The sequence below is a fragment of the Motacilla alba genome, chromosome 2 (genome assembly GCF_015832195.1).
Source record: "Motacilla alba alba isolate MOTALB_02 chromosome 2, Motacilla_alba_V1.0_pri, whole genome shotgun sequence".
Lineage (NCBI taxonomy): Eukaryota > Metazoa > Chordata > Aves > Passeriformes > Motacillidae > Motacilla > Motacilla alba.
Window position 1 is genome coordinate 131801374 of NC_052017.1, and position 528773 is coordinate 132330146.

The 528773-nt window shown below is 36.6% G+C and overlaps 2 protein-coding genes across 51 annotated transcripts; both read left to right on the forward strand.

Annotated features, from left to right (window-relative positions):
- Nucleotides 1-18755: 18755 nt before the first annotated feature.
- RIMS2 (regulating synaptic membrane exocytosis 2) lies at nt 18756-474771 on the forward strand. Of its 50 annotated transcripts, none has more exons than XM_038164024.1 (44): nt 18756-19069; nt 79464-79496; nt 79902-79988; nt 106351-106561; nt 113292-113303; nt 134004-134311; nt 210701-211626; nt 260813-261021; nt 262367-262486; nt 264327-264426; nt 265156-265279; nt 270004-270050; nt 271199-271311; nt 276951-276998; nt 284397-284527; nt 287214-287385; nt 287952-288105; nt 295852-295878; nt 302876-302944; nt 313329-313485; nt 316706-316822; nt 326823-326888; nt 327483-327590; nt 331232-331297; nt 333759-333821; nt 337235-337309; nt 339775-339846; nt 341344-341523; nt 342637-342746; nt 343562-343594; nt 349685-349738; nt 351115-351159; nt 361835-361924; nt 370408-370440; nt 380536-380571; nt 385610-385710; nt 405412-405584; nt 406549-406788; nt 420659-420876; nt 467786-467927; nt 469310-469422; nt 470153-470254; nt 471224-471363; nt 471822-474771. In XM_038164024.1, exons 1-44 carry the CDS (start codon nt 18900-18902, stop codon nt 472038-472040), a joined length of 5814 nt encoding a protein of 1937 aa, XP_038019952.1. In that variant the 5' UTR covers nt 18756-18899; the 3' UTR covers nt 472041-474771. The 50 variants fall into 50 exon arrangements, with proteins under 50 accessions (XP_038019952.1, XP_038020128.1, XP_038019963.1 ...); XM_038164200.1 differs by lacking the exon at nt 260813-261021 and adding an exon at nt 260628-260695 and having other exon boundaries at nt 471822-472040; XM_038164035.1 differs by having other exon boundaries at nt 420662-420876; nt 471822-472040.
- Nucleotides 474772-509258: 34487 nt separating this feature from the next.
- On the forward strand, nt 509259-521892 carry LOC119697542 (dendrocyte expressed seven transmembrane protein). Its single transcript, XM_038128416.1, has 4 exons — nt 509259-509352; nt 516349-517411; nt 520454-520774; nt 521514-521892. The coding sequence occupies exons 2-4, from the start codon at nt 516386-516388 to the stop codon at nt 521610-521612; spliced, it is 1446 nt and encodes a 481-aa protein (XP_037984344.1). The 5' UTR covers nt 509259-509352; nt 516349-516385; the 3' UTR covers nt 521613-521892.
- The last annotated feature ends 6881 nt before the right edge of the window (nt 521893-528773 follow it).

A 528773-nucleotide genomic window follows, 5' to 3' on the forward strand; every position in this document is an offset into this window, starting at 1 on the left:
TCACCTTAATGGAGTTACCTAGATTTATCAAAATGATTATATGTAAAAAGATTGTGGATACATTCATTTGCATGTATGTGTACCCAAGCGTATGCAGAATAAAATCCTTAGTACCATATAAAATACTGAAAATCAAAGGAAACTAGTAATGTTTCCCTTCAAAATTTTGGTGTCATTGATTAAAGAAAAAAAGGAAGATGACAGATGCATTCCAAACCAATGCATTGCCTACAGACCTGCTGATTTAAAAAAAAAAACCCAAACTTATGTGTATGTTCTTTCTTTGGGGAGATAGCTAAGGAGTGGTTTGAAAGAAAAATAATTTCTTTATTGCATAAATACTTAGAACAGTTCATAGCCTTGGTGAATTTAGCTGTTTCATGATACAGCAGCTATGGAGTCATCAATGTTTTATTTCTATTTTATCATAGCCAAATATGTAATGAAACAGATATTTGAATAAAGTAAATTCTTTTACTCTCCATATGTTACAAATACTTAAAACAAACTAAATGACCACTCAGAGATGTGGAAATATATAAACCTTTTAGACCAACTGAAAATTTAAACAGGAGGGTTGTTGCCAGTGTCTGTGTGACCCTTCTTCACTTTGCTCATGATAGCAATACCTTAGCAATACCCTGGCTTTTGGGATGAGGGTTTCTTTTAGTTTCCCCTCCCAAGCCAAAGGACCCCAGGCTGTTGTGATTCCTGTATCATCAAGCTTGTAACAATATATAGCAATACCTGTGTGCACACCTCAACGCAGTACAAACAATAAACACTGCCAGCCACAAACCCCCGGGGCAGAGTGCAGTGCCTGTATTGGCACCTGTGTCAACAGAGGCTGGGCTGGGTATTGCTGCTCCTCCCTCTTCCTTCTCCAGCTGGCCAGGCTGAGCCTCACCTCTGCGTGTGCACCCAGCTGCAGTGGGGCTCTGGCAGCTGCTCTGGGAGACCCTCCAGGAATGACTGGCATGTTTCCCCTTTGCAGCCCCCTGGACCTTCAAGTGCCTCGGCCATGTGCTCCTGCTGTAGTGGATCATCCTCCTGTTGTCCTGCTTGTGGGCTAGTCTCACTTGAGGTTTGCTAGCCTTGACAGGTACATGCACACAAGACTAGTTAGAAATAGGGCTCAGTAATAATATGGGATGGACTGCAGCAGTGCAATGTAATTGGTAAGCTGTCTACATAGGACTGGTCCCCTTTATCCTCTTCGTGCTTGGTTTTTATATGCCTCTTTCTCTCTAGTCTACTTTGGTCACTCCCTTTACACACTCACTTTTGGTGGTTATCTTAAAAATCCCAGAGGACGTTTGGCACACTGCTGCAATCCACTAAAAAAATAATCCTCTAATAAATTTTGCACACTCCCTAAATTCTTATTCCTCTGAAGTCTTATAATCTTAAGGTAATCCCTCAGTTTGCAGAGTTTTCTAGGGATTTTCCTCCATTTGTTTAGTGGGTTTTGCACTAAGAGCAGTCATCTGTATTGTTCCCCTTCCATGTTTTTTGGATTGGTGAGTCTGTGCACTTGGTCTTTGCTAATTGTTCTGATCCTTGCCATGGCTTTGTGTTTAATTGGTAACCTTTAGTCAGGTAACATGCTCTGTTATATGGAAGTATCTCTGCAGTACTTTCCCAGCGACTGGAATAAGAATGTGGTGGAGGCAGTAGATTTCATCTTGCTTAACCTTAGGTGTCTGCAGTGCAGGCCTAGTGCACTGCTTTGCATACCTGATCTGTACTCAGTGGGGGTAGATACTTATTTCAGGAGGTTTCATCCTCATGCTTCAGACATTTCTATTTTAGTTAAAACTTTATTTTTATACTTAACAGTATGATGTGAAATATAACTAGTTAACTTATGAGTATCTGTCTAGGTTTGGACAGAATTGCACACAGAGGCAATGAGGTTTAGGATGAGCAAAACCAGTGACAAGCGAACACCTTGTGCACCTTTGGCAATTCTGCACCTAGAAGTCTAGAAATGTTTGAAGAGAGGTTTTGTAACTGAAGACAAAGAAACTTCTATGGATAATGGCTTGTGGGAAACAAGCTCAGTGTTAAACTAGAGAAAGATGGAAAGATGTTTGAAGAAGAGGCACTTTAATCAGAAAGAAAATACTGTGATGTGCTCACCCGAGACTTTTGGGGCTTTAGAAGGTATGTGAAGAATTCTAGCACAAAATCAAAGATCACAGTTCAAATACCACCAACTAAAAACTGCTGAAAGTGTCATTGCTTTCTATATTAAATGAAAAAATATACACTTCTCTCAGTTGAAGATTGAGTACTTTATACACAGTTTGAAACAACCTTAAGGACTTATTTTCAAAGGTAGTGAATAATTACTGGTAGACTAACTAAGGCAGAGCTGCTGTTTTCCAGTGCTTTCAAAGTTTGATCTGTTATCTCTGAAGTTTTTTAGAATATAAAGTGGAATATCTTGAGTTTAATTTTTTTTAATATTAATAAATATTAGTATACTTAATGATTTAATTTTGTCCAGGGCTGGAGCAGTTTCAGCAGGTACAAAAAATGTGAGCTTATAGCATGTTGCATCATGTTTTCTACTTCTATGGCTTGTGTGGGCAAAACCAAAGATCTTTCAGCAGACAAAAAAGCATTGCTGATTATTAAGAAGATAAATGGATGGAGATGGTATTTTGACTTTCATTGTAAAAATGTGATTAAAAACCATAATATGATAGAAACCACAGATTTAATATAGATTCAGTAGACATATTGTGTTCATCTATTTATTACAATACTGACATCCAAGCCTCTAACTTGTATTCAGTCAGAATGGAATTATTTGAAGATGTTTTGATGGCTTTTTTTTTTTGTTTTGATGGCTTTTTTTTCTAAGAGCCTTATTGTAGAATATGAGAATTCTTTTCAGCAACCTGAAAAATGCCAATTATTTACAAAACAGTATATGAAAGCTGTAGTGGCATAAGGTACAAGTGGGCTGTGGGGTGTAGCGAGGGATAGGGGATCTGTTACACCTGCTAAGAGAGGCCATTGCATCAAACAACTGCCTGAAACAACTCCTCTAGTTCATGACAGAGCCAAGCCTTATCAACAGCTGCAGAGTCCCAGTCTGGGCACTCCGGCTTTTGCTATCTGGGGCAAACATCCCTGGGTAGCTAAGCAGCAGCATTCGTCATTAAGCAGCAGCATTCGTCATTACTCATTTCCCTTTCACTCTGTCCTGTGAGAACAGCTGTTTGCTGTTTTTCTGCACTTTGAGATCTAGGGTAGAGATTGAACAGTACCTGAGGATGAAATCACTTCTTCCTATTTGTAAAACTCTTTTGATCTGGGGATTGCAGATTTTCCAGCATTATGGTTTTCTTTCTCTTCTGTTTTTGTTCTCTTCACATCTCTGCTTCCCAAAATAGCACCTCAGAAATTCTTGCTTTCTGTGTGGTCATCATTGACTTGGCTGAATGACTTAGGTTTTGCTAATCAGAAAATAGAAATACTTCTTTCTTGAGGTTATTTCTACTATATAATAGCTAGGGCAATATTACTCCTAATCCCTCCAAAAATGAGGATAGTTTTGCTTCTGAAGACCTCTGGTTGCTTTAATCATTTGCAGATGCCTGTGAATCTACACTACGGTGTGTGCAGGATTTGGGATGCATTAAGGGAAAGGAAACCTGGACTCAAAAATTCATGGAGGATGAGAAGCCAGGAGAGCCAAAGGGGAAAGATTATTACTAGAATATAATTGCAAGCTGGCCAAAGGGGTGCAGTTTGGCATGGCAGGAGATGGGGGAGCTATAAGGCACAGATCAAAAAGAAAGGAGCTTGTCAGCAGTTTTCTCACTCAGTTTGAGTGGAGACGAAAGGGAAAATTCAATCCCTCTTATGCTATAAGAATGTAAGGTGAAATATCAAAAATGCCTATTTTTTTTCCTCATAAATGGGATAATCCAGCATTTAAGTCTGAAGGCAAAAGAATCATTGGCTCAGCTGGGTATCTAAAGGTATCATATTTATAGACCAGCTATTTCAGGAATAGAGCCTGTGTTCTTTTGCATCACTTAAGGCAAAATATAACCTTGGCAAACAAAACCACTGGCAATATTTGCAGTTGCATCATTCTCAAGTGAGTATTTAACATCAGAAAATGTTAGGACATTCATGATAAGCTGCTGTTTTTTACATAATCCTATCAGTTATGGCTGTCCAGTAGCTGCGGTACAATATCTCGAACAGAAAATGTTCACTATCACAAGTTAAAGCAGCATGGGATAGGTAACTGGATTATGATACTGATGTCAAACTGTGGAATAAACTTAATTCGGTAATTGGGTGTCTAAATGTGATTTGAAACTAAGGTTTAGTCAGAAGAGGGTTTTTTTCCCCTCCAGGAATAAAGGAATAAAACCAGAAATCTGGCTTAGCGACAATTCCTTAAATTATGGACAGTGTGTAGTAATTTGCTTCAAAAGACAAATACCTTTGTGTTTTGTGCCTTACTCTGTGGAGAAGCTTTTGTGTGAACAGCCCTAGATAGAGATTTTGACAGAGCTCTGTATGTTGAAGAAATGTCATATTGAATTTTGGACAGAGCCAAAATTCAAACGGATGGTCACTAAAGGATGCAGTCACAGTAGCAGACACAGAAAAAATGTGGCAGAACAGATCAGAACTAAATTATTAAAAAATCTATTAAAATGACTTTCATTAAAATGTTTGGTAACCAAAGATTTTATTCATAAGATAGGAAAAGCTAAAATAGTATGCAGTAGATTGCTAAACTAACCAGTTACATATTTCAGTGAGAAATACCTGAAGGAAGAAACTGCAAATCTGTCAGGTTCTCATTTTATCTGTCTTAATTCAACCTACTTTTCATATCACCAGAAGCATAAGACTACAGCTGCCTTGAGGAAGTGCTATCAAAAGCCAACGCCATCAGTGTTTCCCAAATTTTCTTGCAAAACTGCTGCTTTAGTGAAAACTGTGCTGAAAATGTCTCTGGTTTTCTTGTCTTTGGGGATGCCAAAGGTCAGGTGTTTTGGGCCACAGTGTCCAATCCAAGATCAGGGCCTGCTTTATTCTGTGCAACTGTTTCTGGGTAGCCAAGGGGAATACCAATGCTGACAGCAGTTTTCCATCTGTTCCTTCCTGACCTGCAGATATATGTTTAATGCATAGCTACAAAAGACTCTTAGCTTGTCATGGAGGGCGTTAGATTTCCCTGCTGGAGGCCGGCCATGGCAAAGCAAAGCTTTCCACTTGAGTCATTTGCTCACAGTTGAAATCGTGCAAAAGTTGCTGTTTTAGTGAGGTAATGATACTTTAGACTTCCCTCTTATGGAGCAATGCAATTCTCTGAGGTCACACTGGTTTTTATCACCTTTGTTTATCGACTTTCTGACTTCAGGACATTTTATTCAGTTCTGACAGTTCCTAAGCAGCATGTTTTTTATCAATGTCTCCAGGAAGCAGATACCATCAGCAATGTCCAGACCTACATGTGCGTGACCTGACCACAGAATTTCACTGTCTTGAAGACGTGTTGCCTCCAAAATGCAGTAAATTCAGTATTAACTTACAGCCAGCCAGTTAGAGATCTTGGTCCATCTATCTGGTGTCTTAAGGAATACCATAACATTTTCTGGGTATTGTACAAATTCACTAAAAAAATTCAGAGATCCTCGTGAAAGCTTTCTAAAAGTCAATACCAAAGACCACAGTCTAAGTGTGTTTGGTATGTGCCCTGTGTCCCCCTGTGCACTGGTTGCTCAGTGACAGTGCACAGCCTGAAAATACGGTCAGCGCAAGAGCAGCTACCAGAAGTAATCTGCTGTTCTTAAGGTACCTGAAGATGCAGTGATGTTGCAAATCCAATTCAGTGTAAGTATGTAGAATAATTTTCCAGAGAGGACTGTGATGCTATGACAGTCTTATAGTGACTAAAATTGTCTTTCAGGTAGTTTTGTAGGTTTTTCTTCTACTTTCTTCTAAAGTGGATCCATTCTTTTCTGCTCAGTTCAAGATTTAGAGCATGACTTTCTGTTTCTTTTTGCTGCCTTCGAGCACATCTGGTCTGTTTTATCCTACACTGTGTTGTGCCTTCCAGTTCCTTGCTTTTATGCTATTTTTGTATTAATGCAAGATTATTTTCTCACAGTTATTGTCTTATTTAAATTAGCCACATAGATTATTTTTCAATTGATAGGACAGTTTTAGTATGAAGTGCAAGTCTCCTCTTTAATTTGGGGTAGGGTTTCTTTTATGGTAATGGTATTTCCTCCTTTGTTTTTTATTAGTTAATTCTAGCTATTATGAAAATCAGGAGCCCCCTTTTTGCTACCTGCCAATGTGATTGTCTTTTCTTCATAAACATTTGTTCCCTTTTTCCATTTTAATGGGATTTTGTCCTGACCATTTGGGAAGTTCTGCTGTGCCGGCCCCTTTCTGACACTGCCACTCCACAGCATTGTAGTGACCCAGCCCTTCTATTTTTATTGAAAAATACCAGAAAAGCCTTAGTTCTACTAACATATTTTGATGAAGATACTCAAGTTTTGTTTTTTGTGAAACCTGAAAATTATACCTTTCAGTGGAAAAATTGCTGTTTAAATTACTGACATTTAAACACCATACATTTGAGTGGCTATTTTTTATTCACTTCTGCAAGTATTTTATTCAAATTTATTTTCCACAATGGCAGCGTATATGTCACATCACTGTTGGCACCTAGAACTTACACGCCCAAATGTTCAGAGGAACAAATAAAAATTAATACAGGTTAAAACCATGTTGTGCCCATATTTTATTCTCACCAGTCTGATGTGATTTTGTGGGCAGAAGAACATGGTCTTGCCGTCAAGAGCTAATTTAGTTACCAAAGTCGGATAATGTCTTTATTGGTGCTGCTGTGGGAACAGATTCCAGATACCCAGTCATGTTCAGTCTCTAATTAGTTCTCCCTACTTTCCCATTTATGCCCAGCCATGTTGATGAGGGCGTGCTACTGTTAATAAGGTTCTGTAAGATGTTTTAGGAAGTGATTTTGTATCATGGTAGCATTTGGGGGATTTTCATCCTCACTTACTTGAACTGTGTACCTGCTGCTTTGCTGCTAATTGGTTCCTCATCAGTCTCACAGGGCTCTTTATGATGGTGTCACTCACAATCGATGCAACTTCTCTGTTTTCCTCCAGCAGGGGAACCTCAGTAGTTCATGATTTTATTATTGTTCTTCAATTTGATACAATCTGTTCCTGACCATCTGTACCCACTCATGCTGAGAATATCAATACTGTAATTTTCCATCTCCCTCATAACTTGAGCTGATTTTTGCGGCTTGCAGCATTGGAGGTACATGCCAGGATCTTGTACATAACATGGAGCAGCAGATACTTCAAGGTTTGAGCTCCTTGCTGAGATGGGAATGGACTGATGCTTGTGGCACAGTTTCATTTGGGGCTATCCACTAATCCAAGGAATGGAGATGGATATTGTCATGGAGACAAAGTGAGAGCTTAGCCAGTAATATTTCTAAAGAGGAAGATGGTCAGCCTTGCATGCAGCTCCCACGCTTGAAGAATCGGAGAAATTTCTGTCTGGCCTCTATCTTTGATTTACCCAGCCTTGGTAGACCTGTCGGGAGCTTCCATATTCCTGCTGATATAACTTTGGATCAGAGTCTCCTAAGCAACCCAACACAGCAAGGTACCATGTTCAGAAATGGGGAAAAATGTGGGTTTGCTCTGTGTGGGGTGCATGTGCATGCGTGCGCGTGTGTGTACTTTGCATAATTCTGGCAATTTGTATTCTACTGTACTTAGAATTAAGCAGGTTAATTTAGCTTTTCCTCTATTTGTTCATATCTGGTGCTTAGAGGATTTGGAAAATCCTATTCTCAGCCATCAGCTAATTTCATAGAACCTACTACAACTGTTATATGTGGTCGGGTGGACTATTTTATGATTGGTTTCTTATTTGAATTTTTTTTTCTTCACATGATGTCTTGAAGTAAAATACTTCTAAATGGCATGTGATTAGAAATCTGATAAATTAAATCCTTTCAGTATTTAAGGAGTCCTTCAGGTCATGCAGACTGCTACATTTGTGTGTGTGAGAATATAAGGGAAAATAAAGACATGTAATGGACTATAACAGGAGGTTTCAGTGGTGTTATAAAGCACAGGAGTAAAGTTCAGATAATTTATGGTCCACTTAACAGAAACTCTCAATGGAATAATACCTCTATAAATCAAAATTTGTCCATTGCTTATTTTAAATATGTGATTCTGACTCATGAATCCATGCCCTGTAGAAATTTCTATACCTTCTTGAGTCATGCAAATGTTGTCTCTGATTGCCCCAGACATTGCTTTCTTGAGTGATTAGCTCTGTTTCACCCTACACTGTTGTCATGTTTTTTACTTCATCTAACTTCACCATTTTGGGGAAAAGATACTGTGATAATTTTTCTTCTTTTTCAAAAATAGTGTAGAATTCATTGTACCAGAATTGGAGAAGTACAAGAGGAAATCAGTATATACACGATGTAGAACCAAATATGAAAGAAAAAAGTATACACAAACAGAATAATTTGTGCTGCTTCCTTCATGTTACCTTTTTCCTGCTTGAAAGGTCTGATCACAACAAAGTGTCATTTTGAAGGACATGTGGACATCATCTACTAGGGAGACAATGTACTTCTCCTCAGCTAGTGAAAAGGTTTACCTTTTCCTCTTTTTGAGATATTCTGTGAGATAATAAAGCAAAACTGAGACATCTTTGCATGTCCTTCTCATCCTATGAACTGATAGAAAGAAACATGACATAAAACAATGGAATTAAATGCTTGCTGGATATGGGATTATGGACAGTAACAGTGTAGGGCAATAGCAGGTAACTCTATGAAAGCCAAAGATGTTACATCAGGTGGACAAAGTCACAGGAAGCAACTTTCTGACTAGAAATGAGAAGGAATTCCTTGTGAGAGAAGCAAACAGCCATGTGTCCAACATGTCCTCTTTGCTCTCAGGAGGTGAGTCAGCAGTGTTGTAGTTGTTTGCAGTCATCTGCTACTGCAGGTTAGGAGCTAGGCTAAAAGGCTTTCCTGAAGTCCAGGCAGACAATGTCCACAGCCTTTCCCTCATCCACAAAACAGGTCACACCATCACAGGAGGATATCAGGTCAGTCAAGCAGGACCTGCCTTTCATAAAACCAGCCTTGCCAGGCCTGATTTCCTGGTTGTCCTGTACATGCCCCATGTTGGCACTCAAGATGATCTGCTCAATGACTTTCTCTGGCACTGAGGTCAGGCTGAAACCGCGTTGAAACCTCGTTCCAGCCTTTCTTGTACACATTTGCTAATTTCCAGTCAACAATGACCTCTCCAGTTACCCAGGACTACTGGTGATGACTGAAAGCAGCATGGCAAGCTCTTCTGCCAGCTCCATCAGTACACGTAGGTGGATGCCATCTAGCCCCATTGTGGGTGTCTAAATCACATAGCAGGTTGTTGGCTATTTCATCCTGGATTATGGGAGCTTCATTCTGCTCTCCATCTCTGTCTTCCAGCTCAGAGGGCTGGATATCCAGAGAACAGTTGGTTTCGCTGTCTAAGACTGAAGCAAAGGAGCCATTAAGTACCTCAGCCTTGTCCTCATCCTATGTCACTCTTTCCCTCTGCATCCAGAATTGTCAAATGTTGATTTGCCCTACACACCTCATGGACTGCAGTGATTTGTACATAAGAAACAATACTTAATTTTAGTGTAAAACTCAGTTTTCTGTATTTTTATGGCTGAGTTTTGAACTTGTTACAGACTTTTTATAGGTTTTGAAGTTTTGACAGCCATGAATACATTTGAAAACAACTGTGAATGATGGATGAATACCTATGAAATCCACAGTATCACCAACAAAATGCCATCAGCGGTTATTAATGTTTTTTGCTTGGTATCTTTTGAAATAGCTCGCACGGGGAGACTATGCACACAGAATATGGCTACTCATCAGACCAGCTCATATGCAAGACAGAAATATAGAAAAGAATGCACCCAGATAACTAGAAAAAAAATTATTTGGATATTTAATGTTGACATGTATGGAGGGAAGTAAAAAAGGTTATTAATTTGCCCACTGTTATGGAGAGAAGTACAGCGGTAGTGAGACAAGTATTGTAAGGACAGGACTGCTTTACTGAAGCAACCATAAACATGTGCCCCCTCGGTGCAGCTGGGAACTTGCCAATACTTGCTCAGTTTGCTCTATGGGAGAGCATGTACAATTGCTGTGAAAATATTTCCTATGGAAAAGTAGAGACGAGGCTGGGAAGTCTTTCTGCACAGGTGTATCCTCTTTGGCTTTGTATCCATCCTGTGGCACTAATCTGAACTGTAGTATGGTGGTTAATGACATTTAGGGTAAGCAGCTGTGTTAGCTCAGTGTTTCATACTTTAGGGTAGTTACTGGTCTTGTTCTTTTCCAACTAATAAACCCCCTGTTTTTGAAAGTGTTATCCACTAATTTTATAGTGGATGTAGTCCCTCTTGTATTTGACAAGGCAGACTTTAGCAGCTGATAGTCTAAAAGATTCTCTGTACACTGGCACTGGAATAATGCCTTTTGCATTCAAAGAAGGAAATTCCCTACACCTTCTTGTTTTTATATGCCTCTTTGAAATGCAAAAGGAAATGTCAAAAAATGAGCTCATATTTTATTATTCCTTCCCTTCCATCTTTCCTTTGTAAGACCATTCTTTATAGAGAATTTTTTCCTGTCCACTATAAAAACAGACTGTGTTCAAGTGCTGCTGCTTATGCTTCACTATCATCAGGAAAGCTGGAAAAAAATTACAAACTTGTCATCCAATTATATTTTAAATACCTTTGTCTGACAGCAGTTTTAACATACACTTTTTGTATCAATTTTTAAGATGCTGTAGCATAAGAAAGGTAATAACTGTACTCAAAGATTGTGTATTTTCTGAGACTAATGTTGCTAGTAAAAATAGCCAAGCTTTTGTGCATGTGAATCCCTTCTCAGAATGTTTCGATTTTCTACTTATTAGAAAACAATTTTGAATGTAATTATATAATGTAGCTAGTGAATGAATCTTGTTTTAGTCATACTTGTACTTCTAAGTATGGCAGAATCGTGGTCTGGAGAGCAGAACACAAAGCAGCCATCACCATGTTACTACACATTTGCTGACTTTCATTTGGCCTAATGCAATTTTCCCCTTAGCCTAGTAAAATGCCAAAGTTGATTAACGTTGATTAAGACTGTTCATAAACTTTTCATGCTGCACAGTTTGATTTTATCTGAGGCATGTCAACTAGGATCTCATGGGGAGTCTTTTCAGGAAAACAGTGCTAGAAAGTGTCAAATAAGTGCTAATGATCTCAATGTACAAGAAAGAAATTGTTTTCCAATTAGACTTTAGCTTTTGCCATCCCGGTGCCTTCTGTCTCTGTAGTGTAAAATGAACTTTCACAAGATACTGGCTCCTTTCTTCATGTACTAGAGCTAAAATTGTAATGCATGCTTGCTTGAATTAAAAAGAATAAATTAAATTGCCTGTACCATTATGCTTTTAGGAACAGTTTCACAGTGCTACCACTTCTGCCTTCGCATATTATTTGAATTAATTGAACTTCCTGATAATTTTCTGGTCATTTGACAGATGTGCAACCTAGAAAGGTAGATTTCTAGATAGAAAATACCAGATGCTAAACTTTAATTATCATCCCTTTCAGGCGTGTTTTGATTATCAAAGCTACTATAATCTGGGTCTGTGAGAATATACTGTAGTTGAAAATCCAAACAGCTAAAACCCTGCTGCCTTTGGATTTTGAGGAAAACAAAGAGTCAAACCAGTATTTTCTACCTCTTGCCAACAGAGAGGTCAGAATTTAAACTGGATGCAGTAAAAAAGGAACCTCAGTAATGGGCTGGTTTTGTGTGAATGGATGTTACCTTGAGAACTTTCCACTCAAATGCTACTTTGGGAAAACTCTAAACAGTTCTACTCCAGCAATGATGCTCTGTCTCCCAGACTGTGTCTCATTTTTATTCAAAGATCAGTTTAACACCATCTTGTAATAATGTCCATGAAAAAATAGTCATCTTCCACTTCTCTAGTGTGGCTATCTTTATCTTACTGCAGTCTTCTCATTTCAATTGCATTTGTCTGAGTTACCCATGTATTGTGTTTTGTCTGTGGCTCTCTGAGTTTTCTGTGGCAATAGGCTGTTGCCTGTGCTATTTTTTCTATTTATTTCTAGGGCACTAGACTCTTCATACATGACTAGGCTTTCTAAGCATGACTGTAGTAGTAATAATAATAATAATAATAATAATAATAATAATAATAATAATAATAATTATTATTATTATTATTATTATTATTATTCAGGGTATTATTAATACTTTTAATAATGTATAAAAAATTGAGAGACAGAATCACATAGTGGTCCACAAAAGAAAAAAAAAAGAAAAAAAAAGAAAAGAAAAAGGGCAAACCGTCATTTCTATCTTGTAGAAAATCAGGAGATTTGGGACTTTCAAGATGTCACTACAATAGGAATGAATATATTCCTGAGATCTGGAACAGGATATTCTGTACCAACTCTGGAGTACAATCTTATGACTGAATTAAAAAAAAAATCACATGGGATTTAAGAATACTGGTGTTTCTTCTAAAACAGCTTGAGTTTCATAAATGTGGGAGGGGTCAGGGAAGAGGGATTAGAAGGCAGCAAAGAGGGAAGACAATGCTGCATCCATAACTTACAGGAACATATGATAATGTTCTAAGCACCAACTATGCTAATGTAAGCCTGTGCTTTATGTGTCGAATAATGCCTATATATTCATCATTTAGAAACCAGTGTAGTATCTGACAACTCAGAACAATTAAAAAGAAACTAGAGCGCTCAAGCTGGGGACAATTTTTAATACCAATAAAGGTATTAAATACCAAGGAATGAGCTGCAAGGGACCAAAAGAAATAGACTTGTATGGTTTTGCTAGGATTCTTGATTTTGCAATTCTTTTAGCTGGACAGTTGCAACACTGTTGATTTATTACTATCAGGATTGTTAGATTGTAAGAAGAAACTTGCTGCCCAGTTACTTAGAAACATTGCTGGTACATGTAGAGAATCAAATAGAAATGTATAACCAAAGAACTGTCATTACATGGGAACTTTTAGGTTCTTTCAAAACTTCCTCCTTTGTCTTTCAATCAACTAACTGAACAATCAAAATTGAACGGTCAAATTCAGACAGGAAATACTGAGTTTTAGATCCTGTACCTTTAATTCAGCATGTTTTATGTCACAAATATGACAGAATATTTCAGACTGAGCATGGAAACAGAACTGCAGGAATGAGACATAATAAAGTTTATAGCATTGATCATATTTACAAACTTATGTACCCTGTGTCTGTGTATAACTGCTCTGGACAAAACATCCAAGCTGCAGAAATCATGTTTAGCAAGTGTCCCATTCATAGAATAGTTTAGGTTGGAAGGAACCTTTAAAGGTAATCTAGTTCACCACCTCTCTGAGCAACACTAGTTTTACAACTCCTATGATAAAAAAATTTCTTCCTTCTATATATCTACTTTAGTCTGCAACAGGCTAAAACATATTTCCCCATCTAACTTACAGATCCTCTTTAGGTATTTACACATTAAGGTTACCAGAGCCTTCTCTTCTCCAGGATGAACTGCCCCAGCTCTCCCAACCTTAAACCAGAAAACTATCTAATTGATCTGAGCCTCTCTTCAGTTTTCAGCCAGCTGTGCTTACAGAAGACCTACGTGCTAAGGCCTCTACCATATTGCATTTCCAAATGCAACCTGGACCCCAGCTCCTCAGTCCACTGAGAGAAGGCAAATTAATCTTTTCCTAGCAAAGCTAATTTTGGAATAAGTTTGGACATCCTCCATAACCCAAACTGTTCCTATGATGCCCATGGAGAGCCCCCAGTCCTCTAATCTGAAAGGTTTTTGTTAATGGTTCTCCTTGAGCAGGGAAAGGGTTTGGAAGAGGGTAAAAATTAAGTTACACATTTCAGCACAACTTAAGAAATTCACCCCTCTGACTCAGTGAAGATACTGATCATATGCATAGAATGGAGGAAAAAATGTGTTCTCTAGATAAAAGACCAATAGCTTTCCATCTACTGCAGACAGATCCTTAACACCAGTTAAATTGAGAGGAACTATTTCACTAATATAGCTGCTTATGGTCAGTACTGTGTATACTATGGATGACCCTCTTTTATAGGCAATGAGATTAACAAATAAAAAAAAAATCTAACTTCTACCCTTAAATATCTAGTATTATTCAAATCACTTGTGGGGAAGTGTCCAACTAATAGAAATTTGCTTGGAGCATAAAAAAAAAAATTGCATAGAGAGTAGCAAAATCCTCCTGAAAGCAATCAAATGACAATTTGATGACATTATATAATATGTTTCCTCAATTTAGACAGGAGAAAGCTGGGAAAGATCCAAGACTGCACCAGTAAACCAGTCCATGATGGTTGGATAGCACTTAGTACAGGACCTGGAAAACACAATTTGTTGCAGTGTAGTTTTTCCTTCCTGTATGGGAATTTGAGGAGTCCCTTGCAGATTGCTTCCATGGAGTGTCCTGCATGAAACATTTCTTGCTGGTTATACATCTGATTTGATCCACTGAGAGTTGGAGTACTGGTCGTTTTCAACCAAGAATATGCTTTTAATTTCCTCCATTCACTGATCCATAATAGAATACTTTAAAGTTCCCTTCATGTCAGCTACACAAAAATGTTTTCTGAGCTTCAAATTGGGACAGAAATAATAAATAATTAGTTACACTGGATTTTTTTCCCCTTACACAAAACATTATAAAGCAGATGTTAGCACTTCCTTTTCAGAGAAGACTTATACTTGACATGATTAAACAATGAATTTACCAACTCATTTACTCTTGTAGTTGCTATGAGGAAGGAAATGGGAGTAAGTATAATGAGACCCTTAGAGAAAGACATTTTGCGGTGATGTATAAAACTAGGTTACAATATCACTGTTTCCTTGGGAACCCCTCATGTCTAGCAGAACTGAAAAGGAATAGATAAAAAAAGGATATCAGAAAAATTATATTAATAACACTGCTGGTGTCAGTACATTTAGATGACTTACAGAAGCCACTAAAAGAAAGCATCACATGCTTTTGCTATAGAATTAGGGTGAATTTTCATTTACAGATTTTGCAGTGAAGAACAATTTCAGCAGGGGATTGTAAATGAGAAATGGGAATCTGGTTTTTTGGAGGGTGGTAGTGAGTTGAGAATGAGAACTGAAAAGAACAGGAAGGGCAGGAAACTGCAGACACATGAATGGGAAGGTCAGAATTTAAAATGAATGCTCCCTAAAAATAATTTTTGTAAATGACCATACTACATGATAGTAGGATCATTTGTTGGTTGATTATAGACTGCTGTTGACCCCATTACGCTGGAGTGGGTAAGGAAGTCTGTGCTGTATGTTTTCATTAATATATCTCCTGAGTAATGTAAATAACAGTAACAACACAAGACAATTCTGTGCAGGCTGACAAGAACATGAACAAATAAAGTTTGTTTTCAATTGCAGAAAAATGTGAGGAATGATAGGTGGAACTGATTGTGAGAAAGGAAGGTAGAAGCTTAGAAAGGTCAAATTGAACCATTTTTTCATTGTCATCAAGACAGGATGTCTTCTACTCTGAATCTGCTCTCTCTTTTCAAAACAAATAGCTAGATAACAAATGGGGATTACAGTTCCTGTCCCTGTATTTGTTTGTTTTCAGTCACCCAGTAATGGCAGGGGATTTAGTGGAAACAAGGCAAATACCAAGGAGAAAAGAAAGCTCTTGAAATTCTACAGTAATGCTGTAGAGCAAGTATTTGTAATTCGTGGATGAAACATCACAGGCACATTGAAGTGAAGCAGGCACTGTGAATCCAGAGAGCTCAAAGGTAAATATCCATTGGAAAGAATCTCAGCTGAATGAGTCAATGCATGCACAAAAAAACTGTAGTGATGCCTTGCAACCAAAACTACAGCGTGAATACTGCTTGTGTTTATGGTTGAGGCATGGCATGAAACATTCTTGAACCAACTGTGTAACTTGACAGGAGTGACTACTTTCAATTGGTCTGGTTTTTTTTTGTAATCATTCTTAGAAGTGATTGAGTGATTTCTCTTGTTTTTCTCTTCCCTGGGATAAAATTCCAAAGGCTTCTCTATAGTTAATTCTTCCACTCAACATTCATAGATTGATAAAGAATGTACTATCTTTGGGAATCTGATGACACATGGTTCTAAATTTCCTCTTCTTTTTGACTTCAATGCCAGATTTATCTAGTGCCTGGAAGAAACAAGGAATTCGGTGAGAGCCAGCTGGCTGGAATCCAGTCTGAAAGGTGAAGGTGATGTGAACTGGAGGAGCAGAATGCTTTCAGGATGGAATGAAAAATCACAGTTTATTTTACAAGGACTTAAACATAATACATAGTACTTATAAACTGCTTAAATATTATACGCTCAGTGTCTCACAGAATGGTTTATGGTTTTTACCATAGGGTCTGTTATAAACAAGTTTACATCAAGAAATGGAATAATCTCCTTTAGCTAAGGATTGCAGTGACATTTCTCAGAAAAAAATAAAATTCAATGAATATATGTGCCTGATAATAGGTAGATATTATTGTTAAGACCTGCTTTACCACAGCAAATCTCTCATGTCCTTGCGACAATCTGTTCCTCCAGAATTTGTTTCCACAAAGGAATGGTGTTTTCACACGCAGACAGAACTGTTTAGTTTGTGGACCTGCATCCCAGAATTTATTCTCTGTGGAAATACAGCTAATGAGGACCACAATAGGTTCTGGAAGATGACTTTTTTCCCCATGACTTTGCACCTGGTTATAAATTGATGTTATGGCAGATAACAAATAACACCAGCTCCAAGACTATATGATCTGGGATAAGATTTCAAACTGCTCAAATTAAACTTTTAAAAATCACTTTATTATTGCTGTATACACTTCCATGTTATCCAGCAATGATGTTGTCTCACAAAGTGAGAGAACAGCAAGCAGAACTCTATTGTCCCTTACAGAGTAAAAACATACAGATTTGTATTGAATCGTTTCTTTGGCATTCTTGGATAGGGTATTTCCCATTTATTTGGTCTGAACGGCATTTTGGGTACTGTAGGATGCTTTTTCCAGAAGTTATTTCTTGCCACAAAATGACTCTTCAGGTGGGGGATTTATAGTTAGCAAAAGAGTTTTGAGAGGTTTATTTCACCACCACCTAGTGCCCCGTGGGAGGAGGACATTCTTCTCCAAGCTTCTCTAATGGGTGTCACACTCTTGCTCTTCTGGGTTAGAGGAATCTGTCCAGACAGACGCTGGGGTAGATTTCACACCTTGCGTGGGGTGAAGGACGCTCCAGCAGGACCTTGTGTGGGCGATCGTGGAGCAGCAGGTCTGCTGGGCTGGATTAGCACGGCTGAACAGCGACGCGGCTCCCAGCTCGGGGGAACCGGCGGCCGGCCCGGCGCACACCCCGCGCCTCCCTCGATGTCGCTCTGCGGCTCTCTGCGCGAACTGCGGACCGTGCCGTGGGGCCTACGAGGGGACGGGGATATGGATGTTCTGCCGCCTCCCGGGCGGCTCCCCCTCGCCCTTCCCTCTGCCTCCATTTCCTCCTCCCGGGGCCGACGCTCCTCCGCGCCAGATTCTCCTCCCTAGGGCTGCGCTCGGGGACCGGCCCGGCCGAGCAGATGCCCCTCTCCGGCCGCCCTGCGAGCGGCAGGAGCAGCGGGAGCGGCGGGAGACGCGGGAGCGGCGGCCGCGCAGCGTCTCCCCGCCCTCCCCCTTGCCCCCCCGCGGCCGCCGGGCTCGGTCCTCCCAGCGCGTCGCCGGCGCCTTGGCTCCTCCTTGTCCTTCCTCGCGTGATTTTTATCGCGTCCATTTTTTGTGCGGGGATAAATAAATAAATAAGGACAGCTGCCACCCGCCGCCCCCCGCCGCCAGTCCGCGCGGCGCCGCTAGGGGCGGCAGCCGGGCCCCGCATCGCCCCGCGCCGCTCGGCTCAGGAGAGGGAGGCAGCGGGGCGATGCGGAGCCCCCTCCCGTGACTCCGGCTCTCCGCCATGCCATGGGTTAGGCGGACTCCATCCCGCAGCCGAGAGGGCACCAGCCAAGCGAGGCGGCGGCAGGAAGCGGCGCGGTCCGGCCGAGGAGCGGCGGGAGGCGGCGGCGGCGGGAGGCGAGCGCGGCGCCCCGCGGCCCCTTCCATGGACGGCGGCGAGGAATTATGAGCCGCGGCCGGCGGCCGGGACTGGCGCTCGCCCGCTGGGGCTTTCCCCGCTGCGCGCCCCGGGGCGCCGGGGCTCCGCTCTCGTACGGCAACCCCCTCGGCCCCCCCGGCAGTCGCTGCCCCCGTCTCCTGACCCCCCGACGCTCGCTCCGTCCCCCCTCTCCCTGCCTGGCGCTCGGGGTTGGGATAATCTCGCTCGCACCCAAACCACAGCGCTCCCGCGGCTAATCCTGCCCTCTCCCCTCTCCCTCCCCACCCCGCCCCCGGCCCTTCCTCTGCTGCCCTCTCCCCTCCCGCTCCCCCTGCTCGCCCCCCGGGGCCCCTCCGTCCCCGTCCTCCCGCTGCCGCCGGCGGCCCGGCGGGTGGGTGCGAGGTCGGGGCTGCCGGGCACCCCGCCCCTCCCCGGCGGGGCCGTCATTAGGCTGCCGGTTGATTACAGGGTATTGATTTGTATGTGCTTCTCCCGGCGCCGGCCGCTCCCGCTGGTGCTGCTGGAGTTCGGGCAGCGCTTCTCGTAGCGGCGGCGGCAGCTCCCACCAAACATGTCGGCTCCCGCCGGGCCCCGGAGCGGCCCCGCCGCTCCTCAGCCTCCTCCGGCCCCGCAGCCCGAGATGCCGGACCTCAGCCACCTCACGGAGGAAGAGCGGAAGATCATCCTGGCCGTCATGGACCGCCAGAAGAAGGAAGAGGAGAAGGAGCAATCCGTGCTCAAGTAAGGGCGGGCGCATCCCTTTCTCGTTCTCCCGGGCCCGCGGCCGCGGAAGTCTCCCCTCTGGCCCCGGGGGCGGCACGGCCAGGGCGGGAGAGAGGAGTTGGGCGGCCGGGGTCGGGCAGGGGTGCTCAGCGCCGGGCGAGTGTGGGGCACGGCGGGAGGGACCCGCGGGAGCGGCCAGGGACGCGGCAACGCTCGGCGCCTGCCTTAGTCGCGCTCCGCGGGGCGGCTCCGGCTCCGCACGCCCCGGCGCCGGCGGGAACCAGGCGCCCAACATGGCCGCACAGGTGCCGTCCTCACCCGGCGTGTTCCATCGGGAGGACGGGGGTGGGTCGGGGCGGCGGTCGGCGCCGCCGGAGGGGGCGGACCGGCAGCATCGGCCCCGGTGCCGGGGACGCGGCGGGCTCCGCGCTGGCGGCGGCGGCCCTGCCGGGCGGAGAGGCACCGCCGGGGCCTGGGCTCCGGCCGCCTGGCTGGGTGGGTTTGCCACAGCCGCCATCTTCCCCCGACAACGTGTCTGCCGCCCGCCCCCGCCCCGCTGCTCTTTCTAAGCGTGAGCCCCGGCGCCCGGGAAAGCGGGACGCCTTCCGCCTGCCCGGCGCGGGCGTGGGGGCGGCCCCGGCCCCGGCCCCGGCACCGGCCCCGGGAGCTGTCCGGAGAGACACGGCTCAGCATTTGGAGCTAGCTGTCCACAGCCACCCGGCCGAGCTCAGCACCGGGAGCTGTCCACAGCCACCCGGCCGAGCTCAGCACCGGGAGCTGTCCACAGCCACCCGGCCGAGCTCAGCACCAGGAGCTGTCCGCATCCCCCCGGCCGAGCTCAGCACCGGGAGCTGTCCGCGGCCACCCGGCCGAGCTCAGCACCGGGAGCTGTCCGCATCCCCCTGGCCGAGCTCAGCACCGGGAGCTGTCCGCGGCCACCCGGCCGAGCTCAGCACCGGGAGCTGTCCGCATCCACCCGGCCGAGCTCAGCACCGGGAGCTGTCCGCGGCCACCCGGCTCGGCACCGGGAGTGTCCGGGCACGAGCGCGGGGCCCGGGCAGCGCGATCTTTCCCCGTGCAGCGTGCCCCGTTCCCCGGGTGACGCTGGTCTCCTTGCAGGCCCGGGGGTCCCGCTGCCGGGCACGGCGTGGGTCACGCCCTGCCCCAGTCGGCTGGCAGACACTGAGTAAAGTCGAGAAAACTGTTCACCTTTCGTGATGGAGTAACCACGCTGACTTCTAGTGGCTTAAAAATAAGCAAAGCTACTGCTGTCATGGACCTGACTTTGATGAGTGTGGTGAAGCTGAAGCTCTAAGCTCTAAGTGGTTTTTTTTGGTACCAAAATTAGCGTTTTGTCTTGGACATGTTAATTGCAGCTGGCCTTTCACACTCCGCAGCTGGAAACTGCCTTCTGGGCTTTAGTTGCTGACTTTGGAAGTCTGTTTCCAAGATTCACTGCATCATACCAAAAACTTCAAATATACTTTGTGTGACAGCTTCTAAATGTTGAGGAGATCTCCTAAAAACATTTCAAAGTCTGTTTAAAAAGTTTTTTTTTTTAATTGGATGAACATGCTGAAGCATGTCAGTGTAATGTGAGCCCTGGAAATAAAGTACCATACCTTCTTTTGTCACCACATCTTAATCTCTTGCTCTACAGTTTGTTTTCTATTGCGATACTTTGTTTTGAAACAATTTAGACTATTTTATTAGGTTGTGTGATATACCAAAATAAATGCAAATTTTTGTCTAAAATTTCCACACTCTTAAAAATCATTAACAAAAATGAAATTTCAAGTTGGAAGCTGCAGGAATTCAAGGAATTAAGGCTGCATTTTAAATATATAATAATAGCATTAAAATTTTAAAGAAGGTTCCTGTCAACTTTTGCTGTGGACAGTAATATTTATGATCTCATATAAAGTAAAATATCAGTACAATACTAGGATCAGCTTGCAAATGAAGAATAGACTGTTAAACTTTTCTCAAGTAATGGTAAGGTAAAACTAACTTAAGAAATGAAGCAGAATTGTTTTCATTTGTAATATTGAGAATCTTGGAAGCAGACAATGGGCAAAGAAAAGGTCTTGATCATATCTTGAATTTTTGTTTGGTTTAGTTTCTCATTATGTCTCACTAAAAGTGTCCTCTTGAGTTCTGCGTAAGCTGCAAGGGAGATGGTAAGGTGTAAAGTTTATGCATAAAGGATAGCCTAAAGCAGTGCTATTAGGAAAATGCTCTTGTCAATGGAATTTGAATAGATGGCCCACAATATTTTAGAGGGTAGTGAGAAGTGAGCCGGTGTCAGATGAATAACTCATCAGTCTCATTTTTCTTAAAATGAAGTGTCTCCTTGAACCATCAGGTACATGTTTATTCTAAAAATATCTACAAATTTATCAAGCACAACCCTCCACAAGTCATACCAGCGTCTTTATGTAGATATTACTGAGTTTAATGCTCCTGAGAGATATTTTCCTTCTGAGGAAGAATATAAAAGAAACCCCCCATGTTTATATGAATGAACTACTGTTATTGCATAGAGGTAAATATAGAGCTAAATCCTGCAGCCTTTGTTCAAGTGTAATTCTCCTCGAAGGCAAGATTCTTTTGAAGTGGAAGGTATTTTTGCCTCAGCAATAAAATTGTGTCATTTCATTCTGTGGAGAAATATAGCAGGATTAAAAAAAAACTGCTGAAAACAAGAGTTGACATTTAGAGATATTAACACAAGAACTGTTCAAATGTTGAAGAAAGCAGCAAGCATGTATTCCCTCTATTTATTTTTTAAATCATTTATGGTGACTGAGTGTCAGTATGAATGGCTACTCCCTGGGCTCTACTTCCTTTCTCCATTCTGTTTCTATCTTGTGTTTTTCAAATTCTTATGCTGTTCCCATCACTGTGGTATTTGAGCACTTTCCAAAAGAGCATTAAGTAGTGTGACTCACATCTGTAATGTGGACTATTTATTCTTTTCCTTTCACTCCCTGGGGTAAAGATGTGTGGATTTAAAATAGATACATAATTTCTCCTTATGCTTGTTTTACTCATTTTGGGAAAGGAAATACAGATGGTATTGAGTTGTAATCTGTAGCAACTAATAGTGATCGGGTCAGCATGAATTCTTGCCAGGATCTGATGGAACATGATGGCATGGAAAGCAGAAGCTTTCCAGATTTGCTCTGTCCTTTGGCCTGGTTTGGTCTGTGAAATATGCTGAGCTACAGTTGTGCACTGTGTTCCTGAGGTGGAGCTTCTGCTTTAAAAAGGACGGGTGGCAAACTCTGCTGCTTTGACTGTCTCTCTTCTGAAATTTTTGCAGACCATGGAGTGCATTTTGAGTGTTATGGGCTAAGAAGTTGTCTTTTTGACAAGGTTATTGAATATATATTTTGCATAAAATTTAATATGCGTAATGCGTGACAGAGTGAATTTATATCTGTACTCTGGGCATAAGTCTTTGCTGTTTAAAGAATATTTACATATTTTCAACTTTTTTCTTTGTGGATATTTTACTGACTTGGATAGAGTATAGAATTTTTGATGATCACTTTTCCTTTAAATTATGCACATCCTTCCTCTTATAAAATCTGGTTTTGTGTGTAGAAGTTTTCAAACACCTTTTAGACAGCACATTTCCTCCATACAGACTGATTTATGGGATCAGTCTTGTGCTTTTTTACTTTTAATTTGTACTTTATTTCTGTATCAAAGAACTGCATTGAGACAATGCACACAGGAAAAAAAAATAGATGTTAGGATGCTGCCATTATTTATTAAGACTTCTGTTTCAGTCTGTGTGATGTGCATCTACACTTTCCTACTTGAAATATAACAAGTTTCCATCTCCTTTGCTGAGCAATTCTAAAGATAAAGTTAGACTCACGAAGTCAGACTCATAGCTCTGAAAAGACATGTATTTCAACTTTTCATGAGAGTCTGGCCCAGTAGTAGACAAATTTTCCCAAGAAAAATTTTTTAATGAAATCATCCAACTTTTCATATATTTGCAAAGCATTACAGGTTTACCATGAGGTCCTTGTAAAAGATTTATTTTAAAAGTGTGTGGCTTTGTCAGATTTACCTAAGAAAGATGGAAACATTGTGGGCTAGCTAGAGGATGGTAGCTCTCTATGAACCACCACTGTCAAGTCCAGAGTGAACTTTAGGAAGGTACTGCAGGCTCAGTTACTGTGGCAGTGATTGCACAGACGTGATAAAGATGGGGTAGCTACACTGAATGAAACAAAATCTCTGACAAGCAAACCTCAAGGAAGCTGGACTTTGTGAGCTCTGTATGGCTCTGTGAGGTGTGGGGCAGCATGCTCACCTGGGGAAGAGGAAGCAATAAGTTGAAGGCCATGACTCACAGAAGTGTAAATATCAGACTCACAAAGCTATTGTACTGTTTTATAAATATTTATCCTACTTTATAAATAACCAGCTCTGATTTACACTTTCTTAAAGCATTGTATGTTTTGGGTTTGAATTTCAGGGCTGGAGAGAACAAGGAGATATATATGGTGATTATTGATTTTGCTTTTGGAAAATTGAGATATGTATAGGGATTCCTAAAGTTTCTAGAGTAAAAGGCAAAAAGATTTGCTTTTGACTAAATAGTAAACTAGCACTCCAGGCAATGTTATGTTATGCTCCCATTATTTTACACTGCATTTTGTCTGAATTTGGGGTGCTGATTAGAACAGTTCATTGCTACGCCACTCATCATTTTGCTCTTGTTTCTGTGTATTGTAAAATCAACTATGGTCCAAGTGACTTTAAAAGTAATAACTTTATGCAGTATAAAATAAGTGATAGTGGAAGTTACACAAACATATATATATAGTTGAGGAGGATACTTGCCCTCTTTCCTGCCCTGCCATGTCCTCTTCTCTTCCTACCACCTCATTCCACTCCCTTGTAATATTCTTTATAGTCTCCCCTTTCTTTTGTTTTAATAATTTGTGCTGCTTTTTGGGCCTCTCTCAAAGTTGTCATTGGTCCTTGTTCTTCACTCTTATTACATGCTTAGACATTTTATACTGTAGATAATACTTGTCAGGTTGTACCATTTGTTCTTCAAGAAGACTTGGTGTTTACAATTGTTCTCTAAAGAACGTAACTCACTTTTAGACACTGTCTACAAATGATTAAAGTAGTACTTCCTCTTAGTGACTAAGCAGAATATATTTGGAGATTATACAGGGTGGCAGTTACACTAATTATTTGCCTTGACAATTATTATGTTGAGTAAAGTTTTAGAAGACTGCAATGGTGCTGATGTTCCCATATTCAAGAAGTACAAGTAGGATCTGTTGGATGTAGAAAGGCTTGACATTGTATGGGGCTGAAAAATAGTCTAACAGATACAGAATTTAGCTTAAAAAGAACCTCAAAATAGACATTCAACACCAGATAGTATAAGCTTTCTGCAGTCTTGTCAAATAAATATCTTTCTGCACTTCTTTGAAAAAAAAAGAAGAAAAGGCAATTTAATTTTACGTCTAAAAGAGAGGAGTGGAGATCATAATTTTAAGGTGCTGGGACTGCATCCTGGAAAGCAGAGACTGGGTGAAATGCAGTGGTCTCTGGAGGTGAGGCTAGGGGACTGAATGGTCCATTCTGGGTTTTGTCTGCATTCATCTCTGAGCCGGGTAACATTTAAATAACTGAGAATGTCAAATAATTGATTTTTCCATTGAAACAGTGGCTAATTAGTGTGTATGTATTGTAAGTGTCAAAATAGACAGAAAGGATAGGTTACTGCAGAACTGGTGTAAAATGTGGTTTTACCCTGCCAGTGAAGTTTTAAAATACTTGCAACATATTCCAAGTTCCATTATAGGGAGAAAAAAGTAAATTAATAGTTTGAACTTGCAATTTTAATCCAGTGGAACGGGATTTTCTTCAGCTTAATGCCACCCCTCACCCTTTTCCTTTAGTGGCTTCCTTCAAGTTTTGTTTTCATATTTACAGTCGGTCAGAATGCTAGGGCAGTTTCTAAGACCATTAGACCACCTTTTTCCAAGAAGGATTATTTTGGTGTGATCTTTCCTTTTCCCCCGACGTCTTCACAGATGATGCATTTTGACAGAAATTTGGGGAGATAAAATCCCAGGAACACATTGAGTGATGAGTTATGATCTCATCTATACCTGTTTTACTGTGACAGACATTATACATTAACAATGAGCTTTGAGGTGAGGATGATTTTTTTAAGTTAAGTTTAGATCACATGGACTGTTTTAATAATATTCAAGGTTACTGGCTACAATTTACCTTAGACAACCTCATCTCTCTAGGAGTGGGCAACTCTTTGTTTTAATTTAAGCTCATAAGCAGGAAGAATCTCTTGAAATACTAGGTGTCTACAAATGGCATTCAAAAGCAGTCATTGTTCAGGCAAAGTTATTCATATTATAAATCTGAAGTTCATATCAACCTATATTGTTTTCAATGCTTATTGAGTTTAGATCTCTTTTGCAGGACTATATGGTGTAACAGGAGGAGCTGTTACATCCTTGTAGTAACTCTGTTGAGGGTATGTTATAGTTTATTAATAAAAACAGTTTACACTAAATCTGGTAGTGCATTTGTAAACTCAGTAAACTCCAACAACTTCATCTCAGGAGTGATTTATACTTCTGGTGATACAGTAACATTGCAAAATCAGTGCTGTGCTGAACAGCTGCCTCTGCATGATGTCGTGTGGTGACTGTGTCCTCATGTAGTTTCTCCAAGCTATGATCTTGAAGCTGCAAAGCTGTCAGTAAGGACTGAGACTGTAAGAATGTAACAAACAAAAAGAGATTGTGTAGGGGAATAGCAGAGCATATAAGAAGAAAATACATGTAATTTTTGGAGAGTAAGAGTTCAAAGCAATTTCTGCTGGTTTCTGTCATTGAAGGTAGAAGACAGTGTTTTTATAGTCTTGAATTTAAGTATCAACTGTCATCACATTACGTGCTTGCAGAGTGATCTCAGTTGCATTTTGATAAAGAAATTAAACTCATGTTTTGATAGAGGAAAAGTAATAGTCGTAGTAGTTGACTTTATATACATGTATCTTTAGGAGTTTCTAAGTTTTGATGTAAGGCCATAAAGAATATCTTTCATTTAAACTTCCTACTTTTTTATTAAAAAGATAGTGAGATACCTGGCTTGTTCTAGCAGGAGTTAGCAAGAGTTGAACTCATGTTTCAAACAAGTCTGAGTGCTTCTATTTTGAAAATTCATAAGAAAATCTTTAAACTTTAAACAACACATAAAGCCTGTTATTTTCTGTGTTTACTCTCTCTATGGGGTTGGTTCTTTCTTCTTAAATCTCATATGATGTAGCTTAAATACTTCCTGATGACCTATTCTTTATCTGACATTAATATTTTTAAGGTGAATCATTTCTTATAGCAAATACAATATTGTATGTGTACTCAGGATATTTAACAGGTCATAACATTACTAGATATTCGATATAACGTGGCATTTTGGTTTTGTGTATTTTTGAGGGCAGACTTACTTTAGAATGTGTACTATCTTAAGCATATAAAGGACATACAATTTTTTCACCTTTAAATAAAATTGTGAGTTTGAAGCAGTTAGCCTGTTTTGGAAAATGGTTTACAACCATCCTTCGCATAACTTTTCAGAAATGTCTACTCCAGTGTGTTAGCAAGAAATCTTTTTCCATATAGTGTTTATCTAACTCTTGATGCATTGATACATTTTTCTGATTACAGAAAGGATGAGTGAGAAGTGATTTTAAAGCTGTTTAAAGCCCAGAGAACACACAGAATAATAGAAAACATAGCTGGTTTTGACCTCAACAGGTCTTCCAATTTCTCCTTTGCCTCAAGGCATGACCAGCTCTTAAGACAGCAGTTTGTGACACTTATTTGTATAAACTAATGATTTGCAATTGTGAGACCCCACCTAACCAGTGAAATAATTAGCCTTCCTGGCTGAGACAAGGGCACATAGCAGACAATGCACTGAATTCAAGATAATCATCTCTGCAAGTGCTGGGTTGCCTACGTAGCATAAAGTGAAGAGTGGGCCAAATAGATCTTAGGGTAAAGCTCTTGTATACAGTATGAAAATTTTACATTTTTCAAATGATAGATTACTACTGAAAGGTGTGAGAAGAATGATTACACTACTGACTCAACCAGGGATGGAGATTTCTTGAATTCCCTAGATAATGTCTCAGTTACTCAAAGTCCTTATCCTTACCACAGAATTTTCCCCTTACTGTTAAACCAAAATCTCTTTCCTGCCATTTGCTACTTACTCTGTCCACAATGGAAATGCAATGCAGTCTGTTATTTTTCTGTTTGCAGCAACCTATTATGTATTCCATAAATGTGATCATACCTCCTCCATGTATTTTCATCACTCTTTTATGTAGATTCAACAAGTCATATTTTCTAGACTTCTGACCTTTCTTGCTGCTGGTCTTTATATATACTTTTTGACTGATTTTTTTTGAAATAGAGTGTCCAAACCCAGACACATATTGCAAAAGTATGGGGAGAGCATGAGGATAAAACTGTGTTGCACAGAACTCTTTCCTTATATAAACAATGTCACATGTGTTTGGGGTTTTTGCTGTGGTATAGCACTTATGGATTCATGGTCAGTTTGTGATCTACTATCTTTCACCATGCTTTTCTGCAGAATTCCTGTTGAATCAGTCATTCCTCATTTTGTGTTTTGAATTTGATTACCTCAGCTATGCAGTGCTTGTCTTTAGTGCCATTGAGTTGTATTCTGTCTATATCAGATGCTTCTTATGAATTTTGCGTTCAATTTGCTTAAATAAAATGCACAACAGCCCTTGGAGCGGGAATGAGGACTTGCCTCTGGAGAGAGAGTATCCTAATCACAGAGATATTTTGACTTTCTCTTGCCCGTCCATTTGCATTCCTGACTGCACAATTGTATTTCTTCATTGTTAGGGTGCAGAATAAACTTTTCCAGTTTTACCCATAACTTGTTCATTTGGGAAGTGAGAGCTGTGTTCAAATCTCTTCCTGATAAAGGAAGTCTTTCACCATCTTGGAAATACACAAATGCTATATTTTAAGGGAAGCAGTTGCATCTGCTGCCATATTTATTCAGTAGGTACAAGATGTTGGTTGACTTAAAAAAATTTCACAAAAATTTGAGGTCCCAAAAGGACATAATTATTAGGGGTTTAATGAAGATAAGAAGGTGGGTAGTGGAAGTGATTGTCCATACTCCTGATTGAAAAAGTCTGCTCACACTGTTCTACATACCGAGGAGTTCTTATAGGGGAGAACTAACACTGGCATCAAAATAAATCCATCATGAGGTGTGAGTCCTCACAAAATCAGACTTTAAGTTCAGCATGCATAGAACTGTTTGGTTAATGACCATCATTGCCTCAGTTTTGGTATCTTTTTCATTCCCACATTACATCATTTAGAGCTTGGATTACACTATTTGAGCCCAGAAATTCTTTGGGATTCTTCTGACCAGATCTGAATGCCTACAGAGGAAGACATCCATTTCTGAAATCACTTCGGCTCAGTTTGAAGCAAATGGAAATAAAGAGGTGCCTTTAGGATGTGATCCATCTCGTCTTAAATTAGACATTTCAAACAGGCCAAATGAATTGCAGAGCCTATTTCTGGCTGTGGACTTAAAAAGAAGATAGAGTGATTTGTCAGATGTAGAGGTCTGTCTCACAGACTTCTGGAGCTAGGTTAGTTGAGTCTGCCTTACAGAGTTCTGCCTTTGAGAGTAACTCTTCATTATATATTTGGTCTTGTAAGAATGCCATGGACACTTTGCCAGCTGACACTGACATTTATTGTTCCCTGGAAGCTGCTTGTGAATCTGCATATTTGGAAGCTGCTTGTGAATCTGCATATTTTGTTTATATTTCTATCAATTATTAATTAGGATATGTTCATTTATCCGTAACTTTACTATTTGAGACTCATTGCTGGGAACCTGAGTATGCTTCCCTTCTAGTCCATGGTCATTCTTAGGATTTGGTATATTTATTATACTGAATTCAGAAAGCCTTTGAAGAATGAGATCTAAAAGAAGACCTTGGCTTTCCAGCATGTGGGATGAAGCATGCCCATCATCAAAAGAATGTTGCAAAGAAAGCCTTCCTATGCCATTCCCCAGTAAGAATGATTAACAGATATTTTAAGGTAGAATCTCACTGATGAAGCTAGTCAGATTGCTAGATGGGGAGTCACAAACAGGATTTGTCTACTACTTGTAGGATTAAAACAATTTAAGGTTAAGACCCAAAGAAAGCTCTATAAACTCAGTTTGACAGTTCCTTTCCTTAACTCACACACCTCTTTCTTTTGCTATGTATTGTTTTAATGGGATTTGTTTAACTACTGTGCATTTACAAACTGATAGGTGACTTTTGATGGCAGGGTGTTAAAAACATACTGTTGTCCTGCTATGCATTCTGAATTCAACATTTACTTGCTTTGAAAATTTTGATAAACAGGTATCTGTGGAATGTGCTGTATGGTATTTAAATAAAAAATATTTTTGCTGAATCAGGCCCTAAGACAGTTTGGGAGCATGAGTTTTGATTCAGCATGCTTTCATTAATTTGACTAGTCATTGCGATTATGATTCATTTCATTCTGTGTAACCCACTGCTGCACAGTAAGTGACAGCTGAACCATGTATTATCTAACAGGTAGAAAAATAACATCACTGTCACTTTTAGAAGGCTTAGGATTATGCTTTTATCAAACATGTGTTTTTTACTGGAGTTAAAATGCTTCAGGAAAATATATTTTTTTTTCAAATTACTTGTAACGTTGCAGTAATGAAGTGACGAAATATCACAGCAATCACTATGAACTATGTAAAATTAGGAATTTAATTTTATTCTGTGGATAGAATGAAGCACCTTGTTCTGGTTTTTATTAATGTATTAGCTTTTTGGATTGGTAGTAAGGTTATGCCTGTTGATACTTTGATGATAGTCTGATTTACATATAAGTAGTATGTCTGATGGGCTAAGTTTAAGTGAATGGTAAATATTTCTGAAGTGTTGATATTACTTCCATGCTAATACGTATTACATCAGAAGACATTTCAAGGGAAGCAGTAATTCTAATTTCTTTGAGGAACTTTACCAAAGATTCCACCAGATTTTAAAGTTAAGCAAAATCCCAATATGACTGAAAGAAAACTGTATTTTTACCAAGTACCCATATTTCTCATAAAAAACTGTATCTTCCAAGTTTAAAAATATATATTAAAAATCCAAATCTATTTTTTTTCCTGCCGTGTTTATGGCTCATCTCAAAAATTGCTGTAGAGGATGATCTGAAGGCACTGGGCCAAGAAAAGGCGCTTTCAGGGTAGAGTACCGCGAAAGTACTTGTTATTTGAAGGCCTTGAATTCTGTCTGCTTGGTATCTGAAAATGCAGGTGGCCAAAGCTGAATGAAATTTGATGTGCTATAGCTGAGCACTAATGTACATTTATGTATTTTGAATTTATTTAGACATGGTTGGAAGATAAGTGTTTTAACTACTTTGTAGTTTACATGAGTTTGTCTTCTGCAGAATTTGCAGTGTTCTTGTCTAAAATTTGGTCTGAGTTATATATTCCCAAGCTTTCTATAACACAGATATTCTCATGTATAGAAGAAGGTTTTATTTGGAGAAAGACAAAATAAGCATTTAATTACATTTTTAACTTTTAGTAAGAATAGTCATATTTGTTCTGCACAGAGTGATAAAAATGATAGTCAATGATAACACCATATCCTAACTTAATGTCTCAGATATAAATAACTATTTCTTAATTAAGACCAGCTAGTTACAAGTAAGAAGTTTGTTTATTAAAAGGAATATAGGTTAAAATAGTGCATTTGTTTAGATTTATAATTTTTTTCTAATAAAACTTTAATAATCAAAAATCATTCAATGAATCTGGAGTTTCATTGTGGAAATTAAGTCATAGTTCAATAGGTATTGATCATGTGGTCATTATAATAAGTAAAAGCACTGATGTATGTAATTTTTGTTATTATTGAAATAATTAATGATATGCTCCTAATTTTATTTTTAGGTTAAATAAGAAAGAGCAGTTTAGAATTGGTAACATGTTTTGTCGCTCTTCATAGCCACAAGGTTTTTCTTTGATAAGGGCTTAGGAGTGTTTTATTATAGTAATCCACAAAAAATTTGTATTTCAAAGGGACTGCTGGTCCTAACATGAATAAGACTAAACATGATGACCTATTTTAAAACAGCTCTTGCCTGCCATTGAAACTGCTGGATTTTCAGTAAAGCTGCCCAAAAGAAAGATGTTGGTTTGTGTTAAAAGAGGGAAATTGCCATTAAAAATCTTCTATATTGGACATAAGTATATTTATTTTATTTAGTTCCTGAATGGTATTAGGATGTGGAAAGAGGTTTAAATTCTACTGTGCCTTTCTACTGCTTGGTATGTTTGGACATCATTAGTATCTTTTTAGGGACTGTTTGAACATCTGCATGATAGTTTTTGTAATTACGTCACTGAAATGTATTCTACCCTTAGTCTCAGCTTAATATAAAGATTTTCTTCAAAAATTTTCTTGGTATGTGAAACAAAGGAAGGAAAGGAGTTATTGAACTGATGCCCACCAACCCAACTATTCTTTGCCTTTTAATTCATGATTAAGTTTAAGTTGCTATAATAAATGGAAACGTACAAAACTTATAGAAACCTATATGGAAGCGTGTAACTCACTAGATTCATAACTAAAAATGGTGTCACTTCTTCTGGTGTGAAGGAAGTATTCATGCTGCATCTACATGTTCAGGTGTTGGGGTGAGGCAACAGGGGTTGCAGAAGACACCAAGACCTATCCTCATGTCAGAAAAAATTGGTTTCTGCCAGCTCCAAAATGGATCTGCCACTGGCTATATTGTCCATTAGTGACACTGCTGGACAGTCATGCATTATCTCTGTGGAAAACGTGTAAGAGAAGATAAAAAATCCTGTGCAACAGCTGTGAGAGAGAAGGAGTGAGAAAAATATGGGAGAAACAAGCCCTGAAGATGCCAAAGTGAGGAAGGAGGGGCAGGAGGTTTCCACAGGCACCAGAGCAGAGATTGCCCTGCATCCCATGGTGAAGAGCATGGTGAGGCAGCTGTGCCCCTGTAGCCTGTGGGGGCCTCATGCCAGGGCAGGTGGATGCATCTTGTGTGAAGCTGGGACCTCATGGAGAGCCTACTATGGAGCAGGCTCCAGGCAGGTACTGCAGCCCGTGGAGAGAGGCACCCGCACTGAAGTAGGTTTTTGGGCAAGACTTCTGATTCTCCAGGGGCCCCATGCTGGAGCAGGATGTTCCTGAAGGACTGTGCCTCATGGGAGAGAACTGGAGCAGTTCTTGAAGAACTGTAGGCTGTAGGAAGGACCATGTTCAGTAAGCAGTTCAGTAAGGACTGTATCCCATGGGAAGGACCCCACACTGGAGCAGGGGACAAGTATGAGGGAAAAAGGAGTCACAGAGATCAAGAGCTCTCTACTGACCACAATATCCCTGCCCCCTCCACCTACACTGCTCCAAGTGTGGAGGTAGAATGTTCATAAGTGAAGCTGATCCTGAAAAGAAGGAAGAGGCAGAGAGGAGAAGTGTTTTTAGATTTTTTTGCACTGTACTACCCTGTTTTTAAGCGTCAACAATTTGAATTAATCTTCCAAAATTGGAGGGTGGTAACTGGTGATTGGTATCTCTGTCCTTATCTTGACCTATGAGCTTTTCCATCAAATTCTCTGCCTTGTCCTGCTGAGGAAGGGCAATGAAAGAATAACTTGTTGGGTGTCTGGCAGCCATCCAAGGTAATCACAATATTTATTTAGCAAATATATTTGCAAAGTCTAGCTTGAGCATAGAGATGTTACTCTTCTTGGGTCCCTGCGGAATCAAACCAGTATGAAAAAGAGAGGCTTCTCTAGAAGGCAGATCTGAGAGGCTAAATTCAGCTCCAGAGCCCCAGGCAATTCCGTGCTGTCAGTGCAGCATCCGCAGCTCCATTGCCAGCCCAGCTGCTCCTTCCTGCCTCCATGACACCATCATGGCCCTGGTGCAAGTATCTGTTGAACTGCCTAGTGAAACTATTTCAGGGAGGTTAAACTAATGAAAAAATATTTTCCCACTTAATCACTTTGGCAGAGCATCTTTTTAAGCTACAGAAACGAACTCATCTGATTTACTGCACAGTTCTACAAAATGCTGAGCTAGCACAGCTGAGGGGCTGAGAGAGATTAGCTACAGTACTTTTGGAGTCTCTGAAAGCAATGGAATTATTCCACCACTATTTCCACAGTCTGCAAAGACTGGTTATGTTGCAGTCTTTGAGAAAACCAGCGGACAAAACATGTACAAACTAGTTTTTGATTTTGAAGTTGCTGTTTAAGGTCTGTGAATCAATGCCACCAAAAGTAGTGTTGAAAAAATTTTTGGTGAAGAACACAAAATGCTCATGAAATTTTTCTGCTGAATAACTGGAGTTGGAAAGTCATTAATGTTGTTACTTTAGATAGAACTAGGTTTTGTGTCTCTACATTAAACAGCAGGTTTTCTTCTTTAACACTTTTAAAGCTCTGATTTTCAGACGTAAGTTAGTTCAGCTCATAGGAAGAAGACAAAAAGGTGAGTTGAAATACCTGAGATGACTCGGGTTAAGTGAATGAGCTCTGTAAAGCTGTGTTGTTGCATTTTCTAGTGTGATCTGGGACATAAATAATGAAAGGTGTGTCGCAAAGGCCGTTGTTGTAATTGCCGCACACATGCACACTTGTATTTTCACAGGTGACTGGACAGTATTTTTGTTGTGTAAGATAATGGGAGAGCTGCTTCTCCCCTAGTATTTCAGATTTTGTATGGGAAGATCGGATTATTTAAACTGTGTGATGACTTTGGCTCTAAATTTGTTAGCAATTTACTTGAAATATAGACTATGTCAATATTTTTGAAAAGAAGACACAGAAATAGTTCTGTTCCAATTTTAATTTGTTACTGAAACATAATTTTAAATAGAGATCTTGTAGATTACAAAAATTATGATTGACTTTCAATATGCTAGGGTCATGAATTCATTAACTACTGAATGTTTTTAAGATTACGTGGAGAAATACAAAGTGTGAACTTATCATTGCTACTGTCTATGCCAACACATAAGAAAAAGATAGACCTTGCATCAAAGCATTTAATTTTTTATAATCTCAATAAAAGTAATTGATTCTCCTAAGTTGCAGGCTTGCAGACTTACTTGTGCATTTGAGATGTAGCCTCATTGGCTTAATTGAATTTTAAAAAAATGACTGAGAAATATAGCAATTAAAAATATTGCCATGCTAGTAGCAATTTTCTGAATGCCTACCTAGCATTCTTATTTTTAAGCAATGCTATATTTAGAAGGACATTTCATTCTTTCAGAAGAGAAATGAATCTATCAGGACTAGGACTATTATGTAGGAATATTAAATATTCACATATTTTGTACTACTTGGTTGCTAATATTAGCCCAGTATTCCTAAGGACCTGCATTCTACTATTGGTTAAAATGTTTTTCTCTTGGATTGCTGTAACTTTCATCTTTCATCTGCATTGTATTGAAAAATAAAACAGCTGTCCCCTTTCTTATGTCTCCCCTCTAGAGTCCTGGTAAAAATTACTTCAAAAGCAGTATTTTAACATGTTAACATGTGTAATATCCCCAAATGACTGTGATGGTCCTCCTTTCATGATCAAAGCCCACTCTTCTGGAAAGATTTGCTGCCTCCAAATCTGAATAAATGATACATTTAAAAAACGTTGTATTAATTCAGAAGCCAGCAATTTTATTACAACTTTGTTTTGAACTTCTTCCTATCAATGTCAGACACACATTTCTGGAGGATATAGTGAGCTTTTACCTTCTCACAGGGTAATATTTGGACTGTTTTAGTGGCTGGTTAAAAATTTCCAGTGCCTGACTGTATGGTGACTCCATTACTGGTTTGTAGTACTGGTGCCTAGAATGTCTGTGTTAGTGTAAAATGAAATACCAAAAGGTCTTTCCCTCTAATGCTATATGTAAAGAAGGAGCACTTATATTAGATGTTTCTCTCTCTAGAAAACAAGAATAGAACTTCTATAGAGATCTACCTGAGATGATGGGATTATTCTGAAAAATAAAAGATAATGTGAAAGACATGTTCATGTTTAACAAGAACTTTTTCTACACAAGAAGTTACATATTTCTTCCAATATTCCAAATAAGTTTTAAATAAAGGAAATTCTAGTTTAATATTTTTATTTTGCTTTCATTTTAGTTATACAAGATAGGATTTCCAAATTTTTTCATTTAAAATCCGTTTTGTATGGAAAAGTATTCTGGGAGATGACCATTTAAGTCTGTCAGTTCTTTGTATTTTAATACAGACTTATTTGAAGTTGTTCACTTCCCCCAGCTCATTTTCTAGAGATATGATGAAGCTTGTAAGAAAATATTTGGTTTAGACCCTCTCACTGGCAAATAAAACACTTAATGGCTTTCTTGTTTTGCTTTCCTTAAAATTTTGTTTCCATAATGAAACAATAGAGCTGAATTTTGGTTTAACTTGAATTCTCTTATTCTGTTAGAAGTCTACTAATGTCATTAGATCACTTCTGATTTAATCTTATTGTGAAAGAAAAGAAATTACACCCATCATTTCTCATCATTTATGTCAAAACCTATGAGGCCATGCAGGAGTGAGAGACTGCAGACCACTTTGTTCCAGCCCTGTAGAATTTAAGCCATGAATTTGTACTTCCTGAATGGTCTTTGCTGCCTGAGGAAGAGTGAAGAGAGCAGCAGTCTGAAGTGAGGTGTAGTGGCCATCCTGGTGAAATCTTGAAATAGATGAAAACACAGTCTTTCACATTAGAATAGTATTCTTTGGTTTTGTAAGATTTTTTGCCTTCTTACTTGATAAAAAGGATGTTTATTTTATTTACATATTCACTGTACAGGTTTCCAAATTTCCTCTAGCAGTAAATTAACATTTACTGTTACCATTGCTTGAGCAGGAAGCAGTAGTGAAAGCATGGATTGTAGATTGACTCCTAATGTTTTGTGGATGTCTTTACTTTTCTTACACAGTAAGGTGTTTTCTGGTAATTTCTGTAAAGATTGATATTATTTTCCCTTCTAAGAAGTGGATAAACATAATAATATCCAGTGTTCCACCAAATGTATATGAATAGATAAAATATGTGGATATTCATATGATAATATAATTTTATTAGATGAATTTATATATTTATATGTAAATATTTATATGATAAATATAAAATAGATAAAATAAAAATTGAGCCATCTTGTCCAGAAATAACCTAGCAAGAGAAAAATTACAGTTATTCGTTATAACTATTGAAATTCATTCAGCTGTCTGCTGTACCTGTAAAAGGTGAAGAAGTTAGCAAGCCTTGTAGTATCAGCACTCACTGGTTTTCACTGTTGGTTCTAGAGCATGCTCCTTTATTTTTTTAAACTTAATTACTTGACTAACCTCATACATCTTTGACTACTCTGCTACCTGTGGATATTTTTGTGTAACATCAATTTGTGCAATACACGCAGTATAAAGGTTCACAATTTAATCAACTGAAATTAGTGTGTGTTTTACAAACATGATAAAGCTTTGGGTTAATGTTCAAGAATAATCACATGTGTAGCAAGTATTCTGCTTACAGTAATAGAAAGTGAAGGCGCTGAAGGAAATTGCAAATTGATATTTTCACTTATGACATCAGCTTTTACGTAGATACAGCTTTAGGTTTTTGTTTGTTTACAGTAGATAAAGGGAGGACAGTAGGACTTTCAGTGATTCTTGGTCTCTCTCTACAGCTAGCTCACCTTTAAAAGCACGCACACTATTTGAGTTACATTAATCAATTTTTTTTACAAATGTTTCTGGAAATAAAAAAATATTTGAAGAACATTTCTGATTTAAAGCTAAAAAAAAGGTATTTCAATAATAAAGTGCAAAGTAGAAGTTATGAATGCACTTGACTATTACTAAAAATCTGAAATATCCTCTGTATGTGTGTACATATGATTTTAATAAAAAACTACAGCTATTTTTAAAAAATAAACAATAGCTATTCAAAATCCTTTGGGGTCTCATTAAGAAAATCTTTCTGATCCAAAGTTTTTTACTTTGCCTTTTAAAATGCCTTAACACTCTTTTATCTGTAGTAGACAGTATGTAAATATAGCTGTTGTATTGCCCAGAATGATCTTTGTAGCTACAGTTTTCTACTAGCTCTTTTTGGTGGAAAATCCCTATATATTTCTCTTGCTAAAGAAATGGGTGCTAACAAAATTAACTGCTGTCCTGATAAATTCATCCAGTTTTGTCAAGTAAGCATCAAAGTAACGAAATTCTAAAAGGGCCTATTTATTTAATGTTATTTCTAAGACCTGGCATCTGATAGTTGAAGCTTTTTTTTGTGCTGTCAGCTGCACCATTTCCAGCAGAAGTACTGTTTTTAATTTGCTTCTGACAGACAGCCGTGCCAGTCGAAATGCGTGAGCCTGGTTCCTATCAGTTTCTGTTCATTTGCTTATTCACTTCCTTGCTTTGCTACAACCTACTTGTGGTTTCTCAATCTGTCAGATACACTTAAAGGAAGTTGTACTCTACATTTCAACCCTAGTTTTGTTTCCCCATGTTTCTTTATTTTAACAATCTGTTTTATCCAGTTTTAGTTAGTGCAAATTGGTCTACGTTCTTTGGAGGATTGATAGATTGGGTCAAGGTGCTTGTAAGAATGACACCAAAATGCTGAACGAACAGTGAAATCACCCAACCCTGTTTCTGCTTGTACTGAAGGGGAATACAAAGCTTTTTTGAGGACTGCTGCTTTCCATCTCCACCTGTTATGTGGGTGTTTCCTGGACCAAGTGGAGAGGGAATTGACCTTAACATTTGTTAGCAAGTTTTGGAATTGTATGCACTCTCACAAAGAAGGAAGTGATTAGAAAAAAAGAACAAATCTGACTTAGATTATCCTTTTGCACTCCCAAAATACATTTTTACTGCCTTGAACAAATGTTGCCCCTGAAGCAGCACAAGTAGGTTTTGTTCCTTTCTCTGGGCTTTTGGTAAAAATAGAGCAAAAGCGCATCATCCACGAGACTCATATCTTAGTGTGCTCATCTTTGTCTCTCTCTTTCTGCTTCTTTTATTTTCTGTCCTTGAGGAAGGATGTTATTATTGCAAAAGTTTTCACTGGGAAGTCTAGTGGTTGAAAATAAACTTGAGAAACTTGTCTTTCAGGTAGAATATTATTCTCTACTGAGTACCGAGAATCCAAGAGCTTCTCAGCACACATTTCCCAGTATCTGCAGCTTGGTACATGTTCTATGTTCTCTGGATTCAGATATGCAACTCAATTTTAAGGTATTACTCCATAATAGCACAAAATTAAAGTGTCTACCAAGTCTCTCCAGGCTTCCTGTGTCTTGGTTTCCACAAAAAAGAAGCCTCTCTATGACAGTTATAGTATACTACAGAAAACAGCTGATCACGGAGGTGAGGGTATCTGAGTCCTGATGCATCACAAAGGATTTGTTTAGATTTACCTTTGGTGCCCTCCTAAATTCCATTACCTGCAGGGTGCATGGCATTGTAGTATCTACTCCCCATGTAATATAGCAGTATCTATTGCAGCAAAACCTGTAGCTTGCCCTACAGTCATGTTTTTAACTGTAGTATGTGGTGATGTGGTTCTCCCAGGTTGTTCTTGTTTCTTGTTGGACATGGAGGTTGCTGAATTTTATACAGGTTATGTTTTCTCATATTTTTTAGGAAAAGTTGAAATACTCTACATAGAAAATGATTAAAGCATGAAAAAAGGTGACATTGTCCTCATTTGAAAACAGAAAGTTCAGCCTCCTGGATACTTAAGGTTTTAAAAACACTGTTTTGCCATCAGTACAATTGTGCCACCAGAAGAAATGAGGAATCCAGTGTAACCCCATGATAGTGCACTTAATAATAATTTCATTCTTAATAATCTAATCTGTCCATTGTAATGAAGCAATCAGCTTGCTCTGCCCCTAGCTGTAATCTAAGAGCAAATAACGAGATTTATTCTTGTTTCAACAGTTTTGCTGCTGAATACTATTAGGTGGGGTTTATTTGACCTGTCCTTTCAGGCTTTTTACATTGCAGGAAAAAATGTTTTTATATGTCAGGAAATCTGTTGCAAGGACATTTATGATAGATGAATTTAGCTTGCTGTCATAAATTTCCTTGGTTCAGAAATAAAGGTAATATAACATTGGAGGAAATAAAATGGGAAAAAATAAAGAAAAAAAGGGCAAGGAAAGGAGAAACCACGGCTGCTAATAATTCCTCAGGTTTCATTTGAAGTGATTAAAGAAGTGATCTGTGACAAAATATTACTCTTTCCTGATCTCATCAGTGAGCCTCGGAAGCTTCCATGTATTTTTTCAATTTCTTTTATGGTCTAACACTCCATTTCAATATATATTATTTTTCTAAGTCTGTCTGGTTAAAATAAGAACAAAAAGTCCTTGTATACTTTTTAAATGGGATAAACACAAGATTTTATTTTATGCATAATATTTAAGGATTAAGTATGTGAGCATGTCTGTTTTGACTTCACAAGAATTTGGTAGCACATGTTCTTTCTCATATTAATTTTTTTCTTTCTCCTACTGTGCTTATTCCTTGTAAGAGCTTTTTATGATACAGGTAGGTTTTGTCTAGTGCAGCTGTTACTCTACTCCTACAATGACAAGGAATTCATCATCAGATGCAGCATTTGGGAGATGTCAGGAGAAGGAAGGCAGGAGAGGTGTTTGGGTTTTGTTCACTGCAACCCCTGAAAGGCAGTTCCGGGTAAAAAGTGATATCAGGAAGTTTTTAAGAGGAGAAAACTTTCTCTTATGTAGAGTTTTCAGGGTTTTATTTATCTTCAAATTCTACTGATGGATTTTTTCTACTGCACTGTATTGTGCATGTTCTAAACTCATTGGGATCTTTTTGGATCCTCAGTAAGGTCTTGATGTACTTAAGGCTTCATTACACCTTCTCAACTTTTTTGGGAATTTGCATGTTCATTGAGGTAATGAAAGATTATTTTCAATTTTTGCCAGGACTTTTTTTTGACAGAACTTTTCGTGTGATGCTAAAAGCCAGACAGGTTTTGATATCTGGATTCTGATGGAAGAAACCTGAATTTCTGCCAGGTCCTTTCCCCAGCTCTTTGGCAGCCTCACTGGCAGGCTGGTGGGAAGCCATATTCTGCATCCTTTGACTTGTTCAGTCCCTGGTTCTTCAGCAACAGAGACAGCTGGAGCTTCCAGGACCCTTAATTCTGGGCAGCATGTCAGGCAGCTTTTTGCAAAACCCGAACTCCTGATTAAAGTGGGTCAAAAAAAAGTAATTCCAGTTTGTGGAAAAATTCTAAATATGTGGTCTTCATTCTTCCATAAAACAGAATCACTGCTAGATTTGCAGCTTGTATATTCCTTTTCTTATGTGAATTTTGAATGCTCTCCTCTCTGAATTTTTTTGGTATCTCAGATGAATGTAATGCCTTTCTCTCATTTACCTTTCTCTGTTCTGTCGGTGACAGAACAATGTTTATGGTTAAAAAGTACTTTCACAAATGAAATATTGAAATGATAAGAATGTATGATCTGACATGTTTTTCAGGTAAGATAAAAATTTCAGCCCAGTTAGTCTATACAGTGAGAGATTATTATTAAGTTTGTCTGCCTCTCTCTTTACTGGGAACTGAAGTCTCTGAAATAACCACTGAAACTGCATAAACCAACTAAGTTTTCATTCTGAATAGGCATAAAATGTTAAATTTGTTTTGTTCTATTATTTGATTAAAATGAACCAATGCTGCATTCTTATATTAATCTGGCAGCATAGTAGGCAAACCTCTGCTATGAAAACTTTGATATTTTCTATACCATATAGTATTTAAATATACTCTTCTGTGTATTCAACACAGACAACAAAAAAAGTACTTCTAATTATTGTTATCACTGAACAAGTAGCCTTCTGTTGTCTAATTTAGAACACAAAACTTCTTTAACTCCTCAGAAAACTAAAATAGTCCCATCCTTACAGAATAGTAGAGAACAAATTTAATTGCCTGCCTTTCCTTGTCTAATTTATATTGTTGGCATTTGGGGTCAGCTCACAGGAGTTTTTATTATTTTAGATGTTCATGGCTACTCTGGGTTATGCTGAAATTTGTGGTAACCAGTTGCCTTTAAGGTTTTTATTAAAAAACATTACTGTGATTGGCATTCCCCAAAGGATCCAATCTTAAATAAGCCTCTGCTTTTGTTAATTTTTTGGACAATCTGGAAAAGATCCCATGCTGAAAACATACAAAGAGATAAGAATAAAAATTAATAAATGTAATAGGAGAATAGTAAACAGAATTAACACAAATTTCAACCTTAAATTTATTTGAAGGCTGAATCCATGTTAATCAGTTTTTTAAAATATAATTGAGGCAAACTGCTAATGGTGGATTTTTTTCTTTTTCCATTTATCATCAGATATTCAAAGACATTGAGATAAAAAGTATGTAGTTTCACACTTTCACCTGTTTTTTAGGCTGTATTTTTGTTTCCTTTTTTTTTTTTTTTTTTTTAGTTTAGGGGTTTTTCTTTTGTTTGTTTTCTTTTGTTCACTGTCACCGCCAGAATTTGAAAAATTTTAAAACAGTTTTCTAAAAAATTTTGGGGCCACAGAATAACACCCTTCTGTTTCCTGGTTTATAAATTCCTCTACCATCTGAATTTCACATTGGGTTATTTTCCCAGGACTACTTTACTGGAGCAGCTCTACATACTCAGACAGCTGCCCTTTTTGTCAGGGGTCAATCTCTGAAAAACGAATAGGCAGCTGCACAAGAAGAGGTGAAAGAATAAGAGAAAAGGAGGAACATCTCTGAGATATTCACAGATAAACAGTTTGGAGAAAAATGAAATTTCGTCTGTACTATCTTTGGAATTTTTTCTAAATGAGGAAGAGCAAGTGTTCTAGTCAGAAAAATGCTTTGGAAGATGCTGAGGGTGTGGTCTTTCATGTATAGGATAAGAATAAATTACAGTCTACTGGCTCTTTCCATTGAGGAAATTATCACAACATTCTAAAAGACTGGAAGATTTTATTTTCATATTTTTTCCCCTGAGTTTATTTAACATTCCAAGTGAGAAATCTTGACTTGTGGGTGAAGTGAAGTGCTCATCTACACTTGGAAGAATATAACTAATTCCTTCTGTTTTTCGTCATTCTTGCCTTAAGCCTGAGTAACTTTATGGTATGTTTTTCCAGAATTGAGTAAGTTCCTTGTTGCAGGCTACACATCCAAATCTGCATGAAAGGCAGGAGTACTGTGGTGCTGTTGCCAGACTGTTTCATACATATAGAAGCCATTTTCTTGAAAAAAGGAGCAGGTTTTATTCTGAAATCCTTGAAACTGAGGAGGAATTTTTTATTATCTTGGAATTAATTTGTGGAGTGGTGATCAGTTTGGATGTTCTGGAAGTTTTTGTTGTTAATCTCTTTACCTGATATCCATAGCAGACTGAAAACATACAAAGAAATTTTGGATCAAACTGGACTTTTCACCTTTCAGCCTGGCACTTAATTCACATCTGCAATTCCTTGCTCATTCTAAATAAGAGTTGGATTTTCTGGGAAGGGTTATGTGTCCTGATGGTGTCTTCTGTGATGGAAAGTCTGTCAAGAAGATTTTCAGGGTTTCTCTCTAGACAACAATGTAGTGATGGAACTGAAATCATGTTCTTTCTGTCCTTCAGAGTTTTTGATTATTTAAATTCCTCCTTTTTCTTCAGTTTCTATTATAAAATGGCATGCCAACCAAAAAGTCTGGAGGAGTAAATGGCAGAAGATTAAGCTGAACAAAGAGACATTTGGAGAATTCTGAATAAGTAAAAAATTAGAAACTTCCTTGTGTCCTTTTTTGTTGCAATGAGGAGGGAGATTGTGTTGAGGTGGGGGTTGTCCCTCTCCTCCCGGGCAGCTAGGAATAGGACAAAGGAAAATGGCCTCAAATTGCACCAGAGGAGGTTCAGTTTGGATATTATCATGATGTGGTTTTGTGGGTATGGTGGTATTCAGTCTAAGGTTGACCTTGATGATCTTGGAGATCTTTTAGAATTTTAGTGATTCTGTGATTCCACTGTTTTGGAAAGGAGGTGGTTTTCCTCCAGGTGCAAGTTAGAAGGTAACAGAAGAACAGTGGGAAATCTCTGGCTCCCCACCAAAAACCTTTGCAGAGTCTAGTCTCTGCCCATTTCCAGGAAGAGAATGAAGAAATTGAGGATATCCAATCATTATCAAATGTTAGCATAATAAAATTTTATAGGCTTACTTTTTGAAAACATCTATTGAAGTCAGGATTTCTATTTAATTTTATGTTCATCTGGTGTCTTCTATTTCATCTACAGAACATTTAGAAAAGAGGCCACCCAAACAGTTATGGTCATAGCCACCTACATAGAATATTTTGTGCTATGTTTTGCACAAATATTTTAAAGAACTTCTCAGAACACAGACTTTTAGAGAGATTGTTGGTTTTTGATTGTTTTGTTTTGTTGTGTTTCGAAATGGCATAGATCAGAAAGTCTGTTGGTAATATGGCCATGTAAAATCACCAAACATGTTTTATAATTTTTTTATTATTTGCTATAGCTATGCCTATATTTAGCCCATTTTCACTTGTTTGCTATTTGTTACATTATTGATCCAAAGCTCAACTGTCATATTATTGCCAATCATGTTTGAATGACTCTGTGGGTCTTTCCTAAATGCTATTTCACCACTTCTGGGATCCCTATGAACCTAGCTTCCCTTGTAAGTTCTAGCCTTGACAGACTGGGTGTGTTGTTTCACCTCTGTCTGATTACGGAACCAGAAAAGCCTTTCTGTTTGCCAAATGCACAATGTAGGAGTTGGGATTGCTTTCATAGGCTTGTAATACTTGTAAAAAACTAGGCTATTAATTTTGCCTCAATTGCTAAAATAATTATAAATTTAAAATTGTCAATTAATGAGGCTCCTGTGTCTCAGGAACATCAGGAATTTCAGTTTCTAATTTTTATAAGTAATTATTTTCCAAGCTAAGGGTATCAGATGATAGGGAAAGCAGTCACATTTGCTGGTATGTGCTCCCAAGACAGCTGTCACAGCTAGGAATTTGTTTAAATATTTCCAGGAGTGTGTCTGAAAATATATGTGAAAAGGGATGTACTAAAATCAGAGATTGAAAAATCTAAGGGGAAAGCTATAGGCCATTGTTTTGAGGAACATGATACCAAAGAAACTTTGTAGGCTATGCTACGGTAAAGGGCATAGAAGAAGCTAATGTGGATGAGATTCAAAAAAACTAATTTATGGGGCAAAATAGTCACAGATATGTAAATGCATGCTGAGAGAAAGTTTGCTAATTCCAGACTGCTATTTTCCCTTCCTACAGTGCTTTACAATTTGTCACTACAACTGAAGGGGTTTCTAACCCAATTATGTTTGGCAATGCCTATCAACAGATCTCTTTTCTGGGCATGAGTCATGTGGTTTGCAACATCATTTGGTAACAGGTCTGTAACAGTAGACGCTGTTGTTCCCCTGGTTGGTGAGGAACAGAATTAAAAATATTGTGAAACCTCTTAATTGAAGCTGGGAATATAGATATCTGTTGATGATTTTTGAAACACATAGTGTATTCATAGTGGGATGTTATTTGCTATGGAATGATATTTTATTCAAGAGAAATGTTATAGAATATAACAGATGTATTGGGGAAGAAAAAGTGGGGTTTTGCGGAAGAATCAGATATGACTTTGTTTTGTCTTGGGGCCAAAGGAGGCTTTCACTAATTCAGTAAATGATACAGTCATGTGCACCAAGGTAAACAACCTCCAACACGATAGATGTCATGTTAGTGCATCCTTAGACTTTTAATATTTTCACCTCAAATAGTGGTGAAGAAAAAAGTAGAATTTGTCAACTTCCGCAGGAATATGAGATCCTAAGTTAGCTATTCTCTTGAGAGAATAATGGATGGCCAATAGCATAATGAGGTAAATACAGATGTGATTTACTATGTAGATAAATATCTGAAGTCCTGTGCTAAGTAATTATTGATTATTCATTGATAAATATGCTGGGAAAGAAATGGTGCACTGTACTTTTCTCAGTCTTCTGATGTATATTTCGCAAAGGTTGGAGACATCAGGAGTTGAAATACTAAGAGAAACACAAATTTCCCTAATTGGGCTAAATGTAGGCATAGCTATAGCAAATAATAAAATGTAGTAAGAACCTACAGTGGAATTCGGGAACAAATCCTTAAATACTAGAGGACATCTGTCTTTCCCCCCCCCCCTCTCTCCATAGAACAGGAATAAAAGTATTTTCTCAATGTTTTTCTAGTTTTTCTGTGAGAGTTGGAATGAAATATCATTTAGTCCATCTTGACTGTTAATGAGGCTGATCTACACTGGTGTTACAGTCAATTGCAGAGTGGAGAATGACCTGGATTGCCCTGTGGATTGTAAATCTCTTTGAATTTTTGTAATAAATGCCTTGTTTTGCCTCACCTTCTCAGTAATGCAGTGACAGACAAAATAATTTTATTTGTGAATGAGAGACTAAAAGATTAATATGTACCATGACAGACTAAGTGATTAAAATGTACAAACTCCCAAACTGGTCCCCTGCACCCATATACAGGCTGATATCTTTGACAGGGGCTAGGCATAAATAAGTAAAAAAGAATATCTCACCAGGCAGTTTTATGGCCTTTTTTTGCTCTATATGGAAACAAATTCACCTTGAACAAATTCATTGTGTTTAAATAGAACTTCCTACATGCCCCCTGAACTGTTTTATTTTACAGTTTAGATATTTTCAGTTATCTCAGTTTGATCTTGGGTTCCTAAAGGTACCATGCATAGATTTTTCCAATGTGGAAATCCTTCTCTGCTTCTGATCACTCTTGCTGTCCTTCTTGTAAGTTTTTTTAAATACATTTTTTCTTTCTGAGGGGTGGTAACTAGATCTGAAAGGTTAAATTATGAAAATACCACATATTTATCAAGTAATATAGTAATATATTGTCTTTCGTAATAAACTCCAAAGCTATTACTTTTGCTTTTCTTGATTACTACTAGAAACAGATTTTTTTCCTGAAATATAATAGCTAATTTATCAGAGAGCTTTACATCTGTTGCTAGTGTTATTTTTGTCGTGTGCATTGCTTTTTTACACACCCACACTGACTGTTCTCTAGCATTTATTACAAGAGTACAGCAAGTCTGTACCATTGGGGAATTCTTTCACTGAAGTTTGTATTTTCACATTTGCCTTGTGTCTGGATGGCAATAGGCTTTGAGAACTGCCCTCTTGAAATGAGAATGTACTAGATATGGAATTAAACACATATATTTAATTTAAAACTTTGCAATGCTCCCAATGAAGGTTTTCTCAGATTTTTCTTGTCCTAGGTACAGTCCAGATAAGAAATTCCTATAGTTTGATAATTTTATTAAATTGAGAAGATCTGAAGTAGATTTGAATAGAAATATTACTTACTTGCCTTCTAATGCTCCAGTTACTGAACTTAAATATTTTTGTACCTCAGAACTACAAGACATAATGTTATTATTAGTGTTAGACTGTAATAGTTATATATGTAAATGCAAGGGAAATTCTGAAAAATGTGGTCTAAACATAAATATGACTTTATGCAGTAAAACTTACCCTTTTTTGTTTAGAAATTTTGTAAAGTATTTGGTTTGCCTTAAAAAGAGCAAAGCTCTACTAAGTGGAACAATTTAGAGCATATAGACATATGTGTATATGGTCATAGTACAAGATTTATTTACTTAGCTGGAAATCCTGTTAAAATGAAATATGTGACTGTAATTTAGATAACAGAACAGATGGAGTGCTGTTCTTTTCAGGTTAAGGTTTTAAAATTTATTTAATATCCATTTTCATCTCAGGGTTTTCAAGGATTTTTTTTAATTGGTTGGTTGGTTGGTTGGTTTGTTTTGGTAACATTTAGAAAATTTGGCATTACACTGCTTTCTGATAGTTTTGGAAAGATTATAATGTACTTACTGTGTTGCATTTGCACTGTATTCTGTGAGAGCAGTGCTTGCAAAATGTACAAGGCTCCTACAACCAGAGGATTCCCTAAGTCTCATCAGTATGTTTAAATATCCAAGGAACCTTTATAGCTGACTCTTGAAAATATAGATTTTTTGGGGGGTGGGTGGGTGGGGGCATGTGTACTTAAAAATATCTGGAAGTGTTTGAGGAAAAAGGGAGCAATGCCAAGTTTCTACTGGTATACACATATTTAGTACCAAACAAAAATGTCATAGATTCTTTTGATTTTAAGAAGAAACATGATAATTATTGTTTATTCCTGTTCTTTTAGTATGTATGGAATGAATGGAAGATGAATCCCTAGACAGGATGGATGATTCTTAGGTCATAAGGTCCAAACCCTAGCTCTCAGTCAAGCAGTCTTAATAGCCTCTTTCATAACTATTTTATAGGTAGAGCTTGATTAGTTTAACTGTATTTTGCTCTCACTATTCTTACTTGAAGATGGATTAGTATACCGTTCTCTTTACAGCTAGAAGCCATCTTCTAATTTCCTGCTTAAACCAGTCCCAGACAATTTATGCCTGTTCTTTATTGTATTTCTTATTTCTCTGTTATTTGGCTGTATCTTTACTCCAACTTTTTATTTTTTTATTTTACTACAATTCAGATGTCTCCTACTACTTCTTAAATCATGTTCTGTATCCCCTAATCATCCTGCTAACTCTCCAGGTGTAAAGTTCATTTTTCTTGGAGATGGATAAACAGGACTGTATGTGATGTTTAAGGCGAAGTTTTTACAGGACCACTTTGTTGGCATTATCACTTCTTTCTTTACTGTGAGTGGCTGGATTTGTTCTCTTTCTCCAGTTGCTCTCCTCTTTTATTCTGCAAATTATTTGCCATTCCTGCTTGCTCTCTGGTATGAATGACTTTTGTACATTGGCTTCTAAAGACTTGATCTTGTACTGGGTACAACTGGCTGTAGCACTTTGAGAAGGAACTAGGAGCATGGAGACTAAATGATCTTGTATACCAGCAGCACACCTAATTACAGATATAGTTGATGTTAATAAGTTACGTGACCTCCCTGCTCCATCAAGTAGAGGGCAAGGCCCAGGAGCAAGCTGAGGGTCAGCATTACAATTCCTTATATGACCCTCTGTGAGCGGAGATTATAGAGTCATGAATGGTTGGGTTGGAGGGGACCTTCAAAATCATTGGTATATTGTTCCAGCCCCCTTGTCAAGAGCTGGAGTGCCACCCACCACATGAGGCTGCCCAGGGTCCCATGAAACCTCACCTTGAACAATTCTGGGAGGGGCTTCTATAATTCCTCTTGGCGTCTATAATTTCTCTTGGCATCCTGTTGCTGTGTCTCACCACTCATACACTAACAAACTTCTTCCTAACATCTAAATATTTAAAACTGTTTCCCCTTGTCTTACTGCGCGAAAAGTTGCTCTCCTTGCTTTACAAACTTCCTTTAATACTGAAAGACTGCAATGAGGTCTCCCTGGGCCCTTTCTCTTCTTCAGGCTGAGCAATCCAAACTCTCTCAGCCTCAAACTCTCTCAGCCTGTCCTCATAGGAGAAGTTCTCTGTCCCTCTAATCATCTTCGACTAGAACAGGGCTGCTGGAGCAGGCCCTCCTCTGGACTTGCTCCAGCAGCTCCACGTCAGAGCAACACTGATGACAGAAGAAACAATTATTTCCTTTTAGTTTGCGATCCTATAGTTCCTAAACCCATGAAATTCAATAAGTTGAGGTGCAAGATCCTGCCTCTGGGTCAGGGAAATCCCATGCAGAGATGCAGACTGGAATAGATTGAGAGAAACTGTGAGGAGACTTTGAGGTGTTGCTGCATGGAAAGCTGGACACAACCTGGCAATGTGTTCTTGCAGAGCAGAAAGCCAACTGTATCCTGGACCACGACTAAAGAAGTGTGGCCAGCGGGTCAAGGGAGGTAATTCAATACCTCTACTCCTGTCTTGTGAGACCCCACTTGGAGTACTGCAACCAGTTCTGGTGTCCCCAGCATATGAAGGACATGGGCATGCTGGGCTGAGTCCAGAGAATGGCCCCAGAGATGCTCAGAGGGCTGGAGCACCTCTGGAGCTGCAAGACAGGCTGAAAGATTTGGGGTAGTTCAAAGTGGAGAAGAGAAACCTCCAGACACCTTATAGAACCTTCCAGTATCTGAACAAGGCTCACAAAAAAGAGGGAGAAGGACTTTTTCCAAGGACATGTAGTGACAGGACAAGGGGGAATGGCTCTAAACTGAAAGAGTCCAGGTTTAGATTGTATATTAAAAAGAAATTCTTTACTGTGTGGGTGGTGAGACATTGGAGCAGGTTGCCCAAAAACCTGTAAATGCCCCACACCTGGAAGACCTGAAGCCCACGCTGGTTGGGGTTTTGAGCAGCCTGGTCTAATGGAATGCGTACCTGCCCATAAATGATTTTGATAATGGTCTCAAGAACTTTGTTGTCCTTAGTGACTTATGTGCAGCATACTCCTCTTCAGACTTATATACTTTCCTCAGAAATCCAAATAAATGAGGCACATCCTGGTTGCCATGTTTTTAAGTTGGAAAACGTATCTTCATTTTGATAACTTTTTTTAAAACTTATTTTTAAAAATTATTTCCCCCCTGTATTTGCTTTATTTACTTATGTTTTATTTACTCTTTTTTCCTTTCCTGTCTGTTCATAAACAGTGGGAAAGTTCATTTCTTAGAACTTTTCCCTGGAAAGTTCATTTCTTATAACTTTTCCCTGGACTTTAGTTTATTTTCTTCACAAATCTGCTTCTTAAAAAAAGTGCTCTGGCTTCTGGCCTTGCTTGGCATGTGGTATAGCAACCTTCTGTCAGACAGCCATTCTTACCTTCTTGGATGTGTGTCTGGGAGAAGACATGTTAGGAAAAATTCAGTGATTGCCAGATGTTTGAGCTCAGAAATAGGAAGGAACTGCAAAAAAAGTATCAGAACTACTTGTCTGAGAGTTTCAGTAGATATTTTCCACACTGGCAGCTTAGGTCAGAATGGAAATGAATTCATTAATTGGAATGTCATATGGGCTTCTCTCTGGACTTATGCTTCAACAAATGAGGATTTTTCAAAATTAGTCTAATACCTAGTGTGTTTCATCCACAAAATTAGTCTTTAGAGCATAATTTTGACACTGTTATCATGTTCTTTCCCACTGCACATAGTCATCAGTAGATACTCTTCTGCTTTTGTGGGTTGACCCTGGCCAGCAGCTAAACACAGCTACTCACTCCTTCCCCTCTCTTGTGGAATAGGGGGAAAAATAAAAGAAAGGCATAAAGATTTGTGAATCAAGATAAAGGCAGTTTAATAGGTGAAGCAAAAGCTATAGTTGCAGGCAAAGTAAAGGAAGTTATTCACTGCTTTCCACTAGCAGCCAGATATTTAACCAATTTCTGCTAAGGTTGGCCTCAGAGTGTAACCATGACTTTCCCTGCTTCCAAGTCCCTTTCTTGAGTTTTTATTGCTCAGCAAAATCTCATATGGTATGGAACATCCTTTTGATCAATAGCATCAGCTCTTCCAGCTGTGTGTTCTTCCAGTTTCTTGCCAACACCAGCCTACTTCTGGAGTGATAGACCGGGAAAAAGCCTTAGCACTGTGCAAGCCCTGTTCAGCAATAACCAGAATTCTGGTGTATTATCTACAGTGTTAGTCACAAATGCAAAAAAATTCAGGACCATGCAGGCTGCAGTGAAGAAAATTGACTCCATCCCAGACATATGCAGTACACCTGCAGAGATCCTATCTAAAAAAACTCCACAAGAGGAACAGGAGAGTATTTGGAACAGGAGGATTATTTGGAATCCCCTGGTGTTGTGTAGAACAAAGTTGTGCCTTTTAAGTGTGACACACAGATATTCAGGTGGTTTGGAGATTGAAGAAACATTCCTTTGTTCTACTTCCAGTTTCTGAACAGTTCTTTTTTCCTTACTATACCCTGAGGTGACCTTTCTCGTACATTTAGACATTGATAAATTATATCAGTGATGGTAGGTTCATTTGGTCCCCATGTGCCTCACTGTGTTTTATTCTCTGGCAATACAGTCATTCCTTCATTTTTTTTTTTTTTTTTTTTTTTTGGCTGCCATTTCTGCCTGAAATGTAGAAAGAGTCTTATGGAAGATTATCCCTATAGGTTTTTCTCCATAAGATTTCACTTAGAAAGGGATCCAAGATAAGTCCTAAAGTGTTTGTTCAATTAAGATAATTGAAAATTGTATATTGTTCCAAAACTGAAACATGGCTTCACATCTTGGATGTCACTTTCCGTATGGGTTATCTAGAATGATTTACATTTTATGTATATTAAACAAAACTATTTTGCCCTTCTCTCTCTAAACCAGAGGCAAACAAAGACCCTCACAGTAAAGTGCATAAAAATTCTTGACTGGTATGAAAGCACTAAGAACACAGATAAACCATCAGTTTTCTAATATGCTTTCTAACTCTTCAGGTCCTCATTTTGTAAACAGAAGTGAAGGTGTACAAAGATATTACATCAGATTGCCCTGCACTAGTCCTCATAAGGATAGAACCTTTAGAATGACTACTCTGATCTCTGTTACAGGAGAATAAGGAATTAGCATTGACTGTTCTTGATTTCTCCCGAATGTGTAGAAAGAGTATGATGGGATATGTTGCCAGTGACTGTCAACAGTATTAGCAGAGGAATGCTCTGGGTTGTGGGTTCTGGGTTTAGCTGAGTTGGGGAATAAGTGTAGCACATATTAGGATTTATGGAGGATAATAATGCATCTCCTGTAAGATGCCTGAACCCAGCAGGGAGCTCAAGAATAGAGTCTTTCTATTCTTATTTCAACTGTTTGAATCAAAACGTGATATGACTCACAGAAGCTCAGACCTATCACTATGGATATGGTTGTGTTCAGCCCAGGTTAGAAGTCTCTCCTTGCAGACGAAATGTCTGGAGGATTTGTCTTCTAAAATATAAGAAGTATCTTTATTATGTGAGAAGTTTTTTTTCCTGGTTTCTATATGATGTCTAATGGTACATCCTTTGTTAAATATTAAGGCCTTCCATCACTGCTCAATATGACATAATACTATTTTAAATTTTTTTTTTAAATAAAGCAGTTTGTTCTCTTGCAGCTTTGTTTATGTAACTAGAGACCATTATAGAGGCATTTAAAGAAAGAATGAATTAAACCTGGGATGTGGCATGTCTGGTCAAGTGGTTGAAAAGTGACAAAATTTTATGCAATTGAAAACAGTATAACAGAAACTGCATGATCAATCTTTTCTATTAATAATGAAGAATATTTGTTAAACTAAAAATACCTGGATTCATATGTGTGTATATACCATTAATTTTACTTTCTTACCAGAGAAAAATAATTTAGGAGCAGGGCACAGATATTGCTATAAAAAAAAGAGTCCATGATCTACTCTGAAAACTCAGTAAGATTAATTTTACATTTGGTAGGATATAGGGGCTGATGTTCTCTGTATGAAATATTCTCTCTTTTGTGCAGTGTATGAGAACAGGAGAGGCTAAAGGAAACTGATCATGTGGTTATGTTTGAAAAATGGCTAAGTGAAAATGACAGTATGGAGTTCCGTGTACGTGTGGTGGAGTCTATCACCTTTAAGAAGACAGAAAAAAGACAAAACTAAACCTCTGAAACAAAAGCTTAGTGCTATATAGTTGCTAGACTTTAAGCCCGGGGAATTTTAAATTAAACTCATGGCTTTTTTCACTTATGTTCTTTATCATATGCAAATTCATATATCAGGAAAAGGAATGTCAGTAAATAATTTTCCTAAAAATGAATAGAGGTTAAAATATATAAAATATAGCATAGTTATAAAATATATAGGTTACAATATATAGCACAGTAAAAAATTAGGCTGTAAATTGAAATAGAGTTCATTTCATTGTCAGAACAGTGCTGGATAAATAAGTGGAGGTGAAAAATTAATGAAAATATATTTATTAATATAGGAAAGTGACTTAAAAACACAGAGAGAACACATTAAGACAGTAATTTTAACTTTAAAAAAGTAATACATTATTAACAAAAATGTGCCCTTTGTATGGTCTCTGACAATGCTGGGAGAACTCTACAACAACTCACAACTCTAAAGGAAGATTTTTTTTTCCTACTGTAAATGTATTTGTGGGAGGTTATTGTCTGTGAACATACACTTATACTACAAACATAGTATGCCTCACATATTACAGAATTGAAATATACATTTGTAAAAAGAGAATTGCCATTTGTTTTAAATTGTGCATTGAAGAAAACTTTTTACATAATTAAATGTTTTTATGGAGAGTAGGTAGGATAGTACACTTAGATGTCTATATCATAGGAATTAATTCTTTATGTTTATATAAAATTTTCTCATTTATTAAGGAGAGCAAAGCAAGAAAGAGTGCCAGATTTTTAAAGAATACTAAGTGAGGCAGGTATAATCAGATTTGAAGTTAAAAGAGCACTTAGCTTCGTTGGTGTAAACATGGAATAAAATAATTGGCTTGCTGACTCTTAATTTTAGAACACATATCAGTGTCACTCTCCACAGCAGCCTGTGCTTACAGAGGTTCTGTTTTACCTGGCATGTGCTTACATGCATGATGGAATGTGGACCAGGAATGGTCACTTCCCATGGATGGCTCCTGGTTAGAGAGGCAGTGCTGTATCTCAGCTGTAATGCACACAGCCTGTTTAAAGCACAGGAAAAACCAGTATGTCCAGCTAAATTTATTTCTAGATTTTCTTTCTAAGATTCTAAATAATCCTGAAATTTTATTGAAAAGTTTTTGCAGTGTATCAAGTTATATTTTTTTCTGAGGTGGAAACTTTTATTTAAAGGACTTAGCCTTCTGAAATATATGTAATATTTATATAAAAATTAAATAATACTATGTATTTTGTATTTACACTGTCTTTTATCAGTGTAAAAATAGATAATTTGAATACTTTATTAATGTTGTAGTTGTTGATAAAATGGAAGCCTTAAATAACTGTAGTTCATGGGCCTTTCTGTCTTTGCAGAAAACCAATAACTTCTACATCACACTGTAATTGACAGAAGGAATAAATTCCATTTCACTTTTTTGTTCACTAAATTGTGTTGATTTTCTCAAATAGAATTATGAAACCAATCAATTTGCTGCTTGTTCTTCAGTTAGCAAGTTGTGTTTCTGGTCTGATGGTGGTTTCCCACCCTGTCTGTATATGGTATTACTTAATTACTGAATACTGGATTACTTCCCCCTGTCTTTTTTTTTCTGTTTAGTGATTGAAAATTGTGATTTGGTGTAGGAGGGGTCATGCTGTCTTATCCTTCATACAGCATTCAACACTCAGAAGGCTGCCAGAGCTCAGGTTAATAATAATAGACTAGCTGAGCTGCCATAGAGGAATGATATTCAGTCACTTTTGAGGGGATAAATGGGTTTAACAAAGAATTTTACAGAAGAGCAGAGCACAATGTCTTGGCCTGGAGTATCTGGAACTCGCTGTTGTGCTCGGTGCTGGCTCATGGGGGTGCTCCAGTCATGAGTCTGGGGCTCTGGAGGAGGTTTCTGACCTGGTGCCAATGGGAGGTGAAATGAAAGAGGAAGTAAAAGGCAAAGAAGAGATGGACGGGTTATATGGCTTTCCTTGAAGTTTTTTCAGTGATTTATGAATAGGTGTTTGAGATGCCTTTTATGACAATTTTGGACTGGGTTATTTCTTGGGATCAGTCCAATGAATGCTCGTTACTGATGCTTTGGTTAGTGGGTCGCAGGAGATGAAGGGATGCAAACAGTCCTGCCAAATGATTACTAGAGACATAATCCAACATAGCCCATTCTTCAGTTGGTATTTTCCCATAATTTAAGGCTAGTTTCTGATATTCTGTTTAGTTTACCATGCATCATAAACACATTGTCCTTTGGTGAGAGAAGTATATTTTGAAATAAAAGGTATTTTCAGTTGCTAACTTGCTTTTTCTGGCTACTGTATCTTTTCCTGTCAATATTAATTGTTCTAAGACAGTTGAAATTTTAAGAGTAATTCAACATGGAAGACTTATGCTTTATTGCAAACATAGGATTCCTTCTTGTACAGTATCTTTATGTCCTGAGTTGATTAGGAATGACGCACAGTGACAGAACAGCTGAGACTTCAAGAAGCACAGTTCCAATACAGTAACCTAACTGGTTATTTTAAATTGAAATTTAGGTCTTCAAATCTTGTCAGATTCATGTGTACACTACTTTTACACTTAGAATTTTTTTTGGTATTTTTTTACTCTACAGTTATCATTGTATCAGTTGTCACATAAACCTTCTACTCAAGAAAGAGAAAACTGCATGCTTGCACTCGTGTAAGCAGACCTTTTTCATTCTTCAGAGTTCCTTCTTTTCATTCTTGTACCAGTTAATGTAAAAGAAGAACAAAATAATGTATACATTAATTATATATATTGTAATTATTACTTGATCAAGGTGCGGCTCAATTTTTTTGCTGATTTCCATTATTTTTAATGAAAAATTACAAAACAAAAAGAAATACATTTTAGTGGAAATAAAAACATTTGAAAGAGATGTTAATTCAATAAAAATTTAGAGGCAAATAGTTGTACTGATTTATTTATTTAGGGTAACTTCTAAATATTCTGCTTATCAGTGTCATTACTTCAAAATTCAGTTCTATATTGAATTCATAGTGAAAGATCAGTATCCTTTTGTGTCGTAACTAAATCATCATGAAAATTAAGAATGACATATGTTGTAGGAGAGAATTGAATTTTTGTGCTTTATCAAAAAAAAAATCACTACTGAAACAACACTTATTGTTGGACATTGGACATAGTTAAGTTTTTTTTCATGTGACACCTTAGGCTTCCTTTTCAGAAAGAAATACAAAATTGCTGTCACTAGTCAGCTCTACCCAAAAAGTGCCAAGCTGCTGTAAACTTAATTCAGCATGCATCCTAACATTTAGTAGTTAAAGTGTTTGGTCATTGATTTTACAGCTATGAGAAGCTCCTCCTAAAGAGGCGTCATTGACCATATGGACTAACTTCTGTATAACATATTGCAGAATTTTTGTAGTAGTCTGTGATAAAAACTTTGGCTAGACTGAGAGCTAGTTAAAAGTTATATAGCTAGTCTTCTATATCTTCACCTTATTTTTGGATATTCAACTTTGATGCTTGATTACTAGCAGAATCAGAATTTGAGTCCTTTCATTGTAAAACTAAAAACAAATTCTGATAAAAGCCAGTACTCATGCTTTTATGAATACACATCACAGGATCTCTTGTCCTCCAAATGGGTATTAGTGTAAGCCTATATTTTAAACATATTTGGTCAATTGGAAAAATCATGAAACATAGTCTTTAATAATTTGTTCAAATCTCCTGAGCATGTTTCATTTGCCTGCTTATTTTAATCCTTAGGTTTGAGCAACTTTTCATAGTGGGACAACTGTTGGACCTCTAAATTCCTTGTTTTCTATTAGAAAGGAAGATATCTTTTATATATCAACTCTTTGAAACACCTTAGATAATTTGTGTGAACTTCTGTGAACAGACAAAGATGAAATGCCTGTTTGATATCCATAACATCAAGATGATGAATTTATCTCTTTTGTTCAGCAGGTTTTGAAGATAAAAATAATTTAAAAATGGAAGTAGCCAGTCCACTAGTTGTCAGTTATGGTGAATCCTTTGCAAAGCAAATGTTAGGCATTTGGTTTAGTGGTGGACTTGAGAGCGTTAGGTTAATGGTTGTAGTGGATGATTTTAAAGGTTTTTTCCAACCTAAATGATTCTAGGAATGTTATGTTCACTTTGTCACATAGCGATAACTTGCTCTGTATTAAACACAAAAGGATCAATGACATCTGTTAGAACTCACCTGTCATGTTACTGGATATATTTATTTGTTAGATGTGTTTTGCTTTAGGTAAGAACAATTACAGGAACTGTGTTTGCACATTTCAGCACAAATATTCATTACCCTATTTAATTTTTTTATAGCTAGTACATTTTGTGATAAGTTCCAACAATCAAAAAAATGGAACTTGCACAGATTTTGCTGTTTCAGCTTTTCAGATGACAAAGCTAAGGTGATACTTCAACTCTTTCTTTTGGACAGTATGTACTTAAATGAAAAGCGCAATAACTTTTTTTTACACTAGTACTTATCTATAATTTAGAAAAATGGCAAATCTTATTTTTCTAGAAGCTTCTTTGAGTCCTCCTTCCAATATTTGGTTTTGGAGACTGCAATAATATTTGGAAATGATAGGTAGTGTAACGAATGATGACAGAACAAAATGTAATTTAAAAAGTGGAGCTGATACTTGTTTGTGGAATTAACCATTTCTGTTTGAAATAGAATGAAAGCAACGCTGATACTAGCTGTGAACAATGAATACTTTGCCTTGAACAGCCACGCTTAACTTGAGAAAAGTTAATAATTTCCAAAATTGCTAAGGTTACTCACAGTCTTACAAATATTTGCAAGATCAGGATGTCTAAGAAATTTATCTTCTGACCTATGCCTACCTATCACCATGCAACCTGGTATTTGCTCTAGAGCTCCTTGGATGTCTAAGTTTGGGCCTTAGCATGTGCACAGATGTGTCTTAGCAGGAAGAAACAGGAGATTCAGCTTGTCATAATCAAAAGACAGCCAGAAAAGTTCCTAAACTCTGTCTGAGCATCATCAGACATACGGCAGGCTCACCTTATGAAAACCTGTGGTTTTGAGTCTGTTATAAAAGGTACTTTAATAAGGAATGAATGAAGGTGATCAGAGTACAAGCCCAGACAAAAAAAGGTCCTGGGGGAACATCACTATTTCTGGGCTACCAGTTAGACTCCAATGTCTGTGCACTACACCCTGAGCCTGGCAGTCCAACCAGTTTTTCATCTGCTTGTCCAGTCCATGTGTGCCCAGTTTGTCTAGGAGGATGCCATGGGACACCAGGTCCTGAGGCTTTACATGCCCCTCACACAGCCTGTCACTTTGTCAGAGGTGGCAATCGGATAATTCAAACACGTTTGCACTCTCCCTTGCTTGGAAATGGCATCCACCAGGATATGTCCCATAGCCTTCCATTAATGTCTGATAGGACCTTCATTCTCCCGGGTGTTGAACCTATGATCTTATGCAGAAAATGCAGAGGCTGACAGGAAAGAAAGCTCTGTAGTCCTACAAGTGCAGAGTTCATCTGAGAGGGCAAAACAATCTGGATTTCTATCCCATTAATTATTTCTGGCCAGAGAAGCTATTAGCCAAAGGATCAATACCATATTTATAAAACAAATGAATTTGTTCAGTTAAATATTGACTTCTACCAGAATATTCTGTGAAAAGATAGTCTGTGGTACTATTTCACATAATTTAAAAGTTCATACGTATAGAGAGGCTTCAGTCATGTACCCAAATTCATGGAAAAGACTGAAATTCAGAAGAGTAGTGTCCTTATCTTTCTGCTGGCTAGCTCTATAAAGCTTATTTGTCAGATTTTGAGTGTCTGCATTATGTTTTGAGGATACTTCCTTAATTATACTTAGGGCATAATTTAATTTTCTTGGGGTACTTTTTAGGCCTCATAAGAGTGCAGCACAGTAGGGATGTTCCTAAATATTTGCAGTCTTTTGCTTTATCTATGGGCTTTATCATATATGTGGAGGAAAGGAGTTGCCTGTGGCCTCCATGTAATATCATTATGCAGAGAAATAATATTTTTTGTTGGAACTCTAACTCTGTTTCTTGAAGCTTGATTCAGCCTTGCCTTGTGTAAGACTTATGTATTTGCTTGCCTGGTATCTATGGCTGTATTGTGGCCACAGCATATGGATATGTCCCTGATGGAGTAAAAAATATCAGGCATGTGTAAAATAACATTGTTATTTTAAATGAGAAACCTGAAAAGTCTAAGGCTCTTGCAGTAAGATTTTTTGTCTCTGAGTGCTTAAAAGCTCTAAGCTATCAATTGTATGCAAGACTAGTAATCCTGGGGTAGAATTCCTTCCAGGAATGATTACAGGGAATTTGCCCTTCTTTCCTGTGGAATGAATGATAATTTGTGTTTTGTTTGTTTTAGAAAGGACTTGCAGTATCCAAAATTGATTTATATTTAAAGAGCTATATAAATTTTAAGTGGTCATTGACATTCCAACCAGAATATATTTTTGTAGAGTTATCATGGAGGTGTCATTTTTAGATAAAATACATTAATTATAATAGTGTCATCACAGATGCTACTATTCTGGCCTATTTAATAGAAAATTGCTTACATTTCCTGTCTACTTGAAGTTTCATAACAGGGAAGACTACTGTGGCTTTTCCACAGGGATGTTTGACATCATACATTTTTTTTAATTGCTAGTTGACCACCTGCTTTAATAATTCTCTTAACTTCAACTAATATTGAGGAAAATCGCTAGCATTTAAAAATATATTTAAGGATATTTAAAGACATTTAAATTTCATGTACTCTCTTTCTGGGTGTTCATGTTGAGCTCTGAGATTTTTAAGTAACTGCCAATAATTTTAATTATTATACAGGTTTTTTAGACATTACTTTTAATATTTTTTAATTATAGCTTTTTCAAAGCTACTGTTAGTGATGGACAGAACAAATTCCCTTTTTTTTTTTACCTGCTGTAATAATATCTGTAATTAATGATACAATAATTATAGGAATTTTGGCATTCACTTGTGGTTTCAATAGCTAATTTAGGTAATGCTTATGATGAAGTCTACCCATTTACATCCTGAAACAGGAACAACAAAAGACAAAGGGTATTATTAGTGTCAGTGGGTTTGACCACAGTGTGGTCATCTGTGGCAGATTTAATGTTCATTTTGAATCATAGGCTTCTGGGGTTTTGACAAGCTTTATAGCAAATTAGAAGTTCTGATGTGCCTTTGTTGGTCATTCTGTAGTTTTCAATTTAATTAAATGTGAAAAAGAGATTTGGCTTTGTTTTTTATTTTATACTGTTCCCTCATTTTAACAATAGACACTGAAGTGCTACTCCCATTCTGTTCTGCGGAGGTTCTTATGCTGTCCTCATCAACATATATCTTTAGTCTTTCAGTCATGCATTAAATGATATGACTAACATCTGTTACATTTGGTTTGTTCTCTCACATTCTCTCCCTGGGGGAGAAATTTCATGTGCTGTTAGTGGGGTTTGTTATAACATGGAGGAGTTTTTTAAAATATCTATATTTCTTTGTGTTCATACTAGAAGAGATGAGATGAGATAGTGCACTTTGCACCTACAACAAAAGACAGGATGGTTTAGGAGTGGATGATTGTTGTAGGAAAGTTCTGTCTCCATTCATATAGACTAAAACCATTATTATGTCTGAGGAGGGAAATTGCTGACAATGATCTTTATCTCGGACATGTTGGAGACGAGGTGCTGAGCATTTTGAACACAAGAATTGGAATGTCCCACCCGATGCTCTCTTCTCTTAAAAATCAATGCAGAGAGTAGGAAAGTAGGCCACAGTGCTTATAGTGGAAAAATGTTAAAGGGAATGTGAAAATGGCTGATGAATTTTGGATTACTGTGGTGAGGTAGGTAATGATAATGGCAGCTGATAAATAGTGGCACAATTAAAGATGAACAGCAAAATTTCCTAGCGAACTAGGAAAGGAGAAAGCTGTTGTAGGTGCTGTGTGCTAAGCCATTGTCAGGAGGAATTTTAAGAGAATTCTGAATTCTGATTGACAAAATGGACTGATTTAACAGTTTGATGATATATATGTCCAACAAAATAGAGATACAGAAAGTGGTCTCTTGTGCCCATTTACTTTTTGTTCAGCTTGCACCAGCTGTTCTTCATTCCTGAGGTGATCTTGTTTAAGTAGTGAAACCCTGTTCTCACTATAAAAGTGATAAAAATCAGCACATCCAGATGCTAAGCTGAGCTTTGAAGCATCTTAGAAAAATTAGCCAAGATTTCTAAAGCCATGATCAGTGCAACTCTTCTGCTTATTTGCAAAGATATAAATACATTTTATTTATAGAATGTCTTTTTATTGAAATCAAAAGAGCTTGCTATTTCCTTCTGAGAACTGTGGCAGTGTACTTCTAGCACTGCTTTCTGTTCTAAGAACATTTTGCAAATCAGTGTTATTCTGCAGTGTTATTGTATTAGCAGTGAGAAACATGATGTGTAATTAATTAGGTAGTAATTTTATGTCCTTTTTATAGGTCAGTCTAGAGTGCTTATATTCTTTGCAAAATATAAGAGGTCAGATTCATTAACTAAAGTAGGTATGGTTTCTTCTTTGACCTGCAATGGAAGCCGCTGTATGCAAGTTCTCCAGAAAATAAAAAGATCCCTTTTCGCATAATTTGAAAGAATTTACTAATTTCTCCTTCTGAAGTTCAGTAATTTTATATTTTTATAGTCTTATTAAATGTAGCCCTTCCTTCTGTGCAGTGCTACTGTTTTTAATCAATGCAGGCAGTGAGATAATATTGCATTTATTTGGGAAGGGCATTGTTTGTATTACAGCTATTATCAGAGATGCTGGAACAATTTTAAGGAAAATAAAAAAGGACTTGCATAGTTTTAGCTATGCAAACTACAGAGATTTGTTTGGATAGTTCATGTGAAAACTGAACATATAATTTTACATGATGTTATTAATTGTAATTTAAAAATATCTATATAGTATACATTTGAAATAGATTGAAATTTTGTGGTGGTGGTATTGTGTTAACATAAATACTCCTCATGCATAGAATGCAATCTTTATTTTATTTTCAATGCATCTTTTTTACCCTCAAAATGTTAAGGCAACTGTGAAAAATACTCACATACAGTTAATTTCAAATATATCTCACTTTTCAGTTAGGTGGCTGTTAATTTATCAGGACATAGATGGTGACATATATGACTTATATGAGAGAGCATGATCAAAGGAAAAAGGCCGCATATTTTAAATTCCACAGAGGAAATTTTCTGAGTTCATAGTAAGAGAAGGAAAGAGTGGTTAAGTAGATTTTAAAGTCAGATGAGGGACCATTAAGATCTGGTTGCATCACATATGTGATCAATCTCTTTAAGCAATGGCATCAAGCTCAAGAATGTGAAATTGAAATAGAATATATTTTGAAATACAATCAATACTGACTTAAGTTTCACTACTATTATGAGTAAAATGTTTCAATATTTACAAAACTTAAATTTTAAAAATTTGCATTTTAGTTCTAATCTCCCCCCTCTTTCTTCAAAATGTCTCTTCCTTGAGAACAGATATTTCAGTTTATATCAATCCTATTCTGTTCTATATGTTAGGATACAAGCCCAGGCTTCCAAGCCAGCTGGGACTTGTATTCACCTTACAGACCAACCTGCATTATCTTCTCATCCACAGCTGCTTTTCCTGAATCAAGGTAACAGCTTGGTTCAGCCATAATGGGCCTGGCTACAAACTGATATGTGCACACTTTGAATGGTCAAGGGGCTGCAGTGCCAAAGAGAAAATGAACCAACTTTGCAGTCAAAATGCTTGTTAAAGTGCCTGTGTCTCCTATGAACAAAAAAATTGACAAGACTGAAATCAAAACAATGTTTTTATCAATTTTCCAATAAGGTTAAAACATCCTGAACTCAGGTCTCACATTTTGCCAATTCTCATGTCACTCTTGCCTGTCTTTTCTGAGCTCTTTAATGTTGTTTGTCACTTTTCACCCCTGTTTTGCTGTACGTGGTTTGGAAAGAAAGGTTTAACTAAATTTTTTGAATTTTGTACACAGTTTGTGAATTTTGGGATTCAGCTTAGCTGCATTTGTCTTAGAGTTAATGTCTCTTTTAAAGGGAAAAAGAAGTGTATTATTAACTATATGAAAAAAAATTGAGACTATCAGTTTCAAAATGTGTTGTTTGCGCACCTGTGACAAGCACATCCGTATCTCTGCGTTTTCTATTCTCCATCAGGGCTGACTTTTCAAATAAGAGTTCAGCTGTGACTAAGAATACTGAGATCTTGAGGGAATAGACCAGATAAGCTGAAGGAAATCTGGAATGTTTGATACAGGCAAGCAGTGCCACAGACAGGCCTCACAGGGTTATGATACATGTGCCTGCTCTGTCTTTGGTGAGTAGGGATTGTATGTGAAAATATGAAGCCATTGTGCTTTCCAAGATAGTGTTGCCCAAAAGTAGTAATCAATTTAATTTTTTTTCATTGGTTAATATGATTGTTTTCAGACAGAGCACATTGTACCTACACAGGATCATTGCCCTTTTTTTCGGCAATAGGAATGAGAAAAATTTCAGAAGTGATTGTAGATATTCTGTACTTTGCCTTGTACTAGATGGTCAAGATCATGTTTCCTATTAATGCTTTTATTCAGATCAAGGTATCTGAATAGACAGAGCTTTAGAAAGTAGTTTTCTATTGGCTGAACTAGCATTTTAATTGAGATGCTATATTGTCTCTAAAATTGTGACTTTAAATTTATTTGTAAGTCAAAAAGGATAAAATTACTGATTATTGTGCTCTTGTGGATTTTATTGTAAGCTATTTTAAGAGTTCAGAAAATCTGATGGAATCACCTTTCTGAATACACTCATAAGACTAGAAAACAGCAAGAACAGCACTTTAGAAAATTGGAGTGAGTGGAAGAAGAGCCAAGGTTTAGCAGCGAATCAGCCTACTGAAATTCCAAGAAAACCAGGAGTAAGAAATAAGCAAAGTTCTTGTAAATAAGCAAAGTTCTTGTAAGTATCTAGAAGACAAGAAATAAATGAATAGTAATCAATGTGGACTTACCAAGAACAAATCATTCCAGTAAAATCTAATTTAATTCTGCAACAGATGTCAGCTTCTGTAGACAGAGAAGTGGTCATAGATAGGGTATCTTCAGGAAGGCTTTAATATCTTCTTGAAAAACATATTCCTAAGTAATCCAGGGCAGGTGATACAGAGAAAACTACTGTAGAGTAGTAATATTTACCCATGAGTAACGAACCAGAAAATTTTACTTCCAGTATATGGATGGTTTTCTGTCTAAACAAAGATTTACCAAATGAAACTTTGCTAAAGTTGTCAAGCACATCCATTAATTTTCAGAATGATGGAATCGAGTGCACTTGCAAGCATGTTAGAAAAGTTATAAATGAGTTTTAGAAAATAGACATACGATGTAAAATTACATGAATGATATTGAACAGGAACATTATTCAGTAAGGACTTTGCTTACATGTGATCATACATTGAAATTGAAGTTAGCTACTGACTATGGATCTATTCCCAAGTTCAGTATCTAGGCTCTAAATTGCCTCATGCTGAAAATGAACTTTAATGGCACATGTGGTTATGGAAAGGATGCTTGCTATCATAAGTTGCATAAACATTACAATGTCCTACAAAGCTGTCAGGCAATAATGAACACCACTAAATGCCCAGCTAGAATGCGTTTAGTTTCTGAAATTACTGCTGAAAATAGCAGTGGGTAAGTTGACAGTAGTGCAGGTGAGATCTCTAGAAAACATGCCATGAGAAGAGGCTAAACACTTTAGATAAGCTTTAGGACAGAAGACTCAGGAGAACTTCAACATTTCAAAGAAATGATAAGCTGCTGTTCTTCATGCCCCCAGTAGATGATGGGACAAGAAGCACTGAGCTTAACTTGCAGTTTGGGAGATTCAGAGAAGATAGAAAATAGAAGGTCTAAATTTTATTAGACATTCAGCTATTTAATGTACTCTCTTCTCATTTGCCTCTCACACAACTAGTGCTTCAGGTAGACAATGACTAATGAGAATAACCATTCTGAAACATAGTAATCTCACCCTTACATCATTAATTTCTGCAGTTTTGAAAAGTCTACTCCTTTTGTTGATTTTGGGTAGGTTTTTCTTCTAAGAAATACGTTTTCTTTAAACAAAAATGCATGCACCTCTTTCCTCAGAAGAAAGGGGCCAGTATTTTTGTTACAAAACAGCAACATAGAAATTTACTAATTTGTGAACTTGAGAATCACTTTTAAACTTGTTTTCTGCAGATTGCCTTTACTTCTAATTTATACTACTAGTATAGGTATAAAAAAGTAGTTAATTTCCAAAATTTAGTTTCAGACTCCCAGCTGGAAATTGATACTGGTGTAGTTCTGCAGAATCTTTTAACTTGTGAGTTCTTCAAGGATGTTTAGCATGTGCTACATTTTAAATCATAGGACTATTATCTGAGCTGGTTTTGATGTCACTTTGTGTTTACTAATTTTCATTTATATTTACTGTCTTCATGAATGGCAGTTCTATTAATTTTAAATGTACTCTAATTGCAAACAGACATGAATGAATGTTTGCAATTAACTAGGAATGAGAACAGTGAGTGTCTGCATTACAATAAAGATTTAGGAGATAAAAGACCATTCAAAGCTGCTATGCAGGATTCCCTTACTAAACATTTAGAACTTCTGTTCAGATAAGAGTTGGAATAACATATGTTTAGGAATAATGATGCTCGCAAAATAACTATTTCTACAGGTAGCATTCTGCTAATGCCTTTAGTACAGCTGTTTTCTGAAGGAGGAATTTGAGATCAGAAGTTTATTTTTTCTATCCCTGCATTCCCTGTGTTACAAATGCCTTTAACCTATTACAGCCAATCCCAAGTTTCTGGAATCCCAGACTGATCACTCTTATAAAGGTGTAATGATCATCTCAGGTAAGATGTCCGTCAGGGAGAGCGTTCTGGGCTATTATTTAGTTCCTAAACTTATTCCCAGGAAACAAAAAACAAAGGGGGAAAACTTCAGATTCTACTTTATAATGTAATGCAAATGATATTGCATCCTTTCAGGAAGTTCAGGCATTGACTGAGTCAACATCAAAATGCTAAATTTTGAGAGAATACTGTATTTTTAAGTAGTGTATGATGTTTAATTGTACACTTAACATTTCCATTGGTTTCGGTGAAAAGGTTTAGAGGTTACCAGCACTTGAGTTTGTGTCTTGAAGATTGTTTGAAGATTTTTTTGCAGCCTGACTAGGAGAGTTAATCGTAATAAAAATATAGAAAAAAGTCAGACAGAAAATGGTAAGATTGTTATGAATTCAGGGATACTATATTCAATTTCAGAATCCATGTTAAAAGTGATCACACAATCTTTTTCATCATTCTGGGAGAGAATTTTTACAGTTATAGAAATGAATTTACTCCTTCCAGGAACCACTGGGATATACTTCTTGAATCAGAATAAGAAGGAAAAGAAATGTCCCAACAACTTGTATTGATTTAAATTGTAATTTATGTACAACCTCAGAGGTTAGATAGTTTGCTCAGAGGAATAGTTATAATAATTTCTGAGTAGTTGCCCTATGAAAGCCAGTTAAAGAAGTTTAAATAAACATGGAATTTGCAAAATAGTAGTACAATTTTTATTTGATTGTGATCTCGCATTTTTAGAATCCAGAATTCTCTGCTGGAGCCTATTTAGAGAATAGATGCTTTGTTTTCACTGAGAAATGGGAAAAGTTACACAGATCAAATTCTCATTTCATTCTTAATTCTATGATGCAGGCAGAAGTGAAATTTAAGGCGTTTTTTCAATTGTTATTAAACCAATATTCTGAATAAACTGTAAAAAGACACTGAAGGAAACTAACACCCAAAGCAAAAATAAATTTATAATGTCACTACAGTCTTGAAATTTAGAACAGCCTGATACATCAACCTGCATTGTTCTCTGGAATGTCCAACCCAGTGGACCCAAAACCACAAGATTTTCATAGGCTGAGTAAATCCACAACTCCTTCAACCTGGAAATGTCTCAGATTCAGCCACTGGCCCCTACAGAGGATCATATGTGGCAGAACCTAATGTGAATTAATAAAAATTGTTAATATAGTTTAATGATTAATATAGTTTTAGCTTTTAATACTAAAACTTGTCATTTTCAGCCAAGACAAGATATTTTGATCAGTAGCCCTTACAGCTTAGATTGAAAGAAAATATTTTAATTAATTTTTATACCAGGTAATTTAAATGCTTTTAAGCTTCTGCTTAGAGTGTTATTTGTGACATAGAAACTATTTGAAAGAATTTAAATTCTGATCCAAAAAAATCAAAATTGTTAAAGATTATTTTTGCCAATGTGTTCTGTAGGTGTTTTTGGGTTTTTTTTTTGTATGTGTTATTTCCTTTATTAATTAAACCAGATGAGTTGTTTTCTCTTTAGAAGGCATTTGCTAAAGCAGTTAATTTTTTTAAAGAAGGGTGGTCTTCTCTGAATATCAGTTTTATAAACTTAAAAGTTAGTTGTTTTAAGTGCAGAGAGAGTGGAATGTATGCAAAATTGTCAGTGGTTGCAAAACTGGCTGTGCTCATAGGTTTGGATTATATTCATCTCTGGAGCCCAAAGCTTGCTCACTAAAACAAGTACAAGCCCTGGTTTAGTTGGCATCTGTGATGCAGCTCTAGAATCAGTTTGCTTGCTCATTGTAAATACATCTGTACAACATGAGAAAGAAAAATGTGCACCAAAATGATCAATTTAAATAAACTCTTCGAACTAGGAGAGCCTTACTCATGCAAAGAATACAAGACAAAGGGCATACAAACAAAGCATCAGAAAAGAATCTAGGAAAATGCTGTTTCAAGTATTATCATACTTTGGTTCACTTTAAAATAAAGGTGCAAATAGCAAGCAAACCCCCGCAGAATACTGACAAAAAGAGAAATATAGGCAGAAAAAGCAAACAATTATGGAATATTTTCCTTTTTAGTGGAACATTGTTTCAGGCATATAAAACCAATGGAAAAGAACATTTCCACTAATGTAAACTCTGTTGCTATAACTAGTCATGCAGACAGTTTATAATAATATTCTATTTATGATTCTAACTTTTCTAGTCATCAAATGAATCACCAGACAACATCTGTTTTTAAAGACAACCATTCTTGCTTTCTCTCAGTAGCATGTAAACTGGGCATTGTATTTACTTCAAGTATCTCATGTGGTCAGAGACATTACATCACAGATAGATAAGATTTTATCACAGTCATTTCCTGCAACCTCCAGATATGAACGATAAATTATATGGAATATGTGAACAGAGAATTCAATGCTATCTGCAAGTATTCCCATTTATATTTTTATTCGACTAAATATATTCCCAGGAAAAACCCCTTTTATTCTCACAAAAGAGGTCTTAATAATAGTGTAATAACATCTTAATATAATGATATTATCATCATAATAACATCCTCAGCATCATATATGTAAAATAGCTTCTATATTATTATGTAGAATATATAATAGAATAAGGTAATAACAAGGCATGAATTGCTCATAAAACATTAAATAAAATGTATTTAATATTAGTATTTCAAACTCTCAAGATTTATGTGAACAACAGCACCAAGTCAGAAAAAATGAATGATTTCTTGATTAATAGGCTATTTGAAAGTATTGTCATTAAATTTTTATGCATTACTGTTGTATTTCTCACTCATTTTTCTTTTCCTGGTCTTTCACGTCTTGTTCACTTTAAATCTTAGAATTTAATCTTTTTTTTTTGTAGCAGAAGTTATATTTTGTTTCTATTTTGGTAGCGAACTTGAATTTTTCAAGCCATTTAGTAGTCCAGCCTTACAGCTGAAGCACTTGTCCTGCCAACATCCTGTTTATTATGCAATCGTGATCCAGAGCTTCGTGTGCAGAGGGGCTGCAGGACACAAGTCTGCTCCAAAAAGGGGCTCTTTCTAAGGCTGTTTTGGAAGACAACAGGAACATATTAATGATATTTTTTATTTCTGTTCCTGTTGTAACCTTTGCAATAACCCTTCTCTAGGATTGCCTGAACTTTGGAAGAAATTTGAATCCATTTCACACAATTAAATGTCACACTCTGAGAAATACTAGCTTATTGTCTCCTGTGTAGTTTTTAAGCTCTAGTGTATATGATTTTCAGCTGGTGGGTATCTTAGAGATAATAATGTTATAAAATTGCTATTTAACAGGCAAAATAACATATCAAGTCCAAAGTAATTACCACTGCATTTAAAATTAATTACAGAGTTAAAATTAATTGTTTTTAATTCACCTACTAGCATCTGAGCACAAGGTTGCATATTTCACTAGCAGCTGGTGACAGAACAAGCATCTATGAAAGCACTTTCTGCAGGAGATGCTTGGAATGCCATCTACTGTTGAAAAAGTAAAAATCCAATCCAAAAGCAACTCGAAACCCTTAGGAGAAATTTTTTCTAATAGTTTGTTCTAAAATGAAATTTTACTTAGATTAGAATTCAACTAATGTTCTAAAAAGATCCTAATGTGTTTGATTTCAATATCCTAGCTTTTGTATCAATTTAAAAATTAGGCTTTCTGCTTCGTTTTATAAATTCCTTGAGAATTTCAGTTAATTGCAAAAAATTTTGAAGCCTAAGTAAAAAATAAAGTCTCATCTTTTCAATACTGAATTAACAAAAATTGCATTAAGTAAGGAAAGTTGTGATCCAAACACTGAAATAAATCTCCCTTAAAAATCCTTAGGATTAAAATTTTAATTTAAAATATTTAAGCCTTTTTTGAGTGTTTTCTAAGAAAAACTGTTGTACGACAAAATCTTATTTGACTATCCATTACTGAAGTTCACTCGGGAAAAACTGTGTTTGGAGATTATAGATTTACTAAAGTTTGAGTAGTCTTGTACATGTGTATGTTACATTTGGATGTATTTATGCATGTGTTACTACTATAATAGTGAGAAATGTTTGCATTTTGGTCATGAACAAGACTATAAAATTCAGTCACCTCCTTACAGACATCCTTATTTCCAGAAGTAAAATACGGCTCACTGTAATGCAGCTATTGTGGTACATTTCACACATCCTGTAGGCAAGAATGTAAAACCAATATTTTCCTCTTTACATAAAATATGTGTAAAAAAATACACATAATATTTTTTCCTCTTCACACAAAATATGTGGCAGACCTAAGTGCTATTCCAGCACTTCTTTGGAGAAACCTGACTTTTTGAAAATAGATACAGTCAAATGAATGCTAGCTGTCAAAAAATAATCTTTGCTAGAGTTTAGGTTGTAGAGGTATCTGTAATTTCAACATTTTTTCAATGCAAATCTCACCCAAGGCTTGCTATGAGGCCCTCATAATTACAGAAAATTGCATCTAATAACAGATGTTAGTGACAATTGGACAAGTTTGTCTCTATTCCTTCTTGGAAAATTAGAGGAAAGTCCAACACGTTTTCAGATTTGATGCCTGCTGTCTCAGATTGATTTCTTTCATTCTCTGTAAATCATCTGCCTGAAATATCTACATATCTGCAGGACTAAGGAGGGTAACTTTTACTAAACTGAGAAAAAAATTAAATCCAAATAAAACTATTTCTCTTCAATGAATTGAAATATGCATGTGCTTAAAGCTCAATCAGCTAAAACATCCTGAGTGAAGGCAGTTGCTACTTACCTAGAGGCTGTGAACGAGTGTCAGCCTCCCATGTGAGGTGTTTCTGCCTGTATAAAATATGAGCACTGAGATCAGAGAGAAGTCAGTGCTTTTCAGATTGTGTGAGGAAGACATTAGTGTGACCAAATATACAGCAGGACAGTGACTGTTGTCTCAAAGTTGAACTTGTGACAGAAATTGAAAGTTATTTGCAGGAACATTGCCCCCTTCTTTTTTGTCTGAAAAGCGGTCTACTGACAAAACAAACTGATTGGATTCAAGGAGGTATTTACTTGTATCTTGTGTCCTTGAAATGGATTTGGAAATTCATTACAGTGAAGAATGATGCAACATTAGCTGCTCTGTAAATGAGCGGGTAAACTACTTTTAAAGAAATATTTACTATGGTTCAAGTATTCCTTAAACTTGTGTGCTTTTATTATCTATTGCCCTTGACATCCTTCATATGCATTAATTTGATCTTTGCTTTGTTCTTACTGCATTTCTAATACAGGCTAAATTTTGGCTTTATGTGTTGCAAGTTGTCTGGTCCAATCTTGCAGCTATTATATATGATGCTAGAGGTGAACAACTGACAGATATTGGTTGCTTTACCCAGAAAAAAGCAAATCTGTGGAACTCCTAATTCAAAAATATTAGAAACTTGACAATCTGAAAAAAACTTCTGAAGTTTTAGGATTGAAAGATACAATTTCACCCAATATAAATCCTTGGTTAAGATTGTATATACTGTTTTCTGGTTGTTGCCCCTCTTTGACAACTTTGTGTGATTCAAGACTTTCTCTTATTTATTACTTTATAATTTTTGTTTTTCTAAGTTTTTGTACATGCCTCATTCCCTCAGCAGACACATGATACCTGTGTGGGAAGCAGCTGGCCTGCTGCAACTGGGCAACAAATTATAATGCCGAGGGCTTTCAAATTCAGTCTTAGAAATTCCCACTTACTCTGTGATAACCAAAATAATTTTTTCTTTACTAAATATAGGCAAAAGCTGCAGTAGTTAATTTTAAACTGTGTGGTAGGTATGAACAAACCTTTTAATATAATCTCCCTGGTGATATTAGATAGACCTTTTAATATCACCTCCCTGGTTTAAGCTTCCTGCTTGCGATTTTGTATAGCCTTCAAAAGAAAGCATTGATTGGTGAAGTAATTATTGGCATTGTATATAACATATGTATATGTTATATACAGTATATGTATATACTATACATACATACAGCATATGTATAACTCTATATAACACAATGGCTACTGTTCATTGTAGTACTTGTTCATTATTACAGTTGTACTCCAATAACTTTGTCATGTGGTGATTGGTGAGTTTGACACTCATTTTTATCATTTTACTCTGAACACCATAACAAATAGCAAGGGAGAAGTCTGGCTGAGTTAGGACGTGCGAGAAGTGAGGGAGCTTTCATTTGTGGAACACAGTGTCTCCATCTCCTGTCCCAGAAATGAATGGTAGGAAATGTTTCTGCCCTGAGGAGTTCTTATCCTAAGATAAGCAGAGTCTGATTTATTTTGCTGATTCTGAAATAATCAAAACATAGTGTCATTTCTTCAGTTTTAGAGTTGAAAGTACAGGGCTGTTGTTTTTGGTCACAGTGAATCACATTTTAGTAGATGTTTTATAAAAATATTAGCGTCAAAATATCACTTTGCAGCTTGTTTGTCTGGAACCTTAAATTAAACCATCCTATTTCTAATTAACATCTAGATGTCAGAGTAGGCTTTATCTCACAGAACTTGTTATGTTTATGGATGATGTTCATCTGAGGCTCATTCAGGGAGCTCATTCAGCTTACACTGTTAAACAGGAACCTGTATATGTCTGTGCTTATCTGTAAAGTATGTATGGTGCCTTCTTGTTGTTTGTCATACGTCTTTAAGGTAAATTCAGTTTGGACTTCAAGGTATGTTTGACCTCTTAAGCTTGGATTTAGTTAGGTTTTAAATTTTTTCTGTGTACCAGATATTGTTTCTAGCCCAAGTACCCAACTTCTCCACCTGCTGGTTCACTTATATCAAATATCCGATTACCCCTCAGCTACTGATTGTGGAAGTGTTATTTTGGAAACTCCCGGTATGTTTGTTACAAACAGAACAAAATTACAGTAAAATCACCTGCCTATATCTTCAGGGAAATATTCCTCAAAACATAACCTTGTTGTCCAAAATATGATCCTTCTCGATTCAACTGTTTACACTCTCTAAACTAATAAAACACTTGGAACAGTAATATAAATTAAAGACTTTAAGTCTGATCAAAATAGTTAAACTGCATGTTGTTATGTGTATGTTCTTATAACATCAATAGGGTAATCAGTGCAAAGAATCAATTCAGTAATATATAGTATTTTATGGTTGTGTAATTGGCATGGATTTAAATTTGACCGCCTTTCTTGGAGTTAAACATACTTACTTAATTGAACTTAATTAATCTATAGAGATGTCTGCTCAAGAAAATAGCTGGTTGTATTTGAATATATGTCTGTGTTAACTCCTCTGTTCTCTCAAGAGTGGATGCAGGCAAAGTTATATACTGTGCTTGTGTCGTGTCTTGACTTGCTATGTGTGAGTGTAGTCACTGCAGTCACTGCAACTAATCCTTTTTTTTTTGTTCATTTGGTGCAGCACATATAATTGAAATACTGTTATGAAGATTTAGGAAAAAAAAAAAAAAAGGAAGTGTCCACAGCAGGCAATCTAGGAAAATGGATTAATGGACCTTGTATTCTAAGACAGGGTGGTGGAAACCTCTGAATGTTGCTGGAGCTGATGATCTCTCCTTTACAGCAGAATTAAAATAAGGGAATGGCTACCTCCACAGTGGTTTGGAAATAGTTATGCAATTTTTTGGACAGAAATAATGGAAGGCACAGGGAAGCAAGAAGGAAGGGAGGTTAGAATTTTATCATTGTTCCTTTAAATCTATTTTATTTCAGTGCCTTTTTCAAGGGTATAAGTTCCAGGGGAGGAAGTTGTTCTAAATTAAGAAACATTGCCAATGGTAAATGATTTTAGAGATTATTATGTTCATATACTATGACAATGGGAATATACAAATTCCAGGTAAAGCTAATTACATACCTTCATTATAATATTTTCACTAGTTCTGCATTGAAAAGACATTTGCTAACCATGAAGTGATTCTGGAATATTTCAAATCTGCTTATAATTGTGGACAGTTATTGAAGAGGGAGAGAACGCTTCAAAGATGTTGGCACCTTGACTCTTGAGAAAGCTGCATCTCTGTACTACCCTCTGGGTTAGTGGGGCCTGGAATGCAGAGAAGTTAAAATACTAATCCTGAGAATACAATTCAGTTTAATTCACCTTATAACACAATTGGTTATGAACTAGTTAGCATGCATGCTGCTGTTTTTATTTGAAAAATAGCAGCTTTACAGATTTTTATTGCGTGTAATATAAATCTGGGTTTGAGATGAAATTATTTGCTGCTGTCTTCTCTCAACTATTTGTATTTCTTTATTGTGAACAAAGCTGGAGGTCAGTGTCAGTATGGTATATGCAGAGGAAGCAAAATGTGACAATTCTTTTTATAGATCTGAGACTGTCCCTCATTCTTCCTGTATGATTTGCTTTGAGAAAACCAGATAGTTTGGTGCATTAATATTTAATCTTATGTTGATTCTTAATCAAGTTTAGTGTAACATGCCTTGCTCATTGAGACTACTGCATATATATCCTGCCTTGTTATTAGGATCTATGTTCTCTAAACTTAAACAGTTCATACAAGTGTTCCACTCTCTGGATTTCCTAGGCAATATATTTAATAAAAATAACTACTCTAGAAGCATTAACAGCTTCATCAAATTGATACTAGCAACATTACAGCATTAACAGTAATAATAAAATATATTTAGATTTTTTTTGTCATGAATGAGTTTCAAGCAAAAGATTGACTTGCTTTTCCAATCTTCTCAATTTCAACAAAAGGGCTAGAAAAAACTTCCATCCTGGTCCATCCTAGTCCACTGAATTGGTTGGGAAATACAGAAAATATAGACTATTATTGAGCAAAAGACTGAAATTACTGACCTGTAGCATTTTAAAATGAAAGTAATATGGAGTGTTATATGCTATATGCTCAACTTAAGTGTTACCAGGAGACATTAGGTACACCCAGTTTACTCCTGAAGATTTGATCTTGTGCTTGGAGGTCCATGGATGGCAAGTTGTGAATCTTGTGAGTATTACTGGATTAGAGGTAGATATTATGATGTTTACCCCTGCCGAGGATGGCTGACTCTAAAATCTGGATTCCCCACACATTACTTGAGAAGAACTAATACAAATATCTAGGAGGTGTAGAGTCTGTTTTAAGGGTTATTTTCATAGAGTGAGGCACTTGAGTTCCCCTCTGTTTTTGTGGCTATGCATCCAAGTGTGTGAAAATAGAGATGAGCTCTGGTAACAGATTGCTTGTTAGTTTGCCTGTCTCCAAACCACCTTTTGGAAAAAATATTTTATGGTTTTGACCTAGTAGATTTTAGAGAGAAGCTTTTACTGGTGGCAGTAGGTTGAAAAATAGAAAAGTAATAGGAGCTTAAAGGGATAATAATAATAATTTTTATATTGATGTTTTCAATACTTAGTTTCCTGCTTCCATTTTTTTTGTTCTCTTTCCTCATCCTTCTCTTCTGTTCTCATATTCATTCCCTGTGCCAGTGGGAATAGCCTTAATCTTTGAGGAAATTTTAGTACACGGAGAGGACCTAACATCAAAAACTGTTCACTGAGACTTGAGATTTAGCTTAATGATTCCAGCTACTGGAAAAGATCAAAGGGGTCTGGCACTTGGACTGTGTAGGCTTGCAGAGGAACACAAGAGAAATGGTGCTGTGTATGTTTCAAAGGGCAGAGGTTCCCCATAACAAAGTGCTAGGTGTAAAAATTCTTTATTGTTGCCAAGTGGAAAAATCCTGGCTTGTTTTCAAGTGGAGTAGTGTATGGAGTTGTGATCTTTAAAAAAAAAAAAAAGGTGTGACAACATTTTCAAACTGCTCTAACATTTTAGAATAGGTGGTAAAAATACTTGGTATTCTGCGCTGTTAGAACACATTGTCTCAGTTACTGTCGGCCGAACACATTACCTGCAGCCCGTTGGTGGTTTTAGATCAGAATTTGTTTCTAGTGAATAATAAGAATTGGCACGGATCTTGGTAGAGTTTTGAGTGGATAGAGCTGAAAAGACATAGGAAGGTTAAATGTAGACAGGTAGCCTGGAAGGAGCAGAAAAGAATGTAGTTATACTGCTTGGGGTATTTAAGTTGGTCTGTTGAGAAAATGGAAGTTTGGGGTTTGCTGACCTGGCAAGACACTTCTTTCAAGCAATTGTTCGTTGCTGATTTTTGAAAGGAGGGTAGAAAGCAATGCATAAATGTGGGAGTATACAATTCAGTGCAACACAAACCAGCTCATGTAACCAAAGGAAGTACAACTGTATGTGTACATGTAGACAGGGTTCAAGTTATCTGGAGTCTCTTTCGTCCTTTTCTGTCTAGAAAAATATATTTAAACCACAGCAGTGCTAAAAATACATTCAGTGCATTTCATCTAATATATAATTATTTCTATCAGTTGCTACAACTTGTAATTTCATCTGAATGAAGTCTTTTGAAAAAAAAAAGAAGCAGAAATTAGTCAGTGGTTTTTGGATTTAGATCCAGAATCTATATCCATTCTCTGACCTTGAAAGATAAATTCCTGGCTGTACACCTGAAGGGTTCAGGCCTTTTGATCCACAAGGTTAATACTAATTTAAAATCATATCGTAGAATCTAATAATTCAATAGATTTCTTAATAATTTCTGTTCAAATTCTAGTTTGTCTCCTATGCTTGTTATAAAGTCAAGGATGATAATTTCCTAATCCAGGGACTGAAGGATGTATGGAGAGTGCTCGAGGAATGCGTCACTGTTATGTAATAATGGAAGCTCTTGTCCTCGCATAACTGCAGTGCTGGAAAGTGGATAGTGAATGAGACAGAATTCTAGGAGGCAAAAAGAATAATTTGTAAGGGAGATATTTTGAGTTGTGGGGTCATATCATATCCTGACTTAGAACACAGTGTTTCTATAAAATGCTGAGAAATTTATTTTAAATGCAGGTTTTCAACATGTCTGATAATGGACAATGTGTTTTATTTGATGGTGGAAAACTAAAAATTGATTGTAAGACTTTCAAAATACCAAGGGTTTGCAGCTGCAATTGAAGCCACCATATATATACTATAATGTAAATATGCTAGATCTTGTTGAAAAAAAGTGTACTAAAGATTTCAAACTACACACTTAGGATCTTACACTAATTTGATCTCAGTTCCACATGTGAAAAATGATTGACCACGGTCACTAACCAAAGGAAAGATGTTGGTTGTAATCTGATTGTGTGAAGGGCTCGGATTTCCTTTGTTTAGTTCAATAGAACAATTCACAATGAAGTAATAACTTAAAAGAGTCGAGCACAAATGTTTGGAAAATCATGTATGGAAAGGAATATATAGATTAGTGATATATTCATTTTTCAATGTCCAGTTGTCAGGGGGGTCACATTTCAGTGTCTAGTTCTGTGTGGCCAACTTAGGAGCTCTGAATTATTATCTAGGAGTTTTCTCCTCACAGCTGACATCAGAGCCTTAAGGCTCATAATGTTGAGGATCTAAATTAAATGGCCTGAGGTACCTAGTGAGAAAAGTATGGACATGCTTTGATTTCTCATCCCTCCCATTTCTCCTGCTTTGAATTTTCTAAGTTGAAAAATAAGTGTGGATTATCTTGATTAAAGATAATAATATGATTAAGATGCATGGTGAAGTGAAAATGCAATGGCATGTGACATTTCTAGTCTTAATATTTTTCTGCTCTTCTTATTTGTTCAATATACCTGCTTGATTTTGTGGGCCTTGTTTATTTATTTATTTATTTATTTATTTATTTTGGTTTTTGTACTGGAATGTTACTTTTTATATACATTTCTAAAGTGCTGAAGAGGCAAAACCATGTTAGAAGGCATTTTACTGTGTGTTGCATGTTCAGTTTTCCCTTTCAGTACTCAGTTTTGGACAGATCTGAGTGTTTCTCATTATCCACTTATTTAAATCTTATGTAGTCACTGAATCCTGTTTATGGAGTTATTTCCTGTGAAATCATATGGTGGATGAGATAGGGAGGTATTTTGGTGAGCTTTATTTTTCTGTGCAACACCATGCATCCACTTAAAATTATGAGCCTGTTCTTCCTGTTTAGTTAGGTAAGAGTATTCTCTATAAAGAGACATTCAGAATATCTATATAGGAACCTTTTTGGGTTTTTGAACATATAGGGAAAGTAGATCCTAACTTGATATTTAAGACCAATACCTGCAATTGGAGGTTGTAAATATTCCTATTCTCTATTCCTAGTCTCTATTCTTGGATTTTGTCATGGTTTAACCCCAGTCAGTAAATAAGGCCCAGGCAGCTGCTCACTCATTCTCTCAGCAGTAGGATCAGGGAGAGAATTAGAAGGGTAAAAGATAGAAAACTTGTGGGTTGAAATAAAGACACTTTAATAAGGAAAGTAGAAGCTACTCACACAAGCAACTCAAAACAAGGAATTAATTCAGTGTTTCCCATGGGCAGGGAGGTGTTCAGCCATCTCCAGGAGAGCAGGGCCCCATCAGGTGTAACAGTTACCTGGGAAGATGAACTCCATCACTCCAAATGTCCCCCCCAGTCTCCCTCCTACTTCCCCCAGCTCTACTTACTGAGCATGATGCCACATGGACTGGAATACCTTTTGGTCAGTTTGGGTCACCTGTCCTGTGTCTCCTCCCAACCTCCCATGCACCTCCAGCTTCCTCACCAGAGTGGCAGTACGAGAAGCAGAAAAGCCCTTGGTTCTGTGTAAGCCCTGCTGAGCAATAGCAAAAACATCACTGTATGACCAACCCTGTGTTCAGCACAAAGTCAAACCACAGCCCCATACCAGCCACTGTGAAGAAATTTAACTCTACCCTGGCTGAAACCAGCACAGGTTTTGTTTAAGTTAAAGCATGTATTTTAGATGGAATATTTTGCTTAAGACAGTGGACAACTATTAATCAGTACTAAACAGACCTACTGGATGTATTATCCCATTATTTCTTTAAGATAGTCCTAGTAAAGTTCACTGATGAGTAAAATTCCTTAGCTTTCCTTCCTTAGTTTTTAGTTATGTTGTCTTCTGGTTCTGGCATAACTGTAGTTTAATAAATATAATGCAGATTTTCCTTTAATCTAATAGTTTCGTATATTGCATTTTAAATAGCATATTACATGTTATAAATTTGCCTTGAACTCTGACAGGCAATTTGGTTGTGAATAAAAAAGAAATAGATTGTAGTTCACATAATCAAAGCACCTCTCTTTGTATTTGTAGCTGAATGTATTGCTGGAAATGTTTTAATATGGTATTATGTGCAAAAATTTGGAAGTCAGGTAAAGAACAGTACTGATTTAATTTTTAGTTACATATTAAAGTTTTCTTTGACACTCCCCATTTTTAAAACTAAATGGAAATAAGCCCATAGTACAACCTAATACAAACATACAAAAAATATTAAAGCAAATCCTTTTAACTCAAAATAGGAACTTTTCCCATTTGATACAGATTTTAGTACTTCAGGGTAGTTGTTTTCAACATGTTGCACTCAGTTGTGCAAACTTATCTTTTTAGGGTCAAAGAAGAGCAAAAACCACAGCCGACACAGTAAGTAAAGTATCTTCAAGATGCACTAGGCTTGACTTTTCTACCTTTGCCATGTTCTGCTCTCTGCACCTTTGATGGTATTAGCTTTCACTGATACCTGATAGGCTGCAGGTAGTTTGTCATCTGCTTCCTGACTGGCTTGTAAGAGAGCTGCCTGTAGCTTCTTACTCCATCCACATGTTAGCTGGATGTAGGTTCTTGCTGCCTGCTTGTGAACTGGTGACTTGTAGAACTTTACTTCCCTTACACCCTTAGTGGCTGACTTAGTTCTTTAGTTCTGCAGCTCACATTCCCATTGGCTCTAGCTTTTCCGCCTGTGTATTTCTACTAACGTTGGATAAGAAAACATTTAAACTAGTGTGGTTTTATTGGTTTTTCAGTCACATTATTTGCTTGTTTAAACAGGTGGTTTCCCTTTAGTGGGATCACTGAGCTGGTAAATAACGTTCTTCAACCACAGCAAAAACAGCAAAATGAAAAGGAGCCCCAGACGTAAGTAAGCTGCTCTCTGTAGATTAAGTAAAATCAATGTATAGCATTAGAACATCATGGAGAGTATGTTCAAAATAATTTCCCCTTTAGAACATGCAGGTGAGGGCATTTTACAAGCTGAGCACCATTTGCTTTACAACCCCTCATTTGCAAAGGGAAAACTGAAAATCAGGTCTTACTCTCCTTATCAGTAACTTAAGTGATTGCATTAGAGCATTAGAGTACAATTTAAGGAGTTACTGCTACACTGTCTTTTTTTTATTTTTTTTCTTTTCTTTTTTTTTTTTTTTTTACCTTTGGCAAATGTTCCTTATAATGACACTTCTGGTGAAGTGATGGGTTTTCTGTGCATGAGGAGCTGGAATGATAAGACATGTAGCATTATTTATAGCATGTCTATGCACATGCATGGTCTGATTCATGCATAGAATGCTATATGAATCTACACAATATTGGAAGAAGAGCTGTCTAAGGACCAGGAAAATACCATGTCATTTTTTTCATGCTTTTGGAATATCTGTAAAGTTTCAGAACTTCAACAGATATAAGGTGAAGTCTTGGGTCAGTCAAAGCTGAGGAAATTTTGACTTTGATGGAGCCAGTATTTCATCTGTGAACCTTTTATATTATTTTTTTGCTATCTGAAAATTTTAAGTTTTAACAGAAACTGGCAAAGCTAGGACATTGAGTCTTAGAGTAGAACTTAAAGCATGGAGAGAAAAATATTCCTTTCATAAAGAGAAACTAAAAATATTTGTTGTTATAAATTTTACAATTGCTAAAATGTATTTTGGATGTTATTTAAGCTTTAAACAGTTAAGTTGCCCTCTCTTCTTTCTTTTAGAGGTTTATACATTGTAAGTTCATGTGATAAAAGAAATGTTTGCTTTTGAACTCATGCATAACTGGTTTAAAACATGCATATAACTTGCTAATTACTTTCCAGGCAGAATCAATTTTCATTTATTTTTTAGAATATCTATTTAAGTAGACCTTCATACTTGCGGGTCATGATTGCCATGATGTTTTTTGAGAATATATGGTGAAAAAATTTCATGAATTAAAATGGAAAAATAGGACATAAAATTGATATTCTGTAAAGTAATATATTATTCTGAGCTCTCTTTCTGATATTCTCTCTTAACTGCTTATAAAATTGTGTATATATTAACAGGGTTCTTTTTTGGGTTATTATTAGATTCTGGCAATATTACATATTTTATTCAGTACTTTGTTTTCCGAGTTTCCTTAACTGTAAAAGTTGTTCTGCTCACTAGTGCTGTAAATATGAAGCATATTGCTTTGAAGAAATTTAAAATACTATATGGGCAGTATAAACAGATGAGTTATAGTTAAGAAAAAATATTAATAAATGGTTATCGTTAGAATGGAAGGATCTTTTTCCTCTTTGGGAACAAGTTTTGTTCAGTGTTTCTATTATATAACTAAGAAATTAATTAATTAGTATACTCACTGAATTTATAGATACACTTCTCCCAGTCTTGTATTAACACCTGATGGCAGGCTTATATTAAAAAATTATCTTGAAAACCCCAAGCTATGGTTATGATGTTATGATTTTATGGTGCTATTCAAAAGGAAAAATGCAGTGATGTTCTGTAGGGGTAGTTTATTCTGTTGACATAGGACAAAGAAAAATTGTGTAAGGAAATGACTTTGGCAGAGAATTAGGGAGCCCTAATAGTATGTAAGTTGAGCTGTAGCCAATATCCTGAAAGAGATTAATGTCATACAGGAATGTACAGACACTGGCCAGGAAGCGCTGTGAAGAAGTTTTCCCACTGCTAGGCTTTGGTAAGGTCTCACCTGGAATAGCATACCCTTCAAAAATTATGTGGAGCAATTGTAATTCAGTGGAGAGTAATAGAATGAATAATTAGGTGTCTAGAAACCATGGTATGTGTTATAAAAGAATCAAACGCATGACTTAATTTAGCCTCCTAAAAAGAAAATTCCAGGGAATGAAGGAGATGGACAAGTGGAAGGAAATTATCACTTTTCCATGCTCATCTCATGGTGAAACGGAAAGGAGTGAACTTTAGTTGCATTAGGGAGGACTGAACTTGGTAGGGAGAACTTTTTAATGGAAAGAAAACTTAAAATGCTTGCATACTTTGTTTAGGGCTTGTTTGGAAGCTGCAAAAATCTTAAGGAGCCGGTTTGGCAAATACCTGTTAGAAGAGACAAGTATAGCTTCTCCTGTTCTGGAACAAGAGAATGGACTAAATGACTTTTAAAAGTGACTTCCAGCACTGCTTATTTGTGATATTTTCATTAATGTATTAATTATCACGATTTGTTTTCATGATTATTGTAAACATTCAGGGAGAAAATGGAACAGAAGTACCAATGGTGCAGCTTTTAAATTTTATTCATTTTTCTGATATTTATGGCTTGCAAAGAAATGTTGTACCACGGAACACTGTGGGACACTGAGGAGGAGAATAAATATGTGTAGAAATTTTTTCCACTATTCATACATATTGGGGCATTTTCCAGTTGAAATTACTGCCAGCATGTGAGTCTAATTTTGAGATATACTGATTGTCCACCTTTGCTGATGAAAAAGCTTATTTACAGTGAATCTGAGGAGGACAAAATGTGGTGAGTAATAGCAGAATGGGAGTTAGTAGTGTCTGAAAACAAGGTATTATGTTACAGATTTCCCTTTTGCTCTGGAAAAGGTATTTTTGTAGAGCCATTGACCATGTGTGCCTGTTGGCAGAGGTAGGATTAGTCTGATGCTCTTGGACATGATTTCTGTACCACAAAATCACAGAATGGTTGAGGTTGGAAGAGACTTCTGGAGATCTTCTTGCCCAACCTTTCTACTCATGCTGGATCACCTAGGGCACTGTTTAAAACTATGTGTAGCTGGATTTTGATTATATCTAGGGATGCAGACTCTAGAAAATCTCTGGGTAAGGGATACATGTGCTAGTCCTTGGTCACCCCTAGAATGAAAAGTGTTTCTCTCTGCTCAAAGGGAGCTTCTATGCTTCAGTTTGTGCCTATTGACTCTGATCCTGTCACTGGACACTGCTGAAAAGAGCCTGGATCCATTCTTTTTGCATCCTTCCTTCAGGTATTTGTGTTTCTTGATAAGATCTCTTCCCTGAACTTTTTCTTCTCCAGGCTAAAAAGTTCAAATTCTGTCTGTCCTCATGTGAGAGGTGCTTCAGTCCCTTTTAGGCCTTTTCTGGACTGTCTCCAGTATGTCCATGTTCCTCTTTAACTGGGGAGGCTGGAACTGGACACAGAACTCCAGGTGTGGCTTCGCCAGTGCTGAACAAAGGGTAGGATCACCTCCTTCTGCCTCATGGAAATACTTTTGCTAATACAGCCCATTCACTTCCATTCCTCAAGGCATGCTGGCCCACCTTCAACCTGGTATGCACCAAGACTTCCAGGTCCTTTTCTGCAGAGCTGCTCTCCAGCTGGGCAGTTTACAGCCTGTGTGTGCTTCCTCCCCAGGTGCAGGACTTAGCATTTTGCTTTGTTGAACATTGGGATATCCTGGTCAGCCTGTTTCTCCAGCCTGTTAAGGTCCCTCTGGATGGCACCATGACCTTCTGGCATATCAGCCACTCCTCCCAGTTTGGTGTCATCCACAAACTGGCTGAAGGTACCCACTTGCCCCATCATCTACATCAGTAAGTTATTGAGCAGGACTGGACTCAATAATGACCCCTGGGATAAAACTCTAGGAATTGGCCTCCAACTAGACTTTGTGCCACTGATCTCCCTGCTCTGGGCCTAGTCATTCAGCCAGGTCCCAGACTACTTCAGAGTCTATTCATCCAGTCTGTTCTTCTTCAGCTTCTCTATGAGGATGTTGTGGGAGACAATGGGAAAAGCCTTATTGGAGACAAGATAGAGAATGTTCACTGCTCTGCTCTTATTGCAGTCATTTCATTGTAGAAGGTCATTACATTGGTCGAGTATGACTTCCCCTTGGTTAATGCCTGCTGACTCCTGTTCACTGCTTTGTGTTTCGTGTTCCTAGAAATAGTTCCCAGGATTAGTTGTACCATCACTTTCCCAGGAATCAAGATGAGTCTGACCAGTCTGTGGTTCTGTAAATCCTTATGCTTCTTCAAGAGGGAAGTGACATTTTCCTTCCCACAGATGTTAGGCACCTCTCCCAATTTCTGTGATCATTCTGACACTGAGAGTGGTCTTGCATATCTTGGCTTAATGAAGAAAACTTCTATCTCCAGCACATATGTACTTCATCATGAGTTTCATCAGCAGTGTTTGAGATATTTCCCTATTTTAATCCTTAAAGAGTAGAAGCAAGTGTTTTTGATGCTTAACAATCAGCCTGCCAATTTTTATTTCTTCAGATATATAAGGTATGTGTTTTGTAAAAGGTGTATTCAGGTTGCTCCTCATTAGAATGTGGTGGTCTTGTGCCTAAAGGTTTGACTTGGGTTTATATCTTTCTTCTGCATGAATCTTGGAATGTTATGTAATGGTGTTAACCTCCAATCACAATAAAGGAATTCCCATGCTACAATGCACTGAAGATTCCACTACTGTGATATTGTATATTGGCAGTGTTCAGCAATGAATACCTGAGAACACACATAAGGAGAAGGGTATGCATAGAATGGTTCTGATACAGGTATTTTAGTGACTTCCCAAGGCAGTGGCTGCATGCATACTGCTGGATTTAGTCCCTGGCAATAAGGAATCTGTTTGCCGCAGTTTTTTGCAGTCCCATTTTAAACCTACTTATATGCTTGGTTTCAGAACTTGGTGAAAAATTCTTCAACTTAATTATCTGTATGGAGAAATTGTCTCCCTTTTGTTGTAAAACTGCTGCCTGATTTTTTCAATGGGAAATACTAGTGTTGTGTTGTATAATTTATCTATAATATGTATAACCTTTAGACATTTCTATTATGTTCCATGCAGTCTATTATATTTCATACAATTATCCCTTTGAGCTGCAAAGTCAGAGTTTTTCCTTCTATGATAGGAACTGCTTTTGGTCTTCGTTGTTGTCTTATCTCCTTTTAAAAGCCTGATTAGATAGTTTTTAGTTAACAGTGATCAGGGTCACAGTATTCAAGATATGAGAGGTCTGTGTTTTTAAGTAGTGATTTAGGAAATTCTCTAATGTTTGCTGCTTAAAGATATCCAAATATTGAAAAAGATGGTGGGTTTTATCCCTTTTCCCATAAGCATTTTTGCTTATTTTCAGGCTGGAGGTTTGGTTGATTGCTAAGAACTGTAAGAGGTCCATCATTAAATTTGACAGCAGAAATCGAGCTTCTCTTCTTTTTTTTGATAGGAGCACATTAGTAATGAGCAGTAGACAAAATACAGTCAGCATCAAAACTCATTAAACGTAATGCTTTTTGTAGCTAAATGATTTCAAAAGAAATAAGTTTTTTGCCTTTTTTGTACTTTCACTAGACAAATTCTAGGAGAGGTTAAAAAATGCACATTTCTTAGCACAACATAGGTTTTTTCTGCTAAAACTGGCTTGTAAATAAATAGATATTTATGTTTTTTTCTGGAAGTCATGTTGTCACTATAAGGAAATGAAGATTGAGAATTACTGTAAGATGATACCTAGTAAAGCCTTTTTCTGCATATTTTTCTATAAATTAAATTAATTTTTCTATTATGGTAGACCACACCAGCAAAACAGTAAAATTTTCTGTTTATAAGAATTTCTAATGTATTCTAGTTAAACTAGATTGACTTTTCTCAAATACTTAACAGAAATCAATGGATCATTAACTCTGAATTCTAAATTTACTGCATAAAGAATGTGTCTGCCAACCACGAGGTAGTTTTGAATGTCTTCAAATTATCTAATTGACATGTGATAGCAAGCCCACATCAACAATTATTTAATGCAATTTACACTATATATAAATATATACTCAGTGGGTTTATTTGCAGTCAGTGCAGTTCCTGTTCAGGCTGTATTTTTATAGAACCTGTTAAAAACAACACACTCTACTTGAAAGAATAATTTCTGGAAAGAGAAAAATAGGGCTCTGCAGCCAATACTTGTGACATTGGAGTCACGAGAAGTCTAACATGCTGTGTTTTCTTGGGGCAGTAAGATAGATGGAAAGAAAACAGAGAGTAAATGAGTTAAGATTATAATTTTCTGTATAAATTAAAAAAAATATAGGGAGATTGTAGCTATAGCAAAGTAAGATAGAAATCCACAAAATACCTCTTTACTATGAAACTGGTTTTGTCTCCCTAATGTAGTAAATATGAGGTACCAAAACAACTTCTGTTATTTTGGTCATTCTGATGTCATTTTGATGACTTGTTACACCTCTTACTGAGACTATTAAATTTACCATTTGCAGCATGACATGATAGTTTCCTGATTGTATAGTCGCCCTGGACCTTTTTCTCAAAATATTTAATACAAGAAAAACTCATTTATAGTTGGTTGGATTGTTCACAATATTAATGAGGTTAAGATACCCTTTCAGTGAAGAAATGGCTTGTTAAGCATTGGAAGAAACTGCCTAGGGAAGAGATGGACTCATCATCCCTGGAAGTGTTCAAGGAATGACTGGATGTGGCACTTGATGCAGTGGTTTAGTTGGCATGGTGGTGTTCATTCAGAGTTTGGACTCAGTATTGGAGGTCTTTTCCAACCTTAATGATTCTATGAATATAGTAGAACTAAGTTTTATCAGCAGACATGCTGATAAACATGTATAAAACATTATATGAATAATAAACATATTTGGAACAGGTAAATATAGTAATCATAAGAAATGTTTTTCTTAATTGAAACCCAACTGATATATTTTAATCCTAAAACATACAAGGATTTGTAATTCAGCAGAACCACAGAATATGGTTAATTAAAAAGGAATAGGTGCTGCATTTAACAAAATTAATAAAGTTTAATAATAAACTTTATTAAAAAGGAATTTTAAAAAGATCAGGGAAAATGTAAGAAATGTATTGGCTGTTTGTGAAAGATAGAACTAAACTTAAAATAAAAACCAAGTAGTATGGTATAATGAAGAATTCCTTGAGCATCTGGGGTTATAAAAACAGACTTGCATGTAGAAAGAAGAATACCAGAAATACTTACCTGGCCAGCAGTTAGCATTATGGGCAAGGGAAAGGTGACAGAAGTCCCCCAAAGTGACATAATCTGTGTTTATATACTTTACTCAAATAATAAACTGGATAAAAGAATAATAAGGGGAAATACCCACTTATTTATAAGGTAGGGCTGAATTGGAGCTATGTCTGACCTATTTTGTGTACTAAAATCTCTAGATGTTTTGTGTTATGTAACAGAAGTAGTAAAACATATTATATGATCGAAGAAGAGGGTGTTTCCATATGTATATGCATAGATGTGTAAGGTGGTGATTAGTAGACAATATATTAACATAGAACTGCTCCTAAAAGCTTTGTGGGAAGCATTTTCACTCTAATTTTTGCAATTTCTCAGGGTTTGTGAATGTCACAGGCTGTGGCACTACTAATATGCTGACAACATCCTGATTTGAACTGCTTTCAAAAAGAAATAGACAGTACCCCTAGAGGGATGACAGGTTGTCTGAATGAGATAAGCAAATAGATTTAGAAAATGCTGGCTTAAGCTTAACTTAAACAAGACAGAAGTGATACTCTGATAATAAGAGGAAGCCATGTTAAGCCTGCAGCCGAATCAGCAAACTCAGTTTCAAATGCAACATTTAGGACAGAGGCAAAAGGTGTTCTTGCAAGACAGAGAGACTATACACTCATTTTGGCATTAACTGTAACCCTAATGAATGCTTAAACTTTTATTTTCCAAAGAAGAATTGTGCATTTCATTCTGTGAAGAATTGATGCTAAAAATCATGCATCAATTTATATGATTTATCAAGTCCTAGTATTAGGAAGGTGAAAACTTCTAGAGAAGATCAGACCCGAGCTGCTGCACTCTACTGGCTCTGCATTATTTATGATAATTTAATGTCATTCTCCTTAAAATGGCTGGGCATGTTGTATTCTGTGAGTGGAAGTGATGTGAACCCTATTTTACATGCAAATTACTAGTTCCAAGTAAGATTATTCCAAGAAGTGGCATAAGATGGTTTTGACTTGCTAAATGAAATCCTTTTTTTTTTAATGAGAAGTGACTAGTCAGTGCACAAACAGCTGCTATCATGTATAGAGATTTTTTAAATGTATTATCTATGAATTTTCAACCATTCATGGTACAGAAATTTTTATTTATGTCAATTTGAGGGAAATTCAAGTTTGTGGAAGTAACTTTTTAATAACTGTTTTTTTTTCTTTTAACCAAGGAAGTATTGCAATAAGCAACATATTCTTAGCTTTCTTATAGAGTTTCTATTTTGAAAAAAGAATCTCTTGGTCACATTCATGGAGATGACTTGGCAGAGACTAAGCAAAAAGAAAGAAAAAGAGAATATCTTCTATTTCTTATGTATTTTTAGGTTGGTAGAAACTTTCATCAACTTTTTTAATATGTTTGCCTTTCTCTTCAAGCAGGGAACAATTGTCTTCTCATAATTGGATAGAAAATAAAAAAAATACATGTGTGATATTACACTGATGAATTGTGGTCAGGTTCACGATTCTCATTGTGAACATAGCAAATGCCAAAATCTGAACTTCCATGGGGTTTATCTGAATCACTTTGCATGGATGCTTTATGTCATTATTTGCCCTCTGGTAATTTTTCGTTTTGAATTAATATTCCCATTAGGAATATAAGCTCAGCACAAAAACTTTCTGCTATAGAACAGCAGTTAGAGTGCTTGAAACTGAAGAGAAGCTTGGGAGTTCAGCAATTCTACAGCCTTCCTGCATAGACAGAGTCCTAGTCTGAAACCTCACAGAGAGAACCAGAATGTACAGCCAGGCTATGCTTCGTGTTTATGATTCCTGGGTTCCAGTTAGTTGAGACAATTCCTTTTAATAACACAAAAATTGTTTTCATAGACCATCTTCTTCAAACTCAAGACTACTGATTTTCTAGTTTAAAGATTTTCTTATCTCTCTTTGGCAAGTTTCCAATGTATTTTATTTTGGCTCTCTGCGCTGCTCCACTCTGTTGAAGTTTTCCTCACTGTGGATATTTGTTATTTCGTCAATATTTTCTGTATTCTAAGCATTTTAAATTTAATTTAATATTATTTGATTTGGAGAATAGATCAACACATGATAGTGTTTTCTGCATTATCTAGTTTAAAAATATGTCAAAGTAGATGCTCATAGGTTAGTATTCTTCTTTTTGGTTGAGTTTTCCAAGAGAAAATAATAAATTTAGCAGTCAGAATCATATTATCAAAGGATGTTGGAACTAGTTAGACTTTAATGGAGCTGATCTCTCTCTTCCCTGAAGCCATGCTTCTGTGAGTCATGCAGCCACCATTACTGTAAATGTAAAGAGTATGTCCAGGATGCACTCCCACAAGACAGCAGAGTTATGAGTGTCTGTTTTCATCACTTGGGAAGAATAATTGTGGTTGAATTGGGCTTGTTTTGGCATTACAGCTTCTGTTTTTTTATGAAAACTGCTGACTTGACCTTTCTAGTATTCAATACTTGTAATTAGGCTCACCTGGTATTATAGGCTAAGAGCTACTTTCTCCAGAGATGATTCTCTAGACTTTTTGCGTGAGGCTGTAGATCAAAACAGTCCTTTGGTACCTCTCCTCAATATATTTCTCCTTATCTCCTTCTTTCTTTTTCATCCTTTCAACATTTTACCTGGAAAAACTCAGCATGGCTTTTACCAAAGAGGGATAACCTCCCAGGATATTGAGGTTATTGAGGTATCACACATGAGTAAGGGTATGAATAATGTAAAGGTGTTAACTTGTATAGTTTTTGGAAAGCAGTATCTTTATCCCAGAGTAATCCCAGTTTTGTTTGTTTTAGTTTTTTTTTTTTCCATATAAACTGTGAGTAAGAAAACATGAAAAGAAGATACCTTCATTATGCTGTACATACTACTGAGTGATTGAAAACTTTCTGGAAATAACTAGAAGAAGTTTTTTAATTATTTGATTAATTGGGAAAACAATTCATCCAATAAGATGAATTGAAGACAATTCTGATGAAGAATTTGAAGTCAGAGATGTATAAAAGTTTATTTGGTAGTAAAACCAACATTTCCCGAAGCAATCTGAGTTGCTTTACTGATGACTTCTAACTGTTTGTATCAAATACATCAGGCATTTAAAATCAGTAGTGATTGGTGCAATAAAAAAGGATTTCAAAGGGTAGTTTTAATGAACAGTAATTTGATATTGAAAATATTATAAATATTTCTATTTTGCACCACAGGTAGAGATATCATGATAAGAGCATAATGAAAAATGTTGAATAAATATTTCAGTGATCATGGCTGAATCAATTATAACACCATAATTGCATAAATACCCTCAAGATGTTGGATTGAATTCCTGGAAAATCAGTAATTAGGTTCACAAACCAATACCAAATTTCAGAAGCAAGAAGCAAGTTCTGAAACAGTTTATGCCAGTAACTCTAGACATGGATCTGGTGGATACCTTTTAAGTCTATGGAGTTTCTTCATACTGAAGATGTTTGGTACTTCACAAAGGCTTCCTGTGTGGTCTAAGCCACATATATTAAGACTTACCACTGAATGCAGGTGCTGAGAGTAGTTTGTACCTCTGGAATGACCCAGCTGTGGGAAGGGCTGAATGCTAATATAGGCACTTCCAGCTGCTAATGATACCAGTGGAAACAGTGATGGTTTTCATACTAAGTTTCACATAGCAGTGAAACTGCTATGGTATTTTTGCTTACTTGCAGGTTGAAAGCAGAACCAGACCTGTCAGTCAACAGTATCTGGGGAATTCCTGTCCCCTGGAGTCAGGAAACACAATTAGGCTTGCTGAAAATACAATTAGGCTTCCCAGCTGTAGAGCTTTTCAGATGAAAGTTCAGTAATGGTGGTTACATGCTTTTAAACTCCCAACTTCTTTCAACAACACTTCTGTTTAATTGATACCTGTGAGTTAATGCTGTGTTGGTCTTTGGGAAGGTTTTGTCTCTCAGTTGTGTACTTTTATTTTGATGTATTCGCAGTGGTTGATTGTGATACAATTTTCAGAGTGAAGATGAGTAAAGTGTTATTATCACTGTTGTCTTGTTCAATTCCTTTGATAAGGAGTAGTTCTAGTATTTTCTCAATTAATTAAAAATATAATTAAATGTTTATTCTTTAATTGAAGAGTTGTTGGGGGGCAGCAAGGCTAGAGGAAAATGTGTCTATTTATTCTCCCTTATTTAAGGCAGGAAAGGATTAAACTGATTAAGAAAGGCTGACTACAGGATGTGGAGCTCTGCCATGTTTACTTACAGAAGATATGCTAGATGAGACAATTGTCTTTTATCAAAGAAGATTTTTGTTATGTGATTGTAGTCTTCACTCTAGTTCTGGTTGTAGAGATTTGAGGAGAATTGAACAGATAGTCAGAACATTCAGGTATGCTCCAAAAGGAGGCCAGTCCACAGAATATTTGTATCATGAAACCCTCCATCAGCTCTTCTGTTTTACAAATGAGTGTACCTTTTTACTTTTTCAACGTCATCATTCCCATTTGCTTTTACTTGTGCACTCATGGGTGCTTTCTGTGATGATAGCGGAAGTAATATTGATTGTTAAAAAGTAGGAAATTTACTTGTCTCCTCCAAAAGATGTTTTTCTGATTATGTTCTGTATAGAGAGAAAGTCAAACTGAATTCATAGTGATGTGGCTCCTGGAGTATCTTGGACTCAGAACAAACACAGACAGATGGTGCCAGAGTGAGTTGATCAGAAGCCTGGGGTGAGGAGGAATACTACTGGGTACAAAGTCTCATCTATGAATAACATTAACAGACGGTGAAGATTCTCACAGAGCAAAAAAAGGCTCTGTCACAGAAACAAAAATCCAGTTTTTACCAAGGCCTATTTGGAATTTGGATTTGTCACTGACATGATTCAATTACTCCAAAATTTGAAAGCTGATCAGTAACTCAAATTACTCATTCCACATGTCATTTTTTTCTCATCCTTTAGGAAGTTTTGCATCCATGTGTATATTCTCTGTTTCAATAGCTGATTAATAAGAATAGGTTTGTTGTAGGAAATGGATTTTCTTGTTTCAGTATGAAGCTATTAAGCAGAGAGAACTTTGATTTTGTCAGCTGGATGAGAGTCAGGCTTTTATCCATATATACAGACCATGTCAGAAAACAGTGTTGGAACAGTTGTGGACACCCATTCTTCCAGTTATGTGCCTAAGAGCTAAACATGTTTTATTGTTTCTAGTGCAGTGTTCACCAACAGGGTGAAAACCACTAATATTTGTATGACAAAAAATCTGATTAACAGCTAACTTCAGAAACAACAGCATGTTGTCTGTTTCAAGATTAAATGGGAATTTAAAGTAGCAAGCATCCTATAGTCATATTTCATCATAGCTAGTGATGTTGCTGCATTCTTCTCTTTATATTACCTATATTGAATTTCTTAAGGAAATATTATGCTATGTGTTCTGTTGGAAACTGCTCTTTAAAAGATTAGCTATTGTATTTGGGACTCCACTGTGTACATTTCCCATTTCCTAGCTGTTACAATACTATTTACCTATGTAAACTAAATGAATATTCTTTGCTTAGACATGCGATGTTGACAAGTTGCAATAATCCTAGGATCACAACTTTGTCTCCTCTGGAGATTTGTTCAAGTATGGGCTGTGATATCACAGCCATGCCTTTGCCTCTCTTTTTATTCTAGCTTTAGAGGCCAGGAAAAGATGAACATAAGATGCAGATATAATAAGCTGCTTCTTTGGGGGTCTATATTTAAAGAAAGCTCTTGCTTCCAAGGTTGGAAACAGACTGTTACAAAGATCTGGTTGTAGCAGCTTAGTTACAATAGCAGAAAGAATTGAAATATATCAGAATCTATATTGTTTCATCTTTGAATAGTGATGTCTGTCAGTCCTGCATACAAAAGACATACAAAATAAGAATGGCAGTTGATTTGGAACATGATGGAATTGACCACGTTCTGCAGTAGGGAGGACAATAAATATTCTTTTTTTACCCCAGATTTTATTCCACAATGTCTACAATTAGGATAGTAGATTCTTTACAAAGTCATGGCAGTTGGGGGTACCTCTGTGAGAAAGAGCAAAAGGAAAACCACCTAATAAAGTAAGGCTTTCCTTCTGCCAGAGTCTGCCAAGTTTGATTTGCATTGAACCCACTCAGGGATTAGGCCTGCAGATCTCATTATTTAAAAAAAAAAAAAAAAAAGAAAAAAAAAGGCTTCTCAGCAATTTACATGATGGCATAACAATATAGTTATCTATGTGCCTGGATCAATAATATGAAAAAATAAAATGCATGAAAGTAAGAAGTATGATGCAGGAGAATAAGTGCTTGATGAGGACCAGAACTAAGACTTATTCTTTTGTTTAAGTGCAATTGTGCTAATACAAATGCGAATAAAATCTATTTATATTTACAACAGTATTCAAGCTTTGTAGGAAAACAGACATGCACAGAGCTGTCGGTGTCCCTGCTCCCTGTGGTAGCTCCCGGGGCCCGCTGCTGCTGCTGCTTCCTTCACTCTGTGGGGTTATGGGCAGCAGGCCAGCTGGTGGCCTGGCTACATTCTCTTACAACCCTCATGTATACCCAGTAACTCTGAGCTCTTAATGGTTAATTAATAGGCTTTAATTAAGAGGTTAAAGGATTTCAATATAGGATTAAATTCTGATCTTCTCTCTGACACTGATTAGTTTGGGTGGTTTTGTACAACTACACTTATTTGGAAAACTCAAGCATCATCTGCCAGAAACAGTATTAGATTTAGTACTATTTATACAGTTTTTGATGCAAAAATGTCTTATGTTTTACCAAATACTTTTTATCAAATGCTTTTAATCTTAAATGAAGAAATACTTCTGCAACCTAAATTGACATATTTTACTTCTGAGAAGTGAAGTTTGAGTTCAGTGCACTTTTACCGTAAAGGGGAGGAATGGAGGCATGGATTTAGATATAATTAGTGTGGGGAAAATCATTACACACCTTGCTCACGCACTTACAAAAAGACTCTCCTGCCGGTAAGACCATCAGTCTCACTGAGCTCCTTCCTCATTAAAAAAAAAGTAAATTATATTAGCATGATGAAAGTAATTTGTGTTTTGGCCTTACTTCCTGTTACTTTAAAAATATGAGCAGTATGGAAAATAAGTCTTCTGAGAATTGGCAAACTTTCAAGAGGCTCTCCCCCTAGAGTGCTGCTAGCAATGTGGCTTCATTGGTGCTACTTTTACAGTAAGAATACTGACACAGTCAAAACCGAGATGCATCAGAAATAATTGCAAACACCACTTCTGGTGGTGATTATTCAGCATCAAACATGTTGGTGTAGCGTGCTTGGGTGAAGTTGAGACAGCCATGTGTTGAGCACAAGCAAGACTTGCTTACATTGGCTTTCACAGCATTGCTCACATTTATTTCCTGTTTGTTAGAAAAGGAAAACCATCAAGATAGGAACACTCCTGTCACAGAAGTAATAAGATAGGGGCTACTTAATAATAGATAATGCTCATGAATGTTGTAAACAATGTGGAATGAACTCATTCTAATCATGATACTGCAATGTCAGAAGGTGTTACATTTCGGAGCCGAGACAGTCTGACCTATTATTTAGCCTGTGTTTATTTTGGCTATGTGTGTAATTGTCCAATGAAAAAGTAATTTTTCATTTCATAGTAAGGACAAAAACGTTTATCACAGTATCACAGTACCTTACTTATTTTGGACGTTTCTAAAACTACAGGTGTGAAGTGAATGGCTTCCTATTGTAAGTCAACAGATGATGCAAAAAAAGTAACTCGAGTTACTATAAGAAATACTATCTGTGCTGGAGATGCCCTTTATAAATGAAATAATGTTGCAATGTGCTTAATTGCCAACAACTGAATTAGCCTCTTCTCCTGGCACATTTGGTAAATACTGTGTCCCTTTGGAAGCAAATTTAGAATAAAATTAATAAAAGTGTCATTTTTGGAAACAAGTAAAATATAAGATAACTGTGAAACTTCTTCTGAGTGAATAATTTAGATAGAACAGTAACTTGTATACTTTTAATAATAAGGCTGTATAAAAAATAACTTCTAGTAATTAAAATATTTATAAATGTGCCTCAGGTTCCTTAAAACTGATAATTAATAGGATTCCTAAAATAAACAGTATTGGCAAAAATGTAGAGATAATTAAGGCGCAATAAGATTTCTAGTGCTTTTATACTAGTGCAATATTTCTGCTTCAAGACAGCATTCAAGTGAATCAGGAAGAAACGTCTAACTATAAAAATCAGCATGTTTTTATCAGCATAGATACAAAAATGAAAGCACTATCTATCTGTAAAGCACTTTCTAGCTACAAAAAGTAGAATGATAGGATAAAAATAGAATGAAAAGGAAACTTTTTTTGGAGCCAAGTGTATTCCTAGAAGTTTAGATTTCAGGTGAGAATTTTTGTATAGGATATGAAAGTTTGTATACATCCCATCTCAATGTGTGTGTGGAAAATATCCCAATAGGAGTCTTGAGTTTTGCATAAAGCTCATAATATATTAAGGGTGCTTCAACAGCTGCAAAATAATCCTAATTCTAGAAAATAAAACACTTTTCTGTTAAAAAAAAAGTAGTGAGATGTTATTTCCTTTCTGTTCAGCAAGGAGCTCTGACCCTTTCTACTTTTTTTTCCTGGGTGTCTTTTGTGGTTGATTGACTTGCAGGTCGAGAGACCCTTTGGTTTGTGGTTGAGATTTTCTAATAGATAGACAACTGCAAGTGGTGGTAGTTGAGAGTGTAATGATTCTGGATGTGAGCAATGATGGCAATGATGCCTGATGCGCTTTTTTACAGCAATATACAGGCTACAGATCTTCCCTGTCCATTGTGCCTTTTCTTACAGAAATTAAGGACAGGTGCTGGTTGTCATCAATATGAGGCTGAATGCAGAAAGAAAGACTCACTATTCCTATGCAGATTTTCTGAAAACTCCACTTTCAGTTGTTCCAAGTGCTGAGCAGCAGTAGCACATGATAATACTATGGCATCAGTAGAACTGAAGATTCAAATAGTATCACCTAGTGTAAGCTGTCTTTGATGGAGTCCTTTTTAACATTCAGTAAAGCTTGAGCTCACGTTGCATTGTTACCCTTAAATAAGAGAGTTCTAAAAGGTTCCTTCTGTCACTAGGACTATTTTTCCAAACTTGAAACACAATTGTATTTGAGACAATCGTTTTTATCCTATCAGAATTGGCCAAACATTTAAGTTATTTAAGTGAAGTTGAAGGTATCTGGATATGTAAAGCATGCAGATTGACTGTTTACTTTTTTTTTTTTGTAATGTAAAAAATTGACCATAATTATCTGTAATTTTTACAGTTCCTGGCAGCCTACTTTTGCTGTAAGTTCAACTGCTTGCTCCCAATCTTCATTGTCAGCTGAGGTTCAGTTCTTACAGCTTCAGCACTTTATCAAAGCAGCTCCTTTGGGATAGTGTGGATTACAAACACAGGGATGAGGCCGTGGAATTGGAGATAAAATATTTTTAACTGCATGAATGCAGTTGTGGAATGAACTTGGAGAGTTTCCTTGGAGAGTCAGGCACTTTTTCAATTACAACTGCCATAGTTAATCTTACTTTAAATGAGACCTAAAATTACCTGGGAAGTGTTGGCCTTGTTGCAAGGGTAAAGAGCAGAAGGAAAACTACCACTGCTGTGTGTAACAGTATGGATTTAGCTTACCCACTTGATTCTTAGACATTAAAACCAGAGTTATACTGATACTTCCAGTACAGCTGGAGAGGGTAAAGAATTAGATTACAAAATCTATTAGAGGAAAAATTAAGATTTTTTTTATGGAGAAAAAATTTAAAATTCAGCTAAGAATGTTTATTTTAGAGTCAAATGAGAAAAACATGGTAGGAATAGGCAGACTCACAGTGGTTTAAGAAATGATTTTCTAATTTTTTTTTGAACTATGAGCAGCTATGGAGCAGCATGAGCAGCTACGGCAAATGAGGAAAAATATCACAGTGTAATCACCATAATATTTGCATGAAAGTTGTGGAAACTTCTGTTGTAACATAGAATTTTAAATAAGATCCAGAAAAGAATAATTAGAATAATGTAACCTTCTCAGTTACATTGAAATAAAACAGAGTGGTGTGAAAATATTCAAAGGTGTAAAGTAGTTTCCATATGGACTTACGAAGGAACCTTACTTGTTTACAGGTGGCTACTCTCATAGCTATCAGCTATGGAGAAATTCGGGAGCTTTGTCTGAATTATTTGGCCATTAAACTTTTGGAGCAATGTGGTATTATCTTTAATTTTAAATGCCCATATTTCTTATTATCACCAAAGAAGTGTTGGAAAAGAGCTTGATAAATTGGATGTTTTACTATATTGTGTATGTTTAAAACTTAGTGTAACTTTCTAGCTTTGTGTCTATTATAGATTGTAAAAGTAGAATAAACAACTCAATAAAAGATGAATTTTAATAAACAAGAAACAATTAGGAAGATACCACTTCTCGATTTAATCTTGCAATTAGTTTGAACTGCTGAGGAAAAGGTGGAAGCAAGTTCTGAGGAAAACTGGAAGTAACAGGTACAGCCAGGAACTACCTACTTGCTTTTTCCTTTTTATGCATCTTGTCTGGCTTATCTCAATATCAGTATTTCTCCACAGAGAAGTATGATAACATTAATTGTGTCAGTCCTTTTAGTACATACTTTTATCCTTTTCATGTTCACTTTTTCTTGTGTTCACAGGCATATTGTACTTGGCTATTTTTCCCTGCTCCCGTGTTAACAAAGAGCAGTTTCACTTCTGCTAATAAACAAATTTAATAAACAAAGGCTGCAGTTTTATTCAATACTGAGCATTATAAAGAGAAAAAAAATAGGTAAGGTAATCCTGTCTGTTCCAGGTAGGCTTTTTGTCTAGCTGGTGTTTGTTTCTCTGTTGATTCATTTACAGAGTCATATCCTCATTTATTAAAATTCAGGGGCTTTTTTCCCACATTCTTTATTGTATTTTTTTAAATCATTATAATAATTTGACTGTACTAAATTAAATTAGAGTCAGTGACATGAATTAATCTGTATTTAAAAATTTATTTAGAGTCATACCAACTATAGTAATTTGTTCTGACCTCAGGAAGAATGCAATGGGAGAGTATTTTCTGTTTTGTAGGGGAGGTGAAATAAACTTTGAACAAAATGTGATGCAGTGTGACCTTTAAGCCTTTGCAGAAAGCCCTGGTAAGTGGGGAAAAGAGAGGATGGAGCCAGGCCAAGTTGAAGACATCAGATTGGCCATGTATTTTACTTCTAAGATCAGCCTGTTACGAGGTTCCCACCAACAGAGACTATTTGGGTTCATTCTCCAGCACGAGGCAAATGATGTTAGGTCATAACAGAACGTCTTTACTCTGCTCCCTTGCATGGAAAAGAGAGACTGAAACAGAGATCTGGTAATTTTGGATGCTCATTAGCTCTGATAGAGTTGGCTTTTCCCACTTGAATTATAAGTGAGCAGCAGCACTGGTATGAACCAAGGGCAGCATCATTTAGCAGCCACACTCCTTTCTTTCCATTGTCTTAGCTCTTTTTCTTCTCTTCAGCATTTCCAGCACAGTTGGTGTAATTCACTTAGATTTAGAATGTATTTTTGCATTAGACTAAAAATATATTAATTTTATAGTATTTTTTCAGGGCAACTATTCAAAGACATCAAGTTTCATATGTGTGAACTTATTTTAACTCTGTTCTGCCCTTTTTACCTAGGATCCAGACTTTGGCCATATTGTGGGGCTTTTTTTTTTTTGGTTTGGTTTTTTAAAGGTTTTTTGTGAATTCAGTAAGAGTATGATATTGATAAATAAGTGCTTCACTGATTGAGAGGCAAGTAGTATTTTTCTTGGTGTGAACAAAGTTATTTCTTTTGTAAGTAAGTAAATTTTTCACCATGCTTAGGACTGCCTTACTCTCTGACAAGTCAAATCTGTAGGCTCTTTAAACATGTTCTGCACTTAAAATTACATCACTGTTCCTCTGTGTCTCTTTCATGTTAATGAATATCATAGAATGATTAAAGTAAAGAATAATTCCTTAATAGGTTAGCGATTAGGAGACATGAAAATCATGGGTCTTTTCCCAGGTAGCTCCACCTGTAAGCCAACTTTAAAATATAATGGGTGAAAAAGCTAAAAAATTCAGATTTGTTCCCACTGAAATTTTCAGGAGGATTTACTCTATTAAGAAAAAATGTCAGAGTGAAATATCCTCACTATTTGACACAGCTGAGTAGGGCTGTTATTGTCATTATATGGCTTACAATTAACCTTCTTTTTCTAAACAAAATACTGAAAATGGTAGGAAAAATCTGTCTGTTAACTTTAAAAGTGGGGAAAATGCATTTCCCACCTGAAAAAAAATAATGTAGAAAATGTTATTTTCTGCTACATTCTTTGCTTAAATAGATAAAAATCAGGATATTTATGCGAAGTACAACTCACAGGAGAAACTATGCACACTTTTCAGATAAGCTTGGAGGTTATTGTTTCTGCATAGATTTCTTGGACTCAGGGCAGAGGTAGAAATTCAAATGAATTGGATTTTATGGTATCTTTCTCTTTTAAAAGAAAAAGTTTTTGAAAGTTTAGCTAAAACTGGTACTTTCAGCAGAAATCAAACTAAGTGCTTGTGTCTAGCACTTTTCAGTATCCTAGATTTCTCCTATTTATTGTAAATTACAATGCATAGATTAGAAATCAGCATTTTTACTTGAAAGTTGTATTTTTTAAGCCCTTTCAATTTGAAATGTATTTTTTTCAATCTAAGGACTAAGCTTAGATATTTCACTTAGATAGGTGCTCCTGAAGTTAAACCTACTGACAGTAGAAAATAGTTAATTTTTATTTGAGGAAATCAGACAGTTAGAAATAATATGTTAATTCCAATGAGGCAGTTGAGATCTTGCCAGCAAGAAAGTTAAAGTGCTGTGAATTGAGTGAATGTTTGCAGACATCTCTGCTGACATCTACTTTCTGTCAATATTTGATTTTTCACTGATATGAAAGCTGAAAACTGAATTGTGAATGGCTTCAGTACTCTAGTTGTGTTATCTGCCTGGGTATGATAACCCATTAGTTTCAAATGGAATTGGATGTAAGGTTTTTGTTTGAAGTTAGATTTGAGTGTTTGGTTGCTTAATGATTCTTCTTTATCTGGTGGACTTAGAGTAGAATCATGGTCTTCTGAGGAGGAGTTTTGTGTGATGCCCTTTCTCATTTCAGTTGAATACTGGCAAAATCATCATTTTTCAATTAAGAAATGTCCTATTTTGCATTGCTGAACATTGTTTTTTTTAATTTATTTTTCATTTCTGTTTTACTGCCTACGCATATCCATATCAAAGCATAAACTTAGGGTTTTTCTACCCTTTGCACTTCATAGAGTTGAAAGGAAATGTGAGTTCATTGGTCAGACTTTGAGAGAGCTATTCTCACAGCAGCTTATGAAAAACATAAAGATCTGGGATTTTTCTGTTAGTAAAAGTGGTTACTTTTTTTCTTTTCAAGACTGCTAAGCAAAATAGTTACTGTTGAATATTTTTCCTTATGATTCTGCTTGGGTTTATAGTTCATAACTCTTGTTTGATTCCATAAAGCTCTTGCCAATAATGTAACAACAGGAATGGTCTCTGAAGAGACTCTCTGAACTGACCTGCTCTGAGCATAGCTGTTGCCAAGACTCAGTTAAGGCAACTGGAGCTCTATCTGGGCAGGTTTTGAAAAGCTCCAAGCATAGTGATCCCACAGTGTCTTGGGATAACTTTTTTTCAGTGCTACATTGCTTTCCAAATGTACATGCTTCTTCTAATGCCCAGCCTGAACCCCCTCACAAAATGCCATTTTAGTGCCTTTGGCTACTTGATTTGGATTTTTGATTACTAGGAAGAATTCAGCTCTATAATTTTTCTTTTCAGGTAATGTTTAGATTGGATAGCTAGTTTCAGACAGGTATTAAATCACTCCTTAGTCCATTCCTCTTCACTGGATTGAGCAAAAGTATGATAATTTTCTTCTTTGTTGATAAACTGGACTTGCCAAATGTGTCCAATTTGCCTACATCCATCAAAAACAGGCAGACACCAACCTGAGCACAATAATCTAGGTGCAGCCTTGCCAGTGCCAGTCAAAGGGAATAAATAACTTCCTTTATCTTCTTCTCATACTCTTGCTAATATGGACCCATATGTAATTTGTCTAATTTGTAATGTAAGCACACATACCACTGGCTCATTGCCTGGTTTCCATCCATTGCCCATTTCCAACCCATTCCAGGGGTTCTTATCAGCAGAACTGCTGTTCAGCCTGCTGTTTCCCAACCTCAACTAACACATGGGGTTATATATATAAGAGTAATATCCAATGAGAATTGGGTGTAGGCAGTGACAGGTTAGCTGGCACAATTGTAAAAGCAGGAACTTCAAGAGTACAGTACAGGAAGAATGTCATATGCTACCAGTCATTGCCACCAGCAGAAAAATTGTTAAATGAATGGACTTGGCAGAACTGAAAGTGAACAAACCCTTTTTGAAGCTGGATTAAAGCCACATCCGTGCTCTGTGCCTGGGAATATGAAATGAGGCAAGTGCTATATCGGTTATAAAACTTTGAGAGAGAAATGAGGAAATGAGAAGTGGCTTTTACACTTACATCTGGCCTAAACATCCTGGATTCTTTCTTAACAGTTCTAGTGGTAGATTTTTAGCAGATTTTGAAGTTTCAGAAACATTTATGTGAACTTTTGGGAAGTAGGTATGGTTTCAGAAATTCTTCTCAGTAATTTTTTTTTAGTTTTGGTAAAATGCTGAAAGTTTAAGGGATATTTCTGGAGAGGAGGAGAAAATTAAAATTTCTGTGCAGTAATAAAATGTCAATAATAAACTTGAATTTCTTACTTGCCTTTGGCATGGATCAGGAGAGACTCACAGTTTGCTGCTTTTTGACTGATATGGAATTTTTCATCTCTGGAAAGGTGTGGGCAATCAAAAAAAGCAGAATTAAATTAACTCAGTTCCAGAACAAAGCAAGTATTCCAATAGAAACTATATCTTGACACTGGAAGAGCAATCAAAATTCTTAAAAACAGTTGCTTTTCACACTGAGATGTCTTCTATGAAGTTGTCTGGGATATGTTGTTTTAAAGAAGCCAAAGTTGTCTAGTTATATATGCCTCATTAACTTCACCACTGTAACTTCCAGGCAGTACAAGTGTGTTCAGGGAAGTAATTCTCACAAGAACAGAACTTAATTACCAGTTTCACAGACTAAATTTTAAGTATCACTAGGTGTCTGTGTAAACTCATGTGAACTTCTCCTTTTCCTCTAAAATTTATAGCAGTTGTTAAAGTACATACTTGTATTTTTGAAACAAATGTAGTAAAGGAGTGAGGCTTTGCATCAGTACAGATAGATGGTGTGTGCTATAGGGGCCATTGCCAAAATACACTTATATAAGGGTCATGGATATGCATTTCTGAGTTTTCTACTTAAATGAGCTGTTAATTATGATTTAATATAACTATCTGGATTTACAAACAAAAAAAAGTCCCTATCATGTCTAAAAATAAGGCTTTTCATTGTGGATAAAGTTTTGGCCCGAAATACAACTCTTGGGCAGAACCCATTTTTTCACTACTAGAAAGACATTGAGGAGGTGAAGTTTGTCCAGAGAATGAATTTGGTGAAGGGTCTGGAGTCCCACGAGGAGCAGCTGAGTGTGCAGGGGTTGTTTAGGCTGGAGAAAACGAAGCTCAGGGGTGACCTTATTGCTCTCTGTGTGCAAGGAGAGTGCAGCCATGTCTGGGTCAGGCTCTTCTCTCAGGTAACCGCTGGTTGGATGAGAGGAAATGGCCTCTAGTTGCACCAGGGGAGATGTAGATTGGATATTAAGAAAAAATTCTTCATAGAAAGGGTTTTCAAGCATCAGAACGGGCTGTTCAGGGAAGTGTTTGAGTCCCCATCCCTGGAGGTATTTTAAAGACACGTGGATTTGGGGACATAGATCAGCAGTGACCTTGGCAGTGCTGGGTGAACAGTTGGACTCAATGATCTTAGAAGTCTACTCCAACCTAAACTATCATGGATGGCTCTTGACCTCTTGCATTAACAGAGTAACTCACTGGATATCAGGAATGGAAACTGTAGTCTTGGGATACTTGGGTTTGGCTTCAGTCTCTGAAGTTTGCCTTGGTACTGGTTACTTTCATTTCCCTAGAAAGTGAGCTTCTGAGCCCCTCAGGCAGCAGTGACTGCAGACAGCTTGAACAAAATGGTATTTTATTTTGCATTATGTTTTCTGAAAAGTATACATTATAAAGTTTTTGCTAAATGTGTTTCAGATACTGTGCTATTCTAAACACCTTATTATTGCTGTGTGGTTTTAGCTCAAATTTTGGCTTAAACCTGTGCAGGCTAGATGATTTAAAAAATTTATGTTTATCTACAAAATAGAAAAAAAAAATTAAATTAAATTCCTAAAATGAATATTCTGTATTTTGTTTTGAGTACATATTCATCTCAGGTAGTTCTGCTTAGTAAATAAAACACATTTTGTGTCTAACTGAATATTTCCTAGATTCTTGTCTTCTCTGTTTAATTTTTTCTGACAGCTATCAATGCATGTAATATTTTTTTCAAAACAGAAAAAGATGTAATAAGGAACAATTTTGGCAGATTATGTGTTTCCTACTAGAGCAAGTATTTTGGAAAACTACTCTGTATAACCTTGGAAAGTTTATACTTTAAAGGAAAAGTTATGACCTTTACATAGATTCTTGTGCCCAAGAGGAAACAGAAGTGAAATTATTTCAGTACATGAGGCTTAAGATTTGGCAAAAGCCTTGTGCTTTTTATGCATCAGTGAGACTGGTAAGCAAGTAATCATACAAACAAAGGCTGTAGATTATAAGGAAGCCACAAAACTGAATGCAGCCTAAAAATAAACTTGGAGTTCAGCATTGATAATATGCTTTAAATGAAGAATGCAGTGTTAAGCAAAATTAAAAGGCAGGCAAGGTCTCAGAGATTACATGTGTTATTGATGGAAACAGGCCAGACTACCAACTACCAATTATACAGTGTTGTCAGTGTAAAAACTGAAATGTGCCAGGTTTCCAGACTCCCAAATTTTTTTCAACTTCATTCAGCTCTTGCTTATTAGTAACTCGTGTCCTGCCCCATTCAACGAAGAGCACTCAACAGTGAGCTCTTTGGAAGCAAGGAGAAGGCAGAGGAAGCCCCTTACTCCTCACTGCCCAAATGGCTTTAGGGCAATGCCAACTCTGCCAACCCTCCTCCAGAGGTCCCAGGCCCTTTCCCTGCTGGTGCAGGTGGGAAAGGGCTGAAAGTGAGGGAAAAGGGATCCACTGCTGCTGGGAGTCCACACTGCTGGACTCAGGATTGATCTTGAAGTGACCAGAAAAATGACACAAAAGCAAATGAAGTAACCCTCTTTCCCTCTTCCTGGGAAAGGGTCAGTGGCAGCTGGGAGCTCAGGCAGAGGAGAGGCATGACTCCAGCCTCCTGTCCTTCCTGCTGGAGAGAGGGAGCTGCCTGCCTGTACCTACAATTCCTCTGTGGTTTAATGTAAAGTATATTCTTAGGGGAGTTTTCCTGAAAAACAAAGTGAATCCCAACAATTCTTGCCATATGTGTGAATATCTATGGTAAATAACTGCTTAAGTTAATTTTTAACTTGTGTAATATTTGTTTTGTTAGGCACCTCTGAAAATTCTGATGAAATAGTTTTGCATCATTAATTTATATGTGATCTATATAAATGATATATTTATGCTTAAGGAAGTTAGTCTCCTGGATTTAGTTAGGAGGTTGTTTTTTGTTCTATCTTATGATTCATGTCTGTTTTTTATTAACTTAATCTCAAGATTCTTAAGAAGAATAATTCTAAGGAAAAATGAATGCCTTTTGCAATTTTATTTTTTGTCTTATGTTACCTTTTAGTGTTTCATAAAAAGTGCATAATTTTTTGGGTTTTGCCTGAACTTTATCAAGGAACTAAAAAATCTGCCTAAATTAGATTAATGGCTTTTAATTTACTAAACTTTACAGTCTTGATTGCAAAATTAGACAAGTTGAATTCCATGTTAGGAATGTAAATATCATTATTCAGACCCCTTTAAATCAGAATGATAAAAAAAAGAGAGAAGTCAAAGTTCCTTTTTCTTTCTCAATGTGTTTGACACTCTCGTGATATGCAATGTCACCCTTCCATCTTTTTCAGAATCTGCAAAAATGAAAATATTATGGCAATGTATGATGAAAATTAAATTTCCCATGACAGAATTTACCTTTAGAAATAGAGCTTTTGAGGAAAACTACCATTATAGAGCAGTACATGTGTCTGTAGGTTTGTCAGCATGAGACACTTCCCATTATAATGTATTGAGATTTGATGATTGTGGACTCAGAAATATGGATGAATTAACATGATGAATTAACATTGCAGTTCTGGACACTCATGGCCACTGACTGCATTTGTTTCTAGTTCTGGAAATAGATGGTATTTGTATCTGTGTATCTTAAGCAATTTTTCCTGGATTTCACACCTAAGGCTATCTTCTGCTTTACATTTTACATGAGATAACATTTCCTATCCAATTATATGAATGACTTAAATGGTTTATCATAACTCGTCAAGATGAGGTAACTTATTATGGGCTTAAACCCAGTGATTGAAAAGTCACTGAAAAAGCATTTTGGAATCATTATTCTATGCAGTATTGTTAGATAAATGAAGATAAGCTAGATCAAGAAAAGATATTTGCATCTGACTAGTGGAATTAGGTAAAAGTATACTTTAAAGAATTCATTAGATTTTTTTTCTCCTCTTTGCTGGTTTAGCACCATGGGGTCTTGGATCACTTATCCTGTGTTTCCAGCTGTTGTATTTATAGCAAACATCTGGTCCCATCCTAAAGCAAAGTTACATCTCTTTGTGACAGCTGGACTGCTCAATGTTATCAATGTTGAGCTTCCTCCTAGTGTTTAGTTATAATGAAAAAGAAATAATTCTTGAATGTAGTACTTCTAGAGCATCATAAATTAAATATATTTGCTTTACTACAGTATTTCTCTCTGATTTGTAAAAATGATTACGATTTAGTGTCTGAAGTATTTGTGGGCAAAAGTAAACAACACCTAATGATCTCTTCTCTTCTGCAGAAAATTACATCAGCAGTTTGAGATGTATAAGGAGCAAGTGAAGAAGATGGGTGAAGAATCACAGCAGCACCAGGAGCAGAAGGGTGATGCCCCAACCTGTGGCATCTGCCACAAAACCAAATTTGCTGATGGCTGTGGCCATAACTGTTCCTATTGCCAAACGAAATTCTGTGCGCGCTGCGGAGGAAGAGTGTCTCTGCGGTCCAACAAGGTATGGAGCTGTGAGAGCTGAACAGCAGGCTTCTCCTAAACTCAGGGTCTCTTCCTCACTGCTTATGAATCCAAATCACACAACTATTGAAACAGATTTCCTTTAAGGAGAAATCTACTCCAGGGCCTTTTAAGATATCTGTCCTCATTTCATGTAATTTCCAATTGCATATGAATTTGTGATTATGACTTTTCAGTTAATACATATCCTTTTTTGACTAACAAGCAAGTACATTTCTTTGATTGGAGAATGAGTCTCTATTAGAGAAACAGAAGTATATCTAGGGATCTAGTGATGCTAATATTGAGATATTGATTATTACAAAGTAGAGCAAGGATTTGTTTTTTTTTCCTTCTTGCCTAGGCTCTTCTGTAGAAGATTATTGTAAAATTAGTGTTAGAGCATTTCATATAGTATTATATTGTGCTTTAAAATATTTATTAGCTATTGTACATATCCACACATATTATGCATATTTGTATGCATATCTGCAAACATATGCAAATGTTAACCTATTTCTGGGAAATAATTAAATGCACTAAGATATATTGCTCTGTATATGCTGGTGCTTATTGCATAACAAGTGGTAAACCAGCAATCTGAATTCTTAAAAAAGCTGAAGGATAGAGTAAAAAATTCAGCACAACTGATGTAATCACAGAAAACTCTTTTGAGATCATTTTACTCAACATTTTAGATAAAATGTTCAGATCCGATACACAGAACCTTTCTCAGATTCTGACAGATACTTGTAGAAGACATGTGGCAATATTCAAGAAGTATTATGCTAGTCTTTTTTGAAAATATATATTTTGTAAACAATAAAATTTTATTATTTTAATGTTTATTAATGTAATTTTTAAAATCATTTATTTACATAAGTCATTTTTTTCAGTAATATGCTCATTGCAAATACCATGCAATGGTATTTATAATGGTATTTATAATCGTATTTATAATTTATAATGGTATTTATATTTTGTAATGTAGGAGACAATAGTATGCATGTTATGTATTTCTTGGCCTAAGATTGAAAAGTAGGTTTAAATAGTGGACTGAAGTTTTTTATTAACAAAGTATAAAATAATAAAAATAATAAATTAATAATAGTTCCTGATAATTAAAGTAACTGAGATTATGTGTAAATGTGTCAAATTGCTTTGGTTTTCACTGAGATAACTTAAAAATGCTGCCTTCAGTAGGTTGATATAATTTATTTGTTTCTTTTAATAACTGACTAAGTCATGTTGCTAGTAATAAGAGGGATAATTTCTGTATTCATTTCATCTGGTTACAAAAGCCAATTAGGACAGATATTTGAGTCATTATGCCTACATCCTTAGAAACATAACATTAGGAAGAATGCTTCATTTCCTAATGACACATTCTGATACACCATTTGGATTCTCCTTGAGATGGATCATTTGAATGACAGATAGATATATGTCTGACTTCTCTTGACAGATTTCCAATGAGCTTCTCCCACAGAGTCTTAGGTAGTTCCGCTGCTTCACCATGCTCACCACAGATAGCTTTTCTTACTGTCTAATCCAAATCTGTCTTTCATCAAGTCAACTTCTCCATTCAGTCTGAGTCTGTTCTGCAACACTTCTCAGATGGCATTTTCTTCTATTACATTTGCTAATTTACTGTGAGGCTTTCCTGCACCTCATTCATTTTTGTTCTAGATAATTTATGAATAAGGTGAACAGAGTATCTCTAGACTGATCTGTGAGCCTTTGCTGGTGAAAACTTTGCTTAAGAAACCATGATCATTTATTGATGTTTTTTTTTTCTTGTCCTTTCATTAATTAAGTTTTCTTATGGATGAATTTATTCCTATTCAATGGCAGCTCAGATTCTTTAAAAGCCTGTAATCCTAACTGAGCAGTAGGACTAAATCCCATTTTCTCACTTTCTCTGTGACTACTTGAAAGAATTCTAATACGTGTAACAGATGTGAATTCCCTCTAATAATCCATTCTGACTTCTCCACATTTTATTCATAATTTATTCATATGCTTGCAAATTTTATTGTGTATTTGATTTTCTAAAAATCTGTCCAATGTGGATGTCAGACTCATTTTTCTATTCTTCAATTGACATAATGTTGAAATTCCTTAAAAATATTTTGGTATTTTGCCAACTCTTATACTTCTTATCAGTGAAAGACTGTATTACAGTTACTAATTATTTTAAACTGGAGATTCTTTACACTAACTATCATATTTTTTTTGTTGACTCTCTTTATAGCTTCTCTTTCTGAAATATCTGTTCAAAGTATGTCCTCCAGTTTATTCCACATAAAATAATATTCTGGAGTAAATACCTTCCTAATCACTGTGAATATGAGCAAAAAAGATCTAACTCAGAAAGACTGTGGCAGTCTCTCTGCTTTATGTCTACACTGATTATTTGCTTTTTTTGGTCTTTGTAGACATTTTTTGACACATTATATATATATGTCTGCTTTGGACCATATATAAGGTGATACTTACACTGAAATGTTCTTTGGTGGATCTGTTTGAGATCTTCATAATATCAAGTTTCAAGCTAAACTCCTTCATTTTACTGCAGATTGTCCTCCTAAATTGTTTAGTACAGACCAGTATTAGCAGCATGGGCCTCAGATGAAGGAATTGCAAAGACCTCTTTCAAAGGTCTCATTACTGACTACTGCTTGCAAGGTTAATGGCCATGAGTTGGAGCAGGGAGTGGAAATGTTTTGGCAGTTGTCAGAGCATTAGATTAGGATTCTCAAAATGTTTGGATGATTTATTCCTTTTTCAGTTTCATTGAAGTGCCTTAAATGTATAGGCATTAGCCTTCAGTCCAAGCTGTACAAAAATTATCATTATGTGGGAGTTCCTTCTAGCTCAAACAAATAAAAATGATAATGGTAACACTTCTTCTGTACAATTTATTATCTTGGTGAATGATGTATTTAGCTAAATGGGGATTAAATTTCAAGGGACTAAAAAAACACCTTGAACAGTCATCTTTTATGTTTATGAACAGTTTCGGATTGATTAAAATTTAAATAATAAATCATGTGAGAGCAAGCAGTAAGAGTTCTTAGTAATGAGTACCACTGATGTATAAAATATACTCCTTTTTTTTAATGATATACTAATTTATATAAGGAAATGCACATTGAATGAGTCAGTAGACAGCAGAATGGGGTTTATGCAGGTGAGAAATCTAAATGCTAAAATGTTGGAAAAATACAGCCTCCAGATTTGATACAGCATTGTGTGGAGTGAATATAAATTTTAGCGCCTCAGAATGGCAGTTCACTAAACCAACCTTTTACTTGTGCAGAAAGGAAAAAATGCTTGTCTGGAAAGTTAACTTAATGCATGCTGAATACCTTCTTTCAGGGTATTTGGCAACTTACTAGCACTTGGAGGCACTGAAACATCCTTCTTTCTTTGTCTTTGAAGAACAAAAGTAAGAGATTTTCAGTTGTTTTATAGGACCCAAAAACAACCTGGGAAACATGCAAGGTATAAGTAGGGAACTTCTCTCAGTTTCCCTGGTTCAGTGCAAGCTTTGCATTCTGATTATTTCCCTGGGGTTGTTTGATTTTGAAAAAAAAACATTAAGCTCCCTTTAGTGAATGATTCTAACTGCTGGACTTGCTATGTGATCTGTATGGAGTTGCAAGAAGATATTATGGCATACTTGTGGTAAGGCATAATCCTTTCCATTCTGTTGAGAATCAGCAAGAACCGAAGAATTAGTCTGTTACAATCAGGTTTTCTAAGTCACTAGGATTTAGAATAAACTCCATGATTTGTTATTGCATACAAGTAAGTTGGTCTTTAGGAGATGTGGTTTGACTTCACATTTCTCTACACAAGATGCATAACACTGCAAACATGAGGAAAGGATTCCTCTAAACAGTTAGTAAACTACCATTTTGAACCAAGAGATATTGCTCCTTTCCAGTCTGTAAACTTGTCTTGCAAACTACTTTGCTTGCAAACTAAGACCTAGCAGAACTAATATTCAGAATCTGCATTTCTGTACTATTTCTTTGGATTCTCTTGATTGTTAAAAAACCCCTGTGATTTTAATACAAGCTATGTGGATATGATCAGTCCCTTCAAATGACAACTGCAAAAACTATTTATGTTATTAATTTTATTTATTTGAAACTATTTACATTTGGTAGATCTTTTGATCTCAATAAACAGCAAATGATGGTCTCAATTTCAACAGAGACTACATGTTTGAACTCTTCACTACTTTAAAGCTTTCATAAACCTTAGAGGTTGTTATGATCATGATACAGTGAAGAACACAATTTTACCCAGATATATAGTTTTAGGCAATTAAAGTGAGAAACATAAAATCTTGAAGAGTGGCTTTGGCTCGTGCAGTCAGATGCCAGACTGACCTTGCATTAGATCTTTTTAAAAAAGGGATAAATACTGACTCATTCTAGGTTTTTGTTTTTTTTTTTTTTTTTTTTTTTGAGTATAGGATGGAATTCCACTAATTTTGGTAACATTTCTGTGTGTCTGGACACTCATGGAGATAAGGCCTTTCTCCTTAAAACCACTGTTAAAATATACCTGCATTTTCATGTGGAACAGGACAAATACCCCTGTTCTTTGAAAACGGAATGGAATGATTTCTCTAATGTTTTTGCTATTGAAATGCCTGACTAGGCTGTCTTTCAGACTGTCAAACATGCCATTGCTTGCAGTGTATTGCTGTAAACTCAAGCATGCTTGACAGTGTGTGTGGAGGAAGCTGAGAGGCTGGAGGAAGTCATAGGTGTTTGGTAAAGTGTGGTGGCATGCCTCGAACTTCTTCACATATCTTTATATTTTTTAGCTTGTGTCTGAAAAGAGATTCTTCATCCTGGACATTATTCAACATAGGTTGATTGTGTGAATTAAGTCTTGGTTACTGTTACGATCAAAGTATGAATGATAGGATTTTGAATGATGGATTATAATTCTCTTGGATAGTACAGTGTATTTCTTCAGAGGTGAGGATGAGAAATCAAGGCTCTAGATGTTTCCATATAAATGTCTCTGAACACTACTTTCTTTCTTACTGCAGTGGGACAGGAAACCATGCTAGGAAAGTATGAGACCACCTGGTACTGAGCAGAAAAATATGTCTCTGCACACAGAGTGATAATGCATGGATGTCCTGTGATTTAGATAGCTTCCTGTGCTATTTGTTATTTGTATAACTGTGAATACCACTAAAACCCATAGCATCTTAAAAATGCTTTAATCTTTTGCCACTGAACATAGGATCATACAATAAATTGGGTCAGATGGGACCCGTGGAGGCTTTTCCAGACCAATCTCCTGCTCCATGCAGGATTAACTTCAAAGTCAGATGAGGTTTTTAGGACTTTGTTCAATTGCATTGTAAAAACTTCCCAGGAGAGTGAATCCCTAACCCCACTGGACAAGCTCTTTCAATAATTAACAACTCTTATGATTTTCTTTTTTTTCTTACATGCAATACAATACTTTAATTGTTGCATTTTGTTTATTACCTGTGCATCTTCAAGAAAATTCTGTCTTTGTGTTTCCTATAGCTAAACTTCAAATAGTTGAGGGATGCAAGTAGTTCCTGTCTTCCCACATCCTTCCCTATCCCAGCCTTCTTTAGGCTAAACAAGCCTATCTCCCTCAGCTTCTCCTTGTATACTGTGTGTTCTATTGCCTGACTGTCTTGTTTGGCCTTTTTTGTATTCTCTCCTGTTTGTTTGTAACTTTAGGATTGGAGGGAACCTAAGCCTTCTCTAAGAGTTACATGTTATAAAGTTACATTTCCTACAGGTATTGGAACAGCAAATCTATGCAATTAATTGTCACCCATTTTGGTAAGCAGTTGTATTCCCAGCACAGCCAATGCTTAACCAAGTGCCTAAATTTAGTCTCTGTATTGGCATGTGAAATTAAAATACCAGGTAAAAATCATCATTCTTCATTCAGTGAAAGAGGGAATATTTTTGACTAAAAATATTTTAAATATTTTTTTTCTAAAATATTATTCCATTTACAATTTAGACAGCTAAGAAGACAATTTCTTCAAGGAAAATAACAAATAGGAATGTTTGTATTTAATATTGATGGGTATGAATAGGAAAGTATATGTACTATAGACCTGGCCTGACATGCAGTAAACACTTGTGACAAACTCTGTCTCCTTGTGCTTTGTAATTCCAGGATTTTATAGATCTCTTGAGTGACTAACGTGCAGTTTTGCCAATTGAATACCCTCTAGTTCTCTGTAGCAAACAAACATTCTTAATTTCACTGAACTCTTTGCAAGTACAAAGGATTGATGAGTGCTAATCATTTGCAGTACTGGGGTCCAAGGTATGAGCGAAATGCTGCATCCTTTTGATGAGATGACCCATTCCTTTGTGAAGATTATTCAGGCACGACTCACAAATTATTTTTGTGAAAATTATTTCCTTTGAGCATTTTTTGTACAATTTTTTATCATAAGATAGTCTCAATTTCACTCATGAAAAGATCATGAAAATTATTAAAATTACTCATTTTTCACTATATCTCCTTCACCACTAGGGAAAATAAGAAATATATGTATATTAATTCCTTTGATATTTATTTGTTTATCTTACTAAAAAATTCTAGTACTTACTTTCAAAATGGATGTGACTCTTTCCTTATTTGTGTTTTTTTTTCCCCTGTCCTTTCTTTATTGCTTTCGTGGATATGAACTCCAGGAGGACAAAGTGGTTAGAGCCTTTTTTCTGTTTAAAGTTCTTTTCTTTTATAGTCAATTTATTTCCTGCCCTACATTTGCTCTCATTTACACAGGTGTAATTCCTACTGAAGGCAAGGGGAATTACTGTCATTAAAATGAAAGCAATGCTTGGCATAAAAGGCTTAACTGTTTTTCAAATAGCTTACTAATAACCTGTGAGTTGTTGTGAACAGTATGCATGATATTCCTCTCTGTTTGCAGCTTTTGTGAGCATGCCCCTGCCTTTCCTTTGCTTTTGCAATATATGTGCACAGCTTAAAATAGTTAAATGTCATTTGTGTCACAGGTGTTTCTTTGATAAGATTCATTTGTGTTCATGTAGAAGTGGCATAAAGTGATCATAATGATTTTTCCACCCTGTATCACTGATATGTATGCTCTCCACATTTTAGGTTGTAATAATTTGGCACGGTAGTTCAGTTCTGATTGTCAATGACAATACAATTAGATACCAGTAAATATTAAGAAAACATATCTACCCTAAACGTTTAGGAATGTGCCAGCAATGTCATAGAGTTATCCACTAATAGAAATTATTTTCCAAACTGGTCTGTAGGCTTTCCTAAAATATAGTGCACATGTTGTATGCAGCATAATGTCAAAATAATGTTGAATGTTATGCATGTCACTGACATTCTGTTTGTCTTGATAATAATACATATACAGTAAATATTTTAATATTTTATTTTAGCAAGGTTTAAAATGGCAGTATAAATCTGAATTTGGGAATAAGCCTGGGTATGTTTCAATATTTTCAACAAATTAGTGTAATTGCTTTTAAATAACACAATTGAGAAAATTACATGAGCTGGTGTAAAGCTGTTTGTCCATCAAACTCTGTTCTGTATTCTAAAGAACTAAAATTACAAAAGTAATTTGCCCTGTATGTGCTTGGCAAATAATTTTGTGATTGAGATGGAGTAAACAAATTCTTTAAAGTTCCTATACTTTTAGTTAATGTACACAGAAAATGGCTTTTTCCATAATAAAATGTAATTTTTTTCTTCCTGATAGAAGTGTCAAGGCTCGCATTTGACTTACACATATGATTCAGAAATACTTTGCTTCACACAGAAGTTGTAAGCCATGTGCTGTTGATACCATTGAGGACATATCTTTAGTATCTTTAGACATTTGAGGTGGGCCATGTCCTGGTGCCCCAGTCTGTTAGAGGGTCCACAGCTTGCTTTTGGCCTGCGTCATCAGAGGTTTTCGCAGTTAAAAGGCTTTGAAAGTTGGAAAGCTGTGAAGTAACAGCAGTTTGTAGAATACAGATGTAGCTGTCAAATACAAAAAGCAAATGAAGAAAAGGAACAATTTTCTCCTTGAAGAATGTACCCTTTCTGTATAGCCTTGCAAGTAACTGATGCATGCTAACAGTACTTACTTCCACAGTCAGTCCAACAACTGATGCCTGCAATATCCTCTATTTTGGAGCCATGTAAAACACTAAATTCACCTGGAAAATAAAATTAAAAAAAAAAAACAAACACGAGAAGATTATACTATTATCTGGATTTACCATGTACAAGTGTTAAGGAGGAAAGGGACAGGAATTTCCCTAGCTAATGAACTAGTTAGATTTTTCCATGAAAAAGGACAGTGGCTTAAGTTGCTTTATGTAATGTTTGTTTCTGCTGTGTTAGAAATAGATGTTATAGAACTCATGAAGGCAGACATAACAATAAATATATTAAGTCAACTTTTTCTCAACTATAAACATTGTAAAGAAAGAACAGCAGTGGCATTTTTCTTCATATTTTAGTACTGACTGTAAGGTTAAAAGCCCTGGTGTACTGAATGCAGTGTAATGTATCAAAATAGGTACCTTCAATATAAACAGTATTTTTTTATAAATGGTATGCTACAGCATTTACTAGTAGATTAACACATCTAGTGAAGCCTTAATATTATTTTTTAATCCTTCATTTTCCAGTGTTAGTGTAGAAAGTCTGAATTCCAGTATTTTTTAGGAGGCCTGTTCTGTATTTTGTAACCATAGAATGGCAAGTTCAATAGAAAATGCTCCTAGATAAAGCTAGAGATACTTTGTGACTGTTGATAGTTTGTTGACCCAATTTAAAAAATAGCTTTGGAAAATGAGATTTATTCAAAGCATCAGGTCTGTAAAGAGTTAAAAATATATTTTAGTGTGTCCCCTGTAGGAGTCTTGTTACATTTTTTGATAAAGATTAAGATTGCAGGGAAAAGCTGGGACTGCACATGGAGTTGAATAATTGAGACAACCATAGAGCAGTTTACTGGTGCTGTTAATGGTGGTGGGGAATGGAGTTAGACATAGATCCTGACAGTGTTTTAGTGTTGTACGATTAAACATGCTCAGAAGGGAACATATACTACGCATCCTTCTATTCCACTTGTGAGACCCTACCTGGAGTGCTGCACCCAGCTCTGGGGTCCTCAGCACAGGAAGGACATGGACCTTGGAGTGAGCCCAGAGGAGGCCACTGAGATGATCAGAGGAATCAGAGCACCTCTCCTATGAGGAAAGGCTGAGACAATTCTCCAGGCTGAACAATCCCAAGAGAAGACTGGGAAGACCTTATAGCAACCTTCCAGCACCTAAAGGGGTCCTGCAAGGGAGATGAGGACAAACGGTTTTAGCAGGGCCTGCTGCAATAGGAAGAGAGAAATATGGTTTTCAACTGAAGGAAGGTTGGTTTATGTTAGATGTGAGAGAAGGTTTTTAGAGTGTGGGGGTAAAATGCTGGAACAGGCTGGCAAGAGAGGTGGTGGAGTGGTGCTCTGAGCAATCCAATCAAGTTGAAGCTGTTCCTGCCCATGCCATGGGGGTTGGACTAGATGACCTTTAAAGGTCCATTCCATCCCAAACCATTCTATGGTTCTATGATATTCAATAGCACTTCAGAGTTTACAGGTCACTGTGCCTCTTCCCACACAGGACATGGGAACGACTCATTAATGTCCCAGTCCTTCCTTAGTCAGGTATATACAGAAGTACTTTTACAAAATTGAGACCTCAGTGTGCCAGAAAGGAATAATTTAAGATTATAAGAGTTAGACCGTATCTGAGAAGGAAACAGTTGGTGTTTTAAAATTGAAAAACAGTGTGAATTTTTTCCAACTTTTGGATGTTTTTTTCTTTAAGAAACAAAGGTACATTTAAAAAGATTTCCTGCATTTCTGTCACTAATTTTCAGTCGAAATGTGACTATGAGCTGGAGATTTCTTTGAGAAACTAGAGTCAATTAAGACTGTTAAAAATGAAGTTGATTTAAAAAATAAAGGTACACAGGGTCATCTCCCTTTTACTTATATTTTAACAATTATATTCCTAAGCAAATAAATTTATTGAAATGAGCAACACTGTTAGTTAGAATAGGGAAATTTTGTGACTATATCACTGAAAATCATGGAAGTGTGATTATACTGATGAGGAACTAAGAAGTGCAATACAGTTTGGGCAAAAAATAGATCTTATTTTTAAATAGTAGGAAATAAAAAAGTAGTAGAATTTTAAAATTTTTACTGAATTTTTTTCCTGAATTTGAATGAAGTTATAGGCTTTGTACCTTTCATTGGAGACCATGACTTTAATAACCACTGATACTTTGGAGACAACAAATAAGTAAGCAACCGAATACATTTTTGGAAAGAGCTGACAGGAGAAAATGGGGTTCCTTCACATTGCTGGTTATTATCTGGCTTTTTAGAGCTGATGAAATTCCAGTGGAGTGTTTTGTTATGGACATTTGAGGTTTAGATACATTGATTCATATTTTTAAGTGTTTGTTTTTAAGTGACAAGTTTTGTAGTGACATGAAATCAGCAGTGGCATGGCCCTCAGAGTTTCTGATACTTTTTTGGTTTGTTCATCTCTTCCAGTGGATTCAGGAACTTGTTTTTAGAGAATCTGTTTTAAACTGCTACAGATCAAAGCCTTCACCAAAACTGTTTATAATTTCCTACAGGATAAGCCTGAGGAAGAATGTTGTTCTGTCCTTATTTCCTGTGCAAGGAAATAAAATATTTGGCACTTTCTTTGATGTAAGTCTTCTACCTTTCTAATGTTATTAATTTTGAATCACTTAAGACACAGACAAATAGCTTGTATTTAAAAATCTATTCTGAAACCTCCACCAGTCCTAAAAACTTCTTCCCAAAAGCAATTCTATATAAAATTACAGTAGAAAGGATAAAAAAGCAATTATTATAGGACATTATTCTTTATCCTTTTATCTTACTGCAGTTAAAACTTCCTATTCCCCAGTTTTACTTCACCATGTTCCAAAGTAATCAGCATTGTTATTCCAGTCAGGAGAGACCTAGGTGTTGATGATAAAGTTTTCTGTCACTTTTGTGAAAATTTCACTGTTAAAAAAGAAAGATTTTCTCTTTTACTTCTGCCATTCTGAAGAGGTCTTGGGCCCTACCAAGCTCTGTATTATTTCTAAACCATCAGTGTTGTAGTTCTGTACCTCCACAGCACCTGAAAACTTTCTCATCTGGAATCGAACAAATGTGATAAATATTTGCAGAAGCCATAGGCTGCTTCTCCTACCTCTGCCTTCTTGCTACTGGAAAGTATCTGTTTGGGGAAACTCCTGCCCTGTTCTTGACACTTAAGTTGATTTTGTATCTTATGAAGAAGCCCACTCAGAGTCTCATCAAGATTTTCATGGCCTGTGTGTGCTCTGTGTGTCATTTTTAACAATTTCCAGATCACTGAAATTTGGAAAGAATCCCTTTTTTAGAAAGACACTCACAAAAACTACAGAATATTTCCTATACTTAGAACACCTCTGACGAAAGTCTCCTGTACCAGCTATTACATAGGATTGTCTTCTGAGGTACCTCTTTGCTGTGGGAAGCTTAATGATTTTCCTCAGCTCTTGAGTATTGTCTTTCAGATTGGGATCTCTAAAAGTCATTCAGGGAGTTGGCAACTTAGATCTTCCTGAATCCACTTGGGCCACTTGTCTCAGCCTGTTCTCTTATCCTGTTTCTCACATATCCATTTGTCTAAGTTGCTCTCCTTTATCTTTCTACATTCAAACTGTACTCTTGTTTCCTTGATCACTAACAGAAAGCACCTGCAGTAGCAGAAGATACTTGGTTGAAATTGGATTGCCAAACTTATTTTAATACTAGGTTCTCCTTTTGCCTGCCAAAATTATCCTGCAATCAAGTCATGTTCAAAATATTTTACCCAGTTTTATGTTCAGTGTTTCAGGACTGTCATGATGTGACATGATAGAATGTAGTCAGTATACACAGGTTTTTAAATCTGCAAGTAGCAGACCTAAACTACCTGAAATCCTGGTGAAGACTATGCATAGTAAATACCTCCTACTAATGGTTAAATTGGCATACAAATGTTTTCTCTGAATTAGATCTCGTGTGTTGCTAACTTTTAGGGCTTTACTGTCATAGCAAAATAGACTGTTGGTTTGCCATCTCAGTCAAAGAACAGGGAGATTACACTACATTGTAGTCCACAATTCAACTTTATATTAACTTCTTTGAGTTGGGGGATTTCATTTTTTATTTTCTTCTCTTTTTTTTCTCTTTGTTTTTTTTTGCCTTTTCTTCAATGCCCATTGCTCTATTTTCTCATGCAAAGATCATTGGCTTACCCTCCACAAGGTTCAAGGAAAGGGGAATGTCTTCCTAGGAACTGCCAATCTCCTTTTCAAGCTTCTGCTTGAAATTTAATTGGAAAATAAAAATAAAACAACTCCTTCACATGATGTAGCTTTAAAATGGTCTTGCTATTTCAATCCAATAGTTACATGGGGTTTTAGATCCATGCAAGGAGACTTTTCTTTTGTTATCTATGCTTCATGCTAAAGAACACACTCAGATATGTTTCTTGCTTAAGAACAGAAGCAAATACAGAAAAAAAAAGACTATGAGCGAATCTAAAATTATTTTTACAGTCATGTTTGTACTTCTATCCTAGATGAGCAAGGGTTTAAATGCCCAAAAACTTATATAATTTTTTTTTCTCACCCACAATAGTCAGTGTAAAAGACATTAGTCCTTCCTATAAACCTTGTCCTTTACATATACACTATGGTGGTGTAATTTTACAGTAAAGAAATTAGAAGTAGCTGGTTTGGTTTTAGGTGTACTGAATTTCTGAAAAGCACCAGGGGTGATTTAGAGAGAGTCTGGTGAAATTAGAGTGACCTGTTTTTGTTTTGCTAACTATTTTCCCATCCTGGTAGCAATAGAATTTTATCTTTTAACTTCAAATTATTCAAAATAGGTTGATTTTCCATTGAAATTCTTCTTCAAGCTATCCTAAAATAATCTTGTCTTAAAACATGTATGGAAACATTGCTATAACAATAAAAACTAAAGCACAACAATAAACTTTCACTTTTGTTCAAATTAATAGAGCAAGAGCAATTACAAATAGCAATTCTGGAACCAGAAAATGAAACAGTTCTTGAGCAGTAAGTTTTATTTGCCACCTGTTGCAATATTCAGAAACATTATCATGTGCTATTAAGTTCCAGGTGTAGACTTTTATCAAAAGGTAGCTCAGCAAATTCCTCATTTCAGTCCCAGGTGTGTAACAGCACACCTAAGACTCTTTGGACACAGTTAGACATTATGGCACAGCAGGGGATGGTATAAATGTTTAATTATCTAGATTCAGCTTCAGTGGCTGGAAACCAGGGCCTATATATATAAATAATGAAGACATTGCTAGTAATAGAGTAAAGCAGCAAACCTCCCAAGATGTTTTTTTCCCCCCTCAACTGTTTACCTAGAGCTTTATTTAGCTAGCGCCTTCAAGGAACAGCTTAGTGGTAGGTTGAGGAATTAAATGAAAAAGGCCTTGCATCTGGGTTAATATCTGTTTGCTCTATAGATCTGCTGTGTGAAAAATGGAATTTGCATGGCCAGCATGTGTTGATATATGAAATGTTGTATGCACAGACAAAACAGTTATTCAGCTTAGTATGAGTGCACTTATGTAGACAGTTTTAGCAGATGTTGAACTTCAGTGCATTCAAGGAAAAATTCAAATAAATGTGAAAAATCCTGTGTTTAAACAAGATGTCACCTATGAACTATAAACAGGGTATTCAAAAATTAAAATTTCCTTGGTTTGAATTATTATAAAGATGCCATCATTCAGCATCAAGAAGATCTAGAGAAAAGCCTGGATTTCAGGTAGCTAATTCAATTTCAGTCAATTTATATGTGTTACTGTTTGTGGCTTTTTAAGATCTAGTTTCATGTAGTTCACAAACCCTTTTCAGGATTTGAGATCTGCAAGAAATAAGATACCAAAGGTTTGTAAACCAAATACCCATTAAAAGGATTTCTGTTTGATATGGGGGATAAAATACTTTCACAAAATAAATCCCTACAATGTTTTATTACTGATAGAATCCAGATGTATCTTTATTATTTGGGAATCTGAATAATTTTTTTTCCTATGTATACATGTACCTCCCATTTATCTTTAATTGTTTAAAGTTGGTCAGTGTTAATCACTAGTGTTCATTTGACCTGTTCATCTTTCAGTTTCAGTGTAATTGCTACATAACTTCAGAGTCATGACCTGTTTAATTAAGGTGTTCTTGCTCTCAGGTACTTGGTCATGTGATTATGAAAGATGATATTTATTACTGTTAACCATTTCTATTTCTTACCATTTTAGGTAGACAAAGTATGGGATCTTTCGAAAGGATTAGAATAGTTTAACCTCTACATTGAAGATAGGATTCAAATGCCTATTTCTCTCAATGTGTGCAATTGCCTAATGTCCTTGCATTCAATATTAGTTAATTTTTAGATTATAACACCATGATGATTATATTTTTTTAACAAATTGATTTTGCTCTGTCGATGTGAAGCAAATTCCTCCTACTTCGCTTCAAATTATTTTTAGTTTTATCTAATCCTTGTTTGACTTCTATTTTTTTTTTGACATCATTGTGAGTGGCCAAAGAAAAAGAAAACTTTCTGTGTGGTGAATGTCTGGCCTCAGTAACTTGGGAGGAGTGTAATTGTTTACACTGTTCTTAACATTGTTGTATAGCAAAAAGTGAAAATTAGTGAAAATGTAGTGTATAGTTTTAGACACCAGTCTCAAGTATTCATTAAAAATGTCTAAAAAGTGATATTTTATTCAAGAGAAAGTGCTTTATTAATATTGGACATGTTGCAAAACATTTTTTGGTCATAATTTGTGTTTCCAGAGTCCTTCTAGATTAATATGGTTGTTTTTGTTTTATGGCTTATTCATGTGTTTGTCTTAACTGGCTATTTATAAAAGACTTTGAACTAGGATAGCTCTGATCCTAGAATGTTAGGCTTCTGCAATTTTATTGTATCATAAGCTTTAAAAAATGCTGTAGATGTATTTAGTATTATGGATGGGATTCTGATACCATCATAGGTAAGGGTTTGTTCATGCCCCACGTCCACCACATGGCTGCCTGCTGTGTAAGGCCCTTTCTCAAAGGAGGATGTGCCGCCAGTTACAATTGACACTTAGCAGTTAGGGAAGAAACAGAGGGCTTTATCAGAGAGGAGCAGATCACCATCTTCACTTTCCATGGACTTAAATGTGGGTTAGGTCTAGTCCAGAACTGAGAATTCAAACGCATGTAACTTAACCTTCTAAAGGGGATTAAAAATTCTTGCATAAAGAAACAATTGTGTTGGGATTTAATCTCAACAAAAGTGCCAGTTTAACCACTTTTCTTTCTAAAGCCTCAAATATTTAGTCTAGCCCATTTATATAGGCTGCATGTGGTGTCTTCACAGAGCTGATTTGCTTCCGTCAACGTTGTCTGTAGTGAATATTGGAAAAATGAAGGGAGAAGCAGAAACCACATGGAGATGTATCAATAGTAAGATTCAGTGGTTTAACAGGGTAAATTGATAGGAGCTTCCAGCTGTGAGCTGGAATGTAAAATTACACAGCCTATTTAGAAAGAATTTCCTACAAAGGACATGTTTTTTTAAGGCAAATTCTATGTCCTTTCTAAGGCACAGACATAGTTTCCAGGATATACTTCTAGAAAGCCTTTTATTCTTGTGAGAGCTTCAAATACTGATGCAAAGTTTTTCAGGACAAAATTATTTTTATAATTCAGTAATATTCTTTGAAAAGTCTGCTACTTAGCTGCAAATTGCAATTGTAGTGTGGGTTGCTTTTTGAAGAGAAATTCAGTGATTGATGTTCTTCAAGATGCTTTGTCCATGACTTTTTGCTGTTCTTGCTTCATCTGGATTATCATACTAAGAGTTTGGAAGAACATGAAGGACTTATTAAAGTACGACTCCTTTGGACTGTTGGTTCACATACACAGAATATGTACGTGAAGAGGCCTATCACGATATATTTAACTTTTGCTGCCAGAGGAAAAGAACTATGCAAAAGAACTATAAAGCAGGAAGTGGTCATTAAACTGTAAATACAATTATCTGAGTGAATTTGAAATAGAACTAAGTCTAGAGAAGGTGATAATTCTCACTAATAATGCTTTCAAAGCCTGATAATTTATACTAGCAGAGAAAGGGAAGCATTCACCAAGCTGCCACTGTTGAAGTAGCAGAAGGACTTGCATATGTGGGATTTGTAGCTATTTTAAAGTAAGAATTGATTATGGAAGTACATAAACATATCAATATATATAAAGTAGAAGTATATGCAGGTAAGCATATTTGCTTCCTAGCAAAAGAGACTATTTGACATTGGATTAAAAAAAAAAAGAAAAGAGAGTTTTATTTCATTGTTCTTTTTTACCTTCTGTTAAATACAATTGCTCTCTCCAGCATATTGATAGGAGGATATACCTGACTGTGTAAGGTGTCACTAAGTCTGTTGCTTTTTTACCCTTAGTCCATTCTATTTTGAAATCCACGAAACAAACATACTGACTTACATATAATTTTTTTAAAGCGTTAAATTTTCTTGCTGTTCTGTCAGAGTTAGCTATGGTTGCATCTATTGCAGGCATAAGATGTGCAGCTGTTGTAGTGTGCAGCTTGGTGTAGGTTTCCAGGCTGGATAGCGCAGCTCTGAGAATGGTGCAGGGAGATGATTGTCCCACCATACCATGTGCTGGTGTGCCCTCTCTGAGTGCTGAATGCAGTTTGGGGTACCACACTGTACAAAGGACATCAGACTATTAGAGTGAGTCCATGGCAAGGAGACTAAAGTGGTGAAGATTCTCAAGGGCAAGACTTATAGATAGTGGCTGAGGTCACTTGGCTTGTCCTGGTTGGAGAAGAGAAGGCAGAGGAGTGCCTTTACCTCATTGCAGTCTATGGGCTCCTCACAGCAGAGGGAGGTGGTCTGGGGAGCTTCAGATGGGACATTAGGAAAAGGCTCTCCATCCAGAGCGGGGTTGTTCAGTGGGACAGTCTCCCCAGAGAACTGGACATGGCAGCAAGCCTGTTCCAGGAGCATCTGGATAATGCCCACAGTGATGTGGGTCAGTTGTAGGCAGTCCTTTGAGGAGCAGGGAGTTGGAGTCTGTGCTCCTTATGGATCCCTTCCAACTCAACATAATTTTTGATTCTGTATGTTTTGCATTTTGTCTGAGAGTGGTCCTGCTGTGACTACATTGTTAGAGCCCAGGCAGCAGGTTTATGTAAAGTTGAAGAATGTTTATGTGGGATTCAATACAGCAGTAACTACATGATAAGCATCTCAATTTTTCTATTACCATTATGTTACACTTCATTACAGTTGGATCTTTCATTTTTCTCAGACAATTTCAGTAATGAATGATGACACAGATGATGTAAATGGTGTAATTCTGTTGATTTCAATTTAGTGCCATCTGCGCACAGACCCCAGGCTTATTGTGGTCATGTCACATTTCCTCCCTTTTGGTCCCTTGTTGATGTTGATATTGTGTCTTATATTTATAAATAACTTGTGAACACTTAGTGCCATTCATCTTCAGACAGTTTACATGTGTTAATTAATGAATATGCTCAGCACCTCTGGGCTGTAGATAATTTGTTACTTTTATTAGCTGGTCCCTTAATGAAGCTGTGACATTAGTACAGATTTTTTGAACACAAAGAGGCATAAATAACATCTAATTGAGAATTTTAGGAAACAAAAGTCTCAGAATGAAATAACTTTATGATACTTGAATATTATTTGACATTGCCTTTGAGAGCAAAAGTCTTGGTAAAATAAAACAACTTGGAAAAGTCATTTGGATTGTTTTCTATGTCCCAAATTTGGTGGAAAACAAGTATTTACTATAATAATAGCTCATAACAATTAATTTTTATTAAAAATTAATAAATATTATAATAATATTTTATTTAAAAAACCCTTAATATTTTCAGAAATTCAATATTTGTGTAAAAGCTGTTAATATCATTCCTTTTGTGAGAAAATTTTTGAAAATTAGTAATTCTCATGCCTATTTGTATTTTGTTATTGCAACACTAATTGCCTATTTGTATTTTTTACCCAAAAATGAGCCTTTTCTCCATCACAAATTTCTAATCCTTATTTCTAATGAGCAAAGTTGCTCTGACAACAGTCTTTATTGAGAGAATTATTTTTTGAGGCATTAAGGGAACAAATAGGCGAAAACAATTGGACTGAGGAGTTAAGTAGCTTGTTTTTGTGCAGGGATGGCTAAGGGTTAGTGTAAAAAAAAACCCTAACTTCTTTGCAGAAGCTTAAATTATGGAAGACCAACAGAAATTACTGGCTAAACTGAAACAATGAGGACTAATTGAATAAAGAAATAGAGGGAAAAGCTGTAATCAACTTCCTAGACGAGTTCCTCAAGCCTTAGTACTGGAGAAGACCTTTAATATTGTCACTCGTGGCTTTGGCATAGAAAACAAGAAAGCTGTAATTAAATACGTTACAAAAAGTTGGATACTTATCAGCACAGGGAAGCAATGGGATACTGCACAATAGAGAACCAGATGACCTTCTGAACTCCTACAGTGAAATGAGTGCAATAAAACACCACGAAGTGTAAAATCAGGAATTTAAGAACTAATAAGGTTTTCTTCTCTGAACTGCAGGTCAGCGACTCCTGTGTGGCTCAGTCTTGATCAACAGTCCCGAATTCTGCTTTTCATAGCAGGGCAACTGAGTCCAAGCTGCTTATTAGGAGCAGTTTTTGCTCCATGCTGTTTCTCCTACACTGTGTGCTGGCATTGTCTGGGAGATGCTGGTTAGCAAAGGCCTGACTGTGCCAGGAAGCACAAGAATTAGCAGGAATCCTGGGCCAGCACCTGGCCCTGTGACAGGGTTATGTCTTGCTAGTATAGGCTCAGTCTCAAAGAGCAGAATCTATTTGGTCTTGAAAAATGAAAGCAGAGAGGGTATGTGATTGGTCACTGTAAAAACATCAGGCAGCAAACACTGAGGAAAGGAGCTATTTACACTTAATGACAATACTGGTACAAGAATAAATAGTGATAAACTAGTTTGCAACACATGAGCGCTGGACATGGAAAGGCATTCTTTCCATTGTAGCTGTAGGACTTGGAAAAGCATTTTGACAGATTTTGGGTTTATTATTTATAGTTAATTTTAAGAAAGTTTATGAAGTTTAAAAAAAAAATATATTTTCTTTGAAACAGGAGGCAACTGGAAGCAATCCATGAAGTTTCTTCCTATCCAGTATACTTAATGAGCTTATGTTTCCTAAGAAAAGTGCAGGAACTGTGTACTCAGTTCTTTTTGCTTTTCTGAGACTGTTACAAATCTGAAAGTTTGTTAAACATGTAGCTTGGTCAGCTGTACATTCTCAGTATATTAAGTAATAATTCAAATTTCCAAGGTTAAAGACATTCTTTTTGAACCATGTTGTAAACTCTGTTCACTTAGAGCAGGTTTATTTCATGCCAAACCCAGTGCACTTATTTAATAAACTCTTATGGCCCTCTGGAGTACTGTGCAGGTTTATGAATTCCATTCTGGAAGGAGTGCAGCTGTATTTGTTGAGACATAATACTGACCAGTTTGTGCTATGTCCAAAGCACACCCCATGTCACAACAGCCGTTTTCTCACTGGAAGTCTGCACACCATTCTAGTTCTTCATGAAATCATGAAAGCTCATGAAGGAGCCAAGTATGGTAAATATGGCACTATGTAGGAGTTTTGCACTGTCTTCATTGGCATGGACTGGACAGTTTTGAGTTGTGCCTGTGCCATAATGAAAAGACTCAAATTATTGCCTTTACAGATCTTGAAAAATATCAGATATTTTATGCATGAACTTCTTAGTTTTATACAATATATTTTAGGAAGGATGTGCATTGGCTTATATTAACCCAGCTAGATTAGTGTTCTAACTAACAGTTTCTAGTCCTACTGTGCATGTAGAGGGGTTGAAAAAAATATATGAACAAAATTACTGGCATATGTCTTAAGGATAGTAAAAGAGTGATACAAAAGAGGTACACTGTCCATTAGGATAAGATCACCATTAACAAAAGAGTGTACCTTTTAAAAATTGTAGTCACATAATTTTCTCTTTTGCTTGAAAGATAGTGTCATGTAAAAATATACTGTATCACATGCATGCACAAGATGTGATTTGCTTATTTCACTCTGACTTGGTTGTTTATGGCCATTATAACTTTTCATACATGATGTATCTACTCACTACAAAGTTAAGAACAAATATAATCACTCCCCCAGTACAAAGAATTTTTGTAGTGCAAATACACATATCCCTAAAAATATATGTAAAGGTGTTTGTCTCATACCAATATTATAAATGTTCTCATTTTTCTTAGCTGGTATTGGAATTCTTGTGATATTTAATACAAATTTGGGGGATAGATATCCATTTGTCATTACAGATATAAGACAAATAAATATTCTAGCAGTTTTGACATTCAGTCAAACTGATTGTAATGTGAAAGTCAGCACCATAGCACAGACTAGTGGTATGGACAAATATTGAAAAAAACAGGCAATCTTTATCAACTTTTATAAAAGTCACAAATTCAGAGATTAACTTTGCTCATGTAATGTACTTCATTGACTAAATCCATTAATGTAACTGAAGGAAATGAAAAAGGGACTTGTCTGTACAGTCAGAACAGTAAAATGAAACGGAAGATTTTCTGTTTCATTAAAGTTATAACGAGACTCTGCTGCTTACAGTGTATGAGCATAAAGATTTATTCCAATCACTCCAAAATAATGATTTCGTGTCTTTAAAATAGATCTTAGCAGCTGCAAAAGATGCATCTGTATTCTGGACCCAAACCTCTGGAATTATGTCTGTATAGAGAGATGGTACAGACATTGCAAAAGGCTCTGTGTTTTCCAAAAATATGAATGTTGGCTATGGATAGCACATGCTATATATAAGTCTTCCACAGTCATAGACACTTCCATTAAAAAGGAATGTCAACCCAAAAATTCTTAAAGGAAACACCTTATAGAAACCAGCACAAATTTTCCCTCAGCAGTAGTGGCAATCAGTACTCCTGGCTGTAAGAAAGAACATTGACTTCAGATGGGGAGAGCAAAAGGGAACTACTGTATTTTTAGTGCAAACATGAGACATGTTTTGGTAGTGTATAGAACCAAGTAGATAAGATTTTATGTTTTAGCTAACTTCTATAAGTCTTCCAATCTGATTTGAGGAAGGTTGAATTCTAAGTAATAAGTAGGACACTAAAAAGTTCTGACAGGGAAAACTAATAATGCTGTTATTTTACTGACAAATTTTGGGAGATCTTAATGTATTCTGAACAAAACCCCAATACCCAGAAAAGCAGTTCAATCTCATTTCCTGGGGAGATGATACCACAGTCTTAAACCCAGGACACTCACTTATTAAAATTATGGTTCCTTGGAAGCAATGTTGCCTTTCAAAAAGGCAAAATGAGGAAAGATTAGCAGAAATGGGGACTAGAGGTAAGGAAGATACCATTGACCCCTACTGATACTGTATTCCCTGAAGATGGACAGATGTGCTGCAGTAAATTGTAATTTCTGTGACTGCACAGAGGAGGGTGACTCTTGTTACTTCGTGGCAGTGCTGGTTTGGCAGTGTCTATTCCACATTGGCATGTGGACTCTGGGTGCTGCCCAGGGACAGGATAAGGAGCCACAGCCACAAACTAAAATAAAAGAAGTTCCACCTGAGCATGAGGAAGAGCTTATTAACATTGAGGGTAGCAGAGCAGTGGAACGGGCTGCCCAGGGATGTTGCTCCCTCTCTGGAGGCATTCCAAACCCACCTGGACATGTTCCTGAGTCACCTGCTCCAGATGACCTGCCTTGGCAGAGGAGTTGGACTGGACGTTTTCCAGAGGTCCTTCCAACCCTAATGATTCTGGGAACCTGTCATCAACATAGTGGTTAATGGAGAGATGTACTATGTCCCTGAAGAAACTTCCTTAGTACAGGGTGGCTTCAAACACTGCACTGCTCCAAGATGTAATGAAGTTTTGTACTGGTGACAAATTAGGGGAAAAAAAAAAGGACTAGCAGTAATGTGTTTTTAATCATGATTAATTACCTTGATGACCCAAGTAGAGTTTTTCTTCTCTTCCTTTTGTGTCCTTCTTTCTTTCAGTGCTGTAGTCTTGTTACCTTGTATAATTTTTAAAGAATTGTATCCTACGTGAAATATGAGAGCCAAAAAACCAACAAAAACATATGAAATTTGCTTAAGACTACTAGCAGCAAGTGCAGAAGTTAATATAATGCTAAGATTTATTAGATACTTCTGCCAAGCAGGTGAACTCTAGTAGATTTGGTGAAATACTGTGCGAGCATTGCACTACAATTTTTCACCTCAGCACACCTGTAATTTGAAGTAATGTTCTATTACATTAGATGATGAGGATTTGGTGTAACTATTTCTTAGGTTGTAGTGTCAAAGCTATCAAACTCAAGCTTATGCGTAATCAAATATATTGAGCCTTTTAATCTTATCTTAAATAAAATGAGGTTTCCATTTTCTTCTCAGGATTTAGTGTTAGACCATCTATAACAGTACTTACAGGGACAGTGAATGGTGTTTTTTAAGACAGATGTCTTTTCACATGATCCATCTGAAAATAGTAAAATGAATGTCACACTATATCCTTTTACTAAATTGTGTTTTGTTTTCGCTTGAAATATCTGGGGATGTAATTTCTTGGTAAATATGTTTCCCATTTATTGAAATTAAAGTAGTATGTCAAATATGTTTTGAAGAATTTTATCTAAGAACAAAAAAATTTCAGTATCTTTTTTAGGACAATACAAAGAAGTGATTTTTTTGGCATTATTTATTTCTGATATGTAGATGTAAAATGGCTGATTACTGTAGGTTTTGCAGAATTTGCTTTATGGGCCCATTCAATAATAATATTTGATGAAAGCTGCTGGGCAGTGTTAGAAGTGGGATCATGTTATCAATAATCTTGCCAAAAATAGTGAAGAAATAAAAAATGAGTTAGAACTTTTTAGTTCACGGTATAGAACTAACCTTTGAGAATGGAAAGCAGATGGAAGGTTTAAGGTAAATCTGTTTAATCCAAATTTGGAATGCTTCTTTTCAGTGTTGTATATTAAAAAAAGAAATTATTCCTCGAAAAAATGGATTTAAGGGGTAACGTGAAAATGTCAGGTATGTTTAGTGCATTCTTTTCAGCAATGAGAAGTTGATTTGAACTGAACTTGAGCAATGCCTCTTGTATGCACTAGGTGGAGTTTCAGCCTTTCCTATGGAAAAGAACGTCCCGATCCAGCGCCACTAGCACCTGAGGTTCTAGTTTGAACTAGTACTTAGCATTGGAGAGGAGATTTTTTCCCATATTTTGCTTTTCAAATTGGCAATGTTCTCGTGTGGAGGATTGACACCCACAAATTGCAACACTGATTTTTGTGTACAAGATGTGCTCATGACTGTTTTTAGGAGGGTGGTTAGGAGAGTTGCAAGTGTGTGTAATAGATAATGTGCCTACCCTGGAGTGCAGATTTCTGATGTAAGGGTCCTTTTTTATTTCTATTTTAGAAGGGAAAATTCTATGTTTTCTCCTCCCAGGTTTGCCCAAATGCCTTTATTGAGCATGCAGTCCACTTGTGTGGCCTTTGCTTCTCTGCAGTGCTGCTGTCACAGTCCCAGTAATCGCTCTGGCCTGGCAGGGACTTGGCAGGGACAGAGCTGCTCTGCATGCGTGCGAGCTGCTGAGCACTGTGTCCCAGGCACCTGGGGCAGGAGGAGAAATCCTGCCCAGGAACATGCCACCGTGCCGTCTGTGCTCTTCTGACACCATCTTACAAGTGTGTCTGTATTGAATTGAGAGGTCTGCATCATAAATTACCAGTATTTTTTAAATTGCAAGAATGCTTCTATATGCTGTGATAAGATCGGGAAGGCAATTTTGTCCAGTGCTATTTGAGGGCTTGTAATTTTTGTGCTCACTGAAAGCACAAACATTTCTCTCTACATGACAATTCCTATTCTTACCCCTGTGTGTGGTTATTTGAAGCTAAAATTATGTTAGGGTCAACACTATGAAATCCTGCATGTTGAAGTTATTTTGGAAATAAGGCTTCATCAGGAGTGTGACTTGTAATTATCATTAAACACTCCTAGAAAAGCAGAAAAAAATCTGCAAAATTCATACATCTCTGCATTTTAAATGCCATGTGATTGATTTTTTTTTTCAATCTGAAATACCCTAAATAAACTTTTCAGGAATCAGGTTAGATCAGGAGTACTCTTCCTGGTTCTATTTTTAGAGGAGGGGATAGGAAATCACATTAATTCAGAGGGAACTTTTATTCTGTTGGGTACAGGAGAATAATACTGATCATCCTGGAGTCCATTGTCTGGGGACAAAATTATGACTGTCAGCCAAGGAAAAAGTTGCCCAAGTGTTTTGACTGTAGTATCAAGCTTTTGTGATATTTTAACATCTACTAAAATAAGTGAAAATAGCAAATGAGAACTTTAGGGGATTTTATCTCATTGTCACTCAAGTTGTTTTATATTTGTATACTTACATAATTGTATCACATCTGGTCCTTTCATTCCTCTGACACACACATGGAAAGTTCTGAACTACTTTCAGCTGTCTACAGACCTAGCAGAAATATTAAAGCCTTTTAATTGCTATTGATTAAAGAGGGCAAAAATACTTCTGTCTTGGGTTCTGAAATTTCACTTTGCTGCTTTCTTATGCAACTTCTAGCTTAATTATCAAAGGTAAAACAGACCTGTTCTTAATATTTGAATGATGTCCAGGCCTGAAGCATACACAGTTTTGTCCTTTGAATGTCCTCTAAGGATATCAAATGTACCTCAGAGAGCAAGCTGCTTCTTGGGGAGTCCCTCTTTTTTGCCCTCAGTGCTCTGGTGGTTTGTTCTGTATTGTTGATGTAAGCAGACATGAGTTCTCATAAACGATAACAGCCCTATAAATAGATAAGAAGGAAGTGTACTCGATGGGACATGCCACCACCATTAAACAGGCGAGTGACGCCTCCTTTTCCTGCCCCAGCCTGATGGTTTGTGAATGAGGCAGTTGGTGACTTTAGTTTGTCTGACCCTTGTATCCAAATAACCTTCTACATGAAACTGATTTTTTGTGAGACTTGACTAGAGAGCATGGCCCAAATGATCTATTAGATAAGAGCCTGGAGAATGAAAGCAAGATACAGATTGCAACTTCTGAAACCTTTTTTGGAGGGCTGAGCTAGATGTATGGTGGAGGTAGAAATTACATCTTCCATGTGATTCCATGGAGCTGGCTGCATTTAAAAGAGTGATGAGCATTGATGTAAGCCTTTGCATATCCTAAACTCTAAACTATTGAAAAAAAGGCAGCTTGCTGTAGGATTGGAACTGGAGACATAACGAGATTGAAGGCTGAGCGTAGACATTCAAGGAATATATAGTAAAACTGGTACAATTTTGTCCATCAACTTAGACAAAAATGTATAAAGGAAGAGAAAGAAAAAGAAAAGGAAGTTAAGTGTTGGAGTCTCCAGCCCACCCAGGGATGCCAATGTCAGTCTCCAGCCCTGGTTAGGGTGACTCTGAAAGGTGGAAAAGTCTCTGCTCCAACCCGTACCTTCAAAGAAAGACTCAGTAGTCCTCTGTTGTCCAGTCTCAAGGTTGTTTATTGTGTGTTATCTTAAAGATTTTCTTCTGGGCTGCTGTGGTCTGCTCAGCAGGTCAGCCAGAGGCACACTCTGCACACTCTCTGCACACTCTTGCCACACTCTCTGCCCGCCCCGAGGCTGGTGCTATCTTTTATACTAAAAACTAGGTGTACTATATTTACAATTCCGTTCCAATAGCTATCACCTCTGTTAGACAGTCAGCTTCTATTCTAAACCAATCTAAAAGTGCCAACATCACCCAAATCATGTAGGCTAGGAGAAGAAGGAAGAAGGACAAGGCATGCCCTGATTCCTCCATCCTGGAGCCTCAGACGCCCATGTACAAAATCCAAACCCCACTGTACAGAGTCCAAAACCCCCCCTGTACAGCACTCAGAAATTTTTCCCTTCACTTTGTGATTATCTCTACTATACTGCCTAAACTTTTGTGGCTTGTAATTCTTCATACAGAGTTGGTAATTTGCTCCACGGGCTAAGATTGAAGCCCCACATGTCTTTGGTTGCATGCCAGCGGCTCGGGCCATCCAGAGCACCCAGAGGGATGTCCTGGGTTCCAACAGTTAAGGCTTAAGAAGAATGAGGATTAAAGAGTAAAGGAAAAAACTTGCAGTGAATTAATGCTGTCTACAATCCAATTTTTGGGGTAACACAATAATCAGTTTGAATGTGTTCATATCTGGTGTGTTGTATTTGATTAATTGCATTTTTATTTATTCTCCTATAACATAATAGCTGAATGCTATTGTGAAATAAGCTTACAGATAGTTGGTGTTGATTTCCTGAACTGCCATGTGACTAAGGTGATCAGATACAAAAGCTTTGCAAAGAAGTACATTTTAGAATATTAAAAAAGTCTCATTACTATATGTACGATCACACAACTAGCAAGCTATAATACTTTTATAATTTAATATAAGCATATTGTGCAAGGTAAATTGTGGGTGGGAAGTGGAGAGAAGCACCACCTTATACATTGTGTTATTTTAGTTATGAAACAGCTTTAAGTTAAAATTGCTATGGAATTGAAGTCACATCTTGAATACATCATCTTCAAGTAAGCATTAGCTATAGAGCACCATGGAAGAAAATTAGCAGAGCATTTTGGAGAATTATAAAATGACTTGCTTGCAACAGCAGATGACCTTTTCTAAAGTTCCTTCCTTAGTGAGAGAATTAAAATGAATTAAAAGTTCAATGATTTTTAATTCATTTTTTCTGTCATCCTCAAATTATAGTGTTAGTTTTCAAAGCTTACATTTATTACCATTGGAACCTCAGTATTAGAACTTTTTCATTTATATTGCTACTATCTGTTGTTTTTCCTTGTATTACCAATAATGAAAAAAAAGACTAAAGTATTTCTGTTTCTGTTTTATTTTTTTTTTCCAAAACTAGTTTCTCTAAGGTTGTACACACATGTTTTATTATATTGTAGCTAAGATATTGTAATTTTAATGGAATTAAAACAGTAACCTTTCTACCTTTGGAAATGGTAACAGTCAGTTGATGTGTGCTTGCTGGAAATGTATGCAGTGTTTACAAGCTAACGGATTTTACATTTAAATATGTCTGCACAGGTAATGTGGGTATGTAACTTGTGCCGAAAACAACAAGAAATCCTCACGAAATCAGGAGCCTGGTTCTATAACAGCGGGTCACACGCACCGCAGCAGCCGGACCAAGAAGGAATTAGAGCTCTGAGGAATGAGGAAGCACCTCAAGAGAAAAAAGCAAAACTGCAGGAGCATCCGCAGTACCAGGGACCACCAGGTGACATATCCACACAAGCTTTGGACAAAAACAGATCTCAAGGGCTCACAAGACAAGACTCAATTAAGAATGGTTCAACAGTAAAGCATCCAGTAACAAGTGACACATCAGACAGGTAAGAAAGTATTTAATGGTTATGCTGGTAAGATCTTATGATTTATGCTACAAATTTAATTTTATCTTTTACAATTTTGTCTTATTTTTATTCTGTAGCCTATAAAATACATACTGGGCATTTTGAAGCAGCATTGAGAAGCCTTTTGTTTGTTTCAGATTGTCATAGCCAGTGTGTGCTCTTTATTCCTTCTCACTCAAAAATGTGGGACATGACAGTTGCAGTGTGACAGAGTTTGTCCATGTGCTTGCAACTTTGTCAAATTACAGTAATTGTGCTGTGCAGAATGTTACTATATTTCTTTTGTGGTCACTACAGAAAATCCAAAATAGGACTCAAAAAGGCAGATTAATGGAAGACAGCATCTGTTCAGATTGCTGAATTAACACATCTGGTTGTACTTGCAGTGCATAGTATTGAGGACAGTGAAATCTTTGTGTAATGACTTGAGTCTTTTCATTAGTATAAATATTTTTTTTCCTTCCCTGATTTACATTAGTGTTACTTGTGTTCTTTGAAACTGTAACTCCATGAGTGCTAATATAGTAAGAGTTGGTTTAGCCAGAGACTGGAGCAGGAACTTCCCTCCCTTTTTTTAAACGTGATTATTCCAAAAGGCACCAGAGAGCTCTCAAACTCAGTGGCCAGGTTTTACCAGAACACAAAAATAAAAATGGTTTCATTGAATGGATTTAATTTTTTCGTAGACAACACCTCTACAGAACTTTAAATATGGTGGGAAGGGAAAGATGAGAGTGCGGTTGCTCAGGTGTTTCCATGGAAATGATATCCTCACACGCGTGTGAGAGACCTCCAACTGCCTTGGAATTTGGCAGCCAGAGCAGTATAATCTGGCAGCTTTTCTCTGCTGCCCAGATATAACCTCATTACAGCATTTCTTCTGTGAGCTTGAAACAAGTTAGACATATATAGTATCTTTTACATTTAGTGTAAGGAAAATAGTCTTAGTTTTTCTTCACATCTTGTATTCCCCCATATTTTGTTTCATATCTTACATGAGAGCAAATGGAATGTAATTAATCTAACCTTTTTTGTTTAACTTATTTTGCCTCTTGCTGTTTGCTCTGATTTTGGCTGTTGAGTTCAGTACTTAGTTGTCCTGAGTGCTCCTCAGTTACATGTATAATGTCTGAAAAACACAGCTGGCACCCTAACCTGGCATTAGAGAGCAGGAGAGACAGACTGATTCTCTTGTGGTTCATTTTTTTCCCACTAATTTTGCCAGGAAATTGGTATCATAAATGACATGATAATAAAAAAATCCCAAACCCTTGTTAGCAGCAGCAATTTAACTCTGAAAGTGTTTTTATATTATATGCATGCAGAAATATGGAGGGAGAGAGTGATATATGAATAAATATATAATTGAGATATGCAATATGCATTTACCCTAAGTAGAGTTAAATGATAAACATGGACAGTAATACTTTCCAACTGGATGAATGTAGGCTTTGTGCCTGAAATCAGAACTATTTTGCTAATTGTGATCACTTCTACTTGATATATCATTTAAGTTCAGGTAGTTTTTTCAGTCATTAGCCTCTTCATGTTTTATTTGGACAATAATACTGATGTTCCCTAATTAACATATACAAGTATGCTTAGAATATGATATATATGTTATGCTACGGAAGGATAGAGGGTCTTCTGAATAATTTTATTCCCTAATGTTTCTTACATAGACTTTTTTTTCCGGACTTAATGAAAAAGATTCCTCTGAGATGTCCATTCCAAGTTTTACTGGTCAAATGGGCTTTAAGAGGAGAATATCAACAGCTCTGAGAAAGATTACACCAGAATTCAACTAGGTATCAGCAGAAACTGAGCAACTAACGAGTGTGTTAGACCATTTGTCTACATGAAGGAATTCTTTGAGAAAAACTTGGCCATTCAAAATGTCAAAAATAATAAGGAAATAGACAAAAAAGTCTCAGGTACTTTGAAGTGGTTGTTGCTTGCCTTGCACAATCACAATAATGGAAGTATCTAAGTAGAAAAGTAAATAGAAAATGAGAACTATATTTTATGTCTTATTTTCTATCAGAAGGACATTAGTTTTGATACAAAAAATAATTTAAAATGTTAAAAACAATAGCCACTTGTGAAAAGAAAGGTATATTGCTAAGACTATGCGTTTGGGTTATGATTTTAATAGAAAGGTAAAACATATTTTTTTAATCAAAGGTTTTGAGCTCTTTTTGTAGCTTCCATGGGTGTTGCAGCAATCGTTGCATAGTTCTTTAAATCAAGTATCATATAGCTTATCTTGGTCATCTGGAGACATGTTGGTCACAGAGTAAAGGGCAACATTCACTCCTTTAATCTCAAGATCATCAATGTCCTTTCTGTCTCACTCCTTACCATGTTTTTTCAGGTTGTGCTATTTTGTTTTTCCATCCTTGAGTAGTACTCACCATATTTTTTTCCTGTTTTCTTTACTAGTATTATTCTTCATTAAAATTTTATTGTTTCAACCATTGGACTAGTATTCTGTTACCTTGATGTAAGCAACAGTCCCATTTGCCATTGATAGATCCCAGCCCTCTTTAGACAGATAGATAGGTACTTGATTATAGATCTTTGACTGGTCTGTAATTTTTTGCCTGAAGTGTACTGGAATGCATGATTTTGGATTACACATTCTCCAAGAGCATGTTTCTTATATTGGATCCATTACAGAGAAAAGCAAAATGTAAAAAAAAAAAAAAAGTTCAGGAGTAAGTTGTACTTAACAAGAGCAGAACAGTTTTTCATTTTTTTTCCCCTAGTTCATATAATAGAATCATAGCATGACTTAAACTGCAACCTTAAAATCATCTAGATCCCCCCCACCTGCCATGGGCAAGGACAGCTTCCACTGGACCACTGCTCAAAGCCCCATCCAGCCTGCCCTTGAACATTTCCAGAGATGAGGCCATCCACAGCTTTTCTGGATAACCAGTTCCTGTGCCTCAGTACTCTCACAGCAAAGATTTTCTTCCTTATATCTAGCCTAAATCTACCCTCTTTCAGTTTAAATTCTTTACCACAGTTTTTACAATCTGGCCTGTGGTGCTTTTACTGCTTGTATAGTAAACCTGTGGGTAGGGCAGAGGCAGCAGGCACACGTGTATGATTCGCTAAATGCCCATGGTGTATTTGACATTGTTTGAGGTGAGACTAATGGAATTTGTCCCACATGGAGGTTTTGTGCTAAGCACAGTTGAACTGTGATCATATGTAGAGGTTTTCACAGACTTAACCTTGCGTGCAGATTGTATGAATGCTTATAGAGTGTAACACCAGGTTCCCTGAAAACTGCAAAATGATGTGAATCCAAGAAATACGAAATATTATTTTAAGTAATCCATAGACTCAGAAGGTCTATTCTGAGGTCTGCTGAGCACAGATGGTAGATTTGTAGCTGCGGTTCTTTGATTTGCAGATTCATGTTAATTCTGGATTAGGCAAAGGGGTCTGATTTTACTTTGTTTTCATCCAGATCTTTCATGTAGTTTATTGTTTCCAAGATCTACACTACTCATCATACAATATGTGTTTTATTTCTAGCAGAAAAATCATTTGAACCGACATAATCTCATTTATTCAGTCATCCTCCAGGAGGCAATCAGCTTCTGAAATGATTGATTTCTTTATTTCAAGCCCATGTTTATAATGTCCTATTAAAATGTGTACAACATCCAAAAATTAAAATCTGGGAAACAAGGAACCTATGAAGCTATTTTTTATTGTGCTGCTTCACAAACCTTTATTCTGTACATATACATAGCTCTCTAAAAGTAGTAAACAACTCATGCATCTTCCCAAAGCAAGGTTACAATGACACAGCTATTAATATATATCTGAAATGGTGTTATGTAGTTCAGGTAGATGTGAATTTTTGAGGGTTTTAAGAAAGTATTATTATTTTTCCTAATCTATATTTTATGAATCCAAAATGTTCTTCAAAATTTTAAAATGATTACTTTAATTTTACAATATATATTTTTCAGGCATTATATTAGTGAAAGAAAAACTTCCTCAAGGATATTTTTCATGAGATTCAATGAAAATAAGAAAGTGAAAATATTGTGAGAATGTTCATTTTCATGTGTTATGAGTCAGTTTATTCCTGCTACATCTATCAGAGGCTGAGCCTTGTCACAAAGAGAGAATTGGTTCTTGGTATAGGAAAAGATCATGATCTGTAAGCTCATGATCTGAAGGAAGACTAATAAATAAAGCTGCCTGAACCCTTTTCAGATTAACTGTAAGGATATGAGATTAAATCATAAAAACCAGAACGAAAACAACAAATTGAGAGAGTGAGCAGCTGTAGAGTTGCACAACAGCGATATTTATTTTCCAGGCCAGCAGACACAGTAAAGATATATCCTACTTCCCTCTCCCTTGTTTTCTCCTTTCAGAGATAGATATGTATTTGGGGGTTTATCTTCTATCAACCCTCTTACTTTGGAAAAAAAAAGAGGATTTTTAGGGTGGTTTCCATGCACTATAAGGAGGCTTGGGGGACATATTTTATTCTGAGTGAGAAATGCAAACAAGAGGCTACTTGGGTCTGAAGATGCTGGATTTGTGGATGTATTCTTTATAAAATGTATACATGTGCTTCTCACATATAAAGGCTTTATTCTGTTGTGTCACCAAATAGCAGTAGCATTCAAAGTGGTTTCCTGTGTCCCTTTCCTTCCATTCTTGGGAGAAATGCCAGTATGAGCTGGCAGTGTAGGATCTGTCTTTTGGGACTGCAGTTGGGGATGTCAGGGTGTGAACAGAGAGGAAAAAAGAGACCAAAACAAGAGAGAAAAGAAGGAGAGAGGAAAAAGCAGGCATAAGTGAGACGAGAAACATGAAAGAACAGCATGAATTTAAAAATGAAAATGTGTGTCCATCTGTTTCATGTTTATATCTTTTTAAAATGATTCTTCTTTAATTACTGTATCATGAACAACTGACACTGAGAATAGCACTGATGGTAGTTTATTGCAACTTAAAATATGACAGTGTAACATTAAAGTCAGTCAATTATACTTATTTTGGAAAAGCTGAAAACTGCCCATTTCTTGAGATTATCACTATTTTTCTGCTGCGACACGTCACTGTAGTGCAGCCTCTGGTTTTGATTGTTTCTATTTCTGAGTACCTGAGTTGATAGATTTCTAGGCCAGATGTGTTAAAACTCCTTTAATTGGACCTATGGAGACTAATCATATTTGAAAACAATGTATTTTACCCAATTCTTAAGTAAAATAGAGATATTTTAACTCTTTTTTTTACCTATTTCTTTTAGCTGCTGACATATTTAAATACAGTGAGAAATATTAAAATAAATATGTAGAGAAAGTATTTAAATTGTGTTGGCATTCAAGAGTCAGACTGATAAAGCTGCATGCAGATTTTTTCATGCTCAGACAACTGTGTCTCTAACCCTTTTAGAAAATTCTTTATGTAAGGCATAAAAAATATGATTTTTTAAAACATTTTAACTACCACAGTAGCAAAACCCGACAATTGTTGATAAGCATAATTATATTCTTTCACTTAATGAATAAATCTAATACTCAATGCAAGAAATTTGCAGGTTGAGTTTAAAATTGAATCAGTATTCTTTTCCATGCATGACTGCAAAGGCCTCACAATGACTTTCCCTGGTGCTAGAACAGGATGCAAAGGTCTTTAGAGGTACTCTACAGTATTTTTAACATATTAACTAAAGATTTAAGTTTTACAGGATTGGAAATGCATCTGGATAAGGTTTTATATTCGTCTTCCTACTCCATTCCAGCATTTTTTACCACTTTATTAGTCCTTAGAGCTGTAAAGTAAAATATCAATCTGAAAACTAGTCTCAGTATTCTTACTTTTGTTTCTTGTGCTTTCATTTCATTTTACGCTTTCTATGATTCTTGAGATAATAGTTTAGAACAAATCAGGTTTTTCTTCACAGAACTACTCTTTTAATTATTTAATTAATCTACACATAGCATTTTGGGTGTGGATCAGCATTTCATGTCGGTTCCACTTTTTAGGTAGAAACTGAAGTTATCTGCAGTCTCAATCTCAAATGACATTAAAAAATAATTTAATAATAACTATGGCCAGAGGAAGCAATCGAAATTTGTGGGAAGAGAGCCAGACAAAGTGCAGTATTTAATTATTGAGAAGAAGAACCTTGGGTCTAAGAAAGAAATTCTTTAGTGCAGAAATTTTAATGAAATAATTAGACATTTAGGACAAGGATTAAGCTACTCCTGCTTATGAAGATGAGTAAGGATTTTGATATTCTTTGTAAGGCATGGTCTCTCTAAGGAGTTCCTGAAGGGTATTTACACTGTCCATTAACAGTCCAGACTATCTGTAGTGGGTACACTTCGTTTCTACCTGTCATTATTAGGTTGCAATGGGTTGTAGCATATTCATTCTGTTCTAACTTCTGAAAAAGAGGTGGAGCTTTTTCTCTCCATTGCCTTTGCAGAACTGTCTGTTTTCTGAGAAATGAAACTCCTCGTACAGTTCTTTGTCTCCTAATATTGGTTCTGTGGATCTCCTGCTCTCATGAGCAGCGTCACCTCTGACACCACGTTCAGGACGTGCAGCCACACTGTGACTTCTGTGGGGTTTGTCTCAGCTGTGCATTGCTTCCCTTCCTCCCCTTTTATTTTCTCTAACTGGTCATGATTTAATAAAATATACCTTTTATGATTATTTTAAGGTGAACCTTTATCTAGCTGTAGAACCTATACTGAGTAGCATTGGGCCTCTGACCAATGGTAGCTACAATTTTGTATTCTTTTTTTTTGAGAAATATAATTTGCTTGTAAAAGAGAGAAAGAGAAAAGGAAAATTCTAAAACCTACTTTAATAAAGAGTCTAAAACTGCCACATTTCTTTTCAAACACCAGAGTTTTAATTAAGAACATAAAAAAATATTTAATTCCAGATTTAAGTGACAATGTTTACTCAGCTGCCATCATTCTCCACAGTGAGCTAATCTCATGTAGATTTTAGGGAATTTCATTTTCACAGCTTGTAGTAGAGAGCCTTTTCAAAAATAATTCCATTACAACATGATTTTTTTTTTAGCTTACTGTTACTGATTATTTTTTTTTCAATGGACATTTGTTGCCTGCTCCCTATTGAAAGCTATCACTATTTGATTTTTCTCAATCTCTAACTCAGGGAAATCTGGATATTCAGTGCTGTTATTTGGTATCTTTGAAGGGGAGTTTGAGCTTCCATTGCAGTGTTACATGTTTGTAAAACACAGATATGTCTTTACCTGTGCTAAAAGACTGTTAATAACTTTAATCTGTAAGCACAGATATAATCTGTATTAGAATATTTAACATTTTTATAAGGTACTGACTGCAGCTATCATTTATGACGCTAAATATAGTTTTGCTCTTAACTAAACTGATACTGTAAAAAAGCAATATCAGAAAAATTGAGGGTAGCAGCATTTATAAATTATTTCCTACAATTAATAAGGCAAATACCTTTCTGGGTTGAGCCTGTGAAGTTCAGTTTTGTTGACCTGGCATAAACTTGAATGTTAGAGTTCACTGTGTGATCATAATCCTTAGTGTTACTGTCCTCTGTTCTTTGGAGGCTAGGTTCTCTTAAGTACAAATAACAGATCTTTAAAATTTCATGTTTAAAAGAAATAGTGTGCAAGGGTGAATAAGATACATCTGTGGAGTGTAGTGGAGGGAAATTTCTAACATTTGGTAAAGAACTCTACTAAGTCAAGTGTATTGTTTCTAGCAGCCAAGTAATTTTGGGATCTGCAGGAAGCAATTCAATGAATGGCTTTTTGTTTTTGTATTTTTTACCACAGCTATATAGACTGAAATAAAATAAAAAGTGAGACTGCATGTGAATGGTTTGGTGCAAATGGGCTGGTGCAAATTCTTTGGCTTTTCCTTTGTGTTTCTAAAAGTCACAAATGATAAAGAAATCACTTCTGTAGTGATTTCTAGCAATTTAATTATCACTTATCTTTTAGATGGTAAGATTTAAAATTTTAGTAACTGTCAATCTATTTTATTAAGTCAGATTTGAGGAAAAAAAAGTAAAAATAATGAATGTAGTAGGACCAGGGTGACCATATTTTCATAATTCAAAGTTACATAATTAAGCAATACGATTTTCTTTCTACCTTTTCTTTAGCATGATTATTCCATTTCTTTTTTTGCCCTTTTTAGAGACAAATGCTTTCATCCCTTTGCCTACTCTGGAATGTCCTTATAGAATTATTTATTTAGTTAGTTATTTTATTAAGTTATTTTGTTTTATGTATCACTATCTCTTTTCCCCCAGTGTGAGAAACAAAACCAAACTTTGGCTAGACATTGAAAGTGGTTTCAAAGATATACCCATAATCTTTTTTCACCTAAAGACAGACATTCTTTTCTTCTCTAAGCCACTTCTTTTACTTTCCCCATGATGTAGTTCACGTCCTTTCCTCACTTCACAACCAATAATTCTGAAACCATTCTTAAGTGTCTTTTCAGTTTTGTGGTGAACTACTTGGACACTTCTCTGCCAGGCTTTGAGAAATCTTAATTTTGTGCCTTTCAGAAAAAACAGAGCTCTCTACATTCTTTACTAACCAGAACAAAGACAGCCACAGACATTTTAAGGGAATAGTTGCAGCAAAGTAGTACAGTACAGTGTCATTTCCAGTTAAGTAGGAAATGTAGGTGACCTGAAGTCAGTGACTCCTAAAGTGGTGTTCTAAAATCTAGTGTATTATCTGTATATCATATGCAGTGGGTTGTGTATATGTGTAACTTGTTCTGACTTCCTGCACTATGCAGCTCTGTTCCCTGTAACCACACCCTGATGTTTTTAGAAAATGACATCAGCAAGAGCCTGGTTCTGCAGCAGTGAGCTTCCTGAAAATGCTATTAGGGAGCTCAGAAAGTCTATAATCGTCATAGAATATCAAGAGGTTAAGTTGCTCCAAACACAGTTTTCCAGATTTCTGCTCCACTGTTTTGTCAGCTGGTATTATCTGCTTCAATTGGCCCCCAGATGTAATTTATCTGCCTAAGCAAGTTTCCACTATGCAGCGTGTAACAGGATGAACCATGAACTTGGCTGCAGAAACCCCATTTTGTTTGTGAAAAGAAAATGGCAAGAAGAAGAGCTCTTATGGTAAGGTTGTGATAGAAAGAAATGCATTTTAGCTGCAAGAGGTTACATGTGTAATGACTTTGTGAAAATGCTGGACTTTAAATGAGTTCTTGATGATCACTTAAAAAAAATTTAAAAATACCTAGCAAGGCCAAGGAGATTAAAGCAAAAAACATCTGATTCGCTTTATAATGCCAAACAAATTGGTAAGCTTCAGAAGGACATTGCATTCTGAAGTTCCAAATCAGTGCACAAACCTGATTTTTTTTTGAAGAGGTAGATTAATTTTAATTGAATCTTTTTGACTCTGGCATGAGGTACTGGGCTGACAAAAAATGACCTGCTTGAGTTGCATCTTTGTGCTGCAGTTAGAACTGTGAAAAATATTTAAGCCAGAAGGGGAATCAAAATTAGTTCAACAATCTCAACCCTTGAATATAAGAAATTTGACAACTTAAAGATTAGTTCAGTTATTCCACCTCCTCACTAGGATGAGATAATTGTATTTTATTCCTAAAATGGACATGTAGCGATTAATCTTCCTGTACCGTTTTATTACAGGGTCTAGAACAAAAACGTATTCTTGAAAGAAACAAAATTTAACTGGGATATTAATTTCTTATAAAACAATGTATAATTTGGGTGCTTCTTGTGTCTCAAGTACATGCAACAAAGACTGAAGAATTGACTTTCATTTTCAAAATATATATCAATATCTGAAGCAAGAAATTTGATATTCTGGATAAAGTAAAATTGAAGTAAAGTATAATTTAATTTCTACTCAGCAAATTTTTTAATGCAGACATTCTTTCCAAAATTAGAATGTCAGTTATAAAGATTTTGAGAACCAGAGTAAGAAGGAAAAGAGGAAGATGTGTCACCTAAATAATGGAAAAGATAGGAATATTTTGTAGATGGGACTCAAACTCTTGAGCTTTGGATATTAAGTACAGTACTAATAGTGTCTCAACTTTTCAAAAAAATTGTTTTGGATGGTGATAAACTGCATTGCAGTAATGATTGATGCACTAAGATAGAGCTGGATCTAAGATAGATCTGGATCATTTTCACTTACTTTACTTCTTTGCTTCTCCTTCAAGTGATTAAGAGCATATATAAGAATGTTTGCATCCTTTTGGTAGATATTCCCAAAAGCTGTTGGTTGTTTCCAGTGTTAAGCTTGGCAAAGCTAACCAAACCAGGAGATTTCATTCAAGACAAGGATTTGAAATTTCACTCGCAATGTGGCATACAGATATTTCTTTCAGAAGCACTTTTTTTTCTGTCTGAAAATGAGATTTATTTAGAAATTTATTCTGTGGTATGTCACCTAGTATCATGAAGCCTTACAGTTACAACAATCAATTATGTAATTAACCCTAACTCCCTTCCCAAGTGGCCGATGATGCCTTTATTCCACTAAAATAGAACTCTTGTATTAAATGGAAATCCTTCTAAAGTAAAATATTTACACAGCCTTAATGCTTATAAAATCCAGGCTCCATGACACTGTCAAAGGAAATGAATTCCAGAAGTGTGTGATCATCAGGAAAATATTCTTCTGGTATTCCAATCAGCTGAATATAGGAGCAACCCAGGAGACCATAAATCTCATAATGACATGAAAGGAAGATAGATTATTCTCTTTGAACTCATCCCCAAGATATGGAAGGCTCAAATTTTTAAACAGTGGACTGAGCAGCAATAATTAATAAACAATCCAGTGCATAGATGTGTTGTCATAGCTTCTGTTATACTAAATGAAAGGATTGTTAAACTAAATGAAAGGACTGATTTTAATCTTACTGTCATTTGGACAAAAGATCTATCTTTTAGTTTGCACATATATTAGTCTTTGTTTCCATCACAGATCACCTGGACACATTGACTCCCAACACAAGTTTGGACTTTTAAGGACCAAATCAGTCATCTGAAAATAGAGATATGGCAATAAATCTCAACATATTTTCTAAGTGAAAAAAGTAATTTCTAAAATTAATTAAACTCCTAAATTAATTGGGAATGAGAGACCATTTCTGCAATGTATAACCATCATGGATTTCAAGATCAATGTAATTGTTATTTTCTTTACATAACAAGGAACTTTATGATCAGCCTGCTCACCAAAAAAGCGCTTATGTAAAGGATGTCATAACTGTGTCTTTCATGAAGAAAACATTATCTCTTTATCTGATTGTATATTTTGGAATAATATCTGTTGGAGGCATTTATGTAGTTGATAATCACTGTTGGACTGTTGTAGGACTTATTTTTGCTGACTGCTTAAATTTCTATAATTTGGAGAATAACAGGTACAGCTACAAACTGCCTGTGAGCACTGAAGAAATTAAGTTGCACCTTGAATACTTCATCCTGAAATGGAAAGACAGGTATCTGAAAACTGTTAGTGAGTGTATTTTCAGGTTTTGTTTTTAGTATTTTACGTTAATAATCATGCATAATACATTTTTAGTAGTATTTAAATCACCTTTTGTGTTTTTGAAAGGTGAAAAACGATTACTTTTTATAAAAGTGAGGAACAGAAATCTCTTCTGTAGCAGATGAAGTTTTCAGTGCACTGTTTCAAAAATCAATCAAATCTCTGTTCTAGGCCAGCAGTTCTTGTCTAGTGAGACACATCTCATTGGTGAACCATCCAGAACTGCAAATGAGGCATAAAGCAGGATTCATGTACTGTAATGAGGTGCAAGGAAATATCAATTGATTGTAAGTCAGCTGAAGGCAAAATTGGTTGAAATATACTATTCTAAACCACACGTTCTACAAGGTGCAGCATCTATTGAATATTGAGCTTTTGCATCCTTGAGTATTACACAGACTTCTCTACTTCAACCAGTGTATAGAAAATTTGATGTTCCTGTTGGATAAAGGAGCTATTCCTGTAGCCAGGGGAATGAGGTCTCACTTAGATATTTTCTAACTCTGATTCTTCCACCTTAATAGTGCTCCTTCAATACTTTTAGAAATGTTACTTGTATATTATATCCTACATGTATGGACATGGACAAATGTATAGATTCAAACTGAAAGGTTAGGATGCCTAGCCATTTCAGTTAACTATCAGAACTCTAGGAAAGCAGAGAGCTGATTACGGGACCATCATTTGATCCAGAGTTTCAAGAAATTTATTTTGTGGAGATGTATTTCTCCTGTAGGAAGCTGGCCATACGTGCAGAAATGAAAAAAATAGCAGCATTTATGAATTATTTTAGTACAAGATAGAATCATGCTCTTGCGGTTTGAAGAAGGGATTTGTACATTTATTAGAAAAATATGTTAGTTTTCTTGTTTGCCAAATGCAGTTTCTGCCTCAAGAGCTCTTTATATAAATTATATATTTATTATATGTCTATATATTATATTTATTATATATTTATATATTATATAATATTTATATACCTATATTCTAGATATTTATTATATATAATAAATATATATATAGTGGTTGAAAAACCCTATTTCCCTAGATTTGAAGGCTTCTTTTTTATATGTGACATCTGCCACCAATAGGAGTTTTGCTAGAAATGATGAAGATCCCTAAAATGCCTGTGTTATATGTGGGGAAAATGCATGAATTGGAAGAAAGGAGAGAATGCACACACCTGTATTTTTTTCCGATACGGTGTCAGGACACAGCTAAGGCAGGAACTGGAAAGGGTTCTCAGATCTAGCAATAGAAAGGAAACCACATATTTATATTCCTGCCTCCTAAATAAAGTAATTAGACAAGCACAAGAACACTTCATTAAATCAGTTTTTGGGCACTCATGCAATTTTGGGTCACATGATTTCCCCCCCCCCCCCCCCCCCCCATGTTCCTCTTTCTTTCTATTAATTATAGAGGAAAGAAAAGGTGGCTAGCTTTCCAAACTGCACTCCTTAGTCATCTACATTTAGGTAGGATGAATCTGGGTGTCTTTGTTGATAAGGTCAAACAATCTAAATTCAACGTCTGAATTTGCCTAAAATCAGTCACATCTTCATTTTTAAGCACAGGCTTCCCTAAGCAAGGAATACTTATAAAAGCCCAGAACTGGCAAGTGAGTTAGAAGGTGGCACTGGAATTTTATTGCAGACCAAGAAAGCTGTAGATATTGTGTAATATTCAGAAGGAAAAAGATATGAGAAATAATTAAAATTATACATTTTATGTAATTATTTGCAAATATTCTGTGCCTTGTCATATTTAAATAATACTTGCCATATTGCCTTTCAGCTAATGTATTAAAGAGAATTCCACAGAGAGGTTTGAGAAGCCATAATCTATACTGAGCTAGGAAATTAAAAATTAAGTCAAAGTTATTAATGTTAAAGAGATTTTAAAATAATTATACTGGGAGGTATACCCAGTTGTGAGGCATGCTTACTTATTCATTTCAAGAATCAGTATTGTTTTGGTATAGTCTATCATAATAAATAAAAATAGGTTTTCAAATTATAATTTTCCTGTATCCTTTGTCTAATTTGTTTGGGTTTTTTCCCCTGTCTTACTCATCCTCCAATGCGCAATTTCTGTGTGGTCAGTGCCAGTTTTTGTATGTGTCCACACCAGCCCTAACAGTAGGATTTCCCAAGTGAACATATGGCACATTTCCTAGTATCTGTGTAAGGAACAAAGTTAGATCTACCATTGTGTTATCTGAGTTTTAAAAAATGCTGAATTATTTTATCAGGAGAAGTATTTATTGTAAATCATCTGACATTTAACTTTTCCAAGTCTTTATTTTTTCATTTCACAGATTTAAAATTTCATTAAAAAAACTGATAAAAAAACCCAAAGTATCATCTTCCAAGTATTTCATTTGTAGAATATATTCTTTCCTAAGCAGTAAGTATGCAGGCAAAAGATCATGTTTAACATGTTGGCTACTTTCTAGGAAGTTTTAAAGCCGTCCTGATCAGTGGATCATGATTATTTCTTTCATTTACTTAGACCATGATGAGATGCAGGGAAATGAGTTGTGTCCTCACAGAACTCAGCACATCTCATAAAGGACAGTTGGCAATTTTCTACTCAGGGTGCCCAAAGCTGCTCTGGAATTTACCGTCAAGACTTAGCTTTTTGGGCTGATGTACTGTGTACTCCTTGACTTTCTCGAGAATCTATAGATGTCAAGGTTAGTTTTGTCTTTTATTAAAAAGTAGACAGTTGTTTACCTTTTTTCCCTGTGTGTTGAAGACATAAGTACTGAGAATTTTTGGAGATGGGAATATCCAGATATTCCCATCTGGATGTGTAAAGGCGCTGAAGGTAAACTGACATCTTACTTTATCCTCAATGTAAGTAGGTTAATGAGAGCATCCTCTTTACCATTTTGGGCATTGTACTTGCTGGGCGAGTTCGTGACTGGGGAGCAGAGCACAGACTGTTTCCGCTGGCACTAGAGCAGTTCCAATATCTGGGAACGTGCTAGAGGCGTAGTGTTGAACTGCGCTTTTGGGCCTCAATCCAAAGGCTGTTGGCATGCAGTGTTATTCCTGATTTCACTGGAATTAGGCTACTTAACACTTGATGCTACTAGGAATATATTTCAACAGACTTTGGAGTGGCAAAGTTCTAGTATCCTACACAACAAGTAAGGCACGGGCTTGGGGTCCGCACTTCCTGTGTGGACCACTGACATTACGCTTACCTGCAACCTTAATCGCATCACTTAAGCTTCATACCCTAAAGCATTTGATAGAGAATGTGCTTATAAGGTTTGTAATAATTACCTGTCTTTTAAAGCTTATTTTAGGAATAAATTATAATTATTTAATTGTTTGATATTACTGTTGGTGGAAGAGGAGATACACTTTTGCGAGTCCTTTGTGCGTAGGGATGCCTTTAACAGCAAGTCTGATAGAAAATGAAGAAGAGGGAGTTAAATACACCTGGGAGGCAATTCCATGAGCTCCAGAATCAGTACAGCCTGTAATGGAATATCATGTTTTTTCATCCTAATTCTTCTGTGATGTGGTGGAGGATCACAATAACTTAACCATCTTTTCCTACATCTTTTGATAATTTTGTCAAAGTTCAGATGGCAGTGTTGTGGCTATTTGCTGACCATGCTCTGACTGTCTTTCTGCTGTGAAAGTCAATGAGTAATGGCTCTCAGTTCTACCCACACTTCCTCCACGGCCCAAACAGTGTAACTTACACTAAAGGAAAAGTATAGATTAATTTAAATAGCTTCATGGGAGAAATATGAAGAGGGACACTGAGAAGAATTGAATAAATGGAATGGAATGCCTCAAAAAAGAAATAAAGAAGTGTGAAGATACTGAGAATAAAACACAAGAAAAAACCCCCAATATGTATGGTGTAAGCTGAGGATGAATTTACTTTCTTTTACATTACTATACTTCAGTAGTGGATATTTTCTGTAACAAGGTTTGGTCTCTTAGCTGGAATTTCAGTATCTTCCATTGTAGATCTGTGACCTGACTACCAAGGATTAAAATCAGTATCACTTTTCCATTCTTGATTAATGTTTAACTCAGTGAATTAAATAGTTCTTTCAATATTTAATTATTTTACGGGAGAGAGAACAGAGTCAACAGCAAAGACAAATTCCCTTAGGAATAACTAGGGGCATGTTGATAAGAACTTTGTGGGCATATTTGAGGAAGCCAGTGGAGAAACCTGGGACTCAGTTTTCCATGCTTCCTAACACTGTTCTAACGGCCCAGCCACCTGTAATAAGAAGAATGGTGCATTTTGAATGACGGTTCAGGCGCCAGCAGAACAAGAAGATTCATTTTTCCAGTTCTTGGACAGAGACTGATGCTTCCCTGTAGCCTGGATTTAGGTACTTTTATTCTTTTGGGTTTGAGACTTTATTGGTGCCCCTTTCTTCATTATTTCCTCTAGTAAGTATTCAGAATACTGGCTTCTATGAGTCCTGTTGTTATGCGTTTAAATTTAATGTTATAGATTTTGCATTAGTTGATAAACTTCTCTTGTGGAACTGAACCTTTGAACATTGATGTGATGATAAACAAATGGGTGTGTGCTTTATCCCAAAAGAAAGTCTACTTGCATTTCACTTGCAGTAGTGAAGTGAAATGCACGTCCTTGAATGGAATTTCCAATAGTCCTTAAAATCGTGTCCCACCTTGGAGCATCAGTTTGCTGACCTAAAAGGAGGAGTCTTATGAACAGTAATAATACAACTCTATCTTATGTCCAAGGCCACTGTTGTTAACTTACCTGTTTGAAAAGAATTTGTTCAGAAGTTTATTCTTTTCATAATAAGTGTCAGTCAAAAATTTTTGATCATGAATATTTAACTAAATGCTTTGATAAGGGCATATAGGAGAGTGATGGTGGTGTAATACAGGTATTTATGTGCTGTTAATTACAAAATTTTATGTCACATCTAGACGGAAAAAACAGTAGATATTAGACTTTCTGTACATTTCAAAAATCCCACTTTTATCCCCAAACTCCAAGTGACTCAGCTCTACAATTTTCTTCTGCATTTCCATCAAACCATATTTACATACTATCCAGTAGATTAGGAATTGAATCCAAAATTGTTATTGATAGTATCTTTTATCACAGAAAAATCTTTGTCTTATAAGCTGTAATGTATAACTTTAATAAGTCTGTATGACTCTACCTTGTTTAAATTACAATGTCCTGTGAAATCTTTTTATATGCCTATAATAAGAAGTGATGCATGTAAGTAATGTTTGAGATAACATATTTATACATATTGTCAATTTCTTGTATAATAGATTTACATTTCTGAAATTTAGAATCAATTCAAGGAAGTTTAATCTTATGTTTGAAATAGAAATATTTTATATACATTTGAAAATGCTCATATTTGGGAGATTTCTAGATAACTTTTAATCTCAAAAACTTGTGTCTGGTGGACCTTTATTAAGATTCAGTTTGGCTACAGAGAAAGGTATCTGTGTAGACCTCAATGTAGCTTGGCTTAATGGATCCAATGATGCTTTCTCAGGCTTGTCTTTTCATTTTGAAATAGCCTGTCAACCATGTCAATAGCCAATAGATGAGACTTAGAAATCTGGACAGTCTGTTTATCCCTTTTTTCCTCCATGTCAGGTAGTTGTTCAGACTATGTAGTACTCATTTTGCTTTTTCTCTGCAGTATCTCTAAAGTACTTGGTATTCATTTCCATAAAATCCTTGATGAAATTGGTGTGAAAATGAAATGTATTATTATTAAACCATAAATAGCAAGAGCATGAACATATATCTTTTTGCAAGTATAAATACACCAAACACCATAATAAAGATCACTGTCAAAATTATTTTAAGGAGGCCCTCAAAGGACAAGAAATGCTAGAAACAGAAATGCTTGAGCAGTGCTTGGCTTACCTGGTGCTTATTGGGCACACAATTAGGGGTGTTCCAAAAAAAAGAAGCCTGTGCATATCAGACCACTTTTTGTTCTATTATGGGTACTGGAGAGTATAGACTGAGAGCCCTGAAGAACAGAAAAGGAGATCTCAAGTTAAATATCAAATAGGCAGAAAAGTAATCCCTGTCTTTTTCAGCATTCTTATGTGAAGCTTTTAATTTGGTAACACTGAGGGTATAATTTCCTGAGCCTTAGAAATTTCACTAAATCACTGCCCTTCCCAACAGGAATTTTTTAGTGTAGGAAACAGTGACACATTTGAAGATCCAATAACAGCACTGAAATAAGGTAAATAGTACCTGTACCATTTTATTCTCAAACAATATCAATGTACAGAGAATAAATTTTATGTGTGGTTCTACTGATTTCTTTTGATTGTCAGTTTCATTCTTCTTGTTCTCAAAGGATGGATACTTCAGTGGGCAGAACCTACTCTGCTCATGCTTCTTCATTCCACTCCCTCCAGCCTCTCCTTGTTAGGTCTCCTTACTTCCTTGATTCTTCCCAGATGAATGATGGCATATTGGAAAAGGTGGAAGTACCTAAAAAGAGATGTTAGTAGGAAGTCCACATTATAGGGTCACTACACCACTCTAGGCCACATAATAAATACAGGAAACAATGGCTTATTGGCTAAAGGGTCTCTTGGAGTGGGTTAGAAGGGTCAGGAAAGGAAGGCAATTCTGTTTTATTTTGTTCCTTTCATTTTTTGAAATAAAAAATAGTATTTTAAATCAATAGTACAGTCTATTTTGATGAAAATTCCAGATGATCAAAAACATATGTATTTGCACAAACCCCATTTCTTTATAGCTGAATTTTCTGCTAGCAGCAGCTATGAAGTATTTGCCTTTAAAAGTACTCTTTTACTTCCCTATGAAACATTTTACATGCATGAGTATCTGCAGGGTACTCTTTATTCCTTACTCCAAAAAAAATTAAAAAATGTTTAAAAAGTTTTAAATATGTGTATTTTGTCAGTAGTTTTAGGACAATCTTAAAAAAAATAAAATAAGAAACAGAAGAAAAAAAAAGAGTGTATGCCCTAACTTCCATTTTAAATATCTGAGAATGAAGATGTAGAAAGTTGAATGTCAAATGATCAGCACTTTGTTGCAACTACAAGAGCATTTTGTCTGTGATGCCCATTTATAAGGCACACAACAAAAGGGTAATGTGCTTGAAATGTATGATAAAATACTAGACTTGTACCTACTCCATGGTCAACATTGCCTCTGAACTGTGAAGTGGTGCATATTATACTGCTTGGAATGACTTGAACTTTTGTGACAAGATGACTGTTTCTTGGAGCAGATTAGAAAATTTGGGTTTTTTTGATGGAATTAATGTAAAGGCAAATTTTCTTGCATTCCAAACATGAATTCTCTGTAATATAAGTAAGGTGGTTACCAAGTACTACTTTTCATTTTTTTATAGTAAGATAGCCACAAATATGCATCGGTTCCTACTTCAGGATCTCAAAAGTTACCAGCTTTGGCAGAAATACAGCCTATTACTTTTATCATAAATTGTAATACATTGCTGAAATACAAATGCTTTCATAATGCACAGTATGCTATGGACAGAAAAATAGGTATTAAAAACTATTTTGGTAGTACTTTTTAGGGTTTCACATGGGTTTTGCAAACAGATTTATTAGCAGATATTTTCATGATTTAAAAAAAAAAATTAACATGTGTGGTAGGAGGGAGTCGCATATATATCCTTTTTATGGGGGCCAGGAGATGAATTTGTTCCCATTTCTTTTTTTCTTATAAAATCTGTGTTGTAGCTGCCATCCTTCTGGCCAAAGACGCCTGGATGGCTTCTTCCTCCTGAGCACATCAACACACTTGAAATAGCTGGAAAGATGCTTATTCCCACATCATCTGAGATTCAAATTGCTTTCAGTGCAAGAGCTTTAGTAATAGACCTCATTTTGTGTTGGTTTATTTGGAGATTTTGTAATTAGTACTAAGATGTTAAAAGCTGTGGATAGAAAATGAGGTATTATAAAGCAAATATTTTTAATTGTTATTTTTTAATTTGACAGTGATGAACTATTTTCTGTATTGTTATGTAATGTTATCCTCTGGCACAAGCATTGAAAGAAAAGAAAAAATGGTTTTTACTCAGGGATACTTATTTTGTGTACCTCTCATGGTATTCACAGTGCATGCTATGTTGCAAAAGCTTTCTCTGTTCTGTAAGATGACTGATTCTGCTTCTTGCTCTTTGATATCTGATACTTATGTGTACCAGTACACAGGCTCCTAAAATAGTGGGTTTTCCTGGAAGCAGATGGGTTTGGAGCACCCTAAGAAGTGATTGATTTTTCTCGGTTCTATCATGGCTGATTCAGTGCAATAAACTTTTAAAATATACTGAGGATGTTTATTCTGAAATGCAGTGCTTATATATAATGCAGCCATTCCTTTTAGTAATTGTTCAAGTTTGCATGGTAAATCGTTGCCTTGATGCTGCATGTGCAATCCCTGACAGAATGGTTACGTATAGAATGTATACTGTTTGCTTCAGTCGTGAATTGACACTACATTTAAATGTTTGCACTAAAAACCTGTTATCTCAGATACAGAATAGCTTTTCCGATATGAGACAAAAGATCTATTGTTACAGTCTCAGTGCTACATGTTGTTTATTATGTGCAGATTTTTTTTAGAGTGCTCTTTCAGTCCTTTAGAATTGCCATTGCATTAAAAAAATTAAGAATTCTACATACATGGTCACGGATATTAGTCATTTTTACAGGGGAGGGAAGGAGGAGGGGAAGATGCAGAAATCCTCCTCCTCTTAGATAGTAGTAACAGTGTGAGGATGCCTTGTCCTCCTTTTTTTTACTTCTGAGATTTTATTGCTGGCAGCCAGATGTGCTGAAACTCCTGACGACAGCATCTATTCACTGCGTGTTTTTAATAGGCTTAGAGAAATATGAGTAGAGTACATGAAAGCAGCTCAGCTTCACACTTCAGCTGGGAATGCCCAAAAAGCTTACTGCTGTTTAGAATTCTTGCTACAGTCAGGAGAAAGCTGCTCTGGTACTAAATCTTCTACGACTGAATTAGAAGAATAATGACTGTACAATTAACTATCAGCCTCTGCTCATTTAGGCACAGTTTTTACAGAGATCAGGAGAAATATGGAACTTGATTGGCATATTTGTATTTGATGGTGTGTACAAAATAGACGACTTTTAAGACAGGTGGTGAAGAAAAATAGAAGGGAAAGAAAGGGAGAAAATGCAATTTGAAACACTGCGCCAGGTCTGCAATTCTGTTTTATCTCATTTTCATGGGGTTTTCTCATCCCCTCCAAATATTTTACAAAATGATCTTTTTGGACAAACGTTGAACAACACTAGGTAAGTAGAAATGGAATATTTTTGCTTTATCATTTCTCTTTTTATGCTGATGGCAATCTATCTGCATCCTTTTCAGTGGGGTACTTTTATAACTGCACTCCTAGATATTAATATTTTTATGGTAGCAGCAAGTCTGTTAGTGTTTTTATGTTTTATGTAAGGATTTACATGAGAACTCAATCTGCAGAAATAAAGCCAGCAAAGACAGAATGAAATATTTAAGATGGTTATGTATCTTTCAAGTACATTAGCTGCCATTAGTAGCTAGCATTATTAGCTGTAATCCTTAAAGCATATTAAAAATTCATAAACAAATTTGTCAGAGAAAATGATTTCTATGTGGATATGGCACTGAAAAGATTAAATGCTCAGAGATGTGTCTGTTTAACCATGCATAATTTATTGGAAGATGCAAATTCGTAGTCCTGCATACCTTTTGCAAAATAGAAAGCAGTTCCTTATTTTTAGAACATTTAGATCCTGTGTGTAATGCTTTTCAATAATGTTTTTAACTGGTCAAATTATAGCTGATTAGTGGATGCTTTGCAGCAGGTCAGCCAGCTCTGTAGGGTATCCTTTTGTGAATAGCTGTTGTTTTGTGGGAATTAGAAATGATAGGGTGAAGTTGTTGTTTATTGGTGTGAGACAGTTTTTGAATAGGTTTCTTAGGATTTTTGGAGAGGTAAAATGAATTAATAATACCACATTTCTGTGTCATTATTTAGTAAACATATTATAGTACTGATGTTTAGAACTTTTTCATACTGCTATTAAATATTAAACATAAAAATATTAATAATTTTATCTAAGAGAGTGGAAGTGCAGGTCAGGAAGAAAAAGAATCCTGTAGTTTTTTATAAAGATAGTGCACTGACGGAAACCTTCTGGAAAAAGGGTGGAAGTAATAGGCAGAGACTATATCCAGCATTTTAATCTTTTTCTCTGCCTCTGTGGGAGAAATCTCTTTTAAATAGGTTATAATTTCTTAAATACAGGGATATTTGCACTTGATACTTCGGAAGATGGTTATAATTTTATTTCCCATAATTTTGTTGTAAGGATTCTCTCCCTTGCTGCTGATATTTCCTTGTAAAATATGTTGATATTCACTTAATGTTACTGTTCTCAAGTTTTGTTATCTTGGTTATGAATTTCTAATTAGGTATGTAAAATTATGTGGGTAGTTTTAGTGATCATAATCACAGTTATGAATTCAGGTATTTTTAGGTATATACAAAACCTGTATTCAATGAGATTTTTCTTATATCGCTTTGGTATACTGTGAAATATTTGAAGCTCTACAAAATGGAGCAATAATTTACGTATTATCAGCTGTGATTGTAAAACTGCATATTTCCAAGTGCATAGTTTCAGGCCTGCAGCAACCAGCAAAGCCCTTAGCAACTGTTCTAATCAGTTACCATCCCAGTCCTGATTCCCTGGATCTGCTTTTGCAGATCAGAGTACATGTTTTCTGTAGATCAACGTGCATGCTTTTTGCTGATGTTTTTTTACAGATACATGTACGTGGTGCTTTTCACTGTTTATTTTGCTCGTGAGACTTGGGCAAAAGCTGCATATAGTATCAGATAAAAAGACAGAGTTATTTTATTCATTTGCTGTGCCTTCGATTAGGAGTATATTTATTCTAGAAGACTGGCAAACAAGAAAGGATTGTTAGGAAACTGAGCCTCCTACCTATTATGGGCTGTTTTGATTAGGATGATAATTTTCTGTATTTTTAAGGAGCAATGTCATGTTTTTCTAGGTATCAATGCTTTTGGCCTCAAGAAAACATTGTGCAGTTTTTAAACAATATGCAGCAATAATTGTGAGAGACTAATTCATGCTTTCTCTGTCTTCTGATACTAAAGTTAGGTGAAACTATTATAAAGTTATTGAGTAAAAAGATTCCCTCTTCCAAAGGGTTATTTGTACTTTAAATCGGATCTTGATAAAGGTTTTTGAAGAATTCATCTATTAGTCACTAAAACATCTCACTGGCATTTGTTACAGAGGGTAGTCCTTTGATTGTCTTACTGATTTAAAAAATCTGTTTTATTTTTTAATTAAATGAATATAGTGTATAATTTAGGTAGATTTTTCATTTAAAGCTTTGCACAAATAATGTAAGGCACTTGCTAAAAACTAATTGTTCATGCATTAAGAGTTAATGCTTCAGAACTGTGGTGTACCTCCAGCATGTAAGAGTCTGCTTTGATAAGGTATAGTGTGCTTTATCTCTTTAGTCTTCAAAGTTATATATTTTGTCCTTTGATGATCCTTTCTCTTTTGAATAAGGTTTTTTTCTGTTTTTACATCTGAAAAGTACAAGTCAGAGTCCAGAAAGATAATGGCTGACATTACACACAGAGTGATTAACTGCTACTGCCACAAAGTAATAATGTCAAGAAAACAGGTTAATGCAAACAAATTGTACAGTAGATAATGGAGTGTAAAACAAAGTCATAGGAAAGGAGGAAGTATACAGATAATTTCAATTGAATAGACATTTCTCCTAAGTTTCACATCATTTTTTCTTGGAGTTCTTGTTCTTCAGTTCTTCAGAAAGTTTGGATATGCTGAGATTTTGTTGAAGGAAGGATAGGGATCTTGGGCTTTGCTTTCTCATGCTATGCTAACCATTGACAGGAACATACATTAAACTGTTTTTTATCATTTCCCGTAAAAACTTTATATGAGTTGGGTTTTTATTTGCATAGTTTTGGCTTTGCAGTAGCTGATGTGAGAGGGCCCAAATGATGTTAAGGTCCTTGTGGGTTAGGTTGATTTTTGCACTTAAATGGGTTTAGTTATCCCCTCCCAGCAGCTTCTAATGGAGGAATATTGCTGCTGAGTTCTCTTCTGCCTGCTGCAGGGCAGCATTTTCCTGTAAGATGCTATTGTGAGTGTAAAAGAGAAAGCTGGTTTGCTGGGCCTCCCTCCTGCTCCTACACAGCTCTGTCTGACATTACCAACTCCAGCCAGCTGAAGCAGTAAGAGCTATCATTTTACCTCAAAATTGTGTTTCACTTATGTTAGGGATTGTGGTGCTATTTCCTGGGTAATAAGTTAATTTTTATTGAAATATTATTAGAATGGCATCACGTCGGGAAACCATAAGAATTGTTCTGCATTTTGAGCATTTGGCAAATAGCTAGTTTATGGAATAAACTCATCATGTGTCCAGAAAAGAAATCAAGAGACCTTTTATGAAAACACAGTATGTGCTTGCATTACATCCAAATTTTACAGCAGCTTCTAAAGGAGGTTTGCTTTTTTTCAGTCTAAAATTTTTCTGATTACTTTCAGTGACATGCTATTCATTCAAATGACAAAAAACAACGAAATAAAGTTTAAAAATATATTTTAAACCTTTAGTAAATTAGTAAGCTGTATTTTCAGATTTCCATTCTTCATTTAATGTTCAGTGTACAAATATTGTGCTGTTGGGTGCTCTATTTGTAGCAACATGCTTTGAGAAGTCACAATTGCTTTGGGCAGTATTGAGATTAACACATTCCTGCATAAAGGCATCTTTTGTGACTAAAATTGGTAAAAAAAGTACAGAGGACTATCAGTCCAATTTTGCAATTGCAGTTTATATTAGAAGATTTTCTCATAAAATGGAAAGTGGTCAATTTACCTAAACTTGGTTTCTCACATGACATATTGTTAGGATTTTTTTACATTTCTGTGAAAGTGAGTTTACTGTCTAGCTTGGCCACACAGGGGCATAAGATAACTAACATAATGAGCCTAGAATCAGTACAAAGATTGTTCACCAAATTCTGTGTACAATAGAGACTTAGGAATTGTCTCATTTTGAAATTAAAAACATCTAGTTTAAAAAAAAAAAGTATTTTCTTTCATTAAATCAAACTACAGTGTTTTTGAAGACTCTTAAGAGTTTTCACTTTTGAAATCCCTTGGTAAGCATCTTTTACATAAATGCACTGATTTTTAAAAGATGAATAGAATGCCAAAATAAATTAGTTACTTGGCAAAACTAGACATTTACACTAAAAGTATAATTTTAGCAGAAACATATGATTTCTTTTGATTATTTAATTTTCTGTTTTGTTTCCTTCAATATATCTAACCAATATATCTAGTAGCTATATACCAAAGGTCCATCTTATAGTGAAACCATCAAATGATGTCAAGAATTACTGTCACAGGCAATTGTAATTTTTTCTGGTGTTGATAATCATTACTTTGACATTGAAGGAAAAAGATAATTTTCCCTTTCTTGTTGGAAAAAAAAAAAGTCAGAATATTTCTGTAGAATAGATTTAAGTTGTTTTTTTTTCCTGACTATATTGGTTCAATATAGCAAGAGGTTTGATAATATTCTAAGAGAAAGTTGCATTTTCAAATATTACTAGTCTAAAAGCCAAGAAGAAAACCACCATAATGGTGTTAAAATTGACAGTATATTGCCCATATTCTGTGGTTCAATACTGCTGAATACTGTAATTGAAACTGCCTCTCCTCCCTTTTCAAAACTAGCTTGTCTATAGCTACCTTTAAAATTTTAGTCTGTTGGGATTTTCACATCTGCTCCTTTTTACCTCCATACTAGATTCATAGAATCCTGTTTTAAGTATATTCCTCAAATTTGTAGCTGATGTGCTTTCTCAAGTGAAACATACACAGTGTTAGTAAATACATTTATTTATATTCCTACTATGTAGTTTTTCCTTAATGTATTAAAGACATAGCAAAGCTATTTCCTCCCCTTGTTCTTAACTGCCTATGTCTTGCCTCAGACACAATCAGAACTCCAAAACTAAGTTGATTCCAGTTCTAGATCTCTGTATTACTTTAGGAAAGTTGTCCATATCAAAAAATCCTCTATCTTATTTTCTTCCTAAAATTAGAGAAATAAGCCATATTCAGGTGAATGCCTATGTGCATATATATCTACATATATGTGAACTTCTCTAAACACAAAGGGAAGACTGGCAGCTGGGACAGCAAGTTTTGTATAAAAGGCAGAGAGAAACTCGTACAGCTGTGTATTTGGTCTTTTCTGCGCTTTTGCCAAACATTCCTCACAGAGCACTCTTATGTCCTCTTTGAGCTGCAAATAAGTGTATCTAACTTTTCTGTCCTTTGGCCCTTGATTAGCTTCTTTGGGACAAAGTGGGACAAGTACTATGATTTTTCTCGTCTTCTCATGTTTTTATTTCCTTTGGAGGAAGCAACTGAACGTACGAACTTGCCCCAAAGCTATTTCTTTCTCAGAGGAAGTTCTGTATTCCATCCCATCTAGGCGGCTGCTGGGTTTTGGGCTTGTTTTTAAGTCCCTATTTCTAGGAAAAACCATCCCTGTAACATTCTGTTACAGATATTTTCAGAGGGAGGAAAGTAAGAGATTTCCTTACAGAACTGTTTCTTTTCCCATCTCTTCCAGCTCTGGGGAGAGATACCTTCTGTTACTTCCACCTCAGTTGCTACAGATTTAATAAGGTGACATATGCTTCCTCCATGCATCTCACAGAGCTGTGGATATTTGCAGCCATAACAGGTTTCTCTCTATTCTCATTGTGCATCAACTGCTGTTATCCGATGATGGCAATAAAATCCTAGCTGGCATATGATCCTAACCTCCCACCAGGAAGAAAGAAGAGGATGGATCAGAGGTGGATAATTTGTATCAATTCAGCTAGTATGTTAAATTGAGAAATTTAAATAATCCTAAATTTAGAAATGATTAAATATGCTTTAAAACTTGATTTTTTTCCTCACCTGGTGAGAGCAATAGAAATCAAAGGAATAACTGTTACCAAGTACAACTTTTTAAAGAGAACATGTAAAAAAAATCTCCTTCTATTCTTGAATAACTCAGATGATTCCTGTCATTTCTCAGAACAGCCAAATAAGATGTGGGTATTATCATCTAGAAAAGACAGAGATCATGATATTAAAAATGACTATGATATTGTATAGTTGAAACATTTAAGAGATTTGTTCGATGACAAGAGCCCAGTATTTTATGGGAACGGCATATTCCAACATCCAGAAATCAAGGTTGCTAGTCTTGACACTTGAGTGGATAATAGGTGCATCCGAGGGCACAGCTGTGGTGACTACAACAATAACCAGCCCTACATCCATTTTACTCCTCTTCAGGGTGCTGTCACTGATAAAACTGGCGTGAGTGCTAAGTAAACCTTCTCCATCCTGCCTCAGCTGAGAGTTAGTTTTTTGTATTGGTGTGCATCAAAGTCAATACCTCAGACTGTTTCCTGTAGCTGGTCAGACTCATATGCATAAATATTTAATTTTTCCCAACTGTGTGGTCAAAAGCTCCTAGTAAGAATCTTCACCAGTCCTTCTTTGCTGATTACCAAGTATGTTAAAAAATCACAGAATATTCTTAGTTTGAAGGGACCCACAAGGATCATAAAATTCCAACTGCTGGCCCTGCACAACTCCATCCCCAGGAGTCACACCATGTGTCTGACAGCATTGTCCAAACATTCCTTGAACTCAGTCAGGCTGATGCTGTGACCAGTTCCCTGGGGAGCTGTTCCAGTGCCCATCCACCCCCTGGGTGAAGAACCTTTTTGTGATATCCAACCTAAACCTCCCCTGACGCAACTCCAGTCCATTCCCTCAGATCCCATCTCTGGGACAACAGAGCAGGGATCAATGCCTTCCCCTCCTCTTCCTCTCATGAGGAAGTTGCAATTGCAATGAGATCTCCCCTCAGTCTCTTCTTGAACAGACCAAGTGAGCCACTCCTCATATATATGGCTTCCCCTCAAGGCCTTCACTGTCTTTGTTGCCCTCCTTTGGATGCTAGAAGCTTAATCTTTCTTATATTTTTGGGTCCAAAACTGCACACAATAATGGTTAACAGCACTCATGTAACCCCACCTTCTTAACGTTTCTTTATACTTCTAGCTTTTTTCCTTTTGGGTTAGTAATCACATGCACATTTACGGTAAAATGTGCCTACTAATGGCACTATCCCTTTACCAGATCAGGAGCAGTAATTATACTTCATTGTAGAAACATGGGGCTTTGAAAAGCAAAATTTCCTTTCCAGAAAAAAAGCTATGTTTTCACTTTGTTCCCTGATTGAGAAGTTTTGCTGCTGTTCCTGCCACAGTTACTTATTTACTGAAGCAGTGGAAAGAAGACCACTTCTGTGGGTTTGGACATGTCTTCATTGTTTCTTTCTGTTTTGTTCTTTAGGGTATAGTATGGTTATGGGTCAAAAGAGAACTAAAAGGGAAAACAGACTTTTTAAAATCTCTAATACCACATCTGACAGATGAACAGACTATCACAAATAACATTGCAATGTTTGGCTGTGTAGGTCTGGCTAAACTGGGGAGAATGGAAGGGAGGAGTACTGCAATTACCCAGCTCATTTCCTGTCTGGTGTGATGGGACTGTCCTACCAGTCACTAACTATGGACCCATCATCCCTTTAGATTACTCAGGAATATACTCTGGATTTTCCACTATAAAGGCAGAATGAAGGTTTATTCATAGAACTGTGTGAAACACTGTGTTTCAAAGTGGTTCAAGAAAGATTGGTATTGAGCCTTAAATGATTTACAGGGTTCTGAGAAAGGAATCAATGAATATAATATCGACCCCTGAAAAAATTGTGAAATCTGAGATGAGTTTTGGAGGTAATGGCATAATTTTAACTTTACCCTGAGATAAAAGGTTTGAAGCAGAAGCTGGAGGTATTTCAAGTCCTTGGCTTCACTTCAGCCTGTGCTTTGCAGTAGGGAGGCAAAGCCAGCCTTCTGAAAGCTGCTTTTTGGATTCTGAACCTGAGAAGGAATAATTATGAGATTGAGAAATGAAATAAAAATGTTATATATTGGAGAAATTTGTCCCAAAGTCGCCTAAGTTTGAAAGGGATTAGAGATTGAAATGGTGAAAACTTAACTTTGTTTGTTTTATAATAAGAAATGAATCGGATATATTGCAAGTCAGAGGGAATTGGCATGTTGGTGTGTTTATTTATAAGAATGAAAATATGTCTTGATTAATGCACTTTATCCTTGCTGCAATATTTGAGTCATCTTTCTGATTTAAATATACTTCCAAATTCCCATCTTCTGGTATTCAAGACAATTTTTTGCCATGAAATTTCATCAAAATTTTGAATAAATAAGTGTTAAGCCCTTGTGTCTTAGAAAGTAGTAGTTACATATATCATAATAGGAATAATAAACTTTAATTTTTAAAGGTATACAAAACTAAGCTGACAAGCAAGTACTGCAATTATAATACCTTTAAGATAGTTTTCATTTTTAACCTTTAAAGTAGAGCATATAGTCACAGAGAAATGCTCTAAACCAAAAAGTTTAGTCTGTGGTTTGACTACTGTACACCAAATATAAGACCTTTTGGCATGTATTGTGTCTCATAAATAACACATAATTTCAATATTAAATAAATAGTAGAATAATGAATTAAGAATATTTCTTGCAATTTTTAGTAATTTTTTCTCTATATAAGACATTAAAAATATTTTTAAAGTGACCAAAGGAAATGATGAATAAAACAGTAGTAAAAGGTGGAACCTGAGAATTTCAGGAAGACTTAACACTACAATTATTGATTATTTCTTATTCTACAAAATATGTTTTCAATTATAGATATACAAACCAAATTAAAATAACATTGAAATCTTTGCCTGAAACAGGATGTTTAAAATCTCTCCTCCCCTTTTACTCTCTCCTCTTCTACACGCTGATGTTTCTCTTTACATTTCTTGATTTTCCTAATATTATGTTTTAGGTTGTTGTTCTGATGGCTTCAGATTGCACTCAGAACAAGTGCATTTTGTGTGGATTTGAGGACCCCAGGGGTAGTCAGTCTTTCATTTACTTAAGGACCTTCATTTTTTCCCTGCTAATGCTGGCAATGTTCTGCTACAGAATTACAAGAACAATGAGTGTTTTGGAGAAAATTCAATTTTTATCGCTCTTCTGTATCACAGAGACTCTAACACAGTTCAAGCATTATTCAAATAACCTACAGTAAAATCTTCTAAGTGCCCTGTTTGCAAGAACTCTTCCAGTAAGACATGCTTTGAAAACTGTCAGGGAGGACAGAAAATATTTTATAATGCAGCAAGGATTACAATATAAAAAACTGAATAATTCAAATTATTAATGTCCACAAAAGCTTGCTTGTGCTTAACAGATATCTTTCATGTTGAAATTGCTCATTTGTAAGACACAGCATAATCAGAATGTATAAGGACTACCTGCAATCATAATTCAAATCTTTTTTTTTTTAATAAAGCATGAGGAGAAAGTGTAGTGTTGTTCAGTCAAAGAATCTGGCAAGTACAGAGGTCTAAATTCTACACTTGCCACTGTCAACATCTCCTTTTTAGTGCCAGGAAAATCATGTGAACTTCACAGCTGGAGTTCCCAGGAATATATGTCTTATTTAATACCTCATGTGCATCTATGAATTTTAATGTATAAATATTTGCAGAGGTCTTATGATAATGAATTTGTGAGTATACACAAAGTAAAAATTAAATTTTCCCTTTTTTTTTGGAATTTAGGTACATCTCCAGATATTAGAACATGTGGCAGAGTAACTTAAGTACCTTAGAGATACACAAGGATTTTGTGCCTTGTCCTTTGTTTGCACCCTTAGTCTTAGCAGCTGTCCATTATTTCATATTGCTAACTAGATTGTTTCCTTAGGCACTGCCAGCTAAATGGCTGATGTGTCCTCACTACAGTGAATTTTTTTTCTTGAGATAGGTATTTCAGAACTTTTTAATTCAGGTATTCAACATTATTCATATACAAAGAAAGCAAATGTATTCACAAAGAAATTCTTAACAATTGTGAGGATGTACAGTAAGCGTGTTAAAATTGTAGTCATAGAATTCTTTAGGTTGGAAAAGACCTTTAAGGTCATCAATTGCACTGTTAACCCAGGACTGCCAAGTCCACCACTAAATCATGTCCCTAAAAGATAATAATAATATGGTATAAAATTTATTATATAACATGTAATATATGACACACATATTAATATTATAAATATTGTAATGTAATATACTATATAATGTAAAGTGTAATGGAGGCACTAAAAAATTGGGTAACCATACAAGATACTCAGGAACTATGCTCACAAGATTGCAGTAGTGTACAAAAAGACCCTGTTCTCCTGTTAAGCACAGACAAAAACTTACTTTTAATTATTAATTAATAATTATTTATTTGTTATTAATTCTGCACAGAATTTTGTGTGGCCTCTTGACAGTATACTGGTCAAAAGACTGAAAATCTACATTTTTGTGAATTTTTTTGTTACTTCCATGCAACTACTGCAAAGGGATTTTTATTGGATTTTGGTCTTCTGATGTAATCCACTATGAGTAAGTCTGTATCTTGGAGTTCATGGCTGAATATAGAAATAAACTCATTTCCTACTTACCTTTATTTGGGAAAGTTTTGGAATAATCACTGGTGTCTAAATACTGTCTCAAAAATCACTTTTTTTCATGGAAATGATGCAAAGTACATTGGTTGTATTTTATGTTGATTGCATATAGGTGATATCTGACCTGCACTTTTGGCATATAGAAAAAAGTCTGTTGCATATATTCACCTTGATTGGAGTAAGTGGATATTGAAACCAGAGCTTAGATCAGATTGAGAACTAATCTCAAATCTACTGCTCTTTCAGCTGAAGTGAGATGAGCTAACTAAAGGGAAGAAAGAATTGCATATCTTATAATACATCTTTGGCAGGACATCAGCTTTACTTGAATTCTGGGAGTTTCATTATAATAACTCCAAATTTGGAGTGATGTGGTATTTATGTGATATGATTTTGTCTCCAGAACGTAATGTTAACTCGAATGAAAATGTGTAGAAAAGGTATACTGCAATGTAAGGAGTGCAACAGGGCAGAGGTAAATTTGGAAACAGAATTTATTGTATAGACCTATTCACTGAGTTGCAGTTATTTCTGTCTCTTGCCTATTTGTATTATTTTCTTCTCCTTCTTTGGTGAAAAAATGCTGCAAAATAATAGAATATCTCATTAAATCCTATGTCATGTATCCCTTGTGTAATGCAAAACTTAAACTATTGCAATAGAGTGGAATATTTAATTATCTCCATGTCGAAATAAGACATTAGAGAAACTAATTTCTCTCCTTATTACTTTATATGGGGTTGAATCTGAATTTATTCCATAAAAACACTTAATTAAAGGTCTAATGTTTTTCTTTGCTCATAACACTATCTAAAACCAAATAACTTACCTTTGTTTAAAATTTTAAAATGATTTTGCACTAATGGCCATTGGTAGGTTTTTTTACTTACCAGAAGAGAATGCACTAATTTAACTTATATAACCAAAACCAAGAGAAGGTAGCATGTTCTCAGCCTGATAAATTAATGTCAATTTTTTTTTTCCAGCACTGTACTGGATTAGTCTATGTACTGATCATATCTAGAAAGAAAATATTATTTTCTATTATTTGGAAAGGTTTTGTACCTAATTACTTCATACAGTATTATTTTAGAGCATGCTTTAGCAAAGACTGAACTAGATACACTAAATAAAGAAATGCTACAATCATCAATCTGAATGAACTTTATACTGATTGCAAATTGACTAATGGCAGCATGAATCTGATTTTATGTTTATATACCTATATACACCTACAGAAAAAAAAAAGAAGCATAGTAAAGACCTTTGCATATCGACCTAGACATTGCCTGTACTTTAAACTTATTTTGACGTTTAGTTTAGAAGCATTACTAAATGGGAAAAAGAGGGTTCTGAGAGCTGCTGTGATGGAGAATAATGTCACTATCACAGCAGAAGTCTATATTAACTCTGCAGTGAAAGCATAGTCTCCATTTCACATGATTATATTTTCTATCTGTGATGCGCTGTGTGCTGATTAGCTCTACTTTCTGCTGCAGGGCTGCTGCATTTTATTTGTGCTATATAATCATGTATAATAAATAAGGCTGTTTGAATATTTAACCAGTAATGATACTACATTAATGCAGGTGTCCATAAATTATCATGAATTAATTATGGTTCCATAGGTAATGTAATTTTTTTTTTTTTTCGAAGGAGAATATTTAACTTTGCTGCTTGTATGAACGAAAACAATCTTAGGTATTCCTAACATTCTCTCAGGAAAGTTAGATCTATCTGAGTATCTTGAAATCTCATCTTTAATCCTGTAAAATAATGCTATAGATATATATAAATTGGATCTCTTTGTTTTTTAAACTCTGTACCAACAGTACAAGGAATAAGGTATTAGGATAAATTTTCCCAGTTTCTTTGTAACTATACGATCTGCTAACTGAAAAAAGACTGTCGCTGGCTAAGGCTGCTTTCCCTGAATCATTATGGATCTTGATTAGTCAATTAAGATTTTCTTTTCACTCTGGTGGTGAGTTTTGTTTTAAGTTTTGTATTCAGAAATAATTTATTTGATAAGAGAGGATTCAATATTTATTGTTACAGAATGATAGAATGGCTTGGATTGGAAGAGACCTTAAAGATCATCCAGTCCCAACTCCCCTGCCATAGGCAGAGCACCTTCCACTTGATCAGGTTGCTCAATGTCTCATCCAACCTGACCTAAATATTGTTGTCCTATGACCAAGTAGGTGTACATTTTGCAGTACAGTATCTCTCCCAAGTAGCCTTATATTTTTCTGTAAACTGTCTTTCTATATGTTGATGAAAATTTTGGCTTCTACAGAAGTAGTTGGAAAAGGGAACTTTGTATCTGAACTCCTAAAGATGAACATATGTTTATTGTATATCACTTAGAAACTGAGCCTGAGATAATATGAAAAATATTTTAGAAACAACAGTGAACTTTAGATAAACATAATTTTTCCACAAAAAGTCCACAGATGCCTCCTGGGGCTGACCATGACTGGTAGGTTATCAACTAAATAAAAAGATTTGAAGACTGTCTTTGGTTTTGCGTAGTATTTCTAATTGTTAACTGTAAGGGGTAATATGCTGTCCTACACATCTCTCTGAGACCCTGATGTTTGGATTATTGTGCATAATTCTGGACTTGCATTTTTAGCAAATGTGGGCTTCAGAAAAAGCATAAGGTAAAAAATTTCAGGAGAGAATAGTGAAGAGAGATCGAAATATGTTCAGGTTAGTTTAGCTAGCATTTAAAAGAGACAGACCAGCAGCAGCTATATGTATGTGATTACTTAAACCACAAGAAGAAAGAAGATTTATCTGGGACATTTTTTAAAAAAAGACATGGAATGTGGTGTAAAGAGTTGAAGGCATCAACTGAATGCCCATGCAAATTTCTTAACCTACCACAGTATAAAATTCATCCCATAGGAAATGGTATAAGCCTTATATTAGATTGAGTAAATTCTAGAAAATGTACTGTAGAGAAAGATCTTTCATTGTCATGGAAACAAACTCGATGATCTAATAAATGTTTTCCATCTCTAGCTGTGTTCTATTTCTGCCATTCACTTTCAGGTGAATTTAGAAAATGGAGGTATTTTTTATTATTTTTGCTGTTTGACATTACAGGATAGGGTACAACAGCTGAGATTTAAGTGCTATCTCAGGAAGTTTATATTTCATTAAGATCAACTAGGAATTATTGTTTCCAAACCATAAATGCCTAATTAAAACACATGGACTAAATCTCATTAATAATAGAGCAAATATTGCTACTATTATTCTTGTTTTTTTCTGCATCATGTGAGCATCACTTCTATTATATTTGTCTAATTGTGCTGTCTCTCAGTCCAGCGCAAAGCAAGTTAAAGAACTGAAATGAAAATTAATTACTTTTATTTATCATTTATCTAAATTATCCCTTTGACAAGGAAGACCTAGTTTTCAGAAAAATGTGTGTATCATGTTTGTATGTTACCCATTACACAAGATTTTATAAAGTAAACTATTTGCTTGGAGGATTCTCTAAAGAATAATATTGCAGATGAAAGATGTGTTTCTTCCCATGAGGTTAAAAATTAATTTGACCTAGCACCCATCTAACACTCTTTCTTCCAAAGAGTCAACTTTCACCTGATCATACCAGTAGTTAAGACATCATCAGCAGTTGTGTTTGCTTAAATTCTGATTGTATATTTAGTCTATCTTCACACAACTTAATTCTGAAATAAAATACCTATATAAAGAAGTAGTAAAAAAACCCAGGGACAGAATGTAGAGATTCTGAAGGCATTTTTAATGCTTGCTACACTTATTTGCAGTTTCTAAATTTTCAGCAGAAAGGTTTTACCCTTTGCAATGCTAAAATAATTTTCAGTTATATAAACTTTATGAGTCAGACAGTGTATTTACCAACACGTGAAATAGAGCTTATATTAAAAGTTCAAAATCTAGAAAGAATATTTCAAAGGCTAACACTGTGTTTGAGGGGCTGGTATCAGGTACCCAGAAGGAAATGAGGTTTTTGTCTCACCTGACTTCACATGCTGCTTGGGAGCACCACAGGCCTCCAGTGAAATCAGTGGAGACACATCAATATTTTAGGGCAGAGCCACGTGCCATATTTTAGGCGGCTGCATTAATTTAAGTGTACAGCTGACCTGAAGAGGGGAGGCAGTAGTAGCTTCATTGTTTTGGGGAGCTCATTTACAGAGGGATGTGAGTGCAAGGGATGCAATTACTGTTCCTTGAAAATTTCCTTGATGCCTAGATCCCTACTTCATGCTCCTGGCTCACATTGCCATCTAGCATTTCACGTTTTGAAGATAATTAACCAGTTAATGGCAATTATAATGAAACTCAGAGTATTCTGAGAAAAAGACAGTGACACAAATATTAATTATCTCATTTTAATATGGCCATTAGATGCACCCAGATTTCAAATCAGTTTAAATGAGGTCAGTGTATCCTTCTTATAGGGATTTGAGTTGTTATTTTGGCATTCTAATGCATGGAAATATGTAGTGATAATGTAAAATCTAAAGAAAACTGAAGTTGCTAAACAAAATATATTCGTTTATAACATTAATATTTTCTTTATTTTTCCTTAGGCAAAGCAGTTCCTTCTACTTAGATTGTAAGGTTCATACAGAGAAAAGAAATCATGTCTCTAATAGTGTGAAATGCTATCCTCCTTTTCCTTAGTAGTTGATATGTAGTGTCTATTAAAAACTCCCTTATTCTTTTCTTTAGCTGCTATGATTGTTGATAAGAGCAATGATGCTGCTTAGAGAATAAAAATTAAAATTTTATTATGTAACAGTAAATTAAATACATAATATAAGAATAATGAAATTAATATTACCACAGCCTGAATCTGTGAAAATTAAAATGTTGACTGAGGCTACTCAAACATATCTATTTAAATCCAAAGATAATCTTTGAATGTTCTTTTAATGGGGGGTCCAAGCCTGCAGCAACTTTTGTTTATCCTTGTATGTTTTGAGAGCAGTGGAACTTTTCAGAAGGTAGATTTATCAAATGATTCACTGCTACCACAATTTAATGTGGTTTGCCAACAGTGAGCTCTATACTGTAATACTTGCCATAGAAGCAGATTATTTTCAACTAAACTACGTATCAGAGTAGTAACTCTCAGAGTTATTTTTTCAAACACCTTCACAGTTTAACACCATTCAACTTCCCGCACTTCACAGAGATTGATTTCTAAACTGAAAATTTCAAATATAATCTTGCACAAAAATTTCTCAGAAAATATTTCAGATTCACAAAAATCATCAGATTCTCGATGAGGGTACATTTTAAATGAGCCTATTTCAGCTTTTTAAAATTTCTTTTAAATATGTTCTACATCCATTATAGCCTAAGGATAACTACGGTGCTGCCTACCTTTGCTTTCCTTATGGCTGTCAACAGCAGCTGGTGCAACCAGAGACTGAAATGAAAAAGAATCAGCATAAAATATAGTCACTTTTTCCAGAATATTAATTTAGGCTCTGTGCACCAAAAGAAAAATAAGAATACTAATTCATTAAAAGTAATAAGCAATGCTTGTCAGATATTTATTAGTCTAAGAGGATGTTTGCCTTGATTCTGATTGTGTTTAAAGGATATCCACAGGAGAAAAACGTAATGTAAGTGCTTAAAATTAAACTTATCATTGTCTGTTTGTTTCTGTTTTAGCTTCATTTTATCTCCTGTGCTAGAGTTTCCAGAAAATTCTCCTTTTTTTCTTTTTCTTTAAAGTAGAGGCAACATAAAATTTAACTCTGGAACAGCTCTGAAACTGTGCAATGAATTCACTCAAACAAAAAGCATACTTCACCAAATGCTTCAGAACACATATCCAACTGCTCTGTCAGACTGTCTGGTTCCAGATAAATTTTCTCTTCAGTCATTTAGAGATGCAATGTTAGACTGTAAATTATTGTAAAAATCCATCAAGGATTTTTTTCAGAATATGCATGCATACATAGGTACACATTTTTTAAAATAGATGTAATATTTAACAAAAATTTGTGACAATCCTAAAGAGGAATTACCTTTTTTAAAATATTTGGCATAAATTTTGAAAAATAAATATGTATGCATCTTGTTAATTAAGCAGGTCATAGGAATCTGTGGATAAGTACGTAGGTAGTTGATAGATCATGGACACCTACATTTTTATGAATCAATTTGCATAATTCTTACATAGTTCTGAGAAATTCCTGCCAGTTCTGCAATGACTTGTCACCTAACAAGCATGTAGTACTGTATGAGGTTCCTGAGTGTGAAGCCTCAGGTTTTAGCTTTTATATTTTTCAGATTCTTTACTGTTTTAGTGTGTAGTTCTGAGGTTCAAATTAGGGGATAGTAAGCTCTCTTCACAGAGTAGGTAGACAAAACAATTCCCTCTCTAGCTGGGAGCCAAGGACAAATGATCCAAATTTCAGGCCCAAAGGCATAAAGAACAGTGCACTGAAGAGAGAAAAACAAGAAGGATGGGACTTCATAACCTAAAGCTATAACTAGATAATTAACTCTGATATGCAAATAGACCATAACTTACAAAAATGTGAGACCTCGTGACCAGTCGTCCATTTTGTGACCATTTTGGGTTCATCTTGGGTGTAGCCCTGGCTGGACTCTTGTGCTGCCCAAGGGGTATCTATTGAGGCCTTCTAATAAATGCCTGCTTTATTCTTTAACTCCACCTAGCCTCTGTTCTAGGTCAGCCTTCACAAGGCATCAAGTGAAGCACCCTGGTGCAGTAGGAGCGCTCAGAGGCAGAGGACACTCCCAGACCTGAAGGCGGCACAAGGCACTCTGACCTTGGCACTCACAAACACTCACAGAACCCTCATAACAGCTAAGTTAGAGAGTGCACAGCTGCAGCCTGGCATCTTCTGCCCCCCTGTTAGGTAAAGAATAAGGACATCCTAGAAGATGACCTCAGTGAAAGGCTCAAAAGTGAGTGACATGAAGCAAAGCTCTCCAGGCAGTGCTCACTACTTCCTGGAAGCACCAAAGAGGTGGGGGATGCACCGGGCAAGGGAAGCAGGAGATGAGGGAATGAGAGTACATGCCAAAAATGCCAAAACCTACAAAAAATTTTCTGAGCTGGTGATATGGCCTGCGTCATTAGGGCCAGGAATCTGGTCAGATGTAGGAGCAGGGGCCTATGTTTGTTGCCTTAGGTCTCCCATATACTGCTTAGAAACACAGTGAGTCAAATTCTCAGATTCCTTAATTTGCAATATGAGAATGGTTAATGTTTAACTTTGCATTTTACTTCTACTTCATGAACTACTTAGGAAGCAGTTTTCATTGTTCTCATACCTAAGTTCTTGCAAGGACAGAAGATTATCTTGTTTTCTCCTCTTTGACTCTGCAACATTAGCATAGTCAGACCCTATTTTCAGATTTTAAGATATGATTTATTAGAAGGTGGGACAAACAGTTGCATGTATTTTCCTCTCCTATGTGTAATAGATATTTATGCATATATGTGATAAAATCTGACAGCAGTACACATAAAAATATATAATTATCTCTTAGAGTAAAAACAAGTAAATGTTTCTGTTTCAGTTCATTTCCTGTAAATGTAAAGCTTATAAAATTTCAAGAAAAAAAAGTATTGAAATCAGGCTCTTGATGAAGGTATACCCTATGAAATTGGAGAAAATAAAGGAATTATTATAGGTTAATAGCAAGTGATTAATGAATAATTTTTTGGGTTTTTTTGGTTTTACTTTGATACACTGTTTTATATACTCCCTTTTACATAAAATATTGAGATTTTTATAACTGTAATTAAACAACTGTTTATATGGACTGCATAAAATTTACTTGCTAAGCACATTAAGCAATATGTTGTAGATAAGTTCTTGTGGGGAGATACAATAATACATAATATGCCAGGTCTTTACTGATGGACAGTTTGAAAGAAGATATGGGATAAAAAATTATCATACCAAGATAAGTGTTGTCCAGCTTTTTGAGCAAATGGGCAAAATGTTGTATCTTAAGAATATGTGACCTCAGCAGGTCACATAGATAAACTGTGAGTGATTTAGTCTAACCCTTATTTCTCCCTCCTTTCTAAGCACTTTCTCCCTGTCTTCTACTCAAAGGAGCTCAAAGGAATTCTAAACTACTCTAGTCTTATGCTACCAGTGGAATCTCCTTATATGAATTCTCATAGTTAAGGATGTTACCAGGGAAGTTTAAAGATACCTGATAGAGTTTAATCTACAACATTAGTAATTTCTGTGTAATCAGCAACTTTTTCCCTAATTTTCAGCTCTTGATGGTAGTGTGTTAAGGTTCTAGCTAGAGAAAATGAAAAGTTACCTTCCTTCTGTTTTCTCCTCTTTAGTGGGTTGTTTACTGTGGGGAAATGGTGGGATGGATGAAGGAATATTGGTCAAAATTCTTTGTATGAGATTGGTCTTGATAACCTGATGAACAGGTTTGTTGTCAGAAGCAGTATGAGAGAGACAGGACTGATTCAAATACTTTCATTTAAATGAAATTGTTTACCTAGAATATGTTCTCAGACTGTAATAAAACGTATTAATAATATGGATGAAGGGATTGAGTTCATCTTCAGTGAGTTTTCTGCTGACATCAAGTTTGCATGGCACACATGAAGAACAGGATCCAGCCAGAGGGACCTGTTCAAGCTCAAGAAGTGGGCCTGTGGAAATGTCATGAGGTTTAACAAGATCAAGTGCTGGTGCTGCAGCTGGATCAAGGCAACCCTTGGTATTGATCCAGGCTGGGGGATGAACAGATTGAGAGCAGCCCTGCCCAGAAGGACCTGGGGATGCTGATGGGTAAGAGGCTGGGCATGACCCAGCAATGGTCACTCACAGCCCAGAAAGCCAAACGTGTCCTGGGCTGCATCCAGAGCCCTGTGGGCAGCAGGGTGAGGGAAGGGATTCTTCCCCTCTGCTCTGCTCTGGTGAGACCCCACCTGCAGTGCTGCACCCACCTCTGGGGTCCCCAGCACAACATGGACATGGACCTGTTGGAGTCCAGAGGAGGGACACCAAGTTGATTAGAGGGATGGAATACCTCTCCTAGGAGGTTAGGTTAAGAGAATTGGGATTGTTCAGTCTGATAAAGAGAAAGCTTCAGGATGATCTAATTGAGGCCGACCAGCAGCTGAAGGAAATCTTACAAGAAAGATGGACAGAGACTTTTTATGCGGCCATGTAGTGACAGGGTAAGGGGGAATGGCTTCAAACTGAAGGAGAGTAGGTTTAGATTAGATATTAGAAAAAAAATTATTTAATGTGAGGATAGTGAGGCACTGGAATATATTGCCCAGAGAGGTGCCCCATACCTAGAAGTTTTCAGGGCCAGGTTGGATAGAGCTCTGAAAAACCTGATCTAATGAAAGGTGTCCCTGTTTACGGCAGGGGCACTGGAACTAGATGGTGTTTTATGTCACTTCCAATCCAAAAAATTCTATGAATCTGTATTTTCGGGTTTTGATATCTCAGTAGCCTTTGAGATTTTCCTAAGGAACAGAAAAGGAGTATGTGCTGTTTTTATTATCAATTGTGTATAAACCATTTGTCCATAGATTACAGATGACAAGGTAAGCATTGGCAAGAACAAAGCTGTATCATGCAAATACATCCTTTTTTTTAAAAGAAACTCTCTTCTCTATTTTTGCTGTTAGAAGATTAATTTCTAGGTTAGAAATAAACCAGATGTTGATGTTTGGTCTAAACTGCTCTGGGAACATTTAATTGTAAACATAAGTTGAGTGAAAAATGTTCTCTATTTTATAATAGTATAAATGAAGTTCTCTATTTTATAATAATATAAATTAAAGTATTGTACTAATAATGCAGTAAGAATAATGGTCCAGCAAAAAAATATTTTACTATTTTTGTCATTCATAAATAGATAATTAATTACTTAATAAATTGATAGATTATTGTATAAATTTGCTGACCCACTACTGCATTCGCTGTAGTCTTGTACAATACTGTAGCTCTAAGATGCTCAACAGAAATAGTCACTTACAAGTTGCGGAGGACAGTAATAAAGCAGACCATCTTCCAGCACACTATATTGTGCAAGTGGTTAAATGATATCCAGCTGGTCTCCAAACAGTGCAGTCAAGATAGTCAACGTGATGGATTTAATGATGAGGGGTGAAAGAGGCAGGGCTCAGAGTCAAAAGGCTCTTTCCCATGGTTTTGGCATAGGAAGGAGCGTCTCTGTGGATATCATAAGTGAAGTGCAAAAAATCTGTCACCTTCTCTGCGGTATGTGACCTATTATCATCATTATGGTTATTGTGCTAAGTTATTACGGTTACTGTAATTAAATCTTACATGTGAGAAAAGAGAAAGAACTGAGGGTGCTCAAGTAGGACTGGAGGTGAGTTTGGAGCAAATACATTTTCTGTGTTTCAGATACATGAGTATCTGAAAAATGGAATGCATTACTAACATTTCAGTAACTGCTCATAGGAATCTTGCAATTCCGAAGTTCACTCATGATCGGGATAAAATTCAAAGAAAATTATTTGCGTAGAATACTAATAAAGGAACAATAAGAGTTTCAAATGGGCGAGTTTGACCATGGGGTAATGCTTGACGAGTCAGTACCTTTCTTTTAGTGGTGAATTTTGGCTTGTGTTTCATGAATTAGTTATTCATTTAGACAAAGTTCTGTTTTTCTGAGAGGTGTGAATATAAATCAAGTATGACCAGATTCACCCATGTGGGAGATAAGTGTGAAAAATATTAGTAAGATCATTACCTGTAGTCAGTTTTAGATTTAGTTCTTACATAGGGATTTTCCCTCCTGTGAAGAGCTTAAGAAAGTTCTACATTGGAGGAAAACTTGCCTTAAAGTTTAAGAGGCTAAAGATGCAGCATATTTGAAGAAGGTGAAATATTCCCTTTACAATGGTTGATAAGTGTCTGCTCCCTGAGAAGTTTTCTTAGGTGTAACAAGACCCACTAGCTGCAAGGAAAGTAATATCTCAGACTAGAATAAGGTAGAAGTTTTGTTCTTGGATTCAGAGACTTGACATCCAAATACTCTAAATCACAACTGAATATTTTTCAGAAAATTGTTTTTCAACTTGAATGCAATTTATGGTTATGGTGTAAGAAATCTTCCAGTCTTTGTAATCTGAGAGAGCTCAGAAGATGATAAAAATAATTCCCTTACAATGTAATTTATGTAGTAACTAAAGACCAAGTGGAGGATATAAACCTACAAAAATCTATATCCTCAGAGATTTGAGACAAAAGAAGATAAGGAAGTCTGTAGTAAATATAAGGGAGTAAGTGTCTGGGTGGAGATAAAACCCTGCTATATAGGAGCAGAGTGTAAATGTGCATAGCAGTAATGCAGTCTGCTTATGGACACACGGTAGTTCAAAGCTGGAAATATATCAGGCAGCATGGCCATCTTATAGATCTTTTCCCTCAAGATTTCCTGTGAGAAATGGTCACTAAGTTTATTTCTTGTGAACATAATATTCTTTCTGTTTTGTTACTTTGTGTATATAGAAGGACAATAACAACAATAACATGAAAAAACAGCAATATTAATTGAGCATAAACTGGTGAATATGATTTCCCTTTTGAAGCAAAATTTTTGAATTTAAGAATTCATCTTGATAATAAAATATTATACACAATGATGTTATTTACTTTTTTTCTCCTTAGACATTTTCTTTGTATGACATTAATTTTTTTCAGTGAAACAGACTATTGGATTTCAGAAAATTTTGCTCTTCTTTTGACATCCTTACTGATATGTTTTGTAGCTGCCTGCAGTCAAGAACATATATTTTAATTCAAACAAATTTTCCATAGCAGACATTTCAAATAGTACTAATTTTATAATTAATTTTCCTTTAAAACAAGGCTTAAGGCATTGCTATATACCTGAAAAATATAACTTTATATCTTGTTTATTACTTAAATATATACTACTCTATGTTTTTAATTGTATTTATTACATGCCTTATGTACAAATTTAGTATTAGATTTAGTAGTAGGTTTCTGTGCATTTTAAGCAGCTTTTCCAGGTGGTGTGAATTGCTGTTTCCTTTAGCCCCCATGAAAGTATTCTTGATGATTCTCATAAATTTCTTTGTCCTTGTTCATCTCATAAATGCTGAAGCTCAATGGACTCATGCTTTTATATTGTTCAGAAAATATTCATATTTCAAGCAACAACTTTCATTACAATCCATTGTAGTCTTTCCAAATCATTCCAATTCTAACAGGGTTCTTGTTAAAGAAGCACGACTCATCATTTGGTTTCCATTTCCATGCAATAGATCATGTTACTATTTCTCCTAAATCAAGGGAATCCTAAGAAATTTGTTTCTCTTTTGATAAACTAAATACACTGCATTGATGGAATCTTTCTTAAGTGACGTATTCCCAGTGGTTGAACCATGCCTATCTGTGCTTCCTGGAGTTCAATCATTAGATGTAGACCTGATTTTCAAAGGCAGTTGCAATACAAATTTGATATAATAATAAAAATTCTGTAATCAATTAAATTTCCTCAGTTCTTAGTTATAAATTCAAGGGTTGTATCAGTCCCTCTGCTCTTTCTTGAAAACTGAAGTGACCACTTCCCAGTTTGGAATCTTCCATTCTGAAGTTATGACTTGCCTGTTTTATCTTGCTGTTAAGAGTTGCATTTTTAGCTCTTCTGCAACATGATTTTTGAAGTTATTCCTCCCTTTAGTCATTCAGTTAGTGTCATCCTCACAAGTACATGCCTCTTTGGGAGATATATAAATGTCAATGTGTAAGTAACTATTAGAGTAATGTTGGTACTGATAGAATGGGACTTATTGTGATGATACCACGTAATATTACTTAATATCAATAAATCATGTGACTTCCTTCCAAACCACAGGAGAGAAATACTTGCTGGGTGTTTCTGTCTGCCAACTGAAAAAAATTCTATTTCATAACAAGGCTCATATAATTGTCAGAATTCCTGTGCTGTTAATGTACCTGCAGAAATACTTCATGCCTTTCTAATCTGATCTGACAAGGGATTTTCCTTATATATTTTTGTCTCCATTACTAGGTTCTTAATAACTTCTAGTTTTATGTAAATTATTCTCATCTTTTCCTCTTTTCTGTGTGTTATATTTGTGTAAGTAAAGGACATTGAAGTAAAGGACAGGTGCTAAAATGTTGTTAAGAGTAATAGATCAGAATTTCCACTTTTCAGTTCACATTTTTTTCCATCATTAGATTTGGTTCCTGATTTGAAATTGTCTTGAGCTTTGGAGTACTGATGACTTTTAACCCCATTGTATTAAAGACTTGGATTTGACTGTCAATCAAATACCATATAGAAAGTAATTGTGATCACTTGTACCTCTGATGTTACTCAGATTTAGTTCCTGTTCTTCATCATCCTCTCAGGATGATATCTGTCTTCTGTTGATGAAGTATTTTTTTCTCACTATTGACAGCTTTCTAAAAAATTCTAGGTACATTTTGGCATTGATAACCTGAGATGTCCAGTATGTGGCATATTTGCTTATTCTAATGTTTCCCCATTATTGAAAAGGTTTTATTTTGTTGCTTTATAGGTTTTAGTCTATAGTCTTAATGAATTTGTCATTTACTCAGCTAGTGTGACTGGGTGCTCTGTAGATAGCTCAGCAGACAGACATGAAAGTAGAACAACGGATTGATGCCCTGTCACATGACACAAAGCATGTGCATGATGATGCTCATGTGTGGCTGGGAAATTGTAGGAAGCTTGTACTCTGTTTTATATGCTAAAACATTTGACATACTTTTACTGAAAGTTATTCAGGGAATGCAAAACAGGTAAAGGAATTAAAGGAAGGTAATATAGAAAAGTGAATTATCTGACCCCCATTCATTGACATGAATTGTATGAAGAAATGAGTCTTTTATAAGGTGATGCATTTATTCTTTAAATCCACACCTAGACAAATGTTCAGTTCCAAAATGTGATCAATAATGTGTCTTCAAAATTAGTCATTAGTTCTTAGTGTTCTGCAATCTTCTAACCTATGAAAGGGTTGTGTGGCAGTGTCATTAATTGTAATATATATCATTACCAGTGGCAGAAGCCCATCAGGCAATAATTATAACTTGTAACTTGACTTTAGAAGGCAGTATAGCATCCAGTAATGTATCCATTTCTCACTGATTTTTTTAAAAAAAAAATCTTTATATTGTATCAGCAGAGATCATCAGTGACCATATCTATCTCTTGAATCTTTCCTGCTCTCTCTCTTTGGACAGGTTTCTTTGGCTTGCTCTTTGGGCTGGATAGACCTTAAAACAAGAATGTGAACAAAATATGGTTTCATTCTTCAGCACTTCACTGACATCTTGCAAAATTTTAGAAGCTTTCCAAATACCTTACCTATACTTTTCTACTAGTGAGAAAAGCAGCCCTTTATCTGAAATGAAGTTCAGTGGATTAAAATGCAAAGGCAAGCAGCATTTTTTTTTCTCCAAAGCACTGTTCCTTTGCACAATTATTACTTAAAGCTGCCTTCTGATAGCCATAATAGTATCTGGCAGATATTTTGCAAGACTGTGGTTTGTAGGGTTTTACTACTTGCCAAAGGACATATAAACAAAATGTCCCTTAGGTCACTTTCCTACTTCCCTAGTATTTGCACACTTTCAAGTCAAACAGCCTATTTTTCTTTCTGTCCTTTTCCTTTAGGCTCCTGTCTACTCAGGAAAAAAGCCAACAAAGCAACCCACCAACCTTTGCATGCCCCTAATGTGAAAAAAAATCCTTTTTGAGAGGGAGAGGGAGAGAGAGAGGAAAGACCTTTAAAAACTAAAATGGAATGTATGTACCCTATGGGGAAAAGTGCAAAGGTGATTCCATTTAAAGTTTTCCAAATCAGTGAGATCACGTAATGAAACTTACAAGAGCACTTACATTCTTACGGTATAAAGAGTTCAGCCAAGCAGGGCTATGGCCACGTTTATTCAAGACCCATTCAATATTGCAGCCTATGAAACAATTCTTTGTAGCCAAATTCACCCATTTACTAAATACACTTACTCTGACTCAGTGGTACAGTCTTTGTTTGGATGAGAACCCTTTGGCCCTTCTCAGCTGGCTTGTGCTGCTAATTAGTGTCTTACCTTCACAAATGTATAAAGGTTCTCAAAGGAGATCATAGATCTTCAAATACAACATAGGGCGAAAGGTACTGTAGTTGTGTCCAATCACTTTCATTGCTGTTTAGGATGCAACCAGATACTTCTGGAAGGTTTACAAGATATCACATGCTACAAAGCACTGTGGGTTGCTTTTTTCTGTTTGTTTGTCTTGTCTTTTCTTTTTACACTTAAAAAAATTGAGCCATGTTGTATGAGATTTCAAGGAAAGGAAAGGAATGACCAAGAGCTTTACCAGTATCAGACATTTTTGAAAGCACTCATAGATAAGAATATCAAATGACAACACTGAAAGAAGACAGTACTTTATACTCTTGAGAAAGAATAAACAAGTCCCTGGTAATCTGACATACCTAAAATTCATTCTTGACCTCAATTACATCCATTAGGCTATCCATGAAAGGGAAAAGAAGATGAAACAATAAGACAGCTGAGATTTTTTTTTTTTTTTGTACCATCTGGAGCATGCTTGTCCTCCTCTCAAAAATCTGTTGCTAGATAGAGCCAGATTCTCACACATTGGTGAAAACTAAAGTCTAGCAGAACTAAAATCAAATTATGCTTCTTGGAAACAAGAATGAGATTACTGAAAGCCATTAAGTGCAGGACTAGTTAATTAAGATGGTGGAACAAGCAGGATCCAAGCCCTGTTTTTCAACATTTCCTTATGAATGTTAAACAGACTTCTATGTGCCCAAAACTCAGGCTCATATTCGTATATCTTGGTCAGATGATACCTTACTTAAAAGTACTTTTTCTGTTGTAAAACAATGCAGATTTCATGCCTCTAATACTCTGTTTGGAACACAATCACAGAAAAATAATTCTTAGATGATTAGGTTACGTTTCAGTTTTTCGTCTTAGTTTATTCATGACTGATGTGTATGTATTTCATCTTGCTAGAGCATTATCCTGCTGACGTTCCTTTCTCTCTATATATATCTCTAATTAGAGTAATAATATTCCCTCTTGACTTTCATTTTGCATAGCTAGATAAGCCAAACTATTTAAAAAATAATTTTTAGTGAAATTCTTAATTTTCTAAGTCATTCCAGTAGGTCTTTGTGACTTACTTTTTTTTGGAAGGTGACTCAAAGTGTACACGGTACTCTAAATGAGGTCTTACAGTGTATCATACAATGTTACCAAACTTATTTCTGTTGCCAGAAGTAACTTTCTGATTAGTTTTACAACCATGATTGTCTTTCATATCTGGAAACTCTCAATTTTGACTGGTAAATATGAATCATCCTGGATGGCACATTTCTGTGTTTAGTAGCTGCCAGACACTATAAAACTTTATAAAACAACAACCAATTTTTATGATTAAGATAAGCAAAACTAAAGTTTAAAGATTCAGTTCAGATTGGTTGTAAAATCAGAGGTTTGGTTTTGTTTTTTCAGCTCCCAATATTGGATGCCATAAATCTTCGTTTTGGTATTTTTAGGATTCAGGGTCCACTGTAAGTAGTATTTAAACTTATTAAAAAAAAATTATGTGTTTGCTTTTTAAATGAGAGAGCTGAGAGTCCTTATTTTTTTCTTTTTCTTTTTTTTCCCCCTGCTAAATACATAGATCATCTAAGTAATATTCAACTTGCATGAATTTTTTAAGAAGCAATGAGTCCATCACTTAATAGAGGGTAAAACATGGTCTACTACACAGAAATCACCATCTGATACTTAGTGACAAAAATTTATTAGATATATTGGAAAGCAAACGTATTTGGAGAAAATAGAAAAACCATTTTGGCTGTGTAGTTCCCCTTATAAGTGTGCACCTACTCTAATGCTTTAGGACTATGATGTATAATGATAATGTATAAATCTGGTCCCTTGTGCCTGTTAAAGCACCACCTTTGTATTTTCTTTTCCCATCCTTTGGCATTTTCATGATGTGAGTGAGGCCATATGGGTCAGAGATTTCCATATTTCAGTGTCTTGTCTCTGACAGTGATGAGCAACAGATGTTTGGGGAGGAATGAACAGCAGTGAAAGTGGAGAACAGCTCAGCTGTCAAAAATTCAGTGACTTTTTGAGGCATTGTTATACATAGATGGTGTCTGGTAGATCTGTTCTCACATTCTTAAACAAATTTCTTATTTCATTTAGTGTTTTAGCATCCACAGACTACTACTACTACAACATGTGAGTTATGTTCTTTGTGGAATAAAATTGTTTCCTTTTTGCTAGTTTTGAAATCTGTAATTTGACAGTTTCATCTGGTATTTTCAGTTTTGTGAGATGCTGTGTTTTCTGTTTATCTTTTCCTTCTTATACACGATTTTATGAACTGAAATCTTCGTCCACCACCCTACAGTTTCTTTTCAACATTTCAAAGCATTATTTCTATGCTTTTGACCACTATTGACCACTAAGATTATATTTCACAAAAATGACTACAATGTCTCAGGCTTTGGAGTAGATAATAGCTTATTTATGGTTTTCTAGAAGTTAAATCTGCTTAGGTTTATTTTTGCCCTTTTATGTTTTTTAACATTTAGTATTATAAACCAGTTTATTATCCAAACATTATTGTAGGACCATTGTATAGCAATGTGTAATCCGATCACGTGCTATATTTTTATTAAAGTATGTTGAGATTAATATTATGTGAATTAAATATCCTGATAATGCTAAATGAGAGAAGTTGTTAACACCTGAGTTGAAAAAAGGGGTGAAATAGGATGACTCCTAGTAAAATACCATCTATAATGAAACGAATATGATGAAATACAGCTTTAAAAATGCAAGTGACTATCTTGTGCAGAAACATAAGAAAGTGTTTTGCCTAAGTTTGAATATATGAGTCATCAATTAGTCTGCTCAGAATACAGTTTAGATGACACATTGTCTTTGACAGCTGAAGAGTTTTTGGTCTGTTCTCATCTGTCCCATATCCCGTCTCACACATTTCCTGCTCTAAAGGCACAATTTGCCATCCCTTTGGACAGATGTGCTGCAAGTGCTCATTCATAGCTCCTTCGGGTTAGGTGGTGCATCCTTGAGCAGCATGCTGGACAACTTCCTTTGGATTTTTAGATACTTAATAAACAAACAAACAGTAGCTGAGTCAAAGTGAAAGCATAGGTACGGGGGACCCTGTACTTTCTGTGCTCTCACTGGGGTCCTGCTACTCCATGGCTTTCTATTCCATTACTTGTTATTGATACTGAGTATTGATATTGATACTGGTCATGGTAAAGAGAGTATCTGTAAATAAAATGCAGAGATAATGTGTTAGTCTGCTTATACATTACTGGACTTCTATTTATTTTCATGCAATTACCCTATAAACTGAATTTGTTTCGCATTGCTCTTTCTCATACATCGTAATTCCATAGTAGTTTTTAGGGATGATTTGTTAGTTATGCAGCTGTCCATTATACAGAGACTTTTTTTCTCTTTAAAAAACGTTTGGGTTAGAGATACTTTACTAGTTGTTCAGACTTCTATTTTTACCCTCAATGCCCTTAAACACCTATAACAACTGTCTTTGAAGGCTGTGTAATTAGCTCCCATAGGCAACTTGAGCTTTTGTTTGAAGCTTCATTTAGGAGAAAAATCCCATGTGAACCATTGTATTTTTTTTTTTAATTTCATTTTTCAGGCTGAGTTAAGAACTGCTATACATATAATGCTTACACAGCTAAAATAGGCATCTCTTAACTTCTCCTCTTATTTGTCTTTTTTTTTTTTTTCTTTGACTAATGACAAGCTCCTCATAGTGATACCTCTTAAGTAAATGTGTCAAAATGATCTTTGCTTGCTGAAGTATTATTTTCGGGAAGTAAATTTTTAAATGAGATCGCACTGTAAATTAATTAGTTACTCATGTATTCTGCTTGGTAAGGTATTCTTGTAGCCTCTGGCTTAAATGGGCTATTCCTACATAGGAAAAGAAGCTTTAGAAGGAAAGTATAATTAGATCTTTTTATTCTTTTACTTTTTGGTTGCAGCGTAATTTTTTTTTACTTGGCAAGTCCCAATATAAAGGACAAAAGATATTAAGCATATTTTATGAAGATGTTTTACTTTCCTCACATTATTTTTGAATACTGAATGGTTGAATAGGCTTTCTATGTGGGGCACAAGCATGCTAATATTAATGTAACAGAATATAGAATGTAGCAAAGCATAATATTGCATACCATATAATATTCCATTACCAACAAGGTGGGGGTTATTCTGTAATGGTATAAAAAGAGGAATTTCAATCAAGTTTTTAGTGTTGGCATTTTTTTCCTTCTGTAAATTGCTTTAAAGTGAATTATTAGAGTAACTTGAATGAACAAAATGTAAATGCTAGAATTTCAGCTGAAGCTGATGTTATTTTGAGACAAATAGCTGACTAAGGTTGCAGTGAACTGTAAAAGCCCAATTGAGACTGCCAAGGAGGATCAGAATGCAAAATATTTCAGATTTCATTATACCATAACTACAAGTTTTTCTTTATTTGGAGTGCCTGGAATATTTGCCCAGCTAATCTGGATATACTGTATTTAAATTAGACTGTACATTACTGAAACATCCTTTTGTCTTTGAAAAAAGTTGAATTGTATTACCAGAATGTTCGTGTAACATATTTGATATTTACCATTGAATCACATACCTGTTCCCAGTAAATAACTTGAGAACCACTGTACATGCTGCAAGTGCTACTAGAAATTGAGCCTTCATTTGTCTTTAAAAATAATTTGCTCTTAAAATAGTCTTATTACTTTTTTAGTGTTATCATAAAAGCCTTCAGTTTCCAGCAGTTTTATTTAATTTTGACACAAGGCCCATTTTTCCTTTTTTTTTTCTTTTTTAATGGGCTCTAAATATATATTATTCTAGCTTCCACAGCGTTTTATGATGAAGGTTAAAAATTACACTACTGGATTTTGATCTTAGCATTAAAAATGAACTACTATGCAGATTTAATTTTCATTTTGACTTTAGATTCCCATAAAAATGTGAATTACCTTTGAGATAATATATATTTTTTCTTACTGTGAAGGTCTATGGGCAAATAATATTGGGGTATATTTTGATTGAGGATGAGGAAAGGAATGTTTATTTGAGCTGTTTCACATCTTTCTGAATGTTTGCACTTCTAATCCTTATACCTGCTCAGTGTAAAATTAGCTGCTTACATAACTTCTATCTTTCAAAATCTAAAAAAAGTATTTAAATTTGGATTCAAAGGTCTTTGTAAGAATACAAGCTTCAATGTAGTCCTTTTGGAACTAGAGTAGTACCATAATTACCCAGTGTGAGAGTGTGTTGAAACTAGGGAAGAAGGTGCTGCAGTTTGATTGAAGAGTGAAAAGTAAGTAGAAGTTTAATAATTTAAACACCATGATCAAAGTGATTTGACTTGATGTACATTAGAGATACAAAATTGGTTTTTGCATTTTATCATACACAGAAAGTTTGCAAGTGATTTGCATTTTTTTTCCTTAGTAAATTTTCAAGGTATTTCCTGTTACTAAATAACTTGAACATAGAGGAAAAAAAAAGGTGATTGAGGATGCTTATTAAGGAGGAGATAGAGAAAATTAGATTTTTGGTGGAGCTGTGAGTATTATTTGCTATAATCTCAGCAAGTAACAGTTATAGGTGGCAATACAAAAATGGTTCCTTAATAACCATGTGTGACTTTCAAGTGTGCACTTAAACATTGTTTGTTTAGGGGACATTTCTTGTCTCACCAGCTGAGAATCTCTTAGTCAGGAAATGTAGGAGCTCAGATCTCATTGTAAAACAACACAGACTCTATTGAAACAGAATGAACTCCCATAAGAAGCTCTTCTCCCCTGCACTGTTTAACTGTGTGTATTTTACATCGCCCTGCATTTTGACCTTGTGAACATGAGCCAGTTGCTCTGTCAGCTCACATTAATGCTTAAACTCAGTAAAATATCTTAATGAAAGCATCCAAGCTCAAACCCTGTTAGGGAATGAGGTTTTCAAGACTGACTGCAAAAGTTTCCTACTCAAGTCAGATAATACTGAACAGTGCCTGAATGTCTCTCAGAAAAATAACAAATATATATTTCACTAGCACTTACTTAAGAAAATTGGTATACTCACCAGCATTTAGAAAGAGCTTTGGCTGGAACTGTTCGGTTGGATTGGCTATTATATTTGGGATAATAATATAGTACTTCAACAAAGTATTTAAAACACATATTGGCAGGAAAATTGCACATTATCTAAAACCATTGACTATTAAAGTTTATTTCTTTGGGATTTTTTTGGCAGGTCAATCTAACACAAAAGACTGCAGCAATGTCTTCTCTACTTAACAAAAATTTAGAATTTCCTGTAAAATTTGATGCAATGAGAGTCACTTAATTTTATCTAAACTGGTATCAATAAATTGTCACAGTAATATGGATTGATTGATGAGGCCTTGATACACCTCAGGAATATGTATTTTTTTTAGTATTCAAGGCAGTGTGGGCTCACAGCCAAGACAGCCAGTCCTGTTCTGGCATGCCTCAAGAGAAGTGTGGTCGAGGGAAGTGTTCCTGCTCTTCTACTCTGCTCTCACAGACCTCACCTGGAGGGAGTACTGTGTCCAGCTCTGGGGTCCTCAGCAAAAGAAACCCATAAACCTGTTCCAGAGGACAGCCAGAAAGACAATCAGTGCTCTGCAGGGTTTGCTTTAAACAAAAAACAAAAAACCAAAAACAAATTAAAAAAAAAAAAAAGAGAGAGAGAGAGGGAGAGAGAGAGAGATAGAGGAGAGAGAGAGAGAGAGAGAGAGAGAGGGAAGGCTCCATAGCACTCATAACACTTTCCAGTACTTAAAGGGGGACTACAAGAAAGGTGGAGAGGGACTCTATCAGAAAGTGCAGTGATAATGAGAGACAATGGTTTTAAACTGAAAGAGGGTAGATTAAGATAAAACAAAAGGAAAAGAAAAATTATGTGGAGGGTGCTGAGGCTCTGGCACAGGTTGTCCTTGGAAGTTGTGGATGCCCCATCCCTGGATGTGAGGCTGAATGGGACTCTGAGCAGCCTGGTCTAGTGGAAGATGTCTATGAACCCTATGATTCAGTTTCTATGTTATTTAAAGCTCTGTAATCTAGATAGAATACTAATTTTTACTAAATAAAATAGCATTGTTCTTATAGTTGTAGGCAGTGTCTGAAGATACTCATAATTCAGGGTTAGAAACTGAAAAATTGACTGAATAATGTGAAGTAGTTTTATTTAATATCAACTCAAAAATCAGAGCCCTTCAGGAACACTATTGATTAAGTAATCAATACTCAATTTTTTTTTTCAGTTTACAAAACATCTTTAGGCTTAAGGCCTTTTCCCAGTAAATTTTTATGGAATTTTGATTAAAATATATAAAAGCATATTATCCTGTTCAGAGATCAGGAACTCTTTTTAATATGAACTAAAAAAATATATTTTAAATTCAAAAAATTTTGCTCAAGGCACGTCAATCCTATGAAAACTGTTTTATTTGTCCTTTGTTGTTTCCTGACATTTAAATTAATCCATGAAGCCACCTATTAAAATAAATTTAAAGCTCTCTGGGTTGTTTTGCAAAAGTTCTTTGATAGTGTTTTGGAAAATAAGCCAAAATCAGCTGAGGCCTCATCAATGAAAAAGGCCTTGTCTTGAGATCCTGCTTTAAGCCTGGTGAGGTCTCAGTCAATTCTCTTTTTGTCTCAAAGTTCACATTGGACATTTGGAGGGCAATGTTGTCATCCTGGCTGTCAGTTATTCAGGGAGAAAAAAGAACATTCATGCCAGATGGTCTCATCCTTTTATCAGATATGTAATGGTGATAGACAGCATGTGAGCTGGGCAGCAAGAAGAGAAACAAGTCGGTGGCAAGAAATATAGATGTCAAAAATATACTTTAAAACTTTTTTCTTGTAGAACAATGGAATAGATACCAATGCAGGGCAGGTATCCTTTGCATCTCAAAAAGCAATCTACATGTTGATTCTGGGCTTCCCAACATATAAAGGGGCAACACTAGGATAATAGTGATGCAAAACTACACTATGTTTTCCTCAACTTTAATTCTTGTTCTAAAAGAGATTTTATGGTTTTCAAAGACTCTAATTTTGCTTGAAAGATTTCAGAGAAATACCAAGGAATGCAAAAGAGCAGGCTCCAGGGAGACCTGATCATGGCCTTCAATATATTAATGGACTTACATGAAAGATGGAGAAAACCTTTCTTTTGGGGTCTGCAGTGACAAGACAAGAGGCAACGGTTTTAAACCTAAATAGGGTAGATTGCACTAAAGGGGGGAAAAAAATGGATGTGATTAGTCACTGGAACAGGTTGTCCAGAGATGTTGTGGATGCCCCATCTCTGAAAGTGTTCCAGGCCAAGCTGGATGGGGCTCTGAGCAACCTGGTCTAGTGGGAGATGCCCCTGCTCATGGCAGGGGGATTGGAATTAGAAGATCTTTAAGATCTCTTCTTACCCAAACATTTCTATGTTGCTGTGAAATGCTCCCTGTTCTAGCAGTAAATAACCTGCTTATGCAATTTTTATTTCTCAGTGAAAACACCAGCAAAAGGAGACCAAGATGCACAGGGGTTCTATTAAACAAATTATTTTAATATTTTTTAATTTCATGTCATGAAAAGTTATATATCCATTGGCAGAGTATTAAAAGTAGACTCTTAAACAACATCCAGATCAGGTATGACTACATGTCATACTTGTTTAGTATTAGATCAATATGCCATTCATCTCAATTCATGATGCAGAAGCTGCATCACACATACCCCACCTACTACAGTCTGAAAGTTAAGGACAGGATTTTTTTTGAACCTTGTAATCTGATCGTAGTAAAACTTGCTTTTCTTATAAACTTATTTTATAGTTTAGTGCATGGCTTTTCTATTTCTATTTTTCTTGTTTTCTTACATGATTGGTTTGCCTTTATTTTTTTGGGATTTTTTTTGGATAATTTAATGCTTTTGGCTTCAGTTTGGACTCCTGACATTATAAGTCTACAGTAGAAGTCTGTATCTTAGTTATCTAGTCTTCCTTTAAAAGGCGATAAATAAGCAGGTCTAGAAAAAATTAATCTCTTTCCATGAAAGAGATCAAATTTAGATTCTGTAAGTGCCACTTTCTAGTTAGTTTAAAGGACTGAATGATGACTTAAGGAGCTTGCTCTGAACTACCTAAACTACTGGTTCTTTCCAACAATATGAAATCACCTTGTCCCTTGGGTCTGGGGTTTCTTTTTTGCTTTTTGTTTTATGAAATTTTTCATTCTTTTTAATGTAAAAAAGGCACTAGTTGTATTGAAAACAAGATTGCTAATGTTTTTAGGCTACTTTCCTTCTGGATTTACAATTGAGTCTTAGTGATGATGATGATTTCTAGTTTGGAGATCTTAACATGTAAAGTTCAGTATCAGGCAAAACTTTCAATTTCATTTAGAAGTTTTGGAAACTGCCTATGTAAATGAATGATTCTTCTTTTTTTTTTTTTTTTTTTTTTTTCTTGCCACAAAACTTCATCCAAAAGAGGTGTAGATATCAGTTCTTAGCCATGACAACTGTGGTAGTTTATTCAGACCTTACACAATGTGGTACAATGCAACAGGTTCCTAAATGTTAACTTTAGCTTGAAGGTTGTCTCCCCTGGCTCTCTTTATAGTCAAGGGAAAGGGTCTTGAGGGGATCATTCAGAGAACCTAAACTAAACTTCGTTTTCTGTTCTGAACTGCCCATTAGAATCTTAGAATCTTCTCCCTGTCTCTCCATCGACTGTAGTGGGGAGCTGGGAGAGCAGATTCTCAGGTCTGACTGACTTGGAGTGTTTGAACCCCCATGAAAACACACAGGGGGCTCTGATGCTCTGGAAGCATTTCGGGCCATTGCACACCCATTAAGGTGTATGTTGGGAATTAAGGCTCTTGTCCCATATTGTATAGAGAGAGTTAACCACAGGCTATTTTCTTTGCATCTTTAAAAGCAGCATCACACTGCAGCATGTCAGATGGAGTAAAATCTGTGAATTCCAGGGTGAAATATACTAGATTTCATTTTTATTTTAAGATACACAATGATAGGGGTTTGGGTACCTGTGTTATTTAGTTTTCTAGTTCTGATTTTTTCTGTATATGCTGAGTTTCAGATAGGAGTTTTCAAATACACATACACATACTCATTATGTGTCAGATCAGATTTTATTGCTATTGAACACAACAAAAATATACTTACTGAATTGAATTAATTTTATCTTGATGTGATTTTTATGTAGTCTTGATACTGTTAGCCATAGTATTTAATAATTTTTAATAAATCAACGTGATTTACTAAAATACCATTATATAGGTACCTCAAAGTAAAAGAAAAAATATAATCCCTGTGTATTTCTGATGTAATTTGGTAGTAAAATAGAAATGAAATTATTTTAAACTGACAGGGATAACAGGGTGAATGCAACATAAGGCTCCATGTGCAAAACGGTCCAGAAAATCACTCTTTCTTTGTTAGCAATACTGAAATTTAATGTACCTTTGACAGCAACAGTTTTATGTTCAAGTTTAATTTTGTAGTGAATTTGAGAAGAAAGATTTTGTTTGTGACTAACCCTTTCATCACTTTTATGATACAGCTTTATGAAATCCTGAGTTATAAGCTTTCAGTGATAGATACTTCCCTGTAGTTAATTTTAAACAAGCTTACAGAAATCCTTCAGCACGTTCCCACTTCTTAATTCTTTTGTTTTGGGAAGGCACTCTGCCTAGAATACAACACAATACAACACAATCATTGGGTGATTTGGTATTTTGGGGGCAGGGATTTTTTGCTTGTTTGGCGGTTTTCTGGTTTTGTTTGTTTGTTTTTTACTATTTTAGTGAATTATTTTTAAGGAATATGAACATGCTGGAACTTGTTTATCTCCTTTGAGTCATTGCTTTCTGAACTGGATTGTAAAGGTTTTCTTAAAACACTTCTCTCTGGGGTTAATATAGACATTTCTGGGATAGTATTCCTCTATAAAGGCTTATAGGTATGCTGCTCGTTTTGGCAGAATTGTGTGAGTCATTTTTAGATGGACTTGGAGCATCTAGATTCTGCATATCAGGTTACTGTTTGTGAGTCAGCAGAAATGAGTTGCTGATGACCTGTCATTTGCCAAAGACAGCGGATGTCAATACCTGTGGTTCCCGGAGGCATCCTGTGCCTGTGGAGGCATGGGGCTTCCTCCCTGCTCACACTGAGGGATCTCCCAGCTGGATCCTGCAGTGGCCCGAGCTGCAGGACCACACATCACCCTCTCAGTGCTCGTAGGGAGTAGGGTGTGATCACTCAGGTACAGCCCCAATAGATATTGATGGCCTTAAGATTCCAGGGTGAGTGCCTGAGGTGTCTGTGCACCAAAGCGATACATCTCACAGAGCTCCAGTTAATTTAAGGTAAGTAATTATTCTCTCTTTTGTTCTTTTTTTTTTTTTTCTCTTCCCATGGTTATTCCTACAAACAGGCAAACTGATTAAGTCTCTATGTATGCTTTAAAGGGCTTATCTGAGAAAGCGATGGCTGCAGAAGCTATCTGTAAAACCAATTTTGAATTGGTTTCTTTTAGCCTTCAGTTTTAAAAATAAACTACCAAAAATTCTGCCTCTTCCTGTGAAATTTTATGGATCTCCCTTATCTGCAGTGACTAAATGGTGAGCAGATAAATGAAATATTTATTGCATACACAGGTGGAGGAACTAAGTATGCTTTCAAATATCCAGAGCTGCTGCATAATATTCGGTGATTCACAGAAGAGTAAAGATAATAGTTTTCAAAAAATTTCAGTCTCTTTTTGAGGTTTTAAATTCTATGGTCATTTTACCTTGTTTGTAATATAGTGCTTCTAAATAAGTGACCCAGTACCTTAATTATTCTAGATATTTCTTCTCTTTTGGTGTCTGCCCTTTGGAAAATAAACAGCAGACTACTTATGTATTACTGTATATTTTCCTCTGATGATTTTATTTTCACTGGCTTTCTCTAAGAATTCTGCTGAAAATTTCTGTTTGTACAGGGCACTGAATTCTCTCAGAAAGCCATCTCTGATTAGATGTTCCTGTTGTTTCTTCATAATTTAATTACATTTCTTAAGCACAGCCACAAATGTAAACTGAGACACATCACTTTTATGGTTTATTCAGTAGACCACATTGCATATTTTGAATTTTTTAGCTATGTTCTGTGATTAAAAGAGTCTGTTAAGGAACATGTCTTTGTGATACTAGTGTGCAGTTACATTTTATATATTCAGTGACCCAATATTTTATAGTATTTTGTATGAACCATAAGAGAAAATGAACAAAGACTAAATGCATGAGTCATTATTTGCTGAAAGGATTTTTTATTCACATTTTATTGTGCCTCTGAGAGTGAACATGTATGTTTTTTGTTTTGCAGGGATTAAAGGTTTTTTCCTAGTGAATATCAGAATAAATGTACAGTTCTCTCCTTTTGCTGTTCTTTCAACTGGAAAGTACAATGCAGCCCCAGCATGTACTCTCCAGTATGAAAAGTATGGAGTTTTAGAGAATATTTAGAGACTAAATACTATGGTGATTTTTAGAAACTGTCTCTGTCTGGAAAAAATCCTAACCCTTTAAAGGTTCAAAAAATACATGCATTAGCAGAATAGAAAATCACCTTGACACTAAGCCGGTTGCTTCATATAATTATCTCATTGTATAATTAATACTGGAGAAAGATAGGTAAAAGTAGTTAAATACTTAATGCCAGAGGGATGGGAATTTTAATAACGTATTAATGTATTTATTGTAAAAAATAATTTTGGTTCTGAATACTAGAAAAATATAATTTACTTGTATTTTGGTATATTTTCTATTCTAAGCTGATATTAAAAAGTGGTTCAACCTCATTGTCTTGGAAGCAAGGGATGCAATGGATTTAAAAAGATGTGATGTGTAGAAACCTCAAGTTAATGAATTCACTGAAGTATGATTTTCAGGAGAGAAAATGCATGTAAAAAATTTCAAGGCTTTCTTACTCTGAGGAGCATACTTCAGGGGCATATTGAACCTTGATAAATGAGAAATTTCCATATAAATGTCTTTGGGAAAGTGACAAATGTAGGTGCTATACTCCAAAGTAGATAAAGAAGTATCTCTCCCTCTCACATTTTTGATCCAGCAGTCATTTTATATCTTGCATAATGTCCTCATTAGATCCTGAGAAGAAAAACAGCTGCAGTTTTAGCTACAACAGCATAACATGTTTAATTTTACTGTCCTTTGTTTCAAAATATTTTAGAAGCACTGGTAAATTGTTTTCTATCTCAGAAGTAATGTAATCTGGGATTTAGGAAAAAAGATTTGAATTCTAAAGACATTTACTTGCTGTGTTTGGTTTTGTATTCACTATGAAAACATAACAGAAATATCTGTTTTACTGATCAGAGTGTGATAAAATAGCAGTATTATGATTTATATAAAAGTATAAATCTTAATCCCTATAAAGTGGTCCAGAGAGTTCATAAACATGCACTTATTGAATGTTATGATGTTAGCTGTTTAAGCCCTGAAAACTGGTTTACAGTGAACCTGATGGAATTGTCAACACTCTACTGGTTAAAAGAATTGAAACTTTATTAAACTTATGGCATGATTGGCCATTGTCTCAGCCAGCTTTCATCATACTGACAGAGCTCTGGATGTCTTTTAAAAATTGGCAATGTCTGTTGGTTGTGCCTGGAATTACAATTAAAGTTACATCTACTTGGACATCTCTGTCTTTCTAAAATCAGCCTTCCCACCAATACCTGTTTTTAGCCACTTACCATAAAGTCTGAGGTTATCCATATAGAATTTTTTTTTCCTGACATTGTGCTTTTCATCAGAAAATCTAACCTAGTACGAGATTTTTTTTCTTTTTAATGGATTATTTTTCCAGTTTTATATGGTTTGGACTTCTTTAGAGGATGCCATATTATTGTTTTTAGTGATATCAGCAGAAGATGATCATACATGACAAATGTCAGATTATGCTTTGTTATAAATGCATCATTTTGAATTTCAACTAATACTTTTATTTTTTGTCTTATTTTTATCACAACAACAGAAAGGAGAAAATGAAAAGTTTTAGTAAAGTCAACTACAGTAAACAATCCAATGATGCATGGAATAATTATTTCCAGTTGTCAGTTTTCGTTTTTTAAAAATCCTCTTTTATATATTGTTGAAATATCTTGAATTCTCTGGATATGACTGACTAAGTGGACTTGATTTCATAACTTACATTTTGAATAGGCTTTGAAACTTCCTGGCTGCTGATAGTTAGATAGTTATCCTGACTGGATAACTTTTGTGTTATTAACCACCACTACAATATGTGTGACAGGAACCTCAGCTTTCAAGGAATAGGTGACTAATTCTTCAAAGATGAGACAAGGCATGTTCTGCAGTCACAGAAAATTGCTAGTGATACTAGAGTAGTTTTTACTCTTTGGTATAATAAAGTCTTAAAAAAATGTTTGTTAAAACAGTAGTCTGCATATAAGAAAAATTTTTGTTTCAACCAGTCACAATTTAGATAAATTTTCTACACTGAATATTCACAAATAATGTTCAGAGTTATTAATGTTTTTGTATATTACAGTTTCTTTCAGAGAAAAAAATGGTCAATAGTCAGGATTTATTATTTTAAGAAACATGTATTTTAAACAGTTTTTCAGTTAGATTTCTGACATTCGGAGTGCTGTTTGGCTGGGTGTTATGAACCAGCTATAAAGAGGTTTTAAATCCCCTACAGCATTTCTACTGAGATAAAAGTAATAAGAGGAAAATAGTTTTTCTGGTGAAGATTATCTGTCTTAAAGTAACGGTTTTGGGAAAAGTCATGAAATATGGACTGAGATGTTAGGCATTTTTGAGAATCTCGGACTGCTTGCTGTAGTAAATTTGTTGATATCAGAACCACTAAATAGGCCTCCAAAAGTAATGCAGAGAATATAATTTAAAGTAGGTGCAGATTATGGTGTACATGCTCTTTGGCTTCTCTTCCTATTTCTTTTTCTACAGACTCTTTGAAGTTGTGCAGATGTATTCTTCCCTCTTTGTTCTTTCTCTCCATTTTTTCTTGTGCTGAAGGCATTGAGGAGTAGTCTGTGGTCTCATTCTGACTGCACAGTAGCTTGTGAAGATTGAGTCATATATCCTTATACTTTGCATTTTCCATCTAAATTCCAAATAAAGGTTTTATATTTGCCATGGGCTTACTTCTTTTTGATGCATTACTAAAGCAAAAAAATTCAGAAGAATGAAGTGGTACTTCCAATCAGAGTATGTGTGTGTTGATGTTCTATGCATCTTGGTTTCCATACGAGATGAATATGGGCAATGAGCATTGAAACTTCTTCATACAGTTGCAGCATTGAAGGCTTTGCTTAAGTGTTATGATTTCACCTGAATTGTCTTAATGGCTAGTCACCACTTTGCACAATATTGCATAAGAATGGTGAAGATAATCTGTTAAATAATTTTAGCTGTAAAAGTAATTGTTAGAAATTGGAAAGTAATTGTACCATTATTCCTCAGTGTACTGCTTACTGTAAGAAAATCAAACAGGTCACCTCAAACCAAGATGTCTGGGAGTTTTCTAATTTAAATTGCTGATTTTAATCTTTCTATTTGCTTTTTATCCACTTCTTAGATCAATGTGTTTCAGTTTTATCCCCCATAATGATCTTGAATCATTGCTTGAGAAAAGCCTGCATAGTCCTGTTCACATGAGGAGATACCATTCAATCCAATGCCTGTTTTTTTGTTGCCTACCTGGGAACAGGGTGTCATAAAAGATGACCGAGAAAGACAGTATAATTTGTCAGAAAAAGGGTCTGAAGAGAAATGCTTTAAAAATATACTTTGTTGGAAGGCCTGATTTGCAAATAGATTCTCTGATGGAAGAGATCTGATTCACTGCACTGCATCTGAAACCCCATTTTTTACCTCTTTTTAAAAAATGGTGTAAGATCATAGAGGTCCTGGATCCCTTGTGTTGGTAATGTTGTGGCTTAACCAAGGTCATAAGATACTTTTGATGGCAGAGAACAGGAATATGTGGGGATTTGGGAAGAATAACTAAAATATGAAAAGTGTATCTATATAAGATGGATTTATTTTAATTTTCTCTTTTGTCACCTGGTATTATGTGCCTCAGTATGCCAGTCAACTACTGGACATAAAAAGAATTGGAAAGTTAAAAAAATGCATGAGCAGAAAACAAGTTTTGCAATAAAATGTGTGTTCAGGTTGTGTTGCTGGAAGAAACTTATGTTTGGGTCTTGGGCACCAAAACAAACGAAGTTCTGTGCTAGAATATTTGGAGTATTTATGTCTTGGTGTGCTACACAAAACTAGCATAATTATTGTTAGACAGCAGGTCGCTTGACAGCAGAGGGGATCAGGAAAGGAAATCAAGTCTGACTTGAAGCTCCCTTTAATAGTCAACAAGCTTAAGAAAGAAGTCCAGAGGATTAATTGTCGCTTGATCTTTGGATGTAATATATATTAAAAACCCCCTCTTAAGCTGGTGCTTGAGCTTGGTCATGGAATCAGGGTATAACACTGCTTTTTCACATGTCCTCGTCAAAATCACCTGCTGTTATTCACTTCTGAAGGCTGTTTATGTGAGCATTTTTGTACGGGTTCCTAGTGCTGATATACTTACCCTAACTTTACTCATGGAGTTGTTGCTATTTTTTATAAGATAATCACCACAGAGGTATTTTCAGGCATCTGCAAGCTTGCCATAAACAATGAAATATGGAGACTTGTACTCCTTCTTAAACTCTATTATGGAGATTTACTGAAATTAAAGAGTTTGTGAGTATATATCATAAGGCCCTTTGGGATCTTGAATTCTTAATCTTGGCCACCTCCATATTTTTTGAGAGACAGAGGGCTGTTTTGTGTGTGTGTGTGCTTTGTTTCCCTTTTTTCTTTTAAGGTGAGGAGTAAATTATTATCGTCTTGTTGCTAGTCTAAGGCTGATTGGGACATAAGTTTCTCAGTTAATTCCCTCCTTTCCTTTGAGCTCATAGATAGGAAGGTGCCATTGGCAAGAAATGCTGTCCCATTCCAGACCAGAAGATTCTTTGGGGAAATATCCATTCCAAGTAGGAAGAATAAGAGACAAATAATTCCTAATCATATAAAGCCTAACAAAATTATATTTGAAAACTTGGGAGTGGGAATGATAAGGAATATTTGAAAGCAGGAATATTTCTGAGCATGTGTTTAGGTAACTAAATAAAAAAAGAGTATCGTGATTTGTTCCTGCACAGGTACTTAGCCTGTACTTACACCGAGCAAATTATAGCTCCTGTAGAATGTACAACACCCCTTCTTGTTTCAAACAGGCATTGTTATTACAGAGGATGAAATGACAGAAATTACATTAGAAATATCCTGGTTTGCATTTTATTTTGTGTCCATCTTTCCTAACACTGTGGGTTTTTTTTTTTTTTTTTTGATTTCTGTAGGCATTATTTGTAAAGCTGTAATCTCAATTTATAGTTCTTGGGTTTTTTTTTCCAATCTATATTATACATTTCTTGGTTTTTTTTCCAATCTCTATTAGTGACAATTTAATTATCTTTTTGAGTACAAATTCCTTAGATTAAGAATTCACCCTGATGAGATCTTTTGCCCAACATAGCAACTAGTGATCAATACTGGTTCAAAGACCTACACCTTCCATGCAAAATAATTAATGCAAGCATTTTTTTCCACTTCACTGAAATGCATATGCCTATGTTTGTTTATTGATCTCCTGTATTTTTATAACAACAGTTCCCAGTCCAGGTACTTGCAGGATTTATATTCTCCTGTGGTAGTCCCTCTATTTATACATAATTTGCATAAAATGCCAATCATCTCATTGTCTTTATTAAAATTGTTCATGATTTTATTTTGTGTGACAAATAGATCCATTGTCTTTGATAATCTGAAACAAAATCTTCCCAGTTCTTGTACAAGTTAAAGGTTCTTTTTTAAATCCAGACTTTTTTGAACCAAACATTACCATTTGCAGTCAGTGAGACAACATGGCCCTTCTAATGTTAGGTTGACCTGACCTGAAAATGTTGAGAAAGAGAGAAAACAGAATTTTGCATTAAGCTGAATTAGGATGGATTGCATAATTGCCAACTTTTGCCAGCCTTGCAAAGTCCTCAGGTATTTTGCTGGACCAGCCTGTGAGTCTCAATCTTTGATGATTCTTGACAAACATCGTTCATAACGTCTGGCAAAATGTTGAATCTCTTGGCTGTGAATGAGTTTTTCATGTTAAGTTTCTGTCTTGCAGAAATGTGTGTTATTCCTAATGACTTTAGAAGTTTGAGTTTTTTCTCACATTTCAGTGTAAAAATTTTCCACTTGACATTACCTTAATGTTGAAGCAGAGTAGGTGAATCTGCCTTGACACTTGTCTCTGGAGGTCTCTGGGAGGAACTATCCTCTCCCAACTAATGCTGGTGCAGTGTAACTTTGTTGTATGGTCTATGAAACAGACATCACAAGGTGCAAGAGCAAGTGCAGAATAAACAATCAGCAAGGCAGGGCACTCTTACATCATATAGCCTAAATAAAAGTCTTCCCTCTTAGCTTAAAGGAATGAGGAAGAGAAAATATGTCATAATGTTCCTCTATTTTTGAAATGAAATTTGTGTTTTAATATTGTATTTTCATAACATTGAATAGAAAATGCTTCTGTATCAATGTCAGCTTTTAGCCTTCACTCTATTGATCAGCAACTGCACCTGATTCTTCACTCACAGACAATTTCTAATGTGTTATTGAAGATATTGAAACTAGTCAAAAAAAGCAAAAAGGGGTCAAAGAAGTGATGTCCACAACAGCTATCCCAGTGATATCTTTCAGTCCACTTTTCACAAAACTTGACCTTAGAAAATCTTTTCTTTTCTATGAGGTTTTGATAATGATAATTCTCCTAAGAATTTCCCTGTATTTTAAGTGTTTTTTATCTGCTGCAGGAATTTTCTAACGTGGCTATAATTATCCACTTCCTCTTCTTCTCTGCCTCTCCCTCCACCCTCTACTCCAAGTTTCTATGTATTTATGAATCAAACTCAATTCCAACAGAGTAGTGTTGGTTTTGCTCACCTTGCTACAGGACTTGCAGCAGTAGGGAAATGGCCAGCCAGTGGAAATGTAATAGTTCTTCAGGTTGTGCTTTTAAAAGCATATCGTCCAGAGAAACCAAAATAATCAAATCCATTGTTTTGGGAAGTATCTCCCTAAAGCTCATTTACCCTCACCACTGTAAGGCCAAATATAAGGAATTTGATTTGATTTTTTATTCCTTCTCAGCAAAGTTTCATTCATATCCAGCATTAATCTCATTTCTGTAAAAGCATCCAAGAAGAAGAAATCAAACTACTTGATCATGGTTTCTCTTCTCTCATTTTTATATATGAATCTATTAATATTGTAACTATTTTGTGTTAGTTCACCTCAATATGCATTTCAAAATTACTATATATCATGAAATACTTTTTGCTAATTGTAGAAGTCTGATCTGTCCAACTATCCATTTTGACCATTTAAATCATAGTAACTAAATTACTGAAACTTGATTGTCATTTTCTTCTCTGTCAACTCAAGCATCTTGAATAATTTTTGTAGCCTGGCTCCCCAGCCTGTTATCCAGTTGATCTCATTCTTGAAAAGTGCCTCAGTGGGCAAATATTTAACCTTTCGTGTTCAGGTCAACAATGAAAGTAAAGTTTAACTTAAAACATACTCCTGGTCCCCAAAATCTGACAATAACAATACTGAGAGAGATGAAGTCATCATAAGCCTCAAAAAGATTTCATGAGTTCACAAAATGCTTTACTTTTTTCTTGTTCCTTTCTCTGTTTCCTTAGCTGATTGATCACACTCTGCTTAAGACCGAGTTACTGAGTGTGTTCCGTAAATTCTTTAGTGGACTTGTGTTATCAAAGGTGCTGAAAACCTGTATAATTTGTATAAATCTCTCAGTGTTTGTCAGCTATTTGCCATTTGAGTCTAGTTGATAAAGACAGGCCCTCTAGTTATTCTTATACCTTTTCTAGAAATTCCATAATTGATGGAAAAAGTGACCAATGTTATGTCAAAAATCTGCTAATAGCACAGCCTGAACTTCAGTCAGAATTTCATCAATTGACTTTGTAGGATCCTGCTGAAAACAAGTTCATTGGGCAAAGCAGATAATGTTGGTGGCAGGAAGTGTAAAGCATGAATTAGATGGGATATTTATCTACACATGAAGTTACAAAATGAGCATTCACTTCTCCTGTGGAATATAAAAAGCTGTCATCTTATTTTAGAAGTAAAACTAGAGTAACTAAGTCTACCTTCATTGCAGTAGAATGTAGAATACATCTCTTAACTTGTTTATGTTACAAGATGAAGTTTATTTTATTTGTTTCATTTTAAATTGCCTTGGATTCCCACACAACTGTCTTGGAAGAAACATAGTCATATATTTCAGTGAATTTTATTCAGTACTATTTTGTTGCTAGCAGTTCTATAAAGACTATTCAGTATTTTGCTTCTTGCTAGAAGTGATTCCTATTTTCCTCGATGTGGTCTGTACCGTTGTCATCTTGGTGCTACCTTTTTGTGTAGAAGCTGCTAAGCTGCCAGGTTACCCTTTTCACTTCCAAATGTTCACTTCCACACACTTTCTAGAGTACTTAGTGATCTTCCATATGGATTTTTGCAAACATCCATGGATATATTTTCTTCTTTAGAAGGCTTCATATTGAGCCTCTTTAGGGAAGGCTTGCTCTAGTGCAGACATCTCTAACAGATGATAAGAGAATAAAAGGGGTGGAATATCCTGAGCTGGTCTCAGTGCTGCAGAAAAACAAAGTAATGCTGGTAGAAATACCTACATCAGAGATCTGAACTGGGTATCTAAGGATGGCTCTTTGACCTGTTGATGTTTCAAAAACCAGGCTGTTATATCCATGCGAGTTTGTTGCTACATGGTAGCGTGGTGGGAAGTTTTTCAGATAGTGTTCCTGAAAACCCAGCAGCACAGACATGGTTTCCATCCTAACCTCCTGCCTGAGGGGCTCAGAACTGAAGGAACTCTGTCTAGGCAGCCATAACCATTTGATCCTGAACATTTTGGTATATTACAGCTGTGGATTGTGAGCCCACTGCTTAAACTACCGTAGAGAAAGTTCTTTTGCTGAAAAAACATTGTAAAATCATGTCCTACCAATACATAACACAAGTGCTATAGTTTTTACAGAAATACAACTTAATTTCCTCTAAACTTGGGGCCTGCTTCTATGATAGACTTAGGTGCTACTTTAAAATACAGATATTTAATCCTGTCTCAGCAGTAGGTTGAGAATGACAGTTGAACCAGAAATTTAAAGTTTTATGTACCAAGGTAATTTCCAAGAGCTATTGAATGCACCTGTCTCATTCCATAGCTGATGTTCCCTAGCAGGAACACATTTACCCTGACATCTTGGTCTTGGAGAAGCTGGTGCAGACAGCCCATCATTCATTGATGAGCCACCACTGATCTAATTCACCAGATTTAATAATGGGTCTTTACTTCCCGTTACTGAGACAACTGGACATTTTCACAGTGGTTATTTTATGCTTGCTCTTTTATGGAGGCATCAAAACAGCTCAGTATGTTCTATTTCATCTCTTCCAGACTGAAATATGAATCACAGAGATATTTTAAGACTTAAGTTCATTGCATGATATCACATTTATAGTGTAATTGTGGACACAATGAAGAGATAGAAAAAATAGAATATGTACTGACTCAGGTTCATTAGTATAGTTAGAGTTTTAAAAGTTCAACAGTCCAAAATAGCCTCCAGATATTATTAAGAAAAACAATTCTCAAGTGACAGTTCATGTCACTGACATTTTCTTAGTTTGGTCATTATTGAAATAGCTTTATTTTTTATGCAATGGTGATAATACCCATATAATAATGTAGTGTTTCTTTGAAAGAAAATTCTCCCTCTCATCAAACTTAAAGGTTTCCTTTGAAGAACCAGGATACTTCCAGCTGTTGGTAAAAGCACCTGCTGAACAATCCCTGTGGTAAGAAACTAAAACACTTGAAAAAGATTAGACTCAAAATTAGATGAAATGATATATAGATGAAGTCTGTTATGATATAATCTCTGTGATGGCTGAGCAAATAAACTTTGATGTCATAATGCCTTTCCTAGGAATCTGAACTCATGACTATTGAGGTGGAGGAAAGCTAGGTTTCAGCTAAGTCTAGTTTTTCCATGTCATGCTACTTTATCATGGCTTGAATGTATTGCAGTCAGATTTGGTTAGCACTTTATATTAAACATAATATATTCATCAGCTAGTTTGCATAGGTAGAAAAAGCTGTGGAAAACAAAAAAAAAGTTTATAATTTATTAAAGGCAAATAAAGATATACATTTGCTTTCTATTATTTTCACATTTTCAACATATTTTGAATGTGAGTTTTGATGACTGTTTTTGGAAATAATTAGTCCATTGATTTTCACTTTTTTTTTTTTTTTTTTTTTTTTTTTTAACTGTGCAAGAAAAGATGTTTTCAGTTTTACGGTATGTGCAGCACATCAGACTGAAAAAGATGCCACAACTATTTTAGTCTAATAGCTGAAAATTATGCCAAAATTTGACTTCTTACTATAACTAAAAATTCAAACTATAACTATGTTAATACATAACTTTATTGGAGACCTAGAACATAAAAAAAATGCTGGATCTAGAATCACGAAATATGAAATACTGGACCTGCACAATTTTAAAAATAGTTTAAATGAAATGTCCTGACCAGCATGTACATTTGTAGGCAATAGTACTGTAGCAAGGCACTAATCAGCTAAGTACCATAATCCTCCTTATAGGGTAAATTCTTACTTGACCTCCAGCTATATACAGCACATGGTAACAGCATTAAACTGTAACACTCCCCTCATGCTCTCAATAGCTTCCCATTGGGTCAGCTCTCTGACTTGAATTGCTGTTGTTGCAGATACTAAACTTTATTTTTTTCCTAGATGCCTTATATTTTATAAGTGCATTTCGGGGGCAGGGAAGGGTTTGTAAAATACATACCTAAACAATTGTGTCTCGAAATGAAGAGACTGTTTATATGATTTCACTGAACCTAGAGGATTAAATGAAAGCGCTAGTGAGAACAGAAATTGATGTATTCTCATGAACCCGAGGCTTCCAACTTCCCAGATGTGCAGTGGCTGATCAACAGGTAAAGAAGGGAAGAAAGATGTGGAATGTGTTGTGTGAAAACAATGTCTATGCTCAGCATTTCTTATTCTTCTGGGGGATGATTAGTGAGATATTTTTTGCTTTTAGTAAAAAAACTCAGTGGAAGTACTGAAAAACTTTTTCTTGTGCTTCAGATATATGCAAATATTATCTTAAAAAAATATTTTGTTACCCTATAAGTTTCTTAAATTGTATTCTATTTTCTGTGATAAGAATAATTCTTGAAACATTAATTTAATAAAAATAGTACATGTAGAATTTTGAATTGTTCTTTTATTTTATATTATTTGTATTTTTTAGTAACAGTTCAGTATTATAGTTACTCATTCTTATGTTTGTGTTTCTGTGACCTACTATTCTTTTAACACCCAGTGTTTTAAAGTAATTTGAATCCTGCTGTTAGACAGCTGTTAATTGATTCCACCCTTCTGCAAATGGTTTCTGTAGTGTCGGTACTGATGCAGATGACAAGAATGCCCATTCCTACCAATTATTCTTGAAAAAAAATCTAATCCATTTGCTATTTGGTATAGCTTTTATTATTATCTTTTTTGAAACAAATTTTTTACTGAAAGAAAAGGTGCAGTATTGCTTGTTTATCTATTAAGTGGAAATAATTAACAAAATATTAATTTTGAAAATGTTCAGAAGTAGAAATAATGAAAAATCTTGGCGTGTTTAGCCTATTTTTAAGAGGTAAGCATTCATCAATATATCTGAAAGATCACTCAGTAGAATATAATTGTTTTATCTCTCAGTTTGCAGTTCTCTAAAATCATATTATATGATTTAAGGGCTACTGAATACTCAGGCAAAATAAAGGAGGACAAAATAATTTCTACTGTTAGTCCAGTTTTCCTATTTGTGATGTTTTTAACTTAAGGAAAAAAAGTGAAACAAACGTATTACCTTAATATTTGTAGATTAGCCATTGATACAATCGCCTCTTTTGTTCAGCAGTTTTTTCCATGTTATAACTCTTTTCCTCATACAAATTGAAAGCAACCCTGCTGCAATGCTGAATTTTTTGCAATTCTGAATTACTTGTATAGAATAAAAATGTATTGTTTCATATGTCTGTGCAATCATGTCAAGTCCGAAGCAAAATTGTTATCAGTGGTGACTTTAATTATATTAACATTTTGTTACTACAGATTTCCTTTCATTCTGTTGATACAAGCCTGCAGTCAGTGAATTCTTATTTTCGGATAAAATCTAATAGAGATCAACCTCTGCTATACCAATCTCATGCTTCAGTAAATTTACTGAATTGTGAACTTCATTCATATTCTTTGGAGATATTTAGCTGTAGTGTATTCTAATGTTTCTAAGCATGATTTCTATAAGATAAAATCACAAGGCATGGCTGAAATGAGGAATGAAATATTGTCTCACATGAGGTTTACCTAGTGGATTCCTTAGATATGTGAGTGTTAGATGTACTTCAGAACATTTTTTTAAAAACACTATTGGTCAAATGCAATAAACACCTTTTCTATTTATCAAAGTGGGCTCTTTAAATTAACTAACTTGTGAATTGTGCACTGGTTGCTTACATTCTTCATTTTTGTTGAGAGGGTGAGAAAATAAGGAGAGGTGAACCAACAAATCATAAGTTTAATCTAGTATAAAACTAGACAGCATAGAGAAACTGTAAAGAGAGATCTTGGTGAAAACTGGAACTGCTTTGAAGTAAAAAAAAACAAACCCTCTTTTTTCAATAAGGGAGCCATAGCTGCTTTGAAGAGTGTGCAAAATGAATTCTCCTGCACAGTATGACTCAGCAAAGGCAGAAGTTATGAGAAGAATGAAGAGTTAAATCATTACCAGTTAGAACTGCCAAAAAAATTGCAGATTTTTCATTCTGGCAAAGGAAGTCGGTGGAGATGGTTTCCTAAATGAGAGAGTAGAACACTTCCTGTGAAAGGCAGGCAGACCCTTAAGTTGCACAGCAAGTTTTCTGGGTTCATTTCACTCATGGGGCTTTGGGTGCAAGGTCCAGAGAGTGCTCAGCTCAGCTCCTGGCAGCCTGGGAACTGTGTGACAAGTGCTTCATCTGCTCCCTGCCACTGTTGTTTTAAAACAAGTGTCCTGTCTGTTTGTTGAATTCAACACATAGAAATAAAAAATTTCAAATAGTAGAAGAACTGTTCTTAAATGACCACTCAGGGACCAACAAATGCACTTTCCCTGATAGAAGCTGTATAGTAAAGGAGAAATAAAGCTATGTTCAGGGTATTTGATGAGGTCTCTAACAAAAAGCTCTGTATCTTGCATGGCTTTTGTAAAAAATTTCTGGTGGAAAATGTCAATTTTTTACCTTCTCTGAATTATTCTTTCATGTATTGAAAGGATCACCTTTTGAGTTAGGCAACATTACAATATATGCAGGAGATATATTTTCAGTTTTAATTTTCTATTCAACTTTATTCCTTGATAATTTGTAGGAAAGAGAGAACAACATTTTAAAGTATTGTCTAGTAAATTATAATTAGGTCTTACTAGTAGATGGCCAGTATTAATTTCCAAGTAGCTGATGGCTCAGGCCCACTGAGAGCATTGTTTAATTGACCCAAATTATAATTTTTTAATTGTCCCAAAGCTTCTGATAAACAATACTCTTCAAGTAAATGCAGCTTGCTTCAGGTGGTCAAACACAACTGCAGAATGATATTTTCACAAAGGTTTTCTCCAGTTCAAATGTGTGTTCTGTTAATCTGAGGAAAAGATTATTAGCAGGAGGGTCTGATATCTAGTTTTGACAGTGATATAAATATTTTATATATTACAACATTTTTAAATGTCGCTTACTTCTGAAATGTGATGCATGCTTAATTTTTTAAATATCCTTTTCTAGAGTAAATTTGGGTCAATTTTCTAAAAACCTAAATCAAAGGAGAAGAGTTTTTCTCTTTAAGGCAGAATCCAAGTGCATGTCAGAGTTTCAAGATATTTAGTTCCATTATGGAAATCACAGCCATCAAAGCTGAATAGCTGTCTTATATTCTTCTATGTTATATTTTAAGCACTTAATTCTATTGTGATGTGGGGGAGTTGAATAATTTAACTTTATGAGCAGGAGTACAGATTACAGTCAAGCTGTTTGCTTTTCCATAATATTAGTGATATCTGTAGTGCACTGGAAATATGGTTTCCATCAGTGTAGGGTTATGGGTTGTGTATTAAAAGATCAAATGTCATGTATCAATAAATTACAATAAAAATAAATATACAATAATAAGTAGGAAAAAATAATTTTCATATACTGTATCTGAAAAAAGAGACGTGCCTGACAAAGAGATTTTTTGCAGAGTTTTTAAACATAATAGAGATTTTATTTTATGGTTGTTTCAAACAAGTAGCAATCACAATGGCCTGGAAGATTTTTCAGAAAAGGTGTGATAACCCTTTCAGAAAGGGTGGCAATCCTTCTGACAAGAGATATATAGCGCTTAGTTCAGCTGGCAGCTGGAGGGTACATATTACACCCTTAAAGTTCACTTAGCTTTTAAAGTTTCAGGGAAGTCCTGGACAGACAGGAGTAGTCATTTTCCATGGTGTATCCAGCTGGGAGTACTTGATGAAAGGGTTTTATTAAGGTATCTTTAAGGTAGTTAATGGTGAGAAATGGATTAGACAGATGCTCATGAAGGTGAGTGAGAATTAGCTAGTGATCTAAAAATAGCAGCAGATTTTTAATAGTAGGTAGAGGCCATAAGTTTTCATCAGTACTAGTTGCCTCCTACTGTGATTTCATAACTCTGATTTAAAATGTATAGCATTCATTGTACAACTCTGTATATAGCAGGTATTTTTATAATTAAAAATTTGTTGAATACTAAAGGGAATCTAATTGTGCTGTGATGATCAGTAGAGAATGACAGACTTTAGTACTAAGAGTCCGGTGACTTTGGGCAGGATGAGCCCTCTCCTGGCAGTAGGTTTCTGGCTGATCAGGTGTACAGGTACAGTTAATTTATTTCCGATGGACAGGACTACAACTTCTGGTTAGTTCAGTGACTTCAATAGTGAAGTAAGTTGACTTCAACAGGAATGAAATTAATTAGAAAGGGTGTTTGATGATGTCAGTGAACATCGGCCAGGAATTCAATTAGTTACTTTTTTTCTGTTAGGCTGCTTTCTCTGAAGAAAAGCACTATATTTGCAGGTAGGTCCTTTTTCTTGCATGGGCCCTAGTAGTTGCCACACACAGGGCAGCCATGCAAAGGTTTTTCCACAATGAAAGGTTAGAGTAGATTAGACCCTGCTGCTCTTCACATCACTGTCAGCCATAGATGGTTTCCTATTTTTATATCTTAAACGGAGGAAGGAAAATTACCATTTGTAGTAAATGTAGCACACGAGGTTAGAGAATGTTTGTACAAGTGGTATAAAAATATAATGCTAAATCAACACATTCTTCTCTCATTAACATAGTTAATGCTGGAAAAAACAGGTGTACTTTTTAGTAAGCCATGAGCCAGTTCATCTGATGATGTATTTCCTTAATAGAAATACATTTTCCTCAGCAACAAGTCTACAATAATGTTTTCACTTGTACAAAAATCCATGTCTTCTATCCTCCTCAGCCTTCCCCCCATAACATTATAGTCATAACATCATCAGAAGATTGTGTCCATATGAGGACGCCGTGACATGGAGTGATATATTAATTTATTTATTTGTATATACACATGCACATGTTTTGTGTATGTTTATATAATCTTCTATTTGTAGCTAAAGCAATTCTCACTGTTTTGTTTGTATTGCTGTAGATACAAGTATGCAGATGTTTAATCCTGAAGTGTGTGTACACTCAGGCTGCTCCAAGGCACACGTGAGATTTGTCAAACTAGAATCTGTATGGCTTTGTGTGTTACACTGTTCATCATGGAGTTGATCCTGTAAACCTTATGTTCTAGAGTGTTTTAATGCTTTGGAAAATCAAATTGATGCAAACAATGTGGCTCTGAAGACACATGATCTATAGGTTATATAGACTGAGTATAGACAGTGTGAGTATTAACAGTATAGTATATGTGCATTTCATGTATACATGTATTTCTCTTAATCTTGCAATGAGATTCACATGGATGAATGCCTGTACCTGATAAATGCAGATTTTTCCTATATGGGGGACACAACTGGGGAGAGGAAGTCATGCACACTTTTGCTATGACAGAAATTTTCAGGGATTGGGTAATCTGCTATTGGAACAACTTATTTTGGGATGTGGCATAATTTTTCATCATCTGAAGTATTTAATTGAGAAATATTTATCTTCCTTAAAGCATTTCTGTATCTAATCTCTGCTGTCTTAATGAAGCTTTTATGTCTTTGCAAACTGTCTGCATTTGGGCAGTTCTGTTCTAATTGTCCCTTCCTGTTGGCCATTCTGGTTTTAGCTTTATGAAACTCTGTTCACGTTACATTAGAGTGATTCAAGTTGAGTCCCCAGTAGCAGAATCTGTGGAGATTTTGTAAAATGTAAAGAGGTTATAATTTGTGCTTACACCACTGTAACAAGACAGATGGGACATCTTAGCTTCACTGTAAGCAAATAGGCATCTGCATGATGTTTAAAGAACTTGTCATGCTTCACACGAAGAGTTTCATTTTTGCAAGACTGAATTAGTTTTCTCATTTGTAGATGCCATTGCAAAGCTAAAGTACCTTACTATTTACAAGGCAGTACTGGGTCCAAATCTTTCAAGCACAGTTTAGTAATTCTGTATGGTACCTAAAACAGTACAGGATGCCAGTTTGCCAGTCACCCCACAGGCCATGCACACTCTGTACTGACAGTTGTCCTTTTTCCTTGTTGAGCAGAGACTGCATTTCTTTCCTGGCTGTGAAAAGAATGTTTTCTCTCCTATCAGACAGAGGCAGCACTTTGAAACTCTTTCCCTTCACAACACAAAAGTGTGGTTTGTTTTCTGAGTTCAGGACTTCTGATTTCATCTGATCTAGAAAAGTGCTGCCATTGAATCTTTGTCTATTTTCTGCCCTTGGTGCAAATTGTAGTTTTGTGGGAACTGAAATGTGTGTTTTTGAGCAATAACAGCTGCTAAAAGAGTAAACTAGCTGAATGATCCTTCTAACCCTAATTTCCATGGTGATTATAAAACTCTATGAAACAGAAGTATATGGTCAAGTTATATTGCTGTAAAATGATTACAAAGGATTATACAATTTTGGTACTTGTAAAGCAGTCATGACTACAAAGTAGCCTAAGTATTTGTATTCTATATTTTATAAAGTCATATTAGCATTTTTCCTTCAAAGCTGTTTTTTATTCAAGCTATGCACCGTAAGCAGATTTATAGCATGACATCCTTTCTTTAATTTAGAACAGAAAATGTGAGAGCATTCACAAAAAATGCAATGAACAGATTTTTTTTCCATCAGCTGGTCATTTTGTCTTTTAACTAGCATTAACTGTATATTTGTGCTACATAAAATATTGAAAGAATTCTCTTTCTGCTTTCTTGCCATGATTATTTAGGAAAAGAAGCCCTTCAATATCAAGAGAACAGAGCAGAAGATACGACCAAAGGGACGAGAGAGACGAATATTCACAGTATGCTACATCAGACAGTGCGATGCCCAGGTCACCATCAGATTATTCAGACAGGCGGTCACAGCGTGGGCCCCAGTTATACGAAGAACCTGAACTGGGTGATTACAGAGATTCCAACAGAAGGAGCCGCAGGCGTTCCAAGGAGTATCCGGTAGAAGAAGAAGATGCGCAAAGCAGGGAAGAATATGAAAGGCAAAGGAGGGAAGAGGAATACCAGGCCCGATACCGGAGTGATCCTAATTTGGCTCGTTATCCAGTCAAGCCACAGCCATATGAGGAGCAAATGCGTATCCACGCTGAAGTGTCCCGAGCACGTCATGAACGCAGGCATAGCGATGTCTCACTGGCAAATACAGAGTTGGAAGATTCTCGAATGTCCATGCTCAGGATGGAACGGCCATCAAGACAAAGATCAGTGTCTGAGCGCAGGGCTGCCATGGAAAACCAACGTTCATACTCTATGGAAAGAACTCGAGAGGCTCAGGGACCAAGTCCCAATCGTCAGAGGACCACAAATCATAGCCCTCCTACACCTAGGAGGAGTCCAATTCCTCTGGAAAGACCAGACATGAGGCGGTCTGATTCTTTAAGGAAACAGCACCATTTGGATCCCAGTTCTGCTGTCCGGAAAACAAAACGTGAAAAGATGGAGACCATGTTACGGAATGATTCACTCAGCTCGGACCAGTCTGAATCTGTCAGACCTCCACCACCAAAGCCCCATAAAACGAAAAAAGGAGGTAAAATGCGCCAGGTTTCATTAAGTAGCTCAGAAGAAGAACTGGCATCCACTCCAGAATATACAAGTTGTGATGATGTAGAGATTGAAAGTGAAAGTGTTAGTGAAAAAGGTAAGACTTATAATTTTTTAATTGCTTCACTATACAGATTTGATTTGGTTTCTATTACTTTGGAGATTTATTTTAGCTATTTAAATTGGTTGCAACCACACATCTATAACCCTTCACAGATGACTCAACTTTGTTGTGATGGAGATTGGGATTTTTTGCTGATTTTGTGTTTTATTTACATAAATTTAATGATTTACGTGGGAAAGAACATCACAGCTCCTATAAGTATTTGGATAAGTTAAAGGAAAAAACATGTCTACTGAAAAACCTCTCAATGAAATCTCCAAAATATCTAAAGCTGGGCTGTCATATAAGGCCACGGTTTCATGTTCTTTAATACCAGATTTGCGTGCTCCTGGATCACAATGAGTGCATATTTGATCTGGATCAAGTGTGGGCGCATGACCGCGTTTTTGTTGAATTAACTGGAGCACATGATACAGCCCTTATGCCAGTTTCATGCTGTCTGCTGCCGGTTAAAGAATGTCTGACCTGCAAAAAGACCTGTGTCTATAAAGTTAACCCATTGAAGTATTGAGACAAATTTAAAATGACTGATGCAGTTTACATCAATCAAGGTTTCTTTTTCTAGTGGTACTAGGATGATTTTTGGTTTTAGTGCTTTTTAGAAATAGTTTTGGAGTTACTCCAATGTCAGAAAGGAAACTAAGATTGACTGAAATGACTTCCCAGCTTATAAAAAGATAATTTCTAATTAAATATGAAAGTATTGGGGACCATGAATCTTAATTCAATCAAATGAATATTATTAGTTTGCTTATCTTCATGTATGTTGTTTTAAGCTTCTTTTGTTATTATTCTTATACCAGTGAACCTTTATAACTTTCCCTAAATGGTTATCTGCAGTTGTGGATTGTGAATAGAAAATTTACTACTACTACTTATTATTATTAATTATTATTATTATTATTATTATTATTATTATTATTATTATTACTATCAAATATGTTCTGAAGCAAGTAATTAACTTGAGTAAGTGAAATAACTCTGAATTTTCATATGTCAATATTCACAACCATGGTCTGATAAGTAAGGAGCAAGGGAGTGTAGAATGGAAGGAAATTTCACCAGGTCAAAGTAGACAGTTGCATGTACTTAGTGAAACAACTGTGCTGAAACTTTGACCCCCTTAGTCTTCCTGATGAGTAGAAAAAACTTATGTCAACCTTATGGTGTTCATGATTATGTTCTTAGAAGCAACCTTGAGGAAAATTGGACCAATCAATACAGGGGAAGTAGTAACAAAATGCTTATTTAAGGCAATTCAGTGTCAGACATGTCAGAAATACATGATATAGACATTATATTTTTTGTACACATAAGACACAAAGCATATACATTTAGGATTATAAAAGCACAGAATCATTTAGATTGGAAAAGATTTACGTGATTATTGATTACCACTAATTTAGCACTTCCATGGCTTCTAACACATCAATAACCCTTGTATCTGCTGCTGCATGGCTCTCTATCCTCTACCTCCATGGAGACAGCAGAATGAAAGACCCCACTAGCAAAATGTCTCTCAAACACTGTAAGGCTGCTGCCTGGTTTGTCTGTAGCAAGTCTGGTTTCATGCCTTTCCCCTTCAGACCTAGTTTAAAGCTCTCTCCATGAACCCTCCTAATGCCTGAGAAAAATCCTTTCCCCTTTTGAGACAGGTGACCCCCATTTGTCATCAGCAGGCCTGGTGTCATGTAACTGTAAACATGATCAAAAACCCACAAAATTCTCCCAGTGACGCCAGGCTCTGAGTCAAGTACTGATGTGCTGGATCTCCCTCTCTGCCCTCCTCATTTCCTGCAAGTGGGAGAATAGAGGAGAAGCCCACTTGTACTCCTGATTCCTTAACCTGTCATCCTAAAGCCCAGATGTTTGTCTTTGATTGCCCTTGGACTTCTTATTGCCACTTTTCTGCCCACCTGAAAAATCCATGACGGCTGAGGGCCTTTCCAGGATAAGAACCTTTCTCTTCACAGCTGGGTCTCAGGGATGCACCAGACTTTGACAAGAAGTAGGTCTGGCCTACATATTGGGCCTGCTGCTCCTTTCAGATGGGAGTTTTAAACATGCTCTACAATTCTAGGTTCTCTGTCATAATAATGATCTTACAAAACTTACAGCTTTCACTTCAATATTTTGCATTTTAAGTGTCAAAGAAAACATTCTTATTGATAACAATAGTTAACAATAATGACAATGTCATGTCTGTCCTGATTTCTGAGTGAGTGAATGAAGCTTCATAGTTGTTATACAAATTAATTTTAAAAGCTTGCAAAGATTTTGCAGGAAAGAAAAAGAAAAAGCTCCCTACTATGTTTTGTTAATCTTGATTGAATTAGTGTAAGCACTTTGTCATGACATTCAAGTGTAACTGTGTCAAAGTGGCCTAGTGGTGGCCTGCAGCTGGAACCGATGTGGAGAAAACCTTGGTTTTTCATAAAGGAGAAGAGCAGCTGCTTGAACTGGGGAAGGATGTGACTGCTTTGACTATGTCTGCTCCCAGCCTGTGCTGGGGGTCCTGGGCTAGGGGGAAATGACCATGCATAGCACAGGAAGCCATTCCAGTAGTAACTCCAGTACCTGGAGCTGTACCAGGCTCTGTCACATAATCAAATAATATCCTCAGTCTCTCCTACTTCTCCCCTGTCTTTCAACCATTGGAGGGGCATTTTTTGCAAAGAGGGACTAGAACTCTTGGGCAAGGACTGTGGACCTGGCAGCATTGACATGAAGGGCTGGGATGGTGTTTAGTGGGATGAGATGTACTAAGACCACTGAAATGTCAGGAGCTGACATTGACAGGTGAATTCATCCTTTAGAAGCTCAGGAAACAATGCATGAGAACAGTGTTAAATTGACATAGCTGAGAATACAAATATGTTTACCTAAAACTTAAACTGTGACAGAATTAGACATATTTTCCAGCGTGAATTTTGTGCAGGTCTTCACAGACATTGAAACTCTTTTTAGTGACATAACTGAGCACCAATTTAACAGATGGCCTCTGCCTTTTTCTGTGCATAGGATGAACAATTCTTTCTTATTGTGTTCAAATTTTTCTGAAACTCACAATATTTTTTCCACATTATGTAAGACACCCTTCTTCACTCTTGCTGTGAATACCAGGCTTCTGTAACTGCAAAGATGTCTCAATTTACAACCCTTATTGCCAGTCCTGAGATCAGTGTAGCAGACAGTGCAAAGCTATATCCCCATGACAGGACCTCCTGCCTGTCTTAGGAAATACACTTTGGAGAGGAAAAAAAAGGAGTTGCCTATATGTTTTGGACCAAAATATTAGGTATATTGCTATTTTCCCTAATAATAAAAGATCAAAACTGCTTAAAATGTGAGAGAAAAACAATTCTTCAAATGCCAATATTTTTATGAAATCATAAATTTTAAATGGCTATAAAATAGCTCCCCCGTCACTAACCCCAGGGATTATACTCACATTATAAATGTTCTAGACTGTTCAAATCACCAATTCTTTCTCAAAACCATCTCAGTTTACATGGTGCAGTTTGAAGGCTCTGAGAAATGTGGCTTATAAAAAGGGGACAGTTGTGATGGTATTGTAGCAGAGTCAACTATGTCACCTACAGAGGCCCAAATAAAGCTATATTTTGAGGTGTGCAAGTTAGGCCAAGCTTTCTACATTGATTGTCCAATTAAAGTGTCTTCTATTGTGAGGGACAGTGAGAGTACTTTTTTACCTTTACGTTCAGTTAGATGTTTCTCAGTGCAATTCTAAGGAGTAGGCCTTAAGGGGAGGTTTGAAAGGGCTCCTTTAATTTGTTACCCAGCATGAAGCAGATGTGAAGCAGAGTGCTACTGGCTAATTCTGTGTGTCCACAGGCTTTACAGGTAAATTTAGAAAATCAAACAGTACCACTGTCCATGTGTTTCTTATGGCACTACTGTCACACCTGCAGTCTGCCAAAGGACCAATCTGAAGAGACTCAGGAAAGCTTGTGATTCCTGGGTTGTTTTACCCCCACTCAGAACACAGACACAAGAGAGGTGACCTGCGCTGAAGCTGGGGCTCTATCTGCACCTTCCCCAAACACCTGAGGGTCTTAAAAACAAGCCTTTACAAATCTCTCAAACTCTAGGGATTCAGCAAGAGACAATCTCTACATGGAAGAAGCGAATTCATTCAAGGAAATCTAGGTGCGTGATAGTTCTAAATATTGCCCTAATTTGTTCTAAATAAAAAGTAGGACATAGTAGATTCTCCGGTGACGGTAAACAGTGCAGGCAAACACGCATACCATGCTCCCAGCACTTTTCAGAGCACCCTGTGAGAGGTATCTGTTTGCACAAATGGTGGCTGACATCTAATGTGGGTGGAATCTGTGGTGGGAAAGCCAAATGTGTTTGTGTTTTGTCAGTTCTTTAATTTAGTGTTTGCTTTCACTCTTATTTTATTAAAACATGATGGCTAGTTAGTTTTTATTATCAAAGAAACTCATATGCACAGAAAGATAGAAATCTTAAGGTTGGAAGAGCTTTTTGGGATAAAGTCCAACTATTAACCTAACAATGACAATTTCACCACTAAACCAGTGTCACATCCATGGCTTTTCAATACTTCCAGGAGAGGTGAATCAACTAGTCCCCTGGGCAGCCTGTTCTGTTCTGTTGATAACCCTTTCAGTGAAGAATTTTTTTCTTTATATCCAGTCTAAATTTCCCCTGCAACCCCAAGAGGCCATTTCCTCTCCTTTCTGTTGCTTGTTGCTTTAGAGAAGAGTCCCACACCCACGTGGCTACAACTCCTCTCAGGTAGTTGTAGAGGGCGATAAGGTCCTCCCTGAGCCTCCTTTTCTCCAGGCTAAACATCCCCAGCTCTCTCAACCACTCCTCACAGGACTTGTGCTCCAGACCCTTCACCAGCTTTGTTACCCTTCTCTGGACTCACTCCAGCACCTTCATGTTTGTCTTGTAGTGAGGGGCCCAAAACCAAAGCCAGTATTTAAAGTGCAGCCTCACCAGTGCTGGGTACCAGAGGGTGATCACTGCCCTGGTCCTGCTGGCCACACTATTGCTGATACCAGCCAGGATGTGACTGGCCTTCTTAGTCACCAAGGCATGCAGCCAGCTCATATTCAGCCAGCTGTTCACCAACCCCCTAACAAAACATGTGGATAGACTTGAGCAATCTTAAAACATTAAACATTCGTGTGTTGTTGATTGAAAGCTGCAGAGCGCAGACTGAGCAGAAACGTGTGCTTGCAGGACCAGGTGAAAATACACTGTTCTTTGTCACTAAGCACACTAAAACATAAATATATAACCTTGCACTGGCTGTGTTGTGGTCATTTACAAACTTGTGAACTGTCCTCTTTCGTGATAGAGCTTAAAATATCCTCATGTCTGGAAGAGCCTCCAGGACCTACTTGTTTATTGCAGATTTGAAACCAATCTGGTAGAAATCCAGTTTAGTTTTTGATGGAGAATTAGATCTATTTGAAAACAATATGCTTGTCGCAAGTTAGAAAAAGTATGGTAGCTCATGGTGTGAGAAGGAGAAAGCACATTTCCTGAGTCCTACTGCAAGAACCGTGTGTGTCTTATATGAGAAGAGATGCAAAGGAAGTGGGATTCCATCAGAGAGCTCTCACTTTTAAATTCAGAGAGATAAGAGACCTGATTTCAATCTTGCTTGTGCCAGTTTCATACATCTTCAACAACTTTGGCTTCAAAGTTACACTGAGCTAAATTAGATCAGAACGAGGTCATTGTTTCTAAAATTTGTTTCATTCAGGTTAGAGAGTTCCTGAAAGTCTAACTTCTCTGGAACAAATTATACTAGAAGGCAAAATTTCAGGACTGAGCTGCAGCAGTTGAACGAAAAGACTTTGAATTTTCACACAGTTTCAGTATAGGAATATTTTACAATTCAAAGTACAAATTTTAAATGATCAAAAGAAAAATGGTTATTTAAAATGATGAAATGTTTGACATGTTTTATTAAAACTGATTTCAGAGAGTGACAAAATTTCCTTTTATTATTTCACTTAATATTGCAGTTTAGGAGATTGTTTTTTGTTTTTGTAATTAAATAATTTTTATTTTTATAGACATCACTACCTCTTATGTAAGATAAATGTAACTTAAATATATAAAGAGTTTGACTGGAAATTCAGAATGCTATTATTTCATTTTTTAAGCTTATTCCTATGAACTGCCTCTATTTTAAGTGCAAATGTAAGAAATATTGAGAGATAAGAAATATTACCCTTTTCTCTGTATATTTTTAAGCAATGAAAAGTCACTGCTTTGAAAGTACTTCTTACAACATTGACTAAGTAGTACCTAACTATAAAACATTAGTATTGCCAATGATATTTTTTCTAGAAAAATATTTTTCATAGCTGGTTAGATGAGAATATAACTAGAATGCTTAAACTTACAGAAATTTCTAATTGTAGAGAATTTTTAAAAAAAGTTTTGCTAAATCTTCTCCTACTGAGACACTTCCATGGTACTTAGAATATGTGAAAAGGGTGTGATCTTTTGCAGCATTTAGAGGACTCTACTGTAACATATTTTAAATTTGCAGTAATTTAAAATATTGGCATAAGACAATAATGTCCCTCATTGAAAAAGCCCTGCCTTTACCCTATTCTTGGCTGCATATTCACATCCTTATTATCACTCCTGCTGGCAGAAATGTTCAGGCAGGTACACTCTGCATCAAACCAGGAAACTTTTGTGGGGTAACTCTAACTAGGCGAAAGGATGGTAAATATTAACATTAGAAGCTTCCTTATAAGATGATGATTGTTCTCTAAGATACTAAAATACATGCTGAAAAGATGGTGTGTAATTTATGCATTCTCAGAATCTGAGGATAGACAGGGATTTCCTGAAGTCAGGAAGAAGAAATATTTTCACATAGTAATCAGAGCATACAGAATATTTTATCATACGTAAATGAACGTGAATAATTTCCTAGCGCTTAAATTCAAACAAAAATGTGTAATATTCAATTTTATTGATTAAAACCTTGCCTAAATTGCAATCTGAACCTTCTGTATACAAATGTATAGGAATAATTAAACTGTAATTCTTTAATCATGTTTCCTTTTACTCTGTGACTTTGGTGGAACTATGGCTATTGTGGAAATGTTGTCTGGGCAAAAGATTAATCTTCTGAGATAATGTTACACAAGAACTATGAGTTATTACCAAAGTATTTTAGTGTATTTGTTGTAGTTGTGTGTAGTTTAAGGTAAGATTAAGTTTTTTATTAACTAAACAACCTGGTTTTTAATATTTTTAACTTATGAATCATTGGAACTTAGCTTTAGTTTACCTTTTTAACACTAACTGCAAGATGTAGTTTCCCCTGGAATTTGTGAAAATGTTCTATTCTGAAGGTAAAGATTGTTCTTTTTCAGTTGAAACTGTAGACTACTGAATTATACGAGTGACTAATATTAAAATACCATAAAAACATTTTTGCTTTCTCTGCACCCCTTTTTTATCTTTTCCAAATTCAAATAGAAAACAAAAGAAACTTGAATTATCATTCCAAGATAATTTTTAACTATCCTTTACCATCTTGGCAGGTGGAATATATGCTGAATAAAATCAATAAATATCCATTAACTTTTTAATAGTGATGAAAGAAATTTTTGTACAAACATGGCTGGAAAGAGTGTCATCCTATGAAATGCAAGGCTTCCAATGTAGGTAATTCTTATCTTATTCAACATGCTCCACTTACTTCAAGCTACAATTACAGTTTAACTAAGTTAGAAATTTTTACTTGATAACCAACTCTTGCATCAGGGCTAAGTGCTAATAATTAATACAGATTTGGCACAGATGAGACAAAATGAAGATCTGCTGGATTCTGTGAGAAACTTTTCAGTTCTTTCCAATGCCATGCTAGAACAAAAAACATCATGGAGTTTTTCTTTTGAAGTTTTCTGAATATTTATGTAAATACTGTGATTTTTACAGAGGAGTCCCAACAAACAGAAATAATGACAACACAAAAAGAAAAAACCCACATGCACTATCTCCAGAGTACATGAAGTGTGTGTTTTTCAAATTATAATTTTCTTCATACTTTGATGAAATCATTATTCTTCTAATAAAACAAAACAAATCTATCTGTCACAGATTAGACTCAGTGTCATTTTAGGTTATGTTAGTCCTTTCTTATGGAATATTTAAATTGATTTTGCAGGTAATTTTCTTACTTCTTCCGTTAACTATCTGAAACTAAATGGGCCACTGTCAAATAAATGTAATTAATGAAAAAAAAAATATTTAGTTGGGAGTATTTTATCAATTGTATGGTTTGTTTTTTTTATTTTATGTAAAAACATCTCTTTCTTGTTCTGTTTTTATTTTGATGTATATTTCATTAGGAATAGGATAGTGAGTATGGGAGAAATAGAGAAACCAGAGTGGAGGGGAAATAAGCAGAATGGGCTGTACATGTGTCATTCAGGTGAAAACTGTTCCTAAGATGCTCTGTCCTTTAGCCCTGTTGTCCCAAGCTCCCTAAAATGTGCCATTCAAGACCTGGAGTTATTCACAGAAACTGCTTGAGATTAAACTGAATATTGTCGAGGGTGAGACCTGGAAGCATATGCTTGTCAGAGGAAAGCATGTTCTTTCCATCTTCTCACAGTTCTCATTCCATCCAAGTCTCTTCCATTGCAAGTCACAATCTGGGCACCAGGAAGAAATATTTTATATAAATAGTCTGGGCAAAGTGGCACCAATTTCTGTGTCTTTCTCTGTCTGGCTGTAGTTTCAGCTGCAGCTGTTCAGGAGCTGCTGTGTAACAGTGAAGCTGGTCCTGGGAGGAAGGCACTGGCACAAGTGTGAGGGGTCAGACAGACACTTTGGGCAGTCCCAAGGACAGTCCTACCCAGAAACCCTTCCCATTCAGAGCTTCGGCAGGTGCTGAATGAGGAGTGCCTCAAAAATCAGGCCGTCTGCCTAAGAATCTAATTGTTGATTTAAGAGTGCAATTTCACCCTATTTCTAGCTAAATTGAAAATTCTAGCTAACTTTTTCCAATAATAATATTCTCTTGAAAGTATATTTAAAACCCTATAAATGTGTTTTAAAGTTTTTGGTGTCTGTTAGTAATATAAAAAATTATTAATGCATTTCTCCTGTGATGGTCCACTTATTTTAGCGGTAAGATGGAAAAAAAGGGATGTAATGATAATGACATTTATTATAATTAAGAAAAATGTTAAATAAAACGGTTTGAAGAGGATTGGGTCATTGTAGTCTATCAAATTAGTGCTAAGTAGTTTTGTTATAAAATTATGTTGAGGGATTTGTTTTGCTTTGGAATACAAAATATCTACATCTCTCTTAAGAGTGAAGTTTTATGCTAACATATATAATATTACTTTTACCTTTTCTACTGAAGTAGTCTTATTTTTCATGGAAAGGGTAAAGACTATTGCACAAAGGAAAAAGAATGTTTAGTCCCCAGTGCTTTTTGTTGGCTGTAAGTCATAATTTCATTGCCATAAAGTAAGTGGCTTTGAAATGTGAAAGGATTAAAAAAATTAATTTCTGATTTACTTTTGTGTGAAAATATTTCACACAAAATATATAACGCTTTTCTGCTAAAATAGTTACATCCTATAATATTCAGCTGTATTGAGGACAAAGCAGGTCTGCAGACTTTTGGTTCTAACTAGTACTGGTTGGGCATTGTCACATGTTTACAGAACCATTATAATAAAAGAGAAGGGGGAAAATGGAGAAATATCTCTCAGAAATTTCACTGAGTTCCCCCATTACATACACTGCAGCCTGGTCCCCCTTTGTAAAACCTACCAAAGTCTTTCCATTACTCAGTGGTCCCTTCCCTTTACTGAATTTTCAGTTTTTCTCTTCTAGTAGAAGAGAATGGTGTAGTTTTTTCACCATTCCCTCTTTTTTGAAGCCATGTTTAGGCAATGATTTATTCGATCATGCTGCACCACTTAACAGGCTTTCAGACTTAAAGATACTTTTAAAAGAGTTTATTGCAGTTAATATTTAACTTGCTAAATTGTCAAAAGTGCTGTGGAAGTCAGGTACATCTGATTTCTCCATTTCACCTCACTGTTTAAGTAAGTTGTTTCCAAGGAACATTTGAGTAGCGTTTATGAGCATGGAGAAGTAGATTGTCAAAGAAGTGTGTAGTATTGAAACTTCTGATTTATGTCTCATCTGTTGCAATAGTAAAGTGAACCTTATAGCCTGTATTCATGCAGCACTATATTCTGTGTTAAGATATTTTTTTGAAATGTGTAAAGGCAGATGAACTGAATGAATATGTGCATAAAAAACACCTGTGTCACACACTGAGGTTTAGACAGATTAAATACACCAATTCTTATGAAAATGTACTCAGATTGATGATATTCTAGAGAAATATTCTATAAGAAATAGTTCCTGCGTTTATACTTTCTGCCTTTCTGAACATTTAGATTATGAATATCTTTTAGGTTCCTAGTTATATAATCTGTTTACTTGGAAAATGTAAATATATGGGCATTAGTTATGTAATCTAAATAGAATCAAATAAAAGTTTTCATCACAAACCTCCATGAGTATTTACTGTTTTGCCTATTTTTAGGCAATTTTCTGAATACATCTATAATGAGGAAAGGCTGAACTTGTGATGAACTATGAAAGATGTTTAGATACCACTCTTCTTACTACTCTTAGGAAGTGAATATATGCAGTACATTTCATTAGATTTTATAATTTCTAATAATTTTGCTATTTCTGCATATTATCATTTGGTTTTAATTTTTTTTCTAAGTTTAATTTTTTTTCTAAGTTTTGAAAATCTGTTCATACTGAAAGTCTATAAAGATGAGTTCCTTTGAAAAGTCTTCGTGTTCTGTTTTAATCACACAATTTAAACATACTTTAAAAAAGACTATTACAAAGCCACCATTTTTAAAACTAGCATATTGATGTGCTGAAGAAATTGAATTTATTCTTGCAAGCTTCTCACTAAGGAAGGTCATCAGAATTAGGTTTGAACTTCAGACTAATATCCCAGCACAATTTAAAGGACTGCTTTTTTTGTTGTTGTTGTTCTTTACTGTACAAAGTATAATTATGAGGCTGAAAGTTCTTTTCTGACATATGTAGTCCATTGCCTCAAGTCAATCCCTATGAACCTTTACAAGAGTCAAGGCTGGTCAGTCGTTGAAATCTCCATAGATGTAATTCAGTATAACCAGAGGTAGCGGGAGGAGGTTTTCTGCTCTTTGTTTGTGTGTGTAGTATTGCAAGAAAAAAATTAATCACTTCAAACCCATGAATTTCATTGTAAATGTATAAAATTTTCATGGAAACTCAGGCCAGTAGAGTGGGTGAACCAATTTCAAGACCCCATAAAAAGTGAAGTCACCAAGTGTTAGAGTCCCACTTCAAGAGACTGAGACAAGGGTTTATCTTGTAGTGTGGCTCAAAAAGGTGAGCTGTGGTTAGCCAGAAGCTCTACTGTCATCTGGAATGAAATCATCCTATCATCCTCATCCTCATCCTACCTCATGATCGTTGATCTGAACTAAATCCATCATTTACTTGACTTTTAGTGAGCCATTTTAGGTGATTACACTGGTATGAAACTAAACTTCTACAACAAAAGAACACATTCCTTTCACCCTAATAAGCTGAAGAATTACTATGGCATATCACCTTTACCAGAAGTGACACAAAAGAACAGTCACACTGCTGGGAGCAGCATGGAGAAGAGTGAGAGCCATGCCCAGTAACAAAGAGCTGTTAGATAACTCAGTTGCCTAATGGACCACATTTCCACTAAGCAGTAAATAATAGTATGACTTTCAAGCAACGCTGGAAATTTTATAGGCAAAATTGCAAGTTATAAAGGGTGATGTAAGTGACAGCTTCAGAGGTGACAGAGTAGGTGAGAACCTCTTGGTATTCCTATTTTCCTAAAATTGAAACCACATATCTTATCTAAAGATATGTCTGCACTGCAGCCCAAAGCATGACTGCAGCTCATCTTGGCATTTGCAAACTCGTTTTGAGGGCAGCAGTTAAAGTGCTGATAGCTGGAGCTGCAGAGTGCTGACTGCTGAGACCCTGGGTCAATATTCACGTGATGAGTGTGTGCTGAGCTGCTATGTCCATGTCCTTGTTACTACAGGGGCTCTGCTGGTGCACAGATACCCTGTGAGATAAGCAGCTTTTCAACCCTGGCCTCTTGAAAGAAGATGACTACTCTAAGCAGTAAGCTTGTGCAAATAAGAATCCTTTATGGCACCTGTGTGAGATGAGAACAAGCATCTAGGAAAATGCCAACAGTTCATGTTACTGCCGTAGGTTATGTTCATAAAATACATGGTTGTGGCAAACTTTGTACCAGAAAAATTTATTATCTACCTAATGTTGCCTTTTTTACTAATAGTTTTCTGTAAGAAAGGAAAAATGCAGCAAAAATAGATACATGTTAAGGCATCTTGACATGATTCTCATTCAGTATTTTCTGAGCCTGAATTTCTGTTGTTCCCTTCTCTTTTTCATCTGTACAAAGTAACTAAAAAGTGGGTGTAAGGAATTAATATTCTGATTTGCTAGCATTAATACTAACACCTTCCTTGTGTTCACTCCACAGTAGATCAGATGATTAGACAACATGCATTGCAGGGGAAGATGAAAGCTTTATTTTTCAAAAGTGGTAAAGTCTCAGTGTGTCTATGAAATTCAATGAGAGCACAGAATGCTTTAGTCAACACCCTTATTCTTTTTAAATATCTGGGAAGAGATTGTACACAGTGCCCTGTCTCTGAATGGTTTACATTTGTGTTGTGTGAGTGTGAAATCCCATCACCCTTTGAAGGCGCTGACCTTCAGTGACCCTGCACAGACACAGCTCACTGAGCACTTGACAGAGCTGTGTGAAGCCCAAGTTCCCTTTTTATTGACAACAGTAAATTGTGCTGTAAGAAGTACTATGAAAGTACATTGCAATTATGTATTTTTGTTCCTAATTATAGATAACAATTGCAGATCACCTGTTTGAAAAAAAAAAAAATCCAGGTTGTAGCACTGTCTCTGACTTCTGCTTTGTCTTCAGGTTCTGTATCAGTGAAACGTGGCTGTTTGTGCTGTGGGCTGATTTTTTTCTTTTTTCTTCTTTTTTTTTAATCCCCATAACAATTCAGAAAATATAATTCAGCCATTTCAAAGAGTGAGTCTGCAGGAAAATGTCTTGTTTTGTCCATGTTAAAACACTTAAGACACTAATTTGATGTGGTGCATACCCTTCCTTCTGAGGGTGTGCATTTTATGTCACTGAGAAAACTGGCAGAGTTTATTATAAGCCTCTGAACAAAAATCATAATTCACAGAGGCTTAGGAAAAAATTGTTAGTATTTGGTTGCTAATATCTATGGCTCTGCTGAACTTCTTGAGGTTGCTTTGTATAACTGCAATATATAGGGACCTTTCCTAAGGAATTAAGTTGTTTTGTCTTGCATACTCATAGCCACAAGAGGATTCTCCCTTTAGGTGCTCTGAACCAAGGCAGTACAGGGTTACAAAAAAACCCTATGTATTTTGTATTCTTCATAGGTCTTCTATATCTTGCTGACCCCAGGACTCCTGATGTTGGTTGGTGAGAATTATGTTAAATATTGTTCGGATTGTACTCCCTAAAATTTAATTAAAATCATTGTCATAAGTTATTTTGACTTATAAAAATATTGTTTCTTAAGTAAATTCCTACAGTCAAGACCTCAGGCAGAGATGCACTAAAATACATTATTAAGTGATTTCTTTGGCAATAACGAGCCATAGAAACTGTCTCTCCTGTTCTCTATTACATGGTTTTTGTCAGTTTATGGCAATGGGATAAGCAAGCTCAAAAAAGAAAACTTCAGAAATTGCATTTTGTGAAACGAATTTCAATAAATTTTTAGTTTTTAATCTATTTAATAATTCTTTTAGCTGCTCTATATTTTTTCTGAGTATTTGCTGTTCTTTAGATCTTTCTAGCTGAATGTTTTTTCTCCAATTTTGTTTTGAAAACTCTGATGCTGTAAGAGCAGAAGTTATTAAAGATTTATCTTTGTATGATTGCAGCTAGTACAGTTGCCAAATCTTTTGTAATCATATTTGTCAAGAGGGGTTGTAAATAATTTTCAAATGGATTGCCTAATAGCAAGTGACAAAAGGGAATTCAACTCAGTTGTAGAAGATTGATGGATTTGAGTTTTCTCCTGCATTTTAGGCTTTGGATCTGTATTCATTTAAAGATCCTACTTCATGAGGTTTGTTTATTTTATCTGTCACTGAAGTTACATATACAACAGCTCCCAAAAGCTTTACTGTTCTTGGAGGACAGAGCGGGTAGGGTGTCAGTGTGACTCCTGGCGGATACAGCTGCAGTTCAAGTGTTGCACAGCTGTGACTGGACTGTGTCACATCAGCTTGTGATGTCCTAGTGTCTACTAGAAATGTAGATACATACTTTTGCCTGTCAGATTTATTCTTTATTAAGCTGAGCCTTGCTGGGGTGCAGAAATATTTTGGTTCCACAAGTCTATGCTAAGTAGCTGGCATTTTCATTTCCATGCCACCCCAAAACTTTCTCAGCCCCTCTGGCTTGTCAGAAGCCTGGCTAAGCTCACTGGGATGGCTTAGAAGTGCACAGTAGGTCTTTTTCAAGGCCAGGGATCTGGCCTGCCTATCAGAGGTTTAAATTTGGTATTACATAGCATAATCCACCAAATGCTTTGGCTGTTATATTCCCTGTAAAAATAAAGCAGATTTTGCTTAACTAGACAGCCCCATCGGATCATGTGCTTGCAAACTGTTTATGATAAAAACATAAGCATAAAATTGTAGCTGCATTTCCATATTACAGGCTGAGGAATAGTCAAGAGAGTCCTAATCCTTGACTGCTGCTTTTAGGTACTATTGCAACAGAACCAATATAGTGCTGTCTGGAGTCTAACTTGGTGAACTGACAATGCTTTATTGAGCAGGAGAGCTCTGCTTTAGGACTTGTGGAGTGTTTCTGCTGTTTTTTTCTAAACTGTTTTTATAGCTTCACAGAATTTAGAATGAATAATTACCATTACAACATCTAATGCAGCCTGCTATTTATCACAGTCCATTCAGTGACATGCTGTTAATTTGTTATTGAGCTCAATAACTTGTATTACTGAAGAACATCTCGCACTTGATCAAAGGGCATTTCTTTGGAAGGCATCCAGCATTTCTGTGAAGGAGAGATGAGAATCTATGATGTCTCTTAAAAGTTCATTTAAATAGATGATTTCTGTTGCCATTTAAGGTGAGAATTTACATTCAAAACATTAATCTAGCCTTGCATGTATTTTAAACCTTCATCTTGAAAGATAAAGTCTTAATTTTATGCATTCTAAAGCATCCTGGTAAAGTCAGTGGTATTAATCTTAAAATGTAAGTTTCTGCATTTGCCCAAGACTGTGTGTAAACAGAAATAGAGAGCAACACTCATAACTACATGTGATCTGGGCTCCTAGGATTGCTGAAAATGGTAAAACTTCATCTCATTAAACTTGAATACATCTTCATTAATAGTTATGAGGACTGAGCCTATCTAAAAAGACACAATAACCTTAGTTCAACACCTAACCAGGTCTCCTAACTGCTCTGCTCTGGAGTTCAGCTAGATGCCTTTTCCACCTTTTAATATGAGAAGTTTTGAATGTAAAAGATGTGAAGAAATAAGCAGAACAGAGTATACTGTGTTTTAATTATAGAATGATATTTATTTTTGAGAATATGCATTTCTGTGTGCCTCATATGAACTGGCTGATTTGTTTTAGGTTTTCAACATAGTCTAGATGTTGTGAGCTAACAACCTGTAAATAGATTAATATTATTTCAAGAGGAATATATTAAAATTAGATAACAGTTTATATAGGAAAATATCTACAAAAAAGAGAACAATAGATTTTTTTGGAAGAAAATTTCAAAAAGAATTGCATTTGGAGTAAGATCTTTCCTGCTCTTTAAAATGAGAATCCAAGAAAATGGTTGTTTCTATCATTACCATTCCAGTAATAAGAGAGAATAAGATATATGATGTAATAATTTAACTATTTATTTTATTAGAAAAAGATGCTTAGTAAATTTAAAATCAGTGAGGGGAGGCAGTTCTAAAATTATGTGAGGAGAAAATAAAGTTTCATAAATTAGGTTCAAATGATTCATTAAATATATTTTGTGTACTTGAAAATTGGAAATTTACTTGGAATTACTGAATTCATGACTGTTGAAGTTCAATACAATATTTTACTACATCAAATCTAGAAGCTGTATTAATTTGATGAAACAGTCAGATCATATTTAAAAGGGAAAAAGTGGGTTTTATGCCAACTTAAAGTCAAACATTGAAGAAAGAAAAAGAGCTCAATTTCATCATTTATTTCTTGATTTATGTATTTGTCAAAGAGTGAGAACAGACATGTAGTATTTTTCCTGTGGACTGCAGAAGAACTTTTGTTCTTTTAGATTTTATTTTCTTCCCCTGCAGTTTTTATTGCTGAACAACACATTGTATGGTAGGGGGCACCCCTTTGGTCAAACTGGGGCCAGCTGTCCCAGCTGTGTCCCCTCCAGCTTCTCATGCAGCCTCTTTGCTGGTGGGATGGGCTGAAAAGTGAGAAAACAGTCCCCTGCCAGCTCTTATGGGGCAAACACTGAGCTCCTGGTGGCACAGGGGATCCTGCAGCAGGCTGATGCCAGGGAGGGTTTGTGCTGAACACACATTCCTTCCTGACAGTGTGAGCAGGTAACACCCACCTGAAGGAGCACAGGTTGAAATGCTTGGTGAAGGTACTTCTACCTTAAAGTATTTGCCATTAACTAAAGCAAAAAATGCTTATGTAAACTGTGGGTACTCAATAAACTTGGCATCACATGCTCTATAAGGCCTTTTCATGTAGAAGTGACATATTGAGACTATTAAAATGAATGAAGTATTTAATGTTTGCTGAAAAGAACTGAATTTTCTGTGTCTCTAAGACTGATGTATTGTGTGACTTGCATTGGCTTGAATTTCTAACAAGATGCAAATGAGTAAAATCAGCAATGGAAAGTATCCTCAGAAGTAAGTGCCATCCCCTTGTGTGCTCTGAACTAGAGCAGCATTTGCCATCAGCCGTTTCTACACGTTTGTGTGTGACTGGTAATAAACTCAGTGGAGTGGCTGGGGTTACCAGCATGATCACAGTTTGCATAAATACAATTATGCCCTTTCAAACAGAGGGTTTGTTTGTGCATCTTTGGCAGAAGTGGTAGAAGAAGAAAGCATGTCGGACTTTGCAGCTGATTGTGTAGATAACAGCTTGGATGAGTTTCAGGACTAATCTAAGTAGGCAGCAGCCCAGAATAATTAGGGTTGGTGAAATTGCCCAGTTGATTATTTTGTATGCTGAGCTTGCTGTTGCTGCTGTAAGAGAGGTTAGTGTTTGGTGCAGTGGCTGCTGCTGAAGACAGGGAGAGGAAGAGCTGAGTGGTCGCCTCAGGCTGTAGTGACAGCCATGGCCTAAAGGAAGCAGGAACAACAAACCTGGCCCTGAATCCTTAACCCTCACCTCCATCTCCTCTGCCTCCTTCTCCAGAAATACAGGACATCACTAGTTCTCAGTGTAGAAAATTTCACTTCTCTCTACAAAACTGAGAAATTTTCTTTGGCTCTGTACATGTCTGCTAACATTTCTGGTCTCCTGCAGAACAGAGGGGATCAAAGGATGAGTAGATGTCTTTCTAATGAATTTTTTCAGATCATAATCTAAACCAGCACATTGACTACCCCCCTTGTCTCTATAGATTATACCTATTATAAGGATGGGAATAATATGTGCAAAGGTACTGTTGCAGCAACAGAACAGCTCTTTATGGTTGGTGGGCCCTTAAAAACAGTTTTTTCTTCCACAGAAAGAATTTTTAAAAAGTTATTGCTACTGACATCTGTAATATCTATGGTCAAAACCAGAAAATGAATTGATGACTGGAATATTAAAGTGAAGTAATGAATGACTCTTTTTCTTTCATATTCTATAACGTCCTCAGAAGGAAAAAAAAAATCCCACCTGTTAAAGGGTCTCTCACATATGCAAATTGTTGCTACTGGAGAAAAGGAGAGGTAATAAAATGAGGATTTTGAATTTAAAATTCAAAATTTGTATTTGTATTTCTTCAGTTTAGGATCATAGTACTCATAAAAATCAAATAAGGAAACTTCTTTCCTATTAGTGTTTTTTTGGTTGTGTTTTTTTTTTTTTTTTTTTTTTTTTTTTTGTGGTTTTTTTTTTTTTGGTGCAATAGGTACAGGAATATGAAAACATAATATTTGAGAATAGGTAGACTTTAATCTCCAGACTTTAGTTTGAGGCTATACTAATTGCTTTGCTTTTCTCCTCCTTTCCTTTTGCTATCAGTCTGGACAATATTAGTAACTACATCTGAGTTTTTCTCATACTAGTCATGATGGTGGTGATAGCATGAAGTCAATTCAGAAACTGGGAAGTTTTGTATCTGGTTATATAGAAGTCAAGAAAATGGCAGAGAAGGAAATTAAATGTGGTGAAGGAGAAAATGTAATATTGATTGTGAGTGCATTCCTGAAGGATGTTTCACCCAGCCAGCCACCTCACAGTCTTCTGGCAGGACCCATATAGGTAATCAGCAGGAAGAGCAGTGCCATCAGGAACAGTGAGTAAAGCAGCCTGAAAGCAAAGGTTTGATCTCCAGGATAACAAGGTGGGAGCTGCAGGTCCCTGATGGCCAGTGGCACCTCCACAGTGCTCTGCAGTAGACAAAGCTAGGCTCTGCAGTCAATGGGAGTTCTGTTCCTTTTTTACAGAATCACAGAATCACAGAATAATGAGGTTGGAAGAGACCTCTAAGATCATCGAGTCCAACCTATGCCCTAACACCTCAACTACACTATAGCACCAAGTGCCATGTCTAGTCTTTTTTTAAACACATCCAGAGATGGTGATTCTACCACCTTCCTGGGAAGACAATTCCAGTGCTTTATTATTCTTTCAGTGAAAAATTTTTCCCAATATCCAACCTATATGTTCCCTGATGTAGCTTGAGACTGTGTCCTCTTGTTCTGTCAGTTGCTGCCCAGTGGAAGAGACCGACCCCCACCTGTCTACAATCTCCCTTCAGGAAGTTGTAGAGAGCAATAAGGTCACCTCTAAACCTCCTCCCTTTAGGTGTAGCCAAGTTTATTTGTTGAGAGGGGCATTATCATTGATTATAAAACCATCAAAGTGTGTTTCCTACATTTAACTTTAACATAAATTTATATTTTAAATGTGTATTTGAAGAGTTTGCACAAAGATCTAGACAATGAGATTATTTTTTTGTTGAATCAGTCTGGTCAGAATATTTTTGACTTCCGTGAATTTAGTAGGAAGTCTCTCACATGCATCAATTGGAGCAAGGATTTGTGTTTTAATTACAAAAAATGAATTTAGTTAACTTAAGCACTTTCAAGATAACCTATTTTAACAAATGCAAATGCTCAGCCACTTTCTTGCAAAGACTAATGTTTGCCGAATAGATTTTTCTGCTAGAAGCCAACAGAAGCTGAACATGACAGTTTGTGTAAGTTTTAAGTGGTCATTTTAGTAAAATTTCTTAAGAAATCTTCTCAATTAAAACAACATAAAAATTGAAAGTGGTAGAAAATTTTAATATCAGGCACAATCGTGAATGAAAAAAATATTGTTAAGTAAGAAATATTTAAATATCTGACTTTGAAGCAAGTCCACATTTATGTAGAGGACCTGTAAAATACCTGTAACCAGTTCTGCCTAGTACATACTATAAAACTTTAAAAAAGAAATAGAGAAGAAAGTATTTTTCTTGCTTGTGCACTTCCAATGACAGTATTTATATTTTACTAATTTTTATTTGGAAAAAGTTTTAAAAGTCAAACCTGTTTTTCCTGGGAGCCATAATTTTGAATTAAATATTTTTTTGCCTTTAAGGAAAGTCTGAATTATTTTCTGTACTTATTTTTCTTTAACCAAAACTGTGATTAATTATTAGTAGATAAACCTTTGCTATGATAATGTATTGGCATACCAGGTAAGGTCTGCTCTCAAATGTCTGTGCAGATGTGACTAAGTAAAGCACTTACACATCTGCTGTGAAAATCATCTCCACATAATTATTAATTGCATCTGTGCCAAGACTGCAATGTTTTTGCAAAGCTCTGGCTCATCGTTGATTGAAATTTTTAGTCTTCTTTCCAAATACATTGATGTTTTTTGAGGAGGTGTTTGAATTACATCTGTACAAATACTTCAATATGAAGGCTGGTGAGTTATCTTTATGACTTTGTGAGAGTTTCTTTTTATGAGTATTTAGAAAAAAGTATCATCACGAATGTAATTTCAGCACTGCAAAAGAGAAGTGTATTGGTGGAAGAGTAAGATCCAAACCAGGGAAATTCTGGCTGGTGGTGGATAGCAGATGGACTTTTGAAGTCCAGAGTTAAAAGATCTTTCTGATAAGAAGGTTGTAAGGATTACATCTTTTTATAGTATCACACATATGACTAAGCAGTAAAAAGCATATCATCGACATTCTTTTTTCTAAACTAGGTTGTGCTGTAAAACTTGATTTATGTCATGATACAATGTGGGATTGTAATGCAGCTGAAAATTTTGCATATGACATGTTTTGCTTCCATGATGTGCATTCCTCAAAAAATAAAAGGCTCACAGTCTGCATAAATTACAGATGAGAAAAAATTTAACTCATATGTTGCTTTTAGCCACATGCTTCAGCTAGAAAATAGTAAAAAAGTGTTTCAGCACGACAAGTTCTTATGTATTATAAGGCTAAGATAATGTAATTTCAGAATTTCAGTTTTTAATACTATGCTCAGGTAAAGTGACAATAAAATATAGTGTTTCATCCAAATTAACCTCAAGGTTTTCTGTCCCATATTTTATTTTTGCAGTTGTAGATATTTATATCTAAAGGGAGTTTAATTTTTCATAATTAGCTGATAGATTCAACTTATTAGTAAACAACCTACACATTCTTATCTTTTGTTTGGCATTACTCACATTTGCAGAATGAGTTCATTTGAGATGGAATGCTCTCCTAAGCCAGTGAGGAGAGCAATACAACACATTATTTGTTAAGAATAGAAAGGATGAGAGAATACCATCATTATAATGAAGTGCTCATTCACTGAGGTGAACTTCAAAGGGCAGACTTGTTAGTTGTGACCTTCTTTCCATGCTATAATTTCTCTGAGTGTTAATGTTTTTCCCTATGAATGCAGCTTGGGAAGATTTGCCACACAGGACACTTCAGTGTGACAGTTTTAAACTGCTGAAAAGAGATGGGGGATATAACTGAAAACTGGGAAACAAAACTCCTTAGTGCCTTTGTGAAGTCTGTAGGCAAACCAGAGTTTGTTGAGTGGCTTTGAAGAATGACTGTATTACTAGGTGTATCTAGGATGTTGAAGTCTTTAGTCAGTGAAAGATTATTAATTTTTTCCCCCTCTGTTTACTTTTTATGTCCTGTGACATGAATAAACAACCATCTGCCCTACAGAAGCCCCATAATCCTCTAATTCAAGTCTTTGGGATTAACCACCTTTTATCTAAACATATTTCTGCATCTAGTCTTTAGTCTTTTTAATATTCTGGCCTTTTTCCCTGCTAGTCTTGGTTAAAGCATTGCCCTTAAGAGAGACTTTTAATGTAATAGCTGTCTTGGAAGATGTAAGCACCACCATTAAAATTTCTTCTGGTTTTTCTTATATTAATTTTTACTTCTTAGCAAACCGAGAAACTAGGGCTTTTGTTAGAGGGGAAGAAGAAGGCTGTTTGTGACTTAATTAAATTTCAAAAACCATCATTTTGACACAGGATAAGATTGGATCAAACAAAGTAATCATATTAATGTAAGAAATTTAATTAGGAAACGAACAACTTAGAACATTTATATTATGGATAAAAAATGATTATTTGCTTGTGATTTGTTCACAGTGGATTAATTCCCATGATATTTTGGTGGTAAAACACTTGGCAAGTAATTTCCTAACAGTGATGGTTTAATTATATGAAAAAATATGGATAATGAAGTAGTCAGGAAGTATCTGCCAACCTGAGGAGTCAGAATCATAGAGCAGGATCTGTCTTTGCATTTTCTGGCACCCTAGTAAAGAAAGGGAGATAAAACCTTAGGAACAGAGAGCAGAGAAAAGAAAAAAATAGTGGTAGCAAAGAAAAGGGAGAAGAATGGAACAGTGTGGACCTGGCAAGAGGCATTTGCAGCACGGAGAACTGGGACACGGGGCTGATGTAGGTCTCTGCAGTAGGATAGGAGGGCAGTAAATCCAGGCTAACACCCTGGATTGGCACGTAAGAGCACAGAATTGCAGTGCAGCAAACAGAGCAATCATGAAGATAATGCCTGTCATTGCCATGAGTCAGACTGATAAAACGGCTAAAAGCGTTTCTAATGCAAATCTTCCAAGTTCTCCAATGGCTGCTCACTGCACGGCCCTTGTGAAAGATAATTCAAATCATCTGTTTCTGGAACTTTGTGTCTTTTATTGCAATTTCAGCTTCTTGAAACAGCTGTTCTGTTTTCCTGAAGTTCACTGATGGTTTGGTAAACAAACAGGATGGAATGACATATGTTTTTGAAGAGAAAGTGAATTGCAGTGGGGATGAGACATATTTTCTACTCTGAACATTTATCCTTTTGCTTGTGTGTATCAGATCAAAGTAATCCCACTGACAGCTCAGCAATTAAAAGAGAGATACAAATAAGCAGTTCTGCATGCAAAGAAAGTAAAGGTATACTTCACTTCCTTCTTCCTTTTCAACTTTTGAATGATAAATTTTGAGAGAATTAATGAAACAAAATTTGGAGTTTATTTCCCTTAAATGTTAGATTCTATAGTCTTAAGTAAGCCTATACAAATTCCCACTGTTTTGCTCTTCCTTGCCTAATCTTTCTAGTTTGAACTATTTTGTGAACGAGATGTGGGATCCAGTGCATTCTCACAACTCTGCAGACAGCAACAAGCTGAGTGCTGCTGTTGAAATACTTAAAGGACAGGATGCCATCCAGAGGGACCCGGACAAGCTCAAAAAGAGGTCCATGGGGACATCATGATGTTCAACAAAGCCAAGTGCTCGTGCCTGCCCCAGGTCAGGGCAACCCCGGTATCGATCCAGGCTGGGGGATGAACAGATTGAGAGCAGCCCTGCCCAGAAGGATTTGGGGGTGCTGGTGGGTGAGAGACTGGACATGACCCAGGAACGGTCACTCACAGCCCAGAAAGCCAAATATGTCCTGGGCTGCATCCAGAGCCCTGTGGGCAGCAGGGTGAGGGAGGGGATTCTTCCCCTCTGCTCTGCTCTGGTGAGATCCCACCTGAGAGTCCCAAAATAAGGATGTGGACTTGTTGGAAAAAGTCCAGAGGAGGCCACCAAGATAATCAGAGAGCTGAAGCATTTCTCCTGTGGAGAGGGGCTGAGAGAATTTGAGCTGTTAAGCCTGAAGAAGAGAAGGCTCTGAAGGGACCTTAGTGCACCTTCCAATACCTAAAAGGGGCCTACAGGAAAGATGGGATGGATTTTTCACAAGAGCCTGTAATGATAGAATAAGGAGGAATGGTTTTCAAGTAGAAGAGGATAGTTTTAAATTAGATGTGAGGAAGACAGTTTTTAAAAAGAGGGTCATAAAACACTAGCACTAGCACTAGGATGCCCAGAGATATGATAGATGTAAATGGGGATCCCTGGAAATTTTCAAGGTCAGGTGGGGTGGGCCTCTGAGCAACCAGGAGCAGTAGAAAATATCCCTGCACATTGAAGTGGAGTTAGACTAGGAGTTTTAGAGATCCCTTACAATCCAAACTATTCTATGAATCTACAGGACTGTATTTTTAAAGTATTCTGAGATTAAAGGGTGAAATTTCCTATGCTGATTTTTGATGAAGAAAATAGGCAAGTATGTGACAGTGGCCCTGGTAATGCTGTAAATCCATGTTGTGTGCTACCAGCATTTTAAAACAATTTAAAAATATATGAAATTATATTTAATTTCTCTCCATTATACCAGAGAGATTTATCTGTTAAGGCCTTCATTGCAATATGAATTGCAATATGAATATTTTTGTATTATTTCAAAAGAAAAAGTTTACTAGCATCAGTAAATTCATGAACATCCAGAAAAATCCATGATTTTAGAAATGTTTCCTGAACAGTCAATTCACTAGAAAAAAATGCAGATTGTATACTATGCAATAATCTAAGCTTGCTATATTCTTCACCTGCTATGCTTACATTCTGCATTGTTACACAGAACTCACAACTAAAAAAATAGAAAGTAGAGACAAGGCAGAGAACTTGACACTATCAAAGCGTTTGCCATTTCTTATTAATTTGTTTTGTGACTGTCATGATTTATAACAAAAATTGTTTTCATGTATTTCATTATATTACTCTTAGAGGTGAGTCCTATTATTATTTGATTTATATGCAAATTTGTAAATGAATTAAAACATGGGGAACAAATAAACTCTGAAGTTACTTTCTTATTCAATGTAGAAATTCAGAAAAGCAAAGTGTTCATTAATCTTATGAGATTGTATTCTTAGCACAATATATTTGTTTAATATCAGTTGTATTATTCCTTCTTTAGCCACAGCTGAAAGTGTTTTATTTCCTCTGTAAGACAACTTTAAAATTGGTGTCTTAGTGAAAAGTGCTGCTATCCCTGCCAAATCTCTTCACTCCACTAATGTTCTTTTGCTTTGCTCCTTGTAAACACCCCAGAGATGTGGGAGAAAAAGATGTTTTATTTCTCAATTCTAAAAATCAGAAAAGTTCTGCTTGCAAAGCATGTTCCAGTTGGAGTTGTACTAGCTTGAAGAGGCTCTTGAGGTACAGGCTGATTTTCCCGTGGAAACAGTGCCTTTTAAACTTGCAGCGTGGGCAGATTTCATCCAGAAATCACCGGACTTCAGTATGGAGCTCCACGTTTTTATAGTTCCTTTTAGCTGAACGACGACTGGAAATCTTAGTTCTATTTGTTCTTAGTTGTTCTATTTGTGATGTTCATTGGCAACTTTTGCATTTTGTCTGGGCAAAGGTGACTTTCTGAAGTTCTTGTTTTGAAAGTTAGAATTATATGAGTTTCCACTTATGCCAGCTTCTAAGAAATTACATGTCTTTTACCCAGCATCAGGCCTTTAGAGCTCTGCCAAGAAAATGGCTGAAAAGTACCAGCAATTGATAGTGGAAATGCAGCATGGCAAGTGCATGTGATACTTAATGTTGGCACATTGAAAGCTCTTCATTAAAGTATGGAACTCGCTTTAGGGAAAGATTTTAATATGCACTGAAAGATACTTTTTGCCCGTAGTTGAGAAATATTTCCACTGGTAGGGAAGGGTACAAAAATTGAATTTTCTTTTCAATTTTAAATGTTAATGTGTCCTGGTATCTGTTATCCTGAGTCATGAATAATGAACAAGGCAGAGCAAAGGGCAAAATATGCAAGTCATGAATTCAGAAGTCAGCTGAGATTTTCTATTTCCTTTGGAGGCATTTATTCAGATTATGGTTATCTTTTCTACTAAGTATAATGTTAATGCATAGTCAAAGCTAGCAATCTAGTGAGCTTGTTAATAACTGTAACTTACTCCATTATCCCAGCAGCAAACAATTGTGAATCAATATGGTAAAATGAAATAATAGGAAATAAATTTCCAGGAATAAGTATTGAAACAGAGTGGTGATATTTTAAAATGTTGACTGTTTATAGTAATGTTGAAGCAGACATAAGGCTATCATTTTTCTTTATCAAGTGCATTGTGTTCTCCATAGTGTGCACAGTGTAGTACAGATTTTGGACAAAATTCTAATGAGAAAGAAGCTGGAGATTTATGTGCATTGTATGCAGAAGGGATAAATACTGAAAACAATTGATGTAGAACTGATTAACAAAGCAGTATTCAATGTCTGAAAAATGAGTATTGTTTTACTGCCATCAGATCTTTTTCACTGTGATGTTCTGGAACAATTCCATTAAATACAGCATTAGCTGCTTACAGAAAGACCAGAAGTTTGCAAATTTTCACGTAAAGCTTTTGTAACAATGCACATTCTGGCATGATATACCTCATGTGACCCTAGTCACCAGAGGCAAATTGTTTCAAGCTACAAAAGTAATTATTCTTGACAGATGAAAGTGATGTATTATAATTTTTACTGTATTTTATAAATTCAAAAATGAGAATTTTGTATATGAAGAAATGCATTTTTCCTCTCAATTCTAAAAAAAAAGGTGTGTCCATGAATACCTTCAGTGTATTTATTGTAGTTTGGTTAATGGACATACTTCTGCTTCAATGATCCTCATTTCTGTAAAGTTAGCAAAAAAAGCAAAACAAAAAAATCCCCATCAACACTTAATTAAAAGAGCTATATCTATATAAAACAAAGCCAAGTGTTTTCCTAAGCCAGAAGAAATAAACTACTCCATAAATACAACGCGAGAAATGCCGACCAAATTCTTTCTCACATCTGCAATTGGAATGCAATCTGACAATATTCTGGGTGATGCCAAATATGGACTGAGAACAGTATTTTGATGTTAGTAAATACAGCATAGTACTTGCTAAGGTATAATTAATGCTTTTTTAATATTGAAATTAACAATATATGAATTGAGTAAAAAAGTATGTGTGTATACTCCCAAGCATCATAGCTGTGATCGCATTTATTTATTTGTTCTTTTATTTTATTTATACATAGACTAATTTAGTTTACATTAGCTTTGTGTGAAATGGCTGAACTAGGTGAATTTTTAATGTAATTTCTTTCACTTTTCCAACTTATCATTCTAGAATGTGATTTAACTCAAAAGCAAACAAGAATTGTAAAGAAGAGCTTTTTAAAAAAAGTTACTGGTGTAAAAAATTAAGGTTAGTCTTGAAAACTAAATTCACAATGTGCCAAAAAAAGATTCTATATATCAGCCTGATGGATCTAAACTCTGGCATTCACCTTTGAGAAGGTATTTGCTCCTTTGTGCACAGAATCAAAGCCCATCTCTCATTACTTCCCTTGAACAACATTGTGTTTCAGAATCATGTATGAATTAAAAAATGTAATTAAGTAGATTGCATGGTCAGCTATATTTTGCTTCCTGAAATATTTGATTTGTACCAATCTCTTTTTACTTATTACCCCATGGTCCTTTTTCAGCATCTGAAGGAACCCGTGGGTTTCGGGCTGTAAAATCCCCCCGGCTAGCTTGGGATTTATGCCCGCACGGATCCTACATAGACGAAGTAAAGGACGAGAAGCGCTCTCTCTCCACGTGGTTCTGATGTCCTGTTTATTAGCTGGAAGGGGACATCTGCATCGTAGGGTTTCCAGGTGAAGGAGAGAGCCCGAAGCCCAACTCCAGGGACATTTATACCCGCAGAATGGGAGGCGGGGACGGAAGGCCACACCAGTGGGGAGGGGCAAAGGGAGGGGTTTCAAGGGACAAGGCTACAGGTAACACAACACCCAGTGCAGTATCTAAATACCTATACAGTGCATCACAACACCTCACCCTTTTCTGTTAAAAAAAGAAAAAAAACTAACAAAACAACAGAATTGACTTAATTATAGAAGTCCACCACCCCAAGCCCCGAGAGTCCCCAATCTTTGAACAGTCCAGCAGGATGACAACTTGGACAGGGTTCATCACGAGGATAGGTGGGTGGTAGATTCTCTTCTTCTACAAAGAAAAAAAAATACATTTATTTTTCAAGAGTGTCTTTAAGTTGATGGGTCTACCGGAATGCAGCCAGTTCTTTCAGGAAATTTCTTTCTCTTTCCGGCGGCGTCTTCTCTTGGAGGCGACAGCTGCTTGTTTCTCCTCGGTGTCTGCTGGAGCTGGATTCTTGGGAATGAAAGGTTTTACCCACTTCTGGGGTATCCATCGGGGGCCTGAGGGGGTGGACACGCATGCGTAACCACGCCCCCAGGTGACGAGCTCATAAGGACCCTTGACTTCCCAGGTTTCTGGGTCCTTAATGAGAACTGGTGGACGCTGTGACAACTTGAACCGATTGTTATTATTGAAATGACATATTACTGGAGGATTCATGTTTTCAAATGAACAGTTTAAGAAATTGATTGTAAAAAGCGCTTTGCAGAGTTTTTGTTGTGGAGTCATCAACACTGCAGAACTGCCCTGCCGAGTCAGGACTTGTTTGAGCGTCTGGTGGGCACGCTCGATCACAGCTTGACCTGTGGGGGAGTGGGGGATGCCTGTTTTATGCTCCACTCCCCACTGCTGGACAAACTCTAGGAACTCCTTGGAGGCATACGCTGGGCCATTGTCAGTTTTGATCTCCCTAGGGATCCCCAATACTGAAAAGGCTTGCACTAAATGCTGTTTGGCATGCGCAGCCCTTTCCCCTATGTGGGCAGAGGCATAAACCGCACCTGAGTATGTGTCTATGCTGACATGTACATATTTCATGTGACCAAAACTGGGAATGTGTGTGATATCAGTCTGCCACACTTCACAGCTCCCAAGGCCTCGGGGGTTAACCCCAACACCCAGTGATGGGACTGCCTGAAGCTGGCAATTGGGACAGGTGGCCACAATGGCTCGAGCCTGACTCCGTGTTAACTGGAATTGACGGATTAGACCTGGAACATTTTGATGATATTGCTGGTGACTTAGCTTTGCCTGTTGAAAGATGTCCGGAAGGCGTGCCATTCCTGCTGGAGCTGCAAGGGAATCTGCTTTGCTATTACCTTCTGCGATCTCGCCTGGCAGATCGGTGTGTGACCTCACGTGCATCACAAAGAACGGATGCTCCCGCTGCGAAATTAAATAAATTAGTTTTGAGAGCAATCTGAAGAGCTGTTCATTCTCGATGTCTTTGAGAACTGCCTGCTCAGCCCTGGACACTACTCCCGCCACATATGCTGAGTCGGTAACCAAATTAATTGGCTCCGAGAACTTCTCAAAGGCTCTCACAACTGCAGCCAGTTCAGCGATCTGGGGCGACCCTTCCACAAACTCAACATCAGCTTCCCAATGCTGGGTCTGTGGATTTCTCCAAGTCATCACCGACTTGTGGGAGGCCCCGGACGCATCCGTGAACACTGTAAGCGCCTTGAGAGGCCTGCGACTCCTTATCTCAGGAGCTATGAGGTGGAATTCCTCGTTGAACAGCTTGTGTGACGGGGCGTGGACAGATACCTGTCCACTGTAGCTGTCCAGAGACAACTGGAGACTGGCATTGCTCTGGAGGAGGTTCTCAAGCATCTCCTTGGTGAACCTCTCAGGAGAGTTCCTTCCCTCCTTAGAAAGTTTAACTGGAAGGTGAATACACTGAAAGTCACAACCGGCCAGCTCACGCAATCTTACCCTGGCCTTCCGGATCAGCTGAGCTATCAGCTCCTGTGGCTGTGTGATGGTTTTGGATCGCTGAAGGGAGAGAAAAACCCACTCTATGATTAGAAGTGAATCACTCTGTCCCTCAGACCACTGGAATATTAACCCGTGTATGTGTGGTAACTTCCCTAAAACAATGAATTTGAAAGGCAGCTCGGGCCGATAACGATGAGCCTGCCTCTCGGCCAAAGCTTTCTGTACCTTTTGGAGAGCGGTTTTTGCCTCTGGGGTCAGTTCCCTGGGAGAAGCTAGGTCTCTCTCCCCTTTCAGTAAATTGAGAAGGGGAGCTAGGTCCTCATTGGTGAGGCCTAGCCAAGGCCTGACCCAGTTCAAAGACCCACACAGGGAATGGAGATCTGCTAGGGTTTTGGGATCATTCATGATTTCCAATTTCTGTGGAACAACTGTCCGTGCAGTGATGTCCAGACCCAGGTACTTCCAAGGTGGCATCCTCTGAACTTTGCTTTCCTGCAGTTGGAATCCAGCAGAGGTTAAAACATTAACCACTAGGTCAAGTGTGTCTTGGAGTATTATGTCATCGGGGGCACACACAAGCACATCATCCATGTAGTGTAGGATGATTGCCTTCCTTTTTTGAGCGCGCACTGGGGACAGCAATGAAGCCACATACCACTGGCAGATGGAAGGAGAGCATTTCATGCCTTGAGGCAATACTTTCCAGTGGTAGCGCTTCATTGGGGCTTCTCGATTGATGGTAGGAACCGAGAAGGCAAACCGTGGTGCATCTTCCGGGTGTAGGGGAATATGGAAAAAACAGTCCTTTATGTCTATGACAACCAATTTCCAATTTTGGGGGAGCATGGTTGGGGAGGGCATCCCTGGTTGTAGAGACCCCATGTCTTCAATAACCTTGTTTATTTCTCTTAGATCATGGAGGAGCCGCCACTTATCCTTCCCCGGCTTTTTTATTACAAATACAGGGGAATTCCAAGGGCTAGTTGTCTCTTCAATGTGTCCTTTAGCTAATTGCTCTTGCACAAGCTCCTCGAGCGCCTTTAGCTTTTCCTTACTGAGCGGCCACTGATGTACCCAGACTGGATTATTATCCAGCCATGTTAACTTGTGGGCAGGGCGCTCCACAGTGGCCGCTTCTAAAAATCCTGGGGGCTTTTAGGGATGACCAATTTGACCCCCCATTGTGACATGGTGTCTCTACCCCACAAGGGAGCTTTATAGTCAGTGACAAATGGGCGGACACTGGCCAATCTTCCGTCCGGTCCCTCAATTTGCACGATGCTTTTTGATATTTTTGCTAATGTGACTCCTCCCACACCTTGGATTCTACCAGCCACGGGCTGCAAATCCCAATGTGACGGCCACAACCTTTCAGGTATGATTGTCACATCTGCCCCTGTGTCTAGCAGCCCTTCCACGTGGAGATGTTCTTCTCCACGCATCAGGTTGCATCCCATAATGGGTTTGTCCTCACCAACCACTTCCGCCCAGTATACACCTGGGGCCTTGTCATCTACTGATATTTCTGCAGGAACAGGAATGGCCTGGGCAATGATTTGCCCCTTGGCCAAATGGAAGGGTGGCTGTGGACAGCGCGCTAGAAGAATGAGATTAGGTATGTCCCCCTTGATGGTCATGGGAGCCACCTCAATCTCCATGGGTGTGTGTGCTGTGTCCCCAATAACAAAGTACTCACTGTCCAGTCTCGGGCGATCTTTTGTCAAGTCCGGCAAGTCCTCTGGCAGGTCCACTCCAATGACCGTCCACTGGGTAGACCTGAAAACAAAAGCTTTGGTGGTCACAAGCTTGAAACACTTGTGAGGCTGATAGATTTTATCCTGTACCCTGTTATTTAGTTTCCCCGCATCCCGCTTCCCTGCCTCCCCCTTTTCAGCTTTGGGGGAGGTTTTTCCCTCAGGGAAGCGTGGTGCTGCATTTATGTCGTAGCGCGGGGCAGGGGAGCCGCGCTGGTGTCCTGGTTTTTTGGAGTAAATGGTGTCTTTTGTTGCTGGTTTTGTGGGCAATTTTGGGCAAAGTGTCCAGGTTTTTTGCATATGAAGCAGATGATGTGTTGAAGCTGCTCTGGTGACATCTGTGTCCTCATGACTTCTGGAGAAACAGGTGCCACAGTCTCTGGGATTGCAGGCTTGGACCACGGCTCTCGTGCAGCGAACAGTTCCGCTTTCCTGGCACATGCTTCAATCATCTCTGCCAGTGTAGGTGGAGGGTTGAGAGGCAGTCCTAGGAGCACCCTGCTGCAGACCTCATTGGCATTCCTCTGTGCCAGCTCTTTCACCATTTCTGCTTGTGTTTTGGGGTCCTGAACTTGTCTTTCAACCTGAGCACGAAGTCGGTCGACAAACTGCAAGAAACTTTCTGAAGGAGATTGTTTAATATCAAGAAAACTACCTTTAGATTCAACGGTTGGTAACTGGTTAAAAGCTTTACCTGCAGCCTTTGAAATCTTATCTAGAATGGATTTTGACAACACCCGAGCTTGATCCTCGGGCTTAGACCAATCCCCTTCGCCACACAGATGTTCAAAGGTGAGGGGATTATTTTCTAAATCTTTGGCATCCTGTGGGTTTTGTTTAAGTTCCTCCAAAAGATCCCTTAAAGATCTCTTCCAGGAGCATTCCCATAGATCAAACTCTGACTGGGTAAGCAAGCACCGGAAAAGATCTAGGAGATCGGTAGGGACAAATTCAAGGGATGTTAATGTAGCCTTCATCGTACTTTTAAAGATTTCACTATGTCTCCCAAATTCTGATTGGGTTTTACATAGTTCACGTTTTGTTTGGTATGAGAAGGGTTGGTAGGTCCTAGGACCAGCCCTACCACCATTGTATTGGACCGGAGCTACTAAAGGAATCACTTCTTCCCGGGTTTGGATGCCAGTTTTTTTTGATTCGGCTACACCCTCATGGGGACCAGATGGGGGACTAGGTCTCCCCCCAGCCGCACCGCCCTGGGAAGCAGGCAGGGGTTCGCCCCCCACCCCCCTCCCTTGGGGACTGGTAGAGGGTACACCCCCTACCCCTGTCCCACCCACCCCGGCGCCCTGGTAACCGGAAGGAGGGACGTGCCCTCCCCCTGCCCCACCCCCGTGGGGGCCAGGCAGGGACCCACCCCCCCAGCCTCCGGCCCCACCCCCCCATCCCTCGGCCCCACTGTCTCGGGACCCGGGCACGGGGGCGTGGCAAACAGGAACAGGGAGGGGGGCGGGGTAACCGTGGGAACCAGGGGCGGGGTTACAGGGTGACGTCATGAGGGGCGGGGGCAGGGAGGGAGGAGGAGGAGCGTCTGAGGGGAGGAAGGGGTTGTGAGACCGGAAGGGGTTGGGGGAGGGGACAGGTGGGCGAAAGGTATTGTGGGAAGAGGAAAGATAGCCTGAAGGCTCAAACACGTGGATGCCGCCATTTTGGGCTTTGACCACGCGGTCGGCAGTGTCTGGAATGCCAACCATGTGTTCGTAGCCATTTTGGGAATGGGGGGGGTCAGCATGCGAGATTGGGATAACAGGAATTAGGTTGGAGGGGTGCGGGGAAGGTGCTCTGTCAGCCTGCGCACAGCCAGCAGAGCCAGGGTACTGAGGGGGGCGAGGGAGGCCAGGGGAACAGTGGCAGTGCCAGGTACCCTGTGTTTGCCGGCATGCCTCGCTCGACCCTCTCAGTTCGGGGGCAGAGGGTTTGGGAGGAAGGGTAGGGGAAGCTGCGGGAGGGGAGATTTGTTCGGGCTGTCCTTTCAAATTCCTGTTTAAGATTTCTTTCCGAATTAAGAGGAACACAGGAAAAAAGTTAGACACAGTTGTATCACCCTGTTCTGCTTTTACAGTTAACAAGGCTCCAATTTTGTCCCAGGTAGGGACTGAGTTGATATTTTGCTGGGAAAACTGAGGGAAATGAAAAGATATCCAGCGAACAAACCGTTTTAAGACTGCTTTTGAAACTTTAACGTTTCCACTACTTAGGGTATCTAAAACTAGGGAATAAATGCTTCTCTGTGTTGCGGAAAGCTTAGCACCCATTCTGATGTTAACTGGCTTCTGCAACACTGTAATCCACCTTCTAAAAAGCGAGCGCTAACAAGAATTGAAAGCACTGAGTCCACAGCCAATCCGAGAAAGAATCCGGGCAGCCTCCCCCCCCTTTCTCTCCGGGGGACAGACGAGCTGCTTGCGTGCGAACCGCGCGGGTTTTAAAGCCGCAGGCGGCAGCTGCCGGCTGCACGGCTGCCACGTGGCTGCCACGCGGGAGCTCGGAGCTGCCTCCCCCGCTCGCCGGGTCCCCCCGCTGCCTGGGAGCGCTCCTCACGGCAGAAACACGAGCCGAGGCTACCCCGCCGCCGCCCGCGCCGCTGCCGCGCCGAAACCCGCCCGCGCCGCTTCTCAGAGCCGTGCGCCGCGGGGACCCGAGCGATGGAAGCACGCAGCTCCCGGGACCACGCAAGGACCCTGCCGCAGTGCCGGAGCCGCTCTGCCCGCGAGGAGAGACCCGCGGGACACTCACAAACCCCGACTATCGGGGCTGGACCCTTCCCTGCACCGGGAGCTCACCCCCACACTCTTGAGGGCTCCCCCGGGGTCCCCCTATTACGCAAGGGGATATACTCACCCCTCCTGGGGACAGTGGATGACTGGGATAGCTAGAAAGAAGTCTCCGTCCGAAATCGGCCTGTCGTGGGTTGCGACAGGGTCCCGATTTCACCCTCTGACGTCCTTGCCGACAAAAACGCGACGAAGAAGGGCAGAGGAAGGTGAAAGTCCAAAAAGCTAATATAATTCACGCGTGTAAATTACCAGCTCCTGCGTGTCGTCTCTGACCGAAGTGGGAGTCGAAAACACGTTGGGCACCACCTGAAGGAACCCGTGGGTTTCGGGCTGTAAAATCCCCCCGGCTAGCTTGGGATTTATGCCCGCACGGATCCTACATAGACGAAGTAAAGGACGAGAAGCGCTCTCTCTCCACGTGGTTCTGATGTCCTGTTTATTAGCTGGAAGGGGACATCTGCATCGTAGGGTTTCCAGGTGAAGGAGAGAGCCCGAAGCCCAACTCCAGGGACATTTATACCCGCAGAATGGGAGGCGGGGACGGAAGGCCACACCAGTGGGGAGGGGCAAAGGGAGGGGTTTCAAGGGACAAGGCTACAGGTAACACAACACCCAGTGCAGTATCTAAATACCTATACAGTGCATCACAACAAGCATCTGCTTTTTTCACTGCAGGAGGTGGATGGTATCTGGAGAAATGAGACATACATATTCTTTCAATTCTTATTATAAGAGCCTGGATTATTTTAATGGTCCAATCTTTTAATTGTCCTTTGCAGAACACTCATCACAGTAGTGTTTGAATGGCTTGCATTCATTCCTTTATCTACATAAGTGGAAGAAAGCTTTATTAACTTGGTTTTATGGACTGGAAATCAATGGATCACTGCCAGAACTAAGCTTATAATTCAAATCCCTTGTATTTTGAGTCCTTTGCTCCTTACTCTTTTGTGAAGAGCTGAGCTCCACATTTCAGCTAACTATTTTTATAATTATTAGATTTCAGTTGGGGTTGCTTGCTAAAATCTGGGTTCTGTTCAGGCACAAAGCATTTAAACAAAGCAAGAGATCAAATTTTTTCCTTCATTCAGTTCACTTTCCTCTAACTGCCAGGCTTACTCCTTCACCTTTCTGCATGACAGCCTTCTTCCTTCTTTGCAAAAGCAAGATTTGCAAAAATCAAAATCTCTAAATTCTTAAACTGTGATATGCATTTCACTCTCTTCTATTAGCATTTGTTCATTCCTGTGCATTGACATCAGAACCCTTTTTTGGTGTTCAAAGCTGTCCCAAATTTGCTCTTTTTATGATTAATCTCTTCTTGCAGATTAAGTAACTAAGGCATTGTACAAGTCCAGGGCTGGGAACAGGGCCTAAAGTCTCCAATGTGGAATGTCTGCCTTTGTTACACAGCGTTTGGGGAAGAACAGCCCACACTGGTGCCTCCTTGTGCCATCTGCCTGCTAGATTTACTGATGGGTGCCTTTAAACCAGGGAAAGAGTTGCAGTCTTGACATCCACCATACCCAGTTTGCTGGTTACACAACAGCTCTGGAGTGTTTGCTACTGGAGTAGACAGCTTCTACAGAAGCTAGAAAGTGCATTAATCTTGCAGAGTCAACTATTTTATTATACCTGTCTTAGATGACATAGCTCCCATTCCTCAGTGCACCCAAGCTGTCAGGATGAGCTCAATGGTCATGTAGGTCTTCTGTTACACTGTGGATTGGTAGCTCATAAGCTATGGCTTACTCTAAGGTGCCACCTGGAATGCTTCATTGTCATGTTCAGGGACACAAAGAATGAATGAAGTATGAAAGCAGCAGCTGCCAGTGAGAAGACTATGGCGTTGTACTGGCTCAGGAGCTTTCCTCATGGTTTGATGCAGGTTGAAAAAAGTAGCTGAGTAAAATTGTATCCAAAGTTGTCTTGCTCTAGGATTGCACTCACCTACTTATTTAACTCCCATGTCTGATTACATGATGTTGATTGTATGTAGAAATAAGTATAAAAGATTTAAAAAGTAAGTATAAAAGATTTTATGGTTGCAAGGGACGCTTAATTTAAAGGCTTTGAAGGATCCTATTGAACTTCTGTGCTCCCTAGGAACAGGCAACCTCCTACTAAGTTCTTGGGGTGTGCAGTAGCTGAAATTAAAGACAAAGTGCAGTTAGGTTTTAGTTTCCTCCCATTGGAACACTTTTATACTTGGAAATATATGAAGGTCAGGAAAAAGGATTTTTTTATTCTAAAATTTTGTTGCTTCTGACTTTACTTCAAGAAAAAACAAATTCCTTATTATAACGTCCTTATAAAAGAAAGGATGTTGCAAAAACAAGAAAAGCAGAAAGTTACAAGAAGCATCTTAATAACACAGTCATTTATGAAATTGAATGTTGGAACTAGAGAATCTTCCCATCCAAACAATTTTATCATTCTATGAAATGTGGAAACAATTTTTTATGGCATAAGATCTCATTTGAAATCAACAATGGAGAAGAAAAGATGCTGACTTGTGGCAGAGAAGCAGTTAGAATCTGTAACTGTTTACACTGAGATGAGTAGTTTGCCAAAGTTGTTATTCCCAAAGCATATCATGCTTTCCAGTTCTTTATCGGGTTTGACAGAGGATGATCTAAAAACAAAAAAGGAAAAGCATAACAGCAATGTCACCCTAAAAAGTAATTAACTGCTTGTGTTGTGTACAGTATATAGCTGTGAGCATAGCCAGTTCTACATTTGCAAAATCCTGTGGTATCTCTTTATTTCAACACATTAACCTCTACGTTTGCAAAAATGTGGTATCTCCTTATTTCAACAAATTTGAGAAGGGGATTTAAAAATCATAGTCCATTATAGAATGTAAAATAATAAATGTTTCTGGTGTCAATATTTGTACATTTTCAATATTACCAATCAAAATTTAATTTGAATCCAATTTTATTTTCTTTTGATAGGTATGAACAGGCCAAACTTATTTGCATGATAATAAGCAGCAACAGAAAAATACTGAGAGCTAAAATTATTTCTAATTGCTATAAAATAAGTAAAATATTATCACAGACGTTAAAAAAATGGCAGATTCAGGTAATGAATATGAATATGAATATGAATTCATAGTCTCATCATAATAAGTTTATTATAGCTTATTCATGCACTGCATTTTTATAATGCAGTTATACAGTACAGCAAAGACGCTCTATGCTATTTTGTCTGTTCTGAGCAGACAGAGGCAGAAGAGTGTTTTGGGGAGTCTAAGAAAAACTTGCTGAGCAGTCTTCCAAGGGAGTAATGGAGGCATTTCCAAGTGTTCACTGTCAGATTTAAATCAGGGGAATGATAATTTTGTTGTTTACAAATCAGCTGGCCATATCTGGTGAGGTCATTGTTTCGACACCTGTGCCAGCTGGATCCCACACCTGTTTTTTTCACATCTGAGTGTTATATTCATTTATAATAACAATGCATAATGAAAAGAGGCAGCCTCTTTAATTTAAAATTAAAAAAAAAACAAACAAAAAACCCAAACCCCTCCAATCAATCAAAAATGTTTACATGTAGTTTTCATATTTCTTGCTATGTTTCTTCATTAAAGACTTTCAGCTTCATACTGCATAGAGATGAAGAAGTAGTTTATGAGTGAAGTGCATAAGTCTTCGGACAAATTACGGAGATAACATGATGCCTTTTCTGTTAGTCTTCTTAAGGCAGTAGCAGGTTAGTTTGCTAGGAGTTTATCTGAAAATGAAATTGATCTGGACAGTCACCAGACAAATGTTAAACTTTGGTTTGAAGAGTTGTGTTAATCTGGATAAATTATATTGCCAAGTAAGGTGCATACCTAAGGAAATGAGCAAATGAAGCAAGGGAGAGGATAGTTTGAAACTGGCTGTACTACAAGTGTCTTACTCAACTCATATCTGAAGACAATTGGAGCCTTTTGAAGTACATTGCTTTGTTGTCTTAAATACATTTATAACAAGAATGAGTTACTGACCTCCCTTTAAGCTGTATAGTCTCTGTGTTTACATCACAATTATGCACCTTCTATTCTGTGATATAGCTCTTCTACCTGGAGAAGAGGAGGCTGGTCCAGCCTCTGCTACACAGTGTGTTTCCTTCTGAAAATCTCTGTGTGACCCAGACAAGTTGCATTGTCTGAAGGACTGCTTTGAGCAATCAGAGCCTCCAGAGTGTAGGGCCTGGTCCAATTTATGAGGCAGAATTCCCTGATGGTTTTGCAAGCATTAAGTATTATGACTTTTTTTCTTCTCTTATCACAAATTTCCAGAAATTTAAACATGAACAAGTAGAGGATGTGAGGGAATTTTCCTTGAAAAGTAGTGGAAAATACTGACCTTTTACTTAAACTCGTTCTGGAAATATTTAGCCTCAGGAGATATATTTTTGGGTAATTGTGATCATACAAAAACAAGAGACTGAGATTAAATCCCTTATGTAACTTTATTACAGCTTCAGCTGCTATGAAGGCTATAATTATGAGTGTAGTTCTTGTTGACTGTGGAAAGGTCCCTGAGCAATGTGCTTCTTTATGCATTCAGCTAAATGAAATAATTGCAGAGCGAACATCCCCTATTCTTCTGTGGACACTTCTTCCATTGTTCTATATTCTTCTGAAATAATGAAGACAGTGCAAATTACAATGAGAAATGTCCCTTTTTTCATTAGGATTCTAAATTAATTTAAAATGCAAATTGCATCTGTATCTCTCTATTTATTACTTTAACAATCTTACTCTTAAATCTCCACAACATTTTTTAAACCATATTGGTTTTCTTTGAAGTACATTCTTAGGGAATTTCTGTTCAAAGGAAGTTTCCATCCAGCTTGTATACATAAACATGAGCAGTCTCTGATAAATGTTGGAAATATGATTTTTTTTTGTTTGTTTTAATAATCTAATAAAATTTACTGCTTATTTTGTGAGTATCTTTGTGTAAATTCTTGCCATTTTCTAAGAATAGGTATAATAGAGCAGGGAAAAGGCAGAACTAAAATCCTAGAAAATTAAAAAAAAAATCAAGCCCTGTATTTCTCATGTTTGGCACTGAAAATTGTTTGGAATATTCCAAAGTGTTTGATGGTACATCTGTATGTCAGCAGCTCATTTTAAGAGGTTAATTGTGGCATCTTGTTCATTTCATTATGCAGACAGTCCACAAAGAACAATTCCTTGAATTTAACCCTGACTCCTGGAGAATATTCTCACTGCACCAGAGCTCTCAGGAGTCAGATAATTTTGCGTTTAGATCTGCTTTTAGATTATGTTCAGTAACTAATGAAAGGACTCATTAACTGAAGAAACGATGATATGAACTACTTACTTATTTAAGTTACACCTTTCTTTCTCTGCACAGAGGATCCATTGTGAAGATGGGGGACTTTACCATAGTATTATGACGTCTTATACGAAAATACATTTGTATAGGGACTAAATAAATGCTTCATGGCAAGCTAAGTCTTGTACCACCCTTACTTTCCAAATATTTAATTTTGCGATCTGATCTTCCTCTTGATGTAATGTGTATGGGAATTTTCCTGTATGTGTGTATAAACGTGTGTACATGAGCAAAATAACCCTCGTTGTGCTTAAGTGTCTTAAAAAACAACCACCATCACTGGTATTTTATTTTTTCTCCTCTGTTCTTTAAGCTGTAACCCAGGTGTAAGGGATCATTGCTCTGAACTAATTTGATTATACAGTATCACACTGTCAAGCCTAAGCACAGAAGGTATGAAACTAAATAAGACAGTTGATTATGATCTTTACTTCTGGGATCCACTGGAGTTTCATTTTCAGATTTCTGTTCCTCTTTAAAGAGGTAATTAATTTCCTTCAAAGAAGATGGTTTGACAAAAATAACATTTAAGCAAGCTCAAAACAAAAGGTGTTTTTACATACACCAAATTACTGTCTTCATCATGACTGCTAAAGGGGAGATCAATAATTAATGATCCCATTACTCATTTACAACGGCTTTTATTGCAGTGTCAAGGTGATGAAAGAGCCTCTTGCACTGGTTTTCTTTTGCTTCCACTACAGCCAACTGAATCAGCAGATGCACTGCATATTTCTAGATCATTTAAGGTGTGTGTGCTGCCAGGGATGGATGATTCTTTGGACTTACACCTGCTATTAAGCTCTTGTGTCTTAAAGCAAATAATTTTAAAAGTAAAGTGAATGTATGTTGTGTCTCCAGCAGTTTAGTTTTAAGAAGGTACCAGGTTAAAGATTATACTTGTTTAGAGAACCAGAAAGTTATTTTTACTCCACGTGTGAAATGTTAGGTCAGGTTTGATTAAAAAAAAACCTGCTATGACTTGTAAAGAAATGCTGTTTGTAACAAATTTCTTTGTTACACACAGTTTAAGAGATGACATTTGCCACAGTAGTTTTACTTCCCTCTTGATTGTTAGGTAGAATTTTGAAATTTGCCCATGTCTTTCTGCATAAGGTCAACTGAGAATTACAAACAAGAAATAAATCAGTTTAACTTCTGAATGATGATTTACTATTGAAATGCTAGTTGTTCAAGTATGTAACACAGAAGATTTTTTTTAAAGATTATTTTTAATTCTATTCTGAAATGTGCATTTCCTCATCAGTTATCAAGACATTTAAAGTGAATTTAGAGTCTTCTTCTGTACACACTGATAGTTTGTGAGAAATTTTTGGTAATATTATGCTTAAAAACATGAACTGGACCTTTTTTGCATTACTTCTTCCCTTCAGCTGTCCTTGTAGGATAACAGCCATGTCCAAGGGTAAAAGTAAAAATGTATTTTCACCCAAACAAAATCTAAAAACTTAACAGAAAAAGGCAGCAAATATCTGGAACTTAGATACGGGTTTGATTATTTTATAAGACTGTTTCACTTCAAAAATTTAAAAGTTTTTATATTTTGAATTTATTATTATTGTTGTTGATGATGAATTTTTCTATTATATAAAATAATTATATAAATTATTTTATATTGTTTATCTCTTACTGAAAATCACAAAATAAGTAATTTTTAATGTCACTTTTTTGGTAGCAAGATGTCAGTGATCTTGACTGGAAGTAGTGGAGAGAGAAGAAAAAGATGTGATCAATGAAACAGCTGGGTGATCCTCAGTCATGATATTTGGGTGGCTGCTGGGCTGATGATGGAAATTGATTCTGGATAATGATGTGCCTATGAAAGGAGCCATGTCTACGTTAGTAATGTCTCTTTTCATTAGGATTAGCTCTACATGACATTGGGGATAAAAGATAGGAAATTGCTATGAATAAATATGTTTCTTTAAACCTAAGCTAAGAAGACTTTCCTTCGTGACATATTCACTATTTCAGCTTTACTTAAGGTTGATAGCTCTCTTGATGAAATTAGTAGAGCTCTCTCATGAGTACAACTGGCATGTTAAGTCCATGTCCTTATTTGTGAGTTTGATATTGTGCCTCATGAAGAATCCATTCCTTTGCTGTCTTTCTTGGTCTCCTGTTGTCTTCACTTTGCAAATTTGAAGCTTATTTATTAATTAAGGTATACTGATTCAAAGTAGCTTGGGGTTATTTTCTGTAGTAATTAGTGTTGACATCAAAGCAGTAAAGATTGAAAGTAAATAAATACACAATATAAGGGAGTTTTTTTGTTTTTCTTTGCTGGTTTCTTTTTTCTTTTGTTAATAAGTATTAGAAGGAACTATGCATATAGAAAACATTATAGGCTCCGTGTCAGCATATGTCCATTACAAAAGGGAATGAAAATGCACCTGGTTGTACACCGCCTCTCAAAGGTAGAGAGCTTATTTCTGTCCAAATAGAAATAGGGTCACATTTAGGATTCAGTTCATGTGAGTTAAATCCTATGGCCTGAGACTTGGAGATGCCAGGCAGCCTTGTTGGAGCTACTCTGACCTTAATTTTGGCACAGTCACAACTTTAGGATGTAGAAATAGTGTATAACTGTGGGAAGCTGAGTATAGGGTAAGCCAGCACAAAGTGAATTGCATAAGCAAATATGTCCACTAATGCTAAATAGAGTTTTCCTGAAGCTACTTATTTCTTCAGTTTAACCAAGCCTTCTTCAGTGAGTGGATGTAAAATGGTAATGAAAGGTCTAATGGAAATAGGTACTGAGAGCACAAAACCCCAAACCTGTTTCCTAAACTTTGCAGCTGTTTTTCACAAATTTTCATAGTGCTCCAATTATGAACTGTCTTCACTTCCAGGGGGCTATAAGGCTTGTTTCCAATTGGCTTGTCTAGTTTTACTGTTGCCTTCCTTTTGGCAGCAAAACAGCTGAATTTTCCTGGACTGGTTTCAAAGTCTGAGGACAGAATTTCTTGTGTGTGCAGTCTGGTTCCCAGTTGTGCAGCAACTCCAACACATCACAGAACCATTGGCTGCTGTGCTTCCTTAGCAGAGTTCAAGATGGCTTATTTTTCTGAATCAGGATTTCAGTGATTCAGGAAATACAGGGTTTTTCCTCACCTTCTAGACACCAAATAATTCCTCTGTGCATTATATCCAAGAACTCGTTAGCTTTCAGTAGACTAGTGTGTGAAAAAGGTTGGGCTCATTGGGAACACCTCAATGGGCTATCTGGTTTTAGTTGATGAGAACATTTTCATAGTATTATACAACACTAAGCTGCTGAAACAAGGGCCAGATATGAAATTCTTTAATAGGATTATTATCCCATGCATTGTTTGCTCTTTATATGAGTCCCTAATTCAGATGTAGGCAAGCTGGTATTGCTGATATGGTTGCAGGCCTGAGATGGTGAAGAAGTTGTGATCAAGCTGTCAATTGCAACCCTGAGGTGAAGGGATGCATGGTTATAACACACAATCAGGAAAGATGTGTGAGGTCAGCCCAGGAATGCATATGTGGTCTTTGTGGATGTGAATAGAGAAGAAAAAAGAAAAAAAAGATGTATTTAAAAAAAATAATGAAAGAGTAATAAATTGCTTTTGATTACTTGCTGCTGGGCATGATCCAAAAATGCTGTCTTATTGAAACTTTTCAATGTATGTTTTTCTTTGCATTCTGCCAAAAGAACTTCCTTTTTTCAGGTATAGGCTCTAAGTTTTCTAAAGGCAGAAGGAAGAAGAGAAAAAGTGAAAATGCTACAAGTGCGGTCAAAAGCATAATTTGAAATAAGCATCTCCCTAAGATAAAATCTTAAAGATAATCAAGCAAGAGACAAACCCATAGGATATTACACTTAATTAGTTCTAGTTTTCCCCAATCTTATTAAAGTAGCAGGGAATAGTAACACAGGTGTGCAAATCTGAAAAGTTTGAATCCTAATAAGGAAAAAAACTGGCAATGGTAGACTGGGACCACAGTAAAAAATGTCTATCTGTCTCCCATAACTAAACTGTACCTGTCCATTTTCTTGTTGATTAAGTTTGTGTACTGAATCATATGATAGAGGTCATGGTGTGGCATATAGGGTCACACTTAAGGTGTCATATGAGAGACATAATTGTAAGTGTACAAGGTCATCCAGCTTGTGTACTGAGCTGTAACCAAGTGTATTTACCCTGTTGGTATGCTTTCTTTCAACTTATTCCAAGGAAAGACATTTATCAAGATATGTTTGACTAACAGACTGAGCGTAATTTTGTTTTAGAAAATGTAATTTTGGAGAAAGTATTTTCTGCAATTTAAATCCTTCCAGCAAAACATAATTTAAAAAATACTTCCAGTAAATATTCTTCTATTAATAGTGATCCTAAGTATCAATTTCAGAAAGAGAACCAGAATGAAATAGACATGCTGAAAACCTTTCACCTTTACATTAGGTGAGCCTTTACATCAAGAGTAATATCTTTTCTGTTAAGAAGTTCGTGTAGTAGTTGAAAGCAAGGCTACAAAGTTTTTGAGGGTAAACCAGGGTCTTCAAGTAAAATCTTTTAGTAAGATTTCCCCCTGAACAGTATCTCTTCAAACAAACAAACTAACTAACCCCCAAAAATCCTCAAAACAAAAACCAACCAACCAAACAAAAAAACCCACCAAAGAAATTCAGGATATTACTAAGTTCTCAGTGACTAGCCCATGAGGTCCAGGGACATTTCTTTGGTAGCAGCATCTCTATTCAATACTTGTATGGTGTCAATGTCATCAGTGCCATTCTTGCCACATGGGTGTGCATTGTTACCTGCTCCCACCAGCCCCAGTCTTTTCTCTCACCTGCCTTGTGGAATGCAGCACTCTCTTATCCACTAGTGGAGATTTATACATTTTTCTCTTAATTGCTGCATGTCTCTGTATTTCACATATTAAAAGTCAAAATATATTCCACATCTTCTACATAAAGAACAGCTTCTCTTTTTTTGCTTTGGTAGGACCAGATATTTCAGACACTTTCCTAGGATGTTCCATGTTGAAAGCTGACAAATCCAGAGAAATAATAGCTTCCCAAGAAGAAATGTTGAAGCGCATGGTAGGAATTTTCAAAGCCTGCTGCAAGCCCTGCAGGAAGGTTTCTTTTTGTAATCAGTGCTCAAACATCATCAGTGACTGTGTTGGAAAATATTTCTGTGCTTTACAGTCAGCTGTGTGACAGGCAGCTTTACGTTTGCTCCTGCACCAGAAGCTAGAACGTCCCTGAAATGTCCAGAGCTGACAAAGCAATTGTTTAAGCACTCATATAATCCCCTCCAGGCAGTTCTAGCTGGGTAGCTCCTCTTTGGTGTCACCCACTGTGTGGCAGTCTGGATGGATAGCATTGCAAACACAGAAAGTAACCTGCTTAAATGGAAGTTCTCAATAGCTGTGGTTCACTTTTTACTTCACTCCAGAGACTTTCTGGTGTAGGGCTGCACTGGGAGCTGTGCAGTTAGGAGAAGGATATAGACACATGGGATGTGTTCAGCTTACTGGACCTTATGCTGAAAATTAGCTTGGAGGGGGGAAAATACTCACTTAATTGCAAGTAAATTAATTTGCAGTTTTGAGTAATGACATATATGTACCATTACTGGCTCAAGTAGTCAGAAGTATGTGTTCAGCATACACCATGTAGTCAGGTAGTCTCCTCAGCCTGAAGAATTTAAAGTTATGTGACCTGTCCTTTTTGGCAACAAGATTTGAATTTGAGGACAAGTTTTTGGTTTTTTTTTGGTTCAAAGCAAGATTATGTTTTTAGTTTACTAAGGGAAACAGTTGACAGTTTAGAGAGGTCTTGCTTTAGGTAGAAAGGGCCTGGATTATGCTTATATCCTGTGTGAAGATTCTGGGCACTTTAGAGGATCCAAATAACTCTATATGAGTAGAAAAGCCAATTTTATGGAGTGCTCTATGTCTGGCCTGTTTGGAAGATAAATGGCTCTGGACTTGACCATGAACTTAAACAGCATTCAAAAAGTATAGACATACACCTTGTATGTTAGGTACAAATTCTTTAATGCTTTATAAAAAATACTCAACTATCATAGTTCTGTGGGAAAGCCATTATAGGAAACAAAAAAACTACATAACCAGACATTAAAATACAAGAAAACAGAAACTGACCAAAATTCTTTTAAAATATACTCAAACATTCAAAGTTCGCATTTCTGCAGGAAGGTCCCATGGCTGGGGGGTCCAGAATTTAGAAGGAAAAAAAAATGTTTTTCCTCTGCCTTTTTTGGTTTTGTCTAGAGAAAATAAGAAAAGCACACTGAACACCAGTAAGGTTAAAAAGGCTTCCAGTAAGGTTACAGTAAGGTTACAGTAAGGTTACAAAGGCTTCAACTTAACCCTGTTTCTACAGAAGGGCAAGGTTACTGATGTTGTGGTTCTTCTCCCAGCCTGATTAGTCCATGGAAACTTTCCATATACACATAGAACTCATTGGCATTAATAAGAGCAGACTTCACATAGGTACTTTCCTATATCCAGCTGCACCCCTGAAGTCAAAAGGCATCTGAATATTGTTATAATGGCATAAACAAGGATTGTATCTTCCTTAGTAATATATTAGGTCCCTTTTCCATTAATCATGATTTTGCTATTATATCTTTTGTAATTTATCAATGAAGTGACATTTTTTCCTGTGTAATTTCTGCAGCATACCCTAAATGTATATATTCTCAATAATAAAGTATTTTCTATAGTGCATAGTTAACTTCTAAGAGAGCAGCAAGTGCATTTTATGGTACTCAGAGATACAACTATGGTGTCTGTGTTACAGAAGATCATGGTTTAACTTTTATTTTATTCCTTTACTTTCTTTTATTTTTAGTTTATTTACTTATACTTTTTTCTTGTGTGCAAAGACCTATGTGCTTTACATATATTACTTTTAATTTTACAAGATTTCAAAAATCTTTTAAGTCAGTGGACATCAGATTTTAAAAAACTGATGTCCAGTGACTTTATCAAGCTATTTATTTTGTTTCAAAAAGTTGTAGGTACACTGAGCCATACATGTCTGTCATAGAAATGTAATACACTGCAGGGCTTCCAGACACTCATCCTTTTATTAGCTTGCATAGCATTAATGCCTGTCATTGAGATCAATTAACGCAGTATCAAGGGCAAAATCTATAAGATCTACAGTGGCTTTACAACTTCTAATTTATATGATAATTTTTGGAAACATGTAACTGCATATTTTACACAGATAAAACCAAAACAGTGTTTGGATGGAGCTGTTGCTTATTTTAATTTTTCATTTTATAAATGCCAATTATTTAGTATTTACTGTGAGACACATCTACAATAAGAAAAGCCTTCTACATCCTGTTTGAAAAGAAGGGAAAGTGGTCAAGCAAGAAGAAAGAGTGCTTTTGTCATGTAACAGGCTCAATTTTGCAAATGTTCCTCTCTGCAGCTTTAGCTCCAGGGTTTATCATTTGATGAAGAGTAACTATTTTTGCAAAATGACTAAATCTAATCTTGGACACATACTGTTTGTGAATGCACCATACAGTAATAAATGGGTAAGAGGACTTGGAGTAAGCAGAAACCAGCTATACCAGCAGATGAGCCTGGGACCAACGCTTAAAGGCCCCAGGGAATTTGTAAAACAGGCAATATGTAGGCTGGAACTGTATATTTATGAGTGAGGGCTAGATCTTCATGAGCTCACTGATGATTTCACTTAGTACCCCTTGAAGAAATGTCTGGAGGCAAAAGTAGCACTGGAAATTCCATTGCAGAAGTAGCTTTAGCAAAATGTTACTAGCTTTCAAAAGAGTATTTCTTTCCCCTTTGGCAGGATAGCAACACTTTTATCTGTAATACAGGCAAGATGCTAACATTCATGGCAAGGCAGTTTTGGTAAGAATTTCCCATTTTTAAATGTTATCTTCCTTTCAAGAGTCAAGAAACATAGTTAATAGATTTACAGCTTATTTATTATTTAGAAAATATGAATTAGTTGATGCCTCAAAATAATTCTATGAAATTACTTTATCACTGTCTTTATGAAAGAAAAGGCTATTTAATATGCAACAAGATTTCTGCAATGTGTAAGGGAATAAGTTCAAAGTATCTTTTTGAAAACAAAGCCTTTGTATTTTGAATATTTCCTTCTTTAAAATGAAAGTGAGACTTGATTTTTTTTTCCATACAGCGTATGCAAGTCTCTATTTTAGGAGGAAACAAGGGAAAAATTGTATTTGTCATTGTACGCAAACAATATACTAAGTTGGAATTGATGATCTCAAAGGGCTTTTCCAGCCTAGTTAGTTCTGTGATACCTGTCCAAGGATAATGTTTTACTTTACAAAAGCCTCTATTGGTTTTTTGTAGTTTTATGGGGTTGTATCTTCACATCCTTTCTGTAAAGTTTTCTAGACAAGTGCTAAGACAGTGCTAAGACTTGTTAGTTGCATTTCACCACTCTACTGATGTAGTTCCAGAGGAATAGGCTGAGCAATGTTGAAGCAGGATCTGAAGTAACAGAAATAGAAAAGTATTTTTTGAGGTCTGTATTAAGGAACCCTGAACTCCTTTGCTTTAGTTTGATAGAAAGTGAAACATTTGATAGAAAGTGAATTGGATAGAAAGTGAAACATTTGTTTCCTGCATATAGTAATATAAAAATATTATGCAGCATTCAGCAACAAAATATTTTTCATGTAACATGTAGTAACAATGGCGAGGGGAAAAAAAGAGAGAAACATAATAGTGCAGAATGTGTGGGCAACATTTACAGTCTAAAGTACCTACATAAAAGAGAATGTTTTATTAAAATACATGAGTCATTCCCAATTCTTTGCACAGCAGCATTAATTTAAATCTCTTCTTAAACTGTTTTTCAAACCTTTCTTTCTACTGTGTGTCTGCCATGGAGGTTAAATTCTGACTCTGTGAAATATTTATGTTTTGTCAAAACCCTAAACACTCCCGTTTGTGGGGTACCTGCCCTTTAATAGAATTCATCCTTCCATTTGACCAGTAGACAAAGCAAAGTTAATATGCTTTTTTCCTCAATGTAATTTCTAGATTTTTTTTTTCATTTAACCTCCTTTAACATCATCTACTTCAAAGTGAATGCAGTGTGCCATTGTTTTAAGTATTTTATTGATGTGATTGGAATAAATACTAATTTGTGTTAGAAAAGCAAAGAAATAAGTTCCTTAAGACATTCTGTATTCGAATGCTTTCCCTTTTGGATATTCTATTAGAAATACAATTTGCCTTTTCATTTAATTTACTGTAAATAATTTTATAGGGACAGTTAATAAATCTAGTGCAAGGATGCTTTGCTCTGTACATAATTTTATGCACACATAGACGCACACAAATGTATCTCCTTCCTCACTGTTTTTCATATTCCATGCACTCTGTTGTTGAAGCCTTAACTTTTTCTTGGAAGCCCTTTGCAAGTCCTCCTGACAGAGGTTATGGATCAGATAGGATAATCAGAAGTCTTTACAATTTTACTGTATCTTTTTTTGTCCTTTCTTTCACCTTTCCTTTACTGCACTATCTTGTCTGTCTGATTCTCACAGGAGACATGGATTACAACTGGTTGGACCATACGTCTTGGCATAGCAGTGAGGCATCCCCAATGTCTTTGGTGAGACATGTGGAGCCTTACCATGTAGTTTCCTTTATCATTTTACATTTCCTTGGTTTTATTTACACCTTTGCATGTTTTCTTTTTTTGTATCCTTTTTTTATCCCACACCTATAGGGGACAGTCAAAGGGGAAAAAGAAAAACTAGTGAGCAGGCAGTTTTGTCGGATTCTAACACCTTATCCGAGAGGCAAAAGAAAATGGTGTGCTTTGGTGGCCACTCTTTGGAAGAGGACTTGGAATGGTCTGAGCCTCAGATAAAAGACTCTGGGGTAGATACGTGTAGTAGCACAACTCTAAACGAGGAACATAGCCATAGTGAGAAGGTACTGAGATTATGGAGCCTGCATTTTAACCTGCTCATTTGGTCTTTGTTTGCTCTCTGTCACTCATTAAAATAGTGCATAAAATAAAAGATAGGGTGTTTCTAGAGACAATATAGCATTTCTTAAGGTGCAGAAAAGAAAAACAAATGAAAAGTCTTTGCATGCTTGCAGCTTTTACTGTTTGGCAGCCTAAGAAAAAAACATTGAGAGGCATAAAGGAATGTTGTTCTTACGGTTGCAAATTAGCATATCTTGATATTACCTTAAAGAACAAAGTAATTAACAACAAGGATTCTACCAATTGGCTTATTTGATTTACTATTTCCAAACTCCTGGGGCTGAAATTAAATTAATAGCTTAAACCCCAGGTGAAAAAGGGAGAAAATTGGGTCTCTCTGCACAGAAAAGTTGTTTTTCTTTTTTCCCTTTCACTGTCATGGTTGTTCATTTGTTTTGTTGCCATGTAATTTTTGTGCAGTACTGTGCAGAATTAAAGGCTTTGCCATCTGCTTGGGTATTTTTTATTTTTGCTTTCTGTTTGGTGGAGATTATGATAAATCTTTTTAGAGTTATTAGTTGTAATGGGAGCAGATTTATCTGTGCCTGCTAATTTTGCATGAAATAGAGCATGAAATAATATTTTTCTGTGAGAAAGTACTATGATTACACAAAAGAAAATCTTAACAATTTATTAATTAGGCCAATGGACAAGTATAACTGTGCCCATATACAGTAATGGAATAATAATGCTCACTATAACTGTGCTTCGTGTGCGAATTAATTATTCCAAGAAAGAAACAGAATATTAAAATGAATTAATGAATATACCTTTTAAAAGTATTTTTAAATTTGAATCTACTACTACTAAGAGAAAGTAAAACACTAAAAATATTTGTTTGGTTTTGGATAAAAATGGAAATGTTTGAAATAGAGGAAAAGTAAGATATTTCTTGTATCAAACATTCAGTTTCTTTTCCAGTATTGTTCTTATACTAGACTTTTAGCAATGCTTTTCTCAGTACTCAGGTATGAATCTCATTGTGTGTAGATAACTATGAGTAGTTGTCTATATCTGTCAAATCAAGACTGAAAGATCATTCTAGATGTTTACAAATTTGATTTAGTAAAATAGATAATGTTATTAAATATTAGATATCCATTTTGATGAACAATATGTCCAAAAATATTTTCCAGCACAATTCTCTGTCATTTTTTACATTAAATGTTAGTGTAATCATAATACTTTCATGGCATTTAAAAAATATATCAGCAAATGAAAAGTATTACTGAAATATTTTTCATTAAAATGCTATTCATTGTATTTTCCATTAACACCACATGATAGCATCCAGTAACGTGGCAACCATCCAAAGATGGAGATCGTCTCATTGGTCGGATTTTGTTAAATAAACGACTAAAAGATGGAAGTGTGCCTAGAGATTCAGGAGCAATGCTTGGATTGAAGGTTGGTGATGAACAATTTTGAAACTAACAACTCTTCAGTTAAACTAGCTACTTGTATAATTAAAGTATTCTCATACTATATAGTGTATGCTCACCAATATTGATAAAGCCTTATAATTCTCAAAATTAAAATATAGGCATTTTATATTCATTTACCTAGAGTAATTTTGCAGGGTCCTTGGCAGAATTAAAAAAAATGTGTTTTTCTGAAAGACTAGACATGTTTTCAGAAGTTTTCTGAGGATGTGGTCTTAGCAGAGTGCAAATTGCACCCTTGCTAGGAAAGCCAAGTCCTGTCTGTGTTCTTCAGTATGGAGCATTGCACCATGGTATAACTTCTATTTCCCAAGAAAGGGAAGAAAAGTGAAAAAAAAAATTATCTCTCTTGAACACCTGGGGGACATCTGTGAGTTAATGATATTTCAGTCCAGATCAGAGTATGCCAACGGAACTTCCTCTGTTTGAATTTTTCTCTCCTCTGATCATTTGATTTGCCACATTTTAAAAACACAAGATGGAAAATTGTTTAATATTTTTGGTTTTTATCACAAAATGTACTCTTTTAAATGTGTTAACCTATTTTTCATGATGCAGTGCTCTTTAAATACATTATTAATTATTTCTAGCTCATATATTGATTTCAATTTTGTGTGATATTATTATTTGCAGTCTCAGAAATGCTAGTACAAGAATGAGAACAAATTATAAACATAGAAAGAAACAAATATGTATTTATTTTTATTCCATATCATTGCTGTGAGCAATTATTAAGGAGTTTAAATTTTCTGTTCTCTAGCATGATACTTACTTCACCTCAGGTATATCTCAGATTAGGTTATTGTCACACCCTACTGAGTAAGAATTAAATAAGTGAATTTATGTGTTACATATACTAACATGCTTTGGAAAGATTTAAAAATTTTATTTAATTAATAAATAATTTTATTTGAAGTCAGTGGAGAAGGCAGTTGAACATCAAGTTTTATATGTTTATTTTTGTTTTATTGTCAGAAAATGCAAGAGAAAAGATTAACAGTGCCATTAGGAAGCACTTTTTTGTTTAAACATCTATGTTAAAATTTCTAAAATCTTATATTATGAAGATGAACTCTTCGGTGAGATTCATTAATACTTGAGATTCAAGAGTAACTACTTTTTAATCTCAATAAACATCTGGAAAGAGTGATTTCTAACAGTTATCCCTGACCCGAATTTTCAAATACTTACATATTGAAAGTAAACTCAACTGGATTTAGTATTACAAATTTGAAATCCCAATATGAAGACCCTTAAGAAACTTCAAGAATTTGAAAGTTATTCAGTTATTAATGATTCTGACATGTAAGTCTGATTCTAAGATGAATATTAAGGTCAAACCTCTTGAAGTTCCCTGTAGAGACATTTTCAGTGTGACAAGTGTTTTCATCTGACTTGCCAAGCCAAAGAGAATTTCATTGCTTAGTGTGAACATCCTGAGTTCTGTTACATTAATATATCTTTTTCCAGTTAAAAAATAGTAAAGTGAGCTATCAAATGACAAACAACTTACATTGTTTTGGGTGGTAATTTCTAATACAATGAGATACTATGCATGTATTTGCTAAAATTTAAAAGCTTTAGGATTCTCTATTTCCATTGTTTTTCAGTTGTACAAATTGCCAGAATAGCTACAAAAATAACCTGTCATAGCCAAACTTCCATGGTGTTTTTTTCAAGTGTATCTGTGTTACCTGGACTACATAAAACCCAAGGAAAAAGCTGAATTCTTCTTTCTATTGCCAGAACATTTGAATAATTTAAAGTAATTTTCATGCTGTGAAAATACTTCCTATTTGAAACAGGTAGTAGGAGGAAAGATGACGGAATCAGGTCGGCTCTGCGCATTTATCACCAAAGTTAAAAAAGGAAGCTTAGCTGATACAGTGGGGCATCTTAGACCAGGTATGTATCTACCTCTATACTGCTGAGTTTCTTTTCTGAAAGTGATAACAAGTGAGCAAGTTTAATTACATGTGAAGTTATATTGAATGGATGTGATGAAATAATGCAGAAGTCAACCTGACACTCTTACTAGATGGTTGCTTTTGTGAAATATATATTATCATGTTGTTCACAAAGTATTTTAACATTTTTGCTCCTTTTTATACTCAAAGTAATATTCTGTTGGTGTCCTCCCAGTCATTTTGAGGTGTATGTTTTGTTTAGAGCAAATCAAGCTATGACAAAGGTATGAGCAGAACCACCTTCCCTAGGATGCTGCTTCTGTTCCAACACGCAAACCATAGATTGCTACACTGGAGCATGTTCAAGAAATATTAACTATTAACATAAGAACTATCTGAACCAAGTTGATGAGATATGATGTTTTAGTTATCAATTTTCTAAAGAGCATGTTGGGATTTCTGTAAGGCACAGCTGCCAAAACAAGTAAGAGCAGCATCTAACTCAGTAGGAGTCCTACTGATTGTATTATTGTTTCACAGAACTTTACATGTTTGAAGCTGAGCTGCAGAAAACCTTTAATACTCAGGTTTTTCCTGCATGAAGGCCTCCAAACTTGTTCTATAACACAGGTTTCACAATCCAATAAACTGACAGTAGAATGGCTTAAATAGTAGTTGTAACTGGTGTTCACAGCAAACTTCCTAAGCAGGGTGTTATTACTTGCAGGTGATGAAGTATTAGAATGGAATGGAAGGATACTACAAGGAGCCACCTTTGAGGAGGTGTATAATATAATTTTAGAATCCAAACCCGAGCCGCAAGTAGAGCTTGTAGTTTCAAGACCAATAGGGTAAGTAATTTCATGTATTTTTAAATTAAATATGATAAAATTGTTCACTTTTAGGATCGAGTATATCAAACATTCATTAAAATTGTAAACAGAAAAATCTCATGCAAAATTCTGTAAACCAAAATTGTAGCTAGAATGATAGATCATGCCAGTGAGTAAAAAGAGCTGGTGTGAAATCCTGTGTTCTCAGAGTCTCGGGCATCATCTGCTATTATGGTTAAAAATAGGTTCCCTTCTCTGGCTTTTCAGTTGGTGAGCCAGCCTATATTGGCTCTAAAACTGTGGTTATACTTATTGTTGTAATTCTTGACTGTTGATTTTTATTTCTTCATTCCCATTTTTTATAATACATGCATAAATTTATAAGATGATATTTAGTCTATGAACTGATGATAAACTCCAGTTATTGAGAGTCTGCAATGTAGAATTTTGTGTGAAATATAGTATGCTAATGAAAAAAATCAATATGCTTTGGAAAGTCTCAAATCCACATTCACATCACCTTCATCTATGGAACTATTAAGTTATTGCTTGTTATGCAATACAGAACACATCTTAATGAATAGTTAGAATTGTATGGGACTTTTTCTTCAGTGCTGTACATTGCCCATTTTTATTAACCTTCAAACCTACCTCTCAATGTCTAAACTTAATTTTTTCTTGCATAGCAGTAGTTGCTTTGTTGTATTGGACTGTACTTCCTCCTCTTCAACTGTTCTTCTTCCAAGTCCCTACACCCTAAAGGCATATGCATCACGTTTTTAATTCTCCATTGGAACGTGAGCCTACCTGGTCACATCAGAGTTGTGAAGAGGGGAATGATTATCACTCATTTTGAAGATATTTACAGTAATTAAGAATTTTCTTTTTTTCTCTCAGAATTTTTTGTGATATACAGGACACAACTGGACAGGGTGATAGGTAATATCATCTAGATTCCCTTTTCCATTTTAGCTTGGAACAGATGATCTTTCAAAATCACTTCTAGCCTGGACTGTTTTAGGATTCTATAATTGTATTTTAATAAATATATGTATCCCTTTATTTTGTATAAGATGCACATTAACTTAATGGAAGGAAACATTAGTAAAAATTAAGAAGTACTGAAAAAATCTAGAACTATATAATCTGAGAACAGCATTCCAGTGAGGACAACTGTTATGGTTTCAGCTATAATAGGAACTTATTTTGTTTGACACATCAGTAACTTAAGGTGTAGGAACTTAATTTGGCATGACAATTTTAAACAAACTTGATAATAACAAAAAAACCAGCTTTATCTTGCCAGTGAGATGAGTGGTTATGTCCTGCATACATATGGAATTGCAGCCCCTTTAGGGTAATGTCTGTATCATCTGTCACATCTTTGCACAACTTGGGAGGTGTGGGTATAATAGTAATGCTAAGGGACAGACTACATCACTTGTCTCAGAAAAGGAGATCTCAAATTTACTTCATACACAAATCTTTCATAGTATCTCTCAAATAGAAGTTTATAGCATCAGTTTCAAGGAACAACTCACATCTTGAAAAAACTCATTTTTAAAAATCTTTCTGCACTCGTTTCATTGTGTAAAATCTCCTGTATTATTTCTTGTGCTTTTGTATTTGCTGTCTCTTGTTCAGCTTCCTTAGCATCATGCCCTCCATTATGTTGCTGTCACTTGAGCAACTCATCTATAATTCCTTAAACCAAGAGGTGTGGGCTCTCAAGATGCCTTTTTCTGTATAACCACTTCTCTCATAGTGTGAAGATCTGAGGTAGATCAGTGATGAAAGAGTTGTTCAGTGTATTTGATTCCCAGTGTCAGTTTGCAGTAGATGCAAAAGAGTCTCAGTGATGAATACTTCCTACAAATGGGTAGGTTTTAGATTTTGGTTAGATGTGTGTAACTCTTTGGAGTTTGATATTAACAGCATAATGTCTGAAATGTTTTTCATGATGTTAGAGCTGGTGAACTAGAAAGACTATTACTTTTCTTCAGTTTAGAAGATTTCTATAATAATCAAATAATCAAATGCACAACAAAAATTAATAGGTTGTGGTTGTCCAAGGAACCATAACTTCATAGGATTGTGTTCTGCTCTGGGAAATAAAGTTTCAGTGTATCTACCATGTTGAAAAGTTCTTATTTCATAGGTATCAGAAGTGATATTTATTTTATTTGGATTGTAGATGCCCAGTTGAAGGGTTTTGCTTTTGCATTGAGATAAATCCTATTATTTATAAGGAGAATTTCTTTATGGTTTCATGGCAACACATTAAATAGCGCAAGAAATCTTCAGTTACCAGCAATTAACTTAGCTGAGAACCTGCTCACATCCCAATATTCTGAGAACAAAGCCAAATTCCAGTAAACACAGTTATTAGTTTTTCATCTTTATTATGGCCTGAGTGCTATGAAAACTGAAGATGACAAGCTAAGCTGACAAGGCAGATAAAACTGAAAGCCATTCTGAAAAAATCCCAACAAAACAAAACATGCCAGTTTGTCATGCAATTTATCACTTTTTTTTTAATCTTAAAATAAAAATTGATGACCGAATTGTATAAGGCTGTCCCTTATACACAGGAACTTACCTGTTTTCTGCCTTTTAATTGTCAGAAACAGATAATTTAAAATGCATTTCATGGTTTTTTCAGTTTTGGATTTGGAAGAAATAATGCACTCTGTTTTAATAATTACTCTATACAACCTGTTTGCAGTGGAACATAGCTTACTTTGCAGAGTCTTTATGAAACTAATTTTACTTCTCCTCCATGTGTTTATCTCTATGAGAGCTCCTTGTAAGAAAAACCATTCACACAACCATGAAATATGGAGATCTGTGTGCTTTAGGAGTGTAAATGATAGTGTTCAAGGCTCTCAAGTTTTTTTTTCAGCAATCTATGGAAAACTCCTATTCATTCTGTTCAGAATGGTTTATGTATTATGTATATCTATCTTTTTTTTCAAGGTTTTCTTTTCAGACTCAAGAAGGTTTTTTTATATTTATGAGTTAAGCTCAAGAGTGTAGTTCTGAGTCAATTACTGGGCAAGTATTGGATCCTGTTATAAATTCACCTTATACACAATCTTAAATATTTGCTTCTTCAGCAGTGCTTGTGAGATTCTCACAAGTTTTAGGTACTAACAACAGAGATTTTTTTCTTGTCTGTAGTGGGCACGTAGAGCAGTTTCATGCCTTCTGGTTGATTTCAATTATTGGATACTGTGCATCAACTCACTTGGAAAGATTCCTCAGTCTACTTAGTAAAGCTGTCTTTCTAGTGAGTCTTGAAAAATATTTGGAAAAGATATACTAAAGGTATTCTGGAAAAGCTTTTCTAAAGAAAATAGATAAGTTATTTATGTATCATACTGACTCTTTCATTGTATGAAACAGTAGATATCACTGGAACATTTTCATTTCCCCTTCCCTTTCATTTCCCTTTGTGGTGGGTTGACCTTGACTGAGCACCAAAGACTTGCTCTCTGCATTTCCCTTCTCAGCAGGACTTGGGGAGGAAGTAAGATGAAAAAGTTTATGGGCCACTCAGCAGTTACCATTGTGGGCAAAACAAACCTGAGGAAGATTAGTTTGTTAGGAATTAATAAAATAAAAGGATAGTGAGAAACAGAACCAAAACTGAAGCTCCCTTACCCCTACCTCTCTTCTTCCCAGGCTCAAATTCACTCATTTTGCCCTGTTTCTTCTGCCTCCTTCTCCACCAAGCAGTCCATGGCATGGGGAAAGGGAGTTGCAGTCAGTCCTCCTCCTCCACCTTCTTCCCTGACCTTGGTGTCTGCTACGACACTTCTCTCATGGTGTTTTTTCCTCATTGTTTTCTCTCCCAGCTGCTCCACAGCTGTTTTGTCCTTTATTAAATATGTTATCACAGAGGCACCCAAGGAGCCAGCTGGGCCCAGCACGGCGCAGCCCCAGCCTCTCCTCACCACGGCCACCCCTCAGGACTGGCTGTGGCCATGGAGAAACCAACTGCACTGAAACACACAACAGGATTGGAAATATTTGTTTTGCTGTGACTCAGAACTGAAGCTCTTCATCTTGCTTGGTTTTGCTCAAATAGCTCTGAAATTGTTTATTAGCATATTGATAGTTTTTATTAGCATGCAGTAGTGTTTGCCCCCCAGAGGAATAATATATTCCTTTGCTTGGGGGGATGTGATTGAGTGCTTTAAAATGACATGGCTCTGCACACAATTTAATACAGGTGCTGCAACATGTCTTGTATATGAAAGAGTGCAATTTTGCCAAATGAACTTATATATTTTATTTGGTTAAGGAAAAGGTAAGATTGATTAAATTTCTGGTTCAAGGCCTGTAAAGAATGTACTGTGATAGCCAAGATTGGCAGCCAAGTATGTTTTGGTGAGGGTCCAGTAAATTTAATTAATGTATAATGTCATCATAAAAGCTACTATTCACAGTTTTAGTCTACCATTAACTCTGAGATTGTTCTTTTATTTACTGAATTATTTTATTTGTGACTGTGCAGCCTGTCTCCTGCATCCACCAAATCTTTTCTGTAGGATTTAAGTTGACACTGAAATTATTTATACTGGATAACAGATGATCATCCCATTAGCTGAAGACAGTCAGCAGATCATACACCATTCCTGAGGCATTCCATGGTGGATTGGGAAGTGTTATAGTGTAACTGAAATTTAAATGTGCTTGTTAGATGAAGGATCAGCCTGTCTTAATTTTCCTGATTTCAGGGACATTCCCAGAATACCTGACAGCACACACGCACAGCTGGAGTCCAGTAAGTTTCAATTGTGGGGTAGGAAAATCTTCTCTCTATTTTATGTAAGCACAAATAGAATGAAAAATGTCCTCTACAGTCAGTATAGGTCTTGTCTTTTTTGTCTATATTTGTCTCAATATGTCATCTTACTGTATTATCTATCTACCTTTGTTTAATAATAAGCTATCCAAACTCAGAACATTGTGATTTAAGTTCGACATTGGTTATAAGCTTAGATGAGTTTTGATTGAAGAAAGTATAATTCTAACTAATATATAAGAACATTAATAGCAATTTTTAATTTCCTGTTTTCTTGCTTTGCATTTCAATTGCATCCTATAAACTAAAAAAGGCAAAGAAATGTTCTTTGTTTACAGCCTGAGTGATAGCTACTTTGAACTCAGCATACCCTTACTTTATTAGAGCCACTCAGTGCTACTTAAATTGACTAAGCCCATATTTCATGTAGGGAAGAATAACTTGTTCTTTGGCTTGGATCTGATAAGATGGATTTCAGCCTGGAGTTATTTTTTGTCATTGTTTTAGAATGCTATTATAACAGAAGCCATGAATAAATGAAATGGCATAAGCTTGATTATAATAATATGAAAAAGTCCTTCAGTGACTTTTTACTCATTGCCCAATTCTTAAAATTAATTTTATGTTTTGTGAGATGTGGATTGTCTTTTGTAGTTATAAAAATATTTCACTTTTCCTCTATGTTTTGTATGTCAAAACTTGTCCTCTCACCATTTTCTGACCTTGTAGATTTGAAACAAAATGCACAAAAAACATAGTGTACATCTTGATATTTTTGTAAAACTCTAATTAAAAATTAGTTGATTGTATGAGATAATAAGTCAGAAGACTGAATTCATTTGACCACAGTAAAGTGTTTATTTTTGGTCCTTCAACTTACTGACATAATTACAGTCAGAAATATCTGAATAATCTATATTCCGTTCTATAAATAAAAGCTCCTGATTGCATCTGATCACCAAAAGATTGAGTATCATCGTTTGATAATTTTAAATAGATTTTAAAAAGTGATATTTATCACAAATTTACTTCATGTTTGGTTTTATTTCTACAATTTCTGTTTAAAGAATGTTGAAATATATGGATAACTTCTACTATGTATAAAATATTTTTGTTTATAATTACAGGTTCTAGTTCATTTGAATCTCAAAAAATGGACCGACCTTCTATTTCAGTGACTTCTCCTATGAGTCCTGGCATGTTAAGGGATGTTCCACAGTTCTTGTCTGGACAACTTTCAGTATGTAAACATTTCATTGATATTAATGTTGTACTTTTTGCAGCATATACAATTCTTACTGTAGCACTAGCTATCTTTAACAGAAATTTCTTGTTAGACTAGCTACATTTTTTGTTTAATGCTATACATCTCAGTCTAGGCAGGAACAGAATTTCATAATCATATTCCATTTTATTAGCTTTTGGAAATTTGATATATACATGTATATGTATCTGGTGAGCTAGACTGGTAGAGTCTATTTTCAGAAAAGTCTTATCTTGGCCTCCAGTTATATTTGTGCCATTGAGAGTAAACATTTTTTCAACTGTCACACTTGTGTGTAGAGTTGGTAGATTTTATTACCTGTGTGCCTGGATGTTGCGACTATTTATTTCTTATGCACTAACTTTCATATATAATTTCCCCAGATATCCCTCTGATATTTTACTCATGTTGTATTCTTTGTACTGATGTTACTCAGTTTTGTTTTTCACTCTTACTGAGAAGAAAGTTCATTATGTGAATATTTTCTTTTAAAGGGTACTTTTTTTTGCAATAAACTGAAAAGTTGGGTTTTGTGCATCTTTCCATGTTATTTAAAATTCCAAAGTGTGATTTTTCAAAAGTGCTCAGTTGAGACCCGACATATTGAAAGGGAAAGGCAAATGGAAGGGAAGCAGTGCAAAACAGGTGTTAAAGAAGTTTGGAAATGTCACATTCATGTTACTTCCAAGTTGTATATGTTGAGTGTACCATAAAAATATGCATAAAATCCAAGCAGACTGTTTCTAGGTCTCACAGAAATGGTTTATGGTATGGATAGAGGAGACAGAGAATATTTTTGTCTCTTCAGTGGCCATGTTGGCTCCATCTTGCAGTGCATGAGACATTATTTGTTTGCTCATCAGAAAAACCATTTACAATACATAATTTTCTGTAGTTGTTGTACTTAACTACTTTGAAAGATTCAATCCTTTGGATAAATGGCAAACTAAAAATCTTGACTGCAGATTGCAGAGTGCTTTGCAAAAGTACAATGACATGGGAACATGAAATGTCAAAATAAACAGACCAAAGTTTCTAAAAATCCTCTTACTTTTACAAGACAGTAAAAATTGTTGATAGGGGAGACAGGGAAGAAAGAAATTCCTTTTTTCTAAACTTCATAAAAGATTAGGCTGTCAAAAAGTTGTGTTGCCTAGCTCCCAGCAGGAAACTCAAGAGCCAGAGTTAGCTGCTCAGATGACCAGCACACACACACGATGGAATAATTGTCCAAAGAGAAATCACATAGAGCTGACTTTCTCACTTTCTCAGTTTCAGATCAAAATCATCATGAGTTTAAGATTAGGATTTTTTAGTAAAGTCAGTAAGTCTTTTGATTTAGTGGTTTCGTAGGATACTGAAGTTTAAGGTATATAATCATAGTATTGAGAAATTTTGAGGTATATTCTAATTTTTTGAGAATAACAGAAATCCAAAGGTTTTATTTCTCAGAATGGCATATAAAAGTCAGTGTTTAACTCAAGAAGGCATAATTCCTATCTTTATTTATTTTTTGAATGTTTCAGTATATAAGTGCCTATTCTAAAATGTTTTTTCCATCTAGGGAAACACAATAATATTACGAGACATTAGAAAATATGTCCTTGTTTTATTGGTACTTCCTTATCTACTGTTTGCAATTACTTTCAATACTCCCTACTTCATATTGTATCTGTTTCCCTCAGAGAGCAGCTGATATCTATCTGAGAATGCAAAGCTCCAGCTGGGTGAAACTGAAGTCAGAAATACTCTGTAACTCTCTAAAGTTGCAATTTAGACATCTAAAATTAGTAGACAGTTGGAAAGTTTGGATGCTTGTCTTGTCTGCCCAGCTAATGAAACATTGGAAATAGCTGTATTTCACATTAATCATGTTCAGGGCACAACCCAGCTCCTGCTGCTGTTGGGTCAGGACTTTGGGAGAGAAGTACTAAACTTTTTGCTTTGCTAGCAAAGGTGGCTGTCATAGTACCAGAAGATGCTCTGGATAGGTGGCAACATAGTATCTAAGTGGGAAAATTGCAATGTATAGGCTAATGTGCATTTTTAGAAATAGAGGACTTTATGAGAATTGAAGTATTCTACAGGAAGAGTGTTTTCAAAACAATCAATGTGGTTTCTTTTTGGTCTGATGCTTTAAAATAGTTTTGAAAAATTAAAAATGTTGTGGCATCTGATTTGGGTGTTCATGTTCTTGAAAGTAGTGTGATGAATAGTTTTTCCTTCACTTTTTAATATTTGGGTTTATCTATTTTTTATCTATTCTACAATTTTTAGAAGTTTTGAAACTTTAGAAGAGTTAGCAAAAAAATCCTGTTTGTAAAGCTGGAGATGTTTTGAAAAATTAAAATGGACTATGAGATTTTCTAATTTTGGACCTTTAACAAAGGTTAAGTAGTAAGGTAAAACTGAATTTTAAAGTTACAAAAAATATTTTATTTTGAACGCTTCAAAATGGATGTGCTTCAGTATTTTGGCTTTCCATGTCTTAATCATCTCTTTTCTAACAGAACAGTTGATGGATCATACATTCATTCAAAATAGTTGAGTAAGGTAGAAATGAAAGGAAATACTAAATTCTGAATATAATTGTGAATGTGCTCTTTATGGGAAGTGCCTAGACAGAACAACTACAGAACCCTGGCAACAAATGAGCTGTAAATTAGTAAATGAGGATGCTGTTCTTCATGGAAGTGGTGGGTCAATGATGGTGGCTGAATTCAAGCAGGTGTGATGGATCTGAGGAAACAGATGAAAGGCAACATTTTGGAATTGTTTTCTGTATTTTCTGTGCCTTTGAACAGTAGCATGTATCCTGAGGGGTTGCTTTTATTGCAACTGTGGTTACTGGCATAGGCAGTGAAACACAAGAGTTGTAGGCAGAAATGGAGATACAACAGTTTGGATGAAAGTCTGAAGTATTTGAATGAATACTTGAGTATAGGCTCAGATAGTGCTCTAGATCCTTAAAGCATATTTATATATAAGTAGGAATTTGGAATCTATTTGTTTATGCTCATAGTTTAGTTTTGGCTGGTTTAGCTGCAGCAATGCCACTGTAACATTCAGGGATGTCTTCCTCTGTCTGTTTAGTCTTCCATGTTTTCCTCTGCATTGGCATTGGTCTGTGTAAGTGTTTTCCTTGTGGAGGTTACAGTGTCAGTCTAGAGCTGACTAATAGGATTGACCACAAAGTAAACCCTCACACATAGGCAGGAAATCCTCCTTACATTAATAATAATTCTGCCCAAGTACATATTTAATTGAACAAATTATGTGCAACTACAGTAAAGTATTGTGTGTTATAACTTGCTGATATAATTTATCCATATTATCTGTGTTTTATTTTATAGCACTTTTTATTCATGTTGTTTTTCAGGGGAGTATCTGACTGTTATTGCAATTATAGTTTTTCCTATTATTTGCTTTGTCTCATTCCTGTTTCTGCATTTTTTCACTGAGTTGTTTTTCCTTTAATATAATCTTGAAAAAGTCAAAAGTATTCTTTGTATGTTGGTGCTCTTAGCTTAACTACTGAATTTTATCAACATTTTCAATACTGTATGAAAAGTATAACTTGGAATTATTTTCCAACAGTTAGTTTTAGGGAATAAGAACATAACTATAAGATCATGTGAATGGATACAAGTACAAAATCACAGTATTAAATTTCTGTACTGGTGGAAGTTCTAGCAGAAAAGGGGTGTCATTTATAAAATTAATGTATTTCCCTGTACACTTGAACCACAGAACCACTTCAATAGATTTTTTTCCATACATATTCAGTTTATAAAGCAATAAAAATAAATTTATAGTAATTATAGTTGTAACAAATGCAACATAATTGAAAGCCTTTATGGTACATTATGAAGGGCCTATATGTCAGCCCACTGAGGGGATGAGATCAAGTACAACACATGCTATCCCTCCCCTTTCATGTGTTCTTTTTCCTTTTCTTCCTTCCCTTTATACCTCTATAAAATTAAATTGCTGTTGCTCTAACATCAAAACCTGGAAAGTTCCAGGTACTATTCACAATGCAATGTGTTGATTTTCTTCCATTTCCAAGGCAGAACATGGCAGGTGAGGAGCCTTGGTGCATGATGGGAGAGATTCTGTTCCTCTTAGGATTGCAGTATCCTGTGATAATTAATTTTTTGTCCTTGTAAAATGGAGCTGAAGTGAGCTGAAGATCTACTTTTATTGTGACTAGGTCACATTCTGACACCCTTAACACTGGGCTCTGCAGTCCTGCCTGTGCAGAGTGGCAGGTAGAGTGCAGCTGCTGCACCTTGCAGAACGCAGGGAGCACATCAGATGAAACCTGTGATCCAGGCTGCCAAATTTTCTTACGTGTCCTTTTTCTTTGATATAAGAACAGATCACTTCACACATTTTATAGAACAGTTTTCTTGATCATCTGTGCATGCCAAATAAGCAAGGAGGGTGGCAGAAGCATCATTACAGTGCCTATTTCCATGCTTTGAGTACATTTCTAATGGAAGTGAATACTGAGTAGTAGCTTCTTTCTATCATTTTGAATTAGATCAATAATCTCAGGAAAACTGAGCAGAGGTAAAGGAGATTCCAACCTGTCAGATGGCTGTGATTATTGTGACCTACTCCATGCTCCTGTTCTCCCACTCACTCTCCTCTGAGGTATCAACACATGCTCCTTTTCCTGTCCATGGCCCATACTCTGTACCAATTCTGTGCCACTCCATTAGCTGTTGCCCTAAGCTGAAGGTGGGGAGTGGCTGCTTGGGATTTGCTGCTAGTCCAGGAACTTGTGTTGCCTGTACTCAATGTAGTCTCGATGTAGCCGCTGGAGGCCACAAGGTTGTATGTGGTCTGAACTGTTACAGCAAAAATTTATGTTATAAATGCATCTATATATGCAGTTTGCTAAATTTCCTAGATCCCATTTCATGCAAGGATTTTGTGTGTATACCATATGTCATTTCTGTCATGATTGCTAGAGAATTGAAATACATAGCTTGTACCTTCCCCCATGTAAAGTTAATATCAGAGAGCATTAACTTTCTTTTAATTATTTTTTAAATATTTAGGAGGACTTTTTGTAGACATGACTCTTAAACATGACTCTTTGCAAAAAAGAGAAAAGCTTTTATTTTACTCACTTTCCTAAGTAACCAAAGCTGTCAGTATGTGAATTGTACTTGTTTCTCTCTGAATATGCGTGTACAATCTCCCTGAAAGAGGTGATCAACCTTATGTTTCCAACCCCACTTTTAAATCACACTTTGCTTACCTGTTGTTTCTGTTACATGTTATTTCTAAATCTATTGTAAATGTTGTCTATAGACTTGCAAAGAGAAATCCTTGCTCGTGAGGAATCAGTGGCAAAATTCCTGCTGACTTCCCTACGGCAAGAATTTCCACCAAAGGGTTTTGATATGATTTGGTAACAGATTTGCAGATTTAATTTATGCATTGCATTAAAATACTTTTTGTTAGATAAATATGTTGTTGGTGTAAAGCTGTGTTTAAAGTAATAGTTATGTGTCTTTGTTTTTACTTTTGGTCTTTTAGTTTCCAGCGTGTTGTCGTTTTTGGTTTTGTTTTATTGCTTTTTCTTTAATTTTGCTTACCAGAGCCAAAGCCTTAGTAGAAGAACAACGCCTTTTGTTCCTAGGGTTCAGGTAAAGACTTCGTCTGCCTGACAGAAACTAAAGTTGTGGGGTTTTCTTTTGTTTGTTATGGAAAATGCATAGTAGGAAAACGTTACATTATAGTCCGTTTTCCCATATTTTGAGTGTGTTGCTTTAAATCATATTAACAACTTTCATGTCATGTTGTGAGCAGCTTGTAAAATTTTGCATGGGGGTTAAAATATTAAATTAAAATTTAAAGAGACATCTAGTTTTTCTAGTTGCTCAATATAAAACTTATACAGGTTTCAATAGTGATGATGACTATGCATCCCACATATAAAATTTGTGTATTGTTTAGGCAATAAATAATTTTGTGCTTGAGTTTATTATATAAAGATGAATGTCTCTTTAAATCATTCATTATCATTCCTTAACACATATTGTTTTGCATTTTCCACATAATAGTAGCGCCTTGAGTAGAAGACAGGCAAAAAATTTGTACCTTGTTTAAATAAACAAATTTCTTGTTTATGGAACTTGGTTCTTGCATTTTTAAGTACATCAATATAGCCAGAACTTTACTTGAATAAAAAATGAATTCTCTCGTTGTCCTACTGAATTTATTTAGCTTTGATATTCTGTTTAGGTACAAGTTGTTTGCCTTTTTTTATTAGGAAGCTTCTAAGGTACTATAGATTTATGCAAAAATAGGTTTTACTAATATTTTACAATGCTTCTCTTGCTTTGCTGCATGTTTTTCATTTTTTTTTTACCAAAATATTATCTGATTTTCTTACAAAATATCTTTATGGTGATGTTAATCTTTTTTTGTGGCAGCGTTATAAATGTTTTTCTTTGATTAATTGACCAAAATGTAAAGGATGATCTATGTGATCAGAAAGAGATGACTGAATTTCACTATGAAATGGAAAAGAGATAATATATATATTTATAAAGGAATTCTAAATAAGACTGTAATTAAAACATCAAATATGACTTATATTTGATAAAGTACACTTTTTTTACAATGCAGTATTCTCGAAAGTATTCCTTACAACTGCTTAAATATAAATTCAAAATTAAGAACTTCTAAAGAAAAAACAGATTTTAAAATAATGCTTTGATTGTATGATTTAAAGCTAATATATTATGTGCTATTAACATAAACTGGCTTTGTATGAACAATTTTAAAACATCCTTTAGCATGATTAAGAAAGTTGGGTTCTGCTCATGATAATGAAATCAGAGAGGTACAATTACATGTTGTTAAGTAATTCATAGAGGTAAATATTATATATGACATAAGTAGTCTTTTAATATTTATTTTCTTTTTATATATGTACTAAATATGACAGTTGATTGTTCAATTTAAAAAGGAAATCTCTGCCTGAAACCTGCATGTTTCATGAAATACTGTAATGTAGAAATAACATGTAGTATTTCCTTATTTTAATTCCATTATACAAAATAAAGACATAAAAGTTGTCTGTTCTACTTAGACTAATATCCTCTCATGAAACAAAAAATACTTTGCTCAAATGATTATGGTAGCTGAGAAAAGAAAAGAAGTGTCATGTTTGCTAAAAAATATCTAACAAGAGGTGAAAATCTTTAAGGCTTACTTGCTCACCCTTTGGATGCATTCTTTTTTATATTGTAGATAAGAATTGTCTTTAGCCCCAGTTTTTTCTACACAATCAGTGTCTGTGGAATCCTTGTGGACCTGTCTAACAGGTTTTTTTTGCAGAGCCTAGTAACAGTCCATGCTAAACATAAGGGTTTTGAGAAGAGTTCCTGAAGAACTCAAAATTACGACCTTGGCAAAATCTTTACAACTACTCTGAAGCAAAAAGTCATCCATCTGCCCACGTTTAGTGGTGATAGTAGATAGAATAAAAAGATTAATGTTAGATATCGTTACCATGCAAGCTGCTGAAAGAGAGGAATTCTTCAGTGGTCTTCAAACAAGGGTACTAGGATCAGTCCAGCAGCAGTGCAGAACTCTGGTTACTTTTTTGGCATGACAAATTCACTAAATCAGAGCTCTGAGCAGCTGTTTACGGTTGTCAGGAAGTATACATTTCATTGTGGGCTGAGGCATAGCTGTGTCTGTAGAACTCCTTACAAGAATCTCCAACCATTCTGTTTATACTTATTTGTTTCATCACTCTCAACAGGAAATGTGTATCTTTATTCTTGCTTGCATCCTCTTTATGTGTTAGTCTGAAACTGATCCTTTCTGGCAAAAGCTCCTCTTCCACTCTTCCCTCCATGACATTCCACTCATCTTCTAGCTCACTGGATGATTTCATAGAATCATCATTATTTCATTGGGAAGAAAAACACTCAGTTTCTTTCCTATCAAATGCCCCCTGAGCTTTTACTAATTTTACAATTTTTGTAAAAGTGCATCTTTATTTCCTGAACTTTTAGATTCAGTTTGGCATACCAGTAATTTTCAACCTTGCAGAGTGATGCTTTATGAATCTTTGTAGGGAAAAATCTGTTCTTAAAATTGTGTTTTCTATGCAGTATCTCTTGTTTACTTGGCAAAGCATTCTTTTGAGCCAGAGTTGCCTCTGGGTTTTTTTCTAACTTCAAAAATTTCAGCCATCCTTTTGGCTTTAATACAGAGCATCAATATATTGGATCACATATAAAAATATGTAAAAGGTAAAATTACTAAAAATGAGATTTAAAACAAAACATAGATGACTATGTTTCTTCTATAATAACACTTCTATACTTTCCTGTAATACTAGTAATACTTCTATAATTTCCTGAACTTTATATCCTACAAGCTTTTCCATTTGATAGCCTTTTCTTGTAGTTGTTCAAGCATATTAGACAGCAGCTGAAGCAGAAAGCAACAGTAGTTTGATTTAGCAACCCTCAGTGCTCAGGATTTTTTAGAGGTGTGTTTGACAACATTCAAAACTGACCTCAGCTATGCCAAAGACATCACCACCTCAGGGCAGTTTCAGCATCTACATAAGCTTAAGTCCAATAAAAAGATTACTGCAAGTATTTTTAAAAATAAACAGAGAATTTTTTTTTTCAAACAACAGATCCCACTGGTATATCTTTGGTTTCAGAATAATGTGAGAAAGAAAAGTAGTATATAATTTTAAAATAATAATAAACATAATGAACATCTATGTAGGTTACATGAAAAATTATAATGAGCAACAGAAGGAAAAAAGAAAAGCCTGGCCAGCTGTCTCTAAAAGCCAGTGATGTTTGAGTAGGTTGTGGTGGTAAAAATCAGCTGTAGGGCAGATGGTCTCTCCCAGTGGCACAAGTTTTATCTCTTTTCATGAGATTCGTGAAGTAACCCTTATATAACAAAGACATAACTGTAGCACAGGATTTAAAACATCAAATATTCTCTGTTTCCAAATCTAAATTAAGACTGAAGATATGTTTTGCCTGTATGCCCTGTGTATAAAACTACATTAGAATTGCATAGTTGAGCAAACAGTCAGACATTCATGAGACAGGAGTATAGGAAGTGCAACAATAATATTATTTAGAATTTCTTAACTTATTCCCTTATGAAAGGGAATAAGAGTAGGAGTTCTTATATATGATTACTTCTTTTCAAAACTCTGACATCATCAGTCAATGCTCTAAAATTTTAGTGATGATCAGATCTAATAGAAAAAGATGAAATCTGGTAAGCTGAATTTATATCCCTAATTTATATCACTTATACTAACTTCAAATACATTTGAGGTGCCTTGAGGAAGAGCTTTCACTTGTACAGTTGAAGGAAAGATCTAAGTACTTCAATACCTTCAGTGGGTGATTAACCCACATAAAAGACACCTAAGCCCATTAAATCTCTTTGAATCTAAGGCTTCTCCAGAGGGTGAGTTGATTCTCCAGGGGAGGCGCCTTCTACTGAGGATACAGAGGACCAGTATTACCCATTATTCCATGATTCTGTGAACCGGGAATGCTAACTAGATATACTAGATACCTGCATCCTCACTTCTCAGAATGCAACACCAGCAGTCAGCTTTTATATACTGTTTGTGTAGGAAGCTTATTCCAGAAACAGGACATAAGCTGTTTAAATACTGATTACACTGAAGAGGTTAAACCTGTGTATCAAAATAGTGTCTTTATCATCAAGCTTTTCCACATCCCATTCTTCTCTGGAGTACAAAGTCTCATCTGAAGCTGAGATACATTTTGGCTGGGAGTCGGAGTGTGTGGTGTTATCAAAGCATGGTTCAGTTTAGCATAGCAGGCTCCAGACCTGATACCCTACATGAGTATTGCTCTTGTATTAGACCACTACTGGTGAAAAACCAGGAAGAATGAAACTGGGGTCAAACCGACATCTCTGTTCCCTTGAATCCTCTGAGTGCACAAGAGCTCCTGTTTGCTGCACTCTGTGGCAGTTATTCCTACCTGGCAGCCTGTCTGCAGCAGATGCACCCCTCTGTGAATAACAGACCATCTCAGTGCATCTCAGTATCAGGATGCACTGAATTTAGGTGCCTGTTTGCCTGAATGTAGGTCACAGCAGAAGCTTAATAAAGCATTAGGTGCATGTCTGGCTGCTGAAGGAGCCCAGGGAAGGAAAGTATATGAGCATGTGTGCAGTTAATTGGTCTCCAGGACTTCAGTGCAAAGTGGGAAAGTATTCAGGTTGCACCACTTTCTAAGTGAATCTTAGGTGCCTACATCCTAGGTAATCTAGACAGACAAAATCCCATTCAAGAAGGTTTTGTTCTGGTATTAGTCTGCACATTAGCATCAGCCAACATGATATTTCATATAGCATATTGTATGTGTTGCTAGTTTAGCTTTCCCTTTCCTTCATTTCGATCAGGATTGCTTTGTTGAAGTTTCTTAGATGGTCTATACTTATAAAAGTGTCTGTGTGTGTGTGTGTGTGTGTCTGTGTGTGTGTGTGTGAAAAATCTTCCTAGATTTTTGTTCATCCCAGTCTCTCTTTCAACATATTTTGTGCCAGTTAGCATGGCTAGTTTTTTCATCACCTCATAGCATTTCTCTCATTCTGTTAATCTCTGGTTGCTTACATTAGTGGTTCCATTCTTCCCATGTTTCACCAAGAAGTATCCTATCTTACTTTCACTGTAATTATACAGCAGCTTTTTATTTGTCCCTTCTTTCTTCTTCTAATCCCATAAAAATGCAATCCCATTCTCCCCTCTATGGGCTTCTTTGACCATTCTCTCACAGTTTCTTACCTTCTTTTCCTTGATCCCAGTCAAACGACTGCTTGGGTTACAAGTACCTGTGCTGTGTATTGGAGTGCTGGCAGTGTGAATACAGGAGAGAGAGAGCTTGCTTGTCTTAATTCTGACTCCTAGCTTTTCCTCTAATGAGGCAAATTAAAGAGCATTACAGGGAAAATGTGCCCATTAAGTTCAAGTTTTTTCTATTTTTTATTTCAAAACATCAAGGGAAAAGTAGAAGGTACAAGCCAATGCAAATTTTGAGTTTTTGTTCCAAACTGCAGTTGTTAAAGCATCTCAATGAAATGGTGTCAGATGATTTTAGTTTCTGCTTAAGTAATTCTCTAAATATTTTGACTGAAGTTTTCATGTAAAAATTTGGTCTGAAACAAATATAGTATCTTGCATATGAACACATAATTCTGCTTGTATTTTTGGTGCCTATATCTAGATGATTTCACATTCATCAGTCGCAGTTTGTGATAGTATCTGTATCACAAATATATTTCATTCTCCTGAAGCAGGCACAATTTTCCACAAAAAGCAAATGAAGAAGATTGTTTTCAGTGCTATTCCCCTTGAGATGTGGGACTAGCCAAGTCTGTCTTTTGTTTCAGAATTCCCAAGGAAACCTGCGGGTGGATGCACTTAGTGTCAAAGAACATTTAAGTTGACTTGCACTTCAGAGGTCATTAAAGGTGTACTGTTGGTACAAAGCTTTCTGCTTTTGATCTGTAGCTGGATGGAAATAGCTAGAAGTTCAGATAATTCTCAGTGTGGAAAAAATACTGTCAAAGCCCCTGGTTTGCAAGAATGTAGGAACAACATCTAAAATTCACCCTAAATGAGTAACCACAGGGCCCTTTAACTAGGGGCCTTTAGTATCAGAAACCTTTGAAGTCTGTAGCAGGGCCAATGACAGGATAACGGAGGACAAATATCCCATTTTTATTATCCATTCAAGTGGTTAGTGGCTACAGGAATGGCAAGATCTGAAGCAGCGAAGGAAGAAGTACACTGCCACCAATAATTGAGTTGGAGTGTCTTAGAGTAATCTCACTTAGTGAAGTATTAGGAATGGCAGAGAGCTAAATCAGCTTCTTCTTTATGGGTTAAAAGTCTTGAGAATTACATCAAGACCTTTCTTTAGGAGACTGAAATGTTGAAGATGAGGAGCTATGATAGCAGAAGAAAACCCTGTCTCTGAAATTAAGTGAGATGGTTTCCACAGAAAGTGCACCTTCCCCTCTTTATGTCTACCTTAGCTAGGGTATATTCATGCCTAAAGGTGTACAGCCTGGTTAGGTGTGCAGCAGGGCATTATCCTCTCTGATTCCCTTAAGTTCAGGCAGGGTCACTGTTTTCTTTAAACATCCTAGTTTGTCTTGTCTCAGGCAAAGTCCTCATGAAGAGGGCCTCCTCAGTAAGCTGCAGCTAGTGACACTGCTGCAGTGCCATGTAGTGGCTCCCTGGCCATTTGGAAGGCTTTGTTTTGCCCTAACTGCACCATTTCCCCCTTCTGCAGTGACTGCTCTGAAGTAATTATATCCCTTTCTTGGCTGAAGTACTTGCAGTCACAGAATTCAAACTGAAATAGCTAAACAGCAGCTCATAATGACTGTAGTGAAAAAGGATAGCAAATCAAGCCTTAGACTGGTTAATAACAATTTCTACAAATGAATAACAGTGGTTTTTACCTTGTTACTGAGTTGGACTATGAAGAGGGGTTGGATTAGTGAGCCTTCCTCTCAGTATTTACGGAGGATTTATATGATTTCAGAATAAGTGTATTTATGTTGAAAATTATTAAGCGATATGAAATATTTACGGGTTTATCCCATAGTCTCTTTAGCACAACAGCAGATGAAAAATTATTAATTCATTGTGCATAAACTCCTCAGAGATGTACATCTATGAATACCATACATTAGTAATGCAAGTAATACAATACAAGGGAGAATAATCCTAACCAGAGCACCATGTGAAAAACAATTACTGTGAAGTGAGGTACTTATAGTAGAGGGTTTTAAAAAAAGAGTAACTCCTGGTATATACTAAAGCTATTACAATATTAACTTATTTTTATTCTTTGTTATAAATGAAAAGTAGAATATAATATTTTCTGTTTAAGTAACCAATAGAAATAGAACTTCATGAGCAAAATTATTTTTAAGAATTAATATAAAAATTAATTGTAGACATGAGTTCACTAATTAATATTTTCTTCCTACAGATAAAACTGTGGTATGACAAGGTTGGTCATCAGTTAATAGTGACCATACTGGGAGCAAAGGATCTTCCTTCAAGGGAAGATGGGAGGCCAAGGAATCCTTATGTTAAAATTTACTTTCTTCCAGACAGAAGGTAGGGTGAATGCAAAGACAAGGAATATTTGAATATTTGAATGTCTAATACTTAGGTGACATGCACAGCAGAGTTTATCAGCCATACGTACATGGAAAAAGGCTTACAGTGTTGAGCTCTTGTGTTGAACGTGGTATGTAACAGCAAAGTGTCTTTGAACACTAAGTACAAACTTGCTTTCCCTGGTTATGTTATAAAATACTGACTAGAAAAGGAAAATCCCCATGTCTTTGCATGGGGATCTGTTATTTGCAAAGAATGTTATTAGTGTATTATAATGCCTTTATTTGCTATGCCAGTTATTCTTCTCTAGAGCAAAGAAGATGCTACACGGTTGGGTTCACAAATTTCTGGACTGATGAGTCCAGCAGTTTGGTTTGCCCCACCTTTTTGCAATAAAGCAGTAACAGGTTTGGCATCTGAAACCCACAGATACTTGTTCACAGTATAAGTGAGTTAAGGACTCAGCTGAGAGTTCCCACTTGCGCTTTGAAAACTTCCCCTAGAGCACAGGACTCTTGTTAATCTGGATGGTATCATATATGCACTTAGGAAAAATTAAACTGTGGTAGGACCCCCTATTCCTGAACAGCTCCTTCACTTCTTAGTCCATGATTTTCTGTGTTTCAATTTAGGTGTTGGGAAGAACAGCAGAAGTGATAGTGTGTTTTCCAGTTTATTTTTTAAATTGATGTTTCCTCAGATTGTGTCAGCAGGGGAACGTTTACCTTTATTTTATAATGTACCAACCAAATAATTCAAAGCTCTAATGTCACTCAGAATAATAGATCAGTGGATTGCTGAATCTGTTGAACAGAATGTAACTTGTATTTTTACTTCCTTTGCTTTTTCAAATAGCTAAACTGGGAAGATACTAGCTATCTCCATTACCATTTGACTTCAGCAGGAATTAAAGCTATTTAGTATTTTGGAAGACTTTTCCAAGTGGCTTTTACACTTTTATTGTATACAAGCAAATTTTCTGTGACTACCTAATGTGCTGTGTCATTGATGATTAAAAGGTTTTGGATAGATTTTTCTCAGGCTCACCAGTATTTGAACAGTTGGTTTAGATCCCTAGTTTATTCAAACTGGTGTAGTGTGTTTGTAGCTGCTGAAGCTGTGCTAAACTGAGAATCAGGTCTGCTTCAATTATCTTACCTGCTTTTTCAATTGTAATGAGTAATTAATAGGCTAGCAAAAGTATGTTCACAATGTTTTACAATGTAAATTGTGATAACTAAAAATATATTGACATTACATTTTATTAATCTATAATTTTTTCCCATTTATGAGAAGTATTCAGAACTTTTCTTTAGTTGTTTTATGTGTTTATGATCAGCAATTTGTCTTACAGAATTGTGGGTTTTTTTTCTGATGTGGAAATTAATTTTTCTTTCCTTAGATTTAAAAGCTAAGTAAGCAACAGTAAATTTCTTGTGTAGTAGAAAGAAATATGCTGGAGGTAAAATACACTTAAGTAAGTCAAGCATTTAATTAGATGAAGATGCTGAATTGTGTTTGAATTAAGGAATTTAATTGAAAAATGTTGTACAATGTAACTTATTTCAGTTCACAAGGGTAAACAAACCTTTAGTATGCCAAAAATAATTTATGGTTTTTTTAACAGTGTGTCTAGAAATATTATTACTTAGGTAATTTTTTTGATCCAGCTTCCAATAACAGTTCAGAAATACAATGACTTTATTACAATTGCCAGTATTAACGAATGGACTGCATCTGCATTGCCTATTAAAAAATCCCTAGCATGGCAGCTGCATTATGCAGCAATCAGCAGGTTTAAAATAAGCATTGTTGTGAGGACTCTTGTCAGTATTCTCAGTAGGAGCAGTGTGGGTGTTTTCCAGCAAAAATTGTTTCAATCAGAAAATATTAATTCTTTCAAGCAGAAATATTCTGCAAAAACATTGCTTTCAACAACACCCTGGAGCCAGAGCCAAGGCTGCCAGTGTAGCCTTGCCTGGAGACCTCACCTCACAGTGGAGGTCCACCTTCAGCCTGGATGACTCACTGGAGTGACCAAAGGATTTGGGAAGCTGTTTTGAGAGCGCTGTTTGTTCCTGTGCTGCTGGAAAAGAGCATGTAACTCATTTCTGGGGCTTCTGGTTTCCCAGGTGGATAAGGAGCCCTCAGCCAGGAAAATCCTGCACTGCCCTGACCATTCCTTCATGTGGGCCAGCTGCTCCTTCCTGCTCTGCAGTTGGAGGGAGCCTCTGTAGGACTGGAACTTGAGTGAACCAGCTGGCTCATTTTTTTGAAATGCAGATGATTGCTGTGCCCAATGTTGTCTGTAGAGGTGTTCTACGGTCAGGCTGTGCCTTGTGGAAATCCCATTTATGGAAGTGCATTTTACTTTATAAAATGCTGTTTCCGAAATGAAAGAGAATACATCCAAAATCATATTGAAACGTTTGTGGGTTTTGGGAAGCATCTTAAAATTGGAATCATAAACTTGAAATCACCTAACTTCAGTTTTTAATATGAATTATGAATTATCTGCAATATATGCACTGACCATTATAATAAAGGAAAATTTGTGATGTAGATTATAGTACCCATGATCCTAGAAACTGAACTGCTGATTTAAATTTCCTATTTTACATTATGTACTTAATGCAGTTTAATGGTGTTTTGAACATATTTAATATTTAACTGTTTTTTTCAGTGATAAAAATAAAAGAAGAACAAAAACAGTAAAGAAAACATTGGAACCTAAGTGGAATCAGACATTTATTTATTCTCCAGTTCATCGGAGAGAGTTTAGAGAACGAATGTTAGAAATCACACTTTGGGACCAAGCACGAGTTCGAGAGGAAGAAAGTGAATTTTTAGGAGAGGTATACAAGTATTGGTAGTTGCTATAGAAATACAGTTGCTCTCTCATACTCATGTATAGATACTTATTTTCGAAAAAATTACTAACTACTATTACTAGCTAATTACTAACTATGCAAAGCAAAGTTGGTTTTATTGTTATATTTTTTCTTAGTAGTAAATGAACATTGATCTCACACATATCATATAATCCTGATATGAGATTCTTTCTGTGGTTTTTCTGTTTCAGTAACAGCATGAATGTGGTTTCTCAATTTCTAATTGTTCATTAAAATCCATATTATCCGTAGTCAAATTTTACTAAAACTTTGGAACGTTGCTCATTTACTTATCTGAAAGATGTAAAGGCTCTCATAAGTTAATAAGGGTTTTGTTAACAGTTTTTTGGGTATATTTAGTATTCTAAAAGGCACAGAAGATTCTTTCATATTAAAGCAGGGTTTTTATATAACTGCAGACAAAGTCCTTAGCAGTAAGAGAATAATAGAATAAATTTTATGAGTGTATCTATTTTAAAATATTCTGTCACACAATGCTTTCCTACTTTTAACCATGTTTTCTTTTTTAGATTCTTATTGAGTTAGAGACAGCATTACTAGATGATGAGCCCCACTGGTACAAACTTCAAACACATGATGTCTCTTCATTGCCACTTCCCCATCCCTCACCATATTTGCCACGCAGACAGCTCCATGGCGAGAGTCCCACACGGAGGTTACAAAGTAGGTTATTAGTTTTTCACACTGTGTACAGTTCATTTGAATTAATGCATAATAAAATCTATTAAATTATTGCAAATGGAAAACTGACAGAATTTTTATGTTAATTTGTAGCTGTTATGAATCAGATCATTGTGGTTACTGATGAGAGTGACATGCTACAAATGGTATCAACCACTGTGCATTACACCATTTTTTTCTTATAACTCAGTTCAGCTCCTCAGCTTGAGTAAATTATCTTAGTTTTTTGCAATGTGCTCTTTTTTTCATGAAGCTCTTTCTTCTGTATTATGTTCATAATTTCATTGTTTAAGCAAAAATAGATTTGCAGGACCTCTCTCTTTCTTCCTCTAGCTCATATTTCTTAAAGTAACCTGTATATAGCATCATATGTAGATAAATTAATACCATGGTCTGTTGCCTTGCTTTGATATTATTTTATGTGCTAAGATCCACAAATGGAATTTCTTTAAAAATTCTGCTTTGTAGAGTTTGTTATACTTGGTCCATAGTAGTTATCAGTAGATTTTTTGAAACTAGCGAATATAAAATATGGTAATAAAAATATATACATATGAAAAAGACAGTAAAGGGGAAAAATCTGCTTCTTCAATACTTCATGGTTTCTCCAGTTTAACTGTTCAATACTGCCAGTGATTTAAAGCTCTTCTTCACTGAATAAACTTTATAAATACCAGCTGGCAGTTATTTTAAAAAACCCAACAAACCAAATGAACCAACCAAATTAATAAAACTCCCAAAGCCCAAAAGATGCACCACCACCACAAAAACCCAACAAAACAAAACCAAAACCCCAAAACAAACAGCAAACCCCCTAACAACACAGCAACAGCCCAAATGCAATTTTTAAGATTTACTTGGAGTTTCTTTGAGTCATTGTATGTGAGTGTGTGTGCATGTTTCGCACAAACTCACAGAAACTTATGGGTGTAGTCATGAAAACAAGCTTGGCTATTTCATATGTGCTATGTAGAGTTTTTATTACATAACCCGTTGTATGCAAGTATTTCAAGCAGTTGATCTGTTCTGCTTCTGTGCACTTGATGGAGAGAAGGATTAAAATGCTCCATATCATAATATTCTGAGATAGACACACTGTCAGAGACTTACACTGCACAGCCTTGAAGATGTAAGATTATCCTTGTCCCCAAAAGGATGAAAGAAGTGATAGTTAAAAGGGAAGGAGTTCTAGTGCAATTCAATCCTCTTCAGTCTTCTCATAAGCCGTGACTGTTACTTAACTAGTTTTTAAATTATACTTTTTATACTCTATGCCATTTTTAAACACATTTTGAGAAGTTTCCATCTACAACTATTTTTACAGACCAGTTGGAGTCTTTCATGTGAAGTTAGTAAAATTCTGGTTTTCTGGAGATATTCAGTCCTGCAAACAAACGCTGTTTGTCTATCAGAATTTGTCTGTGCAATAAATAAGTGCCATTAAGAATGAATTTATGATTTTTTAAAACAAATTTTAGTGATGTTTGAGTGAAGATCTGTTGGATGATATTGACTCAAAATTTGAAAGACATTCAGGTTTTTTTTTAAATAGTAATCTTACTATGTACTAATAAATAATAAAAAATAACTGATAAATACTAATACTCATATAGGTACTCAACTGAACAATTGTACATGCTTGCCTGTAAATATAGAGGAAAGGACTTAGCAAATCTTCTGTTTTGGTGAAATACTAAGATTTGGTATAGAAATTCTGCTTTTCAATGAAGACGGTTTAGCCCGACTGTTCCCAGAGCACTAGTTTTTCAGCCTCTGGTTCTAAAACTTCAATCAAATAAGCAATTTCAGATGTTCACTATTATTGCTGGAGAATTCAGATGTTCCTACACTAAATTATCCTATTTCCTTTTGTACAGAGATAGGGACCCAATAAAGAAGGATTTTCCCTAGTGGCCTAGGAATATATTCATGTCTTGAATCCTTGTGTATCATAAATAATTTTCGGTTTAAGCAGATAGTTTTAAATGTACAGAACAAAGTATCCTGGAATTAAAATCCTTGCTTTCTGGGGTCTGAAAAAGTATGCAATTGGAAATTTAGCATCTGATCAGAGCTCAGCTATGGCAGCAGAATCCATTTAGCAGTGGGAAAATTTTTCTTTTATTGCTGTCACACTTCTGAAATGAAAATAAAAGTACTTCTTGGTATCCAAAGAAGGTCGTGCAATATCCTGCTGAAAGGTCCAGTATTCAACTGAGCAAGGCTGTAAACAATGCAGTGAGAGTTGGCCAGGCCTGAGACAGGCATTGCACCAGATGGGCTCCAAAAATGCTCTTCCCAATCTAAATGTCATCACCAGGGACTGGGGAAGGGCAGACAGCACCTCTTTCGACTGTTTGCCTTCACTAAGTAAAATATTTATACTATATTAATAACACATAGAAGTCTAGGATTTTTTACCTTTTTATGAGCTGTCAAAAGAGTATGAAGTCAATATATTAGTTTCTTGTGTCTGAAGATGTTCTTGTATCTCTCAAAAACATTCTTGTATATGATGAAACAGAAGATGTTATCCAGCAGCGCATTATGACAATGCGAAGGAAATCTCTAGAACAAGGCATGTCTAGCATGTTTGTCAATGCTTTTCAAAGCACTTCTAAGAACATGTACTGGGCTCTTATTAAGCAGGCTGATTTCAGTTTTTTGGGGGTGCAAAATCTGAGCAGTTCAGTCCTCCTACCTTTTGTTCTTTTCTGCATTGCCTCTATGTATAGAATTAGTGATGAAAGAATTTATTGAATACCCCCAAAAATTGTTAGTGTGAGAAATGACAGGAGAGATATTTTGAATTACAAGGTTGTTTTTTTGTTTGTATAAATACACATTACACATCTAAGCTTTTTTATCTTTATGATTGCTGAGTAGGGATAAATATATTTATTTGAAGACAATACTTAAGTGTTACTCTCTAAAGGTAGTTTAAAAGAACCACCTACACTTACCACTTCTATTCTCTTTTTAATATCACTGGATTGCAGTGTTCCTGAAGAAAAGCAGACTGTCAGCCCTGAAGAGTGAAGTTGTATTTACAGATTGCCAGTAGCAAAGTGCAAGCTTCCCACAGAGCCCCATATGCTGGTTTTTCAGGAGCCAGCTTTCAGAGACAGTAGCTTAGTTTCTTCATATATTTATCTCTCAGTATCTTTGAGTGGGCAGTGTGTTGTGGTACAGACTGATCTAAGTCAGCTGTCCACCTTCTCTTTCCCAATCCTCTGATCCATACATTCCATTAACTTCCTAGTGATAAAGAAATCATTCCCATACTTTCTCCTTTGTGTTTTTTGACAGACATCTACTTAGAAACTGGAACTAATATAGAACATAGGATTATGACTTACCAGCTCTTTCAACTAATTATATTTGAGATTTTCATAACCTGATCCAATGAGTATATTTTAAGCTTTTTGTTATGAGAAATGTGGGGTAATGAGTAGGTCCATTTTACTTATTGTGCTCAGCTTTCAAAGTGAGTTTTTAAAATTCATTTTCTCTAACGTTTACCATAAAATCAGCCATACACCCAGAATTCCAGACAACATTAATTAGAATTACAGCCAAACTGAAGTTCTTTTTATATTGCCTCTGAAAAAGATTGTAACCAGAAAATTAAAAATAATTTTAGAGAAATTTTAGTAATTCCCATTTTTGGTAAGCTGTTTTTCCATCTCACATTAGCTAAGAATCTTATTGGAGAGTACATACAAATTTGAATGTGCTTTGAGTCCTGTGTCCATGGTTATTAGGATGTGCAAGTTACTGTTAGTATTTCTGTTTGTTGGGGAATGATACAGAAATCAAACAAGATTTAAACTGTGGGTATCTAAAATTAGTTCCTCTTCATGAGCCCAGAATATAGAGATAGAAATCAAATTGGATATGATGCATTCTTATTCCATCTTTTACAGTTATATCCATGTAATGTGAGCATTTTTGCAGTGTGAGCTGATATTGTGAATTGAGAAAGAATGTGGGGTTATTTTATGTTTTGAAGAACAACCGTATTTTAGTTTTATATTGATGCTGAATTTGTTTTAGAAGCAGATTTTGTTTTACTCCCAGTGTTTTAAGACTTTCCCAAATACTTAGGTTTGTAAAGTGACTGACACTCATTTTCTAAGTCAGATTCTGCAGCTTTAAAACAAAGCTGTCCGAATTACTGATCTGCAGCCCACAGAGAGTGCAATGTGCAGTATAGGTAACAGCTAAGTGTGCAAATGAGAAGAAATGTGAATATAGCAATAAACCCAGATGTTTTCGGATCTCTTGCTGCAGTGGAGGTCTGTACAGCAGCAGCTCTCAATAGTTTTTGAATACAATGAGAATTCACAAGATGGTTTGAAAAAAAAAATTATATTTTGAGCATCCTCAGTAAGGGAAAAATAATAAATCTACGGGAGATAAACTCTGCTATGAACAAGATCTCAAAGATTTTAGAAATGACAGTGTTTGAAAATCAACATATAGAATCAAAAATGGGTTTTTTTCCCCAAGATTCCTAACGACCAGAAAAAATTCAATCTAAATGAAAAGAAATGTAAATAAACAGACTTTTGAGTAGTTTTCTTGTAAAGGGAATTTCATTACTTTTAGAATGAAATTCATCGGTGACTCCATTCACAGAATTTCATGATTTTCCCATAAAAAATCTGGAGGGAGAAAAATTACAGTAATGAGAATTTAAACTCTCTGGACAAAATTTGAGTGCAGTTATGTTCTAAAAAATCTGCATATAGTGTGCAAAAAGCTACATATAACTTTACTTTTTTTCAAATAGTATTAATTTTTTTTAGATGGGAGTAAAGAAAACCTATAATGTGTGAACAAAGTGTTTTGAGTAGCATGAAAAATTTTGTCAGCTTTTCAGCTTTTTACTTTGTACATTCTTCCAGACTGTATTTTCTGCAGCAATGCTGAGACCTTAACATGATAAAAAATATTAAATCTGACTAGAAAAAATAAAACCGATAGATTGAATTGAAAGTAAATAATTCCATTACTTATTTATTTTTGAAAAAAACTTTTTAGATGGACTTGTCATTGCTGAGTGCTGACAATTTTTAGTTTTTGAGCATTCTGTGGTTTTTACCATCTGATCAAGGAGGAATGTCATAACTGTTAATTTAATCCCTCTCTTCCATTATTTAAATGGTAAAGCTATCAAGTCTATATTGTAGAACATCAAGATATACATTTCATGGTACCAAAATCATTAAAGTTTAACAATAATTAATTACAAATGTATCTGGAACATTAATCTGTGAAATATAAGCCCCTGTGAAATGATGGCAAATCTTCTTCCACTGAAAATTATTCTCTTCCTTGGGGCTCTGTAGAGGCTCATTTCACTGCAGAATCGGGATCTTGCTGTCTCAGCAATTTCCTGGTAGTTTGTTGTGAGTTTGGGAAGTCAGCATGATAATTTTCAATAAATGTCACTGAACCTGGCTTGAGGAAATGATAATAATGCTGTTCACTCGTAGGTAAGTCAATTGTACTTAATGGACACACCCATCAGAGACTTTTTTTTCCAAATTATAATATGGAGCATTTTATGGTCAGTGGCACAGGCCATGATTAATTTGTTATATGAATTTTACCCTAGAGAGCGAAAATGACAATTAATTTTCTCTTTCAAGCCTCTTCCTTAGTTTTTTCTCTTTCTTTTAATGAAGCATAGGCCTTGGGCATGTTATCTTTGTTTTCATGCATTGATATTTTGTTCACAGAATATGGGTATATATACCAGTATTGTATTTATTGTACATCTATTATTTATTTATTATATTTTATTGTACATCTATGGTTTGTTAAATACTTTAATTGAAAGGTATTTAACATGATACAGGGATGTCTAAAAAGGCCTTAAACTATCAAAATATTTTTCTTTTCCTAATAAAGGAAATTAATTTAGGAAATTATTTTACTAAATTGTAATTAAACTACAAAAATACTTAAAAACCTGTTTTTGAAGCAGTTTAAGAGAATTACTTTATTTCTCCTATACTTGATAAAATCATGTTATTAAACTACTCTTCTGTTGTGTGTTGAAGTCTTCAGATGGTTTGAATACTATTCTGACTTCATCCTTTCTGTGCTGTGACCATATAGAAGCAAACATTGCTTTCCTAGTCCTCAATCCCATTATAATCTCACTAATTTCATATTCTTGTGCTCTTCAAGAAACTATACACTTTTGAAGATCTATCCAGCAGTTAAATTCAGAAAGCCCATGTTTAACTAGATGAATAATTTCTAGACTGTGTTAATAGATTTTTTTGGCAGGCATGTGGCACGCTTCCACCTTTGGTGTTCCAGTAACACCTGATGTTGTCAGGATAAACTAGGCAAAGTCTCTAAACTGCATTTTTCATAATTTTGCAGCCAAATAATTGTCATTTTTAATGAAGTTCATAGCCAGAAGAGACTAATATTAAGGAATACAAATATTAGAGAACTTACACAATAAATCACATCTAAAAGGTTATAAGTGATGCTGAAAAAAACCCTATAATTTGCTTTAAAATTATATTGCCTAATGGAATTCTGGGTTTGAGACATAAAAATGAATTACATTTATCAAGAAACCAAAGCTGAAAATATAGAGACTTAGAAATTGTAAGTAGCAGGTGATTTAGTAATATGGTCCAGATATTAAAATAGTTAGTACCTGGATGTCAGAAAAAGTGTGACTTGCCAGAAGGCACTTAGTCATCCAGTGAATCCATTAACAGCACCATTTGGCAAGAAATTGAAATTTTCTCTAACGCTGTCATATCATATCTGAGGTGCATCATTTTACTTACAGACTGGCACTCTTTTCTGTTTAATTTGGTGTCTGTGAGCTTTTCAACTACAAGGAATAAAAATATTCACAAAATCTTGCTAATGGCAAGTTATTATTAATGTTATTCTGGCATCCTTCTTTCTTTGTATTATGACATCTTATGGAAGTCATATTTCAAAATCTACAAATGCAATTAACATTTTCTGTTTCCAGAATTGTCTGGATATCTACATCCTATTCTTTGGTTCAGTTTAGAAAACTTGGTATGATTGTTTGGAAAGCTAAAATACATAAACCAGTTGGACTTAAGGAATGCAAACAATAAATCAGGCGTTGCAAGCATTTAATCATTGAGCACATATCGGGATTCTAAAATTCTAAAATTCAGCTGTATATAATTAAGGTTCTCGTGTATATACATATTTACCAGATAAAGACCTAGCAGGAGGGAGAAGATTGACTGGCACATCACTTCAGAGTCTGTTAAATTTAAAAAAGGATTCAAAACTAGGGTTCAAAACTACACCTTGGGAAATTCTGCTAGTGCTGCAGCGCCAACTGAAGCGTGCAGTATTTTTAAAGGTAGCAGCTCATATTGTATGCCTAGCTGAATATACATTTCCCCATTACAAACTTAAACACCTATAGTAAAATGTGCAATTGAATTTCAAAATTGGAAATGACTGAAATTGCTCTACTAGATCTCTCTGGCTGTTGATCCAGAAGTGATTGTCATTTTTGTGGTTTAATTTCTCTTAGCTGCTTGAGTTTTGTGATTTTGAAGGAATATGGCCTACACTATCAAATTCTTCTGTCTCTGGCAGCAGTCATAAAAAAGTTTGAGGTTCTAATCATCCCTGTTACATGTGCTAATCCATGTATTTTTCCCTGACACTACTTCATTTCAATTTTTTTATTTCCAGATAAAGGCTTATATTCATATAATTCAGGTAAATTTTCAGCATGCCAGAAATGCTTATTGCTTCCATATATGTGCAAAATTTATTTTGATATTTTATTGGTGTGCTTTTGCTACCTATTGTGCTGATACTAAATTGCATAAAAGTTCTTTGGCTTTTCTTGTCTGCTTTTCAGTAATAGGTCTTTTGTTGGCTTTCTCTTTCTATTCTCAATGTCTCAGTATTGATATTGGAGCAATATTGTAACACCATACTTGCTTTGCTTGCCTTTATTTTAGGTAGAGCTGTGGTAGGAAAGCTGTAGTGAGCTTTATTAACTATACTAGGAAAATGCTATCTTGCTTAAACTGGATTGAAAGGAATGCTATTATATTACAGCTGTTTGAGAACTAGTGTAAGTACTTTTAGAATACAGACATGGGGTGAGTGAAGTACTGGAAAAATCAGTATTTACACTGGTACATATTTTTACAAATTCTTGTTGATATAAATCCCCATTACAAATCCAGCTCTAACTGAGGAATTTGCCTTAATTAAATATGAGTAAATTAATAACATACAGTTTTTACCAACCTAAATTTTGTAGTGTATTTCATTTGGGACTTTTTGCAGTTTTTAAAGTTTTAATTATTGGAATGTCTTTGAGAATTGGTTCAAGTAATTATCTTTTAGTTATGTTTAAAAAATGAAACTCACATTGTCATGAAAATAGATCCATACCATGATGGAGAGGAACAAAACCCCCTTAGGGCAGAACTTTCTTGAGAGCAGTACTAATAAAATCCATTTTCCATTACATCTAATGTCAGTCTCCCATATTTTTTCTACACCTTTCTCTCCTGAAATAATCCCTCATTCTCATGTTTTGCAATATCTTCACATAGGGAGAGACCAACTTTGCTGTGGGCTTGCATACATCTGGATTAGCTGCAAATTTTGTCTGGATAAAGTTTCTTTTTTATTAAAGACTTTCAATTTGTATCTCTCTCTTCCATCCAGAAGTGGCATCTCTCTCTTTTATCTTTCTTATCTATCCTATTCTAACCATTTTAAAAGACCTGTAGGAACTTAATAGAATTTGATATTTATACTCCTATGTCAATGTAGATGAAATTGGTTGAAAGCCTCTAAACCCCACCATTATGTGCAGGATGATAAAGTGAAAGGCTGACATGGAGGCAGCAGGACTGCATGAGAAATTAGCTCACACTAAGGACCCTTGGGCACAGGCTGGATGAATATCAGAGAGCAAATTCTTAAAACAGTTGTTATGAGACTCTTTTGGGGGTGCTTATATGTCAGCTCTGAGCATAGAAGAAATACAGGCAATGCTAAGTGACTTTAAGTGGCTGTGAAGGCCTTCTGGGAGCTCCAGGGAGGGAACTGCAAGCATGCTTCACTACCCTTGGTTGCCCCAAGGAGTCCACAAAACCTTGTAACAGCTCCCTGCATAGTAAGGGACAGGACTGGGAGCCTGGTCTGCCTTCTTTTTCTTTTTCTTTTTTCTTTCTCGACAAGAAAAGCACAGAATTCCTGAGTCATAAATTTGGCACTTTCTTCTGTATTTAGGCTGACTCACACTAATTTTATTTCCCATTCTATCCCCTGTCCTAGTTCATTTTGATAACTGTGTTGGTTGGTCATATGCACTTTAGTAGAGCATTGACCCTGCTGTGTTAGTCTTCTCTTGAGGTCTATCAGAAATGTCTGTGGGGAATATATGAAGCACAGAAGGTATTTTGTAATATTTCCTCTGTATATTAATAAAAGGGTGAAGAAAAGCTGTGTGCCAACTTCAGTTGTCATGTGGAAGGCAAAAGATTTTTGGAACCCTCCACAGATTTTGGTTGCTTTGTAAGAAAATATTTTTGTTTGCATATCATTTCAATCATCTGGGAGAGTTCCAATTATTTAGAACGTTGTTATGGAGGGAAATGAGATTCTGGTGAAATAGAATAGAATATTCCAGTTGTCAGGGACCTACCACAATCATCTAGTGCAAGAGCCCAACCATTCAGTGCTGACCAAAAGCTAAAGCATGTTATTAAATACATTGTCCAAACGCTTTTTAACATGGACAGGTTTGGGAAAACTGAAGAATATTCTGGAAACATTTTTTCAATTGTCCCCATATTATTTTTATTTGGAAGTTGTTAAAGCTTTCCATGCCCACCAACACTGCATCCCATGAAAAGTTTAAAAACCCCAAAACTATTTCAATAATGAAATTGAATGAACCATCTCATTTTTTTCTTCACTTACTTCATCCCTGAGGATGAAAAATGGAAATGTTTTTATACTAAGAAATTACTGTATTATAAATTCATTTTGCATGTAATTGAAAGTAAAAATGCAAATAGGAAAAAATTAAATAGAAAATACTTGCTGAATTGAAATTAAAAATAATGTTCCTAATGGTTTTTAGGTGACAGGGTTTTCCCCCAGCCCTGCTGTGAACTTCCAGTTCTGCTGTGCACATGTTCTCACAGAGCTGTCGTGCTGGGTGAGGTGGTAGCCTGAGCAGCATTGCAGGGAAAGTGTAGGGAGGTGTGGAAGGGCAGGAGGATGCTGAACTTTGGCAAGTTCTGATGGGGAGGTTTTCCAGTGTCCCCAGTATAAACCCTCCCCTGAAAAGTTTTATTGAGAGTTTGAGGCTGTTAAACCCAAACTTACTAAATGGAATAAAAAAATATAATTTGATTTCCCTGGGGCTATGCTGAATTATGGCATTTTTGAGGGTTACAGTAGAGTGGGATCTATTTTGCCTTCAGTCCATAACTGTAATAATAACTGTAATAATTGTTAATCTGGGTGGAAGGGATTTGAAAGTCTTTATTTACCATCTATTACTGCCCAGTTATCAGACAAAAGGTGAATAGTACCTCCAACAAAGTTTTATAAATAAACTACATACTAGTGGAATGGCCTCAAAGAAGAAGTTAACTACAGGCAAACCATTGGCACCAATGCATTAATTTAATGTAAACAGTATCTTGGAATATAAGATTTTTACTGAATTCTGAATTTATGTAAGAATGGACCTAAGCTCCTTGCTCTTGATTTTTTGACCATACTTTATAATGTATATGTCAAAGAGTTTAAGATATTAACTAAATACTAAATAACAGTTTCATTCACAATATTAATTTGCAATAATTTGTGAGAGATTTCAATGTCCCATTTCACAGACAAGATATGAATTGCTCTTTCTCTTTTTTGTAATCAGTGGTCCAAATTACTTAATGAAGTAGTACTTTGAAAAAACACGGCTAAGGTGGGACACATGCCTAAATCTTCACATTTACATTGTCAATAGGATAAAAAGGAAAGTACCATCTAAAATTGATATAAAGCAGATGAAATCACTCTTGCAAAAATTCCAAGAACTATTAAACTAATCTGCTAGCAATTATACTGACATTTCAAATACTTGCTTCAATAAAAGCTTTTGACCTGTGCACTTTCTAGTTTGTTCCATTTCTGAAGTTAATGGAAGATGTTTTAAATATGTATAATCTGATTCCTTTGCAGAAATTATGTATTCCAGGCAGTAGTTCTTGATATTGCACATTAAATTGACATAGCATTGCTTTCCTTCCTTCCCCCTTCCTGAAAAAATTGATTGCCAAAGATAAAACCAAGTCATTAATTCTGCTTTAAATTTCTTCTGACTTCTTTATTATCATTTAAATTTACATTTGTAAGGAAATAAAAAATATTACTTAAACGTGATTTTTTTTTCAATTGGTTTAAGTCTGTTAGTAGTTGTAGAGCTGGCTTGTGGCAGCTTGAAGAGATAGAGTGGATGATCTGAGCTGAACTAGCTTCATATCTCATCTTGCAGTTCAAGCTTTCATGTTTAGGGATGTCAGGTGTTACAAGAGACTCTCCTCTTTTCAGTGGCAAAGACAGTTTGAGAAATCACTGAAATCTGATTCTTCCCTTACTTTTATTCTTTTTCTACTCCCATCCTTTGGGCAGGTCTCAATCCTGCCCCGTTCACTTTCTCTTGCTCTGGCTCTTCCCTGAAGCTTGGATCTCTAGATTCTGGAAGATGATGTGGAGCTGAGGTATTAGGAGATTCTGGAATAGGTGGATGTGGCTTGAGAAGACAGAGAGAGAAAGAGAGAGAGAGAACCCTGTCTTTTATACCTGTGCTCCATTGAAGCTCTGTTGAAGCTACAGCTGCCAGATGTATCCTGTGACTACAATACATAATTTTAGCTACACAGCTGGGAAGTGTAGAGCCCACTGTGACAACAGCTGACTATTTTCGTCCTCAAAGATGCAAACATCTCCTTCTGCATACAGAATATAATATTCTAAAAATATGTTAAAGCAGATGTACTTAGCTGTAAATACAAACATAAATAAAAAGCAACCTCAGTTGTAATTAATTAGATTCATTCATAAGAATGAATTAGTTGATGAGTAAATGACATCTATTCAAATCATAGTTGATTCAGCCTTTTTACATCTTTCACGATGAAAACCTTTCCAAACAGCCACGTGATGAGCATCAGCAAACTCAATTGCCCTCATCTTCCCATTCCACAATCCCCTCTCTGACAGGGCCTGAGTAACGTTGTTGGCATCTCTGTACAGCAGCCACAGACCCACTGCAAGATCAGTGTCAGGGCTACCAAAAGACAGAATCCCATTACTTTGCACTCTCTTTGGGACCTTTCGCCTTTCAGGTCCCAGCCAAAGCCCAGCCAGCTAGTAGGGCTCTCTTGCTTAGTGTTTGGTCACAAATACTGTCCTCTTTCAATGGATCTAGATTTGAATCAGTGGCTAAGAAGAATGGAGATTAATCCTTCTTGCTCACTGGCACGTGTATCACTATGCCATTAGAAGCTTCTCCTGAAAATGGCAACAGGGACAGCATCGCAGGTGGAATGGATGCTTTCTTTGGGGAAAAAGAGAGACTGGGCCTTTGTAATACTATAATTAGGAAAATAATCAGAGGAGGTCGAAACCTTTTCCTTCATTTCTGCCCTCATCTTCTAGGTTTTCTTGAGTGCAAATTGTCATCACTTTCTTGTAAATTTTTTGTTTTAGAGAAAGACTAACTTGTTATTTCTTGAATTAAAAAATATTTGTCCCCTACCCATTGTAGCATGGCTATTTCTAAAATTTTATAATAAATTGAGTTACCATATAAGAATTGCATGACTTTCCCTGAGCTAATTTTAATTTCCTAGTTGTAAGGAAAACATCAACCTTTAGTGCAATTAAATAGAGACAATTAAAATTTCTTTACTGAAATTGCATAATGTATTGGCAGGCTAATTTGTTTTCTAAGAATTACACATCTCACACTTACAAAATTTTTAGTTGAATAAGCTTTAAACTGAGAAAGTTTTATCCTCAAAGAAATAGTCTGCAGTCCAGATAACAAATTCATACACATCTTAATTGCTGCAGTGACTTCTGACTTCTCATAAAAGGCACAAAAGAAATAGAAAATGTACAAACAAATAGAGCAGGAACAATCAGAAATTTGGAAAGATTCATATGTGTACAGACACCAAAGGATGATATTTCAGCTCAAAAAAGTGCAAACCACAGAGATGACTATAGCAGAACACAGAATGCTGATTCATGTTTCTCAGAATACAAAAGCTTGGAGGGCATTGTCTGAAATGATATAATAAAAATAAAATATAGTGAAGTTGATTTCACACAATGCATACTCCAACTGCAGAATTTACTGACACAGAATATTACAGAGGCCAAGAGAATACTGTGACTAAAAATGAAATTATATGAATTTGTAGAGAATAAGTTGATTACTTATTGTAAACAGGATGGCTTAGAGAAGTCTCAGATCTTGTAAGCACACTCTTTCTGCTAAAGAAAGACCTTCCACTATCCTCTAGTGTGTAGGTAAACAGATGTTCAACAGTCTAAAATGACAGCAGTTCTTATAATGCAAATAATTGATAAAGTTTCTTTAAATTGAAAACTCTTTATTTTTGTCAAAACCACTCTAAGTACATGTTCTCCCAGTTTTTTTTCTGGGAAAGGAGGGTAGACATCTTTCTGTGCCAATCACTCAGATAGAGCATTAAGATTGCTTTGTCCTGGGTTTCTTCAGGTTACTCCAAGTTTTTTACTGATATTTCTGTGTCTACATTTTTCAGAAAAATTGTCCTCAGGCAGGAAACAAAAATCTTACATGTGATTGGAGGTGTGGTTACAATTAAAGTTTCTGCCTTCTAATGACGCATTTTTAGATGGTCAGAAACTTAAAATAGACACACCATCTTGCTGAAGAACAGGGATTTTTTAATATTTAAAAGAAGTAAATGAATCATTATCAGTCTCATGCCAGTGTTTAACCCTGATACCAGCAATCAAATACTGTTCAAATATGCCATGGAAGACTGAAGTAAATTTAGGCTGAACAAAACCTGACATATTTACTTTTTACTTGTGTGACCTAGATTTGGGTTCTAATTGTGGAAGTGGAATCAGCTTTCGCCAACTCATCTCTAGATATTTTGTCAGGTATACATTTAATAGTTTGCTTGTGTGCCGTGGCACACTGTATGTGTGAAGCTGCCTTTTCTCCTGATAATCCGTATTAAGAACTTGAAGAAAGTACTACATGCATTTAATATTATTGCTGTTAATAATCTTTCTGTTATTTAGAGACTTTGGGGAGGGATGGTGCCTTGTATATTAAAACTTGGCATATGAACAGTGTGATACTAGTTTCTGTACAGAATGAATACAAATATCTGTGTATATGGAATTTATATAAACTATATAAAATATTTCATAAAAGCAATGCTGTGGAGATGTATTTCAGCATTTCATTTTATATTACTTTTAAGATTTAGCTGAAATAATTGGTGCAGTCATATATATTCAACAATTATAACATGAAAAATTACCTTTATATGCTGATGTTAATGCTTCATGTTATAGTATGAAACCCATACATTAGTTTACATATTATTGACAGAGGATAGTTTTAACTTACAGGAAGGAAGATGACACATGTCTTTTCTTTTTCCAGGATCCAAGAGAATCAGTGACAGCGAAGTCTCTGATTATGACTGTGATGATGGAATTGGTGTTGTTTCAGGTACTAATGTTTAAATTTACTTCTCCAAGTTCAGTAGAAATATTTCTCATTTATAATTTTTTATGAATTTTGCAATGTTTTTCTGATGAAAAATAAGTGGAACTTAAGTATATGTTTTTCTAAGACACACAAAATAAATATTTTGCATAGTGCATATCTCATCTCAAAAATTACTAATGGGGGAAAAAAGATCACTGTGTGAATGTCCTTATTGCTTTTATGTAACGATACAAATAGCATAAAGGCAGTATTTTTAATAAATGTTCAGAAATGCAGAAATGTTCTTTTTTTTTTTTTGACAGACATACGTTTATATATCCTGTAAAATTTCATGATGTAATAATACCACTACCAAAGGTCTGAAACATGAATGTCCAAGGGAGGACAGGAGATAGCAGATAATCTGTTTCACTAACTATTGGAATTGAGCCTATTTGAGAAAAAGTTAGTATGTCAAAGAGTATATCTCCCCTTCTAAGAGAAAAGATAATACCAGATAAAAAATAATCATAGCTGAAAACAATAAAATCATATGCTTTTGATGACTACAACAGAGAATATATTTAAGATTATAGAATCATGGGCATTTTTAGATTGGATCAAGTCCAACTGCTAGAACTGCAAAGTCCACTACTAAACCTTGGCCCTGAGCCCCACAGCCACATGTCTTTTAAATACCTGCAGGACTGGTGAGTCCACCCCTTCCCTGGGCAGCCTGTTCCATTGCTGGACAACTCTTTCAGGAAGATTTTTCCCAGTATCACATCCAAAGGAGGCAGCTGTGCTACCTTTAGCCAGTACTGAGGGCTGCTGCCATCAGCACAGAGTGGGGTACTCCTCTCAGTGTGTGTTCTGTTACCCTGCTGCTGCTCTGAGATTTTTAACACACAGGGTTTTCTGTGCTAGACAGTTTCTGGTTCTCTTGGGTGAGGTCCAGCTCCAGTGTTAGACAGTGGGGTTTGGGAGAGGCTGAGCAGTAGAATCTGTCTGCTCGATGCAGCAGCTGTGGGAGCGTGATCCGCTCGGGTCGGTCAAAGCGCGCTCCTGCCACGCAGCCACCCATCAGCAAATGGGGTACTGCTGGAGGCTAAGGAACGGGAGACAGGAAAGAGGAATGAGAGGAAGACAGCTCACCTTGGAACTCAGAGGGAATAAAAAGAGGTGAGGTAGGCAATCCTGAATATTGCGAGATGGTATGAAGCCAAGTATTAATCAATCCAGACATTTAGTGAACTTCTAATTATATGAGCTGGCCTGGTCCTGCTTTAAAATCTGTTACCAGTCTGAGCTCAGATGCATTTCTGTTTTGTCTACATAGTCATGCTTTTATTTCCAGGCCATTTCATGGTTAACTCATAGGCTGTGCTTAATTTTTGACCCTGGTATGTTACTATTCCATGCTATGAGTCTTGCACTTGCTGAGATAAGGAGATAAGTTTTTTTTTTTTTTTAATAGAATAAACAGCATGTACATTTTATGAAAAAGCCCTTTTTATAAATTGACAACATTTTACAGACTTAATGATATAAACAGAGCAAGTCATATTTATGCTAAGGTTCCAGCAGTTTTACCAGATAAAAAAAGAACACTAGGCCTGCAAAACCACTAAAATTTCTGTGTTCCTTAAAACATTTACCGTCGAACAGTAACAGGCTCAGTTTTCCGATTACTACCTTAATTAGAAAACTATTAAGGAAAAATTACAGCATTTTTATATTCCCACTCCCCTGTTTGCTTTATTACTGTCAGAATGCAGGAAGGATAGATAGCCAGGGATGTGAAGTACTGGAACCAAAGAGGCAGCCATCCTCAGAAGCCCTTTGCTCCTATTTACTGTACTTTCAGTCTTTGATGAGCTTTCTGTCTGTAATCAGTAGTCTCTAAGGCGTTCAAATTGCCTGTCCTCCCAAAAATAAGAGCTTTATATTACTGTGGGTCAGTTAAATTAAAAATGTATCAGTCTAATTTAGGAGCTTAAAAATAAAGGTAGGAAATAACTGGGTTTAATGGATTTATTTCTAGAGTGCCCAGTATAGCATAATTTTGAAAGTGATTTTTTTTTTCCTATCCTGGAAAAAGGTACCAAATTTTGCAGATTTTTTTTACCAGTGCTTGAACATCAGCAAGATTCTTATGAAACACCTAGATTTTCAACTTTGATTCAATAAATTTATCTTTTGACAACTTCTAAAATTATGTTCTTTACAGTTGAGCGAGCCTACTTCCCTTACCTGAGTTTCAGACATACCTTTAGTTTTTTAGGATCTTTAAGCTATTGCATTTTTGCTAAACAACTCTACACTTAGTTGCATTTGAATTCAGCTTGGCTCTGTGGGTAGGAAAATTTGATAGTTTTTAGGTTTTGAAATATCAATTTAGTGCCTTACTTCTTTTTTTGTGCTGCTGCCACTATGTTTGTAAATCTTCTGGTTTAGTCTTGTCTTACCCTCCACTCTCCTTATCATTCCCTCAATCCTTTTAAGTTCCTCTATTTGTTTGTAGACTCATCACAATCTTGGTTTAAATACATGCACTGTTTGCATGAAACCATTTGTCGCTTTTTGTTTTCTTTCTTTCTTACTTACCCCAGTTCTTTCATTTTGCATTTTCAGCTTTATTTAACATGACACTTTGCTCTTCTTCTGTCTGCTATATAAATTGTGCATTACATTAAGTAAGCTTGCCAACATCTTTTGAGTACTCTCAGTGATCCTTTCCACAAAATTAATTCCTAGCATCACACCTGTGAACTAAACTCCAGAAACCTTTAAGTGGAATAAAAATTAACTCTTTGCTCCTCTTCAATTTACTTTCATTTATAATGGTTGACTAGATGTCCTTTAAAGTTCCCTTCCAATTCAAACTATTCTGTGATTTTATGACCTCTTGGAAAAATTATTTACCAAATCTATCACTTCTTGTGGCTTGGATCTCAGCCTGCTTAGACAAATGTAATAAACTTCAGTCTGTTGTTTCTGTCAACAGGAAAGGCCTTTAAAAAATAGTGATAAACAGATTGAAAAACTTCAATGTCTTTTTTCTGGCTATACATGTATTCTCCAACAGCAATTGTCACAAAGAGTTATAGCATATTACATATTTAAAAAGCAAATTTTTACTAGATTCTAGAATAGCTCTCTTCAAATATAATGTACATTCATCTTGGAAAACACTAGAATAGAGTCTCTATTAATATTTCATGTTTGCTACCATTAATCTTACCATAGGATAATGGAATGAGCAGCATTAGCAGTTTTCTGGTTATGTCTCTAAATTGGTTATACATAGCTCTCAAACAATTTAAAGCATTTATTTTGCTGTCCTGAATAATAAACCTTGGCCCTCAAAGTTGTCTGTCAACAGCAGTTCTGTGTGGGAGTACATCAGCATCTACAGCTGCCCTTTAAAATCCTCTTACATCCTTTTTGATGAAAGCTATACAGTGTTTTTATATTGATTTTTTTAGATGCCAGAAAGGTTTACAAAACATCATTTATATTATGACAATAAATACAACTCAGTGAAAGGCAGGTTGGCTTTTTGGGTGGTTTTTTTTTTTTTGTTTGTTTCTGGTGTCCAAATGTAAGCATGCATTGCAGTTAACAAATTCAAGGAATATAGACTAATTTCTAAACAGTTTTCTTCCCAGATACTTCCTAGTGTATGTTGAACCTAGGGAATACAAGCAGCCTACTGAGTCTGACTTTATGAACAGAGACATATATTGTCAAGACCATTTAATCATAAAATTCTCACCTATTGTTTTTGTAATACTAAAATATTAAGGAAGATAATGATGTTTAAAATTCAGTTCTACACCAATATCTCATCTGCATTACAACAGATTATGTATAATGAAACACTTGCAATCTAAGATATGTTTCAACAGAAGCAACAAATGAATCATGGAAGAATGTAAGGCAGTGAATTCTGCATAGGCTGCATTACAAGTCTCTATAGAGAAGAGCTTTTCTGAGTAAAAGAATGCAGTCTCCAGCTTTGAGAAGAAAAACATTTATAGTGATAAGTTTTTATCATTATGCAGAAGATAGCTGTAGGTTTCAGGAGGAAATAAGAATGCAAAGAAGGTATTTTTTCAGAGGATAGTTATGTCCATGTAAATTAGGAAAAAATAGTAACCATCAGTACAGAAGTTATTACTGAACCATCAAAAATATTTCTGTGTCTGAAGAAGAATGAAAAGAAATTACCCATTTTTCATTCACCTGTCAAAACACCTGAGGACTCCTTTGTTCAAAAGAGTATTTTCACTGTCATGTTGCAGCCTTTGCTGCAGAGGAAATATCTTTTTCTCTATTTGCTGATAATGTGGGCTGAATTTTTATGCCTGAATCCTGTGGATGATTGCTTCTCAAAGCAGATGCAGAAAACACACTTTGGTTAAAGATTAAAATCAACCAGATTTTACCACTGCCTATAGAAAGATATCTTACAGCATTAGCACATGGAGTGGATTACTTCTATCCCTACTAAAATACAGATTTCATTGAATTACCAGATTACCAGCTAGCCCTAACTGGGAGCCTGTAATGACCCAAAAGCCCAGTAACTCCAGACCTAAACACTGACAAGGTTTTTATTTTATTGTATGTTGATACTCAGTGCCCTGCTCTAAAATCTGTTCTTTCTGGGCTCTCCCTTGATTTAAAAATGTTAGTGTGTGCATCACAAAAGTCCCCCTTCCAAACTGAAGTTCAAGCCATGTTAAATAGTCCTTATGCTGCCTTAAACTAGATCAATGCCTAGATCAATGGATTTTTAACCATTTCCCTCACTTTCAAACAAATAATTTTTGTATTATTTACAACTTTTTGCCTAAAGTTCTTTACACATTATTATAATTCTTCAAGATTTTCTTTCATTTTTAGTTTTCTTTCTTAATATATACTTTCCATTTTACATGTTTATTCTCTTACTTAAATTTTGAATGTAATACTTTTATTATTAAAAAAAAAAGAAATTCATCAGTACCATTTCCTCAGCTGACATATCATCTTTCTCTTCAAACATTCAAATTCTTTCAATGCTTTTCTTTAAACTAATCAAAACTATTTTAAAATATTAGCTATATCACTTCACTTTGAAAGTAAAGATGTAACTTGATTCAAGTTTTATTTTCAGATAATTACTAATTATCAATAGCACTCTCTTTGAGGAAAGTTAAGGAAATATGAACTTGGTGAGTTAGTGTATATTTTACCACAGTCCTTTATCTGTGGAGTGACATAGGCATTAACAGGCAATGAAAATTGCAAGGAAGTTGCATTTCTATCACAGATGCTCTTAGTGGATACTTCTCACATAAGGGGGTCACTCCTTGGGGTGAGTTACATTTGTGGTAATTTAGAAAAGCACTTCTAAAAAGGAAATGTAGCAAGGAAGACTGATAAATTCCAGTCAATAGTGTGAAGAGGAGGCTGATTTGGGGGACTTGCTGGACAAATGCAAATATACATGGATGAGTGCTCAAGTAAGAAGAAACATCTTTATAGTACTGTGGTAGTTTGGGGTTTCCCCCCCCAAGCTTTGCATGTCATGATGGGTATAGGAACAGCACTGAAAACTCAGCAAGCTCTAGTTACTGTGTGGGAATGCTTTTCCATAAGAATTGTCTCGAGTGTAATGGGCCCATAAATACAATTAGTGCTGTAGAGCTAAATGAACCTGTGAGGAACTGAGTTGCTACACAGCAAGTAACCAGTTGTTCCTAATGTAATGTTCACTGATTCCTTTGACTGTACATTCATTCCTCCCATATTTGTAGAATAATATTTAATACAAAAAAGTTCCCCAAAGCAATTCATAATGTATCTTCAACTTATATTCAGATCTCAATAATTCAATTTATTTGATCAGTGACTGTCAGCAGTTTCTTTAGAGAACATCTAAATTCTTCATTTAGATGTGCAAATCACTCCAGAAGCTGAGCACATTTGCATGAAAGAACTGAACTCTCTCTAAAGTGCCCATATGTGAACTGTTGGTATGTTAAGCATTTCTGGCAATTTGATTATATAATTGTTTTTAATTAGTGCTTGTTCAAAGCCCAACCACTGTGAGTATTAAAAAGTTAAATATCTGAAAGCTTGATGCTTCAATCAAATACAGATGTTAAAGTGGAGAAAACACCACTTAGCATCAGTGTCAGAAACAAGTCAATTATGTTGCCTGTGATGAACAGCCATTCTAGTACTGCCTTTCTAGAGCAATTTTCATACTAAGAGTTTCTTTCAAGTAAATCAAGAAGCAAGGCATCTAAATTAAAATCTTCATTAGCACACTTCCATTAATTCTTTTTAGGGCTATTTTAGGGCTGTTGATGTGAACCTAATATTTGGAAGTTTGTGATTTTCTGCAATTTTGGACTTGAAAGATTCATAATTTAATAACAATTCAATCATCAGTACTTAATGAACATGTAGCCTGCATAGCATATTAGCACAGTACAGCTATTCTGTATGGATTAATATTTTAAGTCAAATATATTAATAGTCTCTCTTAAATCAGGTAAAACTAAAACTTCAGGTCTGCAGAAGCTGTATTTAGTGGGCTCTGTAAAATCCCTCTTTTCATATGTATCAAGTTTTAATGAAACCTTCCCATGACAGAAGAAGGTGGTGGCATTGCAGTTATCTTTGTCATGTGTCTGTCTGTCTTTTAGGCGTCTGCAGCTCACAGTTGTTTACCACTGATTATCTCTACACTGATTATCAGGTTCTGTGTACTCTCTATGTTGATTTAAGAGGCTTGCCACAGTTATAGAGCCTTTGATTCTATGGTAATGACTCAATATTTATAGCTGCAAGCAGGATAATGTTTATCCTATTTTTACTACTGCTATAAATATCTGCTTTGCTCAATCGCAACTCCTTGGTCAAGCTGCCCTGATGACCTATGTTTTCTGTCTGTAATTTCTTTTCACAAGAAAATGTTTTTTACTTAACTTCTCTGACCTTATTTCCAGGATGTGCAATAGTTTTGAAATTGGAAGTTAAATTATACCTACAATACAGGCAGCTAAATCAGAGCTTCATTAACCCTACAAAACTGAAGGATAACTTTGAAATTACCTCATTAACCCATGTTAGTGGGTTATCTTACTTAAACAGTTGCTGTTTAATGTGTGGCCTCTTGGAAAAAGAGGAGTTTGTAAATATAATTATTTTTGTTTTATGTAAATGGATTATAAATGTCTTCTTTTTTTTTCAACAATATTATTAGACAATATTAATCCATTTCTTTGATCACAGCTAAACACCTCTAGTTTTCTTCAAAAAATGTAGCAAAAATTTATCAAAATTAAACAAAATTGCTAGGAATGCTGATTGTTCCTGCCTTTATTATTGTTATAAGGAAGCAGTACCAGTGTTAGTTACCAGAAAGCACTGCATGACTACCTCAAAATTAATGTAAAGCACATATTTGATCAGGATTAGACTTGACAATTTATTACGAAGTCATATATTTTGATTTATTGCAACAATACTTCTCATTTGGTCAACTACAATAACAAATTAGAGCTGGGGGAGGCTTTTTGTTCCAAAGTAATTAATTTGTTTCTGTGTGCAAATTTAATAAGTTCAATAATTTTAATTTACTTGTTCTCACTTCTAGGAATTTTTTAGACTTTTTAAGCATTTTCTGGAATTTTAAAGGAGGTTTTTGTTTGTGTTCTGTTAATTGATTACCTTGCCCTTCATTATCTTTATTCACCTAGAAAATATTACAGTATTGCTCATTCTTCTCATACTTCTATGTCTGTACCAAATATTATATAAACTGCTGATTTTTTCAAAGGATTTACCTATTTATTCATCTTACTACTCTACTTTGTTTTCCATCTCCAAATGCAACAAATTCTCCTTGTGTATGCAAGGAGATGTATCTAGATAGACTATATCTTTTCTGGCAACAGATATTCATTATTAGGATAGTAAGACAATATTTCTCTCTGTTCTTGTACTGTAAATCATGTTTTTTTATTTCAATATCTAGAAGTTTGTAATAACTTGCTGCTCATTTATGTGTGGTGGATTGACCTTGGTTAGGTGCCAAGTGGCTGCCAAAACTGCTCCATCACTGCCCTCACGAGCTGGACACAGGAGAGGCAATATAACTGAAGACTTGTGGATGGAGATAAGGACAGGAAGAGATCCCTCCCTGTTATGGTCATGGGCATAACAGACAACCTAGAGAAATTATTTTATCGCCAATAAAATCAGAGTAGGATAACGAGAAAATAACTCCCTGAAATTTCAAAGCTTTGCCCCTATCCCTTCCTTCTCTCTGGTCTCAACTTCCCTCCTGGTTCTCTACATCCTCCCTCTCAGCTGCACAGGGAGATGGGAATGGGGGTTGCAGTCACTTCATCACACATTGACTCTGCTGCTCCTTCCTCCCTTCATTCCATTCCTCTGCTCCAGAGTGAGGTCCCTCTCATGGGAGACAGTCCTTCATGAACCTCTCCAATGTCAGTTCATCCCATGGGCTGCAGTTCTTCACAAACTGCTCCAGCATGAGTCCCTCCCATAGGGTGCAGTCCTTCAAAATACTTCAGGCTGGGTCAAAAGTCCTGCCAGCAAACCTGTTCCAGGGTGTGCTTCTCTCTCCACAGGTCCTGCCAGGAGTCTGCTGCAGGATGGGCTCTCCACTGCTGTTACTTTAGCTCTTTTGCTTCTGGTTAAAGAATTGCAGAATTGCAGAGTATATTGATTTCCAGACTCACTTGCAAAAAATTATTTATTTATCTCCTATTTGCCTATCTCCTATGCCTATTTATCTCCTACTTGCCCTCCACTGTCTTGCCTTTAGTGATCTCAGAATTATGTTGCACTGGCCCCTGTATGTTTTGTCAGTGCTTACAATAATAAATTTACTTCATATATGGGATAAAAGTCTGTATTTCATTACTTACTCTTAGCTGAGGACGCATATAACATGATTTGACTGCTGGGTAGTGAGGAGAGACTATGTGATCCTCAGCACCATTATATTAGTGTAATGTGAATAATTACATTGCAATGATGTACATTGATGTTCTTTTTTTCTCCCTTTATGTACACATGCCAGATACACACAAAGCAGTTTACACTAAACATAGAAGGAAGAAGATATTTGTGAATTAGGATTGTTTATATATATCCTTGGTTGTAAGGCCATACAGTAAATATGAGTACTCAGTTGAAAGTATTGAACATACTTGGAACCATAAAGTGGAATGAATTAATAAGGTTTCGTTTAGATCCTAATGAACATTTTCCAGGAAGAAAAAAAAGAAAATCATGAGCAGAAGATTATTCTACTCTTGGAAGATTCTCATGGGAAAAGTATTACTGTTGCATGAGCCAGAATTTTTCCAGTGCCGGGTGGATCTCTCTAAGTATTCTTTTCTTGGTTACTGTCTTTGGAACAAAGAAATCAGTTCTTTCAGTTGTCATAGCCACCAGGAACTCTCTGGAGACCTACTCCTGCTAAGAATTATAATCAGGTTAAAAATTACAAATCTTCAATTTCTTATCATTATGTTTTATTTGATCTTCATAATATTTGGGGAAAATTACTTGAAATTGCTGTATATCTAGCATTTTTTTCCCACAGAGAGTATTGCACCATGGGACAGTGAATTCAACTTTTTCAATTACAAGAAGACCATCAATTTTAACACACCCAGCTTTTTAAAAAGATTTTTATTAAAAGCCTGTGTTAAATGTCCATGTGGTAGCCTTTTAGGCTTTTGCTTAGATCATCTATGCCTTCTGTTAGGCTTATTCAAGATTAGGCTAGGGTGCTTGCTATTTGTGAAGGAAATGTTTTTTTCAATTCAGAATTGTGAGTGAAATCTGATGTCATTGAGTCACTGTTACCTTAATAATTTCTGAAATACAAATCTTTATTAAATCCAATCTCATTACTTAACTCCATAGTAGCTTCCTATCCCAAATTTGTAAACTAAATTTTGGATTAATTCTTAATTATGGAGATTTCTATTTGAAAACCACAAGATTTGCAATGTAATTTTAATTAAAAATGCAATATTTAGCTTTTTTTATTCTCAGGAAAAATCAGTTTAATTTGTTTTAATATTAATACATCATATTAAGTGTAAATGGTAAGTCCCCAGTTTGGTGCATGGTATTAATTTCTCTTCATTTAAAGTATAATCATAGGAACTGTAATTGTACTTAAAGAAAGCGTAACAACAGGAGTCAACTTTACGTATGTATGTTTTATTATAAAACCCAAGAATACACAATTACATTCTTGATCAAATCCCAACTTTTATTGGTTTCTCACTACTACAGATACGGCAGGAAGTTGAAAAGTGCAACTTCAGATTCACTGAATATTTGCATTTCTTTTTAGATTACCGACATAATGGGAGAGATCTTCAAAGTTCAACACTGTCAGTGCCAGAGCAAGTAATGTCATCTAATCATTGTTCTCGATCAGGGTCCCCTCACCGTGGAGATAGTATAGGACGGACTAGATCGTGGTCTCCCAGTGTCCCTCCCCCACAAAGGTAAACTCTTGTTGAACTGTGCAGTTATAGAAATTAAACTGGTATTGATCTTGTACCAATACTGGAAATAATCTCCAGACTTTCAAAATGGCAATTGATTAGATCTTACAAAATTATGTAAAGCCAATAATTAGGGTTTTTTACATTATAGTGATGTGCCTAATTTGTATATAATTCTATGTTGTTCATGGTTTATTATTACTATATTATTTATTTTTGTTATATGATTACATATTTGTATCTTCCTTCTGCCTATTTATATCTAGTTTTTCATCAAAATTCAGTACAGTTTAATATAAGGAAAGAAAAATATCTCGCCACATTTTCATTTCCTAGAGCTATTTACAGGTGCCATGTTTTATAGTATGTGATAATTAGATATTTCCTTACCATTCATATGACAGTGGATGTTTTCAACCCTTTTATTTTTGTAGAACTAAGATTCTGGGGAGCCTCCCTTGCTGCACAGAGTAGCTTCCTTTCTACTATTACTTTCATACTTCTAAATCATCAAGAATAAACTGACAGACATAAAATTTTATAGTGAAAGATATCAACTCCTGATCTTGGGAGAACTCTGATTTATCTCTGATTTATATTAAGCAATTATCTTGAGAAAATCAGACCAGGAAATTTCTTCCAAAAGCTAGTACTTTCAGATAACATGTAATAATTGATTTAATACTCTGCAAGATAAGCTTTCTTAAGAGAAAGGGAGCAGAAGGATAAATATAAATGGGAATGAAACCTGTTTTCCAGCCCTTTTATTGCTATGCGTGGGTAGGTTTCCAGATGATGTAATTCAGTTGAAAGTGGAAGTTTTCTCTTTTGCCCATAATGTTCACAATTCCCCTGTGATACTGAAGATCTGTTATCCACTATTTCCTGGCAAGTCCATGCTCATCTCCCTTTCTTTCAGACATCCTGATTCTCTTGCGTTCTGCTTTCCTTTCTGTTATCTTTGTTCTTTTTGTTAAGTTAAAATTCTCTTGACTTCATAATATCTTATTTATGTTTTTACTTACCATTTCCTCTAATGGATGCAGCATAAATGATATCCTTTTGCATTAGTGAGATATTAGGATTTCATGTTATCCCCCCTCATCTCCTACTACTAAGAGGCAGAAACTGTGTTTTTCTACTTGAAATCTAAACCCATCTAAAACCAAGTCAGCCTGACTTGAAATGAGACATAAGTGGTAGACACAAAGGGGCCTATTCTGATTTTTACTGTACTAATTTCAGCCTAAGTAGTTGCCTGTGCTAAATCTCCAGATGTTGTTTGTCTTGGATATAGACATAAATGTGAGCAAAATATCTTTGTGTGTATGCTTGTGTGTTTGTGTTTTTATGTTTTTCTGTCTGCATGCATGCTATGTGCATTTTTGGCAGCACTTTTACCCAAGCTGGTGATTAACGCTTGTTTAACACCATTGAAAAATCTACTTTTCATTTTCTTGTAGTCTTGGATTTCTTTACGTGTTTAAAATCTCTTGCTTTTTAACTTTCCTAAAGCTAAATTTTTAAATATAGTTTTGAATTTATTGCAGCTGTTTCCTACAATGTCAGAATCAAAAGCATTATTTAAGTAATATTTCCCTGCCCACACACCAAACAAATTCTTTGAGGACTTGTTGAGCTCAGAAAATTGGGTTATGAGAGTTTGAGAATTTGCAGAAGAGAAGCATAAGCTATGGGTTAGAGAAATATCTTTTTTAGTTCTACTGAAAATGCAGGTCTACTCAGGAAATCTCTAAGATCTATCAATCACATTTTGCACCCTGTTCAGGTGAATTTGTTATACATGTGCTACTCTATAGATGTCCTAACTGCAGTGAGCATTCTGCTTGCCCAGAGATTTCCCATTGCTGACACCTCTGCAGGCAGGATTTTGGGCCATAGAAGTTGCTGTTATTTCTTAGAAACCATTGTGCAGTCCTCAATCCTACTTAGTTTTTTAATAAACTCCACCAAAGGCCCACTGCATCATAGCTGACAAGCTGTTGTTACTGCTCTTGTTACTCTTTACTAGCCAGAGTAAGCCCAATATTTGGATTCATGAATGCCAGAGGGGAAAATGCTTTATGACAAATGGTGGAGCTGAAGGCAAAAATTTATGTGTAATGCAACATCTTTATAGCACTTATATGCAGAAATAAATAATGTCATGGCAGCAGCAGTGAAGGATACATGTACAAGTTAACACTAGTCAGAAAGTGGTAAATGACAAAGGACAAGTATGACAGCTACTAAAAGGGCAGACAAAGTGACAAGAAAGGAAAGGGGAACTGAGTGATATAAAACCAAAAAAATTAAGGAAACTGAGGTTCACACTACAGCAGATTGCAGTAAAGGACAGGAGACAGAAGAATTTATTGGTCTTGAACTTGTGTGGAGGGAAGCATCCAATTTGTTATTTTCGAATCAATACAAAACAATTATGTTTTCATTACGAAATAATTATTTGAGTTAACCATTTTCTCCTATTTTCCTATTCTTGTGGATTTGTTTTACAGAGCACAAAAAGTAAAGTGTGTGTCAGTAGAAATTGATAGATAAACTGAGCAAAACAATCCATAGGCAAAGCTTTGGTCTCAGTGCAGGTCATTGGTGGTCTTAACCAAGCCTGCACTATAGGTACCACTTACAGCTAATTAAATGGTTATGGGTTTTTTCAGATTTCCTGTTAGTGAGATTACAGAGTAAGTTTTCCAGGGCAAAACAAGCAGCTATTTTTAAATTCAGATGACAATGTTTTCATCAGGCTGTACTCTACTGCAACAGCCTCAAGTCCCCATTGTGTCTTACTACAGTGTACATCTTTATAGTAAAGCCAAAATCAAGAACTCATGAAAAATTATTTACAGTGTATATTTCCATCAGAAATGAATTTTTGCTTGAAGTCTGGAAAGACTAATGAAATGTTGTGTAAGATTAACATTTTTAATGAAGGAGATAAAAAAGCTTTCCTCTTAAATCTAGAAGAAATGCATTGGAACAAAAAAAAGAGAACTCTGTCCCTGTCATGGATTTGGCACCATTTTCTAAATGAGAATTTTTTTTTTCTTTAAGATTTTAAATTATTTTACTTTAAATGTATAGGCAAGTCTGGTCAGCTAACAGATCTTGTTACCAGCATGATTGCTGATAATTGTTTGTACAAAGCAGTGAGAGGATGTCATCCAGACAAAACTCAGGATCTGATACCTTTTCTCCTTAGTCGGAATGTAGATCAGGGACTGCGAGGGACTCGATCCACTCCTGCGCACTACAACACCCTGAACCGGATGGACAGACACCGAGCTGTGGACGACCACTACTCCCCAGACAGAGAGAGGTAAGTACCTGGCTGGAATTAGGAACAGCTGTAGCCTACAGGCATCAATGAGAGTAACTTCAGCATGGTAGCTTGCTAAAACAAATTACACACCGAATCCCAGAGATGAGCATTTCTCGTTTATCCACTGGTCACATGACATGCATTACAAAATATCAGTGCACGTAAGGCTGACAAAACTGTCCAGTGAGTGAATGTTTGCCAGGAGGAAATCTGAAAAAATCTGTGAGAAAATGTATAATATAATAGCTGAATAATTTAGCTGTCCTTTTTAATAAAAGTAGTTTTGTTTTGTGTGTTATATTAGTGAATTCTTTAAGTACTAAATATATTTTAAAAAATCTATCAGTAGACTTGGTTGTTTTTGCTGCTGAATAAAGAGGCATAAAAATAGATAATTTCAGCTCAGTACTAATGCTCCCTTTGGATACAGTGCAGTTCACATATGTAACAAAAGCATATTCTAGTACTGTGTTCTGTTTTTTGTCTTTGCTCAACCTTCTGAGACACTTGGTAAAAAAGAAAAGAAAAAATGATTAGGACAGCATGTATGAAATCAGAGTCTTTGTGTTTAGAGGCACATCTGACTATGAATAATGTTTTGCCTAATGGAACTTCCCAAACAGTAAGCAGAACTTTAGCAACCTCTATGAATTTTAATGATGTAAAAAAGAATTGCAGCAATAATTGAACAATGTAGTTAATTTTGCTGAATTAATTGTGGCAATGACTTTCTTACATTAAAAAATTATTGGTCTTTTCCACCTCATTGTCTTCAGGTAGAAAATCAAAACAGAAAGCATTTATTATCTTTAATTTTTAAAATATTTCAGCTGTTTTGCACCAAGTTGAAATTCCTGCACTTTATAATGAGAGGCATAATGCTAGCTTTTGTCTTATTTCATAATTGCATATACCAAGGAGAAATACAGATATGTTTTGTAATCTTGGGGAATATAGGAATAGTATTTGAAATGAATGCTTTTACAGATAGCTATCACAGAGTATTCTTCAATGTATTGAGTATTCTTCAAATGACATCAAAACACATCTTTGGGGTTTCTAACAGTAATACAAAGAAATTGAGAAATCAGTGGCTTTTTGTTAGCAATATTAAACAGAAAAGATAAATATTTCTTAATGGAATGCAAGACAATACTTTTCAAAATGTTATAATATTTTAATTTCAGAAGACAAAAATAATTATTAATTTATTATTTTTCCCTAAAGACATGTTACAAAAAAGTATCAAAAATAATTAAAACCCAAATCTAGTCAGAGTGATTTGTAATTTAATTTGGCGAATAAAAAAGTCAAATGCGCAAAAATAAAGCTAATGAGAAAACAGTGGAGTGTTTATCATCTAGAATAGGAACTGTGTTCATCACAAGTACAGTAGATCATATGTCAACCTCTTTTTTGCATTAAAATATTTAATATTTTAAATCAACCTATTTGGTTGATTCATTAGAATACGATTTTCATACAGAAGACAATAACTTGAAGATTCTGAGCTGTTTCCTTAAAAGATGATTACAGAATGCTTTTGGGATGCAGTGTTATGTTGATTTTTAGACCAGTCATCCTTGAAACAGGATCTAAACTCATCTCTACAGCCTGTGTATGCCTTATGGAATGCTGCTGTGTTTGCTCACTGTGCAAGTTCAGTTGCTGCCTCCCAGATAAATACGTAGCTGTGCAAGGTTGCTTGAAGTTTGATACCACAATGTTTTTTGCATACTTTCAGTCAAATAATCTCTCCTGGACTGACTTGATTTAGAGAAACATAACTCTGTTTTTTAGAACATGTCAGAAAAACAATGTCAGACAGTTGTTTGAGATGAGATTATTGAATTTTCACGACCATTCTAGATTAATAGGTGTTTGCTTGAGAGGGGTGCTCTGATTCTCTGAACACGGTTTTACATGTTGCCTGTATTTTCCAAAACACACAGAGACATTCCCTTTTTCACACATGGTGAGTGGTTGCTTGTGCAAGCAATTTATTGACTAGTTATGCCTCTGTTGCGGCATGCAGTCTCTGAACAGGAAAATACTATTTCCAAATATTTATATTTTTTTATATTCATTGTGAGTTTGACAGTGATTTTATGCATGGAAAAATTATTAGATTTCAATTTTTTTTTAATTAGTATTTATGATACTGTCTCTGCCAGATAATTGCTCCTGAAAACTTCTAGAACTACAGGCAGTTGGGGGAAGTTGAAAAACTACATTTTTGTATAGGTTTGCAACCTCTCTATGTGTTATCCACACTTGGCTCTGAAAACAAATCATATATTTCCTTCCCACAGCTTTGATGGCTTCTTGTTTCCATGAAACAGCTTTTGAAGCTGCTTGCAAAAAGGGGATTTTGAAATAGTACTGTCTTATAGACATACTCAGTTGCTAAGTTAAAGTGTGACTGAGAATATGAGTAAGAAAATTCTTTCCTTCCTTTTCTAGATAATTTAGCATTAAGTTCTCTAAGGTACATTGCACAGAGGAGTTAAGTAAAACCCCGTACAAAAAGTCCAATGACCTCAAGTCTAATGGCAGCGAAACATTCCTTCTGAATGCATAGTTAGAATAGAAACTAAAATTATTTTTAAAAACCCTGAAAGACACATTTGGAGATAATTAACTGTTTAAATTTGTATCTGTTGTTATATTAACAAAAGTGTGAAGTTGCACTGCTAACTCAAATGGAGAAGCCATGTCAATTTTTTACCTGTATATTTAATATAGGTCTGCTAGTTTATCGTTATCAAAATGTGATGTTTTTTGTGGGTACTCACACTCTTATGAAATAGCCAAGATTTGTAATGTAAAGAAATATGAATGCTTATGACCTAATATGGACCCAAGTTCCATAAGAACATTTATCTGTAATGGGATAACCTTGTAAATGTCAGTTTCACATGTTTTGATAAATTTTCTAAAACTAATTTTACCTTACTTGAGAAACTGAAACGAATTAAACTATAGAAACATCTGAGAAAATTTTGGAAACAGTTGGATTTATTCTCAGAGTTTTATATTTAAACAATCAATATGTTTAGGTGAATTAGAGGAAAAATGTGAGAATCTTAGCATAGTTCCAGAAAGAAAAAAACAAACAACAAAACCACCAAGTTACATCTATGTGTTTCTGAAAGGTATATCAGCAGTTAATAACAAATACCAAAACACAGTGAGAAAATTGTACTCAGGCCCACAACTTCAACAAACTTAGATATTATTTAGCAACTATTAATTTAACTATATTTGATATTCAAGATGGGTTCTCCCTGAGGAATAACATTGCTAGTGTTGAATTTAGCATAGGTATGTTAAGCCAGAGCATGCTAAGAATGCCAAGCTCAAATAGTCCTGCAGCAGAAATGTATGAGAAAGCTCCTGAAGTAAGTGCTTTTCTGAGAGGCACTTACAAGAAAACAAGAGAAAAGGGAAATTATCCACTGTTTGTTCATCAAAGCTATTGCACACTTTCCATTTGAAAGAAAAAAAAGTTGCTACCTGTTTTGTTGAACTAATAGGGTAGTTGTAAGCATGGTTATTAAGAGAAATATTGTATATTATTTTAAAATCACTTCAAAGATGTTATCTGGATGTGCTGGGACTAGCAGGACTGTCACACCCCTGTTACTGAGAGGGGATTTCATTCACATATTTGAATACACACTTGGGTTTTTTTTCATTCTGTTGAAAACATGTGGCTTTGATTTTTCTGACATGAAGTGAATGTTGAAATACATGCCAAACAATTCCGTTTGCTATAATCAAACCAATGAGGACCAAAGTAATTCACTACAATGAGCCTGTCAAATGTTAGCTAAAGCACAGAGTAAATATCTTCTTCTATTATTTGACACAAAATTAAAGGTGGGCAAGACCAACATAAATTTTACATTTCTAAATGTCATCTTAAACTGCGCAGTTGCTTTATCTATGGGTAGAAGACTCCTAATCTAATACTGTTATTAAATAGATGCCAGATTAGGTCAAACTAGGCAAAGATTTTTTGATACATTTTTCCATATTAAAACACTGAAAAGAACTGATTTTTTTTTCAGTCCTTGTTAAATACAGAGCTGAATAATATGTAACTAGGCAGCCATTTATTTATTATTTAGTTAAATTTTACTGTAAAATCATTTAAATGCTGGTTAAAATACACAGATATTATAAAGTATAAAGGGTTCCTGATGCTTTATTTGGAAATTTTGGGATAATTTTTTCAGGTTTCAGTTGTGTGTATTATGTGGGTAATGTACCCACATGGGATATGTAATGTCACTGCTTTGCTTCTTCGAATACCCAGTACAGTAACATAAATGCTTTGCTGAAAATTTGCTCACAGCTATAGTGTAAAATGTTTGCATCAGTTTGAATCTCAATAATTGCAGTGTGTCTTTAAGTTCTTTTTCTCCTTTCAAATCACTGTTTAATTGCACAATTATCTGCACCACCCACCTAGTGCCTCCATGAGTCTGCTGAAGGATGATTGTCTCCAACAGGGATGGCGGAGTAGGAAGGTGGTAAAAAAGAAGCTTTGAGCCAAATTTAAAAAAAAAAAAACCCACCACCAAGAGTCATAGATATATTCCTCAGAATAAAATGCACAAAATGCACACACACACACAAAAAGCCCAAAAAAAAAAAACCAAAACCAAGCCTGTGTTAAAAATAATGCAGTTCTGATAAAGGACTTCAGTGTGGCACCTTTGGAGCAATGATTTAAAATGCAGCATGGGGAGCACTGTGATAATGTGATACTGATTTTCTTATTTAAAGTCATCTTGATTGAATGTGTGTCAGCTGATAATTTTCTGCTGATAATTGCTATTTCACAACTAAAGTCTTCAAATTGTCAGTTACATTTAGATGGAACATTTCTAGGATTTCATCTATTCCAGGAGATTAGCAGAAATTTCTATAGAATCAGTGTAACAAAAAGCATCCATTACTGGAAAAATTGTTGATGGTTATAAATAAAAAAAAAAAAACAAAAAAAACAAAAACAAAAACAACCAAAAAAACCCCTGTGTTTTTTTTCTTTAAAAACCCCAATTATTAAATAAAACTATTCTAATAATGTATTCAATGAAATGTAGCAGGGGAAATTACATAACCAGTGCTTTATTCTTGAATGGCATTTGACATTTTCTAAGAGTTAAGAGCTTGACTTCACATTTTGTTCACATAGTTTGTTGGTGTGATTTGCCAGGTGTTTGGGAAGCAGCATAGAAAACATTCTACCACAGAGAACATTAACTGTTGCTTTTTTCAGATGAGAAAATAATCTTTTAGAATGATATAACTGGACCCTGGAAAAAGTAACTAGTTTTAGTAGTAGTTTTTTCCATTGTTGAAATGAGAAAGCTGCTCATAGCCCTGTGCCTTTTCTCTGAATCCACATCGGTTTTTTATACCTGGCTCCTTTGCCCTTGAAAAATTCTGTGCTCAACCTCACAGTCAATGTGATCCCAAGCACAATTTTTTACTTCCTCCCTTCCCACAGGGCTTTCCCTAAATTTCATATGGCAGCTTTTTCTTTTTCTACCACTTTCAATGGCTCTTTCCCCCCTAAATTTCCAACTGGTTGACCCCAAGAACCACCTGTTTCTTACTCTGCAGTCTGAGTAAGCTAAGTTCTCTTTTATTGCATTGCTAGTTTTTCAGAAAATTGTAACTTAAGAAATTGGGGGGTATTTTGTTAAAGGCAAATTCATACCAGTAAAAAATTATGTTTCTTTTTTAACAATTTAAATAATTTTATAATTTTCCTACATTTAATTTGTTATTTCAGTTGAAAAATGTAAAGTAGTGTTACTAAAGATAGAGGATAATACTATTGCAAATGATACAATATATTGCTTTAACTGCAATCAGATAATACACTGGAAAAACCTGAATATGGGAATAATAAACAGTATAGGATGAGAGGAATTTCTTGTGTCAACTGAGTTTCATTCATGCAGGCTCTGACAGAAAAGAACACAAAGACTTTTGCATTCAGAGTTATCTATGGATATTCCAATAAGCACAAGGGTGTAATAATGCACAGTACTTTTGCCTTTCCACAAAAACACTTGGGAGTCTACTGCCCACTGTAGTAGTGAAAGTGGAATGTCAATCAAATTTTAGGATCTGGTCACAGAGAGAGAAAATTGAATGGAATACATTTTCTCCTAAATGCCTCTTCTTCACTGTTAAATAAAATATCCCAAGCACTAGAGAGCAGGTTAAACTCCCCTTGCTGCATAGGAAGAACAGAATGGTATTCCATGAGGCTGCAGTGAGGTACTCTGTGTGTGAGTGTTTTCAAGCGTGCTTCTACGACTCTTCTGGTATGCCTAGCCTGATCCTGGATGCTAAGTGCTTCCAATTTGGCAATCTAATCAGTTGCTGAATCACTGGTTTCTTACCCTAATGGTTCACTGAATTTTGTAATAAAATGGACAAATAGGTGAGAAGTATCAGAAAATTTTAAAGTAATTTTCTGTTCAGTTTTAAAAAAAGGAAAGCTATCCTGTTACCTATGTACCTGGAATCTTCTTGTCAGAACAGTGGAAATCACTTTTCACTTGATGAGGTGTGGAAGAGGAGATGGTTGTGTGTGTGTTTATAATAATGATCATGTTGTAAAACCTATAATGCTGCCTGATTAGACTAACTTCATTATTATAAGTAAAATTAATTGTTGCTGCAAATTTTCTGTCTATTCTATCTCTAACAAAATAGGTAATGTTTCATAAGTCTGTGAAGATGCAGGTTAGGTTCATTTTGCCATACCATCATTTTACATACTAGTGCCATGAACTACTATAATGTAGGAAGCAAAGAATGTGTGATAAGAGGCTAGAAATCTAAATCAAGGTTGAAAAAAATATATATATATCCTGGAGTTCTTTTGTCATATTAAAAATCTGACATATCAAAATTATGTCCATGTCTCCACTGTCTTGTGAGCATTCCCATGTGCATGTAGGGTAATGATTTTTATTAACAGCTCAAATGATATATTTAGTTGAGATGGAGATCTGGAACATTAGTGGAGTTTTTTTGCACTTAGACAATGCAAAGCTTAATATTTATACTACATTATAATACATTTACTTTATGATTTTAAGTGGTTTATACTGGGGATTAGCCAAATAAATGAGGTGTATGGTTCAGTTTTGGACATTGAGAATAAGTCATAGGCATTTTTGGTGTTGCTAACATATTTATAAAAGCATGAATAATTTATTTAAACCTAAATATATAAAAATGTATAGTAATATATTTAATGGTAAAAAAATCAACTGGTGTGGTATTGGCTGGATGCTCAGAAGAAAGATGGCATTGAAGCATTTTGCTCTGCATGTTTAATCTGGTTGGATATTAAGAAATATTTTTTCACTGAAAGAGAGAAGAGTCTAAGCATTAGAACGCACTCTCTGGGGAAATGGTTGAGTCACTGTTTCTGGAAGTGTCCAAAAAACAAGTAGAAGTGGCACTTTACAATATAGTTTAGTGGGCATATTGGTATTTGGTCAAAGGTTGTGTTTGATGATATTTGACAGTGATTCTATGATTCTGTTGAGTTAGACAGCATGGTTAACATGGGCTCTGAGAAAAAGGGAAAAGTATGAATAGCCAGTAATTCCAGAGGGTCAGGTCAAGTATAACCTCAAGCTAACCCCACTCCTGTATATAGATAGACAAAGTTCTGGATGATGAGGAAGCTTATTTCAAACTTGTTACAAGTTAATGTATATTAAATTGCATAAGTGGTTGCATCTAAGTGCCATTTAAGTGCTATCATACTCTGAAATTCTGAACAGAAAGAAAAAAAAAAAAAGAAGAAAAAAGGGAAAAGGTTGAACTTCCTGGCAGAAATTCCCATGAAAAAAAATCTCAGAACTTGGTAAGGACACTGGAGTTCTGAGTTTCTATAAGTATTAGAACAAAACTTGATACCAGAAGCTGGGCAATCAATATAGTTTGGTGGAGATATGAAAAGTTGTTAGGACTGAAATCCTGAGCAGAACATGAACTGATGGTCTCTCATTCATCTACAAGTAAGTGAAGTGAACAGTCTGGGGTGTTCCTTCTTATAGGGAGTAAGTAATCTACTTGCAAATAGCATGTGCTTTTCTGTGCACATTTGTGTTCTTGTGTTCTGCAACACATGTTCTCCTGAAGTCCTAGTTTTGTTTAAGATGCTGATTTTTAAATAATGGTTAAATATATTGTATTTATTGATGTCATATATTTTTCAAAGACTACCAGGAAAATTTGTCAGCAGTTCACTGGAAAGATAAAGTGAATTGTTAAAATTAAAATGTCATCTACCAGCTGGAAACACTTCATTGCTTATTAATAGCAGTGCAAGAGTTTTGAGATGTTAATTCCAGGGTTGCACCTGAATAATTTAAAGGCATATTTATGTGGACATAGCCTAAGAAGGTATCCATGTAGTGGAGAGAATAACCCGGTATGCAGTTGTTTGCCATCATCGTACATTTAGTTCCTGGTGGGTAGACTCCTAGATTTTTATTTGCTTGTTCTTCCTGTGAGCGTGCCTATATTCCAAAGAATATTTTAAGATCATGTTGAATTTTTTTTAGTATTTCTTTACAACATGGTGACTGACAGGCTGTTATGGGTAGACTGCTTTTGGTACTTAGGTCTTTACATTACTTTAGAAACATTCATGGTTTCTCACAGCTTGCAGTGTAAACTCTGTTACGATTTTAATAATCATTAGTCCTTCTTTAAATTTTAACTACACCATATCAAATTGGGCCCTGTTGAATTGTCTACAGCTCCTCATTCTTGTAACAAACTGCAAAGTTTAAATTACATAATCAGGGATTTAAGTTAGTTGTTTATAGCGGAAACTCTTTTGCATTCATTTGACAAGAAGTGATCATGAAGACATCTCATACCATATATATATATATAATTGACTTAATATAAGGAATATTTTCATATGGGTGATGGTGCATTTTATCCTCATGCAAAAGAGGCAAATATAAGTGTGGGTAATATACCTACTGGTAACAGTGTGTTTGATTCCTGGAAAAACAATAATAAGCAAATTAAGATACAAGAAATAAAAATGAGGGATGTTTCCATGTTTCTTGTGAAGTCAATTTACACTTCCAATGGGGACAGTTGTGATTAGACTCCCTTTGAAATATCCCACCTTCAGGGAAACTGTAGTCACTTGTTACCTTGTTAATGGTAAACCCGTCTCTTTTCCAAACCCTTTTCCCTGTACTGTGTGCATATATTTATAGTAAAAGTAAAATGACTTTGTTCTATTTTTGATAATTGGAGATTATCTATTGTAACAAATATATTAAAATAAATAAATTTTGACATTGTTTCATATTACAAACAAAATATAAATAACTTAGTTTTATTATATGAATTGCATATTCTTATATCGGTATTTTGGCATATTCTGGTACTGATGTTATATCTCTTAATTATTTATTTAAATAATGAAACACTTTGATCTAAATTCACCTTTTATCACAATATGATCAGTATTAGGAGAACTTACACTTAGAAATGGGAAAGCTCTGGAGCTATGTGGGGACAGATTTCAAAATGGTGGTAGCCTTTTAGACAGATTAGATAAATCTCTTTCAAAGATGTTCATACTAAAGTTATGACTACCTTCAAACAAGGAAATAAGCAATCCAACTTCTTGAGTTGCTTTCAGAGATTTATGCATTTTTTCTTCCTAACTGAAATAGTGCAGAAAATCCCAAATTTTAGCTATCTTCTTGATCCATAATCCCCCACTGGCTTCTCAGAATAAATATGTGAATCATCTAGATAATTTTATGTTTAAAACCATATATCATATTATTTTGTTAATAAGTCCAGTCTTAAACCATTATGTTATGATTATAATGTTTTCTGTTTTATGTTGTGTATCATTCCTTCTCCATCTCATTGTCTCATATCTGTATTTTTTTTTCTGCCATCCCCTCAGTCATTATGTTACTTTACCTCGTTCCCGGTACACCCAGTCCTCAGATCACCATTACAGGGATGTCAGGTATATGTTTTCCTCTGTGTGACTATGTGTGGGTAATGCATGTACTTCTGTGTACCAACATGTCCACTTCTGGTTTTATTTGTCTGTGTATAGTGGTAGAAAACTTAGAAGTTGAGTTAGTGTCATCATTAGATTTGTTAATATAGTGTGCACACAAACACTGGGTAATTCTTCCTGTGTTTCACTTGAATATTTTATCACTGCCAATAGTCTATAATTGATGATCCTCAAAGATAATTCTTTATTTACATTACTCTGATATCTGTTAGAGAATATATAAAGAAAATAATTTAAACCAGCGAACACTAATACCTGCTAATACTGTGATTTTAGTATGCATAAAATCATAAGTGAGTAGCTGTGTTAAAGGTTACAATAAAACTGGCAAGTGATACCTTAGTCTTGTAGCTCTTGTAGCTGAGAGCCAATATACTTTAATTTTTAGAAGTAGTTTTGTAAAATTCACTGAAGTTCCAGTCATGTTCTGTTCCAGTGTTTTGTTCTGTTGCTGACATTGCTTGCTTTTCATGTTGTTTTGTCTTCGTTTCATCTTTTTGTTGCTTTTCATTGTGTTCACCCATTCTGTTTTGGCAGCCAGGATCACACAATGTATCCTCTGTTTTGTGAAGATGCAATCAGATTGCTCCGCTCCCGTACGATGTGCCGTACCTATTCTGAGGGTGCTTACTATGATCTTGAGAGGTATAACTGATGTGGAGTATGCCGTTAGCTCTGCCACACTGACACTGCCATGTTTGATTTACTGGGGATGTGATCTGTGTTTTAACAGATAAACACATGCAGTGAATATGTTTTTATAATACTCTGATTTTCTATGCAGTTTTCTTAAAACTGACTACTTGGGACCATGGGTAAACCCCAAGAGGTACCAAATGGCTCTGCAGAAGCCAGTTTTAAATAGATTATATGGATATTATATATCTGTGTCTTTTGTAACCCTTATTTTTGCTGGAATTTTCCAGAGTGCTTGTAGTATTTATTATTCTCTTTGAAATAACAAGGAAAAGCCTATCTACTTTAAAGTACACAGAAAGAGTGTCTACTGAAGTCTTATACTTTGCTAAACTGAAAAATAGAGTGAAAAGTAAAAGTGTATGCTTATGTAAGCTTATGTTGTATATATTTGTATACTGCATATTCTGTGACTTAGGAATACTTGTACACACAATACCTGTGTGTGATTGCTGAACATCATAGTTCCTATTTACACATAAAATACATGGAGAGAGAATTTGAGCCCATAACAATTTCTGTGAAATAACTTACCACTTGAAATACAGTGGCTTTTAAGTTATGCTGCTCAAGTACTGTAATTAAGATATTTTCAGAAATGTTGCAAACAGAAAAAGTTTACATAATTGTTTGTAAATAGAAATAAGAATATCAAACTGAACACTGTAAGCCAATAAAAAGGAAGCGGTGACTTCAGATCAGATACAATGGTTGATAGAGGTGTTGCTGTACAAGAGGGGCCATGTAAAAATTTCCAAAGCAAGTAAAGAACTCTTAATATATTAACTTCATGGCTGCCCTCTGGATATGAATCTGAGAAGTTCATTAATGTTTGCTCTGGATTCAGATCATATGTCATCCTATTTTTAAGTGAATGTGAAATTACTTTTGGATGCAGAAACAAAAAAGGATCTGAAAAATCCTTTGAAAGAAATATTTATTTTTTAAAATTCTCCAAAGCTATATTAAACATTTTAACTTTTAGAACTCAGTCAAGCATTTGCTTTGAAATGATGCTGTTTTACATGAAACCTAGTATAAAGGAAGTGGATAAATAGTTCTGTCCACATGTAGACACTTGGATAAGGAGAGCGATTTTTTTGTTTGTTTTCTTAAAATGTGTGATGAAGTGTGCTCATTTGTATGCTACTTCAATCATTAATTTTTATACACTTTTTTTTGCCTTAGATATATTCTCTGATTTGCACTAGTTTCTCTAAACCTGTTTCAGATTACTGGTTATGTTTGTGGCTGTTCAGATATCAGTGAAAGTTGGAGCTAAATTCAAATTGTCTTACTTTGAGGTTCTGACTTGTGAATCTCAACCTTTGTTTCTGAAATTAATCTCTCAAAAATAAAGTAAAATCAATGAAAAAAAAGGGGAAAAGTTACAGTACTTCATAAAGATGAAAAAGCTAGGATTAAGCAGTTGGAAAATCTTTTCCAGGGCTTTGTGGAACAGAAGGCTATTAAAGCTAATTCTGCCTGGGATCAGAAATGAAAATCTGACATGAAGTGGGATATTTCTAGCTCACTGTTAGAACAGTATCTCAAGATTCCTTGGGCCTAGAAACTGATCCTCTTGAATCCAGGCTGCCTGAGGGTAACAGTAGCATTCAAGTTACTTGAGTCATCCTACCAGATATGAACCCTTCTACCTCACTGCCACAATTGTAGTTCCTGGATTTTCATCCTTTTTGTCTTCCTGTATTCTAACAGCAATTTAAGAACAATTTTTAGCATAATTGTTATCCAGTTTCTCCTTAGACATTGAAAAACACTAAGTAATTTTCTATTCCTCATTTTTATTGTAAATAGATGAACAATTACTTTTTAAACAGTATTTTCTCTTTTATCTTTACACTTTTCCCCATTTCAGTGCTTACTCTTAACTACATTATTTTGTAGGCCGAGGTGTTTTTCCTGTCTTCTTTGTTCCACCTTCTTAATCAATGTCTTCTTGATATCAAGCAACCACATCTCTTCCTGCCTTTCACTTTATCATGCATATGAACATTTCCACTATTCACCAAAATAGCAAATATTGCTCTGTACGGTCCAGCATTCAGGAGTCTCTCATCTGGGACAGAGAGTTTTTTATCTCATGTCACTCTGAATCCATCAGTGTCTGTGTCCTGCAGGCAAATAAATAATATAAACGCATGAGTCAAAATGACTTGCCTTTGTTATTCATGGCTTCTTTTATTGCTTATCTTGTAGTCATTCACAAGCTACCCCATTAACTCTTGTGCTTTCTTGTAGCATTTTTTTACTTTTTTTTCTTCCCCAGAGAGTGACTACTTGGTTCTCTTTCGTCTTTTCTCTGCTGAAGTTTGTGTCAGTCACTGTTTATCTGATATGACAGACTTCAGTTCATTAGTTCTAGGACACATTTACATTATCAAAGCCCTTAATTTCTGAGTTCATTCTTAGGTTATAATTATGTTTTTCTGATAGCTCCCCCTTTTGAAGAAGTCCAACTCTTTCACTCCCAAAAGCAACAGCAGCATTGACAAGATGTTTACTTCAGCAGATTCCTAAGAAAGGCAATAAGCATCTGTGCATCTTCAGTGACTTCAGAGCCCTTAGGACCTGGAGTCTTCCCAAGAACATCCTGCTGCTCGGTGCCACACCCCAAGTTCCCTTGACTGTTCAAAGCTACAGTCAGCATGGTAGGACCAGCTGGGATCAGTTCACCCTGCTGCAGTTCATACTGCATGCACACAAGGCATCATGGCTGGACATGTTGAGCTTTACTTACACTTTTATTTATATCCCCCAGTTCAGAATTCTGCAGAGTTATATGGACTAATTCATAATTTGACAGAAACACATTTTGAATTGGCTGATGCACCAGTGATCTCAAAAGCAAAGTAATGTTCTCAAGGTTCTTATTCTTAACCTTGTCCTCGTGTTAAAAAAAATATTAGCAGTTCATTCCAAATAAAATTATGCTGAAAACATCACTGTATGAAATTCATTCTCAACTTACCTACCTGAGAAAGCTCAGCTTAATCAGCAAGAACACCACATTTGCAATTTATTTTTTCCACTTAGCCTTTGAGTTTAGCATTTGTAGGTCCATAAAAGCTGGTTTGTGTACGTTTTGTGCGGGATGTGAGGTTTCTTTCAGACAGAATGTCTGTTGTTTCACTTAAGGAAATTAGATTTTGCTTCCATTTTCTTTCCTGACTTTTGTTTTACCAGCAGACATTTTCTAACATCAAAATTCTACTTTTAGGTAGGATTTGGTAGGATTCTCTCTTGTTCAAGTACTAGTTTTCTGTCAATGTAGCTTTTTACTTCTATGAAATACATGTGCATTGATCAAGTGTCTTTAGTAAGTTGTTAGGTATTTCTGAATAGAATTTGTAAGCAGAATTATACATTTCATATATATATATATAAAAATATATATAGCTATATATATATATATATTCTGAATATATATATATTCAGAGTATATAGCTGAAATGAAGACAAATGAGCTCTATCTTCATCACATCCTAATAATACAGTAAGGGAATGCATAATGAAAAAAGCACTCTCTAAAATGTCTGAAATATCTGTGCTATTTATTCCACATTCAGGAGGACTAGGCAGGAGAGAAGAGTGCCTAATTCATATTATGATGACACAGCCTATACTCCTGAAAGGTATTTTAATTTATATAGTAAAAATAGATAGAGTTGAGTAATAAATTTTTATGAAGCGTAGTCTAAAATTCTAATTGACCTAGACTAATGATATTTAAATTTACAGTGCACTTTATGCCATATTTCTCTAAATACAGAACAACTAATCTCCATAGTTTTAAGCACCTCATTTTCTTTTTAGCCCTCCATTAATTTGATTTTGGATTTTTTTAAGCACAATTCTTAGCTTGAAAAAATTTTTATTCATTAGATGTGGGAGGAAAACTGAATAGTACAGAGGAGCTTAGGTACAACTGAAGGTTTTTCCTAAAATTAACTGCACCATAATTCTAATGGCTAACCTTTTCTCTCACTAGAAGTGATTCTAGGGCAATTTACAGTCCTCAATTTCATTCTTTCAATAACCTGAGTATCCTAAGATGGTACTCAGTTTTTAGCATGTTACTGCCAACACTGACTTAATAAAGGACTACCCAAATGCCTTCAAATTGGTTTTGAGTGTTTACCATGCTAGGAATCAAAGTACTATTGCCCTTCCTAAATTTTGTTATGTGTATAATGTATCACAATGAGCATAATATCACTAAAATCTGACATGTAATCTGAAAAGTTCTGGAGTGTCTCTGGAAATAGTTATTTGATAACAGCCTTTCATGTTTAAAGAGCTAGGCTAAAATACAAGGAAATCTGAAGAAAAGAGCAAATCAATGTTCCTCTCCCCCTTTAAAATTAGATGTTTTATACTTCTCTGTCCATTTTAAAGTCTCTGCAGTATCAATGTCTGATTTTTGTCTATGTTAGGGGAACAGGTAAAACAGGGATTTTTTTCCTAAGAAATAGCAGAAAATTTTGGTTTTATTTGATTGCTATAAATAAATACAGTCATATTTAAGAAAAAAAAAGTGCACTTTAATTTTAAACCCATATCTATGTATTTATGGTGTCTGCAATGAAGTAGTTTTATCAAAAAATCTTATTTAAAATACTGGTTTACTGGAGAGACTGGCTTCAGTTTTGAGGATATAGTTTATCAGGAGAGTATAAAGATGTACCTGTCATACTCCAGCAGTATTCTAATTTATATGGGATTAAATCTAAATCTAATCTAAAACTCAAGTAGATTTAACAGAAATGACTTTCATCCAGCCATTGATCTGGCTATAAACCATGAAAATAAATTTAAAAAGCCACTCCCCATACCAGCCAATTGGACATAGAATAAACAAGGGGAGCTGATTGACGTTCACATATATTGCACTCCATATGGTCTTCCCTCAACATAATATCCAAAAAATGTGGGGTTATTAAGTTTGTAAACATACTGCAAACATTCAGATTCTGCAGCATGAGAAGTTTGCAAGGCCAACAAGCAAAAAAATACTGCTGGGATACCCAGGAACAGTTTCATGAAAATTCATAGACCAGTGTATTCAAGCCATTACAAAGTTTTTCCTTTAACCTATGGCTAATATTTTAAGTACATGTAAGTGAGGGATTTTTTTCAAATTGATGATATAGTGGTGTCATTATATTTTCTGATAATCCCTGTCTTCTCACTCACTGTCATGTGGAAATCATTGAATACAGACAACATAAGAGTTCCCTGGCTTTACCCTAGCAAGATATTGAAAGTACAAAACTCCAGAGATTTAGTTGAAACTCCTTAGCCAAATGGTGGATGATTTGTATCTAGTTTTAATATACTGGAGTAGTGGCGCATAAGCAGTTTATCCCCTGATTTCTCAAAGCAGCTTTTTTTGTCCCATTATTTATTTTCTCAATGTTTTTTCTTAAGATAAAATACTTCTGTATGTTTTTTGTTGTCTTCAACTGATATGCTGAAGTGCTGCTGCAAATGCATGGGCAGCCCATATTCAGTACCTGGAAGAATAATACCTCTTTAAATTTGCTTAGTTTTCATTGTTTGATCATTGAGGTGAATTTTCTTCTGCTTGTTACCTACCTGGGAGAAGCCAACTACCCTATCAAATAGAAAAAAAAAGATTACAACTGGCAAGGTCATGTATTTGAAGTTAAAAGCAATATTTTAAACTCTTAATGTATATAATGTTATTTTTGTTAATGTTTTGTATCCACAATTAGTTTTATATTATTCCACAAGCTCAATGGCCACTGAAAACATGAAGACATTCATGTATGAAAAGATAAGAGATCAATTAGTCTTTATGTAACTGAAGCTTGTGGCTTAGCTGCTGAAAAGACTAGAGGAAAAATATAACATTTATATAAGGAAAAAATCCCTATAATTTTCTTGGTGTTTGGTTTTGAAAAAGTTGATTTTCTTCATACCTTAAAGAAAATATGAAATGTACAAAATTTTTTAAAAAAATTTGGAAATCTTCTCATTTTGTTGAGATGTGGTCGCGTCACATGAATTAGAGTGTTAATAGTAATACATCATTTTTTAATAACACTTCTTTATTTTGACTGCATTGTAAAGGTGGTACAATGGTGCAAGTTCATGGGCAGATGATATAGTCAATGGCTCAGCTGAAAAATATGGGTAAGTAAAGAGTGTAGTGTTACAGACAAAATTAAAATGTATTTTGGATCTTTATAATAAGAGTTCATTTATAATTGTACCAAATTTATTCCTAATAAATGTATTTTTCTTGATGTCTTTCTTTCTTGACTCAGAACTAAGGCACTTATGTTCTAGTCTTTTTTCCAAGATTAAACTATTTTATTCAGTTACAAATAGAAAAAGAACATTAATTATGTTTGAACTATTTTTAAAACCTGTTCTCACTGTTCAGGGCCGCTTTAATGAAAAGCGGCTTTTTAGTGATACCTGCCTACATCTGCAGAGTTGGGGAAGGTGTCTTTGAAACCTAATACTTTTTTACTTTTAGAAATAATCCCACTTCGATCTAACCTATCTTTCTTTGTGATTGATGCATAACCCATGCAAAGTGCTGTGTGCCTTAGAATCTGGAGTTCTTCCCAGTTGTAGCTGGCTCCTGATCAATAAAACACACAAATTTTCCTTGCTTTTAGTTCGCTGACTTTACTGCTTCTCCCTCATTTTCTTATTGCTCTTGCAAGAATTTTCTTTTTTTTTTATATTTTTTATTTCCTTCCTTTGTGAATGGGAACAGAGAACATGAGAGAATGTTAAATTGAAATGTAAAAAATCTGATAAAACCCAGAATGAATCCATCAATATCCTAATGTGGACTTCTCACTTCTTTAGAGAGGAGGGATTTGTGAAGGTCTTTTGACTAAACATTAGTGCAGTTGCAGAGACTTGAGATCATATATATTCTCTAGCTTTTTGAACCACAGTGACACTGTTTGTTGGCTCTTCGTTTTTAAGTGCACAGCAAGGGCCATACTTATTGTTGCTTCATTCTGGAAACTGCATAAGCAAACTGAAAATGAACAGCATTTAAAGGAGGTCAGAAAGTGCTTGGTGTAATTAAAGCTTCTGCTTTTGATAGTCATATGAAATAGTCCTGTCTTACCCCTCTTTTCTTACTTTTTATCCTGAATAGATACTAACATAGGTAAATATCAGGGGTAAATATCTAAAAATAGTTTCTTTACATGAAAAAGAAACTTATTAGTTACTACTCTCTTTCTCCATTTAAATTTAGCTCCTAAAATGTTTGGCGAAAGAAAAAAAAGATAAAATCATTTGTTGTGAACCATTATGACTTTAAAATAAAACATAAGACATAGAAAACACTTTAAGAAAGACTACTGAAATGGATCAGATTCTGTACAGATCAATGGATTTAGAGAATGCCTTTAACAGGCATTGAATTCTTAAATTATGAATGTTATTTTGCTCATTCATAATTAAGAACTTAAAAGATGATAGAGTCTTACATACTTGCTCCTGTTTGAATGATCTGATTGAAATCCTGGTCTCATCGAGGGACAAAACTCTTGATATCAGAGAGGTCAGAATTACAGATCTGTTGCCAAAAGTTAAGAAGATGATAAGCACGTAGCTGCAGTATATACACACAATAACTGCATAGTTACAACTCTGGTTGTGGTAATTTACTATTTAAACATCTGCCATAATATTGGTGTTTGAAAATTTCACGGAAAAATAAAGCCAACTATGAGTATGTGCCATATAAAAATAAAGGTATATTTAAGATCTGAGGAAAAAAAAATTGCACAAAATCCATCAAGAACCAAGTATTTTTCATATTTTGCATTTAGCACTGCACTTTAAAAAGGCATATTTAAGTACATGCTTAGTTATAAGCCTACAACTGCATCAATTGATTAGTCTATAATCTAGGTGCTCTGCTGAACTATATTTGAATATTCAAACTCTACTAGGAATTTCTTCTTTTTCATTGCTTCCCTCTCAAGATCCTCTATGCATTGTCTTATGTACCACTATACTTCAGTCATGAGACACATCTTAATTAAAACTCAGGCCTGTTCCTGATTTTGCTCATATATCGTAGTATAATATTCAAGTTGAGTGGGTGAAATATTGTGTTCTGAAATGGGAAAAACTGTGGAATATATTTATAATATAAACCTAAAAGTGTTATATTTTGGAATTTTTCCAGTACTTTAATGGAAGTTTAGATTATTATCTAGAGAGAATCACTGCAGTAGATTCAGTTATAAAACTGAGCTGGGATGAAGGAGAGGAGAGGATTTGAGCTCTCATCTTTGAGAATTTTGAATTCCCAGCTTTTGAATTCTAATCAGCTCTATCATGATCTTCAGTGAGTCATCTCATGAACATAGAAATGCATATTCCTGCAGGGTGATTCTTTAACATGTGTCAGTTGAGTGTCTGTATTAAGGATGTTGAAAGTTAGAAGTAGTTGGCAATATACAAGTTACTTTGTAAGGCAGCTGGCTATGTGAGTCAAAAGACACATTGCAAGTACCATAAGCAATAAAGTAAAAACACTCTACAACTTTTTTGCGGATAAAAATGATATGAAATGCATATCATTTCAGTCTTCCAAGGATTTACATTACTTATTGGTTTTATTGATATTTGATTGTAATAGCTGGTATACAGCTCTAACTGCATCAGAAGAATCATAAAATAGCTTGGGTTGGAAAAAACATTGTCTGGTCTAACTCCCTCTGTGAAGCATATCTTCGCTATTCCTCAGCAAATATATCAATGATGACACATATTTTGAAGAGTAAATCTCAACAGGTGTAGATATATATGCTTTCCTTAAGCATTTTTATAGTTGTACCATGCCATGTGTTAGCATGATCAGCTGTGTCCACAACAGCCATGAAGTGACTCCAGTGTCAGGTCCAGATACCTGAGCAAGCTGTGAGCGATTGCAATTCTGTGGCTGCAGCAGAACACACGAGTGAGGAACACAGCATGCCTGGGATCATGGCAGAGTTCCCTGCTTTGTCTGCTTAGCTGAGTTAGCAGAATAGTTCAGACTCTGTCGTGTTGCAGTTTAATCATGCCTGTCACCCCATGGAGATATAGTGGTAGTTATCCCATATACCACAGGGTGATATGCGTGTGTTGTGTGTGGCCAGATCATTATATATTTACGTGTATATATATATATATTTTTTTTTTTTTGTGTGTGTGTGTGTGTGTGTGTGTGTGTGTAACGTAAATAAAAAAAATTATAGACTATTACAGCAACCAAAATATCTTGCTTTACTTTTTTTTTTTAAATCAGAGTCCCTAAAAGCTTTACATTCCCATCTTTTAAAAAATGTCGCAGCACATGATTTTAGATTAAGTTCCTTTATGAGTATAGATGAGTTACTTGCTGAGATATCCCGTCACCAGTTTTTCTAGAGATTTGACAGCATACTGCTCCTTCCCATTTTCCATTGCAATATTTATGACTCAAATTTAAGGTTTTTTGGTACTAGAAATATAATTTGTTTTTAGACATGCTTATCTATGTTATGCTAACAGAGGATCTTGTGTGTGTGACTAAACAGCAAAGTTCCTATAGCTAGTAGACGAATAACATGTCCAAGGATTGAAATCCAGCAGCCATCCACAGACACTGACAGGTATTGCCATTGTATATTAGCTGGAGTTTGAAATTATGATACTTAGAAAGTGTGTTGTTGTATTGTTCTTGTTCTGTTCAGTGTTTCTAGATGAAAAAGATTCACTAGGAGCTGAATTGTTGTGTACTGTAATCCTACAGCAATTCTATTTTTATTTCTTCAGTTTTTTGTTACAAGAAAAACCTAATGCTAAAATGGTGATTGGCATGATCTCATAATTTGTACAGAGTAAAAGAATTTAACATGGGCTTTTAAATAAATGGTTTTCAGCGATTTTGGGGGGAAAACAAGTTCTATTTGCTACGTAAGCTGTTACAATTGCTTACTGTTGGAAAATGTTAATCATTTATAAAGCTTTCTCTATCCATAAGTTTAGATCAATAACTATAATAATTTGTTGAAAATTCTTTCTTATTCGTTAAGAAAAGTAACAAATCTGAAAAATTAAAAATCAGAAAGTCTTATTTACTGCATTGTGAAAAGAGTTCACATTTGAAATTTGCAGTGTGTATATATATATATATATATATATATATATATGTATATATATAATGGAGATAAATGAATATATAAAATAAAATTTGGGAGCATCTTTGGCTAGGTATTAGAGCAACTAGAGTTTACAGTGGTACCTGAATGCTATTAGATCCTGGTTCTAATACTTGATGGGTTTGGAGCAAGAAGTTAGACTGTGAGTACTCACAGAGCTTTCTGTGTAGTGACTTATAGAGAGCTCAAACAGTCTCATGGGGATTGGCTTGCTTGGTTTAGAAGCAAACACTGCTGTGCCTTTTCCTCAGAGCAAGGGAGAGTTATGCTTACAATTCTTGCAGACTTTGGCATGGAAATGAGCCATCTACCATGCCTGTCTTCCCTAGCAAAAGTAGAAGGGTGGTACAATAGGTAGTACTAGATGGAGGAGGTAATTGTTTGATTATTATTTTATTATTTGATTGTTATTTGATTATTATTTGATTATTTTCATTAACTGTATTTTCATAATGAAAAGTCTATAAGCAAAGGTAAACAGTGCTAGTGTACATTAAAATATTATATGGATGTTGAATAGTTTAACTAAGACTACCATATTTCCCTCTTTAAAAATCAACAATTCATATGATATGATTTGTAATGAGAAAAAAAGAAAGTTTCATCTAGATAATTTGTAAGCTTAAGTCTTTAAGAATGATATCTGAAAATTTAGAAACTTCCATTTTTAATTTAACTTCCTCCCATAAGTATGGCTGGATTTTGATATTCATGCATTATTGTTTACAGTGGTAAGGAAAGGGTTTCACTGCACAAGCAGGTTATCAGAGAGTTTTCCTGTAAAAGGGACAGTTGCTGAAGACTGGGATTGTGTAGTACATGTGTTTATTGTTAAAAGGATAAAAGAATAAGTGAGGGTGAAGACCAGAGAGTACAGCTTTTTTGAATTGCTCTTTATACACGTATGTTATAGAACCCCAAAGTGAAGCTTTCAAGTGGAAGACTGTACCCTTGACATAGCCCTCCATTTGCTGTAGTGGTTATTGAGAGGATTGCAGCCCGTAGCCTGCAGCCTGAGGGTCACAATCAGTTTGACCTCAGGACTGAACTTAGTCAAATCCTTCAGTCTACAAAACAGCATTGCCTCAGCTTCAAAGGTTTACTGCCAAAATCCACCCTCTCCTTCACTTTGGGGAACTCCTGGTTGTTTTTGCACTTGAAGGAAATGCCCACTGGAGATTTGAGCAAACTGTAAATTAGCTACTCAGTATGACATTTTTGAGGCCTTTATGTGTTTAGCTGCAGTTGCTCCATGATGTTCTGCAGAACACAAAACCTGCCTGCTAAACCAGTAGTATTGATCCCAATATTAAGAATGCCTCCTTCCTTCTAATCAGGCAATAGGTCAGACCCCAAATATCCTAAAAACCACTTTTTATACTATAGAGCTAAAGAGAATGAGGCCTTAGGAGTGACAAATGGGAGCCTTAACTTCTCATGAAGTCTTTATGAGAAGCATGTGGTTGCTGCTCACCTGTTCCTCTGTGTGTCCTACTTGCTGTTGGAAGGAGAGAGGAATGGAGCATGGAGTGATACCCTTACCATATTGCCCAGTCCCTGCTGCTGGGTGCTCCAGCAGTCCTCTACTCACTGGCAGGAGAAATGCTGACAGACCCAAAAAAGTCTCTGTAGGCTCATTAATATTCTTAAATATGTGGATAAACAAGATAAGGGTGGGTTTTTCAAGATCTGGATATAATTATTTGTAATTTTGTTCAACTTAGGAATATTTTTTCTTGGAATTTATTCCTGTAGTCAAAGAATTTATTCTATGGTCATTTCTTGCCATCATGCACATGGGTGACATTTTTCTCACCGTCCATAACACTGAAACCTAGCTTAAAGTGTTACTTAAACTAAACAGCGTTCCTATCACAGCTAAGGTTGTGTTTCTCTGTCTATCAACAATGTAAAAGAAGCGAGACAGTGGATGTTTTTGCTGATGAAGCTTCCTATTCAGAAGCAGAACTGATAGAAGAAGAAGTGAGGTAATCTTGTTGTGGTTTCGTGCCAGGCCCATTGTACTTTTTCTACAATCTTTAGAGCCTCAGCTTATATTTACCGTTCATGTGTCTCACTGTGGTGTGTTTGCTTGCTAGGAGCTTATAGATGTAGGTTCATGATGTATGGTATTATTCTGAATCTGTCTGTGGCAAGCACTTCATATGCTTTAGGAGTGCAATTATGACCTCATGGAAGGCCTGAAAAGACTGTTTTTAATGAATATTTTATAAACACATTTGGCAAAGTCAGCCACTATACTCTTTTTCAATGCTTTTAGAAATAAAATGCTGTTACTAACATAAAAGTCTTCATAAGGCTGTGGTATGTCTCTCTCCTTTTTGATACTAATTAAAATTTGACTTCTTGTTACACTTAATCACCATCAAGCCACTCATTGTATTAACTGACTTCATTGTAAAATGCATGACTTCGCTCAAGGAAAAGTCCTGAAGGGTACGCATTCCCCATTTGTATTCTGTATCTGTTCAGTTACTCAAGGAGAGCTGGGAGGAGTGTGATTTTAATAAATAGCTCCATTAGGGTATGGATTTTACTTTTAAAATTGCCTTGATTTAATGTATTTCAGGATATTGCTAACAAATATTACTCCTTGCAAACAGACCAATTACATTGGGAAAAAAGGTGGGGCTTGATTAATTTCTGAAAGTAATGGCCTGATTAATACCCTAAGATAGTAGAAGAAATCACTGCTTGATCAAGAAATTCTCTTTTACTCAGTCTAATTTCTTCCCATTACATCTCTAACAATAACTTTCCACTGCTGTTTTGGTATAGTTCCATAGGCTGTGGGTTAAAATAATTTTTGAATTACAAACCAATTTTTTTTTCTAGTTGTTGGAACCTCTGTAAGTACTAATGATGTAGATTTTCACCTGGTTACAGTCTCAGCACTACATATGACTCTATCACTTATTGACTAGCCTATATATAACAGACAACTCCAAGTCTAATAATAAACAGTGCTACATGGTAATTATAACATCTAGATTGTGGACTTTCCTACGAACAAGAGTGCAACCTCTAGAGAGAATGCAATCTCTAAGAAATCTGTAAAAATCTCTTCATATGAGAAAAAATGCACAATTAAACTGCACTATTCATGAGTTCTTAGATTTATTGAGACTTAATATTATTCCAGCTACCCTTTTATTCACAGGTTAATACATTAACAGACAAAATAACAATATTTTAACCCAGAAATTGTCAGGAAACAGACTATTGCATGGATAGTCATTACTGAGACATTGGAAACATTTCAGCCCATTTATCAAGAGTATGGAGCAAGTCAAATAATACGTGTAAAAAAACTATACGTTATCAAGAAGTTATCTCGGAAAATTTATTCCCTCTAAAAATGTATGTAATAAAATGATTTGCTCCAAACCGGTATCATGCAGCATATTTTATAACTAATAGAAAAGTCAAAGTTCAACTGAGCTGCTTTTTGACTAACATTACAGGAATTGTGAAGCAGCAGATAGACAGCCATATCAAAGATCCAGATCAACAGAGCAACGTCCTGTGCTAGAGCGGACCAACTCCCGCTCCCGATCCACAGAGCGTCCTGACTCAAACCTCATCAGGTCGATGCCTTCATTAATGACTGGAAGATCTGCCCCTCCTTCACCTGCCTTACCGAGGTGAAACAGACAAATCAGTCGGACTAAACCCCTTCTGCCCCACCAGCTCACCATTTTATTTTCCCAGTAGCTAATTGGTATCACCTCATCCTTAGCTGATCACTAGCAGCAATAGATACTAATCCTTTCAGTGTGAACACACTATTTATATTCTACTCTGGATATAATGGTGTGACTACCATTGCAAATTGCTTGCTAACAATATTTAACTATGTTTGTTTATGATTTCTCATTTGTCAGGAATCCTGGATGGTTTCCACATAAAGCACCTCATAACTATCATATTCTTCTCTTACAGAATGAGAAATTATTTGTGTTCATCAGACATTGCTTATGGAACAATCATCATAACATCAAATGAAACTATTTTTTTTTAAAAAAAAGTTTCTTTAGATGCACTGTACTAACTTTGTCTATTACTTATCATTTTGACCACCATTTTCTCTGACTACATTTTACTGTGCCATAGTCTGTACTGTTCCTGTTTGAGTATCCCTTATTGATATTTTGAGGATTTCTATACATTATTCTTAGCTTAAACAAACATAATACAATAAAAAGATGAGCATATCCTGGTCTAGATCATGTTCAGGAAATTCTCTGTATTTTAGAACTGCAGAATACATTCTTTTGTTTTCTGAAAGTTAGAGTTAGTATCATCAAATCCCCAGTGAAAATGAGTCAAATATCATTGTCTTTCCTCAGTTCATTACTCTGTTTAGAAAAATTCATGTCATCTTACTGGAACTCAAAGGTAATTTAGAAAAATACAAGCTGAGTAAAGATAATTGACTTTGACTTGTGAATAAATTTATGTGTATGTGGCTATTATATCCATATGCACATGAATATGCACACAACATGTTTTCTGGCTTGACTGTGTGAAAAAGCATCTTAAGGAAGCATCCTCAGCCTCAATTTGGCTTCCTTTTAATGGAGAGATTTCTCTTTTTAATCAGGTCTTTTTCTGAATAGAGATAATAGTTTCCCTCTGGGACTGCAAGGGTCCCAAGTGATGTAAAGTCTACTTAGTCACGTTATCAGTTCTTGACGATATTTCAGAATGACTTTGTCATTTAATGGCTATGGTTTGTTTTGATATGTGTCTCATAGGTCACATCCTCGAACTGGGTCTGTCCAGACAAGTCCATCAAGTACTCCAGTAGTAGGGAGAAGGGGCCGGCAGCTACCGCAGCTCCCACCAAAGGGGACGTTGGAGAGAAGTAAGTGGATGGTTTTCGGCCCTAATGACATTACCAAATTGCTCATGAAGGTTGATTATGTTCTTTATTTTTCTTTTGCCATTACAGTTGAAATCCTTTGAGTTTTTGTATACAGAGTTGGGTTTTAGTAATGGTATTGAATTTGTACGGTGTTTTCTTCTATTATGTTTTAACATCTACAATACTCTTGGCTGGCATGAATAATCAGCAGTATAATGCACACAAAACAAGGTGGACTATTAGCATGATCCTGTTCCTTTTGAACTCAGTAGGTGTTTTGTCATTGACTTCAACAGGCACAGGAAATTATATTTAGTATGTTGTCTAGTGACAAAATTCTGGCTCTTTTGGGAGTCAGGAACCTAGCTGATAATTTGTGGGCTCACATGGAGTGTATTACAGAATGCTGATATAAAACCTCTGCATCTTGAAACAGGAAGAGCAAAAAGACAGGTAATCTTCTTTAAAATAAGAAATGTCAGATATTTCATTATTCATGTCTTGCTGGTACTTGTGCTTACCTTTAATGTCCATTAAAAGCACTGGTTGATGGAGATATTTTCTGAAATGTTTAGAAACAAAGGTATATAAATGTATTCTTGACAGCAAATCCATTTTCACACATCTGTTTCTAGTAACTAGGTGTGCTGTGCAAAATCAGTCTAAATGGTCATATACACTCCTTTTTTTTAATCCTTCTTAACATGTATATTGTATCTTCAAAAAAATTATGTTATTTTTAACCCCTGTGCTTTGGTTCCTTTTTTTTTGTTTTTGTTTTTGTTTGTTTGTTTTGTTTTTGTGACTTTCCATAGACAATGGAGACAAGGAGATAGAGTCTTATGAAGGTCTGTACATAAAGAAGGGCTTGTTTTTCACCTGAAAGCCTTTTTTCAGAGGCTGTATAGGGAAAACAAACCCAACTGCAATTGATGTTACTTGATTGCACAGACATAGTCAGAATTATTGTCATAATGTTTAGTCTTTATTTTTAGACCTGCAGCTCATAAATTTTACAGGAATCTACATGAAAAAAAGACAATATAAATAATACGATCTAAATATGATTGTCATTAGAAAAGTACCTAGACATGTACCCATTTAAAAAAACCTAGAATTTACCCTATGGCAAGTGAAAGCATTTCAGCAGCTACATATGTACATTTCCAGGATTAGCAGATATTCAGGCACATGTTTATATATAAGCATTGGAGGATATATGACATGTTTTATGTTAGCCATTCCTTTAATCAGAATAATGTTTTTATTGCAAACATTTTATGGTGTGATAGATTTGCTGAATTAGTAGGTAATTTGCAAATTTTATGGGAAAAATATTGATTTGAGATAGTCTTTCAAAAAGTTTAAGTATTTTTGCTTAAAATAAAATCCCCTGATATTTTACAGTATTAAAACAATTTAATTTACTTAATAGCAAGCCACAAGATATCAATTGCAGTCCTTGGTTGTACCACTGAGGGTCTTTATGTAGTGTTACTGTGTTTGTCTCATCAGACTTTTTAATTTAGTATTTCCAATGTTTACAGTATTTATTTCCATTTTGGAAACAACACTCTTGTTTTCTCGGATCATCACTCTATTATATTAATTTCTTTGTCACCTTATGTGTTGTGAATTGCTTATATGAAAAAGAGTCTAGATATTCCAGGAAATAATCACATCTAATCACATGATGTTTGCTGTCATTGCTGTATATGCTTTTATGTTTTACCACTCTTCCCTGCTCTTTGCTTAGTATATCTATTTAGACTGTGAGCTCCTCAGAGCAGCAATTGTGAAGTACTGTATGTTTTTACTGTGTTTGATTAGAGAGGGTAAAATTCTTATTTATTATTTACATCATAGGTTCTATAGAGAGGAATGTAATAAATACAATAAAATAACTATTTTTGTAGGAATTCTAGATTTTTTTCCTCTGGTAAGTACTTCTGGGACTTGAGGAAATCTCTTTTTTGCTCAAAAACTGAGTAATATTTTCCTTTTACTTTGTCTTTTGAAAAAAGCAGTCTTTTGGAAAATCTGGGTTATGGAAAGTTGTCAGATCCACAGGTTCTGATGTTCTAATATACAATCAAAGCATCATAAGTGACTCAAGATACAGTAACAAGACACATTTCATCTTGAACTTACACACATAAAGATGGTAAACACTCTTCAAACCCTAATCCATAGGTACAGATTTCATATAGCATTCTATGTAATTTTGTGTCATGAATTAAGAGCTCATAGAGTTTTTCTTTGAGGATTTTTCTGTCCTTCTCTAGGATTTTCTAATAATATTCTTTAAAGGGAATAATAATTTTCTTTAAAAAAGATAGTGGTCTGCAAGAACATATTACCTAACTTTGTTCAGTTACAGAATATAATTAAGATTAATAGCAGTCTTTTTACTGTGGAGAATTGAATTTTACAGAAAGTTATTTTAGGCAAATGAAGAACCAGTTACAAAAACTGAAATTTAATAGAATTGGAAACACTGACTATCATAGAAGGAGTTTATGTCAGTATTTAACAAATATAGCATCAAGTAAACCTGCAAGTTTTGTAGATATTTGAGTAAGTTTCAGTGCCTATTTTTAAGCCCCAGTGATAATCAGAACTTTTGTGTGTGGTTGTGAAGGCTATATGACCATACCAAAAAATGTTGTCACAGAGTATTCCCATCTGCTCTTACAGAACACATACTTGACTCAAATGAGAGAGGTGTTTCTATATTGCATGGGAACATGCTGTGAAGGTTAAACTTCCTGTATTTTGAAATCAAGGATTTTATTGTCGACTAGATGAAGTTAAAATCAAACTGATGGAAAGAGTTAGTTTAAGGTACCTTACAGGCAATGATGAATTGGAAGTCATCATAGCTTTGTAAAAGAGAAAAAGAAAGAAGGAAAAACTTATCTGTTGCAGACTCCTGCAGTGGGCTCATTTAGTTTGCATACATTTGAATAATTTGTATTTCTTACAAGGTTGTATCCGCATACCTTTTCTTTAAATGTCATACAAATGCCAGAACTCAAGTAGAAAGAAGGGAGTAATTTGCTGCTGGAGATATCTTTTTGTTACAGGCCAGTATTTACTAGAATGTGGAATATGGTGTGCTTATGGCTGTGACTAGAAATGGAAAGGAAGGAATCTACAGGGAAAAACCCAACCCTTTGAGTAATTGCCTTCCAAGTTAGGATCAGAATTAAAAAATATTCATTTGGGTTAAATTTAGTTCCATGAACTGTGTTATGTGGTTGGGAGTTTTTGCTCCAGGACAAGTAGGTGCCTCTTGAATACTTTATTTCAAAATAGCCCAAACTGTTTGCTTTCAAGAAAGCTACCTGGGAGCAGCTGTGAAGGACCATACCTATCTGTGGTGTACTGATCCAAACATTTTAATCAGTGTCCCATATGCTCAGTAGAATATACAATATCCTTAGTTATGTTGCGTTTACAGCCTTTTATGGTTATGATATTTTTGCTGATTCCTTAGGTTGCCATTGCTGTATTTATTGCAGTATCAGATTTGCCTGTTGAGAAGAATGACTGAGTATTTCTGAAATGCATGTCATTGCCTTGTCTACCCAGGCTATACCTTAGCATCTAGGCAGTCTGGGTTTTGCTTTAGATTTTATTACTTTGGTATATTTTCATGTTATGTGGCTTGAAAATAGTTCTGAAAAGATGTCTGGGACCACCTAACTAATATTCACTACTGAAATGCTGGAAGACTTTTTTTTCAGCTAAACTTTTGCTTGTATATTTTTAAATGACACTAGAGATAGAAATATCTTGTTGAAACGAACATTTGTAGCAAGTATTGTTAAATTGAACTTTGTTCAAGTGCTAAAATGTTGATGTACTCCTAAGTGTTCTGTATTTTTTGCAGTAGTTGACAAGAAGTGAAAAGTGCAGAATTCATAGTTCTTAAGGGTTACCATGATTTTTTTCATTTATATGTGGCTCAAATGTATTTCTTTCTCCTTATTCGCCTTGGCAGGAGGATGAAATCACTGACCACTTGCTCCTTATTAAAATGGAACACCATAAAGTGAAAGTATTCAGTATTCACCCTTTCAGTTCATTGTTAATAACTAAGCAGAGAGAGAGTACTTTTTCCTAATATAGATTCTTACTTCTCCTTTTAAAAATAAGCATAGCCCTTTCTTTCTTCTTTCCACAAAAACATCCCCCAACCATTCACCCAACCCTAAAAAAATAGAAAATCATGTTAGGCCAAACAGATGTAATAAAACCTTAGAATCTGGAAATGAAGTGCTCAGAAATTTAACAAATAGAGCTCAGTAAGGATTTGCCTTTCTATTTCTGCTCTATCATAAAGACTTTAATTGTATGATCTCATAATAATCTCATGTCTTGGGAAAATTATTTCAGAATCTGTTAGGCCTGAAATTATTGCTGATTAACTATCCTCTCTTAACTTCAGGTGTGGGTAATCTTTTTCCAGAATAAAATTAGATATGAAAATTATCAGGAATATGAAATTAACAGGAATACTTGATTGGGTTTAATCAGGGATAGCTAGAAACCATTACTCAGTGTTTGCATCTCTCAGATACAGATTCAAATCTCTAAAAGGGACAGGTGTATAGCGACAACATACTGTTCCAACTCATGCAGTCTGGAATGGAAGCCTCAGAGACATTCTGATGGTTAGGAAGGCACAGATACTACTGGCAAAAGTACATTTTAAGGGGTTTTAGCTCATTTAGAATGCAATTTCTTTAAATGAGATTTCTTTTGCAAAATGAAAAGCAATTTTATAGCTTTTTACATAGCCCTACCCTAGTTTGATGGGAGACACAAGGAAGTTGCTTATAATGCAGTTGCAGAGGACCAGTATTAAGACTGGTCAAGATACTCTGTCAGCTATGATTTTGCAGGGTTTAAAAATATATGACATATGGTTATTTTGTTTTGCAAAAATGATTGATCACATGTATAAAATATGGGATAGGATCTTAGATTACCTTCAACTAGGCTATGAACTTGATGTCTTAGGCAAACACAGCAGTCTAAAAGATGGAAATAAAGAGCTTTGCACCATCCTCTTTTTTGTGTGGATATTTCTGTGGAACTGGCCTTCCTACCTGCACAGTGTTACTTGCATTTTGTGTGCTTGACAGCAAAGTAAACAGAATAGGTTAGTTAACATCAGTAAAAAGGTTTCCTTAGGATGCTTTCTGAGTCTAGTTTGGGGTTTTGATTTCAACTACGATTTTGCAAAAATACATCTTTGGGTTTTGACTGTGGATGCTTAGTTCACTGCGCTGAGAGGCAGCAGACCTTGAAGAGTATTAAAATATTTAAGTTGCATTGGTAAAATTTCCATAGAAAAACTTGAACAAACTTTACCTATAACCTAGAGTTTAAAGTGCTTATTTAAAAGGTTCTGATCTTTCAAGGGAAGTAATAGCTTATAAATTTCTCTTGGATTGGCAAAAGGAGAAATTAAACAGCTTTATGAAATTTGAAGATCTTGCTGTATAGATCTGAGATGATAAAGGGCATAAAAGGAAAATGACTGAGAAGTCATATAGCTGTGCTTATGACAGCCATTGCTCATTTACCTTTCAGGGTACCTACATGGCAAAAACATTTAAATTCAACTTTACTGAAAATAGTTTTTTTAAAGTCTTAGGCACATCTTCTATACATTTGTTTCTATGAGAGAAGGTTAACTGTATAGATGATATCCCTGCTGAATATTTTAATTGAAATTTTCATTGTCCTGATTTCAATTGGAATTTAAATGTCCTGGTTTTATCATGGAGTTGTAGAGCAGAAATCTAAGCACAGAGTAGTTTGCATTGCACTGCATTGATTATAGCCTGAATTTCTCTATTAACAATACCCTCCTAGAAACAGTAATTTTAAAATTACTATTACATGCTAGCTAAACCTAAAGTCAAGTAATTCAATGAGCTATTTAACTGAACATAAACTTATACATGTAATGAGAGAACTGGAAAGAATTCTAGAAACCGAGAACATGAAAAATCAATAAGCAATCAAAATCTGAGCCTTGAAAAACTACACTATATTGCATCACATCAAAGCTGTTTAATAAATAATTGACATTTAAATTAAAGCAGGCATATGGCATATCAGTAACTCAGCTTGACACTCTTCAATATTACTGTTGTTACCCTCATAAGCTTTGTCACAAAAGAAAACTGTGGTTCTTTATTAATGACATTAAAAATATATTGGTGTTTCTTATCATTAATAGCACTTTCACTATTGTTCCCGACAGTATTCTCTAGTATATAAATATGCTCTAGGCAACTGTAGGTACTAGTGGAAAATGCCTTTCTTTTTGTGTTCTAACTACTCTGAAATCCAGGTTAAGAAAGCATATTATTTCACAAATTGAGGATATTTTTTTCCAAGTTGAAAAAAATTTTGCTTTGTTTCTTCTGCTCTTTTTAAGCTACCAAATATGTCCACCAGTTTATGATTAATATACAGTTTTAAATATGCTGTTTGAGAATGGAGGCTTGGACTTTATTCCCAGAAAAACAAAACCAAAAACAAGCAGAAGATTTAAACTAATGATCTACCAATATCTGTCTGTTTTCTCTGCTTTGCTACTTATTTTCTGTTTTCCAGTGCTTAAAAGTTTAGTAAGAAATTGGTGACAAAGAACATTAAGGGCTGCATACGAGCATCATTACTTGCAGAAAGATCTCAGTGGAATTAGCTAGAGAAATAAATGAAAAATAGCACAACAATTTATTTGATCTTTGATTCACTTAAAAAAATAATTTCTGCCACAGACTGAGGGTTTGTATGTTATTGTGGATGTCTTTTGTTTGATGTTTTTCTTTTATTTGAACAGCTTGTAACAAAGCATGCGTGTTTTTGTCTTGCCTTTTCTCCCTTTCCCATCCCTTGCTTATCTAATGCAGCAGGAGCTGAAGAAAACAAGCATGCTGGAGTTGAGGAGGCAGAGGTTGAGGCAGGTCTGTCTGACCACAAGTGCCTATCTCCTTTAGATATGTTTTCCCCTGAGTATATAGGGAAGCTTTACCAGCCAGCTTGTAAATATATTGAACATAAAACCCCCAGAGAATGTTTATATCATTTTATGAAAGAACAATGCAAACAAATTCATTGAGTTTATTTGCCAGTTGTGAATGCTTAAAATAATTCAATGTGAAAAAAGAACCCAACTATTTTACTCTTTTTGATTCTTTTTTTATGAAGTTACTCTGTCACTATGCTCAAGTAACAGCCTTAGCAGATCTGGGTGGGTACCTCTTAGATGCGGTACAGTCCACTTTACATAAATAATTTTTTCCATGCAGAGAAGTAAATTTTTTTGTATCATGACAGTTTTTTCCCCTTAGTTTGTGTAAGTAGACTGATGCTGGACAAAAATAGTAGGCAACTGCATTAGGTGGAAGTATTCAATAATTTTGTAGGATGTCCTCCATCCTGCTTGGAAGTCAGTTGTTACTGTGATGACAACTGACAGCTCATGATCAAATCAAACAGTTGCAAATACTTTTTTCCACTCAAATACGATGTGATTAAAACAGAAATTTAACTTCTAGTTTCAGGAAACACCCAGTACTGGTTCAAAAATATGCAGAGATCTAAAGACATAATTTCTCTGCTCTTCAGTTTCCTTTCCAAAGGAAGAATCATAAATGCATACATTTGCATTTACATGCCTTGTTATAGGTTACATCTGTTGTTCATTGTGAATTAACTGTTAATAATTGCCAAAAGTGGTGGAAGCCTGGTACACAAAAAAAAAAGATGAGTTGATCAAGAAACACATTTAATACTAGCTGGTAGGAAAAATTATTAGCTTACAAATGTATGCCTAAGATGCTAAATGCTGCTTAAAAGTGTGTTTGAATCCTGTGCCCTGAGCCCTCTTCCCACTGTTATTGAGGAGAAGAAAATATAGATTGTTATTTTCTTCTATGAAAAAAGTCAGGAGTAATTACTGTGATGGGACTCATTACTTGTTCAAGACTCTGGATGCTGGAGTAATTTCACAATTTCAGTGGTGGAAAGCAGGTTTACTATTTTTAAATTTTAGCTCTCACTTAAGCATCCAAAGTGTCCTTTAAGATCTTTGCCTTCCCATTTTTTGTTATACTACCGTTTACTTTTTCATTGCTTTTGTTATGATTCTGTCTCTGTGGTGTTCAGTGAGGTGTGTACTGTATGCTTTTCTCAGTGTGTTTTGTGGTAACTCAAGCCTAGTGCATGGAGTTTTGCTCACATAGCTTGCAACAGGTTTGTGTGTGCTTGTAGTTACATTGTTCTTCATAGTACCTGTTCCAACTGTTAATCATCATTGTCTGTTTTTAATGTTGTAAAGACTGTGAGGAAAAACATCAAACCCCACCTGTTAATGGGCGAAAAGGCAAGTTGATTATGATATTGCTTATGAATTGTGGGTGCTTGAGAAATTTAATTAATTTTTTTGCTGCATGTGTGTGTATTGCTTAGTTATACTAGCTCAAAATTAGTAAGTTCACATATGTTAAATTCCAGTGTGTTGTTTCACTTCTTGGATATAATTATTTTGAACTGAGGTTTAAAAATATTTCTTGGAATCAAAACTCCAGGTGTTTATGTTTTTGAAGCTGACTGTATTACTGAAGATAGAGTTTATACAGGCTGATCACCTGATGTGATCAGGTTGGCTAGGGAGAGCTAAGGGGGTAGGTTTATATTTCTTCTTGTTTTGGAATTCCTAGGTTGCCTTGCCCTTAGAGGCCAAATACAGTTTTCAGACACCTGCAAAATTGTCTGCATTATCTTCCACTTTTTACCAGGTCTAAATTCTTCTACATTGCTTGGATACGTATTTTATAAGCTTGGCACTTTTTAATGTCACTAGAAAAAATTGACTATTTTAATTATCATATACTTCTAGAGAAAGGCTTATGTTATTTGCAATCATTTCTAATATCTTGTTTGTAGTCCTGTTTGATGTTCTTTTTCAAATTCTACAGAAATAAGCTTAATTCAAAGCACCAAAATGTTAGCATGGAGATTTAGGTTTCTTATCAAAAAAATAGAACAAGAAAGTTACAAAGAACAAGCATTGCTTACCTTGAAATTTGAGTTCATGCTTCTAAATTGCTTTGATAATTTTGAAGAAGTATTTTGAAAAGTACTTAGAAGTACTTTTCCATGTACTTCTAAGACCTTATTGCATGTAGATTTTGTGTTATTGGTGTCTTCTGCCAGAAGACTTCTGAACGAAATATAAACTAGTTAGTGGTTTGGATTTATTAAAATTTGGGTATTCACTCTTACAGTTCTGTCTCTACCAGGAGCCTACAAGGGGTATGGACCCAGTTACACAGTTATGGACCATTCCTAGCTGTCTATTCCCCAGAACAACTTAGCAGCGGGAATACAGATATCAGGAGAGGAGAGATTCTATTTTGCCTGTGCTAGTTCGTCATCTGGGAAGGACAACCACCCCATATCAAGTGTATATAAGTTATATACACTTGATATAAGGTCTTATATCAAGTGTGGACAAGACCAAATGGAGTGCCTTTGCAGAGAAGGGGCCCTGTCACCAGCCTGTCACAGCAGTCTTAGGGGTCACCTCGCTTGCTCTGGTGGCTGTGCCAGCATAGTCCTGAATGAATTCAAATGTGGGAGTCTGCTGTTGTAACTGTAATCCATGCTACTTAATGGATAGTTCACTGTCATACTTTAAAGATCTGAATTTCAGTCGTAGTAAGATTATAAGATTATTCTAATCCTAGTAAGATTGAAGGCTTTTGCCACTGACCTGACAAAGCTGACAAAACAACTAACAGTGATTTAGTCAGGCTAAAATTGTTTTTTTTTCTTGGTTTATCTTCCACTCCTTCAACAAAACCAATGTTTTATACACTTATAGACCCTGAAAGATGTACATAGCACAATAAACTAACTACTACTAACCTCTATTTAGATAACATTTTTCATACTTTTACTAAGTTCTCTAAGGTGTCCATTTTATGTTTTAGTTTTTTCTGCAGAGCTCTTATGCCCCAAAAGGTTCAATGTCTACTATTGAATTTCAAATATTTATTACCCAAACTGTCATCCCTTTCCAATGTTCCTGAGGTCTTGCATATCCCTTTCATGTATTTTGTATGGCATCTTTTGATCATTTGAGTTTGTGAGAAAAGGATCCAGGTAATTCTGCCCTTTACTGTCTTAATTTAGGGTGCATAGAAGATGATGTGGTTACCAAAGCAGAATTTTAGGTGTTTCATATTCCCTCACTCTTCAGAATATTTTAAAGGATTACATTACAGCTTTGTCTATATTATGGGAATCGGGAGTGCTTCGCAGTTCTCATCTCCCAGACTGAGAAATGCCTGGAGCATATTTGTGTCTTGAGTGTATAGCAAGACAAGACCCAAGTCTCTGAGTCCTGCCTTTTCTGTGCAGTCTGGTTTCCCCATGCCTGGGAGTCCCGCTGCTCTGTGAGCAGTCTGGATGCCTGAAGGAATTAAACTGAAACTATGCTGTATTCCAGATTATTCTAAACTGTTGTACAGTTTAGACACAATCTAAAGAATTTAGGTGACTGAAAGGCAAACTAGGCAGAATAGAGGGACTCCTGTCAAAGAAATGATGACAGATGGACCTGCTTAACAGACATGCAGAAGCAGTGTTCAAATACAGTTTTTTGAAAAACAAGCAGGTTCCTGTCAGGTCAGAGGGCTCTCTTGCCTTGGTGGCTGATCCAAGCATATTTTTCGATTCTAAGACCATTTGGATTTGTGGAATTGGGGCCTACTCTTTGCCTGAACTACTGAACATTAATGCTGTGAGTCTCCTAGGTGCTTTCTCTTCCTCTGGCTCGCTGACTCCAGACTTCACTAAGAGACCACAACAGCTTCTGAATTTTGCATGAGAAATGATACTGCATGTGTTTTACGTGGGCTGTGAGAATACTTAACATATTGCTATGTGTTATGAGGACCTAGAGAAACACTCCATTTTAATTAAATTCTAGTTCAAGCAAAGTAAGGTTTAAATAAAGTAAAGACCTGGTTAGATTGTGCTAGTTGTAGATAGGCACATAACTTCAATTTGCATGCTAGGAAAGGAGTGAAATTAGAAAACCCTGCCAATACAATAACACAAACCAGTAAAAATGAAATACCAGTAAAATGCTTTAGACTGAAGAACCTACATTCTGCTAAAATTCCTTACGATATTGGGGGCTATTTTACAAATTTAGCTCTAAAACTGCCAGGGAGATGTTACAGATGAGAAAGAGTCTAGCTACTAACTTGTCCATAAATGCCTTCAAGTTTTACTTCTAAAAAAAATTGAGTTTACATCTTTCAAAAGTATATGGCAATACCACATGACATTTCTAAAACTGGTATGTGACAGTGGGATGTCATTTTATCTGCTGGACAAACACAGTTTGTCTGGTTACTAACCTAATATTTCAGAAGTAATGCAGAAGAATGAAACAGGCCTTTTGGTGCAGACAGTATTTGCATGTACAATTTCCATGTAAATTTGCATGCAAATTTGAGCAATAAGAAAACTTTTATGTTATTAAGTAACATTGACATTCAGAAAAACCTAGCGCTTTCTGAGGAAACAAATCTGTATTTTTCCTCTTTGTGTAAGCCATTGATTGTATTTTCCTTATTGGTTAGTAATCATGCTTACATCTACTGGCTTTCAGACCCCTTTAGTGAGCAGAATGACTTTTTTTACATTTTTGAATGGTACCATAAGCTTCAATCTTAGCTGCATTTATAAAGGGTAGAGCATCTGTGATTGCTTGCAGAGCTTTCCTTTTTGTGTGTGTGTGTTTGTGAGAGATGTATGATCATATAATACAAAATTATCATTCTGCTTAGAAAATGTTTGAAGACTTACTATAAGATTGCATCTTTTTCAATAAGTATAAAAATAACATGGAAAGAAAATCCTAAATCCCATATCAAACCTTACCTTCTGCATTTTGCAGAGTGAATTTGAAGGTTGTTCACATTTCCTTGCATGCATGGAGTATTCCCTGACACCCAGGGTATGAAAAAGCAAACTGAAGAGACACTATGGAAAAGAGGTGTAGAGCAGAAGTTTGTACTTTGCTCCATATTTATTTTAGACATTACTTGTAATTTTCTTTTTTTTTTTTAATTCATTATTCATTAAATTCTGGAGATATTTTGATTTTAATTGTCTTTACCTTTTGCAGCAGTATGAGGATTGCCATACCAGCTCCTGACTAAAAATCTATGTAGCCCAGTGTCTGGTCTTCAGTAGACCAGGTATGGATGCTGAGAGAAAGGGATATAAGCAGGACAAGTATCCCTGTACTGGGAATAGTGTGGCCAGCAGGAGCAGGGAGGTCATTCTTCCCCTGTACTCAGCACTGGTGAGGCAGCACCTTGACTGCTGTGTCCAGTTCTGGTCCCTCTGTTTGGGAAGAACGTTGAGATGCTTGAGCACATCCAGAGGAGGGCAACGAGTCTGGTGAAGAGTCTGGAATGCTTCAAGTCCTATGAGGAATGGCTGAGGGAGCTGGGGTTGTTTAGCCTAGCAAAGAGGAGACTCAGAGGTGACCTCTACGACTCCCTGAAAGGTGGTTGTGGTCAGGTGGGGGTTGGTCTCTGTCTCCAGGCAGCAACTGACAGAACCAGAGGACACAGTCTCAAGCTATGCCAAGGTAAATATAGGTTGGATATTAGGAGAAAGTTTTTAATGGAAAGAGTGATAAAGTACCGGAATTGTCTGCCTGGGGAGGTGGTGGAGTCGCCATCCCTGAATGTGTTAAGGGAAGACTGGGTATGGCATGGGTGCCATGGTTTAGTTGAGGTATTTGGGATATGGGTTGGACTTGATGATCTCAGAGGTCTCTTCCAAGCTAGTGATTCTGTGAATTCTATGAATTCTGTGAATTCTGTTCAAGTGTGTAGTGAAGGTTATCCAGGATCCTGGCTGCCCAATCTCCTATGCCTAATGCCTCAGGAATCTGCATAAACAACAGTGGTAGCTTTGCAGGGTGTCTTCATCTCCCTCATAGGTTCTCTGTGCTGTTTCTTCCCCCTTAAATCAGTCATTTCCAAATGCCCCCAGAGTGCTTAAAAAATAATTATAACACTTATCCAAACAAGGGACTTGGGGGAACTGTCCTTCCAGATGTCCCAGGGAAGCCGACTGAGAGTGGCCCCGCTCTAGCACAGCCCGCCGTGGTGCAGCCATATAACCAGAAGAGGGAGCAAAGCTGCCGTATTTTAAAAACATGGAAAAAGATGTGAAACAAACAAACAACTTCTCCCCATGCCCCAAATTGTACTGGCAATAAAAGTCTTGATAGTGGCTTACAAATAATATCTTTGTGTTATTTAAATATGCTTTACTAAATATTAGTGTACTCATGCTTAATGTAACATTAACTGACTTTTCTTCTCAGCCATCTGGAGTATTAATTTTTTTCTGGCCTTTCTTCGTGTTTTACAAATCCATTGTATTTATAAAAGTAGCAACATGTTACTCTGATTTTTAGCTAAAGATGGGCTATGACTTTACTGATCGTTATTTCAACAAGGGCTCTCTGGGACCTTGCTTGAGTATATCTAAAATTTTTTATAGAAACAAGCAATAGAAGATTACAATTCATTTATTCCCCATAAAGAGGAATCCACTAGAAAAAATCTTAAAATATAAATTAAAAATATAATTGGCTGAATTTGCAGATAGAGAATATTATAAGAAGAGACTGCTACTGGACTAGACTTAAGTGATTTACAGTTACAAATAATGAATGTAGCAATGGAGCCAGCTTGAAGAAAAAATTTTTGGAGTAAGGAATAATCTACTGTGCACTAATATGTTTTTATTGTTAGCAACAACAATATGAAATGTAGATATGTTGCAGCACTTTTTATTGCTGATCTGATGATTTACATTGAAGTTCTTTTAATGTATTCCAACTGCAGCCTCAGGAAATGAAGCTCAGGGTTTGGGTATTGGGGTTTTTTTTGTTTGTTTTTTACTTTTTTGCAGAATGTATATATTCAGTAAGAAAGGTGAAATCAAAGATATAAATAATTAAGATATGTCAGGAATTATGGATATGTCAGAATTTATTGGAATACTCTATTCATTAAAAACCATTACATAAGCCATTAATGAACAATTTATTTATTTTAAAAATTTATAACATTTCTTCACATTCATTGGTTGATTTGGCACTAATTTGCAAACTATTTTCATGTGAAGGTTGTGTGTACATATGTGTATGCCTGTCCCTGCCTTTATATTGTCCACACTTTGTCAGCATTTAGTGCAATGTTCTAAGAAGGATTTAAGATTTTGAAGTAAAGCCAGATAATCATGTTTCAGATAAATGCCTTGATCTCTAAGGTACAGAAACATTCTGTAAAGTATTCTTCCAGTGTATGGAGAAAAAAATACAAATCAACTGTTGCTTTGACAAAAGAGGAAGCTAGAAGATTATGTCCTCAGGTTGGCTGTGGGTTACCTGGGGAGGCAGGAAGTCTTGTTCTTTATTTGTCACAAAAAAACTACGTGTGTTCCTACTGTGTTCCTACATGTGCTGTGTTTGGGTACTGGATGAGTTTTGTTCCTGTTACATCAGGGTAGGGAAGCATCAACGCTGTATTAATGAGGCACCTGAAGGTTTCTCTGGTGTAGGAACATCAGCAGTCTGGCATAAAATCTTGATTGCTGACTTTGTGTCACTTCGAGTTGGCCTTGATGCCATTAGCAGCACACTGGTGCTGCAAGGTGGGACTGGATTCATTCCAGATACAATTTAGTACATCTGGGATGATTCATACATCATGGTTTGAAGCTATTTGCTTTCCCCTAGTAGAGGTTTGACACACTGAAAATATTTCTCTCAGTGTGAGCTCTAGAGACTGATGTCTCTTTAATTTTCTTAGGGACCTTGTTTCGTAAAAACTTGTATGCCATGAATTTAGTCTTAATAAATTCTTCTTGCATTCTTAATGCATGAGTTGAGACCTTGAATATATGATTCAAAACAGTTTCTCATCTTTTGACAGTTTATCCCACAGTTTTAATGACTTCTCATTGTGCTGCATTGGTTTAAGAAGCACAAGCCAAATCCACTTTTGACTTATTTTTTACAGTAGTTGTCACCATATATTATTAATAACATAATTTCTTTCTGAGTATTCTTCATATAAAATTAAAAATAGAAAGAAGTTCTGAGTACTTTTCATTTGCAGAAAAAGATTACTAAATTAAGTATGTCCTAATGAAAAAGTGAAGACTTTATGATAACCTAATCAAGTCTAAAACTAGAAATGCACTGATAAAAATTGGTTCCCAGAAATGTCAGGTGCTGAAAAAAATATAAAAGTTGAAGTGGATTTAATTATTAAAAAAAAAAAAAGAAGGAGACAATCCAGTACAAGAAAAAATATAAAAAAAATTGTTTCAAATGAAGGGTAGTAAGAAAAATCCTCATCATTAGTATCTGGTATTTTGCTGCATCATCTTGTACTTCTGCAGTTTGCTGCATCATTTCCAATTCAACTGCAACATTCCTGGTGCTAAGCTGGCATGGTTAGAAATTCAGAAAAGCTATGTATATGCAACTATTCTTCTCATATATGATTTCCAAATTTTCAATATTTTTCATATTAAATATTCTAAACAAAATTGTAAGAAATGCTGAGGTTGTACTTGACACTGTGTACTGGAGCCCACCACACCCCCCCTCCCAGGCAGCACAGGTGAGTGTCATTCCCACAGGGAATGGCACAACACCAAGTGTCACCCCAGCTGCATTATTCACCGTGGAGTGCAGTGCCCAGGGGTAGGTGCAACAACTGAATCTAAAGAAACAAATGCATCTAAAGATTGTCCATTTCATTCCAGGGGGAAAAACCTGCACAGGGCACCTGTCAAGTCCTTCTAGCCCTAAAGGTGCATCAGTTGGTTGAAATACTCTGACTCAAGAATCCCATATTTTATGTAATCTATATAAGATCTTTTTGTATATATATTTATTATTTTTCATATCTCTTTATACATAGCTCAAAGCTGATTATCACAACAGATGACAGGATGAAGTTTATGTTATTGGAAGTGAGAGTGATAAGAGGAGACTGATGATCTAGAAAATGTATGGTTTCTTTCAAAATATTTACTATTTGACCAAAGTTGGCTTTGGTTAAAACAACAAGGGAATAGATGGTGGCCCTTTGCCTTGGGGAAAAAAAAAAGAGATTTTAGAAACAACATTGTGTAAAATACATTATTAACTAAACTTATTTGTCTAACTAGAGAGTATATGGACAACACTGACATTTTGGCACTTTAAATAAGCATCAAGCATCTTATGCTAGTTCCCAAACAGAAAGTTGTCCTTTAAGCTCTCCTTAAAACATATTTTCTCATCTTTGTAAAACATAGAAATGGAAATGAAATTAGAAAATGTTGAAGAAAAGGTCAAATGTTTGGTTAAATCTGATGGGTATATCTATTTTTATTTCTCAGTTGAAACAATAACCATTATTAGTAAAACTCTTGCAATGTTCTAGAAGTTAGTGAAGCTTTTCACTTGATCTGGAGTACTGCCAAACCCAATATACTCAATCTAAACGTTGTACTTAACTGCTGATAAAACTAAACAGCCATTTGAATTTAATGCTGATATGCCATAAATATAACTGAAGCTATAGAAAAGAGGTCATTTGGAACTTTTTCTGGAAGTGTCTGCATGCTCATGCCATGACTTTCCTCAAAAACATTCAGTAGCCTGTCTTGCTATTTGTAATGTTGTTTTTCTTTTTAAGGTTAACATGAGAAAAAACTATTTATTCAAAGAATTATATTTTTATTTGATTTTAATTTCCTCGCTCTTGTCAGTTCAAATGTTATTAATAGAGTGTTACCAAGAGGGTTAGCTGTTTTCTGGATACTGAGCTCTCAAAGAATTATCAAGGTTTAGTAAAGCTTTTCTTTTGATAGGGAACTTTTTTATAATAAGTGATTTTGGTGGCTGAGACAACTACAGTTTTTAGGTTCAGAACTAAACCAGGAGCTCTGAAAAGGACTCTGAACTAGAGCCAGAGGGAGAGAGAGAGTGTGTCTTCTAAAATTTGCATTAAAATAGCATGGAAATCACTGGACTTCCTGATACTCTTCAGTATTTAGATTATTTGTCGTATATAAGGAAAAATTCCTTTGGATTACTGTATGCCTACTTTTTATCATATTCTAAGTACAATCTCCACTATTTGCCCTGAATTACAGTTAATGGTATTTTTTTTTCCTAGCAGTGACTATTCCTTAAATTAAAAAGTTTTACTGAGGTCATTGAGTTTTTTTATTTCCTAGTTAAGAAGACACTGCTGGACTCATTTGAGAAAAAGAAAGGATAAATGGCATCAGTAGATATTTTATTATGAGCTGTGTATATTCATAGAGAAAAAGAAAGAATCACATTCTTGCTAGGAATAATCACATTAAGATTTTATTTCCACGGTTTGGTAACAGAATGTTCTGTTTGAAAACTCTCATTTAGTACTCACTACACATCGTACTTGAAAGATTATAGAATCTGTTTCAGCTTGAATATCTGTGGTGTCATGATATCATTACAGTGGCAATTTTACTTAAACCTACATTTCCATCCATTTCAAAAATCAAAGCGGCCTTTTATAGGACAGCAGCCTGACATGGACCAACAACAGCCACAGAGAAGTAGGCTGCAGGATGCATACAGATAACACTTTCACATGTTTACATTTTGAATGCTAGATATCCATCAGTTTTCTTGAAAAGGGAAAATAATAATAATAATTTAAAAGTCATAGGCTAAAATACTTTGTGTCAATTTACTTTGAATTGGTAAGATTAAAAGTGTTTTCCATATCTGTCATATTATTCTCCATCACTGGCTATTTCTGTGACTGTAAAAGTGGTAACATCTGTGGGTAATGGTTGTGAGGAGCTTTGCACTTTACAGGATGAGCAAAATAAGCAGATTCTTAACAGCCCAAAGCAAAAATGGAGCTTGGAGTATTGGAAATCTCCTGTGTAGATTTGGTTTTGCCATGAGATTCCAAAGGGTTTGAAACTGATAATATTTATGCTAATAACCTAGTTTGTCAGAAGATCAAGAATTAAAGTGTAAAAATAAATGCTAACAGCCCTCAGTTCTAGAGAATGTAGTTCTGTGGAGCAGTGTACATGATTCTATCTACAGCTCTTTTCCCGAGCAGTTACGTCCGAAATGGCAATTTCAGATACAGGAATAATTGGTGCAAAAGTTCTTATTGAGTAGTTTATTCTGCCCAAATTAAAAACTTAATTTAAATCAAGTTGCAGATTTTGAAAATAAATCTGACTAAGTTTTGGCTTAAGAATTAATTGTTAAAAATGCTTTTTCAACTTAAATTAGGCATGCATGGTTGCTTGTTCAGGTTTTTTGGTTGCTTGTTTGTTTGTTTGATTGTTGATTTGTTTTGTTTGGTTGGTTATTTTTGTTAATTATATCTTTGCGTAGACTTTTTTAACCAAAATATTTCTAACTTCCTGTATAACTTACAAAAACACAGTGATAATAAGAATCTATAGTAATGAGCTATATATATATATATACACTATAAGCTATGTATATATATACTATGAGCTATATATATATAGATATATAAGCTATAGATAGATAGATAGATAGATATATAGATATATATATAGATATATACTATAATATATGGTAAGATGCTGTAGAATGTAGAACACTAACTTTTAAAAATGGAGCAAATTATTGGGTAAACAAGCCCCTGTTTTCTATGCCGGTTGTTAAATATTAAAGACAGCAGAACGTTTGACAAGTTACATAGACACTGACTTTCGGATAAGATGTTCTGTTCCAGAATGTTTAAGATGTGTAATAATTCTCTTCACCCTCGGCCTCTAAGAACTAATCTAAATTTTATTGTTAATGATAATACATTTGTTTAGATCAAGCTGTCCCAAATGATATTAGGTGTATTATAATGTAAGTTACATAATATTTCTGATTTGTTTTTTTTGATTTACACTAGAAGTTACATGGGAAGACCAGCAGAAAAAGGTGAATGGTACAATAACTGATGACAAACCATTGCCGAAAAAGAAACACCATTCTGAGACAGGTTTGTCAGGGTTTGGAAAACCACATGAAAGCATGAGACTATAAAACCACATTTCATGCTTTTGTAATGAGTGTGTGCTTTATGTACTTTATTTTTTCACTTTGGTGTGAAATATTTAGCATGTAGAGGCCATTTAGATTACATAGTTCTGTAAACATAGTTTTAGAATAGCCAAAATAGATCTGCTTTTGTAAACAATTGTGTTAGAATGCACATACTTTAGAAAAGAAGTGTTCTGGCACAATATTAGACATAGTTTGCTTTTAGTTTTGAATTATGCAATGACTTAATATATTTGTGCAAGCATCAGGAATCCAAGTATAATCTATGCTGATTCTTATTTAGTTGACCAAACCAAGGTATCTACTGCATGTATGGTGAGAAAATCATCTTCTACAGACTTAAATCTGAAAACTTCTTTCACCATCACACATGGCAGAAGTAATGTTCCAGTGTAGTTTTTTATACAAGCTGCAGTTTATATCTTCATACTTGGAAATTCTCATATCTAAAAATCCTCCTCTATCCTCCATTCTGTACATGAATGGATTTCTTCTGAAACTAAACACTGTCATAAACTTTCTTTCACCCCAAATGGCAAATTCAATTATTCAGCTATCTTTGTTCCTACAAATGCATAGCAATAAAATGTAAACCTAGTAATAATAACAATGATGATAATAATAGTATTGTTCTGTCTTCATAATCAGAGAATAAAAGGTCCTAATCACATTGATTTGCAAAGGGCAAGCACACTTTAAGGAGTAGAGAAGTTGGGGAGGAGAGAAGGAAGGGGAAGGGAAAGGAAATAGAAATGGTATCTACATATTGCAGGTTTCATCCTGTATTTAAGTCAGTGGGATTTTTCAGTTGTACCCAAGTCAATGGGATTTTTTTAGTTGCAAGAATACTTTGGTTCAGTTTTGTGTTGTAAATAACTCTATTGGGCAGATTAGGTGTCTCACATTAATAAAAACCCTTCTCCCAGTCACACAAATGAAAGTTTACTAGATTGGCTGGCTGTGTCACCTCCTAAATTAATAATGTAATCTCACCTACATAATAATATAATACTGACAATATCCAAATGTTTTGATGAAGTTCAACTATTGTACAGCTGAAAGTGCAAGACTCACAACTGAAAAAACCAGCAAAATCTGTCTTGATTCTAACCTAGGAATTAGACAACTTAGCTGTAAGAGTCCAGATATGCCCTTGCATTTCCTGTTCCCCAACTTTTTGATGCATCAGAAGAAGTTACAGGATAAAACAAATACTGTTTATAAGAGTCAGGATCAGAATGTGATATATCTTTTTTAGCTGTTTTCACTGTTGCATGATAGATTGAAAATGCATCCACACATCTGCACTGTTGTCTTTCCAGAAGAGTTGAGCAGAATAGTGCTTCTGCCCTGACTTTTCCCTTATGTAATATCTGGGTAGGAACATTAACTCCATCTTCCAGCTGAGGTGGTCTTAGGACTGTGTTCTAGACAGATAATTTATTTATAGTTATTGGCAGTACTTTTAGGGCCACTTTCTTCATATTTTAGAAAGAGGTAACATATTTTTAGATGGCTGCTCTTGGGGTATTCTACATTTTGGAACATGAGTAAAATCTTATAATTGAAAGACAAAAACAGGCAGAGGAATAGAAATTGGAATCAAATCTGAACAACAAAAAGTTCTCATTTTATAGGTGTTCTGTATATTAAAATGGTAGTCATCTGATTCCTATATATTTTTCTGTTTGGAACAGAACCACTGATCTCCAGTCAGAATTGGTTTGAAAAATCACAGTCACCATTATGAAAGTCTAGAATAGATAGAAAGTTAAGTAAAAGTTGTGTTCTTCCCTTTACAGTCCTAAGTCTTTCTATGAGGGCTGATGCCTGATAAGAGCATAACTTCTGTTTTAATTACATTATCAGTAATGTCTTGTGGATTAGGATGGTGGATAGGATGGTGATAAACAAAGTAGAAACACTGAGGTGTTTCTGAACAAGCTGCAGTGGGCCTCAAGTGACACATCCCTACATTCCTTAGATGCTTTTCCAAACTGAGACTGTCAAAAAGCTTTATGTACTTCAGTGGTAGGAGTGGAGTGATGCAACTTCCAGGACTGGCATAATCTGCTATGTGTGCACCCTACAGTTCCCTGCAGACATCCCTATACACTTTCAAACAGTTACCTTTCAAGGCATAGCAGTCAGGACATCTAGAGGAGGGTGCCACAACACTGTACTCACATCTGGACATTGAGCTATATTATATCTATGACGATGATCTAATGGTGATGCAGCCTGACAGAAGCTACAGGAAGCTTCAAATTCCTTGAACCCTTACAATATGGGATTTGCCCTCTGCACAGGACTGCACTTTCTTTCATCTGTGAATGCTTTAAATGTTCTGTTTGCACAGACAATAGTGAAGTGATACTAATGAAACTTAGTTCCTGAATGCAGAGGGTGCAATGGAGGCAAGAAGGAATAGGGACACCTTGTATTCCCCTGGTTTGATTGCCTTTTCACCTGTTGATGAGTTTTCTGATATGATCTCTTCTAAAAGCTTGTACTGTCTTTAGGTGCAGTTTGTCTGTTAAGAATTTAACCTAACCACAACCATGGAAATAGCCATGGCAGTAATATAGCTAAGAAAACCTGGGAGAACAAGCAGGCATTGATTACATGAGTACCAAGAGTGCAGAACTGAGATCTGTGAGCAAATTGTGGAGAAAAGCATGAATAGACAACAAAAGTAATTTCAAACCCCAGAAAAATAACAGTAATACTGTACTTTGTAAAGCATTGATATTCAAGAAATATGCATGACTGAAAATGGGAATAGCAAATTTATTGGAGGACAATTGAAGGTCATTAAATTACGTAGCAAAATGGTTCTTGTTTTGCAGTCTTTTCAATAGAAGTTGATGATAAGATTTCTCTTCCTGAATATCAGAAACCAAAGTGATGGTTTTTTCAACAGTGTCTTTAAGCTCTAAGTTCTGATGCAATTTGCAGTATTAGTGTTAAGCATATTTCAAAGACTCAATTGTATTTAGGCAAAGATTTTGAAGGATTGGAAGGGTAAAACGGCAGAATCGTATGTAAATATAGCGTAAAAGTTCAAGCCATATTTTGAATCTGTCCCCTTCCTTTAGCTAATATCAGTACTCTGTCAGAGAATAATACGTTCTAGACACCACTAAATCAAAAAGCATGAGAAACAGTTACTTGTTCATACCTGAAATTGTTAAGTATTCAGCACTCACCACTGTGTCTGAGCTGTAATAGATGGTATTTGAAAGAAAGTGAATAAAACTCTGGTCCTCTAATCAGATTTCCTTTGTCAGTGAAAAGGAACAAAAAAATTACAGCAGGCAAACATTTTCATGTGGTTTTGCATTTTTAATATGAGGCCTTAAAAGAAAAAGTTGGAAAAGAAGGTTGTGTGGAGAGAATGTGTCCTGTGCTGATACAGAGAAAGTTAGGCAGGATACTGTTTTTCTTAAAAAACAATTCTTATCATCAGTATCATCACTAGTGTCTTTTTAACTCACTGAGATAATTAAAATGGGAAAAGGCCATAGTTTAGGGTACCATGGCAGAGATACTAATTTCTGTTCCATTTCACTATCCAAAATATTGGAAACTGAATACAGCCTAGCAACCTGTGTCCCCATTCTGAGGTGACAATACAGAAACTGACTTTGTAGGATAGCAAAGAAGACAGTATTGGCTTTCCCCTGGTTTTCCTACAGAGAGGTAGTAGATTTGATGGGTATTACCTGAAACCATCCTGTAATGGTTTCATTATCACTGGCTGTTGAGAACATTGCAGTGTCATCAAATATCCAACCTTTGCCACTTTTGATTTCCAACCTTAGAAACTTTTGATTTCCAAGGAGCAGTTGAAGAACAGAACTGTGAGAAAGTGCTGACATATATTAATATTATTGAACAAAAGGACTGAGGGTAGTTAAAATGGATTTATAAATCTTGGACTGGAATTAAGTAAAAATTGAGTGTCCTTGTAATTGTTTTGGGGAAAGACATATTTCTGTAATATGGAAGTAAAATAAAGTTTTAGAGAAATCATAGCAATGTTAGGTTAAACACATCAGAAAATATAAAGTTAATGTATTCTTACAAATGATAAGTCTTTAGATGGGTAGATTTGCTTTCCATTTAAAGGGAATCATGCTTATCTTTATCTGTGGAACATTTAATCTCTCTCCTGGGTAGGACTATGCCATGACACCTACATAGAAAAAGACTTTCAGAGTCTAATCTTATGTAATGAAAACTAATTGTAGCTTATCTATTACCATGAATTCAGTTGTAGTGTGAAAACAGTACTTGACAGTATGAGAGATTGAAAATTATGAAAAGGGAGATATGGTTAGAAATGTGTTGGAAAAGGCAAAATAATGATAGGGTGGGGGGGAGGGGTAGTTGCCTTCTCAGGATTCATAATATTTCCAATCCAATGAGGAACTATAGTGCATTAATATTTTGCAGTGTTATTGTTTTGTCTTTTCCCCCCTTATAAAATAACCATGAACTTTTTTCAGAGAAGCAAAACAATAAAAGTTCTCTCTCTTCTTAATTTAATTTACCTCTTGAGAGTTATGAAAAATTTATGTAATCTACCTGGTTTAATTTGAATTAGAGAATTTATGATACTGACAATATTTACAGTTTCTTCTTCTGTTATTTTCTACCATTGTCTCTACTGTCCTTGACTTTGGATAAGAGTAAGGTTTTTCATACTTACTGTCTTTACCTGTTGTGTTTTTTATATAGTGTATATTACATATAGTCTATGTTATGTAATTGCAGGATTAAATGTATTACTTTAGTCTTTCCTGTATTTTCTTGCTGTGTTTTTGAGTAAAATGTCAGCACATCCAGTATACAGATGCTATTTTGTGCGTATAGGTTTATGCTTTAAGTAAAGAACTATAACTGAGAGAAAACTACCTCATTAAAAATTTTCAGAAGTGTGGGACAGGCTCCGTATCTAGTTGTGGCTTAATGCTTTTGGAGAATATTAAGTAATACTGATTTTATTCACATCTCAATGTAGTAAAATGGCCTTTCTGTCTAAATCTTCTGCTGACAAATATTTGTACTCTTAGCTTTTCTATCTACTCTTGTATATATGTATCCTTAGCATTGCAGAGTTAGAATGTCAGGGAATATCTTCCCTGAGAGTTAAATGTATTATATCAGTCTTCAGGTCTACTCTCATCCAGATTAATGACATATAGTTATGGAACATACAGACTCTATGGAGCATTTCTGTCTTAGTCTCTTCTGTGTTTTAAGATGATGCTCACTTGATTGTGCTGTTGCAGATCGTTTTTTATGAAGAGTGTCCAGAAATGAGACTTTACAAATCTGAGCTTCTGTTTGCAGTGAAAGATCTTTGGTTCTTGGGAAAAAATAAAAATGAATTTAAGAAAATTCTTGAGGGGAAAAAAAATACCCCAGTAATTAACTTATGTCTCTCTGTCCTCTGCTGCTTTAAGAAATTTAGTTGGGTGTGTTTGCCATGTAAAGATTTTTTTAACAATGAGTTCCTAAATACTTCTCTTCAATGAATGGCATTACTTACAATGAACAGTTCCATGTCAAAGCATGATAAAAGAGATGGTACTTATTTTGGGCAGATTTCAGACATAACATTTTTGTTAACTTTTTATGTTTATTTATTGAGATTTTAATTTATTTCTAAATCTGTATGTAATAGCCTTCTACATACTACTTTCATACGTCAAAATGAACAATTGATGCAAATAAATGCTAGTTCCACAAAAAAAAAAACCACAAAAAACTACAAATGGAGACTGACTATTGACATGATGTAAATTTAATAGAATTGGTGTCATTGTTTTATTCTTGCATTTAAATGTAATTCTATCAAAAAGATTATTTTTTAGATTAAAAGCTACAGAAACAGAGAATTTTCAAACTATTGTTTGAGATTTGTGGCATGGTATCTTAATCAGAAGAAAAGGTGATTCACAGAAGCTGCACTGTTTTTAAATTAATCAGTCTGTTAGTACTTTCTTTTTCACATTATTATTTGAAAGAAGTTGGTTCATTACCATGCCACAACTTCTACTAATTCTTTAGTATTTCCAACAATAAATAAAAAAAAATATAATCTGTTTATCTCAACAGATGAGGTAGCATTTGATCAGGTATCCAATGTGAGACAGCAACTATTATATTTTTTTTCCACTCTGGCTATTAGAAATATTCTTCTAATATGTTTGATAAATAAAAATCTAAAACTGAAAAATATTTGTAATTAGGAATGAATTTTGATTGCCACTTTAATATGTAATTTTTTTTTCATAACAAGTACTTTGCATGAAGACTTTCAAAAAGGCTGTTTTAAAAAAATATCGGTATATGTGACTAATATGCATGCAAGTACTGGTCATTTGATTCTAAAATATTCAAAGAGAGCTTCCTTGCTATTCAGTTGTGTTTGTCTGGCATTACTAGAATACCTTGCATTATATTACCAGACATGTTCCAAGTTTGGAAATAATGTGATTCAATACTTTGAAAATTTATAGAGAAGGATTTATTTTACTGCAGTATATGTCTCAAAGCTACTCATTCTTATGAATATTACAAAAAATAAGCCAAGGATAGTGGGGTCTTGCTAGAGACTTTCTAATAACTGGTTTTGCTATAGTAGGAATGCTCACTTCAGGGCTATACAGAAGTAATATAAAATATTTTCAGAACATTTTGAATACTTTTAGCTGTGTTTTGGTGGTTCTAATATTGATTGATTGATTGATTTAGCACTTAACAGCAATTATAGCTACATTACATCAGTATGAGTGTAACATGACATGGACAAGTAGATTGTCTATTTGCTTATTTGTATTTCTTCCAATGGATTCTTTGTGCTTGCCCAGATTAAGAAATATTTGTACTCCGTTATTGTTTTTTCAACATGCAAAGACATAGCAACCTTTGTCAAAACTGACAGCTGCTATGCTTTCACACTACATACCTCATATATAGCTCTAATGTGTGTTCATTCTGTAAGCAAATTTAATTGCCTAAAAATGCATTCTAATTATGTGTATTTCAAGCTGCTTGGTTTTGCAACAATTTTGGTACAGTCTTGGCATTTCATAGTAGATTAAAATATAATCTAACAATATAATATAAAATTGTTGAAGTATAGAAGACAATGGTTTTCAGATAAAATTTGATGTTGTCTTTATTTTTTTTAGTGATTTATGTTGCTTATTCTAATTCCGCATTTTTTCAATGGTATCTTGATATTGACTGTAAAATTATGATAAAATTGCAGATATTTTTGTGGTGTGTAAAACTTTCTGGACTTCTTTATCTAGTATCTTCAGTGTTAATAATTTATGAGCAGTATTTTGTGACTTATTAGAAAACTGCATGTTGAAATTAGACCAAGTTTATAGATTTTTTTTCTATTTGTGATGATCTTTGGGAGAAAGCATTTTTTCTGCTAGCAACAGTGGCTTCGCAGTTCTTTGTAATTGTTATTACTTTTCAAGATGAATTCCTCCCATTCTTTTGCTACAAATAGATTTTCAGTACATAGCATGGCACTGTCCCTCAGATGTTTTCCATGTCTAAAATGGCAGTGAGCTTTTGAATGTGAAGTAATAACGTAAGTAATGAGATAGTTGCTTTGGCATTTGACTTGCATGCATTTGTAGTAACTTAGACTTCTGTGAGATGAGACCTACATTGGTTCTGAAAAACTATCCTGAGCTGACCATGAGAGTTAATAGCTATACATTCTCTTTTCACACATTCTGTATTTTGGTCTTTATATTTTTGCCTTTGGCAGAGCATTACAATAATGCAGTCCTTTCCAGAGTGTGTTATGTGGATTCTGAAATGTCTGAGCTTGTACGTACATTTGCAAAAAAAAATTATTTTCTGTTTTGGATATCTGAAGTTTGGTTCAGCATAAATGACAATAATTTAATAATTGAGAAATCTAACAACAGAAGTCCCTTGAACATTAAACTGAGTGTTCAGTACTTGGAAGAGAAAAATAATATTTGCATTCAAGCAGATAACATTCAAAAAATTGAACAGTCATGATCAAAAGTATTTATGCTAGTTAACATACCTTTTACTATCCAGCTTTTTCTTCAGCATCACTACAGGGATTGACTTTGCTGTCAATTATAACTTTTATTATTTCCTCAGCTTCTATACTAACTCTGTCTTTACTGTTCTTTTCCAACAACAGTAGTTTAACCGCTTCTTTCTCAGCTTTCTTTTTTCTTCTAGTGTCTTTTTTATTTTTTTTTTCTCCACTTACTAACTCTGCTCCGCAGACTTCTCTCTAAAACAATTTTTGGCCCTTTCCCTCAGTGTCAGTTTTAACCTTCTGAATACATCCTCTCACGCCCATCTCCTTTGTCTATGTCTGTACATTACACGATGTGATCACAGAAGAAGCGGAATCATCAAGGAGAACAAACTCAGGTCTGTCTCTTCTACTGCTTTTCTCTGTGTTATTTTTTTTCATTTTACCTTTTCTATAGATTTTATCACAGCTCACCTCACATACTATTCCCTCTCTTCCCCCCCAATAAACTGGAAAAATATTGTCAAGGTGTAAGGATTTTAGTTTAAGACACTTATGTAATTTCTATTACCTACAAACTATGAACTCTGTAAAAGTGATGAAAGGTAGCTGATAACAAGTAGGCTATACCCTAAGACTTTAAACTGATTTAAATTCTATCACATCAGTTCTTATTTCCCATCTCAAATAATCTGAAAATTAGCCTTTAAAGTTCCAGCTAACACATGAAAACAATCTATAATTTGTTTTATCTGTGCATTTGAAAACTGCTACAACACCTGCAGAAATTCTTCTATAACTAGTTATTTTTGACTCTTGGAGGATACAATTTCAAAACTGAATAATTTCAGTAAGTTAAATTTCATGCACTGGAATTTCAAACTTAGTGTTTGAATAAAACCTGTTTCAATTAGAAGTAGAGTTTTTAGTGAACAAAGCTCTTTTCTCATGCCAAAAAGTGCAAATCAAAAAGTTATGATATTATGAGAGCAAGAAGTCAGAACACTGAAGGAGGAGTCCTCACTTAGCTGCATTGTTTATGAGGCTTTTATTTCATATTGTACATTACTTATAATTTCCTTCATAACAAATTTTAAGCTGCCATTTTATTGAATTTTCCATGTACTTTATGTTACTGGCAGAGAACTAATATCTATCAAGGCATCCTAGCTCTGAAAATGCAGTATTTGTTCACATTTCCCTGCTTGTTCAGTTGTGGTATGTAGAACAGCAGCAAAATTCCTCATATTTAATTAAATTAAATTTAGCTATAAAATTCAAATTTTACAATTACTGTGTAAAAGCTTTAATTAATTTCCTGTTTCTATGCTATTATCTCAACAAATTAGAGAAGCCACTTGGATGTGATTCAGGTTAGCAAATCTGGAGAAGTTTAGGGTACATTGACTGGTCCATTAAATTTAGGTGATATTTGGTGAAACATTTTTGTCTTTTCTCTACTATGACTGGCTCCTTCAGAGCTCAGTTTTACCTTTCATACTGGTCTTGTCCTAATTAGAGTCATAGATTATTTTTACAGAATCTTGCAGATGTTATTTGCTGTGGTTTTCATGTTAAACAAATCTCAAGATAGAAATAGTTAAAATTAGAGGGTAAAAAAAGTTGTGGATGGGTGGGGAATACAAGTAGGTTTTCTGAAATTGCTCCTTTGTAAATCACTATTATTAGGAATTTGTAAATTGTGCTGTAGGAAGACTGAGTTTACTTACATTGTGCTTATGATTCACTGCCAGTTCCTGTGCAGATTCTGAATCTCTTTTATTACAAAAATGAACTTAGAAGATTGATTGGGTGACCCATTTCCTATCTGTTCATAATAAAAGCTGTAGGCCTTTTTATTCAAAAACCTTCCTCTGAGTTATTGATTGAATCAATATATTAAATCAGAATATGGAATCAGTCCATATCTGTCTTGGTGCTGGAAGAAATCATACCTGAAAATGGTCAGAAAAAACCATTTATTTTCTTCACCTGTGTTTCTTGAACATATATAAGTAGGTAATACTCTGTATTATTAAATTTTTTTGACATTGCGATTCTGCAAAGTACTACTTAGTTAACTCACAGTGTTAAGTAAATGCGTTAGGCACTGATGAATTTAATTGTCTAGCACACAAATGCCAAAACATGATCAGCTCTGCTGTTGCAATTATTGTTATTACTGCCCTTAAACTCAGGAGAAAATTATCGTGTGTATAGTATCATATTTTCAGATGCACATTTGAAATAGGTCCTCCTCCATGTTTGCCTTAGTAACAAATTAGGTTACACATTTCAGTACAAGGCACTTGGAGCACAGCTAAAAAGCAAGGTATTCACTTCAAAGTCATACTTTAGAACAAAGTGTTTTCCCATTGTTTTAGAATTTGCTTTAAGAAGTGTAAGCTTATCACTTTACAGGTTTTCTTAGGAAATGGCTTTCACATAGTTTATTTATCATGGTTTATTTTTCATGCTACCAAACATTCATGTATTCCAGAGGATTAGCTATTGATTTGAGGTGTTATTAGACCAAGAAGTCTTGTGAAAGCTAAACATCTGAATATGTTACAATAGTATAGATAGAAAAATGCAGCAATTTCATCTCTCTGGATATTGTAATCTATAATTGTAAAACAAAAAAAATTATTCCTTGAAAAAACGTAATTTTGTTTATTGAAAAGTTTTATGAAAGTGCGTGCAAAGCTTTTGCTGTATATTTCAAGCACAAAACAAGTTCAGAAAGATAAGAAGCAAAAGTATTTTAATATAAGTTTTGTTATCTGACAGCAGTAGAGCTTGATAGCATCCTTTATGATTAAGTCCTGTTTTTCATGGGTGAAGGAGGAGCTTTGTGATCCAGGGTTTTCACAAACCTGCTTTGAGATGCAGGGTTTTCATATTTTTCAAATTAATATGTTTCATAGGTTTAGATGTTGTGAAAACTGTTGAGAATGTCTTCACTAAGGGTATTTCCATTCAGAAGTGGAAGTGAGCCCTTGTCTGCCCAAGAGCCTTAGTGAGAAGCAGGCATCTTTATTTTCATCTCTAAGATGGGTGAGAACAACCAGTTATCATTATGGCAAAAATTACTGGCAATTGCACATAATACTTACTGTGTTCTTCAAAGATATGAAATACAGACAACATTCCTCAGAATTTCAACAATTAATTTTGCTGACTCAAGTAACTGCCCAAAAAATGATCATCAGAACATTGCAAAGGCGGATCCATGCCAGTACAAAGGCAGTCAGTGCACATACACCAGAAACAGTGCTGAGTGAGTAATTCTAGGATGAGAAGGGGTGGCATAGTCATGCCCAGGCATTCTAAACTTTCTAACATGAATGGGAGTTAAAAGATAGTGGGGACTGTTCCATTTCTAAAGGGACATGAAAGGCATGGAAATAGATATTGAAGTCCTTTTTTTTGCAACCTCTGGCGTAAATCTGTCATGTTAAGAGCGCACAAAATCTGGATTAGAGTTTTTTGTTAAATTTCAGAGTGAAATTCAAATAGACAAGGGCTTTCAAATTGCATTTTTTGGTGCTTTATTATGAAGTTCCTTTGTAATTACATGATTGATGCAAATGAAGCCTACAAAAACTAAGAAACCCTACTGAGGATGAGTGACCAAATTGACAGAGCTCATAGACCTGGAGAGTGGAGGGCCAAACAGTGAAAGGGTGTGGCAAATTTACTGTAGGAGAAAACAAGGACAAAAAAAATGGTACAGTTCAGAGTGTTTAAGAAACCAACTGCAGTAGAAGACAAGGAGCACAGGTCTTTTAACTCATTTTTATCTTACAGAACTATGAGAGGTTTTTCAAGTCTTCCAAAAGTGAATCTACTGTGATATACTTACCCTTTATAAACAGAACATGACACCCCTCTGCTTTTGAGTTATTATTATAGTCAGTATTCTGTGACACGCTTTCCTTTATAGAACAAGATGATGCCTTGTTCTGTTTCCATTTTCCTTATGTTGAAAAAACATTTCTGGGTAGGATTTGTAACATTTTAGCACAAATATGATTAAATTACTTGTGCATCTCTGAACACTTCTGTGATATTTAGTTTGACAGGTTTATTTAAAATCTGATGCCCTAGACTGTGAAAGAGACATTTAAAGCTCTAAATCTGTATTTGTTCAACAAAACCCAAAGAGTAAACTCCAAATTCAGTCTAATTTGTAAACTCTGAATTCAGTCTACAGTTACTTAGCATAGTAATAGATGTATCATACTGGATGGCTCTTTGTCCTTATTTTTCATTTTGTTTAGAATTAAATCCAGAATTACAAAGACTTCCAAAGTAGCCATCTGTACTAAACCACAAAAATAAAGGCTGACGATCAGTCTGCTGAAGCTAAAATAGTAAAAACATCAGATTATGTAATTTAAAATGACAGCATAATTTTGCAAAATGTTTGGTAGTTTAATTTGTGACTGTTCTGAGTTCTAAATGTAGGTGATGATTTTGTATTCTTTGGTTAAACGTTTGACACTCTTTCTAGTTATTGACATGCTAATGAATATGTCTTGCATTCTTTGATGGCTGAAGAATCTCTATTAATACCTGTTAGTGTTTCTGAAAGCAGAGGCACAATTATTACCAAATGTTTATGCCTATGATTGGAAGTGGCTGTATTAGAATGTGAAATTCTCTGTGGTTATGCTGTGGAGTGTACCAGGGGTGGAAATTCTGAGAAGCATGCTTGGCAAACAGGATGTTGAAAAGCTTTATAATAAGACTGTGCTCAGGTTTTCCTGGAAACAATGAAGAGCTTATAGTGTGGCTGATCTGAATGGATTTTTATGAGTACAGAATATAAGGGCCTACTGGCCACTCAGATATTTTTCTTTTACACTTTCAAAATCCTATTTCATGTCATTTATATAGGAAGGATGTGCCAGAATTCTTGGGAGAAGCAAAATGGGATATTTTAGCTAATATTTGACTTACTACTTCTTTCTTCCATGCTTTGTCCACGTAGACCTCAGTATTTTATGAAAGCCACCAAAATGTGTGTACACCTTTGTATGAGGCACAGAAAATTATCACTGGCTACCCTGCAAAAATCACCATGGAAAAGGATCTAAGCAGCATAAAAAAAGGGATAGCCATAGCCCTAATCATCACTTTAATAAATATGCAAAACAGAGCTTTCCAACTTGCTTGAAAAGATCTTTGTCCTTTACCATCTTCACTGATCTGTACCAAACGATGGAGACCTTAGCTGACCCTGTCAATTTATAAACCCAGGATTGTAGAGATTTTTAACTTCCCTGTTCAGATTATCACACCATTTTATTCAGTTCTTTTGCCAAACAGTGCCATGTATTCTGCAAATAATCAAAGAAGCATTGTTAACATGTTTTTAGCATTGTGATAAAAATTTATTTAAGTGGCAAGAAATGTCCCCTGGGTTTTAGTCTTTCTTTAGTGTGTCAAGCTTGAAACCAACAAGAAAAAAAAACCCAAAAGAAAAAAGCCATCAAGCAATCCTCAAATAGAAAACAGGAATGTGAAGCCATGTTCCCTGCTAGGAAGCTGGCTGGCTGAAATAGTCTTCTGGTAAGCATGCCCTTTTAAAGGAACTAAGTTACATTTAAACAGTAATATTAAGTATCAAGAATATATAAGTAATATTAAGTTGAAGAACCCTTCAACAACCATTATTTATTTTTTCTTTTCATTCTGACTGTGATGTGGATCACAGACTTTGAAAGAACTTGTTTGCTGCAGCAGTACTTTTTTTTATATTTTGCACATATCAGACAAAAAGGCCTGGAGTGAAGTTCAGTAACCATTTATATCACAGCATCTGATACTTTGCTAGACCTGCACCAGTTAGGCAGTTTAGTTTTTCACACTGTTGAAAGCCTAAATGAAAAATTTAGAGCTAATCCCTCAGAGGTAGACTTGGAATTTTAGTAGCTCAGCAAACAGGAGGAAATGTTATCCTTTGAATACCAGACCTTTAACTGGCAAGTTTTGAAGTTCAAAGCAAATACTTCTACATTTTACAATTTACTTTTAGGAGACAATCTTCTTTCCTTTGCCTGATTTGATAATAGGGCTAGGAGGATGATGTAGGGCCTTGAGTAGAAGCCATACAAGGAATGACTGAGGTGACTTGGTCTATTCAGCCTGGAGGAGACTGAATGGAAGACCATGTGTATGTCTACAACTTCCTTGTGAGGGGAAGAGGAGAGGCAGACACTGATCTCTCTTTGTGGTGCCCAGTCACAGGACCCAAGGGAATGGCCAGAAGTTGGGTCAAGGGAGGTTTAGGTTGGATATTAGCGAAAAGGTTCTTCAGCCAGAGGGTGGTTGGGCACTGGAACAGCTCCCCAGGGGTGACAGCACCAAGCCTGACAGAGTTCAAGAAATCTTTGGACAATACTCTCAAGCACATGGTGAAACTCTTGGGGCTGTCCTGTAAAGGGCAAGGAGTTGGACTCAGTTATCCTTATGGGTCCCTTGCAGCTCAGAATATTCTGTGATTTTGTGATGATGTTTCAGGGATTTTTTTAAATAAAATTGATTTTCCCATATTCTCATGAATAGCTTTTCAAGACATATCTCTAGTAAGAAATTCAGCTAGCATGTTTTAAAGTACTTACCCAAAGTTAGGATACTACATGTATATTCAATTCTAAAAGTAAAATGTTATTTAATAATTTGGACTACTTTGAGAAGTAAAGGAGGTAATTTATCCACTGTAGAAATAGAATTCATAGTCATATTAGATATTAGATATAGTCATATATAGATATTAAGTGTCTGCAAATATGAAAAATAGAAGGATAAAACCTTTTATGTCATTGTCATATCTTATGCCTAAACTCAGAAACAAACAAGGACTTCCATATCTGTCTCTTGCAGTGACATGTGTATCCATTGGAAGCTGCATTTTTTTTTTCATTCAAAGCAAGGAGGTCAAGATTTTAGACCTCTGTTCAGTTCATGCAAATCTCATTCACCTGGATCCTAGGTGAACGAGAAGAGAAAGGTCGAGACAGAACCAGGATCTAACCTTAAGTTTGGAGCAGTCAGCTGTGAGAGAAGGGAGAAACCTTGGTAAGGCCAGCACCTCCCAGTTGTAACCTTAAGGCTGCAGAATCAGCTTGCCCCTTATCTTCACCAGGAAGCCAGCAAGTTTGAGCAGTTGTTCAATGCTGTCATCAGTATCCATAACGGGAGAGAAATCTGCTATCCTGCTTATTCTGTGGGACTGTTATTCCATTCTCTCATCTGTTCCAAGGAACTTGGAGTCTCTGCTACATGACGGTGTGACGTGGGTGAAGTCTGAAGGGACCCTGGCACTCCCAGGTACCCATCAGAAGAGCAAAGCTCATTGAATTAAGGCATTTCCAAGAAAATCAAGGCCATTTTAGATCAGTTTTAGTTCTTGACGAATCTCCTCTTGAATGAAACTCTTGTGTTCTTTTCTATTCATTTTATCTTCCAGATACATATTAGATTGTTAGATATGTCTCAGATATATTAGGACCAGTCAGAAAAAACAGGGAGTTAGACCATGGAGCACGACTATGTCTACTATTAAATAAAATGTCAGTCGTCATTATAACAGCAATGTCTACTGTGATGGTAGAAGAAGGTTTTGAGAGAGAATATTTTAGCATTTCAATCTCTCTATATCTTTAGTTCATTTCTATATTTCATCCATATACTTAAATATATCTGTATTCTGATCAAGCAGAAAACATACAGTTATTTTCTGTAATGTGCAGAAATATCTCCTGCATGAAAACATTGATTTATTTTCTCCAAAGTACATTGCTCTGAAAAAATTAGTTCTTGAATTGAAAACATTACAACATAGGATGTAATTGAAAACATTACCACACAATATATGCTTTTCACTTTGTAAATCAAGGTTAAATTAAGTAATGTAGAAAAATAATGACTAATGTGATGATACTGGTCATATATAAAAAAATCAGATCAAGATTTTTTTTAGGAATGACTGGTGACTTTGTCTTCTCATATTTTTTCAGTTTGAGGCATTTTAAAATAATCTCATAGTGATTTATGGGTTTTCAGCAGTTTCAAGACATTAAGGCTCCTTACAGCTTTTTTGTTTTGAACACATTACAAACAAAAGCATTAATTACTTTAGTAGCAACATCCTGAACCTGTTCTAAATTCCTTTAGAGTGATGAATAGGCCCATAGCTGCAATGAAGATCTTTGCTGCTATGATGTTAATATTGTTTTATTTGGTAAATGGATAATATTGATTTTGTTCAGTTCTGCTGCTTCCACCCGAATAGAATCTTTCTCAATTCAATATTCAGTCCTTTCTAGTACTTCTTCAGACAGCTCTTCACAATACATACAAAACCTCAGTTGGAAGAGTTGGATCCACTGTCTTGACCCTTCTACTAAAAAGCTACAGAATATATCTGTTGTAGAGATTTGTCACAGCACTTCAATTACACTTCTAAAATTCAAAAATCTAATAGACTTTTGTGTTTGCTAATACTATGATATTAATTCCTACAGTCTGGTTTGAAAATATTTTTCTATATACTTTGTATATCTAGAACAAGAATGAGTGAAAGTCTGACAGGTTTCAAACTTCTTTATTTTGACAATGTATTTATTTAAAGATAGATATTTGAAAGACATCTAGACACAAGGATGAATGGACTTCTAGGCCTCTTAAAATTATTACCCTATATAAGATTTCTATTTTAAGATAATATTTAAGCAAAGTAAAGATTTGTTTTCATGATACATATGGACCAACCTAGAAATGTGATCATTCTTTCTGAGCTCAAGATCATGGGTGTTTTAATGACTCAATTCACTTTCCTCTGTTGTGCATTATGTTGGATCAGTGATATTGCTATCTAATTGCTTTCTGCTTTAGAAAGTAATGCAACAATAAAAGACATTGTATTTGTAGATTTTATATGGGCAACAGCAATTTAAAACTAAAAGAAAAATAAAAATATTGAAAGGTTGAAGAGGAAAAAAATCTATCATTCTCTGCTATTTTCCTAGCACTATCCACAGCCCCATAGATAGTAAGGCTAGGCTGCCCAAAGGCCAACTCAGAAGAATGCAAAAAGCCTTATTAAAAAATGGTGTAGAGTGTGGGGCAGGAAAGGTCAGGGAATGGGAGAAGTTCCAAGAACTGATTCAATACCCACTGATTGCTGAAAGTGTAGGCTTATGACCTGCCATATCTGTTTCCCATTAATTTGCCTAATAGTTCCACTTGAAATTGCCAGCAGAACAATAATCTGGGTCCCACCCATGATAGGAAGCCAGATCCTATTGAAGTGTAGCATATTATTAATGCTCTCTGTAGGAACACATTTTTCCTTCTTATGATTCTACCTTGCTGGAGTATGATTTCTCTCTGAGTTTGACTTCATCTTCTGCTTTGATACCCACCTACAAAATGATATTTTCTTAAAATACAACAACTCTTATTTTCTTCTTCAGTCTGTGTACTGTAAATTACATCACCATTTTTTGAGCAATCCTCAATAACCAATAACTGGAAAAATATTTATTTCTAGTAATGCGTACTATTTTGGTATGTAGCTTGGGGGCTGTTGCTCCATATCCCTGGGATTGTTTTAATTGAATTTAATATAGTTTTGAAATGGAAAAAGAAATAACCTCAAAGTTAATGTATTTCTAATTAAAGTACATTTCATTTGACTTGAAATTCTTTCACATTATTTACCAAAACTGGATTTCAGATTATTTATGGGCTGCCAAATTATTTGATAGGGATCCAATATATTTTGATTTCATTGTGACAGATGAATGCCCTGAGCCATTTACAACCTTTGATATGTATTCAGAGTTGGCGTCAGTCAGCTGAGTTTATGTGCATGAACTGGGTTTCTGAGTATTGATTGTAGTGTCTTTTGTTCTTCATAATTTTTAACTCAAAGACAAGTTACAGTAATGTCATTATTAAACCTTTTAACCTGTAGAAGCTATGAGAATTGATTAAACCAATGAAGATTTAAAGTAATTGCCAAAACCCATTCTGACACATTCAATTTTTATGCTTGAACCATTAGACTGTGTCTTGTGTGTGCACTGCATAAAACCTACAGAACAAGCAAATTTTTTTTACTTCTATTTCTGTGTCATCCCGATTAAGGAAATTGGAAAGCAACTCTACCTGACACCTGCCTTGCTCTCTTTTTCTTCAGTGTGTTAATGATTCTGGAAGTGCACAAAATATCCATGAGTTCCCTTCAGTAAATGTTCAATAACAGTACACAAATGTATTCACTAGCATGCAGTGACTATGCCTCTAGATTTAGAGCACCATACTTGGTTGGTTGACTAAATTCTTCATGTTATATTAATTTTGTGAGTTTTGTTAATGTTTTCCTTTTTAATGCATTTTATATTACTTTTATTATTATTTCTGCATTTTTTTTCTCTCCCCATCTTTTTGCTTTACATATTGCTTTCATTTGTTTGTAGAAGAAAAGAAAACAGATCCAGAGAATGGGGATACAGGTAGGGTGACTTATTAAAAATATTTTTGTGTTTTTCCCTTAAATTCTTTGATCTGTTATGTTTGAGCAAATACATAGCAAAGAGTTGGAGTGCAATTTTTATGTAGTTTGCAGAATACAAAATAGACACTAGGAAATGGAACCTAAGAAAGGGCTTTCCCAAATGTATTTCCTTTGCTGTTTTAAGGGTGTCAAATAAGGGTGAGAAATGGTAAGAAAGTGACCAGAATCAGCTAAATGCAAGTATTATACACTTGAAGACCTCTGTTCTGTCCTCCCCTCTCCAGACACAGAGCATGCTCACCTGCACGTATTTTTCTGCTCTATTAGAGGTTTCTGATTTCCAAAATATCAGTCTTTATCAGACTTTAGTCCCCTCATCATGAGTTTTTTTCCCCATGCCTTAGTGGCATTTTCTATCCCTTTTGTTCATATGTATTGAAAACTAAATTTGTTCTAATATTATAAGGGAAACTTCACTCTTCTTCCATACCAGATTCCGTTTAACTCTTTGTGCCACAGAAACCTCACTGCAAGCTCCTCTTCCAAACTCAGATCTTGCAATAGGATCTCCATCACCTGCATCTCTAGGAGCTAGAATGGTTTAATAAGTCACACTGGAGAAGACAATGAAAGAAAGAATGAAAGAGCAGAGGTCCTGGCTGGTTTTATTTTGATTTTTAACCAGATGAGTTTTGCCTTAGGCTGAGCTGGATGATAAGGCCAGTTTGTTGTCCCTTTTGTCTCTGGTGTGGATCACAGGCTACCAGCTGAAGAATCTTACCCCAGAGAGTAGCCAGTATTTGACCTGAAGAGCTAATAACAGTCTTTAGCTCTAGGCTGAATTCAATGATTGCTTATCTCCTTGTAAAACTGTGACTCAGTGGCTCAGGAGTTAGGAAAGTTAGGTATTAACCAAATCACTGATTACAGCCATTCACTTTAGTGGTGAAGTAGCTGAATCTTATCTTGTTTCATCTTAGTTTATTTGAAGTTAAAACATGAAAATAATGTTTTTTATTTGAAGCTGAAGCAGTGATTTTAGTGCTTGTCCTGAGTCCTGTTTTAGGAATGGAATTATACAGCCACCACCTAGACCATGGCAGGAATTCTGTGGATCTTACCTCAATAGGGCTTATCCCTAGCATCCACTTCAATAAAGGAATCAAGCAGAGTTCCTTTTTCTACTACGTTTAATAGGCAATAGTAGTTGCAGTTCAAGCTGGGTGTCTCTTATTTGAGGCCCTGCCTGTTGCTTGTTACTGGATTTTGTAGTCTCTGTAGGTGGCTTCATTTTCTGATTGCACTCCTGCTCATACAATCCTGTTTGCAGCATCTGGGGTCTTCTCTTCTGAGTTACTTCCACAGCCTCCAGGCGCCCTTCTGTCTATGTCTTGGGAAATTTCCCTGCTTTTGTTACAAAATATCCTATAGCCAAAGTTGAAATTGTAGTTCATTGTCTAGTGGTTACATTTCCATAGATAAAAACAAGCATCGAATTCATGTGGCCCAAGGTTTAATTTTCTGCAGTCACTAGAGCTAAGCTCTGGCACAAGAGTCTCTCACTGCAGTCCTTGTGGATCTGAGAGATGACAGGGCTGCACTGCACAGTACTTCTGTGCTTACTCTGGCATTTCAGGAGTCTTTGCCCTGTAGTTATATTACTTTCCCTCAGCACATTCTCTTCTGAATATAAAGGGAATAGCTGGTAATGAATCAGCAGTTGTCTCTCTGTCAGCCAGGAGCTGCCTTGTGCCCATGAAAACCCCATTGAACTAACCTTCAGGCCATGGCTTTTTAATGCTAGAGAGTTCAAAATAACCAAAACTCCAGAATGTTGCTTACAGTGCAATGACCCAGTTATGCCTGGTGAGCAGCACCAGGCTTTGTTCTTCCCTTCAGTCTTAATTTTTTGTGTTCATATGGCTGGAATTTTAGTGTCTCGTTGGATATTTCTGTTGGAGGGACAACTACTGTTTTTAAGCAAAATTCTGGAAGGATGTTCTTGAAGAAATGAACTCATTTTACCTGGCCAAAATTTGGCTGCGTACACTTTGATAATTTGTGGCAGTAGTTCAGTATATCAGAAGCAGCTTTAACTTTTCTAGTGCCAGTCTTTGTAGTCCTGAAAACATGTTGTACTGAGCTCCAGCTCAGGATCTAATAACTCAAGGGCTCAGTCAGCCCTTGTTGTTCAGGTGTGTGAAAGCTTATGCTCCTACTTTTTAACCACTGTTGATAACTAATGGTTAGGTTCAGGTTAGTTCTGGTTTGTTGATACATGCTCCATGAACAGCTCCTGACTGCAGTGGAGTCCTTAGAGTAGGACTGATGTTCTGCCTTGCTTACCAAACTCATGTTAAAAGCTGAAGCTTTAATGCACCCCGACAGTTACTGAGATCTCTGGAAGTATTTTCTTCTCCTGCTAAACCCTCCCACATAGGTGTGAGCTAAGCAGAGATTTGCCAGCAGAAGTGGAGGTGATGATAGCCCTGCATTCCCACCACTCAGTGTGACAAGCTCTCATGCTGCGCCATGGGAATGGGAAGTGCCGTGACACTCTCCAGCCTTTCCTGCTGCCATGCAGGTCCCAGCTGCATCTGGCTGAAGTTCCAGTGAGCTCAGCCCGGGGCACACAGGAGCCCTGCACTCTCTGCGTGTCAGTTCTATGCACAGCAGAACCAGAGCTTTCTGCTGCTTTGGGAACTATCCACTGCCCTCAGGTCTTCCTCTTTTTGCTCATAACTGAATTCACTCACTTGTTCAAGACCGTTTCAAAAATAGAAAGGAAGTCAGATTTTTCATTAATAAGATTTTATGGGATTTGAATTTTTTTTCGACAATTTTCTGTCTTGTTTTTCTCTTGAGAAAAAATAATCTACAAATTTTGCCTGTTTTGTTGCAGAGAACTCACACCAAGGCCTTAAATCTTATGCTCCCCTTTTGAGTGGCATATTTTGTGCATATCATAGGCAATTGGATTTGTGGAAACCTAACTTTAACTTTGCCAACTGATCATAGATAAGAATGAATATTTTCTCAAGTAATTGTGAATTTTCTATTTCCTATTTTTTCTTTTTTCTATTTGAAGTTTCTATGCTCAGGAATTGTTATTTCTTCAATTGCACTTTCTTGAAATTTGGCAGAATTTGTCTGGAGACAGAGAAAACGTACCATGATTTCATAATAAAACATAAGAAAATTTGAAAAAATGTCCCTTTTTGTGAAAAATGTCTCCTTTCTTACATTACTGAAAAATGATAACAAGATTTTGTTTTCAGCAAAAGATGATTTCTTTCTTTGAGAGGAGGCTGGAGTATTTTACTTCAAAAAAAGTATGTGTTGCTTCTGTCATTGAAAAAAAGAAAATATTTTCCAGTGTAACTTTTTGTTTTCAAGAGAAAAAATAGAGCTTTTAAAACTAGATCCTAAAAAATTCTCTTCATCTTAATGATAAATTGACAAACACTGCTATGGGTTCTATAATGGTTGAGGAAAATTATGATAGGAAAAATGAACTGTATTTTATTTTAGAAATTTTCATCTGCTGCTCTCTTTTTCATTTTATTTCTCCCTATAAAAAACATTTATTCTTTCTCATTAATTTTTCTTCATTTTAATTTCTCTTAGAATTTTTGATGAAGTCTTTTATGTTGTTGTAGGGTGTAAAGATAGAAACTTAGAATACAAAAACTAAAAGCCAAAGTGCTTATAGAGAACAGAACAGCTTAGTGTTTTTGCATTCCCACTTCCTTTTACCTCCTCTCCTTCCAGATTTCTTGTGAAGTGCCACAACATCTACCTGGCAGCTCTCATAATATGTGCTACTACCCCTATTGTTCTCAAGAAATAAAGCACAAAGCTGAGAGGTCCAGGTTCCATGCCAAGCCCCAGTTTACTGTTAGATCATGACTTACAGCTGAGGTTTAGAGTTTAAACCAGGTTTCTGTAGTACACTGGCATCTAATATTCCCATCTCAGTTCCTTAAATGCAGTCCATATTGCTCAATACTTACAATATACAGAAACTTCTGTTTATCATTAGCAGGATTCTAAAATTGTTATCCTAGACAACTTCTGCATTAAAATTGTGAATATTTTAAGACAAAAAGAATTAAAAATTATAGCTTTTTAGCATTTGGTGGATAATGATTTATTCTTGACTTATACCAGGTTAAAGTGGAAAAGAATCATACTTATGTGTGTATGATAGCTAATTACATTTTGTTTGAAAATCTATTCTGAGCTGTTGTCTTCCTCTCATTTTTCTATTCCTCAATCTTCCACCTCAGCTTTGGCACTTCCTTATTATTTTACATAGTAAATCATGGTACAGGACCAGTTTGTTGAAACCAGCGACTGCCTGAGTCATGCAGTAAGACCCCATCTCTGACTAAAGCCAATCACATATGTTATCCAGGATGAGTGAATCCTGGAATTGTCCTTGAAGGGGTGTTTCATCAGAATGTAATACAGTGATGCCACTGGGTGGCTCTTTAAGATTCCTTTAGTCATTCTTTGAATTTTTTGAGCATACTAAGAATATACTCAAATAGTAAATGGAAGGTCTGCTAGCCCACGGCTGTTACTTGATTATTAATTTGATATGTCAGGCTATGATAAATGCAGAACCAGAATCTCTACCCAAAATAAGCAGGTTATCTTTGCATTCCTCCTTATTAAATAAAAAACTCAATTTCTCTTGAATATTCTTAAAATAGTGAAATTATATTCCATGGAAACACTGTGTTTCATTTATATTGAGTTTTTTTCACAAAGCTGGCTTCATTTGAATTGTGTAGATAATACAACACTTACTAAGATTCTGCTGAAATATTTATCTGCTATTTTCCTCCTGTTACAACTTTCTGGTTTTCTGCAAAATCATAATTCAGGAACTAAAACTACATGCACCGAACTTAAATAAATCAAACTTCATCTATTTCTGTTAAAACTTCCATGAGCATAATTTTGACCTTGAAAATTATGACTGCTTGTGTATTTATTTTCTTTTTTTCCTTCTGTTTTTAACTTAACAGGTGCACTGGATGTAGAAGAAAGGAATCGCCAAATGAAAATGAGCAAGTACAAACAGGTAGCAGGATCAGATTCCAGGCTGGAGCAAGATTATCATTCTAAGGCAAGGGAGTTTTGTTTTGAAAAGCAACAAAATATGCTAAACTGAAATATCCAACATCCTATTAGAAAGTAATAGATGAGTGCCAGGTTGTTTCTTCAGTAAAAGTTTCTCATGTGTCTATAATAAAATGTTGGAAATGTGCAGCAAAACTCTTAACACACAGTGTTCTTGATTATTAAAATTTAAGAAGGATAAGTTAAAGCAAATGAAAGAAGCAGTGTAATTGTCTATCAGAAAGAACAATAGTGCTATGATTTAAAAACTCAGAGAAGGAAAAAAGATGTTCATTGAGTGACAGATGGCATAAGAGCTATTGAAACTTGTTCATGGCTTTCACATAATTGAAGAGAGAGTTATCTTGATCTATTGAAAACTGGAATATGCAGTGTTACTTAGTTTAATAGTGCCTTCTTAGCACTTGGAAAAGTATTTCATACACCAACAAAAGCTTTTACCCCAGCTGTGGCAGACTGCCAAGAATCTGAATGTCTACGTCTTAAATATACTATCCAAAATTTCCTGATATCTGGAACAGGGTCATGTCATATAGAGTATGTTAATTAAAATATTCAAGATATTTTCAATTTAAATTTCTATTATACAAAAATAATTTATGTGTCCTCTAAAAGACTTCATTAATTGAGGTCACATTTTAAGTGGAAAACATGAGACTTCTGACCTATAAAATTTGGCTGAGGAAAAGATATCTGGTTAAGACTTATATTTCCAGGTTGTTTTGCCTTGCTCCCAGGATTGGCAAAGCTACTGTAAAATGAGACATTTAGAATTTGAATGCAAATAAACAATCAAATTTATTATTATTATTATTATTATTATTATTATTATTATTATTATTATTATTATTATTATTATTATTATTATTTGTTTTGCAGATAATTTAGACTAATACACTTCATATAATTACTTTCTAGAATATACATTTCAGTGTGGGAAAATAGAAGTGCTTTAGCAAGTCCATTTCCAAATGGAAAGCCCTGCTAATGAAAATAGAATTGACAAAACCAAGACCGTGATAATGGCTTAAGATACTTTAAAACTCTGTAGATGTCCTGCATGGTTATTTGGGTATTTTGCAAATGTAGTTTTAACTGGACAGGGTATAGGAATGTTTATTAACATGTTAGAGGAACTTGGATACTGTCGTGTTTAGCTAGTTTTTTATTTTGACACTTATGGAAAGCATTTCTATATTGTTGGCTTTGAAAGGTGTTGCCTTTGAGAGATGAGCATAATACTGTGAGTGGACCTTATCGTAAGTGTTGTGATTGTATGTACCACAAAAATATGACTTTATGTATTGTATGTATAACCAGACTTAATCTGCTGATTCTCCTGCTCCCTCAATGCTTAACTGAAATTTGAGTCAGAAGTAGGACTGGTGCAGATTAAATTGGTTCTCATGTAAAGGAGTGAGATAGAACATGACTACCTAAGGAAGTATTTACTACCCTTGTTTTTCCATTTCATCTACACCATACTATTGGGCATCACTTTACATCTTTTATCTCTTTAATTAAAATTTTGCCTTCAGTATTATTGGAATGTATTAAAGAGGAAAATTATAAATGGAATTATTTTATGAATATGGTGGTTTATTTATTGCACACATCAAACAATGTCTCCAGAAATAAACAGTTAATTTATTCTTCTGCTTAAGTGTAGTTTCAGTACTTGAAAGTGAGTTATTTATTCTATCAACGAACCTGTGGAACTAGACACTGAATATTCACATATATGTAGTAATTCAACATGCATTCTTAAAATTGTGTAGTTTCAAAACCTTGTGAGAACCATAAATCATAATAAGCCATATGAGAGTTCTGTCTTCACTTTTTTACTACCACAATTTCAATTCCCCTTAATTAAATTCCTATATTATCTAGAGACAGAAAACGAGTAAGTGAAAGTTGTCTACCTGGTTTCTAGAAAAACTCTTTGGAAATCATGAACTGAAACATGTATGTCCAATGCTGACTGTAATGTTCTGTTCAGTGTACAGTGACTTTGATTTTTTTAGACTTCTCAACTGGCACAAGCAGGCACTCATGAGTGCCATACCTGAGAAAAATATCATTAAATAGGTATTAAGCCACACTCAGAAAAGCCAACTCATAGAATTTTCTTTTACCTTTTCTATTTCTTTCTTTAAATAGAAATCAACAGATCAACAGCATCTTTATGTCCCTCTTGATTACTTTAACTTAAGAGAAATTATCCAATATCTTTCCTTGCTGAGAAGGCAAAAGCTATAAAAATAGATGTTCTATTAAATATTGAAATATTAAAATAGGCATTCTGTGTTGTATCTCTCTAGCTTGTTCTACCTCTGGAAGTCAGTACTAAAGGCTTTAGAGGAAGATACATATCCTTCTGTGGTGCATAGTCATACATTAAGAAGTTTGTGGGATAAGTTTAATTCCAGATCTCAGTGTTCTTAGAAGCTGCTGAAATATGAAATTGATTCCCCTCTATTTTTAACTCAGGATTGGTAAAGATTGTATTTCTATTATTCTCATACATGCCTCATTATTTTTGGAACAATAATTATTCTGCTTCCATAATATTTTGTATACATTAATTTAGTAGGGTAGGGTGCAAAAGACATTTCCTTAAATAACTTCCTTCAGAAGCTGCTGAAGTGTGGTTTCAGGACAGACATATGGAAAGCAAGTAATATATTAACTTTCATATAAATACTTACAGCTAAGCAGATGAGAGAAAAACATTGTAGGCACTAAGGATGAGGTATATTAATTTCTGGTATTGGAACAACTATTTATTTCTGCTCATTGGGTACTAGTAAACTTGTACCAAATAGGATATATACTAAAGTCTGAATTGCAGTGCTGGTAGATGCTGACATAATGGAAAACCTGAATTATGGAAATAAAGAAAAAAATGCTCAGTGGCACAAGAGTGTTCCACCAGAGGCAAAATCAGCCATTTACCATACTGTGCCTCTGCAACCCTAGCCTGATTTGTGTAATTTCCCTCAAGAATCTTTCTGTGACTGGTTTATTGTTTTGCGTAAGAGCTAGGCTTCTCAGTTCTAAATTTTTAAGCAAGATGTACTGTGAAGAGGGAAGGGCAAGATGGGAGCTGAGCGAGCCACGTGCCGGACTCACACAGCTCACATTTTGTAGAGCTGGCTTTTAAAGGAGTCACTTCCCAAACTACCTTGTCAAACCTCTCTGCCTTGCTTCCTGCTTTTTACTCCCACCATTCTGGCAAACAAATTGGTAGAGCTGTGTTTGGTGAGCAGCATCTTCCTCTGGCCATTCCCACCAGTGCTCAGATACAGGAATTCCTGTACAGTGCTCAGATACAGGAATTCCTTCAATTTGCTGACAAATTGAAGATGGAGGATGTGAGAAATCCCGTCATTCCTCTGTCCTTGCCCCATGACTGGAACACACACAGTGGATCAGCTGGGGAGTGTTAAAAAGCTTTGTTGTTACTGAGAAAAAAAGAGAAGATATTTCTGGTATAAAGAACCCTAGAAGTGTTTGCAATCAGTGTGAAATCAAGAGACAATTCTATTAACTCGGGCTAATGTTAGCCACTACAGAGAAGTCTGGTCCCTGATGTCAAACTGAAGTGAGCTGGATTTATGTAGGAGTTGCAGCAGTGAAAAACTATGGCTTTCTTTAGGAACAAAGGTAAAACAGAGACTGACAACTAGCTGACACACATTTAAACCTCTAAGTATCTTGAGACTCATTTTATTTGTTTTATTAGGAAAAAAATAATGACCTACAAAAAGGCAGAGAGATCGGGTTACATAATACAGCAATTAGTAACAGTCAGTCATGTAGTAATTAGCAATAGAGTATGTTAGAGCAACAAGGAATAAAGTTGGGATGAAAGAGGCAAAAGAGCAGAGAAAAACTTGATTTTTTTGCTGAACAAGCTTATTTAGCCAAATGTAGAAAAGACTACATCAAATGCAGAATAATACCGAACATCAAAGAGGATTTCCTCACTCCTCCTTTAATGATTCATATTGATGATAAGAATGAAACTTTCTGCACCATCAGATGTATGTAAAGCTGTATTTCCTGATAATCAATAACCGCAATTCAAGTTTTAGATACAAGCATAATTCTCTCTGTTTGGTGCAGGAGAATAGTACTATAAGGCATACTAGCATGCTAATTTGTGATTTTCTAGCCTGATAACAAGACCAAGACAAACTAAACTGTGAAAAAGAAGAGTCAAGGGTGTGTTTAGCTTTTTGAGTAGTGTAAATGCAGTATGCAGACACAGAACAGCTGCAGCTCTTCAGAATGAGACACTTTGATGTAGCAGTGAATCAAGTACAAACTTAGGGGATTTATGTGTGAGAGAATGTGGAAAAGGTAAGATCTGGAGGTGGAAGAGGCTGAATTTGAATGCCTCAGAAGCAGATCTTAATTGTAAGGTCTTGTAAAGTGCAAAAGCGCTTCCAAGAGTTGCTTTTTCCCTCTGAAACCTGCAGTAAGTAGTTTTACCATGGGTACAGCTACATGTGGAATCCTTTGACCTTTGCTGTCAATTGAAAGATTTCATATAATGGTGTTTTGAGAATCCCTTGTCTCCTCCTTAAAATCAAAGCAGAGCAGTACACAGCAGAGCAAAGTGTGCTAGCAGAGGCACTTGCCACCTTTCTTCTTGAAATGCTTGTGGAGGAGGGAGGGGGGATAAAGGGATGTTTGGAACTTTGATATTTGGCTGCATATAAGCTGTATTTGATTTATATTGGTTTTATTTTGACAGCTGTTTTAGAGTTCTTGGAGGATCATGAGATTCCCAGTAATAATTTGATAATTTATAATAATTGTGAATATACCTCTTTGATCTATAATTGTTTCTTACAACTGATGCTGTTAAGGATGTAATTAGAAATATCTGAAATACTAAATACAAAATGGAGGCTATTTAGATATCCATATGCCCTCAAAACAGCTCATAAATTTTGTATATACTTATTTTTAATATACCAGTTTAAATTTTAAAATTTTGAGTATCTGAATAAAACTTGGAGAAACAAAATAATTCTAAAGGAGCTGTGCTGGAGAATAGTTAAGAAAGCAAAGACCAACACAGATAAGACCACACACAAATATTAAGTGCAATAAATTTCTGTAGAATGCCCATACAGCTAAGGGCCTTACCAATAGGATTTGGTAGGCTCACAAAGGGAATAGCACTGTGTAGGTCCCTGCACCTTCCCATTGCCCACCCCTGCACCACTAAGCTCTTGTCGTTTGAAAATAAACCAGACACCAATTAGACCAACCGAGAACTTCCCAAGTGAAGAAACATTTCACTTATTGCCTGTTCCATGGCTTTTGTGCTTTCCTGTGGACTAATGAGTATTGTTCTTTGGGCCAGAAACTTGGTAGCTCCACCAGGTGGTCTAGAAGGACAGGTTCAGTTGCTGCCAACAGCCTGTGGGTGCTCAGGTCATCTATTCCATCACTTGTGTGTGTGTGATCTGTAATGAATTTTGCTGGTCAGTGGCAGAGAGTCTCTCTGGCCCATAGTGCTGGTAGCATTTATATTTTCAATCAAGTATTTCATTGTATTTTTAATATAAAAATTTTTTGGAATAAATGGCTGAAATGGAAGTTCTGGTTCCTGTAAGTACAGGATTTAAAGCTCAGTTATAAGACTTAAAACTATATCTAGATGAAATAAATTCAGAATTCTAAAATTGAACTCTATATACATGGTAATGTAGAAAATACCTCTTCTTTACTTTCTATTTTATCAAACTTTTATCATTTTGCTGATGTGCTGGAATTAATTTAGTGACTTTGAATAGAGATATGGGTTGCTGTGATTTCTAGTATTTTCTTCAGTAAAAGGTGTGCAAACTCCTAGAAAATATTTCTGTTGCTGTAATTTTTCTTTTTCATTAAATTCAAACACTCTTTTTATTTATTTTGGCTTTGATAATTTTTCAATTTATTTTTTTAATTTTGAGTATCCATGTCTCTATCTGAAATTTAGGGTATTTTTAAACATAATACAGTGATTAACAAAAATACTGCATTCACATATGATGATTGTGGCAGAAATTTAAACATCTGAAAGGAGACTGATGCTGGCTGTCTTTAGCTATCAACAGGTACTTTCTGTTGTCACATTTTCTTAGATTTTGTGTAAGCTTCTATTGGTAATCATGTCTAGAAAGAAGAGCTTAAATACATTATAGAATGCTAGTGAAGTACCTTATAATTTTACAATGAATCTCAAAGAGAAAAAATGACCCTGAAATTAAAAAAGTAAAGCCATCATTCTATTTTGGCTTTGAATTTTCATTAATTATAGGAGTCTACTAGGGAAAAAAGGGCTTTTCAAACTTTTCAATCGCTGAGAATTGGGTTTTCATTAAAAAAGCACAAATTCTAACTGTAACACAGTCTTTTGTTTTATAGTGATGAGTTAAATATTCTTTTGCAAGTAGCAAGTATTTTCAAGAAAAAAAAGTTTTAGTAAGCACATGTGTGTATATATATATATATATATATATATATATATATAATATACAGCAAAATATATATCAAAAGTGTTCTGCAAAAGCCAGGTTCAATTGAGCATTGTAACCATTCCATTAATAATCATGTTTTAGACTCACCTGGGAGATGTTTTGATCAACTTCCATCCAGAGCAATCACTGCAATCGATCTAAAATCCTTTTATCCTTTTTATAATAGAATGTATTTTCCTTTCTGAATGGCTTTGCATAGACAAGTGAATTGCTGAACTGTTAGTCTTTTTGTTCAGAGCCACTATCTTTTCATAGTAAACTCAATTATTTCTGTGTAGTTTTTATCTGAATTTAAGCTGTAAAGTTCCAAGATTCTATTGAACTAAGTGGCAATTAGTGTGCAAAATCCTGTGACTATGCTTGAATTAATTATTTAAGTTGGTCTGAAACTGATGTTATGCTGATAATATGTGAGAAAATATGCAGAAAGAAAAAAGAACAAAATTAACTGGGAGATATGTATTTAATATCTGGGTGCCAAGGTGTGGGATACAAAAATAGAGAACATATGAAGTTAATTGAATTGCTGCAACAATTAGGGAACTCTAAGAAATTAGAATAAATATCTGTGATAACATGTATCACACCAGTTTGTGCTACTTAATTCTGTGCCATAAAAATATGCGCTAAAAAGTCATCATTAACATTTGAAGTACAAAAGAGCAGTGGCTCCATGATGGAAACAGGTTTGCTAGATCAATTTGCTAGACTGATGACCTTGAAAAATCGAGGAAATTGTGGCAGACACTTAGAAAGGACAAACCTGAAGTGTCAGTGGTGGGCTTGCATGGAGCCTGTTTAAGTTTGTAGGATTCAAAATGAACCACAGAATCATAGAATGGCCTGAGTTGGAAAGGACCTTAAAGATCATCTGCTTCCTACCCCCCTGCTTTGGGCAGGGACACCTTCCACTAGACCAGGCTGCCCAAAGCTCCACCCAGCCATGTCTTGATCTCATCCACGTATGAGGCATCCACAGTTTCTCTGGGCTACCTGTTCCAGTGCCTCACCACCCTCACAGTAAAGAATTTCTTCCTAATGTCTTATCTATTCTTTCAGTTTAAACCCATTACCCCTCATTCTATCAGTACAGGCTCTTGTAGAAAAATCCTTCTCTGTAATTTTTTACTGAAGGTTTCTCTAATGTCTCCCTGGAGCTTTCTCTTCTCCAGGCTGAAGAAGCAGGACCTTTGTCTGCTTCACAGAGGGTGGCTCAGAAGGGACAGAGCACAGTCAGATTTGCAGGCAGGAATACTGGCTGCCCCCTCACCTCACACCCCTCCTGCCCTGCTCAGCTCCAGGAGGTGCTCCTGGGACAGCCCCTGGAGAGCTGCTCCTTGTGGTTTAGCTGAGCATACCTTAAAGGAAAGATCTGCCCAGAGTTTACTGTTATCATTTGTAACTCTGGCTATAGTAATGTTTTAGTCGTGTGGATGTTTTATTCACATCTGGGAGTGCTCCTCTTTATTAAATAGGTTGATTTTCTTTGATAGCAACCCCAAAATTATCAATGAAAATTTAACCAGCTTATCAGCTTTTTTCCAAGCAATAGTTTTGTGGTTTTGAGGAATTTTTGTCAGCTGTTACATGGGAAAGAATGCTATGTGTGTCTATCAGATTTCTCTGTGGATTTTTGATTCTTATTTTAGTAAGTACCTTAACTACCTAAACTCTTACTCTTACCTTACTCTTATTTTTCATGAATATAACTGTGGCTTCAAGCACCTGTACTGCAAGTAGCTCATATGAAGGATTTAGAGAGAGGTACCACAGAGCCATTATTCTGAAAAGGGTGGTTCTGCACAATGAGCTAATCAAAATAGGGTCAGGACCTTGGAGTCTCAGCATAGGGAGGATTTTGTAAAGCCTCACTGCCTTCAACAACACTCACAGTGAGAACATTACTAAGACATGAAATTACTTCTGTGTCCTTTTTAACCTGTGATTTTTTTTCCTGTTGTTTCTGGGAACTAAAGGCTTTGCTTACAGGAACTAATATTGTTTAGTGCTAGGACACAGAATATTTTCTTTAGTAATTTATCAGGAGGAGTATTATCCTTCTTGTGCAGATGGAATTCATTGTTTTACCAGAGATTTCACTGACAGTTGGGAGTCAGTGAATAATAGGAAGAAATAACACAATTTTGTCTGAGGTTCTGCTTGTTCTGTCACAGTAAATTTATTCTGATATATCTTTTTTTCTTCAAACTGTGTAAAATCCTTGAAGTACGTTATATTTGTTGCATCATAGAGAGCATCTGACATGCATTAATTTCAGAGAATCAGGATGCATAATTCTCTTTCTGCTCTGTCTTGAGTGACATATGCCATCATGTAAAAAAACACTTCTGGTGATTTGCATAGTTCTTCAGTTCAATCTAAAACTACTAGCTAATTAATAATATCTGAACTTTAATTAGCATCTGATTTTCTGTTAAAAAATTCAAAACACTGTGACATAGTGTTCTGTAAGTGAGGGACAATAAATAACTTAAATTCACTTCTGGCTAATAGGCTGACTCTCAGTTTCAAGAATTGTAAAGAAGCAGATTGGGTGATATTTAGGAGGCATTTTAAAATGTTTCCTTTCCATCATCTAAGCTAGTTTCTAGTCACATAAATTTGGGAAATATTATGCTAATGCTATGCTGAGGAAACATTTGTAAAATGAAAACAGCTTCAAGATCTGAAGTTATTCCAATTATTCATAGACATTAAAGATCTTCAAAAATTTTTACAGAAGTTTTGATCTCAGAATAGTTCCAATCTAACTACCTGTCTTGCGAAATGAACTACATTCCTCATGTGGTTTCAATTGATATTTTTTAATTGTGTCTTTTCTGCAAATGTTACATATTATTGCCCTACTGTTTAAGTGGTTTCTGTGGTGAAGATGAAATTGTAAATAATATTAATAGATGTTGCATGTTTTCAGTAAAAGTGAACTCAGATTAACCTTACAAGCAAGCAAAGGTAAATCATAGTATTTAAAATGAGATATAGGAGACATAAGTAGTAAATGTTTTCGAATTACTCCTTCAAGGACAATGACTGAGAGAAAAAGAGAACTCAGTTTTTCTGATCTGTAGGAGCAGTTTGCTTGCTCAGGATCTCCCTGCAGCTTTTTTTTTTTTTTCCTAGTTGCAATAAAACAAGAGTAAAGCTGCTGAGGAAATATGTTTTAGGGAAAATAATGTTTTGTAAGCAGTTTACCTTGTTTATGGATTGATAAGGAAATGATGGTATCTGCCTTGCAGATTTGTTCCTCCTTTAGCTTGACATGAATCAGCAGAAAATTTTCAGGAAAGTTATCAGCTGAGCTTATATTTTCTTACAGGGCAGGGATTTTCCACTATGTATCCTAATAATCAGTGAAAACAAAACATTAAGAAAAAAGATTATGTGACATCCCCTCAAATCATGCTTGATTTTGCAGGCTATCCTCTGATATCTGTGGATTTAAGGACTTGGAAAGTGAAATAATAGATGTATAAAGATATATTTAAATCCTGTTCTTGAACAATTGTAGCTTTAGGCACTTCTGCTTACAGGAGTAAGCACTCACCAGATGGCCATATGTCAATCCAGCTGTTCTCTTCAGCATGAATTCTTTTGAAGGTGCTGTGTTCCAGGACAAATTTGGTGAAAGCCATATTAAATATTACATAATGAAGGTAGGATTAAGGGGAAAGTTCATGTTTCTGTTCTTAAGCCATCAGGTATGCTGGAATAGTTAACAGGCTTTTGGGTTGAAACAAAGTGTAATGAAATAGAAATTCTGTGATAAGACAAGATGGTTGCCTTGCCATCTTTTTATTTTATTTGTACTTGTTTTCATGAGACCAAAGGACTGAAATAAAACTATGGAAATAAAGTTTAAAATCCATGTTAATGTATAAAAAATACATAAACTGCATATGGTTTGATGTCCTAGCTTGCATTTGCATAGTAACATCTCAAAGAAGCCCAAATTAGGTAGAACAACCATAGACAAAAGTGATTTTTTTTTAAACAGGAATTCTGCCTTGTTACTCTCTTTAAAAAATAAGCTCTTGAACTGCATTCCAGGACTATATGAAGTGCAAAAGATTTTGAGTGCAGTGGTGGCAGAAATGGCATGTGAACCACTGAGGAGTGGAAACAAATACAGGAAGCATTCTTTGATTCATTTTATCCAATGTGAGTAGAATGTATTAGTGTTACAAGACTAATAAGGAGCAGAAAAAACAGATTTATCACTCAAACTGGACCCAGTAAGCAAGTGTAGGCTCACCAGGCTGTCCTACAAACATTCTGAAGTTCAACAGGAGTTAAAGTACTGGAGATACTGTTAAATGTAACTGCACAGTAAATTGGGAAGTCCCTGGACACCTGTCTTTTGCAATTGCCCTGACTTGAACAGCCCAGACTTTTTACAGTGAACTGTGTCCATGATGATGCATCTTCAGGAGTCTTGACATGGTGCTGTGGATTGCCAAAGGATTGCTGGTGTCTATTTTAAATAAATTTTCTGCCTTCTGTGTGAGACAGAATAGTGAATGTGTGGCAGTCAAAAAGATTCTGGGAAGTGTGAGAAGATGAACCTTTGAGTTTATTACCCACCATCACGTAGCCAGACTGTGGACCCATTTCTCTAAAGTAAAACCTGGTGACTGACTTTGCCCTGTTTTAAATAGCAGTTAAAATTCTGGTGGAAATCAGCAATTTGAAAGGGAAATTGTATAGTAAATGTTTCAAAGAAATCATTGGGAGAGCTTTGTTTTATTTTCCATTTTGTATGCTTTCCAGAATTCCTTTCACATTGGAAAAAAGGGAGTGATTGTTGGATAACCTTCTAACTTTAATTATAGTTGCAAGATTCTTCTTTTGAAGTTTTTATTTGTTCACCTTCATATTAGGTGGACTCATATTTCTTCAAGATCTTGGCTTTTTTTCAAAAACTGTTTGGAATATTTTGGTTAGAGAAATGCATTCTGTGGTTCACTTAGAATTTGAAACAAGGCATCAGCTCTTGTAACAAGATGAAGTTCATCCACAGGGCACATAAGATTTTCTATTCGTTGCAGCTTATATAGTCCATGATAGCTGTTTCACCCTAGCCATGGGCTGTACCTGGGTCTCTCTTTTGCCTCAATTAATCTGTCACAATCAACTTTATCATTCCAGTTATCAAAACTCCTCCTAATCATCTCAATTACCCTGATAAATAATAGAAAGCAGTTACTCTAATTTTTAAAGATGATGTCTGGCTATCTAGTAGATGGGGCATATCACCAAAGGGGTCCATGGTATTGCTGTGGTGTCATGTCCCATGCTTCAATTATGTTTATGATTTGATGTAGAAGCTCTCTCTATATGTAATTATGTTGATGAGATATTAGGAGACACCTCCTTGGCCATCATAAACCCTATATTTTCACTCCAATATGTAACTCATCTTAGATGGCCTTTTAAGATTTTTTTGTGACTATGTTTATAATTATTCCTTTCTTGGTTTATTTGTTGGTTTTGTTTTCTTTTTATTTTAAAAAACAGTTTTTCACCCACTCTGTTTTTCAGAGAAGAGATGGGATTTTAAACAGTGTCTTTGTGATTTTGAACAGTCTGGAATAATGTAGTAATTTTATATATTCCAGCAGAAAGTCTGCAGTTCTCTCTCCTTTCGGAATTTTTCAAATTTGGTCCTGATTTAAAGTAAGATTAAATAATAACATTTTTTTCCCTAGACTAGATGAAAGTATCTTTGTAAATCAATTCTGCATCAATAACAGCTTGATTTCAGAACAGGTATTAGTGCAGTTGAAATTAGAGGTTGTCTTGATATTCCAAAAGTTACACAGTATGAAAAAACCCATCAGAGAAAAAGCCACTTGGTGTTTGAAAATTACTGCAGGAATGTATTCTTTTGTAGAAAGACAAACTGGTTGACAAGCTAATTTTCAACCTCACTTGAAGACACAAATGCTTAAGTGATGCCTTACTGCTCCCTACTTTACCAAATATTTACAGGATCTGTAAGTTTTCTTGAAGTAATGCCAGAATATTTTCTAGTGCTCTCCTGTATTTATACAACATTGTGCACTTTGAAAGTTCTAAGAAAAATTATACCATATGCCAACATATGTGAAGCTGATGATTTTTTGTCTTTTGATTTGGCTTGCCTCTGGACTACTTCCCTCTAGATTTCCAGTTGTCCCTAGGCACTGATATATTGGTGACTTCTGCATTACTTCTGCCCTTGAAGTTTCAGCTTCAACTCCTGGATCACCCAGTAATTTGGGTTGGAAAGGACCTCAAAAGCTGTCTAGCCCAACCCCTAGCAGGAGTCCAAGGCAAGGTCAGTGTGGCATCAACACAGGTTCCTCAGGGCTTTATCTGGTCAGGTCTTGAAAATATTCAGGGATCAATGCACAACTTCTCTGGGTAGCTTGATCTATTACTTCACTATGCCCATGGTAAAAATTTGCCTTCTTATACCAGTCAGAGCTGCTGTGAATTGCTTGGCTCTGTCTTTTTGATGTTCTCCCCTGTACAACCTGATAAACTGCTGTTAGGTTCTCCCATAGCCATCACTGCTCCAGTCAGAACGAGCCCAGCTCCCCCAGCCAGCTTGGTGGCCTTCCAATGAACTTAATCTAGTTTATTGATGTCAGTGTTTCACTTTGGGTCTCAAAACTGCTTACAATATTCTAGATGCAGGTTAGTGATTGCTGAATAGAGGGGAATAATCTCTCCTCTTGTTCTGTTTGTGCTCAAGTCAGAACAACTGAGGCTGCCCTTCTTTCCTGCAAAGGCCCACTGCTGACTCGATCTTTTTCATTGTTTTCCTTCCCTAATTTGGCAGTAGGATGCTATTTGCAGCATTGCTTAGTTCCATAGTAAAATCAGGTTTTAGGAACTCCTTTGTAAGACTGCATATGTGAGTATTGGTTAGTGAAATTGATAAATAGATGACACCACACAACAAAGGAAAGGATGTGAGAACTTTTGAAGAAAGTTTTTTTGACACGTTCACTAGAAATATGAATGTTCCTTTTTATTGATGTTTTTGTTGGTGGTCTAAATTTATTGGAAATTTGGATGTTTTAGAAGGTGGGTTTTGCAAAGCAGATTACAGTCAGTTCTTTTTATTCAAGGTAGAAGTAGATTGCAATGTTTTGAATACTGAAAAAAAAATATTGCTTAAGGAATGGGAGTGATGGATGAATGTACAGAGAACCACTGTACATCCACCTAGATTTAGTGGTCCAGGCACTGTACTGCTCAGAAGGAGCAACACCACAGCTCTCTCCTTTATGTTAGTGCAAGGCAAGAATGCCAGTAGAGGTGCACAGGGCCAGGCTCAGGAGATCAAAAGCTACTGAATACAAAGCAAGAATTAGGTGAAGGGAGAAAAGTTGAAACAATGCCAATGTTCCAATTACTCAGAAGAAGAAAATTATAGGGTTAAAAAGTAGGATCCAAGAATTAGAAATAAAAAAGAGGAAGCTAGAATAGGATCCAGGACTACAAAGCAGGAGACAGGATCAGCAGCCAAGAATGAGTCTAAGGTACACTGGCTGCAGCTCCATATTGAGAAGCCTAAGGCAACTGTGGATCTCATTATATACCTAACATCTAATGCATGAGCAGTGCAAGAATTAATCTCCTGAGGGACTGCTGTGTGCCATGTGATAGCTGAAGCAGAACTGGCAAAGGCAGACCGGGGTGGCTCTACCTCAATTGTCTTGATCGATCTTGACAGGAGTGACAAATGTAAACACAGATTATTGAGCTGGCTATGTATAAATTACATAAAAGGGCAGATTAATCATAGCCTTCATCTTGGGTTTGTGTGTATGGAAGATGAAGATAAACATATATTGTATGTGCTCATCTGTATGTGGTATTTTGTAAAAAACATCTGATTTTTTCCTTTATATAAGTCTAACATTATTGTTGTAATTATAAGTAAGTATTTGGCTTTATTTTTAAAGGCAGACTTCATTAGGCAGCCATTAACAAAAGTTTTAGAAAGAATCAAACAATCCAGTAACATTCATTCAAATCATGTGTGGTAATAACTAAAATTGGCATTGCCTTTAGAGGTTGTGAATTCACACCAAGAGGTATAGAACGTTTCAAATTGCTGTGCCCTGGCTACTCGGGAGCTTTTGTTAGTGAGCCAAAAAACTATTGAAATAGTCCAGAATGGCTCTTTAATCTTCTGGTAGTAGCACAATAGACAATTGTCTGAAACATCTTCCCAACATTTTGATCACTGAAAACATTGACCAGATTTGTATGTCTCTATGTAAATGCTAGCAAGTAAAACATGATGAATAGACTATAAAAAAAGAGAAAAGATAATAAAATAGAAAGATGTTTAGAAATCAGTGACAATTTCAATTGCCTGGACAACTGCATGACTGTATAGTCCAAGATGGAAGACTGGTAACAACAGAGTAAAGCAACATGAAACACTTTAAAACTCCCTTTGAACTAGAAGTTCCAAACCAATTTCTTTGCAGAAATAAGAGCATCTGTGTCAGACGAGTTGCAGCTCTATGTGTCCTGTCAGCCATTTATTGGTAGTTCACAAAGAGGTCAAAATGTTTGCAGAGGTTGTTATTTTAGGAAGCAGAATAGGTATTTGTTTTTCAGCTTTAATAATCATGAATTTGTCACTAAAGGACAGTAATCTCTTGAAGTTAAAAGGCATAGGTACTAACACCTAACTGTCCTTTTGTTAGGCTCTCCAGCTGATTATTCTGCTAACACAGATAAAAATGCTTTTAGAAATTTTGGAATACTTGTTTGATAGAATCTGTAATAATGAAGTTATTCTTATTCTTCGACATTACAAAATAGAACAAAACCATCTTACTATTAAAATTTCAAAAGCAACTTTTAATCAATCCCTCTGCTTTCAACAGACTCCCTATATTTGAAGCAGCTTGAAGAGGTTGGATTGACTGCTTAATGGGTCGTAAAGTCCAGAATATTGCCGTTATTATATGAGTCTTTATTGTGGTGGAAATGAAAATTTAACCATGTTCCAACAATATTTCCAGCCCGGGGAAAGTCAGGAGATGATTTTCCTACTGTCGTGGCTGGCATTTAAAAAAAAAAAAAAAGGCATCTGGAAGAAACCTTTTAGCTAATCTTTACAGTGTGCAGGTGTATTTCACCACACTCTGACCACCTGATTGTTCAACCCAGGGGAGGTGTGATGCTCATCACTGTCCTTGCACTCGTGTTTTCTGCTGAGGGATGTTGGAGCACACAGGGTACTTGCTGGAGCTGATGATCGGAATCAGTGGCCATGCTGATCCAGCCATGGGGACTGCAGTTCCCTGTCAATGTGCTGTCAGATGGTGCAAATCCTGCAGCACAGGAAATGGGAACAGCACTGGAGACGATGGCAAATGGTATTTGGTTTTCAGATATAATAGGGGGGTAGCACTTGGTTAAAAATTACTTTTTCAGTCCAATAGCTGATCTTGTCATACAGTGGGTGACATTTAGAAAAAAAGAAAAGTGAAATTTGGAGGAGGAAAGAAATTTGGATGTGACATATATGAAGATGTGATGCCTTGGGGCAACTTTAACCACACAAAAGCTGAAAAAGCAGTAGCACAAAACTGAAAAAAAAAGGTTGCATTTTACAGTTGGAGTATATGACATGAGGACCAAATGCTTTTGAAAAAATCAATATTTGCACAGTGGAAGTGCAATTTTACTCTTGAGGCAGTCAGCAAAGGAGCACTTCAAAAGCTGCCTTGTATAGAACCTCAATTTAAGAAACACATTCAGAACTAAAGTGGCAGCATGGCTTCTCTCAGACAAACAATATGGTTCCTTTGGTCTTCTGTGCTGGAGTGACAGAAACACTAATGTGCATTACTCTACTATAATCAGTTTCCTAAACAAAATTAAGTCAGATATAAGGTTAAAAGTACACCTCAGCAGCAGAATAAAGGATAATCAGGGGCAGTTAATGAGTGAATGTGAGGTATCTGAACTTTGTCCAGCAAGGAAGACAATTTAATTTCATTTACATTTAATTTACATTTCCTTGGCAGGCAGCTCTTTTATATATATTAGAGCAGGTAACTGTAACTCAGACAAGGTACAAGAGACTGCAACACAGACAAGGTATAAACAAAACCTTTTAAAAGCATTGTATATCAAGACATTTCGATTTAATGAAAGGATCAATTAACTTTCCCAGTTTCAATCTTAAAACATCCTGAAGCTGTAACAGTCAAAAATATTTCAGTGACATCTGTCTCAGCTAAAAGCATTTAATAGGAAATACCCTAATGCACAACTGAGAAAAAAGAGACAAGGTAATGATTTGATGACCTCTTCCACATTGTATTTCTAAAATTATTTACTTTTAAGTTGCTTTTCTTGCCAAAACAATTCCCGGTCTTCACTCTATATCACTAGATTATTACTACTGAAAAAAAACCAAAACAACCAAACCAACACAATAAGGTTTTTTTTTAATTTATGGAAATGTCTGATTTGTTATATACACCACATTGCTATGTAGTAGTTTAAAAACTGACATTCTCTAGGTGTAGAAATTAAACAGAAAATCAAAACTGCATATTTTTGACACTTTGTGTACTGCAGAATGACTCTAGAATAATTTTGTGCAATGCTGATTCTGTTACCCACTTTGTGTTTAATTTAGAAGGGCTCATTTCTATGGACTGCTGGGCAAACTCAGTGTAGGATCTGCAGGCTGAGTCCTGTTATTCTCTGAGTAACCACCCCTAATTGTCTATCCCCCAACTGCAATAGGATTAACAATTCCATCAATGGCTTACATGTGATGCTGTGTTCTCCAAAGCAGAGCCACGCCAGCTCTGCCACTCCAGCGGCGTGCCCAGTGCTGTGGGCAGCAGGACCCCTGCTCACACTGGCATTTGTGTCCTGGCTGTCCCTTGGCTTGGTGGGACCAAGTGGCAGTGTGGCCATGGCAGCGCAGGATTTGGCACAGCAGTGACATCTGCCCAGGGCTCAGATGGTGCTGCGGGCCTGAGGGCAGCTCGGCATTGCCTTTTCCATAGTGTGTGATGGCAGCCCAGTACACCAGGCTGTACTTCCCAGTCTTGGTAGCTTTAGGCTAAGTCAGCAGAAACCACATTCATAACTTTGTCTTAAATGAAGAATCATCCTAGGGAAGGTTAGGTGGGGGATAGGACTCAATACATGAACACTTCTCTAGGCATAATTATTTTTTATTTATCTAAAGGGCTAAGTAGTTGCTCCTTTAAAAGGACACTCCTTTTATTCTGGTACAGTGTTCCATTATATCTGATGATCAGGACAGCTGTTTAATCATTGCTTTTACATTCGCAATTGAATATATAAGTAATAGTATGCAGTCTTCTTCATCAAGCAAAAACATTAATGGCATCAATAGAACCAGTCAGTAAATATTAAACCTTTTGAAAGTTATAATCACAGAGGTACTCTGAGTTTATGGGTGGCTAAGTTCACTTTTACTTTTAAAGGCTGGGAGGGACTTGAGTGGTTGTTGATGAACAGAAGTATGGTAAATCAGTACAGATCAGGAAGAATGATAAAGATTGGCATAGAATGTGCAGCCATTTTTGTAAGTGTAGAGTTACAGCTATCACTGGTCACTCTCTGCAGCAGATGTACAGTCTAACTTGCATGACCATTTTTGTCTTGTTCATTTCCCTGTCTTAAAATGAGCAAAATAACTTACTATTTCTACATGTAAGAATGATTTCTGAGGAAAGGCACTGAAATGCTGTTTTGAAATCCTATTCAGATATATCTGAAATCCTATTTAGATACTGCACAGTCTTTCAGAATATTTCCCAGTGTAACATTCCTTGCAAGAGAACAGAAACAAATGATTAGTGTAATTCACGAAAGACAGGTTTTTTAAATCTATAAAAAAGGGACCAATTTAACAGCTAAACTTGGACACCCTTTTCTTCTGCAGTACTACACAGGTCTGCTATTTTACATTATGATTTTTTTTTCTACATGTGGCTGAGTACTATGTTTCTATCCCCAAGAGTTCAACAAGCCACTGATATGTTAGGTAGATTATTTTTTGCCATTGTTTTCTTTCAGTCCTGTCTGTGTTGCTCTTCGTCTGTACTGTCTTTTTCCAAAGAATCACCTGGTGCTCATTGACAATTCATCTTGAAGTACTATTTTCCTGAAATGGTTACCAGTAGCAGCCCATCAGATTTCTGTATGCACAGAAATGCCTGCACATAAAGAGAAGGAAAAATATCTTTCTGCTATTTACTATATTTGCATATAGTGCCATGCAGAGGGGCACAGATTTCAATATTAATTTAACGCTAATGTGTAATAAAAACAAATATCCATTGTATTTTGTTCAGATCTCACCTGAATGCTGCTGCATAATACTGTCTATGTTGTATGGGCTTACTGCTGATCACTAGTCCCCTGCTAGTTCCATGTTTGATATAACTGTTAACAAGCTCAAATACCTTTGTAATCTTTTAGTTTCTGAGGCACATGTACATTTTCCCTACAAATCACCTCTAGTCCAGTCCCATCCTTTCAGACTCCCCAGCCCAGCAGCTCAGCAAGATGTGGGTTTGTTTGCACAGCTGCAACATCACTTTGTCTTTTGATTTGATAATCTTATCTATCTATTTACTTAGAACAGAAAAAAATTAACATTTGTCAGTTAGAAGTTCTTGTAAACAGGCTAGGCCCCAAAAGAGACTTGTACTTTATGGATAGCATGCAGCACATTCTGTCTCCTGTTTAATCTTTCATGAGCTCAGTAACCATAGGAAAGTCACTAATCTCTCTGCTTTCCCTTCTGCACTGGTGAAACAGTTGTGGTAAGAACATTCTATGAGGGTTTAGATGTCTTCTCTAAGCTTTGTGAAACTTTTGGACATGCTGGAAATTTTGTACAAGTTGAAACTGAGGACCAGGATAGCAAAGCAGAGTAAAATTAATAGATACCAATACATAACTTCTATTCTGTATCAGGGAAAAACTTCATTTTAAAAGTTCAGGCAGTGTGGTGACAAAGGCAGTTTAGGTAGCAGGAGGGACCAGGTCCATAGCTGCTCTGCGGTAGCATGTCACAACAACACCATATCTTTGTCCCTTTGCTCTTGCAGTATCGGTCAGGGCGGGATCCTCATCGGGGCTCAGACAATGTTTCCAACAAGTCTTCGGACAGCGATGTCAGCGACGTCTCGGCCGTGTCCCGGACCAGCAGCGCTTCCCGCTTCAGCAGCACGAGCTACATGTCTGTGCAGTCAGAGCGCCCAAGGGGAAACAAGAAAATAAGGTGAGCATGATGAGCTATAGTGTCAGCCATAGCTGTGTAGTTTTAGTAGTGGAACACTTACCAGTATTTGTATTTGATGTTAGCATTTTCACCTAGAGTGACATTTGCAGGGATTTGGCAAAATACTGGCTCAAATTTTACCTAATGCTTCTTGAAGTCTTAATGGAATTTGTTTTTAGTCAAGTTTTGTTGCCTTGGATTATCTAACGGACGCTGAAATAACAAACATGCTGTCAGCAAGCATTAGACACGCTTTCTGAAAACCATTTTGTAAAATATACTTAATATGGCTGAAAAGACAGTTTAACTTGAAAATTTGTGCTGGCAGAGGCATCTTATTTTTCTTTTAAATAGAATGCTGAACTTTTATAGATGTGTTATTTAATACTTACAGAGACCAATTCAATTTATTTAATACTTACACTAGTCCAACTTAACTGTAGGTGTACAATCATTGAGCTGCTCTTCAACAAGATGTACATTGTGTATCTGTGACCAAAACATAGCATTTTCTTTGCCTGCACCCTCTGTGCACTCAGAGGATCTTTGGGTTTTCTTTGGTGCAAAAATGAAAGATAATTTTTCTAGAAGGTGTAACCCACCTCCATAACCCATAGTAATTCTCAGAAAATTGTCCTCTTAAAAGAAAGCATTAGAAGTTTAGGCATCTGCTCATATGAGCATTGTTAGGACCACATTTTTTCTGTCACACATTTCTTTCTAAATGTGAGGTATTGCCATGCAAGTTTTATTTGAATAGGGACTTACTAAGAAAATGCTCCAAAGCTCTCTAGTGTAGGCTGGACTCCTAGCAAGCATGACTTACATTATGTCTGCTTCTATAATTTAGTTTTTATTTAATTTCTTTTGCATTTCCTTTCTTCATGCATGCTCTTCTCCTAACTTTAATTTATTCTTTTCTTTTTTCTTTTTGCATGCCTTTTTCAATTTTTGTTGGCTTCAGAAGGACAAGGGATATAGAGGGGAAAAAAGAGGGAGGGCTGGAAGGGGATGAACAAGATGAAGTATTTCCTGTGGAGGAAGAAAAAGAGGAGGAGGAGGAAAAAGCAAAAGAGCAAGAAATTAATGAAAAAGGGGAAGGGCAAGAGGTGACAGAGAACTGTGATAAGGAGGAGATCAAAGAATCAGGGCATGATGAAAAAGCTCAAGAAGACCAAGCTGAGGAAGGGAAAGAGGATGACAGGTAAAATATATTTCTGTTTATGTAGATCTATTCTTTTTCCTGTACCAGCACCCTACTTGTCTTCCCTTTTTATTCCCTTTGCTTGCTTATTGACTATGCTCTCTGCAGCTTTTTTTTTTTTGTTTGTTTTTGCTTTCAGTCATCATGCTTTCATATTTAATCAAGTTTCATTCTCAGCTTCAATGAACTTGTTCTGCATACCAAATGAGGCAGCACACCAACTTGACTCATTAATATGCATACAACTGCAGCATATTATTTTTTAAATTAGTTTAGACTAAAGTTTGGGTTTGACTGTAATAAACAGTAGAAATTGTAAGCTTCTTTATTAGATTTCCTACTTGAATTATTATCTAATGGAAAAATGTTTGGTTGAGTGAAAACTCAGCAATATCAAAATTATCTTCACTTATATTTACGACCATACTAAAGAAGAAAAGTTGGATTTTTTTTCAGTCCTCTTTGTGGTACATACTGATTGACAATCAATGTGGATAAAGCAGAGTCTTCCTTTTTCTGTTTTCATTCCATGTGAATAATTGTCAAGGATTGCTGTATTGAGGAAGGGTCATGCACTTTAGCTGGTGTGTTGTATCCAGAAACATTGCAGCACAACTGGCTCTGGTTTTATCAGATAATATTCTAGAAATATATCTTTTGCCACAAATCCTTAAAACAATGTAATTGTCTGATTTTTTGTATTGCAAAATCCATGTATGTCCCATTGAGAGAAATACAACATTCCTCTTTTCTTCATTAGAAAAAATGAGTTTCAGATTTGATGAATATTCTTGAACCCATTCTCAGTCACACAAGAATGGCAGAAAATCTCAGAAAAAATACATTTTCTTTTAGCCTGACAATTCTTCACTACCTCTAAATAACTTATACCTGTTCTATTGTGCTCATATACATTAGGGTAAGCACAGAGCAATCCATGGAAATCCATTTTCTTTCCTTAGTACAAACTTATACATATGCATGCTTGTATATGCTCACATACATAACATACTCAAAACAAAGGGGATTCAAAGAAAGACTCAAGATGCCTAGTGTAGAGTCTTGGGTGATATGAACTAACATAGCCATACTACTGCCTTTATATATTGTGCCATCATTCCTTTCACTCACATTCATGCATTTTAGATTTTAGCAAAAACAGTTGTTTAGAACCAGCTGTCTTTAAGAGTGCCTTGGCATATGTGTTCCAGGGACTGTTGTGTGGTTGTGTGTGAAAGGATTATTTAAAGGATTATTATTTATTCCATTTCCCACTAATTTCCCAGTTTAATGGATCTGAAAGTCCTGCCTTTCAAAAGCATGACTCTGTTCCAGGTTTCTAGATTTCACTCAAGCTGGTCTTTAGCTAATATGCTGTCCCCCATAGAAAGTAAAGTAAAGTCCTTTTTGAGGAACAGCTCCTTGTTTCCTGAGCCAGCTTGTTCTTCTGGTTGCTAGCTGCTCTCTGCCTTCAGGAAGAAGTGACACAAGTCAGGAATCTCTATGAAGAAACAAGATGTAATTAAGTGACTCTTGTGTAGTGACTTTTGTTTGTGTTAGATTTTGACACCCTTCGTGGAAATCAGTCTCTAATATTATTTCCTACTTTGCACGTTTTGACCACTTTTATTATGCAAGTTGGGAACAAACAGAAAAGTTAATATTCACCTCCTTTGCTATGGTAGAGTCAGTGCTCATATTTTAGCATTGTTTGAGCATTTTTCTAGGGTAAGAATTAAACAGAAAAGCCAGATTGATTCCTGGATAGGGGCAGCTATAGGTATGTATACACATTTATATACAGACATAGCTGTGTCTCATTAACATATTGAAATATTATGACTTGTGTATTCAGTGGACAAGCTCGAAGGCAGGATCAGTTTTTGAAAATTCAGTGCCTTCTGCTCATTTCTCTGGCAATTTTTGAAATAACAGACACTTGGAAATTTATAAGATAAGGTAATGACTTCAGCTTCCAAAAAAGAATGTTTTCAGACACACCACAAATATTAAAAGTAACCAAACATATCAATTAAACATATCAATAGGCACCAGCAGAGCAAAGGCAGCCAATTCTTCCTTGATAGAATAGTAGTAAATTATCATGTAGGTCTTGAGATCTTGGGCATCAAGGAAAGTTATATTGCAGATAGGAATTTTCAAGATATTTTTTACTTCAGAGGTGCATCTGTAGTTGTACAGCAGCCACCTTTCCTCTGGGCACTGCGGAATGTAGGGGCTGTTCACAATCATGCCATCATCAAAAAATACCTTGCTACGGATACCTCATACCTGCTGATGTTACCGTGTTCATATACTTCAGGAGTAATGGTAATAGGCCCACTAAGGCCTTCAATCTGCTGAGAACATGGGTGGGTTGGAATGACTGTAAACACAGACGTTCATCACTAATTCATCCCATGCCTATTTCACAGAGTACCCTGGCACAATAAAAAGCGTTAGCTTTTGGAGCACTGGAGTACATTAAATCAGTTAATTTTTTTGGCAGAAATAGTTGCAGCATCAGATTTTGCCTTAATTAAACCTTGTAAATCTAAACTTTGGCAATGCTTGACCTGTAGGGAAATCATCATTGTGTTCTCTCTCTGCAGTACATGTTAGCAAACAAAGGGTGGCTCCAGCTTTGCTGTTGAGTAATTATTATGTAGAGTTCAGGAACTTTTTTTCGTACTCCATCTCCTTGATAATCTCAGGGCCAAAAATAAAGGCTTCTTAGATATAATCTTTGATCATTAATACTTTTTATTGAAGGTAATCTGTTTAAGACTGCCCTAAATTTTATCCCTTCTTAATATGTTTTTTTAATATCAATCCCAAGCATTTATTCTGATAGTTGCAATAGTTTTGTTTTACCATGTGAATACACAGCAAATGTAGTGACTGAGCAGGATTTCACTGTTGAAATACAGTGGAAAAATACAACTTCTGTTCCAAGCACACAGAGTCTAAATCATGAAATAACATATGAGTCCAGAGAGGGAAGCACAGAAGAACAAAGAGATGTTCCAGAAGAGATAGATACAATACAGTGTTGGGGAGGGACATCTTGACAGCAGAGAATGAATGCTAAGGGGAGATTTGAGGAGAGAAAATTAGGTATCTTTGTGAATGTTTCTGGAGAGCTGTTTTCAAGCATTCAAGACAATGAGGACAAAACATGATGTACTTGCTAAAAATATATCAAATGCATGAGGGGCAAGTTTGATGATTTGGAGTTGATCTTTCAGTCTTGAATGAGAGATGATAAATATGATAAGGAACAAGTGCCAAGATCCTAGGAAATAAGGATGAATTATGTACAACTGTGTAAAAGAGAGCATAACTTTTTACTGATATGTGGAGGCAACCAAATAGAAAGGCTATGAAACTTACCTTTTCTCTAGTATCCTGGAAGGGGTTATTGGGTAAATTGCTAGGGCTGGAGAAAACCACTGCAGTATCTGTCATTTGAAATGGTGAGAGAGTGAACAAAGAAATTGTCTGTGGGGGTGGACAGAGAGGGCAGAGATGGAGAAAAAAAAAACATGTGCAAGCCACAAAGTTTTGCTATGTATTTGGAAGGAATCAGTGATATCCCATTTGAAAAAAGAAAGTGAATTCTAAAAGATGGTAAAAGGAATAGAGCTGATTAAGTAAGAAGATGACACAACCAAGAAAGGAAAATTTGTAGTGGAAAAATTCAGGTGGCATGTAATTTTGGAGAGCACTTGAAAATTCAAGAAACAGAGTGCAATGTATGGCTTTAAGTGATGTATTTCTTCAGATGCAAAACCTTATCTATTTCTAAAGGTTCTTAATGCTTTTTGTGCCCCTTCCATTGTTAGGTATAATGATTCATTTCAAATTTACTTTCTAGTTCTAGTTCATTCAGTAAAAAAAAAGACTTTAGAGAATTTAATTTGTAGGTTTTAAAACTTGTGGGGTTTCACCCCCGGATTGGGATGACCCCGAAAGATGGAAAAGTCCCTCCTCCAACCCGTGCCTTCGAAGAAAGACTCAGTAGTCTTCTGTTGTCTGTTCTCAAGGTTGTTTATTGTTGGTTATCTACAAGATTCTTCTCCCTGAACTGCTGTGGCCCGTTCAGCAGCTCAGACAAAGGCACACTGCCCTCCCAGCGGGCTGGTGCTATCTTTTATATCATATATTACGTACTACATGTTTATGCTTTCTCTCCAATACCTACTATCTATATTGAATGGTGACTTTCTACTCTAAACCAATCTGTAAGTGCCAACATCACCAAAGACATGGAGGTTAGGAAGGAGAAAGAAAGAGGACAGGGCACACCCAAGTCCCTCCATCTTAGAACTCCTGACCCCCATGTACAAAACCTGGACCCCTGCGTACAAGGCTTAAAACCCCCCTGTACAGCACTCAAAAATCCTTCCTTTCACTTCGTGACTACTTTTACTACAATATCTAAACTTTTGTGACTTCCTGTTCTTCCTGCAAAGTTGGTAAATTGTTCCATGGGTCAGATTCAAAGCCACAGGGGTTTCTGGCTGCATGCCAGGGTCTCAGATGCTTTTGACCTGGGTCTGGAACGCCCGAGAATGTCTGTGGGACATTCTGAGTTCCGACATCTCCCCCTCCTGTTTGCACCAAAAAAAAAAAAAAACCTCTCTTGCCACTTTGTTCATGACCCGCCGAATACAAAGAAAAATGCATGGCAGAACAAGCAGAAGAACTAAAAGTCCTACAAGAATATAAATGGCTATTTTTACAAGCTCCCTCCACAATGGTGAAAGACTAAAAAGGTTAATGAAATCATCCCACCAGGATCCTGTAACTTTCTGCAATTTGCTGATGCTATTTTGCATTTGTTTTATATTTTCATGGATAGACTTTGAGTGATCAGACAAGTTCATGCAGCACATGCCCTCAAACTCTTCACACCCATGCCCATGTGACAGCAGCAAATAATCAATTGCTGCCCTATTCTGAAGTGTTGCTTGTCTCGCACTGTCGATGTCTGTTAACATGTCACTCAGTGCAGAGGAAATGGCATGAGTATGCTTGCTCAACTAACATGCTATGTGGTCCAATTGTGTCAAGGCCTCCCCTGATGCAACTTGGGGTGAGAAAATTGCTACTGCAATTCTCCAGCCTGAGACTCTTTCCCCACTGCATGATCAGTCTTTTAGCAGAATTGCAGTACAGGTAGCCTGTGCTTCCAACAGAGATAGATAGATAGATAGATAGATAGATAGATAGATAGATAGATATAGATAGATAGATAGATAGATAGATAGATAGATAGATAGATAGATAAGGTTCACCCAGTGTCATTTCTGCCATGGAAGGAGAGAGAACCTGGGTCCACTTATGTCAATGTTCATGTAGGCTCTCAGGGAAAGCTTGCCAGCATGCAGTTTCCTGCTGCTCTCAACAGAAGTTGTTGGTCTTTTTCACCAGCTCTTTTCAGCTGCAAAATGTTGCATTATCCAGGCAATTGGGGCAGGTGTGGTGCGCTGGGTCTTTGAACAAGAAGCAGCAACTTTGTGTCTCTCTAACATAACTCTTCTGTGCTCTTATGACTAGATAAGTAGAGCTGCTTACATATTGCCAGTCTGTGTCTTTAAAAACAGAGGACTCAAAAAAAAGGTATTTTCAGTAAAATTTTCCTGGTATTATTCATCTGGTTGGAATCTGTTAGGAATTTATGAAATGCCCTTGCCCATTTGAAGCATACATTCAAAGCCACTACTTTTTAATGTAAGATTTTTACCTTTAATTTTCTACAGAAAGGCAAATATTCAAAAGGTATAAATTCATAGAGCTGCTGGGTCTGTACCAACACACATGGACAATAATTTGGCCATTTGGTTTTTTTTACATTTTCATAGATGACATTTAGGAGGAAATTATCTGTAGCCTCTGGAAAAATATTATGGAAAAGTATGTAGAAGATCAATGGTTCCAAACAGAGTTATATGAAAAATATATTATTATGAAATCTGTACTGAGAATAGAATAAAAATAGTTTAAGAAATCTAGTAAAGTCATCTGTTTATAAGTTATTTGTCACTGTCTGTAGAACCCTTGGAGACTTATTTTTTCCTGTTACTTTGGAGTAAATACAAAAGATATATAGGCTTCTGTACAGTTAGCAAATTCATTTTGATATGCTGGGATGTAATAAATTAATGAATTTGGAAGTACACATTAGTAACAGGTGAACAGCAAAAATAAGTCATTTGAAACTGTCTGCAGCTTTGATATGAGGCATCCAGCAGGGAACTCAGACATTTTTGCTTTGACTGCAATGCAATATCTTTGAGACTGCTTCTCTCTCCATGAAATGCAACCTGTACTTTTACCTCTGTTGAGCCAGCTCAGACCTGTGATCCATGAAGCACTGATGCACTCCTGGTACTGAAGTATATTTAAAAACTGTGCATCAGTAGTTTAAACAAAACAAAACCACAAGAAATGCAGGGAGAAAGTCCTGTGGACATTCAAGGAAGCAGAGATGAAGGAAACAATGAAAATGAGGCTTTGAAGCAAATATAAATGTTGAAAATAGTTTTTGCACTTTTAAGTGTGTTATAAAAAGATTCTTTTCCTAAAAATATTTAAAGCTAGATTGAATTATAAGGTTTTTAATAGACAGACTTTTTTATCTTTATTTGTACATGATTGAGCACAACAGTTCGGGTGACAAGAATAGGAACAGCAAAAAGTGGTGTAGAAACATATAAAAACAAGGGGTTGAATATTGAAGTTTATAAGGCTTTTCTTTTTTGGACATTATGATTAGACAGATATGGCTCTGTCATAGTGATGCATGTTTTCACTCTTTTTACCTGAGTATTATTCTAATAGCAAAGTGACAAGATTCTGTAAAATTAATACATATTGCTAAAAATGTATTTCATTAAAAATTATTAATAAGCTTATCACTTAGCCTTCTAAGAACCAAACATAAACTCCTTCATGTTACTTCTTAGAAGTATTTCTAAAATGCAGTTGCTGGGTTTGTTCTATTGCCTTTGAAACACATTGCCAGGCCCATTTAGCAAGTACTGTATTTAACTAAGGATTAGGGCCTCAGTGCTGGTCTTACTACTGTGTGCTTAATAGCAATGGAAAGATAATGCTCCAGTGGTTGGGCATTGCCCGAATATCTGTTTTTAATGGTTTTTGACCAAACATATTGATATTTTCAGTAATTTCACTGCATCTGTTTCTTGTTCATACTTCTGAAGTCCACAAGGTGCCAGCTAAACAAGCTGGGAGATGTGCCATCAGGTAGTCCCTAGGAGGAAATCAAACTTCCTTACAAATACCACCAAGGGCCCAGCACTTCCCAGATAGTAGCCATGACATAAACATGATTTCTATAGAGGCCCAAGGTAAAAAAAGAGGAAAGCTGCTTCAAACTTGCATGATGTGCCATGTACACATTGTCTCAGCAGGGACATTTGGTCATAGACCTGCCTTCTCCAGCTCAGAAAAACAAAGGTTTCAGGCTCGTGTTCAGAAAGATGTGAGACACCTTTCCTCACATTTTCTTTTTTATGATGGTCTTAAGTTTTCTGTATGCTTTTATAATTTTCCCCAGAGACCAAAAGTGACTCAAAGTCATTTTGTCAAAGTGACAGAAGTCAGACAGGCAAGATCATGATGTCCCAGATAATGTCTCTTTGGTTGAAGTAATTACGGCTTCAGATCTCTTGCTCATGTCCATTTAGTTCTCAGTCCCAGAAGATCAATTCAGAGACATGCTATGAGTTTTGGAGATGTTAGCAGTGCCTATTCTGACCCTGATTTTTCAGAGTCCTTGAGCAACTTGCATTCACAAGGATGAAGGAAATGTTCGAGTTGTTTTATTCTTTAGACACTGCCACACACATGCACATAAGCATTAAATGAGCCTGAGCATATTCCCTTTGTGCAGTACTAATAAAAAAAAATACAGTCTTTCGTGAGTGAAGTATAGATGCAGCTATAGTGAGATCCATATTGCTGACAGAAATTTATTTGAATAAAGCCCTTTCAAGACATTTGGCTCTTCCCTGTGTATTATGTGATTTTTCTCTTAATGTAATCTCAGTAGTTCATCCTGTCTACTTCCCCTATGTCTATCTTACAAAGTTTTCTAACTGTTAGTGAGTTTTCTAAATAAATAAATCTCCCTCACAGCAATTTCAGTTTAGCAAGATGATCAATCATGGTACTTCTTACCCTCAGGCAAAACACGATGTCTCTAACCTCAGTATATTTTTGAGCACTTCAGCTTCAAGTCTGAAATTTTTTTCACTTTTCTGACTTAATTTTACATTATTTCTCTGGTGATTTGAGGTCTGGGACACATACTGGATTTAACGTCTGGTTTAGCAATTCACTGCTTGCTTTCCATTTCACAGAGCTCTCTTCAGCCCTTCAAGAAACAACACTGAGCAGCACTAAGCAAGTTTGCAGTGTAGATTGTGGCATAGCAGTGTAAATACAGAAAACTGGGCCCTCTCCTCCCTCCCTGTTGGAAGACTAATTAAACTGCAGGCTGGAACAGGCACACAACATTTCACTTTCAGATGAAGTACATGCAAAGCACATTTCTGCAAGAGAACTGTCTCGATTAAATTAGGTTGCTCATGATCAGTTTTAATTTAGCAAGCTAGTTGGTACCCAGCTATAACAAACTGCTTCTTTGCCAGGCTGGGTTAAAGAAGATGCTTTCTAAGTTCAAAGAATTTGGATGTTATTCAGAGTTCACTCGGTCTTTGACTGCAATGTACTTTATTGCCAAACCTTCAGAACTCATATGGACTTCTTCTATTATCAATGAATATGACAGCTGACTAATGCAAGACTTCTAGACCTCAACTAATTTTCTTGCTAGACTTTTTTACATCCACACAGACAAAATGACTGGTTTAGTTCACTGTATCAAAGAAAGGGATTTAATTGAAAATTCATTACTGTTAGCAGGGTAATAAAGCTTTTCTGTAACTTTGTAGAGGAAAACTTGAAAATTTATTGAGACTAGATGAATATTAATATAATCATCATTATAATTGCAATCTAAATTAACAGAAAATATAAACTGTATTTTTATCTTTAAAAAAATCCAATTATTCTATCAGAGAAGGTGAGAAATTTTATCAAAAATCTCTGAAGCTGTGTGTATAATTCCACTGCTAGCGTTTGGAAACAGCTAGCTGTTACAGTGTTTTTTCTGCATCATTCATTTGCTGTGGCTAGGATTTGTAAATAATCTAATGCCCTGACCCCAAGTGATTTTGCCATTTGTTCCTATTTGAAAGAAATTTGCTAGAGATGTCATGGAATACTTCCATTAATTTATAATAATAAAGCAGTGTGGACAGCTTTACATCTACCAGAAAGGGGGAAATACAGCTCAAGTCAACCTATGTACTATAGCAGGTGAGGCATTCCTGATTTGTAATGAAAGAGACCTTTGAAAAAAGAAATTTCATATCAAAATATTGCTACTTATATTTTGAGATGTGGCCACTAGTTCTATTTGAATAGCAATATACATAACAAAATAGATTATAAAGACTGCTCTATTTCCCCCCCCCAACTTTCTTGTTATAATTTCAATAAAATGAACCTAATAATTAAGTCAGTCCAGTAGCTATTAGAGATTTATACCACCAATAAGTTAATGGAATAATTTTTGACCAAGTGGATCTCCAGAGACTAAGTCATTATAATTTTGAACCTGCAATGTCTCTCTTGGATGTGAATTGGCAGACAAGTACGAGTATTGGCCAGAAGCATTGTTCCCATGGAAATGCTATTTCCTACATCACAGCTGTCCCCATCATGCTGGTTTTGTTAAATTTCTTCAGTAAATTAATGAAATAAGAGCATCTCTGATTGAGTTAACAGGTCTATTAAGAATGGCATTAAAATTCATCTCCTACTTGTAAAAAGCAGTAAACAAAGTCTTCAGTGGGTCTTCGAGTCTCACAGGAGACATATATTAGAAAATATCTTTTACAACAACTGAAAAATTGTTGAAATCCTTTCCCTATGACATCACAGCCTACCGCTGTACTACCCACTTGGCAAAGTGAATTTTCACTATTATGGAGGCCTTATTTTCAATAGGGATCATTAACAGAGAACTAAGCTGGAAAGCAATAATATTAATTTTGCTTTGACTTTGAAATAAAAAAATAAGGAAACCTGCAAGGTCTGCCAAATGACCTGTGTAAATCTGATTCTCTGATGCATATGTTTATGGCAGAGCAATGAGATTACAAACTGTGATTTCTAATACTGCTGTAAAGACTTGTCTCCCCTCAGTCTCCTCCGGAGTGAACACACCAAGTAACCTGATCTGCTTCTCCTCAAGGCACTTCACCATTTGTTGGCATTGTTTGGGTGCCCTCTAATATATATCTTTATATCTTTCTTATATTGTGGTGCATATAAAGAAAGCTTCCAGTAATTTCTGTTTCCTGTTAAGGAAAAAGATTGTATGATTTACTCTCTAAATTTTACTATGAGGTCAACCTTTCTATTAGTTTAGAAAGGAACCAAATCTGACATACAATACCCAGTTTTTCTGAGAATGATCCATTTGTGGCACTGTCAAAAAGCAGGCTGGGTAGAAGAATGGTTTCCACTGGAGAGGACATCAAGTATCTGCCAAGAAAAAATAGTAAATAAGGGTTTGGGTGGCCAGAAAGGATTCAAAGTGATGATGAAGGAAGTGCTTATGACCATTCTGTGTTTATTTTGAGGCACTATAAACCACTCATAACTCTCCTAGTATGTATTTCTCAAAGTTTTTTTTGCTGAGAGAGGAATTGCGAAAAACCAAAGTCCCTGCTATGGGATGGCTTTCTCCAAGGGCTGTTGGCTGGTTAGGACTGTAGCAAAGATGTATTCCCTGCTGCTTTTAGAGAAGGGGAAAACCCCCAAGCCTTTAATTGAAGAAAATAGTTTTAGAGCTTGACTGGGAAAAAAAAAATAGAGGTTTGTGAATGAATTTTTAGTATCAGCCATTTGTACTAGTATTTGGTATAGCCACTTAAATCTAAATCCTTTCCTTTCTTCTCATTTGAATTCCCTTTCCTACCTTTCTCAAAAAGTTGGCCAAGAGAAGGTGTCTGACTGAAGTGTACATCATTACTGGCAGGAGTACACTGCAAAACATTTTGTGGTACAGAAGCTTTTAGATAGCAGCCAAAAAGCAGACTGTAGTAATTCATAACACTTTCATAGATAACTGCACAGTGAAACTATAGCAACCAGCTTCTTTAAAGACACCGATTTCTTTAATAAGGGCAATTATTGTAATCCATTCCACTTAAATAGAGCTATCCAAGCTTGTGTCTTGGAAAGGACACAAAAATGCACCTCAAAGACACATTCAACTCAGGAAATGGTGACTTTCTTTTCCGTGTAACTTTTATATTAAAATGCAGAATATTTATGTTTCCACTGATGACATAGGACCTTTATTGAATGGTAATATCACTTATAAAACAATTAATTAATATTTTCCATATGGCAGGAACTCCCTGATTTTCTGGGTATTATTTTTGAAAAAATGGATCACTGAAATAGGTTGTTCTGCAAACAGGTTAAAAACTTCCCCCACTACTCTGTATCTGTGAATGAGGAGAATCTCTCTCCAGGAGAGATTCAATAATGACTTCTCCTGCAATATTTTCCCGAACAGGCATGCATAAGATCACTCTCCAGGGATCTGTTTTCAAAACAGTTTTAGAAACGAAATAGCTTTGGTTTCCTACTGCTCTGTCAAATTTTATCTGATTTTAAAATACACTGAAAAGAGAGAGATCTGACTGAAAGCACACATTAATCATATTTCTCTTGAGAACTTGGATTAAAAATTACTGGATAAGGGGCTCTAATTTTCTGATTCTTAGTAAAATTTTGCTTAAGATAAAGTTGAAGATACTAGCTCTTCACAGCCACGTTTTTCCTAGACCTCTAGTATTTTTTACATACAAGATAATGTTGAAACTGAGAACTGGTTTCTGTGTCATCTGTTTTCTTTGACTGAATTCTTAGAGGTGTTAGTTTGATAAAAAATACAGTGTGCGATGTTATCATCTAACAAGTTAACATAGTGCTAGTAAGACACAGAAATACAAATTTTCTTTTACTGTTTCCCTGCCTTCCTCTTTACCACCCCCCACTCCTCCCTTGGTGATTAAAGTACTAATGAGAGTCAGTGTGTACTAACATAAAAGAGAGCTAAAAGAGGGTAAGAAAAAAGCTTTCAGGTTACCACTGTGTTCAGTCTTTTGTGATTGTGTGTCCAGGCAAGGTCACTATGGCTCTCTCTTGGCTTTGTTTTGTGCTTCTCCATCTGCTGATCCAAACTCTCATTCATATTTTCCCCTGTGCATTCCCTAAGAAGTACACTCAGTATTTTTCAATGGTAAAGGTCTACTTCTGCTATGAACCAACTCTTAGCTTTCCCTCTGGGTTGTGGCTAAGCTATAAGTCTTCATTTACTTTCGAGTGCACTGCATTAATTCCATAGATAAGTTACTGACAGAATATGTGTTGCAAAAACTTCATAAAGAAACAATAATGCCTTCCTTTTATGAAATCGATTGCAGGCCATTATAGGTAAGGGAAAAGGATATAAAATATCTTTTCGTATACTCAGAAAAATTTGCTCTAGAGACATTTGCTGAGCACTAAAGCTCTAGCAACAGCTTTTTTATGTATTTGAAAATCTGTTTAAGAAGAAAAAAATATTCATTTTAGCCTTCATGTATTTGTGATTCAACAAAAAAATCATTTCCCTGGGTTCCAGAAATATTCCACAGTTTTGTGGGTTGTTTAAAATGGCATCTCATGGGGACTTTTTGGTGAGAAGCACTGTACTGAAAAGAATAATAAAGGCCTAAGTTCTGTGCAAGAACTTCATTGATATAGAAAATTCTCTTTATATTTTCAGCCCCACGTCTCCCAGAGCTTCCAGTACTGGATATTTGTTCAGATACCTACCAATTAGATGTCAGGGTAAAATTTGGATAAGTGCTGTTGTCATCAGTGTAGATTGCCATTTCTGAGGAAAGGAAAGGTCTCAGCCTGGACCACTGGTAGATCAGGTTCCCCTGGGACACCTGAAATGCTGCAGCAAACAGTTTAGATGCAGCCACATAGAGCACATTTACAGAGTCTCTAAACAAGTACAAAAGATACATTAGAATTGAATTCCATTTTATCAGTACTGATGATCTATGCCACGTAACAGTCAAGTGTTGTGTGAAATGCATATCTAGTACCTGTATTTGTTGATGCAGAGATGGAGGAAAAACCTGTGGGTGTTCATTACTGTACAATGACTGAGCTAAACCAGATTAATGAGAACATCCTTGAAATGTCTGAATGTTTAGTAATCAAAACTGGGCTTCAGACTGATGTTCTTTTCCACTCAGTAATGAATCAAGTGTCTGTTTCCCAGAGAAATATAGATTATTTGTACGTATATATGTGAGAAGAAGAAGCACACAGCACTGAGGCCAGAACTTAAATTTTCCAAACAAGAAGTGATTATATGATACATGGATGCGTTAATTCTTTGGTTTGCTTTTGCTGGTAATAAGTTTTAAGTCAATCAGTAATTAAGAGCTTGTTATTTAAAATACAATTTTGATGAGTCAAGTATTTTTACAGTGGACCAACCAAGACCCTAGAATTAAAGTTTATCCTTTTACCTCTTAAAACCAAACCCTACCTGTGTGATTAGCTGCTTTTACCCTCTAGTCTCCCAAAACCTTCCATCTGAAACCTGTCCTTTTCTGTCTTCCCCTTTTTACTCTTTGTCTGCACTGTTTATCCGTCAACTGGCTGACAGTGTCTTTACATCCAAAATGCAAAGCAGACAGATGGCCATCTCAGGAAAGAACATGACTAAGAGCACCAGCATCAGCGGGGAGATGTACACGCTGGAGAAGAATGATGGCAGCCAGTCGGACACGGCAGTGGGCACTGTTGGTGGTGGCAGCAAAAAGAGACGCTCCAGCATTGGTGCAAAGATGGTCGCCATCGTGGGGCTGTCGAGGAAGAGCCGAAGCACGTCACAACTCAGCCAAACTGGTAGGAACTAGATTTTTTTTCTCTCTCTCAAATTATCAGTTAAATGTACATAATATAATACTTATGTATTACAGTTTAATCATTTGAAGATCCTGTTGAAGTTGCCTCATCAACAATATTCTATGGAATGAAGAAAATGGTCAATTATTTCAATTTTTTCCTGCGGACATTTATTAAACTTCTTTATTTCAGCAAAGATCCTTTTCAGATTGGACCGAAGATTTTATCTTCTGCTTGCTGGAACCTGCTTAATACACTAATTCCTTACTTTTCAGCTTTTCAGGAACCAACATGAGCTGTACTTTCATCTGGGGGGATTCCTTACTGAAGGTTCTGAAGGGTCACTGAAATGCTGCAAGATGCCTTTGGTTTTGTCACAAATAGTGTTTGTGTATTTCAACATGAGGTTTTTTCACCTTTAAACATGCAACCTTATTTTGAAACAAAGCAATTTTCCTGAACAAAATGATATATTACTTTAGTGCAAATATTTTATTGTGTTTTAATTACTTTCTTTTCAGCCTACAAGCGCATTCGCCATCGGTAGAAATTTTCCTCATTTCTGTTTCTCTTCATTCAAATTGGATACTTCGATGTGCTGCCTAGGAAAAATGGAGAGTTTTTCTGCTTTGATACCTAAAGCATTTAAAATCTCACATGTTTTTTTCTATTTCTTCCTATTCTGGGGAAAATCCATATAATGCACTCTGAAAAGCTCAATGTCAAATAATGACACTGTATAGGACAAGTGTATGTTACATGGAAAAAATTTACTTGTGTTTGAATAACATTCATATAAAAGAAGCATTTAAGCAGTTTATATAAGTATGCCTATCTATCTGTCTATCTATCTATATGTATATATATATTTCAAGGTATATACAGAAGATATGTTGTATTCTCAGTATTTAAGAAAAAAATTTTGGGATGTTTTCATACAGTTCAATGTAAGTTTACAGTGCCCTGCTGTGTGAGGTCCCATCTGAAGGTCTCCATTGTGCTAACCACCGCTCAAACACAGATAAGAGATTTCTCAGTTCTTTCCAAACCAAAGTGATAAGAGTATTAATGTACAGCAAAATTGAGCAAAAAAATGATTTGCACTGTCAGAAAAAGTGGTAAATTTTTCGAGTAAACTTTCAGGGGTGTGGGTGGGATTTCAAGTACTGTAAAGAGTAGGACTAAAAAAAACAGGAAAAAAAAGAGAGGTAATAATGTGGAAGAAGGTGGGAAGCTAGACTGTGTCACTTATTGAATGCGGTACGAACAGGAGGGAATGAAGAAGAGGGGAAAGAACATCCATAGAGAAAGCCCTGAATATCATGCAGACACTGAGGACTCCATCAGTAGGCAAGCATTTGCAGAAGCCTTGTGTTTTACCAGTTCACTTACAGGTTATGGAAAGGGCAGGTTCATGTACATTTCTATTTTCTTTGAAACAAATGACAGATAAAAGATGAAGTCACCTTTAGACATATCTGGGAAATGTCTGGTTAGGCAAGAAAAAAAAATTAATCACTTGCTTAGCTGGAAATCTAAATTTTTGCCTTGTGATAGTACAGAGCTATGTAACTGTATAGATGCATTTGAATATCAAATCATATGCAATGCAATACATTACTTTTTATTATCTAATCTGGTCTCTCTTGCCATAAGAGCTATTAAATGAAGGATGTCAGCTCTTTGTACATTGCTCAAGTATGTCTCAGCACTAGAGGGAATCTGTTTTGTGTGTCTGGTCTAGATCTGATTTAAATACCACACTGTCTTTGTTATTTAGTATTTTTAAGCTGAAGTTTTTCTCTTTGTTCTATCCCTTCAGTTGCCCAATGACTGATTAGATGGTCCAGTCAGGCACAAATGTGAAATAAAACTGTCTCAAAGAGTACTCAGAGTCGTTAGACCCACTGACCTTGAGTAGGATGTTCTGACAAACTCTTGAGTGAGGAGCTCAGGAGGAGCTGCAGGACCGGCAAGGAGCCAGCACAGCTCTGGCTGGCAGCCCCTGTCCCTTGGCTGCTCCCCGGGACTGGCCTGTGCTCACGGCTGGCCTGTGCCTGGCCCTGAGCAGAGCAGCCAGAGCAGCTCCTGCTGCCATCTCCTGGAAGAGCCCCTCATGTTGGTTGGGTACGGGGATACAGGTAAGGGCTGAGGGTTGTTTTGTAGAGCTGGTACTGCACACCTGCTCCTGCTGCTCTGTTAGACAAGTGTCTCCAAGGGGCCCTGTCTGGTGGCCACATGTGGCTGCTGCTACAGGACAGCACAAGCATCGTTAATACCTGGGTCACACAAGCATTGCTGGTTGTGGTGAGCAGGCTTGTGGCCGCATGTCAGGATGAGCTGTGTGCATGGTGCTGTGTCTACAGTGACACAACGTGACGGCTTGTTGGATTGGTGAGGGTGAGGTTACACCATGAAGAAATACCTTGCATTTCTTCAGATCCCTCACAGTGAGAATGGTGAGACATCAGAACAGGTGGCCCTGTGGATGCCCCATCCCTGGAAATATCCAAGGCAAGGTTAGATGGGGCTCTGAGCAACCCAAGTGGAGGGTGTCTATGCATCCCCTGCAGGGGGATTGTAACTAAATGGTGTTTAAGGTTCCAACCCAAAGTGTTCCGTTTCCATCCGTTGGTGCATCTTATAGAAAATGTTGGACACCAGCATTGTATTATGATATCAGAGGATCAAAACTTGCCAATAAGGTTATTAACAAATTTATAAATTTCTCTGGCTTGTCTCATCATGTTCCTTTTCTCAGATGGTGGGTGCCTGCACAAGGAATCATGTATTGGTACAATCTGGAATCAAAACACTAATTTCTTGTAAGTAAAGTTTTCAGGAACTGAGAGGCAGGAGATATTCAGGTGTCAGGGCACTGGTACCACGTAGAAACTGGATTAAGTATAAAAATTTCTTAGGTATTTTCTGAAGATATTATATCATTCAATGTGATGGCTAAGTATCTCCTTACATATCAGGCTTGAAAAAGCATACGAATATCAGAAGATAACACTACTTCTGTATGAAAGTTGTGTGCTCATATGGAAATCAGTGTAGAAATATCTATCTGTATCTCTGAAGCTTTTTTCAAGTGTTTTGTAAAGTACAGTTTTACTTCAGTGGTTTTCTTCATTCATATTTTACAACTAAATCTATGCCAGAAGTTTTTCTGAAAATAGGTCATCATAACTGTTTTCAGGACTGTGTATCAGACTTACAATACGTGCTTTATAAGGTCAGTTTTAAATGCCTTTTCAAATTATATTTATAATGTTTCCTGTTATTTCATAATGCTAAGAAGTTGACACTCAAAATAGATACAGAAATTTATTTTTCATTCTGGTCTGTGTTCTTTTTCAGGTAGTAACAGTTGTTTTATGGGGAAAGAGCATGACACAAAAGTAATTTTTCTTAAGGTTGCTTTTACTTAAGACTTCAGTAAATGACAAGATTCTGAAGAGTAGAGCAGAAAGATAAATTAGAATTTATTTTATTTCTGGTTCCTGTACATTTCCAGTGCTCCAAAAATAGTTAAAGGTATACTCCACATTCTTGAGTCAAGCTATAAATTCTGGAAGCTAAAATTTAATAGGTTAGAGGAGTTTATGTTGTAATGTTCAGGTCTTGATTCCACAGGCATTCTTCCTTGTGGAAAAGATGGCTTTCTTTACTGGAGAAGATAGAATGCAAAATGCAATTAACAAGCTTAGCTATTCATATCTGGAATGAAATTGCTGGTCAGCCCTGAGGGAACTGATCAGACTTCTAGAGAGATGCAGACCTAATTCTCAGTTATATTTCATTAATGAGTAAAATCTTTGCCATCCTCTTATCATGCCATCTTAGGCATCCCTTTCAATTGACACACACTGTCTCTGGCAGGCAGATACCTGGGTGCCTTCACCTTTATTTAGCTGACGTTTCTCTTTCAGTGAGGTAAATATTCCATCTTTTCTTTAGTTAGCCAAAACCTATTGTGTTTGTAGGCTGATTATAGCCAAGAGCCAAAGCAGTTTAATGCATGTTTTCAGGATCTGGGGCACTCCATGGATCATATATAGTAAAACATCACGTGTGTATGTTGGGTCACCTGTACAGGTCCAGCGTGCTCTCAGGGACTGAGACCTGTCATGTCTTTGGGAATGTGATTACAATAGATGGAATCTATTAAAAGAGATGAAGAAAGGAAGCAACAGCAGGACTTGAGAGTGGCCAGTGCAGTAATGCCTGCAGATAAGTGTTACTATGTTTGGATAGAAATCGGTGCCCCTGTGTGTCTCTGCAGAGTGTTGCTCCAAGGTGCCGCGCTCCAGAGGGTCCTGCACACGTAAATGTAGCAGGTGGTGCTCGGGACAGCTGACCTTGCATGAACTGCACTTGCTTTGTGCCAACATGTTGCTCCATGTCACCTAAGAACCCTTGCTAGGATGCCAAATGTGGTATGAAGTTATAGGCCTGTGAAAGTAGGATTTTGAGACAGTGTTTGGAGATATTTTGACATCTTTCATAATTTTGCTGAGGTTAAACTTTGCCATGTATTATTGAAATTATAGTTCTCTATAGGAAAAGTACAAGGAGTAGTTGATTCTGTGCCAACAAAATGATGATTGATGTTGTGTGAACTCAATAGTTTTTATCAAAATGAAGCATTTCCATTTTAACAAATTCTGGAGAGGTCCCAAGTGAAAAGAGATAAAAGTATTTAGAACTGTTGATGTTTCATGGCTTCATCTTAGAAGAAATGTAAGAGAACTAGGTCTCAGAGCAAAACATTTGAGTGAGATTTTCTTTTATTTGTGTTTAAAACCAAATTTTGGATTTTGTATGGATTGAAGAGTGTTGAAACTGCAGTCTGAAGTGCTGTACTTATAAGTAGAACAGTCTCACTTATGTCTGTTAGGAACCAATGATGTAGCCTGTAGAGCAATTTCCTCAACTTATGGAATAATTGAGAAGAATCCATTGGTAATATTGGTCTTGGTATGGTATAGAACTTTTCATTTCTCAATTCAAATTGTGATTTATATAAAAATAATCTTCTACTACACATATAGTCAATGTTGTTCCTATTAGAAAGAGTGTGCTTAATCACTTGGAGTCTTGGTGACTAAAGGAGAAACTACATTTATTGCCATTGTAAGTACATTACACTTGCATCATTGTCTAAAATGAGACAGTATATGGTAAGCATACAATTTACTGAATAAAAATGTTCACATAATAGACATAATTGTTTACAATGTTTACATAATTGTTATTTTCTATCCCTAGAATTGATTTATGTGATTAAAATGGCAACTGAAATTATCATCCACTACTTTTAATTTGGAAATGTATTTTATTTTTTTTTAAACAATATATATAATACATGCAATTTGTAACAAGCCATTTGTTTGGGGGTTCATTTCCTCTGCTATTCCAGAGACAGACTGCTAATGTAATAGATTGCTTAATGTGTAGTATTACACTTGCATCAATATTCTTGATGTGTAATCTGATTTACTTTCAAAATTAACACATAATGCATTGATAGAAATGTAGGATTAGCAGTTGACAAGAGATTAGGGCATATTTATCTTACTCATTAGTTGAGAATTGTGAACTGAATCCTTTACCAAAGAGAAAGAACTATTGTAATGAATACATTACCAAGAGCATTAATCAGCTTTTACTAAATAAGCTCTGAAAAGTATGCTAATAAATAAAGTGACTCTAATTGCAAATTAAAAAGGCTTTAAAATGTCATTAAATTCTGTTGTTTTTCTCTACATGTAGGAAAAAAACTAGGAAAGGAGATGTGGCAGTGAAAAATTTATGCAGCTCTCCTTAACAGATTTTCTGTAGAGGAAGTAGGTGTGTGTTTGAGTCTTCACATGTTCACAAAGCTTTTCTGAGAGATGAATGCAGTGAAAACAAACATAGAGTTGGGATGCCAGAACTGAACTCCAGCCAATGCTAGCTGTGATCTTACAGAAGTCCTCTGGAAGACATTTCTCACACACAAGGTGTGGGAGACACCTTACACCATATATGAGGAGAAATTCCAGGCAAATGAGAAGGAAGCCCTATGGTAAAACTAGGGAGTAAGAATAAAAGACTTAATTTTAGGAAAAAAGGTGCAGATCATGTACACCAACTGAGCCATACTGCCTCAGTCACAAATAACTCATCAAACTTTTCTGTAATACAGTTATCAACTCAGTGAGGTACACACCTGTAAGATTTCCATCTGCCTGTGGCAGAAGTAGAACTAATCCCCCTAGCTGTAGGCATTTGTGATATTAAAAATACTTACTTATGATTTAAAAAATGGTTTTCTGCATTTCTTTACTAAAAAGAAAGTTTCTTATATTACTACTTGAACTCATTAATAAGGGAAACAAAAGGGGAAAGTTCTAAGTGAAAGCAGAACATTTAGCTTGACCTTCCTCAAGATTCTTTTCTTTCCATAATTCAAAGAATAATAGAGAGAAATGTAGGGTGATATTTCCTGGTAAGAATACAGCTTAACTATTTTTATTTTTCAGAGTGGAAGAATTCTCATAAGATCTCTGCTAAAAAAATATACATGTCATAAAAAAACCCAAACTATAAAGCTGTTTTATTTCTGTTTTTGCAGTAAACAAGATTTGGGGTTTTTTGTGTTGTTACATAAGGAAAAATTTACGCTTTCCTTAAGAAAGTTTCCATTTAGAAACTCCTTTTGGGATTTTTTAATCCCTTAGTTAACATGTGATATAATATATGAAAATTTCTTGTTCATTATTTTGTGAAAGAGGGCTCTGATTTCAGTCTACTGAAACTTGAGAGTCGGAAAAAAAGAACTTTATAGGGCAGTCTCATACTTCGGCAGTTATTCAGTTTTCACTTTGCCTGAAAAGTCTGCGATATTTATCTGTAGTTCCAGTTCTGTGTATATATGTAGTTTATACTTCAAGGAAGAAAATTCAGTTGGGTTTTTTTCCTCAGTTTAAATGATATCTCTAGTTTTGTCAATTTCACACACAGCCACCTCCATGAATATTCTTTGTGTTGTTCTAGAAGGACAATATTAATCTATCCATTGCCTGGTGAACCATCATCACTAAATAGCATTGGGCTGTGAAGAGAGATTTACTTCAGATCTCCAAAGGCCAGCAGGAAAAGGGCTGTAGTACTTTGCTGTTGAACAGTTATCAGAGACATGGTTTGCACACCAAAAAAAAAAAAAAATCAGTTATATTTACAGATTCATTAGAGCTGCATATTTTTTTAATTTAACATTTCATAATAATACAGGATTTCTTTCTTTGTACTTAAATGGAATGCAGTATTAAATGTCTTTTGGCAAGTTGTATCTTAATATTAAACTTATGTCTTTAACACTACCCATGCTATCAATGCTATTAATACCCCTTTGATAAATGGAATTCTCTTTCTAAGGATAGAAGTGAATTTATAGAATAATTACCTGAAATTAAAAAAGTCATGAAAATAGCCTCAAAACAAGAGGTGGTAATAGAGGCATGCTATGCAGACTAATTCAGAACAGCTCTCTGGCCCTGACTGGTATCCAAGTTACATGGACATTGCTGTGTCAGAGAAGTTCATTTAACTGCACTCTCCTGTTGCCCATTCCAGCTGCTGCTGGGTCTGCCTTATAACACAACAATCCCTGGTCTCTGTAGGAAAAAATGGGGAGGGAAAAGTTACAGAACTGCTGCTTTTAAACACCCCATGGGATGTACAGCCTGTGGGAAATCATGCAGGTGCTGAGAATACAGTTGTGCTATTCATATTTCCAGGTCCTTTGTGTATAATGAACTGGGCTATGACACAGAGTGCACCTCCAGGCTCTTTAGACTGGCTTTGTCTTCCATGGAACAAATGTGATGATACTAACAGTATCTGAAACTAACAGTAAGCTCTTAACAGAGAACTCTACACGAGAAATTATATTAACAGAGTAATTTAAAATTATTGAAGTGTACCATTGATAAATACATAGGCAACCATTTGATCGGGAAGCTGAACCTTTTGCTCACAATCAAGACACCCTAACTATTACCTTCCATTCAAGTCTCTTATCCATGCTTTATTTGTTATACTGGGTCTTCCTTTTTCTTTTTTTGGGTGCTAGCAAAAACTTCAGTTTGCAAAACAGTGCATCACAGGTATGTGCCAGATCGTGTATGCCAGGTATGATCCAAGAAACTGGGAAATATTTTATTTTCCTTCAGCAAGGGAGGGGCTCTGCACACGGATCTCCAATCACAGATACATGTTGGTTAGTTGCAATATGAGACAGACATTTGGTCTCTGCTTCTCTAGACACAAAATAAAATAAAGCAGCAGTCAAAACTAAATTTCTTGAGCCAAGTTCTGCAGCTGCATTTTTAAAAGCTTGCCAGATCTGTCCCTGAGGCAGAATGTGCAGGACCTGTGTTTTCTGAAAGCTCATGTGTAGGGCCCTGCCATCTCCATGGTGGCAAGTCAGTTGTTTCTCAGCTAGTATAGAATCAAAATTAGAAGGGAAATTAGGATAAAAATACTGAATTTGAGGACCTTTTTTTTTTTTACTTTGGAATGAGATGACTGATTCCTGTGCATTTTTGGAGCTTGAATCCAAGACTTAACTGTTTTTCAACCATATATGATTTTGCAGTATGTATAGAGATGTGAGACAAGTACAGGGGAGGATAAGAAAAGAACAGAAAAGAGAAATTGCTTGAGACCACCAGAAATCAATGGAGTGCCATAATATAAACCTAAAACTTGTCAATTTTCTACTTTCATTTTAACACATCGAAAAGGATTTTGTGAATTTTTTTTCCTGTCCTTCTGGATTGCACATTGGGCTTCTTAACTATGCTAATGGAGAATTCCAGGTTAAAGTTTAATTTTTTTTTAAATTTGAGAAAGTAAAACACATCCTTATACTTTACAAATACCAAATGCTTTGGCAGTGGATACTAAGGAAACGGATAAATTAAAGACATCCTAAGTGCATCTAAATTAAGTGGAAACATGAGAATCTAGCTCAAGGAGTGCAGTGGCAAACTGTGTATTTTTCATGCAGTATTTTATATTCTGGTAGTTTACAACTGAGGAATTCTTCCACATATTATTCATAAATATCAGTACAGGTTTTGCTATTGCCTTTTGAGTATTGCTTGAACAAAGTCATACAATTTTCTCTAATACTGTTAGGCATATGTGACTTCAGTTAAACTTGCTTTTTATGCTCAGGGAGCCAAAATTTGTCATGGAGAACATTTCATAAAAGGACAAAAACATTTAAGTTGTTTGCAAACCATTTGTAATGTAGTCTATCTAGGAAAAGTTGAATTGCCTCTTAACAAATGCAAAAAACCCTTTTTTTTCTTATCACCTAAATAATTTGTGCATGGTTCTTTGTCTACCTATATAAGATAAACAGATCCTTTGGAAGATATTTTTAGAAACCTTTAAGCAAAACATAGTTTCCTTAACGGTGGGCTGTCCTTTTATATATATATAATATATAATATATAATATATAATATATAATATATAATATATAATATATAATATATTATATATTATATATTATATATTATATATTATATATTATATATGAATATACAAATATATTTTTTATATATATACATTTAGGAGGTATTTCTGTGCTTGCAAGTGCTTGTGTGAATGACATTCAATTTTTTATTGTCATGATCATTTAATTTCATGAAATGTTAAACCATTTATGTTTTCTTATACTAATTAAATCTCTGCTCCAAAAGTTACAATCAGATTTTATTCATTTTTGTAACTGTAGTACTCTAATATTTTGGGTTTGCCCTTGTCTGGTTAGAATTTGGTGCCAGCAAAAATTATTTTTAGCTCAGTCTATGAAATCATGTTGAGACTTAATTGAAAATATTCACAGTAATAAGTACTGTTCTTGTTACTATTTGCTGCAGTAAGACCTGTCAAGAACAAATTTGTACTGTGAAGGAAAAATTACTTCCCTCTGATTAACTATATTAATTAATAGTTACCAGCATTACGGATTTTTTCATAAGGTGGATGTCTTTAATATTTTTTAAAATTTTAAATTAATGCAATATCTTTGGCATAACCTGCAGTGTTAAGGCACTACCAATTTAAATATTTATGAAGAAAAGATAACATAGTAGCATATTAAAAAAAACAAAGCTAAGTTCTATAGAAACTTTCTATTTTAGATGTCCTAAAATTTGTGACTTACATGTTCTAGCAAGGCAATATTCTACATTTTTTTCAATACAGCGTAGAAATATGCTATGATATATGAACATCACAGAAATACCATTGAATTTGAAGATCTAGGGAGAAGCATTGCCTGCTTCACCAAAGCATTCTTCTTCTTGAACAGGACAAAGAACTTCTCCCTGCTACCAGCTGTATTGCCTTGTTCTGTCACTCTTTCCCAGCTGCTATGCCCTCTTGTTTCACTAGCAGTGCTGAGCTCCGGCTGTTCTTGGACCTACCTACAAAGCAAGCATGTGGTTCGTTCCTTGGTTGAGTCTGTAGGTAACTGAAAAATTTCTGGTCCTAATCTCTGTATGCCATGAGTTGCAATAGTGACTGAAAATCGAGCTCCTTTCCAGAGGATGAAAATAAAATTGGTTTGTATGAATCTGCATAACTTGAAGGAAGAAAAACATTTAGGTGGACTTTTTATTGTTTGTCTGCTTTACGGACATTCTGATTTTATTTCCGATATTGATTTTATTTCCGAGCTTGAATATTATTTATGTATGTTGGAAATTAGTTACATACAGTGATTACTAAAAAGCATATGAGTAGCTCCACTTAAGTTAGTAGTTAATTTGAGGAAATCTGACTCTCACACAGGGGAGGAAGAGGTGAATCCACTTTTCACACACAAGCAACCCTGTTTCTCTTCTGCTCTCTTTCTTTGGTAAGAGCACTAAGGGACAAGAATTAGTTGAATCTTCTTCATCTCTGTCACTGCTGCCATTGCTATGCTTTGTGGTTTAACTTCACCACCCAGTCAATAGCCAAAGTCATGTCTTCATCAGGAGAAATACAGAAATGCAAGGAAGCTTAGAAAATTAATTGCAGTCAATAACTTGCAGTTTTCTTGCAGTATATAATGCACATGAAGGTCTGGACAGAACAGTTCCCTGTTCCAAACCATCAGTGGCTGGAGACCATTTTGCCACAGGGGTTACCTTTAAAAGCAGCACTTCTCAGCAGTGTGCAGGCTGAGAGCCTCCTCACATTCTGTTACTGCACTGCCAAAGCCAGGTGCCAGCAGCTGGTAGCCCTCAGAGGTCAGGCTGCCTGGAATTACACTGATCAATCATTTCAGCAGCTTTCCTGTGAAGTCTTAAGCGCTCAGTGCTCAGTAGAAGTCATTAACTTGCATGCCTTTTGCTATTCCATTTAAGCAAATGCTTTCATGCAGCGTGTTGGCTGATTATAGGAATTGTTGAACAGAACCCTACTGGGAAAAGAATTCTTTGCAATTTTGAAATGAATTTTTTTCAGATGGTAAAAGCTGGATCCTGGATTTTACAGCTATGCTTGTCTTTTCTCAGTGGGGACATGAATGTAAGCATGTGCCAGTTTTGTCCAAGTTGCATATTCTAACCCCTTCAGGATTAAGAAAGAAAATTTTTGCCATTTGATTTGACCTTAGTGCCATCCGATACTCATCTGGCACTGGAAGGTAGGCAGTATACATGGAAAGGAACCTGAAGGTCTCCTTCTGCAAAGACCTCTAAAGCTCTCAATCTTATGATCATTTAAGGTTTTATCTGTAAGGATAAATAAAATTATCACAGTCTCTGGTATTTTAAACATAGCCTGAGAAAATTATTTTTGTGCAGTCACCCCTACATGATAGAGGATTAATTTGTCTGCATGCACTGTCCATAACTCCTTACAATTTTATAATGCCTTGGTTGATTTCATCTACATATGAATAAGTAGACCACAAAAATAAATAACTTGAGGAGAATAAGGTAGATGGCAGAGTGCTCATAATAAATACCTACATATAAATCCTATTGCAGCCTCTATTTTCACTTTTTTTATTCTGATTTATAGCTTTGTGTTTCCTAATTCTTTTCTTTTACACACGCACACACACACTCATATATATATAAGTCACACACTCATATATATATGTGTGGACAGGATAGAAGTGGCCAAAATCACAGTCAGCGATTACACAGGTAAAAATCATTAAAATCCTTGAACTTATTTTCCATTTAAATTTCTGGCATATCACCAAGAAATCTGTTTCCATATGAAATTACTTTGTAGGCAGTTAGTTAGCCATTTGCAGCTAATTTAAGCTCCTTCCCTTTAGCAGAGTTAATCGTGTTTTCCAGTTCCACCTTCAGCCCATCAACTCCTGTTTTTTCTCTCTCTCTTATCCTGACTTATGGCATGTCTGTCCAGTGTTTAAACACCAAAGATGCCAACATATTTGGTTGCTTTTTTGTTTTCAGCACAGATAGTTTGGATGTCACCAACAGTAAGAATCCTTGACATGATATCAGATATGAAAAAAGTGACCTCTTAGGAATTTTCTATACTTTCGAAAAAAAGTCTTAATAATTAAAAATATTAAGAAGAAACTTTTCTGTTCTGTGAAAACAGGTCTTAAGATGTGGGCCCTAAATCAGTATGAAGGGAAGTTGCTAATATGGTGGGATAATACTGGGATCAAAGGAAGGCAGCGAGGTAAAAGTGTTCAGGTCCAGGCTGAAGGGCTCAGGGTCGGTGGCTGGTGGCAGGGAGCCTGTTGAAAAGACTTTCAGCAAAGATGAGCCACAGTCTGAGAGCAGCAGTGATTGATGAGGATGAACCACAGCAGGAGGCAGCAATGTGGACTTTAATGTGAGAGAAAGTCAAGAGGTGAGGGAAGTGGAGTATGGAGAAATTCAGCAATTGTAGCAGTGAAAGAGGGAGAAGAAGGCACACACAGGAGGGGACTAAATGACAGCATGGCTCTGGCTGCACATTAGAGTGTGGGAATCAGGAACAAGGCAGTTGGAGGAAGACTAGCAGCTGGGAAAAATTGTAGCAAAAGACAAAAGCTTTTGTGAAGGACAATTGTGTAGGACAGTTTGGAGTGACCAGGCCAGTCCTGAGAAAGCAGAGTACATGAGCAACTCAGAGAGCAATTATTTTTCTTTCCACAGTGTTATGCTTTCTTCTTCCCCATTCCTTGTAAAACTTAATTAGCTTTATGCTGCTGTTTGGGCTCAGTAAAAATATTTACATATGGTTAATGTATCCCCAGTTGGTTTTAATAGTAATTATTAAATAATTAATATTAAAGTAAACTTAATAATGAAAAAGTGTTGTTTTGTTTCTAATAAGCAAAAACAGTAGTTGAAAATCACTGCTTTGTTGGGGACAGAAAATGAGATTATAGTTTCACAAAGCCATCCTCACTTAACACATTAAAAAATAAGAAATTATCTTTTATTGTTAAATTCTCTTTTTATTTTGATTTATAATTTCATCTGGATTTTTGTGTTACCTTAAGATGATTCTGAGGTGTTTTTTGAAATATCTCTTTTAATTTTATAATGAAAAATAGAAAATGCTTGATAACTTGAAAAAAAATTAGATTCAGCAGTCTCAAAGCATACCTGATTTAAATGTTTGAGTGGTACACACTTCTGTCACGGATTTCTAATGAATACACATATATACACACATATGTATTCTCTGCGTACATATTGTTTTATTTCTTTCTGATTTCAGTTTTTCTACAAATATTAGAAGCATTGGAGGCTACATCTCTCATTGGAACAATAAGGTCACGTCTCTTATTCAGCCTACAGCAGTTCTTGTTCAAACCTTCAGGTCCATGGAGGTCTCTGAGCTCCCTCCCACACGCCCCCTCTCCCGTGGGACACGAGCTGAGCAAATGGTGACTGGCACAGTCCAGCCTCAGCTCGGGCTTCTTGGTTTCATTTAACCCCTAGGAAGCTAATACCTCTATCTACCATGGATGTAAATGAAAAGGTTTCATGGGTTGAACAGTTAGAGAATGCCCTCATAGGCAGACAGGTAACTGTGTGAGAACCTTTTACTAGGGGTTACCGAGGAATTACAGCTCTGGCTTCTGTGCTGGGCAGCTGCAGCACTGGGCACTGCTGAGTTCTTGGTGCATCAGGACAGGATAACCAATATTGGTGGCAAACTTCAGTCCTAAAAACTTCAAACTTCAGTGAGTTTTTCTCACTGTCACCATCACTTTTCACTTCTGGGCTGAGCACAGAATTGCCAGCTGAATGTGTGAGTTGGCTCGGGTGCTTAGTCATGGAGTTTGAAATGTCTTTCTGAGGGACTATGCCATGAAATGGTTTCTGAGCCAAATTTAAAGCCAAATGTATGTAAGTGAAGACAGTAAATTAATGTCTTCCTTACACAACAATTAGTAGTATATTGTAGAAAGGCTGAGTTATTTTTAAAAATTCAGTTGGTGCAACATACAGTAACTAACAGCTTCATGCTGATAGAGTTTTTGTTCCTTTCCTGAATGGGCTTCCTGAGAGTATACAAGCTGGCCCTGGCATTGGCAGTGGGTAGCTGGATTAAGAGATTTTTCTGTTTCTAATTTCTGTAATTTTCTTGATGAAAAGTGATATATTCTATATATGTGATAGATATTATTCTTACTCACCTCCACTTCCATCTTCCAAACTGAGACATGATGAGAAAGTCACCATGTAACAGTGCCTATGCTTGTGCTTTCTCTGGAAGCCAAGCAATAGCTTAATTTCTGACTCATCCATGCAAATTCATTTGCACCGTGGTAGTTCTTCAGTTCATTTTGCAATAAATTGGCACTAAAAGGGTATAGGATTTTTTTTCTTCTAGTCTGTCATGAGACAGCTTCAGGGACCATCTACTGATCAATCTCCATATGCAGTTCATATGCAAAATTTAATACATTTCGATCATGAGTGTAGAAGGCCATGAAGTGCTCCAAGAAAGAAAACTGAGGTTTACATGAAGGCATGGAAATGATTTCTTAATGGTGACTATTACTTCCACCCACTCTTTAGCAGATTGAAAACACACCAAAGCTTTGTTTTGCAAAAGCCTAAGCCGGAAGAAGATCAGTTGAAAGAATGACTGAAATTAAATTAAATTGATTTAAATTACATTAAATTAAAGACTTCACCATTGATTATTCCTGGAGCTGTATTTTCCTGTTACTTCCTTCAGGACTTAATTGTAGATCCTTGCTTATTTTCATAAGTGCAGAGTACTTATTTTTATTAGGACGGAATAGGACAGACACAGGAATGATGAGACTTGATATTCGGCAAAAAGAGATTAGTTTTAGTAGAGAAAATTACAAACAATTAATTTTTTAAGGCAAGCACTATTTTACAGTAACACTGTTTCCCAGAGTAGTCAAGTTCTATTGTTGTACTGTGGAGTTCTGCGCTGTATACACAGCTCTGTCCTGCAGCCCAGCATGTTTTGGTTTCTCCTGTCTGTCAGCAAACCCTCATGCACTTGGTAGTTAAAAATAATTTTTCCTACCTACTGCTCTGACAGACTTTCTTCCTTTTTATGTCTGTAAATTTAAACTCAGTGTCCTGAATTTCAACATCCCTCATGATTCACCCTCTTGTCCTAACTGAGTTTTGCTCCTCATCAAGTTACTTCTTTTCCTTTCACTCTCACAGCTAAGCTAGATGCACAGATAGAATTTAGACTGAAGAAAAACTAGAAAATTACGTTCACAACTGTGGGTAGACCATGGCAAGGACTGTATTATCAATACCTATTTATACATAATTTTGGAGTAAGTTCCTTTGCTCCATTACAAAAAACAACCTTGCATATTTATAAACTAGGCAAATTATCTCTATTTTAGGTAAAAATCTCTCTTTTACAGTTTAAGGCCCTCAGGTTTGGGTTACATGGTTTTTCAGTGGCTAGAAAACAATGGAGCATGTGAACAAAGTGTTTTGTCTCCATTAAAAAAAAGAGGGGAAATGAAGAAGGTTTATTGTGGGAAAAGAAGACAATTGTTCTCTCTCTCACTCTGTTTACATATATATGTACACCACTACACGTCATGGAAAAAATATTTAGATTATTATAGTTCAACAAGGCAGGTAAGGTGAACATTCAGAAAAGAAATTTTGGGAAGATACTCGTTCAGTGATGGAGAAATTAATATAAGGTTGTCAGACAGGGTAGAGCTCAGTGAAATTAACTTTTATTAGAAGATTAGTCCTATGCATGGTTGATATGTAGAGTGTACTGACTGCCTAAATTATTCTGCCTAGCCTGCAGCTCTGTTATTTCATTGGCCCCCCAGCTGTCTTGACAGAAATGTGGTGTTCTGCACACTTGGTGCTTTTCCCACTTCCTGAATGAATGTTGAACCTTCATTCATATCATCTGATGAGCATTAACATTATGCCAGTAAACTTATTTTTCATGCACTTCTTTTTGCACCCTCTTTTGTCTTACAATGTGAGAAAACCACACTCCTTTTGAGTTGTATCTTAACTATTAACATGCAATATTTTGATACTTTTCTGAACATTATTGTATTTTACTCCATCTGGTCATATTAAATTAGAATTAACAAGTTTTGTGGCAATTAATTACATAATATGATCTTAATAATGTAGATCAGGACTTCACTATTTCCTTCTATTTTGTCAAACAATAATGTATTTGCTCATAAAAGTGATAACTTGCAGAAATAGAAATATAATATAGACAGACTGATGGAAAATTATATCAGTGGAGAAGCAGGCATAAGCAGACTGGAGCAGTTTCACAAGTGTTTATGCCAGTGAATACCATGTGTTCCTTTTAAAACATTTTTAATACAATACCAAAACTGTTAGCATAAAAGGATAATTACAATGTTACTTTTATTTGTTCTGAAAATAAATTGCCAGTACAGAGAACCATAAAAGGAACAGGAATGCAACTTCATTCCACTCTCAAATTCATCATTTAGACATTCAGAGCAAGTACATTATCTTTTGATTTTTCAGAAGTATTTAATAAAATGTTAAATAATAAATGTGTATTCTTGAGAGTACAGCTTTTTAAAGAAAAGGTCACTAAAAGTATCTCAGTTGTAAGAAAGGATAGATGTGTTCCTTGCTATTGAGCTCCAAAGCTCTTTCTGAAATCTGTTAACCTGATTTTCTTATGACTGTTTATCCAGATTCATCATATTCAGCACTTATGATGCTAATATTATTTAACCTCAGCATCATTATTTCTCACCCCAATTAATCTGCATTTGACTGTTTCCTCCCATATTCTAACTAGTTAATCTTCCTAAACAGGATTGTGGCAAAGAAACAGATCTTGAGGCTTAATGCATCTTTGGCACTTCTGTGGAGGTCCAAGGAAAGCAGGGCAGGTGGCACAAAACATTTGATGCATCTTGATGAGACACTGAAAAATAACAATGTGGCCACCTGTAAATGCTGTCTTTTCAAACCTCATGGATTCCAAAGTCGTGCAGCAAGGGACCTGCAGCTTCAGTGATCCAAGAAGTCCTTTCCAGACGTGTTTTGGACTGACACCCCCTCCAGTGCCCAAGGCACTTGAACAGACTTTTTGTACAAAATGAACCTGATATAAACTGAGGCTAAAGGATCTTCTTTAATGAAATAGTTGATTTATAAACACAGTATCTCACAGACCAAACATTATTTAGTACTATGATCTTCCACAAATCTCTTACATTTTCTTAAAGGCTTCTTTACATATAGTGTTGTTTCTAAAAATTAAATCCTAAGGAAGAAGGAAAGGTTCACAGACTCCCCTAAAATTTTGTGATTCCTCATCTTTAAGCAGAAATACAGTAGAAAGGGAAGAATCCTTTTCTAAAACTAACCTTCTCTTGATATCATTTCTGTTTGATAGATTTGGTACGGCTGACACTCTCTAGTTGAGTAATTGCAAAAGGAGGAGGTAGTTCTTGAGGTAGCCATGATATTAAATGCCTAAGTCTTCCTAATTTAAAAGTGTTTAGGTAGTTTTTGTGTGATAATTTTTATGTTTGAGTTTAAACTGTGAATCAAAGAGATGATGTCATCTTATGAAACAGTTTACCTTTGTGTGTAGGTAAAACAGCTTTCTAGCAGTAACCTTGGATATAATGCCAATACGTAGGATCACAGTGAGAAAGCACAAGCAAACAAAAGAAAATATTAACTGAAAATCACAGGATGATGGAATAGTTTGGGATAGTTTTTTACTTTAAAAATAATGTAATTCCAAGGCTTCTGCCACGGGCAGGATACCTGCAAAAGCACTGCAAAAAAAAAAAAAAAATTGGAGTCAGAACTGCTAAATCTTAGTCACTGAGCAAAGACTCCCTCTTTTACTGCCTCAAAGTGACTTGAGGTTGTGATTTAAAGTGCAATAATTGGATCTCTGTCCCAAGAATTTGCCACAGCTAGCAGGCAGAGCTGGTCAGGGTACCAGCTGGAAGGACCTGCCTCCTTGCACCTCAGGGAACATGGACTAGGGACTCAGGGCAGCGGAAAAGGCAATGACCACATTACTTGATGCTTTAGCCAGTGGAAAACAAAGTCAAATTTCCTATAATCAGTTATGTGTGTTATCTGGGCATTTGGTTAGGAGTCCAAAACATAATCAAAGCCTCTGCGGTCTCAGTAACAAAAATAGGCACAATTCTCTGCTAGTTTCACCCAATCCAAAAGGATAAATTCTGAACCCTTCAGTGATTCTTCAAATCTCACAAGATAACCCTCCCAGCACAACCTTCTGAAGCTGCCTTCAGCAGTGTCCTCAGTCTATTTTCCTCTGCAGTTGTTGCAAATTTCCTCATGTTCCCAATCTTCATATGATTGCTGAAGTTTCCTTTCACAGTTAACTTTTTCTGTTTTAAATTGTTTCTCTTCCATAAGAAATCTCATCTTTGGACATATTGAATTCAAATACTGCACCAATTATCTGTCTTCCAAGTGGTCTTTGCATGTACTTGCCTATATCAAAAATCCTCTTCCTGGGGTGCAGAGTTAGTAAATGGCTATTTAGACCTTATGTCCCGGCAGACTTTCACTACAATCATCATCCCTCTGGAGACATTAGGGTTCTTGTCTACAGGTTCCTTTATGTTATTTGGGCCACAGATTTCCTGGGTAGCTGACTACAGTCATTTTTTTAATTCATTTTTATCTGCCTATCCTGAACTGCATGAATGGGATTTTTTTTCCCCTTCCAACTGAAATTTGTCAGTGAGGATCAATGATTTCTCCTAGTCTCATCTAGAAACAAATTGCACAATCTATGTCAAACCACAGACTGAGGTATTTTCCTGTATTTTAGAGTGTTTTCCAGTTTCCATTTAGATTTTTGTCATTTCTTGGGGTGCACCCTAGGAAGCAATTGCTTTTGTTTTATCATTCATAAATGAATAATTATATAAGATCATCACCTAACATTTCTCTCTCCAGATATGATTGCTGGTTTCCTCTGACAGATCTCTTTAGCTGTTTGGCAAAAATTTAGCCACTAATTTTCCTTAATCCCTTCACAAAATTCTACTTACACTCAAAGACTTTCCTACTTAGGAAGACAAAAAAAGTTTCCCATTTTCTCTATAGTTTCATTTTGTAAAATGGTCTGAGTTTATAATTTTCTCTCTGTCAATTATACATGGACTTGTAACGGGATTATCTGATACACTTCAGTCATGCTGGATGCAACACAAAGTATGCATAGTACCTGAGTCAAATACTGTATGCTAAAAGAGGCACAGGTCCCTGAGTTCAAGCACTCAGACTTTGCTCACTGTCTGAACAGAGATTTTTATGTGTCAAGGTTTTCCAAAATAGAAAAGAAATATTTTCATCATTCTTTACAGCTTAGGAGTTGTTAAAAAATGAGAGAGTTGACTTACTTATTTGAAGATGTGGTTTAATGTTTTTTCCCCTCTGTTTTGTCTCCACACTCAAATTCTTATGTGCTTTCTTTCCCCCAAAATATGAAGCTACAATTGTAGGGAAAATAATATCACAAAGTAGCAGAGAAAACATCATTATTCTGATGTATGCACCCCTAATGGCCCCACAGCCTCAGAAAGGACACAGAGCTATAGAAAGTAGGAAGAGATTACAGCAGGGATGATAAAGAATGTGAAACAGAATTTTTTTCAGTACAGAAAAAGAATTACTGAAGGAGACGTTTGAGGCCTGTAAAGTCAGGGATACTGTGAAAAAGGTGACTACAGAATAATTTGTTCATTGCTCCCATAATGCAAGAAGTAGAGCATTGCAGACAGTTACCAGGCAAACAAGAAAAAGGAAGTAATTCACTGTACGAATTTAGACTAAGGGACCCATTCTATAGGATACTGCATGGACCTGATATATATACTGGCTCAAAAAGAGATTAGACCAAGTGAGTTGGGTTTGCTCTAGCAATGGCAATTCAACACAAAGACGTCTAACTCAGCCTGTAAACCAGCAGTCAGCAAAATAAAGGTTTTCTTTCCCATACTTTTCTTTTCTTACATATATTTCTTAGGCATTTGTATTAGCCATGCTGACAGAGGATACTGAATAATTGGATCTTTGTTTTTTTTTCCTGATATGGCCATTTTGATTTTCTTATGTTTTGTTCATATTTGCCTCTGGTCTGGGACTTGAAAAAGGCAATCTGACTGCTAGATTGTGTGGATGCTGGAAACCAGAAGTTTGTGTGACTTATCTAGCATGGTAGATTCAGGTCTTTAAAGTAACATCTCTTTCCTCACTCTGAAGTCTTCATCTATTATAAATTTTGGTTGGCTTTTGGCAAAAGTCTAAGTAGCTCATATCAAAGCTGGTTTTCATTATCCCAGTTAAAGAGCTTAACATTTGATTAAGGTTTTTATCTTTACTACTGCTCAATAATATATTTCTCCTACAAACAATATTCTAACTATGATCTTAACTGAATTATAAATTATTTTAAATCAAATAGGTGCATAACTCAACTGATTGCTGTGCTTACCTGTCATACTTTTATGAAACCTCAAATTCAGTGATAATCTGGAGAGTTTCATAGAGTAGCTACATTTTCACATGGGTACAAGCTAAGACAGGAGGTGTCTTTAGTAGACATTGGCACCAATAATTTAGCAGTGCAGTCTGTACCTTTTGGCTATATATGACATTTCATAGAGTAAAATAAGGTTTAAATTAAAATTTAAAACATTCTCTAAATATTTACAGGGAAAAAAATGTTGTCATATGCTCATTTGTCACATTCGTTCTTGGAGAACATTCTTCTCTCTTTTCATGCATACAGAACTGAACTCATCTGTGTATTAAATGACCCTGAATCTAAAGATGTTCCCCAAACTAAATATAAAGACATTAAGATTATTATACACGGAGAGACTGAATAAGGATAGCTATAGAGAAAATTTAAAGTGTATTAACTAAACTTTATTCAAACATTAACTAAGAGCTTGCACTATAAAACTAAGAAAAGAGTCAACTATTTTTGATGCACGGCATAATAGGCAGATGTAAAAAAAGTATTCAAATAACTCATTTGCTCAACCAACTTAGCGGGTTGCTTCTATTCTAATTGAATTTTGAAGAGCTCTCTAAACAAGAATGCTGGTGCAGAATCCTGACATTTGTTAAATCCACAAAGGATTATTTTAGAAAGTAACAATAGCCAGTATTCATACAGAAAAAAAAAGGAATTTTAATTAACAAAATGTGTATCTTTTTTGGTTTGATTTTTTTTTTCTGAAACAAAAGAAGCAGGGTAGAAGGGAAGAAATAAGCAAAGAATTAATGGCTTGATTTTTAGGGTTCTGAAAACCCAGAGTTCCTGAAAAATCACTCCAAAAGAAGTGGGAAAAATATTTCTCAGCTCCAGTGTGAAACAGCTTATGTACTATTTAGCTGAAATCTGTGGAAGAAGATGTAACAAACATACATTTTTTAAGGAAAAACTTAGTTATGTTGATTTTTTGGGTGTTATTTTTAGCATATATATATATCATTTATATATAAGAATACTTTAAATTAAATATACATTGCTCGTGAGATATGCCATACAGCTGGGCTGTTGCCCTGATTGCTTTTATCAGTCCAGCACCAACTCCTACCAACTCCTTTTTCCTGTAAGATTTTTCTTCTGTACAAAATATGATACAGACACAAGTGGGTGGGAATAAATGCAATATGCATTTCTTTATGTATGAATATAAATGTGCACGTGCATATAGACAGACACACAAGTGTGTACTGCAAAGGAGCAGCCGCAGTCTGGACTGGGGGCTGCAGGTGACTTGCCTATTTCATCTATCTGTAAACTGGCCCCTGGGCTTCTGGGTAGGTGAGTCAGAAGTTGTGTTTTGTACCACCCTGCACTCTTGAGTTCAAATCTTGATGTGCCTTTACTAGTCCAAAAAGGTTTGAGAAGCCCTTTTAGGCAGCTGACAATCACCAGCTGAGTCATATTTTTGGGGTTCTGTCATCTTCTAGGTTTGGTTCTGATATTTTTGTGGCTGTGTGTAGTTCCTATTGGAGTCCATAGGCTTTCTATTTTCAGTTGGCATTGGCTGTTAACTCCTCTGGGACTGAAAATTCATTCATTTGCTATAGTTGGTACTCTGGCATTGCAGTCATGTTGTTTCAAATTTTTGTCCATTGTGTACAGAGGCAGCCTAGGCAGCTGGTTTAAACTAGACTCCTAGTTTTGGTATGCAGAAGTGAAATTAGATGACTCTTGGTGCATACAGTGGCCACGCAGCACAGCAGGGTCACAAATACCTGAGCTAACTCCAGGCAAACAAGTGACCTATTCTGCAAAACTATTTAGCCTGGCCAGACCCAGCACTGATGTAGTTTCCAATATCTGAGTTGGGGCTAAAGTACTGGGTCCATTGTGCTGTGTAAGTAAACATATTATGTCACTCAGCATGAACCATTGGGAATTGTTTTGTTGTTTTTTTTTTTTCCTTTCTCTTTAGTTAAGAGACTTTTCTTCTCTAAACCAGAGAAACACCTTTGTCCTTAGATGAGTCACCACTAGCAACGGGGACTGCTACGACCCTTGAAAAAGAACAGAATTCTTTAAATTATATTGGTGCTGCTTTTTATTTTAAAAAGCTAATACAAGGACATAAAGCAAGAGGCACAAATTTCAGTGTCCCTTCCACTGAGAAAATCATAATGCTCACTTCAATACGCCAGTCTGAAATAACACAAGTGAAAAGGAAGTTGATACAAACTCTGTCTTAATATAGAAACATATGAAAAGATTTGTAGGATGTTATTTGCTAGTACATTTGAAATATTCTATGCTGATGGAGATTATCCAGATGGCAGGAAGTTTTTGCTGCTGATTTACTGAGGGTAGTGTAAATTTGGTGCCATTTCTTTCTATGCTGCAGCCTGAGGTTTTTATCTGCTGTACCATTAAGATTGAAAACTCTTTTAAGAAAAAAAACTCAAATTATGAGTTCATATAGTGTTTTCTATATTCATGTCCAACCGTTCTTGCTCTTCTAGTGTTATCATTAAGTAAATATGCAGCAAAAAGTAGCCAGATTCTGAAATAGAAATAGCAAGTATTGTATAATCCTTGCAAAACTGATGAAAATTGTGAACATTATTCACAAACCTATGCTCATAAGTGATTTTGCAGATGAAGAAAATGATCTTGAGGTTGACATCAATTATATACCTCTCACAATTTTATTGTACATTATTTACTATTTAGGTGACACCCTAAATTATACATGGAAGATAATGAACTTCATATCTGAGGGCTTTTTGGAAAGTATGAAATATTTAGATCCTCTTGGATGGAACACCTTACTAGCTGGAGAAGTAAAATTTATTTCTTAAAGGTCAGCATAAGTAAAGAAGCTTAAGTTATTCAGTATTTTGGATACACCAAATGCATTGCCAAATTTCTTTCAGCACATCTGGTCTGTAATCAATATTAGCTAGTGCATTAGTAATAATAGTAACAGTAGCAGTAGAATCTTAGTCAATGAAATCTTACTGCTTTCTATCTGTTACTCTCAGTCCTGAAATGCTAGATTGTGAAATGATGTCCAGTGTGGCCTTACATGGATGAAATGTGAATGAAAGCTTTCTAAGAGTTCCAGGTAATGCACACACATTAAGCCTCTGTATATGGTGTTTCAAATCTCATTTGAACTCATTAATATGATGATAGTATGGCTAACTGGCTTTCAAACAGCTAAATGAGGAAATGTTATTTGCAGCACAGTGACTATGAGGTCAAATAAATTGTTGTAAAACTTCATATTTTACATCTGCAATTCAAATCCTGCCTGGCAGTTTTAAATCTGCAGCAGTGTCATATCTGAGAGAAGGTTCTACTGTATTATAGTGTTAAATCACATGGAGTGCCACCCTGGCACTGAGTCCAGTTGGCACAGTTACACAAATCCATATTGTGATACACCAAAACAGACTTCGGATGTGATTTCTGGCCCATTTGAACTCCTGAATCAGAACATCTTTGCAGGTGCTCTACAACTTTAAGCTGATACTGTGCTAGAGACTCTTTTAAATGTAGCAGTAAAATTATCTAGTTTCTAATAGAAGCCTTCCAGTACTCAAAAGGGGGCCTACAAAAAAGCTGGGGAATGACTTTTCACAAGGGCATGTAGTGATAGGACAAGAGGTAATGGGTTAAAATTGAAAGAGAGAAGGTTTAGATTAGATACTAGGAAGAAATTCTTAACTCAGAGTGTGGTGAGGCACTGGAACAGGCTGCCCAGAGAAGCTGAGAGGATGCCCCACCTGTGGAAGTGTTCAAGGCCAGGCCAGATGGGGCTTGGAGCAATGTGGTCTAGTGAAAGTTGTCCTTGCCCACAGCAGGCAGGTTGGAACTAGATCATTTTTAAGGTCCCTTCCAACTCAACACATTCTATGCATCAGAATGTGTCTTGATATTGTATTTGCTCATGTAGACATAGCTGTGGATAACCAGATATAAACAAATGAAAGAGAAAAATAAAATTGTTTTCCATTAGTAACATTTTGGGATTCATAGATTGTGTGAGCATGTCTGAAGAGACATTGCTATGACTAAAACACCATGGAAATGAGAGACATTTAATGACAACAGCACACATTCCTCTGCCAGAATTAAAAACAACATGAAAACTTACAAAATAAAACTGAAATCTGTGATTTTGCCTGATAAACATGACATCAGCAGATAAAAATATATTTAAAGTTTGCTTGGAAAATATTTTTATTGTTATTCCCAGATAGATTCTGGTGCCCACCAACTGACTCAGATTCTAGTCAGTCAGTTTAGTGCTGACCATTAAAATTAAGGTGTTTCATTAGTGAACATAGTCCCTTTGTAAAATCCTAGTTCAGGTTTAAAGAACTTGCACCCTGTACATTTGCACCCATAAGAAGGGACATTTATGACATCGTTAAAATGGTGTAGCTTCCACTGACATTCTGGAACTCTGAGGCATTCAGAGATTCCATTCAACATGCTAGCAGTAACCATATGGATGGTAACCATAAGGTTATAGATTTAACCATATGATGGTTACAGCCAGCCTGGAAACCAGGCTGGCTGATGGATGGAGCTGGTTACTTGTGCACTACACAGTGCAGGCAGTTTAAAGAGCACGATTTGCCATATAGATGTGGCAAGTCTCTGCAGTGCTTTGCAGAGCATAAGGAGCCTCAGAAAACCATGTTTGGTTGTTCTGCACTGAAATCATGCACAGGACTCTGGCACACAGAGTTTTCAATGAATGTAATCTGTGGTCTCAAGAAAACAGATAACCTAATAGGCCCAGAACTTTGCAAAATCACACCACCTTAATATGTATTAACCTTCTGCAGGGTACTTCGAAATTACCTGGCTGACTTGCAAGACAAATGTCTCTTCAACGCTGACATTTGGACTCACCAAGGCTTTTGACACTTGATGATAACATATTACTTTAAAAAGGAAAACATATTGAACCAGACCTTCTCTGTCCTTGGCAAACTATATTCTCTCTAGTCACTGCAGTTCTTGAGTGCAGAGAACAATGTGTTACAGGTACACACCTTGCTTTTCACCTTGTTGTTTACATGTTCATAATTTTTGCAAAACACATTTCATTTAAGCAGGATGCTCTTTGTATATATATATTTTTTTTTCTGGCAGAATACAAGCATAAAGATCATAGAGTGCTTTTCTGCAGTACAACCTTCTTCAGTAACATCAGCAGATTGCAGCCCCAACAGAGGTTCCTGACACCATGCTCCACAGGCCACTCAAGTGTCAATAGTTCTGTACTGGTTTTGTCTCATCTCTACTGAAGATGGAATTATAAGGGAAACAAATCATGTTTCATGAAATTAGAGTGTCTGAAACTAATTACACTGTCCTCCTCTACGACAGTCTGAAAACTTTCAATGGAGTACACAGGTAGTTGCAGTAATATAATTTGAGCATATAAATAAGTAACTACAGCTTGTTTTTAAGCTGATGGGTGTGATGAATTATGAAGGTCATTCTCAGAGACAAAAAGGTGGATTGGGATCAAAACAGTGGAAGCAGATATAATGTATGCATTTATAACATAAAAAAACCCAAACCAAATCAAACAAAACCCCACCACTTGCCTTTAGTTTTTCAAAGTGCTTAATAATTTTCCTATGGGTTTATTTCTCAACACTTCTTTCCTCCAAAAAGCATGTAGCTTTTTATTTCTGTGTTCTTGGTTTCTCTCCTGATCAAGCATTATGAAGTAATACTTTTTTCCAAGCTCTAAGACACCTTGTGATTTTCAGATCACCTTGTGATCATAAAGATGTGAAATTATTTTAATCAAAACAGAAACAGTCAGCAGTGTAGAGCTTCTCTCTCCACCCGTTTAGCTACTTGTGAGCTATTCACATGGCGTTGCTTCATGCTAGCCCATTAAAAACTTCTTTTGTTGTCCAGAAAAATTACTACTTTATTTTGGTTTTGTGGTTTTCTCATAAACATTGGAGGGGAAAGTAAATATATTTTGTTTAAATAAGAACAGACAGGTTTCACATGTGATTAATATTAGCATTAAAGCAAAAGAGTTACTTTTATAGATTTCCTTTATGTTCATTAAAGAAAGCTTAATGCAGAAGAGAATGCCAACTGCAGGACAAACAATCCAACTATATTGTTTAAGAAACTAAAATTGGTATCTTTATGCATCTGAAAGCAGCCTATGTTTCCAAGAAGAAAACCAAAATACTTTTCCATTTCTACCTTTTAAAACAATTTTTATGTTAAAATTTCCCAATTTTATTTTTAGAAACTGAAATTTGTTGGGTGTTTGGAAGAGATGTAGTGAAAGTAATTTCTTTCAGCTCTTCAAATCTGTATCCTTTGAAATTGTGCAAGACTTTGAAATTATCTCCACATGGACTGAATTACTTGAAGGTAGAGTCCCATTGGCAGAGACTATTAAGGTGATGGGAACAGTGGAACCACTATTCCCTTGCAGGAATGCTGGAACTGTGTACCAGTAAATGAATCCTAAGGTGGGCATGCAAAACAAGCAATTCTAGGAGAATCCTGTTTTGCTGATATAACTGCACTTGCATTAACAACTAGGGAATTCTCCCAGAACAGCTGTGTCAGTCAGCAAAGCTATTTTGGTATAAATCTGTACTGTGTACCTAGCTTGATATTTGGGGTGGAGTTGACCTTACAGTAGAAAATGCCAAAAGAAGTGGGAGAATGGAAAAATTTACTGTTACCAGGTAAGCAGACAGAAAAGTGTACCTGCATTCTCTGGGACTGCTTAGTAAGGAATGCTCAGAAAACTCAAAATTTATGACTTAAATAAAGTAGAATTTAGAAAACTTATATCTAACTGCTAGATGTAGAAATAATGTAGGAAATATTGTTATATCATGAAAATTTAAGAAGAGTAGGAGACCACTGAAGGTCAATGCTGCATGGGAGCTGTTGCCCTGGGATGGAGTTCATGACAATGGTCATGACGAGTCAGGGACCAACTATTTAGCATGGTCTGTTGTGATAGGACAAGGGGTAATGGTTTTAAACCAAATGAGGGGGTAGATTTAGATAAGATATAAGGAAAAGGTTTTTTATAACAAGTGTGGTAAAACTCTGGAACAGGTAGATGTCTCAACCCGGGAAACATTCAAGGTCAGGCTGGATGGGGCTCTGAGCAACCTGGCGTAGTGGAAGGTGTCCCTGCTTATCACAAGAACATTGGACTAGATGACTTTTGACTGTCCCTTTCAACATAAACCATTCTATGATTCTTTCATCATGATCAAAAAAATACCAAGTCAAGAACAGTGAATTTTTGTAGGATGGGATTCAGTAAAAGCAGCCATTATTTTGTGAAGGGCCTTGTAGATTTATCTGCCCTTTCAAAGTGCTGGGCTGGAGCTGGCACATGGCCATCTCTGTAGGGAATGAGGACACCCAGCACAGTCCTAACATGTAGCAAATTATAGGCAATAGCAGCTTGTTACTACATGTTGCAAGTTTTTATACATAAACCCTGTTTTACACTAACTGGGCCATGTTTTTGATGATCTTTTCTGTGTATTGTTTTAGCTTTACACAAAGGAAAAAAAGGGTTTACTTCAGTAATAATAGCAGTTGTATATTCCAGTGATACTTAATCTGGACAAATTACTGGAAATTGCTTGAATAATTGGAGACTCAGTTGGAGAATAACATTTCCTCCAACCAATACTGGTATTTATTTTTCCTTTTGTGTCTTCCTAGAATTAGATAAATGCTGGGTTTTCAAACTGGGTAATTTTTTGGAGTGGGAGACAATTCAGTTAACTCTTTTTGAGGCCCTTGTCATGTATTTCTTCTCTGTTGACATGTTGGCTGTCTCTGATTAGTGAAGACAGAGGGCATGAGAGGAGGCAAAAACACAATAAAACACAGTGTGGGAGGTGTGGGGACTCTCCCTCCTGTTTTAAGAGGAAGCAGTTTGCCCTTCTTGTAGTGACACATTGCACAAAGATTTCTTATAAGTGGGAATTCATTAAGAGTTTGAATTACAATTTTAATATGTTATGCCTAATAGCTGATAGGTGTGGTGCAAGTTAAAGATAACTAACTGGCATATAAAGCTCAGCAGCTGAACTGGTTCTTTTTGAAGACAATCACGAACAAAATAAATCCCTTTTGTAGCCAACAAAGAAGTCTGTGGGCAATGCCTGACAGAAGAGGTGACAAAGAAAAGTCAATAACTCCTTTCCAGTCCCATTCCCAGGATACCTTCCTTAATTGCAGGTTAAGGGAGAAACTTTAGATCACCCTTCCATAGTGACTGCCCTGGAGAATCCTCTCCAAAATGTGCACAAGGGCTCAAGAACTCTTTAATGGCAGTGTGTGCTTTTATCTCATGTTCAGAAGCTGAAGCAGGCTTTAGGAATTAATCCATAATATAGGTAATAATAAAAAAAAAAATAATCACCATAAAAATTATTGAGTTCTTCACTCTGGGGAATTATGACCTCTGGGTTCAGCACATAGAAGTAGGACGGGAAGAGAAGAAATTTCATTTTTCCTTTTGATTTTTCTTTCCTTGATAAAAGCCATGGTTTCATGAAGGAATCATCAAATCATTATTTTTCTGAACCATACCCATTTTAAGTCTAATAATTAGTGTTTACTTGAAGCAAGCTTGCTGAAATACACCCAGTTACAGCTGAAACATGGAAAAACATGGGGAATACATCAATTTCCATGTTACTTTTTAAATTACTTCACATGGCATGTCTACATAAAAAGAGAAAGGTACATTTATTAAATTCAGAATTCTGTTATTGGCTGGCTACATTTAGAGTAGGTTGACACCAAATATCCAGTGCCACAAATTGATCTTTTTGTAATTTTCAGGGAACACAACTAGTAAGCAATTGCTTCCACAGTTCTTTAGATAAGCCACCAAAATATTTTATAATAAATCCAACCCTACAAATAGCATTTCTTGAGGACAGTACATACATTTATAGAAGGTGTTTGACCTTGTTCTGTTTGACCTGGATTCCTACAATGTAGTTGCTTTCAGCAAACTAGGAAAATGTTAAAAAAATAGCATACCTGGGAGTCTCTTGCTTTGTCTTAATATTTAGCATTGAGATGGGAATTCAAGTGCTGTTCCTTTAATAGGAATTTTATTCACTTATACCTGGTGAAGCAAATCAATGAGTGTCAATTAAAATTTAAACAAACAGCAAAACAACTGGGGGATGTTGTCAATGTCAGGGTAGTAAACTTGTTTTCTACAGTTCAGGATGTGTCTAGATTGCCATCAATTATTTTATTTGTATAATCCAATTATGAGAAACTGAGGACAGCCTCCCCATACCATAAGAATTTATGGATTTCTCACCTCAGTTCTTTGTGTCTGTTTTCATTCTCCCATTTAAACATTTATCTTAAAGAAAGAAAATTAGGACAGAAGCATATTGAGGCAGCTTGGATGGGATGGTGATCCAGTGTTTTGTTGCAGATTTTTTTTGCATAGGTGCCTAATATCCCAATGTCTTCTTTGGGGTAATTTGTAATTGACTACAGATGGTTGAGGTTTTAAAGTGCTTTTCTTGGTATAGGCTGATTTTATCAATGACAGTAACAGGTTTTTTTATATACTATGCAATATTTGCAAAAATGTCAATTTGTTGTTAATGGCTTAGAAGCCTCCTGGCTTCTAAGCAGGTATTATTTCTTCTACAAGAGCTACTTCTAAGAGGAGTACTTACACAAGAATATTTATAAATGTGAGTGAAAGTAGATGAAACAGATGTTCCAAATCAGTTGCTCTTTTTTGAATATGTATTCTAGAGTTTGTTTATATTTTTGTATCTCCAAGTCACCCAACTGTTGTTTTGCCTTTCTCTGCATTCTCAATGACTTTTCAGTTTTATTCAACTGTTTTTGTGAAAGTAACCAGTAGTTCATCTGAAATGTAATGAACATTAACTCATTTTTATTATCCAACTTCTCAAGAGCAGTCATGAATTATTATTTAATGGACATTTATTTTTCTGCCAAATCTTACATTCATAAAAATGTTGAAGGAAGTTGTTTTGTCTGCTTTAGTGTTTATAGATAGAAAATTCTATAGTCACCAAGTCTTTAAAAAATATCCTTAGCAATTATTTCAACACATTTTATTGGGTTTTGCCAATTACATGAATTTGTATATTAGACATTTATTATTATTACTACCATTACACTTTCTTTTAGAGTTTGCTTTATAGTATTTCAGTAATGTCTTTTTAGAGTAAAGTGTAAATAGGAAAAGCTCACTCTACCGCTTGAAAATACTTTAAAAGGATGTACTGCAAAGGATGATTTTAGGGGAAGGCTGACCAGGTGTCCACCACAGACCTTGGCAGGTCTCTGCCATCATGGAGTGCCTGTGGGCCTGCCTGTGGCTTACAAGAGAGGGGTCTGTCTGTCTTGGCAGCTCACCTTCTTGTTAATCTGTAAAACATCACAGGGAGGGGACAAAATTTGGCATGTGGCCAGAGAAACATGATGAGCAACTAAATACACATTTTGGAACATGACCTGAATGAGACATCTAAAAGATATCAGAGCCTAGAGAAGCTGCCCTGGGCATCTTTTATAGCTGGTAAAGAGGAAAAAAGGGATTTATATTCTTCTAAAATAAGTTCCTATGGTGTTACATGAAACATGCTTTATTATATTATAGTTATCTAGAAATCAAGTTATTGGGCAAATTGTAAAAATAGCTGTAAAAACTCACTGCTTTGGTGTAGATTGAGTGATGATGGTTCCATCCCTGAATGCTAAAGTTCCAACTGGTTTTCATTCCTCAGCAAAGTGTGGGCTGGTTTTAATGTCTTATTATTATCCTTTACAATCATCAGCTCAAGGAAATACAAGAGGGGTGTGAAGTGTATTTCACTCTACACACTTTCTTCATGAAGTTTAAGTTCACTTCAAACCATCATCCTGTCTGCAAAGTTTGTTAGATCAAACCCTAAACATTATTTAACCATTATTTTGAGACAATTCCTTTTTTTTATTTGAAAGAAAACTGAATGCACCTCAAGCCCTACATTATCATTATTGTTCAAAGAACCAGTAAGGAAATAACAACCATGTGTAAGGTTTGATAGCACTTTTGCACTGTCATGAACTATAGTGGAATAAGTTACTGATGCTTCAAAAGATTGCTACAGTAGCTAGTACCTCTTTTTAATCATGCCCAGTGCTTTAATTTCTTAGCATTTTAGGGAAAGTTACCAGTTGCTATCTACTCAATGAATGTAACATACTGGATAAAAGAAAAAATGGTAACATTAAATAGTGTTGAGGAAGATATGGAAGTAAGACTGGAAAAAAGCCCCACAATTTTGTGATGCAGCTATAAGCAAATCCTCTAAGGATTGAATTTAGAAAAGGTACACTCATGTTTGCTAAGGAGGCAGATGTGCTTTAGAGAAATACAGCTTGCCTAAAGTGGAGAAGAGATGGAGGATTTGCCTGTGGCTTGCAGGACCAGCTCCTCAAGAGATGCTGGGACACTGGGTAGAAGCAATGGGCACAAGCTCACACACAGAAGCCTTGCACTGAACATCAGCAAACAGTTTTTCACTGTGAGGGCGAGTGAGTATTGATGAGTGAGATTTCCCAGGGAGGCTGAGTCTCCATCCTTGGAGATACTCAAAGCCGTCTGGTCCCCAGTCGGGCAGCTGGCTCTAGTGACCCTGGCTCATGACTTAGGGACCCCTTCCCAGCTCAGCCTTTTTCTGGTCCAGTGGTTCATTCCCCTTTTTACAGACCCCACCCGAGAGCAGACTCTCTCCCGTAGGCTGCAGGTGTGTCCTGCCGGCCAGGAGCGGGGGCAGCGCTGACCAGCCCCGCTCTCCGCGGGGCCGCTGCTGCGTCCTCCGGTCCGTGCCGAGCCACGGAGCCGCCCCTTCTACGGCCTCCCCCGCCTCCAGCATCCCTGCGAGCCCCCGGCCGGCCCCGGCGCGCCCCTCCCGCCTGCTGCCGCGCAGCGGCCGCTCGCCAGCCCGGCGGGAACCGGGCGGAGAACAAAGTCTGCGGGCGGTGCCTGCGGGACGTCCCGCCGCTACCGGCCGGCGCCGTGCCCCGGTCCTGCCTCCGGCGCGTTCGGTATTTACGGCCGCCGCGGCCGGGCCGTCCCGCCCGCGAGTCTCGCACGACGGCGCCGTCCCGCTCCGCCCGCCCCGGAGCCCCGCGCCGCCGGCCGACGGCTCGCCCCGCTGGTAGGCGGCTCCGTGCTGGCTGCGGCGGCCCGCCCCGCCGAGAGCAGCGGCGGCGGCAGCGGGGCAGAGCCGGGCACAGCCGGGCAGAGCGGGGCAGAGCCGAGCTCCGCGGCGCGCAGCCCGCCCAGCGCTCCCCGCCGCCCTCAGCCCCCGCCGCCAAGACGCCGCGCTTCTTGTACCGCGCCAAAGGCGGGTGCCGCTCGGCCAAGATGGGCCGGCAGACGGCGGCCGGCGGGCGCGCCATGCAGCGGTCGCAGAGCCGGAGCAGCCTCTCCGCCTCCTTCGAGGCGCTGGCGATCTACTTTCCCTGCATGAACTCCCTGGAGGAGGAGGACGGAGGTGAGGGGCCGGGGCACGGTGGCCGCAGGTGTGCGCGGGGAGCGCGGGCGCTCCGGGGACGGGCCGGGCTCGGCGGCGGCCGCCCGCCGGGAAGGGCCGGGGGTCGGCGCTGGGCGAGGAGCTGCGTGGGGGACGCGAGTGATGGAGAGTGGCTTGGGCTCAGAGAGGGGGTAGCACCGTGCTTGTAGCTGGAGAGTGAGGTGGGATTTAACCGATTATGTTTATCGTCGCATTGGGAATGAAGTTGCTAGCTGAACTTTAGTTATGTTGGGGGGAGAAATAAAGGATAGAGCGTCTTTCCGTTCTTTCCGTTTTCTGCTCATTCATACGAAAAACAAACCACACTTCCTCGCAGGTGCTTTTCTGACAATCTGCGGGCTTGTTCAGGTATCTTTTGCCTGTCATTACACCATAATTCGTGTAGAACACCAGAGCTGAGCAATTAAATACTGGCTCCAAGTACCCTTTCCTTAGAGGCAGCGGTGTAGGTGGAAGGCTAACAAGAGAAATGCAGTGGATTTTCTGTTTAGCTATGCCCCCCAAAAAGATTTGCTGTTTGGAATGTGCAAATGTACATAGATAGTTAAGCATGGCACCAAACTGTGTCCAGGATGGAACTTGTATTTCATGAGTTTGTTTTGAGTATACTGGTTTCATAAAGAAAGTAATCTGTAGTGTTTAAATCAGAATGAACTGATGGACTTTCCCTTGTTTTATCAGAACTAATTGAAGATTTTTAATTTCATTAAGATTAATGGAGCAAATTGCACCTTCAATAGGTTTGAACACTATAAAACAGAGAAACCAGTGTCCAGTGCTGCTACACAAACATGTATCAGCTGTGTGTGTACACCATTCATGATCTGTTTAAAATATCTGCATACTCATTTATCACCTTCCACATTTCAGCCTGAGAGTTCAGAGGGTAATGTGTATCCCTAGCCTTTGTGTGTTTTGATTTATCTTTTCATGTGCAACAGTCTCTAATTTTTTTTCTCCAAAGCATCTCTCATTTCTGAGTGAATCCCAAGGCACGGTCCCTCACCTTTTCCCTGCTCTTACTCTGGGGCTGGCCAGCTTGTCCCTTTCAGTGGAAAAGAAGTGGCTGCCCCCTGGGGCAAACTCTGCTGTCTTTCAGTACTCTCATCTGCTCCCTGCCTTGAACAATGAAGTGAACTGCAAAATATTGCCAGTAGACTGCAGGGTAGGCTTCAGATGGCATTTTTAATACTATTGATGTGCTAAAAAACACTATGGCTGAAAGCACACACTGAAAATATCATAAATTATCCTAAACATGTTTAGGTATTCTTTAAAGATTATTTTTTTTTATCATTCATGAAGCCTTTTCTTTTCAGCCCTGATTTTTAGATACAATAATTGCATTAATCCTGTGTGAAATCAGAGTATTGATCTGTTTTGTTCTACTTGGTTTTCTTTACTTCTCTAGGAAGCATTTAATTTATTCCTTGGTAGAATCTGTGTTTGCTTAAAACTGTTCACTGGTTGAAAAAAAATACAAAGTACATGGAAGTCAGTAGAGAAATATCTGTAAATTTGAGGATAATTGTAATGATTTATTTATTTTGTGCTGGCAAATTATTCAAAGAGAAGTGTTAAAAGATTGTATAATGATGAACATGTCACATATTGGTTGATTTATGTTATTTGATCCTATTTAGATGTAGGCTGCACTTGAAAATGCACTTCATTAATTCCCATGAAAAAAATAGAAATGGAACTGCTATGCAGTTTTATGGATTTGAGTTTCTGCTACCTCAATTTAGACATACCAGGTTACAGAGGGAATGGCAGGCATGACAGAAAAGATCATTTCCCAAGTGTTCTTTGTGGGATTAGAAAGAAAAAACTGTGATTTGTTCTCTGGATGGCAAGTCACCTGTGCACTCAAATTGGAATTTGTTGTCTTATAAGTGCTTATGCAATTATATTAACGTAATGTAATTAAAGTGTTTGTGCTACATGCACTCCCATGTTCACATACAAATGTTCTTTTACAGTTTAATCTGAAAAAGGTGTCAAACCCACTTCATAAGTTAACTGTCCTCACGATGTTGTTATTTCTGCATGTAGTGGATAGCTTAAAAAAAGATAACCTGTTGCAAGTGTGCTTTTGTTTGATTTTTTTTTTTTGGTTTTTTTTTTACATTTCATACTCGTATTTTTAATACAAATACAAAATCTAGAAAATCTGACCTGTTAAGGCATTTATTTGAGATACTCTATTGAAGACTTTTTTTATTAACTGCTGAAGTGGATATACTAGTCCAGAGGTGTATCTTTTGGTATGAAAGAATATGAGTACTATCAATTTCAGAAGTAATTTGGTAGCAAGTAACTCAATACGACAATTTAATAATTTCTGAAGCTATTTTTGAGCATGATGATTAAGAAGATCCCTTTACGTGTTGGCTGGTTGATGAAGGACACCTCTTAAGCCCTGGCACCCAAGCTGTGATGTACTGAAGAAGTAGGCTGTGGAAAGGCTGCTGTTTGCTGTTTTCGGTAGCCATGAATTTCAGTCATAAACTCATCAAGGTTGGAAGGGACCTTCAAGAACGTCCAGTCCAGCTGTCCACCCAGCACTGTCACTGTAACCCCTGAACCCCATCACCCAGAGCCAGACCCAGACACCTCTTGGACACCTTCAGGGATGGTGACTTCACCATCTCCCTGGCAACCCATTCCAATGCCTGACCACCCTAACAGTGAATTTTTGTTTCTAGTATCTAATCTGAATCTCCCCTGTCTCAGTTTAAGACCATTTTCTCACATCCTCTCACTGCAGGCATGGCAGAAGAGACTGAACCTCGCCTCACTACAGCCTCCTGTCAGGTGCATGTAGAGAGTGATGAGGTCCCCCCTGAGTCTCCTCCAGGCTAAACAAGCCCAGCTCCCTCAGCTATTTCTCATAAGATGTGTTTTTTAGAGCATTGTTGCCTTTCTCTGGACACCCTCCAGCACCTCAGTGTCCTTGGAGGACCCAAAACTGAACACAGTACTCGAAGTGTGGCCTCACCAATGCAGAGTGCAGGGGAATTTGTCATGGCTAGGCCTAAACTTGCCATGGTTGGCCAGGTTTGCCGTACAGGGAGCTGCTGTTTAAAATAGCATTTCTTACTTGGTGAATCCTTCAAGTTTATGCACATTCATTACTTAAGAGTTTATTATTCTTAGCCACATCTAGTAAAAGATGTTAGAAAAAATTCTTTCCGTCATCCATTTCCTTCTGGCATGTCTGCATGTGTACACACAGGACTAACATGGTGCCAGAGAAAAATATTTATGTTTTCAAAGTATGGAGGATTTTAGAGATGTCTTTTGCATCATTTTATTTTGTAAGATTCATTGATGATAAAATGAATGGCCTGAATACTGAAGTGAGAATTGGTGTCAAATACCACTTAGAACAGACTTAAATTATATGGAAATTGTTGAAGAGGTATGGGGACAGAGTACAAATCAGTATGTGTATGAATGCTCTTGAAGCATTCGTATTTTTTTCTGAAATCTTGGCTTTATTGAAATTAAAGAAATTTTGTGATTGCCAAAAGATAAGAGAATTTCCACTTAAAATGTGTGTGATATCCTTTTAGATGTCTGTGTAGTCATAGTGCAAAGTCTCATGCATGTGATATATTCACAAGTAGTGCATGAGTGTAGTAAACTTTCCTGTGAACAACTGAGCGAATGAATTCTTATGTACAAGAAGCTTACTGGAGAAGAAGTAGAGTTATCCAGCATGCAGGGAAAAGAAAAGAGGCTTAGGTCACATGATGTGATCACTAGAAAGCCTATGTCTGTTTTTATGAGTGGGACTGGTAACTTGGTGCTTCCTCAAATTATTACACTGTGTATTGTTTGCTGTAATAAATTTTCACCATTATTTCCTTTTTATACTTCACTTCTGATTTGCATTTACACTGAGGTGTTGTTATGAACAGTTGAATAGCACATTGCCAGGAGTGCAGCTGTGGAGCTGCTGGTCGTGACAAGGTCTGTATGCAGAACTATGCCCACCAAAAGGGAGTATATTTCAATTTAATACCTTCCTTTGCCGAAGTTTTTGGGTGGTAGTGAATCTTTGAGATTGAAGGGGAAAGCCAAATGCTTTGCAGGTGCTGAAGACAATTCAAGAGATAATTTATGATAATTTAAGACATAAATTAATTCAGAAAGAACTGGAAAGCATCTTGGTCTCCCAGTATGTTAGAAAAACAAAAGGCAATTAAAAAAAAGCCACAGAATGTTCTTCAGTCCAAGACAATCATGCCAAAAATAGCAAAAATTAGTTACGTTACAGTTTTGCATATTGATGTCTACTGAAAGAAGTATCTGAGTGTTGCTGCAGGAGTTCAGCAGGAATAGAAGCACATTGTACTCTCCTGTCACCTGGCTGATAATTAGCTGGGAAACTTGCTGGAGGGGTTGTTGGATCCCACATAGGTGTCAGCGGGAGTGCTGCCCCTGAGTGAAGACTCAGGACTTTTTTAAAGGTATGCTGAGCTGCTCAGTTGAGCACTAGTAATGGCTGCAGTGGCATTTCTCACTGATTAATCACTGCACATTGGTACAGCTGGAATAAAACTCAGCAGTTCCTGGATTCTGTTCCTGTGGTTAGACCGCCAGATCACAGTGTCCCTCTGGAGGTCCCAGTAGACAATAACAAGCAGACAATAATTTGACCAGAAATAGAAAATGGGGGAAGTAGTAACAATAAATTCATTAGCACAGTAATTACTAAAGTGAAGAGAATCCTGTGCATGAAGTAGTTATCCTTTAAAATTACCATCTTAAAAGGAATAAAGTAATATAGGAGTATCAGGCTATGAAGAAAACGAAAATAACTACATCATCTTGGGGGAATTGGCCTACATTTTGGCCTTGGTGGTAAAGATGACCTTGTTTATGTGGAATGTTCATAGGCAGAGCCAAGGAAAGATATGAAAGAAGGGTATAATGCCCTGTGACAGGTTATCCTGTAAGAGATGAAGCTTTAAACATCTTGGCTCGATTGATACTAATGCACCAGAGATGCACATTGCTTGCAGTGGTGGGGTCACTCAACATGGAGGATGAAAAGCACTCTGAATACTCAATAATAATTGTTCCATAAGAATCTGCATGACATTTAAGTTTATAGTTGATAATTTTTTCTGTTTGCTGTTAGGGCGCAGTTCAAGGGCTAACTTGGGTCAGCCTTTCCATCATGGTGGTGGGTCTGTCCCATTTCTGCAGCTCCATGGGCTGAGTTCAAGGGTGGAGGCAGTATAGCAGGCATTTCAAGCAAGTCACAAGTGTTTTTACCAGTTATACTCAGGTACTATACTAATGAAGTGGCTGTAGATGCCAAAATTGATAAGACCATTAAAAAAATAAGCATAGAAAAAGCTGTACTGTTGCAGGCAAAGTAAAGAGTGTGACAAAAAAAAAAATCACGTGTTCTGGAAAGGGGGGAAGAGGAAAGAAGTGGAAGAAACTGCAGAAGGATTGGCATTCAAAGCACAACATACTTCAACCTGAGTTAGAAATGCCCAGTAGATCTTTAAAGCTGTATTTCTCTTATAGTTGTGTTTCTCTTCTGAGCTGCTGGTTACACTGCAGCATGTACCTGAGTAGCTGACAGATAACTCAGATATGGCTGTAGCAGCAGCAGTGAAGCCACAGTGTATGATAGGTTGCATCTCTGGTGGTACCTACATAAATGTGTAAAAACCTGTCTCATATCTATATGCTGTAATTGTCATTTTTCAATGTCAAGGTCAAGAATGTAGTCAGAACAGCAGTGCACTGTGTTGTCATTGTTTCGGTTTGGAGACATAAAAGTTTAAAAGCTGTAGTTTGAAAATAGGTCATTACAGTGTGAAATTTGCTCCGTTTTTTGTGAACTGTGGTTATTTAAATAGTGGTATTTGCATAGGATCATTGTTCATCTTAGACAAAGCAATGGAGGAAGAGCTGTTTCTAATTAGTGTAATCTCAGTAGCCATCCAAGTTCTTGGCACCATCTACCTCATTAAGCCTTAATAGTGGGTGTTGAATTGCTTCAACACATTTGCTACATCATTCAAAAATGCTGCCCAGATCTGTCTGATAGTGTATGCAATGACCCTTGCTACAATAAAAAATAATAGAAGTTGGGATAAAGAATAGTGTTACTGCCATTATTCCATATTTAGAAAGTATCTCCCACTTCATATAATGCAAAAAAAAAAAAAGGCAATTCTAAGCTTCTCAGTATATGTAATCTCTGCTGCTTAAGCATTTTTAATCTGCTCTTGACACTACATGAAATAATGGTTATTAAAAAATACATAAGAATGGTATACATCCAGAAAATTTAATGTCCATGTAAACATAAAAATAATTTACCTCTTAAAACTGCAGAAATGATTTCTGTTTACTTTGAATGATCATCCTTTGTCATTGGCAAAATCAGAGACTGGATGTGAAGAGTCCTTGTGATGAAGATGTACACCTATCTAGTTGTATATCTATATTCTTTATATAAATGGTATACAAAATTAGAATGTAATTCCACAAAATTACTTTCAACGTTTTTTCAGGATTTTAATAGGTTGGGGATGAGACTGATTTCCCACTGCCTTGCACTTTTTGTAGTTATATAGATTGTTGTACAGGATGTACAAAGTGGATATAAAATGCTACCATTCTGTTTTGACACATGCACAAAATATGCACAAATTATTATTGACCTATCAAATTTGAATGATAAGAACATTTATCTGTGTCGAGATCATAACTGGTCTAAATGGGGGCTCCTGAAGATGTGTTCATTCAGGTCACTTGGTACGTGGGAGCTACAGCTGTGGGCTACAAAGACATGTGCTTTTTGTTGTTGTATCTCTGTGTTCAGGTTTACAGCAGGTAAATGGCTTTTGGCAGGTAAATCCTCAGACCACACCTAGAAAACTGATGGCCTTATCAGTAACAGAGACCTCTGCACTGGTGCTGGAAGGGCCTGAGTGGCTGTGTGCAGTTCTACTCCTGATCTGCATCTCACTGCCAAGATCTGTAATCAGCACCTGAAAAACAAAGGCTCCAACCAGACCTGCATAGCCTGTTTGTTGTTATATAATCAGAGCCAGATAACCAAAGAGAAGTGGAAATTACATCAGCACTAACCCTTCTCTTCCTTACAGCTGTGGTTAATTAGTTTTGATTCCCTGGGACAGCCTCTCTTAACAGGGGTAAATTCTTTGTCAAGGGAACGGCCAAGCATCAGACCTCTGGGCTCTATATACTGTATATATACACAATGATTCTGATGCTGTATATACTTATTTGGGATTACCAGGAGTGTTAGCACAGATACTGAAAACAAACTGTAGGGTGTTCAAGATGGTTATGCATCCTTTTTATATGTAGCATGTGATTCTGAATAATAATACCGGGGTTACTAAAGTTTTAGGAACATTAAGTACTTATTGTACTTAATGCATGCAGGAAAACAGCTCTTTGTTTACAATTCAGTCCTGTAAAAATATTTCAAAAACCTTTTTGGGGACATAAAACCATGAGTTGAAGATCCTTAAGTGATGGGTGCCACACACAGACAAAACCGGTTTCTCTTTTCTGATGCTCTTAACAATTTGCTGAAGGATCATTCAAGACTGGAGAATGGACATCAGAGCAACAGTGAAATTACAGTGGCAGATGTAATAAAGATGTGGGAGAGAATAAGGAGCAGGTGCTTGCCTTAAACCACAGCATTGCTCAGAAGCCACATGGTAAACTGGCTTCACATCACCTGGCCACACCAAGGCACAGAGTTGGCTGAACATACGACCAGCCTTGCCATGGCAGGGAAGTAGAATGCAGTCAAAGGATGCTGCAATCTGGCCAGGAACAAATGAGATTCATGATGCTTCTTGAGTCCTGTAGGAAATTCATCAAGAATGGCATGCCAAATCTTCTATACCAGCCCTTGACCAGAAGTGTAAGCAATAGTTTTGCAGTTGATTATTGTTGATTATTTAATTCAGTTCTCTCTTTTACATTTTCTTAGGTGCTGTCTTGATTAACCATGCCTCCATTATGGCCAGAGGAAGAAACAAAAAGAGTAGGACAAGAGTGAAAAAGTGTTTCTTGACCAAAAATGAAAAACTAGTGAGGCCTCCCAAGAAATTTAAAAATGCGTGGGGCAGACTGGCACTCTCAGCCCAGACTCTCTCACACTTCCCAAACCTGGGTGCTCCCATACTGAAAAGCTTTCTTGCTGAAGGCAGCCCTGCTTGGGCATATCAGGGTAGGCCATTCCTGTCCCAGTCAAAATGTATCAGTATTTTACATTCAGATATTCATGGAAGCAGGAACTAGAATGCAGATCTTCCTTTCTTCCTTACAAGTAAGAGAAAGACCTTGGTAACAGTTTCCCCTTGGCTCTGAAATGCTCTTTGGGTTTCAGAAATGCTGACAGCATGCACTGTGAAAATGTCCATTGGAGGGACTGTAACACAAAACTTCATAAACTGATTGTTAGCGCTGGGCTATGAGAATCAGTGAGATGAGCTCAAACTCGAGTGGCAATGGAATCAGTGTTTCCCAAATCCTGCTTAAATTAATAGATCCTAAACCATGTCTTCTGCTTGGGGTCTGTGGATAACAAAGAAATAACTTGCCTGTACTTCCTAGTGCTTCAAAAAGAGCTAAATGCCTTGTTCAGTGCAAACAAAACTTGGGTCACTCCAGAAACGGATCTGTGCAGCTGCAAGGAAATTTGAGACCTACCCTGTCCCCCTTTTCTTCTGTAGATTCAAATTTTCTTAGACTGTCTTTTATCTAGCCAGTTGTTAACATATCTGGAGCAGGTAACTAGGTATGTAAATTATTTCAGTCTTAAAAAATGGACGCTTAAAGGCAGCTTATTCTCTTTGTGGATCCAGCTCCTGAGTTGAGATGACAATGCTGAAGGAGTTTTTATGCAGCTTTTCCGATGAGGTGGGTAGAGCAGACAAGAGCCACCTCAAGCACTTAAGTGTGTTTCTGAAGCCACAGCTGCTCTGTACTCCCTACAAGTCCTACCAAGAGATCACATACCAGCTGGGGACTGGCATAGCCAGCCTGCCTGTGCCTGTGCCTTGTCTTCTCTTGGCTCTGTGCCTGCTGGGGAGCAGTTGTAGGAAGCTCCTGCCAACAGCAAGCTGAGAGCTCTCACTCTCATCACCAGCAGCGGATTTCATCAGGCTAGATCCCAGATAACGGAAGGTAATCTGTTGCATTACCTGCAGTTTTTGACTTCTCCTCATCTGCTATTGAAGACTGTATCAGTAGTTTTGCATCCCTAATTTGTGAGTGATTTGCACTCCAAGTTGTGGGAACAAATAATTCTGTGTGTAACTTAGAAAATGTGGCCTGTGGAGTCTATTTGCAGTAACCATATTAGTTAAATTACCAGTGTGATTAACCGTAAGAATGAGTGTGCTTTCATAAATACCAGTGCAATTATTTCTGGTAATTTATTCCACTCCTTACAATATGGCTGCAAGAATCTGAGCTAGTGTTTTTCAGATAATATATTCCATATTTTGTTGAGGGACTTGAGAGAAATTTCTTTTTGCTAGGGCAATTAGCTTATACTAATTTGGAGAACATTTTCAATGTTATTTTCTGGAGTTTAGGAAATTATGAGTAAAATTATTTTGATTGTAGGTACTCAGCAACGTAAAAACAAAGTACACTTCTAAGCTCTCACTTCCGTATCTTTTCATTTGTTAAGATTAAAACAGCATAACATGAGTGTGTAAGTATATATACTTAAGAATTCTAAAACCAACCCCCATTTTTACAGTGACACCAGTTAGATAGTTATTTCTGAGTGAGTGGTACATTCCCAAGTTACTTGTGTAGCTAGAGGTTAGTATTGCCTTAGTTGGGTTCATTCAGCTGTATGCTCGTATTGACAAATATATTTTCTGAAATTATCAGTCTTGACAGAAAAAGAACAACTTTAAATCATATTTTTTATTTGTTCCTTTTGATTTGGGTAATGGAATCAGTAGTATGGAATGCAGCTACATGAGTAGTTGAATTATCACAAGAGAGGAGATTTCAGTTTCCAAGTAGGAATGAGGAAAACAGTTTGGCTTTAGTGGAGTGATATGATCTTCAATCAGATGCTCTATCAGCTACAACTTGGAAGTATGGCACCAAAGGCTGCTTCTTTAAGATGAGCAGCTATTTTGTGGTTTCATTGCTGCTTGAAACCCTTATAACTTTTTAATGCTGAATTTATAAAACATAAATTATGGATAACACAAATACTATCTTTGCTTTTAAATTGTTTGAGGAATTGTAGGATTATTTTTGATTTATTAACATTTTTACAGGGACAAATACATTGCTAGTATTGGGGGCAATCAAGCGGGGATATTTCTCGTGTATTGTTATGTATTAGTTTAGCCGAGTTTCATCTGAAAGGATACTCATGTCAAAAGTAGTGGCTCAGGAGTCACACCACCCACATCTGGGTCTTCTGTTAATTTATTCCAAGTTGCCATTTTGCTGTTAAAATCTTCAATTCTTACTTCAAGAAGCATCATCATCATGATTAGGAGCTTTATTGATGAAAGGTCAGATCTTTCTCTTTGGAGACCATTCAAGAGCACTGCCTGTTTCTATTGAAAATTGGGAAATAGTTATTCTCATAACCTCCTTTCAGCCTTTCTTAAATTCTGTGTTAGGGTCAAAATAATTACTGTTTACTGCTCATACTTATACAGAAGTTGGATATACAACACATCTATCTTTCATTCTGTATCAAAGTTGTATCTTTGTGTGCCTGTTGTCATGTGAACCAGACCACTTATTTCAGTTAAAATGAATGTGGGAAAGTAAAACTGCTTTAAATTAAGGTTTAGAGGGATGCTGTAAACATGTGTGTCTCTATGAAGACTTGAATGGCAGTTGCATGAGTTCTGCCTTGATTTCTCAGTAAATTGATGTGCAATGGTCATGTTCATTTTTTTATTCTGTTCTTCTACGAGGAAGGCATACAGACTTACAATTCTAGTTCAGAAAATAAATCTGCCTTATATACTCCTTCACATGTTACATAATCGATCATATATTTCTCCCAGACTCCCAAATCTTTGAAAGATGTATGAAGATACTGAAGAATCATGCAAGATGGAGATGTTCTTTTAAATTTGCATTAGGGACTTCATATTTACAAGAATGAATTGAGAAATGACCATCATTCAATGAAGCTGAATGAAAATGAATGCTGACTCATCAAAATAGTTCTTAGAACAGAAGAGTAATGTCCTGTGGGGCTTCAGAGGTGTATGCCTTTCACATATTACTACAGTGCAGTGTGCCTTTTCTACAAAATTACAGCACGATATTTTCCTGGCAGTTTGTGGGAACAGTGGCACTTTGTATTTTAGAACGACTCTGAACCACTGTTAGAAGTCAGCTGCCAGCTTTCATTTGTTGAATACAAATAATAAACCAGGAGGCACTTGGAATGGTGCAACCCAAAAGAAATTAAATTGTTGATTTCTGACCTTCATTTTTTACATGTTGTAGTAGCCTGATACCTTTTTTATTTGCATTTCTTAAATCAGGTATTGATGGGCATTTTTGGGAGTAATTTTGATGCAATAAAATTTATTTTTTCATTTTCCTGTGTACCGAATTAATTTGTGTAGCTGAAGTTCTAGAGGAAAATTTTTGCTTCCATTACTATTACTATTTGTATGCACTGATTCAAAGTGATGGTCTTAAGGAATATGTAGAAGGCTTTTAATAAGCAATATGAATTGAACTACTCATGATACTGCTGTAGAAATACCTCACTGCTGCTAAATTTTGCAGAGTTATTAATCTTTCTTGACAACGAGGCAATGGTTTTCAAGGTATTTTTGGTGTCTGGTTCCCACATCACTACATTTTCCATGTTCTTTATTGACCTAATATTCCTCCTGACTGAGGGGCCTGGGAGACTTCAACCCACGCTGCAGCCTGTAGGAGAGTGACAATGAGTGCACACATGGAAGTTGAGTTCTCTCTCCCATTCCCTGCCCAAGGGTGCAGATCTGCTTACTCTGAGCCAGTTCCTGTGCTCACACATTCCCCCTGGGATGTGATAGTCCTCATCCCAGGACAATCTTCTCCTTTTGCTCATTTCCTTTTTCAAATCCCTAAAGCTTCACCATCCTCACAGGTCCAGAAGTTCTTCTGACCTCTAGCACACGACGAGGCAGAGAAGGTGTAAAGGGTACCAGATACTGCAGACAACTGTACCAGGAAGTTGAGTCCATTGATATCCTAAGATATTGGATATTACTCTACCCTCATTGTATCAGTATATAAGAATTGTTATTATTGCAGTGTGTTTAAGCTTTTTTTCTTTTGTAATATCGGTATATTACACATCACTCAGAGGTGTATAGAACAGATTAGAAGAAATAAGTATGCAGAATTCCTTGCCCCATTGCAAGGAACAGCATTTAAAATCAGAAATTACATGGAGTGGCTACCTTATTCCTGAAAGAAAAACTGACGCTTCATTCCTAGTCATTTCATCCAGTTGAGGTCTTGATCAAAATTCCTACACTAAAATGCTATTATATTGTTTGAGTATTTTTCCCCTTGTCTAATACCCAGACATCTGTCACTGTGCTGGTTTTACAAGTAAAATTAAACTATGCAAATGGATAGAAAAATTGTTATTCTAGAAGGTGATAATAAAGTTTCTTATTTTGCATAAAAAAACTGTGTATTTTAAATATAAATTTAAATTTATCAACTAGTGAATAGAGAAGAAAGCATGGGAAGGCTTCTTGATTTTTAGTTTACTATCCTCACTAATGGATATCTGTAACTTGATTTAGGAGATAATGACCAAATGCTTTTAAAACAATAATCCATCTGAATTAGAACATTTCTCTTCAGGTTTTGACATCATGGTAACATTTTAATTGAATTCCTAAGAGGGATTTATTCATCCAGGGAAAATATATTTTAAACACGCTAGACTATGGATTGTTTAAATGTGGTTACCTCCGTGGGCAGACTTGTGTTGTCTGACCTTGGAAAGCACATGGTGACAGAACTAAGATCCTGTTAAGAGATTTATGATGCCGTTTTCCTGTTACTAAAAAATTGATGCATTTTAAATGGAAGTTTTGTTACAGGTCATTAATTTGTGTCTCTGACTGTTTGTGCTGCATGGAGCAGGGGTGTGCACGGTTGCCCAGCTGCGACAGCACAGTGGCATGGGGGCTTCTCTTTTGTCTCCAACAGAAGCAGGGGGCAAGAAGCTGCGGAGCACCGTCCAGAGGAGCACGGAGACAGGGCTGGCCGTGGAGATGAGGAACTGGATGACTCGCCAGGCAAGCCGGGAGTCAACAGATGGGAGCATGAACAGCTACAGCTCTGAGGGAAAGTAAGCAGCATTTACAGCTGTGGTTTCCTGATGTTTCTCCATTAAGCTGGGCGGCGTTTCTCCATGAAACTGGTTGTTAGAGAGAGGCACAGTGAATCTTGTAGGTCCTGTTCAATCAGAATTCCCTTCACAAGCTAGTGTCATTGATGGGTTAAACCTAAGTCTTCCCCTGTGACTGAAAAGAGTCTCCCACTGTCGGTGCTGGAAGGAGGAGGATCATTTCTGCTGTGCCATGAGAAGGGCGCATGGTGGGTCAGATCATCATCATGAGGTGTGTCAGGAGGGGAAGCAGGTGCAGTACACCCAGTAAAACACAGATATGGACAAGTTCTCTTCCAAAAACTCCTGGTGTTCATCAGTGCTATGCAGAGCAAGGCATTTCCAGAGCATTTCCAGATCACTGGGCTCGAGAGTTTTTCAAAGATTCTGCCACTTTTAACCTGAAGAAATTATCTGGGCACAAGTACAAGTCTGTCATGTATCATGGTTATCATAACATCATAAAAGCCCAAGTTAAATACTTCTGAGTGATTTATCTGAGACATTGCCCAGAAAAGTCTTATTGAGGGTTGATTTATTAGTGGTGTTCACAGCACTGGACTATCCATCTGCGCTGCACAATATGTATGATGTTTCCAAGTTGGTGCACTATATGCATTTGAAATGGACATTTCTTAATGATTGGTCATTACAAATTTCATTAGTTCTGGTTGCTCGGTAATGGGTAACAGATAATTTATGGCAAGCATTTTAATTTTAAATTAGTTTGGTCATTTGCCACAAGAGATTTCAGTTCTGTTATTGAATAGACGTCATTCTCAAAGACATTTTCAACAAAATATTTTGAATGAATGGTGATTTTGAAAATAGCAACCAATATTTGGTCTAATGTCATCATTTCACTGTGTACACTTGTACATTTAGCCATTGAATTCACAGCAACTGAGAAGTGTGAGCAATTTAACCTTCATGTAACTAAATCAGTGGTAAGGGCATGTGTTAGTATCTTTATGAACTGTTCTCATATCAGCACTAATTAACAGTGGTCTTTAATGCATTAGAAAAGGAGAACATGATGGAAGAATACAAATTTGGGAATTATTGAGGAGAGTGCTTTCTTTACCTGTTTGTTTATATGCTGGAGGCTAAATTGCTGCTTGTTGAACACTGCGGGATTTCAAAAATTACAGTAATTGTTCTGTAAGTTCCTTACAGTACCACCAAGCCCACAAACATTAAGTGCAACACATCTAGAAAACAAAAAACAAACCCAAGCCAAAACAAAAGAGAAAACAAACAAACAAATGAAAAACATAAACAAATAAACAAAGGGCAAATTTAAGTGTATCTTTGTTTGGTTTCTTTTTCAATATTATTTCTAGTTTGATCTTCCCTGGTGTGAGGCTGGCTGCAGACAGCCAATTCAGTGATTTTCTGGATGGACTTGGTCCCGCCCAGCTTGTAGGACGACAGACATTGGCAACGCCATCAATGGGTAAGTGTTTATGTCCTCTAGATATGATATATTCTATTTGGTCAGGTAATTAGAACATAAAATTTATCTGGAGTCCCTTTAAATATGGATTTCTCTTCTGGTTTTGAACAAGTCACTTAAGACCAAAGCTGTAACCTCAGCCAAAGTTGAATGTAATCATGGATGCTTATGAAGACATGCAAAAGTAGAAAGTTTTTTTGAAAAGTTCAGCCTTTTACCTCTTCTTCAGTTTTCCATCTTTAAACTGGGGCTATTGAGACCAAACTTTTCTCTGAATCATTTGGATAATATTGTATAAAAGTTGGTAATTTAGGTGCAAAATATTTGTTATTATTGTGTTAACAGGCTTGTATACTCACAAGTTACCTTTTCATAACTTGTCTTTAACTAGAGGCATGGTGAAGAGATTTCAAGCACTTTTAGCTGCTTTGTATCAATTCCCTTGCTGCCTTTTTTTTAATATGAAACTCTTAGGAAATAGAAATTAATTTGAAGTAATGGGAAATGGGAGAGAAGGTGTTATTTCAGAGGTTTTAAATTGTTTACTAACATAAACACCAGTGAAGAGGGTAAATATTAAATTACATAGTAGTGTTAAAATCCAGATCATACTTATTGATGAAAAACAGATGATACAAGTCACCACATATTCATCCTAGAAATTTTTTCAAAATTCCATATATTTAAGTAGTTCTGAATTACAATGCTGGGATTTCTTTTTGTTATCTAGGTGATATTCAGGTGGGAATGATGGATAAGAAAGGACAACTGGAAGTAGAAATAATCCGAGCCCGTGGCCTTGTTGTAAAACCAGGTTCAAAGACACTGCCAGGTAAGGAAGAAAAACCATAGTAACAATCTTAGCACAGGGCCAGGGGTTGGACTTGGTGAACTTAATGGGTCCATTCCAATTCAGTATATTCTATGATTCTGAGAATAACATTCTACCAAAAAGGTCTGTGGCTTTTCTGTTCAGCTTTGACAACTCTTAACAAGTTCAAGTCTCAGTAGGTTATAATGTTGTATGCTGAAATGCATACTGTATTGAAATGGAACACCAGAAATCAGCTCTACTTCAGGAGGAAATTAAAAATCAGGCTGCCGGAAGACCCAAAAGTATTTTTGGTAGTAGCAAAGGCATCCTTAGTTATGGGGTAAGAAGAAAAGTATATACTGAAGATTTTATATAGGAGTCTCAGGAATGAAGAGGGAATCCAGAGATGTGGAATAGGTATCTACTCAAAAAGTAGACCAATATTTGATACTTACTCCTTATTTTATAATCTGATGTCCTGTAACGCTATGTGAAAAGGACAATATAATGATATTTTTAGCAAGCTCTTCTGACAAAATAGAAATTGTGTCAGAGTCCTTTCTTCACTGATTTTCACCTTGTAGATAATTTTAAATTATTAACAATTTGGAGCATTGATCCAGATTTCACCAAAGTCATTGCAAGTCTTGCATTTACTTAATAGGCCTATTTTGCATATTGTACAGTATAGGGATGCTATATATAAGAACACTTGATTTGTTCAGGTCAAAATCTGAATTCTTTCATGGTAAAAGAGACATACAAAAAGAAGTCAAGAAAAAAAAATACACCCCAGGAGAACAGTAAATAAAATGCATGGATGCTTTGTATGGGAATAATTGTTAATATTGCTTGTGGAAATTTGTTCTTATAAGCTGTATATCCTTTAAAAGCAGATTTTAATATGGTGATAGAAAGTGTGTGTGTTACAGAAAAAAACCCTGGACTTCTTCTTTACCTACTGTTCTCTCTTTTCATTCTTCTAAGCACCATATGTAAAGGTGTATCTATTAGAAAATGGAGTCTGCATAGCCAAAAAGAAAACAAAAGTAGCAAGAAAAACGCTGGAACCACTTTATCAGCAACTTCTATCATTTGAAGAAAGTCCCCAAGGGAAAGTTTTACAGGTAATTTGCATAAATATTCCTCTGAACCTGAAAATGTCACTGTATAGTTTTCACTGAACAAGTTTCAAATTTCTTTCAGGCTTCATTTGGCAATAAATGCTCATATTTTATTTACTTGCTGAGTAGATAAACACAACAGTAATAGCGATTTATGCAAGTAGAAACTGAGTATGCAGGTAGAAGGGAGCAAAAGTGAGTTATAGATTATTTTGCTTCTGCAGTTATGTATGGGCTCCTCTCACTGGGCTTTCCCTGGTATCATGGGTAACAGTTGTTTGTGCCCAGATCATTTCTGTCACTGCATCATGATTAGGATGCACAGAACTAAACTATGTCAGCAGTTGGATATTTCATTCCTTACTGTAATTAAATAAGCAGAGATTTTTGACAAATCAGGTTAAAGCTTTTGACGTTTTCCCTAAAATTTTTCTGTTTTCCTGTGTTTCTTTACCTAACAGATAATTGTTTGGGGAGACTATGGACGTATGGATCACAAATCCTTTATGGGAGTGGCACAGATACTTTTAGATGAACTGGACCTGTCCAACATGGTGATTGGGTGGTTCAAACTTTTCCCTCCTTCTTCCCTAGTAGACCCAACCTTAGCTCCTCTCACTAGAAGAGCTTCCCAATCATCTCTGGAAAGTTCAACAGGACCTTCGTACGCTCGCTCATAGCAGCTGTGAAACTGTTGTCATAGCAACCAGCGTTACAAAAAAATAAAATTACAGGTCGCAAACCCTGGTAACACTGCATGCTTAATGTTGTGTCTTCTGAGCCTGTTTCTAGGGCTGCAATGCGATCCTGTGTTCTCAAGGAAGTTGCACACATTGTGCCCTACGGAAGGCCCTCAGGTGATGGACTGAAATCATGAAGAACTGATAGGTTTGGAGTTCAGGGACTCAGTTTTGGTCCAATCTGAAGCCATGGACTAAACTAAAAAAAAAAAAATCAATCTGTTTCATGCAACAAAAGTCCTTTTCAATGGCATATCTGTTTTGTTGCTCCCTTTTCTTTATTTATCTGCCCTCCCCTCCTGAAGTTTGGTTACGCCACAGAAGCGGAGTTACCCTCCCACGGAGCCACGTTACAAGTCAGTGGATTAGCAGACATTGGAAGAAAAGAAGGATCTAAGGATGCTGGAAAAGTCAACTGACACTTGCAGCAGTTGCTTGAGATCTGAAAACTCTTCATATTGAAAAGGTTCAAGACTTAAAGTGGCGGGCTTCGTACCTCCAGCTGTTCACACAGTGAAACCCCAGACATGATGGACTCTGAAAAATAAAGTTCTGTGGATATACTGTACTGTATGAAATTAAGAAACTTTTTTGCATGGACACAGATTTAGCTGAACACTTAAATTATTTTCTTGGGGCTGCAACTTGCAAAAAAAAAAAAAAAAAGAATAAATCAGCCATTTTCAACAGTTTATATTATTTTTAAAGATAAATTTCACTAGTGCATGGTTTTAAAGGGAAGAGAATGCAACAGGGTGATACAAAGACACACCACGTTTATCATTCTTTAAACCAGTCATGGTCTGTGTTTTTGCAGACTTATATTAAAAATAATTTCTAGCAAATATTTAAAATTCTGTTTATGTGACAAGAAATAAGTGTAATATATTAAATTTATTTAAATGTAAAAGGTACAAGCCTTGTAAAGTTCAACATAATGTGCAAATTGTACACTTCTTTTACCTCCTTCTTTCTCTGTCTCTCCTCCCAATCTCCCTTCTTCCTTTTGCTCTTTTCCCCCTCTACCTCCCAGGATGATCAGCATATTCTAAAATGGCTACCTTTTGACTTATTACTGTCTTATGCCCCATATTTGGTTCAGGGTTGCAGATTGTTCTGCATTTCTGAATTATTTGAGAAAAATATTGTTTAAGAGCTTACTTTTTTTCAAGCATGTTGAAAAGGATTTTGCAACATGGCTTGGGAGTACATTAATGTAATTCAGCATGTATTTGATAAAGACGATATTTGAACTTTTGCAATTTATTGTACAGTGCATGGTAACTTATTTTCATTTTTTCTCACCTTCAAATTGAATTCTACAGCAAAATACTGGAATCATGTGGCCATTGTAAGATGTCTTCAATAAATTTGTGTTCAGCACCAGCATCTTTCATTCAAAGACTGAACTATTCTTTCTTGAAGGTTTTTGGAAAGAAGAAGAATTAAGTACTTAATTGATTTTTAGGAAACAAATTTAAGCACTTTTATTTGCACTAAACCAAATTGATTGCTACATTTTTGAAATAACAGAAGCAACAAAGGTTACAAATCCATACAGTTCTTCTGCTGTAAAGTTCAATTTTCATAAATTACATTTGCGTTGCAAAAGACATAATTAGACAATATCAGTCTGGAAAGTATCAGTCTTTGGTTGGTAAAATAGCCTTAAAGAAAGCTTATCAGTACCACTCTGTCAGGTATTTGACACCATTACCAGAACCTCGCTGCAGTTAATGGATCTTCAGAACCCTGGGTTTTGTAGCAGACAGTAACTACCATTGGGTGGTGCTGCAAGTTCAAGCTTCTCATTAAGTTTCGTTATTTAAAGGGAATGTAACTGGCTAACATTTAATAACAAAATATCCTTTTCTTTTTTTTCTTTTTCCTGGGTCTTTGTATGCCTTTAATATCTACGTAAGGTTTAGTATTGAAATCTTGCAATAATTTTTGAAGTATGTTACATTTACTTTTATGGCCACACAGAATTATTCTGATTTTATTTGAAGATCTGTTGAATTTTCCCATTTACAAATTGTACATGCCTCGTAAGAGGGAAGAAGTAATAACAGTATCACTTATAATGCCTTTTACTTTGTGCAATATCATAGAAAATGAGATTGTGTCTTGTCTGCAGAGTTTATATAATGGATTATTGTTAAGTTAATAGACAGACTGGTAAAATTATATTTATTGAAATAATTTAGACACCTGTCTACCAGCAGCAAATAAATACTACTAACATGCAGTCTACAATATCCCCTAGGATATTAAACAAAAATACATAACCATTTTCCTGACACTGTGAGATGTGCTCACACATTCTTGTATGCGTAGTCCTCTATAAATTATTTCAAATTTTAAAATCAAGGACATGACGCATGGAAGGTTTGTACATAACTGTCATTATGCAGTATTTATTTTAAAAAAAATTAATGTATTTTTTTTAATTTTCACACGTCTGCAATTCTACTTATGGTTTAGTCATGTAAATAGTACTATTCCAGTGATCACTGCTGTCTTGTAAATAGTACGTTTTAAAAAGTTAAAAGGAATTACAGTTGGGGAAAAAAAGGGCAGATTAGGCCTGTAATGAACACCAACTAATGTAAATCAAACTCATTCTGGTGATGGTATTTAACACTTTAAATAAAACATTTTCTTTACAGAATTTTGTGTGCAGAATTTTGTTGCTTTTCTCTAAGATGGTCAGCAACATCCTTCCACACCCTTCGGTGGAGCTGGTGCAAGAAGCTCATGCAGCTGGAGAGCAAGCATGCCTTTCTTCTCCCACAGGGCTGCAGGTGAAATGCCAGTGTCAAGGTGCCACTGTCACTGCCAGGCTCAAGAGCAATGGGAGCCGGGTGTGCCTGTCACCCAGCCAGGCCCTGGGCTCTGCGCTCTGGCCACCCTCGGGCTCCCATATGCCCAGTGCATGGCTCCCAGGATGGAGCTGGCTCCAAGCTGCCAGCTCTGGTTGCCAGGACATGCTCCAGCTCTGATATAACCAGCGCACTAAATGTGCTGAGACATGAGGAGGTCCCATCAGCTGCTGTGGAGTGGCTGCACTATCCAGTTAGACTTCCACCCTATCCCTAGATACCACCTAATATTAGCTGCCTTTTTTCTTCATGAGCAGGGTACAAATGAGGACAGAATGCCCACCTGACAGTGGTGCCTGCAAGGGCTCATGCAGCCTCTGCAGAAGGGAGCAGTGGTCCAACAACTCTACAGTGATTAGAGGGGTGGGTGGAGATGGAAGAGTAGAGAATTTCTCTACCTGATCTCTCAGAGGGAGCATCACCACAAGCAGTGGTGACTGGGCAAAACTTGAGCACTTATGACTTGGAAATTTACTGAAGAGTGAGAGGCTGGCTGGCAGTTTGCACAGCAAAGTGTGTGTATTTATTTCCAGATATGAGGTGAAAGAAAAGCACTGCAGTACTGTCATGAGACAAAACTACCAAAAAAGCAAGCAAATGTATTGTGGGCCGAGAGTAGTTGTGGGAACTGTGCAGATAGGAACTCCATTTGTTGCAGTGCATCTGCAAGTGGGTTGCTGGAGAAACAGATCCAGGTTTCTGGTGTGTTAAACCCTAATACCCCAGTAGGTCCCTCTTCTGCTGACGCTGACATTGCTGTTTCTAGTGTGTCAGGCAAGTCTCTGGCTGGGAACTGGACCATGGGGGCAGGTGAGGCTGCCCCATGCCCTGAAGCACATCACCTCCAGCCCTGTGGTGGGGTGGACAGCAAAACACCTCCTCCCCAGCTGAACATGAGACTGTGTCTGTCTTTGGAACTTGTTAGAAATGTACACCATTACACTCAGCAAATCCTTGAAAAGACCCTTTGTACAGACCAAGAAAGCTACAACATATACTTTTCTAAAGGGTCCTATTCTCTGAGACAATTTCTTAGGATTGCTTGCTGTTTCCCCTCTCCAATTTCTTCTTGTCTATGTCCACTTAATCTCAAACCAAACAAAACTAGATCATTTTAATACTAACAGTACCACCTTACTCATGACTACTAAACATTGGCTCAGATGGCTGATTCATCTGATTATGCTGAGAACAGTTTGTGCCAATAAAAAATACAGTAAAACACCATGGTGCTCTAACTGTGGGGCTTTTCTGTTTCCGTGCCTTTACTTCAGATTTACAAGGCTCAAGTAGCATGATGGCCTAGCAGTAATAATCAGGCACCATGTTGAGGGTGAGCATGGGGCCAGCGCCTCCTAACCAGCACTCCATTGCATTCTCGCAGTTTCCCACTACTATCAAATATCTGCTCACAACTGTTTAATACTTAAAGTGTAATAGTTTTTATATAGAGGTTTAATATGGCATAAAATATAACAAAGCAATAGATTTCATGGCTTCGTCACAAAGCTAGATAATGCTGTGTGGGAGTCTAGAACAGTTTGTACTTCTTCCCTTGGCACATTTCTGTGCGATTCTCACCTCTGATACCTAAGCAGCAAAGAGCAGACACCACAGTTGTAGATATCAAAATCATCTTCCAGTCGTGACTGTCCTCTCTGTCCCTTCCTTGCTATTTACAGCAATGCTACACCAGGAGCAAGCAGCAATGCAACAAAGAAGATACACGTGTCCAGCAAAGAATGGTTCACCTTCAAAGGATAGGTTTATGGAACCTAGCTTAGTTGACAAGAAAAGAAAATATAGCTATCTGCTACTAATACCAAAGATAAATTAACTTCTAACATTATTTGCTTAATACCTGCCTATTTTTGATGTCTTGTTTAGGGTGGGATGAGTCACACTAGGGACATCAGATTCTCTCCTTCTCACTCCATTAGCCACAGAGGCAGAAAGTGATGACTGGCTTGTGTTGAATTTCTACTTTCACAGCAGCTGTGCTTAGGAGAAGCAGATCCAGGCATAGTAGCCAGAAATAAGAATGAGGATTCCACAGTCCTTCAGTAGCAAGACCTATCTGAACTGCCTGTATAATTATCAGGACTGAGGGCAGCAGGCAGCCAATAACTGATGAAGGAGGAAATGGGTGTGAAATAATTTCCCAGATATGACATACTGTCATGTCAGGTCACTCCTCAGCCCAGCCCTAGGGAGAAAGAGAAGCAGAAAGAGAAGCAGCCATACTAATTAAAACACAGAATACTGATGCCCTGAAATATGCCATGAGGCCACATGGAAAAGAAACAGCATCCTAGATCTGCAGAGGGTGCAGGGCACGGGAAGGAAGGAAAAGTTTGTCATAAGTGCTTGTCTGCTGTGACTACTCCTGTAATCAAGAACAGTTTATCAATTGGTATTCAAAATGTAGATATAATGGAAATGATGTTGGCATGAAGATGGAATAGGTGAGTGGTGCTGGATGCCATTAATTTTATAGACATGGAGGTTTTAGGATACCTTAATAGGGTGGGAGCAGGTTTGGAACTGGTAGAGTGTTTCAAGCTCAAGACTCACGAGCAGTGGCTGAAGTCACTTGGCTTTTTCAGCTTGAAGAAGGGTAAGGAGTGTCTCCACCACAGTCTAAAGCTTCCTCCTGGGTGCCAGTGGAGGGGGAGTTGCTGATCTCCTCTTTGGGGAGCAGTGATAGGACACAGGGAAATGGAATGGAGCTGCATTGGTCTAAGTTCAGATTGAATATTAGGGAAAGGCTTTTCAACAAAAGGGTGGTCACTCACTGGAACAGGCTCTCCATGAAAGCAGTCATGAGTTCAAGGAGTGTCTGGAGGATGCTCTTAGTCACCTGGTTTAGGTAGTCCTGTGAGAAGCAGGGAGTTGGACTCAATGCTCCTTAGGGATCCCTTCCAACTCGAGATATTCCATGGTTTTTTTTGACAGCTGTTAGGGCTCATGTAAGAGTTGTTAGTCAAAGTCCTTCTGTCTAGCTACAGTTTTGGTAAAAGGATTATCAGTGTTTTAAAGATGATATTTATATTAAGGTGACAGCATTCACTGAAATGAAAACAAACCAAAACACCAAAACTTGTTAGGCCAAAACTCAATCACTAGGTCCTACTATGCTGATAGTGCAACTGACACATGAAGAAAAGGGCCAGTACTACCCCTGCATGTTATCCTAGCTTGAATGCCAATAGCAGCCAAAATTATCATCCCCTTGATGAGAATTAAAAGGGATTTGGGCAATACTGAGGGATTAAATAGTAATGTGAAATTATCAAAGTAGCAGATATTTTATTGGTATCTATTCTGATCTGCCCCTTTTGTTTCTCGTTTATTAGTATTTTTGCTGCAACATTCCTGAATACTGGCAAGACAGATCCTTCAAGATGAGGAAGAGTCATTTATATCAGGAACCATCTCTCAGGGACCAGCACACTGTGAGTTCTTCTGCTTGGGAAGAAACTAAGTTAGGAAGCTTGAGGACTTTTGAAGTTTCTTCTTACAGTCTCCCCCACACTGGAAACGACAAAAAGATTTTCTTTATCTAACAGTTTCTCAGCCCATATTCTGATTCTGTACCAAATTCTGAGCTGTGATTTTCTGTTTTGGAATTTGTACTCAAGAACTGCTTACTCTCAGATCTGCTAACCTGGCTTTAGTTACCATCTGCCACATGCCTGAGGTGTCAGTGCACACAGTTACACAACCTCATGCACGAACAAATGAGTCCTGTCCTTCACTGTGTTTTGGCTGTACAAACACTCTTTTGGCTCAAGAGTCTGGAAGCCAGCAACTCTGGCTCTCTAGGAACAGCCCTGGGGTAGGATGGCACTTCACCCACAGACAATTTATTCTTCGCTAGCAAAAATACAACTTGGAGAATTGACATTTTTTATATATCCTCATGTGCTTTGGCCATTGAAATAAAGTGAGAGCTAAGAAGGGTGGATCTCAGAGTGAGCCAAGAAGCATTTGGGTAACATGAAGGGAAAAAAGCCACTTAAATCACTTAAAATGCAACCACATTTCTAAGTTGTCCCCTAAACATATGAGTCACATAATAAACAAAGAAATGTTGAATCCCCATTCATACAAAGGTGACATATTCCTGTCAGCACCTTAAAGAATCTTAAACAAAACTAAACAATGTTGGCACAGTTCCAGCTCTGAAAGTTTCATTAAGATGAAAAAATAAGGAAAATGAACATAAGAATCCTCATTTTGGATTGCTGCAAATTCTTCTCATTTCTAACCCAGGATTTCTTGTTTTCAATTAGCATGGTATCCATAAAAATCACAGTATCTGTGCAGCTGTAGGACTAGTTTCTTTAGTTATACATGTTTAACTAAGAACATATTTTTATATTGTTTTCCTTACCTGTTTAGGCACCATTTTTATTTCCTTGTTTTCTTTAAGAAGGATGCAGAACCAAGATGCTTCCTTGTGACTTTTCCACTTCTCATGCATATCTGATACTTAAAATATGAACAGGTGCCTTAGGCAACAGATTCAGAGTGCAGTTTTCTTACACGCTCAGCAGCTTTGCTTTCCTAACCCATGTTGAGTCACAAAGTTAGTTGTGACAGCTGGGTGTCAACATCAAGCCACAGTTACAGTCCAAGATGGATACTCAGGCTATGTACAGACATCTAATTTAGGTGAAACTCAGAGGGCCAAAATTAATAGTCTGTTTAATTGCAGGAAAGAGACAGGAGAACCTCCATGGTAACTCTAATGTAAGATCTTCTGGAAAGCCATTTTGAACACTTTTCTCTATCAGCTGCATATGAGGTCTAAGGCAGTTCAGCTTCCAAGGTAGGTAATGCAAATAGCTCCTAACATGAGGATGCCACTCTGGATAAGACATAGGAGAATATCAGGTCCTTATTCTATTCAGTACTTTTTGCTCCCAGAAAACATCTGGGAAAACCTCACTCCTGAGAATCAAATTACAATGAAATTGAACATTGTGAAAGCAAAAATGTGGAGAAGAGAAAAAATGGACCCACTGAAGCTTCTCCATTCTCTCAGGCAAACCTCAGCCCTTCAGACTGACACCATGGTGGACCTTGGCCTCAGTGAGAGGTCACAGCATGAGGTTTGGTCATATTCCTACTCTCAAACAGCTACTGGAGCTCCATTTGCTGACAGCAAAGTGTCAGCTGGCTGCTGGAGCCCTACAACAGCTTTGTCCTGGCATCCCTGCCTCCCTTCAGCCTCTGGCCCTTGTTCAGTTGGGTCACATCTGCACTGCTCCCTGAAGCATGCCAGCTCCATTTTGCAGGCCTGGAGACCCAGCAGAATGGTGTGCTTTGCATCCATACACCTGAACTCTCTTCCTTTTCTCTTGTTCCTTCCCTGCCCCAAATAAGTTTTCCTCTCCCAGATTTCTGGGAGTAAGGGCTCACCAATGCCACCCTAAAGCATTTCTTGGGAGAGTGCTGTCTCCTGAGGGCTAAAACCATGGCAGGGGCCATGCCAGCAATGGCACAGTGAGTGTGGCACAAGCCAGGGCTTTAGGACATGGCCTGTCCCTGCTTACAGATGCAGCCTGGCCACCTTTGCATGTGGGGAGGCAGAGCCAGATGGGAGTCCAAGTGGATGAGCAAAGGGTAAATCAGTCCTTTTCAAACTAGGAACACAGCACTTCTTTTGCTAGATTTGGAGCCTGTTCTTCCACTCCATGTGGTCTTAAACAAATCTGTAAATAAATGCAAGTCTGTTAAGGGAGAAAGGCTGAAATCAACAAGAATTTTTAAATTAAAAGCTATTGTAAGATGGCCAGGCTCCTGGGCCCTGTGAGCAAAATTGGAAGTTTTGGTCTGAAGCACACAAGGAGCTGCTGCAGAGGGTCCAGCAGAGGCCACAGAGATGATGAGGGAATGCAGCATCTCTCTAACAAGGAGAAACTGTGGGAGCTGGGTCTGTTTACTCTGGAGAAGACTGAGCAGGGATCTCACCAATACATACAAATATCTCAAAGGCAGGTGCTAAGAGGACAGTGTCAGGTGCTAAGAGGACAGTGTCAGGCTGGTTTTGGTGGTGCCCAGAGACAGGATGAGGAGCAATGGCCACAAACTAAAACACAAGAAGTACCACCTGAACATGAGGAAGAAATTCTTTAGGGTGACAGAGCACTGGAACAGGCTGCCCAGTAAGGTCATGGAGTCTGCCTCTCTGGAGACATTCAAAAACTCTCAGGACACATTCCTGTGTCACCTGCTGTAGGTGACCCTGGCTTGGCAGAGTATTGAACTGAATGATCTCCAGAGATCCCTTCCAACAATTCTGTGATTATGAAACATCTGGGTGTGTTTAAGCACCACAGTGAGCTGCTGCCACCACAGGAGAGATGGAAGATCTGGGAGGAGCAGAAGGTACTAAAAAGCATACCCTGCTTCCCATCAGCAGGAAGGGCAAGAGCCAACAAACTTCCTGAGGAGATGCTGCAGGAAAAGTAAATACAGGATCTATTCTCCACTTTTCCAGAAGTCTGCTGTCCTGGCTGAATATTTACCTTGCTCAAGTTGGTCCTACTTGTACAAGTTTGCAAAAGGAGAACAGATTCTTGGTCAGTCAATTAATCATAATTAATAAGGATAACGTGAATGAACCAAGCAAAGTAGTCACAGCCTGAGGAAAAGGCAAAAAGCCAAAACACCTGCTAAGGGATTAATTATTTCCTCTCCATGCCTTGGCTGCAACCACAGTGTTGTCTTGTCTTGTTCAGCACCTGTGATACTACCCCATTATTGTTTCAACAGGTAAAATACCAAAGAGCATGCTGGTGGGTTTTCTCATAAAGAGCCATCACTGATGTCAGTATTACAACCACTCCTGACGAATTTCTGGAAATGATGCAATTACTCAAGTTTCAGGGCTGAAAATGGTTTCCAGGCACAAGAAAAGATAAATTCTTTTGTTAGGTCCGATTACCCTGCTTCTATCCCAAGAATATCACGTACTTTCTTCTGAAGCATTTAGTAGTGATATTTGTCAAACCAAAATGAAACAGGAGGCTGGGATCCAGGATGGTGACTCCCATGTTTTTTAAGGCCAGCTTTAGTATTGCTGCTGGTCTGTCTTTAAGGATTACAAATAACAGTGAAATGAGGTGGCACAAAGATGAGACGACTTGTTTGTAAGTCATCAATTGACACCTGCTTTCTTACTCAAGTATCCTTACACCCAAATGTGATTTTTAGAGTTTACTATGCTATTATTTATTGACAACATGTATCCAGGTCATAACTGTTAATACAGCTTGAATTGTTCAAGACAAATTCTTCTTAAAAAAAAAAAGTGGTTTCTTGAGTAAGGGCCAAGAAGAACATGGCAAATTGGATGGAAACAGCACACAATTCATGCAGAAAAGGAAAGTTAAGAAATAAGTGCCTGCCTTGCAAGGCTCCACAATGGGCCATTGTTAATTGATGCCAAATCACATACATCATCTTCCCTGGAAGTGAAGATCTCTAACCCAAAACTCCGCAGGGGAAGAATAAGCTGGAAGAAGCTGTGATGCAGTCATCTCCCACTGAGCTTTCTCTGGAACTTTCCTTTGTTAGGAGAAGAGCTCAAGTCAGCCTCAGAGGAACCACTTGTGGGGGTTGTGAAACCACACAGATCCCTTGAGACCTTCAGGGACGATGGGCACTGCTGAGTTGGATGCTGATTAGCATGTAGCTTTGAGACAAGACCCACCCTCTAATCACTGCTCAAGTCAGCAGGGAATAATGTTATTATGCTACCAAACCCTTTCCGGGCATGGTCTGAGAAGTGCCCTCTGCCAAGTGCTCCACTACCCTGGAATACCAGGACTCCTCATGACGGGTACATAAACTACACATTGGTATCTGCATCAAAGAGGTACATTACCTCCCTCTGTCGGGTACCCCTGTGAGAAAGGACTCTTCCAGCTTTTCCATCTAATGGCACTGGACAGATTTTGTGATGGTTGATCCCTGTTACAAATTGGGCTCTCTGCCTGCCCTGACATCAGGTTCTATTCCCTGATGCATGGGTTTCCTAAATGCCTAGCCTGGGGTTATGCATGCCCCTTAGCTGTATCAACACCTCCCCTGTGATTGCGGTGCCTTCACCCAAACAGTACTTTTGAAACATATTTTAGACACCCCCTTGTCCTGGTTACAGGAAAAGTTTTGCACTATGTGAGTGTAACCCAGACTGTGCATTCTACTCCCCTCTATATGATTTCTGACAAACTGTTAATCAAGGATCTTTTGCAGGAGCTGCCCAGTGCACCTCAGGCTACAAGCTGGGTGTCAAATGAGACAAAGGAGAAGAGGCAACCCTTTGAAGCAGGGCTGTGTTTCTTTTTCTTCACAAATGACTCAGCTGTGATAATTCCCTCCAGGGAAGGATCAGCACAGTCACAGCCTTCCTGAGGGGGTCATCTCTGCTAGTGGGCTGTCATGGACTCAATGGCACCACCAAAATGGGCAGATGACTCGGTGGATTATATCATTCCATTGTAAAAATCCTGTCCTGGGTGGGAGCGGTACTGAGCATTCCCACCTGAACCTGACTGTATATAACTGGGAACTTGGGACGTCACTACCACCACTCAATGGATCCAGAGGATGACCAGAACCTCTAGAAGACCACCTCTTTTCACTTCAACCATCACTTCAACAGGACTGTAACCACCACCCTGACCAACAGGGTGCAAGGCTGTATTCTGACTTAGTGGGTTTAAGCCAGTTTTCTGCGTATCATTACATTTATTGTAATCTTTCTATTGCATTGTAACTCCAACCTGAAATCTCAAGGTAATTGTGTGGGGTTCATTTCTCCTACTGGTTTACATTCAAACCAGCACACTCCTTTAAGAAGAAAATGAGTCTTACAAGTCATAGCTTAGCTGTACCTATTCTTGTCACTGGCTACGAAGGGAATAGCTCAGATGCGCATCTGGTCCACTGGAACCTATAAACTGAGTCTTGCTGTTGACTCAAATGGGCTTTTGACTGAAGCCTGCTACCTTGCTGTAACACTGAAGAGGCCCCACTGTGGCGTCCACGCTGAACCTGCTGGAGATACACATTGAATGCTGCAGGACAGCAGCCAAAAACCTGTACCTGGGGAAGGTGCTGTTAATGTCCAGACTGACACTTCCAGCTCTGTGAGGCTGTCTTATCAGACTGTGCAAAAGTGAATCGGGTGTGTGTATAAGCTGCAGAAATCACTGCTACACTTGCAGGCTAAGCCTGATTTTAGTGGACCATTTTTGTAAGACAGAGCTTAGCCTAAAATATGCACATGAAATTGGTTGAGCAAACCACAGACAGGTAAGAAAGGTTTCTTTATGAGTCTTATGGACAACAACAGGCCAGTCCAGCCCAAGAAGGTGACAGCACCATGTTCAAAGCACAGTCAGAGGATGACTGCTGCCTCCTGAGGCTGCTCCAGAAGCATGCAACCAAATAGGCACTGGAAGAAAGCAAGCCAGAACACACTAAGGGAAATACATTATTTGTGTTTCTTAAAGTTCTCCCTGCATGCTTCTTCTGGGCTTTCCTTCCAGATTTTCAAACCTGGTCTATTCAGGAACAAAACATCTGCTAATTGACAGGTCTCCAGCCCCACAGAAAAGGCTCAAGAAGACCAAAGACAAGGTGGTAAGGCTTTCAGCACTTTCTGATAACGAAATGATAACTTTCCTTTCCTTTCCTTTCCTTTCCTTTCCTTTCCTTTCCTTTCCTTTCCTTTCCTTTCCTTTCCTTTCCTTTCCTTTCCTTTCCTTTCCTTTCCTTTCCTTTCCTTTTTTCCTTTCCTTTCCTTTCCTTTCCTTTCCTTTCCTTTCCTTTTCCTTTCCTTTCCTTTCCTTTCCTTTCCTTTCCTTTCCCTTCCCTTCCCTTCCCTTCCCTTCCCTTCCCTTCCCTTCCCTTCCCTTCCCTTCCCTTCCCTTCCCTTCCCTTCCCTTCCTTCCCTTCCCTTCCCTTCCCTTCCCTTCCCTTCCCTTCCCTTCCCTTCCCTTCCCTTCCCTTCCCTTCCCTTCCCTTCCCTTCCCTTCCCTTCCCTTCCCTTCCCTTCCCTTCCCTTCCCTTCCCTTCCCTTCCCTTCCCTTCCCTTCCCTTCCCTTCCCTTCCCTTCCCTTCCCTTCCCTTCCTTCCCTTCCCTTCCCTTCCCTTCCCTTCCCTTCCCTTTCCCTTCCCTTCCCTTCCCTTCCCTTCCCTTCCCTTCCCTTCCCTTCCCTTCCCTTCCCTTCCCTTCCCTTCCCTTCCCTTCCCTTCCCTTCCCTTCCCTTCCCTTCCCTTCCCTTCCCTTCCCTTCCCTTCCCTTCCCTTCCCTTCCCTTCCCTTCCCTTCCCTTCCCTTCCCTTCCCTTCCCTTCCCTTCCCTTCCCTTCCCTTCCCTTCCCTTTTAAAATGCTGCTATCCTGCAGACATGATGCTTTCAGCATTACTGTTAGTTTTCAGGGCCTGTTGTTGTACGGAAAAATTACCTTCAGCATGAGGGAAGACCCGTGACTTCATACAGGAATTTCACAGTGGGGTTCTGTGGCCTAAATGTACTCATCCATTCTCACAGTCATTTGTTTTCCTCTGCACTCAGAGGATGAGGAATTGATCATCTGTTTGAAACCAGATTTGTGCAAGCATGTTGGTAAACAAATATAACTGTTACCTTGGAGAGCAGATTTGTGCAGGTTTATTTTTAATATTAGATATTATTTCGAAAGCAGATGAAATTAAGCTGAAAGCCATATTTCTGCCCATGCCACTCTCTCTGGCCGTTCTATGGCTCTGCTATTAACCTTGTGTTGAACTGGCTACTATTTAACTTGAGCCTTATTTTGAACCCAAGCTTGTAGAAAAGATTTATAAAGGAAGATACTGGAACTTGCTAGTCAGTCTGTGTTTTCAGTACAAGCTGAGAACACAGAAAAACAATGCAAGAATTGTACCCTCTGTTTTAAAACTATTTACTGTTTAAACTTGAGGAGCCCATCCTAGAGATATCTGTCTCAGTTCCTTCTTTAATCAACCTCATCAACAAAATTCCTATTGGCTGTTGCAGTTAAAACTGTATCTGGTGGACATCTGTCTATTGACTTTTAAGGACTTTGGAACCTCCGAGTGGAGAGAAGTATACAATGTTTTTTGGTTGGTTGGTTGCATGCTTGCTAATTTTTTTAATATGGTGATTATTAAGATGAGCAACACAAAAAGATACTTTCTTGAATGTTTCTCCAGAATATAACAAAGGTAAATAAAGTGTTACACTGATAGAGGAGACAATTTCCAGGATGGATGAGAACAGAGCCACTGAGAGAAGCAATCAGCTGAGGGTGAGTGATTGGAGAAAGATTTGCAGCCTCTGCTCTGAGTCACTAGGGGCCTTGCAGAGTCCCAGGAAACTGGTGGGAGATAACAGGCTTGCCTTGTGCAATGAAGAGTGGCAGGAAACCAAAACATAAAATGTTTTATCTCCACTAAAACCTCTCATTTCCTGTATTAAAAGGTTTGATCTCTAAAATAAATTTCAGTTTTAATGGTGGTCTGAACATTTTTTGCTTTCCCTAGCCCAAGAGAGGAAAAGTGGAGAGTTATCTATCATTAGTTTTTTCTTTGCAAATTAGTTCTGAGGGCTTTGCACCACCTGTGGAGAAAGAGGTTTTCCTTCTCATCTTTGTGCAGCAGGATTCATTTATTCCACTGCATATCACAGCATACTCAAATTATAGAAAAGAGTTCTACATTAGCTGCTTGTGCTAAGTGTTACTGGCACATGAGAGCAGAGCCCCAGGCTGGCAGCAGACTCTCCTGCCAGCACACGCACAGCCCTTGGCTGCCTGTCCCTGCCAGGCTCTGCAGTCACACTCCCAGGCACGTGATGTGCAGGATAGAGATGAACTTCAGGTTAGGTTATCTCACCCTTCAAGTGCAAGGCTCCATGGAAAGGGTGGCTGCAATGAGATGCTCAGCCATCACAGCACTTCTCTGAAAAGACTTTTTCTGAACTGTGTTGCATGCACTGCTTTTTCCAGCTAGAAAAATGGCATTATTTAACAATGGGCTCTTATGTATTTCTCTGTGTTTTTTTTCCATTCTACTCTTCCCTGTTGTTCAGCATTATCTTTTGCATGTACTGCATTTGACAGACAGAAACCAGCCATGCACACACAGGGACAGTGAAGACACCAGTGTAGGCTAGGCAATGAGATGAATCTGTTCAGTGGGGTCCTGACATCTTTCCCATCCTCTAGCTCTGATGGCATTTTCCCTTTGGTAGGTTTAAGATACATCACTGTCCCACTTAACCCTGTTAGGTGACCACTAAAGTACATAGTTTAATATTCTGACCTTTTTCTTGGAGGAGAATCCTACATTAACATTTACTAAAGAATCAATACTTACAAATAATGACCATGAAATAATTAGATAAAAGAAGGAGGGAAGACAAGATAAACTCTTGCAGTCTACACAGGTTGCATTACTTTCTGTTCAGTTATTCATCTCACATACAGTGCAAGCTAAATCCTAAGATCTACAAACCCCTGATGTTAAGATGGTGCCTTTGTTTTTCAATCACTGCTCTCTAATAATTGCAGCAACCAGTTTCACTTCTCAGATGTATCTCCCTGATACCTATGAGGCAAGGGTGACTGTGTACAAAACATGCGCAGTACTGGACTGGATTTCAAATCTGTTTTTTAGCTTCCAAGGGTTTGGGTATCAAAAATCTCAAAAATGCAGTCACAGTATGGGCATTCAATGTTTTACAAGTTCCAGACTAATTAATACCTGGGCTATAATATCAGTGGCTACTTGGTTGAAATTGCCTGAAAGCTTTGCTCAGAAGGCAAATGCCAAACCCCAACTTTCATCACTGAAAATTGCACGAGTATTTCTAGTCACTATGCAAGGGGGTTTTGCCCCTGCATCATCTTGTTGGATCACCTTGGATAATTAAAACTGATTTCACTAATTCCTCTCTGGCTAACACTGAACCAAAGCTGCTGGAGACATTCTTAGAACTAGCTCAATAGCCTTGGACATTGAAGTTTTCCTTTTACCTACTAAAGTAGTAGATAAAGCAGTAATACAAATACCCCCATGTGGCCTGTAAGTGCTGGTGGACTTTAAACCACTTATGCTGTTTCCAGAAAACCTCTCATGAGCAGTCTTGTGCTAAAACCTTGGCTCCAGACTTCCCAAATGCAACAGAAATCGATAGGACTCTTTGTGCCTATTGGGATTCTTTTAGGAACAGAATGAATTCATGAATTGTTAAGGCTGAGGCATGAAACATAAGGTTTCTGGATGCTAAACGGTAGCCATAAAAAATATTTTCCCCATATTTCCTTAGTGTCAATTATATATTTTATAGTGTTAATAATATTAATATCAAGTCAGATGGTATAAATATTCACTGAAGGAACTGAAACTCTATCTCAAGAGGGAGGAATAACTAGTTCAATTTTCTGTAAATGGAGTAGTATTCTGTAGGGATAGGTCATGGGCAGTTTCAGAGTTATCTAATAGGTCTGATGTAGGGCCTGCAACGGGAAGGACCATAGTCAGTGACTTTTCTGAGATGCCTGCATTTCACAGACTTTTTGTGAAGTCATGAAGTAGTCATTGAAGCCATACGCAAGGACAATAAACATTCCTGTGGAATTCAGTTCCCAATGTATTTACAACAACAGTAATAATGCCACACTTCAGAACACAGAATATTTTGTGTACCTGCTTTTCTGCTTAGAGAGTAATTCCCGAAACAAAAATTAAATTAAAAATTGTTGTACACACACACACATTATTTTCTACCCCTTTTCCCTCTCATCCCTCCGCTGCTCCAATGGATCTTAAGGCTGGTGGCTGCATTCTGGTGTTGGTGGGGCAGATTTCAGCACCTGGAGTGCCTCTCTGAAGGAATATAATGTTCATGTTTATGGTTTCTTCTTCCTCTTTCCAAGATCCACCCAGGTCATCCTTTGCTAACATGTTCTTGCACCCCTGTCCTGTCTTCACCAGTCTGCAGCTTCATGTTGTGTCCACGATTACTGTAGATTCTACCTTTTACATTAGTTAGATACTACCTTTTATTCTCTCTGTTGCTCCTAAACCCACTTTTCTCCAGATTTGTCTCTGTTTTTCTTTAACTGACCATTAGGGCACTGTTTATGGCTACAGTGTCTCTGGTGACAGCCTACACCCCATCTCTTATCATGCCTTGCCTGTGCTTCTCTACCCCGCGTCTCTGCTTCTCAAGATCCCTGCTGTTGCACCAGGTCTGTATTTCTCTGCACTGCATCTGCTGCTGGAGTGGTGCATCTCACTCAGGCAGACCAGCTGCTTGTTACTCTGACTGTGTCTCACAAAATAAAAGACATTAGCCATAGACATCTGAACAGTCAGAGAAGTTGCTCTCTCAACCAAGCAAGCAGAGCTGGAGGCAGGTGAGGAAGAGCTCGGGCAAGGCAATCCTGACCATCCTCAGTCCTGAGGGCTTTCAGACTTGAATCAAAGCTTATGGTCTGTTACTAGGGGCAGCAATAGGATAGTCCAGGGGTTTGTGCTTACACAGTCTCCTGATGTCCCAGTGTGGTGCTCTAAGGATGTGCTGCCCATGTTGGTGAAAACAGAGCAACACCAAAAGCAATTGCAGAAGCAATTTTTTTGCAGAAGCAGAAGCAAAAAGAAGACATGATTTTTTTTTTTCCTGGTAAGACATATGTGACCAACATTATGCTTATCAATTGTCTGTAGGTAAATGCCTTCATAACCTACATGGAGCAAATAGCTTGGAAAATCACCTAAAGTTCCATAGCCTACAAAGTCCTGAGGTACCAGGTCTTCCATTTACAGAATCACAGATTGGGTAGGGTTGGAAGGGACCACAGGAGGTCATCTGGTCCAGCCAACCTGCTCAGTCAGGGTTGACCTAGAATGCACTACACAGGATTGTATCCAGATGATTCTTTCTTATATTTTGTTACTTTTATTTTATTTATTTTTATTTATTTATATTTACATGTGTTTGCTCCCAGTCTTTCTTCCCATGTTTATAAATCATGATTTCCTGCTTTGCTAAGTCAGCCATAAAAATAGAAATGCTATAAAACAAACGAGAGAAAGACTAGAAAAAGGTTACTCCAAAATGTAGCTCTGAGAAGCCTAAAGCCATGATTTATCTTACATATGTTTTATGTAAATGTACCTGGCTTAAGGAATTACTTTTATCAGCCTCACTCAGGGCTGTGAGAGCACCACAGTGGTGACAGAGACAGTGGCACACAGGAGGTAACTGGCAGGGCTATTCCTCACGGTGCTGGGAAGGTTTCTGAGTAGCATGGAGTTTCATGAGGTAGGCTGGGGACAGCCTCTCGTAATACCTGGTATTACACTTTTACATAACAAAAATAAAGGAATGTAATAGCTGAATACATGGTATCCTGGTTTTAATAGGAAGGAAAACCACAGCTATGTTGTACAGCTGAACAAGTTCTGCAGCCAGACCAAAAATGTGAAGGTTGCCTGAGCCAGCTATTGTGTTTTAAAGCAAAGGGACAAAGATTCACAAACCCCACCACAATCTGTGAAAGCTTGTCTTCCTACAGGGTCAAATGAAATAAAACACTTCCATAACTGGTGTTTCTCCACAGGCTATGAGAAACATCTGAAACTGAGTTCTTGTCACTGTAATGTTTCCCATACCCTACCTTTGACTCACCCGAGACAGATCTGTATCTCTTACCACAGAAGTCATAACTAGCAGCAGAGACATTTTTAAAGTTCCTCTCATTGTGTTATTTGTCAAACATAACCATTAATGGATCATTAGCACATAAATGCTACTCAAAATCATGTTCTGATGTGACTAGAAGGACTTTTTTTTGCCTATACCCTTGTAATTTTATGTTTACCTAAGGAAATATGCCATACAGACTTTATTCTGTTACATTTAAACTTAAAGCTAAGTTTTTTCTTACAAGTTTAAGGGAGGAAAATAAGCCCGGAAGAGGCCTTAAAAAAACCTGAGCAGAAATCTGAGACAGGGACTGGCAGAGAGAACCCACATGAGAAATCTGCACATTTCCTTGGTATGAATTTTGGTAGTGGGACAAGATGAGTTCAGTTATTATTCACACAGTCATTTTGTGATTCTTTGGAATGCTAACAGGTCATCTTTGCCCACTTTGTAATGAGTTTGACAAGGGGTTTGATCAACCCCTTGTTCCTCAAGGCAAAGCATACAAATCTGAGTGGGATTTCAGGTCAAGTTAGGCTGAACCCTGTCATAAAAGCTGTATCATGCCCAGGAATGGATCTCATTAGTTCTCTGATCCAGTAACCATGTAGTTGTGTGAATCTGGGGCTGGCAGATGGTGGGGTTGAGAATACAAGGGCACAGAGTAAGGGCAGGGAGGAGCCACCTTCCCTGGAAGCAGTTTGGAATCTGGCTGCAGAGCTGCACTCTAAGGATGAGTCTGTTCAGGGATTTCAGTGCTGCTCCTGGCACCTGGCTTCAGGCAACATACTGGAGCAGCTTGCATGGACCTCCTGAGGAACAGAGCAGAGTCTTGGTGCACATGTACCCTTAGCCTCTGCTGACTGCCTCTGTTAGCATTGGACCCCATTTCTGCAGCTGCCCACAGTAGCACACACAGCTGCCCTCACTCATAACAGGGGGCAGGCGGGTTTTAAGCAATAAAGCTGCATTGCCATCTGATGATTTAGTTAAAACTCCTTGCTACCAAGTCTTACCTGGATTGTTTGTATACATTGGCAGGGGTCACAAACTAAGAAGCATTTTCAGAATACACTACCCATACTATTAAGTGTCCTCATTTTGGTGTATAAGAATCAAACATTCACTGGCCAGAGAGAAGCAGCAGACCATGGCACTGCTACACAACTGTTAAGATCCAGGCTTTAGGCACTCCTTCCACAATTCCTTCTGCCTCTGCACTTATTTAATTGTTCCCATTCACATCTTTATCCTCGCTACACACACAATTTCTGGTTCTGTGCTTTGTAGTAACACATGCTCACACATCTGTAGGTCCTACTGCCTAGAGTTAAGTCCAGAGAGAAGTTGGTCTCCAGCTGTATGGTTGTGCTTTCTGGAGCTGAGCTGCTTGAGTGGGATACCTCAGGGTTGGTAGGAGGCTGGCAGGAAAGCGCTGAGCAACAGAGATGAAAAGCAGCACTGTCAGTGTAGGATGTGGGCTTTTCCCACTGACAACTGCTGCACTGATGCTATGGACACTGATGCTATGTAATTTATGTACAGCATTCTCCTAAAAGAGTGGACTTGGTTATGGGTTGGAAGGTGAGCCATTCTGGCCACTGGCATATGCAAGAAATGTGATGGGAACTCTCTGTCCCAGGCAATTGCATCTTCCTGGCAGAGGGATCTCTGCAAGTTCAACTGGGAAGAGAGTTTTGCTTCTCTCCATGTGAAGAGGCTAATGTGATTAAAGGGTCACTTATTATTCCTACTGAATAAGCTCACTGGTACGTTCTTGTGAGATTTGCAGGGGTCCCAGGATGAGGGAAGAGATGAGAATCTTGATTCTATGTTTCAGTAGGCTGATTTATTATATTATGATATATATTAAATTAAAATGCTATATTACAACTATACTAAAAGAATAGAGAGAAAGGATTCTTCAGAAGGCTGGACAGGAATAGAAAGGAATGAATAACAAAGGCTCGTGACTGACCAGAGAGTCTGACCCAGCTGGGTCCTTGATTGGTTATTAAGTAGAAACACCTAACATGCACCAATCAAGGAAGCACCTGTTGCATTCCACAGCAAAGGATAGTTATCGTTTACATTTCTTTCTTGACACTCCTCAGCTTCTCAGGAGAAGAAAATCCTAGCAAAAGGATTTTCAAAAAATATCATGGAGACATTACGTGGCTGATTTATACCACTATATTGTGCCTCATACATAAAAAGCACAAGTATAAGGACTTCAGTAATCTCTGTTAAAAATTTGGTCATAGTATCTGACCTGACATTTCTATAATTTCATTCTGCATATTTTTCTGTATTATTATTTTTAATCAATAATATATTGTTTTGTAATATATTATGAATATAGTATATTGCTTAGAGAATACATTAACTAAATATTTAATTGTATTAATTCAATATATTATATATTTTTCATATATTGTTTTCTATACCCAGTCCTTACGTGAAATTCATTGATTGTAACAGACTCAAGTGCTGTGAAAGTGAAATCCACACAGAATTTAGAAATCCATCAGCATGATCCATTGATTTTGGTGATATTTGTTCTAATTGACTGTAGTGTCTACTCTACTTGCCATTGAAGAGAGGAAAAGACTGTCTTTACATGCTCAGGCAACATGTCAAAGGCATACCGTGAATTTTACCCACTCTCAGAAAAGACCTGAAACAGAAAGCTTTGCCATGGCATCACAGAGAATGCAGTTTGGGATCGTTTGGTGATTCAGAAGATATTTTTGGATCACTCCAAACCAGCTGCTCCTAGAACCAGCAGTCACTGTGCACTCTGCAGCTGAGTCATTGCAGCTTCTTCTGTGCAGGAAACTTCTACTTTCTGAAGGGGTACAACACTGTTGTAGCCTTACCCTGACCCTCGGGTTTTGCAATGCCCAGTGGCTCATACATATTCCAGGCAAAAACGCCTCCAGCCTTTTGTCCTTGCTTCGGTAAGTTTAGACATTCCTGAATGCACAGCTTCAAGAACACAAATACTTTATGATAAGAATAGTCAGAATTTGGGGAGTTTTCTTAGCAGTAATACAGAACATGTTATCTATAGAAGAACTTTTAGAATGAGATGCAAAGCAATAGAAAAAACTGGAATTAGTTTTCTTGTTGATGTTCCCAGATATGTTAAGATGGCATTGAAGGAAAAGGAAAATAAAGGAAGTACAGAGCCTCAGAAAGTTATACCTTTATTAAAACTGTTTGTTACAAACCTGGAAAATGGTATTCGGATTGTAACTTGAGATGAAGTAACTTGTAATATCCTTAGGACATCCCAGCATCTTTGGCTCTGCCCTGCAAAGATGAAATCCCATAGCCATCCCATTTGTCTTGAGAGTGAGATGACAACAGTACAAGAGAGGGAGGAAAAGCACAGAGAGGGAGAAAAAAGGAATTATGATTCTGAAGAAGCAACTGACTTTTCTTTCCTCTGTCTTTCATTCCTGGGCAGAAGTGATTACCGGCAACCTTGAGGTGCTTTTGTGGGACTGGATTTTGCACCATCATATTCTTTGGATGGGAATGACTGGCTTACATTTCTTTCCCTAAAAAGTGAACCAGAAAGAAGCCATTGTGTGTGTCTTTTGTCCAGTGCGTCAGCAGAAGGAGGCTTTGTGTCAGGTCCTATCTAAGGTGATTAAAAATAGTTTTTCTTTTTCTTCCCCATAACATGCCTTCAGCACAGGACAACTTAGGCAAGGGCTGAAGAGTGAAAGAAAAGTAACACATTCTGATGCCCTGACCACAACAGCCACAGCAGTAAGAGGCAGCATCTCACCTCTTTGGTTGTGGTTTTGAACGATGTGTTGTCAGCATGTGTGAGACACTCAGTGCACCCCTAAAAGGAAGCCCCCAACATGACTTTGGTCATCTGGTGAATGTTACCTTTATTTTTTTCTTGACAGACTGAAAGGATTTTCATGCACCATCACAGGTGCTGGGGGCCTGCTGCCTGGGAAGCAGCTTTGCAGAGAAAACCTCGTGAGTGTGGGCAACAGGTTAATCATGAACCAGCACTGCGGTAAGGAAGCCAACGTACCCTGGGCTGTATTAGGTCAAGTTTTGCCAGCAGGTAGAGACAGGGGATCCTTCCCCTCTGCTCAGCACTGGTGAGGCCCATATGGAAAGCTGTAGCCCTGCTGAACTTCCCAGTACAAGAGAGAAAAGGACATAATGGAACAAGCCCAGTGAAGGTTCACGAAGTTGATGAAAGAGCAGGAGCCTCTGTGATACGAGGAGAGGCTGAAGAGAAATGTCTCAGAAAGATCTCATCAATGTTTGTAGATATCTGATGGGGGGGTGGGTGTAAAGAAGAGGATTCAGACTTAAAATCACAGGATCAAAGAATCACTTTGGTTGAAAAAGACCTCTGAGATCATTGAGTCCAACCTACTTCTCTCCAACCTCTTCTTGAAGCTCAACTCTTCTCTGTGATGCCCAGTGTGGGGACAAGAGGCAATGGAGGTACATTGAAATGGGAGATTCCACTCCCACATTGTGCAAACTGAGCAGATGGACTGACAATCCTTGGCGATACTCAAATCTTGACTGAACATGGTCCCAAAAACCTGCTGTAGTCAAACCTGCTCTGAATATGAGGCTGGACTAGATGGTTTCCAGAGATGTCTGTCAGCCTCAAGTACTCTTTGATTTTGTGATTCTTTTAAAGACCTGCTTTTAAAAAATCTTGCTTTCACATTATCACTGCTGGGAAGTATTAAGCTTTTGTGGATGTTTTAGTGATGCATCACTAGTAGTCAGCATAGTTCTGTTAGCTTGACTTTGAATTATCTGGGTTCAGAGTAAGTAATTTGGAGTATGTGTTTGTTACCCCTATCTTGTTGATGAGCAGCTTTATCTCCATCCTTGTCTGGAAATGTCTTTGGGCTTTAACAATTAGCATTGAATCTATAAATAAACACTGAACAACATCCCTTGCTATTTTTAGTGTTTTCTGTTATGGAGTCTGATGGCAAAATCATTCAAATTTTTTCAACTTTTAAGGAAATATTCAGAGCAGTCCATAGCAGGCAGAGTTCACTGGCCAGCAAAACCATTGTCAGAGCAGCAGACAACCAGCCAGGCATTACTTGTCTCTAGTTTTCAAATGTCTGATTTCCTTAGCACAGTGTTACAAAGACCAGTATTTTGTGAGGGACAGAATAGCCTCTTGTTCACCTGTCCTTGAGTCATTGCAGAAAATGTAAGCATTGTCGGTCAATGCTAACAGTCAGACAGGAGAAAGCTCTCAGCTGTCTACTACAACTCACCTAAAATAATCACTAAAACAGCTATTGTCTAGAGTGTTTACAATGTAATGGTTTTCTAAACCTAGTTGACACAGAAGATTATTCTGACTTTAAACCCCAGTTAAAGTTTGGATAATCAGTGATTTGGACTCATTTGAGACAGATCCAAGACAAGGAAAAGATATGCAATGAAGCTCTTAAAGACTGTACAGCTGACGTGGAAAATGGATCAATAGAACCTCATGGCAGTTCTTAAAAAGCTCAAGAAGTAAGAGCTGGCAGAGCATGTGCTCTGTTTTGCAAACATGAAGTCCATCAAGTATCAGAGTTAGGATGTTACCATCTAAATGGGTAGACAGCTAGATGGGTAAAAAAATTGATTGTGCAGTCAGGATTAAAGAGCATTGGTTAATGGGATATAATCCATCAAATTCTGGATGCTGCAGGAGTAGAGTTCAGGGGTCTGTCCTGAGACCTGTCAACTTAAACATCTTTACTGATGACACGGTGGAGTTTGCTCTCTGCAAGTTTGCATTCAACACCCAGCTAGGGGGCAGGAATCAGACACCATGCTTGAGGGTTCTGTGCCATTGGGCCAAAAGCACATATTCAACAAAGACATATGTAAAGTCCTGAACCTGGGAAGGAGTAGTAGATTTGTAGTAGCGTAATTCAGGCTGGATGGGACCTCAGTGGGACTTTAGTCCAGCCTCCTGTTGGAGAGGAGACTTGAGGGGGTATGAACATCATTGTTTAGGTGATGTGACCTGGTGGAGCTGGCTGGGATGGGAGGGTCCTCAGTTTTACATGGCATGTTTGAGAAAACATGCACCATTTTTGAGATTCAAGTCCTGAAGTGCAAACTGTAGTGAAATTTAAACTTACAGGATTACTGCAAAAGTACGTTAATAAGGATTAATTACATATAATAGTTTGCTACAGGAATACCTCCTGGTTTTAGTGTGAAACCGGACTATTTGAAACACTGTAGAACAGAATGGGTTTAGTGGTGGTGTTTTTAAAGGAGACTGCATGCCAGTCTTAATCTAAATAATCTGTTGGCACTATTCCATGCCAACTCTTGATATTAAGTGAAGAAGCTTTTTGGAAAGTATTTCCAGAGTATTTCTCTAAAGAAGAATGAATGCAGAAGCAGGCAGCTACGTGGCATAAGGCACAGACTGTGGCAGGCATGGGCTGGCACAGCATGGGGCTGGGAGCCCAGGGAGCTCAGGGTGGTGGCAGGCTGTCTGCAGGGACGTGGGTGCTGCCAGCACAAGCTCAGGCTGGCTTTTCAGCATGATCAGCCAACACTGAAGGCTGGCAGTGGAGGTGGCAGAAGGAGCAGCCCTGGGATCCCCAAAGGAGAAATTAGGATATGGAAAGGACTTAGGGAGGGAGCAGGGACTTTCACGGTGTGGAGCTAGAGGGCTGCCAGGAGGTGAGCTTGGCAGGTGTCTGCAATTCCAGAGACCTCTGAGAGTTTGTAAAAGCAGTGTGAGGTCCCTCTCTGTGTCCCAGTGAATTTGTGGGGATCAACTAGCACCGTGGGGCCCTCCAGCAACCATGTGCAGCTCTGGATGTGGCTCATCAACAGTGGGCAGCTATCACTCTCCTGAATTCCATTGTACCACCGGAATCCAAATCTGTCCTGTATTCTCCATGGACCCTAAAAGTGCAAACTGTCTGTACTGCAACATTTATCACCATGGGAACTCACTGTATGGTGATGGACTTGCATCAACTTCAGCATTTTTGTCTTGAAATCCACACTCCTTTTTCTCCAAAATCTTTGGTTTGGTAGCTCATGGATGCCTGTGCCTTGCTGCCCTACTAGTTATATTTGTGCTGGTGAGGATCACTCACAGCTGGTAAGTGGCCCTCAGCAACACTGCTTGTGTGCTGCCGCATTGCTGGCTCAGGGCAGAGCCTCAGCCACCTGTCCAGGCTGCATCTTCAGTGGATCCTTCAAATCCAAGACAGAAAGTATTATGTATGGTTGGTAAAGCCTAAATTCCCTGTTACAATGCAAGTTGAGAGTAGTATCCATGTTGGTTTCAAGGACAGCAGGACAGCTTGAACAATTGTCAAAACATAAACATTTCCAGAGACAGCTGTAAATGATTTATGAGTCATTCTCCATCCACATTGACAACTAGCATATGAAAAATAAAGAATAAACTTAAATAATTCTGTACAATTACTGCTTCCTCAGATGGTCATATTATATTACTTAAAATGTAGTCTATTCTGTTGTTTAACTCTGCTCTTCTTGTGTTAACACAAATGACTGCTTTTGTCACCAGTTGGCTAAACTAATGCAGTGCTTGGAAAATACATTTCCTGAGCTAATGGCACAAACAAATAGCCACAAAAGAGTGAACCATTTACACATTTCTCCTTTGGGATACAAAATTCAGCATAATTACCACAAACACAAAAGATGCTGTACTGGACTTTTAATTAAAAACAAAAACAAAATAAAATACACATAATCATTCTGAGATTGGGAAACAGAAACAAGTTCCATTCTTCTTTGCCACATGGGCTAATTACCGGTTTTAATATGCTGCATTTGCACCACCAAAGCCATTTATCCTAACCTGTTTTAAGTAAAGAACTTTAATTTTGAGGGAAAAACATCCACAGGCCATTTACATGATCTTTCAAGTATTGCTTTGTAGTTAAAAGGGAGAAAAATATATAAACTAAGTATTTTATGTCATAATTTCATTCACTTCATAAATAAAATCACAATATTCTGGAAAAAATACAACTTCACAGTTATACTGAAAATACTATTTAACCCCGGGCTGTGGAGAGAACATGTCCTGGCCAGCTGCATGGAGTTGTGTCTGCACAGAGTTTTTAGATCAGTTTAGTGTAATTCAAGAACATGTTTCTCAATGACATTGGGGTGAAGGATCAGCAGCAAGCTCTGTGGTACATTCTGAGTAACCCTGATTTTGGATAGGAAGTGCAGAAGACTCTTTTGCCACTCGATGCCCCAGGAAGACCCTGTCTGCCCACTCAAATGTACCTTATGGCTCTGGCAGTGATGTGTATCCCACCGGCATCCACCAGGTATGGTCAGCTGAAGAAGTGTTTTGCTCTTCTTATTCCTTACAACTCTTAGACAAGTGAAAACAAGACATTTTAGTTAGGCTCTAAAAGAGTCTTAAGTTTCTTCTGGCACACACCCTCACACAGGCACACCCTGCCACTCTAAAACAGAAAAGCAACCTATTAAATGCAAAGACATATAAGAAAGGGCCATCAAAGAATAGCCTCAGAGGCTGGGTATTTTATTGACAGAAGGTCAAGTAAACTTCAAATGTGCATAGAGTTGTTACACAGCTTTACACATGTATGGGGCAAAATCCTTCAAATGATCCTTGGGGAGGCAGCTCCACACTCCCATCACAAGCCCAGCTGCTGATAGTCAAGGCAGCCTTGAGAGTTTTCTTTATATTATATGAAAAAGGAGATACGTATCCTGGACAGGGAAAAAAAAAGGCAAAAAAGAAAAAACAAGCAAAACAAAACCCAGACCAACCAAACAAAACCAACAACAACAAAATATCAAAACAAAAAATCCCCAGACAAACTGATGCCCAGTTGTGTGGTTGGAAGAGCCTCAGTCCTGTTTAAGGAGGGAACTATGTAGGTGATTGACTATGATATGAGAGTGGACCAAGACTAGCAGCCAAGATTAAAGTTCTCCTTCCTCCCCTGTCCCCAGAAAGTTCTTAAAACTACCCAATTTAGTTTTTCCTCTCTCCTGCTACCTTCCCCACAAACATCTCCTCTCTCACAGGAGAGTGTTGGGTTGGTACTGAGGAGCTGCAGGGAGATGGTGGGGCTGAGTGCTGCAGGAGTGCCGCTAACTAGGCTGGTGGCTGGAGGTAGTGAGGGCAGTGTCTGTGATGAAGCTGAAGCACTGGGTGCTCCTGTGATGCATGTCACAGCTCTGACCCCGTAGCAGGGTACCAGGAAATCTGTTTACCATGGCAGATCTGGCCTGGATCATTTCACATGAGCACTGGAGACAAGCCTATTTTCAGCCAGTTTCTAATGTATCTGGGCTGAAGAACACAACCATCAGCTCTGCATTGCAAGTTCGTGATGTCTAGCCAATTTATGGTGATATTTCCAGCTGAAGACATGAACTGCCATTGCTACGTAATTACTGAAGTAGCCAAATGTGCAAATTTTTTGCCTTCACCTTTGACTGAAATTTTAGGAAGTGGTGACACAGGACTAAAACCAGACTTCTGTGAAGCTCTAAAACATTTCTGCTTGAATCTCTAGACAAGGTTATGGCCAGGCCAAGAAGTCACTGGCTTGGCTGGTGGGGCCAAAGGTCTGGTAGGATCAGTAACAACAATCTAAAAAGGGTTTTCTTCTTAGCTTCATCCTGATACGGATTATAAACTATACAGAAAGGAAGTTTGGATGTTTTAGAAAAGGAGAAGGATATGAGAGGGTATGAGATGCTCCACGATTTGAAGAAAATGCCTGCTGTGGAACATGGGGTTTGCTTCCCAGGGAGAAAGAGAAAAGCTCAAAGAACAGTCAGGAGTGGGGAAGCATGGAGACATGGAAAGGTGCATTGCATAGTTTGTCTGCATTATGGTTTGTTTCGGTTGCATGAACAAAGGAATCATTCGTGTATTAGAAATGTTAACATAATTTGTGTGCCTATGAGACATCATGTGTCTAAATCAAATCCTAGATATTCTGCTTGAATAGAGGACTAGAGCTGTAGGAAAAGGTCCGAGGTGGGGGTTTTTGCCAAAGAAGAAGGCAAAACAATTGACTACCATCTACATAAATTCCACTAATGTGGATTAGGTCTTCCCCTTCTAGGGACACTGGAGCAGTGGCACTTAGGAAAAAATAAGCTTTTCCATTAAAAAAATGAAACAAGCTAATTGTATTTTAATGAATATTTAGCAAATTACAGGAAATGTAGGGTTCATACATAACAGACTTCAATAGTTACTCGTTATACAAGAGCAAGACTAAACTCTTCATGGCACTGGTGTTCTGAATAAATGGTAGCAAATCAGTTTGACTAAAGATATGACAAGGATTTTTTTCTTTCCAGTAACTAAGACATAAATCTTCCACTTAAGTGAAACAAGAATGAAATGATTCACTGATTCTTACTGAAAAGACTTGGTAGCGCTTCCTTTTACAATCATTTCATCTTATTCATATTTAAACAATCTCTATGGAAAAGATATAGAAATAAAGAGCTTTAGTATAATGGTGATGAAAAGGGAAGATCCATTGAGAACTGGTAAATCAAGAAATACGGAAAGTAATTACAGTGTATTGAGCATCTTCCTTTAGTCTCATCCAATTGAGTAAAACTTTTGCAGCATGCCAAAAGCAAAGAAAATACAATAATTATTTCGTAGCACTGATATTTTCTTTGGGAACACTGGAAAGTACAAAATGGGGCATTTGCCAGCTAGGAGCAAGTTTTTCAGCAAGAATTTAGGTGACTTTAATTATAGAGCTTTTAAAATATAGTATAATCTATATTTTAGATTTTGAGCACATCCTGGGCTACTCTCTTTGCAAACCCTCTTCTATACTGCCTCAGGTTCCCAAAGGGGAGGGAGGAACCAGCCTCAGGCTCACTCCCTGTCCTGCTTCCAGGCGGTCTGGCTGGTGTCTAAACAATCCTTAACAGTGTCATGGCTATTATTGAGCTCTTTCAGCACAGTGTAATTCATCCCATTAGCAATTGCAGTTCAACACAAAAGTCTCCTCAAAACTGTTACCTATCCTATAAATCTTTTTGTTAAAATCAGTTTTTAAGCATGTTTGCCTGGTGTTCGAGTATGATCTGGGTTGTTTGAATGCTTGTAGAAAGCTCAGGCTCTGACTGCCTAAATTTAGCTGGAAAGTTGTTTTCCTAAAAGCCTCCTTACTCCCCTGCTTTCTGTCAAAAGCCCTATTACCTGAGAACTCCTTCATGCTGTAACCTGTTTCCCCCAATCTTTCCCATATTTACAGAAAATTTTGCAGTTCCAAATTGGCTCGTCCCATCCTGAACACAATCTTTGCCTGATTGTAGGAAAGGAAATGGCTCATGAGCTGTTTTCTTCCTAACAAAGTACAAATGTTGACAAATGCTAATTGAAGTTTTGATTACTGAAGAAAGGATGATATATGGGAAGCCTGAATGTTGCTTTTCTTAAAAATGCAGAAGGAAGTACATCTGCAAGAATAGAAAGTTTTTTTTCTTATAAATCCTATACTTCACCATTTAATGCTGGGTTTTATATTTTGCTTCATTTGATGCATGCTGTTTACTTGTAACAACTTAAATAATTAATTGCTGCAATCACTGTACGAGACTTACTTAAAAACTTATAATGAATCAGTTTAAGATTTAAAGAAAAAGTGTATAATCACAGGAAATTTCTTTCATTTACCACTCTTTGCAGACAACTAGCAGTATTTATATCATCAATAAGAAAATGCTTTTCTTTTACTTTTTCACTACACCAAATTTCTTTTAAGGTGTCATACAGCTAATCCTCTGATTTTATTAGAAAATATCAGGGTCAAAAAATTTCTGTATAGGTCAGAAGAAAAACAGGATCCCACCTTTCAGTTTTTCACACTGGGAGCTCACTTTTTTCTAGAGTTATAATATTATTTATAAAGAAACATTTACTTCTCCATGTTTGAGTTATCCTTCTTCTGACCAGAACTGTCGTGAGCTGCAACTTCCAGTGAGTGCTGTGTGCTATCTCTCTTTGCTTGCTTCCATAAGGAATAATACATTTTAAACTGACAGGGAGTGGATTTAGATTAGATATGAGGAAGAAAATCTTCACTATGAGCGTGGTGAGGCATAGGTTGCCCAGAGAGGCTGTGAATGCCTCCTCCTTGGAAGTGTTCAAGGCCAGGCTGGCTGGGGCTTTGAGCAACCTGGTCTAGTGGGAGGTGTCCCTGCCCATGGCAGGGGAGGTGGAACTACATGATCTTTAAGGTCCCTTTTAACCCGAAGCAATAATTATCCTGGGAGATAGCACATCCTGTAAAGTTACAGGGCAGATGGGATCCTGTAAATTAGTATCTCATGAAAGTGTAACTGTTTCCATAACTCTGCAAACTCATATGTGTTGAGGTTTGTTTTATAATACTCTGTGGATTTCATCCTCTGTCTTCCTCTTTGTTTTACCACTTCTTCTTTCTCATAACACTCTATTTCTATACTGATTTTAGTATGATATATTCATTGTGCATAAGAACTAACTTAATTGCATCGACCACTTCCTCCCTTGATATTTCTTTTTAATATAAAGAAGCCATTCTTTAGCACAACCATGTGAAAGGCAGAAAACAGAAGGCAGAAATTTCAGTCTTTGGTCAAAATCAGGCAACACAAGTAAAGGCTTTGGAAAGAACTTTGCAAGTATTGCCTTGTAGAACTCACTCTGCCTTATTTCTTCTTCTTCTATTTTTTTTTTTTTTTTCAGAAGGCACTTTCTTATTAGTCATTAAAAATACCCAAGCATCCAAGCAGGACTGAAAAATAATACTTTGCTGCAAGTTTCAAGCAGGTTAGCAAAATTATAAATGCCTTCAAAGTAACCGAGGGGTAAAAATGGAAATGCCAGACCTATTTTACAGCAACATTGCCAGATGCTTTGATAGATTGATTGTAAATTCAACTGACATTATTCTAAGCTAAGATTGCTATCTAGTTGCTGTTCCTTGGCTATTTTATTTCTTTTCTTATCTCACTGACTCTTTTCATAGCATACAGTAAGAAATTTATTAGTAATGTATCAGATTCCTGGTAAGATATGGTCCAACAAATGCTGTTATTGTATTTTACTCTTATTTCCATATAACCTTTTTCCTTTATCATTTTGTCAGTCTTTGCTGTTTGGGCATCTTCACTGGAGCAATGCTGGCTTCAGTTATCCGGAATAGCATATATTATAGAAAAATGAGATGGGAATTGTTTGGTATTTCATTACACTGTAACTGTCTGGAGTAAAAGCTTTTTGTGGCACATCCTATTTGTTTTGCACTTCCTTTGAGTCTTTTAAAGAATTCAGGTCTTATGTCTGGTGTATTTTTACTTTGGTATATAAAAGCTAATATGATATTGAGTAAATATTTGGATGAAAGGAGAAAAAAAGGAATGAAAAGTCAGTTGTCAATGTATGAATAGTTTGAGGGTCACTTTAAGCTGAAAATAATCTAGAAGGTGCTCCTTGGAAATGTGCCTTGTGAGTACCCCCAGGTGTACCCCCATCTAGCAGGAGTGCACACAGCATCTTCAGGCTGAGAACTTCCTGTGCTCTTCCCAGTCCATTCCAATTACTGTGGCTCAGCAGAGAATACTCTCCCTCTCAAATTTTCTGGAATAATCTCTTGTTCAGCCTCTAGCCAGTCTAAGAGTGTTAAAGTGATACCACTTATTTTAAGGGGTTTTAATAATATATATTTTCTAAGCAGTGTGACTTTGTAATGAGTTGAAGCAGGAATGGGTGAGCAGCTGGGTACATAATGCTAAGGAGGGTGAGAATGCTCAGGCCAGGGACTCACATGAGTCCAAAACAATGTACATGACTGCACCAAGCAAAACTCCAGCCCAGAAGTATGTGCCCATGAATCTGCTCAACAGTTCAGTCAGTCTGTGGAGTGAAGGCAGGAATCCCACAGGCAGCCATGAACCAACCAGCATTTATTTCCAAATAAGGTTGTTGTTACAGACCCTTTTATCCAGGATCGCACAGATGCTGTATCCTGTTTTTTGGAAGAGCTAGTCTGGCAGGTGCAGCTCCTCATTATAACTGTGAAACTGCTAAAATGGCTTTTTTTAACTTTGATTTTATGTTCCATTTGAAATGCCTGTTCTCTCTGCATTTGGAGGTAGCAGCTGTAGATGCCTCTATAATTTGTTGGAAGTGGCATCTCCTACGTAGAGGAGGTTATGAAATATAAACAAAGTAAAGTAACTTATAGCAGCAAAGAGAGACACTTCCAGCTTTCATGAAAAGAAGGATGTGATAAATCTGCACCTTGGGCAGTCACTTCATGATATCTCTTGGACACTCAGTCAAGACTCCATAGAGAGATATCAAGATCTCATTTTCCTGGGACCAAGTCAGAAGCGTTTATGTGGCTGTCAATGACAATTAGTCAGCTGAAAACTCCCTGCTTAACTGCTTTCCTGGAGGCTTTTAGGAACCTTCCTCAGCTCTGCCCACAGGAACAGTTCTTTATAGCAAACATCCAGTCAGTGTTTTCAAAGATTCAAACAATACCTCTATATCATATAATGATTAGTTTCAGCTACCAGCATTAAATACAAACTTTGCCCAAACTCAGCAGTCTTTGGATTGGGTTTTTCACTGGGGCTCCTCAGAACTGAGTTTCTACAATCCTGATTCAATCCAAGAACCATTTACTCATAGCTGCTTTGTTGCTGGCTCCAGACATACTGCTCATCCGGTGCAGCTCATTGGGAATAACAATCCACTGTCATTATTTCATTTCCTTGGATATTTAGAAAATGAAATGCAATTGTCTTTTTTTAATCTGAATTTCTGCTGTAGCAGTAAAACAGAAACAATAATTAGAGCCATGACTCAAAAACAAGGGTGCAAATATTTACAAATGTTTGTGTTTGTTTCTTTCCTTGCTCTCTGGAAGCCAGCCATAAGGAAGGACTATTAGTGGCTAGCTGATCTTCCTTAGGTAGGAGGAAGCAAAGGAGAAGATGGAGTGCTTTCAATGAGACGTGGTGTTCAGAGCTCTGAGCTTGCTTTGTTTCTGCCACACACAGCTGCCACAAAAGGAAGCAATCTTCAGTATCCTAAAGAAAAGCCCAAAAACCACTCATCCAGCCTGCATGTTACAATGGTTGAAGCACAGTGTTATCCAAACTATTCTAATCACAGCTGAAATTAACACACATACTGTGTTACTCACATCATTATCTGTTGAAATGCATTGAGCAATTGCCAGAACAGTAGGATCTCAAGCACGGACATTATTAATACCTTTTATGTGCAAGCAAGTTTTGCTAGTCATTCTGCAGGGATTAAGAAGAAAGTTGGGGAAATGGTCATAAATGCGCTAATTTTGAAGTGATTGTCACTTTTTTGAGTGCAGAAGCATCTACACTGCACTGGCAGACAGAGCAGAGGAAAAAACAGCAGCTATTATTGTACTGTTGTTTGCATTTGTGAACTGTCTGTTCCTCCCATTTTACAGTTTCCAGTAGTCAACAATGTCAGCAGGGAAGTCAGGGAACCAGACAGCCCCAGCAGCTGATGTTTGCTAGAGATAATATTCCCCCAGCAGAGGGAATATTATCCCCGCTCAACCACCACGGGCCAGCAGGCATCCAACTTGATCCCAGAAAATGTGCTACTGACAAGAGTTTGTGAGGGCATGCTGTGAGTGGGTCACTAAAATATTCTCTGTTAAAAAACCTGACAAAAAAAGCAGAGACACCAGCACATCTTGTTGCAGCATATGGGTTGAGGAAGACCAACTGAAGCTCTTTATCATTGCCTATATGTACTTTACAGCATATTTGATTCTCTAGGAGACGCGAGAAATGCTGCCAGTCACTGCCAGCACTTGATCCAAATTGGTGGGTATGGGTAAAGCCTGCCCATACAACTCCTTGTTCTTGAAAATGTAAGGGGTGGAAATAGTCCATCCACGTGACCATAAACTACTTTCTTTCTCATCTATAGCCCAAGGGAATGCAAAAATGCCTTTCTTCAACTGTGCCTTTACTAGGAGGACCAGCCTTTAGGAGACCCAAGCCTTTGAGACAAGGGCAAGGATGGAGCAAGGAGGACTTACTCTTGGTGGAGGAGAATCATGTTAGGGCACATTTAAGCAAGTGTACAACCATGGGACCTGATGAGAGGCACACATGGGTGCTGAGGGTGCTGGCAGATGTCACTACAAGGCCACTTTTGACTGTCTCTGAAACATCATGGGGCTTGGGAGATATTCCTGGAGAGTGGAAAAAAGCAGATGTTACTCCCATCATCAAGAATGGAAGGAGGATGATCCAGAGAACTGGTCAGTCTCATTTTGATCCCTGGGAAGGTTACAAAGCAACTAATCTTGTAAATTATTTGCAGTGAGTATTCAGCATGCATTTGCAAAAGGGGAATTCATGCTTACCCAACGTGACAGACTGACACGAGGTGACTAACTAAGTGGGGGAGGGGAGAGCAGTGGATGCTGTTTACCTCGCCTTCCAAAAGGCTTTCCACCGTGTCTCCCATAATATTCTGATAGACAAGCTGAGGAAGTATTGGGTAGATAATGGACAGTGAGTTGGACTGGAAAATGGATGAACTGCTGGGCCCAGAGTTCAGCCACATGAAGTTCAGTCACACAAAGTTCACTAGTGGTGTGTCCCACGGGTTGATACTGGGGCCAATAAAGTATAACATCTTTACTGACCTGGAAGGGGTGCACCCTTAGAAGTTTTGCAGATGATAATAACCTAAGAGGAGTGCCTGATACTCCAGATGGTTGTGCTGCCTTTTGGATTGGCCTCAGAGGCTGGAAAAATGAAAAGAGGAATTTCAACGGTCATGGAATCAAAGAATAGTTGAGGTTGGAAGGGACCTCTGGAGGTCATCTCCACTCCTCCCTCTCCCTGCCATGCAGGGTCACCTAGACCATGTCCAAATGGTCCATATTCCCCCTGAGGGGTTCTGTAAATATCTGCTATGTGCTGCTATCAAGGCTGAGATGCTGGATTCAATGGAGGCTTGGTCTGATTTAATATGCACCTACCTGCATCCCTTAACAGAATATTCCCTTATTTCATAATATGAACAATATGTTCTGCTAAAAGATCGTTTCATCCATTCAAGCTATAATAATGAGAGACTTTGTCCAGTTATAGATGGTCCACTGTATCTAATTATAGCCCTACATTATGCATAATTTAGATGCTATGAACATTGTGCTATGTTCACCATTCTGTCTGCCAACTTTCTGAACTTGTTCAGTGGCTGCTTTTAGAAGAGCAGGGGTATGGCTGCTCTGTAGAGGGGAAACCTGGGCCCAACCTGCTGCTTCAGTACTATCAGTATCTGCTGAAAAACAGCTGTCTGGAAAATTACATGCAGGGACCTTTCAACCAAAGGCAAATAGATAATGTGCATGCCAGGACTACAGTAGCTACTGATTGGATTCTGCAAAGAGTCCAAGGACAGAACCAAGAGTAGTGTACAGCTCTGAATCTTTGAAATCAGAGTCTAAATGAGAGTCAGTCTCCAATTTAGAATTCCTTATATGTAGCAGGTAACATCTGTGCAATGGATCAAACCACCTGCGACATTTTGGAGGAAAAGGAATCTGAAAGGTTAAACATAAACAGTAAAACCATAATTGCAAGTTAGTTCTAAAAATGGATGGAAAAGGCAGTGTATGAAGGACGTTATTGAAAAGGTATCATGGATATGTAACAATCCTCTTACTCTTTTCATTGCTGTTGTCCTTGTGAAGCTGTGTATCAGCCTTTGATTTACTTTAAATCTGTTGTCCTCTTTATCAGATGGTCCTGATGACAACTAAATAAAAGGACTGACTGGTTCAATAGTTCAATCCAATAATTGGTAGGATGTGTGTGACACATTTCAAGTGAGGAGTGTGGGTGTCCAGAATTATCTTTCTCTTCTGTACACACAAATGCACATGCAAACTGTGTCTGCAAAAACCAATAGCAGATTTAAAATAAAAGTTAAAGTTCCTCTGCATAGCAGTTCTACCCTCCTATATATAAATTATGTTTATTGTATATAACTTGTGTCTTTATTGTATATTTAAGGTGTGTCTTATTCTAAGGACCGTAATCTTACAGACTGTCTACAAAAGTATTTACACAGATCTCAGGAGGAGTATTTTTGGGGTGAAAATTATTAGAGCTTTAAATTTATTTGGGTACTGAATTTCTGCAAGTTTCAAAGGAAGTACCAAAATAGCTAAAATGTTCTAGACCTAAGGCATTACTCAATATAATATTAAATCGTTGAAATTTGGGCCCTGAACTCATTTGCTGATATCTATTACCCTGCCAGAAAAAAAAAAGGTAGAAAGTGGCACTCGCAAATTATCTACTATTCTGGTCTTGTGCATAAGTTACTTCCTCATGAATCTTTGTCAAAACCAGAACAATTTCAAAATTGTTCAAAAGTGTGTCTGACTCATTGAGGGAGGGTATAGGAAAAAAATTACTCATGTGAGATTTTTTACTACTGTCTGTCTTGCTTCCCCACCGAAATCAAGAGACACACAGCACTGGGAAGAACCTTCAAGTGCTTTACAGGAGTGCCTGTAAGTAACATTTTAAGGTTAATAAGGAACTTTGGACAGTAATCATGGACTGAGCTAGCTGTTCTAAGGTAAAAGGACTTGCTTTAAGTTAACTGTTGTCACCTTTACTGTTTGGAGAGTCCATTCCTAAAGTTTGTGAAACTATTTACTCCTAAACTCTCCCAAAAGTATGTGTAGAGCCATTCTGTGTAGGAGAGGGACTGTGTAATCTCATTTGTTCCTTTCTTTCCCTCACACTAGAATTTTCTATGTTTTGTAGAGTTGTTTTTGGCAATAGGCAAATTGCCATTTGGGTTTCCCAAACTGGGCCCACATTCCTTCCTGTGTTTTAAGGGAAGAATATGTCTGTGGGTTTGTTGCATCACAGCTTCCTAACACAGCCCATAGGGTTGTGAGAAAATTTGATTTCTTGTTCTATGTCCTTTCCATAGTTGTCCATTTTCTATGGGTGCCCACAACACCTTTTTTGTGTCCTTCTCTGAGTGCCCACCTTAGTGAAATACAACTTGTGCTGGCAATTAGGGGACACAGGGAGAGGTTCATGTTCCCGGGCTTTGGATAGCTCTGTCTGAGTAACTCAGACACTTTTCACAGTTGAGCTAAAGTTCTCATAGATTGCAATCCATCTTCTGTGAGGGTGGACTTCTAACACAAGTCTGAAGTAATGGTTCTGAGTAACTGCCCTCTTCTCTTCATTGACATACAGACAGCTCAGATGTGGACATCACAGAATCACAGAAGACTTGGGTTAAAACCCTTTTTAAAGATTGTTGAGTCCAACCTCCAGTGCTATAGACATCTCATATAGATGGCATTTAATCAATTTGTGGTATCCTAAGGAACTTGTAATATCTGGCAGTGCTCAGAATTATCTCAAGCTATCTTCAATACATGAAGAGAAAGAGAACTCACTCAGTTGCTGGTTTTGCTTGTTTGTTTGTTTTTCTTTGTTTATAAATTGTTATATTTGCATTGCTGTGTTTAGTACTTCAAGTTCCTATGTGCCCATACATGATTAGGTATTTTAGTCATCCCTTCTGTTTAATGTGTTTAGTACTTTCTTTCCTCATGCAGTTAAAATCAAATAATGTGAACTTGAGAGATTGTTAGGGTGCCAATGGAGCCCTGGGGATAGCTGCAGTAATGTTGCTGGATTTTTGATTGGGCTGTTATTTCTCTGTTGAATTCCCTGCATTGACCAAAGGAAATAGTGTGGGACCCCCTCCTGTAGTTTTGCTTTTGCTATGCCATAGTTCAGTACTGAATTTTTTTACCGTATCCAAAAAAGGGAAGTGATTTTCTTACATTTCAATGTAACTGATTCAGGCTAGAAAAGAAGGCTCCTGAAACTGCCGAAAAAGGAAATATTTGTTTTAAAAATCTTATTGTGTGCTTTCTATTCTTTAATTCCTGTATAAAATCCCAACAGGATTTATGAGGCAAAGATCACTGTGTAGCTGAAGCAAGGCAAAGATGACTTTGAAGCTGGGCATCAATGGGATCTAATGTTTCTCTTAATAAGATTTTGGTTTTATGTATAAGGATCCTGCACACAACTCCGGGCAAAGGGCCTGCCAAACTCCCCTACTGCTCCTGAGATCAGCCCAAACAACAGTGGTGTGCAGAGAAAGTTTTACATCAGAGTTGGTGTGAAGGTGCAAAAACTGGGTGATACTATTCAGTCCTAAATCAATGGTACTTGTAATCCCCAGGCTTTGCCTGACTTAGGTCTGGATCAAAATAGAAAGTAGACTTAGGGATCTGACTCCTTTTGTCATGCTTTGCCAAGTCAGCTGTGTATCTGTTAAAAAACCCTACTTATTTAGTAAATCCCATTGTTTTACTCACTATATATTTTTAGGAGATATAAATGCTTCTTTCTTTATATTAAAAATTGGCAAGGTGCTTGCATGGGTGACTAATCCATATAATAGACATGTAGACCTGCTGTTCACCTCTAAATAAAAAGCAATAGCCTACAAAGAAAAGATTTCACAAATACTCTCTGCAAATATTTGAGTTTGAATCTATAGCAGTTGGACTAGATGGTTGTTGTTGTCCCCTTCCAAATCAATTGCCCTGTTCTATTCCATTCTATCTGTAGCAAGCCATCATCAGCTGCAGGGTGAGCAAGGGACTAGGACAGGACCAAGCTGGTGGCAGAGGCAACCACAACTACTTGGAGGATGAATATGGAGGAGTCTCCACAGAAGGCAGGGAAAAACTCATACATAACATAAACATATACTATTAAAAATTTTCATAGCTCTAGCACAGGGTTCATGGCTGAACTGGAAGGACATTTTCTAGGGACTCGATGCTAGGTACTCACCTTCTGCTTCCTCTAATCTGTAGTCATATCTGAAATAACACAAGCAGGACCTTAAAATGCTTTTAAATTTTTTCTTGTTTATTTTAAAATTAAACTAAAAAAAATGCCTTTTAAATATGTTGCATTAAATTCAGTAGTACATCACAAGCCTTAAGAACTGTGGCCCAACCTCCTTGCCAGAGAAGTTCCTTTGGAGAATTTGTTTTTATAATTACTGCTGCCAGCAAGCCATATGGTAGAGGAATATCATGCTTTCAGAGCTGAGTAAATATTTCCTAGAGAGGGAAACTTAAAGCATAGAGAGGTTCCCCTCGGACTCAACTAAAAAATCAGTTACAGAAGCAGAACTAGAGCACAAGAATTTTCAGCTCCCCTCTGTGGGAGGGGGAGTTTTTCATCACTAGAAACTATGGTGGAAAGAAATTGGCAGTTCAGAGCAAGAAAAAGCTTTCCAAGAATCATTCTTTCCTTATGCTACATAAATAATGGCAGCAGCTCCCACCTTAGTTCATGTTACAGGACAGGAGAAAAAGTACTTTGCTTCAGAATGTAATTGAAATGAAGGTTTTGTTCTTGTCAGCCTCCTGCTATAATTTCTAACTGCACCAAACAGCTTCAGGAAACTTTTGTGATTTATGTTTTTAAGAAGAATCATTCCAGAAAGCTCTCAAAGTTTACTATTTCTTTAAATTCTGAATTAGCCTCTTTAGTGATGCCAGCAATTCATTTCTACCTCTAAGCCTGAGTATTATTTTCCTTTCCCAAGCATTCACAGCTGTATAAGTGCCTGGTGATATAAGAATGTTCAGCCTCCAAACTTTTTCTTTAGGTTTAGAGTTTTCATCCCTTGAATTGTTCTCCTGTACTGAATGCTGAATATCTATACCTATTGCTGATGCCTTACGTGGGGAAAACTGAGGGGTCAGACACGCCACAGAAATGCACAGTGTGAGCCTGACTCTTACCCTGGAAAGGTTTAAGCTTAGAGATGGGCTTTTGAGGGGATGAGGACACTCCCTTTGGGATCTTCAATGACCATGGAGCATCCACACCACAGGCTCCAAAATTCACTGTGTCTTTACGATGCCTTTCCTGCCTTAAAGCTCTGAGTTCATGCAGGTTAAGGACAAACCTATCATGTATGTTCTGAATACTGCAGGAATCTCATGTAACAGCATTGAATCTGCTCAGAAAATGAGTCTTTTTGATTCTTTTTGAGTGCTGTTCATGTTTTGCAAGTCTCCAACCTCCCAGTCCAGAATTACTTTTATTAAATCTAAGGATGCAGTCATGCCAAAATCCCAGTCACATATTGCAGCTATGTACTGAATGCTTATAAGCATTAACCCAAATTCACCACACCCTACATACAAATTCTCAAAACCATGTAAAAACTGTGCTTGAGGACAGCTGTGAAATTGGTGCTGCTAAAGAAAACTGAAAATGTGTTATTTTCTTGCACAGATGTTTTGGACAGTATTAGATAAATGCTAGCCGTTTTGCTTTTTATTTTGTCAAGATTTCTTAAATCAAGAACAGAATGCCAGATGTATTCACTGTGCAAGGCAATTTTTCTTGGAAAAAAGAGCTTTCTACAAAGAAGTTGTGACAGCACATACTGTTTAATGATCTGATCACGAAGGTGCAGGATTTGCTGACAAGGTTTGCTGGCTGTTGGGTCTGGTTCTGCTTGATTTCAGGACCATAAACATCTCCTTTTTAATTATGTTTCCTAAAAACGTCTTTCAGTAGAAAAAGGACAAAGCAGACCATCCACATCAGCAGAAGGGCAGCTCTGCTCATAGCAGAGCTGGAGCCAGGCAGCTCTTGTGCTAACTCTCCTCCCCATTTCACTTGCAGCACCATCCCAAACATGGTGACTCTTACTGACTTCTAGGGCATTGACTAACTAATTTTGCTGCTGTGAAGGAGGTGTTAATTGCTCTTGCATTTCATTTACAGCTGAGTTCACTTAGGCCGTGGAGGGGAGCAATTTTCTCAGCTTTCCCAGGCCCTGTGATAGTGCTAGGAATTAAACCCCCCGAAGGGCCTACTGCCCACTGTTCTCCTGTGCTGAAGTGGTTAAACACAAAAAACACTCAGCATTTTTCAGAATAGTCCTCAGCACTATAAAGGATCAATCCCAAGTGAGGCCAAGGAAAAGCAGCACATCAGTACAAGAAGGTCCCAGCTGGTGATGGGTGCTTGCTCCCATGATATTTAGCTCCTGTTGCACACAAAGGAGATAATGACACAACTAATAACTAATTACAATGAGAAGGAGAGGGAAATGGTGCAGTGAATGCTAGCAGGATTCATAAAGGCTAATGCTAATACAATACAGTATGTGTACAAAATTATAGCTTAGTTCCTGGCTACCTGCTGTGTTCAAGCTAAGCAAAAGACAAAGTAATATCTTCAGGATGTATTTTACAAAGACAACTGTTCCCTATTTAAGATAAATTTACTAGTGTTTATTTTATTTAATTAGTATCTCATTTATTCTAGAATGTTAAAATGCTAATACGCATATGAATTGACCTTGCATCTTTGAACAAATTGCACTAGAAATATAATATTATAATATCTGCCATCAAACAGAATTGAATCACAGAAATACTCTGTAATTTACATAATGGGAATACTGGTGAGCAGGACAGATGGCAACAAGCACAGGTATCAGGCTTAATAAGGGTTAAAGACAAAATGGTAAGGTTGGAAGGGAGCACAGTGAGTCACCTGCTCCAACCCCCCTGCTCAGGCAGGGTCATCCCAGAGCACATGGCACAGGATTGAATCCAGGTGGTTCTTGAGTATCTCCAGTGATGGAGATTCCACAGCCTCTCTGGGAGCCTTTTCCAGTGCCTGGTCACCCTCACAGAGGCTGGAATGATTGATGTCTTGAGATGTTTTGGGGTGCATGTGTGTGGGGGAAGGGGCAGGTGGAGCCTTGCCCTGGAGAGGCAGTGCCCTGCCCTAGACCCCCGTCCCCAGGGCCTGTATCACAGCCTGGCAGCGGCTGCCAACCATTGGCACACTGGAGGCAATGCTGCACTCCCCACTCCTGGAGCCCCTTACCCAGCTCCTGAGGGCCAAATGACTGGAAGTCCCTCCAGGGGGAAGGGCCAAGGGATGTTTAAAGTGGAACATGAGATGAGCATGTTTTGACTCTAACGCCTCTTGGAATTGCTATCAGTTGCACACAGCTGGAATTCAGGAGTGGGAGTTTTGTGGCTCCTCTTCTATGTATTTTCTGTCTTTCTGTTTCTAATTATTTATTCTCAGAATTTTTGTGCAACTTAACATCAAACAGACTTAGAGTTTCCTAAGTTAATGCTTTGAGAAGTGTTTTATATTGATTGAATGTTGCATTAAATATTTTGCCAAAGTTCTCTGATTTTCTAAAGTTGCCAGTAAAGTCTTTTAGCTGTTTTGACCTCTTGAGAATATCTTGTCCATATTTGTCCTGTGCATCTAACTCAGAGCTTACATGAACAACTGTAAGCCCTTCTAAGAGCCATGTCGAGCAAGGTTTTTGGGGACCTTACAAAAGTAAAGAAGTTTATCCTCAAGTTCTGGTAGAACTTCCTGTACATCAGGAAGGGCAATTTCTGCCAATTGGCTCTTGTCCTGTTGCTTGGCATCACTGAGAAGAGCCTTCACACCTTCCCTTCAGCTCCTTGTATACATTGATGAGATTCCCCTCCCAATGATCTCTTCTGAAGGCTGAACAGGCTCAGCTCCCTCAGCCTGTCCTCCTAAGAGAGATGCTCCTGTTCCCTCATCATCTTTATAGCCCTTCACTGAGCCTGTTTCAGGATCTCCGAGTCTCTCTTGTACTGAGGAGCCCAGAACTGGACACAGCACTCCAGATGTGCCTCACCAGGGCAGAGCAGAGGGGTGGGATCACCTCCCTCAACCTGCTGTGAATGCTCTTCTTAATGCACCCCAGGACTGGCCTTCTTGGCCATGATGCACACTGCTGGCTCATGGACAGCTTGTTGTATATGGACCAATTTGTAGGTGTGCTATCTCAGGAGAGACCCAGAGAAGGAATGGTGCCTCTGAGGCACGCTTCCTTTGCTCTGTACTAACCTACCTCCACCTGAAGAAGCTGTGCTTCATTGCCCATCCCTGGGAATGCGGGCAGTGTGCACATTCTGCTTTACCAGCTCCTTCCTCCCTGGCAGCTGCTCCGGCTGCTCCCCGCAGATCGAGCCATGCTTCCCTTCATGGGGCTACCAACAGGAAGTTCCTGTGCTCTTCTCTTTCCCTTCTTGGTGCTTACAGGGCAAAGCTAGCATCTGTGGGGAGCAGTGGGTGCTACAGGAGGCTGGTGTCTTTCTTATACATACACTCACACCCACACACATAAACACACATGTGCATGTGAACCATTGTCTCTATATAGCTAATGAGAAATCAAAGTGTACAAAACACAAAATGACAAAAGATAGAAATCCTTTTAGAGTCACCTCCTCAATATTTATATCTGTGACATTGGGGACAAATATTTTGCTCTCATGTGTGGTGGTTCAGCCTCATGTCAGTCAGACCTGCAGATTTTGCAGTGTGAAGAAGTATCAGACAGTCAGTTAAAAGCATATCATTGTCAGTAGTGCGACCCTGTAAATAACAGTGTTTTTCTTTTTCTTTCCTTCTAGTTTGAGCCATTGCAGTGCTAGCAACTATCAGAAGAAAATGCAAAAATTCATCTCAATAGCTCGGAACGCATGGGAAATTTTTATATCTGAAAGAAAGCCTGGCTGGAAGTATCAGATGAAGCTTTTTGCAGTTTGCTCTGCAGTTGGCTTTCTCTCCAGCTTTCTGTTTTTCCTTAGCATGCACTTCTCCTTGGCACACCATTCTTTGGGGCCCTTACTGATTTCTGGATTCATCTGGATTTTGTTTTCCATCATGCTCTTTTGTTTCAAGCACCTGCGCTGTTTTAGTGTTCTGTTCCTCCTTTCTTGTGGACTGAAAAATGGCAGGGATGCTCTTATTACTGCTGGCACAGGTGTTGTGGTGGCCGGCAACATTCAAAATATTTTTCACAATCTGAAGGTTCTGGCAGACAGTATAACCTGTCATTTAAAGCACGAGCAATTTGCCTTGATAAAATATTATATTGAGGCAATAAAATGGATTTATGAGGTGGCCAAGCTTCCTGCTGAGCTACCTGAAGATATAGTGGTCCTAAAGCACAAATTCACACCATCTTATTCAATTTTAGATGATGCATTAAAAAAAGAGCTAAATGACACAGAGCAAGAAATCCAGAGAATTGCTGACCAGATATCTTTCATGTTGACTATACTGCCCTATATAGGTCAGAAAGTATTGCCTGTATTTGGGGTTTTTCTGGTTTCTTTTGGAACTGGCCTCTTTATCAAAAAATTTGTGGGTTCTCATAGTATCAAATTTAAGAATACTTATATCACAAAACAGTTCATTGCATTTGATGAGCACCAAAAGCAGCAGCAAAGACCCTGTCTTCTACCACTTAACAGAAAAGAGAGAAAAGATTATGTGATGATCCCATCCTTCTTCTTCACAACAAAAGACAGGAAAAAATTGCTGTGTTCTTTTCTCCCTGTAATTATTCATCTTTGCATCTGGCTTCTGTTTGCTGCAGTGGACTCTTTGTTTTATTTGTTAATAATTTCTGTGAACAAATATCTCCAAGAAGTACCGGATCTAGACATTCAACTCAGTCTCTTTCAGGATGTAAGTACTTATCAGTACCATATATTTTTTAGTTTATTGTTGAAAAATTTATCTTCATCTTCAGCAGCTGCAAGAGCAAACGTATAGAGCCATCAATTCTTTCCTGGGATATCATTCATTTCAAAAAGGGCCATTGCTTCCACAGATACATTGATTGGATGGAACCAGACAGTTCTTTCCAGAGCATTGTCATATTTCTAGAGAAGGGTAAATTTTAGAAGAAGGATTTTCATTCCTCCATTTATATTTATGAAGAAAACCAGAAGCTTAAAATTGGAAACTCACAAAACTGGCATTTGTGAAGTACTACTTTTTATAGTCAAAAGTCACTGTGACACTGATGTAGGAGATGCCTACCTGTCTTTAACTGAGTAGTGTGAGGAGCTCATCGCTTGTATGGATGGGTGCATACACACAAAATAATGACTTGTTGCCAAAATCTCCAGGTTCCTCTAGCAGGAGCAGCAGCGGCATAGAGAACCATAGATTAGCAAGGTTGGAAGACAAGTCTGGAGGCCATTAAGACCAACTTTATGTTTAAAACAAGGACAACTAGTTAGAGAATGGTGCGGATAACACAGAGTTTTAATGGTGATGTTTAGTCAAATATTGGACTCAATGATCTTGGAGGTCTTTTCCAACATTAATTGCTCTATGATTCTGTGACTTTTCAGTGATGCACCGTTCAGGGAGAAGAGAAAATTAGGACAAATTGAAGGAAATACATTTTTTGTTTACTCTTCAGGTGATCAAACAATAGAACAAGTTTCTGAGATAGGTTGTGGGATGTCCATTCCTGAAGATAATAAGGACCCAACTATCACAACCCTAATCAACCTGTTACTGTCTACTTTGCTGTGTACTATTTGCTGTGTACTGTTGTGCGTGGTTTTGCCTGTGTTTCTATCCTTTGTACCTTGAGGCAGCCTCTCATCATGACCTGCCTGGATGTGACCCAAGTCAGGGCAGAGGAGCTTAGTCCCACTACCCATGAACAGAAGTCCTGAGCGCAATGTCTGGCTGATTCATGGTTCCTGTGCTACAGATTTGCTCTCTTTATGTGCATCGTTCACTCATGTGGAAAGCTGCTTGACTCCTTCAAAACAGAAAACTAATGCCATCATCAGATTGTTTCTAGTTCCCCAAGGAAAGCTAATTACATTACAATGTAAAATTTAATCTCAACAGATTTGTTATATCAAGCCTCAGGGCTGCTGATCTCAGGGAGTCCAGGAAGCTGGGTGAGCAGGACAGACTCAGACACTTGAGACGTTTATTAATTAGCATGAACAGTAAAGTTCTTCATGCACTAGTACCCCTGTTTCATACTGAGTTCCTAATGAAGATTTTCCTTGCCTATACATCAGTTCAGTTTAGGGATAAAATGGCCTGAGATAGTTTGGAACAGGATAATGTCAAGGAAGGACTAACAGGCTAAAGATGGGTAGCATGATTTGGGAACTTCATTTATCCAATGAACATCTAACAGAAATGCTTGGCCTCTGTAGGGTGATTAGAAAAGCCACAAGAAAGAGCTTATTATTCCTTTGACATGATCAGAAAAGAGGCTGGGCTATTTAGTGTCCCTGCAGTGTTCTTATTCACAGAACAGAAAGTTGCCTGATAGTATGGTCCCATCAGCATGTCTAATTTACCCTTCTTATTGAGCATTTCAGTCCACAAGCATCCGCTTGCATCAGCTTGCTTGCCATCAGCTAAGCAGAGACAGCTACAAGAGGAGGTCTCATTTGTGTGACAGCCTTTGGTCAGAGCACTGCCTGGGCCAGTGTAAGGCTGCAGAGAGGGGACAGGGCTTAGTGCCATGTGGGCATGCTGGGTTGCTGTTCTATATCACCCGCAACATCACTGCAGGTGCTCTTTCAGGGGGAAGAAAGGGTGAGCACCCCTGAACATGAAACATTTTTGCCATCCTCTCTTCGTTGGGAAGGTTGTCAGGATCAGCCCTGTCCCTCTGCTGTCCTTTGCCCTCCTGTTTGTCCAAGACTTGACTCAGGCACACGGTGCTGAAAAGCAGCACTGGTGTGGGCAGCAGCTGTGGGGGAGAGCCCGAGCCCAGCCAAGTCTGAGCTGAACTGAAAGGAGCTGAGTGGAGCTGAGTGGAGCTGGGAGGAGCAGTCAGTAGTGCCAGGGCCGGTACTGGAAACAACCTCATAGAGTTGAGTCCAGAGTCCGAAGCCATGGCGCAGTGTGGCGAGGACAATCATACTTTCATCCTTTCAGGGGTTTGTCTGTCATGGTTTTCTGCTGGCTCAGGCTCAGGCACAGAGAGAGTGCTGTGGTGAGTGACTGCCACCTTGTCTTTGTCTGGGGATAGCCATGTGGTGCTGGGCATAGGAAGAGCCACCATCCAGGCTTTGTCCCAGGGCCACGTGGAGCTAAGTCGAGATGGTGAATACCTTTTGTAGGTAAACCACCTTCTCTTTTTATGTACTTTTGTTAATAATATTGCTGCTGTTACTGTGCATCTCTTATTCCATTGCTTGCTGCTTTCAGTCACTTGCTGTCTCAATCCATAGTCTCTGCCTTTGTCCCTCTCTTACTGGAAGGGGAGAGGCATATTTGGAGTTTAATTTCTGGCTGGTGTGGAACCACCATGGTGTGGAAGCACTGCTGAGCATGTGCTGAGACAAACCAAAGGGACAGACACTCTGCTCTGCAGTTTTACTCTCCATGAAGGACCCTCCAACAGGGCATCTGAGCTGAGTCATAGGAGTGGAAAAATACTAAACCATTATTACCACATTAGCTAAATATTTCCCTGTCAGAGCCACTGAGAAGGTAAGTTTTTAATGGTCCAAAGTGCTGGACATTGCCCACCAAGAGAAATCGTGAAAATAGAGTCCAAAACATTTATAAATAGCCTATATATATATATATTGTTTTGAGCATACTGTGTATAGACACTGGATGGTCTAGAAGATTTAGAGTCCTTTGTAAATCTGAATGTCCAGGGGAAGAAATAATAAGAAAGGAGGGAATCTGTCTTATAACCAACACCTTTTTTCCACTTTTCTTGTGCAGAGGAATGAGAAAAGCTATATAATTTCTATGAAAGAGCATATTGCCAAGACTGATTCTTTCAAGATGCCTTTGGTTAAGCAAAACTGCATCCCTCATCCCAAGCTCGCTCTCTCCACAACATGGATTCAGCTTGGAGTCATCATCTTCTTCTTAATAATTTTTGGGTTATTCTCTGGCCTGCTGACCCAACTTAAAGTACTTGTGTCCACTTCCTTTTATCCTGACACGGAGATGAAACGAATACATTATTTACATGCAAAATTACTCAAAAAAAGAAAAAAGCTACAAGAGAAAACGGGGAAGAGCATGTTTGCAAGAACGGTAAGCCATGAGCCCTGGGGAAAAAAATAAACCTTCTCATTGGGTGGTAGCCATATCCAGGAAATATTTAAACACTTGTTAACTTCAATTATGTGCTAATAGACTTTCCTCAATGCTCGGGAGCCAGAGACATGTTGCCTAATGGTAAGATTAGATCATCTAATAGTTTTGTTCTGTACTTCAGCACACATGCTTCAGGACATTACATTGGTATGCTGAAATGGCTATGTGCTGGCAAGAAAATATTTCTCAGATTCAGAGTCTTCCAGAGACAAAACTTCGTTTTTGTGAACATATGAAAAGCACTTAGAGTATTCCTGAATCTAGATAGCAAGTGCTAGGCAGTAAGAACAGCCCTAAATGTAGAGAAAGGTATTCTGATATTGCTTAGCAATATGGAAGGTGGTATATTTCTATTTCAAAACACAATGTGACTGCATATACTATTAGGAAACAGAGCTTTTGCTTGCAAAAACATTTATCCTGTATATAATTTTATATATATATATATATATATATATATATATACATACATACATATACATATGCACACACACACAGACACACTAATGGAAACAACTAACACACATGCATATACCTATGGCATATCCAGATAGAAAGCTGCAGACATATCGTTTGTTTTTTTAACAGCCTTCAATACTGAATATACAGGGTATTAGTGTCTGGGTGATCTTAACTCACTACTACTATCATACAGATCATATTTCTGTTTTTTCAGGTCAACTTTTGGTTTCCAATACTCAAGGCAAGAGAGGCAGTGAGGAAAAAAGAAAGGAGTGTAGCAGAATGGCAGGATGATGTGAAAGAGACCAAGTGAATCTTTGGATACGGCTGAGATGCTTCAGCTCCACCTGTGTTTTGTACCATTTTTCCTATAGAATGTCAATTGTAAAATGTAAAAATTTCACACTCAAAGGCTGAGCAGCAGTATTTTGGAGAAGATGCTATTGTGGATAGCGTGCAGTTCACCACAGATTGCTCTGGATTGCATTAACAGTTGTTTTTCAGCTTGGGATTTGCATTATCTGGTACTTGAGAAAATTGTGGATGATCTGTTATTCTGTCTAAAAGCAATAAAATAGTTTGGACCTTTTAGGTCTACACCAGAAACCTCTTTGGGTTGAGCTAACAGAGGATGTCATGGCAGCAGCAGGTTTGTCTTCTTCACATTTGCCAGACACAGAAAATTTGCCAGACACATTTGCCAGACACAGCAGAGGCTGTGCATCCATTGCCTTCTGGGATGGCCAAGAACTTAGATGTTTCTAGACATTTTTATCTATTTCTGAAGTCTCAAGCCTTTAGCCTGGATCTTTGCCATCCCTAGTTTCTAGTCTCCTACCTAGCCTCCCACCCAGAATTCCTTACTTGGTCTTAGTCCCCACTTCCACATATCCACAGACTGTATCACTAGTGCAGATTGTTTGATGCCTTTGATAATCATGAGAGGTCAGGTAACAGGTAGAAGTGAGAATGGTCACAAGAGCTAGAATAGACAGGAATCAGGTGTGGTGGGGGCAAACAAGGTATCTTTAAAGGGTGAGGCATGTAAGCAGAGGTGAACAATGTTTCAAATCTTGCAGACTGAGGAAGCTTGCAGAAGAGACAAAAATGGGCTTAATCATGTTGCATAAGCACCAATTACTTCAATGCAATTAAACTGAGCCAATACTGAAGTGCTTCATCTATTCAACCAACATTGTTGATGTGACCTTCATATGATACAAGAGTAAATGCAAAATGCCTAAAGATGTAGGGATGACTTATGTAGCTTTAGAGATTTAATGTACAGCTAAAAAATGTACCCAACAGGCAGTGTATTTCTGATTTTCAGCCACAGCCAACTTCCTTTTTTAGTCTGAATAATAGGAAATTCTGCTCTCTTTCTCTATAATACATGGATGGTTTCAGGACAGCCATTGATCAATGTCTCTGTTATCTGAATGAATTAAGACTTAAAACTCTCCAGCAGCAAGTGTCAGAAGTTATTTTGCACTTAAACCACTGAAAAACACAAAGACTGTTTTTCTTTGCGCCTTCCAAAGTCTCACTTCTCCATGCATGCAGGTGGTTCAGGTTGCTGGTGTGACAACAATTTGTCTCTGGGAAATGGTGCTGGATTAATGCCATGCATTATTGAGGGTTGTGCTGAATGTCTCTGAGAGGCCTGACTGTGTCCTTTTTGCTAAAGTGGGGCAGCCCTGAATAGTAGCAGAATGTCAGCTTGTATTTTAGGTGCTACTGTCAAGCACCAGTAGCAAGAAGCAGCATTCTGGTGAGGGAGAAGCAATTAGAAGGTTGCTCTAAATTTGGACGCACAGAACAGAATAGCTGTCCAGGTACTATTGATAAGAGGATCACACTCTTGTGTGTCATCATTGCAGATGAAAGGGGAAGAGTTACATGTCAATAAGAGCTAAATATTTTTGGCAGAGTTCTGACTAATTGCTGGCAGGAGTTGGATGTGCTCCTTTTAATGCCAGAGGACAAGCTGGTGAGAAGCCCAAATATGGGGGCAAGTCTGATTGACAGCACTGCCACAAAACACCATGCACTTATCATCAGGAGGAAAACTTTGGTTTGGAATGTCTTGCCTGTCCTGTTTGATGGTGTTGCCACTCAGAAACCTTTTCACTCTTGTTCTATGAGGAGCACACGAAAGCTTTGCAGCCCATGGAAATGGTTCATCAAAATGACCCAGATGTTGGTCAATCATTGGGAGAGATGTCTAAATCTGTTAGGATTTTGAGTTCCATAGTACACTCAGGACAATGCCATGTATGTATTTTTCATTTACTTAAGGAAATTCAGCCAATGTCGAATGTGGACACTCCCCCCACTACCTGTCAAGACAATTAAACATTGCTTAGTTTGCCCTTCAAACTGATAAAAACCAATCCTTCTTGGGTAACTAGTTCTGTACAATATGTTCAGTTCCAGTAAATATTTTACCTAGATGCTTGATCCCCCAAAACCTGTGGCAGAAGACATGGAAAAGCCCAAGGTCTTTGTCTTGGTCTTTGCAGGTAAGGCTGGTCTTTAGCCATAGACCTCTCAGACTTTAAGGAAAGGCTGGAGCAAGGAAGACTTACCCCTCGTAGTCAGAGAGCACTCAAACACACAGGAGCACTCAAACACCATGAGACATGAGGAGAGGTATCCATGGGTATTGAGGGTGCTGGTTCATGTCCCTAAAAGGTGTCTTGATTTTTTGTAAAGGTCTTGGTGATCCGGAGGCATTACTGAGGACTGGAAGTAAGCACATATCACTGCCATTTTCAAGCAGGGCAAGAAGGAAAATCTGAGAAACCATAGATTTGTTAGACTCATCTCAATCTCTGGGAAGGTGATAGAACAACTTCCCCGGGTAGTTGCTTCCAAACATAAAAGCCAGGAAGCTGACTGGTATAACAATGAAACACAAGAAAGACTTCTTTACTGTGCAGGTGGTCAAACACTGGAATGGGAGGCCCAGAGAGGTTACAGAATCTCCAGCCTTAGAGATACTCAAAAGCCACTAGGTATGCCTCTGAGCACCTCAGAGCAGCAAAGCTGGAGCAGGTATCTCTAGAGCTGCCTGACAGCCTCAGCCATTATGGGATTATTGACTTTAGCATAGCACATTTCAGGAAAAATACTAAATATGCACAGCAAAAGCTTGTTTGAATTTGTGAATATGCTGTGCCAGCATCAAGGGTGCCACCTGACAAATATTGTTACAATTAGACTCAGACAAGAGTCACATACTTGAGTGGATTAATGCACACTTTGTTTCTGTGATCCTGCACATACATACCTGTATGCTGAACATGACCTGAATGGCAGGCAAAGGAGATAAGTTTGCTCTCCCTCCCATCTCCCTAAACCTGCTTTATCAGGGAAAATGGCACATTCTGCAGCTTTTTTTAATAGTTTTTTTTATAAACCAAATCCACCTTCTATGCCTCAAAGGTATTGAGTTTTATCTTAGCAGCAGGACAGTTCTTACCCTGTCCTACAGTACTAGACCTATTCCTTCAGCTGCCCAGTGTCTTTCTTTAGCTGTACAGATGAAAAGGCAGGTCTGTCACTCCCCTGAAATTACACAGAGACACACTTCTCATTCTCTCCAGATCTTATTTTCTTTTTGGTTTCTTCCATTTGTTTATGTCACATGAGCAGGGGAAGTCTAGGGTTTGTTTATCTTCAGCTGTCTCCTCTGCAAGTTGTTCAGCTATTTCCTTGGCCTCTCTGCTAACCATAACCCTCAACCACAGGATTCAGTTTTTTGTTTTTCTTAAAAAAAAAAAAGAAAGTCTATGAATTACAATAAAAACCAGCATTCCACACAATTATTTCTGTTCCTCTTCTTGCCTACCCTCTCCTCCGATTTCCTACATTTTATTTTGGCTCTTTTCTTCTGTTATTCATAGCCTTCTTTCCTCTTTTAGTATGTTTTCTTCACCTCCAACAGATCATTCTTTCTCATCCATAAAAGCATACAATGCTTTTCTTTCTGCTGACCACAAGGGAACTATAAGTGCAGTTGAAATTAAGGATTTTTATTCATTTTTTGGTGTAATAGAAATTTTTAATATCTATTAATATCATATTACTGGGCTTTGTCTCTGAATTACTCTCTAGGGCTTGTCAGAAACAAATTCAGCACTAAGAACAAGAGTCTGAGAAATCCAGATTTGGCTTTTGACTCAGTCAAAAACCCCTCTCTCACCTCACAGCAGAACTCAACTTCCTTTTTAAATGTCTATTACGAGTGGAGGAGTTGTTTGATTTACTGTAAAAAGTCCTCCAATTTGATCAAATCTGGTTTGTAAAATTAATGAAAGGCTGACCTGATTGTCTTGTGAAGGTAATTCAGAGAGACAAGCTAGTGCTCCTGACCCTCCTGACAAACAAGGACGTTTCCTTTCAGCAGCTCTGTTTATGGACCTCTCTTTATCAGCACCCCATACTCCCAAAACTGGCTGGCTTCTAAAGCCAAGCCAAGCTAAAGGCTTCTTTTCCTCTTCCTTTTCCTCAATGCAGCATTTCATGTGAGCAGCTGGGTGTGCAAAGGGTTATCACTGCTGTCACTGTGACCCCTGCTCTGTCAATATTATCACATTGACTCGCTGCTTTCATCGCAGTTTAAATAGCCCAGAGATGCAGCTAAAAAAAAAAAGGAAAAATCAAAGCTTTTCCTCCTATTCTGTTTTACATCGCAAAAGTGGAGAGTAAGGATCAAAAGGATCACTCTCTGATGCTGATAAAATAAAGCCTGAAAACAGAGATGTTACTGTCAGCTTTAGGGGCACAGATTTCAAGCTGTGAGCTCGCTTCACGGGCGCTGCTGTGCGTGGCAGAACCTTCCTCCTCGTTTCACGGCTGATACCTTGTACCTGCCCTGCCCTCCAGTGGCCCAGCGCAGCCACAGGGCCCACGGCTGCTGCTCTGCACAGATCCACCTGCGATGCTTCAGGCTGAAGAGAGAAGTGCTGCAGGTGTGGGTGTTTGCACCACAGCCGTGAGTTTCACGGGTGGTGAGCTCAGTGCCAGCAATAAGCACGTACCGTCCACATAAGGCTTTCTCTGGCAATGATGGGGATGAAAGCAGTATTGTGCAATCAGGGATCAGATCTCCCAAATTGCTTTTCTGCTCCTGCCTCTGGAATCCACACAACCAGGGAGAACAGAATACTAAAGATCCCAAATTTCTGTCTGGGTGGGGAGAGAGATGAAAATATGGTTAACAGATTTTTTCCTTACTTTAACAAGGTGTTTGAATCTTCAAGCTTTGTAGCCACAGTTCTCTCCATAGAGAGCAGCAGGCACAACTTCCCTAGGCATTTTCCTGGGGAAGGCTGTGGGAAGATCAGAGAAAAGAATGATAAACAATCCTTATCTCTACTTGCTGCACCTGTTGTTGTGCACATGTGTAATGTGTTAGGGAGATTTGTTTACCAAAGGGTGATTTCTTAACTGGACATTGGATGGTGTTTGGATTGATTGATCAATTAGGTAAAAGCTGTATCAGACCATCTGTAAGAGGATGAGTTTCTTAATAAGTATGATATGATATGATATTATATGATATGATTGATATAATATAATATAATATAATATAATATAATATAATATAATATAATAATATAATATAATATAATATAATATAATATAATATAATAATAATATAATATAATATAATATAATGTAGTATAATATAATGTAATGTAGTATAATATAATGTAGTATAATATAATGTAATGTAGTATAATATAATGTAATGTAGTATAATATAATGTAATGTAGTATAATATAATGTAATGTAGTATAATATAATGTAGTATAATATAATGTAATGTAGTATAATATAATGTAGTATAATATAATGTAATGTAGTATAATATAATGTAATGTAGTATAATATAATGTAATGTAGTATAATGTAATGTAGTATAATGTAATGTAGTATAATATAATGTAATGTAGTATAATGTAATGTAGTATAATGTAATGTAGTATAATATAATGTAATGTATAATTATATTATATTATATTATATTATATTATATTATATTATATTATATTATATTATATTATATTATATTATATTGCAATTGATCAGCCTTCTGGAATGATGGCATCAATGCTAATTATCATCTGGTTGGGGGCCTGTGACAAAAAACCTTTCCATACAATCAAGAGATGGAAACCAGTAGCATTCCAAGGAGAAATGCCAAGCAAGGATGTTCTGTGTTTTAGTCTTGACAAAACAGTTCCTTGGCTCCTCTGCACAGAAACTTCTCCAGAGAAAAAGGGTTTTAATGCAGCAGTATCAGCTCTCAAAGCAATCAGAGTGGCCAACAGACTGAAGGAAGAGTCAAAACAAGCAAACCTTTTTCTCTGTAGGTGGTGGAGAAGCCTGAGGATTACGGCTAAATGAGATAGGATTCAAACATCTGGGAAAGCAATTATTGTCTTGCTTTCCCATGAAGGGCTCATGACAACTGTGTCGGCTGCAGGAGTCATCTCTAAACCACCTTTCCAAGCTGGTGTGTGGCATCTGTTTTCTTAGCACAATATTTATAGAACAGACAGAGCAACAACTTGAGAATGTAATGAGCAAGTGATAGCTCAGGGATGAGACTGTAGAACGAATTCAGAAGTCTCGTCAGAGTCTGGAGACTGAGGTACAACTGAGAGACCTGTCAGCGCTTTTTCCAGTGCTCCAGTTCAGGACTTGTGCTGACATAATTGTAATCCCATTGAATCCCAAACTATATGCCCACTAAAAAATCCCATGCTTCTGTTGGCTCTGCTGTCACTCCTTACTGGTGTTTTGGAATAGAGACCTGGGCAATCCCAAAATTACATCCCTATGAAGTTCCCACCATTATAGCTTAGCCCATGTAAGGGGAAAAAGAACAAGGATGACAGAGATTTGCAATCTGACAGTTTCAACATTAGTATGAGTGCCTGAACAGCACAGTTGAAATTCTTTTGATGTCACACAGCTCCTCAAGGGCTATTACTTGGAACCTTGTGGCTTGGGGCAGGATTCAGGTACTAGGGCCAGCATGTGTCATGGCAAAACAAATATTCATAAATATAACAAACTTGACAAGCTCAATAGTTTGTTGCACCCCGGATGCAAAAATACAGCAGATGATTTGGTGTAAATCTCAGTTTGCAATATGCAGGTAATTTCTTTCATCTGCACAATATTTATGACTCACTGGAATTAAAAAATAGGTATTTCTTAAATAAAAAATAGTATAGCCCTATAGGAAGAATAGTCCATGATATAGAGCAGTAAGTACAAACATAGGGAACAGAAATTCTTTGCTGATTATACAGGAGGAAGCTCACGCATTTCTAATCTAATAAAAATGAGTAGGAAATCTAAAAATATCATACATTTTTTCCATAGACAATACATGTTCATAGTTTGGAGATTACTCTTATAAAATTTCTGCTCTTCTTCCAATGTAGTAGTCCA

Excerpts from the sequence above, each read along its gene's own strand:
- LOC119697542 (XM_038128416.1), top strand. The coding sequence starts at position 516,386 with ATGCAAAAATTCATCTCAATAGCTCGGAACGCATGGGAAATTTTTATA. Across the intron at positions 517,412-520,453 it reads AACTCAGTCTCTTTCAGGAT|AGGAATGAGAAAAGCTATAT; the intron begins GTAAGTACTTAT and ends TTTCTTGTGCAG. Across the intron at positions 520,775-521,513 it reads AGAGCATGTTTGCAAGAACG|GTCAACTTTTGGTTTCCAAT; the intron begins GTAAGCCATGAG and ends CTGTTTTTTCAG.
- RIMS2 (XM_038164024.1), top strand. The coding sequence starts at position 18,900 with ATGTCGGCTCCCGCCGGGCCCCGGAGCGGCCCCGCCGCTCCTCAGCCT. Across the intron at positions 287,386-287,951 it reads AAAGTGAATTTTTAGGAGAG|ATTCTTATTGAGTTAGAGAC; the intron begins GTATACAAGTAT and ends TTTCTTTTTTAG. Across the intron at positions 351,160-361,834 it reads ACCTGTTAATGGGCGAAAAG|AAGTTACATGGGAAGACCAG; the intron begins GCAAGTTGATTA and ends GATTTACACTAG.